Genomic DNA, 412684 nt, shown 5'->3' with positions numbered 1-412684 from the left:
GAAACCCTAACCCTAAAATTTGCAAAATAATACATGCATCTCTCAGAACAACTTGTACAAACGGCACAACATCATGGATGTCCTGCAAATGCCTGTAACCTCAAAATCCTTAGTTCATCTTTCAAAAGGAAATTTTTAAGTCAGTGAACATGTCAGTCCCTTCAAAACGATAAGTGTTTGTTTTATTGTTCATGAACAAGACAGTTAAAATGTTTAGCCATGTTGTCAATATAACAAGAGTACACAATTATAGGTGTCAGTATTTTCTGATGTGAACTTTATGGTTACAGATTTGATAATGATGATTGTAAATGAACATGGCTGCACTTTTTTAATTTCAACAGTATGGAATTACTTATTCGTGTATGTGAAATATTGCATTGCAAGATATTGGACAGATTTCACATTTACTTTTCCACCTTTACTTTTTCTGTAAAAAAGTTACACACAAAATACAAAATTACAAAACTAGAAAGGTTCACTATTATTTAAAAAATGTAAATCTCAACTTTCTCAAATTTCCTCCTGAAGGACATCCTGATGTCCCAGGCTGTCATGCAGATTCTCATCAACATCACAACATCTTTCCTTGCAACCTATCAAATTATCACTCATGAATGTCTTATACGGTAATCTAACACCTCACACATTCATTCCTCTTCAGCAATTTATCAGTTCAGTTCACATTTACAAAAGTATTTACAAAAAAGAAAAACTTATTATGACAAAAAGGTCAACAATTCTGCATGCAATGACTTATGCAATTAACTAATTCCTAAATGTTTTGAGGTGTAAGACTATTCATCAGAAACCAGAATAAGGGATTTTGGTGAAAATTACATAAGCAATTGAACATGTAGCAGACAATTGTATATAATCATCTGCATGATTGTACTAAAGCATTTGCAATTTGTCCAAAACAATGAGAATTAGCTTTTATGTTGTGCACAACTGACTAAATGATGAGGTTCAACAAAATGTTTTGAAAAAATAATTTCTGATCTGAGAAATGCTCCAAAGGAACTGAGAAATCTGTAAGTGAGCAATGTCTTGGGCATGTTGTTTTTCGCCATAATAAATGTGGAAAATGACTGCACTTATTGTGTACATATTGTGTTATGTTATGTCATCAAATGTTGTATATTGCAGTGGTTATTAAAGGCTGAGTCTGACTGAGGCTGTTTATGAACACGTTTTTTTTAAACACGCTCCATTCACACGAGGATTTGATTGGTTGGCAAAATGTCAGTGTATTGTCACTCGTAGAGTGTAAACAAGAGTCTGATTGGTTGCTCGGCAGTCCGCACTGGGCTGAGAGAGAGAATTAACTGGATCTGCGGTTTCAAGGCGTCCCATGGAGCGTTACTTGACGAAGACAGATAAGAGGGCGGACAGTTTCAAGGCGCACGATAAGGTGAATGTTAACTAACCCTGGAGCTACACTCGTAGTGGGAACATGGACGGGGAGTTAAAGAGATAAATGTTTGTTATTTGAAGAAAATACCTACAGCTCTCCATGGAAGAGACGCGGTATAATCACAAGACTGCAGTTTACACTGAAGAATGAAGGTTCTCGAAGAAAGATGAGGTTCTCGAAGAAAACCAGCACAACTGCCTGATCTCAGATTTAGTTTTCACTGCCGCCCACGACAACAAAGTTAAGCTTAAATGAAAACGATTGTTTCGTGTTTTTATTTAAGCTGCAATCGGCCGTTTACGTATTTTTTTGTGTCGTGTATTTCTGTCAGGCTGGATCTTTTTATAGGCTACAGTGGTTAAAGTGCAGTAATTTGTTTTTGGCGTTTTGATGACTATTTCGCCTGCTTGGAATAGGCTAAGCTTCTATCTGACATTTTGTCCAAAATGAGTTATTCACAAATTTTTATTCTGTGACAATTTATTTACATTACGTGATGTTCTTGTTCAGTTTGTGTACATTTTAGGATATATATATATAAGGTTTATCTACGAAGTCGAATGGAATGCAGAAACTTGAAGAATGCAGAAAGCAGAATGAAGAATGCATACAGACGATTATAATTCTAAGGCGGCGATTTGTTAAAATTATAGTTTTATACTTTTTTTGGGGGGTATAGTAAAATCCCGATTATATTTGTATACGTTTTTTATCAGAATCATTGGAAGACATTGGATAAATAAGAAACTATTTTTTCCGAAGTTGTATATTTTTATGCGGTAATCATTTTGATGATAATAGCTGTATTTCTATATAGTATGATGATTTAATTGGTGCTTAAAACATTGTAATTGACATTTTCTGTTGTGGATTTGGTTTAGCATGAAATGTCACTCAGAGACAGACAGATTCTAGTAATGTATTAATTCTGTTGTGGAATTTATTTAAATTGTTTAGATTTTTTTCTCTTGATTGTAGCCCATGTCAGTGTGAGTTTATTTACATGGGATTTTAGTTTAAATGTATATCTACAGAGCGAATGGTTTCCACATACACAGAACAGCAAGAGTAATAACAGTCTCAGACGTTATTTCTTTAGAAACAAAATGGTCCACCTGGATATGATCAGGATAGTTATTAGTATTAGTATGTAATCCACTATATCTTCATTATTACGACCACTTAATGAAAATATAGGCCTAGGCATACAACATGGAAAAACAGTCTGAAAATGCCTTGACATTATTTTGTTAAAATGATGATTTTTATTGTACAATAATTTTTGGAGTGATATTTAAGAGATGGGAAAATAAAATGTTTGCATTGAAGTATATGTAACCATAATAAATACTGGAATGTGCTTTCTTTTTGTTCTCATTGATTCTTGTTTAACATCCCTTACCAAAAAAGCATTGTTTTACTACAGTTAAAAAATGGTTACTGTAGTTTTCAAAAAATTGATGTCTTTCACATATCACAGTCTTAGTGCTGATGAACTTTTCTTGTTCATATTTAAACACAATGCTTCTTGTCTAAGTTTGAACAAACAATTACATTGGGGATTTTAAATGTAAAACTCTAGTAGTTTGTTGTGGAAATGTAATTGGATTGATGATGAGACATGTCAAAGTAATTCCAATCTCTTTCAGCTTAATAAAAGCTAACAACAGCATTTTGGCATTTGTTAAATCTTTGAACTAATAGCAGTTTATTAATGTAGGGTGAATTTAGGTAGATTGATGACTGTCAAAAACTGTCCTGATTTAACTATTTTTTAAGACTTTGTTTTGTTAAGAGATGACAATGAATCATGATGTCACTGCCACTTTAAAGTTAGCCCCACCCACAATACTGACGTTATTTGCTCTGTTAACCCTTTCCCTACCACCTTTCATATGTGTGTATTTGACATTGATGCTTTTTGTCTGGAAACCACTTAAGAGTGAGAGTTTACAAAACAAAATAGAATATGTTTGTATCAATGAATTTAAACGTTTTTGATATGTACAGGCCACATGCTTATCCTTTATTATTATATGAATTTAACTGATGAAACAATCCATCTGAAGTGTTGGGAAAGTCTGATGTGTTAATAGGCACAAGTCAATGATTTGAAGCAGGAGACACTTTTTACCAGAATTTTCACATTCTAATGTAAAATTTAAGTTCACGTCTGTCTGCCCAATCATCATTGCTTTTGAAACATCACAAGGTGCATGTTTTGCCCAAAATGACCTCAAACTAAATCCTAACAAAAAGACAAATGGTCAGAAAGCCACATGTGTGTTTCTGAGGGGGCCCTGCCGACTGTCTGAGGAAAGCCCAAAGTGCTCAGCAAGGAAAACTTTGCCTATTGGGCCGTGACATATTCATTTACACTTCCTATTAAGTTTGTTATGCATGTGCCATTCTATAGTCTTCATTTGCATTTTAAGTCACTTGTATGATCAAATTTGAAATCTTTTTGATATGCCGGTAAATTAGCAATTCTCAAAGCTAGGACAGATGATAAAAGATAATAAAAGTGAAAGAACATAATAGTAATGCATTAATAATGACATAATTTTTACTATGTTTACCATTAAGTTTTATAATAAATTTAAATGGTCAGCTTGGACCTGTGCCCTTACCTCAGGGATTTTTTCTCCCTCAGGGAAACCCTCACTTAAGTACTTTCATGCAACTGGGCACTGGACACGACTGAGGCCCATTAACCTCTTTCCCGCCTGGTGGTGGCGTCGTGGGTGTGGAGAGTGCCAGCCTATGCCCAGTTTGTACTCCCACCCATTTACTCGCCTGTATGCATCCCTGTACGGCCAAAGCTAAAAGCCCAGTGTACTCATCTGTATGCATCCCTGTATTCCCAAAGCTAAAAGCCCAGTGTACTCACCTGTATGCATCCCTGTACGCCCAAAGCTAACAGCCCAGTGTACTCTCCTGTATGCATCCCTGTATGCCCAAAGCTACGAGCCCAGTGTTCTTACTTGTATCCTGACCTGAATGTCCCCCCCCCCCCCCCCCGTGTGAGCCCAAGAGATGAAGGCTAAAGGACTTGGAATTCTTTTAAGTATTTAACCTGATAAGGAACACTGTGCCTCCCATGCATGTGAGGCTGCATTACGTCATTGTAACTTTGAAGCATTAAATCGTCAAAATATAATACGGTCATGTGGACGTAAACACCCACTGCTATGATTGGACAGCTTCATTCCCCACCATTACATGTGGGGAAATGTTTTTAAAACATTAATGTGTAAAAATAGCAGCCGAACATATATGTTTGACCCACAAAAAATTCTGGGTGCTAAAGATGATACACATAAATGACAATACGAAATAAGAAATCACAACAAATTTGTATCAGGTGTGTTAAGAGAGTGTGCGATCGAGGATTGGGCATTGGAGAGGAGAAGAGGCTCATAAATATGGCGTTAAGGTAACCGGAAGAGAGGTTCTGTTCCGCAGTTTGCTTTGGGAGCCCGCTGGGATGCGGGGAAAGGAGGATGGGTGAGCGAAAGCCGAAGCCAGGAGTAACGACGAGCGTCTGGATAAAAGAAGCCAATTGTGGATGAAAAGTAACCTTTAAGAAGGAGTTGAAAAGCCACGTTGATCCGGTGTTCGCGGAGAAGCGAAGCGGAGAGATTACGGGGGCTGAAGAGACGAGTCGGAGGAAAGTTTTATTTCCGGCGAGTGCTGCGGGTGAGACGGAAGTGGTTGGTGTGTTTGGAGAGATGCATTGATGTGGATTTGCAGGCTGGGCGAAATCAAGACAGAGGATTGGGCTGAAAAAGAGACAGAGCTAAGTGTTCATTCTTTCATTCTGAAGTATTTGTTCTGATCTGACCCTGTAGCTCGAAGAGATTGTGTATGTTGGAAGGACACAGGAAACGGATCGAAGGGGAGGAAGTAGCGACGGACGAAACAAAGCAATTGTTGTACACACGGCCTTGGGTGCATGAGACATCTGCAAGAGAGAGGGAAGTATTAAGTATTGTTGTTGCCTTGTCAAGTGCACCATTGCTAATACTGTTATCTCAGTGTATCCTCTGCCTATTGAATAAGTGTGTGAGCGGCCCCACCTGTGTTGATGATCAATGAGTGCACTGGAAATGGCAGAGAAGAAGAAGGAGGGGACTTAAGGATCGTGGCCTCGATGTTCTCCTATGGTTGTCCTCTGCCCCAGTCTGTCGACTATCCAGGACTACAAACCCAGCCCAACGTTGTGATTCTGACCATATATCACTGTGAGTGTGTGGAGTGCAGTGGGTGAGTCTTTTGACGTGTGTACACTTGGACAATTGTAGTGCTGTGCTGTTGTCAATGTTGTCAGTGATCACCTCCTAGGACGAAGAAGGAGCCCTGTGCTAGAAGAGTGGATTGGTGACGTTGGGCGGCTGTTTCATATACATACACGACTGAGGCCCATTAACCTCTTTCCCGCCTGGTGGTGGCGTCGTGGGTGTGGAGAGTGCCAGCCTATGCCCAGTTTGTACTCCCACCCATTTACTCGCCTGTATGCATCCCTGTACGGCCAAAGCTAAAAGCCCAGTGTACTCACCTGTATGCATCCCTGTACACCCAAAGCTAAAAGCCCAGTGTACTCATCTGTATGCATCCCTGTATTCCCAAAGCTAACAGCCCAGTGTACTCACCTGTATGCATCCCTGTATGCCCAAAGCTACGAGCCCAGTGTTCTTACTTGTATCCTGACCTGAATGCCCCCCCCCCCCCGTGTGAGCCCAAGAGATGAAGGCTAAAGGACTTGGAATTCTTTTAAGTATTTAACCTGATAAGGAACACTGTGCCTCCCATGCATGTGAGGCTGCATTACGTCATTGTAACTTTGAAGCATTAAATCGTCAAAATATAATACGGTCATGTGGCACATCGTTGTAAAGATTAAACTTTCGGGATTCCATTAAGCGCACATACAAAGCATAATATGATTTTTAGCAGTCATAAAACTGTAATCTAGTTGTTAGTTACCTGAACCGGGCGGCGCTGATTCAGGATATTTACTTACCTTCAAAATCTTCCTTTTATCCGCTTCGGTGAAATTGTCCAAAACAAATTGTTCATAAATCCCCAAAAGTCCAAGGAAATGGAATATCCAAGTCTTTTAATCCAAAACGATTTGTTCATCTCACAATCTTGACGTTTCTGACCGAATTACGATATAAATAGTGTATACAATTAGTTCACTAACGGACATTCGTTCGAATCTCACATTTCATTCACGATTTATAATGAATATATTCAGCTGTCACGTTTATTGTGCAACGTCTGAGGAACAAATAAGCCCCCTTGTGGAATTTCAGCCGTTCCATAAGAGGCTACATCCCCCTCTTGTGATTCTTTTAATATTTAATAAAGATTGTTACATTTTATTTCCTTCATCTGTCTGGTCATTGGGGTGTTTTGGGACATCCTCAGGGTGGAAACAGAAGGAGGAGCGTGACCCGCGACAGGGGCGGTCCGCTCCCGCCTGTGACAGTCGTAATACTGGCTTGGTGCCAAAAACTGTTATATTTCAGTAGCACAGATGTTTTCAGTTCTGAAACTTGCAGGATGTTCATTTAAGTATGATGACCTCTTATATAACAAATTATCAAGTTAAAATTGAGTATTTGATTCACTGCTCCTTTAAACACAAAACCTCATCTTCAAGCACAAGACATCTGATCTTGCAAAATGAAACGTTCGCCCCAAAACAGTTTTACCTGTGTTCAAAATCAAATACTGCTCTCAAAACAGTTTTACCTGTGTTCAAACTCAAACACTGCTCTCAATCCATAAACAAAGTGATCAAAATTATATACACTACCAAATAGTGAGTAGGGATGGGACTTTTAGAAAATTTCATATCATGATTATAGTTACCAAAGTTATCACGGTTATCAATATTATCATGGTTTTCTTAAATTGAGATGGAGATGTTCAAAAAGAAATGATAGCTTTAGCGTAGCGTTGCGCAAGTTCTACCAGGAAACTCGAATGTTACGTCATTCATTTCACAAGGTGCAATCAATCACCCCTGATACTGAGAGTATATAAACCTCGTACTCACCTGTCTTTGCGTTCGCAGATACTGATGCCAGCATTTACACGCTCGATGTCCAGTGAATATGCTAATGCTAACTAAAGCGTTAGTTACCCGAATTACGCCGATTCAAATGTTGAGTGATTTTATCGGGCATTCGAACTGGTTTCCTGGGATTTTATTATCTCGTTTCGTTTCACCTGCAACATCGCGAGGAGCTCTCACAAAAGGTTAAAGACTTAAAAAGGGAAGTCTGCAAGCTTCCTTAAGTGTGTAACCCTGCAGTACACAGAGAAGGAATACCACATGCGTTTCTTTTTATGAACAGTGCAGGAACATTTGGATTATCTGTAAAGTGTAACCATAATATTGACTGTCGCACACTCTGAACGCCCGCAGCAGATGTCAGTAATCATCATTGATTGGCGAAGCGCTGCACCTGCACGGGTTTGGAAGAATGCCGAAGCTTGTTATCTCCCTCATCACAGGATCTTTGTCTTTCGTCTACAATACCAAATGCTCCGCTTATCACTGGTTTTAAACCGTACGCGAATGTTTTGTGAAGCAAAGACATGGAATCGACTTGGATGAACGACTATTGCTCGCGAAACTTTCACACATTAAATACGGCGTGTATGCTAGTGATGGGCAGTCCGGCTCTTTCCATTGATTCGGTTCTTTCGGCTCAAGCGCTGGCTCTACATTTTAGTGATGGCAGTCCGGCTCTTTTCATAGATTCGGTTCTTCTGGCTCGGCTCCCTTAGAAGAGCCGGCTCCCCTGCATGCGTCTGAAGATTCGGCTCTGCTCGTTCGCTACAAAGAATCAGCTCTTAGAGCCGCTTGTCGCGAGCGACCCATCACTAGTGTATGCAGTGCATGACATGATGCAAACAGGCAAATGACGCGGTCTAATGTTCGTGTGTTTCATTGGAATAAGGAATGCGCAAAGTATACGAGCTTCATCTGAACTGTCCCTTTCAGTGTTTCCCTAAAACATCAATAATATAAGGTACTATTTATTCATGTAACAGGTCTTGCAACGTCCTACCTGCTACGGTACTACAATGCAAGTTGCTTAATGCTTAACAGTATTCATGCAAACTGTTCATATCAAATGCAAATATTCACGTTAGATCTTCACTCACCTGATCCTAATTACAGACTTTAAGGATACGGGGATACGCTATTTTCGAACTTTAAATCCTATGGTAATATAGTTTTCAAGCACACATTTTGTTGCTGAGCAAATCGTAAGTGTGTGTGTGGTCGAATGGCAATAGTAATGCATATTGTCAATTTTATTGAGCACGGGGTTCAGCATAAATGTTTCCATCTAAAGCTTTGTGCTTTAAGATCTTCAGTTATGCACATGTATAAAGTACGAGAATGCATCAACTTTTAATTGTACTTTTCAAATGAGACTTTATTCCAGATCTCAGTCAACTTCCGAGCTCGGTTGCGTTGAACATCCCATCTATTTATCTGGATTATCTTCTCCTACGGTAAGTTATCTTATTCATTATACTGGATTGGCTGATAGTGCACAGTGCTTTTACAACCGAAAGATGGCAATGACTATGTTACAGGCAATATGGAGACGGAGCTGAGGTTGTGTGGTGTATTTAATACAATTAAAACGTGCATTTGTGTTATTCCTGAGGGCTTGCCGTTGTTTTGATCAGTGTGCACTGCATTCTGCGGATGTCTCAACAAAAGTTGAGCCTGTACACCATGTTGAGTGTGTTTGTTATGCAGTAGACTTCAGTTGAAAAACGCGCGCCTTGCTGCTTTAAGAACACAACAGCTTGCATCAGTTTGAACCATTTAAGCGCATTGTGCTTTGTTTGCGATGCAGGCACCCAGAGCATGCGCATGGGTAGGCTACAGCGGATGTCTGGACACTGGTTTGAAGATGTAATGTGACTGCTAGATTTTATATCAAAGCACGTAATCCCAATTTAAAGTGCTGTTGAACGTTGGTAACGTATGTTTCGCCCGAAATGGTGGTGCCACCAGCTATAAACACAGAATACAAACACAATTTCCTTGTTTTAACATGGAACCCAATGGGAATAATGTCTAAATATTTCTTCAAGTGGTGTTATGTTTGAATATGGTGGTGTTCGATTATCTTATGTGTTTCAACTATTGAATTTCAATTGTATCATGCTGTTTTAATGACGTCCAACATGACTGGAGAATTGGAATGCATCTGAAATAACTTGTTTCTAATTTAATTCTATGTTCTGTTTAAAGCCTGGAATACACTACAGGATTTTTGCACTCCGACAAGATTGTAACAGCAAATGCATTGTGCGGTGATCATGCTGAATTTCTGACACTGTCAGAAAACTATTGTAGCCTATCTTGGACACAAGACCAGGAAAACGTCCATCTTTGAACTTCTCCCATGCACCGTACGACACTTTACCACCGAAGAGCCACGATCATAGAAATCGTGATGATTGTTTCACGATGCAAATCTTCGTCTGGGAAAGCAAAAAACCATGCAGTTATGATTCTAAATGATAACTTTACAAGGAACTTTGTCTGGAATTAGGTGCGTACAATCCACTTACTCTGCATCCTCAAGTAAATAGCGAAACATGCATCAACTTTCCATATAACCACATTACACCGGCTGCTAGGATTTAAAACATTATAACAGCGCGGCTGCATACATGAGGCAAGCTATTTTAAAACTATATACATGTTTTTACTCAGACTACGGACATGCAGTTCTATAAGTGCTTTATTTTCAGTGCCTGCATTACCATCAGGCCTCCTTATCGACTTCCAGGAACTCTTATTACAAACGGCTGCAAGGATTTGGCATGCATAATTGCTACATGTACAAGAAATTTGCTTTCGTTAGTATTTGGCCGTGCACACTTGCCGCGTGCACGCAGGTTGTCACGTTTCACGTCCGCAGTCGTGTATGGTGCGGCTTCGATCGTTGCTGGATTGCCAGTGTGGCGGAGGATCTTTCAACAAATAATTTAGAACTTCTTAAGTGCATATCATGTAAGACTATTTGCACAAAATTGTTACGTTTAATCATGCTATTATGGTTAGTCAAAATTTAAGCTGTAAACTTTCATCTAGAAGGCTATTACGTTCGGAGTACGTCCATCTATCAACTGCATAACCCTACTGGTACCGCGCCTCAGTTTTTGGGGGGTCTTAATTTACATCGTAAACTGAGAATTGTATATAATCATCTGTGTGTCATGGCGAAGCAAGCAAGACAAGGCAATGGGTTATTTCTTAAAACCAAAAGCGCACAAAGCAGAACCAGAATGAAGACCAGAATACAGGACTTAAAAGTGATTGACAGCTAACATAATCGACAAAGGACAACTGAAACACAAGGACTGTATATATTCACGTTGGGTAAACAAGATATCAAGACACACCTGGAAAACAATCTAGAACAAGGACCAAAGAACTACAAGAACTACAGTCATGGATGACATTACAGAACTTCAAATAAAGAGTACAAGACTGGGGAAACCCAAGACACGACAGACACTGTGCAATCTTTAGCATCAGTCAGATTTGTTTGTAACCTTCTAATCTTCTCCCTACTTTTATAATGACAATATAAAAGCATGTATACGTCAATTGTCTCTCTTCATCAGGAGCCGCGCTCCTAATTTCACCGTATGCAGGAAAACACTATTACATTCAATTCAATTATGGTAAGCAATAATCAAGGTATGTTTAAGCAAATTACTGGTGATGGTGGTGTATTTAACCTTGCTAAATCATGGCCTTTGCCATTTATATAATTTCTTACTCTGGCATATCGTTGCCTTTCAAAGGTCTACGCGGCCTTTTCTCATTAGGCATATCGTTGCTTTCTATGGCCTACGCGGCCAATCTCTGTCTGGCATATCGTTGCCTTCAAAAGCCTACGCGGCATTTTTCTACTAGGCATATTGTTGCCTTCTACGGCCTACGCGGCCTATCTCTATATGGCATATCGCTGCCTGCTATGGCCTACGCGGCCTATTTCTCTGGCATATCGTTGCCTTCCAAAGGCCTACGCGGCCTTTTCCCACTAGGCATATCGTTGCTTTCTGTGGCCTGTGCGGCCTATCTCTGTCTGGCATATCGTTGCCTTCTAAAGCCTATGTGGCTTTTCCCACTAGGCATATCGTTGCCTTCTACGGCCTATGCGGCCTATCTCTCCAGCCTATCTCTCTGGGGCATATCGCTGCCTTCTATGGCCTAAGCGGTAATCCCATGGCCTCTTATGGCATCCTTCAATGTCAGTAGATAACAATTTCTCTTATCTGTTTCAGGAACCTCAAAGAAACACTGGTGGGTACCGATCATTGCGATCAATTTTTGGGGATTAGATTCTGGCCTGTCTTCATCTTCAGACAGGAACCGCAAGAATCCGTGACCTCCGGATTTGAACTATGGTCGGGGCCTATGCCAAAGAACTATACTGTGTTACATTCTAACCTTGGTTGCTAACTACTGTTAAATAAACTCATATATCAAGTCTTAACCTATCTTCGAGTCTTTCTGGTAGAAATGATAGCTTTAGCGTAGCGTTGCGCAAGTTCTACCAGGAAACTCGAATGTTACGTCATTCATTTCACAAGGTGCAATCAATCACCCCTGATACTGAGAGTATATAAACCTCGTACTCACCTGTCTTTGCGTTCGCAGATACTGATGCCAGCATTTACAAACCCACCCTCCCTACCACCATCACCAGGTTGGTTCCGTCCATACTCAAGGGGGATTAGATTCTGGCCTGTCTTCATCTTCAGACAGGAACCGCAAGAATCCGTGACCCCCGGATTTGAACTATGGTCGGGGCCTATGCCAAAGAACTATACTGTGTTACATTATAACCTTGGTTGCTAACTACTGTTAAATAAACTCATATATCAAGTCTTAACCTATCTTCGAGTCTTTCTGGTAGAACTGATACACACACTGAAAACATTTTAACATTTTAAGTTTTATTTTTGAAAATCAGCAAACAACAAATACAATAAGCATAAACATTAAATCAGGAGTGTCCATGCTTTTTTGTGTGGCAATCTACTTTTAAAATGATAAAGCCGACAAGACCTACCAGCTAAAAAAACATGTTTAACAAAACACTTACATTTTTGAATAACACTTTAAATGTGTGTTAGGACTCAGGAGGACTATCTCTACGTTGAATTTAGGGCTGTCACCATTACTCCATTCTTTTACTCCATCAGAGTACATGCTGAGTACTTCTTACAGCGGAATAGCGGAGATGCGGTTTTGATGAAATAAACTAGAAAATGACAACATTATCAGAAGCATCTCTCTCTCTCTCTCGTTCGGTTGGTCGATCGATCGCACGCACATACACCGTGTGTGTGGATCAACTCCTGCATGAAGGCATGAATGTGCATACACATTTCGGAAGTTAGACGACTCCGCTGCAGCGGGCAGGCATAAGATTTATAAAAACACACTTGAGAAGAAATGTGCAGCAACTCAAAAAGACTTGTTTCCAGTGTTGGGCAAGTTACTGAAAATTAGTAATTAGTTACAGTTACTAGTTACTTCTTTTAAAAGTAACTGAATTACTCTACCAGTTACTGTATATCAAAAGTAATTAGTTACTTAGAAAAGTAACTTAAGTTACTTTTATGTCTGCTTTTTAAATGTAAATATGAACAGTACTGAACAGTCAAACAGTAAAATGATATGGATGGGGTATTTTACACGTAAGACTCTAATATATCACGTACTGTAGGAGCCTATTTTGCTTTAGATTCAACCTTTGAATATTTTTGTTAGAAATTATCTTAATATGTAAACTTAGTTTATTTATGTATATCATTTAGACCATTTAGACAAATATTCTGCATGTTTACAAAAATATATAATGTGTTAAAATTGTGTAGTGTCTCTTTAAAAATTTGGAGACAATTGTCTCAACATGTCATATTTTCTAAAAGAAATTATCATTTTTCTGATTTCATTTTTATTTTAATAAGTTAGAAACGTCTCCGCTGTGTCCTGCTAACAGGCGCGATGCGCGTGCAGCAGGTGAGGCAAATGATGGGTCCTCCGAAGGTTAGACCGTCTCATTTCAGTTCTCTTCGCGAACTTCTGAGCGCCTTGAAAGGCAGAGTGCTCACCTTTTATCGCATTCTTAGTAGGGTGCAGCCCTTGAATTGGAACACAGCTTGTGAAGCTTGCAGCAGGGACTGCGCTTTTTGGTCATATATTGTTTGTTTTCTGTTGGATTTAAATGATACACAGGATTAAAGGAAGATATTTAATCAGAAAACGGAGTAGGCTGTGTGGATTGTTTTGTCGGACGGACACAGAGCGAGTGGATTGTTTTGTCAGACGGACACAGAGCGAGTGAATTGTTTTGTCCCGGGTTTCGGCACCAAATGTTGTGGTTTTCCTTTTCCTCAAATGAAACAATCTTCAATCTTAGGTTCTGATTTCAAGAGATAGACTTTTATTTTCCGGACAAAATAATAAGCCGAGCCTACCTGATTAAACCTCCCAGGACCAGTCAGGCCGGCCTGGGAGGAATCTTCAAACCAGTCTGCCCCTCCAAGCCAGGAGCCTGGCAAATATACGGGTCCTTGTCCCCTCCCCTCATAGTTAAAATAATATGTTTCTGTTCAGGCAAGACCCACATGACATTCCTCAGACCAGTGTCTTGTTCCCATGACCTATTTGCCCTTTGGCTGAAAACCCTTTGTGGCCTGTCCAGATGGCTCTTTAAACTACCATGAAACCTGATTACACACAGCTGGTCTTAAATCCACACAGATGGCTTATAAACTTCTAACGCATAAGACACCACATAAGACACATAACTTCATAGTAAACAAATTGCGTGTGATTATAATGGTAAACTCATATTCATCATATTAATGTAGATTGGGATTAAAATAAAACTTCTTCATAATCCCCGCTCTGAGGCTTAATTTAGCCTCACCTTTCCTGTTTATTTTAATCCGGAGTGCAGTTTCATAATTCAGCGTTTCAATTATTAATATCTTGTGGCTAAAGAAAGCCACTATACCTTACCAATTACTAAATTATGCCACTGCACTTCGAACTATGGACAATAAGACAAACATCTTTCCATTCTCATTTTGACTTGAATGTAAAAGTAAAAGTACTTAAGCCCTAAACAGTTTGTGCGCAATTGGTTCTACGCTTACAGTTATCATTTTAGCTATGTATAGTATATGATAAAGCATCGTAAATGTAAAGTCAACGTTAATGAATCCAAGTAAAAAATAATAAAAACACAAGTAAAGTATGCATAATAAACACAAAATAAATGTTAAAGTAAAAAATAATAAAAACACAAGTAAAGTATGCATAATAAACACAAAATAAATGTTAAAGATTAATGTTTAAATTCAAAACGAGTAAATATAACTAATTGATACTGAATTGAAGCATAAAAACTCAAAAATTAAGTATAAGAAACAAGTATAAATGTAAGTTAATTCAAATAAACAAAGTAAAGAGCAATAACCAATAATAAAACTAGGTAAAGATGGCATCAAAAACACAAATAAATGTAGATTAACTCGAATAACACAATAAAATGTGAACCACTAATATACTAAGTAAAGATTGCAACACAAATGAAAGTAAAATTTCTCCAAATAAAACAATTAAATGTAATTAACCAATAATAAACTAATTAAAGATTGCATATTACACGCATAAATGTAATTAATTCAAATAAAACTAGTAAATGGAAATAACCCATAATACAACTAAGTAAATCATCCATAATAATTCTTGATCACAATTTAAATTAATTTTTTCCATCCTCATCAGAGGTGCTTGAATTCTCGTTTACTATTTGTAAATTCATTACTGTCTTGTAACGTAATTCCTGATAACATTCTTGTTGATTTCAAGTAAATTTTTCCATCATATTTTAAATTTCATTTGGTTCTTTAACCATACACCAATGCCTCATTTACCCACTAACCTCTAATTAAAATCGATTCAGTATATGTTATTATGTATTTTTAATGGCTGCATCTAGTTGTTATCCTAAGTTAATTAATGCTTTATTTGTAAACTTAATAATCTACTTTTTGATTGTAGTACTGTACATAATTTATTTATTCTGTATTCTTATTCTGACAAAACTTTATTAAATTCCTTATTTAGCTTAATCCAATGCCTTAATCTAATTTGGTATCCATTTGGTTGATCAACAGAATCTACATATAATTGATGATTAATTGTTGTGTTCATCATTTTATAAGGATTCTAAATACCCTTCTTTTGTAGTGATTTCTTGTCTCCATCCTATTTAAGTACTTTTTCTCTCCCTCCTAATGAGGTCAAGCATTTTCTTTTTCTACCAATCCAAAATAATTCTCCAATCGATATTATTTGATCTTCCAATACCTTCATTGTATATGTTGCTCTGATTTGATTATATTATTCTTCTAATAGCATTTCTCTTCTCACTTTTACACCTTAAGTTATACTTTTTGATGTCTTCATAATAGATCTAGAGGTTTCTTAGTTGATTCATTCAAAATTCTTGTTATAAAACATTTCCTATTTAATTTCCTTAAGTCTATAATTCCATAAGGCTTATATTTTCTTGATTGTAATCTCACTGTACCATTCAGAATTTTTACTGTACCATTCTGAAATATCTATCCTTCCTTTTTTATTTTTAGTGTTTTGTTATTTACGTCCATTGACCCAAATTTCCAAATTGTGGCCTACCAGATGTATTTTTAAACTCAGAATTTCCCAAAAGACCTAAATATTATCCAGATAAGTTGACCTTAAACTTTTTCTCGTAATCCATAAGAATTCTTGTTGAATTTATCACCCCAAAGTATGTGGACTTGAAAATGTTATTGCATTAATGAAATCTGTTTTTGCAAATATTTTTCCTTAACTGTAAATATTACCCATTTGTATCATTGTTATCTTTGGGATGTTTCCCATAAAATGTCCACCTTAAGTTCTCTGTTCAATGTCTCTATGTTTTCAGTCTTTCTTTCAGAGTCTGTTCCTTTGAAATTATTGCAGATATTTCACTGGGCCTCGTTTAAGGCAAAAGTCCATCGCCAGGAAGTTTAATTGACTTTAGCAACGCAAATCTTCTGTAGTAATCGGTTCCGTTCTTTAATTGACTGTAGCAATGCAAATCTTCTGTAGTACATAATCGGCTTCGTTTGTAGCAATGCAAATCGTCTGTAGTAATCGGCTTCGTTTGTAGCAATGCAAATCTTCTGTAGTTATGAGTTTCGTTCTTTTCAATTCAATTTCTTTTGACAATTTCTCTTTTTCACTTTTTCCTCTCGGTGTTCAAAACTTTGCTCTCCATCCGTCGGTATACTTGAATTGCTTTAACTTTGATTTGGTTTTGATGTTTCTTCTTTCATATCATTGGCATTCTTTCTCCTTCTCTCCTTCCTACGAGCTCTGCTACATTGGCTGCTCCTCCCACTTGGACGTTCTGGAGCTGGTCTCATCTTGTCTTCCCCAGTTAGGCGCCCTGTGGCCGTGTTTGGCCTCCTCCGACCTCTCGAACCTCAGATAAGCTAGATCATCTCGCACAAGAGTCATGTTTCTCATCTCCTCCTCCACTCCTTTCAGCTTTTTCTGTACACAAATAACTCAATACATAGACAATTAGTTTGTTCATATAACACTTAATTCCAGATGTTTTTACAATACGCATAGGTCTATCGGCGAATATTTCATGCAGTGTTAAAGGTGTACGGTTGTTAGTTTACATGCTCACTAATACAAAGTAAAACATCAATTCTGTTACGATTAGTATTTTCACACATTTTGTTAAGTATGGCTTTGATGATTATTCCTTTTCTATACCATTTTATCTACCATCCTTTGTGATTATAGATGATAGTCAAATTTTTCTTCTCTCTTACCCGTCACATCAGTTTTTCCCTTTTTATCTCAACTCAAAATCTTTATTCTTCTCATGAATCAAATAATTCATTTTCATTCCACTTATTCGCCCCATGTACATCTATGATAATAATATTTATGACTGAGATTTCTTCACTTCTTATACAATTTAAAAAGATCTCCTGACACTCTGAGGCCCTTTTTAGCTTCCCCATCTGTTTGCCCCTGCTGGCAAAATCAACTGTTCTCCTGTGTCCCTATAACTCAATAACAACCAATCATTTTATCAACTTTTTAGCATTAATCAACCAAATTAACTTTCCGCATGTTGGAATAGTAGTTCCTCCATTCTAAACCTGTATAATATTTTCCCTTATAATTAAATACGTAAATGCAAGTATCTACTTCTTATGCAAATCCTAATTCACAGTAAAAATGTTTATCAAATGGAGAAACACTTGTAAGCAAAGTATGTAATTTTTTGGATCATCAATCTTTTCTTGTCATTAATTGCTCTTAAATCGTGACTAGATACAATTTAGATTTATTTCCTTAAATTGTATGTTTGTTACAATAATTAGTTATTTCTTTTTTCTATTCTCACAGCTTTTTCTTGTTTACCTATTATAGTATCCTATGGTGTTTTTTTTCAATTTATTTCTTTTATCTATTTTATTTTCCTTTCTGCCATAGCTGTTCGATCCCATTTATATTTGCTTTTTAGCTTAGTACCATCATTGGAGTTCTAACTTCCTCTGTAGATACCAAATTCAAACCCCCCCCAAATTTCATTATGCATTTCTTCCTGTCAGATTAATAGGAGTCTGATTTGATTTCAGAAAAGGTAGTCACACCTAACAACATAAGTTCTTGATCAGCCTTTAAATTTGTCTAGCTGATTTTCACCTAAAGATTGTATGTGTCCCTACAGTTATAAAGTCCTTTGCTAAACATTGAACGGCTGTACTCTTTCCCCTCTTTCACTCAAAGGCTCGTATGAAAATGAAAAAGTTCAGTGTCCAGTGAAGTGTTGTCCAGTTTCTCTTGCCTCCAAGAACATTATTGTCTCTGTGGGTCTTTCTGGACTCCACTCAGTCTTTTTTCTGAACATGTTTCAGAACATTGTGCAGAGCCCCCATCACTGCTTGAGCTCAGTTTTAGTCCCATTCCTGTAGGATGTGTTCTCAGTCCAGTTTATGAGTTACTACTCTCTTTGCAACTCCAACACTTTGATGTCACACAGTTTTTGCCATTGTCTTTTCATCGCCAGCTTTTGTTCACTTTCTTGAATGTCAAAGGATCAGAATGATCAGCCCACAAGGTTTTAGCTTGACCCATGCAAAATATTGCCTTTTGATTTAAAATAAAATTTATTTTGTGACCACCTTCCATCATCAGATGAAGACTCCTCTTCATTTTGTAATAATTTATCTTTGTATAATTTATCTGTGTCATTCACCTTTTAATAATTTTCCTGTCCTTTTTATTTTTCTCTTTATTTCCACCTTTAATAACTTGGTCTCTACTTTTTTCTCTAATTTGTTGTTTTTTCTTTTCAAAGCTTTACTTCTGTCTTCCTGCTAGATTTTAATCTCACAATTCCCTCGAGCTATGGCTTTCCCCCTCCCTTTCTCTCTCTCTCTCTCTCTCTCTCTCTCTCTTTCTCCCTTTGAGCATTTCTTTGTCTGTTAATTATCTCCTCTTATCTTTCATTAGTTTATATTTTTATTTAGTTGTACTTCTCCTCACACAATGCCACATCAAATGTTTCCTCATTTGAACATCCAATTATTCTATTTTCTAATTCTCCACACAACAGTTGTTTAATCCTTATTTTTCCATTAATGTGACTGCCATAATCTTTCCTTTGCAATATAACACACCTTATATTTTATAGTTATTTCTCATTTAACCACTTCACAAACTTATTGTTTTTATTTATCCAATTTATATATTCTCCAAATAATTACTTAGATTTCCAATGTGTCTTTAAAATAAAATTTCCTTTATAATATTTTGTAGTGTTTCGTCAAATAGAATCAAATACCTTCACCAACATCTGTCCTTTTTTGGACTAGCAATTTTTTCCTATTGAGCACATTTTTTTTATTTTAATCAATCATTTAAACGAATTATTTAATTTCTAGAATTAGCTGTATATTTCACTGTAATAACTAAAAAGGTTTTTGACTACAATACCTCAGAACCACAATGTCTTCAACTCTAATCTTTAATACCCAGCATTTATAACTGCCTCTTATCCATAATCATATTCTTAGTCTTATTCACATACTTTCAAACTTTATCCCCTTTTTTATAGTTTTGAACAATCTTCACTCCTGTAACACAACACCTCTCTGTGGGCTCTTTAGAGCCACAGGAGAAAGACACACCCACTGCTCACTCAGCCCCCACTCTTTCCATCTCATACATTCACACACACAGACTCTTTCTAGCACAGACACATTGCATTCTCACACAAATAAAATAAAACAACTCTATCTAGACTACCTGTCCAAATTCATCTTTCCACTACACTTCAGTCGACATGGAAAAGATTCACTTACACAATTTACCAATCCGACATGACAAATAAAACAAAAACAATATCTTATCAGCCCGGGCCTTCCAAAACAACAAGACAAATAACACATAGACCGTACCTGACCTGCAGGACTTAATAACTCTTCTCTCCGAACCCCAACGTGTCTGCCCCGACACGGTAACACTCAGGTTCGCGAAACTTCTTAGGCATTTTCTCAACTTAACATTAACTCTTTATCCAAGCCACTCAACGACAAAAATAAAACAATGAAACTCATTCACACAACAAACCATCATCTGTCCTAGCCCACATTCCTTTTGAAAATGAAACCCTTTATTCTTATAATTTAATCTCGTAATCTTTAATTTCCCCTTTTTATTCTAAAATTTGTAAGAGCATTTGTGATTTGACCAGCACTTGTGATCTGACCACCCCGAGCCATCTCAGGTGAACAATACAATCTTTTAACAAGCAAAACTGCTCATCTCTGTAGGTGGCCACCTGATTGCATTGTCCATTGAGAAAGCCAGCTGTGGTCTCAGGTTCTGTGCTCCTTTTGATGTCCCATCTGGTGTCAATTGTTTTTACCAAACCTTACATTTCAAATGTATGTTTGATATCTTATAAACCAAATTGTTAACCCAACCATTTTTCAGTAATAACCCATTAGCATTTATTTATTTATTTATTTATTTTTTAGGGCTCATTCTTCCCCACTCTAACACAGTAGCCATCCCCCATACACACAAAGGACAGCACTTACACCCCCCTTAACAGCCCACAGAGAGACTGCCTAAGGGAAACTGTCTCCCTGTCTGCTTTACCAGATTCACGTTCACATTTCTCTCACTAACAAACAAAATTCTGCAGCTGCATACATACACACTCAAACACAAATTATTAAATAAATACACAATCGTCAGTGCACTTCCCCGACGTGACGACTTTTGCGTGTTCTTTTTTGTTTACATTGACCAATTAAACAATCATTACTGCACCTCCATCAACGTAATGATTTAAAATTTTAACTTCAAATTAAACCAAATTAAACCTCTACGTTATACACTTCCTCGACAAACGTAGCATATGCAACCTTGCATACAAACTCTTACGCGTTCCCTTAACTTAAATCTGTTTCAATTCACCATGATCATCAAAGCCAAAGTAATTAACACAGATTCATGCATGCATGCCTTAATTAGATTGTACCCTTGAAATCAAAACCCAGTTCACCTATATGGTTCTTAAATTTAGAAGAGCTTAAATTTCTCACCACCTGGAGCAATTTCTGGCAAACAACAAAATTAATAAGCGAAAAAGTGCTTACCTTGTATATGGCCATACGTTGTTTGTGTTGCTCGTCAGATTCGCTCAGGTGGTGTGACTGTCCAGCTCTTTTCTATCCCGGGTTTCGGCACCAAATGTTGTGGTTTTCCTTTTCCTCAAATGAAACAATCTTCAGTCTTAGGTTCTGATTTCAAGAGATAGACTTTTATTTTCCGGACAAAATAATAAGCCGAGCCTGCCTGATTAAACCTCCCAGGACCAGTCAGGCCGGCCTGGGAGGAATCTTCAAACCAGTCTGCCCCTCCAAGCCAGGAGCCTGGCAAATATACGGGTCCTTGTCCCCTCCCCTCATAGTTAAAATAATATGTTTCTGTTCAGGCAAGACCCACATGACATTCCTCAGACCAGTGTCTTGTTCCCATGACCTATTTGCCCTTTGGCTGAAAACCCTTTGTGGCCTGTCCAGATGGCTCTTTAAACTACCATGAAACCTGATTACACACAGCTGGTCTTAAATCCACACAGATGGCTTATAAACTTCTAACGCATAAGACACCACATAAGACACATAACTTCATAGTAAACAAATTGCGTGTGATTATAATGGTAAACTCATATTCATCATATTAATGTAGATTGGGATTAAAATAAAACTTCTTCAACGGACGCAGAGCGAGTGGGTTGTTTTTTCGGATACGGAGAGACTGAAACTAAAATTAAAAGTGAGCTCAAACATACTATGGAGTTTTAACACGGGCGTACAGCGCAGTGTGAATATTTTAGTGGAAACAACAATCACGGATCGTTCTCTTCCACGAAGCCAATGTAAACATCTAAGAATATATGAACATTTCTCAGATTTATTACCTTTGTGGACTACAAATGCAAGTTGATGTCATACTGGGATTGCTTGGTGAAGATAATTTACAAACATGAGACCGGATGGATTATGACTTGCGCACAATTTTTAAACAAAGGTATGTTGTCCCATTTAGATTTTTCATGTTCATTCTATTCACCTTATTCCGCCACGCCCCTTTTTAATTCTTCGCTCTTCCGCATTTTGTCAACCGACTTCCGCTGCTAATATGGCACAGTGCATTCGGTGGTTAGTTTGGTGGTTAGAAGATTGTTTGTAGTTCAATATAACTTTAGCGAAATGACAAATATCACTACTGCTGTAAATGTTTTAATTTAGGAGCACGGTTAAAACTTCATACGACGCTCGGATAGTCTTATATTGTCCTATCAATCGTCTCGTGGTTAGACGATATGAAGCGGCCGCGGCAAGTAACCTGGCATATTTAACTACCTCGTCCTGTCAGGAGTTGATGGAGCAGCATTGAAAATTATTAAAAGTATGTCTACCAATATTTACACACTGATTTCGTCTTTTTTAAAGCAAATGTGCACCTTAGCCAGTCCAATAACTATTTCGTTTTTATGTGGTACCATGATAGAATTCATTTGCAAACTTGCCAACACTTATTCCTTCAAATCAGGAGACTTAAATCCTTTTAAGTGGAATCTACAAAGCTCACATATGGTTTAAGAAATTCCTTACAGATAATATCTGATCACACTGTAAAGGTTTATATAACTGCATGGCAGGTAACAGCTGATCACATAGTAAAGGTTTAATATAACTGCACAACATCTGATCACATTGTAAAGGTTTAATATAATTGCACAACATCTGATCACATGTTAAAGGTTTAATATAATTGCACAACATCTGATCACATTGTAAAGGTTTAATATAAATGCACAACATCTGATCACATGTTAAAGGTTTAATATAATTGCACAACATCTGATCACATTGTAAATGTTTAATATCACTGCATGACATCTGATCACATATGAAGGTTTAATGTAACTTTACAACAAGTAAAGCAAGACCACCCTGCAATAAATTAAGACACAGCTTTATCGGAGTCATCAGGAGCTGATCCCAAGTGTTTTTCTGGAAGCTGTTGGTGTATGTTCTGGTAAAGTGCTTGACGACTAATGGATGCAATATCAACCCTGTGTAAACCTGACAAAGACGGTTGTACAGATATGTACATTTGTGCCAGCTCAACACATTGAAGCAGTTTCTCAGACAGGGTTTACAGGACTAGGATTTAGGATTTAATTATATTAGGACATTTTAGTTTTTACAAACAAACCCTACAAAAAACAAGACTGGTGCGCATCTTGTGACAAAACAATGGCACTCCTTATGTTAAGGTATGTCAGTAAAAGGTGTTTTTAAATTATTGTAGCTCAAATATGCATTTTATGCATCCTGGTCCCAGGCTAAGCCCTGTCAGGGAAACTGCACCATTGTTTTCCCATATCAGATGTAGGTTGCTTCAGGTTGAGTTGTGATTTTAAAGTGTAGTTGTGGTCAGAGACGGATGGATCCTCCCATTGTGTTTCTGCATCACAGTTTAGGAACATGTTGATTGTATCATCCTCACAGTTGTCCACTGCATCACTACACATCAATGCATCTGTGAAAACAATATAACCATAAACATTTTTATGTTAGTATTTAAAATAAACTTGCATCATGAGAATTAATATATAAATGGCACCCATACTTAAACAAAACAGTGTGTAAGAGAGAGATGCATTAAAAAGAGACAGTAACATTATACACACAGCCTTTAACTTCAGTGTTAAATAATACGTTGTTTAATAGGTCATTATCAATATCTGAATGAGAAATGAACTGACATTCTAGCATCTGAAATCTCAGTAACTTGTAGAAATCACGTGGGCTACTGTAAGAATGTACTATAATATCTCGTTGTACTATCGTAAATATAAAAATATAGGTGGACAATTAAAACCATTCAAATAGTTGCATTTTATAAACTAACGTTACTTATCTTAAGTGTATTTGTAGAACGGACTTTACAAATCTAACTTTAGGCGAACGAGCACAAAGTTAGCTAAGATAGCTTACCTGAAACTGGCCACCTTTTCAACACCCGGCGTGGTTTAAAGTTACCGGAACATCGTAGTCGAACCATTACTTGGGATAAGGGTGTTCCTCAGTTGGCTTAAAACTGGTAAGAAAGAAACATAAAGGTGCTCGAGTGAGCTTTTTAAGCTTAACGCGTTGCCTTCAGTCACTGCCTCAGCTGCTCATCGTCTATGCGGCCGGAAGAACGTTGACAAAATGAGCGAAATGGCGCCGCCCTTGTTGTCGTGAAAAATAAGGTGAATATGCACTGTCAGCTATGATGAAGTGTAATGATTCATTGCGCCGCCAACCACGGTCCTGCCACGTCAGATATGTCTTGTCTATTTTTTACAAAATAGAGTAACGCGGGTAACGAACTCATTTAAATTTCAGTAATTGCAATTGCGTTACTTGATTTAAAAAAATACTTCGTTACATGCTCGTTACTGCTAAAAGTAGTGGAATTACAGTAACGCGTTTCTAAAACCATAATGCCAATTTGCCGCTTTGTTTTCCGAAGCTCGTGGAGGCGTGGAGCAGCATTAACAGTTATTAACTCATGTGTGATCTACCGGCATTGCATTTGCGATCGACTGGTCATATTGGACACCCCTGCATTAAATGAACATTAACATGGATCCCTGAGATGTAAACCTGTTTTAATGAACAGTACCTTAAATAAGAACATCAAATGCACACATAAGCAACGCATTGAAACACAGTGCCCCTGTTACTGCCTTCCGCCACGCCTTCTCGTGCAAAAACCAATGTTGCATGCGTGCGCCTGCGTCAAGCTGATTCTGGCTGGACAGGATTTACAGCGAGTTTTCAAAATCACGGTAATCAAACACGGTTGTAATGATTTACATTTTAAACGGTTATACTAACCGTCAGGACATTTTATCATGGTTAATCTTGAAACGGTAATCGTCCCATCCCTAACAGTGAGTAAACACTACACCAAAAACTGGAAAACACATTGTTCAAAACATATAGTTCTCAGGGAGAAGTACATTTTTACAGTTTAATTCTCATTTACTGGACAAATTGCAAATGCATTAATACAATCAAGCAGATGATTGTGTACAAATGTCTGCTGTTTGCATTTTCAATAAATAGTGAATAGTCTTACACCTCAACACAAACACATTTAGGAATTAGTTCATCGTGCAAGGCATGTCATGCAAAATTTTTGACCATTTGTGTCATTATCTGTTACTATAAGCATGAAGCATGTTTTCTATGGGTTTTTTTTTTTGTAAATGTGAACTGAATCGATAAATTCTTGTCAAGTGAATCCTGAAATTTGGAGTCATTTTTTGTAATTTATTATTCGTACTGTACAAATGAATAAATCACAATTTGTGTAATCTGATTACAGAAAAAAATGTAAATGAATCCACAGTTTACATCTAAAAATACTGATACATATAATTGTGTACACTTGGTATATTGACAACATGGCAACATTTTTTGCAACATCTTGTTCATGAACAATGACACATGGACTTGCCATTTTGATGGGACTGACATGTTCACTGATGTAAAAATTTACTTTTGAGTGATGATTTTTACCTCATTTTTACAGTACTGTACCCTGCATCTCACAAACTTGTACTTTGTTTCTGTGAACTGTAAAAATGGAAAGCAGTCAGTACTGTTAACAAAAGGAAAGCACAATGTTCATTGTATAGTATACAGCCTAAAATGCACTGTACTACAGTATAAAACAGTGAACTGGCTTATATCGGTTGTGTCACATCATTTGAAACAGGTTAAATTAATTTTGAGTGGTTGTGTTTAATCAATGAGATGTGTGCTCTATTTATATTTGATTGGTGCTGCTTGTGTTTAGCAGTATGCATGTGCATTTGAGTGCAGATTGTGTTTTGAGAATGAGTATGGCTGAATTCAAAATCGCATACTTACTGAGTAGGTACTGAATTTCACTGAGTACCTACTTAACGTGCGCTAAGACAGTATGTACATTCGCGTGAGTATGGAAAGCATCCACCTTGTTGATGTTATCATGCGACCTATGACGTAGTAGACTTGTTCGAGTTCATGCGGAACCACAAGAACCGACAGGAGATTGACATCTCAATACCACGAGAGCGACTCGAAATCAGACCTCTCCGTATGATTTCTGGAATTGCTCTCACTGTACTTTGATGTCATCCACTTGTTGGTTCTTGCAGCGGTGCATGAACTCCAACAAACCTAATAACAGGCATGAAAATGTATGCGTGTGTATGAGGGACAGGTGCACTAACACCTGATTGCATCAGTAACTTGACAACTCTACTACGATCTCTGTCAGTGTTATAGATATATTACACATTATTTTGTAGTGGACAAAAATAAGTAAAACAAGCAGATTGCAATTTAATATCTATTGCTGTGCTTGAATACAAACTTTGTTATGATTATATACATTTTAGTGAAGCAATCTCTGGTATTTACTTAAAACAACAGGAAACATGGCTAAAAAATGAATTAATAAAACCATCACAATAAATGAAAACGTATAGAAGTGAATACCATATGAAACAAAACTTCATTCAAATATATTTTTCTAACAAACCATCACAAATTTACTGCCATCTCAATACAGCTGTGATAATTCTACAGCTTTATTTTCATGAATCAGCTGAGCACTTTGTGGTATATCCTGGCCGGTCTGTGCGCGAAGTCAGGGTGCTGTGGAACAGCCCTGTGTAACGTATCTAAATCACCCGATTGACTGGTCTCCGGTCGATTGCTTTGCTTTCCCGTGGCATCATGGGAAAGCTGGGAAAGATACGTGTCCTTCGATGCTTGCTTCAAAATCTGGGCGGACGCAGTAGGGCATGTGGGAATTTCTCGCCTTCTCAATTTATGAATACTGAGGTTTTGGACATACTACTCGTTCGCCTACTGCTTTTTGCCTACTATATAGTATGGCAGTATGCGGTTTCGGATTCAGCCTATGGGTTTGGAGTTTTGCTAAAAAAGTCTAAGTGAGATCTACAAATCGAGTTTTACATTGTGAAATTGTTTAAGGTATTGACAACAGACTGCACAATTAGATAAATGAGTTCAGGCAACTGAAAACTTTGTTCAGCCAATGGGTTCTAGTGTTTTAGCAATTAAGAAAAAATGTGCCTTTCAATCCCCTTCCAATAGACATTGAGTGCTTTCAGATAAAAATACATCTGATTTTTTTGATGATTGTGACAGATGAACCCAAGCGCGGACAGATGAATGAACACTGACACTTTATTATACAAAACAAGAAAGGCAAAACAACATAAACAGGAAAATATACTAAGACTAGAAACACTAAACAAAGAACAAGACTGGACTGGACTGGACTAAACACTAAATATACAAATGGCTAGACTAGACTAGACTTACCAAAGTACTCACAGGCAAAGTAAGCACAAGGACTTTAAATGAGGAGAACTAGGGGAACAGGTGAAAATAATGACAGGTAAGGGATCAGGTAAAAAGTGACGGAAAACAGGAAATACGTGGTTAGCATTCCCAATACAGACCACGCATTCTCCACACAAAACATTGTACTGTAAAAAACCCTGCCATAAGCACTATTCGGACGGGATTAGTTTTCCAAACGACGTTTGAGTTTCAACGGATCCCCCAGGACGTCTGTGATTTTATGTACCGATTCGGACGGGATTAAAATGATGCAGGCTATTCCAGAGATGGGAGTGTCTGTTTCATGCATTTGGGCGTTGCAGTAGCACGTGCTCTGGATACGCGTGTTTGTAATGTTTAATATTTTGCTTTTAAAGAGAGAGACGCAAGAGAGAGACGCAAGAGAGAGACGCAAGAGAGTGGCAACACTGTTATCGGAGCTCCGTCGAGTTCATCATCTAAATCTTATTCTCTAATTATCTTGTTCCTATCTATATAATATAACTTACTAGTTCATCTTAGGAATACTTTACCGTGACGATTATTCAACAGTTTCAATAAGTGAAACGATTTATCACTGGTAAACACCCAGTATTAGCATATAGCCCGCTAGCATCAGCAAACGGGGAAACGCTGCTCCGTGCATTGGAGCTCCGTCGAGTTCATCATCTAAATCCTATTTTCTTACTATCTCGTTCCTATCTATATAATATAACGTACTAGTTTATGTTAGGAATACGATTATTGAACAGTATTAATAAGTAAAACGATCTATCACTAGTAAACACCTAGTGTTAGCATATAGCCCGCTAACATCAACAAACGTGCCGGTTGAAGTTAGCACTTGCTCACTGTCTGTTTACTGTAAATCTGCCTTCCTTTTCGATCTAATGGCGGACTCATCCGATGTATGTTTTTCAAACCTTTCCTCACCAGAGCGGGAAGCTGTGGAGGAGTTGTGGCCCGGCATTCGTACCAGGCGGTACAGCGTGCCTCACATCACCCTGGCTCCAGACACCCGGAGACGACCGAGGCATGCAACGAGCAAGCACCCATCTCGATGCAGCTTCACGGACCGCGTTCGGGCGAACGGAGACGCCATCGCCCAGCATGAAAACGGTAAGACTCCGCTTGTCATTGTAACCTGCACTACTTGCCACATGTACAGTTTAGCTTCTTCCGTCAGCATAGAGGGGTTTACATGTGCTAAGTGTATTGAAGTAGTAAGGCTGACGGAGAAGGTTGCAGAACTAGAAGCGCGCATCCGAACGCTAGTTGAGGACAGTAAGACCGCTAATGTTAATGTTAAAAACACAGTTTAGGGTGCGCCAAGTGTTAATCGTAAAAAACATGGCTCGGTTTCGACTTCAGAATCAAGGCGGCTGACTAACTGGGTGACTGTCAGGCGGCCTAGTCACATTTGGCATCCAAATCACGTTCCTGTTTTAATATCAAACAGATTTTCTCCACTCAGCAATACACCGGCTGAGACATCTGTTAAAGGTGCCCTGGTTATTGGAGATTCTATACTCAGGAACGTTGGCATTGAGGCACCAGCCACCATAGTCGATTGTATACCGGGAGCCAGAGCGTCTGACATTAGATCCAAACTTAAAGTGCTGGCTAATGCTAACCGTAAGTTTTCTAAGATTGTTATTCACGCCGGCACTAATGACACCAGACTCCGCCAGTCGGAGATCACCAAAGATACTATTAAAGAGGTGTGTGAAATTGCAAAAACAATGTCAGACAATGTAATTTGCTCTGGTCCCCTCCCGCCTACCGGGGGGATGAAACTTACAGTAGATTAGTGTCTCTTCATGGCTGGATGTCAAAGTGGTGCCCTCAGCATAACGTAGGGTTTATAGACAATTGGAAGCATTTCCGGGGAAGACCTGACCTGCTAAAGAGAGATGGCCTCCATCCGTCTCTGGAAGAAAGTGCTATACTCTCTAGAAATCTGACCAATAGTCTTACTTTTGATATTGTCTGACTATCCAGGGCCCAGGTCAGGAAACAGACAGATCGGCTTACCCATCAGTCTGTTAGCTGCCTTGACATGTCAAGATCACATATATCCCAGCACATAGAGCCTTTTTTAACAGAGTACCAACACATCTCGACTGTGTCTGTTCCTCGAACAAATAAATACAGAGCACTGTTTACCTCGTCTCGTACAAATCTTATTAACATAAAATTAGAACACAATACATTAACAGATGAAACTCAAATGTTAAAATTCGGCCTTCTTAACATTAGATCGCTTACCAATAAAGAACCAATTATCAATGAAATAATTACTGACCAAAACTTAGATGCACTCTGTTTAACAGAAACCTGGCTTAAAGCAGACGATTGCACCAGTTTAAACGAATCCAACCCACAAGACTATTATTATTAACATGTTCCTCGTCTAAAAGGGAGAGGGGGTGGTGTAGCTACAATATACAATAAAATATTCCAAGCAAACCACAAATCCAACCTAAAATTCAATTCGTTTGAAACAACACTGTCAAACACGGAAACAACCGATCGCAACAACAAACGGCTTTCGTTCATTTTAGCTGCCGTATGTGGGCCTCCGGGCCACCACGCGGATTTTCTTAAAGAAATAGCAGACTTCCTATCTGAGCTTACAGTCACTGTAGATAAAGCGCTTATCGTTGGTGATTTTGATGTCCATGTGGGTGATCCAGGGGATGCATTGGGACGTGCGTTTGTGGATGTTCTGGGTTCTCTCGGCATTAAACAAAACGTGTCAGGGCCCACACATACTCGTAATCACACACTAGACTTAATTCTGTCACTCGGACTCAATATTAATGACATCGAAATATCACCCCAGAGCGATGCCGTTTCGGGCCGTTGCCTTCTGTCATGCACGGTACTTCTATGTAGGACCGCTCGGTCTACAACATGCTACAGATTAGCCAGAACAATAATTTCCACCACTAAAGATAGCTTTATTAGCACTCTTCCAGACCTGTCTCAAATGAAACATGTAGCAGATAACCGTTTAGATCTAGATATTATAATAGAAAACCTGAACAACGTCTGCTCTAGCACGTTGGATGCCGTTGCTCCCATTCGAAAAAAGAGAATCAAAGAAAAACCGCCAGCTCCATGGTATGACCATCATACTGCAGCCCTTAAAAAAGTAGCTAGAAAAATGGAAAGAAACTACCGAAGCACAAAGTTAGAGGTATGGTGCTCAGCATGGAAAGAGAGTGTTCAACACTACAGACAGGCTATTAAAACTGCCAGATCTACCTATCTCAGTACGCTTATTAAAGAAAATCATAACAACCCTCGTTTCCTATTTAGCACAGTTGCGAAACTGACTAGAAACAAAGAACAAACAGAAACCAATAGTAAACTCCAACACAATAGTGATGACTTCATGAACTTCTTTACTAACAAAATTATGTTTATTAGGGAAAACATAGAAACTACGCAAGCAGCCACCACTCTACCCAATAGTACATTTTCCACCTTCCTCCTCTTCTTTTCTCCTAGGTAGCGGGGCAGACAGTACAGAAGGGAGAAGAGGCACAGTGGCGGGCAGGACCCCCCCGGACGCCGACTCCCGTTATATCCTCCTCTCCCACTTTCCCCGGAGAGAGACTAGTGGAGAGGAGTTCTCTGGGTTGGGAGAGGAGAGCCTCGGACTGTCCAGAGTCATAACTCCCATAACTTGACCCTCCAGAATGTATACAGTCTGGGACAATAGCAGTGGCAGCCGGTCAATTAGGGGTGCTGGGGCGCCGCCCCCTTAGAGTTAGCTAGAGAAGAAAGCTACTTTAATATGTTAAAGAGCCACTAATTTGTGGTCTGCCACAATACTGTTGTTTGAATTAACGTTCAAAAAATGCATTATTTTTCTCATAATATGGATATTTGCAACACCTCTCTCTAAAGCGCCCCACCCCAACAAATGTCAAGTATACTCTGATTGGTCAGGGGTTCTAAACGATTGTGATTGGTCAATCCTTGTTCGAAATGTCCATTACCATAATCGGGTTTCAGCGTCTCCTGCGTGTACAGAAAATCAAACAAAATTGTCTCTGTAAACTGTATTGCATCTGTATTGCCTTAAAGGCGACTTATAGTCCTGCGCAGGTCCCACGGCGTAGCAGCGACGGCGTAGGTTCCGCGTCGGTTTTCATTTATACTTGTGCGTCGCCGTCCGCGTCGACGTGCAAACACACGCGAAACCGCTGGTTGGCAGTAATCACGCGTGTAACCACAGTAGCAGCAGAAGTCGTCACAGAAGAAGAAGCTAAGCAAGTAAACCCACAAACGAAGAAGAAATAGCAACTTGTTGTGTATAATTTGAGAAGACCAGCAATGATGGAAGTAAATAAACAGCGACTTATGTTTCAGTTTGAGTTAAATCACTCCTTAACTTGGCTCATCTTTGTTTTCACCGTCTCAAACGGAAATACCTATGACGCAGTTTTTTACCTGACGGGAGGGGTTCTGGTGGACCAATCACAGCGCTTACGGTCCGCGTAGAGCCGACGCGCTGTTAGAAATTTTGTGAGGTGCGCGTCAGGCTACGCAGAGCTACGCACAGGCTACGGATAGCCTACGCCGTAGCTACGCCGTAGGACCTACGCACGACTATAAATCGCCCTTTACAGTTTGAGCCTGAATCAGATTCAGAGAGTTTGGAGAAAGAAACAAATCTAACAGAAACATCTTCCCAAGGACGAATTGGGCAGGATGCTTCACAGTGGTTATTAGGTAACCACCTTACACTTCGGATGTGTTGTGGCCACAGCATCAGGGTCATGAAAATTCGGACCTCTGTAATTTTTCCAAATTCAGAAATAAAGGTAAACCCCCTGAATAAATAATCAGTATATTAAAACTCTTAATTTAAGTGTCTGCATATACAATAGATGTTTAGTGTCTGTAATATAAAAATGCTTTATGTCACAGCGGGGCGTTTTAGAGAGCACAGGTGCAGCAGTCTGATTGTGCCCACTTGTTGTCATTTTCAGTGAAGCTCTGCTGTGTCCTGAAGAGAACTGGACTAGTTGTCTGTCACATAACCTGTTACTCTCTTTCACTGTGTAAAAGCATGATGGGGAACTGTGGTGCAGAATTGCTTTATAATGTTAAACACAGTCAATGTCCAGACACCAAACATCTGCGCTAAAATAAAATACCATACACGCGTTCTCCGCAGTGCATCCCAAACTCTCGTGTAAACACACTATATTTATCCGAGTGTTGCGCATGGGATTTAACACAACTTGCACATAGTTTGCATCTACTTTTGTTGTACAACGTCAAGTTTATTATGAAAGTAGACACATTTTTTTTGCCAAATTGGCACAGTGAATAAAAATATTTTTACTCCCTTTTAATAGACAATCTAATTAGTATGAATATATGTATAAACATGCCTGTATGAAAGATGGATCCAGAAAGATCGCTAAGTATACAAAAATAAGTTTGTATAAGCCAGAACTGCTTCATTTGTTTTATACACCAACAATAGTATTGTCGTTGTTTATGCATTTGCTTGTCGAATTAGAGCTACACAGGTTTAAACAGCAGTTGAGTTTAGACATAGAGTAGGCTACAGTATGTGAACAGGCTTCATTTAACATGCACGCATGAGAGACAATCTATTTTACAGTTCTCTGAAAAGACAAAGTTTACAATGTAACACTGAACTGCATGATTTGAAACGATTACACTGTATATTGTATGGTTTTGTATGATTTACTAAATTCTCCACAAACAACATCATGGCGCAAATACTTGTGACAAAATTCACATATATGATGTCAGTTTATTTAATTTTTTTAACTATTTGTTTTGTTTTCCACAGCATCGCAATTGTACACAACTAATAAATCTACACATCTAATAATGAATACTGGTTGTGATCCTAAAGCGATAGGTTTCAACAAAGTAGGAACAGATTAATCCTTTAGGTCAGGGGTGGGCAACAGTTTTAGCCTGAGGGCCACAGTTACTTTGGCAAAGTTAGCGGAGGGCCACACTTGGGAAAACTGCAATTAAACATTAGTTATATGATTAAATGGTAAAATTTAATTAAATGCGAATATGTATAAGGCTACTCTACAGTTCCTATTTCAAGGCCTGATATTTATTTTTGCTAGGCCTGTCTGACATGGGCTACTCTAACATTACAATAACTGGATTAAAATTCAAGGATTCATTTCCTACCCTGCATATTGTTCAACTGTCATTCATACTATACCAACACACACACACACACACAGAATTTATTATTATTATTATTATTATTATTTCTTTTATATTTTATTTTATAACCACAGTGTTTCCCACAGGATTTTGAGAGACTGTGGCGGTGATGACGTCACAAACCAATTAGCATATATGTGACATCATTGCGTCGTGTTTTACTCTTTGATTTGTCACATTTATATTGCATTTAACACAACTGAATGCTATTTTACATATTATCTGTTCTATATCTATTAAATAGTGACTAAACAACTCAGTAGCTCTTTCTTTAACTGCTGCTAAAAACGCGACATCGTCTAAAAAAAATCATCATACATTTACATTAAGGCTGTACTAATGTTGCTCTTCTCATTAGTTGTTGTGTTATGAGCGCTTTTTTATTTTAAATACGAGTGGTAGTTTTATTGTATATCGCAGACAATTTGTTGCAAATTCAGAAATATGAGAGAATACACGGTTGCTGTTACGTGCACAGGCATACCGCATCATAGGTAGGGAGAGAGCTCAAATTTGAAAGCGACCAAGAATACGAAAATGCAAAATGTGCAAATACTAGAACAATAATACAACAACAATAAAATATAACAATAAAATATATTAAATACAAAAACAACAATCAAAAGGAACAAAAATGCAAAATGTGCAAATAATAAATGCTAATATAAAACAAAATAACTATTTACATTAAAAGTAGCTTAAGCGTTATCATATGTTGGCATTTAAAAATGCCAACTGGCTCACTTTCATAGTGCTGAGGCTACACCTCCTCTGCGAAAGGATTTGCCCTGTTTTAGAAAATACCCTCTCTGAGGGCACCGAGGTGGCAACAATGCAGAGTCTAGTGTGCATGACTGTGCACATGTTTTTATAAACCAGTGCTCTGACTTTCCACCATTGCAGTGGGTCAGTTGTGCGGGGGATAAGTTGTTCTGACAAACAACCTTTGACCTCAAGCATGGCCTCAGTTAAGGGGTTTTGATTGTCTGGGCGTAAACTGGTCACCCTCTCTTCAAAGTCAGCCCAAACTTGAGGCACTGACTGACGTTCGTGACTTGCTTCAGCAGCAGCAGCAGCAGCTGTGCCATCCTCACGCTCTTCTGTGGCCGATGTTGGAGCTGCCGCCTTAGCTGTTGCCCCCACCACCCTTGACATGGTGTCGTCTGCGTTCCTCTCATTTACAAAAGCATGTTTTTTGAACCGTGGGTCCAAAAAAGTTGCCTCGGCCAAGACACGAACACGCTCAATGTTTGTGAAACGCTTTTCTAATTCAAAAGCTAAAGTGCTGACAAGCCTTCTCACTGGCTCAGTCTTGGAAGGATTTCTCTGCCTGTGAGCAATAATTCTCTGGAGGCCATGGGCAATCAAAATTGCTTTGGAGCCCGTCACATAGCTGTGAGAAAACAAATAATAAATTATGGTCAGTGTATGCTGAGTAAAAGACAGTATTTACAAGTTTTTTGAACACTAATAGGTCTTATGAAAGACAATAACATTGTATGTATATTAAATGTACTTCCTTTAATTAAGCAATTATCTTACAGAGTTATGGTTTTCGTATGAATATGTCACGGCCGGGGGCAGACCCGAATAAACTAAAGGTCACGCCCCTCTCAACTCTTCCACCTCGAGGAGGTTCCCAAGACCACCCCAATGACCAGACAGACGAGTAGACTACGTTTAAAATAAACTTTATTAAATATTTAAAAAAAGGAAAAGGGAAAGGGGGAAAGGGGAAAGGGCAATTTAAAACTAATAGGTCTCCTTCTCGCCTCCAGGGCCACTTGGGACAAGCACTGGGGATCTTCGTCCACACACACAGAGCCTTCGCTGGGACACAGGTAAGTAACTGCTATAAGCACAGATCCATTTCACTTCACAGGATGCGTTACTCACAGCACTGGGGATCTTCGTTCTCACACACAGAGCCTTCGCTGGAACACAGGTAAATATTTGCTATAAGCACAGATTAATTTTACTTCACAGGATGCGTTACTCACAGCATTGGGGATCTTCGTCCACACACACAGAGCCTTCGCTGGGACACAGGTAAGTAATTGCTATAAGCACAGATCCATTTCACTTCACAGGATGCGTTACTCACAGCACTGGGGATCTTCGTTTACTTGCAGACAGTGGATTTTCGCTACAGCGTTGGTGCACCGTATTCCTTCGCCCATCCACTCCAGCTGTCCGGGCGTCGTAGGGACTGGTGGGTCCAGTGGCACGGAGCCGAACGCTTCCCGAACTCCCCCTCCTACTTCCACGGCCGGGGTCACGAGTTGGGGCGAACTTTCGTCGGGGCTCCGCCCACCACGAACTTCTGTTGGAAAGGTCAGTACACACACAGCTATAACCCTCAATCCGCACGGTACACTCTTTGTAATACTCACTGGGTTTCACCACTGTCTGCTCTATGGAAGAACGAAGCTCTCGTTGACACACCCCGGGCACAGGGCTTAATTTTCTCGCTCTCCTTAGGACCCAGGCCACAACAGATGTCGTCGTCTCGCGACTCGTTCGAGGCTAGGCAGTTTGTACGTTAATAGCACAGCACACACACAGCAGGCATAGCGTGAACACCATCAATCAGTAAAACTCACCCACAGCACTCTTATACAAACTTCACGTGGTTTTAAGTCGCCCTCGCCACCTGGCTTCGACTCCCTCGAGAGGTTAGTTGGGCGATAGCTGGGCCAACAATGAGCGTGAGTTGTAGGCTATCCGCAGGCCCGGTGTGTTGTTTCTCACTCCTCTGGCTCACCTGCGCTTCCTTTTCCCACAGGGCCACTGCTCTATTAGTAAACGGCGCTTCTTACCAAGTATCTCTTCCGTGTTTCCGGTCAACCCGCGGCTCGCCCACGCTTCCCTCTCCAGTGGGGCCAGGGACCTCAAACACAAGAAAGACACACACCAAGCAACTCCTCTTCGGAATATTTCACGGTAAACCGACGGCTGTTACTCACTCTTTGTTGTCACTAGTTTCCTGTATCTGTGATCCTGTTGGCTCTGTATCTGCTCACTCACGAGTAAAACTCTCCCAGTATTCCTTCGCTAGTTGTCCTTCCTTTCTTTACTTCCCCAAGGGAACGATCAGGCCAGCACAAAGCGTCTGCAAAGCAGCAACACAGTGCACACAAAGTACATAACAAGCACACTCCGGTGCAGTGCTCCTTTAAAATCCACCGCTCCGTCCTTTTCGCCTTTCTTGGCTGCCGCACTCTTTCCATGCGCTATAAGCGCTTCCGTGGATCAACGGCGCCCTTCGGCTCCTCCAAGGACGGAGCGTGTGATCGGGTCTGCCCTAGGCAGTGCAGCAACTCGTGCCCAAAACAACTTTTCCTCTTTGAGCTTCTTTGGGCCTTTTTATGTGCGTCGTCTGTTCCATCCTCCAATCATGAGTGCTCAGCTTGATTTGTCACACCTGTTGCTCGTTTGTCCATCATCTGTGTCGCTAGGGAGACCAGGAAGTAAAATGGTGCAGTTAAAAATCGGGCCCGGGCGGAAACCATCTTCAGGCGGAACCTTTCTTCGCCACTTTTGGTTCCGCCCTATCATAGTCACCCGGTGACAAATAGCTAAAAACCCTTTTTTTTTTGTTTAAGTTTTTAAACGGTTAATTATTTTACTATTGTAATGTTAATATTCTGTAAGTCACTTTGGACAAAATGTCTACAAAATACTATAAGTATAACTATAAAAACCTATTGTATATATGTACAGTATATTTTACATACCTCTCTGAGCTCATTTCTACTGTGACCTCCTCAAAGGGCTGTAGCACATCACAAGCCTCCTCCACTGTTTCCCACTCAGCCAGAGTTAGTGCTGGCAGCTGTGGGTTCACCAGTGCCAGTGTGGAGACCAGGGGCTCTTTAATTTTTAGCATACGCTGGAGCATGTAAAATGTGGAGTTCCAGCGCGTTGCCACATCTTGCTTTGGTCGCAATGTAGCTTGTCCCATCTGTTGCTGGACCTCACGCAGCTTTGCAGAGGCCACTGTGCTTCTACGCACATATTCCACAATGGACTTTACCTTCTGAATGATAGCAACTAAATCAGGCTGCTGAAGTGCATTCCTGACCACCAGATTAATAACATGTGTAAAACAACTGATGTGGTTCCACTTCAGCACCTCCTTCACAGCCTTAAGGATGTTGCTAGCATTGTCTGTGACACAAGCAGCAATCTTGTCCTTTATACCCCACTCTTGGGTCACAAGATCTAATTTCTGTGCCAGATGTTCTGCAGTGTGGCTTTCTGTCACTATAAAGCAATCCAATAAATTGGACTTCAGCTTAAAATCTTGAATATAGTGACATGTCACTGACATGTAACTGGTTGTTGTGCTGGAGGTCCAGCAATCTGTTGTTAGGCAAACAGCAGGAGCAGTCTTGATTTTGTCTTTAAGGTCTGCTCTGACTTTTTCATACAGATTAGGCAGCAACCTGTTGGAAACTGTGCCTCTGCTTGGTAGGACGTATGAAGGGTCCAGTGCCTGTGTGTATGCTCTGAAGCCCCTGTCATCCACAATTGAAAATGGCTGAAAGTCAGTGGCAATCATCTTAATAAGAGCTTCATCTACTTTGCTCTGCTGCAGTGGCTGAATTGGCCGTCTCACAAATGCCCCCATTGTAGATTGTGTCCGCCTTCTTTCAACTTGTAATGTTGTAGCTGCCACTGAAGTGCTGGTAGATGCTGTTGCAGATATAGTTGCAGCTGCCTCTGTTGTTGTTGTTGCTTCTGCTGCTCCTTCTGTTGCTACTTCGTGTGTGTCTTCAAGCAGTGCAGTGGTGTGCTTCGTTTTTAAGTGCCTCCTCATGTTGGATGTGGATCCTCCATGATTTGAAAGCAAGTTTTTGCAGAACTTGCATTTAACTTGATTTTTGCTCTCCTGGTCAAAGTGCATCCACACATTGCTCTTCTTTCTGGTGCTCATTTTCAAAAACTCCTTGAAATTAACCTCCAAATTATCTTGACCCCACTCTCACTTCTTACTTCTCTCTGAGGTTTTTTACAAGAGAATCTTGGACTAATAGGAGGGAGTTGGGGACACTAGACGGGGGATGGGGACTACCCTCTTACCTTCCAATCAGATACACCTGTTAAGACCTGTAAGAGGTCAAGGGGGCCGGTCAAGTACATTACCACGGCAACTTCACTCAGTATCTTTCCGTGCAGCCACAGGGCAAAGGGTCAAACAGCCAGATACATTACAAAAGAGAAGGGGGAAGGGCTTTATGACACTACCTGAATAACAACATGTTGTCAAGTAAGCCCTAAAGAAACCTATTAGAATTAATTGCTCTTTGTGGACAGAAGGGGTACATTATAATAATTCATTCTTTGTTGTTGTTTTGTTAACAATAGAAAAGTTTGCTTAGGTCTAATGCTGCTCTACTACAATGTTTATTAACACTACTGGATACTAATCAGCTACTACTAATGTGAGTCTAATAACCTAATATATTAATAGGCTGGTAATACTAGGCAACTAATATAATTATTAATATTACCTATAATGTTACATAATATTATATAGCCTAATATAATATGTATATTTTTGTAACAACAAAATATAATATTTATTTTAAATGTCTTTGATACTATATTGAGTTTAATCAAAGTTATTATTTTAGGACTATTTTTTTAAATGGTTGACCATACACATCAAACCTAAAACCTATAAGCATGTTATTTCAGAAGTGAAAGGCTTTTGTTGTGGATTTGCTTTTGAGGAGACTTCAGTCGCTTATAGATCCACTAACCGGCTCTGGCTAATCTGCGCGAACTGTCTGACTCGAGATTCTTTCTCACTCGGAGCCTGCAATGTTTCCGGCTCTGAGTGAGAATCACGAGTCAGACAGTTCGCGCGGATCAGCCGGTAAGTGTATCTGTAGAGTCCCATGGTCTGCGAGTCTGCAATGTTTCCGGCTTTGAGAATCTCGAGTCGTGCGGATCAGCCGGTTACAAGTGGGTCTGTACTGAGTTTCCTTGGCGATTGAGCAATACTGACTCAAGTGACTCAAGTGACTCACACAACCCGGATCACTTTAGCGAGTGATTCACAATAACCCGGATCCTTAAAAGGAGTCGAGTTTGCCAGGCCTAGCGATGACCTTCACAGCAGCAGGAACTGGGTCTGTTTGTGTCATTGTCCTCGGGCCCGAGGACAAGACAGGGAGACAAAAACAGAGTTCTATTAGCGTAGGGGCCGTTCGCATGTAATGCAAGTGTCATACATTATGGTGGTTTAAGTCAGCTCGGTTCCAGACAGGCTAACTATTGCGGCAATAGTGTATTACCCATATGAGGTGTGTGAGTGCTTTGTTCTAGACAAAATAACTACTACGGGAAAAGTACATTTACTGGACAAATTTTATGTGAATGCTTTGTTAAAGAAGAATGTCTTAAGTTTAGATTTAAATTGATCAACTGTGTCTGATACTCGAACATTATTTGGTAAATCATTCCAGAGCTTAGGGGCTAAGTAGGAAAAGGATCTACCACCTTTAGACACTTTTGATATTCTAGGGATAATTAAGAGACCCGAATTTTGTGAGCGCAGTTTACGTGGTGGATTGTATTCTGATAGTAGTTCTTTAATATAAGAGGGCGCTAGTCAAATTAAGGCTTTGTAGGTAGTTAGTAAGAATTTAAATAGTATTAGATATTTAACTGGTAGCCAATGTAAAGATGCCAGAATTCGACTAATGTGGTCATACTTTTTAGATCGAGTAAGCACTCTTGCGGCAGCGTTTTGAACCAGCTGTAGCTTGTTTACCTGATTTGCATGGTATCCCCCGTGTAACGAGTTACAATAGTCTATTCTAGAGGTCATAAAAGCATGGATAAGCTTTTCTGCGACTGATGCAGACAGCTTATTGCTTATTTTTGAGTTTTTTCTTTTATGGAATAATGCTGTGCGGCAGTCGTTGGAGATATTACTATCGAATGTTAGATTGCTGTCGAACATTATACCTTAATTCTTAACCGTGGAAGATGGCACCACTGTGCAGCCATCTATGGACAACTTGTAATCTGACATACTATTTTTGTAGCGATTTGGTTCAATAATAAGTATCTCAGTCTTATTGGAGTTTAGCATAAGAAAGTTATGTGCCATCCAGTCCCTAATATCATTAATGCAGTCTGTTAGCTTAGCAAACTGGTGGGTTTCGCTAGGATGTGACGAGATGTAAAGCTGGGTATCATCCGCATAGCAGTAAAAACGTATTTTATGTTTCCTGATAATGTCTCCTAGAGGTAACATATATAACGAGAATAGGATAGGGCCTAAAACTGATCCCTGTGGTACGCCGAATTTAACCGGGGAGTGATATGACTCTTCCTCATTTACATAAATAAAGTCATAGCGATTGGTTAGATACGATCTAAACCAGGCTAACGCCTGACCACTGATGCCAACATAGTTTTCTAGTCTACTGAGTAAGATTCTGTGATCTATTGTGTCAAAGGCTGCATTAAGGTCTAGTAATATAAGGATTGAGATTTCACCACGATCGGATGTAGTAGGTCATTTGTAACTCTAAGCAGCGCTGTCTCTGTGCTATGGTGGGGCCTGAATCCTGATTGGAACTTTTCATATGTATTATTATTCGCTATGAATGTGCGTAGCTGGCTTGCCACTACTTTTCTAATATTTTAGAGAGAAAAGGTAGGTTTGAGATAGGTCTAAAGTTATTAAGATCTCCCTGGTCAAGGTTTGGTTTTTAAATGAGCGGTCTAATAACTGCTAGTTTGAAAGCTGTTGGAACGTATCCTAATTCTAGGGATGAGTTAAAGATATTTAGTACCGTGTCTGACACTACATGAAATACCTCTTTTAGTAATTTTGTGGGAATGGGGTCTAGTATACAGGACGATGATTTGGATGACATTACTAATTTAGAGAGCTCTTCTATTGTAGTAGGTTTAAATGACTCAAGATGTTCGTATGGTAATCTAGAGGTAAATGTACTATTGGGTATAGTGGTGGCCGCTTGCGTAGTTTCAATGTTTTCCCTAATAAACATAATTTTGTTAGTAAAAAAGTTCATGAAGTCATTACTATTGTGTTGGAGTTTACTATTTGTTTCTGTTTGTTCTTTGTTTCTAGTCAGTTTCGCAACTGTGCTTAATAGAAAACGAGGGTTGTTTTGATTTTCTTTAATAAGCGTACTGAGATAGGTAGATCTGGTGGTTTTAATAGCCTGTCTGTAGTGTTAAACACTCTCTTTCCATGCTGAACGCCATACCTCTAACTTTGTGCTTCGGTAGTTTCTTTCCATTTTTCTTTTTAACATTTTAAAGTGTTTTTTATTGAAATCACATTTATTTTGTTTAATTGTTATTAAACTAAAGGTTGAGGAGTCCTTTAATACATTAGGTATTATAAAATACCGACTCAGGTTGTAGCCTGTAGGGGGTGAAAAGGCCCGTGGATGGAAGGTCCACAAATACTGTTAATGGCGGTGTAAGTTAACAGAATTAATTAAAAAGGTTGAGGATTCCTTTAATACATTAGGTATTATAAAATACCGACTCAGGTTGTAGCCTGTAGGGGGTGAAAAGGCCCGTGGATGGAAGGTCCACAAATACTGTTAATGGCGGTGTAAGTTAACAGAATTAATTAAAAAGGTTGAGGATTCCTTTAATACATTAGGTATTATAAAATACCGACTCGGGTGTAGCCGTCAGGAGTGAAAGGCTCTTGGATGAAAGGTCCATAAATAGTGTTAATGGCGGTGTAAGTTAACAGAATTAATTAAAAAGGTTGAGGATTCCTTTAATACATTGGGTATTATAAAATACAGACTCGGTTGTAGCCGAAGGGGGTGTAAAAGCAGCCCGTGGATGAAAGGTCCACGAATACTGGAAAGAAGAAGTGACGTCTTAATGTGATTTGCATTGTTGATATATTGTTGTTATTTTTTGTGACATTTCTGTGACAGATTTATGGTTTACTTTAAATATTTTGTTGTATATTGTAGCCAGGGACGTACTGGGACTGAAATTCAGCCCGGGACTTTAAGATGGAGAGGCCTTTTACGCGAGTGCCCTTGGTGCACGAGCAGGCTTTTTTGCAGTTATTTTAATTCTAGTAGTGTTTTTATGGTATGAACTTGAAGAGAATCAGATTATGCTGAAGACCTAAAAGAAACTTTAGGATAACACCTGCCTCCTCAGGTTGTATAAGCAAGTCACCACTGCACTAAACACAACCAGGTCAGCAAAACCTAATCTCGAACACATAAGTCACAGTATACTGCTAACTTCCAGCATGTCATGTGTACAGTCAGTTGGAGTGATAAAATTGTTACAATTACTCACACATACCCACTCAGATAATCAAAAACTACAATACAGTCCTATAAAATAGAGATTGTGTGTGTACGTACTCACTTTCAACTCTCCCAGGCTCCACTTCCCCTGTGCTGGACCCTGCCTCTGCTTACTGATTGTACAGCTACATATGCATGAGAAGAACATCAGTAATAAATATGACTAAGAATAATTCAATTTTTTTAATTCAATCTGTGCTTTAGTCAGGTTATAATCTAGTAAATGGACTATTGCATTTTATCCTATATGTAAATATGTAATATTGTGCTGTATTTTTCTATTTGTGTGTCCTTAATAAAGCTTTGATTGATTGATATGCCTACCCTGCTGAAAAAAAAACAGCATCAAACCAGCATGAGAATTATGCTGGTCTATGCTGGTTTGATGCTGGATTCGCTGGTGGTCACCAGCATACCAGCACCAAAACACAACATATGCTGGTCTTGCTGGTATGCTGGTTTTTCCAGCAGGGTAATATGATTGCCTACCCAGCCCTGCACACTGACCCATCACTGTTTTTGTACTGGTTCCATTCTCCTCCTCCTCTTGTTCTGCTTTCCTTCCTCCTCCTCATCAATATGACTGCAAGAGTCATCATCAACCTGTCTCTCTCCATCAGTGACCTTAACAGCTAATATACAGACATACAGGGATTCCTTTTTACTGTTTGAACACAATGATGATGTGGAAACGTATGCACGCGCATGTTGGCAATGGAAGTATGGCAAGAATCAGTAGTGAAGCAACACAGACAGAGAAATATATATTTAAAAGTTGACTTTATCAAGTTTTTCAACACAGCTACCAGATCCGTGTACTATAGTGGAGTGAATAGAAGACGTTAGCAGATGGCCAAATATAAAGTGACCATATATACGTATTAGTATATTATTAGTGCAACCAAACGCAATTACCAGACATTTTGATGCTGGGAAACTGTTTTGATAAACTTACTGAGTTGCTAACACGTTAAAACCACTGGGGAACAACACCACTTCCGTTGCCAAAATACGCACACAGGCTATTTCATCAATTTCATAAGCGGGATAATGCAGAGCGAGGCGGTTCCCATAGCGAACACAACCAAGCTCCGCTTTGCGTGGGGTCCTGATAAGCCTGTCGGGGTTGAATTCGCTATAACAACCGCCTCGCTCTACATTATCCCTTATATATGCCTATATTTAAATGCAAATAAAATGATTTCAGTGTATAATAGATGCATCACTAATTGTGCACCTGTCCTCTCCATGCTGCTGGTCCTTCCTCATCTGCACCTCCTGCCACAGCGTCCTTTTGACTGCGAAAAAGGTCTGTTAATTTGGCGCATTTAGCTGCCTCTTGTGCCAACATTTTTATGTTTTAGGCCCCACCCATTTCTTTCTCTTCTTTTCGCAATTTTTACCGTCTTGTCTTTGTTGCATTCACACGAATCCAAACCTGACCAAAAGTAAACTCTTTTGCTCGGCGCCTTTGAGCCAATCGGATGTGAGGAAAACCGAGGATCAGTCCAAGTTGGGAGGGGCCGCTCTTATCTCCCCTCAAGATTTGAAGAATTGGTTTGGCCCGGTCTGAAACAGACACAGCGTTCCGCTGCAGCTGAGCGCCTGGTCAGGCATTAAAAAAAAACTTTTTGACCTCCGGCCGGTTCGGCCTGAAATGGACCGGCCGTTTGGGATTGCTCCCGGAACTCCCGATGGCCAGTCCACCCCTGATTGTAGCTACACCACCCCCTCTCCCTTTTAGACGAGGAACGTGTTTATAGTAATAGTCTTGTGGGGTGGATTCGTTTAAACTGATGTAATCGTCTGCTTTAAGCCAGGTCTCTGTTAGACAGAGTGCATCTAAGTTTTGGTCAGAAATTATTTCATTGATAATTGGTACGTTCAGCTGAGCGCACCACTCTCTGCAGAGCCTCACGGCTCATTTTGATAGCAGGTGCAGGGGTAACAACAGCCCTCTTTAAGACAGGTGTGGTCGTGGCAATGGCTCTTTGGGTAACAGGTGCAGGTAAGGCGGTAGCCATCTTAAAAGCAGGTGCAGGTAACATGACAGCCATCTTGGGTGCAGAGACTTGCTTGGTGACGGCCATTTTAGAGACAGGCATTGTGTCAGCCATCTTAGTGACAGGCATGCTGGCGGCCATCTTAGAGACAGGAATGACTTTAGCCGATTGTCCTGGCATAATTCAAATAGCGCAAACGCTGGATTCATGCTGCCGGCTGGAAATTATAAACCTCAGCTGGATTCTGATATGGCGAGAAAGAGAAAGAGACAAATCCATGTGCAGGAGGTTTATTAAAAAGTAAATCCACACAGGCAGGCAAACAAATCCAATAGGGCAATACACAAACGTAATCCAAAACTCCAGGCAAGGGTCAAAACCATGAACAAGATCCAGAACAAGAAACAAGACAAGGACCACTCGGCAAGGTAGCTGTTACACATACAATACTTTGCAGTGATATGATATCAATGAACCAGATTTATAGTGAACAAACAGGAAGTACAAAGTGAAGTGTGACATGACAAGATTTCAAAATAAAAGACTGGAAACAGAATATGATATCAAAATAAAAGACCTGACAACAAAACAAACAGAACACAAGACAAAACCCTTACAGAACCATGGTTTTTTGGTGTATTGATTACTATCAATTTTGTCAAAACCATGGATATTTTGTGGTAACCATGAAAACCCCTACAATGTGTTAAAATGAACACATAAGGGGTTTTCACACTGTGCTTAACCCTGGGTTATCTTCTTTCTAAACCCTGCTTTTAACCCTGGGTTAAGGTGCGTTTCACACCTGTAATTTGAAAGCGGTGTTAGCACCGCTTTTTACCCAGGGTTATGAAACCCTGCTCTGGAGCAGGGTTGGCACCACATTTGTGGTGTTAACCCCGCATTGTGGTGCCAAACGCATGCAGTGTGAAACGAAGCAGGGTTAGAATGTTATGACCCTAATTAAACACAGCTGAAGTAGCTAATCAAGGCTTGATAATTACAGACAGGTGTGTTGAAACTGGGTTGGAGACTCCTGATCCAGGGTTTAGGAATGCACAGTGTGAAACGTCAAATTATGAATACACAGGGTTATCTCTTAACCCCTGGTTAAGTTTGAACAGTGTGAAACATGAAAAAAAAAAACAGGATTCCGTTAACCCTGGTTTTAGAATAACCCAGGGTTAACAATTTCAGGTGTGAAAAGCCCTATAATGTGTTAAATCAGGGGTCTTCAATGTTTTTTGGGTCGGGGACCCCTTAGATGAGAGAGGCATGGAGCAGGGACCCCCTGATACTAAATGTGTAAAACTGATACTTAAGTAAGCAGTGAGGTACGAGGGGCTGCCTTTTCGTATTAGGCACAACGCAAAGTGGAGTAAAGTACAACTATTGACCAATCAGAATCAAGGACTGGAACTGTTTTATAAATAGAAACAAACCATATTGTCACACAGCCATACTATATTAAGACAATACATTGGCACTATTATGCTGTTGTTGTACATGCATAATTTAGTAAAGTAGATTTAGTGTTTATATGAATATAATAATAATAATATGAATATAATAATAACAATATAATATTATTTAAAGGTATTTGCAGTGTAATAGATTTTCATTTTACTGTGAATTTACCTGAACCTGGGCTTTCAGTTTATAAAGATGACTGACCATGGTGAATGGCACAAAGACTCTCTATTCTGGTGGGGATAGAGGTTGTGCTACTTTATAATTCAGAGGTTTGTTGCCTTGCTCGTGGATCATAATTGTCACGAGTTTGAGTAACGCAGGTTTATTTTCTGCATAGCTTCATATCAGACTCAGGAGAAAACATGCATTAAGTCCGCGCGCATCTCTTTGGGGCAACTTTTTGAGAGGCTATGACTATGAATGTTGCACAAAGCACCATCACGGTGCACGTTTCATACATTTTTAAATGCGAGCGATAGTTTTGTCAAAGTTTATAATGCAGACGGGGAGTGGTGTCATTTGTCTGTTGAGTTAGCGCTTTAAATCTGAACCGCGTGAAACAGCCGTCCAAGTTCAGAAATATAACTTAGATGAGACAATGTCGCACTGATTATAAAATAACTTTCTGAAAGAAAGACACACATGCCAATAAGATTTACCTGTTTTATGATGCCTGTTCTGTCACTACTGCTGCTTCCTGAGTGTACATTTATAATCTTCAGATATTTTATTTTGGTCCGCATGCTAAACTGAACACGCGCCTTCGCGGCCACGCACATGCACAACTTAAAGGGGACATGTAAATTTTTAGCAAAAAAAAGCTTGTGGTCAAACATCATTTGGCGGACCCCCTGCAGTTCCGTCACGGACCCCCTGGGGGCCGCAGACCCCCGGTTGAAGACCCATGTGTTAAATAGTTTAACACAAAGCAATGTGTTAAAATTAACACACCCTGGATGTGTTAATTTTAACACATTGCTTTGTGTTAAACTATTTAACACATTATGTGTTGTTTTTAACACATTATAGGGGTTTTCACACTGCATTTGTGGTGTTAACCCCGCATTGTGGTGCCAAACGCATGCAGTGTGAAACGAAGCAGGGTTAGAATGTTATGACCCTAATTAAACAGCTGAAGTAGCTAATCAAGGCTTGATAATTACAGACTCCTGATCCAGGCTGTTTCTCAATTCCAAGAACGCAAAGAACGGACTTGCGTCCTCGTGGAGATCGAACTTGCCAGACGACCTCGGAAGAACGAACTCAGAAGGTCGCGAGAACACAGAACGCACTTATGACAATTGAGATGTGTGCGATCTTCCTGTTGGTCACCTGACCTCCGCCATTGTTTTGCCACAATGACTTATGGGGCGTGAAGCGATTTCAGTGCGCAAGGCTGCACTCGATGCATCCTCGATATCAAGAACACATCCGGGTATTTTCATGCGTCCTCAGTACTTGCGTTCTTGAGAATTGGAATGAACTTCGACTGTTAATGATGACGTAGCGCAAGGACACGAGAATGCAAGTTCGCTGAAGAACGCATATTGAGAAACAGCCCCAGGGTTTAGGAATGCACAGTGTGAAACGTAAAATTATGAATACCCAGGGTTATCTCTTAACCCCTGGTTAAGTTTGAACAGTGTGAAACATGAAAAAATAACCCAGGATTCCGTTAACCCTGGTTTTAGAATAACCTAGGGTTAACAATTTCAGGTGTGAAAAGCCCTTATGTGTCATTTCGTGCTGATTTAGAGTTCATATAAATAAAAGGGACAACACAAGATGTGTTAAAACAACACAAAGTGTGTTGTTCTAAAAATAACACAGAGATGTGTTAAATTAAGGACAACACACTAGGTGCTGTTACACACTCACAGCTCCGCTGAAACATCACAATTACAATTAAAATATTTAATTCACATCTCCAAAAAACGCAATTGTACTCTGATTATGAAACAGTTAATTTTTTTATTGAAATGGACTGCAAATATGAGTGAAATTGTGTAAAGTAACTCTATCACACTGGATAAGGCTTCAGTAAATTATTATGAAAGCATTACATTAATACTACCCTCATTATGTACTCGGCTTCTTATGTTGTCCACCGTTTTTTTTCTCTTTCTTTTTTTCTGCTTTTATAAATGTAATGCTGCTTTGAAACAATGAAACAATTATGAAAAGCACTTTATAAATAAAATTGAATTGAATAAATAGATGAGCTATTAATAATAATCACTTTAATTTATAAAGCGCATTTCAAAGGACCCAAGGTCACTTGCTCATTGCACTGCTAAAAAATGACTTTCTTTGTGTTTTTGTCTTGGTTTCAGTAAAAATATGAAAAAAAATCAAATTAAGATGTATTAAAAGTTTTCTTGAAATATACTGTTTCATAAACACTTAATTCAAAACAATTGTTCTTATTCCATTGGCTGATTGATTTTTTTTTTTTTTGCTTATTTTCCTAGGTCATTTTGCTTCTTTAAGAAAATGCATCTTAATTTAAGAATTTTTTGATTTTTACTGAAAACAAGACAAAAATACAAAGTCTTTGTTTTTGCAGTGTGACTCCATTGAATGTTCTTGTGTGATAAAGAAAGCCTCTCTTTTTCTCTTGTGGTGTGTGTGTGTGATGTAGATTAAACATGACCGGGCCAAAACGGACATGGCAGCAGGTCAAAATCAAATACAAGAACATTCTGCAGAATGTTAAGGGCCCTGACTAATACTTAATAATGCACAAGCATAGATTGTACCCAGAAGGTGCCTGCTTACACATTGTCTGTACTGTTTTAGCAGTGAAAAAGAATACCCAGAGACAAGGCACGGGTGGTGGGTCACCAAAAGCTGACCTCACCCCAGCCGAGGCCAGCTTTGGAGCTAAATAAAGGCAGGCCTGTTGGAGGGGATCCCTGGAGGAAAAGAGACAAGCATAGGTCCCTCCCAAGATGCCACCCGCTTCATACAAGGTATGTTCTTCCATCTCTACATGGGACACAATCACATTCTATAATCTATTTGGACTGTCCGACTTTGGTTTGCCTATTGCCTTGCAGTGTCTGGCAGCACTGTGTTAAAGCCACCAGCACGAGCACTAGACGATGCTGATCCAGCGAGTACTCCATCAAAGGCATACTGTAGGCCTGGCATGTCTTGTCTACTAGCTTCAATATGAAGCCGATTAAATGTGATAGGGTCAAGGCCCCATTTCATCAGCACATAACGGCAATGATGATGAGGAGACCATCTCTCTGGATTCCAGAAGGCATAAGGTATCATGTCAAACTTGTGAAAGTACTATTCAGTCTAGAATGGTGAGGAGTCATCATTTGGAGCCATCACAAAATCTCTTTTCTTTTACAGGACCCAGTGTCATTGGTGGACTGGACTGCACACACATAAGGATAAAAGCCCCCTCAGGTGCCCATGAGGCAGATTTTGTAAATATGAAATCTTTTCACGGCATTAATGTTCAGGTGAACATAACTTTTTGATATTTTCCATTGAACACTGGCAAAATGGCCTGGCTCAGTCCATGACTCCAGAATCTTTCGGACCTCTGAAATCTATCAGCGCCTATCACAAGGTGAGCCACACAACCCCTATTAAAGGAATAGTCTACTCATTTTCAATATTAAAATATGTTATTACCTTAACTAAGAATTGTTAATACATCCCTCTATCATCTGTGTGCGTGCACGTAAGCGCTGGAGCGCGCTGCGACGCTTCGATAGCATTTAGCTTAGCACCATTCATTCAATGGTACCATTTAGAGATAAAGTTAGAAGTGACCAAACACATCAACGTTTTTCCTATTTAAGACGAGTAGTTATACGAGCAAGTTTGGTGGTACAAAATAAAATGTAGCGCTTTTCTAAGCGGATTTAAAAGAGGAGCTACATTTTATGGCGTAATAGCACTTTTGGGAGTACTTCTACTCGGCGCAGTAACACCCTCCCTCTCCCATTATGAGAGGGAGAAGGGGAGCGGACTTTTCAGGCGAGTCGAAGTACTCCCAAAAGTGTTATTACGCCATAAAATATAGTTCCTCTTTTAAATCCGCTTAGAAAAGCGCTACGTTTTATTTTGTACCACCAAACTTGCTCGTATAACTACTCGTCTTAAATAGGAAAAACGTTGATGTGTTTGGTCACTTCTAACTTTATCTCTAAATGATACCATTGAATGAATGGGGCTAAGCTAAATGCGTTCGAAGCGTCGCAGCGCGCTCCAGCGCTTACGTGCATGCACACAAATGATAGAGGGATGTATCAACAATTCTTAGTTAAGGTCAGTAGCGGAGTGGCCATCGGGAGAGTCGGGACATTTCCCGGTGGGCCGGTAGTGTTTTGAGGCTGCGAGGGCCGGTCTGATAATGGTTAATAGTTATACATTGCAAGTTATATAGCAACCCCGTCTTGGCGGTCAAACTGTGCAGCCTCTTTGCTCAACACAGTAGGCTATATAAAAGTGCTCAACCTGTTCGCCAGGTTTAACCATATTTAGGATTTTTTTTAAATATAGGGGGATTATTGAACGGCCCCTCTCCAAATTGCCATAGCCTGTCGGCCTTTGATGTGAAAAGCCGCGTCGCCGAATACCTGTTTATTTCAGTACATACGCGGTCGGATTGATCCATCAAGCGGAGACTATTTGATAGAAAGTGTGGATTAAGGATGTTTAAAATCTCTAGCCTGGTGGTCAGTACTTGAATGGATAAAATCAGCACATTTGCAAAGGTTTATCTCCATATGGCTATATATCATAAATAAAATTTAGAAGGGTAACTTTGCAGTATCACATTTTATATTTCCTACTATTAGATTTCTATTAGATTTCCATATTAATAGACGAGAGTATTCAACTGAAATATATAAATATCCTCACAACATTATTATTTCTCAAAAAAATTATTTTCAAATGAACTGTATTCTTACAGTTATTCGAAGATGCACACATTATTCCGGAGATGATTTGAATATTAGACGAGATAATATAACGGCAATGAACGTCTCATATGCCATTAAATATCCACATAACTTAATATAACAGCATAATGAAATGAATAAAAAGACAAGGAGCAGGATTGGCATGTAAATTGTATTATTATTAGCGGGAAAAAAAGCAATATTACTGAAATACACTCTGAGGTAATGCGCCAAACACATTAAAATAAATAAGCAATAACCGTGGAAAAAACATTATTATCTCTCAAAACTTTATATGACAAAAATTATATTTTAAGGAAATATTCTTACAGTTATTCAAAGATGCACAAATTATTCCATATTACTCCGATTATGAGCACATTCATCTCTGGTCTCGCTCTGTTATGTAATAGCTGATTGAGGTGCGCATATCTGTCTTTCAACCAGGTATCATTTTGTATTACTCATTTAGGAAAATTAGCAATGATTTAATGATTTTATTAATATTATGAAAATGTTTTTTTTTTTGGGGGGGGCAAATTGATTACAATTTGTATTACCCTAGTTTTACTACAAATAGGCTACGAGACATTTTTTTTACCACGGAGGGCCGGTGGTATACGAAATTTCCCGGTAGATTTTTTGGTCCCACTCCGCCCCTGGTTAAGGTAATAACTGTGACGAGTCAGACAAGGTTGGATCCATTTGCAAATCTTTATTAGTATCACACAGCAGTTTAGACAAAGGCAATGCAATGTAGCGGTAAAACTGGAATGTAAACACAGATACGGCTTGGGGCAGGCAGATAGTAATCGTAATCGTTAACACAGTCCAGAATCGGGGCAGGCGGAAAGCAATCGTAAATGTAAACAGAGTCCAATATCAGGGGAGGCAGAGATCATTCGTAAACGGGTAAACAGTCCAAGGTCGAGGCTGGCATCAATAATCCAAAAGGCAGTCCAAAAGTAATCACCAGGGAAACAAACACAGGGAAAACAGGGAAATAACGCTCAGTAGTGCTGCACGGGGCAAAACAAGACTTCGCAAAGAGCGTTTGTGTGTGTCCCAGGTATATAGGCAGGATAATGAGTAACAGGTGGAGTGTAATCAGCGGAGCGTGGGGCATAGTGGGAAATGTAGTTCCAGTTAGAAGTCAGGTGAATGTGATGTTTGAACACCGGGGACGTTAGCGCTGACATCCGTAACAGAACCCCCCCCCCTGCGAGCGGCTCCAGACGCGGGACAGGTTTTTCCTCGGACGGCCACGGGGGCGAGGGGCCGGCTTATCCGGATGAGACCTGTGGAAGACAGTTATGAGATTGGGATCCAGGATGTCCTTAGCGTCCTCCCACGATCTCTCCTCCGGGCCGTACCCCTCCCAGTCTACCAGGTACTGGATGTTGGATCCCCGCCGTCTGGAGTCTAAGAGCTCGTGTACCAGGAAGGCTTCCTCACCATCCACGATGAGTGGGGGGGGGTCTTGTTGAGCCGGACTCTACAGCCGTCCCCGGATTCTCGGCGGGTTTGAGCAGGGAAACATGAAAAGTGGGGGAGATACGATAATTAGCAGGCAGTTGGAGACGAAAAGACACAGGATTAATTTGTTTTATGATTTTGAATGGACCTACATACCTGGGACTTAGTTTCTTGCATGGTAGTCGAAGCCGGATGTCTTTGGTGGAGAGCCATGCGAATTGACCTGGTTTGTATGAAGGTTGTGGTCGTCTGGACTGATCTGCCTGTTCCTTGGATCTTCTGACTGCACGTGAAAGATGAACGTAGGCTTGTCTCCAGGTTTCTTGACTCTTGTTAAACCACTCATCCACAGCGGGGACTTTTGATGGCTCGTCATCCCACGGAAGCATAGGTGGTTGGAACCCGAGTATACATTGGAATGGAGAGAGACATGTAGCAGTTTTAGTGATGGAATTCTATGCATACTCGGCCCAAGGTAAGAAGCGACACCACTCATTCTGATTTTGATGACAGTATAATCTGAGGAATTTGGTGAGTTCTTGGTTAGCACGTTCTGCCTGTCCATTAGACTGTGGATTATATCCGGATGTAAGGCTTATGTTGACGTTGAGTGTTTTAAAGAAGGCTTTCCATACCCTAGATGTGAATTGGGGTCCACGGTCCGACACAATGTCCTCAGGGAGTCCGTAATATCTGAAAACGTGACGTACCAGTTGTTCGGCTGTTTCTAGGGCTGACAGGAGTTTGGGCATGGGGACAAATCTGCAGGCTTTAGAAAAGCGGTCCACGACTGTAAGGATTATGGTATTACCTTTGGAGAGGGGTAAATCAGTGACGAAATCCACAGCAATATGAGACCAGGGCCTTTTGGGTATTTCCAGGGGCTGAAGAAGACCTGCCGGAGCTTGGTGGAGAGATTTATTACCTGCGCATGTGATACAAGCATTGACAAACGTGGAAACATCCTCATGCATAGATTGCCACCAAAATTTGTTTCTCAGTTTTTGTAGTGTAGTGTTAATACCTGGATGTCCTGAGCTGGGAGAGGTGTGTACCCATTGGATGAGGTGTCGTCTGAATTTGGGTGGAACAAATGTTCGATCAACGGGGCACCCACTGGGTGGTGGTTTCTGAGCGTTGGCTTGGTTAATTTCCTGAACTACATTCCAATGCACGGGTGCAACAATAAGGGTGGGTGGGATGATGGGCTCAGGTTTGCTGGGTTGTGGAACAGAGTCGTATTGACGAGACAGGGCATCAGCTTTCGAGTTCTTTGACCCTGGACGGTAAGTGATTATGAACCGAAAGCGAGTAAAGAACAGGGCCCACCTAGCCTGTCTGGTGTTGAGACGCTTTGCTGATTGCAGATATTCAAGGTTGCGATGGTCAGTAAAGATGGTGACTGTGTTTGGCACCCTCTAGCCAATGCCGCCATTCTTCTAGCGCTGCCTTCATCGCTAGAAGCTCACGATTACCCACATCATAATTGCGTTCAGCTGCATTCAGTTTTCTAGAAAAATATGCACAGGGAAAAAGTTTATTGGGTTCACCTTGCCTTTGTGATAGTATAGCGCCAATGCCTGAGTTGGATGCATCTACTTCCACAATGAACGGACGATCAGGATCAGGATGATGCAAGATGGGAGCTGACGTGAACATGAATTTAAGGTCTTCGAATGCTCTTTTTGCATCGGGACACCACGACAACTTATGATTGGTTTTCCGTACCAGGGAAGTTAAAGGGGCTGCGATGGAACTGAAATTTCTGATAAAGCGTCTGTAGAAGTTTGCGAAGCCCAGGAAACGCTGGAGGTCTTTTACTGATTGGGGTTGCGGCCAGTTTAATACTGCATGTACCTTTCGTTCATCCATAGCTACCCCTTCGGGACTAATGACATACCCCAGAAATGAAATGGATGTGGAATGGAACTCACATTTCTCTGCCTTGGCGTAAAGTTGGTGTTGTATGAGTCGCTGTAGTACAGTTCTGACGTGTTGGATGTGTTGTTCTCTGGAATCGGAATAAATCAGTATGTCATCGATGTACACAATGACGAACTGGTTGAGCATGTCTCTGAACACGTCGTTTATGAAAGACTGGAACACGGAGGGACTGCTAGATAGGCCGAAGGGCATGACCAAATATTCATAGTGACCATTCGCCATAGAGAATGCGGTCTTCCACTCATCACCTTCGCGGATGCGAATGAGGTTGTAAGCATTGCGCAGGTCGAGCTTACTGTAAATCTTGGTGTTGCGAAGCTGTTCTAGGGCTGCAGGGACTAAAGGAAGCGGGTATCTGAATTTAACTGTGATTTCGTTGAGTCCGCGGTAGTCAATACATGGACGTAGACCCCCATCCTTCTTCTCCACGAAAAAAAATCCTGCTGAGGCGGGTGATGTGGATTTACGAATAAACCCCTTGGATAGTTCTTCGTCTATGTACCTTTTCATGGCTTGGGTCTCGGGCTCTGACAGGGGAAAGATGCGGCCCTTAGAAAGTTGTGAGTTGGGAAGCAGCTCGATAGCGCAGTCGCAGGATCGATGGGCTGGAAGCTGTGTTGCTTTGGTCTTGCTAAATGCCGTTGCCAGGTCATGATATTCCTTAGGTACATTGTCAGGAAGAGGAGTCATGGTACCTACTGGTGACGGAAGTGGAGGTAATTCAGGTTTTCTGGGAATACACTTTAACTGGCAAGAGGGGCTCCAGTGCACTATTTCCTTGTTGCTCCAGGAAATTAAAGGGTCATGTTCGTGTAGCCAGGGGAAGCCAAGGATGATGGGATTATGAGGTGATGGCATGGCGTAGAAGATGATGTTCTCAGAGTGATTGGTGGAGATGTTCAGGGTTATTGTTTCTGTGATATCCGTGACGAGACCTGAGCCGAGGGGTCGTCCATCTAACGCTGAGACAGAGAGAGGTGAGCAAGGGATTAATTTAATATTGTGAGTTTTAACTAGATCAATGTCAATGAAGTTACCGGCAGCCCCGGAATCTAGCAAGGCTTTAGTATTTACAGTGTGACCATGAAATTTCAATGTAACAGGAATTTCGAGACAATCAAAAGTTCCCGTGGGGGAAAGAGCACTCACCCGGCCCAAACGGGACTGAGCAGGTCGAACAGGGCATGAAGCTATGACATGTCCGGGCTCGCCGCAATATAGACATAATCTCTCTCTGAATCGGGGATCTCTCTCCTCCACAGTTAATCGTGCACGACCCACTTGCATGGGTTCACATTCCTCGGTTGACGTAACAGGGGAGGTACTCACATAACGGGTGGGTCTTCGTGTCCGGACGAGATTGTCAATGCGAATGGCCAGATCCACAAACTCAGTAAAACTCTTCCCTTCGTCTCTGCAGGCCAATTCAGATTGAAGCTCACCACTTAATCCTTGCCTAAACATCGTCTTGAGGGTGGTTTTCAGCCAGTCTGTTTGTGCTGCTAACGTGCGAAATTCCAACGCGAATTCAGCCGCGGTGCGGCGACCTTGACGCAGCGCCAGCAGACGCTCACCCGGATCACGTCCTCCAGCTGGGTGCTCGAACACCGCCTTCATGGTTTGTTGGAATTCGTCGTATGTGCTGTGATCAAAACCTCCCGAAGTCCATAATGCTGTTGCCCATTCTAAAGCCTTACCGGTGAGTAGCGTACAGACTAGCGAGATCTTGCCGATCTCGGTGGGGTAAACATGGGGTTGCTGAGCGATGAATAATGAGCACTGCATGAGAAATCCACGGCATCTTTCAGGTGTACCATCCAATTTCTCTGGGAAAGCCAGTCGTGGTGTAGTAGGAGCGACAGGATGTGGCTGGTGAGCTGGTGGAGGTGGCTGTGCAGTGGCTGCCGCGGAGGAAGCAGCGGCTGACGCGGCCGCGAGCCCGTGTAGGCTCTGAACGGAGCGCACAAGCTCCTCCGTCAGTGATGTTAGCCTCGCTAGCTGTTGTTGGTGAGCCATGAGGACGCCGGCTTGCGACGAGAGCTCTCCGGTGATCTGGGAAAGAGTTGCTGGATCCGTGGGCGGCGAAGTCTTCTGTGACGAGTCAGACAAGGTTGGATCCATTTGCAAATCTTTATTAGTATCACACAGCAGTTTAGACAAAGGCAATGCAATGTAGCGGTAAAACTGGAATGTAAACACAGATACGGCTTGGGGCAGGCAGATAGTAATCGTAATCGTTAACACAGTCCAGAATCGGGGCAGGCGGAAAGCAATCGTAAATGTAAACACAGTCCAATATCGGGGCAGGCAGAGATAATTCGTAAACGGGTAAACAGTCCAAGGTCGAGGCTGGCAGCTAAACATCAATAATCCAAAAGGCAGTCCAAAAGTAATCACCAGGGAAACAAACACAGGGAAAACAGGGAAATAACGCTCAGTAGTGCTGCACGGGGCAAAACAAGACTTCGCAAAGAGCGTTTGTGTGTGTCCCAGGTATATAGGCAGGATAATGAGTAACAGGTGGAGTGTAATCAGCGGAGCGTGGGGCATAGTGGGAAATGTAGTTCCAGTTAGAAGTCAGGTGAATGTGATGTTTGAACACCGGGGACGTTAGCGCTGACATCCGTAACAATAACATATTTTAATATTGAAAATGAGTAGACTATTCCTTTAATAACCACTTTTTACATAATGTCTGTGTCAAGAATATCACTGTGTTTATGAGATAGTAATGATGAGATTTTGTGTTGACAGGTGAATTCTCTGGTGTATTGCTGGGAGACAGGGGGTATGGCGGCAAGCCTTTTTTCCTGACACCTTTAACAGACCCCCAGGACGCACAGCAGGCCTACAACTATGCCCATGCCAGGACCAGGGCTAGAGTTGAAATGACCTTTGGCCTCCTGAAGGCATGCTCTCACTACCTTCACAAATTAAGGGTCAGCCCTGTGAGGGCATGTGACATTACTGTGGCTTGTGGTGTCCTCCACAATGTGGCCTGCCTTAGGAAGGAGAGGGCATTTGTCCCGCATTTATTTCAGTCAGCAGACATGCAGGGTGTGTTATATACAGACCTTTGAATGTATATTTATCCTTTGGTTGTATAATAATGCTTTGATTCATGCTTTCCATCTTGTAGAGTCACTGTGTGACTTCAGTTTCGAAAGGAGCTGATGGTTTACCTTCTTTGTTTTGTTCTTATTCAATAAAGAAAAATAATGTTACACTTTGTGCTTTTATATTTATATGAAATGTGTATTTTATACGACAGAGTATAAGGGCCCCACCGAGGAAAGGAGAAAATCATACATTTGAAGCTGGTTCTTTCTGTGGAAAGATGCATATTGTTTTTACAGTTCTGATAATTATAACAATTTGATGCTGATGTGCCAAAAGATTAAGTATGTCCTTGTTTCTGAAACCATACTGAAGTACAATTCCACGAAATGCCCCACAACTGTTATTGTAACAACTGTCCTCCTCTAAAACAACAAGTTACAATATTACGACTTCATTCTCTGTCAGTGGGTGTAGTTATATGTGATAACAATGTATATTGGGCAGTGAAATAACTATTGGTTTCCATTTGTGGTGACTGCTGACTGACATAAGGGATGAGATTAACTAGATCCTGGAATTTAGCCTGGTCCGGAGCAGGCTAGCTCCACAGAATAGATCTCCATGGTAATTTATACCATAACATATCCTCCTGCCCCCTATCCAGCTTAAGTGCAACCGGATCAAGGATCAGTTGAGCCAGGATCACCAAGATATCCCGGCTTAATCCCTTATCCTAGTTTTGTGCAATAGGCCCCAGGTTGTCAATTTAGCAAGAAAGTTTGTTTGCCTTTGTTTCAGAGCGGACGTGAATGCGCTGATGACGTATTATGTCTGCGTTAATAGGGTACAGGTGATTTGTTGAACATTTTTTGGTTCCACACCTTTCACTGATTCTTGAAACTTTGGCAAAAACATGTCCTACTAAGAAAAGTGCTAATTCGGTTGGAAATTAATAACATTTTCATGAAGAAAAAGAATCAATGTTATAATCAGGGGGTCCTTTGCACATATGTAAGGTTCTTTTTATAGGTTTATTTTTATTTTTTATTAATTTAATGATTATATGCTGGCCCATTGCCTACAAAATCAGCTGTCCTCGGTTAAGAGATAAATATTTCAACTTGATTAAAAAAGCCAAAAGTAATAATTGAATTGAATAATATATTTACCGCATGAAAGGGTACATTGTAATATATATTAAAAACTACAGACAGTGAGTTTTGAACAATATTTACTATTATTTTGTGATTGCTCAAAATGTGTCCCACATATTCGTAACGACCGTCAGATATTTATAAAAAGCAATGAAATCAGACAACTACAGGGTCAACTGCATTCCTGAGGACCCCATTTTTAAACCTTCAGCTCTACCGCATGCTTCAAGATCACTCAAGCTCCTGTATGTTTGCTATTTTCTCTTAAACTTTTTCATATTTTTGGACACTGCTACTTCATAACATGTCAACACCGTCACCTTTGTAAAAAAAATATTAGATTAGATTATGAAATAAATGTATCATTTTTAATAAGAGGTCTGAAGTAGCTAGCAACAGAGGGGAATCAAGATGGCTAATGTGAACAACTTATCTATTTTTTTATCTATATTAGGTTTTTGTCACCACCGTCAGATGTCACCACCGTCAGGTTTTCTGTCTTTTCTGTAAGGTTTTATGTATTTTAGGAAGTTATGATTTGATATTTGCTCAGGATTGTTATTTTTGGACCAAATATTTACATTAAGTTTAAGCAAGAAGCCATTGACTTGAGTGGTATACATTTTGGAATAATGAGGCCAATGTCACCACCGTCAGATTAGTGTCACCACGGTCAGACTGAGTTTTATTTGTTTTAAATGAATATGCTTACAATATGTTTCTTCAGTGCTGTTGAGTTATTAAATTAATAGTCTCTATTAATACAAAAATATGTTTATTAAATAAAAAAATCATTACTTTTTTTATTTAGGCTTAAAGTAAATGTTGTATGGCCGCCTTAATGCACGGGCTTACCTGGGCTGAAGCCCAGGGGCCTCCCAAGTTCAAGGGCCTCCCAAGTTTGCGTTCATGACGAGCTGAAAATGTCATATTGTTTTGTAACTTGTCGGGTTTTCTGGCAATCACTCTAATTGCACGTTACATGGCTGCTGATTGGTCCGTTGTAACTTAACGTGAAATAAAATGTCAGACGTAACATATTTTTTATTCTGCGTAATGTAATTAAGTGCGCGTTGCCAACTTGACATTCCTGCACGTTAGACTGAGTGTGATAGAGAAACGGGAAATAATCCACCAACAAATGAAAGAGTAATTTCTGAAATGTCATAATAAGCACCAGTGAGGTGCAGGTCTCTCTCTCTCTTTCGTGCGCGCGCTCGCTCTTTCGCTCTCTGTGCTCGTTCAGCTGAGTCTCTGGCATGCAGAAGTCTCTGACCCGTGCACAAGAAACTGTGACGCTAAATTAAGAAAGGAGTTCCCGCACATAATGCTGTTAGTTGTTATAAAGTTTAAGTTTACTCGCGTTTATATCAGTGACGCGTGCGCAGCTGGAGCGATGTAGTTTGACGCGACGTCAGCTCACAGTACACACATCTGTTGGTAGAAAGACGAGAAAGAGACGCAACGGTAAAGGTGCAAGTCTAAGAAAGTAAAGAGCGACAAAACCATCTCAAATGATCATCCCCTGATAGCACCATTATAATCCCATTATCTAAAGATCTTATATACAGGTATGTTCCCTGTCTGTTTTGTGCATATTCATACTTGGTCGGTTTACATGCTTATAAATACAATGCATACTATATCTTCAGTAGCCTACAAAATAAATAACTGATTAAAAACAAGATTCTGTCTATAAAGACTTAGCTTTTGTTATCATTAATGCATTTAATTATGTCTATAAAGACTTATCTTTTGTAATCATTAAACTTTCACACATTTTGGTTTTATTATCACCACAAGTTGCTGTGTGTGGTTGTTAAATAAAGTGTCTTGTGTTTATGCTCAAGTGGGCTCAGTGATATGTTAATAACAATTTTATGTTGTTTTCTGGCTCAAAGAGGGAAAACTCACTGTTGTATGTCTCGAAAGAAACTAATGCATTTTGTGATGTAGATTACCTAGATATTACACTTAAAAAAAGAGACTATAAATCGATGGGAAGGGGGGCCTACAAAACCTCTTAGCCCCGGGGCCTCACATTAGGTTAAGGCGGCCCTGTGTATGAGTAATAACCAGAAAAACACCTATTTTATGAAAAAAATACGAACAGGGGAGGTTGCACCAGTAAATTGCTGAACAGCCAAGACCTTGGTCTATAATGATGTACGTTCAGATTTTGTAATTTAACTAACTTTTTTTTTTAATTTAAACCTGTTTTATCCAAATGCCCAAGAATCACTGATTTATAAAAATACTTTTAAACATTTTAACATAGTGATTGCTATCAGGATGAGACTAAAAATGTTTCTGGATGAGATCAGATACACTGCCAGCCCTGTATGGGAAACCAAGGGATAATGAAAAAGTTATAATTTAGGACAGGGGTGGGCATTCCTGGTCCTAGAGGGCCACTGTCCTGCAAAGTTTAGCTTCAACCCTAATCATACTGAAACCTTTGATTGGGATTTTCAGGTGTGTTTGAATAGGGTTGGAGCTAAACTCTGCAGGACTGTGGCCCTCCAGGACCAGGAATGCCCACCCCTGCTCTAGGATAAACGTTTGTGTTTAGTCTGGTATAAACTATAACTTCCAAACACAAAGACTTAAAATTTGGGGATTTTATTTTCAACTGACCATAAGCCACCTTGACTGTGAAATGTGTTCATGCAAATCGATACATTTAATTTAATTGATAATGTTGACGCATCATTCTGACTCTATACATTACCATCAGTCATTATCCTAAACCACTGCTCTTTCACATCCCAGCTTTTAATTTTCTTATATAACTTCTGATGAAGTGAGTTTTGGCTTTATGTAGATCATCACTGTAATAAAAAACTTGCAGGGTTATTATTCACTAACTGTAGGTTTGCAAAAGATAGGAATACCAGGGTTTTTGTGACCTTGTGGGGACATTTTGATGTCCCCGTGAGGAAACAAGGTTATAAATCAAACAGAATGATGTTAATTGAAAATCTAAGGTAAAATAAAGATTTCTGTGATGGTTGGGGTTAGGGACTGGGGGTAGGTAAGGGGAATAGAATATACAGTTTGTACAGTATAAAATGCATTATGCCTATGGAATGTCCCCACAAAACATGGAAACCAGAATGGGTTCCGGCTTCTCACTGAAGCAAAACAAAGTAGAACTGGACACTTATTAAAATACTGACATGGAGTGACTGTTACGAGTGCATGATAGATGTATTTAATAACGGACTTCACGCTGCCTGCTTTCGCTTCATTTAAAGTTGCTTTCATTAAAGCCTTTTATTATCATAGCCTCACAGTGCCAGTAAAGACTGAGAGTTTAATGATACAAGCTGCTTTTATGTCACAATACATGTCAGGGCTCCTGGGTTTGATGCAAGGTTTTATTCGTTCTGGTCTGTCTGATGGGCAGAAACATAAGAGTTTCAATGCCTTCTGCCTTCCGATTCACAACGTCACATGAGTGTCTCTAATAGCACACTATAATAAAACCATTTCATTTAATCAGAAATCAGAGTAGCACAAATATTTTTACAAAAGATAAAGATGATATTATTATTATTTCTGTATATTTAATGGATCAGTAATTCTCTGCTTCTGTTGGCTGTGATGCTTTGGGGGACGATGTTTTATTAATTTGCTGATGAGCTCAGCTATTAATGGGGTTGGCAGCCCATGGGTTCAATTAGGATAATATGGGGAGTGGAGGAGATTATGGGCTGCTATTTAAGTAGGGGTATATCTCTTCCTGACAGTTATAGTCCAAATGGAACAAATTGCACCCTGTCTGCCGCCAATATGGGGCTGGGAATGAGCGCACTGATCCTACACAGATGGGACACGCCAGATCACATGAGCCTTTAAAACCAAACACATACGCTCTATCTGTATCAGTAGAGTAACTGTGTAAAAGGTCCTTTGGTTTGTCACTGTCCTGTAAACACAAATACCAGTGAATGATCGAGCTGATTGATTTTAATATATAGTTTTTGACCATTATTTCATGATAAACACTTATTTTCTACTTGCATGTGTTCAAAGGACAGTCATAATCACACTGTAAAAATGCAGCATGGAGTTAAAACTTGGTTAGTTAAAAACTTGGTTATGCAAGTCATGTCAACCTATTTTAAGTTTTGACTTGTGATAAGTTGACATAACTTATAAAAACAAGTTGTTTTAAAAAAACTTAATTTGTTGAAAGTGCAACGTGTAACTTTTAGAAGGATCTCTTGACAGAAATGCAATATAAAGTACACTCTAAAAAATGACTTTCTTACTTAGAATTTTTGTCTCGTTTTTAGTAAAAATATCTTAAATCTCTTAAATTAAGATACATTTTCATGATGAGCAAAATGATGGTAAGGAATAATTGACGATGGGCCATTGAATTATTCGAAAATAATGCACACCCAAAGTGGTAGCACCCGAAGTCAATCATTCCTCTTATACCACGGTTACCACAGAAATTGTTCTGGTGGTTATTTTAAGACATTTGACAGGTTTGTGTTTATCGAAACATAATGCATACCTGTAGAACAGTTCTTAACCAATCAGAATAAAGCATTCAACAGCCCTGTGGTATAAATATGTAACTATATTATCAGTGGTGACTTTACACAATGAACTGTATTGTTTTTATTACATTAGAATGAGACGTTTTTATCTACATACAACGCAGTCACTGTCATGTTTCTACAGTAGCCTTTCCCAGAAAACTACTCTACAGAGCGCATTTGTCCCTACATTGTCTCAGACAACGACATGTTTGTCCTGTGGCAGCTACCGTAGCTTCTAAAACTACATGGCCCTGAACTACAAAAACTACAGGGCCCTGTGTGAAAAAGTATTTTGTTTGTGACCTCAAGTTGAAGCGAACTTGGGTTCTGTACAGGACAATGATCCAAAACACACCAGAAAGTCCACCTCTGAATGGCTGAAGAAAACAAAATGATGACTTTGAAGTGGCCTAGTCAAAGTCCTGACCTGAATCCTATTGAGATGCTGTGGCATAAAAGGCTGAATTACAACTGTGGCTGAATTACAACAATTCTGCAAAGATGAGTGGACCAAAATTCCTTCACATTGCTGTAACAGACTCACTGCAAGTTATCACAAATGCTTAAATGCGGTTGTAGCTGCTAAGAGTGGCACAGCCAGTTATAGGTTTAGGAGGCAAACACTTTTTCACACAGGGTCATGTGTGTTTGGATTTTGTTTTCCCTTCATAATAAAAGCCTTCAATTAAAAACTGCATGTTGTGTTTACTTGTGTTATCTTTTATATTTAAATTTGTTTGATGATCTGAAACATTAAAGTGTGACAAACAAGCAAAATTAAAAAAATTAGGAAGGAGGCCAACACTTTTTCACACCAATTAACTCAAGCTTTCCTGTCAGACTATAAACCTAATATTTGCTTTACTTAACATAAATTCAGCTTCAGCTGAGGAGATTGTGTATGAGATGAGATGCCTCCTAAAAAATGTTCATAGGGGAAAAGGAGTTAATGGGCTCTATCTTACACCCGGCGCAATGCCGCGCAATGCACGACGCAAGTGTCTTTTGCTAGTTTCCACCCTGCGCAATTATAATTTTCACGTTTAGCGCCACGTTGTTTAAATAGCAAATTAATTTGCGCCCCCTTTTGCGCCCATGGGCGTTCTGGTCTAAAAACGAGGTGTGGTCAGGCGCATTGTTGGCGCGTTGCTATTTTGAGGCAACTAAAATATACTACGCCATTGACCAACAAAAACCTGGTCTAAAGTCTAAAGTCAATGGCGCAATATGTTTTTTGTTATTTAAAGAGCGCATTAGTAATATGCGCCTATAAACGAGAGGACAACACGGATATGCTTATCACACACATGAATGCGCAGCAGCACAAAAACGTTTTTAAATATGAAAGATTAAAGGATTGAATGTAAAAGATTATTTTTGAGTCTCTTGGACATAAATGAGGACTAATTATGAGACATTAGAAGGCACAAAGAGCTGCTTCACCTGTAGCCTGGTAAGTAAATAAATGCTTTGCTTTAAACAAATGCATCTGTTTTTAAATGTTTTTTTAAATGCTACCTCACGGATTTATTGTATATGATAACTCTGTACCTGTGGATATGGTGAGATGAGAAACATTTTTAAGTAATGCTTAAAAAATCTTGTGACGCTGTCCAAGTGCTGAAACGTGAGGAAAGCCGTTTGTAAATTCTTTATCTCCTGTTTGTTACAAATAAAGTATTTTTAGAGTACAAACCTTTTCTTACATACTTGTAAATAGTTTTTTGATGATATTGGATAGCCATACATTTAAATCAATTAAAAGCCTGCCTTTTTACTTCCATGACTAAAAGAAAACGGGTTTAAAGGTTTTAACCCAAAAAATAACAATTTCAAGTGAAACACAACACAATTATTTAACATTAATCTTAAACTGGGGGTCTTTCCATTCCGCTTAGTTTTTCAGTTTACAAAGTCCGTCATCTAAATAGGCATTAGACATAGTGCCAGCGCAACAGGCTTTTAAAGGGTATGAGAGCTGAGACTCTCATTGGTTTATTGCATGTTGCGCCCGAAATACTCCCATTTCTCATTAAAAAAATGTACCAATCCCTTTCGACCATGCGCTCGGCGCACAAATCATTTTTCCCGTCATTAAATTAGCAAAAGTAGATTCGGACACGCCCATTTAGACATTGCGCTGTGCGCTTTAGACAATGCGCTTAGATCGTTAAAATAGGGCCCATACACTTAAACTAAAGGTGCTTGAAAGATTCTTCACAGCGATGCCATAGAAGAATCTGTTTTGGTTCCTCAAAGAATCATTTAGTCAAAGGTTCTTTAACACTTCTTTAATTACATACAATATATCAAATGAAAGAACAGACGCTCTGCTTTCAAACAAAAAAGTTTCATCCTATCTTCATTTTTCTTTTTATCACTTCTCAAATATGGGTAGGTTTCTTCAAAAACACCAAATTTTGAGTAAAAAGCCTCATTGGCAGGATTGATGAGATCATTCATCAATGGTGGGAAAAGCATTAAATATCCATTTCCTTTATACATTTTTATACTCTGAAGAACTCTTTTTTACATTAAAGGGGACATACCATGAACATCTGACTTTTTCCATGTTTAAGTAATTGGGACCCCGGTGTTTTTATCAACCTAGAAAATGTAAATAAGATCAGCCCAGTAACATAGTTTTGGTAAACCATTATCCTCTAGCTTGTGAAAAAATAGGTCATTGAAATTTGGCTCGCCTGGTGATGTCAGAAGGGAATAATACCACCCCTTAATCTGCACTATCCAACCACAGCACTGCCATTTAGTACAGAGATCAGCTCATTTGCATGTTAAAAGACGCACCCAAAAAGCCACATTTTTGCTCACACCTACAAAGTGTCAACTTTAATTTGCTATAATAAATTATCTATATGATATTTTGAGCAAAAACTTCACATATGTACTCTGGGGACACCATTTTTGACAAGAAAAATAACAAATATACACTTTTAAAGCACAACTTCTCGTCCGGTCCAGCGCGACCTAACGTAAATGCGTAGTGAGGTCACGTGTTACATATATAAAACGCACATTTGCGGACCGTTGTAAACAATAAACTGACACAAAGACATTAATTAGTATCAGTTTACATACAACAACATAGGAGGGTGATTCTCACGAAAATTTGGTTTTAAAAATGTCAAGCATGAAAATGTAAAAATTGATTAACATTTAATAAGCATCTGTTCCGTTAATGATAATCAAAATGTCGTGTAAGCATTCTGACAAGACAATATTTCAAATTAACTGTAAAAAAATTATCTTACCTGGTAGCCATCTTGAAGTAACTGGTCCATGTGCTTAGTCACTCAAAATCAAACTTTATTAAAATTCTGTATGTGTGCTTAAACTGTTCTCAAAAAGTGTTGCGGAGGAAAAGAACACCAGGCATGGACACATCATTTCCCTAATTTCTCTTCATTATTATTATACATGAATATTCAGTAAACATTTTTTCTTTCATCTAAAGTAGTCTAGCAAAACATCCATTTATTTTTTTTCTTAATATTTTTGTGTTAATTTGATTAAATTACAACATAACGCATGTTCAAACACAGCCGGACACATAGCGGTAATGAGAATTTCAGCAGAAAATGAGATCAAATTTACAATTATAAATTCTTATGTTGAAATCACACATTGTGCAAGGTAGAACACAGTATTGTGTTAATTCTGATGCTTTTTAATGTTACTATATTACACATATTAAAGCTAAAATCATTAGTGCCGTGATGTTTCAATGGTTTCGTGAGAATCACCCAGGAACAGTCCTCTTTCACCACACCTGTAAACACTGGGGCGAAGTTTCACGTTCGTCTTCTGTGACTTTTAGGGCGGAACCAAAAAGTGAGAGGAGAGGTTCCGCCTGGACCGAAATTTTGAAACACCCGTCACTTCCTGGTTCCCCATGGCAACCCAAATGGGGTATTATCAGCCACAGGTGTGTATGATTGACGTGGCAAGGTCTGATTGGGCAAAATGCAGTGGAGAGGACAGATACAAATAGGGCACAAGAAGGGGAGTCGATTTCGGGGCGAACTCACTTCCGCCATGGGCACAATAACAACACGATCCAGCTGAAGAGTCCGCAAGCCCCGTTGATCCGGCAAACGCTTGGAGCGAGCGGAAAGAGTGCGGGCCATGAAGGATGAAAGGAGGGAGTCGTCGTTGTTCGGGAAGTGTGGGAATCGTCACGTTCATCGTTCATTGTTGTTCCCTTTTCTTGTGGATGTTAGAGCGGGTGTCGTGGCAAAGCGGTGGGTTAATGTGGCGAAGCAAAGGATAAGGACTCGATGAGAAGATCTGTGGAGTAAAGCGAACAGAGAACCGAGTCATTGAAACAGGTTTGGAGGAGGATGAATTATATTTAAGGAGTGCATTCTTACCTGTGTTTGTACATGTGCATTAAAGGCTACAGCGAAGCACTATTCTGAGTGGAGATTTCCTGTAGTCAAGCGGCTTGGGGACCCGCGAGAAGAGGACGAACGAACACAGAGGAAGAGAGATACATGGTATCAGACCGTGAGTACAAGTAGTTGTTTACATTCACTGAGGCATTGGAGTAACGGACAGTAAACCCTTTGTGTGGAGTGTGTTGCTGTATAGTGGCCCCACCAAGTAGGACGAAGCCGGTGGGCGAGCCAGAAGAGTATAGGACACGCAGGCCATTGTGTGGGGATCCGTGACATCCGTGCAACGTCCCCCCCCCCAGTGAAGTACTTGACCCAGTGTGGAGGTATGGGCCTTATCTGTCACTAAGAAGTGTGGATTGCCGTGGGTGAGTGTGAATTATTGACGTGTGTGCACCTGAAGTATTTGCAGTGCTGTGCCGTGTCTCCTGTCGCCCGTACCCTAGGTCGAGCCAGTCGCTGTGAGGTGTGCCGAGGAGCTGCTGTGGTGTGATTACCATCGTGGACTTACCTTTCTAACCCCCGCCAGCGTGTCCAAGCAACGAAGGAGATTGTGAGTAGTATCAACGTGCTGTGGAAGAGATCATAGTGAAGAGCCACACTAGTACCAAGCTAAAAGCTATATGTACCCGAATCGTCTGCTGATTCAGAGCAGCACGCCCAGTGAACTGCAGAGCCACCCTAGAACCAAGCTAAGAGCTATACGTACCCGAGTCGTCTGTTGATTCCGAGCAGCACGCCCAGTGAACCGCAGAGCCACACTAGAACCAAGCTCAAAGCTATACGTACCCAACGTCTTGTTGCTCCTGAGCAGGTAGTTGCCTTGTATCCGTGCATCCACTAATTGTTGTTTTATTCTGCCTCCAGGAGAAGAGGAGGGCGCCACGGGTTCAAGAGGCCAAAAGTCCCCCTGTCTCCTCCCGCCTCACAGCCGTGCCTTGTCCCCGGCACTTGGCCCTCTCCCCTCCTGCAAGACTCAGCTCAAAGGCAGAAGAAGAATTATTTTAGCTTTCCCACCATAGTTTTAGATAATTTAAATAGTTTGTTTTAACTTTAACTTACCTGTTTCGTGTGTTTGGTCATAGGGTGCTTTGGGGACCTCCTCGAGGTGGAACGCCCGGAGGGGCATCAGTAGCCCGCGCCGGTTGGTAACAACCTCTTGACGTATTGCGTGGGGTCACGCTTGCGCATCACGACCGGATCTAGACGAGAAGTTGTGCTTTAAAAGTGTATATTTGTTATTTTTCTTGTCAAAAATGACAATCGTTTTGCTAAATAAGACCCTTATGCCTCGTTTGGGATTGTTTATAGTCCTTTGAAACTCCGTTGAAAAAAACTTTTACGTGTTGAGTTAAGTGTTAATTGTTGGTGTTAAAGTCCATTAAAATGAGAAAAATCCTGCAATGTTTTCCTCAAAAAAAAAAAAAAAAAAAATCTTCTCGACTGAACAAAGAAAGACATCAACATTTTGGATGACATGGTGGTGAGTAAATTATCTGGATTTTTCTTTTAAGAAAATGAAATATTCCTTTAAAGGTGCAGTGTGTAGATTTTAGCAGCATCTAGCAGTGAGATTGCAACCAACGGTTCACCGAAACGCATAGAGAAGCTGCGGTAGCCACCACAGAACAAACATGTTGTTGTCTAAGACAAAATACAGTAGTGACTAAACACTCTGTAGAGGAGTTTTTCCGTTTAGGGCAAGGCTGGGCAAGGTTTGAGTTTAGCTCCAATTTGCCTCAGCTCACCTGCTTCAGGTTTAGGGCTTCTGTAAAAACATGGAAGCACAGAATGGCAACTTCCATGTAAGGGGACCAGCGGTGTATGTAAATAAAAACGACTCATTCTAAGGTAATAAACATATAACAGTTCAGTCTTTATACACCACTGATAATACAGTTATGTAGATTATATTGAATTTCTGTCAAGAGATTCTTCTAAAAATTACACACTGCACCTTTGTGAAATAGAAATGTTCTTCAGATGTTAAAGGTGCTTTAAAGAACTATTTAGACGTAAAAGGTTCTTCTATGGCATTGTGAAGCAGCTTTATTTATTAAAGTCGCAATGAAACAGAAGTAGTGATTGTCTTATTTTCTCTGTGGTAATATCCAAGTGAAATGAAATGGGAAAAAAAGTAGGGCGGGACTTTATTTCATCCATCGATAAGTGATTGGATTGTTTAAAGTTGGATCGTGAACCGCTGCGATATTTTCCCGGACCCCGCCCACCTGCCATACCATATGATCGGAAGAAAACAGAGATCGTTTGGAGGCCCTCCCCTGAGTAGATTCGCGTTTTTGATTAAAGATTATGAGGGCACATTAAAATAGTAAAAAAAAAACACACAATATTCCCCAAACAATTAGTTTTTCATTTCAATTTCATTTCGACTTTAAGAGTGTATTCTGATCAAAGCATGAAGCCATTAATGTGTCCATCTAACAGTCTACAGCATCTGCACCTGTCTCCCCCGTGCTTTCTAATGGGTTTACCTCTCCTCCCTGTATTGAGTCTTACTGAGCTAATAAGAGTTTAATGACAGGAGTGGTCAGTCATTAACTGTAGTGTTGGGCTGGAGGAGGCCACTGAGAGCTTTTCACCAATGATGGAGCAGATGTTCATGTTGGCTTAAGCTGTTGGACTCTTACTGTGCCAGCATCGCACCAAGCCCAAACTAGCCAATAGCCTACTGAACATCCAACTCACACTGAGAGTCACTCTGTGACATTACAGGGGTTTCCAAATCTAAATCCATACACCTACAATGAAACAGAAATAAAGGGTCTGTTTACATTAAATCCTTAAATACACCCCCCCAAAACAAAAAACAGATGGAAAACATAGTACACATTGAAGTCAGTTAATGATCCTGTATTGACATTTGTCTTATTAAAAAAAAAACAGGACATCTTTCATCAAATAGCCAATGGTATTTAGTTTATGCTACAGTCTGTCTATACAATACATCATGTTTTCTACTTACAGTACTGTCTGCTTGTTAAGTCTGACGTCATGCACCACTTCCAGTTCCAACCACTCACAGATTCCATAGGGAAATAACAACAAAGAGAAATGCTAATATACACTTGTGTGTGTCATAATGTAAAACTACCAAAACCTCCCAATTCCAATATTTATCTCTATAACAAAATCCAAGGTGACCAGACATGGACTCATGGACATTTTTTACAATTATTAATATATTATCGTTTGTGTTTCTGTGAGCTTGGAGACTGCTGTGTATACTGTGAGTTTATAAACTTTTCACTTAAATGTGTGATGAATAAATAGTGCTCATAAATAGCTGTTTATATAATATCCTCTATTAAAATGACTGGAGACTTGGTCCTGGAAACAGGATCCTTACGTTATGACTTAACAAGCAGTTTAGTCAGAGACAAGTGTACACCATTCTGTAAACAAAGAGCATTCAACATTTTTATAAAAGACTTTGTGAACATTGAATTATATACACTCTTAAGAAAAATGGTTCTTATTCGTATTATTTTCAGCAGAACCCTTTTTGGTGCTATATAAAACCATTTAATTTTCAGACGCTTCTATATAGAACCTTGCCTTAAAAAGTGTTACATAGAACCACAGTGGTGCTATATAAAGAACCTTTATTTATGCACTTTTTTATTTTAGCACTTTATAAGATTTAACAGTTTAAAAACAGAACTGCAAGACATCCGAAAGACTTTAAGTTTCACTTTTTCATTACATGAGGTGTCACACAGTAATAAATATTGGTATTAAAGGCAGGGTGCATGATCACTGAAAGCAATTGTTGATATTTGAAATCACCTAAACAAACACACCCCTACCTCAATAGAATCTGGACCTTCTGTTGATAGACCCGCCCCACACATTAGAGGTCCTCTGGGGTCCAAAGAAATGTACCAGACCCGAATCACTTTACACCCGAATGTGCATAAATATATTTTTTTTAAGAAAGACCCGACCAGAGAGAAACCCGAGAAATTTAGATCTGAGTCCAACCCGAACTAGTGGCAATTGTTTTTTAACCCGACTGGATGGCACTGACGTGTGTGCATTCTGCAGACCCACAAGCAGCAGTCAGACAGAAAGAAACTCCGGTGGCATTTGTTTTAATTTGTTATCTGACCACGACACAAAGGTAACCGCTAAAATGTACATTTAAAATTGACTGACACGTCTGTCTCAACGAAAATTAACCTGCTGCCAGCCACACAATGTCGCAAGCGCTCTTGGCAAACAGCTGAGAGGTTTGAAAAGGACATTGACGCAGACACGTGCGAGAGCTCGGCTCTTCTCGGGTCCGTTCAGCACAAACACATTCATTTTAAATTACCCGAGACCCGATGCCGCTATTATTGTACCCGACCTGTGTCCGAGGCACATGTGAAACTTTTAAACCCGATCGGGTCTCGGGTTTTCAAATCTAAGTGGACCCGTGAAGACCTCTACCACACATACGCAACCCAGGGCAACGATATCAGTTAGTAGACAAGCCCCTTACTGCTGATTGGCTACAAGTGTGTTTTGGAACTTGGCTTTGGTACTTTGGACTCCCTTTTCCAAAGTGTTTTAAAAAATCATGCACCCTCCCTTTAAATCACATTAAGTAAAAAAATACATCAAAATAAATATATGAATTATTATGCAAATATAACAAATCACTAGTCAAATGAGATATGGATTCTAAATAACTGCTTCAATATTAAATAAATGAACAATACAATTTGGCAAAGATAATCATTCTAAATAGACATCAATTACATGAAATCATTAAAATCATGACATATATGCCACATCAAAACATGCAAATGATAATAACTACTGATTACTGACACATTGTTAACAGGGTAAATATATGACATTCAATTCAAAGGTATACATTTCAGCACAAACAAGAGAGACGGCATAGAATACAAATTAATGAGATGTTAATAATACATAATAATACAAGTCAATAGGATTGTGTCAATGTTTGTAGAAGCTAGCCAAAAAGTCCATATTATTTTGTTTACTGGATCATTGTAAATACTCCATCCAATGTTCTTTGTTTTGTGGCAGTGACGTTGAACATTTTAGTCAGATAAGAGTAAGATCTGTGATTACAACAAATTCCCATCACCAGGCTGTGGTCATCATTTGGTGGATTGTACAAGGTTGAGCATCAGGCTAAATAAGATTTAGGTCTGTCGGTCATGGGTGAAAGGAGACAAAGACATAGAGACAAAACAAGTTAATATTAGCCTGGAGTTTGCTTACGTACTGCTTAAAACATGATTTAACGGAAGTTTTAATATTGTTGATGTAAATTTTAATCTATCACTACAAACTATATATCGTTGGAAAGGTTTTATAAAATAAATGATGTAGGGAGAGTAATTGATTCATTTCCTCAAAACTTTTATATCCTGCTAAATGTCACTGTCCCGCCAGCAGGTGCTCTTTAAGATGCACACCAGTAAAGTCAAGTTAAGACCTAATCTGTGAAACCAGGCCTAAGTGTATAACTATATCAAGTTTATGTTTTAACTTTGAGAAGTAAACTAGCATATAAATGACCTAATTAGAAAAGATATCCATTCAGTTAGCATGATGGATGGTAAAAAGAAATCCACATGTACACCAGACACAAGAATATAATGACAGCTCATCTTTTCATATCATACTGGTGTGAGCCAAACTTCAATCAGAAGAAAGCAAAAGTTTTATTGTTGCAGGATTAGACCTGTCTGAATGCATTCATCTGTGTATCGATAAAAGCAATCACAGCTGTAACAAGAGTTTCATTTGCATGTTGAAGAATTAAGAAGTTTGCTGCCATCTACTGGTACAGAAATATATATTCATCACGAGATGAAAAATTAGATATGTGTTAATCATTCTTTACATCATTAAGGGTTTGACTCCAATTAATTTTGCAGGGAAATAATTGATTTCAGTGAAGGACATGTACATTAATAAAGTCAACAGCTTAGAGGCCACAACAGACTTTATGTTGTATGTTACTCATGTTATCATGTGACTGCAGTGAGAGAGGGTTTGAGCTGGGCTGTGGTGCATTAATATGTGTCGTCTGTTATGATGCACAATGCACTTTTCATCACAGGTCATCTCTTATGTGAGAAGCTGTTACATGCATTTGTGTTTACAAGACTTGACTATTGCAACTCCTTGTATGTACAGTAGGTGTTTGTCAAAAAGCATTAAATCAACTGCAATCAGTTCAAAATGCTGCCGCTAGGTTCTGACGAGAACTCAGAAACGGGATCATATTTCACCTATCTTCTTTTATGAAGTAGCTTATTACTGTACAGTACTTTGGTCAATGCTCTGTTGTTTTAATAGTGCTTTATAAATGAAACGTGAGGAATGTGCAGGGTAGAAATTCAACTGAAATTGCATTAAATCTTGTTGTTTTAAACAAAATTATGCAGCAAGATTTTTAACTACATTTCCCCCCCAGTTTATTCCCATGGAAAGTTTCCAGCTATGAAAAGTCCCAGAATTTTGCAACCCTAGCATACTGACTCACCTTCAGCTACAATGTCCACAATCTGCCACCTCTGTATCTTTTATATGTAATCACTATAGATGGGTTTCACAATTGGGGTTTTAACCTGTGGGACCCTACAGCTGTGCACAGCTCTCTATCTGCCGTTTTACCTCATCTCATCATGCATATTCAACAAAACACAAACATTTGTTTAAGAATGTCCATCTTTATTTAGAAATGTAGATGAATGTAAAACATAATGTACACCTTTCAATACAAAAGTATAGTAAAATAATCAAGAGTCCTTAAGATGCAATTGGTATTGGAATAAGACACAAGAAGGAAACAACCTCCACAAGGTCACAGGGGCATGAAACTGACCAGCTTTATTAATGGATGAGAGTAAAAAGATCCTAAAAGATTGTAGGGATAATAGCCACATATGCTCATTATCAACCATGAGCACACAGGGTTTGTACAGACTGGCTGAGTGATGCATTTGTAATAAGCAGAGGTGCACTGTGGTATTTCACCATGTTTGGTTTAAGTCACGTTTATGCCTCCACCCAAATGTGCATTGTCAGCTGAAATGTCACGTGCTCTGCACGAAGCAAAACAAAATCAAATAAATATAATATCCCGAGCGTAAATTCCCAACAAACTGTGCATTATTCCGAATATACACAGTGCCAATGTCACAAATGTTTGCATCAGTCAATTTACCGTTATTGCTTACAATAAACACATTAGTGCTCTACTTAGTCAATGAGTTTTTAGTATCAGCAGGGCATATTTTCCATCCAAAGACTTGTTAGCATAACGTGAGCTCTAGGAGAGAGACGTAGACAGTAGGAGCGGTTTTGAGGATGAAGATGGAGATTTGACCCTGTCTTCTGAGGGGCGGAATGAATTTAAGTGTCCCTGAAAGTCACCTGACGTGTTTGGATTGAGCTCTGCTCTCTAAGCTGTGGAAGTGGGCTTCTCTCAGGACACGGTTGATGTGTTGGTAGGAGAGCAGACCCACGGGGCCAAGCGGTTTAGAGGCACTGAAGGGACTGCAGGGGCCATAACCACTGTGTGGCCCAATAACATCCACTCCACAAGCGCTGCTGGTCCCGGCGGTGTGCTCTGGACTGCTCATCCAACTGCTCTCACTACTGGAAGACTGCAGAGCAACACAAGATCAGGTAAAACACAACACTTTTAGTTATCATATCAATTGACTACATCAATCAAAAATAAATACCATTTTATTAGATTATAACTATTCACTATTGATTACATCTCTTTTCTTTATTATTTCTTGTGGGTCAATTGTTTGTTCGTTTGTTAAGGGGTAAGCAGCGCGACGGCCAATTTTCTGTTGACCAAAAGGGCGTCGGACTGGGGGTACAACCAGTACTGGGCCCTTGAAAAGTCTGGAATATGTTTTATTTTATCTGGATATTTTCATTGCCTAATTAAATTTCATAATGAATGTCAGATGAAATGTAAAGTTAGTGTATTGGCTGAATAACTGTTTGACTGACTACATTTTGTATAAGTAAAAAGTCTCACGGTCCCACCCCTTTGCTAATGCGCCAAATGCATGTTTATGTTAGTTGAGCATCAGGTGGAGCATAAACTTCTGCGGTGCGGTTGAAATGTCTTTTTCAAAGAAAGTTAAATCAGGCCACCAAAAAAAGAAAGGAAATAAAACAAAACGAGGGGAAACGATTTGTGACAGACTTCTTTTCAAAGAAAGGTGAGCACAAACTAAAACACAAAATCTATAGTGATAAACTGTTTGAATATCCCTGCGATTGTTAGTGCTAAAAATGAATGGAGACAACCCATTGAAAAAGCAAAGCATACACTTTCAGATGATAATTTGGTTATAGGCTACATGCAATTTGAGGTGAAAGGCTAAATAAATATATAACTGTATACCGTGTTTTTCGGTCTATAAGCCGTGGTTTTTTTATATCTTGGCTGGTGCTGCGTCTTACAGTCAGGTGCGCCTTGTAAGTCAGTATGAATTAATTTTGACATTTATGAGGCAAAAGACAACATTACCGTCTACAGCCGTGAGAGTCCGCCATATGCTGCTCCTGTATTTATGTAATTCAATAGATTCAGTGATGTGGAATGAGTATGCGAACTTCATGCTAGTTGGCTTGTTTGGTTAATTTAGACTATTCAACCTTCCAAGTAAGTTCTGTATGCTATGGTTTATCATTTAAATAACTGAATCGACCACATTTTTACTCGGTCTCGTCTCGGTCTCAGACAATGAGGACTCTGAATTTTACTTCAAGACCGGTCAAGACCACAACTGACAAATTTATTTTTTATCACTAATTTTATGCAGTTTATTCAGGTTCGGCATATGATGTCGGCATTGTTTAAGCATTGTTTAAGTTTCTCTCAATGATAATTTTTCTAATTCTATTACTAAAAACCCTTGCATTGTGTTAAGTGGATGGCAAGCCATGGAAAGACAGTTCAGAATAAATGGATAAGTTTATTTCAGCTCTTTAGTGTTTGTTCACTTTTATTTGCTTATAGACAAAGATAAATTCCCACATATCTGCAATGCCTTTGATTATTTTATCAACTTCTCTGATGGCACACACACGCACGCACACACGCACGCACACACGCACGCACGCACACACGCACGCACACACGCACGCACACACGCACGCACGCACACACGCACGCACAGACAAGAAGTGTCTAATCATATGCATATTCCACATTTTAGCATAAGTGTTTTAATGCAGTGACTTGCAATGGTCTTGTCTCGGCCTATCTTGGTCTTGGTCATGACTTGGTCTCGGTTTAGGTGGTCTTGACTACAACACTACTTTAACGTACAGACATCTATGTAGACTGCTGTTCTGTCTGCTATTGTTTAGTTGAATAACTTGCCTTTCCAGATTAAATGTCTGTTCTTCGGCTTGGATTTTGTGAAATAAAAACTTAAATGGCATATTTAAGATTTAATTTATTTAATTTAACTTGAGGTAATAAAGCATAATAAAAATAAATGTTCTAAGTACTGTAAAAATGTAATGTCTTGTTCATTCAGCAAACTAAAATATTACTGAATCAAGTCTTGTTGGTTATCATACAGTTTGTTCATGTGGTGATTAGGGCTGGGCAAAAAAATAGTTTTTTCGATTAATCGTTTTTTTATACAAGGTCGATTCAGAATCGATTCTCAAAAAGCAGAATCAATTTTTTTTTCTGCAAACATTGAACGTAAGATTAACGTTAATCAAATTACTAGTCTTCTTCACTAGATGTCACCCTCTTTTTTGCCTTGCGTGATGTTACCAAGGAGCAAGAGGCGAGCCTGTCATTCTTTCATTCAGTGCTTAAAATGGAATCGAAACGTTAATCGAGAATCGAAATGGAATCGATTTGATAGCTTGTGAATCGAAATGGAATCGATCTGGGACATCTGAATCGATACCCAGCCCTAGTAGTGATTAGAAAACTAAAATGGAAAAATGGGGGGGGCATCAGGCCTGTTGTGGCACGTCCCTGGTTGACCATATTGCATCGATGTGTTATGTCTGCATGTGCTTCATTTAATAAATGTAATAAAAGGACGTTAACAGTCTTAAGGGGGTCGCACACCGGACAGGACAACTCGGAGATATCGTACACCGGAAGTGCACATTAAATAGCGCAAGCTTAGTCAGATAGCGTCTACTTCAACATGCTAAGTATCGTTGGCAGTCAATGTTAATCACTAACAAATTGGGACAACTATGATGTTATTTAATGTTAAACTATGTGGATGGAGCGACAGGAATTTGAGCATTGTTCTGAGTCACAGACACCAGGCGGCACCTGTGCGCGTACACTCATAGAAAACAATGTGATCTGTTTTTTTAGAACGGCGCTGGACGTCCGGTGTGCGACCCCCTTTATTCTTGATAAGGTTCAGATTGCTAATGAGTCACATTCTCCCGCTACTAGCCCCCAAAGTGGACAATTGGACGCCGCTACATATTCTAATATATTTACTATATATTTAAAAATGTACCCCTTTTTGTGTTTTTCTTTTTTTTTAAATCCTAGAGTAATCATATTTTTATACAAATAAATGTGATATGACTTGACTTAATGCCCTTGATCAAAACATCTTTGCCCTGGTTGCTCCCCAGAAAGAATGAATGACCACTGCTCCGGGAATGCGTGTGTGTGTTTACTAGTGGGTGGATGAAATTAAATTACATTCTGACTATAGGTTACCAACCATTAGGGTTGCAAAGGGGTGGAAAGTTTCTGGTTAATTTCCAGAAACTTTCCATGGGAACTTAATCTGGGAATTTTGGAAATATTTCAAATTGAAAAACTAAATAGGAATTTATGGAAATTATTTGGAAATGTTGGGAAATTATAGTTTCCAGCCTTGAAAATTCCCAAAATTTTACATATCACTTTCACTTTAGAAGGAGCCCTTTGATATTTTTAAGTAACAGTGGGTATGTGCCGATGATGACTATAACAAATGTAATGGCAATAGTTGTAAACAATTCGATTTATTTCTTTGAAATGATTGGTATGTCTTGCTCATTAAACAAACCATACAGATAATAGTGACTGAACCACTGATGATGACTGAATATGAAGTGACTCTTACCTCTGACTCCCATGACTCTCGGGCTGTTTCAGAGCTCTTGAAAGCAGAAGACAGTCTCTTGGCCTGAGGCATCTGAATATCTTCATCATCACCTTCAGCACGCTGACGCTTTCTGTAGTAAACCATTAGATTATATGAAAAACAATGATCAGACATTTACTACATAAAGCAACATCGTAACAGTTAACACAGATCACAGCAGATGTTATTTTTCCTGATGTTGTCTTTACTATTGTACATTTATCTACATGATGGGTAGACCGATTAAAGCTTACAAATTAATTGAACGTAACTTACGATAAAATTATTTTGTTGCTCCTAAGCGATAAATGTTTATTGTATTGATGAAGGAATAATTAAACATGTTTGTTGACTCACCTGCTTTCTGTTAGCATTTCTGTGAATCTCAGGCCAGTAGATCTCGTGTGTATGACTTGGTTTTCTTGTTATTGAGATGAAGAATCTGCAGTGTCATGCTACACTGAACACATTATACCACCTCTACTAAAAGCACATAAACACATCCCTGCTCAAATCCATCAGTTTATTTCCATTATTCAGGAGATATAAGCCGAGATGACGATATTTAAAGATGAGCTCGGCTGTAGTAACTTATCTCAAACTCGATGTCTGTGTGCTAGCTGTGAATCATGGCTCATATTTCATTCATTTCACCGACGCTCGAAGCTTCTATAAATCTCTATTTCGCGAACGCAACTAATGTATTAATGTTTTCTGCGGTTTTCTGCCGCTTCTCCGTCTATTTGATAAACCTGCGCGAAACAAAATAAGCCCGCACAGCTGCTGTTATTGACATGACAATGCGCATGCGCGTAAGAATAAGCGTAGGCACGAGAAAGGAGCGGCATTGGTTGAGGCGACGGCGACGTCACTTTGCCGAGCAGGTTGGCTGCTACCAAAACGTTTTTTTATCCTACTGGAATGGCCAATTTGTCAATACTCCATGGACTTTGTCGTCTAAATATTTAATAACCAATAAGGTCAAGGATGTGTCCGAAAAATGACTTTGTTATCCTGTAAAGCTTTACTTAAAAATATATATTTGTAGTGCTGAAGACGAATCTATTTCTTATCTGGGAATGCTCTTATAAAAATCTGTTCTGGAAGGATTTCTGTATTTTTACGCACATTTTTGTAACAAAGTTTTTCTTTATTATATACAGATGTTTTATTTGGTTTGCACAACTTTGATAAAGATGTAAAGGACCAGTACTTTTTTGATAAATTTGTTTATTTTCTAGCAAAATTGTTCTTACATAAATGAACATTTCAGGATGCAAAGCCCTACTTTTTTTATCTTTAACAAGGAACTTAAATCTTTCTTGGAAACACACATTCAGCAACTTTAAAGCCCTTAAACCTCACAGTCTCACTGTGTTTTTTATATGACACTTACTGATTTTGTAACCTGCATTGTAACCCCTGGGACTGGTTATGTATGTTATATTTGTAATAATATTTGTTTTACATTAGCCCTACACACACACTACCGTTCAAAAGGTTAGGGCTACTTACTTTTTTATATTTTTTCCATATCTTAGAATAACAGTACACAAAACATATCTGACACAAAATGTTTCTTCTAATATTGAATAAAAAGCATTTAAATATAAAAAACAATGTTCTGTTAAAAATAGATTTTTAGAGTGTTTACTATTATTTATACAAAAATGTATACAAACATTTTAATAGACTGATGTATTTTGGCTGTCGCTGACAGTGGGTTTTAAAATCTCCTAGTCTACTCCTTAGCAACTGACATACAAGTGCGACTGGAATTTACTATGGCCAAGGTCTGGCTCGTGAATAGTAATAAAATCTCGCTGAGGTTTCTAGTAACCTTCCTTATACGTCCGCTTACATAAACTAATTAAAATTCATGAGCCAATCGTTTACCTTATTAGGATTGGGAATTCGCCAGCTGACCAGCTGCCGCTTAAATACTGTAGGCCCTTTTGGGAGCCTGCAAGCTTAGCATAATAACGCGTAACGCTGCAGTGCGCAGGGCAGATATGCCGTTTTTTAACGAACAGATTATCAATTCTGACAAGAAACTGTAAAATGTAAGCTCTAACTAACTAAAGTATCTCTGGTTTGACTTCATGCAGCGCTGCAAAAACCGACAGAAAGATGACATCACAGTTCCACGAGAGCGATTCGAAATCAGAGTCCTTTCAGGTCGTTCTCGCGGTACTTTGATGTCATAAGCTTGTCGTTTCTTGCGGCATGAAGTCGAACAAACCTTGTGCCTTTCAGTCCGTTTTAACCAATCAGTTACACATGCTTAACGTCACGTCAGGTTTATTTCAGACTCAAGCCTTTCCTATAGTATGTATTTTTTAACTGCGCATCCCGGAAGTCTGTGGCTGCGCGCACCACCATCCTCACCGCCTCTGCACGCAGATGACACGCACAGAGGAGGAGGTGACGGGGATTAGAGCTGCTCCTCATCATTAAACGATCAGAGGAGAAACATGGGAAATACGGACTCAAAGCTTAATTTCAGGAAGGCGGTGATACAGCTGACCACTAAAACTCAGGTTTGTGACTTTAGTAGGCTATTATTGCAAGAGCGCGTGTTTGTATTTTTCAAACGGAGACTGCGTCGCTCAGACCTGCAACATCTTGCGATGACACACATCGACAATTAAAATAAACATCAACATGTATGTGTATATATGTCAGTTAATTCAACGCGCCGAAGGGTGTATTTTCCCTAAATATCTGTTTATTTGTGGATATCTGCGTGCACTGCTCACCATATTGATGAACTTGTTTCCACATACATTTGTAATATTGTTTCTGTATCTTTTTATTGTATTAGTTTATTATAATTATATTTATACTATACGTTGAAATATTAAAGGGTAATTTACAATATGGATACAATATGCAAAATAATACTGGAAGAAACAGGTTCTTAATTTTTCCTTTAAAAAATATGCTAAACACGTAAAACAATATAGACCCATGATAAGAAGAATCGAATGACATTGGTGTTAGTTTTCAGAGAATGTTTTGAATTCAAGTGCATTTTACTTTACATTGTCGGATGTTATTTCTCATAAACAGGCAGCCATGCTTGTAGTGTATAAATAGATTTAATAGATATAATTTTATTTAAAGAGCTTTAAAAACGAAATGGCAGTGAGTGGTAATAGCCTGACGCATGTTAGACCCCACCCCCTAGACCTGACGTCTCTGTATTTAAATATCAATGGGTCAGTTACTTTATTATACAGTTTATGCTCAGTTAATCAAATAATATGCCAGGCATTTTATTAATCCTTTTTACTTAATCCGTGCAAATCTGTCCACAAAAATACATGGTCTTTGTAACCTTAAAGGAAAATCTGAAAACGTCCTTCCTTTCTGAACACATCACTTAACCCCTCCCCTCAAACTGTCAACTCTATATCTAAATCTTAAAACATCTGCTTTCATAGATGCAGTGGGGAAAAATAAGGCATGTCCTCTATTTTTCTCCTTTGATATTTTAGTTTTAATTTTGAAATAATGTCACAACGTCACAGGGCTTTTCACACTTGAAATAGTTAACACTGGGTTATTCTAAAGCCTAGGTTTATGGAATTCTGGGTTATTTGTTTAACAACTGTTCATACTCAACCAGGGGTTTTGAGATAATCTTGGGTTTTCATAATCTGACCATTCACACCGTGCATTTCCAAACCCCGGGTTAACGTTTTAATTTTCATATTTGCGGTGTCAACTGTCATAATTGGATAAAAACTGATGTCAAACTGAATGAATTAAAAGAACAGATTGCAGCGTAAATCTGTATTGGCGGTTTAAAGCCTCCTGGGATGTCATTTTTACTACAGTACAATGTAAGTGTTTTCAGTTCACAGATGATATGATGATATGAGGTACGAGTTTCTGGTTGGCTGTCCGTTGCTAAGTATGGAGTGATAACATTCTAAGGGGCTAATCACACCAGACGCGCTTGAAATGCAAGATGCGACGCACTGCCTTTAAAAAAAAGCTCTGACCTTGTTTGAGGGTGAGAGGTGCACAAAAACGCAGGAAAGAGTGAGCGGGTTGGGTTCCGGTTTTTAAAGCAACTGTAAACTTCCCTCACCACAACGTAAGGCTCGCCTCTCCCTTCATTCGATTGGACAATGGAAAGACCCGAATGACGTTGGCTGGTTTTCCGCTCCTTCAAAACCGCGTGCAAAAACCGCAATGCATTCAACGCACATAAACAGTGAATATCATTCAAAAAAGGCGCATGCAACTGCCATAAACGCGTTTGGTGTGATTGGCTCCTAACACTGCTTGTTTCACACTGCATGCTTTTGGCATTACAACCCGGGTTTAATTTCAGAGAAAACTCTGCTTCTAAATTACAAATCTGAGACACTCATAGAGCTAAGTTAACCCAGGGTTAAGCATTGTGTGTAAAGTCGCTTTAAACTTTCGGTTCAAGTGGACTTGAAATAAGGAATTGGTTTTAGATGAAGTATACTGTAGCATGTTACACATCACAGCAGCTCTCACATCATTTACTCCAAATTAATGAGTTTAGCCTCCCAGGTGACATCATTTCATTAGGTACTCATTTGATTTTGAAGTTGTATTGCATTGACAATACAGTTTTGTTAAATTCTGATGTAGTTTTTACTATTAATTCATTTAAATGAGCATACTTGGCTTCAAAGATCTCCAGGTTCTTGTGTGTGTGTGTTGGGTTTTCATGATCTGTATAACAAAACCGTCTCCTCTATTCTCACAGCCAGTAGAAGCCACAGATGATGCATTCTGGGATCAGTTTTGGGCTGACACCACCACCACTGTTCAGGATGTGTTTGCTCTGGTGCCCGCTGCTGAGATTCGAGCTGTAAGGGAAGAATCTCCCTCCAATCTGGCAACACTGTGTTACAAGGCTTTGTTCGCTGTTGTTGTTTTTTTTTGCAAAACTGGATCCTGAATCTAAATCTTTCTAATGTACATGCCCTTCTATCATCATGCTGTCATTAGAAAGTGTGTGTCTGTATAGGCTGTGATTGTGTTGTTGGTGGGACAGGAAAACAGTTGCCGCTTTTCCTTTCCTGTCTCCATCTCCGATTTTCCGTTCTGAGACTGCCCATCAGGAAGAAAAAACAAAATCTTCAATCTTTTTGTGTAGCTCCTGCCAGCCAAGTTTAAAGAAAGAAAGAAAAATTTAACATCAGACATCTGAAGTGCACTATAAGTAATGAAATAATATTATTGTGTGACATTAATATTTACTGTAATTGTGTGCACTCTTTATATTTAGGGGATCGGTATGGAAAAACTGGTATCAATCCACCCTTACCTATGTGCATCATGCGTGATCTCGCAAGACACTAACTTATAACAATCACAAACTACACCTTTTAATTAGATTGTTATATATCTGAAATTTGGGAGGGCTTAGAAAACCAATTGCAAGTTTTAATCCAAATATGTGTTAATGAGACCACAACAAACAGTGAATTGAATTGAAGTTATATATTGAAATCGTTGTATCAAAACCAATATAACAATCATTTACAATGAAGGTATAAAGTTCTCAATTCACACACACTTAGGGGGTGTGCACACCAAAGCTTTTACGCCCATGGCCCTGCGCATGTTTTCAATTGTTTCCAATGGAAGCTCTGCGTTTTTCAAATAAGCCAGCATCTAGCGGTTTTCTTCTACGCTGAAAACTGGAAGAGCGTCGAGAGTTGAAAAATATTTAACTTTGGGTGAAAGGCTCTGCTCGTCAATGTCAGTTCTCACACGGCTGTCCAATCACAGTGGAGGAGGGGCAGGACATTACCACAGCAACCAACCGACTCACAGCCCAAGTATCACAGCTACAAAAGCACTCAGCTGAAGAAAGCGCAAATGTATGTTTACACCGACCTGTTTACATTTTCGACAGAACCATTAGCCATTGTTTTGTATATGAGTTTTCCTTTCAGAAGACCCTTGTCTTTCTCCATTTCTGTTTGCTGCTGTGTCATTTGTGACCTGTGCTGGCAAACTTAAAACATATTTAGACATTCTCTATAAAAAACATTGCTTGATTTGTTGGATTCTGACAAAAAAAGAATTAATGAAATGGCAGATGATATATTTCAGAAGTTGGTTTTGAGTCCTTTTTATGCCCTACAGTTGGATGAATCGACTGATATAGCCAACCTTTCCAATCTCATTTCCTTTGTACGGTATGCACATAATGGAGAAGAGGATTTCCATTTCTGTAAACCGCTGCTGACCCAATCACCCAATCAGCGATGACATTTGTAATATTTTAATGCATTTATTGTTTCAAATAGAATAGAATGCGTGGGTCTGAGCACTGACGGAGCAAGAGCTATGGTGGGTCATCGCAACGGAGTCGTTGTGTGCGTAAACACAGTTGCGCCATTCGTGAGCTCTGTCCACTGCAGTTTACATCAGGAAGCGCTAGCTACCAAAAAGATGCCCACAGATCCCAGATGTGATCCCTGATGAGGCTGATAAAATAGTCAATTTCATTAAGACTAGGCCCCTTCAGTCACGTTTGTTTCGACTTCTCTGTGAAGAAATGGGAAGTGACCATGTTCAATTTCTTATACACACTGAGGAACGATGGCTTTCACGAGGCAGGGTGCTTTCTCGTCTCTTTGAATTACGCAACGAAGCCCAGATTTTTTTATCTGACTTAAAATGTCTCCTTTTAAATCAGTGACAGCGTTTTAAGTCCAAAAGAAAATCGAAGCCACAATAAAGAAAATGGACATTAGGGCCAGGTGAATTTGCGAATCAAATTCTGAATCATTTGAGAATTTGTCACATTTTTTGACAGAAGAAGCCACAAGCCCTCCCGCTTCGGTTACTAACTGATTGAAAAGCGTCTACAAGGCCTGAAGAGCCAGATGCGTGACTACTACGTGCAAACGAGCATGAGAGCCTAGTGACAGTGCTTTAAAATTAATATTTTCTCAAAAATCAATGACAGATTTTTGGATTGACACTTTTTCCGAGTATTCTGATCTTTCTGACAAAGCTCTGAGATTTTTGATGCCATTTCCAACAACATACCTATGCGAAGCTGGATTTTCTGCTTGGTGGCACTCAAGACAAAATACCGGAAAAAGCTTAACGTCAAGTCTGATCTCCAATTGCAACTTTCTTCACTTCAGCCCGACATACAGGGCCAGGGTTTCCCACAGAAAATGTATTAGTTACGATGGTAGGGTTGGGCGGGTGGGCGTGGTAGGGGGCGGGGTAGTCAAAGGGGCGGGTGCAGACGCATCATGATGAAAATGAAAATATTTTTATTTAAACGCTCAAAACTTAATTTTGAAGAAACTATGACAGAAAATGAAAACATACTAGATTATTAATGAATTAAATGTTTTTAAAAGATACCTCTAACAAAAATAGCTGCGTGATGAAGCGAAAGTAAATAAACACAAACTGAAGCAGATTTGTAGAACGTCTGGCGAACGATGATAGATAGCTCGAAGATTGTAAAAACTGATTATTTTCCACTATTAAATACATTATTTTAAAGGAGTGTTACTACTGTAGCATGTAAATAATGCGCATAAATAATGTGAGCAGAGCGCTCAACAATTATATCTAATCAACAGGCACATCGTGCAACCTAGCTAGCAGGTTGCTCAAACAACAAAATCACCAGCTAACTTAAAGGGATACTTCACCGATTTAGCATTCAGCTTTGTATCTGTAGAAACCCGGCAGTATTACTGAATGACCATGTTTCCCTCCATCATTTCCCCCTGAGAGGAGAGATATCTGCATTTTGGTTCTGCAAAAAAGTCCTCCGATGATGTAATATGATGATTTTTGCATCATCGGAGGACTTTTTTGCAGAACCAAAAAGCAGATATCTCTCCTCTCAGGGGGAAATGATGGAGGGAAACATGGTCATTCAGTAATACTGCCGGGTTTCTACAGATACAAAGCTGAATGCTAAATCGGTGAAGTATCCCTTTAATTTAAATTCGCAAGAACTATAGACTAATACAATAACAGGCTTAAATAAACCCAAAACATAAGTCCACTTACAGTTCTCACGGACACACATTCACCGAGATGCACTTAACGGCCTTTTGTGCAGCAAATTTTTGTTGTTTATGATATCTATTTGTCACCTGAACAAGCGAATAAGTTTTCTTGTCACTAGGGCTGCAGCTATCGATTCTTTTTGTAATCGATTAATCTAGCACTGAATCGATCGATTAATCGAGTAATCGGATAAAAAATTTGTTTGTGTTTTTAAACAACCAAAACAAATAATGCATAACGAAAATGACGTGGCTGTAAAATGTTCAAGCATTTAGCTTTTACTTAAAAAAAAAACAGAGGTATTTGGCTCCAAAAAATAAGCCTATTAATTTCAAAGTTTATAAGTGCCAGTGCCAACAATTAAGCACTTTAATTTATTAATATGCACAACAGGTTTCATGCTGTAATCTAGCACTGACATCAAAGTAAATATCTGGTTTATGTACATTTCTACACCTGCAGCATTTACCATTAGGCTACTAACATGTAATATATCATTTCTGGGGTGAGCCTATTTGCTATGGTAACAACCTGTGTGTGTGCGCGCGCACGTGCACCTGTGTTTCTGTGTGCACGCGTGCTGTGCTTGAGGAAGAGTGACACCCCAGTCAGACGTTCAGTTGCTTCATTGCATTTTGGTACTGCAGAAATACATACATTACTTTTCAATAGAATGCTGCATTTGGTGCATCACTTGCATTGCGGTGCATTTTAGGTTAAGAATCCGTTCGAAAAATCACAACATCACGTCCCGCTGTATACAGTGAATGCATGCTGAAATTATTGTTGCGTGGCTACATAAAAGTTTAAGCATATGTGATGCATTGCGCGATCGGTCTGACTCGCGTGAGAGAGAATATCCTTATGCTAAACTCCAATAAGACAGAGATTATTATTATGGAACAAAATATGTCAGATTACAAGTTGCCAATAAATGATTGCACTGTGGAGCCGTTTTTTTGGTACACACACCAGTAAAGTGCATGCGTGTTTGTGAAGGGGTTCTTTTTTAAGCAATTGAACGTGAATACGAAAACGTCAAATCTAAACATCATATCTAGTCAAACCGCATAACGACATTGCTACAAATACAGTATGGGATTAAAATCAGCGGAAGCTACGTTACCTTGTTTCATCGACGCTTGGTGAAACAGCAGTGGATTCAGATGCTGAATGTAATGATCCCAAACTTTAAACATTCTCTCTCTGCCGTTTATGGACATATTCGCTCCGCCATCGCGCCAAATAAATTCAAAATGTATCACGCGCTATGATGTGGTTCCTGAACATTGAACAACGGTCCGTGTGAATCAGATCTCGGCGCGTGTAGTGCGCATAATAGGAATTTAACAAGGCTTCGAGGCAGAATTTTTGCCTCGAGGAATTTTTTGAATCGAGTAAATCGAGTAACTCGATGAATCGTTTCAGCCCTACTTGTCACGTTATCCGTTTAAATAAATTATGAACACATTTGTGCACAATTGTGCTTGTCACTCGAGCCTGACGTTAGTTTTGGTTTGTGCAGTTCTCCAGTCTCTGATGGTTTTGATTGCTCTTCTAAACCCTGCTCTGCCTGTTCCCTCTGACTGACGGTCTACCCGCTGTCAACCTCTGCCTTGATTTGGTTCTCCAGTTTTCCTTAACAAGTGTCAGCTGAGTCTTTCGGGGCTTGGTGACCCGACCCGTTATGTTCATTTTCTATTAGTTCACTACATTACCAATTTATTCAATAAAAATAATTAACAGTCTTGCTTCTGAATACTCTGAATTTACCAACACAAATAGCAGGTTCCTTTAATAATGTAGCTGTGGCCGTGGGAACATATGTGTTTGGTTGTGTGGGCCGTGAGTTACAAAAGGTGGGGAACCACTGGTCTAATCAAATGTGACGATTATGACGATTAATTGTCTGTTTTATTGCTTTGAAATTTAATTATGATAATTTATTTGCAAGGTGGTAATGTGCGGGTGTGTAGCGGGTGTGCATTATTTTCAAATAATTCAATGGCCCATTGTCAATTATTCGGTTTACAGAAAAATTGTCAAAACCCATGGAACATTTCTATTTCCAAGACATTCAGAATAAAACATTAAACAGGCCCGTTTTATATAAGTTGTGCATGAGTGCCACCTAGTGGATAATGGAGGAAATATGGAATGACGTAAAAATCAATGTGTCATCATTGACAGGGTGTTTTAACACATTGACAAGAGCTCTTTAATGGCAGGGAATGAGTTGAACAATAAAAAGAAAGTTATTTCTATTGTAAACTCTCATCACTGAAATCACAACTTGTGTCAGAATACATATATACCAAATGATGCATATGTGTGTGTTTTGATATGGATGTGTTTTTTTTCTTACAGGCTGTGGAGAAGTTGGTTCAGAGTGCAGAGTCGGGATGTCCTACAGAAAAAGAGAAGCAGACTGTGTTGAACTGCACTCGTATGCTTGCTCGAATTTTGCCCTACATCTTTGAGGACCAGGACTGGAGAGGGTTTTTCTGGTCCACCATTCCTGGTGCTGGCAGAACAGGGGTGAGACAGATGTTACACTTAGACTATATGATGCTTTGGGGTTGCCTTTTACGTAGGGCAGTAAATTCAAGCCAGTTACATGACACAGACTGAAGGAATTAAGAATATGAACGAGGGATCGATCGAAACTACAGTAAAACAACTCAATGTGACTGTTCAATTCAATGCAATTTTACAACCCCAAATCAGAAAAAGTTGGGACACTGTAGAAATTGTGAGTAAAAAAGGAATGGAATAATTTACAAATCTTATAAACTTATATTTCATTCACAATAGAATATCGATAACAAATCAAATGTTGAAAGTGATACATTTTGAAATGTCATGCCAAATATTGGCTCATTTTCGATTTGATGAGAGCTACACATTTAAAAAAAAGTTGGGACAGGTAGCAATAAGAGGCCAGAAAAGTTAAATGTACATATAAGGAACAGTTGGAGGAGGACCAATGTTTAGGAATAGGAATGTTGTCCTATTCTTGTCTAATAAAGACTTCTAGTTGTTCAACTGTCTTAAGTCTTCTTTGTCGCATTTTCCTCTTTATGATGCACCAAATGTTTTCTATGGGTGAAAGATCTGGACTGCAGGCTGGCCATTTCAATACCCGGATCCTTCTTCTACGCAGCCATGATGTTGTAATTGATGCAGTATGTGGTCTGGCATTGTCATGTTGGAAAATGCAAGGTCTTCCCTGAAAGAGACGGCGTCTGAATGGGATCATATGTATCTAGAACTTGGATAAACCTTTCAGCATTGATGGTGCCTTTCCAGATGTGTAAGATGCCCATGCCACACGCACTCATGCAACCCCATACCATCAGAGATCCAGGTTTCTGAAATGAGCGCTAATAACAATTTGGGATGTCCTTGTCCTCTTTAGTCTGAATGAAATGGCGTCCCAGTTTTCCAAAAAGAACTTCAAATTTTGATTCGTTGGACCACAGAACAGTTTTTCACTTTGCCAAAGTCCACTTTAAATGAGCCTTGCCCAAGGAAAACGCTTGTGCTTCTGGATCATGTATAGATATGGCTTATTTTTTTGACCTATAGAGTTTTAGCTGGCAATGGCGAATGGCACGGTGTATTGTGTTCACTGACAATGTTTTCAGGAAGTATTCCTGAGCCCATGTTGTGATTTCCATTACAGTAGCATTCCTGTATGTGATGCAGTGCCGTCTAAGAGCCTGAAGATCACAGGCATCCAGTATGGTTTTCCAGCCTTGACCCTTACGCACAGAGATTTTTCCAGATTCTCTAAACCTTTGAATGATATTATGCACTGTAGATGATGATAACTTCAATCTCTTTGCATTTTTTCTCTGAGAAACTCAGAAAACTATTTTTCTCTGCAGCATTGGGGGAATTGGTGATTCTCCGCCCATCTTGACCTCTGAGAGACACTGCCACTCTGAGAGGCTCTTTTATACCCAATCATGTTGCCAATTGTCCTAATAAGTTGCAAATTGTTCCTTCAACTGTTCCTCATATGTGCATTTAAATTTTCTGGCCTCTTATTGCTACCTGTCCCAACTTCTTTTGGAATGTGTAGCTCTCATGAAATCCAAAATGAGCCAATATTTGGCATAACATTTCAAAATGTCTCACTTTCAACATTTGATATGTTATCTATATTCTACTGTGAATAAAATATAAGTTTATGAGATTTGTAAATTATTCCATTACTTTTTTACTCACAATTTCTACAGTGTCCCAACTTTTTCTGATTTGGGGTTGTATTTATATAGAGCTTTTCACACTTGTTTAATTGTTTCAAAACAGCTTTACATTAATAGGTACAGGAGAAAACACAGAAATTCAATAGACAACATAAGCAGCAGAATACAACGGCTCAGATAAAACCGTGCTAGCGAGCGTAGTAATAATTTAACGTGTAGAAGAGGGTGCTAAATTAAGCCAATGTCAGCTGACTCCCCAGAGGTCAGAAAACCCCTAGGAGAAAAACCCTCTTGGCTTTTTTTTTAGTAAGGATGTACTTGCATTATTATGATATTTTATTGTCATATCTAATCAGTGACATTGTCTTAAAAAATTCAATACTATCGACTATCATCATTATTTCTGGGAAAATTAACCGACCTATGAAAAGTAACTACCATGACAGGCCTAGGAGGGACTGTTCGCATGTATTGAAAGTGCCATACAGTATTGTGGTTTTTAATATCCACTCGGTTCCAGCGACATAAATATATTACCCAGAGTTATGTGAATGTTTTGTTCCGGACAAGCGAACTATTGCGAGATAAGTACATTTACTAGACAAATTATGTGAATGTTTTGTTAAAGTGTAACTAAACCCCTGGTCAGAGCCTGACTCCACCCACTGGCAATATTTGAAAAATGCAAGAAAAGTGGGCAGATCCCAGCGGAGATAGAGGGTCCCCTAATTATTTGAACTAAGCTCGTACCAAGTGTGTGGTGAGATCGTAACAAGAGCGTGGTGAGCTTGAACCTGCTTACGTCACGAGTCATTTTTTGGACCCAACATCCAATAAGAAAATTCAACTGCAGTAGCCACCGTTCAACCTGAAGAGGGCAGCACTCAGACGTTTTTACACCATATATTGCAGTATTGAAACACTTTATATCTTAATGTCAAAAAACTTACTAAAATCAATGAACAGCACTAATAAAGGATAATTATTACAGATCATTAACTAAAAAAAGTTGGTTTAGGGTTTAGTTACTCTTTAAAGAGTAATGTCTTTAGTTTAGACTTAAATTGATTGACTGTGTCTGATACTCAAACATTTTTTGGTAAATCATTTCAGAGCTTAGGTGTTGGATACTAGATGGTAAAAGTACCCAGGGTTCAGTGGACGTGTAGTACTTGGTGGTGTGTCTTGTTAAAACACGGGACAGATACCATTCCTTTTGCTCTCATTTATTCTTGTTGACATTAAAACTGGATGCACATTACACAGGTTCCACAGGATAAGCAGAATGCTTATGATACACAGGATGATAAAGATGGTTTTCTGGTCACTACAAACAATACAATACAGAAATCAGGCTCACAAATAATAAAGATGGAAACCATACAACATCAAACATAATATTAATAAACCTACTAATGATAAATATACAGCCCATCAAATTCGAATAAACAATACAATAGAAAACTTACATTACACATCTTGTGGAAAACACTCAAACAAACATGATTGAGTGCTCATCTTCAGGCCCACACCTTACCAATACAAAAGAACAAAGAAAGGAAATGAGGTCTATTTATAGTCCTCAGCTGGGGATTATGGGTAATGGAGTACACAAAAAATGGTGATGCAGTCTGCAAAGGATTGTGGGAAATGTAGTATAAAGGAAAAACAAAGGAAAGATAGTCTAATTCACAACAGCCGCCCCCAAATAAAGTAATGTATTTGCTATTAATCCTCTATTTTGGGTAATGGAATCAACTTGGCAACTGGGCGTACATAAATTTTATCATTAATATTAATCTCAGCTGCTCTAACACGTCCATCCTGACTGGGTAGGAGACGTACTACCCTGCCAACAGGCCATGATGCTCGTGGAAGTTGAGGATCAATAACTAAGACAACTGTAGAATCATTCAAATTGGGCTGTTCCCTATTCCATTTTTGCCGCAGTTGTTGACCTGGCAAATAATTGTGAATAAAGGATGTCCAGAATCTGTCAGCAAGGATTTGGCTGTGACGCCAAGATCTACAACCAAGGAACTCTGTATTGGCATAAATCACCTGTGGCAGAGAAGAGTCCCGCCTCCCCATAAGGAGCAAATTTGGGGTGATGGGATCGAGGTCTGAGATGTTAGATGAGGCATATCCAAGAGGTTTTGAATTTCAAACTCCTTCAATTTCTGTCAGGACTGTTCGTAAGACTTCCTCTGATATGGTTTGACTGCCAAGTGCCACTCGCAGAGCTGTTTTTATTGAACGGATCTCTCTCTCCCATGAGCCTCCAAAATGAGGGGCTTGTGGTGGGTTAAACTTAAATGTAATCTGCTGATTTTCCAATTTAAGTTGTAGTTCAGTGGTAAGATTCTGATAGACTTCCTTCAATTCTCTTGCAGCACCACGGAAATTACTCCCTTGATTACTAAGAATTTCGTAGGGCTTACCTCTCCTAGATATAAATCGACGTAGTGCCATCAGGAAACTGTCCACATCTAGACTAGTTAACAAGTCAATATGTAGACATCTAGTGGTCTGGCATTTGAAAAGGATGCCCCATCTTTTTTCTGTCCTACGACCGACCTTAAAATGAAAAGGGCCAAAACAGTCCATTCCAGTGGACCAAAATGGGGGTTTACACAATTGGAGCTTTGAGCAGGGGAGATCCGACATTTGAGGAATAGATGGTTTAGCTCTCCACTTCTTGCATTCTAAGCAGGACCACTGATGTTTCTTTACAGCTTGTCTCCCTTTAATTATCCAGTAGTTTCGCCGAAGTTCTGAGAAAACTCTCTCTGGGCCAGGATGGAACAGTTTCTCATCATAATCTCTTACAATTAACTGGGACAATGGATGTTTAGGGTCAAGAACAACTGGATGAACAATTCCTGGTTCAATATCCTTTACTCGTCTTAGCCTACCGCCCACTACAATAAGTCCTGTTTTTTCATTCAGTTCTGGGGAAAGGGTAAGAAGGCGACTTTGAGATTCAACAGGTTTACCTTGCTTCAAGCACTTGTACTCTGAGGGAAAACTTTGTTGCTGTGCTTGCTTTAAAAGTAAGGTTTCAACAGAAGAAGTATCAAAGGAATCTGGATTGTGCTGTCGCAGGAGCTAAGTTGTTGCGGACATCAATTCTGACCATGACTTAAAACGATTTAGGTCTGGAAGCACAAGATCTTCTGACTGTGTTAACCCACAAAAGAGTGGTTTGCGGAGTTCAGGGTCAGGGCTAGCAGGGCTGGATACTAGATTTTGTGGCCATTCATGTGGCGGATGTTTCAGGAACATTGGGCCTTGTCGCCATCTATGGGCAGGCTTGGCTAACTCAACAAGGGTACTCCCTCTAGTGATGTCATCTGTTGGATTCTGCCCAGATGGAACATATCTCCAAGAAGAAAGATCGGTGAGTTCCAAGATTTCCGTGACTCTATTTGCTACAAACACTTTGTATCGACAGGAGGAAGAATGCAGCCAAGATAAAACAGTTGTGGAATCTGACCATAAGATAGTACTTGTTAAAGGAAGAGTCAGTTCAGTTTGCAAGAGTTTTGAAAGTTGGTCACCTGTTAGAGCACCACAAAGTTCTAGGCGGGGAATAGATATTTGCCTTTTTGGGGCTACTTGAGACCTTGCCATGATAAAGGAAGTTTGGACCACGCTCTTATCAGTTTCCATCCACAGATAGGCTACGGAGCCATATGCATTCTCTGAGGCGTCGCAAAAAATATGCAACTCCCTGGACTTGATTTGTTCTGAGGGTAATAATGAATAACAACGGGGAAGTTGGATCAAAGATAAATCAGGAAGCTCCGTTTCCCAGGCCTTCCAGGCCTTTTGAATGGAATCTGGCATGAGAGGGTCATCCCAGTCTCTGGGTTTCATCCAAAGTTGTTGTATAATAACTTTAGCTCTCGTTGTGAAGGGAATTATGTAACCAAATGGATCATATTGACTTGCAAGAGCTTTGTAAATATTGCGCATAGTTACTGGTTTACATTCCACAGTTCTAGATCTATATCCTAAGGAATCAGAAGGACAATGCCAACTTAGACCCAAAGCTCCTTCTTTTGGGTCCAAACAATCTTGATTGATCCATAGTTCAGAACTCTCAGCTCCAGCTTCACATGGGAGGTGTCGGACCACATCAGGCTGGTTACTTGCCCACTGTCTGATTTCGAATCCCCCACTCATAAGTAAGGAACGCATTCGATCTAGCTGACTTTTTGCAGCTTGCACATTTGGAAAACTCTCTAGGCAGTTGTCAACATAAAATGACTGAAGTATAGAATTCAGTATATCCTCATAACCTTCTTGGTGATCGTGGACATGCCTTTGTAAGGCATATGTTGCGCAACATGGACTACATACTGTACCAAAGGGCAAAACTTGCCATTCGTAAATGTCAGGTGGATTTGACCTCTGCATATTGCGCCACAGGAAGCATAGCAAAGGGCGATCTTCTGGTAGTAGCCTGATTTGGTGAAACATGGATTTTATAATCACCACTGATTGCCACTGGATACTGACGGAACCGGAGTAAAACGCCAAGTAGGGAGGGGCCTAATTGTGGACCAGGAAGGAGCTGGCTGTTCAATGACATGCCTTTATATTGAAAGGAATAGTTAAAAACTACTTGTGGTTTTCCATTGTGCTCCACAATATGATGGGGTAGATACCAGGATTCAGATGAATCATGAAAAGCTTCCACTTTTGAGATGTAGCCAGACTTTTCCAACTTGGTTATTTCTTGATCATACACAACAGCAACTTTAGGGTTTCTTTCAAGGCACCTCTCTATACATCTGAGAGAAGAAATGACTGCATTTGTTGAAGCTTGTAGCCTTACAGCAGAAGCAGCACGCAATAAAGGAGTGGCATATCTTTGAACTCCGTCCACATCAACTCTTCTTGTCTTGGAAGCCAGCAAATCCATAACTGCTTGGTCTTGTTTGGATCTAACAATGACTTTTTCATTTTTAAAAGGGAGAGTATCCACTTGCCATAGTTTCTCCACATCATGGCGAAGTTCTTATAGGGGGTTAGTCAAAGTAAAGAGACACTGAGAGCCCAATTTTGACGATCTGAAACGCAAGTCCGAAGCGCAGAGCGCAAGTGACTTTGTGGGCGGATCTTGGGCGCTGTTGCTATTTTCACGGCGGGAGAAATAACACTTGCGCCAGACGTAAATCAATAAGGGGTTGGTCTGAAGTAGGTTCATTATTCTTAGGTGTGGTTTGGGCGTAACGTCAAATAAACCAATCAGAACGCTATCCAACATTCCCTTTAAACGCAAGGGCGCAAGTTCCATGGCGGGTTGCTATTATTATGACGGATTTGACAGGTGCACGCCAGAAGCGGTTCACAGCCGAGGAGACCGACGTTCTTGTAAGAGCAGTTAAAGACAGAGAAGTTGTTTTGTATGGGGATAGGAGAAACCCGCCCAAATCAGCGTCCGTTAAACAGGCGTTAGAGGAAATAGCCGCAATTGTCTCATCAGCTGCGCCAAGCACTACAATGATGTCAGGAGATGGGGGAATCCCAAGCTTGCCAGCATAAATCGGACACGCCGTGTAACGGGAGGTTGATCTGCCTCTACACAGGACCTGACGTCAGCAGAGGACATCACTGCATCCACCCTCACCGCTGAAAGGGTTTGGGGTCTTTGAAATCGGAAACGCAAGCAAGGTCCAACCCCAAAGTACACTTACAAATCAAGTTCATATACATTAAGGTTTCTTATGAAAACATTTTTATTATTATTTACATAAAATAAACATAATACAGCCACACAACAAACGTATGAAAATATTTTAATCGTTATTTGCATAATAATTTTTTTAACGCAGCTACACACTACATAAAAATTATCACCACAATGCTCACCACAATGATTTCCCTTATCTCATGTGTTAATATTTTTTATTGTAACAATGTATGATTTGCAAAAATAACTGTTGCATCTGTGTAGATTAGATAAGCAATGCGCGTTGTGCATGCTATACATTATGGTCAAGCATGCGCCCTTAAAATAGCATAATGAACTACGCGCAACCCGGCAATGACTTTAGACTAGTTTTTTTGGTTAGTAGCCCAATTGTTTTTTGAAACTGCAAAATAGCATAAGAGATGGTTTGTGCCGGAACACGCCTCCTTTTTTGCGCTGAACCGCCCAGGCAACGCAAGTTCATTCCCTAGTTTGCCGACGTGCGTCTGTGGAGGGAAAAACCCGCTGGGTGCAAGATAGGGCCCTGAGTCTCATCCAGGTTAGAAATGGGTATTGGACCTTGAAGTACCCAACCTAACCTAGTCTGAATCGCGGCTGGGGATTTAGGAGGTCCTAAATACACTTGGTCAATTGGGGTTATCAGATGCAAATAATCTGCTCCAATTAGGATAAGTGGTTGAACATTGGCAAATGCTGGAAGAGGCAAATCTTGAAGATGCCTGAATCTTCTCTGTAAAGTCTCTACAGGGTATGACTGTTTAGCAAGACCTAATCTGCTGGCAGAAAAAGCATTGGAAATGGTATACTTCTTGCTTGGGTTCCATTATGAGAGGGAGAAGGGGAGCGGACTTTTCAGGCGAGTCGAAGTACTCCCAAAAGTGCTATTACGCCATACAATATAGTTCCTCTTTTAAATCCGTGAATGCAGCATCTGAATACAGGGAAATACTGTATATGCAAGTGAATCACCGTCATTTAAAATGAAGATCGCATTTATGTATGAATCGAGATTGTGATTCTTTTTCGATTAATCGTGCAGCCCTATAGTAATTTTACTTTTAATTTTACTTTTAAGCTTTAATGCTTTCCCTAATAATTTTGTTAGCGAAGAAGTTCATGAAGTTGCGACTATTAGATTGGAGTTTAATATTGGTTTCGGTTTCTTCTTTGTTTTTGGTCAATTTCACAACTGTGGTGAAGAGGAAACGAGTGTTATTATGATTTTCTTTAATAAGCTTGCTGAGATGGGTAGATCTGGCAGTTTTTCTGTGTGAAGTGTTGAACACTTTCTTTCCATGCTGCACGCCATACCTCTAACGTTGTGCTTTTTCAATTTCGCTCCATTTTTCTAGCTACCATTTTAAGAGCTGCAGTATGATGGTCATACCATGGTGCTGCCGTTTTTTTCTTGATTTTCTTTTTAGAGATTGACCGATATATCTGTTTTCCGATATTTCCCCGACATTTAAGCATTTTCCCATTATCGGATATTGGCTTTGTAATATCGGATTGACCAATAAACGAGAGAATAGAGAATTGCGCGCTGGACGCATCTGAGGAGAGGAGCTAACAGAAGCAGCAGCAGCGTGCACAGCAAATATGACGGGGGAGTGACGCGACTTCATTAAAAGGACTTTGAGTATACTTACTTTCCATATGAGGCATTTATAACACATCTCATCTGTGTATTAATGTATGTTATGTTAAATAAGTTGATTAATTAAAGCAATGTTTGCAGCTTGTCTAAGAATAGAGACAAACTCACAGTCACGCTGATCCATCAAATCCTGTCTCAATAAAGTTTTAGCTTTGCATGAATAAAACAGCCATGAATTAATGCTTGGTGGAATTAAAAACGCTAAATTAAATTCGTTTTTCTGTTATTTATGCTTATCATTAGCCTCATAAAATCATTGCTGTTCACTTACCGGGTTGAAGGCTGACGCACAGCCACCACATGTAGCTAACTTACAAGATTTACCCTAAGTTATATTAACATTTACCAGATAAACAATATTTTGCTAAAATATCTAAATAAATGTCTGTGGATATTAAGCAATTATTTATTGCCTCCGCAAGCTGTCGCAGTTTGATACAGGTAATGCGTAAATGCATAGATAAACAGCGCTGTCAACACCCATTTCATAAGCTATAACAACAAAATATTCATTATTCTGACGTCAAATACCAGTTAAGAAATTCAATGATATATTAAAGCTGCAAGCAGCGATGGAAGGGCCCTCGCACGCATGTGCACCGCCACCCTATGGCCTTAGTAAAGCAGTGTACCGGGGGATATGAATTTAAGTGGGTAAATATAGGTGCATTTTCAAAATAATTTTAATGTGCCACACTTCCTGTGTGCAGCAGATGGCGCTATGACTGTAACTGATTGTTGTTATATTGATGTGTTCAGGCCAGGACCCTTGTCAAACATATGAGGTCTGTGACAGGTCAGACATTGTATGCCTGAGTTTGCAACAGCTTTCTCATGGTGAAATACCACACTTTGCCAGGCTGCCACAGACACGCCCTTTAACGAAAATTCCAGATCTTCGCAATTTATCATTGTGAAGTCCTTAAGTTCAGCCTGACCAAATATGATGATGATCTTAATAAATTTCTATGAGCAGTAAATCACAGTGTAAAACATGCCATTTCCTGCTGCCAGCAGGTGGCGCTATAACTTTTACTGAATATTGCCATGTTGATGTGTTCAGGCCAGGACACTTATCAAACATGTGAAGCGTGGGTCAGATTGGACATTTAAAGCCTGACTTAGAACAACTTCCTGTTTCATTGCCAAACACAGAAATTTGACAGGCCGCCACAGCCACACCCACCAGTGAAAAGTCAAGACCTCCGCAATTTAACATCACGAAGGCCTTTAGATGACACAGACCAAATATAATGATGATCTGATTTAATTTCTAGGAGGAGTTTGTTAAAGTACGAAGCCCAGAAATTACAAAATTTGCACTCAAATGATAGAGAAAATTCAAAATGGCTGACTTCCTGTCGTGTTTAGAGCTTTGCTCCAATATACTTTTTTGTAGGTCTTGGGGTGATACATGATCCTACCACATTTCGTATCTGTACGTTTAACCTAGCGGGGGGCTGCTCTTTTGAATTTTTGTAGGTGGCGCTACTGAGCCATTTTTACAGCCCCAGGTCTGAAGCCTATATCACATGAAAATTGTAACCACATTTGACACGTTTTTAATGTTTCATGACTTTTTGAGCTCATTTAGGCTGTCAAAAATGTGATTCGTTTAGCCATAATTTGTCATCACACAAGGTCTTGAGATTAGACTGATGAAATATTATGTTGATATGGTTAAATCTCTAAGAGCAGTAAGTCACAGCGTAAAACATGGTGTTTCCTGCTGCCTCTAGGTGGCGCTATGACTGTTACTAAATTATGCCATGTATATGTGTTCAGGCAGGGACCCTCATCAAACGTGTGAAGTCTGGGGCAGATCGGATAATGTATGTCTGAATTACAACAGCTTCCTGTTTCATGGCGAAACATCACACTTTGCCAGGCTGTCACGGACACGCCCTTCAACGAAAAGTCAAGATCTTCGCAATTTATCATTGCAAAGGGCTTAAGAACAGTCTGACCAAATATGATGATGATTGGATTAAATCTCTACGAGCAGTAAATCACAGCGTAAAACATGGCATTTCCTGCTAGCTCTAGGTGGCGCTATGACTGAAGCTAAATATTGGCATTGAAATGTGTTCAGGCCAAGACCCTTATCCAACATGTGAAGCGTGGGGCAGATTGGCCATTGTATGCCTGAGTTAGAACAACTTCCTCTTTCATGCGAAAACGCTGAAATTTGTCAGGCTGCCACGGACACACCCTCCAACGAAAAGTCAAAAGCTCCGCAATTTAGCATCGCAAAGGCCTTTAGATGATACCAAATATGATGATGATCGGATTAAATCTGTGGGAGGAGTTTGTTAAAGTATGACGCTTGGAAATGTCAAAAAATGACAGAGAAAATTCAAAATGGCTTACTTCCTGTGGGGTTTAGAGCTTAGTTCCAAGATACTTTTTTGTAGGTCTTGGGGTGATAGATGATCCTACCAAATTTTGTATCTGTATGTTTTTCGTAGTGGGGGGGCTGTTCTCTTGAAATTTTGCAGGTGGCGCTATTGAGCCATTTTTACACGCCCACTTCTGACGCCTATACTACATGCAAATTTTCACCACTTCTGACGCGGGTGCAAATTTTCATGAGTTTTCGGGTATGTTTAGGCCCTCAAAAATGCAATCCATTTCGGAGAAAAAGAAGAAGAAGAAGAAGAAGAAGAAGAAGAAGAAGAAGAAGAAGAAGAAGAAGAAGAAGAAGAAGAAGAAGAAAAATAATTAAAGCTGCAAGCAGCGATGGAAGGGCCTTCGCACGCATGTGCACTGCCACCCGATGGTCTTAGTAAAGCAGTGAACCAGAGGGATTTAAATTTAAGTGGGTATATATAGGTGGATATTCAAACGAACTTTAATGTGTAACAGTGTAAAACCTGACATTTCCTGCTGCCAGCAGGTGGCGCTATGACTGTATGTGAATAATTCCATGTTGATGTGTTCAGGCCAGGGCACTTATCAAACATGTGAAACGTGGGTCATATTAGACATTGTAAGCCTGAGTTATAACAACTTCCTGTTTCATTGCGAAACACAGAAATTTGGCAGACCGCCACGGACACACCCTCCAACGAAAAGTCAAGATCTCTGCAATTTAACATCGCAAAGGCCTTTAGATTAGACTGACAAAATATGATGATTGGATTAAATCTGTAGGAGGAGTTTGTTAAAGTACGAAGCCTGGAAATGACAAAATTTGTTCAGAAATCACAGGGAAAATTAAAAATGGCCGACTTCCTGTGGGGTTTAGAGCTACGCTCCAAGAGACTTTTTTGTAGGTCTTGGGGTGATAGATGATCCTACCAAATTTCGTATCTGTATGTTTTTTGTAGCGGCGGGGCTGTTCTCTTGAAATGTTGCAGGTGGCGCTATCGAGCCATTTCTACACCCCCAGGTCTGAAACCTATATCACATGAAAATATTCACCACATTTGACATGTGTGCAACGTTGTATGACTTTTTGAACTTGTTTAGCCTGTCAAAAATGTGATTCATTTAGCGATACTTTGCGAGGCCGCCACGGACACGCACTTTAACGAAAAGTCAAGGTCGTTGCTTTTTATCATCACACAAGGTCTTGAGATTACACTGGTGAAATATGATGTTAATATGGTTAAATATCTAAGACCAGTAAGTCACAGCGTAAAACATGGTATTTCCTGCTGCCTCTAAGTGGCGCTATGAGTGTTACTGAATTATGCCATGTTGATGTGTTCAGGCCTGGACCCTTATCAAACGTGTGAAGTCAGGGGCAGACCGGACAATGTATGCCTGAATTACATCAGCTTCCTGTTTCATGGCGAAAGGCCGCTACAGACACGCCCTCCAACGAAAAGTCAAAAGCTCCCCAATTTTGCATCGCAAAGGCCTTAAGATGAGACTGACCAAATATGATGATGATCGGATTAAATCTCTAGGAGGAGTTTGTTAAAGTACGAAGCCTGGAAATGCCAAAATTTGCACAGAAATCACAGCGAAAACTCAAAATGGCCGACTTCCTGTGGGTTTTAGAGCCTGGTACCAAGGGACTTTTTTGTAGATCTTGAGGTGATAAGTGACCCTAGGAAATTTCGTATCTGTACTTTTTTTTGTAGTGGGAGGGTTGTTCTTTTGACATTTTGCAGGTGGCGCTATCGAGCCATTTCTACACGCCCACTTCTGACTCCTATACCACATGTAAATTTTCGTCACTTCTGACGTGTGTGCAAAGTTTCATGAGTTTTCGAGCATGTTTAGGACTTCAAAAATGCAATTCATTTCGGAGAAGAAAAAGCAGAAGAAACTGAGCAAAAACAATAGGGCTTTGCATCTATGGTGCAGGCCATTCTGGCCTGCTCCTCGGTGCTCGGGCCCTAATAATAAACAGAGCAAAAACAATAGGGTCTTCACACTTGTGTGCTCGGGCCCTAATTAAAGCTGCAAGCAGCGATGGAAGGGCCCTCGCACGCATGTGCACCGCCACCCTATGTCATTAGTAAAGCAGTGAACCAGGGGGATATGAATTAAAATGGGTAAATATAGGTTGACATTTAAAGGGAAACTGATGTGCCACACAACCTGTGTGCAGCAGGTGGCGCTATGACTGTAACCGATTATTGTTATATTGACGTGTTCAGGCCAGGACCCTTATCAAACGTGTGATGTTGGGGGCAGATCAGACAATGTTTGCCTGAATTACAACAGCTTCCTGTTTCACGGCAAAACATCACACTTTGCCAGGCTGCCATGGACACGCCCTTCAACGAAAAGCATTGCAAAGGCCGTTAGATGATACTGACCAAATATGATGATGATCGGATTAAATCTCTAGGAGGAGTTCGTTAAAGTATGAAGCCTGGAAATGACCAAATTTGCACAAAAATCAAGGCAAAAATAAAAAATGTACGACTTCCTGTAGGGTTTAGAGCTTCGCTCCAAGAGACTTTTTTGTAGGTCTTGGGCTGATAGATTATCCTACCAAATTTCGTACCTGTACGTTTTTCGTAGCGGGGGGCTGTTCTCTTGAAATTTTGCAGGTGGCGCTATTGAGCCATTTCTACACGCCCACTTCTGGCGCCTATGACACACTTACATTTTCGCCACTTCTGACATGTGTGCTAAACTTCATGAGTTTTCGAGCATGTTTAGGCCCTCAAAAGTGCGATTCACTTTGGAGAAGAAACATAATAATAATAATATAGCTGCAAGCAGCGATGGCGGGCCCTCGCACGTCTTTTTACCACTACACGGTGCCTCCGAGAAAACGATGCACGGTGGGCAAGTGCATCAAGTGGGTAAATATCGGTGGACTATTTATGTTGTTAATGACCCAATTGGGGACTGTAGGTAAAAGAAACCCCACATTTTCTACAAATGGGGGCGCTAGTGAGCCACTTAAGAGGCACACCTATGTCTGACCTGTTTGTCAACACTTAACATTTGACAACTCTGATGTGTGTGCCAAATTTGAAGTTAATCTGAGCATGCCAAGAGGCTTAAATATTCCTGAAATAATAGTAAACTTTGATGCATTGCCATGGCAACAGCGTTCGAGATGTCAAAAATCCCTTCGCATTTTATCATCTCCAATGTCTCAGCATCATGTTGACCACGTTGTTGTCAATCGCATGAATATCCTAGAAGGAGTATTGAAAAGTTCATTGCATGCAACTGAAGGGCTTAAATATGCTTTTAAAATGAAAGTAACGTTTGACGCGTTGTCATGGGAACAGCATTTGAGACATCAAAAATCCCTTCGCAATTTATCATCTACAATGTCTCGGCATCATGTTGACCACTTCTCGTGTCAATCGCATGAAAATCCTAGAAGGAGTATTTAAAAATTAACTGTATAAAACTGAAAGGCTTCAATATGCCTTTAAAATGAAAGTAAAGTTTGACAGGTTGCCATGGGAACAGCGTTTGAGATATCAAAAATCCCTTCGCAATTTATCATCTACAGTGTCTCGGCATCATGTTGACCACTTCTCGTGTCAATCGCATGAAAATCCTAGAAGGAGTATTTAAAAGTTAACTGTATAAAACTGAAAGGCTTAAATATGCCTTTAAAATGAAAGTAAAGTTTGACGCGTTGCCATGGGAACAACGTTCGAGATATCAAAATCCCTTCGCAATTTATCATCTACTATGTCTTGGCATCATGTTGACCACTTTTGGTGTCAATCGCATAAACATTCTAGGAGGAGTATTTAAAAGAACATCACATGGAACTGTCAAAAAAATCAACCTTTGTGACTGCAACACTTCCTGGCGCCTGGTGGTGGTGCTATACCCGAGACTTACATAGGCACATCGATGCGATCGGAATCTTCAGACGAACAAACACCCCGCGTGTCATCACTATAAGACATTTTTTGCCTTAGATGTTAGACACTTCCTGTTGCTCTGATTTCGCCACAACTTTGTCGCTTCGCCATTGCAACACCGTTCGAGATATCAAAAATCCCTTCGCAATTTAGCAAGTCCAATGTCTTGACATAATGATCACCACGTTTGGTGTCATTTGCTTGAATCCCCTAGGAGGAGTATTCAAAAGTTCACCGCATGCATTTTTTAAACAATCCAAAATGGCGGACTTCCTGTTGGGCGGAGCTAAAATGTTAGAGGGCGAAAGTTGTTTGGGTCGATGAGATCTATATGTGTACCAACTTTCGTAAATGTGCGTACATGTTTGCCCGATCTGCGCACTACTGTTTGTTTTTGCATTACAGGGGGCGCTACAGAGCCCCCGTGCCACGCCCGTGTTCCAGCCTTTGTCTGTTCGCAATGACGGACGACTCTAACGTCTGTGCCAAATTTCAAGAGTTTTCGAGTATGTTAAGGCACCCAAAATGCCCAAAAGTGTTAAAAATAATAATAAATATAGCTGCAAGCAGCGATGGCGGGCCCTCGCACGTTATTTTACCGCTATACGATGCCTCCGAGAAAACGATGCACGGTGAGCAAGTGCATCAAGTGGGTAAATATCAGTGGGCTATTTCATGTTGTTATTGACCTATTTGTGGACTGTAGGTAAAAGAAACCCCACATTTTAGACAAACGGGGGCGCTGGTGAGCCACTTAAGAGACACGCCTTTGTCTGACCTTTTTGTGCACACTTAACAGTCGACAACTCTGATGTGTGTGCCAAGTTTTAGGTTAATCTAAGCACGCCAAGAGCCTTAAACATGCCTGAAATTAAAGTAAAGTTTGACGCGTTGCCATGGGAACAGCGTTGGAGATATCAAAAATCCCTTCGCAATTTATCATCTACTATGCCTCGGCATCATGTTGACCACTTTTGGTGTCAATCGCATGAAAATCCTAGAAGGAGTATTTAAAAGAACATTGGATGGAACTGTCAAAAAAATCCACTTTTGTGACTGACACACTTACTGGCGCCTGGTGGTGGCGCTATACCCGAGACTCACAATAGGCACATCGATGCGTTCGGAATCTTCAGACGAACAAATGTCCTGCGTATCATTACAATAAGACATTTTTTGCCTTAGATATTAGACACTTCCTGTTTCTCTGATTTCGCCATGACTTTGTCGCTTCGCCATGGCAGAACCGTTCAAGATATAAAAAATCCCTTCGCAATTTAGCAAGTCCAATGTCTCGACATCATGTTCACCGCGTTTGGTGTCAATCGCGTAAATCCCCTAGGAGGAGTATTTAAAAGTTCATCACATGCGTTTTTGAAACAATCAAAAATGGCCGACTTCCTGTTGGGCGGAGCTAATAGGTTTAAGGGCGAAAGTTGTTCGGGTCGATGAGTTCTATATGTGTACCAACTCTCGTACATGTGCGTACATTTTTGCACGATCTGTGCCCCAATGTTTGTTTTTGAATTACAGGGGGCGCTACAGAGCTCCCTTGCCACGCCCGTGGTCCGGCCTTTGCCCGGACCTGATGGCCGACGACTCTGATGTCTGTGCAAAATTTCAAGAGTTTTTGAGTATGTTAAGGCCCCCAAATTGCCCCGAAACGTAAAAAAAAAAAAAAAAAAAATAAAATAATAATAATAATAAAAATAATAATCCGAGCAAAAACAATAGGGCTTCGCACCTTTCGGTGCAGGCCATTCTGGCCTGCTCCTCGGTGCTCGGGCCCTAATAAATATAGCTGCAAGCAGCAATGGCGGGCCCTCGCACGTTTTTTTACCGCTACACGGTGCGTCCGAGAAAACGATGCACGGTGGGCAAGGGCATCAAGTGGGTAAAATATCAGTGGGTTTTTAATGTTGTTTCTGAGCCATTTGGGGACTGTAGGTAAAAGAAACCCCACATTTTAGACAAACAGGTGCACTAGTGAGCCACTTAAGAGACACGCCTATGTCTGACCTTTTTGTCAACACTTAACAGCCGAAAACTCTGATGTGTGCAGAGATGTATAGTAACGAAGTAGAACTACTTCACTACTGTACTTAAGTACTAATAGGCAGTATCTGTACTCTACTGAAGTATTTTTTTCCTCCTACTTCCACTTTACTTCAGTACATATTTTCGATGAGTTTAATACTTTTACTCCAATACATTTTTTATGTGCTGCATAGTTACTCGTTACACTCAAATGTTACGAATCATTCCAAACCTACATTATCATTGCCGGAGCGGTGATACACATTAGAAACACACACAGATTGTGGTCTAAACCAATAGCAGATAGTGAAGAGCGGACCCCTCCCTCTCACTCACAAATATGAGCCGCAGTTGTAGACAAATGTGAAGTGAAGAGAGAACCAAAGTGCACGAGAGAGACCGATAGAGAGAGAGAATTCGCGAGAAAGGGCGAGTGTGCGCGAAAGAAGGAAACCTAAATACATTGAAACATATTGTACCTTTACCTATTACCATTACATCGACTAATATTTTATTAATTCTGAATTCTCTATTGCCATATTAGTTAAATTAATCTGAACATTCCTGTCCTTGTACTCCTGCTACAGCCAAAGCAATTGTGAGTGTCCTTTAGCTTAAACATTTGAAATAATATAAACAATATTATATTCAAACTTTTGACTGTTTTCTTTAATAACTACATTACACAATACTTGTACTTTTACTTTCAGTACTTGAGTAGTATATTTTAAAATAAACTACTTGCAATACTTAAGTACAAAACATGTTTAATACTTCAGTACTTCCACTTAAGTGGTGTGCTCACTTTTTTGATAGAGCACTTGTACTTTTACTCAAGTCTGGGTCCCTAGTACTTTATACATCTCTGGATGTGTGTGCCAAATTTAAAGTTCAACTCAGCACGCCAAGAGCCTTAAACATGCCTGAAATTAATGTAAAGTTTGACGCGTTGCCATGGGAACAGCGTTCGAGATGTCAAAAATTCCTTCGCAATTTATCATCTACAATGTCTCGGCATCATGTTGACCACTTCTGGTGTCAATCGCATGAATCCCATACGAGGAGTATTGAAAGGTTCACAGCATGTAACTGTCAGCCTTAAATATGTGTAAAAATGAAAGTAAAGTTTGATGCATTGCCATGGGAACAGCATTCGAGATATCAAAAATCCCTATGCAATTTATCATCTACAATGTCTCGGCATCATGTTGACCACTTCTCGTGTCAATCGCATGAAAATCCTAGAAGGAGTATTTAAAAGTTAACTGTATGAAAGGCTTAAATATGCCTTTAAAATGAAAGTAAAGTTTGACAGGTTGCCATGGGAACAGCGTTTGAGATATCAAAAATCCCTTCGCAATTTATCATCTACAATGTCTCGGCATCATGTTGACCACTTCTCGTGTAAATTGCATGAAAATCCTAGAAGGAGTATTTAAAAGTTAACTGTATGGAACTGAAAAGCTTAAATATGCCTTTAAAATGAAAGTAAAGTTTGACGCGTTGCCATGGGAACAGCGTTTGAGATATCAAAAATCCCTTCGCAATTTATCATCTACAATGTCTCGGCATCATGGTGACCACTTTTGGTGTCAATCGCATGAAAATCCTAGAAGGAGTATTTAAAAGAACATTGCATGGAACTTTCAAAAAAATCCAGCTTTGTGACTGACACACTTCCTGGCGCCTGGTGGTGGCGCTATACCCGAGACTCACAATAGGCACATCGATTAGATCGGAATCTTCAGACGAACAAACACCCCGCGTGTCATTACAATAAGACATTTTTTGCTTTAGATATTAGACACTTCCTGTTTCTTTGATTTCGCCACAACTTTGTCGGCTCGCCATGGCAGAACCGTTTGAGATATCAAAAATCCCTTCGCAATTTAGCAAGTCCAATGTCTCGACATCATGTTCACCACTTTTGGTGTCAATCGCATGCATCCTCTAGGAGGAGTATTCAAAAGTTCAACGCATGCATTTTTTAAACAATCCAAAATAGCTGACTTCCTGTTTGGCGGAGCTTAAATGTTAGAGGGCGAAAGTTGTTCGGGTCGATGAGATCTATATGCGTACCAACTCTCGTACATGTGCGTACATATTTGCACGATCTGTGCATCGATGTTTTTTTTTGCATTACAGGGGGCGCTACAGAGCCCCCGTGACACGCCCGTGTTCCAGCCTTTGCCCGTTTGCAATGACGGACGACTCTGACGTCTGTGCCAAATTTCAAGAGTTTTCGAGTATGTTAAGGCACCCAAAATGCCCAAAAGTGTTAAAAAAAATAAATAAATAAAAATAATAAAAAATATAGCTGCAAGCAGCGATGGCGGGCCCTCGCACGTTTTTTTACCGCTACACGGTGCGTCCGAGAAAACGATGCACGGTGGGCAAGGGCATCAAGTGGGTAAAATATCAGTGGGCTATTTAATGCTGTTTCTGAGCCATTTGGGGACTGTAGGTAAAAGAAACCCCACATTTTAGACAAACAGGTGCACTAGTGAGCCACTTAAGAGACACGCCTATGTCTGACCTTTTTGTCAACACTTAACAGCCGAAAACTCTGATGTGTGCAGAGATGTATAGTAACGAAGTAGAACTACTTCACTACTGTACTTAAGTACTAAAAGGCAGAATCTGTACTCTACTGAAGTATTATTTTTTTCTCCTACTTCCACTTTTACTTCAGTACATATTTTCGATGAGTTTAATACTTTTACTCCAATACATTTTTTATGTGCTGCATAGTTACTCGTTACACTCAAATGTTACGAATCATTCCAAACCTACATTATCACTGCCAGAGCGGTGATACACATTAGAAACACACACAGATTGTGGTCTAAACCAATAGGATATAGTGAAGAGCGGACCCCTCCCTCCCTCTCACTCACAAATATGAGCCGCTGTTGTGGACAAATGTGAAGTGAAGAGAGAACCAAAGTGCACGAGAGAGACCGATAGAGAGAGAGAATTCTCGAGAAAGGGCGAGTGTGCGCGAAAGAAGGAAACCTAAATACATTGAAACATCTTGTACCTTTACCTATTACCATTACATCGACTAATATTTTATTAATTCTGAGTTTTCTATTGCCATATTAGTTAAATTAATCTGAACATTCCTGTCCTTGTACTCCTGCTACAGCCAAAGCAATTGTGAGTGTCCTTTAGCTTAAACATTTGAAATAATATAAACAATATTATATTCAAATTACACAATACTTGTACTTTTACTTTCAGTACTTGAGTAGTATATTTTAAAATAATCTACTTGCAATACTTAAGTACAAAACATGTTTAATACTTCAGTACTTCCACTTAAGTGGTGTGCTCACTTTTTTGATAGAGCACTTGTACTTTTACTCAAGTCTGGGTCCCTAGTACTTTATACATCTCTGGATGTGTGTGCCAAATTTAAAGCTCAACTAAGCACGCCAAGAGCCTTAAACATGCCTGAAATTAAAGTAAAGTTTGACGCGTTGCCATGGGAACAGCGTTCGAGATGTCTAAAATTCCTTCGCAATTTATCATCTACAATGTCTCGGCATCATGTTGACCACTTCTGGTGTCAATCGCATGAATCCCATACGAGGAGTATTTAAAGGTTCACAGCATGTAACTGTCAGCCTTAAATATGTGTAAAAATGAAAGTAAAGTTTGATGCATTGCCATGGGAACAGCGTTTGAGATATCAAAAATCCCTTCGCAATTTATCATCTACAATGTCTCGGCATCATGTTGACCACTTCTCGTGTCAATCGCATGAAAATCCTAGAAGGAGTATTGAAAAGTTAACTGTATGCAACTGAAAGGCTTAAATATGCCTTTAAAATGAAAGTAAAGTTTGACAGGTTGCCATGGGAACAGCGTTTGAGATATCAAAAATCCCTTCGCAATTTATCATCTACAGTGTCTCGGCATTATGTTGACCACTTATGGTGTCAATCGCATGAAAATCCTAGAAGGAGTATTTAAAAGTTAACTGTATAAAACTGAAAGGCTTAAATATGCCTTTAAAATGAAAGTAAAGTTTGACGCGTTGCCATGGGAATACCGTTTGAGATATCAAAAATCCCTTCGCAATTTATCATCTACAATGTCTCGGCATCATGGTGACCACTTTTGGTGTCAATCGTATGAAAATCCTAGAAGGAGTATTTAAAAGAACATTGCATGGAACTTTCAAAAAAATCCAGCTTTGTGACTGACACACTTCCTGGCGCCTGCTGGTGGCGCTATACCCGGGAGTCACAATAGGCACATCGATGCGATCGGAATCTTCAGATGAACAAACACCCCGCGTGTCATTACAATAAGACATTTTTTGCCTTAGATATTAGACACTTCCTGTTTCTCTGATTTCGCCACAACTTTGTCGGCTCGCCATGGCAGAACCGTTCGAGATATCAAAAATCCCTTCGCAATTTAGCAAGTCCAAGTTCTGGACATCATGTTCACCACTTTTGGTGTCAATCGGATAATTCCTCTAGGAGGAGTATTCAAAAGTTCAACGCATGCATTTTTTAAACGATCCAAAATAGCTGACTTCCTGTTGGGCGGAGCTTAAATGTTAGAGGGCGAAAGTTGTTCGGGTCGATGAGATCTATATGCGTACCAACTCTCGTACATGTGCGTACATGTTTGCACGATCTGTGCATCAATGTTTTTTTTTGCATTACAGGGGGCGCTACAGAGCCCCCGTGCCACGCCCGTGTTCCAGCCTTTGCCCGTTCGCAATGACGGACGACTCTGGCGTCTGTGCCAAATTTCAAGAGTTTTCGAGTATGTTAAGGCACCCAAAATGCCCAAAAGTGTTAAAAAAAAAAAAAAAAAAAAAAAAAATAATAATAAATTCGAGCAAAACCAATAGGGCTTCGCACCTTTCGGTGCAGGCCATTCTGGCCTGCTCCTCGGTGCTCGGGCCCTAAATATAGCTGCAAGCAGCAATGGCGGGCCCTCGCACGTTTATTAACCGCTACACGGTGCCTCCGAGAAAACGATGCACGGTGGGCAAGTGCATCAAGTAGGTAAATATCAGTGGACTATTTTATGTTGTTACTGACCCATTTGGGGACTGTAGGTAAAAGAAACCCCACATTTTGGACAAACGGGGGCGCTAGTGAGCGACTTAAGAGACATGCCTATGTCTGACCTGTTTGTCAACACTTAACAGTTGACAACTCTGATGTGTGTGCCAAATTTGAAGTTAATCTAAGCATGCCAAGAGGCTTAAATATTCCTGAAATAATAGTAAATTTTGATCCGTTGCCATGGCAACAGCGTTCGAGATGTCAAAAAGCCCTTCGCATTTTATCATCTCCAATGTCTCGGCATCATGTTGACCACGTTTGGTGTCAATCGCATGAATGTCCTAGAAGGAGTATTGAAAAGTTCACTGCATGTAACTGTAAGCCTTAAATATGTCGGAAAATGAAAGCAAAGTTTGACACGTTGCCATGGGAACACCGTTTGAGATATCAAAATTCCCTTCGCAATTTATCATCTACAATGTCTCGGCATCATGGTCATCATGTTTGGTGTCAATCGCATGAATATTCTTGAAGGAGTATTGAGAAGTTCACTGGATGCAACTGAAGGGCTTAAATATGCCTTTAAAATGAAAGTAAAGTTTGACGCGTTGCCATGGGAACAACGTTCGAGATATCAAAAATCCCTTCGCAATTTATCATCTACAATGTCTTCGCATCATGTTGACCACTTTTGGTGTCAATCGCATAAACATTCTAGGAGGAGTATTTAAAAGAACATCACATGGAAATGTAAAAAAAATCAACCTTTGTGACTGCAACACTTCCTGGCGCCTGGTGGTGGCGCTATACCCGAGATTTACAATAGGCACATCGATGCGATCGGAATCTTCAGACGAACAAACACCCCGCGTGTCATCACAATAAGACATTTTTTGCCTTAGATATTAGACACTTCCTGTTTCTCTGATTTCGCCATGAATTTGTCGCCTCGCCATGACAAAACCGTTCGAGATATCAAAAATCCCTTCGCAATTTAGCAAGTACAATGTCTCAGCTTCATGATCACCACGTTTGGTGTCAATCCCATTAATCCACTAGGAGGAGTATTTAAAAGTTCACCGCATGCATTTTTTAAACAATCCAAAATGGCCGACTTCCTGTTGGGCGGAGCTAATATGTTAGAGTACGAAAGTTGTTCGGGTCGATGAGATCTATATGCGTACCAGCTTTCGTACATGTGCGTACATGTTTGTCCGATCTGTGCACCAATGTTTTTTTTTTCATTACAGGGGGCGCTACAGAGCCCCCCTGCCACGCCCGTGTTCCAGCCTTTGGTTTTCTGCGATGACGGATGACTCTGACGTCTGTGCCAAATTTCAAGAGTTTTCGAGTATGTTAAGGCACTCAAAATTCCCAAAAGTGTTGAAAAAAAAAATAAAAAAAAAAAAAAATAATAATAATAAAAAATATAGCTGCAAGCAGCGATGGCGGGCCCTCGCACGTTTATGTACCGCTACACGGTGCCTTCGAGGAAAACGATGCACGGTGGGCAAGTGCATCAAGTGGGTAAATATCTGTGGAGTATTTCATGTTGCTACTGACCTATTTAGGTACTGTAGGTAAAAGAAACCCCACATTTTAGACAATCGGGGGCGCTAGTGAGCCACTAAATAGACATGCCTTTATCTGACCTTTTTGTCAACACTTAACAGCCGACAACTCTGATGTGTGTGCCAAATTTAAAGTTAATCTAAGCAGGCCAAGAGCCTTAAATATGCCTGAAATAAAAGTAAAGTTTGACGCGTTGCCATGGGAACAGCGTTCGAGATGTCAAAAATTCCTTCGCAATATATCATCTACAATGTCTCGGCATCATGTTGACCACTTTTGGCGTCAATCGCATGAAAATCCTAGAAGGAGTATTTAAAAGAACATCGGATGGAACTGTCAAAAAAATCCACCTTTGTGACTGACACACTTCCTGGCGCCTGGTGGTGGCGCTATAACCGGGAGTCACAATAGGCATATCGATGCGATCGGAATCTTCAGACGAACAAACACCCCGCATGTCATTACAATAAGACATTTTTTGCCTTAGATATTAGACAATTCCTGTTTCTCTGATTTCGCCATAAGTTTGTCGCCTCGCCATGACAGAACCGTTCGAGATATCAAAAATCCCTTCGCAATTTAGCAAGTCCAATGTCTTGACATCATGATCACCACGTTTGGAGTCAATCCCATGTATCCCCTCGGAGGAGTATTCAAAAGTTCACCGCATGCATTTTTTAAACAATCCAAAATGGCCGACTTCCTGTTGGGCGGAGCTTAAATATTAGAGGGCGAAAGTTGTTCGGGTCGATGAGATCTATATGTGTACCAACTTTCATACATGTGCGTACATTTTTGCCCGATCTGTGCACTACTGTTTGTTTTTGCATTACAGGGGGCGCTACAGAGCCCCCCTGCCACGCCCGTGTTCCAGCCTTTGGCTTTCGGCGATGACGGACGACTCTGATGTGTGTGCCAAATTTCAAGAGTTTTCGAGTATGTTAAGGCCCCCAAAATGTTCAAAAGTGTTAAAAAAAATAAAATAAAAAAAAAATAATAATAATAATAATAAAAATAATAATCCGAGCAAAACCAATAGGGCTTCGCACCTTTCGGTGCAGGCCATTCTGGCCTGCTCCTCGGTGCTCGGGCCCTAATAATAATCCGAGCAAAATCAATAGGGCTTCGCACCTTTCGGTGCAGGCCATTCTGGCCTGCTCCTCGGTGCTCGGGCCCTAATTAAAGCTGCAAGCAGCGATGGAAGGGCCCTCGCATGCATGTGCACCGCTACCCTATGGCATTAGTAAAGCAGTAAACCAGGGGGGTATGATTTAAAGTGGATAAATACAGGTGGATATTCAAAGGGAAACTGATGTGCCACACCGCCTGTGTGCAGCAGGTGGCGCTATGGCGGTACCTGATTATTGTTATATTGACGTGTTCAGGCCGGGACCCTTATCAAACTTGTGAAGTCGCGGGCAGATTGGATAATGTATGCCTGAATTACAACAGCTTCCTGTTTCATGGCGAAATATCACACTTTGCCAGGCTGCCACGGACACGCACTTCAACGAAAAGTCAAGATCTTCGCAATTTATCACCGCAAAGGGCTTAACATCAGTCTGACCAAATATGATGATGATTTGATTAAATCTCTAAGAGCAGTAAATCACAGAGTAAAACATGGCATTTCCTGCTACCTCTAGGTGGCGCTATGACTGATGTTGAATATTGGCATTAAAATGTGTTCAGGCCAAGACTCTTATCAAACATGTGAAGTGTGTGGCAGATTGGACATTTTATGCCTGAGTTATAACAACTTCCTGTTTCATGGCGAAAATGCCGAATTTTGGCAGGCCGCCACGGACACACCCTCCAGCGAAAAGTCAAGATCTCCGCAATTTAGCATCGCAAAGGCCTTTAGATGAGACTGACCAAATATGATGATGATCGGACTAAATCTCTAGGAGGAGTTCGTTAAAGTCCGACGCTTGGAAATGTCAAAAAATGACAGAAAAAATTCAAAATGGCCGACTTCCTGTGGGGTTTAGAGCTTCGCTCCAAGAGACTTTTTTGTAGGTCTTGGGGTGCTAGATGATCCTACCAAATTTCGTATCTGTACGTTTTTCGTAGTGGGGGGGCTGTTCTCTTGAAATTTTGCAGGTGGCGCTATCGAGCCATTTCTACACGCCCACTTCTGACGCCTATACTACATGTAAATTTTCGCCACTTCTGACGCGTGTGCAAATTTTCATGAGTTTTCGGGTATGTTTAGGCCTTCAAAAATGCGATTCATTTCGGAATATAATAATAATAATAATAATAATTAAAGCTGCAAGCAGCGATGGAAGGGCCCTCGCACGCATGTGCACCGCTACCCTATGGCATTAGTAAAGCAGTGAACCAGGGGGGTATGAATTAAAGTGGGTAAATATAGGTGGATATTCAAAGGGAAACTGATGTGCCACACCGCCTGTGTGCAGCAGGTAGCGCTATGACTGTACCTGATTATTGATATATTGACGTGTTCAGGCCGGGACCCTTATCAAACTTGTAAAGTCGGGGGCAGATCGGATAATGTATGCCTGAATTACAACAGCTTCCTGTTTCATGGCGAAATATCACACTTTGCCAGGCTGCCACGGACACGCACTTCAACGAAAAGTCAAGATCTTCGCAATTTATCACCGCAAAGGGCTTAACATCAGTCTGATCAAATATGATTATGATTTTATCAAATCTCTAAGAGCAGTAAATCACAGCGTAAAACAAGACATTTCCTGCTACCTCTAGGTGGCGCTATGACTGAAGCTGAATATTGGCATTAAAATGTGTTCAGGTCAAGACCCTTATCAAACATGTGAAGTGTGGGGCAGATTGGACATTGTATGCCTTAGTTATAACAACTTCCTGTTTCATGGCGAAAACGCTGAACTTTGTCAGGCCGCCACGGACACACACTCCAACGAAAAGTCAAAAACTCCGCAATTTAACATCGCAAAGGCCTTTAGATGAGATTGACCAAATATGATGACGATCTGATAAAATCTCTAGGAGGAGTTCGTTAAAGTATGAAGCCTGGAAATGACAAAATTTGCACAGAAATCACAGCAATAAATCAAAATCGCTGACTTCCTGTGGGGTTTAGAGCTTCGCTCCAAGAGACTTTTTTGTAAGTCTTGGGGTGATAGATGATCCTACCAAATTTCGTATCTGTATGTTTTTCGTAGTGGGGGGGCTGTTCTTTTGAAATTTTGTAGGTGGCGCTATCGAACCATTTCTACACGCCTATTTCTGTCTCCTATGCCACATGTACATTTTCGCCACTTCTGACTTGTGTGCAACGTTTTATGACTTTTTGAGCTTGTTTAGCCTGTCAAAAATGTGATTCATTTAGCGATACTTTGCGAGGCCGCCACGGACACGCCCTTTAATGAAAAGTCAAGGTCGTCGCTATTTATCATTACAAAAAGTCTTGAGATTAGACTGATGAAATATGATGTTGATATGGTTAAATCTCTAAGAGCAGTAAGTTACAGCATAAAACATAGTATTTCCTGTTGCCTCTAGGTGGCGCTATAACTGTCACTGAATTATACCATGTTGATGTGTTCAGGCCGGGACCCTTATCAAACGTGTGAAGTCAGGGGCAGATCGGACAATGTATGCCTGAATTACAACAGCTTCCTGTTTCATGGCGAAACATCACACTTTGCCAGGCCGCCACGGAAACGTTCTTCAATGAAAAGTCAAAAGCTCCGCAATTTAGCATCGCAAAGGCCTTTAGATGATACTGACCAAATATGATGATGATCGGATAAAATCTCTAGGAGGAGTTCGTTAAAGTACGACGCTTGGAAATGTCAAAAAATGACAGATAAAATTCAAAATGGCCGACTTCCTGTGGGGTTTAGAGGTTCGCTCCAAGAGACTTTTTTGTAGGTCTTGGAGTGATAGATGATCCTACCAAATTTCGTATCTGTAAGTTTTTCGTAGTGGGGGGGCTGTTCTCTTGAAATTTTGCAGGTGGCGCTATCGAGCCATTTTTACACGCCCACTTCTGACGCCTATACTACATGTAAATTTTCGCCACTTCTGACGCGTGTGCAAATTTTCATGAGTTTTCGGGTATGTTTAGGCCCTCAAAAATGCGATCCATTTCGGAGAAGAAGAAGAAGAAGAAGAAGAAGAAGAAGAAGAAGAAGAAGAAGAAGAAAAATAATAATAAACGGAGCAAAAACAATAGGGCTTTGCACCCACGGTGCAGGCCATTCTGGCCTGCTCCTCGGTGCTCGGGCCCTAATAATAATTAAAACTGCAAGCAGTGATGGAAGGGCCCTCGCACGCATGTGCACCGCCACCCTATGGCCTTAGTAAAGCAATAAACCAGGGGGATTGAAATTTCAGTGGGTAAATATAGGTGGATATTCAAAGGAACTTTGAAGTGCCACAGCTCTTTTTGTGCAGCAGGTGGCGCTATGATTGTAATTGGTCGTTGTAACATTGATGTGTTGAGGCCAGGACCCTTGTCAAACGTATGATGTCTGTGACAGGTCGGACATTGCATGCCTGAGTTACAACAGCTTTCTCATGGCGAAACATCAAACTTTGACAGGCCACCACCGACACGCCCCTTTAACGAAATGTCAAGATCCTCACAGTTTATCATTGTGAAGTCCCTAAGTTCAGACTGACCAAATATGATGATGATCTGAATACATTTAGATGAGCAGTAAATCACAGTGTTAAACATGTCACTTTCTGCTTCCAGCATGTGGCGCTATAACTTTTACTGAATATTGCCATGTTGATGTGTTCAGGACAGGATACTTATCAAACTTGTGAAGCATGGGTCAGATTGGACATTTTAAATCCGAGTTAGAACAACTTCCTGTTTCTTTGAGAAACACAGAAATTTGGCAAGCTGCCACAGACACACCCTCCATTGAAATGTCAAGATCTCCGCAATTTAGCATTGCAAAGCCCTTTAAATGACACACACAAAATATGATGATTATCTGATTAAATTTATAGGAGGAGTTTGTTAAAATACGAAGGCAAGAAATGGCAAAATTTGCACTCAACTTACAGAGAAAATTCAAAATGGCTGACTTCCTGTGGGGTTTAGAGCTTTGCTCCAAGAGACTTTTTTGTAGGTCTTGGGGTGATACATGATCCTACCGCATTTCGTATCTGTACGATTAACGTAGTGGGGGGGCTGCTCTATTGAATTTTTGTAGGTGGTGCTATAGAGCCATTTTAACACCCCAAGTTCTGAAGCCTATATCACATGAAAATATTTGCCACCTTTGACATGTGTGCAACGTTTCATGACTTTTTGAGCTTATTTAGGCTGTCAAAAATGTGATTCATTTAGCGATACTTTGCGAGGCCGCAACGGACACGCCCTTTAATGAAAAGTCAAGGTCGTTGCTTTTTATCATCACACAAGGTCTTGAGATTAGACTGATGAAATATGATGTTGATATGGTTAAATCTCTAAGAGCAGTAAGTCACAGCATTAAACATGGCATTTCCTGCTGCCTCTAGGTGGCGCTATGACTGTACCTGATTATTGTTATATTGATGTGTTCAGGCTGGGACCCTAATCAAACATGTGAAGTTGGGGGCAGATCGGACAATGTATGCCTGAATTACAACAGCTTCCTGTTTCATGTTGAAACATCAAACTTTGACAGGCCGCCATGGACACGCCCTTCAACGAAAAGTCAAGATCTTCCCAATTTATCATCGCAAAGGGCTTAAGAACAGTCTGACCAGATATGATGATGATTTGATTAAATCTCTAAGAGCAGTAAATCCCAGCGTAAAACATGGTATTTTCTACTACCTCTAGGTGGCGCTATGACTGAAGCTGAATATTGGCATTGAAATGTGTTCAGGCTAAGACCCTTATCAAACATGTGAAGCGTGGGGCAGATTGGACATCGTATGCCTGAGTTAGAACAACTTCCTGTTTCATGGCGAAAACGCTGAAATTTGTCAGGCTGCCACGGACACACCCTCCAATGAAAAGTCAAAAGCTCCGCAATTTAACATCGCAAAGGCCTTTAGATGATACTGACCAAATATGATGAGCATCAAATTAAATCTCTGAGAGGAGTTCGTTAAAGTACGACGCTTGGAAATGTCAAAAAATGACAGAGAAAATTCAAAATGGCTGACTTCCTGTGGGGTTTAGAGCTTAGTTCCAAGAGACTTTTTTGTAGGTCTTGGGGTGATAGATGATCCTACTAAATTTCGTATCTATATGTTTTTCGTAGCGGGGGGGCTGTTCTCTTGAAATTTTGCAGGTGGCGCTATCAAGCCATTTCTACACGCCCACTTCTGACGCCTATACCACATGTAAATTTTCACCACTTCTGACGCATGTGCAAAATTTCATGAGTTTTCGGGCATGTTTAGGCCTTCAAAAATGCGATTCATTTCGGAAAATAATAATAATAATAAACGAAGCAAAAACAATAGGGCTTTGCACCCACGGTGCAGGCCATTCTGGCCTGCTCCTCGGTGCTCGGGCCCTAATAATAATAATAAACGGAGCAAAAACAATAGGGTCCTCACACTTGTGTGCTCGGGCCCTAATTAAAACTGCAAGCAGTGATGGAAGGGCCCTCGCACTCATGTGCACCGCCACTCTATGGCCTTAGTAAAGCAATAAACCAGGGGGATTGAAATTTCCGTGGATAAATATAGGTGGATATTCAAAGGAACTTTGAAGTGCCACTACTCCTTTATGCAGCAGGTGGCGCTATGATTGTAATTGATTGTTGTAACATTGATGTGTTGAGGCCAGGACCCTTGTCAAACGTATGATGTCTGTGACAGGTCGGACATTGCATGTCTGAGTTACAACAGCTTTCTCATGGCGAAAAATCAAACTTTGACAGACCACAACGGACACGCCCCTTTAACGAAATGTCAAGATCTTCACAATTTATCATTGTGAAGTCCCTAAGTTCAGACTGACCAAATATGATGATGATCTGAATACATTTCAATGAGCAGTAAATCACAGTGTAAAACATGTCATTTCCTGCTTCCAGCAGGTGGCGCTATAACTTACTGAATATTGCCATGTTGATGTGTTCAGGACAGGACAATTATCAAACTTGTGAAGCGTGGGTCAGATTGGACATTTTAAACCTGAGTTAGAACAACTTCCTGTTTCATTGAGAAACACAGAAATTTGGCAAGCCGCCACATACACACCCTCCATTGAAATGTCAAGATCTCTGCAATTTAGCATTGCAAAGCCCTTTAGATGACACTCACCAAATATGATGATTATCTGATTAAATTTATAGGAGGAGTTCGTTAAAATACGAAGGCAAGAAATGGCAAAATTTGCACTCAAATTACAGAGAAAATTCAAAATGGCTGACTTCCTGTGAGGTTTAGAGCTTTGCTCCAAGAGACTTTTTTGTAGGTCTTGGGGTGATACATGATCCTACCGCATTTCGTATCTGTACGATTAACGTAGTGGGGGGGCTGCTCTATTGAATTTTTGTAGGTGGCGCTATAGAGCCATTTTAACACCCCAAGTTCTGAAGCCTATATCTCATGAAAATATTTGCCACCTTTGACATGTGTGCAACGTTTCATGACTTTTTGAGCTTATTTAGGCTGTCAAAAATGTGATTCATTTAACGATACTTTGCGAGGCCGCAACGGACACGCCCTTTAATGAAAAGTCAAGGTCGTTGCTTTTTATCATCACACAAGGTCTTGAGATTAGACTGATGAAATATGATGTTGATATGGTTAAATCTCTAATAGCAGTAAGTCACAGCATTAAACATGGCATTTCCTGCTGCCTCTAGGTGGCGCTATGACTGTTACTAAATTAAGCCATGTTTATGTGTTCAGGCTGGGACCCTAATCAAACGTGTTAAGTCGGGGGCAGATCGGACAATGTATGCCTGAATTACAACAGCTTCCTGTTTCATGGTGAAACATCACACTTTGACAGGCCGCCACGAAGACGCCCTTCAACGAAAAGTCAAGATCTTCCCAATTTATCATTGCAAAGGGCTTAAGAACAGTCTGACCAGATATGATGATGATTTGATTAAATCTCTAAGAGCAGTAAATCCCAGCGTAAAACATGGTATTTTCTACTACCTCTAGGTGGCGCTATGACTGAAGCTGAATATTGGCATTGAAATGTGTTCAGGCCAAGACCCTTATCAAACATGTGAAGCGTGGGGCTGATTGGACATTGTATGCCTGAGTTAGAACAACTTCCTGTTTCATGGCGAAAACGCTGAAATTTATCAGGCTGCCACGGACACACCCTCCAATGAAAAGTCAAAAGCTCCGCAATTTAACACCGCAAAGGCCTTTAGATGATACTGACCAAATATGATGAGCATCGAATTAAATCTCTGGGAGGAGTTCGTTAAAGTACGACGCTTGGAAATGTCAAAAAATGACAGAGAAAATTTAAAATGGCTGACTTCCTGTGGGGTTTAGAGCTTAGTTCCAAGAGACTTTTTTGTAGGTCTTGGGGTGATAGATGATCTTACTAAATTTCGTATCTATATGTTTTTCGTAGCGGGGGGGCTGTTCTCTTGAAATTTTGCAGGTGGCGCTATCGAGCCATTTCTACACGCCCATTTCTGATGCCTATACCACATGTAAATTTTCACCACTTCTGACGCGTGTGCCAAATTTCATGAGTTTTCGGGCATGTTTAGGCCTTCAAAAATGCGATTCATTTCGGAAAATAATAATAATTAAAGCTGCAAGCAGCGATGGAAGGGCCCTCGCATGCACGTGCACCGCTACCCTATGGCATTAGTAAAGCAGTGAACCAGGGGCATACGAATTAAAGTGGGTAAATATAGGTGGATATTCAAAGGAAAATTGATGTGCCACACCGCCTGTGTGCAGCAGGTGGCGCTATGACTGTACCTGATTATTATTATATTGACGTGTTCAGGACGGGACCCTTAACAAACGTGTGAAGTCTGGGGCAGGTCGAACAATGTATGTCTGAATTACAACAGCTTCCTGTTTCATGGTGAAACACCACACTTTGCCAGGCCGCCACGGACACGCCCTTAAACAAAAAGTCAAGATCTTCACAATTTATCACCACAAAGGGCTTAACATCAATCTGACCAAATATGATGATGATTTGATTAAATCTCTAAGAGCAGCAAATCATAGCGTAAAACATGGTATTTCCTGCTACCTCTAGGTGGCGCTATGACTGATGTTGAATATTGGCATTGAAATGTGTTCAGGCAAAGACTCTTATCAAACGTGTGAAGTGTGGGGCAGATTGAACATTGTATGCCTTAGTTATAACAACTTCCTGTTTCATGGCGAAAACGCTGAACTTTGTCAGGCCGCCACGGACACACCCTCAAACAAAAAGTCAAAAGCTCCGCAATTTAACATCGCAAAGGCCTTTAGATGACACAGACCAAATATGATGATGATCTGATAAAATCTCTAGGAGGAGTTTGTTAAAGTCCAAAGCCTGAAAATGCCAAAATTTGCACAGAAATCACAGCGAAAATTCAAAATGGCTGACTTCCTGTGGGGTTTAGAGCTTCGCTCCAAGAGACTTTTTTGTAGGTCTTGGTGGGATAGATGACCCTACCAAATCTCGTATCTGTAGGTTTTTCATAGCGGCGGGGCTGTTCTCTTGAAATTTTGCAGGTGGCGCTATTGAGCCATTTCTACACGCCCACTTCTGGCGGCTATGCCACATGTAAATTTTCGCCACTTCTGACGTGTGTGCAATGTTTTATGACTTTTTGAGCTTGTTTAGCCTGTCAAAATGCGTTTCATTTAGCGATACTTTGCGAGGCCGCCACGGACACGCCCTTTGATGAAAAGTCAAGGTCGTTGGTTTTTATCATCACACAAGGTCTTGAGATTACACTGGTGAAATATGATGTTGATATGTTTAAATATCTAAGAGCAGTAAGTCACAGCTTAAAACATGGTATTTCCTGCTGCCTCTAGGTGGCGCTATGACTATTACGGAATTATGCCATGTTTATGTGTTCAGGCCAGGACCCTTATCAAACGTGTGAAGTCGGGGGCAGATCGGACAATGTATGCCGGAATTACAACAACTTCATGTTTCATAGCGAAACATCACACTTTGCCAGGCCGCCACGGACACGCCCTCCAACAAAAAGTCAAGATCTTCACAATTTATCATCGCAAAGGGCTTAAGATCAGTCTGACCAGATATGATGATGAATTGATTAAATCTCTAAGAGCAGTAAATCACGGCGTAAAACATGGCATTTCCTGCTACCTCTAGGTGGCGCTATGACTGAAGCTGAATTTTGGCATGGAAATGTGTTCAGGTCAAGACTCTTATCAAACGTGTGAAGTGTGGGGAAGATTGAACATTGTATGCCTTAGTTATAACAACTTCCTGTTTCATGGCGAAAACACTGAACTTTGTCAGGCCGCCACGGACACGCCCTCCAACGAAAAGTCAAAAGCTCCGCAATTTAACATCGCAAAGGCCTTTAGATGATACTAACCAAATATGATGATGATCAGATTAAATCTCTAGGAGGAGTTCGTTAAAGTACGAAGCCTGGAAATGCCAAAATTTGCACAGAAATCACAGCGAAAATTCAAAATGGCCAACTTCCTGTGGGTTTTAGAGCCTGGTTCCAAGGGACTTTTTTGTAGGTCTTGGGGTGATAGACGATCCTACCAAATTTCGTATCTGTACGTTTTTCGTAGCGGGAGGGTTGTTCTTTTGAAATTTTGCAGGTGGCGCTATCGAGCCATTTCTACACGCCCACTTCTGACGCCTATACCACATGTAAATTTTCGTCAATTCTGACACGTGTGCAAAGTTTCATGAGTTTTCGAGCATGTTTAGGCCCTCAAAAATGCGATTCATTTCGGAGAAGAAAAAGCAGAAGAATCTGAGCAAAAACAATAGGGCTTTGCACCTACGGTGCAGGCCATTCTGGCCTGCTCCTCCGTGCTCGGGCCCTAATAATAAACGAAGCAAAAACAATAGGGCTTTGCACCCACGGTGCAGGCCATTCTGGCCTGCTCCTCGGTGCTCGGGCCCTAATAATAAACGAAGCAAAAACAATAGGGCTTTGCACCCACGGTGCAGGCCATTCTGGCCTGCTCCTCGGTGCTCGGGCCCTAATTAAAGCTGCAAGCAGCGATGGAAGGGCCCTCGCACGCATGTGCACCGCCACCCTATGGCCTTAGTAAAGCTGTGAACCAGGGGGATATGCATTTAAGTGGGTAAATATAGGTGGATATTCAAAAGAACTTTGATTTGTAACACAGTGTAAAACCTGACATTTCCTGCTGCCAGCAGGTGGCGCTACAACTTTTATTGAATATTGCCATGTTGATTTGTTCAGGCCAGGACACTTATCAAACATGTGACCCGTTGGTCAGATTAGACATTGTAAGCCTGAGTTACAACAACTTCCTGTTTTATGGCGAAAAACCAACATTTGGCAGGCTGCCACGGACACACCTTCCAATGAAAACTCAAGATCTCCGCAATTTAGCATCGCAAAGGCCTTTAGATGACACGAACGAAATATGGTTTTATCTAATGAAATCTGTAGGAAGAGTTTATTAAAGTCCGAAGCCCAGAAATAGCAAAATTTGCACTCAAATTAAAGAGGAAATTTAAAATGGCTGACTTCCTGTGGGGTAAAGAGCTTGGCTCCAAGAGACTTTTTTGTATGTCTTGGGGTGATACATGATCCTACCACATGTCGTATCTGTACGTTTAATGTAGCGGGGGGGCTGCTCTCTTGACATTTGTAGGTGGCGCTATAGAGCCATTTTTACCTCCCCCCAGTTCTGAACCCTATATCACATGAACATTTTCACCACCTTTGACATGTGTGCAACGTTTCATGACTTTTTGAGCTCGTTTAGGCTGTCAAAAATGCGATGAATTTAACAATGTTTTGCGAGGCCGCCACGGACACGGCCTTTAACGAAAAGTCAAGGCCTTCGCTATTTATCATCACACAAGGTCTTGAGATTAGACTGATGAAATATGATGTTGATATAATCAAATCTCCAAGAGCAGTAAGTCACAGCATAAAAGGTTGTATTTCCTGCTGCCTCTAGGTGGCGCTATGACTGTTACTGAATTATTCCATGTTGATGTGTTCAGGCCGGGAACTTTATCAATTGTGTGAAGTCGGGGGCAGATCGGACCATGTATGTCTGAATTACAACAGCTTCCTGTTTCATGGTGAAACATCACACTTTGGCAGGACGCTACGGACACGCCCTTCAACGAAAAGTCAAGATCTTTGCAATTTATCACGGCAAAGGTCTTAAGATCAGTCTGACCAAATATGATGATGATTTTATTAAATCTCTAAGAGTAGTAAATCACAGCGTAAAACATGGTATTTCCTCCTACCTCTAGGTGGCGCTATGAGTGAAGCTGAATATTGGCATTGAAATGTGTTCAGGCCAGGACTCTTATCAAACATGTGAAGCGTGGGGCAGATTGGACATTGTATGCCTGAGTTACAGCCACTTCCTGCTTCATGGCGAAAATGCAGAAGTTTGTCAGGCCGCCACGGACACACCCTCCAACGAAAAGTCAAGATCTCCGCAATTTAACATTGCAAAGGCCTTTAGATGACACTGACAAAATATGACGATGATCGGATTAAATCTGTAGGAGGAGTTCGTTAAAGTACAAAGCCTGGAAATGCCAAAATTTGGTCAGAAATCACAGTGAAAATTCAAAATGGCCGACTTCCTGTGGGGTTTACAGCTTCGCTCCAAGAGACTTTTTTGTAGGTCTTGGGGTGATAGATGATCCTACCAAATTTCGTATCTGTACGTTTTTCGTAGCGGGGGGGCTGTTCTCTTGAAATTTTGCAGGTGGCGCTATCGAGCCATTTCTACACGCCCACTTCTGGCGCCTATGCCACATGTAAATTTTCGCCACTTCTGACATGTGTGCAAAATTTCATGAGTTTTCGAGCATGTTTCGCCCTTCAAAAATGCGATTCATTTCGGAAAATAATAATAATAATAATAATAATAATAATAAACGAAGCAAAAACAATAGGGCTTTGCACCCACGGTGCAGGCCATTCTGGCCTGCTCCTCGGTGCTCGGGCCCTAATAAATTCAAGCAAAACCAATAGGGCTTCGCACCTTTCGGTGCAGGCCATTCTGGCCTGCTCCTCGGTGCTCGGGCCCTAATAAAAAAAAAAAAATAATAATAAATTCGAGCAAAAACAATAGGGCTTCGCACCTTTCGGTGCAGGCCATTCTGGCCTGCTCCTCGGTGCTCGGGCCCTAAATATAGCTGCAAGCAGCGATGGCGGGCCCTCGCTTGTTTGTTTACCGCTACACAGTGCCTCCGAGAAAACGATGCACGGTGGGCAAGTGCATCAAGTGGGTAAATATCATGCTGCTACTGACCCATTTAGGTACTGTAGATAAAAGAAACCCCACATTTTAGACAAACGGGGGCGCTAGTGAGCAACTAAATAGACACGCCTTTATCTGACGTTTTTGTCAACACTTAACAGCCGACAAATCTGATGTGTGTGCCAAATTTAAAGTCAATCTAAGCACACCAAGAGCCTTAAATATGCTTGACATAAAAGTAAAGTTTGACACGTTGCCATGGGAACAGCGTTAGAGATGTCAAAAATTCCTTCGCAATTTAGCGTCTACAATGTCTCAGCATCATGTTGACAACTTCTGGTGTGAATTGCATTATTTCCCTAGAAGGAGTATTAAAAAGAACATTGCATGCGACTGTCAGGCTTAAATAAGCCTTTAAAATGAAAGTAAAAAGTTTGACGCGTTGCCATGGGAAAAGCGTTTGAGATATCAAAAATCCCTTCACAATTTATCATCTCCAATGTCTCTGCATCATGTTGACCACGTTTGGTGTCAATCGCATAAACATTCTAGGAGGAGTATTTAAAAGAACATCACATGGAACTGTCAAAAAAATCAACCTTTGTGACTGCAACACTTCCTGGCGCCTGGTGGTGGCGCTATACTCGAGACTTACAATAGGCACATCGATGCGATCGGAATCTTCAGACGAACAAACACCCCACGTGTCATCACTATAAGACATTTTTTGCATAAGATATTAGACACTTCCTGTTTCTCTGATTTCGCCATGACTTTGCCGCTTCGCCATGGCAACACCGTTCGAGATATCAAAAATCCCTTCGCAATTTAGCAAGTCCAATGTCTTGACATCATGATCACCACATTTGGTGTCATTTGCATGAATCCCCTAGGAGGAGTATTCAAAAGTTCACCGCATGCATTTTTTAAACAATCCAAAATGGCGGACTTCCTGTTGGGCGGAGCTAAAATGTTAGAGGGCGAAAGTTGTTCGGGTCGATGAGATCTATATGTGTACCAACTTTCGTAAATGTGCGTACATGTTCACAATAAGACATTTTTTGCCTTAGATTTTAGACACTTCCTGTTTCTCTGATTTCGCCATGACTTTGTCGCTTCGCCATGCCAGAACCGTTTGAGATATCAAAAATCCCTTCGCAATTTAGCAAGTACAATGTCTTGACATCATGATCACCACGTTTGGTGTCATTTGCATGAGTATTCAAAAGTTCACTGCATGCATTTTTTAAACAATCCAAAATAGGCGACTTCCTGTTGGGCGGAGCTTAAATGTTAGAGGGCGAAAGTTGTTCGGGTCGATGAGATCTATATGCGTACAAGTGCGTACATTTTTGCCCGATCTGCGCCCCAATGTTTGTTTTTGCATTACAGGGGGCGCTACAGAGTCCCCGTGCCACGCCCGTGTTCCAGCCTTTGGCTTTCGGCGATGACGGACGACTCTGATGTCTGTGCCAAATTTCAAGAGTTTTCGAGTATGTTAAGGCCTCCAAAATATCCAAAAGTGTTAAAAAATAATAATAATAATAATAATAATAAAAATAATAATCCGAGCAAAAACAATAGGGCTTCGCACCTTTCGGTGCAGGCCATTCTGGCCTGCTCCTCGGTGCTCGGGCCCTAATAATCCGAGCAAAAACAATAGGGCTTCGCACCTTTCGGTGCAGGCCATTCTGGCCTGCTCCTCGGTGCTCGGGCCCTAATAATAATAAAAAAAATAATAATCCGAGCAAAAACAATAGGGCTTCGCACCTTTCGGTGCAGGCCATTCTGGCCTGCTCCTCGGTGCTCGGGCCCTAATTAAAGCTGCAAGCAGCGATGGAAGGGCCCTCGCACGTATGAGCACCGCCAACTGATGGCCTTAGGAAAAACTGTGAACAGTGGGGATTTGAATTTTAGTGTGTAAATGTTTGTGGATATTTTAATTAGACTGACCAAAGATGATGTTGATATTTTTAAATCTCTTAGAGCAGTGAATCAGTGTTTTCTGCTGCATCTAGGTGGTGCTATGACTGTATCTGTATTTTGCTATATTGATGGTTTCAGGCCGGGCTCCTTATTAACCATGTGAAGTATTGGGCAGGTCGGACATTGTATGCCTGAATTACAACAGTTTCCAGTTTCATTGTGAAACATCAAACTTTGCCAGGCCGCCACGGACACACCTTCAACAAAAAATCAAGATCTTTACAATTTATCAACGAAAAGACCTATAGATCTGTCTGACCAAATAAGATGATGATCTAATTAAATTTCGATGAGCAGTAAATCGCAGTGTAAAACCTGACATTTCCTGCTGCCAGCAGGGGGCGCTATGACTGTATGTGAATAATTCCATGTTGATGTGTTCAGGTCAGGGCACTTTTCAATCATGTGTAGTGTGGGTCAGATTAGACATTGTAAGCCTGAGTTAGAACAACTTCCTGTTTTATGGCGAAAAGCAGAAATTTGGTAGGCCGCCACAGACACATGCTCCAACAAAAAGTTAAGATCTCCGCAATTTAGCATCGCAAAGGCCTTTAGATGACACAGACCAGACATGGTTTTAATCTAATGAAATCTGTAAGAGTAGTTCGTTAAAGTATGAAGCCTGGAAATGGCGAAATTTGCACTCAAGCTACAGAAAAAATTAAAATGGCTGACTTCCTGTGGGGTTTAGAGCTTGGCTCCAAGAGACTTTTTGAAGGTTTTAAGGTGATAAATTTTCCTCTCACATTTCATATTTGTACGTTTACCGTAGCGGGGGGGCTGCTCTCTTAAGTTTTTGTAGGTGGCGCTATAGAGCCATTTTTACACCTCCAGTTCTAAAGCCTATTTAAAAAAAAAATTAATCACATTTTACACGTATGCAACGTTTCATGACTTTTTGAGCTCGTTTATGCTGTCAAAATTGCGATTCATTTAGCGAGACTTTGCGAGGCCGCCACAGACATGCCCTTTAAGGAAAAGACAAGGTCGTTGCTATTTATCATCACACAAGGTCTTGAGATTAGACTGATTAAATATGATGTTGATATGGTTCAATCTCTAAGAGCAGTAAGCAACACTTTAAAACGTGGTAGTTCCTGCTGCCTCTAGGTGCCGCTATGACTGTTACTGAATTATGCCATGTTGATGTGTTCAGGCCAGGACCCTTATCAAATGTGTGAAGTCTGGGACAGATCTGACATTGTATGCCTGAATTACAACAACTTCATGTTTTCTTGCGAAACATCACACTTTGCCAGGCCGCCACGGACAGGCCCTTCAACTAAAAGTCAAGATCTTCGCAATTTATCATCGCCAAGGGCTTAATGTCAGTCTGAGCAGATATGATGATGATTTGATTAAATCTCTAAGAGCTGTAAATCATGGCGTAAAACATGGCATTTCCTGTTGCATCTAGGTGGCGCTATGACTGAAGCTGAATATTGGCATTGAAATGTGTTCAGCACAGAACACTTATCAAACATGTGAAGCGTGGGGCAGATTGGACATTGTATGCCTGAGTTAGAGCCACTTCCTGTTTCATGGCGAAAAGCAGAAATTTGTCAGGCCGCCACGGACACACCCTCCAACGAAAAGTCAAAAGCTCTGCAATTTAACATCGCAAAGGCCTTTAGCTGACACAGACCAAATATGATGATGATCGGATTAAATCTCTAGGAGGAGTTCGTTAAAGTACGAAGCCTGGAAATGCCAAAATTTGCACAGAAATCACAGCGAAAATTCAAAATGGCCAGCTTCATGTGGGTTTTAGAGCTTGGATCCAAGGGACTTTTTTGTAGATCTTGAGGTGATAGATGACCCTACCAAATTTCATATCTGTACGTTTTTCGTAGCGGGAGGGTTGTTTTTTTGAAATTTTGCAGGTGGCGCTATAGAGCCATTTCTACATGCCCACTTCTGATTCCTATACCACATGTAAATTTTCATCAATTCTGACGCGTGTGCAAAGTTTCATGAGTTTTCGAACATGTTTAGGCCCTCAAAAATGCGATTCATTTCGGAGAAGAAAAAGCAGAAGAAACAGAGCAAAAACAATAGGGCTTTGCACACACGGTGCAGGCCATTCTGGCCTGCTCCTCTGTGCTCGGGCCCTAATAATAATAAACGGAGCAAAAACAATAGGGTCCTCACACCCTGGTGTGCTCGGGCCCTAAATAAACGGAGCAAAAACAATAGGGTCCTCACACCCTGGTGTCCTCGGGCCCTAATAAACGGAGCAAAAACAATAGGGCGTTGCACCCACGGTGCAGGCCATTCTGGCCTGCTCCTCGGTGCTCGGGCCCTAATAATAAACGGAGCAAAAACAATAGGGTCCTCATACCCTGGGGTGCTCGGGCCCTAATAATAATAAACGAAGCAAAAACAATAGGGTCCTCACACTAGTGTGCTCGGGCCCTAATAATAAACGGAGCAAAAAGAATAGGGTCCTCACACCCCGGTGTGCTCGGGCCCTAATAATAATAAACGGAGCAAAAACAATAGGGTCCTCACACCCTGGTGTGCTCGGGCCCTAATAAACAGAGCAAAAACAATAGGGTCCTCACACCCCGGTGTGCTCGGGCCCTAATAAGCCGGTTTGTTTGTTACTTTCCTGACAATGTAACTTAAGTTAGTATTCTAGTTAGTATTTGTAAAATGTCTTTGCTAACTACTGGTTGGATTGCTGAAGTTACAGGTTGCTGGTCAAGACAAAGATATCTCAAAAAAGGCACTTAATCCACCTCTTTTACTTTATAAACTGTGTACAAGATGCAGCCAACTCCTCCATACTGTTCTCTCTCCCGCTCCGTTACCTGGCAACCGCAGCGCAAAATTTGGATCAGTCCATTTCTGACGAAATGATAGGGGTGTTTGGGAAAGTCCATGTATTGGGAATATAGTTTCTACATTATTCATTAAATTAATATTATTCTTCACTCTTTCAGACCCCTCTAATTATTACTTTGTATGCAAAAAGGGTATGTGTGAGCCCTGTCATGTTTTGTCTAATGCAGACAGAATTAAGAACATCCATAAACGCTAGTCCTAACGCATCTTTTGGGTTTTAACGTGGATATTAAAGTCACCAACGATAAGAGCTTTATCTACAGTGACTACTATCTCAGACAGGAAATCTGCAATTTCTTAAAGAAACTCTGTGTGGTGGCCTGGAGGTATGTAGATAGTGGCTAAGATGAAAGAGAGCTGTTTGTTGTTACGGTCAGTTATTTCCACACGTAACAGCATTATTTCAAAGGAATTACATTTGAGTTCAGATTTATGGTTTACTTTAAATATTTTGTTGTAGATTGTAGCTACACCACCAGGCCCCTTTAAGCGAGGTTCATGCTTATAATAATAGGCAATGTTTTAAGTCAGGTTCCTGTTAAGCAGAGCACATCTAAGTTTTGGTTGGTAATGATTTTATTGATAGTAGTTTTTTATTGGTAAGCGATCTAAGGTTAAGAATGCAGAATTTTAACATTTTGAGGTTTTCTGCTGATGTATTGTTTCCTAATTTTATATTAACAAGATTTGTACGAGACGAGCTGAGATATGTTCTGAGATATGTCTTCTTAACATGTCAAGGCAGCTAACAGATGGACGGTTAAGCTAATCTGTCTTTTTATTGACAATGTATAACCTCAAGCCTATATTTAAGTCCATCAAAATTGCAAAACTGGATTAAAAAATCCTCTCAAAGTAAAGAACAGAGACACACAAGCACATATCTACACTAGCTTGAAAACAACATACAAAGTGACTTTAAGTAACAGTACCATACTGCTAACTTGCTAATACAAACATTGACAACTGAAATGTGCTAGTACAGAGATGTCACGGTAAAACAGACTTTTATTTTAAAGTTAAAGCTGAAGTGTTAATTTTGTAATGTGCCTGATTGCTCTACCATACAGATTGTCCTTATCATACCAATTATATGGCCTATTCTCTGTTGGCAGAAACTAAGCCATTCATATACAGTACATCATAGGTGGCATATGGATATGTGCATGATAAATGAACTAAACACCTTTAATGCCTAGGATTATAAAATGTTCTGAAATCAATATAAAGTCATCAAGCAAAGATGATAATAAACTTTACATTTACACAAGCACACTAACTTGTTTTGGGTACACCTCTGCCAAAAGCAGCTTGCAAATAAGGAGTGCTACAACACATGTGATTTATCTTAAGTAGTAATTAAACATTATAGACCCCTTCAAGGTTTTTAAACATTGAATGACTATCAGGTGCGTGCACAGCATGGGGTCAAACTGTTCATACCATTTAGGCTTTCTAGTTTAATCTAACAGGGCTGAAAAATGATGACTTACCTGAAATGAAGTGAGCACTACAAACGCAAGCCTCTTTGATCTTTGCATTGTCCCAGTCTGCACGTTTAATTGCTTGCAGCCACAGATGTTGTATTTTTGTTTTGGAGATTCTGCAGGAATTCCGAAAAACATAACGGCAGACCTGGTGCGATTTTCACCGCCCACAACGCAAGAAGGCATTTTTGACGATACCGAATAATACGCAACTCAACCTGCTGTAATGACTTTTTTGACCCATACATGCGCAGTGAGAACTGCCTGTGACGTGAACTGTGAAGGGGTCTATATTTAGATATATTTAGGAGATATATTCAGCTTCAGATATGTTTTTGTTTAAGGTATGTGCTTAGTTTTTTTTTCTTTTTTTGATGGTTAGATGGATGATATGGAGGAGGATGAGGATGATGACGAAGGTGCCCGTCCACTGGCTGAGTCTCTGTTACTGGCTCTGGCAGACCTGCTCTTCTGTCCGGACTTCACCGTTCACAGCCATAAAAGAGGACGACCTGTGAGTCCGAAAATTATGCCAATACCTACATTAACAAACACACCTTTTAAATCATTAATATTGTCTATAATATTAGTTATGACTCTTTTTATAAAATAATCACAACAGCAAAATTATGAAAAATACCAATGTTTGATAGATTATTATTACAGTTATTATAATGCAGGGACTAAGATTAACCATTGTCATGTGGTATGTCATTTAAAAAAAAGTTACTTGCCCGGAGATAAAAAAAAAATGGCATTGCATTTGAGGTGTAAAAATACAGTGGCAAGACAAAGTATGTGAACATTTTGGAATTTCATGTTTTCTTAATAAATTTGTCATAACATGTGATCTGATCTTCATCTGGGTCGGGGGTGTTGATGAACATGTGTCTAAAAGTAATTACACAAAAATTCTGCTCTTTCATGTCTTTATTAAACACACTCATTCAACATTCATAATGGCAGTGGAAAACGTAAGTGAACCCTTAGAATTAAGACAGGTTGACCCCCTTGGCAGCAAAAACCTCAGCCAGACACTTCCTGTAGCTGTGGATCAGACATGCACATCGTTGAAGAGGAATTTTAGCCCATTCTTCCTGGCACAACAGCTTTATCTTTGTCATATTCTTTGCACGTCTTATGTGTTTGGCCTTCTTCAACTCAATCCAAAGCATCTCTATTGGGTTGAGGTCTGAGCTCTGACTTGGCCAATCCAAAAAGTGGATTTTGTTTTTCTGAAGCCATTCTGTTGTGGACTTGCTCCGGTGTTTTGGGTCGTTGCATCACCCACCTTCTGCACAGTTTCATCTGACGTACAGACATTCTCACATTGTCCTAAAGAATTGTCTGATATACTTGGGAATTCATCTTCCCCTTAATGACTGCAAGCTGGCCAGGCCCAGATGAAGCAAAGCAGGCCCAAATCCTGATGTTTCCTCCACCATACTTTACAGTTGGGATGATGTTTTCATGATAATATCGTCGCTGCCTGATGAAACTCACGTATGTCCAAAACGGTAACTTTTCAGAAAGTGAAAAAAACAGCGTATATCAAAAGCAGTTGAATGTAGCGTTGTCATACTTGGTACGGCATATTTACATGTAACCATATTCTTGCCAGTGTCATGATATAATCCACATTTGACCAAAATTGAGTTTAAATGGACATGCGTGCATATTTTACAGTAACTTTGATCGATACGCGTTCTTCCGATCATTAATTAGAATGGCCAAGTCGCGTTTCGTATTGACAGATGAATACGCTCAGTTTATTAAATAGCCTACGTCTTGGTTAAATACGCTTACTTTATTTAATATTAATTATAAGTGTATTAAATGTCTCTTGCAAACCATTAAGGGACAATGACTCAATACACTGACATGGTAATGCTACACAAGAGGGGCGTCAGTTTGGGTTGAAAAGTGGTGGGGACAAAAGATCTTATAAAAACATTACTGCAGGACGGGAAAAATATTGAATAACGCGCATCAAAAATGGGCATAGCGTAGGCCAGTCAACAACAAGAAAATACTCAGCATAAATTTATAAACCCTCAACAATGTCGAATGCACACATCACACATGTAACAGTCCCTGCAACACCAGCTCAACCGAACAATGCCAAAGCACCATACCGTAGAAAACAGCAGCGCGTTTAATAAATGATTACAATGAATTTCATTACATATGTACAAGAAAACACACCATAAGCATACAACACAACATATGTGACACTAGACCACAAAACCAGTCTTAGGTTGTTTTCACATATGTTGGTGCGCACCCTGGTGCGGCCTCGGAGCGCACCAAAATACATTGTATCATTTTTCAGTTAGTGCGGTCCGTGATCACATATATATATTTTTTACTTTACTCGAAATGCCGCACCGTACACCATGTGATAACGGTCAGCGCTGTCATTGGTCTCTGACAGCTCTTACCGTCTCATGACCACCCCCACGTTTCCACGACAACCAGCCTGACAGAGAGAGCGCAGCTATCAAGATGTGGAGATAAAAGATGCACGTCTTTGTGAAGTTTCTTTGCTTTAACGCGAAATTGCGTAGCTGTTCTATTAAAGCCTTTCTCACGGAGCCGTTTGCTAAAAGCCTGTAATGTCACTATTTGTGTGTGGAGGACAGCTATGCATTTATAAAATCATCAGCTCAAACGTAAAGGAGACAGCGAATCTCTATGCAACGGACCAGGATTGGCTTGATTGTTGTTAACCCACAATATAACACCCGGCTCACGTCACAACGGAAGCCCAGTGGCTCAAACATGTGGAGAACTTCCTGTATTTGGTTCGGCCCGAGGTCCAGCAGTGTTCACACCACAGGTGGGTCGCCCCAGAGTTCGGCAACAGCCGCTCCGAGACCACCTGTTTAGAGCGGTCTCGGGGCGGCCGTTTAGTGCGCACCCGAGTGCGGCTGTTGTGTTCACACTGACCCAAACGCACCGTACTCGGAGCGACACGTCATTTGGGCCGACCTAAACAGTGTATATGTGAAAACACCCTTAAGCATCGCTTGATTTTTCAGAACATTTTAACCAAATGCTTTCAAAAAGTGGTGGGGACATCCCCAGCGTAAATATCACCAATGCTAGACAGATACTTTGTTTGCACAGTCCTACCGTAATTAAGTAACTCATAGATGTTAGTCTGGCGTCCGGGGGAAACGTTTACCTCGAAGGAAAGTCATTGTCATGTTTATTCGGCTATATCCAGTGCATAGGTTCGATGAAACTTTACGAGACCGGCGAGATGCTTCACAGGCGGAAGATATGCGGCGTGATTGACAGCTTTGACACCAAACGGGTACGTGAAAATCAGATGACATGATTTCACAAGTTTTCATTGACTATTTAGGTATGTGACGCATACTGTATATGGAAATGATCCTGGACATTCAATCTGTCAAAAAATCTCAAAATCGGCAAAATGAACATACGTGAGTTTCACCGGACAGCGACGATATGCTGTACCCATTCTACGCCAGATGTAACACTGTGTGTTTTTCATAATAGTTCAATTTTAGTTTCAGCAATCCAAAACTTTTTGCCAATACCGCTGTACAGTGTCAGTGTGCTCTTTTGCAAACTTCAGGCGTGCAGCAATGTTGTTTTTAGTAAGCAGTGGCTTCCTTTGGGGTGTTTTGCCGTGGATACCCTGCTTGTTCAGTGTTTTATGTATTGTAGACTCATGAACAGAGATGTAAGCAAGTTTCAATGATGCCTTCAAATCTTTGGCTGTCATTCAGGGTTGTTTCTATACCTCATTGATGAGTCTTCATTGTGCTGTTTGTCATTTTGACTGGGCACCAACTTCTTGGCAGAGTAGCAACAGTCCCAAAACCCATTCGTAGATTGTTTGCCTAACTGTAGACTGGTGAATTTCTACAGTCTTTGAAATTACTTTGTAACCCCTTTCAGCTTTTTGTAAGGCAACAATTTTTGATGGTAGCTCCTCTGAAATCTCAGGGGTCATGGCTCACATATGCGCGTTCTTCTTGTGTAGAGCAAACTCCAAACGTTTGAGGGGTTTTTATCAGTCAAAGTAGCTGTACTCAACACCTCCAAGTGTATTATCTTAACAAGAGTTTTTGGTGTTATTATTTTTAGACACATTAAACATAATGTTTGTCAATACCTTTGACTTAAATGAAGATCAGATGACATTTTATGACACATTTATGCAGAATTCTATGAAATTCCAAAAGGTTCACATACTTTTTCTGTAAATATGCAGTTAAACAAAACATAGTTTAGTGTATATAGAATATAAACATAAGTACGTTTCTGTGAGTCATATTTAGTTCAGCATTCTATATCTTTAGTGTCTTTATACATGTGTCTTGACTCCCAGAAATGCGGCTGCAGGTCCACCACCTCTCTTCACTGCCAGTCCAGCGTCAAATAATGTTTCCAATAGTGTTAGTTACGAACACATATAAAGTCTTGGGCCTGTTGTATTTGACTGTTAATCTTTATCATGTAGCATCTCAAAAGTTTACATGAATTTGATGTCTCCATGTTTTTGCTCAAGAATTACAGTGACTGTATCATTTCTATTGTAAAGAAGTGGACAGTTACAAAAGATGAAGTTGATTTAAAGGTCATGTTTTTAGTGATCGCACTAAACTTTAGTTGGTGTGTAAGGTTGCTGTTAGAGCATAAATACAATAAAATTGTTCAATAAAACCATGTGTTTACTTGGTTTTGATATTTGAACCAATTATCATTACCTCATAATTTTATATATGTAATTTTAAAGGTTGTTGCTTACTTGGGTCTGTATTTAAAGAGTTTAGATGCAAAAGCCACTTAACGCCACCTCCTTAAAATAATATGAGATTTTGATATTAACCGAATGCTCTTGACACGTACTTTATGTTCATCAAATACTTTTGCATCAAGTCTACTTAATCCCGCTCTCAGGCCATTTAGAAATATTGTTTTTTGTTTTGAAAAAATATGCCAATTAACAAGAAATCATGCATCTGAACTCTTCATTCTTTACCAACAAATATCAGATTACTAGATCATTATCAATCACCAAAATAACTGTTAGTGACAGCTCTAGATTACTTAAAACTAGGGCTGTCAATAGATTAAAAAAATTAATCTAGATTAATCGCATGATTTCATGAGTTAACTGCGATTAATCGCAAATTAAATCGCACATTTTTATCCATTCTAAATTTACCCTAATTTATCTAATTTTCAGGTTTTTAATATTCTAATCATATATACATATATAGATGCTTTATGCAAATGTATGTTAACAACAGCCTGTTTACATTTTAACAGAATCACCAGCCATTGTTTTGTATATGAATTTTCCTTTCAGAAGATTTTTCTTTCTCCATTTTTGTTTGCTGCTGCATCATTTGTGACCTGTGCTGGCAAGTTGAGTCGTAATTAGCAAATTTTAAAAAAATAGTTGTTCATATTTTGACATTCTCTATTAAAACATAGAACAATGCATGATTTGTTGAAATATAACAAAATATGACAGAACTACACCTGTTTGAAATTGAAAGAGTCAAATTACCACAAAAATTTCCACATCCATACATTATATTACCACATCAATACTTTAAAATCACTGGTAAAACTAATAGATTTAGCACACACAAAGCAAAAACATCATCAATGTATGTTCAACTTTTTTCCTTTTGTTTGATTGACATTGAGACAGACTGCTTAAAATCTAAGTGGTCTAATATAATGTTACACATCAGATAGTTTTACCCAACAGTTAACCAAACATTTACTTAAAACATAACAGATTATAGAGCCTACCTGCGTGAATTCTTATCAAAACAGATATTTGTAAAACTGTAATTTTGTGTAGATGTCTATATATCCGGGTCGCGCACTCGCGCGTCTGTGTGCACGCGCTTCAGATATCAGTCAGTCAGCGTGAGGGGATCGCTTTTGAGTCTTGTCGCTCTTAATAACTCTTTAACATTAATCAGGTACCGAACTTTATCTCTCTTAATGACTCTTTTAACATCAAGCAAGTCCTGCAGTCTATTTTCTAAGTCATGCATAAAAGCGAAACCAAAATGAATTGAGACGCATTTTTGTATTAGATTAAGCATTAGGAGGACGGTAACGTTACACCTCTCAGACGTATAAATAAAGATCATATCAGATGTCCAACGAGCATTTAGAGCATTGGATTTGGTAGACGATTTGCTTAATGTTCTTATTTCTATGAAAACCTTTTACTCATTTAGAGAGAGTCACATTTGTCTGCGTCTCTGTTCATTCAACTATGGGCTGGACCAAGGGTCAAACAGAAATTGCGCGTTGCGTTAATCTCCGTTAATAAAATTAGTGGCGTTAAAATGAATTTGCGTTAACGCGTTATTAACGCGTTAATTTTGACAGCCCTACTTTAAACACTTCAGAGTTTTGGGATGAGGCCCAGAAGGCTACGGTGTGAGCGCAATCGTGCCTGAGTGCAATTCAAAAGGAGAGACATAAATTGCACGACCACTCAACTTTATCTGCCCCTGTAAAAACCTTTTGATGCGTGCAGCAAGGTTACGTGAATGTCCGAGCTGCACACGTGACAGATCAACTAAGCAATATGATGACATGTGAGAGGGCTGTCTATAATCGCGCAACAAACGACTCCGAACACAAAACACATGCCAAACATTACGATGGGTTCCAGTATTAAGAAAGCGATTTACTTCCTGCTTTATTCAAGGCTCAGATTGATAAAAGTACAGTGTGAGTGCGTGCATCTGGTCGAGTAGGGAGGGCGACAATCGTGCTGGGGCATGGTTTGGTTTTGGATAATATGAGTGCGCCCTTAAAAAGTGTAGTCTTGTAATTGTTGATTCAGTACATCACAATCAAATCTGTGTGTAATTTTAGTCAAATAACGAGTACCTTATGAGGCCCTATCACTTATCATACTTAGTAACCTACAAAATGTGGATAAACCAAAACATGCAAATTCAAAGCAAGGGGTTTTGACCATATTTCTGAAATTGTGACTTTTTGTTTAGCAGTATTATTACAGATAAATGACCCTATGTGTACCTGTTGTTATAATATGTGTTTGAGTTTTAGGTTATTGAGGCGCACTCCTGACAGTAATTAATGACTCTCACAGTATATGTTTTGTATGGATGGGACGATAAATGCCGTTATACACTAATAAAACCTGGACGAAAACATTTTTGAATCGCACAGCCGATATTATGCACAGCTTATTCATGTAATTAAAAAAAACTTTTAATTAGTAAGTCCATATCGATCTGAAATCACTGTTGTAGGTCCACCAGAGGTACAGCAGAGCTGCCACTCGCCCCGCAGTCTATTGCTATCTGTGATTGAGTTTTCAGATTGACTAAATCCTTTTTTTAATCTTTCTAATAAACGACTAACTCAATTAAATGTATTAAATTAAATGTATTTATTTTTGTATTGACATTTTCAAGTTTCTTGTCCAGTTGGGCAAATAAAATTCACTTGCCAATCCAAAACATTCACTTGTACCAAGAAGCCCTGAATAATGTAATAATTGTAATACTAATATTTATTTTAGTTTTTAAGAAAAGAAAATCAAATGTTACAAGTCATTTTAGAGATATTTTCAGTATTGTTAGTGTCATTGGTGTTTTGCTCATACTAGTTAAGATTAAATGAAAACTGTAATTAGATTTTTATCCCAGTTTTATAAGCTATTAAGAATGTCTTTATATGTGATTTATTGTGTGTTTGTGTGTGTGTGTGTGTGCGTGCGTGCGTGCGTGCGTGTGTGTGTGTACATATGTATTAGTGGCAATAAATCATAATTTCAGTATTTGGTTATTTGGTATTAATCTCATTAGTTAACTTTTAATAGACCCTATTAATAAGTATGTTTGTCTGTAGAGTTTCAGATTGTTTTTGTGTCCTCTCTTTAGGATTCGGTTGAGGACATGCAGTCATTGGACAGTTGTGAGTATATTTGGGAGGCAGGAGTGGGCTTCGCTCAGTCGCCCCCTCTCAACTACATCCATGATTTGAACAGGTGAGTGAGGCGGATGTCATTCCCACAGGGCATGTGCCTTTATTTAAGTTACCATGGCAACTCTTCAATCAGTAACCACACGAGAGCTTTAAAATCTCCAACCTGTTTTTCCAGCCAATCTTTGTTTAGGATCAGTCGTTTATAAGAGTGGATATAAGCAAATCACCAAGCGACTGATAACTCTGCAGATTAATTTCCCTTTGTGTTGAATGTTTGTAGGACTGAGCTGTTGAGGTTACTGCTCACATGTTTCTCAGAGGCCATGTACCTTCCTCCAACATCAGATAACAGCATTCTCAACCCCTGGGTCACCTTCTTCTGTTCCACTGAAAACAGGTCTGTACAAACACACACACACACACACACTCCCTGAATAAACAACAGCATGCATTTATTAGTGATGATTGCGAGGGCTTGTGCTGTAGACGTGTGAAACCTTTCCTACAGTATGTTCTGACATTGGCGTTATTTCTAAACTGCTTGATTTACAATATCCCCCGGTGAACAATGAAACAGGAGGAGAAATGTCAAAGAGATTTGATTTGGGCCAAAAGATTCTAGCTTTCACTTATAGCAATGATCTGACAACAACCCACAAGACTTGAGTAATTAAAGCGCCCCTCCCCCCTATAAAATCAAAACTAACAATTCTTATTTTTTAATGGAATATTGTGCAGTGTTTGTTATTAAAAATTAATCTGTATAGGAGTTTTTTTTCTCATACAAATTAATTAATGTGCCCTCATAAACTTTAACCACCAAGGTATTGTTTTGGGAAAAGTGAAAACTTGGTATACACTTTTGTATTATTGCCTCCCCATGACAAGGCGCCTTATTTTTTCTTAATCTTTGTAAGTCGTTTTGGATAAAAGCGTCTGCTAAATGTAAATGTAAAAATCTGAAAATTTACTTCTGCCGTCTTGTGGCAGTCATTCTATTAATGACGCTCAAAACTCAAACGCTCAAACTGTGAGTGTGCTGTGAATTCGATTTCTGAATGAAACGCCTACTTTTCTATATCCAATCATTTCACAGTGGGAAAACACATGCCACGCCTACTACTTTCCTTGTGTGAAATTGCTTTCTACTTGGAAATTTATCAGAACGTTGAAGTAAAGTTGATGGTAGTCTTAGCCTCAGACGTCACCCCCACAGACTGTTTACTGAACGCCTGATGCATGTGGCAAACTTTTCTGGAAACACTTCAGCAGTTTCGAAAGTCGTCCTCTGGTTGAATTATACAGGATTTCTGTAAGACCCGTGTGTCGCGTTCATGGCATGAAGTCTTTAAAATACGTTGCTTGATGCAAATAGTGGAATCTAAAAGAGATATTTTAATGTCAGTCATTTGAATAGAAGCGTGCATTATGGTAAATATTAAGAATGCTACAACAAAGCCCTCAGAAGACGACGTTAGCAATGCCTTAGCATCCACCCAGAAATAGAAATGTACTCAAAACACAAAGCAAGACTGTGGCACACATCTTAGCATTGTGTAAGTGAACATGTTATTCTCACAGACACGCCCTGCCTCTCTTCACCTCCCTGTTGAACGTGGTGTGCGCATATGACCCGGTGGGTTACGGGATTCCCTACAACCACCTGCTCTTCTCGGACTACCGTGAGCAGCTGGTGGAGCAGGCCGTACAGATCCTCATTGTGACCCTGGAGCATGAGGGAGCACAGCCGTACCGTCCCCCCTCCCCTTCCAGCATGGAGGACCAGGATGTAAGTGCACCCCACCCCCTAACGTACACAACACACACACGCACACAGAGCAAAGGTAAACATGTACTCGGTGTTATATTCTAGATCATGCTCAGATAAGCGGTGTAATGTTATAGAGTTTAAAAGCCATACAGTGGATAATATGTCTAATGTATTCTTGTCATTCTCTTCACTTTATTCATAGTCTTCTGGTCCACATAATCTCTTCGTGAACTACTTGTCCAGAATTCACAGAGAGGAGGTATGCTGTATGCTTCTCATGTTTATTCAAGTCTACTTGTTACCATAGCAACCACATACAGTAACAACACTGCACATTCCCAAAATACCACCACCCTGTTATCATGGATACTTTCAAACACAAATATATACACCTGTTTGACTCGCATTTAAATACAAACAAATTAATGCTAAACATTGCTTCATTTAGTTTTATGCTCTTATTATTTTAGCATTATTTTAGTATTATTGTCCAATGTAAGGCCTAAAGTTTATCACACAAAACAAATAAAGTCTTTCAGTAGATTTCATATCGCTACATTGAATATGTAAGGGATAATGTAGAGGCAGCCGGTAGTTATCGGGAAATAAGCCCCGACAGTGTGATCAGGACCCGACGCGAAGCAGAGGGTCTTGTATTACACTGAAGGGGCTACCGGCTGCCTCTACATTATCCCGCTTATTACACGGCTACTTGTCACATAAGAAAAAAACGGACATGATAATGAATTTGAAACATTTTATTGGCATATTTGTTTTAAATTAACATTTTTATCCTTCCGCGAAACTTTGCACAGATGCATAAAATGATCGTAATACCTTATTAAGATCTTCTGCTTCATACTTGTCTGTCTCCATTTTTTTGTCTTTTAGCCAGTCTTTGAGAAGTTTTAATGCCCATTCTGTATTTTTTTGTGTGTTGGCTTCGTAGCTGTCATGCTCTATTTTGTCAAGTTCAGTCTCAGTAAGCTGTCTGTGTCTTGTCGTGGTTGTCCAGTGTTTGTCACAAGATGGCGCCAAACAGTAATCTTTATTGATCTTTATTGGCGCGGAGCCATTTTACTCGTACAATACCGGCTATGCGTTATTACTTTGGAGCGGTTATTATTTGAAAAGAACGAACCTGCAAATGTCTCAACTGACCAATCAGAATCAAGCATTCCAGAGAGCCGTGTAATAAGTAAAAATAACCACCAGAGCAATGTTTGTGGTATAAGAGGAATAATTGACTCCGGTCCTTTGAATTATTTGAAAATAATGCACACCCAAGGTGGTAATTTGTGTTGTGCCGTTACACCGCCGGTGTGCATTATAAGACATTTGACAGGTTAGGTGTGCGTTTTACAGAAAAATAATCAACATTCGTGGACAATTTCTCAACCAATTAGAGTAAAGCATTCAACAGCCCTGTGGTATAAGGATATATAATATAAAACTAATAGTTCTGGTCTTTTTAAATTTTATTTTATTAAACCTTTATTTAGTCTCATTGAGATATAGAGTCTCTTTTTCAAGAGAGACCTGGCCAAAATAGCAGAACAGATTAAATCACACAATCACAAAACAAAAACAAAAAAGGCAAAGACAACTCAAGTTCATTTTAATTTAAATAAAAGTGCAATTAATTAAAACATTTGCATGTGTGGATGGGCTCATGTTCTATAGATTTAACATAATGTTTAAAATCATTTAAGGAAATTAGACACTGTAGTTTTAATGATTTCTAACGATTTGAACAACTCTGTCCTGGCTTGAGATACATTTAATGAGATCATTTTCTGGGACCGTAAACCATAAGTACTCTGTACAAAAGAAAGAAATTTGGATATGTAGCCTATGATACCTTTAAAAATATAAAGGTGAGTAAGCCGGCTATTTGACAGAGAGGGCAAATTAACTGTGGAGTAAAGTGTACAGTGGTGTGTGAGAGGTCTGCAATTTAAAAAATAAACCTTAAAGCTTCGTGACACATCCAACATCTGAAGACACTTTGATGGTTCATTCATATACAACAGATCACCATTTAACATACAAATATAATTTACAGATAAACATTTATGCCTGTTATTATAGTCATGTCTGTTTCTAAAACAGGATGGCATTTTAAATCACAAATGTTTGTGTCTTTACAGTCGTGCTGTAGTGCTATGTAGTGTAGTATAGACGGGTTGCAAGTTTACAAACATTGCAGGGTGCGCGTGCATCCAGGAGGCAGAAAGCCTGATTGGTGAGCTGATCCGCTACGGCAACAACCTTAATTATTGAAGCGTTCTTTATTGTTTGTATATGAATAAAACTTGATTTTAGTTGGATCTGTTTTTCTGTCTTTATTTTTGCAGTGTTACTGTGATACATGTATGAATTATAATGTTAGACTAGTAACGTAATAGTCGCATCTACTGGTATGTTAACATCAGGCACCCAGCACAGACTCTGTTGGTACTATTTTCCACGCAACAACTCCTTGGCATTTTGACTTACAGACACCGCTACTAGCATACAACACAATGCACGTCTCTTCTTTCTGCCTCTCGGTTGCGCATGCAACCAGTTAGTGACGTCGCCGTGCAACCCGTCTATTGTATAGTATAGTATATAGTAGGGGTGTGGCGAGACACTTAATCCACCAGATTGGGTTCATGAGAACGATTTTTACACTTTTTATGAAATCCTCAATAATAAACTAAATTAATAAGAAACTGAAATCACGTTATTTTTAAATGTTTTAACTAATCAAGGACTGTCCCAAACAATTATTTTGCTTGCTGATAATAAAGTAATTTGTTATTTTGGGGTATAAAAAGACCCAAGTGAGCAATAGCCTTTGAAATGACATAATAACGAAAATGCAATAATAATTGGTTCAAATAAAGTATCAAAACAAAGTTACATTAAACAACATTACATTAACAAACACATTACATTTGTGTCCTATAAATAAAAAGCATTATGTATCATAACAAATGCCTGCAGGGGGTGATAGTGGACTCGTTTCGCGGATGCTATCTTCACTTTCACTTTAGATAGAGAAACACTTATTTTTAGCCAAAATGATACAGTCACGGTCATTCTTGAGCAAGGACATGCAGACATTAAGGGGCGGTTTGCCGGACAGGGATTAGCTTAAGCCAGGACTAGACCTGATTTTAATTGGGAAATATAACTAGTTTTAACAAACATACTTTACTAAAAACATTACTTATGTGCATTTTGAGGCAAAACAAAGGACGCTGGTATATTTTAAGGTACGTCAGTGCAAGTTGATTTGAGTTTGGACAGCTCTTACGTTTATTTTAGTCTAAGACTAGTCTAATCCCCGTCCGGGAAACCGTCCCATTATCATGTAAACTCTGAGTGAGGGTTTAATCTGCTGAGACTTAACATCTGACACTGATCGGCAGACAAACACAACGCGTCTCAGACTTCATACGAGTTCACAAACGAACATTATTGGAAACCCATACAAAAAAGCACACGCAGTAAAAGAAAGAATATAATGCCTGTGCTGTAAAAGGTTCAAGCAGAAAGCTGCATCCTTCGGAGGTCGCATATGCAGGCTGCATGCGTCATCAAGGTTTATTTCAGTGAATTATCTGAGCATAACATTCGCAAGTCATGGGCATAATACAACAATTTGCCATTAACTAAATAATGAGTAAACTTTATAATTGTTAATATTCTCTAATAAGACAGTCCTCATGACGTAAATGCAGTCTATAAATACAACCTCTGAAGGATGCAGTCTTCTATTTGAGAAACAGCCAGCATTTCAACTCCACGAGAAATCTTGTGACGTTATTTATCTCGCGAGATCTCATCCCATGAGATGTCGTCACACCCCTAGTATATAGTAGATTTCGCTATATGCTAGTTAATGCTATATGCTAGCATTTAGGCTGAAGTTCTACTATTGACGTTACAGTTACGTTTTAAAGGTCCATGCTAAAAAAAAACCAAACTTACCACTCGGAAACATCCATTAACAATCTCCAAACAATTGATTATTCCTCAAAATCTGTATTTTTATCTGATACAGACTCAAACATTAGATCTGTTTACACACACACACACACACACACACACACACAGAGCTACTGAAGGAGAAACAGCCAATCAGAGCAGAGCTCAACATTATTATTCATGACCCTTTTAAATAAAATAATAATAGATCATTTCATTATAAAGACAAATCCTAGGATTATAAATGGACATGTAAATCTGTTTCTGGATCATTTTAGCACTTAATATAGCCAAATGGAGTATTTAAAAAATGGGAATGTAGGAAATTAAAAAACAAACAAACAACAGATCAATAGTAAAATCTGTCTGTTGTGAAAAGATGGAGCTGATGTTGCTTGTGATTTGTTTGCAGGATTATGACTTTGTTTTAAAAGGTTTGGCACGTCTCCTGACTAACCCACTGACTCAAACCTACCTGCCCAATTCAACCAAAAAGATCCAGTTTCACCAAGAACTGCTGGTCCTCTTCTGGAAACTCTGTGACTTCAACAAAGTATGAGATTTGACACAGATTGTGAAGTCAGATGAAATGATATGAACTCTTGAAACACTGTTGATTGTTTCTTTTGCAGAAGTTCTTGTTTTTTGTACTGAAGAGCAGCGATGTGTTGGACATATTAGTGCCTATACTCTATTATCTGAATGATGCTCGAGCTGACCAGTGTAAGTTTACACATCTACATCTACATGCATGTCAACAACTCTGGCATATGGCATTGCATTTCTGTTGTGTTTTGACTTTACCAGAGAGTGTTGGGATGAGAGAAACTTTAGGGTTAGTGGTGCTCTATTGGGGAAAGAAAATACTAAATTAAATAAGAATTGTTATTGTAGGATTCAGTGAAATGACCTCACTGTTTAAGCTAACATGACTTGCATATTGCCTAACTTCTACGTACTGTGTGTCGTTCCTGTACGTTAACCTTTAGCACGGGTGGGTCTCATGCACATCGGTGTCTTTATTCTTCTGCTTTTGAGTGGAGAGAGGAACTTCGGGGTGCGTTTGAATAAGCCCTTCTCTCTACATGTACCCATGGACGTCCCTGTGTTCACAGGCACACATGCTGACCTACTGATCGTGGTAAATCACATACAGCATTTTTTTTACAATCATTGGTTGAAATGAAACCTTTTCTTTTATTTAAGTCGAAGAAATGTCATTCATTGCGGTCAAGTCATTCCAGAGGCTGAGCATTTGAATAAAAGATGCTGAACAACAGAAACATTAGGGGTGTAAATCGGACCGTTCATTGTGATACGATATGTATCAGTTACCTCCGCCAGCGATACGATATTTGCAGATGCCTCAAACTTTTCTTCTGTGCGATAAGGTTCATTTATCGATACTGTGATATTGCTTGCCCGGTTAAGCAGTTACATGTTTAATAACTCATAAATGATCAACATTACATCAAGAAATGAGGACGCAGAGAGTGTCAAAAAAAAATATTTTATGTGTGGCATTGATGCATTGTATCATATCGAAATTTTATCAATGCATCGATCCATATCGCTATGGACATGTGTGTTTTATAATAAACTGCACTGATGAATATGTATTAGGAAAGTAAACCTGGGGGCGGCTTGAATTACTGAAAGCTCCTTTTCTGCAGGTTTTCCACAAGATAATAACCAGCGGCCATCAGAGGTTGCAGCCGCTCTACGACTGCCTGCTCACTATTGTAGTTAATGGTGAGTTTAAGAGTTATATCCACAGGTTTTGTTGGATTCAGATGCCATTGTGCACTGTTACGCTCAAGCTTTGTCAGAGAGACAAGGTGAGGCAGTTTTCTTAGAAATCACAGACAGCTCATCCATAGGTGGTATCCTGAGATCGAAACCGTACCAAACAATAGATGGTATTTAAAAATGAATCAAAAGATTACTGTTGCATTAAATGCTTACTGCTAGAAGGTGAATACGGTACCTTGTGTTTGTTTAGTGTCTCCATACCTGAAGAGTCTTTCCATGGTGGCGGCCAACAAGCTCCTTCATCTTCTGGAGGCTTTCTCCACCAACTGGTTCCTGTTTTCTGCTCCTCAGAACCATCATCTGGTCTTCTTCTTGCTGGAGGCCTTCAATAACATTATTCAGTATCAGTTTGATGGTACGATTAAAATGTTTTTCATTTTTTGCCAGACATTCTCAACTCTTTTATTAAACCAATTCTCAAACGGTTTATTAATAATAAATGAATCTTTAGCATTTTAATGTTTCATGGAGTGTACATAAACTTTATCTTGGCCGTCTAGATCTGCTACGCTATTGGCATCATGAGCAGCAGATCTAGGCAGGTGGTGCTGGGGGAGGAGGTGGGCTAGGAATAATCCCATGGCACGCTGCATTAATATAAACCAGGACAGAAACGATTATAATATGATTGATTGGATGGCCAAGGGTTTAGCTCTGATCATCAGCAAAAACTTTCATTATCTACCTGTCCGTCCATGATGATCCCAGAAATAACCCAATTAATTCACAGGGACTTTTCTCTGTCTCAGGTAACTGTAACTTGGTGTACGCCATCATCCGCAAGCGAAATGTTTTCCATCAGCTGGCCAACCTGCCCTCTGACCCCGCCTCCATTCAGAAGGCCCTACAGAAGAAGAAGAAGTCTCCGGATGCTATTTCTCGCACAAGCTCACAGGAGACTGTGTCAATGGAGGGCTCGCGCCCGGCTGTACCCGCTGAGCCAGGCACTCTGAAGGCCAGCCTGGTAGCTATGCCAGGTAGTTGTGTTTTCTGATTTAGTTATCGATTATACCTTAAATTAAATATTTTCTGAGGGAAATCTCAAGAAAATTCATGCAAACTAATGTTGCTTGAACATACAGATTGATCTTAAAACTCTTGTTGCTATTGCCCAGCTAGCAGAAAAAAGTTCTAAGAATGTTCCCTGAAAGTTCCCAAGGTTCCCAAAAACGTTCTGCCAATGTAAAAAGTGTCCGGTTTTCTTGACGTTCTGGGAACGTTTTTGTGTTGTCTGAACGTTAGCGGAATGTTACATTTTACCATTTTTAAACGTTATGACAATGTCATGTTTTAATGTTCACACAATGTTTAAAACAACAACTGTTTATTATATTGACTTGTTTAATTGTTATGTAAGTGATAGAGAAACATTGCATTTTATTATTTAATAAAACATTATTTCTGAATGTTCAGTAAATATATTGCTGTAGAAAACACAATTCACTTATTAGGTTTAGATGTTGATGTTTTGTTTCAAAAGTTTATTTTCTGTCAAAAATGTAAATGAGATCCAGCACTTTCACAGCAGTTTGTCATTAAGGAGTTTAAGAAACTTTGGACAAAAAATATCCGCTATTTAATTGGGACGCACAAACATCAAGAATCAGAGTATAAATCTCAACCATGGTGACAATTAAATGAAAAACTTCATGCTGCAATGCATGCTGGGTATTAACAAATTACAAACCTCATTCAGGATTCCCAACATGCACTGCAGCATGGATAAATAAGGATTTTTTAAACAATTTTATTTGTCACCATGGTTGAGATTCATACTCTGATTCTTGATGTTTGTGTGTCCCAATTATACAGCGGAATTTTTTTGTCCAAAGTTTCTAAAACTTAATGACAAACTGCTGTGAAAGAGCTGGATCTAATATACATTATTGGCAGAAAATAAACTTTTGATTAGTAAATTAATTAGGTGATGATCTTTACCATTATGTACCAACAACCACAGAATTACACCAATAACTTCACATGTTCAAATTAACAAATGTGGTGCATTAACACAAAGTTAACACAACCAGGGAAAAACTAGCAAGCAAAAAGTCAAGTGTCAAAAAAGTCAAGTGTCAAGAGTCCAACTAAATAAACACTAATCACAATAATGGTGGCTTAAAATGAAACAAAACATCAACATCTAAACCTAATAAGTGAATTGTGTTTTCTACAGCAGTGTATTTGCTGAACATTCAGAAATAATGTTTTCTAAAATAATAAAATACAATGTTTCTCTATCATTTACATAACAATTAAACAGGTCAATATAATAAACAGTTGTTGTTTTGAACATTGTGTGAACATTAAAACATGACTTTGTCATAACGTTTAAAAATGGTAAACTGTAACATTCCTCTAACATTCAGACAACACAGAAACGTTCTTAGAACTTAAAGAAAACTGGACACTTTTAAAGCAACACTATGTAGTTTTTTACCTTTAAATAATGTCTCTAAAATTATTTCAGTGATAGAACAACTTTTAACTAGACAAATTGTACTGTTGCTGCCATCCGAGCAGCCTCCTAGCTGCTACAAGCACACTCTGAAAGTGGCGGTGGAGGGTAGAGCACACAGCACAGCCCCGCCCCGCCCCTCCCCCTGCCTGCAGAAGAGTCTCTGATACCAGGCACTGTTGCGCTTTTCAACCACATGGGGGAGCTGTAAGTCATTTTACATGGAAACTACATAGTGTTGCTTCAACGTTGGCGGAGTGTTTTTGGGAGCCTTGGGAACTTTCGGGGAGCGTTCTTACAACTTTTTTCTGCTAGCTGGGTGGTTGTTCAAATCAAACTAAATGTTTTTCAGAGAGAATTATCCAATGCTTGGCGAACATCTCTTTCTCCTTTAACGATAATATCATAGAGAATATCATACAAATTCTTGGAGTTACTTTCAAAATATCATGCATTAATAAACTGTAGCAGTTGGATTGTCTGTAGGTAAAGCAAAGGGGGTCCTAACTTTTATGGTGTCACCTGTGCAAGTATTGCAAATGGTCAAATAACATTTCTGAAGGCTGCGGAGCAGATACCAGGTGTATTTTAATTGTGTCGTCTCAGCAAACCCTAGTATGCCTTCTGTAGTGTATCTGTCAGGTTGTGTCATACAGTGTTAATGTCTTTAGGCATCGATAAACTGACAGAGACGTCCCAGGTTTCAGAAGATGGGACCATGATAGCGGTTCCACAGACAGAACCACCACGAACCCCAGAACACAGCTGCCCGGCTGGGACCAGCGACACCGAATCGATCTCAGGACGAGACACCGAGGTCGGACAGACACATTCACCGGACCTGTGATTCTGAGCTTTTCTCTTTAACTGAAACTAATTACTGTTTCATGTCTTTTGTCAGGATGTCTTCTACACTGAGGCAGAGATGGCGAGGAGACGTCTGTCCAGCACATCAACAACTATCAGCCACTGGAATCCCAAACCTGACTGGGTATGAAGACCTATAACACCATCATCATCATCATCATCATTACCCATGCTCATGAAAGCCTTGCCTTTCTAATAATCAGGTTCATTAATAACTCTGGATCAAAGGGTGGGGTACCCCAGAAATGAACGCATTATCTATCGTTATGTCATTTCAAATCTATAAGAACTTGGTGTGTAATAAAAAATGCTTTGGGTGGTTGTATTTGTAGCTTTCATAGTTGGGTGGTATTCCATAACCCAAAGTTACATCCCATTATACATTATAGAACTTATAAAGGATTTTTGTGTCACTGACCTTATATTTAAAAAAATGCATTTCAGCAAGAGTAAAAAACAACACTAGCCTCGTGAAATATTCATATGCTTTCTTTAGCTACAGAAACTTTCATGCACAACTTTAGCGTCTGACAGAAACAGCAAATGTACAATGGCAGTTTTGTCATGTATTTTTGTAGGACTGTCATAGTAAACATCATTAAATCCTGCAAATAAAAATGAGAATGCATGTGGGATTTGTTACAAGGGTAAAGCATGGACAGTGTAGGCAAGACACGGATCAAGATATCCAACTGTTTTACAGGTCCTGTCCTGGAAGAGCAAACTCCCACTGCAGACCATCATGCGTTTACTGCAGGTCCTGGTACCGCAGGTGGAAAAAATCTGCATTGATAAGTACGGATGAGTTTGTACGTCAAGGTTTGCGTGTCTTTGACTTTCTGAAGTGATGTTTGACTGTGTGATCTTTCGTCAGGGGTCTGACGGATGAATCTGAGATCCTGAAGTTTTTACAGCATGGTACTCTAGTGGGTTTGTTGCCTGTGCCTCACCCGATTCTCATCAGGAAATATCAGGCAAACGCAGGGACCGCCATGTGGTTTCGCACGTACATGTGGGGCGTCATTTACCTACGGTTGGTGTCATGTTTAACATTTACACTTCTTGATAAATGTTGTTTAACAGAAAGCTGTAACTGGTTTGGTGAAAAACAAAAGTTATTGACCCGGTACTTCAATAAAATCCCTGTTCTAAACTGTCCTTTTCAAAACCTTACCCGAATTAGCAATGCTATACTTATCATCATCATCATCACCATCATAATAATGATTTAAATGTTCAGTCCATGTAATGATAAGTACATACAGTATTGTTCAAAATAATAGCAGTACAATGTGACTAACCAGAATAATCAAGGTTTTTAGTATATTTTTATTGCTACGTGGCAAACAAGTTACCAGTAGGTTCAGTAGATTCTCAGAAAACAAACAAGACCCAGCATTCATGATATGCACGCTCTTAAGGCTGTGCAATTGGGCAATTAGTTGAAAGGGGTGTGTTAAAAAAAATAGCAGTGTTTACCTTTGACTGTACAAACTCAAAACTATTTTGTACAAACATTTTTTTTTCTGGGATTTAGCAATCCTGTGAATCACTAAACCAATATTTAGTTGTATGACGACAGTTTTTTTTAAAACTGCTTGACATCTGTGTGGCATGGAGTCAACCAACTTGTGGCACCTCTCAGCTTTTATTCCACTCCATGATTCTTTAACAACATTCCACAATTCATTCACATTTCTTGGTTTTGCTTCAGAAACAGCATTTTTGATATCACCCCACAAGTTCTCAATTGGATTAAGGTCTGGAGATTGGGCTGGCCACTCCATAACATTAATTTTGTTGGTTTGGAACCAAGACTTTGCCCGTTACTAGTGTGTTTTGGGTCATTGTCTTGTTGAAACAACCATTACAAGGGCATGTCCTCTTCAGCATAGGGCAACATGACCTCTTCAAGTATTTTAACATATGCAAACTGATCCATGATCCCTGGTATGCGATAAATAGGCCCAACACCATAGTAGGAGAAACATGCCCATATCATGATGCTTGCACCTCCATGCTTCACTGTCTTCACTGTGTACTGTGGCTTGAATTCAGAGTTTGGGGGTCGTCTCACAAACTGCCTGTGGCCCTTGGACCCAAAAAGAACAATTTTACTCTCATCAGTCCACAAAATGTTCCTCCATTTCTCTTTAGGCCAGTTGATGTGTTCTTTGGCAAATTGTAACCTCTTCTGCACATGCCTTTTTTTTAACAGAGGGACTTTGCGGGGAATTCTTGAAAATAGATTAGCTTCACACAGACGTCTTCTAACTGTCACAGTACTTACAGGTAACTCCAGACTGTCTTTGATCCTGGAGGTGATCATTGGCTGAGCCTTTGCCATTCTAGTTATTCTTCTATCCATTTTGATGGTTGTCTTCCATTTTCTTCCACGTCTCTCTGGTTTTGCTCTCCATTTTAAGGCATTGGAGATCATTTTAGCTGAACAGCCTATCATTTTTTGCACCTCTTTATAGGTTTTCCCCTCTCCAATCAACTTTTTAATCAAAGTACGCTGTTCTTCTGAACAATGTCTTGAACGACCCATTTTCCTCAGCTTTCAAATGCATGTTCAACAATGGTTTGCTTTATCGTTAAATAGGGGACACCTGATTCACAACTGTTTCTTCACAAAATTGATGACCTCAGTGATTGAATGCCACACTGCTATTTTTTTGAACACACCCCTTTCCACTACTTCAACGAATTGCCCAATTGCGGAGACTTTGGAGCGTGCATGTCGTGAGTGCTGGGTCTCGTTTGTTTTCTGAGAATCTACTGAACCTACTGGTAACTTGTTTGCCACGTAGCAATAAAAAAATATACTAAAAACCTTGATTATTTTGGTTAGTCACATTGTACTGCTATTATTTTGAACAATACTGTATGTTTTATGGTGATATAGAGGCAAAAGTCATGGATTGCAGCTTCATGATTGAAGTCATACATGTATGCTCCCTTTATATATACAGTGATGTTCAAAATAATAGCAGTGCAACCTGATAAACCACTTTTATTCGTAGTAGTAATATTTCTGCAATGGAAATTATTGTGTAGTAGTGTAATAGAAAAACAATATAGCCATTTGTAATGATATCCACACTACTGTTCTGAGTTATAGGCTAATTTATTGAAAGTAGTGTGTTAAAAAAAATAGCAGTGTGAAGTTTAAATGGAAAATGAGCACATTGTCTAAAAAACAGCTAATTTTGCGGGGAAGAAAATGGTTCACCCATTGTTATAAAATATATCTGCTGCTGAATTTCTAAGTAAAATGGACCGTTCCATCATTGCTCAGAGGAACAATGCAATTTGATTTGAAAAGTTGATTTGAGAGGAAAACATATAAAAAAAATGCAGCAAAGTTATCTCATGCTCAGCTTAAATGATCTCAAATGCTTTAAAATGGCAACAAAAACCCAAAGCACATGGAAGAAAACAAGCAACTACGTTTAATACAGATTGAAGAATAGTCATGAATGCAAAGATTCAGCCTTTCATTGCCTCTAGAAAGATTAAAGATGATCTTAAATGATCTGTAAGTACTGTGACAGTCAGAAGACATCTGATTAAAGCTAAGCTGTTTGCAAGAAGCCCCCGTAAAGCACCATTGTTGACAAAAGGCATGAGCAGAATCACATCAACTGGCCCAAAGACAAATGGCACAACATTTTGTTCTTTTGGGGTCTAGTGGTTATCCACAGGACCTAAGACGACCCCCGGGTACTGAATTCAAGGCACAGTACACTGTAAAAATGGTTAAACATTGTGGTCCAAAAGTCATCGTATGGGGATGTTTTTCATACTACCGTGTTGGGCCTATTTATGGTATAAAAGGGAACATGGCTCAGTTTAAATACATCAGAATACTCTAAGGTCCCGTTCACACTGCATATTAATTCGGTTGTCACTTTACCTTTTAATGCTTAATCCTGTTCTGTACTGTACACACAGTTCAGTCATTTACGGGACTGACAACCGTATTCTACAACCGAATTAACTCACACAAAATGCAGGTAGTGACAACCGCATTTACAGAAACTCTGCATATTGTGTACATAACCAAACTAAACAACTAGTACCAGTTAATAAAGTGTTTAAACATGCATCATGGACATGACAGGTCTCTCTTCCATAAAACATAAATGCCTAGAATGGGGGAAAAGTCTTCTGTGTGCGCATTGAAGTAAATGACAGAGACACAAGCGTGTGCTTACTAGTGTTGCCAGATCTTACACGAAAAAACAGTGAACAAGAAAAATCCATAACACCAAAAACTTAATCGCTTCGTGAGCCAAAAGCCAAAATGGTTAAGCGCCAAAACGGTATGTAAGTACAAAAAAGATGAGGACCTGGCAACACTGCAAGACAGCGCGCCGTGGAGCAGCCTCACAAACGCCAAGACGCAAACATAACGCTGTTAAATTATTTTGATCAAGCTGTGAGTGATAAGTTGCTATGGTTATCTCTGTGTCAATCATCAAATTTTCGGGAGTGAGTCTTGTTTCGTACAGACATGAAACGAACATTTACTGTAGGACAGGGCTATTCAAATCTTACCCTGGAGGGCCGGAGCACTGAAGAGTTTAGCTTTAACCCTGATCAAACACACCTGAGCAAGCTAATCAAGGTCTTCATGATCACTAGACAATAACAGGTGGTTAAGTTTGATCCGGGTTGGAGCTAAAATCTGTAGTGCTCGGCCCTCCAGGGTAAGATTTGAATAGACCTGATTGAAGGGATTCACTCCCGCATTTAAATGCGGTCGTCACTCCTAAAAGTTTGCTGTTTTTATGAGGCCAAAGAGATTATATTTCCCTTTGCAGAAGAGAAAATGTCCTGAAATGGGTGTTTCAACAATACAACAACCCCAAACACAGGCAAAATCTAAAATTTGACAGGAACTGTGGATCCTGGGTTGAAATGTCTGTTTCTAGGTGCCAGATGTTGGTTGACTCGATGATTTGACACTGATGTGCAGCAGTTATCAACAACAATGGTTATGCAACTAAATATTAATAATTAAATAGTTTAAAATTAAGTTAAATCTTAAGAAATTTCTTCAGTTTTAAGTGTCTACAGAGAATAATGTTGACACTGCTTTTATTAGTACACTGCTATTATTTTGAACACAACTGTGTGTGTGTGTGTGTGTGTGTGTGTGTGTGTGTGTGCGTGCGTGCGTGTGTGCGTGCGCGTGTGTATAAAACCAAAAAATGGGATCTTAATGGGTCTAAACCAGTGTTTCTCAAACTTTTTCAGCCCAAGGATCACTTTATCTTCCAATTTTTTTCTGAGGACCACCTAACAAAATCTCACCCTAACACGCCCCAAAAAACACCATAATAGGAAGGATAAGCTAAATTTAAGTTTAATATTAAGTCAAAAACAAAAATTTTTAAACACAAATGCAATGCCATGTTCAGAAATTATTAAATGAATTTTATTTCATTTGAAAAAGTAAATGTGAAATGAGTTGCAGCTTAATATGAACAACAAACTGCACATGTGAAAAAACTGCAATTAAACATACTGTAACAGCCTAGGTTCCACTGGCTGCCATTCCAAAGAGCCAAGAGCTGAGGTGGTGGGGTATATGAAGTCTATGGTTGTAACTATGGAATAAAATGCTGAAAAAAAAGTTCCCCTTAATGTCCAAAATCACTGAAATGACAGGGATTTTACACATAAAACAAATACTAGTACAATACAAAACTAATATATATGTGGATTTTAGCTGCTTTCAGTTGACGCTTGATCTTTTCTTTTGACTCCTTTTTGGTTTAGCCACCGATCCATTTTTACGTTATTAAAACAGAATGGCAAGAACTGATATCACAAGTGCATTAAAAATCTACTTAAATCAGTGGCGATTGTATAAACACTTGCCTAGTTTAGGTAATCTTTTGGCGGACCACTGGGGAGGTTTGGTGGACCACACTTTGAGAATTACTGGTCTAAACAGAGCCTTTCAATAGGGCTAAATAGGAAATGGCTTTAAAGGTCCCGTTCTTTCTGTGTTTTGAATCTTTGATTGTGTTTACAGTGCGCATCTGTATAGCGCTGTTTTCACCGTCCTAAAAACAGTCTGATGTCTTCCTTGTTCTATGAAGTCCATCCTTCAGAAATACGTAATGAGTTCTGATTGTGTAGTTTGTTTAGTGTGTTATGATTTGACTGCAGCTTAGCTTAGCAGAGCCGTTTAAGCTTAGCTGGTGACTCAAGTATTCCTGTGGGTGGAGTTTAGTCAAAAAACTGTTCTACTGACGTCATTAAAGCAGGAAGTAGAGGGCTGTAGTTCAAACTCGCCGTTCACTGTAGGCTTTGAAAGGCAAATTCTGTTAAAGAAAACATAATGCCTGGCAGTGAACTTTGACCTTTATCATTTTACAGCTATTATTTATGCTCTAACAGCAACATTACAGAGGGGCAACCTTCCGATCTCTCTGATGAAGCCAATACAGAAGTGACTTAAACTGCAATTCATCGACTGGCCGCTTGAGGCTGCCTTCAAAAGGGAGTCAATTCTCATAGACCTCCATGTTAACTTTACAGTAGAAAGTAATATGTTTACAGCCTGCTACAAAACGTGTTTTTGGTCTGTATAGCTCATTTTGCCCTTCATGACAACTGTAAGGGGGGTGAAATTTTTGTGTAACACATCCGTTTAAATTATATTAAGCCTTAAACTTCTGCATAATTAAATGCGTGGCCACTTGAGTGAGGGGTGAACAGCCACTGCCATCACTAGAATCGAGCTAGGCGGGTGTGGTTTTAGCAACCAGCCACCTCAGCTTTACCCACGTCCAGCCTCTTTACCCATTTTTGGTTATCCGCGAGTGATTTACAGTGACGTGCGGCCAAGATGGTGACCGCAGGCAAAGCCTACTTTAAGCTTCAAAAACGATCTTTACAAACCAATGGGTGACGTCACGGACACTACGTCCATATTTTTATACAGCCTATGAACATTACACACTAACTTAAAGTTGAAAATGGAATCAGGAGAATCGTGACCTTTAACACGTTCTGTGAGATTCACCTTTGAATGTTTTTACTGTAGAAAAAGTAAGTTTAACATTGCCTTTTTTCTCAATGCAGTAACGTGGATCCACCCATCTGGTATGACACTGATGTGCGTCTCTTTGAGATTCAGAGGATGTAAAAGCAGCTTTGGGGGACCCGCAGGCTTCATTTTGCTTTAAGATGTTCCACTTACTCAGAGAAGAGGTGATGACAGACTGTGAAACTGTGTGAGGATCGATGGTGGCGGTCAGCATGATAAAGCACCTAAATATAACCCTGTGCTCCGATAACAGAGTACTGTATGTGCCTGTAGCTTAGACGTCTGTTCAGAGGAAAATATCTCACTGTGCTTTTTATGAGAATATGACCATCAAGATCTTTGTCAATTATTTGACCTGGCTCCCGATTGATATTACCACAAGAGGGCGATCACGCTAAATCATTTATTTTATTCTTTTATGTTTACTGTTTGTACATATGTATTTGGCCAGTGGCTGATTTCAATGTTTTTTGCCAGTATTGAAATACTATACCATAAAACTGTACAAATGAGTAGTTTCCAAAGATGATGGTGTATCAATATAGCTCTATTTTTGTCTGCATATCAGTTTTGCTGATGAAATTCTGTAAATATTCAGCTTGATGTTTATTCATTATATAGATATATGAAACAGATGTTGATTATTCGATGTTGAATGGTGTCTGTCTGCGTATTATATTCTGTATTGTTTAACATGCTGATGACTCTAACCAGAATGTTTTAATTTATTTGTGACAGTATTTAGACAAGGTTATGTTCATGTATTTTAATTTGTGCTTGTATCCTAATTTAATCTGTGGTTTTATCAATAATATGACTTTGAATGTATGGAGGCAATTGTTCAGACTTCATTTCTCTCCAAATAATCAAAGCAGTTCACCATATTCCTTCATTTTATTCTGAGTAAAATCCAGTGATCCATTGAATCTATAAAGGGTACAGCTCTCAGCTTTACTCTCAGAGTATTGTAACAGCGTTAAGCCAAATTTTAATAGATATGTGACATCATACACATATTTCATAAGATTTCAGTTCATTCAACATGATCCCCACAAGACATACACAAATTCTCAAACAAACATATACACCATAGTATTAAAGTATAAAATCAAAAATAATAAAACTTTTAGCTAAAAAAAATACATTATAAAATAAATGTATATATTTATAGTATATTTAATATTACAAAGTGATGTGCATCATCTGACAGTAAGAGTTAAGAGGCAAGGCAGACCTCAAAGAAACTGGCCACCGAGTGCATGCGGTAGAAGATCCCAAATGGCATCCCAATATTCACCACAGCTACCCACGTTTGAAACTGATAGATGTCTGATCCGACAGTGTCGTCAAACTGAGGCCGGGCTCCGAATGCTGGTATAATCCACAGCTAAAATACAAACAATAGGCAGGATTACAATATAAAACTTGCTTTTAATTCTCACGTTAGGCCAAACTAATCCAGAAGGGGGCAAACAATACACACAGGACACTTGCGCAATGGAACGAAAGACAATGACACGCTGCACTAGGTAACAAACTTTTGCTGAGACACCATACCATACAATACAATGGGCGTGAACATCACAGTTAGATGTGTGCGTATGTTGACCGACAGTTATAGAAACTGTCCTGTAGGGTTTGGCTCCAACTCTGATCGAACACACCTGCCTGTTATTTCAAGTAAAGTCCTATAGACTGATTAGGATTGGAGCTAAACACTTCAGGACACTGGGCCTCCATGATTTGGGATAGCATAGGGTCCTGTGTGTTTGCTGAAATAATATAAAGTCAGGTACTTACAATGACATTGCAGAGTAACAAGAAGGCGCAGATCTCCTTTAGGATCCTCCTCTTCCAGGAGAGACGGCCCAGAAACAGCGTCAAGGAGATGGGTAGCGCGTGCGCCGGAACGATAGAGCTGGCCCGTCTTTCCGGGTCCCTCTGAACAACCCTGGCGTTAGCGAAGACAGTGGCTGTGTGCGTCTCTTTGAACGGCTCTCGGTGGAGGCCTTTGATGAGGAAGGCGTTCTGTAGACACAGCTGGATCACGGTCAGAAGAGACGAGACCAGACTGAGCCTGTTCACGCGCCCTTTGACCCCTGACGCCAGCACAGATGCTATAGTGAAGTAGCAGATGAGGAACTGGCCCAGCGACGCTCCCACCAACAGTACCACGTCTAGACTCCGCGTAGGGTTCTTCTCTGACACATGCTCCCTCTTATCCAGCTGGAAGATAAAACAACCGGACAGAGTCGCTATGGACATCAGTAAGATGGTGACTATGTTTGTGCTGTAATAGATGGTCAGGGCTTCCATCTTCTTGATTGGGTCTTCTTTAGACACGTCCACTTCGTAGACTACAAACGTACCCAGACCCACTACCAAAATGATGAGTCCGGCCACCGGACCGACCAGAACGTCCCACATGCTGAATCTGAGATGATGGTTGTGGTATTCGTCCATCTGGCGGCCGATGTTCTTCCACATGACGTAGGTCATCGCCGAGGCAAATAGGCTGTACTCGATGTTGAAGGGGTACGTGTAATAGTAGGCCTTTTCAAAATCATTACATACATCGTGGCTGCATTTGCAGTCGCTCATGGCTGAAAGCAAAGGGATAGAAAACATGAACGAAAGGCTCTACTTGCGTTGCGAGGTCACAAAAACACAATCTCACTTGTCAGGCAGAGATTTTATCGATTTAAGTACTCTACCCATACACCACTTCATCTTAATTGACTAAATCGTGAAGGAATGCATTTACTGACCTGCTGATTTCTCCGTCAAGTTGAAGCTGTGAGGGGTGTTAGATGAACTGTTGCTTGGAATAATGGTTTGATGAAGCGACTCCTCTGTCACAGCGGTCATCCAAACCACAAGATTCGTTGACAATGTCAACATCAGACCACAACTACAAAGAGATTGTAAATATACAGTGATACATGCCCGCTCAGTTTCCAAGAAGCTCAACACGACATCCTGGTTTCCAAGCAAATGGTCAGTCTGGCAAACATTTCCTTAAGCTAACTTCAAAGTGTACACTAACTATGCGTGACTGCTCACTGTGGTTGACTTAAACAGATCAAAGAAACTTGAGTCGGTCTGATCTAGCATAAGGCTCAGACTTACCGTGTGATGTTTTGCTGTAGCTGTACGCAGTCTTTAGCGTGGACCCAGAGAAAATAAGTCTGACATGTAGAAAAGAGTATGTTTAAAATATACTTAAAAAATATAATGATAATAATAATAATAGTAGATACAAGGCAACACATTGAAAATGGAAAAAATCGCATCCCAAAATCATCCCGTTATAGTAACTGAAAAATAATGGTTTGTATCTACAGCAAATTAAGGGGAAAAAGACGAAAACTAAAAAGATTGTGTATTATGTAAATTTAAATAATGTAATAATAAAACACTCAATGGTCCAGTCGTTGACCTCATAAAAAATGTATGCTATAAATACATGTTAAATAAATAGGTAATATTTAAAAAATAAATATAATAATACTTAATCAAATTTAATTGTGTCATTTTGATGAATGTTTTTAATATATAACTTAAAAAACATACCTGCACAATAACAAACACAACTTGCACAATAGGAAACACAATCTTCACTGGCGACTCGCACTCTGCATAACCCACATAGTAAATGATCTTAAAAATGTCCATGATAACACTGCAGATGCCAAACAGAACCAGGCCAGCTGATGAAGACACAAACAGAGTCTTAGACAAACTCCATCTCAATGAAATTCAAGGCCATTTGTCATGAACCAATTTTTTTAGGCACAAATGCACAGACTCACCTCTTAGCCAGACGGGTCCGGCGTGGCTATCTTTATACAGTACTGCACTGTACAGCCTCGCTGTATGGGCTTTGTAGTAAACCATCCATATGGTAGTGAGAAAGACGATTAAGATGAGGAAAATCTGCAGGTGCGAAGCTGAAATCTGCGTCCCGTTGAAGACGCTACCGCTGATTAAAACAATTCCCAGGAGCAGTACATTTAAACAGATGAATCCGGACAAAAGCCAACCCCAGTCGCGACCTTTCTCCACCTTTACGGCCCCACCACGGGCACATTCCGGGCTGTCCCCAGTCGCCGTGGTCTCTTCATGCGTTGCCACTTGGATGGTGGATATCTGGCACTCATTGATTTCCAAGTCTTCTTTTGCAGACATGTTGCCTGAGTTCCCAGAGCTGTCCAAGAAAATATTCAACTGTAACTTCACAGATGAAACAAGACCTCAAAAAGCTATGAAGTCTAAAGCAAGTGGACGGTCATTCAATGACTGTAACTAGTCTAGCTTCCTCAACTGGTATAAATACTCAATCCCGCATGGGTATCCAACCAATCGGATCTCTTCTTATCCGCTTACGTCTAAGACTGCATGTAACCCACATGGTACGGGACCTGCATCCTCAAATCTGACTAGTCAATATTGAGAGATTTCACCTTTGCTTGAACTGTATGACAGCCAGCCAATAGCCTCTGGATATATACTGTGATAACAGAAGGTCTACCTGCACCTCTCTCTCTCTCTCTCTCTCTCTCTCTCTCTCTCTCTCTCTGTGTTTGGTGATGGTGAAACTCATCGGACACCTTCAGCTCTTAGTCACTGAAAAAATGTCTAGCTTTAATTGACTTAAATCATGCCTCTTTTCAAAATACTAAGTCTTTATTTACTCAACTTATATCACTTTTTAGAATCTTTGAAGTATTGAACCTCACCCAATTTCATTGGAAATGTTTGAATGAACAGAACAATTATATTGGAATGCATTGTCTTAAGATCAAAAGAAACATTATTCTTGCTTATGTATGTCTACATTTACATTGAATGATTTAACAGGTGCCTTTATCCTAATCCAAAATGTCAAAAAACAAAGTGCAGGCAAAAATTAACAGCCAACAATGTTATCTGTACTGTAATACTAAGACATATTCAATCAATAAACAGAAATATGTTGATGTACCATGAATAGGAGCCGCTGGCCTTCTGTGGAGCGTACCACCTCATGTTTACGGTATATACTGGATTCACTCAATGACACCTGTCAGAAACAACAACACACAATTGTAACAAAACGTGTAAAAACAAAAACATTGACATGTAGCACATATAATATATATGTATGTCCTTATTAATTCATCAGTCAAGGTGTGTCCCATAATAACACAGTGAGGAGACATTGACAGTACATTTACCAGCATAACTTTAGCAGTAAACACTAAAGTGTGTTGTTCACACACACAACAACAATGTTATCAGTAAGATATCATTAACACATTAGTGAGAAAATACTGGTAAACTCTTGTCAAGAGTCCTTTAAACCGGCCAATGTCGGTGTTGTGCAGTACACAGTGTTGGGTTATAACCTTACATCCGCGCCCCATATTTTTGTTGTTTTTACTTTCGTGGCAAATGCTGACAGTCACGCACAGTTGCTTTTGACCAAACGACATTGGCTTCAAAATGACATGTAGGGAAAAGACTTGTGTTATAGTCCCAACCTGTGGGTAAATATAACCATTTAAAGGGTTAAAATTTCCACAAATTTTATTAATATTTGACATGTATGTTTCAGGAAGAAGTAGTGTTAAAAGATTTAATAGTTTAAAGTGGAAAAAATTATTGATGTATGATATTTTTAGAGCAGTTTTTGGGAAGGTGTAATTTTGGCCTTAGGATAATTTTGGCCTTAGGAAGTGTGAGTTTTGTATAAAATCTGACCCTGTTCAAAAAATAACAATGCATGAAAATCAATGTTGCTACCAATCTTTGACCCATCCTAGGGTCTAATAATAATTATAATCAAATGGTAGTTCAAATGTTTTTTGGGGGGAACATATTTAGATTTTTTGTTTTTTCTGTTAAAAAACATGGGTTAATGTAAACAAACTGGCATGTAAAGGGTTAAAATTTCCACAAATTATATTAATATTTAAGATGTATGTTTCAGGCAGAAGTAGTTCTAAAAGACTGCTAATTTAAAATGAAAAAAAAAATATTGACGTATGATATTTTTAGAGCAGTTTTTGGAAAGGTGTCATTTTGTGGCCTTAGGAACAGTTAAGGAAGTTTTTTAAAGGAACTCTTGAGGTTAACTTTATAATTGTTAATATTCTGTTCTTGATGACGTATGCAGCCTGGAAATGCGACCTCCGGAGGCTACAGCATTCGCATTCAGACACGCCCACTCTAGTATTGCGTGCGTGCGGGGCAATGCTCGTTCTTTCTCATGCAATCATCAACATTATCACTATAATTACATTACAAAAAGATTTAAGTGGGACAAAAATTAGTTTTGGTGGCTGCTAAAAAAATCAATGTAGGAAATAACTTGCAAAAAATAAAACTTATAATATCAATAAAATAATCTGTAAACTCTCACGGGCCACATAATTAACATAATTTGTAAACTCTCGCGGGCCAGATGAAATGAGGGGGCGGGCCGGATTTGGCCCGCGGGCCTTGAGTTTGACACCCCTGAGTTAGACCATTAAAAAAACGAAACCGGAAGAAAGGTTCGGATCCAGACGTGTATCACGTGCGTCTGATGAAATAGCCTATATTTAAAGTTTATTGTTTCAGTTGTTTGTATTGTTAAAATGCGTGAACATTAAAGCTTGATTTGAATTCCTGTCTGCTGGTCATGATAATAGCCTACGTGTATGAGGGAAAAAAAGGCAGGGGGGGTCGGCGGCGTCGGGCCGCGGGTCGGGTTCGGACAGATAATTCACGTTGATGTGTCGGGTTACATTGGGTCTGGGCTTTAAAAGCCACGGGCCGGGTCGGGTTGTAATTTTCAGGCCCGTTGAGAACTCTAGCCACAAGACCGAAAGTCCACATGAAGTGCGCCATTTGGGACAGGGCCCATGTGTTTACTCAAACCCAATCTACCTCTTACTCTCCTACTTCCTTTTTTATCTCTAAGATAGAGGTGCTACTAGTGTCCCCTGGTGGGTGGGATTAACATAGCATTAACAATGGTAACACATGAACCAAGTGACAGGCAGTGACTATTACATACCCCCCCCCAATTAGAAAGGGTTTGCAAACTTAAATGGCTTTAAGTTTTGCAAATGAAAAGAGTCTACCTGATTAGGGTCATCAATAAAGGACACAGAGTAATTTACAAGACAAAGACATTTGACCACTCTAGCGGGACCTTTCCATTTTGCTGCAAGCTTGGCCATAAAACCATCACTAGCCCGTGATAGAGGATGAGTACGAACCCAAACACAGTCTCCAACTTGGAAGTGAGCTGGTCGTCTTCGCAGGTTGTTGTAATGCATTGTTTCTCCTGGGCTCGTGCTACATTCCTTTTTACTGTCTGGATAAGCTCTTGGTACTTCTCCAGAACTGGTTATTTGGGTCAAGTGATTTGGGAATTGTTCTTTCTAAGGGACCTTTCAACTTTCGACCCAGCATAACTTCTGCTGGAGTGAATCCTGTACTCTCTTGCCATGCAGAGTTGATGGCAAAACGGAACTCTGCCAGCCATTTATCCCAATGACGGTGATAGTCTTGAACATATGAGGCAATCATGGATTTCAGGGTACGGTTGACCCATTCTGTGATGTTTGAGGGTGTAGTCATGGCTAGCTTTTGAATGACACTCCATCACTTACAGACTTGACAGAATAATTGTGACATAAACTAAGTTCCTCTGTCGGACACCAGATACATTGGGGTACCCCATCTAGTGAAGGTCTCCTCCACCAGGATGCATGCGATCTATCGAGCTTTTGCGACACGCAAGGGGAACAACTCCACCCCTGTTGAGCAGTAGTCCACAATTACCAAAAGATGTACATTCTGCTTGGGACTTCTGGGAAATGGTCCCATGAGGTCAACTCCCAACATATAGCCGGGTTCCACTACAGGCGTAGTCTCTACAGGCATAGAGACTGCCTACTCTTACTAATTCACTCACCTCTTTTACAGTGCCCCTTAAAGGAATAGTCTACTCATTTTCAATATTAAAATATGTTATTACCTTAACTAAGGATTGTTGATACATCCCTCTATCATCTGTGTGCGTGCACGTAAGCGCTGGAGCGCGCTGCGACTCTTCGATAGCATTTAGCTTAGCCCCATTCATTCAATGGTACCATTTAGAGATAAAGTTAGAAGTGACCAAACACATCAACGTTTTTCCTATTTAGGACGAGTAGTTATACGAGCAAGTTTGGTGGTACAAAATAAAACGTAGCGCTTTTCTAAGCGGATTTAAAAGAGGAACTATATTGTATGGCGTAATAGCACTTATGGGAGTACTTTGACTCGGCGCAGTAACACCCTCCCTCTCCCATTATGAGAGCGAGAAGGGGAGCGGACTTTTCAGGCGAGTCGAAGTTTCACAAGGTGAGTATAGCTTTAGCTCGAAGTACAGGTAAGTATCACTAGTCGTCACAGGCTCTTTGCTCTGGGCTTACGGGTTTCACAAGGCGAGTATAGCTTTAGCTCGATGTACAGGTAAGTGTCAACAATGAAAAACCATACGTCACCTCTTGGCTTTGTTCAAGGGCGAGGGGGGGGTTACCGGCGTCCGGCTGTGACTTGTGGGGCCAAGTATGGCCAATAGCACCTCGGTGGCCAGATTCAGGTAGAGCAGCTATCACACGTTCGTCCTCCTGGACTAGCACGTCCTCTTCCCTTCCTCCTATGAACAGACGAAGATCTAGACAGTGGGGTGGACGGCTCAGCTCACACCGCCACACACAGGGTACACACAGCAAACAAGTTTTCCCAATGTCCCCTCTGACAATATGATTTTCCCCCACAATGTTTCCACAGTACCTCACTCGATGTACACAATCCACTTCCTCTGTGCCGGGGTTATAGCGGGCAGTTATGAAATTTGATCACCGCTGCAGCAGCTCACGCTCGTTTCCACAGAGACCTTCTTGACCTGGGGCAAGTACAGACAACAAGAGACACGGCACAACACTGCAAGGCTTCAGTTGCACACACGTCAAAAGACAGACTCACCCACTGCATAACACACACTTGATAAGGTCTGTACTCTTCGCCTGGCCGAGATCCGCCCTGAAGGAGACTTGAGTTCGCTGGTTCAAAAGATGACCTACCCAGCTCAACCTCTAATACTTCGGCTCGCCCACCCGTCTCAACATACGCGGTGGGGCCGTTAAACAGCAGACAAACACTACATTTCTGATACTCGTATCTGTCGTCAAAGGTATCAATTCACTGTACTCACCCGTTTCTCTCTTCCCAGATGACTCGCCGAATGCCCAGCAGTATTGTTGTAACTTCGCCCAGACACGTTCCTCCGCCAGACCTTCAATGCAGCGCACACACAATTGGTAAGTATATTTTTCTCCAATGTTGCTTTTCTCACCCCTGTTCGGATCGTTGACTTCCTATCCTTCCATTCGCATAGCAAATCTACAAGAGCCTCAGCCTGTACTATTCCACTCTCATGTTCCAGCTCACCGCTCACTCGCAGCGTTTCTTCCCAAACAACAGCACACTTCCTGCATCTCCAATGCTACTTTTATGCTCCTTCCAATCATACAAACCACCCAGTCAGCGATCGCTACGTCATTTCGCACACCTGCGGTGGATTTCGCTTGATTTGGGGTTGCCCGGGGATACCCGGAAGCAGGGGCGTTGCTAGACATAAAGCTCTACGGGGGCACAGGCCCCCCCATTTTTTTCTGATTTTTTTTTTAAAGCCTGCTGTTTGCAGCACTTATATACAATTTTCTTTGCTTAACCCACTACACTGCAAAAAGTACTGGGAAAGATAAACATGTATTTAAAAATATTTAAATATCATCTTCTTATACTTAACATTACATGTTTGGTGGCATAAAATGTTTGGAAAAATGGCAGAAGAGAAAATATTTTCTCTTCAAATTTGCATTCCACATTATACAATGATAACAATGATTAATAACTTTTTACAAAACATTTTTACAATAACACTATTTCAAGAAGCAAGTCATTTTTAATAATCTCAGTCATAGTACTGCTAACTGTTTATTTATGTAGTGTCCTAGTGAACTAAATATTAATTTCATATCTGAAAATACAGAACAGTAACACATAGGCTACATGTGTTGATTTTCTCAGCAACAATGCAATTTAATAAACTTGACAGAGGTTTTCCTGAGATTTTTCCTCTAATGTTTGAGACCTGACTGGGTGAGGATGTAGTTTGTCTTACCTCCCTAACATCTCTCCTTTCTGCTTTCATTTCCCTGCTTTGCACAAAACATTCATGTCCATCTACAGGAGCCAATAGTGACTAAGTTAAAATAAGATTATCATTATTATATAGAAACTTACTTTAGTTTCGTCATGTTTTTTTAAGCTAACTCAATCTCGTGGCGTCATCTGGACTTTGTATGCAACTGTGCGCGGATGAACGCAAAGACGCGCTTGTACATGGATTTGTGCGTGTATGCGTAAGTACGACTGCTGCGGCGCTTTTACAAGCGTGACTAACATAACTTCATAAAAAACTACATTGCATTGTAACAAACATAACTACAATGCATATAGATCCGTTGAGATTTACACTGGGGCACAAAAGATTTACACTGGGGCACGTGCCCCAGTAAAAGGGGTCTAGCGACGCCCCTGCCCGGAAGTGACGGTGTTTGTGGAATTCGGTCCAGGTGGAACCTCTTCTCTTACTTTTGGTTCCGCCCTAAAAGTCACTCCGTGACACTACCGTTATTAAACTTAGACAAGGTAAAAACGTATTTTCATTCTCTGTCCCCTTTAAATGTAACGGAACTTCACTGACTCACACTACAATAGCAGTGTTTAACCCCCTGGGGTCCAAAAACACGGCGCCGCGTTTTGACTTGTTTTTCCTTATCATGGCAGAATCAACTTAAAATACTCCATCATTAATAATCATTAGGGCTGTCAACTAATATTCTAAATTCGAATATATATTCGAATAGTTAAAACAAAACGAATTTCGAATATGAAAATTAATATTCAAATATTTTTTTTTAAAGCCCGTGGTAGTAAAGACGTGGCTGTCTGCATTGTGAATGGGCGTGCTAGTGCACCTGGTTCAGGGACAGGTCACAGTAGTCACACTGTCTGTCACTGTTAAAAGTTGACGCGTCTTGCATGGAAGATGGCAGAATTTTTGAGCCGCGAGATACAGTTGTTAGCATACCATTCGACCACTAGCAACATGATGTCACATCTCGAAAATGTGCACCCAAATGAGCATGGCGTCTTGTACACACTGCATATTAATTTGTTTGTCACTTCAACTTTTAATGCTTAAACCTGTTCTGTACACACACACTTCAGTAATTTACGGGACTGACAATCGCATTCTACAACCGCATTAACTCCCGCAAACTGCAGTGACAACCGCGTTTACAGAAACTTTGCATAGTGTGTAGCCTACATAACCGAACTGAACAACTAGTAGTTAATAAAGTGTTTAAACGTGCATCATGTGTCACGGTTAATCCGTGTCATGTCTTGTCTCTGTTCCGATTGTTATCACCTGGACATTGATTAATTACCTGCCTCATCACACCTGTTTGTCATTTAGTCTGTGTGTATATATACCTCTGTCTTCGGTTTGCTCACTGCTGGATCATTGTCATCATTACCCTGTCTGTTTCCTGTGTTCATGTTCCTGAGTTTTTGTATTCACCTTGTCAGCCCTCGTGTTTTTATTATTAAATGTTATTTATTTGGAACCTTGCGTTTGCGTCCTGTCTCTCCAACCCTGTCGTGACAGAATGATCCAGCCAAACTGGGCGCAGCAGGTTCACGGAGGGCGGCTCCCCCAGGAGTTTCGTCGAGGGGGAGTAGTGACATCGGGGTTCATTCCCCATCAGCCCCGATGTCTCTTGGGGACCACCGTGAGCGATCGCTCGCTCCTGCGGGAGGAGGATCGGCCCAGGCGGTCCCCCAACGGTTGAGTCGTCGTCGACGGTCCCTGGGAGGACCACCATCCTGCTCGCAGGGGGATCCGGAACGGACCACGCCCAAACATTTTCCCGGGGTGGCTACCGAGGGTCTCCGTTTCCGCGAGGGGATGGGAGATGATTTCCGAGGGCATCTGGTCGTTGACGATTCCCAGGAGGGGGGTAATTCGTCTGCCTCAGTTCTCGGAGCGATCGCTCCGGTTCTCCTGGCGCAGTCCGGCCAACCGTCCTGTTGGTCTCATCCCGGCGGCTGCCGGCTTCGCCAGGGTCCCCAAGCCCTTCACCTGTAAGGTTTTGTTCTGTGTTTTCTTGTATTCTGTGTATTTTTGTATTTTGGACTTTTATTTTGACATCCTGTTCTGTTCTGGCTTTTATTTTGATATACATCCTGCCATGTTTCACTTCACACTTCCTGTCTGTTTTGTATATAAGTCACTTCCTGTTCACCTGTTAGCTGCTGATTAATGTTTAGCCTTACCACTCTGTTACCTGTCTGAATCTGTTCCTGTTATCTGTATTCCTGTTATTTGTATTCTGTTCCTGTTTCTGATCTGTGCCTGTTATTTGGATATATTGCCTGTTTGCCGCCTGCCCTGATATTGTGCCTGTTTTGGATTACGTTTTTGGATCACCCCTAATGGATATGTTTGCTGGCCCTTTTTGGGATTTTTCTAATAAACACCTTTTGCAAATGGATTCACTTACTTCAGCGCTTTCTTCAAAGCACCACATCTAACAGATTAATCAGCCTAAACCGGAATCCAGCGGAGGTTGGAAATTTCCCACCAGCAGCATGACTCCAGCGGATCGTCTTGTTGGTCTTCGACAAGGTAACAGACCTATTGAGGATTATGTCGAAGAGTTCTGTGAATTGTCAGATAAGGTGAATTTTAAGGATTCATTTCTGAAAGACATTTTCTACTGCGGATTAAATCGTAACATTTCTCATGCTATGCCACTCCATACACCACACTGGACTCTGGAACGCTACATCGGTCATGCTCTGTGTTTGTGTGGCTCTCCCTTCACTGTGGGTGTTGTGGATACACCACCAGGGAACATTCACAACACATCAAACCACATCATGTCTGTTTCTGCACCTGCGTTTGAGAAAACAACCACCATGCCTGTTCCTGAAATGGCCGCCACCATGACTGATCACAAAATGGCCGCCATCCTGCCTGTCCCGAAAATGGCCGCCATCCTGCCTGTTCCCAAAATGGCCGCCATCCTGCCTGTTTTTGTACCTGTTTTTGAGAAAACCACCACAATTCCAGCACCTGTACTTCAAAGGGCTATCATCACCACCACACCTGCACTCATGAGACCTATTAGACACCCAGCACCGTATGTCAAGATGGCCGCCCTGCCTGAACCAACCTCCACAGAGGTATACCTCATTGACTGTGATATTCTGGAATTTGCTATGGCCCTGTGGTGCATTTGGTCTGCCTTCTGTTTGTTTGTTCCCGAGGTTCCTCAAGACCCTGAATCTGATCTGCCCGCCTCATCTGATCTTGCCGTCTCATCTGATCTTGCCGTCTCATCTGATCTTGCCGTCTCATCTGATCTGCCCGACTCATCTGATCTGCCCGACTCATCTGATCTGCCCGACTCATCTGATCTGCCCGACTCATCTGATCTGCCCGACTCATCTGATCTGCACGACTCATCTGATCTGCCCGACTCATCTGATCTGCCCGACTCATCTGATCTGCCCGACTCGTCTGATCTGCCCGACTCATCTGATCTGCCCGACTCCTCTGATCTGACCGACTCTTCTTATCTGCCCGACTCTTCTGTTTCGTCTGTCCTGCCTGATTCACCAGTCCCGTCTAACTCATCTGATTTGTCTGGTCCACCATCTGGGACATCGCCACAATGGGCTGTGGAAGCTTTCCCAAGTTTTTTTTTTTTTGGGGGGGGGGTAGTACCCGGACACAGGAAGGAGGCAGAGGACACTGAGGCGGAGACCGAAGTGGACTCTGATCCCTCCTCTCCTTGTGTTACAGGTCTATCCCTACCTCATGACCTAGCTTCATGTTTACCCCTTGATCCTGCTCCATGCCTGCCCCATGATCCAGGTCCAAGCCTGCCCCATGATCCAGGTCCAAGCCTGCCCCATGATCCAGGTCCAAGCCTGCCCCATGATCCAGGTCCAAGCCTGCCCCATGACCCAGGTCCGCATCTGCCCCATGACCCAGGTCCGCATCTGCCCCATGACCCAGGTCCGCATCTGCCCCATGACCCAGGTCCGCATCTGCCCCATGATCCAGGCCCGCATCTGCCCCATGACCCAGGCCCACATCTGCCCCATGACCCAGGCCCGCATCTGCCCCATGACCCAGGCCCGCATCTGCCCCACGACCCTGGACCATCCTGGCCTTATGACCCAGGACCTCTCCTGAACTGCCCTGCCTTGCCAAGAGGTCCTGGCCCGCCCGCCCACCCTCTATTTGGACTTAATTACTTGAATGTTGGGCTCCAGGAGTTGCCCTTTAGAGGGGGGGTTCTGTAAGGTTTTGTTCTATGTTTTCTTGTATTCTGTGTATTTTTGCATTTTGGACTTTTATTTTGACATCCTGTTCTGTTCTGGCTTTTATTTTGATATACATCTTGCCATGTTTCACTTCACACTTCCTGTCTGTTTTGTATATAAGTCACTTCCTGTTCACCTGTTAGCTGCTGATTAATGTTTAGCCTTACCACTCTGTTACCTGTCTGAATCTGTTCCTGTTATCTGTATTCCTGTTATTTGTATTCTGTTCCTGTTTCTGATCTGTGCCTGTTATTTGGATATATTGCCTGTTTGCCGCCTGCCCTGATATTGTGCCTGTTTTGGATTACGTTTTTGGATCACCCCTAATGGATATGTTTGCTGGCCCTTTTTGGGATTTTTCTAATAAACACCTTTTGCAAATGGATTCACTTACTTCAGCGCTTTCTTCAAAGCACCACATCTAACACCACCCCTCCCTTGGACTCTCGCTACCAGACTTTGTTTTTGTTGTATTTTATTTGAGTGTCTGGTAGCCACTCGTAGAGGGGAGGGTAATGTCACGGTTAATCCGTGTCATGTCTTGTCTCTGTTCCGATTGTTATCACCTGGACATTCATTGATTAATTACCTGCCTCATCACACCTATTTGTCATTTAGTCTGTGTGTATATATACCTCTGTCTTCTGTTTGCTCACTGCTGGATCATTGTCATCATTACCCTGTCTGTTTCCTGTGTTCATGTTCCTGAGTTTTTGTATTCACCTTGTCAGCCCTCGTGTTTTTATTATTAAATGTTATTTATTTGGAACCTTGCGTTTGCGTCCTGTCTCTCCAACCCTGTCGTGACATCATGGACATGACAGGTCTCTCTTCTGAAGAAATAAATGGTAACACTTTCTATGAAGCCCATGCTTATAATGAATTATAACCCCCTTTATAATTATTTATAGGCAATTATTACTATTCTATAAATATATTTATAAAGACACAACAACACCTATAACCCATTCTAAGAACAGTTATAGTTACATTTATAATATTTTTATTATTACTTATAAGTGATGCATATGCTTTTCAATGTGCATGCTTTTAATCCATTACAGACTGATTTATGAGTATTAATTACTCAGTTGTATACTTTCATGAGGGTATTGATAAAGACGTAGCCAGCCACGCTATAATGTCATTATATTATAGTTACGACTTAATTAGTCATGCAGATTTAGTTCATATGTCAAATAACTGATTTGATTTAACTTGTTATTAGGGCCGGGACTCGATTAAAAAAATTAATCTAATTAATTAGAGGCTTTGTAATTAATTAATCTAAATTAATCGCATTTTAATCGCATATAAATATTTGACCTGAGAACATTAAGAAGGAATTTTTTACATGGATTTTAGTATACACTCTTAGAAAGGATGTGTTAATTTTATACACATCATTGTGCTGTAAGCTTTTAACACATTATGTGTAATTTTAACACATTATGAGTCATTTTGTCTTGATTTTGTGTTCAAGTATAACACATGTTGTGTTAAAAGTAATAACACAGAGATGGGTGGATTCCAGGACGACGCAGTTAGTGTGTTGTCCCAGAATCAACACTAATGTGTCGTTTTTAACACATTCGTTCTTAGAGTGTACCATGAATAATGACTGAATACATAAGCTTAAGCCACAAAATATTGTTTATTGAGCCCTATTCGGACAGGATTAGTTTTACAGGGGTAGAAGGCGTAATGTAATTTTACCACAGGACGTCGGTAATATTAATGGTCAATTCGGACGGGATTAGAAATCTCTGTAAAACATTCAGAAGTGGGAGGGGTAACTCGTTGGCGCAGCGCGTCACCTCTCGTCTTCACGTGCACGTTACCTTGCTTCCAGATATCAGATGTGCAAACAACATGACACAGACAAGGAAAACGCGAAACACTGTGTTTAATTTCAGTTTGGGGAGAACGTCAGTTTAATAAACAGTTCCATGCCTCTGAGAAGTAAATTTGACTTTTTTTTTAAAGTTTGTGTCGTGTTTTATTCAGAAACTGACTTGTAACTGACTTGTTTCTCCGTCTAGAACGCAAGTAAATGCTTCTTTAAGCGCTTTTATATTTAAAAGAAACCCGCAAATTAAAAGGAAATGACGCGATTTACGTGTATATTTACAGCTGGTCTATTCGCACTGGATTAGTATTACCTGAGGTAATTTCTCCGGACCTTTTTACAGAAGGTAAAAGACGCCGTAATCTTTACTGACATTGTCCGTAATGATTACTGACATGGAGGATTCGGACTGGACTAAAATCACCGAGAAGCTCTGATAAAAACTTGCTTTACCCCACATCCCTATGTAAAACTAATCCCGTCCGAATAAGTCGTTGTGCCCGGAGTCGGGCTAATGTCCACGCGAGCTGCTGTATGTTTTGCATTGAGATGCTCGATGTGCTGCGGTGATATGTGAATTCCTTGTTGCATAGCTTACACACAACCATGCTTTTATCGACGCTTACATCCGTTCGTTTTTTATAAAAAAAATTCCCTTCCACGGGGCCAACCAAAGCGATCTCATCAGCTTCTTGGTTCATGTTCACTGTGGTTTGTTGTGAAGTCATGAACGCTAGTTGGTGCTCCAGTATAATCGGTCCGCCGAAACTCATGAGAAATGTTCCGCGGTGCAAAAATAAGTGCGATTAAAATGCGTTAAAAATGTTTAACGCGTTATTTTTGTGTAATTAATTAATCTTAATTAACGCGTTAAAATCCCGGCCCTACTTGTTATAGCCATGTTATGAGTTACTTATTATGAGTCATAATGTAGTTATTAACCTCTATAAATGCATTATTGATGGCTTTAAGTAAAGTGAACACACAGGATACAGTTTTCTAATCCAAATGTAAGGAAATCATGAAGATGTTATCTAAAATAGCCATGTTATGAGTTACTTATTATGAGTCATAATGCAGTTATTAACCTCTATAAATGCATTATTGATGGCTTTAAGTAAAGTGAACATATAGGATAGTTTTCTAATCCAAATGTAAGGAAATCATGAAGATGTTATCTAAAATAGCCATGTTATGAGTTACTTATTATGAGTCATGATGCAGTTATTAACCTCTATAAATGCATTATTGATGGCTTTAAGTAAAGTGAACACACAGGATACAGTTTTCTAATCCAAATGTTAGGAAATCATGAAGATGTTATTCATTATCCATTTTCAATGGTTTATTTGCAAATGTAAAAAATAATGCCTATAATAAATGAAAAAAAAAACATAGCCATTTTTCTAAAGTATTACATCAAATCACAATATGCAATATTGGCTGGCTGAGAAGATATAGCTTTTAACAACTCAAACTTTCTAACAAACAAGTGCTTAACAAATAAATTCCAGAAGAAATGCCAGAAATTAACAAGAACATTAAGAACACTACATGTCTCAGAAAATATTGGCTATTGGCAAAAGTTCTCCATCTATTTTAATTTTGGAAATGTTCTCTTTGATGTCACTGCTGATTGCAGCACGACATCTTTCAATAAATGTGGAGAGTTTCTCTAAACGCACAATACATGGAGGGATGGTGTCAAAGGCCTCAGGAGCAGCAATTTTTAGTTCAGCAACTACTGCTGTGCGGGCAATGGTAGCTCGGTCAAGTCCCATGCTCTCAAAGGCAGCTTTCATAGAGCTCCCTTTTTTTAAAAGCGTCTAGTGCCAGTTTGTACCTTGCCACAATGCCTTTGGTGTTCTTCACTAAAAGAAATAGGACAGAAAAATACAAAAAGCACATGTTAAATATCTTAAAATTTCAGAATATTCCACCTTTGAATGTTGGAAATTGCATGTAGAGATAAATAATCGGTTAAACAAGCAATCATGCCCTATAATAATTAGCACTTTACAGAAGTTTAAGTTGACCAAAAACTTAAAATGTGAAGCCTGACCTCAAGACAAGTACTTTGTGTCAGTGGCCACATTGCTGCAAACTAAAATTGTGTGATTTATAATATGGTCTACTAGCCTGACGTTGTCATACTCAATTCTAGTCAGAATTTGAGTCTGATACCGCTCCATTGAGCTATAATTATGAGGCGTGTCTCAACCGAAAAATGCCTCTGATCTCAATTGGATAGACCTACGACCAATCAGAGCAACATAGTGTGTGACGTATGTTGAAATTACGTCTTTGCAGCCTGACCGAACTGCTAGTTATTTCGCTACAATGACACTAACATTGTGATTATACTAAGTCTGAGTTAGCGAATGTACATCAACACCTACTATGTTTACAACATTTCGTTTATATCACAACATGAAGTATTTACTAAGTCATAGAGTATGACTATCTCTTACCATTTGTACGTTAGGTGAACTTCATCCACGACGATACCCTACGTTGGCTTGAAAATATTGGAGCCTAGCATGTCCCTCCACTTATTCAGCAACCACGACTCCGGGCTTCCGAAAAGAAGCTGGCAACGACCGCTAATTATATCCATCTCGTCGTGCACGCAGAGTTGCATCGCCATGATAAGGTTGCCCATTTCAGTTGCGACCAACCTTTGCCGAATCCCATAGGAAGGTCGGCAAAAACATCAACAAATGCCCTGCTCGCGTTTCTCTGTTCCTCTTTTAAAATCAATGCTCTGTCGATATCTTTTAGAACAGACTCAATGTCAGAATCCACACATCTGAACTCTACAGCGGCAGCCATTCAACACACGCGCTCTTTGGTGACGTGGTTCATTACGTAACTGTCGTTTATCTGTCAATCATCGTATAAAGCCCGCCCTCACAATTTGATTCGTCGGCCTGTTTTGGTATTCTCATAGTAGCTCCTCAACGGTGAATCCCCAGACCGATCTTCCCCGTATTTCAAATCGTGGTGGGCGGGGCTAAGATCGGCAGGCACCCAGGCTAATGGTCTACATAAGGTCTGATTCGAAAATAAAATGTTACTGTGTCCTAAGCATGAGGGGAGCAGTATTGTGTTTGTTACTTAATTTTAGTTTCTAGTTACTTCTCACATATAGAAACTGAGCTAGTTACTACATTACATCATTACAAAGGTGAATAATTACCAGGGAAAGTAACTATTGTTTTAGTAACACCGTTTATTTATAAAAGCGTTATTCCCATTACTGAAGGGGAGACAGTAAGCATGGATCACCGCTGTGCAAAGAGAGGTTTGGCAGCCAGGCAAAAATTCATGGATCTGTAGTTAACATTGTATAAATAAATTTTCATAGTAATGTTAACTCAGTATAGTAGTTCATAAGCAATAGTTTTTTTATACCTCAACAAAGGTAATTTACTTGTCTTTTTTGCCTGTTATTAGAAATAATCTACTCTAGAAGGACTCTTTTTTGACTCTTTGTGGAAGTCTATCTGAGGTTAAGTTCATGAATGCTGTTAGTTTATGTTGTAGCTGCTTAAACTATCTATATGGAAATGGAAGTGCCTTATGTGGAGCTAATGGAGACTGGATGTTCTCTAGTGAAAAGGTGAAGGGGTTAATTACTTTTTCTCTGCCATTGTCTTAAAGGGGACATATCATGAATTCTGACATTTTCTATGTTTAAGTGCTATAATTGCATCCCCAGTGCTTCTAGCAACCTAGAAAATGTGAAAAAGATCAACCCAGTAACTTAGTTTTGGTAAGCATGTGAAAAAATAGGTCATCGAAATTTGACTCCCCTTGTGATATCAGAAGGGGATAATACCGCCCCTTAATCTGCACTATCCGACCATGGCACTCAGCTCATTTGCATTTTAAGGGACACACCCAAAATGACAAATTTTTGAGGTTACACCTACAAAGTGCCAATTTTAACATGTTATAATAAATTATCTGTGGAGTATTTTGAGCTAAAACTTCACATATGTACACCATATGGGGACACCAAAGATTTATTTGACATTTTAAAAAAGTCTTGTAAAATGTCCCATTTAAAACTACAAATCAGAAAACGGCAATTTTGCGCTTTTATATTGTATGATATACAATTTAGGTTTAGACTAAGAAATCATATGTCTGTTTTTGTTAGTGGGGTGGTGACTTCAGTCTCGTGCATGCGGTTCACAACAGAACCGGAAGAGAAGACAATGATGAACAAAGCCGTAACTTTCGCTATCCTTGGACCAAAATGTATCTTCGATGCTTCAACACACTCCAACCGACCCACTGATGTCACATAACTACTTTGATGATGTTTTTATTACCTTTCTGGACATGGACAGTATACCGTATGTACACTGTAAAAATGTCTGTAGAAATTACAGTATTACTGGGTATTACTGGCAACTAGCTGCCAGTAACTTACTGTAGATTTTACATTTATGTTATTTACTAGCAACATTTTGTTCAAAGTTAAATGAACATGAAACATTTTTAGACTTTATCATCTACAGTAAGTTACTGGCAACCAGCTGCAAAATTACAGCACATTTTTTACAGTGTAGATTTTCAATGAAGGATCAGCAAGCTCTTGGACTAAATATAAAACATCTTAAACTGTGTTTCGAAGATGAACGGAGGTCTTACGAGTTTGGAACGACATGAGGGTGAGTCATTAATGACATTATTTCATTTTTAGGTGAACTATCTCTTTAAGGGGTTACATGGCTACATATATACTGAAGTCAGCTGATTAAGCATATTCTGTGTTAAAAGTTAATATATACATGCTCAGTGCTTTTTGTTGTCTCAAAACATATCGTCGCTGTCCGATGAAACTCACGTATGTTCATTTTGCCGATTTTGAGATTTTTCGACAGATTGAATGTCCAGGTTCATTTCCATATACAGTATGCGTCACATACCTAAATAGCCAATGAAAACTTGTGAAATCATGTCATCTGATTTTCACGTACCCGTTTGGTGTCAAAGCTGTCAATCACGCCGCATATCTTCCGCCTGTGGAGGCATCTCGCCGGTCTCGTAAAGTTTCATCGAAGCTCAGCACTGGATATAGCCGAATAAACATGACAATGACTTTCCTTCGAGGTAAACGTTTCCCCCGGACGCCAGACTAACATCTATGAGTTACTTAATTACGGTAGGACTGTGCAAACAAAGTATCTGTCTAGCATTGATTTCCCCACCACTTTGTGAAAGCATTTGGTTAAAATGTTCTGAAAAATCAAGCGATGCTTAAGACTGGTTTTGTGGTCCAGGGTCACATATGTTGCGTTGTATGCTGATGGTGTGTTTTCTTGTACATATGTAATGAAATTCATTGTAATCATTTATTAAACGCGCTGCTGTTTTCTACGTTGTGGTGCTTTGGCATTGTTCGGTTGAGCTAGTGTTGCAGGGACTTTGTCAGTGTATTGATTCATTGTCCCTTCATAGCTTGCAAGAGACATTTAATACACTTATAATTAATATTAAAGCTCACGTAACACACGCTGTTTCTGCATTTCTGATATTAATCTGGAGTACCTATAGAGTAGTATGACATCCTTTATATCTCAGAAGAGTCTTTAGTTTAATCAGATTTATAAAAGAAAGATTAGCTTTACCGAATCTTTCCGATAACGTACGAAAAAATGAAGAAGGAGGAGTTATAACACGGGAGGAGCGAGTACGAGTCATGCAACACTATACAACACTGTTTTAACTTATGATTCACTACATGTTCGTGTCATTTATATAATAAACACGCGCCTATTACCAACATAAGACTCATCATGACCCGGTTCTGAAAATCCACCGCATCAAACACACACGCAAAACTCCGCTGCTAATCCGGATAATAAACTATATCCATTGTTTCCATAAGGCTGGATGTCTTCTCCTTACATCCAAAAACACACTTCTTGTTGTGCCATTGTTGACTTTTGAAATTAAACTAAGCTGAGTGGCGTGATAAGCTGTTAGCAAGCTCTAGCGTCTCCCGCTGACTGACGGCTGGGCGGGGTTTTCCGGGGGAAGTTTTCTGGCGGAAGCCCATATAAAGAAGTGATACGTATCGAAAACCCCTGAAACGTCAGTTAGATCCGTAATCCAAAAAAATTAGCCGAAACTTGTACGAACCCTGGCGAAGTGCATTCGGCACAGAAATACTCTGAAACACGCCCAACTGCATTTTTGACACTTTGCCTACGTTTAGCATGAGGAAACAACTTTATAATTGTGTTAATAAGTCAGAATGCTTGAAATACCATTAAACCCCTCCTTTAAATAAAGTAAGCGTATTTAACCAAGAGGTAACTTAGGCTATTTAATAAACTGAGCGTATTCATCTGTCAATACGAAACGCGACTTGGCCATTCTAATTAATGATCGGAAGAACGCGTATCGATCACAGTTACTGTAAAATTTGCACGCATGTCCATTTAAACTCAATTTTGGTCAAATGTGGATTATATCATTAGACTGGCAAGAATATGGTTACATGTAAATATGCCGTACCAAGTATGACAACGCTACATTCAACTGCTTTTGATATACGGTGTTTTTTTCACTTCCTGAAAAGTAACCGTTTTGGACATACGTGAGTTTCATCGGGCAGCGACGATATACAATAGTTCTGTTTAACTCACACAGATTTTTCAGGTGAATCCCTGAAACTTTATATCTGTTGTGACAGATATTTCATTACCTCTCACACGCGCATGTTCACTTTTGGGTACCATTGTTTGCCTCATGTGTTTCCACACTGTGGGCTTCTTTAGCAGTTCAACTGAGGAGTCCGACAGTACAGAGGAGTCATCATCCGATTCATCAGACTTTTCAAGTTGCTTGGTCTTCTTCCGTTTATGTTGAGTTTGGCTCATATCTGTTGGGTACAAAAAGATTTCTTAAATCCAAAAAGGCAACAATATATTTATTACATTGAATTAACTCTAAAACTTCACCACCAACCTGAGTGTCCACTTGGACCAGGGATTTCCTCCTTCTTGTTAGAAACAAGTTCTCGGATAAATTCGTCCTTACGAGCCAATTCAGACTGAAGATAGGCCTTGTCCTCTTTTAACAAGTTAATAGTGTCATCTTTCAAAGCACCTTTCTCCTTTTCTGCTTCTAGCTGCTGTCATGGAACGTAAGAAAATAGATGTGTATCTCCGTATATAGCAACAATGGAATTGTATAAAGACAAAATAACACATACTACACATTTGAAAGTATGTTCTTATTGTTTATTCACTTGCATTATTTCTGATATAAATGCAATGTAAATATACAAAAAAAGCAAAATAACAAAAAAGCTTTGAAAACCATTGACGATTTAGTGTTTTATAAGTTGTGTAAGAGTGCCACCTAGTGGATAATAGTGTGGATTGTAGTAAAAACTTGTCATTGGCAGGGAAGAGTTTTCTCTTAAAGGTATAGCAAAGGATTTTGGGTGGATCATAAAGACTAGTGATGCACCGATGTATCGGCCGCCGATATTTATCGGCCGATTTTTGATGAATTTGAAACCATCGGCAATAGCACGAGAAAGGCCTATACCGATTGTTTATTAACTGCATAAAGAAATCCATTATATGTAAAAAAAAGAGTTAATGTTGTTAATAAAATAAATGCTGAATTGCAGAAAACACCTTTGAAGATTGTCATGCTGTCTTATTATATTTGTTTTAGCTTAATTGTGCCTCTTATTATGTTGGTCAGTTGAATGTTAATTAGATCAAATCCATGTTCAGTAAAAATAATTTGATGCAGAAAAAAACTAGCTAATAGACCAACTGTATAGTATTGTATACAAGTGTTTAATATCGGTATCGGCATCGGCCAGTTGTTGTCTGTTTAAATCGGTATCGGCCCAAAAAATCCTAACGGTGCATCCCTAATAAAGACTATTGGTCCTCCTAGTTGTCAATCATTCTGGTGATATGTTTACGTAAGGCTGTCATACGTGCTCGTAGGTATCACGCCGAATTGTTCTAAAACCTTGTGTGTTCATTTCTGATAATTCCAATGTGTTCACCATAGTATTTATTTATTTATTTATTTATTCTTGTATGAGCCATGCCGACAGAAAGTTGTAAAAAGAGCGTGCACAAGACGAAATAGGCCTGTGCATGCTCTCTGTGCACATGTTTAATAGGCGTCCCCTCTCAGGAGCAGGTAGAGTGTTGTGCAATTGCATTTTTTTTAAAGTGGAGAGGGTGGTTCTTTTCCAAAATTCGGGAAAATCCTCCACTATACCTTTAACTCTTTCCCCGCCATTGACGAGTAATCTCGTCAATCCACAATACCGCTATTATCCACCAGGTGGTGCACTTCCGCAACTTATAAAACCAGGAACTATCGCCCTAGGGCAAACAGCTGCTGTAGCTACTGTTTAAAGTGGAAGTCCAATCTAGACATTTTAGCCTGTTATAACGAGTAATTTATGTCCATTTTGAATTTTACATGAGAAAAAAAAGGATATTTGCACGATTTCGATTATTAGATTTATAGTGTGTTAAAGCGGAATTTTCATAACGGTCTTTGATGGACTCAATAAACCAGAATGCACTGTGCGAAACTGAGTCATTAGCTCCACCCACTAACCACTGATCGATGCAGTCTTCAGGTTTGTTTGACTACATGCGGCGCTGCAAGAACTGACAGCCGGATGACGTCAAGGTTCCGCGAGAGCGATTTAAAAGCAAACTCCTCTGTATGATTTTGTGAATCGCTCTCGCGGTACTTTGACATCATACGGCTGTTGATTGCGATGCCACATGAATTTGAACAAGCCTAATAATTTCTTTTACCGCTCAACCTGCTCTCAAATCAACTCAAGTCAACTTGAAGTTAGCCGGCAGACGAACCATCCAAAGAGTAACTCCGCTTTAACCGTGTCTGAAGGGGAAACCCTCGATAATGATGACTAGAACCTGTGCAGTATCTGGATGTAAGGACAACAAATTAAGGCCACCGGGAGATTTTATTGTTTACATCAACGTGACCCTCAGTTGACACACCACTAACAGATTACTCAAAAATTTTAATATGCAGCCAACTCTTTCATCAGGAAGATTTCGAGTACTGTTTTCAGCCCAGTTTTTCGGTGTAAAATGGTAAAAATATCTAAAACATCAGTTGGCTTAGTTGTTGCTTGTTTTGTGTAACTATGGTAAACATACTACGTAGAAAGTTATTATTATGTTGTTGTTATTATGAACACAAGCAAAGCAAGCTAACGTTAGCTCATCCTGTGCAGCTGTCAATCAAAGAACGTTATCATCTACTGTCAATCATCTCGCCTCAAGACCCACCCCCATTTAGAACGTTCAGAATTATGTAGTCGTGCATTTTTCTTCCGGTGATTTGACGACCCGTCACACACCGTTACTGTAGCGGTTAAAAGCTTTAAAAGCTTTTTTATATGGAGTTAGTACATTTGATGGCAACACAATCAACTACATATATGTCATGAAATATAGTGTTGGAGCATGATGTTGTTTTAGGGTGGACTTCCACTTTAACCTGAAGAGGGCAACACTTTATACCCAAATGTCAAGAAAGTTACTCAAATCAATGAACAGCACCAATAAAGCCCCCTTCTTACAGATCATTAACTAAAAAAAGTTGGTTTAGGGTTTAGTTACTCTTTAATTTACAAAATAAGGAGTCAATGGTGGGGAAATAGTTAATAATTAACCATTATATTGCACATTTTAAATCAGTGCAGATATCTGCACTAAAAAACCATTGCATTTGTTACTATGAAGTTACATGTCGGCATTACGTTGCGTTTATACTATATCACGTGATCAGTGTATCCTGCAAACTTCGTTTTATTTTATTTTATTATTTTTTTTATTAATTGTCTGTTTTTGTAAGTGTAATTCTGCGTTCATGACGTTCACGATGTTCTTTACACACGAACTGTGGGTATTTGACAAAAAAACATGAATAAGGTTTCCATTAATGCACACGAAATGTCTGTAACAGTTACACATTGTATGTTTATAAAACTTGAAGCTTACCAGCACTTTCAGCACCATTTTGAGACGCTGTCTTAGCTGCTCCCTTTGTCGTTCTTTTACTCATCATTCCTGTAAAATGTTAAACTGGTCAGTTTACAAAATAAGGAATTGTTAACGTTTTAATTAATAATACGTTACGTTAATTACGTTAATTACGTTAAATACGTTAATTAAAATGTAATAATTAACAGCCATCATTTCAATAGTTTGTTACAAAACAAGTTACGCATAGCCCTAAAACAGCCACATGGTATTTAGTTTGAAGTTGTTATTAAGAAGTTCAAATTAATTACATTCTACAGTAACAAACTTTCCACAGGTTAATGGAGATGACTGATCAGATCGCTCTACACGCAAATCACTTCAGAGCCCCGCCTGCCACCACACTGATCTGATACGCTATTGGTCCAAAACCCCGCGATCGTTGCCGGAAGTTTGCTGTATTTTTTTTTTGCGCCAAAAATCAAAAGGGGGTTAAACATGACACAAATGAGACAGGAGCTCACCAGATTGCTGAGGACAAAATGTACATTGAAAAACAAACGCAAAATTGTAGCCTACTGTGGATGCAAGCAAAAGGACTCTTACGACGTCACATGCAATGCCGATGCAATAACATGATGCATCTAATAAAGGTCTCTCGCCACGATGGATATCAATGGTAATGTAACATTAAACCTCTTTACTATAATTTATTAACTATGATTTAATATAAGCAATAAATTAGTAACAATGGTTAACTATATATTTAACACATTCAGCAAAAATAAATTAATAATATAAAGTGTATTAACATTTAATATTAATAATTATAATTAGTATAAAATAATTATTACTGCTACTGATGGTCTGTTTTTAACTGAATATGTGCGTAAGTAGTTGAATATGCAGTTTTGAAGCCAACGGCACCTTTCAAATAAATCAATAATTTTCTTATATCACATAAGGATCTGCAGGAGACATCGAGACCGTGCAGCGTCTGTCCGCAAAGGCACAATATTCTACAGATCACGCAGAAGCCTTCAAAACCACCTGGAGTTTATTTACAGGTAACGTATGATATGGTTCTTATAAAAATATAGGCCAGTTACGTAGTAGAAAAATATTTTCTATACTGTAAATCAATGCTAATTTCTATTTACAATATCATACAATGATACAATTAAAAGTTGCATTAAGATGAAATAATACAATAGTAACACTAAGAAAACAATATTGTTTTAAGCATGAACATTTACAACATTAATAAATGTATAAAATATTAATCATTAATTCATTGTTAGTTAAAAAAAATATATATATATTATGGCTGGGAAAGGTAATAGATTTATTTCTGCTATTAACAGTAAGGTGCTTTTAAAATTTGGCAGCCATCTTTTTTCCACTTTTTGTGGGTAGCTTGATAAGTTTATGCTTATTATGTTTGCACATATAAAAATATACCATTACACAAACATGATATAAAACATCTTATGTATGTAATGCATTAAATGGGTAAACATACCTTATGATCACAACTATGATGGCTGGATAAGTCACAGACAACTGTGCGATTAATTATTTAAAAATATTTAAACATTTTTAATAAGCCATAAACAACTTAATGACATAGATATACTTTATAAATCCAAGTTTTAATATTAAATATGTGATTAATAAAAACTGTGATTAATTAGTTATTATTTAACAAAGTCTTGAATATTTACAGTATGTATGTATTCACACAAATAGTTGTTTCTGTTTCATTCCTCCTGACCGCCAGAGGCAGTGCTAAACACTAGTGGATTATCGCTGCCAAGCCAGATAGGTCGAGAAAACATAAAAACAAAGTCATGTCGTGACGCAACCGAGACGCAAGGATAAGTACCGTAGCAGCTCGGTGCCCAGCCTCTCTCGCTTTCTCGCTGTGATAGGTCATCATTGTGCTGTCTGGTGCAGCTCACCTGAGTTGCGAAAATTCGCCCTCCCGAGCTGTGACAGTGCTCTCAATATCATCACCTTTGGAAGTTGGATTATTTTCTGCAGACGTGAGTCTTTTATTACTTTTTAATAGTGTTGGCGATACCTCGTGCCTCACGGTCCTACCGGTGGCTGGTTCCGACCACACTCAGATTGCGTGCTCTCGCAACGTGATATATTTCTTGATATTTTGTTTTGCCGTGTATTTTTTGTCGTGTTAGCGATACCCTGTGCTTCACGGTGCTATCCGGTGGCGGGTATCGGCTGCAATTGGGCTGCGTTCTATCGCAACCATACATAACTTAACGTGACTTGGTTGTTTTTGTTTTTTGTTCGATAATTTGCGCCTACGGTACTATCCGGTGGCCGTTATAATAACGTTGTTTTTTTTTTGTTTTTTTTTTTTCACGTATTTGAGCCTTGCGGTGCTATCCGAGGGCAGCTGACTCATACTCCTGTGATTTTTCTTGTTGGACGCGGTGCAACCGAGGACATATTCGAACTATGTCCCATAACGCTTTTCCGCCGACGTGCAAATTATGTCCGAACATCCTTCTTCCCGACGACGGACACGATCGATGCCCATCGTGCCTTGGAACCCAACATTTAAAGGAGGCTCTAACTGATCCATGTTTACACTGCAGCTTACTGCCGCTATCAGAGAGACAGCTCCGGCTTGCTGAATTAGACCCCAAGTCTTCTGTTAGCCTCGTTCAGCAACACTCGGCACCGAAACGGGCTAAGAAGCGTGACGCGTCGGCCGCAGCTGGCGCTCCGCCAAAAAAGATTAAATCTGTACCACCTACCGATACAGCGGAGCAAACGCTGTCGAACACGGTTGCTTCTCTCTCGTCAGAATTGGCGGAGATTAAACGTTTTGTTCTGTCTTTACAACCCTCTATCTCGACAGCACCATCTGAGGATACATCCAAGTCAGGACAACATGCGGAGGTGTGTAAATCCCAGCCTCCACTTACTATGGATGTGGATGCTCTTTCTACAAGTGCCTCTAATTCACATTTTTGTGAGGATGAATTCGAGGAACTCGCCATGCCCCCCCCTCATCAGGACGCTCTCTCCAACCTGTCCGCGGCAGATGAATCGAGCGGCGGGTCTGTACATTCATCTGGTACAAATCCATCTTCTCCAGATGACATTTTGTCCACACTGCGCATGGCGGTGGCTCGTTTGGGTCTTGACACATCACCTGCTCAGCCTGCACAAACTAATGTGTTTTTCAGACAACCTGCTAATGAGACTGCCTTTATGATGCCAACGTGTAAGGACTTTGTAACTGAGTTCTCTAATGCACTAACGGGCTCCAACGTACCTAAAATGGCTCAATGTGGACGTACTCACACCTTGTTAAAGAGAGCGTATGAATCGGTAGCTTATGTTACTAGAGCAGAGAACACTATCTGCCAGCTGCTTCTTGCTTGCAGTACAACCCTACAGTCATCTAAGGTTGATGACTCTGTGCCTCAATTTTTACAGACTGCTTTGCTGACTATGGGTCATGTAACTCGTGAGCTTGGCACGCTTTCGGCTACACTTCTGACAGCCCGGCGCCAGGTATGGCTAGCGCAGGCGAGGTTGCCGGAAGATTGTAAAAAGACATTGAGAGAACTACCAATCGTACCAGGTCATCTTTTTGGTCCGAATGTCTCTGAGGTCTTGGACAGGAGAATGAAGCTGTCGGAAGCCTCGCGTCAGCTCACTCAGGTCCCTCGGGCGCCTGTTTTTCGGATGCCAGCCACACCAGCTCCACCTCGTTACCCTATTCCGGACCAGCGTCCCCGTCATCACAATGTTGCTCAGCCCAAACTTCACAGCGTCATAGGGGAAATGAGGCTGCTCAGGGGCGACGCTCCTTTCACCACCAGCACCATGGTGGAGCGCGCCAGCGTCCCCCCATTGCAACTAAAAGCAAATACCAGAAACCCTGAAGCTCCTGGGTCGGCGATCGGACGTTTTACCGTGCAACATCTAGATTACTGGGAAAATTCAGTGTCCGACCCCTGGGTTCTGGCAACAATAAACCGGGGTTACGCCTTGCAGTTCCGACGCCGGCCTCCCAGGTTTTCAGGGGTTTTTCAGACGGTTGTCAAAGATCCGGCCAGATCGATGGCTCTCTCCCAAGAAATCGGTTCACTGTTATTGAAGGGAGCCATAGAGCCAGTTCCTCCCCTCAGTCAGAGGGACGGTTTTTACTCCACGTACTTCCTTGTTCCCAAGAAGGACGGGGGTTTTCGGCCCATTCTGGACCTACGCCGGTTAAATGTGTTCCTAAAGAAGCTCTCTTTTCGTATGTTACGGACAAGCGACGTTCTGCGTTCCGTGATGGAAAGGGACTGGTTTGTGACTGTGGACCTGAGGGATGCATATTTTCATATTCCCATTGCCCCTCACCACAGGAAGTTCCTTCGGTTCAGTTTTCAAGGGCATCCCTACCAGTTCAGAGTTCTTCCTTTTGGCCTGTCCCTGGCTCCTCGCGTCTTCACAAGATGCATGAGTGCAGTTCTGTCTCCTCTTTGGTCCAAGGGCATGAGGATCCTGCCCTATTTAGACGACTGCTTGCTCTGTGCCCCAACAAGACAACATGCTCTGCAGAACACCAAGATTTTACTGGAACATGTCCAGCGGCTGGGTCTGACTGTGAACGAGTCAAAGAGTCACTTGGTTCCAACACAGTCTGTAACCTTCATTGGCGTGACTCTCGACTCTCTTGCAATGTCCGCAACCCTGTCACTTGCTCGGTCGGACAGTATTCACCAGTTACTGACGCGATTCCAGCTGGGAAAGGAGATTCCTTATTGTGTTCTCCTACAACTAATGGGGATGTTAGCTGCTGCCACCCCTGTGGTTCCCCTGGGCCTGCTTCATCTCAGACCTCTCCAGAGGTGGAGCAACAGCCTGAGACTAGACCCTGTGAGACATCTTCATCAAAAGATTGTTGTTTCAGCCGCTTGTGTCCGTGCACTAAAGCCTTGGAAACGATTGGGGTTTCTGAGAACGGGTGTTCGATTGGGTGTGGTGACTTCTCGTCGAGAAGTGATCACAACCGATGCTTTACTGACAGGATGGGGTGCAACGTGGAACCAGAGGGGAATTGGCGGCCACTGGTCGCAACAGGAGACCTTGGAACATATAAATGTTCTGGAACTAAAAGCAGTGTTTTTAGCTCTACAATACTTCCTGCCAAACGTGATTGGCCGCCATGTACTCATCCGATCCGACAATACATCTACGGTTTTCCATTTGAATCACCAGGGCGGCACCAGGTCTCTCGCATCTTTACAACTAACGCATCAGATCCTCAAATGGTCTCAGCATCGATTGGCTTCTCTGAAAGCGGTTCATCTTCCAGGATCAGCCAATCAGGTGGCAGATGCTCTGTCCAGGGACTTGTTGCTCCCGGGGGAATGGAGGCTCCACCCGGATGTGGTGCAGGAAATTTGGCGACGGTTTGGCAAAGCAGTAGTCGATCTATTTGCGTCAGAGCTGACCACCCACTGCCGTCTGTGGTTTGCAAGGACAGAGACATCCAGCCCGTTGGGACAGGATGCGTTGGCTCACGAGTGGCCGAACTGCCTGTTGTATGCGTTTCCTCCATTTCCACTGCTGTGGGAAACATTACACAGGGTGCTCCTGTGCAATCACAGAGTGCTGTTAGTTGCACCTCGATGGCCGGCCAGGCCATGGTTTCCCCTTCTTCTGAGTCTGGTACGGGGCGAACCATGGCAACTTCCCGTCAGGAGGGATCTCCTTTCCCAACTACGAGGCCGTGTTTGGCACCCAGATCCGGCTCGTCTTCAACTTTGGATTTGGCCGCTGGGTCCAGCTCACTCTTAGTGGGTTGTGAACCAGCTGTTATCAATACAATTGAAAATGCTAGAGCTCCTTCAACACGACAGCTTTATGCCGCTCGTTGGAGACTGTTTTCTTCTTGGTGTGAGAATCAGGACGTCGACCCAGTTCATTGTACAGTACCAAAAGTTTTAAGTTTCTTGCAGCACTTGTTGGATGGGAATAAAGCAGCTTCCACCTTAAAAGTTTATGTTGCTGCTATATCTGCTTTTCATGCACCAGTTGAGGGTTCTTCTTTAGGGTCTCATACCCTTGTATGTAGTTTTCTGAAGGGTGCAAAACGGTTGAAGCCGGTTCGTCTTGCCCCTTTCCCTGTGTGGGATTTGCCTCTTGTTCTTGAGTTTCTTTGTTCGCAACCATTTGAACCGTTGGCTGTTGTGGATATCAAGTGGTTATCTTTGAAGGCATCTTTTTTGTTAGCCATTGCATCAGCTAAGCGTGTGGGAGAAATGCATGCGCTGTCAGTGTTTGAATAGTGCTTGAGTTGGCTGCCTGAATTATATGGGTTCAATATTCGAACTAATCCAGCTTTCTTAAATAAGTTTTTGTCACCACAATTTGTGAATCAGTCTATTCAACAGCAGTCTTTACAACCGCCTACACCTGACTACGACGTTGATGGGAGGTCTCGTCTCCTATGCTCGGTGAGAGCCTTGAAATACTATGTTGACGCTACCACTGCTTTCAGGCAGACTGACCAATTGTTTGTCTGTTACGGGGGTGTGCGTAAAGGTGCACCCTTATCCAAGCAGAGATTGTCTCACTGTATTGTGGATGTGATTATGTTGTCATATTCTAAATGTGTTGCACCCTTGCCAAATTATGTTACTTGTCATTCTACCAGGGCCGTCTCGACATCCTGGGCCGCTCTATTAGGGATCTCCTTGATGGATATCTGCACTGCTGCTACCTGGTCTTCACCATGTACTTTTGCTCGATTTTACAAAGTGAATGTGGCTGCTTCTTGTCGCATGAGTTCTGCGGTCCTTCAAGATCAGCTGTGATTCAGGTGGGTGACATTCCTCGTGACTATGTTGGTATGTGTCATCCACTAGTGTTTAGCACTGCCTCTGGCAGTCAGGAGGAATGAAACAGAACGCTAGTTACGTATGTAACTGTGGTTCTGTGAATTCCGGATGACCGCCAGAGATTTTCTGTCACTCGGAATGCGCGAGAAAGCATTTCGAGGCTGGGCACCGAGCTGCTACGGTACTTATCCTTGCGTCTCGGTTGCGTCACGACGTGACTTTGTTTTTATGTTTTCTCGACCTATCTGGCTTGGCAGCGATAATCCACTAGTGTTTAGCACTGCCTCTGGCGGTCATCCGGAATTCACAGAACCACAGTTACATACGTAACTAGTGTTTTGTGCTTATTTTAAATAATGAATATGCTTTGTTCAAAAAGGTTTTCACAAGGATTACGGATGTGACAGATTGACCTAATGGAAGATGGTGTTGCAGCAAGCAGTTAGACATTGTCAAAAATGGCTTCAGTCATGAGACAGGTAAGATATCAACCAATGGCCAAAATTTTCATGATCCACAGTGACATTAAAGCGTAACTAAACCCCTGGTCAGAGCCTGACTCCACCCACTGGCAATATTTGAAAAATGCAAGAAAAGTGGGCAGATCCCAACGGAGATAAAGGGGACGAACTAAGCTCGTACCAAGCATGTGGTGAGATCGTAACAAGGGTGTGGTGAGCTTGAACCTGCTTACGTCACGAGTTACTTTTTGGACCCAACATCCAATAGGAAAATCAACTGCAGTAGCCACCGTTCAACCTGAAGAGGGCAGCACTCAGACGTTTTTACACCATATTTTGTAGTATTGAAACACTTTATATCCATATGTCAAAAAACTTACTAAAATCAATGAACAGCACTAATAAAGCATCATTCTTACAGATCATTAACTAAAAAAAGTTGGTTAAGGGTTTAGTTACTCTTTAATTACATTTAACCAGTAGAATTAATTGCATATTCTTTTATATTCTTTAGTAATAAAATAAGGAAAATAAAATTATGAAGGAAATATGTTCTGATCTCAATTACAGGTCTGCTGCCGTGCCATCAATAAACTTCGCAGCCATGGAAAAATGCGTGTTGGTGGTCGTCGTCATTCCTTTGTAATGCTTGATGAAAGCAAGTTTTCACATAAAAGAAAGGTAGTAACTTTCTAGTTTAAACCTCCTCGTTTAAACCTTATGGGTTAGATATTTCACAATTAACATTTACAAATGTTTAACAAAGAGAATTTAATATACTGTATGATTTTACAGTATAATCATGGAAGAATTGGACCAGCCTGGCAGAGAACCAAGAAGTGGGTCCTGGGTATCCTGGAAATTAGCCAAACTACAAGAAGACCAATCCTTAAGATTGTAAGAGGGCGCTCAAGAAATGACCTTACGCCTGCTATAATTCTGCATGTTAGGAGAGGCACAAGCATTGTGACTGATGAATGGCGAGCCTACAGGAGATCTTTAGTAGAGGAAGGCTATAACCATCACACTGTGTGTCACAAAAGACATTTTGTACATCCCACCACAAGAGCTCACACGCAACATCTAGAGCGAGCATGGCAGACATACAAAACAGATGTTTGGCGGCATCGAGGGAATCGTACCACAAAGCTGCTAAAAGAACACCTTAGAGTTATTGAATGGGAGTACTGGCTGGCAAGAAATCACAGATATGAAATTCTTGGACGTCTCATTCACAATATCAGGAAATTCAATGTGCACGAGTTTGATTAACAATTTCCTCTAACTTCTCGGTCTGTAAATGATCAAATATAAAAATAGTTCCAGAGTCAATGTTTGCTAATAAATGCATTTAGTTATCAATTATGCCTTTATTAGCCAATGTTTACATTACAGGTCATGAATGGGAATTCCGACTTGTTAAAATCTCTCCTCAGCCAGTGTATTGCGTATTGTGATCTAATGTAATACTTAAAAAATGTGGCTTTGTTTTACTAGTATGAAAATCGCAAATTTTTATACAGGATTTTTTTTTCATTACTTTATTATATACATTTTTACATTTGCAAATAAACTATTGAAAATGTATAATGAATAACATCTGATTTCCTTACATTTGGATTAGAAAACTGTATCCTATGTGTTCACTTTACTTAAAGCCATCAATAATGCATTTATAGAGGTTAATAACTACACGTGAGAGAGATATCAGAGCTCCGTCAGAGCTCCGTCGAGTTTATCATCGAAATCCTATTTTCTGACTACCTTGTTCCTATTTATATAATATAACATATTAGTTTATCTCAAGAATACTTTACCGTGTCGACTATTGAGCAGTACTACCACGTGGAACGATTTATCACTGCTAAACACCCAGTGTTAGCATATAGCCCACTAGCATCAACAAACAGGTGCCGGTTTTAGGTACCATTTTGCCGATCTAATGGCGGACTCATCCACTGTATGCTATTCAGACCTGTCCTCACCTGAGCGGGAAGCTGTGGAGCAGTTGATACCCGGTTATCGCAGATCCTACGCGACGTACAGCGCCCAGTTCACCCAGGCTCCAGACATCCACAAGCGACCGAGAAGTGCAAAAAGCGAACACCCTACGCGGTGCAGCTTCACGGACCGCGCTCGAGGGAACGGAGACGCCATCGCCCAGAATGAAAGCGATCGGGAAGCCGTGGAGGAGCCCGGATTCAGCGTGCCTCACATCACACTGGCTACAGACGTCCGCAGGCGATCGGGGCGTGCTGCAAGTGAGCTTCCCTCGCGATGTAGCTTCACGGACCGCATCCAGGCGACCGAAGACGCCATCACCCAACATGAAAGCGGTAAGACTCCGCTTGTTATTGTAACCTGCATTACTTGCCACATGTACAGTTTAGCTTCTTCCATCAGCACAGAGGGGTTTACTTGTGCTAAGTGTATTGAAGTAGTAAGGCTGACGAAGAAGATTGCAGAACTAGAAGCGTGCATCCAAACGCTAGTTGATGACAGCAATACCGCTAATGCTACAAACGCTAATACCGCTAATGCTACAAACGTTAATACCGCTAATGCTACAAACGGTAATACCGCTAATGCTACAAACGCTAATACCGCTAATGCTACAAACACTGTTTCGGGTGCGCCTAGTGTTAAACGTAATACACATAGCTCGGTTACATCATCTGAGTCAAGGGGGCCGACTAACTGGGTGACTGTCAGGCGGCAAAGTCGTTTCCGGTGCCCACCCAAGACCCCCCTGGTAATTTCAAACAGGTTCGATATTCTAAGCAATACACCGACTGAGACGTCTGTTAAAAGTGCCTTGGTCATTGGAGATTCGATACTTAGGAACGCGAACATTGAGGCACCAGCCACCATAGTCGATTGTATACCGGGAGCCAGGTCTTCAGACATTAGATCAAAACTTAAAGTGCTGACTAATGCTAAGCGTAAGTTTTCTAAAATTGTTATTCACGCCGGCACGAATGACACCAGACTCCGCCAGTCGGAGATCACCAAAGATAATATTAAAGAGATATGTGAAATCGCTAAAACAATGTCAGACAATGTAATATGCTCTGGTCCCCTCCCCGCCTACCGGGGGGATGAAACTTACAGTAGATTATTGTCTCTTCACGACTGGATGTCAAAATGGTGCCCTCAGCATAACGTAGGGTTTATAGACAATTGGAAGCATTTTCGGGGGAGACCTGACCTGCTAAAGAGAGATGGCCTCCATCCATCTCAGGAAGGAAGTGCGATTCTCTCTATAAATCTGACCAATAGTCTTACTTCGAATACAGTCTGACTATCCAGGGTACAAGTCAGGCAACAGACGGATCGGCTTAACCGTCCATCTGTTAGCTGCCGTGATATGTCAAGATCACTTATATCCCAGCACTTCGAGTCAATCTTACCAGAATATCGACACATTTCAACTGTATCTGTTCCCCGAACAAATAAATACAGAGCACAGCTTGCCACATCTGGTACAAATCTGATTAATATAAAATTAGAAAACAATACATTAACAGATGAACCTCGAATGTTAAAATTCGGCCTTCTGAACATTAGATCGCTTACCAATAAAGAACCTATTGTCAATGAAATAGTTACAGACCAAAACTTAGATGCACTCTGTTTAACAGAAACCTGGCTTAAAGCAGACGACTACATTAGTTTAAACGAATCCACCCCACAAGACTATTATTATAAACACGAACCTCTATTAAAGGGGAGAGGGGGTGGTGTAGCTACAATATACAACAAAATTTTTAAAGTAAACCAAAAATCTGAAGTAAAATTTAAATCATTCGAACTAATGTTGTTAAATATGGAAATAACCGATCGTAACCACAAACAGCTCTCTTTTGCCTTAGCTACAATCTATAGACCTCCGGGCCACCATGCAGATTTCCTTAAAGAAATAGCAGATTTCCTGTCTGAGCTTGTAGTCACTGTAGATAAAGCTCTTATCGTTGGTGATTTTAATATTCATGTGGATAACTCAAAAGATGCTCTAGGACTTGCATTTATGGATGTTCTATATTCTCTCAATATTAGACAAAACGTGACAGGGCCAACGCATACTCGTAAGCACACATTAGACTTAATTCTGTCACTCGGGCTCAATATTAATGACATAAAAATATCACCTCAGAGTGATGCAGTTTCTGACCACACAACGGAGAAATGAATTTAGTTCATTTGTAAGGACATGAGACCGATCAGTGTCGTGGATGGAGCAGGCTTCAGGGAGTTTTGTCAAGCAATGTAACCGAGGTACCATATCTCTTTGATGTCTCTTGATTTACTTGTTTTGTGTATGTAATATACGTTGTCAATATGTTTAAACTTAAATAGACTACCTATAGAAGTAGTTATGTCTCTTTATATTAATTTGTCCTGTTATTGACGTAATGGGTTGTTAAACGTTGTTAACGTCGTTGAAAAAATGGGCAACCAGATATTCGAATAGTTAGAATATTCGTGGGTTTTTTAGGGAGAATATTCAAACGTCTTTCTTCTTACTTCTTCTTCTTCTTCTTCTTCTTCTTTAATATGGGTTCATTCACAATAACAATAGATCTTTGTGTTTTTGTCAAATAAAGAAAATAAACAGGGTGTGCATCCAGACATTTCTGTCTCCGCCAGCTGTCTCTCAAAACACGTTACAAAAATCAATTAAATCTCTGTGAATACTCATCACACAAGCATGATACACATATCAAAAGAAAGCCTGAAATGTCTACTTTTAAACAAGCTAAATATAATCGAAAACAAATAATGCCTGTTTATGTAATCTGCATTGAAGTAAAGAGAGTACCGTTTTTCCTGACTGACTTCATTATCTTTAATTCGGTCACGCCCACAGCTGTTGACATGGTAATGAAGACACAAGCTGTTCAAACCATAAGCAAAGCATAAAGTTTGATCAGATTTAAAGACTTTACCGCATGTTTGGGAGATAAACTTTACACACACGTGAGGAATATCTTCATTTTATCTTTAATTAAGTTACCTTAGAAGAACAATGGAGGACGCACTGGAGCTGGATTAGAAGTAAGTAACGTTAACAGTTCATTTATACCATTTATATTTGCTATCATGTAACTTAATATGCTCATGGCTTGTGCAGTTCAGCCTACATACAGTTAAGCAACCTCAGCAGACTGCACGCTTTGGATTGAAAAACATTCACATTGTTTACAAACGGACGCGATCTCACGTAATGGCGGATTTCACTGTTGCATGCTGTAACCGAGTTAAACACAGTTATTCACTTAACCTTCATGACAACTTTCAGTAAGCCTGCACTGCTGTATCTTTTAAGTGTGTGCTGTAATATGATTCCATGTTTACATGCTTATTTACAAACAAATGCGCGTGACCTCCCGTAATGGCGGATATCTGTTACATGCTGTACAGTGTTAGACACAGTTATTCACTTTCGTATCCTTCATGGCAACTTTGAGTAATGCTGCACTGCGGGATTTGCTGTAAAATGATTCCATATTGTTTACATGCAAGGTATGGCAAGCCGTTTTAACTTTTATTCGTTGTGTTCTTGATATCAACAATTCAATTTTCACTAGTTAAAATTTTGATTCTTGACATCAGAAATTACATTTCTACTAGTAACAATGGCAATTCTTGTTATCAACAATTACATTTCCACTAGTAACAATGGTAATTCTTCATATCAACAATTTAATTCTTCATATCAACAATTCAATTCTTCATATCAACAATTAAATTCTTGATATATGTAATTGTATTTTCACTAGTGAAATATCACCATAGGCTGCCATTCAAATTCAATTCTTGATATTAAGAATTACATTTCCACTAGTAACAATGTTAATTGTTGATATCAACAATTCAATTCTTGATATCAAGAATTAAATTATTGATATCAACAATTGAGTTCTTGATATCAAGAATTCAATTGTTACTAGTTAAAATGTTAATTCTTGATATCAATAATTCCATTGTCACTAGTGACAATGTTAATTTCTGTTATCTGAAATTGTATTTCTGATATCAATATCATTTCAGATATCTAAAATGGCTTTCTTACTAGTAACAATCCCATTCATGATATCAGAAATTTAAATTGTCACTAGTGACAATCGAATTATTGATATCAAGAATTAACATTTTAACTAGTAACAATTGAATTCTTGATATCAAGAACTCGATTGTTGATATCAAGAATTGAATTGTTGATATCAAGAATTGAATTGTTGATATCAAGAATTAACATTGTTACTAGTGGAAATGTAATTCTTGATATCAAGAATTGAACTGTTGATATCAAGAATTGAATTGTTGATATCAAGAATTGAATTGTTGATATCAAGAATTAAATTGTTGATATCAAGAATAAACATTGTTACTAGTGAAAATGTAATTCTTGATATCAACAATTGAATTTGAATGGCAGCCTATGGTGACATTTCACTAGTGAAAATACAATTACAGATATCAATAACTTAATTGTTGATATCAATAACTTAATTGTTGATATCAAGAACTGAATTGTTGATATCAAGAATTGAATTGTTGATATCAAGAATTGAATTGTTGATATCAAGAATTAAATTGCTGATATCAAGAATTAACATTGTTACTAGTGGGAATGTAATTGTTGATATCAAGAATTAAATTGCTGATATCAAGAATTAACATTGTTACTAGTGGGAATGTAATTGTTGATATCAAGAATTGCCATTGTTACTAGTAGAAATGTAATATCTGATATCAAGAATTACAATTTTAACTAGTGAAAATTGAATTGTTGATATCACAAATTCATATCCTACGAATGAATAAAAGTTAAAACGGCTTGCCATAGCAAGGTAATTCCATATATTGCGCTTTACACGCGACACCATTTTTATGAGCGCTGCATGGAGACGCGAGCTCGCGCACATGCAATGTGTTTTTAAAGGGAAACCAGGCAAGTCTGCATAATATTTCTCTACGAGCTCCCCCTTGTGTCTGAAAGTAAATGCTTTCAAACACACTGTCGTAAAAACGAACTGTTGTCCCTCCCCCCTCGGAACCAAGTTTATCAGCTTATTTCCAATCCAGTTATGTTTTCCTTACGTCAAGGGTTTTCGATCTTTCTTCCCCGGCTCTGCCATTTGCAACAATTCCTAGCCGTGTTTAGCTCGCCTGCTTCTGTGTTGTTTTCCGTAAAGTGATCCTGCTTCTCTCGATATCTGAGACTTTGCAAGACTGAAGGACACCGGGTCGGATACAGCGAACTTGCAAGTGGGGTATTCTTCCTACAGACGGTAGGGGCAGGCGAGAGAGTCTTCATTCGTCCGGTAATGAGTCATTTAACCATATACCGTCTTACAAAGATGATTTATTAACATAAAAATGCTGCCTTGTGTCCCTTTAAAGTTCATATGCGCTTACAGAAACACGTTTAAAACAGAAGCTAGACGATAATGGGATGGGCATCTGAAAACAGTCATCTGAAAACAGCTTTTTATATAACCCACGGGTCGGGTTGGGGCGGGTAAAGAAATTGTAACTTTAATGTGGGGCGGGTTGGGGCGGGTCATTAAAAACAAAATTAAAAAACGTATATGTTGCGTCTAATTCCTTGTAGCATATATATTAAATATTTGGGAATATATATATTTACATTTAATTACGTTCTTTGATAAGGTTAAATTACGTAGGCCTATGTGGCAACGTAACTTCCGCAACATAACTTGCGCAACGTAACTTGATATCCCTTTGACGTCACGGAAGCGCCAAGTAGCTCCCGCTGGCTGCCAGCCACAACAACAAAACAAAAGGAGAATTAAAAGATGAAAGACGATCTGCAGGAGAAATTAAGGTAGGGAATTTGTGAATAGATAATACAAATGCTGCTTTTTTGTGTGGTGATCTACTTTTAAAATGATAAAGCCGACAAGTTCTACATGTTAAAAACACTTTAAATGCGTGGACTATACATATATCAGCACAATGCTGCCTCTCTCTCTCTCTCTCTCCCTCGTTCGCTCGCTCTTGCGTGCTTCATCTCGTGCATGAAAGCAAGAATGCGATGCGATTGCATGCTTGTAAATTTCGGAAGTTTACATGACTGAGCTGCAGTGGGCAGGCATAAGATTTATAAAAACACATATGAGAAGAAAGGCACAGCAACTCAAAAAGACTTAAGTGTTTCACAATTACTCATAATGCCAATTTTCCCGTGGAGGCATGGAGCAGCATGAGAATACACAATTAACTTATGTGCGATCTACCGGCATTGCCTTTGCGATCGATGTATTGGACACCCCTGGTTTATCATTATCCTATCTCTATATTAATATGACCATGCTGGTTTCTATGGCTCATTCGCACATGTTGTTGCCAGTTTACAGGGCGATGTAATCTAATGGTTGTTTCCAAGCACTCAGGCTGAAATAAAGCCTCTTTTTATTTACATTACAAATGCCTAGTATGTCTATTTTAATGGTCTAGGGCGCAGGGCGGTGCGGGTTGTAAAAATAGATACAGTGTTGCGGTGCGGGTTGGGGCGGGCCAAATATTTTATAAAAGCGGGACCCGCGGGTTGGAAAAACGCCGACCCGCGCATCACTACTACTGACCATCATTTCTATTTTGATTATATTGTTAACTTAATAAACCTCAAACAAACATGTATACTTTTGTTTTCACATTCTTTACTGTAGTTCATTCTCACATTCCTGCCTCATTATGCAGCTCATTATGCAAACCTTTGTTTGCTAGCTGTCAATTAATCCTTCTCGCATACGGCCCCTCTAAACAAAAAGTGTCTTACAATTTCTAAATCAATACATTGTTTTATGTGAATAAGTAGACAGGGTGATTTTCACATCATTTTAAAGAAAAAACTCTAGACTACTAGATTCTGTTCAGGAAAGTCTTGTTAAAACATGTTTAGTATGGGTTTTGTGGACTTATATCAGTGACTTAAAAAATTAGCTTTTTTAAAAACCATGCATAACCATTTTTCTCTCAAAAATACAAACATGTACATACATGTAGCTCATATAATATTTTACCCCAGTTTGTGCTGAACGCAGGGGTATGAGACACTTGCCATTATGATGTTTTAAAGCAACTGAAAAAAGACCAAATGTAAGAGCATGTCAGAACCTCTGAGAGTGTCCCAAAATGATCGGACCCCAGAGGGTTAAACAGAGTAATGAATGTCCTCTGTTATCTCATTCTGCAATAGATGGAATACAGTCAATGACCATGGCTGTTCAAGCACCAGCTCCTTTAAATGATCCATTGCCTGCTGCAACCTCTGATGCAAAAACTATGAATCAATGTGAGAAATGTAATGCATTGACTTGGATGAGATCAAACCAACAGATAGCATCTCAAATGTATACAGCAAAAAATCAAGCAAAAAGATCTCCTCATCTGGTTGAAACTCTAGTAGGTCCTCTACATCAGTGTTTCCCAATCCTGGTCCTCGGGCACCCCCTCCCAGAAAGTTTTAGATGTCTCCTTATTTAAAACACCTGATTCGACTCATCAGCCTCCTTCCAAAATGGTAAACATGTGTCCCTAACAAGCTGATGAGTTAAATCAGGTGTGTTAAATAAGGAGACATCTAAAACTTTCTGGGAGGGGGTGCCCGAGGACCAGGGTTGGGAAACACTGCTCTACATCAGTGGTTTTCAATTCCAGTCCTTGGGCCTCCCCTCCAAGAATATTTTAGATGTCTCTGTCACAAGGTGACGATCTTTTTAAGGGCGGAACCAAAGTTAGGGAAGGTTTCCCCACCGGGCCACATACGAGGACGGACCTTCTCACTTCCTGGTTTCCAGGACAACGGAATCAGGGGTTGACGAGCCGCAGGTGAGAGGAATGAAGCCAGCGAAGGGTGATTGGAGGCCGTACGAAATAAATAGCTCTGCTGAAACACAAAGAGGGGGCGTTCGAACACGAAGATCGATGTACACGAGAGGCGATTGACACGGGGGAAGCTCCTTTGCCAAGGGCAAACAAAGACACGCACCTTTTGAAGAGCCCGAAGGCTCTGTTGATCCGGGGATCGCTGAAGCGACTGGAAAGAGGACAGAGCCACAGGAGGCGAAAGGAAGGCAGGCTGTGGATCTTTAAAAAGGAGCACCCCGAAATCGTTGTTGGAGACCGAAGTTGTGAGTAAATACATCACTTGAAGTAGGTGTTTTATATGCAGTTGATTTATACAATCGTTTGGAGTGTTTTCAAGAGAGAACGAGTGGCCCTACCCCTGTACCAGCGTGGTGGGTGAGCCGAAGGGTTTTGTGTAAGCAGCTACAGTGACGACAATAAACAAACACTAGGCCGTCTACCATCTCCCTATTCTCGCCCAGAGCAAAGTGGAAGAAGGCGGGTGTCATTGTGTGCACTGAGCGTGGTGGGTGAGTCTTTTGGATGTAGAAATTTTCACTTGAAGTGGTGCTGTGTAATGCTGTGTATTGCAGTGAGAGTGCTGTGTCTTGTCTGACGTAACCCTGCCTTCAGTCACTCGGCCCGGGACGACGAAGAGGAAAAACGGCGCTAGAGAACATCTGTGCGACTATGCTGTAGTGTGTTTCAGTCTGACAGTATTACAGAGTGGCGGTGAAGAATTGTGCGATTGGCGGTGTGCGTGAGTACTACATTTACTGCTGTTACTTTACCTGTGTCTCGAGGTCTCGACGAAAGGGCGCCCCGGTCCAGTTTTCGATTGACCAACGGTTCTCGAGGAAAGGGCAGCGCTCGACCCGGTGTGCCGACGTGACGTTCTCGCCCCTCTGTCAACTAACAAGTCCGCCGAGTGGGTCTTGGTCCCCGGCGTCCCATTGTAAACCACCGTCCAATCGACGCATTGCATAGCCAGCCAGCGTTAAGCCCGCCACCCGTAGCCGTCTGTGAGATATTGAGCTGTGGAGAGAGCCATACCTACCTAGAAGCTGTAACCAGCACAGAGGTGAGAGAACACCTGGAAATTGATTCACTGTGTCCTTGTATCCCCGCAGTCGTCTGTGGAGAGAAAGAGAGCCAGCGTGAGCATTGAGATATTGAGCTGTGGAGAGAGCCATACCTACCTAGAAGCTGTCACCAACACAGAGGTGAGAGAAAACCTAGAAATCGATTCACTGTGTCCTTGTATCCCAGCAGTCGTCTGTGGAGAGAAAGAGAGCCAGCGTGAACGCTAAGAAAATGGACTGTGCGAAGATCCAGTTGGTGGTGAAGGAGGAGAGCCTAGAGTGGCCATTATTTTAAGTCCCCCCTTTCCCTTCCCTATTTATCATTTTTAAGTAAATTAAATAAAGTACATTTTAATTTATGCTTACCTTGTGTGTCTGGTCATTGGGGTGGCTTTGGGAATCTCCTCGAGGTGGAGAAAGGGGCGTGACCTTATTTACATCTGGGTCCACCCCTACTTGTGACATCTCCATATATAAAACACCTGATTCAGTTCATCAGCTTGAATTAGTGAAATCAGGTGTTTCATATAAGGAGACATCGAAAACATTCTGGGAGGGGGGCCCAAGGACTGGAATTGAGAACCACTGCCCTACATCATCTGCTTGTGCTGAAGCTGAAGTGGCGGCTTTATTAGCCAGTCAGTAAATGCTGCAAGAAATGAGCAAAGTAATTCTCAGCCTCACGCTGTGCTACAACCAAGATCTGTAACACCAGTACAGTCATTTATATCAATGAAGGTGCAGCCACCCTGTAACCGTAGTAGCAATGCATCTGTTTCAAGACCACTATTAACCGATGGAGTACAAGGGAAAATACTATGTTTAATGGAAAAACAAAATGAAATCACTGTGACCAGTCACAAAAAGTAGGGACACAAGTCAGATCTGGGCCATTTTGAGTTATTCACAGATTCTGAAAGTGCAGTTTCTAAGCTTTCCAACAGAGGTGGGACAAAGTCATTGTTATGCAAGTCACAAGTAAGTCTCAAGTCTTTGCCCTCGAGTCCCGAGTCAAGTCGAGTCAAAGATGAGGCAAGTCCCAAGTTGAGTCACAAGTCAGAGCCAACAAGCCTCAAGTCGAGTCCAAAGTCCTACCATTTTAGTTTCGAGTCATTTCAAGTCTTCTTACCACAGAAATAAAATGCATATAATTGGTCCGCGCAGCAGTGGCGCAGTTTCGTCCTTCTTTTGATGAGATTGGCTTCCCATAGTATGACCTGCTGAAGGAAGCGACGCGGAAGGACCTGAACGCTCCGGATGATGATGGCATGACACCGGTGCTATGGGCCGCGTATCACTGCAACCTGGACGCTCTGCGGCTTGTGGTGGGTAACATGAATTTCTCCGATAGGGTTTGTTTGTGGATTTAACAGAAGCCCATATGTCTTGGTGTACAGATACGCAACGCATCGGACAGATGCAACATTACCCAAAGACCAGCATTGCTGATCACCATACTGCTGCTGCTGGTGTAATGATTTCAGTAATGTGATGTGGTTTATGATGGGACTGTTTACTGTTAAACGCTCTGTTCTGCATCCTTTGCGTTGAACTTCCGATATAAACCTTTCTCGTGATATTCATGATGGTTTTACGCAATAGGTCTTTTAGTCTACTGGAGCTGTCAAAGACGCAATACACCAGGCTATACAGAAAAAACAAAATGTGCTCCATGTGGTAAAATTGACTCTTCAATGTCCCAAACCTAATAATATTTTTTTTGGACACTGTACATTGTTTTAAACTGCATTGCATGTTTTATTTTGTGCAAATACACTTTTAACATTTCTTGATTCACTTGTTTTTTTCAGGACATTTTAACCAAATGCTTTGAAAAAGTGGTGGGGACAAAATCAGCCATTTCAAAAAGTGGTGGGGATATGTCCCCAGTGTAAATGACACCTATGTCTAGAGATTAACAAGGGGGTTATTCATCAGAAATATTGCAACTATAAATAACCACCCGGCAACGTTATGGGAACATATTTTTTTGGTTGCAAAAATAAAACATAAAAATAATATTCCCAGAACATTATTATTTGGTTCCCAAAAATTGACCCAAAGATAACCCAAAACTAACGTTAGGGGAACGTTCTGTGTTAGCTGTGACAGTCTGTTTTCTGTGTGGGACATTAAATTGCTTCTGCAACTTTTTATATGAATTGAACATAATAAATACTTGAAATGACTTGGGCAAATTTTTATTTCTTTAAAAACAAAAATGAGCAAAATATTGAACAAAAAAATAAAAATACAGCTTTGATCACAGCATACAATTATAATTAACTCGGGTTTAATGTTTGTAACATTGTTAAGTAATAAGGTAAACCACGCCATCTAGGGTTGAATTACACTTTGACTGACAAAAAACCCAGCCTAAATACATTTCAGATGTTGCCGTTTAATCTATGAATAGCTTCCCATAACGGCCAAGTTCATCCACAAAAGAATAATGCCAATTCCAATTGCACCAGCTCAAACGAATAGTGCCAAAGCACCATACTGTAGAAAACAGCAGTGCATTAAGTCAATAATTACAATGAAATTCATTACATATGTAAAGGAAAACACACTATAAACATACAACGCAACATATGTGACCCTGGACCACAAAACTAGTCGTAAGTCCCCAGGTGAAAAAGTAGTACACTTCCATAGTGTACTTAAGGTGCTTTATGTTTGCACACTAGTTTTGTAATTAATATAAAATTAATCTTCAGTAGGCTACTTCTTAAGATGTTCTGTGCTATTTAGAGACACCATGAATGTGAACTAAAATGCACTTTTAACATACTATCTCTGTATTAAAAAAATTATTTAGTTAACACTTGAACTCAGCTTTCATACAAAGATGGGTTCAAGTTTACTAGTACAAGTGGTACCTTAATACATATTTTAAATACATTTTTAGCACATTTTAGTTCATATTTTTATGGTGTCTCAAAATAGCACAACTTAGATGATCTTAAGAACATCTTAAGAAGTACTAAAGATGAATTTTTAGTAAGTACAAAATTAGTGTGCAAAAATAAAGCATGTTAAGTACACTATGGAACTACTTTTTCACCAGGGTCACAAAGGCATGACTTGATTTTTTAGAACATTTTAACCAAATGCTTTCAAAAAGTGGTGGGGACAAAATCAGCCATTTCAAAAAGTGGTGGGGACATGTCCCCATCGTCCCCAGTGTAAATGACGCCTATGGTAATTTAAATGATAAAATATCCAATATCATCCAACTGCGTCCACAAATGGGCGTTCTCGTACTGCTGGGGGTTCCCGTTTTCGCAAACAGACACGCCCCGTTCTTCTTCGCCGCCTTGCTGAACTGTAACGTTAAAGGAATAGTCTACTCATTTTCAATATTAAAATATGTTATTACCTTTACTAAGAATTCTTGATACATCCCTCTATCATCTGTGTGCGTGCACGTAAGCGCTTCGATAGCATTTAGCTTAGCCCCGTTCATTCAATGGTCCCATTTAGAGATAAAGTTAGAAGTGACCAAACACATCAACGTTTTTCCTATTTAAGACGAGTAGTTATACGAGCAAGCTTGGCGGTACAAAACAAAACGTAGCGCTCCTCCAAGCGGACCCAAAAGAGGAACCACATTCCATGGCGCAATAGCACTCCTGGGAGTACTTCGACTCGGCGCAGTAACACCCTCCCTCTCCCATTATGAGAGTGAGAAGAAGAGCGGACTTTTCAGGCGAGTCGAAGTACTCCCAAAAGTGCTATTAGGCCATAAAATATAGTTCCTTTTTTAAATCCGCTTAGAAAAGCGCTATTTTTTATTTTGTACCACCAAACTTGCTCGTATAACTACTCGTCTTAAATAGGAAAAACGTTGATGTGTTTGGTCACTTCTAACTTTATCTCTAAATGGTACCATTGAATGAATGGGGCTAAGCTAAATGCTATCGAAGTGTCGCAGCGCGCTCCAGCGCTTACGTGCACGCACACAGATGATAGAGGGATGTATCAACAATTCTTAGTTAAGGTAATAACATATTTTAATATTGAAAATGAGTAGATTAACTTTAACTGTCAACATCCGGTTATTCGGATTAATATAACAACATTCGCTAGTGGATAATGACACGGATTACCAAGCAAAGGTGACAGTCGTGTACTTTTACGCGAGATAAGGATACGTCGCCTCCACGGACGCGTGACACCAACGTTGTGGTTAAGCGCGTCGCCGCCATGGACACTTAACTCAAAAATATAAGCGCGTCGCCGCCATGGACACTTAACTCAAAAATAGTTGCAGATGCTGTCAGATCTTTTTAGAAGTGTGTGTGTGTGATCGTACAAACCTCAGCAGGTGTAGCTAAAGGTCTTAAAAGCTAAACGTGTTAAATTCTGTTTTTGATTCAGGAGGCTGGAATGTATGTTCTTATTTGTATTTATAAGCATTGACTTTATTTTAGGTTAAGAATATACGAATTTTAACTACAAAACCTTCCGGTAACCTGACGAGATATCTCGTCAATCAAGAGAAAACGCTTTTTAAAACCGGAAGTATTGCCCTATGGCAAGCTGCTGCATGTCCGTGTCTGTTTTAAAGATCGCTCTGAATGGGATCTCTATGAAAAGTCCGTCACAAAAATTGAATTATCTCTGCTTTTTGCTCAAAATGTGGTGTTTTTGCAGAAACCTACCCATATTCAAAAGCTGATTGCAAAAGGACTGCTGAAGGTAGGATGAAATGGGTTTTTTGTTTGAAGGCAGAGGGTCTGTTCTTTCTTTTGGTATATTGTATGTTTATATATTTGAAGAAGAACATTTTCTGGAAGGCATTAAACTTTTGTGAAAATCATGAAAAACGCTGGCGCTGGCTGGCAACTTTTTTAAAAAACGCTGGCGGTGTAAGAGTTAAGTGTGTGGCTGTGTTATAATATTTAGGATAATAGCCTATACAATGTTATAAGTGCCACTGCAAACTATAATCAGCAAAAAGCAAATGTATTAATAACATTGCAAAATTACACACAGAGCTGTATGTTGCACAATCATCTTTAATAGTTTGAAACCAACAGTATGGTGGTCAATTTGTTTTAAAGTCAACACGTAAGTTAAATAATTACAATCTAGTATAAACACACACATATATATTTCTTAAACATGCCATTGTTAAGAAATAATTTCTGAAATAAAGAAAAATGACACATTTTGTTGTTCATTGTGGTGCAAAATAATAACATCACAACAAATCCCAACTCACAAAAAAAACTTAATTCATATGGATTAAACTGCTGTAGAGTTAACTGGCTCGTGAAGTAAATCGGCTTAGCTTCCTGCTTGCACAGCCAGACCATGTATGATGAGCTACCAGGAGAACATAAACATTTTATAATTACACCATTTTAATTTCAATTCAATTCAATTTTATTTATATAGCGCTTTTCACAATTTGGTAATTGTATCAAAGCAGCTTTACATAATAGATGCAGTGAAAAGCACAGAAAATCGACAGATAGCACAACATAATAAACGATAGCACAAGCAGTTAAATTTGCTACAGCTATAAATCAACATTATAAACATTATAAATCAACATTATATATATATATATATATATATATATATATATATATATATATATATATATATATATATATATATATATATATATATATATATATATATATATATATATATATATATACACATTGAAACGGAAGGAGATTAAGCGGAGATTAAGCGGGTTCTTCCGGTGGTCTTTGGTCAGGCATCAGCTGGACATCACGTTGAAGAACAGCTAGTAGATCAGTTGTGTGCCGACTTTCACATGTACCGGAACTGGATCTGTTTGTCTCGTCCTCGGGATCAAGGACGAGACAGGGAGAGAGAAACAAAATCTTATTAGCATAGGGGCCGTTCACATAGAAAACAAGTGTCACACAGTAATGTGGTTTTAGTCAGCTCGGTTCCGGATAGGCTAACTATTGCTGGTTAAGTGTATTACATATAGTTGATGATTTTAGAAATGGAAACAGAGGCCCCACTGCCGTCGTTAATACTAACGTACAGTGGCAAACGGTTCTGTATGACATACTATTTTAAGGTCATGGGAAAAGGCCAAAATTGCAAGCCGGCCATATTTGGCAGTTAAGACTCAATCGAAAACCAATTCAAAGTTTCAGCATATTACTAAAGAGTATTAATGAGATTTACCATGCTTTGAAGTGTTGACGAAAAAAAGGTTTTAATTTATTCATTAATTTATTTATTTTTTAGGTTGTACAAGCTAGCTATTAGGAGATAAGTAAAACAACTATTTGAAAGCCTTGTTAAAGAGAAAAGTTTTAAGTCTAGATTTAAAGTTATCTACTGTCTCTGATTTTCGGACGTCTGTTGGTAAATCATTCCATAGCTTAGGGGCTAAGTAGGAAAAGGATCTGCCACCTTTAGACACTTTTGATATTTTAGGGATAATTAAGAGGCCAGAATTTTGTGACCGCAATGCACGTGATGGATTGTATTTTGATAATAATTCTCTAAGATATGAGGGTGCTAGGCCATTTAAGGCTTTGTAGGTGATTAGTAATATTTTAAATTGTATACGATATTTAACTGGTAGCCAGTGTAAAGATGCCAGAATTGGGCTTATGCGGTCATACTTCTTAGATCGAGTAAGAACTCTTGCAGAAGCGTTTTGAACTAGCTGAAGCTTGTTGACCTGTTTTGCATGGCATCCTCCGAGTAACGAGTTACAATAGTCTATTCTAGAGGTCATAAAAGCGTGGATAAGCTTCTCTGCATCTGATGCAGACAACATATGACGTATTTTTGAGATATTTCTAAGGTGGAAGAATGCTGTGCGGCAGACATTGGGGATATGGCTGTCGAAGGATAAACTGCTGTCGAACATCACACCTAAATTCTTAACAGTGGAGGTTGGCACTACAGTGCAGCCATCTATGGGCAACTTGTAATCTGTCATATTATATTTGTAGCGATTCGGTTCGATAACAAGTATCTCTGTCTTATTGGAGTTTAGCATAAGAAAGTTATGTGACATCCAGTCACTTATGTCGCTGATGCAGTCTGATAGCTTAGAAAAATTTTGTGTTTCGCTAGGATGCGAGGAGATGTAAAGCTGTGTGTCATCTGCATAGCAGTGAAACTGTATGTTATGATTTCTGATAATATCTCCCAGAGGTAACATATATAACGAGAACAGGATTGGACCTAAAACTGATCCCTGCGGTACGCCGTATTTAACCAGGGAGTGATGTGACTCCTCCTCATTTACATAAACAAAGTGATAGCGATTGGTTAGATACGATCTGAACCAAGCTAGCGCCTGACCACTGATGCCAACATAGTTTTCTAGCCTATTAAGTTAGATTGTGTGATCTATTGTGTCAAAGGCTGCACTAAGGTCTAATAATATAAGGAGTGATATTTCGCCACGGTCGGATGTTAGGAGAAGGTCATTTGTAACTCTAAGCAGCGCTGTCTCTGTGCTATGGTGGGGCCTGAATCCTGATTGGAACTTTTCATATGTACTATTATTTGCTAAGAATGTGCGTAGCTGGCTTGCCACTACCTTTTCTAATATTTTGAAAAAGAAAAGGGAGATTTGAGATTGGTCTAAAGTTATTTAGATCTCCCTGGTCAAGGTTTGGTTTTTTAATGAGCGGTCTTATAACTGCTAGTTTGAAAGCTGTTGGAATGTAGCCTAATTCTAATGATGAGTTAAAGACATTTAGTACTGGGTTAGACACTATAGGGAATACCTCTTTGAGTAATTTTGTGGGAACAGGGTCCAATATACAGGACAATGATTTGGATGACGCTACTAATTTAGATAGCTCTTCTATTGTAGTAGGTTTAAATGACTCAAGATGTTCGTGTGGTAGGCAAGCATTAAATGTATTACTGGGTAGAGTGGTGGCTGCTTGGGTACCTACAATGTTTTCCCTAATAATCATAATTTTCTTAGTAAAGAAGTTCATGAAGTCGTTACTATTGTGTGGGAGTTTATTAGTGGGTTCTGTTTGTTCTTTATTTCTAGTCAGTTTCGCAACTGTGCTAAAGAGGAAGCGAGGGTTATTATGATTTTCTTTAATAAGATTGCTGAGATACGTAGATCTGGCGATTTTTATAGCCTGTCTGTAGTGTTTAACACTCTCTTTCCATGCTGCACGCCATACCTCTAACTTTGTGCTTCTATAATTTCTTTCCATTTTTCTAGCAGCCTTTTTAAGGGCAGCGGTATGATGGTCGTACCATGGAGCTGGCGTTTTTTCTTTGATTCTCTTTTTTCGAATTGGAGCTACGGCATCCAATGTGATAGAACAAATACTGTTCAGGTTTTCTATTACAATATCTAGATCTTCAGAATTATCTGCTACATGTTTCATTTGGGACAGGTCTGGAAGAGTGCTAATAAAGTTATCTTTAGTGGTGGAAATTATTGTTCTGGCTAGTCGGTAGCGTATTGTGGATCGAGTGATCATATCTAGAAGTACCGTGTATGAGACAAGGCAATGGTCTGAAACTGCATCGCTCTGAGGTGATATCTCGATTTCATTAATATTGAGCCCGAGTGACAGAATTAAGTCTAATGTGTGCCTATGAGTATGCGTGGGCCCTGTCACGTTTTGTCTAATATTGAGAGAATTTAGAATATCCATAAATGCTAATCCTAATGTATCTGTTGGGTTATCAACATGTATATTAAAGTCACCAACGATAAGAGCTTTATCTACAGTGACTACAAGGTCAGACAGGAAATTTCATATTTCTTTAAGAAAATCTACATGATGGCCCGGAGGTCTATAGATTGTAGCAAGGACAAAAGAGAGCTGTTTATGGTTACGATCAGTTATTTCCATATTTAATAGCATTATTTCAAATGAATTAAATTTTAGTTCGGATTTATGGTTTACTTTAAAAAAAAATTGTATATTGTAGCTACACCACCCCCTCTCCCCTTTAAACGCGGTTCATGTTTATAATAGTAGTCTTGTGGGGTGGATTCGTTTAAACTAATGTAATCGTCTGCTTTAAGCCAGGTTTCTGTTAAAGAGAGTGCATCTAAGTTTTGGTCAGTAATTATTTCATTGACAATGGGTTCTTTATTGGTAAGCGATCTAATGTTAAGAAGGCCGAATTTTAACATTCGAGGTTCATCTGTAAACGTATTGTTTTCTAATTTTATGTTAGTAAGATTTGTACGAGACGAGGTAAACGGTGCTCTGTATTCGTTTGTTCGAGGAACGCGCACAGTTGAAATGTGTTGATACTCTGGTAAGATAGACTCTAAGTTCTGGGATATATGTGATCTTGACATGTCAGAGCAACTAACAGATGGACGGGTAGGCCGATCTATCTGTTTCCTGACCTGGGCCCTGGGTAGTCAGACTGTATTAGAATTTAGAGTATTGGTCAGATTTCTAGAGAGTATAGCATTTCCTTCCGATGACGGACGAAGGCCATCTCTCTTTAGCAGGTCAGGTCTCCCCCTGAAGTGTTTCCAATTATCTATAAACCCTACGTTATGCTGAGGGCACCATTTTGACATCCAGTGGTGAAGAGACACTAATCTGCTATAAGTTTCATCACCCCGGTAGGTGGGGAGGGGACCAGAGCAAATTACATTATCTGACATTGTTTTTGCAATTTCACACACCTCTTTAATAGTATCTTTGGTGATCTCTGACTGGCGGAGTCTGGTGTCATTTGCACCGGCATGAATAACAATTTTAGAAAACTTACGCTTAGCATTAGCCAGTACTTTAAGTTTGGATCTAATGTCTGACGATCTGGCTCCTGGTATACAGTCAACTATGGTGGCTGGTGCCTCAATGTTCACGTTCTTAAGTATCGAGTCTCCAATAACAAGGGCACCTTTAACAGATGTCTCAGCCGGTGTATTGTTTAGAATGTCGAATCTGTTAGAAATTACTAGGGGGGGACTTCGATGGGCATCGAATATGACTACGCCGCCTGACAGTCACCCAGTTAGTCGGCCGTGTTAACTCAGTTGCCGGAAGCGAGCTATGTGTACTACGCGTTACCGTAGGCGCACCCGAAACAGTGTTTGAAACATTAACATTAGCATTAGCGGTCTTACTGTCCTCAACGAGCGTTCGGATGTGCACTTCTAGTTCTGCAACCTTCTCCGTCAGCCTTACTACTTCAATACACTTAACACATGTAAACCCCTCTGTGCTGACGGAAGAAGCTAAACTGTACATGTGGCAAGCAGTGCAGGTTACAATGACAAGCGGAGTCTCACCGTTTTCATTTTGGGCGATGGCGTCTCTGTTCGCCTGAACGCGGTCCGTGAAGCTGCATCGAGACCGGTGCTCGGTCGCTGGCTGCCTCGATCGTCTCCGGGTGTCTGGAGCCAGGGTGATGTGAGGCACACTGTACCGTCTGATGCGAATGCCGGGCCACAACTCCTCCACAGCTTCCCGCTCTGGTGAGGAAAGGTCTGAAAAGCATACATCGGATGAGTCCGTCATTAGACCGAAAAGGAAGGCAGATTTACATTAAACAAACAGTGAGGAAACGGTAAACAAACTTCAGCCGGCACGTTTGTTGATGCTAGCGGGCTATATGCTAACACTAAGTGTTTACCAGTGATAAATCGATTTAGTTATAAATACTGTTGAATAATCGTCATGCTAAAGTATTCCTAAGATTAACTAGTAAGTTATATTATATAGATAGTAACAAGATAGTAAGAAAATAGGATTTGGATGATGAACTCGACGGAGCTCCGATAACAGTGTTGCCACTCTCTTGCGTCTCTATATTATTTTATTAATACAGAAGAAGAGTAAGCTATTATACACAGGCAACACTTATTATACACTGCACTAGTAGACATTGCTCCTTTTAGCCATATGCTTTACAATGTTTTCCAAAATGTGGGTTCCAGGAGGAGGTAGCCGTATAGCTTAAACTACATGAGATTGTCAAAACCTTAATGAAATCAACTGCACAAAATACAACTAATTTTGTAGCTCCTGTTAGAATGATAAGTTATAAACAGTATGCAGTTTTGTGAATTACAATTACATAAATATCAGAGTTGGGCAAAGATACATCAAAATGTATTTTAAAATAGAATACCAAATACCTTAGATTCAAGTGTATCAAAATAAACTACAAAATACAGCAGCCACAACATGTATCAAAATAAACTACTGCATTTTTGTATTTTGAAAAAACTAAAAATAGTTTTACAGGGGAGCATGACATTTCTTCGCAAACCTGAGTTGGGCTATTTGATCTTTTGCTTCACCATTACATTGGCTCTGATTCATTAAAAAATCTGACGTATGCAACCGGGTATGAACTGAAGGGCTTACACATTGCATTAACAACACTGACAAAAATGTAATTTATAAGAAGACAACTGATGGCACCTGTATTTATAGCAGCTTTCTAACTATTTAATCATTTGCTCGCAGCAGCCTGCACGTTTCTAACATTGACCACCACCTTTCATATGAATACATTTTCCGGTCTAGGGCTAGGCAGACTTCTCAGTAGGCAAAGTATCGTACAACGTATTATACAGTATTTTAAAAATACAAAACACTAAAGTATTTTGATACAAAATACAAATGCATTTCATCAACCCTATCAAATACAAATTACAAAATATTAATTTACTATTTTATTCAGTAAGATGTAACTTCTAAAATTAAAAAAGCTTTATGACCTCTTAAAATTGTAAATACTGCTTTAAGAAGACGGGACATATACTGCTGTCCAATAAGTTTTAACATGCCACAAAGTTCACTTACAACTGTGAATCATTAGGGCACACATACTGTAGCCAATGTATGCATCCACACACACACATGCATGAAAACAACACTATCATAATATATAATATTATTACTGTTAATTAATGTTCATGTTGCTGTTATTGTGTACTGTCTGAATGTACTTAAATAACTTAGTATTAGGGGTGTAACGGTACGTGTATTCGAACCGGCCCGTTTCGGTACAGGGCTTTCGGCACGGTGCACATGTGCACCGAATGACTGAATGCAATGTTTGTGTGCGGAACATAGGTCACTTTTCGTGTTTCCACACGAACATATTAAGTGGCGGAAGTCACCGTATTCAGCGCAAATCCCGCCCTGCAGCTGATTCTAAAGTTTTCATCGGTCATGTCATCGGTCATGTCAATATGTCAATCACTGTACAGATGATGCCTAAACCAAACACTGATCTCTTAACCTACCCCCCGTCACTGTTACCTAAACCAATGAAATCGACTGCAGGGCGGGATTTCCGCTGAAGTGGATTTGGGGAAAAAACATCTCACACACCGTGCGTTGTACAACAACACACGGCACGCTCGCTTGCAAGCGTCATGGCCAATGCAGACAAGCCGGAGCTTGAAGAGCCACCCATATCATTAAGGTCTCCTGTTTGGGAACACTTCGGTTTCCCGGTGAAATACGCCAACGGAGAAAGACTAGTCGATAAGACGAAAGCAGTGTGCCGACATTGCTCAGTAATGATCGAGTATGTTTCTGGCAACACTTCAAACTTTTTAATGCACTTGAAAAGGCATCACGCAAGTGTGAACATCACTAGTACAAGGAAAAAACAACTGTAATTCAAACACAGCTCCCGTTGGCATTTAAAAAGACCTTTGCTGGTTTTAAGCACATGATGAAGGTGATTGAGGCCAGGTATGAAAATCCTTCCCGTCCACATTTCAGCCAAAAAGTTATACCCGCCCTATATGAACAGGCTAAAACTGCTGTTGTCCATGAGCTGTCTAAGGCATCTGCTGTAGCACTCACAACTGATGGATGGACATCTAGAGCTACCGAGAGCTACCTAACAGTGACTGCCCATCACATTACTCCAGAGTGGAACATGGTAAGCCATGTTTTGCAAACCCGCCCAATTTATGAGCAACACACAAGCACAAATCTTGCAGAGGGACTTAAGGAGACAGTGTTGGAGTGGAAGTTGGAGAGGCCAGGAATTAAAATTCCTGTCACAACAGACAATGCTAGGAATATTGTCAATGCAGTCAGTGAAGCTGGACTAGGCCCTCAAATTGGATGTTTTGCACATACAATTAATTTAGCATCACAGAAAGCAACAGGTCTCAACCAGGTGTCCAGAGTGCTAGGTAGAGTCAGAAGGGTTGTGTCTTTTTTCACCGTAGCCCAACAGCTGCACATATTTTGGAGAGCAAACAGGAAATGCTTAATATACCAAAACACACACTTATTCATGATGTCATCACCCGCTGGAACTCCAGTTATGATATGCTTGAGAGGTACCTAGAACAGCAAGCGGCTGTGTACTCTGCACTGACAGAAAAGGCCCTCAAAAAGAATAAAGAAATAAGCACGTTGTCTGACCAGGATCTGAAAATAGCAGAGGACGTACTTGAGGTTCTTAAACCACTAAAAACCATCACAACACTGATGAGCACTGAATCCACACCTTCAGTATCAATGATCCTCCCCCTCCAAACCACAGTCCTTAACTCTTTGGTACCCAGTGAGGAAGACAGTCCAACTGTGAGAGAAATTAAGGCTGCCATCACAGAAAACCTGAAGAACAGATACTCTGCTTCTCATGACTTCCTCCACAAATGCACAGTTCTTGATCCGAGTTTCAAAGCCCTTCCTCATGTGGATGATGCCTGTCGTGACAGAATCTTCAACAACCTCCTCACAGAGATTGAAACCATGAAAGAACAGGTATTGTGTTAATTTGCTTGTGTTTAAACGTAAAAGTAAAATTATACTTCATTGTATAATTTGAAATACTTGCTGCTCTGAAATAATCTGCATTGTTAAAAGCACTATATAAATAAAGATGACAGTGCCAGTAGTAGTAGTTTATTAAAGTTTTGCCGTACATTTTATTTTGCAGAGTGAGGAGGCCACAGCAGTTAGTTCATCCCCAGAGACAGGACACCCAGGGGCATCATCTCCTCCTGTCAAGAAGTCAGCCATGGCTGAACTGTTTGGTGAACTCTTCAAGACTCAGGTGGGAAACAAGCCTACTTTGCAGCTGGTGAAGGAAGAGGTTACCTTATACAAGGCTGTGGACTGCATTTCACTGGATTCCAACCCACTTGAATGGTGGAGGACCTATGAGTCCATATATCCTCATGTTGCCAAGTTAGCAAAGCACTACCTTGCTGTACCTGCTACCTCAGTCCCTAGCGAGAGGTTATTTTCTACAGCAGGAGACATTGTAACTGCTAGCAGATCTGCCCTTTCCGTAGACAATGTGGACAAGTTAATTTCTTTGACAAAAAACATGAAAGTTGAATGAATCTGAGCAGGCCTTCAGCCTGGAGCTGTTAATGCTGCACTTTATACTGTGAAAAAGTTCTTAAAAATCTGAGCAGCTCTAAAAACTTAAACTGTTGATTCTGCACTTTACACTAAAAAAAGTTATATATTTTTTAATACAAGCAGGCCTACAAGCTAAGATTATTTCTTATTCTTTTTTATTTTATATGCATTTTATTTATTATATTTTATTTAAAAGTGTTTAAAGTGTAAACAAATTCTTAAAAAAGTTTATGATAAACAACCTGCAGTTTAATGTTTCTCTCCCTTACTTTACCGAAAATGAACCGAACCGTGGCTTTAAAACCGAGGTACGCACCGAACCGTGACTTTTGCGAACCGTTACACCCCTACTTAGTATCATCTCAAAAATAACGTTGTTGACATATGTCTTCAACTGACCTTTAACCTCCTAAGACCTAGATGTTTTTGTTGTTTGCACCATAATAATGAATTCTGTGTAACTGGAACATGTACACAAATGTGGACAATTACACTGCTTCAAGTTCAAAGAAAAATATTTGGATATTATATTAATTGGTTCTTCCTAATTTCCATAAAAATCTGAAATAAAAATGAAACCAAAGCTCAGGTCTTAAGAGGTTAAATATTCAAACCTTTGATTGTTAAGATTATCCCCCTCTTTTCTCAATTGTTTGTTTAAGGTTCTGGAGAAGCCTAATCATTTAGGCCTGTCAATCATCAAGAACATCATAAAAGCACCAGTGTGTGCCTCCAAGCCTAGCTCCTTTCCATCTCCTCCTTCACTGTTTTTTTCTTCCTCTCTGCAGTTCTGTTACGGGGGATTTGGGCTCAAGCCTCGGCCTCAGGTTCACAACTCCCTTTGAGGACAGAAAGCTAATTAATTAATTAAGTAATTAAGTTAATTAAGACTAAATGGGCAGGTGAACTAGTAAACACTATGTTAAATCCCTCCATTTCACTGAATTAATAAACAGAGAAACAATCACTGTTAAGGATAAATATTTGAAAGACATGAAAGGTGTACAGCGGTCATGAAAAACTTGAAAAAATTTTCTTGTGATGGTAAAAAAGAGGGCCAAAGAGGAAGACTGTATAGTACATAAATACAACACATTGAATGATTACAGACTAAATCTACCACAGTAGTTAGTAGAACAATAACTGCCCGAGTTAAATTAGTTTGATTAGTCTATATTAATAAAAACAAAAAATAATATTATAATTAACTTTAATACTTAAAGGCAGCTGATTTGTTAAACTTACACTGATGTTCCTCTAGAGCAGTGGTGGGCAACAGTTTTAGCCTGAGGGCCACAGTTACTTTGGCAAAGTTAGCGGAGGGCCACACTTGGGAAAACTGCAATTAAACATAGTTACATGATTAAATGGTAAAAATTAATTAAATGCGAATATGTATAAGGCTACTCTACAGTTCCTATTTCAAGGCCTGATATTTATTTTTGCTAGGCCTGTCTGACATGGGCTACTCTAACATTACAATAACTGGATTGAATTTCAAGGATTCATTTCCTACCCTGCAACTGTCATTCATACTACACCAACACACACACACACACGATTTATTATTATTATTATTTCTTTTATATTTTATTTTATATTGACAACCACAGTGTTTCCCACAGGATTTTGAGAGACTGTGGCGGTGATGACGTCACAAACCGATTAGCATACTGTATATGTCACATCATTGCGTCGTGTTTTACTCTTTGATTTGTCACATTATATTGCATTTAACACAACTGAATGCTATTTTTTTTACATATTATCTGTTCTGTTGTCTATAAAATAGTGACTAAACAGGACCCAATAACAACCCACGACTCAGTAACTCTTTGATTTATCAAACCAGCTCTTTCTTTAACTGCTGCTAAAAACGCGACATCCTCTGAAAAAAAATCATCATACATTTACATTGAGGCTGTACTAATGTTGCTTTTCTCATCAGTGGTGTTGTGTTATGAGCGCTTTTTTATTTTAAATACGAGTGGTAGTTTTATTGTATATCGCAGACAATTTGTTGCAAATTCAGAAATATGAGAGAACCAATTTTTTTTAAGGGGGCACAGTGTGCAAAGCTCACAGAAATTTGTGCATACACATCAAACGAATTATATTATAGAGCTTTCAGTCTTTTCTATGGCACTTACATTTCTAAGGGGGCGTGCACACCAACGCTTTTACGCCCGCGGCCGGCGCATGTTTTCAATTGTTTTCAATGGAAGCTCAGCGTTTTTCAAATAAGCCGGCAGCTAGCGGTTTTTTTCCGCGCTGAAAACCGGCGCAGAGAGTTGAGAAATGTTCAACTTTGGAAGAAAAGCTCCGCTCGTCAATGTCAGTTCTCACGCGGCCGTCCAATCACAGTGTAGGTGGGGCGGGACAAGTATCACAGCAACCAACCGTCTCACAGCTGACGTATCAGAGCTACCAAAGCGCTTAGCTGAAGAAAGCTGGCACTCAGCTGAAAAACAGCTGGCATTCGGCGTCCTCAAGGCGTTTTCAGCCGCGTTTAAAAGTTTTGGTGTGTCCAGCCCCTAACATTCTAAACGCCCCTGCCATAGTGCAAAAACCTCCAAAATAAAAGTGTTGACTAAAAGAGAAATGTGTAAAAGAGAAATGTTTATGGTCAGAGGCCATATCATTATATCATCTTGCGCCGTTCAGCTTCCAAACTATGTGGCTCAAAATTATGGCAGATACATCGTGCATATATTAAATGTCCGACCGACCGACCGGCTATCGAACATCTGACGGAATGTCTTGAACTTTCAGCGCATATCCGCCTGTGCGACCCACGTGACGACCTGACGTGACGTCAATGCCTTAAAATTAGTTTTTTCAACCACGTGAGGAGCCAAGATGTTAAAGAGTTTATGTGTGTGTTTTTTTTTTTTTTAAAAACATGCTCTGCATATAATAGTGTTAATTCGTGTTGTTTTTCATATTTTATTTACACATTTACCATTTTTATATAACCTTTTATAAACTCTTTTATTATGTCTCAAACTCATTTATTTTATATTCCCTTCTGGAAAAAACAGCATAGACCAGCATAATTCCCATGTTGGTTTAGCTGGTGGTCACCAGCAAACCAGCACCAAAACACAACATATGCTGGTCTTGCTGGTATGCTGTTTTTTCAGCAGGGTTGTGTGCTATGTGATTTTTTCAAATTGGTTTCAAAGTCCCATTAAGTAAGCAAAATGGACTACAGTATGACACAAAGTAGCGCAACTCTGGACCTGACTGGAGCTGGACCGGATACACTTACCCCCCAGTCACATTAGCTACAAGCGACAGAGACAGAGCGACATGCTACCATTCATTTTCAATGGAAGTGGCCGTTTGCCAGCGACAAGCGACAAGCTCGCCACTGCGCGAGCAAGGCGGGGCCAAAATAGACAAGCAGGCTATTTTATGCAAATACTGAGCGATGCGACAAAGCGACTGCCAATCAGAGTGAAGGAGCAGCGTGACGTAGGTCTGTGGTCGAGTCTGAGAAAATAATTCAAGATGGCGGAAAATGCGTATTTATGTATATATCTGATAAGTTTGGCATTTTATCTAATATATTTTGTTACTTTTATCGAGAAATAAATACTTTTAAATCCCAAAACACCGTTCTTGTAACTTAACAATACCTCTAAAGTGACTTTTGATACCGCTTTGAGAAACTACCCAAGGAACGCCCATCAAGCGAGTGCGTGTCGCTCGGTGTCGTTCACTTTTGTAGCTAATGTGACTGTAGGGTTAACCGCATGTGCGTACAGAAATCTGCTCACTTGAGCGCCTTTCTGCGGTTAAATTGTTTAACCATTTAAACAATTGCAAGCCTTAGAAACACGTTAATGACAAACTTACCCTATTTAAATTGCATATTAATCCGCAAATCGCATGCGAGCCGAACCGCGGATCCGTCACAGCACTACCCAAAGCTTCAGATGAATGCCACAGCAGCGGCTGCCTGCAGTTACAGTCGACATGTATGTTCGCGGCCGCGCTCGTGGAGCAGATACGTCACGTGTTACGTCGTGGGCAGGTTGTAAGTAACGGAGGGAGCTATGACAGCGAGCTCATCAGACGTTTTCTAAAAATAAACATTGTTCACGAGTCGCGCGGCTCGAGTCCGAGTCGAGTCTGAAGTCTTTGAGGGTCGAGTCTCAAGTCGAGTCTGAAGTCACTAGCCGTTTCCCAATGTCAAGGATACTTCCTTGTCAGGACTAGTCCTTACAAGTCACTTCCTTTAGAGGCTAGGCGAGGCTCCTTTTAAGCAGTCGGAGAACATTTTAAATGGAACAGGCTAGCAAGTGCACGTCATTACGTCATTGCGTGATTGAAAGGTGTGCTTTCGGTGCTGCGCGCAAAGGATTGTGGGTGATTTCAGCGCGTGAAGAACGAGAAGGATACACATATGCATCCTTTCCTGTATATGGGATATTTCTCGAAAGAAGGACTCAGTCCTTGGCTGAAATTCCGAGGATCTTTGACATTGGAACAGTCCTTCGACGGATGTCGATGACGTAGCATCCTCGAAATTCTGGCTTCCGAGGATCCTTCCTTGACATTGGGAAACAGCTACTGTGTGTGCGACTTAAGTCGCACTCGAGTCCGAGTCTCAAACTCGAGTCCCCATCTCTGGCATATTTCTCTTCAAGATTGAGAATCGCAACGAAATTCTCGTCGAGCAACACGTCCACTGAGGTAAATGTCCTCAAAACACTGGTTATTTATGTTTCAGTTATATGAAGTATATAATAACAGTTTTTATTTTATGTATAACAGTTTTATCTCGAAGTAATGGTAGTGCTTATGTCTAATGTATCGTTTCTGAGGCTGCTAGATTTTTCTTTACGCTATTCACGTTTGTGAAGTGAATTTACAGCACAGATTGCTTGCAGTTGACTTAGTTAGCCACTATGCATTGGTTTTGTTATCATGTTTGGTGAGATATCTAACGTGATTTTTGTGGGGCTTAAAGAAAAAAACGACCCCGCTAGTTCTGCCAGTCATGAATCATTATGCAAGCTATCTGTTGTTTTGCCTCGTTATTATACGTAAACATGCCTTATATAACGTATGGAAATGATTGTTTGTCCTTTATTACAGTTTTTCTCAGTTGCTTAAACACATTTATTGAAACTATGTCTCATATTCTCAAAACAGTAAAAACAATATCATAACATCTCACCCAATACCAGACTTTTCCCTCAGACAACACACACAAGCTTTCAAAAACACACACTACAACATAGTCTTACACAATGGTGCAATAAATTCAAAACAATATATCCAAAACTGGTAAGTTGCTTGTGGTTCTCCCCCTCAAAAACCTTTTCACACGACCAAAAAAGAGACAAACAATGTATGCATTAGCACATTTTTATTCATTCATGTGCTACACAGCACAACTGTAAAATAAAAAATAAAAATATTCAAAAAAAAAAAAGATTCCTCTTCAACATCCCGTCTTTGTTCTGGGTCAGGCCAGAAAATCTCATCCACATCACATGCTATATTGGTCCTAGCCAAACAGCGAGGGTAAAATCCTTTTGCATGATCCACCCCTGGTATTCATCTACTGATATGTCGATCTGTATGCAAGGCAATTTTATGCATTTCTTTATTCCAGTAGCATAGTCCAACAGTGTATGCACACTAAAGTTACTGTACAGAGCAGTCTTACTGTAAGTCAGGGCCGGCGCCACGAGGCATCGCCCCCTCACCGGCACTATCCCGCCCCCTCAGATCACCATTAATGTTGAATAGGATTTTAATTATAAAATTTTATTTAAAAATCATATTTGTCTTGTGTATTGTCTTCCTAAAGTGAATTTTATAGTCTAATTATTTAACAAAACAAAAAAATTAAGTGTGCATGTATTCTACCGTGACACTAATAAACACACGCCCACTCCATGGCTTGTTACACTTCAAGCGGCGCCACTAGAACTGTGAGGCGATGACATCAAAGCGCCGTGAGAGCGAGACGAAATTTTTTTTTTGTATGTATTTTCTACTGCGCAAGCACTGGGCAGCTGCTGATGCGCAGTTTTTTTTTTTTTTTTATTGAATACAAAATCAACATACAACAAAATGGCATAAACAACAGTATTTGTTACTATAAACAGGCGTGGTGGGCTCAACATAAATAAATCAAAAAACAGTAATACAAAAAAAAAATATTAATAAAAATAAATGAAAAAGGAAAATAAATAAATAAAACCTTAAAACAGGTTATACAATATAAACAGATTATACGATTTAATTGCAGTTCGCTTTTCCATTTTTGAGAGGGCATCTGAGAAGTACTTTATTTCATTTCTAAATATAACAAACAAGGGAGGTGATTTCAAGAATCTACATTTATGTATAAAGTATTTTGCCAATAATATAATGTTATTAATTAAATCAAAAAGTCTACAGGAATCCTTAGTTATCCCATACGTTATATTTTGTAAAGTGAAGGTGAAGCCAACAGGCACCACACCTTTTCTTATCAACCAATCTTGTAGTTGACTCCAAAAGGATTTAGAAAAGTTACATGAAAAAAATACATGTTCTGTATCTTCAGAAATACACTTACAAAGATAACAGGGCACATTTTCAAATTTAAATTTTAAATGTAGAAATTTGTTGGAAGGATATATATCATTTAGAATCTTAAAATGTGTCTCTTTTGCTTTGGGGGGAAGAGGAAATCTTAAATAAGCTGTTCTAAAAAATTTAACAGTATCTTTATCAAATGTATGGTCTAATTTGTTTCTTAAGATTTGAAATGGGTAGCAGGATTGGATGATAGCTTGTCTTATGTATTTATTAGTGCAAACAAGTTTATTTTCAAATTCAGTCTCACCTACATATAGCGATGAAAGGATTGGTGTAACTCTGCAGTATGACAAGGAACATTTCAATAACATTCTTATACCAGAAGGAATTGCTTTAATTACCGTAAAAAATTGTTTTGGGTGACAGGCAAATCCATGTTTTAAAGTGAAGGAATTGTAATCCAAGATGTTCCCATTCTCATCCATTAAGTCTAGTACAGACCAAATATTTCTACTAAACCAGTCTTCGTAAAACAGAGACTTGTTTCTATGTAAAATGTATCTGTTATTCCACAGTGGAGTATTGTGGGGTGTAAAATTATGTGTGTGTGCTAGTTTCCAAAATAATAAAACTTGTTGGTGAAATGCTGACAGCTTCACCGGGAGTTTGAGAATATCAAAGTCACATTTCAGTAGAAAGTGAATTCCACCTAGTTTACCAAACAGAGCTGATGGGATGATATTCCATAAGATGTCCATGCTACATAAAAATCTTTGAAGCCACTTAAGCTTTAACAAAATATTCATACTCTCAAATTCAATTGCATTTAACCCACCTTGTTCATATGATTTTATAATGTCATCAGATTTGTTTTATATAATGGGTCTTGTGTTTCCAAATGAAATCATACATTATTTTATTACTAGTTTTAATAATAGCTGAAGAGGGAGCCAAAGCAGAGGTAGGATAGATCAATCTGGATAAATACTCAACTTTGGACAGTAAAATTCTTCCAAAAATTGAGAGATCTCTCTGTAACCAGCAGTTCAAAATTTTATTGGCTTTTTGTAACTTAGTTTCAAAATTTTCTTTCATAATAGCCTTCAAGTCTCTCGTAATTGTAATACCCAAGTACTTCACGGTTTCTTTCACCGGAATGTTAAACAAGGAATCAATTTGATTGGGGTGAAGTGCCATGAGCTCACATTTGTTCAGATTCAATTGAAGGCCTGAAGCCTTTGAAAAGGAATTAATTAGAGAAATAGCCAGTGGGATTTGGTCTTTGTTTTTTAAAAATAACGTTGTGTCATCTGCTAATTGACTGATTGCTAAAGATTTACCAAATACATTTAACTTCTTCACTGATAAATCATGTCTAACCAAAGTGGATAACATATCTGTCGCTAAAATGAATAAAAGAGGGGATAGTGGGCAGCCTTGTCTTATTCCACGACTAATCGGAAATCTATGTGTAGTGCCAAAAGGAAGAGAGATTGAGCTATTCATATCTTTGTAAATCATTTTTATAATACTAACCAAACGTTCACCAAAACCAAACTGTTTAAGGGAATTAAAGAGAAAACCATGTTCTAACATGTCAAAGGCCTTTTTAAAATCTAAAAATAATATGAAACCATCATCCTCTATCAAGTGACTGTACTCAACCAAATCCATAACTAATCTAAAATTATCATGAATAGATCTTCCTTTAAGAAAGCCTGATTGTGATTCGTTTATTAGATTATGTAAGCCCTCTTTTAATCTGTTAACATATATATGTGAGAAAATTTTATAGTCATTGTTTAGCAATGTAATTGGGCGCATGTTGTCCACATATCTTCGGTCTTTATCCGGTTTAGGAATTAAGGTAATCAAACCCTGATACATAGTGGGGGATAAAGACTCTACTTCTATAGATTCAACAAAGGCATTGAATATTAATAGTTTAATATCATTCCAAAAAAATTTGTAAAAGTTAGATGTGAGGCCATCAGTGCCAGGAGATTTGTTTGTTTTAAGCTTTTGAACCGCTAAATCAAGTTCTTCAATGCGCAAGCTAGCATCACAGCGCTCTCTCCATTCATTATCAATTTGAGGAATGAAATTTGTTATTTTTTCAAAGAAATTATTGCACTCTATTGGGGAGAAGTTGGATGAGTACAGGTCACTGTAAAATTGATGGATTTCTTTACTTATTAGAGTAGGGTCCGTGTTTTCAATACCATTTATCATTAAAGATATGATTGAATTGCTCGATTGTCGTCTTTTTTCTAATTTACAAAAGTAAGAAGTGCTTTTCTCTCCCTCTTCGATCCATTTAGCTTTGGAGCGTATATACGCACCTTTGGCTTTTTTAATGTAAAGATTGTCCAGTTCTAATTGTAGAGAGACCATCCTTCTTTTTCCGACATCACTTAACAAAGTTTCACTACAGTATTTGTTAATCTCTTGAATAATCGTATATTCCTTCTGTCTCCTTATTTTGGCTAGCGTTTTACTATAATTAATAGCAAATTCACGTATTTTAAATTTGAGAAACTCCCATCTGGCTTTATGAGAACTAAAGTTATCATTTTTAATTTCTGAAATTAACTCTTTAACTTTATCACAGAATCTCTTATTATTTAGTAACTCCGAATTGAATTTCCAATATCGCTTATTTCTTGAAGTATTACAGTTCGGTTTAACTAATAGAGATATGGCACAGTGATCTGTCAAAGGCGCTGCTGAAATAGCACATTCTTTAACAAATAAATACAAGTTTTCTGAAATAGGCCAATAATCAATTCTTGACCTGCTGGAAGCATTAGGCCTTAACCAAGAGAACTGTCTAAGATTAGGATGGATATATCTCCACACATCTATCAATTTCATATTAGTGCAAAAGTGGGCGATTAAAGGGTTAGGCCGTGAAGTATTGCTTTTAGGTGGATGTCGATCATGTGTCTCATCTGGTACCACATTAAAGTCCCCACCTACAACAATATTATCTGTTGGGTATAATCTTTTTAGATTAGAGATTATAGAAGATACCTCCTGTAGTAGATTTTGATTCAGTTTAGAGTTATTGTGGCCATATACATTGATTAAAATGAAAAAAATATTCTCAATGTCTAAAACTACCGCAAGCCAATGTCCATTAGAATCAGATCTAGAAGACATTATTTTCCCTGGACAATTATTAAATAAAATTGCAGCTCCTGCTGAGTGGGAAGAACCATGGCTAAATAAAATTTTATCTCCCCACTGACTGGACCAAAAGGTAGCATCAGTTACAACAGAGTGCGTTTCTTGTAGAAAAATACAGTGAGATCCACTCCCTTTACAATATAAGAACATAGCCTTCCTTTTAACCTTATTTTGAATGCCCCTAACATTTAATGACATGAACGACAATGGTAATTTAACCGGAAACATTTAAAGATAAACCAAAAAGAAAAACGAAATGCAAAAATTTAAAAGAAAAGAAGGTAAACACTTGTATGTAAAGGAACAAGAAAAAAAATTCCACCAGGTTGTATGACCACGAACCTAGAACATAGGTCTACCTCACAACCTAGAAACTCTCCAAACAATCATATCTCTTATCAACCTACCCATAATCTGAACAAGTATATAACTATGTTGTGTCAATGCGTCGTCCCTCAATGTAACCGACAGGTCCACGGTAATACGCTTTCTTTCCAGCTTTGCGCGCCTGATCGATCAATGGCCACACCTCCGCACGGGCCAGACGATCCTCTTTCGTAAGATCCTCCGTGAATCTGACTCCGCGGTCCCGACAGACTGATGAGTTCTTAGTTGTTTTCCACATTTCATCCACACCTGCAAACTTGTCGCTTTTCGGCGACAATCGCCGTTTTCTTGGTCAATTGGGCCATTTACGTGAATCGCGTAGAACCGGAGTTTTTTTATGGGGGGGGGGGGTGTTAGGCAGACCCTTCATCTACAATTGCGAAACATTATTGGATAATTCTTATAATTGACATTTCTCTGGGCCAATCGGAATCTTAGAACTTGATTTTCTCTGGGCCAATCGAAATCTCAGCACTTGCTTCAGAATCTTGAAGCACACAGCGCGCGCAATCTGAGCTGCTAGACACTGGATGAGACACCTCCGGCTACCGCGAGTCTGATGGAAACCCGACGTGACCTTAACGACGAGAAGGAATCTTATGCTAAATTCGAGGTAAGTCAAAAGCTTTTTGTAGCAAACATAACAGCTATTTGTTTGCTATTTGATTTTTTTTTAACCATTTTATAATCTATTCAGACGGTCTCCAAATCATTGAATCTGATTAACGTTAGACCATTAGCATCTCACCAGCTAGCATCACGCTTAAAAGTGACTAAGATTTACTAACAGAAAATGAAACGCTTTTATATGCTGATTTGACATTTTGGTGGTATCGTTACTGACTGTCAGCAATAGAAAATATTACAAGTAGAGAGATTCTGAGTACATAAATCACCAAACTTAAGAAACTCAACAAAACTGAGAAAATACCTTTCCACGATAACTTCAACAAAGATGCCAGGGACCATTATTTCGATAAACTGTCATCCATTCAGAACAACGAGCTTACTAAGTTACATTAAGTCGAACTGCTGCCTCCAACCTCATATTTGGTTATAGTAAACAATGTTATTTATGGTAGTGAACAATTTAAACACTATAAACCTGCTGAAGCCAATGCTGGGTACAAGATTTATTTAGATTTCGATTTAACTGTTACTTTCTGTATATGTTTGCACTAGTTAGACAAGGCTAAAACTTGTTATTTGCTAATACTAACTTAAATTACATTGTTTATTTACATGTACAGTATATAAAATGTACTGTACGGCTTACTTACATGATTGCAAGGATGGTCAAGCATTAAAAAGTATTAGCATAAGGCCTATTCTACATTAAATAAAATGTATAATAACAATAATAATCATTACAACAACAATAATGATAATAATATTAATAAATGTATTAAATAAATATAAAACGTAACTACACTCCAATCCTGATATTGGTCAGCTCCAACGCCACTTCAATACACTTCAAGCACACCAGAGAAACCTAAAAAATCATTCTATGTGGTAAGGTTTGCAACCTCTTCTATTATGAGACTTAAATTTGGCATATTTCTCGAAACACTGATCAGTCCTTGTACCAATGAGATTGGCTATTTTATGCTGTGATTTTTTTCCATTTCAGAATGAGGGAGCTTAATGAGGAGGACTCATTATATATAGCACAGCTAGACTCAACAGGGAGGTGCAAGTGGAGCTGGGCATGGCTCAAGGTGGAAGTGAAGCAGGAAGTGAAGGGAGTTGCGCATACACTACCACTTTCATTGTGTTTCAAAAAAGTAGATAAGGCAGGACATGCCAAATGTACCCTATGTACAAAAGAGATCAACTATGCTAAGAAGGGGGTGCATGCCCTAACATCCCACTTTGACACAGCCAAACACAAAGAGAAAGTGTTCAGCGTTTTGACAAACAGGGCTATTTGTAGTCCCGCTGAAAATGCCGTTCCTGAGACTCAGGGACCAGAAGCAATAAGAGAGAGGGAGAGAGGGAAATTGCCTGTGTCCATGTTTCAGCGTATTGCAAATGCAGAGGTTTAGTACCTAGCTACTATTTATACAGAAAATTGAATGAATTGTTTATTTTAATTTACATTATGAACACTAGCACTTTGAGATTGTTTTTTCAATGTAAAGAGCACTACATATATAATGCATTATTATTATTATTATTATTATTATTATTATTGAATAGAAATGTATTTTGATATTCATTGCATATCAGCCATACAATATGGAGACACACTGTTTTATCATAGTAGAACTATGTAGGATAGTTTGCAAGGTTACATTGTAATTTTCTTTGCTTTGAGGCAATGGTTCTGGGCACTTTGGCAGAGCACTCACTGCCATTCACAATGGCTCCTGTCATCGTCGAGCTTGTGCAGACGCTGGCCAAGGACAAAGTTGCACTTAGTGGTATGAAGCTGTCCCGAACATCAGCAAAGTACAAAATGGTTCATGGCCTGGGGAAGACATTCTCTGACCGCATCCTTAGCAACACTGGGAAGTTACCATTCTCCCTCAATCTTGATGAGGCCACCTCAAGTAGTGACAAAAAGGTAATAATATTAATAAGTCAAAGTATTTATACAGTGCTTTGACATTTAAAACAAATAAAGGAGAACGTTGTCCGTTTTTAACCCACCTGAGTGCTGTCATTAGGGAAAATAACGAAACATTTGGCCACAATATTTACAGAGTATAGAATGGCAGCTAAAGTGAACCTATAGGGACAGACATAAAGGGAAACTGTAAGGGAAACTTAAGGATGTCTGTCCGTCCCCATAGGTTTGCTTTAGCTGTCATCCTGATGTTCTGTAAATATTGTTAAAAAATTCTCATCATTTTTCCTACTGACAGCACTCGGTAACCTCGATCAACAGAAATATGAGTTAAAAAACGGCAGACGTTCTCCTTTAACAATGGTCTTTTCATTTATACAGGTGCTTTCTATTTTGGTGAGCTATTATAACCCAGAGAGGAAGGCTGTTGATGTGGAGCACCTTGGGTCCTTTGAAATAGTTAAGGTCACTGCAGCAATCTTGGAGAATGTCCTGGACAAGTTTTTCACAGACAATGATATCCCGTGGTCCAACTTGGTGAGCATAATGATGGATTCCTGTGCAGTTATGCGAGGCAGCAAGACGGGCCTGGAAACCAGAGTGCGACACAACCACTGCCCACAGCTTCTAGATATTGACGGGGACTCGTGCCATCACATTCATAATGCATCAAAAAGATTTTACAGTCCTTTCAACAGTCACCTTGAACAGCTCTTCAGTGACCTTCATGTTGATCACAAGTGGGCTTCTGACCAGGTAAATTCATACAGGAGTGTTAGAGCACTTGTATAGCTCTTTTCCACCTTGACAGCACTCAATGGCCTCTTATTTACCAATTCACTCCCACTCACACACCAATGGCAGCAGCCATATATAATTTGGGGTTTCAGTCTCTTGCCCAAGGACATTTGACATGTGGGCAGGAGGAGACAGGATTTGAACTGCTGACACTTTGGTCATTTGATGGCCATTAGATGGCCTTATTATTGTCTTCTGATTCATGAATATTATATGGGACTGAATCATAACTTGAGACATGTGTTCTTTCTGTTTTTCAGCGGGCTTACCTTCAAGAGATCTGTGAATACATGAGCATTCCTGGATCAACTCCAAAAAGATTCATAGAGCATCGTTGGCTGTCATGTTATGATGTTGGACTCAGCACTCAGACCATGCTTCCCGCTTACAAGGTCCTGTACTTTGGATTCATGGATGAAGAAGACAAGGCTCTATACAAAGAACCCTTGGAACAACTCTATGCTGCTCACCATCTGAATGAAAAGGCCAAGAGGCGCATTCAGTCTTTTCACAAGGACCTCAGCGGGAAAGGTAAATCAATCCATTGGGGTTGTAGATTGGCTGGATAATGTGGTCAAATTAATGGGAATATCTATGGTGTGTCAACATTGGCCTGCATGTTCACTATCTGACATTTGCTTTGGTAAATCAACAAGCAAGAGCTTTGATATATTCTCTTCCAGGAATGACACTGCAGGGCAGAGACCGAAAGCAGCGGGTGGTCAAGAAACTGTGGCATGAAGACACCAAAACAGAGCTCCATCTCAGTGTCTACACAGGTGTCCTGGCTATTCTGAAAGAGTACGTCATGGTGTTCCAGGTATGTTGAAATACTGTTTCACAACCATGTTGTATCATAAAGCTTGGAAAGTTTTAAATGCCACTCCAGAGGTATTTTAACTTATTTTATGTCTTACTCTGCTTGTATGGTGGAAATTCATATCCATCTGTCTCTTGCACAATATTACTACCTCCTCAGAGTCGTGACACCCTTGTGCACAAGTTGCATGACAAGCAGCTGCAGGTTTTCACCAACTTTCTTGCATGCTTTGTGAAGCCAGAACACCTGCCACCAATCCCTAGGACCCTGGCAGGTCTCAAACTCAAGGGAGACAAACTGCTGCCTGCAAGAGACATGTATGTGGGTCGAGTGGCAGATAGATTCAGACGGGAGCATCCTCAACACCATGTGAGTGTTTTAAAATTAGTTGCCAAACTTTTGGACCAAAGCAATTTTATTGCCAATGATAAAGGGGCACATCTATATCACTGTGTTATTTTCAATATTTATACAGCTGCTGAAGCCCTTCCTGGACCAAGTACTCCAGGGATACATCGCATGTGGGGAATACCTGCAGAGCAAGCTGCCACTGGAGAGCATGACCCTGCAGTGCCTGTCTGCTGTTGACCCTATTGCAAGGGGGCACTCCAAGACTGGATGTCTGCTGAGGCAACTTGCTGAGATGTTAAACCAGTTTCTCCCTGCTGATGTGGATGTTCAGCAAGAGGTGAGCTGGTTTATGCAATTTCCTAATGTTAGTATAAAATGCTTGCTTGCTTGTTTGTGTGTGGATGCTTTTGATATTGTTGGCGTTTATTTTTTTAACCCTATATTTTAATGCTGTGGAGGTTAACTGTCCCTGGTGGGATAATTAAATGGTCATCTTATCCTAGGTTCTCCAGTATGGCGTAGACCAGAGTCTGCCAACTTTCAGAGAAGGAGATGATGCTGTCAGCTGGTGGGCAGCTGTCTTTGAAAAGGGAAGGTACCCAGGTCTCAGCATGGCAGTAAAGGCAGCATTGTCGGTGTTCCGTGGGCCACTGGTGGAGTCTTCATTCAGTCTTATGTCTGAAATCATTGACTCGAGAAGTAGCAGCATGAACATTTCCACTCTGAGTGCCATCCAAACTGTGAAACACACTTTGCTGACCCGGAAGCAGACTGCATTGCAGATGTTTAAAAGAGAAAACCTGAAGTATGGGCCAGTGGACCAAAGGATGTGCCACAACATCATGTCGGCCGGAACCAAGGACAAAGCTCTGAGGAAGCAGGCAACCCTAAATGCGATGGAACGAAGGAGGGAGTTTGACTGCCAGCCATCCTCAAGTGCTGCCGCAGCAAGAAGAGCTAAGGCAGAAGAGGAGGCTCTGGCCAGAAGGCGGCATGCAGCCAAACAACGCAAGAGAGCTTGTGAAACAATCGTCCAAGCTAAGAAACAAAAAAAATAAATGTTTTTCATGTCTTGTCTGACTCTTGTTATTTTTTATTTCAGTGTCATGCGTCACAACACTTACTTGAGTTCCAGGCCTTTCCGTGTTATAAAAAAATCAATGTCAAAACATCCTTGAGGCTTAAAGAGAATGACACATTTAATATTTTAATATTTTTTTAATATTTTTGATTTTTTACAAAACATGCAGAAATGTGTCATTTGCAGATTAAAGAGACACAAGGCAGCATTTTTATGTTAATAAATCATCTTCGTAAGTCTGTATATGGTTAAATGACTCATTACATGACGAATGAAGACTTTCTCGCCCGCCCCTACCGTCTGTAGGAAGAATACCCAACTTGCAAGTTCGCTGTATCCGACCCGGTGTCCTTCAGTCTCATAAACTCTCAGATATAGAAAGCATTTACTCCCAGACACTAGGGGGAGCTAGTAGAGAAATAATACTCAGACTTGCCTTGTGTCCCTTTAAAATCCCAAAAAACAAGCTGGGGGGCATGCCCCCCTCATCCCCCACCCCCCGCAACACTGTCACCTTTTTTACTCTGAGGAGTTTGCAGGTCTGTTCATCTCTATACTTCCTCATGGTAAACTGCACAACCATCTGTCTAGTCTTCCCCAGTTCCTTTTTGCCGATACGATGCACTGTATCCACAACGTCATCTATTTTGTGAATGAGATGCGGTGCTATTTCAGCGATAAGATCAGTCACTACCTTGCGGGGATCTTCTTCAGGCCTTTCTTTCAATCCGTTGATCCAGAGGTTCCATCTCCTTTTGTACCTCTCGAGTTCAGACGTTCTGCTCGCCAGATCTTTCTGTGTTGTTGTTAGATTCACGAGCACTTTGCTCGTCTCTACACATTTTACTTTACATTCTTTAATTTCAGCTGCATTAAATTCTACAGCCTTGGAAATCTCTGCGATCATGACATTGTTTCTCAACATTTGCGTCGCCATTTCTTCTAATTTTACATCTTGTGCATCAAAACGAGCGGTCAATGAAGTGATGGCTTGTAGCAAAGTTGCATTAGTGATGTCGTCCTCGCAGGATCTTACTTTTTTCAAGGTGTTTGTTTTAGTAGGGGTTAAATAAGACGAGTCACGACGTTTACCTACAGGGTCGATCTGTGAGTCCATCTTTGAGTCATCTGAGGCCGGAGCTGGAGTTGAACCATTAGCCGGAGGGATGACGATCTTCGGACGAGTGACTTGCTGAGAAGATTTCCGCATTTTGAGGGTGCAAAACACAAGAGTGTTGACTAAATTATATTTTAGGTAGGTGTAAAGAGAACTGTGTATTTTTATAAAACAAAATGGAGATTAACGGTAAAACACGTGTGCTCAGCCCGCCATCTTAGCCGGAAGTCCCGCGAGACGAAATTACCCTTTGCATGATTTCTTGAATTGTTCTCGCGCGCGGTACTTTGATGTCATCCGGCTGTCGGTTCTTGCAGCGCCGCATGGAGTTGAACAAGCCTTTTGTGTTGACGGCTTGACGCACGTCGACAATGAGCCTGCATTCTCAGTCTCAGCGGGAAATCAAGATGTCGAAGTGCGAACGTATATCAAAAGTTACAGAAAGGAGTGGGAGAGTGACCCGGGCCTGCCCTGTAGCAATGGATATATGTAAAATAGCACTGCAAATTCTGCAAATCGGACTCCGGATTATCACACATCAATTAATGCCGTGGCGTATCTGAGCATTTCAGGTGCACAGAACCAAATGTTCGGCTGTCATGTCAATTCTGGCACCATGAACTTCAGCCAGACTGTACATAGTTTTGAAAAGTTCAGATGTTTATGTTCTTCAGCATACTTGCAAGTTAAAGTACAACCAACCTATTATTGTTCTGCATTTAATGTTAAAGGTAAGCATACGATCTCTCTGTCACACACACCTGTTTATCAGAAGTAAAATACATGTATTATTATTAATATTAATAGATAAAAAACAGACATTTAATTTATAATTAACGAATAGGTATTTGAATTAGCCTATCCTAAAGCATAGCTAAATGTGTAAACGTGTTATTGTCATTTTGCTATTGTGGTTCTCTATCTGCTGGTGTTTAATTGCTAGCTTATGGTGCATTACTTGTGGCAGTTAAAATAACTACATTAAATGATCAAATTGAACCAAAATTTTGATAAAATGTTGCGTTTGGACCGTTTTTGTGCTAGAAAACACTGTCCCCCACCATTACGTAAAAATTATTTGCACTACGGAAAGCAAACACGAAGTACGTTCATTTCATAATTTCAGGGTATTATATTGCATTAACTAATTTCACAATGGACAGTCGAAATGGATTAAAAAGAAACTACCTCTGGGTCAGAACTTCAAATGAGCAGTTTTGTGCTGTTAAGTAACGTTAGGTATGCTTTTTGTTGTTGTATATAGTAAAAGTGTTCAGATCATGTACGTTGCTCACTATAGCTGTAGTTTTTGTGGTTGTATTACAGAGATGTTTGTTTATAACACGTTAAAGCTTAAGGGACGTACCAAAGCTAATATGTATTTTCTAGCTTGGGGAATTAAATGCATTTTGTGTGATCGCCCCCTCTGGTATTTTAAAACGCCCCCTCATCAGCGCTCGACTGGCGCCGGCACTGCTGTAAGTACATCTATCTGTTTTCCTCCCTGAAGGCTCTGAAGATGGGAGGCAACAGTGAAGCGACTCAAATTAGGCTTTACTCGTTGCTCAGCCTCCCTCATAGTCATACCATGGACAAGAACATGGTCAGCTAGACTGGCTCGAATTTCATCTGTGACTGCTTGTCTCCTTGCCCTTCGTCTCCCTCCTCCTCTCTCACCACGTCCTCTTCCTACTCCTTCACCATGTCCTCCTCTCCCTCCTCCTCCTCCTCGACCTATTTCTTCATGTCCTATCCCTCCTCCTTCACCACGTCCTCCTTCTTTCCCTCCTCCTCTTCCTCCTCATTCACCTCAACCTATTCATTAATTTCTTTTTGGATCCATTTTTCCAAAGCTCAGTGAAGTGTTTACAGTTTTTTCCAATTGCTAACACACAATTTTGCAAACTAGTCTGGTTTTATCAAAAACCTTAACACAATTTACAATACCACACACCCAAATAGCAAAATACCACATATATCCTGCAAAATGAAGCACTCCAACCTAAACTACATATAACATTATCATATGACCACATGGAGCACTGAGAAATGTAGGGATTTGTGTGTAGAGATTTGAAGTAAAAGTTCACCAAATTTGACTCGTGTGTTAAAGCAGGGGAGTAGTGTTTATTGTTCAGCAAAATGATTGTGCTTCTTGAAAAATGGCGTTATGGTTTTGAATTTTTTGTTCTAAAGCCTGGTTATAGTGTTTTAGCAATCAAGAAAAACTGTAATTTATTTTTTTTGCAGAAACCATGTCTGTGCCCTTAAAGGAAATCTGTCAGGTACAGAGTGGAAAGATGAACATGAAAATCAACCATTCTGATGACTGGCGTGCACATCGAGTCCCCAACTCTGAAACTCCACCTCAGACAACAACAGTCACAAACTCACAAACACAAATACACTCAGTAATGGGCTTAATAAAGGAAGACTTAACTATGATTTTATCTGTTTTAACCTATGATATCAGTTATTGATGTATTTTAAATATTTACGTATTATTAGGCTTATCATACATGTGCACTGAAGTTTTAAAATGTATCTAATATAATACTTGAATTAAATTGAATGTTTTGGATACCACCATTAAATTATTTTGTGCATGTACAGTAAAACACAAGTAAAAGTTTTTATTTATTGGAGAGAAAAAAGGGCTGTTTAATTAATATAATAATTCTGTTTTTTAGACACTAACAAGTGAAAATAGTTAGTTTTGAGTACATTTATTAAAACTCGATAGCTGTAATGCTTCTGTGCAGAAGGAAGCCCGTGAGCCACGAAGGTAAGTTTGCGAGCAAATTAGATTCATTTCCACTTATTAGACAGCATAGTCCACTCATCGTGTTTTGTATTGCATCACTTATTGACCGTAAACCCCTAAAATAGAGTTTAGTAAGATGTATGCAACTACAGTCAGCTTTGGTTAACTATTGAAGCCTCGTCTCTTGTCACAAGGCTCAACGTGACCTCAGTATTTGTTGAACACTGCTGGCAGCTGCGACGTCTGTGTCCGTACCATTCTTATCAATGAGAGCATAATCTCGTATCTCCCTGCTACCAAGTCATAAAGTTCGTATCTCCGATAAAACATGACTTTGGGAAAATGTTGTGTTAATGTTGGTACAAAACAGTATATGAAAGCAATATAAGGCATAATAACAACTTTAACGATACAATGTTTAATAGCTTAAAGGGGACATTCCAGAAGACGTTTTTAAGATATTAAATAAATCTTTGATGTCCCTAGAGTACATATGTGAAGTTTTAGCTCAAAATACCATATAGGTAATTTATTGTGGCATGTTAAAATAGGCACTTTATGGGGCTGAGCAAAAATGCATTGTTTTTGTGTGTATCCCTTTAAATCCTAACGAGCTGCTCAGGTGGGCGGAGTCTCAAGCGCTGGCGCTGCAGACAGAGCATCGAGGGAGATTCTCTCACGAAAGAAGTTAGTGAGCGATGTTTAGGCCTGGCAAACTCGATTCCTTTTAAGGATCCGGGTTATTGTGAGTCACTCACTAAAGTGATCCGGGTAGTGTGAGTCACTTGAGTCACTCGAGTCAGTATTGCTAACTCGCCAAGGAAACTCAGTATAGACCCACTTGTAACCGGCTGATCCGCACGACTCGAGATTCTCAGAGCCAGAAACAATGCAGACAATGGGACTCGTGAAACACTGCAGAAAACTGCTGTCATAGTAAACAGGTGTTACGGATGTCAGCGCTAACGTCCCCGGTGTTCAAACATCACATTCACCTGACTTCTAACTGGAACTACATTTCCCACTATGCCCCACGCTCCGCTGATTACACTCCACCTGTTACTCATTATCCTGCCTATATACCTGGGACACACACAAACGCTCTTTGCGAAGTCTTGTTTTGCCCCGTGCAGCACTACTGAGCGTTATTTCCCTGTTTTCCCTGTGTTTGTTTCCCTGGTGATTACTTTTGGACTGCCTTTTGGATTATTGATGTTTAGCTGCCTGCCTCGACCTTGGACTGTTTACCCGTTTACGAATGATCTCTGCCTGCCCCGATATTGGACTGTGTTTACATTTACGATTGCTTTCCGCCTGCCCCGATTCTGGACTGTGTTAACGACTACGATTACTATCTGCCTGCCCCAAGCCGTATCTGTGTTTACATACCAGTTTTACCGCTACATTGCATTGCCTTTGTCTAAACTGCTGTGTGATACTAATAAAGATTTGCAAATGGATCCAACCTTGTCTGACTTGTCACAGAAGACTTCGCCGCCCACGGATCCAGCAACTCTTTCCCAGATCACCGGAGAGCTCTCGTCGCAAGCCGGCGTCCTCATGGCTCACCAACAACAGCTAGCGAGGCTAACATCACTAACGGAGGAGCTCGTGCGCTCCGTTCAGAGCCTACACGGGCTCGCGGCCGCGTCAGCCGCTGCTTCCTCCGCGGCAGCCACTGCACAGCCACCTCCACCAGCTCCACAGCCACATCCGGTCGCTCCTACTACACCACGACTGGCTTTCCCCGAGAAATTCGATGGTACACCTGAAAGATGCCGTGGATTTCTTATGCAGTGCTCATTATTCATCGCTCAGCAACCCCATGTTTACCCCACTGAGATCGGCAAGATATCGCTAGTCTGTACGCTACTCACCGGTAAGGACCGGTAAGGCTTTAGAATGGGCAACAGCATTATGGACTTCGGGAGGTTTTGATCACAGCACATACGACGAATTCCAACAAACCATGAAGGCGGTGTTCGAGCACCCAGCTGGAGGACGCGATCCGGGTGAGCGTCTGCTGGCGCTGCGTCAAGGTCGCCGCACCGCGGCTGAATTCGCGTTGGAATTTTGCACGCTAGCAGCACAAACAGACTGGCTGGAAACCACCCTCAAGACGATGTTTAGGCAAGGATTAAGTGGTGAGCTTCAATCTGAATTGGCCTGCAGAGACGAAGGGAAGAGTTTTACTGAGTTTGTGGATCTGGCCATTCGCATTGACAATCTCGTCCGGACACGAAGACCCACCCATTATGTGAGTACCTCCCCTGTTACGTCTACCGAGGAATGTGAACCCATGCAAGTGGGTCGTGCACGATTAACTGTGGAGGAGAGAGATCGCCGATTCAGAGAGAGATTATGTCTATATTGCGGCGAGCCCGGACATGTCATAGCTTCATGCCCTGTTCGACCTGCTCAGTCCCGTTTAGGCCGGGTGAGTGCTCTTTCCCCCACGGGAACTTTTGATTGTCTGGAAATTCCTGTTACATTGAAATTTCATGGTCACACTGTAACTACTAAAGCCTTGCTAGATTCCGGAGCTGCCGGTAACTTCATTGACATTGATCTAGTTAAAACTCACAATATTAAATTAACCCCTTGCTCACCTCTCTCTGTCTCAGCGTTAGATGGACGACCCCTCGGCTCAGGTCGCGTCACGCATATCACAGAAACAATAACCCTGAACATCTCCACCAATCACTCTGAGAACATCATCTTCTACGCCATGCCGTCACCTCATAATCCCATCATCCTTGGCTTCCCCTGGCTACACGAACATGACCCTTTAATTTCCTGGAGCAACAAGGAAATAGTGCACTGGAGCCCCTCTTGCCAGTTAAAGTGTATTCCCAGAAAACCTGAATTACCTCCACTTCCGTCACCAGTAGGTACCATGACTCCTCTTCCTGACAATGTACCTAAGGAATATCATGACCTGGCAACGGCATTTAGCAAGACCAAAGCAACACAGCTTCCAGCCCATCGATCCTGCGACTGCGCTATCGAGCTGCTTCCCAACTCACAACTTCCTAAGGGCCGCATCTTTCCCCTGTCAGAGCCCGAGACCCAAGCCATGAAAAGGTACATAGACGAAGAACTATCCAAGGGGTTTATTCGTAAATCCACATCACCCGCCTCAGCAGGATTTTTTTTCGTGGAGAACAAGGATGGGGTCTACGTCCATGTATTGACTACCGCGGACTCAACGAAATCACAGTTAAATTCAGATACCCGCTTCCTTTAGTCCCTGCAGCCCTAGAACAGCTTCGCAACGCCAAGATTTACAGTAAGCTCGACCTGCGCAATGCCTACAACCTCATTCGCATCCGCGAAGGTGATGAGTGGAAGACCGCATTCTCTACGGCGAATGGTCACTATGAATATTTGGTCATGCCCTTCGGCCTATCTAGCAGTCCCTCTGTGTTCCAGTCTTTCATAAACGACGTGTTCAGAGACATGCTCAACCAGTTCGTCATTGTGTACATCGATGACATACTGATTTATTCCGATTCCAGAGAACAACACATCCAACACGTCAGAACTGTACTACAGCGACTCATACAACACCAACTTTACGCCAAGGCAGAGAAATGTGAGTTCCATTCCACATCCATTTCATTTCTGGGGTATGTCATTAGTCCCGAAGGGGTAGCTATGGATGAACAAAAGGTACATGCAGTATTAAACTGGCCGCAACCCCAATCAGTAAAAGACCTCCAGCGTTTCCTGGGCTTCGCAAACTTCTACAGGCGCTTTATCAGAAATTTCAGTTCCATCGCAGCCCCTTTAACTTCCCTGGTACGGAAAACCAATCACAAGTTGTCGTGGTGTCCCGATGCAAAAAGAGCATTCGAAGACCTTAAATTCATGTTCACGTCAGCTCCCATCTTGCATCATCCTGATCCTGATCGTCCGTTCATTGTGGAAGTAGATGCATCCAACTCAGGCATTGGCGCTATACTATCACAAAGGCAAGGTGAACCCAATAAACTTTTTCCCTGTGCATATTTTTCTAGAAAACTGAATGCAGCTGAACGCAATTATGATGTGGGTAATCGTGAGCTTCTAGCGATGAAGGCAGCGCTAGAAGAATGGCGGCATTGGCTAGAGGGTGCCAAACACACAGTCACCATCTTTACTGACCATCGCAACCTTGAATATCTGCAATCAGCAAAGCGTCTCAACACCAGACAGGCTAGGTGGGCCCTGTTCTTTACTCGCTTTCGGTTCATAATCACTTACCGTCCAGGGTCAAAGAACTCGAAAGCTGATGCCCTGTCTCGTCAATACGACTCTATTCCACAACCCACCAAACCTGAGCCCATCATCCCACCCACCCTTATTGTTGCACCCGTGCATTGGAATGTAGTTCAGGAAATTAACCAAGCCAACGCTCAGAAACCACCACCCAGTGGGTGCCCCGTTGATCGAACATTTGTTCCACCCAAATTCAGACGACACCTCATCCAATGGGTACACACCTCTCCCAGCTCAGGACATCCAGGTATTAACACTACACTACAAAAACTGAGAAACAAATTTTGGTGGCAATCTATGCATGAGGATGTTTCCACGTTTGTCAATGCTTGTATCACATGCGCAGCTAATAAATCTCTCCACCAAGCTCCGGCAGGTCTTCTTCAGCCCCTGGAAATACCCAAAAGACCCTGGTCTCATATTGCTGTGGATTTCGTCACTGATTTACCCCTCTCCAAAGGTAATACCATAATCCTTACAGTCGTGGACCGCTTTTCTAAAGCCTGCAGATTTGTCCCCATGCCCAAACTCCCGTCAGCCCTAGAAACAGCCGAACAACTGGTACGTCACGTTTTCAGATATTACGGACTCCCTGAGGATATTGTGTCGGACCGTGGACCCCAATTCACATCTAGGGTATGGAAAGCCTTCTTTAAAACACTCAACGTCAACATAAGCCTTACATCCGGATATCATCCACAGTCTAATGGACAGGCAGAACGTGCTAACCAAGAACTCACCAAATTCCTCAGATTATACTGTCATCAAAATCAGAATGAGTGGTGTCGCTTCTTACCTTGGGCCGAGTACGCACAGAATTCCATCACTAAAACTGCTACAGGTCTCTCTCCATTCCAATGTATACTCGGGTTCCAACCACCTATGCTTCCGTGGGATGACGAGCCATCAGAAGTCCCCGCTGTGGATGAGTGGTTTAACAAGAGTCAAGAAACCTGGAGACAAGCCTACGTTCATCTTTCACGTGCAGTCAGAAGATCCAAGGAACAGGCAGATCAGTCCAGACGACCACAACCTTCATACAAACCAGGTCAATTCGCATGGCTCTCCACCAAGGACATCCGGCTTCGACTACCATCCAAGAAACTAAGTCCCAGGTATGTAGGTCCATTCAAAATCATAAAACAAATTAATCCTGTGTCTTTTCGTCTCCAACTGCCTGCTAATTATCGTATCTCCCCCACTTTTCATGTTTCCCTGCTCAAACCCGCCGAGAATCCGGGGACGGCTGTAGAGTCCGGCTCAACAAGACCCCCCCCACTCATCGTGGATGGTGAGGAAGCCTTCCTGGTACACGAGCTCTTAGACTCCAGACGGCGGGGATCCAACATCCAGTACCTGGTAGACTGGGAGGGGTACGGCCCGGAGGAGAGATTGTGGGAGGACGCTAAGGACATCCTGGATCCCAATCTCATAACTGTCTTCCACAGGTCTCATCCGGATAAGCCGGCCCCTCGCCCCAGTGGCCGTCCGAGGAAAAACCCGTCCCGCGTCTGAAGCCGATCGAAGGGGGGGGGGTTCTGTTACGGATGTCAGCTATAACGTCACCGGTGTTCAAACATCACATTCACCTGACTTCTAACTGGAACTACATTTCCCACTATGCCCCACGCTCCGCTGATTACACTCCACCTGTTACTCATTATCCTGCCTATATACCTGGGACACACACAAACGCTCTTTGCGAAGTCTTGTTTTGCTCCGTGCAGCACTACTGAGCGTTATTTCCCTGTTTTCCCTGTGTTTGTTTCCCTGGTGATTACTTTTGGACTGCCTTTTGGATTATTGATGTTTAGCTGCCTGCCTCGACCTTGGACTGTTTACCCGTTTACGAATGATCTCTGCCTGCCCCGATATTGGACTGTGTTTACATTTACGATTGCTTTCCGCCTGCCCCGATTCTGGACTGTGTTAACGACTACGATTACTATCTGCCTGCCCCAAGCCGTATCTGTGTTTACATACCAGTTTTACCGCTACATTGCATTGCCTTTGTCTAAACTGCTGTGTGATACTAATAAAGATTTGCAAATGGATCCAACCTTGTCTGACTCGTCACAACAGGGGTGCAAACTTGTCACCTTTCGGCGAAATTCGCCGTTTTTTGATACAAAATAGGTCATTCTTGTGATTCGTCTAGATCCGATGAGTTTTTGAAAATGAGGGGTGAGGGGGGTCTGCGACATGGTAGCAGTAAATGAAATTATGAAAATCATGTCCAGCTATTGTGGTAACGATGTCAAATTACTAGCCAGTGTGGCGGGTTATGTTTTACAATTTATAGCCACCTCATTTGCTGCCGAAGTTTAAGCAGTCTGCAGATTGAGTGCACATACTTAACTCGTAGTATTTTCTCATTTGAGGTTACGCGCCCACGTCACGTTGCTGTGCGGGTGGTCATAAAGCTTAACATTTGTGACCAGTCACGGAAAGTAGGGACACAAGTCGGATCTGGGGCATTTTGAGTTATTCGCAGATTCTGAAAGTGCAGTTTCTAAGCTTTCCAACGATGTGTAACACATGGAAATCTGATAAGATTTGGAGAAGTTGTGGCCATTTGAATATAGGAACTCAGAAATACTCAAACTGAGAAAATCGAGACGAAAGGGACTCTTCTTTCCAACTGGGGGAGACAATAGGGCTCATTTACATCTCATTTAGCTAAGCCATACCCCCTGTAAAGCTGTTTTGAGATACATGTTCTAGCATCATATATAGTATTTTATGACAGAAGTCCAAATGACAACATTCAAAAATAAACATGACTTTTTACCTTTGTGTTGATCACAAGTCGAATCCAGTCTGTTTCAGATTATCCAATGACCATTTTGTCCACAAATGCGTATAATCCGTGAAATATAGATTGTTTACATCAGATTTCGCATGAATGTCTGGTAATACAATATAATATACACTCTGAAGACTATTTACATCGTAACATGTAAGGGTATATCAGATTACACTCCGTTAAACACATGAACCCGCCTTCAAAGTTTGTATTTACAATAGTGAGGTTGGTAGTATAATAGATCATCCAAACAGCGCCGTCGAAAACGTGACGTCCTTTAGAGATGTTACCAATCGCTCGCTCGTTCCTCCATCAGCCAATAACTTCATGGAAAATATTGATAGACAAAGCATGTAGCCAATTATATAAAGAAAACAACGATCTCTGTGTAACTTCTGTGTGTTTGGACTCATGCTGCGCTGCAAGAACTGACATAGAGATGACGTCAAAGTACTGCGAGAGCGAGTCGAAATTAAACTACTCCGTAAGATTTCTTGAAGAGCTCTCGCGGTACTTTGACGTCATCCGACTGCGGTGCCACATAAAGTCAGTCGGATGACGTACGATGCGGCTGAATGTTATTTGTTCCGCACCAGCTTCTTTTATTTTTCTTTTGTTTTGTGCGCCCGAGCTTTACAGTCTGGGGAGATGCACGCTATAAGTTTGAAAAACTTAGCAAACATGTCTGAGGAACAGGGCAGCCGCGTCACTACAGTCACGTGACTTCACGCTCGAGCCGGAAGAGAAAACAATGCTGAATAAAGTCGTAATTCTGCTATTTTTGGACCAAACTGTATTTCTGATGCTTCAACACAATCTAACTGACCCACTGATGTCACATGGACTACTTTGATAATGTTTTTATTACCTTTCTGGACATGGAAACCGTACATAGATTTTCAATGGAGGAGACAGAAAGCTCTCGGACTAAATCTAACGATAAAACATCTTAAACTGTGTTCCGAAGATGAATGGAGGTCTTCCGAGTTTAGAACGACATAAGTTAGTAGTCTTACATTGACATTAGTAGTCAAGCAGTTCCCTTTGGGGGCGGAGGTGAAAACACAAGCTTATACAGTATGTAAATATACACAGACAATGATGCCCCCCCGCTGCACGCTAGAATCTCCGGAAAAACAAGCCTATTTTAACCGCAAAATGTACGCTTTTAAATATACAAAAACTGCTATCTCAAACATGGAGAGGCTTCTTCGTGATCTCAACTAACAGATTCTGCAATAAAACGAAAATCACAAATTTTGAAAAAAAAACTTTGTTTCTCATTTTCTCGAAACTTGTGCTGCCGACTTGTGTCCCTGGTTTCCGTGACGGGTCACATTTGTTCATGCACCGCAGTTTTAAGTTAAGTTATTTTAAGCCGTTGACAACAGTATGCGCTATATACCTGTTTCTGTTTAAGAGGAGCGTGCAAGCCGCGTATCCGCTTATAAAAGAGCGCTTGTGTCTTGTCACCTTTTTCACCCCTGATGAGTTTGCACCCCTGGTAAAGCTGTCAACATGGCAGACTAAAAAATACCACATCTAAAATATATATATTTCTTATTTTTATTTATCAGTTAAATCAGTTAAGTATTGCATACATTTTGATTCTGATTTGCCCTTTAATCCAGAAATACAATCTATAGAATTTTTTAAGTCAAGTTTAAAAACATTGAAAAGGGGTTTATTTTTCATAAACTTCGATACCACATCTGAAATAGTGAGTCTTCCTACTACGTTGTGGGTCAGAGCCGGAGAGTCTCGAGTCTGCAATGTTTCCGGCAGATCTGCGAATCTGCAGTGTTTCCGGCTCTGACTCGAGAGACAGTTCGCGCGGATCAGCCGGTTACGAGTTGAGAGATTCTCGAGTCGGAGCCGGAAACATTGCAGATTCGCATGTCTCTCGAGTCCTCAATGTTTCCGGCTCTGAGTGAGAATCTCGGGTCAGTTCGCTGCTCGCGCGGATCAGCAGGTCTCTCGAGTTTGCAATGATTCCGGCTCTGAGTGAGAATCCCGGGTCAGTTCTCGCGCAGATCAGACGGTAACGATTGGATCTGTAGAGCGAGCGAAGTCTCATTAATAATGTTGAAAGAGGTTTGTGTGTGTGGTGGTGCTGTTTATGGTTTTACATTGAATTGTAGTAGGACTCAACTGATCCGGGTTAATGATACTAGAGACTCGCGACTCATGAGTTAATTTAAAGATCCGGGTGAAAGATCCGAGTGAGTCACGACTCAAACAGGTCTAGCGATGTTCAGCATTATATATTTGAAGTTTAAAAAGTCAATCATCTGTTTTATGCATACTAAATACATGTTTATCAGCAGATGGGGAAAATTGTGAAATAAAAATAAAGACTTTTAGGTTTCATGCTGCCTGTGTTTTAAACAGGCATAATGAGTTTCAGCATGTTACAATAAAATACACGTCCAAAAACACTCAGAAGTTTACTTTTTGACCAAACCACATGCACATTTAAATGATCTGTAATAAAACAACACGTTTAATGCTTAAACTTTAGAGAAACAGATCAAATGACATGTTTACGTTTATTGTATACACATATTGAACACATTCGCGTTTCTGTCAGTCTCTCATCTATTTTGTAACTCCTCGTATTCATTTGAAACTTCAGAGAAACATTAAACAACATATTTACTTATTGTGTATGATAGTGAATACGCGTTGTTCACTCACAGTCTCGTGCAGTGCATTAATCCTCGTGTTCATTTATATAAACTTCAGAGAAACATATTAAACAACGTAACTTACTTGAAAGCGAACCGTCGCGTTGCTCTCTCTCTCTCTCGTTCGTTCGCTCACTCGCTCTCTCTCTCTTGCACTAAGGTAACGTTAATCCTTTAGAACGTTAATTCAATTTTTAGAAAGATTATTAAAACTACAAGTTATAAGGCTGCTATTTGTGTTTGATGGAATACAAACGCGTCGTGCTGTCATTCATTCTTTCTCTCGTTCACTCCCACTTGAGGTAGCATCATGGTTGGATAGCGCAGTTGAAGGGGCGGTATCATTATAATAAGATCCCTTAGCTACGTCATGCGGGGAGTGAAATCCGCATGACCTATTTATTCACATGCTTTCGGTCAGACGTTCGATTAGCTGGTCTGTCGGTCGGTCGGACGTTTAATATATGCACGATGTACCTGCCATAGGTTAGGAAAGAAATGGCACAAAGCAAGCGCCATACAAACATGCACACAAATGATTTCTCATACAAATGATTACTTCATCAGACCGTCAGGGCAGCAGTAATTTGTGTCATTTACAGGACATTCACAAAGATAAAGTTAAACGGTTAATGTGAACATGCCTACTCTCTTTTTAAAGAAGACACTTTAAAGTTTTTCACTGAAGTGTCTGGAGTATTAACATAGTTATAGCACTAGGTGTCCAGGGTTTGCTGCATACTCACAAATCACAAATGATTAAATTACTTTCACTGCATAATTATTAATAAAAAATGTTTTGAAATATGAAAACCACATTATTGGAGCTTAACAATGATATATATATATATATATATATATATATATATATATAGGTTGTCAAGACAACAAAATGACTATTACTACTAAATTTCTATCATCAAATGGCCCTGAAATATGAAAACTACATTCTCAGAGCTTTCCAACAATATGTAGTTGGTCAAGATTATTTCAAGTTTATAGGATATCTAATAATAAATATGTAAAAACACCTTGGGTTACCCCATTTAACAACACTATACTTATCATCATCATCATAATGATTTAAATGTCAGTTTGACTTCAGTCCACTTAATGATAAGTATATATATATTCTTATAAATATATATAAGAAATGGAGCAATGAAATCTTAATGGGTCTGTAAGGGGTCCAAATATGGCCCCATCCATCCGTTTGGCCCAACGACGGAATCCAAACGAAGGGTAATACACGTTCAGTCTTTTCCGGCACTTGCACGTGACGTTTTGGCATTTATGTAATTTTGTATTATTATCTCTTATCTGACTCCAAAGACAAAGATGTAGTTTATATTATATTACAAATTGGATTGATTATTACTTTTAAAACTTACAGAATTTAGATGGATGTTTGTTTATTTATTCTGATAAAGCTCTGGTATTACACTCGTTCATTCGGTTCTCATAGTCGCACATGATCCTAGTACGGGCCTCATAATTAATATACTGGTCAACGGTCATAAGCGAATCAGTGTTGGTCGCTGCCAGAGGTTGGACTATACGCTTAAGCGGCCGCTCTCTGCGTGCTCAACTTTAAACATACTTTATTTAGTCCCCTTAGAGGTGACACTTAATTATTACAATAATTATTTCTAATCAAAATGAATGAATAGAATAATATTGAAATAAACAGAGGTTGAGACTTACCCTATTTAGAGTAATCAGAGATGTTACTCTAAACGAAAACACAGCCTCCACGCTTCTAAGTACACTTAAACTAACGCCAATTTGCTAGTCGTATCTCACAAATCCTCAGCTGATGTATTATTCACTATCTAACTGGGATTTGGGCCGATCCTAGCCTGATTTCTGTCCTTACGGTAACTACGGATACAACGGTATTATTTGCAGTGTCAACATTTACCGAGCAACACAGAATAAAATCAAACATAACAATTTATTAACCAGGTATAAGGAAAAACATAATTCAGAAGCCAATTTACATTCCAATTCAAATACAAATTAAACGAAAAACCATTGCATACCTGGTAAGGAGATGAAGATCTGGTTACAGATTCCTCAAAATAAAATAAAAATACATGATGCTATATCAAAGATACAGCATCATGGGGTGCATTTCTAGATATTGAAAGTCCCCCCTAAATCTTCTACACATCTCCTTAAATAACCAGAGAACAAAGCATATAGGAATTTGGTACTGATTGGTTGTTGTAGATCTAAGGGCTGTCCTTAATCTGTATACAGTGGGTGATTGGTTTATGCTTAGAATGGGAGGTGTCTATTAACATTGAATGAAGTTTCACATATACTTTAACATTGTATTCTGTTGTTATATGGGTGAGACCATTGTAACCACTTGCAATGAGATATTTCAATGAAAAACAAATAAGATACAGATTTTAGATTCTTTGTGCATGTAGCATTTCATATACAGTTTGCTTTGAGACAATAAGAATACAAATGTATGACACCCTAAAGGTGTGTCTTTGAAACCCAAATGTTTCTCAGTGGGAAGTCCACTGTGAATCGTAGAGAGTTGCTTTCCCGAGCACTCACTTTGCCCCCATGCATATCCTTTGGGGAGGTGCTATATTTATTCAGGAAATTGTCTTACAGGTCTAAACGGATCCTTTCAATAGCGCTAAATAGTAAATCGCTTTGATTTTGGCTGTTTTTGACACATTCTGTGAGATTTACCTTTAAATGTTTGTACTGTAGGAAAAGTAAGTTTAACATTGCCTTCTTTTCTCAATGTAGCAACGTGGATCCACCCATCTGGTATGACTCTTTGAGATTCAGAGGATGTAAAAGCAGCTTTGGGGGACCTGCTCTATTTTTGCCTGCATATCAGTTTTGCTGATGAAATTCTGTAAATATTTAGCTTGATGTTTATTCATTATATAGATATATGAAACAGATGATTTTAATTTCTTTGTGACAGTATTTAGACAAGGTTTTGTTCATGTATTTTAATGTGTGGTTGTATCCAGGGTTCTAACACCCGCCAAATGCGTGTTAAACTTAATTTTGGCGGGTGTTAATAAAAACTTACTAGCCAGTTTGGCCGGTGATGCATGATGCATTGCATGCATTATACATAATGCTCTGTTCTCAGACATTTATCTGGCAGTTCCTACAATTCCCATGAACACTGTGCCGTAATGCTATGTGATGATGTTTCATACACCCACTGGCTGCTTGCAGTTAAACCAGCGCAAGAAACCGTGCAAATGAACGGAGCGCGTCCACCAAAACACAAGGAAGGCGGCACGTGCCCCAGTCTAAATCTTTTGTGCCCCAGTGTAAATATTAAGTTAAATTTTAGCAGTTAACTAGTGTATTCCTTTACAAAGATAATAGTGGCAAAAACTGATCTATGCAATGTAGTTACCCAAACGCTTGTCCATGTGGGCGCGTCTTTGCGTTCATCCACGCACAACCGCATTCAAAAGTCCAGGTGACGCCACGCTATTGAGTTAGCTCATGAAAACATGACGAAAGTTAATTTAGAACCCTGCTTGTATCCTAATTTAATCTGTGGTTTTATCAATAACATGACTTTGAATGTATAGAGGCAATTGTTCAGACTTCATTTTCCTCCAAAGAATCAAAGCAGTTCACCATATTCCTTCATTTTATTCGGAGTAAAATCCAGTGATCCATTGAATCTATAAAGGGTACAGCTCTCAGCTTTACTCTCAGAGTATTGTAACAGCGTTAAGCCAAATTTTAATAGATATGTGACATCATACACATATTTCATAAGATTTCAGTTCATTCAACATGATCCCCACAAGACATCCACAAATTCTCAAACAAACATATACACCATAATATTGTCATAAAATAAAAAATAATAAAACTTCTAGCCAAACAAAAATACGCTATAAAAATAAATGGATATATATAGTATATATAATATTACAAAGTGATGTGCATCATCTGACGACAGTAAGAGTTCTTGTGTGATCAGTGTATTTAAGAGGCAAAGCAGACCTCAAACAAACTGGCCACCGAGTGCATGCGGTAGAAGATCCCAAACGGCATCCCGATATTCACCACAGCTACCCATGTTTGAAACTGATAGATTTCTGATCCGACAGTGTTGTCGAACTGTGGCCGGGCTCCGAACGCTGGTATAATCCACAGCTAAAATACAAACAATAGACAGGGTTACAATTTGAAACTTGTGTTAGACAAAACTAATCCAGCAGGAGGCAAACAATACACACAGGACACTTGCGCAATGGAACGAAAGACAATGACACACTGCACTAGGCTTTTTCTGAGAAAACATACAATAGACATTTGGAGGTGTGCGTATCTTGACTGACAGCTATAGAAACGGTAGTGTTTAGCTCCAACTCTGGTCAAACACAAGTCCTTGGGTCTCATTTATAAAGCGTGTATACGCACAAAACGGGTCTGGAAACTAATGTACACAAGTTCCCACGCAAAGGATGTGATCTATAAAAAACAAACTTGATGGTTGAATGGGCTTGCAGGGTGGGATCTGAGGATGATTTATGTACACACACTTGCAGGTGATCTTTGATTTATAAAGTGAACATTGCTATGTTTTATAAGTCTTAATATTTTTTTGGCATATGCCATTTTTGGCTTTTGTGCATACGTAGACTTTTAGTAAGGATCCTACACACAGTTTTATAAATAAGACCCTTGTAGAATTTGTTTAGGATTGGAGTTAGACACTTCAGGACACTGGACCTCCATGATTTGGGATAGCGTAGGGTCCTGTGTGTTTGCTGAAATAATATAAAGTCAGGTACTTACAATGACATTGCAGAGCAACAAGAAGGCGCAGATCTCCTTTAGGATCCTCCTCTTCCAGGAGATACGGCTCTGAAACAGCGTCAAGGGGATGGGTAGCGTGTGCGCTGGAACAATAGAGCTGGCCCGTCTTTCCGGGTCTCTCTGAACGACCCTGACGTTAGCGAAGATGGTGGCCGTGTGCGTCTCTTTGAACGGCTCTCGGTGGAGGCCTTTGATGAGGAAGGCATTCTGTAGACACATCTGGATCACAGTCAGAAGAGACGAGACCAGACTGAGCTTGTTCACGTGTCCTTTGACCCCTGATGCCAGTACAGCCACTATAGTGAAGTAGTTGATGAGGAACTGGCCCAGCGACGCTCCCACCAACAGTCCCACGTCTAGACTCCGCGTAGGGTTCTTCTCGAACACATGCTCCCTCTTATCCAGCTGGAAAATTATACAACCGGACAGAGTCGCTATGGACATCAGTGAGACGGTGACTATGTTGTTGCTGTAATAGATGGTCAGGGCTTCCATCTTCTTGTTTGGGTCTTCTTTAGACGTGTCCACTTCGTAGACCACAAACGTAGCCAGACCCACCACCAGAATGATGAGTCCGGCCACAGGACCGACCAGAACGTCCCATATGCTGAATCTGAGATGATGGTTGTGGTGTTCGTCCATCTGGCGGCCAATGTTCTTCCACATGACGTAGGTCATCGCCGAGGCAAAGAGGCTGTACTCGATGTTGAAGGGGTACATGTAATAGTAGGCCTTTTCGAAGATGTCACATACATCGTGGCTGCATTCACAGTCACTCATGTCTGAAAGCAAAGAGGAAAAAATTCAATAAACTAAAGGATCCACCTGCGTCGCAACGTCATAAACATTTCACAGAGATTTTATCGATTTGTTTTAAGTACCCGACCCATGAATCACCTCATCTTAAATGACTAAATCGTGAGAATGAGAAGAAATGCATTTACTGACCTGCTGCTTTCTCCGTCAAGTTGAAGCTGTGAGGGGTGTTAGATGAACCGTTGCTTGGAATAATGGTTTGATGAAGCGACTCCTCTGTCACGGCTGTCATCCAAACCACAAGGTTCGTCGACAATGTCAACATCAGACCACAACTATAAAAAGATTGTAAATATTTGACTATGCCTGCCCAATTTTCAAGAAGCACAACTTGACATACTGGTTTTCTAGCCAATCCTCAGTCTGGCAAATATTTCCTTACGCTAAATTTAAAGTCTTCATGACTTAAACAGATCAAAGTAACTCGAGTCAGACTGATCTAGCATAAGACTCAGACTTACCGTGTGATGCTTTGCTGTAGCTGTACGCAGTCTTTAGCGTGGACCCAGAGAAAATAAGTCTGAATGTAGACAAGGGAAGTGTTTAAAATATATATTCAAAAAATAAACAAATAATATTAGATACCAGGCGACACGTTTAAAATTTTAAAAAATTAAACTTTTTAAATCTAAAATCATCCCATCATAGTTACTGAAAAAGAATAGTTTGTATCGACACCAAGTGTGAAAAGCCGAAAACTGAAAAGATTGCGTATTACATAATTATAAATAACAATATTAAGTAACAATAAAACACTCAATGGTCTTGACCTCATAAAAAAGTTAATAAAAAAATCGTATTTAAAAATACTTAAACAATCAAATTTAATTGTGTATTTTGTTGAATGTTTTAATATATAACTTTTATATAAATCAAAACATACCTGCACAATAACAAACACGGCTTGCACAGCAGGAAACGCGATCTTCACCGGCGACTCACACTGTGCATAACCCACATAGTAAACAATCTTAAAAATGTCCATGATAACACTGCAGATGCCAAACAGAACCAGGCCAGCTGATGAAGACACAAACAGAGTCTTAGACAAACTCCATCTCAATGAAATTCAAAGCCATTTGTTAGGAACCAATTTCATAGGGCTGCAACAACTAATCGATAATAATCGATTCTGAAATTCGTTGTCAATGTTTATCAGTCTTTGCTTCTCACCGCGTCACCAACTTTGATTTTTTAAAAGCAGGACAATGACAAAGCAAAAGTGCAGAAGAATGCTGGTTAAGAGGTTTCATTTTGTTCCTTTAATATATTTGTTTAATTGTTGTTGGGCTGTCATAAAAATAGTATTGAACCACAAACTAAGCATCTGTTTTAAAGTAAGGGCGAAGTCCAGGTTCTTATAGTGGCTTATTTATTTTGTTAATAATAAAAAATGTTCATTCTCATGAAAGTCTAAAGTTGAAGATTAAAATGAGTTTATTCGTCTGTGGCAAAAGACTCTAAACATTTTTCTTTAAAAATGTTTATGTCACAGCCCCATTCTCTGTGCCCTCATGTTTTTCCCCTCTCATCACACCTGCCAGCAATCCTCATCAGACAACTTATACTCTGTTTGTCTTCCTCACTTTGTTGGTCAATGTTTACATTAGTGTTATGTTCCTGTAATGTTCCAGTTTAAGTTCCAGTTCTTTGCTATATCAATAAAAGTATCATTTCATTCATTACGTCAGTCATCATCATCATCCTCCACCACACCCTGACCGTTTAACTATTTAAAAACTGCACAAACATTTTTTTATTTAAGGCTTAAAATATCCAAATCAACGTAGTGTGTGGCTTTTGCACTTTTAAAAGTACACTTCTACATGTGAATACCTTAATTTAGTGCCTTATTTAGCTATAATAAGTAAAAAATCGAATTGAGTAATATTTATGTTTTTTATTCGATTAGTCGATTAATGTAAAAATAATAATTGCCCGATTAATCTGTTATGAAAATAATTGTTAGTTGCAGCCATATTTTACAGGTACAAATGCACAGACTCACCTCTTAGCCAGACGGGTCCGGCGTGGCTGTCTTTGTACAGTACTGCTCGGTACACCCTCGCTGTATGGGCTTTGTAGTAAACCATCCATATAGTAGTGAGAAGGACGATTAAGATGAGGAAAATCTGTAGGTGCGAAGTTGAAATCTGCGCCCCGTTGAAGACGCTACCGCTGATAAAAACAATTCCCAGGAGCAGTACATTTAAACAGATGAATCCGGACAAAAGCCAACCCCAGTTGCGGCTTTTCTCCACCTTTACGGCCCCACCACGGGCACATGCCGGGCTGTCCCCGTTCAGTGTGGTCTCTCCATGTGTTGCCACTTGGATGGTGGATATCTGGATCTCATTGATTTCCAAGTCCTCTTTCGCAGACATGTTGCCTGAGTTCCCAGAGCTGTCCAAGAAAATATGCAACTGTAACTTCACAGATGACACAAGACCCCAAAATGCTATGAAGTCTAAAGCAAGTGGACGGTCATTCAATAATTGTAACTAGTCTAGCTTCCTCAACTGGTATAAATATTCAATCCCGCATGGGTATCCAACCAATCAGGTCTCTTCTCATCCGTTAACGTCTAAGACTGCGTGTAACCCGCATGGTACGGGACCTGCATCCTCAAATCTGACTAGTCAATATTGAGAGATTTTACCTTTGCCTTTACCTAGACAGAGACAATAGCCTCTGGATATATACTGTGATAACAGAAGGTCTACCTGCACCTCTCTCTCTCTCTCTCTCTTTCTCTCCCACTCTCACTCTCTCTGTGTTTGTTTGGTGTTGGTGAAACTCATTAGACACCTTCAGCTCTTTGTCACTGAAAAAATGTCTAGCTTTAATTGACTTAAATCATGCCTGTTTTCAAAATACTAAGTCTTTATTTACTCAACTTATATCACTTTTTAGAATCTTTGAAGTATTGAATCTCACCCGATTTCATTGGAAATGTTTGAATTAACAAAACAATTATATTGGAACGCATTGTCTTAAGATCAAAAGAAACGTTATTCTTGCTTATGTATGTCTACATTTACATTGAATGATTTAACAGGTGCCTTTATCCTAATCCAAAATCTCAAAAAACAAAGCACGGGCAAAAATTATCCACCAACATGATTAACAGGACTGTAATACTAAGATGTATTCAATCAATAAACAGAAACATGTTGATGTACCATGAATAGGAGCCGCTGGCCTTCTGTGGAGCGTGCCACCTCATGTCTACGGTATATACTGGATTCACTCAATGACACCTGTCAGAAACAACAACACACAATTATAACAAAACATTGACATGTAACATATTATGTCCTTATTAAGTCATCAGTGAAGGTGTGTGCCATAATACTACATTGAGGAGACATAAGCTTCATTGACATGGGTATTGTGGTAAACTATCTATAAATTTACCAGAATGACTTTACCAGTAAATACAAATATGTGCTAATCACACACGCAACAATTTTACGCCTTTTTTAAGATACCATTCACATATTTATGACAAAATACCATTAAACTCTGTCAAGAGAGCAGCAGTCTCCGTGAGTCAGTGGGACCTGATGGAGTATCGCCAAAAGTTCTAAGGGTCTGTGGCGAACAACTGGCAGGTGTGTACACAGACATTTTTAATTTGTCTCTTACACATGGTGTGGTACCGTGCTTATTTAAGTCATCTATTATCATACCAGTCCCTAAGAAAGCAGACACATCTACCTTGAATGACTTCAGGCCAGTCGCTTTGACATCGGTACCCATGAAGTGCTTAGAGAAACTTGTACTTAGACATATTAACTCTGTGGTTCCGGACGCTGTTGACCCCTTACAGTTCGCCTGTAACGTCCTAATAGATCAGTGGATGATGCAGTGTCCATGGCTTTGCACTTCATTCTTCAACACCTGGACCAGAGTGGAACATATGTAAGAATGCTTTTTTTGGACTATAGTTCTGCCTTCAATACGATTCGACCTGGTAAGTTAATTGAGAAGCTGGTCAACCTTGGGGTTTCAACCACCACTTGTAACTGGGTTTTGGATTTCTTATTGACAGACAACAAAAAGTGAGATTGGGGGGGTAACATCTCAACTGAGCTCACTTTAAGCACAGGAACACCTCGGGGTTGTTGTCTCAGTCCAAAACTCTTCACTCTCTACACACATGATTGTGCTACTACCCAAAATAACACTGCGATTATTAAATATGCTGATGACACAACAGTCTTGGGCCCGATCAAAGGTGGGGATGAGACTGCTTACAGGGAGCTGGTTGACAAAATTCTGGCTCATGGTGATGATTATGATCTCATTTTAAATGTAGATAAAACAAAATAACTAATCATGGATTTTAGAAAGAAAAAGCTGGTTTTACAGCCATTGATCATTAAGGGGACTGGGGTGGAAAAAGTCACAAGAAGTCCTAGGCCTGCATGTGTCATCTAATTTGAGTTGGACCATAAACACTGTCACCACAGTGAAGAAGGCCCAACAGCGGCTTTCCTTTATTAGGCTGCTAAGGAAGTCCTATAGAGGACTTGTGGAGACTGTCTGGTTTGGAAGCACTACCCAGGCAGAAAGGAGAGCTCTCCAAAGAGTTGTAAAGACCGGAGAGAAGATCATCGGAGCGGACCTTCCATCCATGTGTAGCAGGATTAGGTGAGCTGTGATTGACAGTTATCACAACCTATTAGGGAGTGGCAGTCCCCTTTTAAGCGGCGATTGGCTGCTGCCCGAAATGCGTCATGTCCGGCTTTCCCCCTTGGTGTTCGCAACGATAGCGACAGGTGAGCATTGTGTGTAAATGTTAGTAGTTTTAATCTGTGTTTATTTAAAAGTAATGTTGCGTTGGGTTTAGAGCGTTTGTCTATCGTGCTGGTGCCCTCCTGTACTTGAGTGGGTTAAATGACTGTTTACCCTCAGTTAGCTGTTGTTTACCTGATGTTGGTAAACCTGTGTTGTAAACTGTAATGCGTCTGAGGTGATGCCACTGTTTGGGAAGTGTCCAGCACGTAGTCGTAATGTTTGAGTAATGATGTTGTGATTTAGGTTTAATATATTTTATTTATTCATTTTAGGATTCTCCCTTTTGTTCTACGCCATGCTTCCTCTATTGCTGCAGTTTGATTTTCGCGCTGCTGTGTCGTACCGCTGAAACGACGTCACTATCTTTACCGTGATACCATGGACTGTACACTGTCTGGTTTCTAAGCTTTACTGCAAAATTCTATTTCTCAGTGGAGGATTGTCCAGCACATTGAAGCTGGCGTATGGACTTTGTGTTCGCGCCGTATGATTTCTTCTGTGTAGCCCATTTGCCATTTATTGGTGTGTGTTGCTTTACTTTCAGGGGCTGGGGGTTTCCACGGGCAAAGGATCTTGTAATGGTGGTGGTACAGCGTCAATGGTTGCCGTGCTACACATTTTTGCTGTGTACGAGTGTGTGTGCTCTGAATTCACGGTGTGGTGTGTGAGTGCTTTGTGATAATTTGCGCCAGTGATCACTCCTGTGGGAACCTCAGCCCTGTAAGTTGATGTTTTGTGTTTTTATTTATGTTGACTGTTGCCAGTCATTGTATTCTTTGTAGAAATTATATTTTCTTTTCTACAGTCGTTTTGTACTTTTGTATAATTTTGTTTTGTGTGATAATGTGATGTTTTAAGATAATCTGTTTTGTGTCTTTTATGGTTGGAGTGTAAGAGAGCTGTGTGTGGAGTAACATCAGTCTATGCCTGTTTTAAGTCATTCTCCTACCTCAATTAAGGTTGTAAAAATAAATCTTATATTTTTGTATTATACCCACGTCTCCTGCTCATTGCTCTTGTTCTGAGGAATGAACTTGTGTGCCTTACCGCCTTTTTGGGTGTAAGGATTATTTCCCTGGGTGTAAGTCCTGGGGTGGCGTAGTCGGAGTTTTATGCAAAATCTTTGCTTTCGTCACAAAGCTTTCCCCCAACCCCCTCGTCATGCCACACATGGACACTCTACATACAAAATGCTGCAGGAAGAGACCTAAGAACATTCTCAGGGACACACACCACCATGCACATTCAATGTTTAGGCCTAAGCATTCAATATATAATTTGAGATATGGCAGATCGGACAGTATTATTTTGCACAGGGTGCGGTTTTATAACAGTTTTTTTCCAACGACAGTAAGACTGATTGCAAAGGACATGGCAGAGGGAACAAACATGTCTGTTTTTGTTGTACAGTAGCTGTACAGTAAGTTTTAAATAATTATACTTCATACCGTCGTGGGACAGTATAAAAGTTTTTTTTTAATTAAACTAAATTAAATGTGGATTTTTTTTAGAGCAATATTTCAGTTATAGTGATAATTTTTACCGTGTGAGTTGAGAGATACAGGTTTGTGCTGTTTTTCGTGATTGTGTTTCTTAAGAGTCTATTTATTGTGTGTATTTATTTATTGTGTGTAGTCTATTTATTGTGTACAGTCTATCTATTGTGTGTAGTCTGTTAGCTGTTCTTTCATGTTGACTTTTGTATTGTTTTCTTTTAATGTTGACTCAGCGAGCTCTGCTACAAAAATTCCTATGTACCTGTATGGCTGTACTAGCACAAATGGCAAATAAACTTCAACTCAATTCATCTCATCAACCGGCCGATGCACTGCAAAAATGATTTTCTTGCTTAGTATTTTTGTATATCTAAAAATTCTTTAATCAAGATGCACTTTCCTGGTGAGCAAAATGACCCAAAAAAACAAAAAGTACAGTAGTTAAAAGAAGTAAAAATCTGCCAATGGGGTAATAAATGTTTTCTTGAAATAAGGTGACTTTTTTTCTTAAACACCTTAGAGCAGGTTTAAAGCACGAATTCACTTATATTGTATATTTTTTGTCTAAAAACTACTTATTTTCTTAGGACATTTTCCTCACCAAGAAAATGTATTTTGATTTAAAGAATTTTTAGATATTTGTAACTTCAGTGAAAACAAGACAAAAAGAAAGTATTTTTCCAGTGTGTCAGTGTTGTGAGGTAGGTTGTGGGTTATGATGACTTTACATCCACGGTCTGTAGTTTCCTGGAAAACGATGAGAGTTGTCCACAATTGCTTTTGACCAAACGACATTGTATAAAATGACTTCATACTGAACTGTAGGGAAGAGTCGCAATCTGCGTCTAACAGAAGAAATTTCTAAATAGAGAGTGTGTAAAGGGCGTAGACAATTCTTTAAATATAGTAAACAGTTTTAAGCAATTCGGGTAAAGAGATTCGGCGGATTTCGCACGTCACGTTTGTTCAAATTCAAGGAGCGCGTGAAGAGAAACTTCCGTAAATAGCGCAAGAGGTGGACGCGTCATCATCAGTGTCTGTGTTGTTTTTTCCCAATATGGTCAGAGTAGGCGTGTTCGACTTCATGCGACGCCGAAAGAATGCTCCACTTGCTACAGTCGGCTATTTAGTATTTAGTGCATTTGACTTCATGCGGCAGTGCACGATCCGATAATCATATGAAATCAAATTATCACGGCGCAAAAGTGACTGTAAAGCAGACTGGTGTATTCATGTGGTTCAACAACAGCCAGAAGTATGACATCAGATTACCGCGAGAGCGATTCGAGAAATCACACAGAGAAGTCTGCTTTCTAATCGCTCTCGCGGTACTTTGACATCACCAAGCGGTCTGCGTAGCGCCAAATGAAATCCAATCTGCTCGCAGTCTGCAGCTCACACGACACTAACCAAACAGTCCCTGAACAAGTGAACGAGTGGAGCAGAGCTACGAAACATAACAAAATCCGCACATATGATTGTGTCAACATTTAAATCATCAGTCCAGTTTATTACTTCATCTGGAGGTGAGGATGCACTAAATTGTGGGCATGTTGATGTCCTGATGGTTTTTGATATAATCCACTAGCTAGCCTAACTTTCCTGTAGTTTCTCTTTCAGCATGTTTGTTGTGCTTAACAGAATCACAGTTTAAACTTCTGAAAAGTGTTCATTTTTATATCTACGTTCAAGGTTTCAATGTATTATGTTCATATCAGACGCAAAAATTAATGAATGATCATCTTCTCCACTTTGGTTTTTGGTGTCTAATATTACATGATGGTCTTGTCATAATTTTTAAATAACATCCTAAAATATTTTCTTTTTCATACTTAAACACTGCACCACTTGTATTAGGCTATATGCAAAAAATACACTTGTTGATTATGTTTACACATTATGGTGTGTAATAAGGTGAATGTTTATCAAGACATATTTTTATTTTACTTTTAAGCAATAGGTTTTTGGGGTGATTTTTGGTTCCAACCTATCAGAGCAACCATCACATGAAAATCTGACAACAAATATATTTTGTCTTCGTTACTCTACTGTTTTATAATTTCAAGCGCAGCAAAATTATATTTTAATGATTTGCTTACAGAGTCTGTTTCTGTCTTACTAATAATAAAAGTCACATTGAACACTCAATATAGGGGCGTTTGGGTGTGTGGTCGTAAATGTCCTCTAAGCACATATTACACAAATTGATTGTTCAACTAACGTTCAAAGAAATAAAGATTGTGAGGACTTTTGTGAGGCTAAAGCCACACCCTCACGATCAGCAACGCGTCTCTCGGGTGTCCTTGGAAACTCCAAGTGCGCGCCTGCGGATGGTCAAGGGACCAAACGCACGGACACCGCAACACCCGAGTGATGGAGGCTGAAGTTCGGAATCGCCATGAATGACAAATATCACAGGGCAGCTCGAGATGGATACCTTGACCTGCTGAAAGAAGCGACGCGGAAGGACCTGAACGCTCCGGATGAGGATGGCATGACACCGGTGCTATGGGCCGCGTACCACGGCAACTTGGACGCCCTGCGGCTTGTGGTGGGCAGAGGGTAAGTGTGACAGATCTTAAAGGATTTAACGTAAGCCCGTATATCTGGGTGTAGGCTACAGGTACGCAGAGCATCGTACAGACGCAACATTACGCAAAGACCAGCATTGCTTTGATCATCATAATAGTCCTGCGGCTGGTGCAATGATTATAGTAATATGATGTGGTTTATGACGGGGCTGTTTGTTTACTGTTAAACGTGATGTTCTGCATCCTCTGCGTTGAACTTCCGATATAAACCTTTATCGTGATATTCATGATGGTCTTACGCAATATGTCTTAGTTTACACCGGAACTGTCCAAGACACAATACACCAGACTAGACAGGAAAAACAAAATTTGCTTCATGTGGTAACATCTAGAGATTAACAAGGGGTTTATTCATCCGAAATATTGCAACTGCACATTACCAGATTAATCCTGGTATAAACGCTGTAAAGCAACAGTGGCACAGTTTGACTTGGGTATGTTTCTTTTTTGTTGTCCTGTAGCTCATCTGGTGAATCATGACACGAGGTTGTGGGTTTGATTCTCATCGAACGAATAGATGGACTGATACAAATATAAACCATCAAATGAAAATGTGACTGTTTGCCATACTGTCCCTGTAATTCACTTGAAATGTAATTAGTTGAGTTTTGACTCAGTTTGTCATTGACGATGGCATTTACCAGTGCACATTGTTTGATCTAAGGTGAGCCTTTAATGCAGATGAGAAAAGGCTGATTAATGTGAACACACAAAACTTTAATCTGAGCTCAACTGGTTGGCCTTTGATCAAATCCGCCTGTAGTATAGCCTTTCTACAGCTCAAGTTGATTTATAGCCATGTACACATTGAGATTTAGAAATTAATCCCTTAATTGGTGTTTTTCTCTGTAGTTATGAAAACACAACGCTGAAGCATAAATTCCCACAATAATACGTGGGAACTAAAAATAGCGAAGACATTAATGCAAGGTTTTGTTATTATTTGCATTATTTGTTATGGCAGAAAATTATATTATATAATATTTATTTTATGTCTTAAATGTCTTATCGATAAATCAATTTGCTGTAATTATGCAGCTGGTTGCCAGTAACTTACTGTAGAAGATAAAGACTGAAAATGTTTCATGTTCATTTAACTTTGAACAAACTGTTGCCAGTAAATAACATAAATGTAAAATCTACTGTAAATTACTGGCAATCAGCTGCCAGTAATACTGTCATTTCTACATAAATGTTTTACAGTGTGGGGTAAAATTGTCAGGGAGTAACTTTACAGTAAGTTATTTTCCTTTTTGATAAAGTGCTGTAAGGGTCTCTTTTTATATAAACACACATACAGGATAGACGTATTGGCATGCCATAAATCAAGGTCAGACAGGTGAGAGGGTCGTAATCCAAATTCTGGCTTGACCCAGTATGCAACTGTGAAAACCTTGCAGCTTTTCTCATCCATAATGCAACTCTGCTGGGCTTCACCTGTCTCCCATTAAATATTAATCTGACTCAGCTGTGTTGGTCACAGCGCACAGTACGACAAAGCTCAGAAACACTTCAGTGTAGTTTAGTGCATTCATGCTTTAGCTTGTATGTATGTATTTATGTATGCAATGCATTCATAATGTATATTCAAATCCGAGCTGCTTTTACTGGACAAAAGCGAAGCAGCGTTTCAGTTATGACCCAGTGTTATGTTTAAATCCAGTCCATCATATTGAAATATGCATCACGATGTGTCTCAATGTCACAAGTATTTGACAATAGTGTACAGTTGGTGGATGCATATGATGTCTTTCTAACTCTCCAACTCTTTAGGGCCTTTCAGAAAGCAGGTTTGAATGATTGACCCAAAATGCATTCTCTGAGTTAGCTCAAGTGTGACCGATTACACAGATGAATCAATGTTTAAATGAGCTTTTTTTCAGTCACACAGTACCAAACAGTGTCGTCTTTGTTAGTTGGTGTTAGTTGTGGTTACATTCTGAACACAGGAATTTTGTGTGACATCACTGGTGAAACCCTGTTGTTCTTCCTCGTAAGACGACACCAGATGAGTTACCACATATTTGAGCAGGTGGTCAAATTACAGATCCAGTGCATATGATCAGCCTTAGTGCTGCAGATGACCCTGGTCTAGATCATTCTCATTTAAAAAAAGAAAACCAAGTAATTGCCCTGAGATTATATGGGGGGAAACCTGTTTGTTCCTTACGTGTGTGTGATATGCATACTACCAGTTGTGTCACTACCACAGACATACATTATTTACTTGTCTTCACGGATGACAGCCCGGTGCTGAAAATATAATAAAAAAATCATGGGCTTGACAGTGAGCTCCCAGCCATTCTTAGGAAAAACAAGTGATACTGACATAAGATAATCCTTGACCAGTTTCACCTCACACACGCAAGTGCGAATTATGTAGCCATGTTATATATTTAAAACCCGTATTTAAATAACATGATAAGTATCATCACAGTGTCTGTAGGGTTTCGTAGAGGTCATAGGTAAATGCCTGATATGGATCTCTTTTGGCTCCACTTGCAGGGGTGACCCAGATAAATGTGACATATGGGGGAACACGCCACTCCACTTGGCTGCTGCCAACGGTCATCTCAACTGCTTGTCCTTTCTGGTGTCTTTTGGTGCCAACGTGTGGTGCCTGGACAACGACTACCACACGCCGCTGGACATGGCTGCCACCAAGAATCACATGGACTGTGTGCGCTATCTGGACTCCATTGCTGCCAAGCAGACAACCCTTAACCCCAAACTAGTAAGCAAGCTGAAGGACCGAGCTTTCCGTGATGCTGAAAGGCGGATCAAAGAATGCGTCAAACTGCAGCAGAAGCACCGTCGGCGTATGGAGCGCAAATTCCAGAGAGAGTCGACGGAAGCGTCCGTCTCTGATGTCATGAGCTTCTCCAGCTACGCAAGCAGCACCTTGAGTCGCAAGTTACACCACTTCAACACTGCCACTAGTGTGCCATACTCCCAGGTCTGACTTATTAGAATCTCACAAGATCTCTCTGATTATTCAAAATTAGTTAAGGAAATACACACACAGTCACACAAACTAGCACCTTTCCAATAATCTCGCGGCCCCTTTATCGTTAAGCATTCGGGTTTATTTCCGAGAGCACCAAAGGTACCGTTTCATTCAAAGGTATGTGGAAGTTATTGTTGTATTCAGATGTTGATGAATTGTCTTTGTTTTTCCAGGCTACTCTTCATGCCACAGCCAGGGGCAAAACTAAGATCCAGAAGAAGCTTGAGAAGAAGAAGCAAGGCGACGGGACCTTCAAGATCTACGAAGACGGACGAAAAAGTGTCCACTCTTTGTCTGGCCTACAACTGGGAAATGACGTCATGTTCTTAAAGCAGGGTACATACGTCAATCCTAAAGATCGGTCCCGTCGCAATATACGAGACATGTTCCCAGGTGACAATGAGGATGCCATCTCACGTGCCATCAGTGAGCCTGACCTGCACGGGCAAGACATGGAGCGCTCGGAGATCAGCACGGATTCGGGTCACGACTCGCTCTTCAACCGTCCAGGACTCGGCACCATGGTTTTCCGCCGTAACTATGTGAGCGGCGGACTTTTTGGCATCGGACGCAGAGACGAAGGCAGTCTGGCAGGCAGCGAGCGAGTCGATAACGTGCGCCTGCACAGTCGAATGCATCGGCAGCCCGGTATGGACGACGACAGCATTGGAAGTGCCCGTAGCCTGCAGGAGAGGAATGTGCAGGAGCTGCCGTGGGAGGAGGTGGAGCTGGGGCTGGACGACGACGATGAGCCTGAGACGAGTCCGCTGGAAGTCTTTCTGGCCACACAGAGCATGAATGAATTCATTCCTATCTTAAAAAGAGAGAAAATCGATCTGGATGCCCTGTTGCTATGCACAGATGATGACCTGAAGAGTATTCACATTCCATTGGGGCCCCGCAAAAAAATCATGGACACCTGTCAGCGACGACTGGAGACCATAGATGAGCCAGGCTGCCTCGAGGATACCGAGTTATGATCCTAATGTCTGTTCTTACCTCATTAAAGGGCCAATGTTGAAACAACATAATGAAGCTAGGAAACAAGCTTATAAATCAAACAGAATGATGTTTCTTGAAAATGTGAAGTAGTAGAAGGGTTTCTGTGATGGTTGGGGTTAGGGAATGGGGTAGGTAAGGGGAATAGAATATACAGTTTGTATGGTATAAAATACATTACGTCTGTGGAATGTCCCCACAAAACATGGAAACCAGAATGTGTGTGTGTGTGTGTGTATATTGCAGAACTGGTTCAGTGTCCTAAAAGGATTGCTGAACGTTGTTGTTACAGCAATGATTATCTTTCTAAGATAGTTTAAGTTGCTCAAAAGTACATATAACTGTTGCAAAAAATGAAAAGAATAGTGGTAGGAGTAAACAAATAGTTTAATAGATAAATGGTGTCAGAGTAATAGTAGTAGTAATAACTACTATATGCCGCAATATGGTAATAATTATGTTAAAATGTAATTAGTTTTTATGTGTCATGTGGCAAACACGGAGATCTGAAATGAGGTCATACCTCAGTACACTCTCAGTCTTGCAATATTTCGACCCCCATGGGGTAAATGTTTCAGTGCCTGTGCTGTTTGTGCCTGCACGATTCCATACAAAATGTCATTTTAGACAACTTTTGTATATAATTTGCTATTTTGTTAGACACATAATGCTCAGTATGCAGTACACAAATGTACCATAGTTCTTCCTTTCATGTCTTGCATAAGGGAATTGAAATAGAAATTAATAATTAGAATCTGAATTCAAGGTTCATAAGACTGTAGGATAACAGCATTTGTTTAGGCATCAAAATGTTGTTACACACAATGTTTACATGTATCTGGCCATAACAAAATTTTATGAAGTATAAATATTTGGGTGAGTTAGTTTAGACTGTGAGCTCTTTGAAGTGGCCAGTTATTATTGTCAGTAAACAGGTCTGCACAAGAACAGGTTTTTTTACATGTATTTATCCATGTCTTCACTTCATTTTATTACCATTAACAACATTCCCAGCTGTTTACGTTTTATAACTCATACATCAGATTAATTTTTATTCACATTTTTTCTTGTGTAAAAATTACACAATCAATTAATAAATACATATAATATAGATTTTTCTTGCTGCCTCTGTCACCTGTTTTCTTTTTGTCTAAAAATGCATTTAATATGCTGTTTTTTATTTGTCCATTTTTTAAGAAAATGAATTAAGATCATCAAACTTAGTCAAGTTATCATGTGACTTTGAGTATTCTTGGACAACAATGTTGCAGGTCATGAGACAAGTTATGAGATTTGATGAAAAATTAGTTCCAGTTTTCTGACATTTTATGAAATATTCATTTATCATAAATTATTAAAGACTTGAGAAAATTAAGATTACCAACCAACAAAATTAAATTGTTAAAGTTTCACTAAAATTATACATTTTAATTTAATATGTTTTTTTAAAGTAAATTAGTGATTAAAACAAGCATAAATATCTGCCAATGGTTTAAATAATTTCTTAATAATTTAAGATTTTTTTCCTTATTCCATTGGTAGGTTTTTTATGCTTGTTTTAAGCACAAATTCGCTTCAATTTTATAGTTTTTGTCCAAAAATTAGACTTATTTTCCTAGGCCACTTTGCTCATCAAGAAACCACATATTAATTTTTAGTTATTTTTACTGAAAACAAGACAAAAACACTAAGTAAGAAAGTCATTTTTTGCAGTGCATTGAAAAGTTTGAGAACCACTGGCCTAGACAATTACTTCTGGTAAAGTTACATCTATTGTTTTTTGTTGTTTTTTGTACTATAGTACTGTGTTGCCTCTCTTTGAGAACTTTAATATAGGTGTGAGGATATAAAAGGTTGATAAGGAAATAATTACACAGAATTTCCCATCTGACAACAGATGATTTGATTAAACAAAATGAACTTAAATAGACAAAATGATGGACGAAAAGGAAAGGGAACGCAAAACTACACAAACCAGAGTCACAGGTCCCTAAATTTAAAATGTTATCATAAAAATAAAGGAGGATTCAAAGATCATGCTTTAATTTTTAATCAAGAACATTATGAGATATGAAAGTAGAAAAAATGCAGGTATTAAAGCTTACTAACAGCACTAAACATCTTAAAAATTAGACCTTTAATTTGGTTATTTTGTTGTCATACAAGGAAATACAACACCTGTCATGCATTAAGATCACTTTCATCATAGACAGGGTTTATGAAATAAACCCCTGACTGGTTCATAGTGATCGAGTTCATTGGCATTGTTCCGTAAAGTCCTGGTTCTTCCGGCATCATAGTCGGTTTGTCGAACATGGGGTTGTCAAAGCCGTGGTCCAAAGGGCCACCCAACTCGCCGACCTCGCTACTGTTCTTCCATTTGCTGAATGAGGGGATGCTAGGAATTCTGGGCATTTTAACAACACCACGGCGGTAGAGGATAACAAAGACCGCAAGCAAACCCACCACAACCAGGGAACCCAGCACAGCACCGGCCGCTACCCCTGCACTGTTTCCACTCGCCTCGGAAGATACCTGGAACTCCGCAGAACTGATACCAAGGTTAGAGCCATGGTTCTGGACATCCTTCATAATTTCACGGGCAAGAACTTCAGCTAACTTCCCAGTTTCATGACCCGTCTTCTGGTCTAAAAGCAGCACCTGAATCTCCTGAGAGACTCCGAATGGAAACAGTCCCAGCAGCCTCTGCTCTTTGGACACTTTCGACATGGCCAGCTTTATAGAATCATATTTTTGCAGACTGAGAAACAGGTGCTGGAGCCGTTGGCGATATGACTCAAAGTTGAAGTTGGATGAGAACTTAACATTCACAATGGCACCGCAAACAGCACAACAATGTCCTACAGGGTGCAGAGGTGTCTTGCAATCCAACGACTCACATTTCACATTTGCACAGATTTTGTCACGATTCACAGAATTACCGCAGACGCATCCGGTGATGTCGTCGCAGCCTGGACCACCGATGCTGAGAGAAGAAGAACCGTGGAATTGCAGCTTACCCGAGTTGGAAGACAGAAATTGGGAAAACTCAGAGCTGCTGATGAACTTCTTCCCAAACACAGAGACACTCTTTACAGGGACATCACCGTTAGGAGAAACATCTACACGGAAGGAGGTGGCCTCCCGAAATATAACATCATCAAACCGACACGGGACGCTCTCCTCGTGGACTGAAAACTGATACGTGCCCCCGTGAAGGTCGTCGATAGTGGCTGCAGTCACCCAAAGCGACGGATCAAACCATTTCAGAGATTCACAGTCTTCAAACTGTGCCGTCACACCGGAGCCACAGTCGGGATCTCCACCATCTCTCACAGAAAACCCAGCACCAGAGGCCAGAATAAACTCCCCGTCCATCGGCAAGTTCATTCCTGTGATAGTGTGAGCCGTTTCTACGTACACTGACACTTTCCTTTCGGCTAAAAACATCACTCGGTCACTACCACACGGTACAGAGCCTTTATCCCAGTTGGTTGCGTTTTCAAAATTTGTGTCAGGAATCCACTGCTTGTAGAGTGCATTCGCAAACGGTGAAATGCAAAGAAGACACAGGACGATGTGCTGAACAGCCATCGTGAAACTTTAAGGAATGGGCAAAAAAACAGAATGACCTTTGGTCTGTCATGAGCTCTTTGACTGTCACATGAGAGCCTACAGTATAACTTTGTGAAAAATTTACAAGAGCAATTCTGTCAATAAATTATATACTGCAGTGACAATAAAGACACACATTATGACAAACGTTAAGTGTTTTACTGACCAGTTGCACGTACTGCTGTATGCCGTGATAAACTACAGTACATCATCACATCTTTCTGTCTTGTTTTTTCTCTCATTTTCTACTAAATCAGGAGTGAGCGTGAACACAGGCATGCGACCCCGATATGCACACATAGACAGAATTACAGTTTTAAAATATCTGTTTTTGACAAGAATTCACACATATCTGTTATGTCTTAAGTAAATTTTTGACTGTTTCACTTAAAATAAACATACATTTGCATAAAGCATCCATATTTGTCCATGCCCAGAGTCTATTAAAAACTTGAAAAGTGTTGAGGTAAATATAGACCAGTGCGATTTCGATTAATGTGCGATTAAGTTGCGATTAAATATTTTAATCCTTTGAATAAAGCTGCTAGTCTGAAAAGTTGCTATTTGCATCACTCTGCTCCACTGACCTGTGTTCAGATTTGTATGCACGAGACCGGAAGTGTTTCAATCATCTGGGTGAGGCTATATCTATAACTGGTCAGATATGATTGCTATTAAATAATATTATTACAACTAGTTAAACATTTCTAATCAGTTGGTGTCGTTTTAAGTCCTACAGTATCTACTAAATGAGATAACAAATAAAGTAGGCCTAGTGCAAATGACCGAATCTGATTACCTGATTCCAGTTACCAATCACAGCGCTGGTCAAATAGACCAATCACAGTCTTTTGTGATTACACGCGTATTTAATAAATTCCACCTGTATATTATTTAACTTTTTAAAATGTTAAACTATTTAATTTTTTGCAGTTGTTTAGTACACAAATGTCTGCAGACACACACGGAAATTATATTTATTTGAATTCTGCTCATAGACGTCACGCGCCCCCTACAGGAACAACACTACTTACTAGCGTCCCATTAATGACGTTAACTATTTGCTCTGACTCAATGGCTGTTCTTTTGAGTTTGCAATCAATGCAAACAAATAGAAGTGACATTTTAATAGAAATCATGATTACATTGTATAGTATTAAACAAATGGGAATAATAACACATTTTATATGGGTACCTGCACATGTGGGAGTTCAAGGGAATGAAGAAGCAGACAAAATGGCTAAAGATAGTTTAAATATGGATGAACATTAATATCTCAGTCAGCAGATCAGAGGGAAAACAATTAATTTTAGAAGCATGTAATAGGAAATGGCAAACATTGTAGGATTTGTGTCAAACAGGTCAACATTTTCATAAAGGAGTATTAAGAAATCAACCATAATATAAGTAGAAGGGAGCAAGTTATCCTCACTCATTTACGAACAGATCATTCTTATCTCAATCACACTTTACATATAATAGGGAAACATAATACAGGGTTATGTGAAGTATGTTTAACAGAGGAAGCAGTGGAGCATGTAATGATGGTATGTAAGGTATATGAACGAGAAAGGCAAAGTCTTAAAGAGGAAATGCAATCACTGGGAATCCAAGATTTTACATTAACTGAAATATTAACTGACGGATCAAATGCAAGGAAAATGATAAATGCAATCAGGATTTATAAGGATAGGTGGATTAAAAAATAGAATATAATTTGGATTTTTTTTTCTTCTCTTTAGTTTAATATTTTGTTGTGTTAGTTCATTCTATTCACACTCCACCACAGTAGGTGGCGTTATGCACCTATGAAGTTGGTTCGCAATCCGCCATAAAATCAAAAGAAGAAGACGTCAACTATTGATTGGGCACGTGTGTTTGTGTACCTTAGCGGGAAATGAGATCACCTTCACTAATATGATCAGACAGGTGAGTTTGAGCAAATGATTTCTGAAAAGACGTGAGCTAGTTTTACATTTATGATCAAATTAACGATTAATGTCGTATAAAAGCAGATTTTGTTATTTATTAAGAACTTCTTGTAAGGAACTTTTGTTTTTGTATAATGAAAAGCGATGTGATCAATGTTTGTTTTAAGGACTCTGGGAGTGAAGTGCCTTTATTCTGTGAGGATGAAATCAAATCAAACATCAAGTGAGTTTTTACATAATAAGTTCTAAAGAGATGAGGTAGGTGTGTCAAATGTTATAACATTTCCTTTTAAATGTCTTATGTTAGGCATGGTTGGTTATTTATTAAATATAATAAATGTATTTTGGTCTGTTTTTGTCAGACACCCTCTGGCCTGCTTCTTTCATCTCTTCTTCCGCACAAGTGCCATCCTCCTCTACCTCTTTTGTGAGGTATTCAGCCGACGGTTCATCGTCATCAGCATGGTCGCTATTGTTGTAATTTTGTCATGTGATTTCTGGACAGTAAAGGTGAGCATGACGTCCACCTCAGCTCAGCGTGCTTCTTCAACAGTACGTAATAATGATGATGATGTATAATATCTCCTATGCTATGAGAATGTGACAGGGCGGCTGCTGGTGGGTTTGAGGTGGTGTAATCAGATTCAAGCAAATGGACTCAGTCACTGGATCTTTGAATCCAGACCTGTGAGTTTTTACAATTCTGCAGAAAATATGTCACTTTGCAAAGCAATAAAATCCCGTTTATGATAAAAACACACAATACTGAGGCATTATACAACTTTATAGCTAACTTTTATCACAAGTCGATCAAAGTTTAATGACCTTGTTTTGTCACTGTCTTTGGAAACAACACATTCAGTTATGTAATTATTTTAAAACATCAGCAGGTTTTATGTTAATGTGTAAAACTGTCGATTTATTTTCTAGGACACCAATAGAAATGTTGTGTCAAACTCGGAGTCACAGATTTTCTGGTTTGGTTTAACTGTGTTTCCACTCTTTTGGGTTTTCTTCGTGTTTAGTTGTCTCTTCGCCTTCAACATTAAGTGGTTGGTAAGTATTTAAACAATGGTCATTAGAAAGATTATGACGCAACAGGGTTCAATTATCTGAATGTCACCTCAAGCATGCCAAGTTTATTTTATGTTTGATATTAATATTTTTACAAAAAAGTAATTGTACAACATAATACACCATATTCAAGCAATGTGCAAAAATCTTCTGTTATTTTACCAGAAAATAAATGTACTGATTGTGATTTTTGCATGTGTATTATTTTTAAGTGCGCTATATCAGATCTTTTGTGTAGTGTTATTATGGTTTTGTGTGAGTGCAGGTGCTTGTGGTTTTGGGAGCAGTCCTGCAGTTGGCTAACTTGTATGCGTATGTGCGATGCAAAATGGGTGGTGGAAGTAAACTAAAGAAAATAGCAACCAATTACTTTGGCCTTAAGCTCTTAAAAAAGACTGAAGTAAACAAGCCAGAGGAGCTGTGATTGGACTCTAAAGCTGGACAGAAGTGTTGTTTCATAATTCGCAACGTTAAGCCGGACACTGCCAATCTAGTAATTGTTTTTGTTACTTGTCTTTCTTTGTCGTACAGTTTATGACAATAATATCCGTATAAAAAAGAAGAATCCATAAAATATTTTTAAAACAATATTCTTTTCTGATCTGGAGTAATTATTCTTCAGTTGGTCAACAGATGTCTCTGTTGCTCCACAAACATAAGACCTGTTGTGATGATTGAACCTCAACCTTCATTCTCAAGGTCAAATGAATTGTCTTCATAAAAATAGTCAACATTAACTAAAAATGTAGAACTGAGAAGTATTCTAAACATTAATAATAATTATAATGTCATGATCCGCTCTCCTGCACTGCAAAAAAGTATTTTTGTCTTGTTTTTTAAATTAAGAAACGACCCAAGAAAATACGTCCAGCTTCTAGACCAAAAATATCAAATTTAAATGAATTTTTTTTATTTAGTGTTTAAGAAAAATGTTCAAGATTTTATGATTATCCCACTGGCATTTTTTTGCTTGTTTTATGCACAAAATCGGTTAAATTTGATATTTTTGGTCCAAGAACTAGACTTATTTTCTTGGGTTGTTTTGCTCATCAAAAAAGCATCTTAATTTAAGAATTTTTATATATATTTTACTAAAAAACAAGACAAAAATACTAAGAATTTTTTTTTCTTGAAAATAATTTTTTGCAGAGTGTAACATTACTGTAATATTGATTATCATCACATTAAACAAGACATGGAAATGTGTCTTGTTCATATGCTAATGTTTAGTGTGTTAGCTTTAGGCAGTCTGCCAGATACATTAACATTATACCGCGTTTTCCATTTGATAGCATGTCATTTTTTCCTCGACACTTGTAAGCTCCATGATTTTTATGACAATATTTGTTTATTGCTGTAATATAATATTGAGAAAATTAACTCTATACATGTTGTTTATTAAGTATGAAAATGGTTTTATGAATTTAGAGAATTGAAAAAAGCATCAACAAGCACCAATAGAAATCATTTACAGCCACATAAAGTGACTTTATTATAGCTTATGGATGGTAAACTACATGTGTAGCAGCTCTAAAGGGTGATTTCTTTTTAATTTTTAGATGACAGTCTATCAGTGATCACTCTTTTAGGGTCACATGTCGTGAAAGTTATTAGGCTTGTTCGACTTCATGCGACGCCACAAGAAAAGACAGGAGGATGACATCAAAGTTTCTGCAAGAGCGATTTGGCTCCCCTGCATGATTTCTGGAATCACTCTTACAGTACTTAGACGTCATTTGCCTGTAAGTTCTTGCGGCACCGCAAACAAGCCAAATGATTTCCAAGCATATATTTTTTAACACTGATCAGCTGATGGTAAAATGGCAGAAGACAGCTCCTCTGCGTAGTGCACACATCCAACGCTATACTTAGACTTAAAGTGTAAACTTTACGTTTTTGGTCAAAGTTTAGGGTTTGTTGGTCACAGGTAAGTAAACTTGTCACCTTTGGGCAAAATTCAGTCTTTAGGTTGCAAAGTAGGTCAGATGTGCAAAAGCCACTGAACCCCACCTACCATGAGATAATGATTGTAACTGAATGCTCTTGACACATACTATACGTTCATCAAATACTTTTGCATCAAATCCAATTAATCTGCCCCCAGGCCATTCAGAAAACCCAGTTTTTAGGCTGAATCCTGCACTTTAAAATTGTTTTGCCGTTCTCGAGCATTTTAGACATTTCCTAAACTCCAGACCACAACCCTTATTGACTCTGCAGCCTGTCTGGGTCATGTGATCACATCAAACAAGGACATGATGTTTATGCGTGTGTTTTCATCAGAGAAACAGTGGTTATACCATTGTTCAGTTCTGATCAAATAAAAACGTTTGGTTTTGTGTGCTACAGGAAACCATAATGCTCAAAACTCCACCAACGCCATCCACAGCAACATTTCAAGAAACTATAGGAAGTGACTCACTTTCAACATCAATGTTTATTCATGTCAATGGCATCGAGCCTGGCTACTGGAAAACTATCATGATATCAAGACAGATTGTCTAATTACATTACAATCGCACCTTGATCACCTCATGCACGATTGCTTGCCACAAGATGATTTGCTTTTATCTCACATGGCCAATATCTTGCAACCATATCCATATATTTTAATAGATATTTATCTACAATATAATAGCAAAATCTTAACAGCACCCGCAATACCAAGTAGCAAAGAGATTAAAGCATGTACATGACTAGAGACCAATTAACACACAAAAATGCTGGGTTATGTTCAACCCAACAAGGGAAGAGATCAACCCAGGTGGGGTGTCATTTAACCTATGTTGGGTCAAATATAAACTTACTTATAAATTTAGGCTTTTTTGACTGAGTTAAGGCTTCATTAAAACCAGTAAAGAACGAGACAGCGCTCCATATTAGCTTTTAGACATGAGCATGTTCTTCAGACATGTCACTGAGTCCTTTTAACAGGCAAGAAGCCCGAGAAGCCAGGTGTGTCACAACTTTTTCCAAATCAATCAGCACAAATGTGTTTTGTTTATCATAAACTGTATTTAGAGCATTGAATAAAACTAATGATGTATGTATGTTTAATGTTATGATGCTGACCCAGTCGCTTGTCCCAAAAAAGCCAAACTGCACCACACTGATAAGATTTAATGCTCAGGAGAGCGCATGGGCAAAAAAATGTTAAATGACAAAGAACACTGAAAATAATAAGCCAGCTATGACGCCCCAGTACTGTGAGTGCCTTTAGATTCTAGTTAAATGTTTATTATATAAACGCAGTTCTGTATTATAGCAATAATCACATACCGACATAATGTAAAACAAGTTATTACACACCAGATGAAAGTAATGAAAACCAATTACTCACAAAATCTTCCTTCCGCGTCGTGGCAGGTGTCAAAATCCGCACGTAGACGGTATAAAAGCCTTCTTATAGGCGAGTCTCAGACTTCTAAGCCACCTTTGACCCCAGGGTCAGTCCCAGTTCTTAGAATATGAACGTTAAATCCTTTCAACAATCTCTGTATACCTCTTTGGCAAACAGTGACATTCCCAGAAATGACCTCACCGGGTAGCTCCTTTTACTTCTTTACAACACAGGTTGTTTATATGACCTTGGCTGCACTTCTATTCTTTGTCTTTTCACGGTATAACAGTTAATTCTTGTTTTTTTGTCAAAGAATCACTAAACTTGCATCATACGAGCAATAACCCTAGTGTGTGTCAGGGGCTCTTTTATCAGCTCGACTCTTGTCCGTACAGCACACCTCTACAGCCCGCTGTCAGTCGGACAATATAACCTGCTTCAACAAGCTCACTTTCACTAATGTTAGTTCAATGCAAAAATAAACATAATTAAGGAGAATTGATGAATTGAGCATTATTGTTGTAGCCTTGCCGCCTGCATTGCAGATTTATTTAAAGGGGAAAATGTAGGATTCTGGGCAGCTTTTCAAATGTAATTCATGGGGTTTATACAGGCATATCAAGATAATCTTTTTAACTCGCATGCAATGATTTTGTAATCTTATCATCACATCTAAGAGATCAGAAATGATAATGATATCTCCGGTCAATTGAGACTATTTCTATGGATGCGCACAATTTGGATGTGTAAATTGTCTTATCTGGAAATCACCCTTATCTTTCTTCTTTGGGTTGTCACCATGGTGATGGCCTACACATCATTGGCAAGGTCACATGTAAAATGGTGCAATTTGAGATTTGTGTTATGAAACAGCCTTGTTGAAATGTTGGAAGTCTGAAACAATTAAGTTTGTATTTTATTTACCGTTTATGCAGTACACATTGTAAATGTAGCAATATAATGATCAATGCAAATTTGCCGGTGCGTTCACCGTTCAGTGCAAACATAATGCTAAAAAGTAAAAAAGTACTTAACAACTGTATTCCTTGTTTTAACTAACTCAGAGAATACCTAGGTGATACAGTTGCAGTATTGCAGCCAGCTACAGTATTGCTCCCTGAGTTACAGTATTGTTCCCCGGTTAAAGTATTGCACCCTGTTACAGTATTGTACCCCTGTTACAGTATTGCTTGCCTGTTATAGTATTGCTCCCCTGTTATAGTCAGTGTTGTGCCTGAATAAGTTAATTGAACGAAAGTTCATGAACTCGTTCATATTTTGGGGGAACGTGAACTGATCATACTGTATTTCTGCCTGATGAACGTTACTGTGAACTCATTCATTCTGGAGTCTTCCAGGCGAAAACCCGACTAAAACACACTGTAAACAGACCTTACTGTGTATCGGAAAAAACAACCCAATCTGGCAACAACAGCGTTTCACGGCTGCATGCGTCATCAAAACAAAAAGAAGCATGGAGGTGACGCACTGACTCTGGACGTTGCAGAAATCCCTGCTGCGCCACTCACATAGTTTAACATTAAATTACATCATATTGTCCCAAATCGTTAACGATTAACGCATATTCTGGATCTTGAAATAGACTCTGACTAAGCTCACGCTATTTAAAGTGCACGTGCGGTGTGCAATACCTGCGAGTTGTCCTACACGCGACACCTCGCAGCGCTTCTCGCCCGGTGTGTGACCCCCTTGAAGCACCCGGCTAGCCTTTGAAGGTATGTGCAAGCAAATACAAAAATTAAAAGACAGTCAATGCTAATGTCACGGAGTGACTTATACAGCGGAACCCAAAATGGCGGAAATAGTTCCGCCCGGACCATTGTCTGTGAAACACGCAGCCAGTTCCGGTAACTCCGGGCATCAAGAAACCGGAAGGAGGGTTGTTTTTGGGCAGGTCGTAATTACCCTCTGTCCATCCCGCAAAAGGCCATGGAGGAGTATGTAGAAGAAGCTCTTCAGCAACAGTTTATCCGACCTTTTACTTCCCCTGCTACTTCCAAAACCATGGAAGCACTCTTCAATAACGTGTTCCACAACTTCGGTATCCCAGAGGACATTGTGTCCGACCGTGGACCTCTATTAATCTCCAAGGTATGGGGAGCCTTCTTCAAACTCCTTGGTGTAATGGTCAATCTATCTTTGGGATTCCATCCTCAAACCAACGGCCAGACTGAGCATAAGATCCAGGAAATCGGATGCTACCTGCATACATATTCCCACCAGTACCAGGACAGCTGGATCCCTGGGCTGAATACACCCAGAATTCCCTTCCTCAATCCACTACTGGACTCACCCCCTTTCAGTGCATTCTGGGTTACCAACCTCCTCTATTCCCCTGGTCTGGTGAGCCTTTGGCGGTTCCAGCTCTTGGCCTCACTCTCCACATTAGCCTGCGTCCAACTCCAACAGGCTGTGCGGAGGCATCAAGACCAAGTAAACACTTGTTGCTCCGATCCACACCAGTATCAACCCGGACAAAGGGTTTGGTTGTCCGTCAGGGACTAGAGCCCGGCAAGCCCAACGGGCCCGGCAGGCTACCCTTATGAAAATTAACCATGGTTTTACTACAATTAAGACCAAAAAACCATGGTTAGTGTAGCAAAACCATGGTTTTGCTCATAGTAATCAATTGACCAAAAAACTATGGTTACTACACTTTTACCACAATAAAACCATGGTTAATTTTCATAAGGGTAAGCCCATTTGGGCCGGGCTTTTTTTTTACAGCCCGGGCTCGGGCTTATTTTAGCATCCCTCCTCATTGTGTGTGTATGTTTGCGTGTGTAGTGTTTGCGTAGACAGCGCGCATCTGAGGGTGTGCGTCCGAGAAAGAGAGTGCGCATCAGAGAGAGCTTAAAAGTGATTGATATTGGTCTCGGGTCAGGTCGGGTTCGGGCTGAAAAAATTTAGGCATTGTCGGGCTGGGGTCCGGTTGGGCTTGAACACTACGGGCCGGGTTAGGGCTGGAATTTTTGGCCCGTGCAGGGCTCTACCAGGGACATCCGCCTCCACAAGCCTTGTTGTAAGCTGAGTCCCCGGTACATCAGCCCGTTCACCATGCAAAGGCAGCTGAACGCGATGACCTACAGTCTCAACTTACATCCTCAGTACTGGATCTTAACCTCATTCCATGTTTCACTCCTCAAACCTTATACTGAACCTGGCTCTCTTCCTCCCACAGACCCTGACACTAAAGACGTGCCTTCTCCTCCCATTGTGGTGGAAGAAGAACCCATCTACCAGGTCCACAACATCATGTTATTGTCATGTTATTGCCTGCCTGAAGAACTATTACTTGTTATTCACCACTGCTCACTATACAACTGTGTTTCATTTAATAGACTTTATGTAACTGCCAGTATTGCAGCCCTGTAACAGTATTGCCCAGCTGTTACAGTATTGCCTCCCTGTCATAGGATTGCTCCCTTGTTATAGTATTGCTCCCCGTTATCCCCCTGTTTCTCGAACGTGGAAGTAAGTGATATGACGGGCTTCCGGTAGAAAACAGTGTAGTGGGAGCAAGCATAAAACATGATTTAAACAGTGAATATTTACTACACCTGCCATGTGTAAACCAGTTTGAGGATGAAATTAAGAAGTGGCTTGATATATGAAGATATATTCAATAATTTTGTGTTGTTGATCGAAGGTGATGGGTCTTCAATGTGCAAATATAAAAGCACAGAGACATATCAGTGTCTTTACAATGGGAAAGTCAGTCAAGAAATTGTATATGTAATATACCAAGACTTTGTTTTTTTTTATTTTTCAGGGGCTGGTTTAAAATGTCCTTCTGGTGTGAGTTTTATTTAAACAGCAATTTTTATGGACATGTTTATGGCAACACGTTGAGCTTCTCACGGTCCGACATAGTCAGCAGTATCATTCAACACATTGTAAGTTATTTGAACAAACTATAATAAACATATTAAACTTCTCCATGTACTGAGTATTGTTTTTGTTTTATGAAAATATTATTACACCCCTTCTTACGCAGGTGGAGACATGAGCTTATGAAATGATTTGCTTACTTTTTAAAGTATTTGCTTTTTCATTTAAAACATAACAAAAGTATGCGCAAACACATTACAAACTATTATAAACATTAACTAAGCATATTCTGTACTGCAGTGGGGAACCTTCAGGGCCTTCTACGCCTTCAGAGAAGGCCTAAAAAAATTAATAAAAATATTTTTTATAATAATACTAATAAATAATAAAGTATTCAATAAAAATATGTTTTTACATGTTTAAATTTATATTTAATTTAATTTAATACATGTAATATATTTTCTCTCATCTATGTTCTAACGTTAAGCTTACTGTCAGGTTCATATCCAATCAGAATCGTCTGTCTCTATTAAGGCCCGGTAAACTGGCTCATTCATTGGTTAGGACTTCAAGAATCCCAAGGAAGGCCAAGCTATGTGTTTTGGTGTGGAGAGTGACGGGCAAATCGACCAATCACGCTTTGATTTCAAGTGGGCGGGTAAAAAACAAAGCATTGTAAGCCTTCATGAAGTCCTAATCATGCAACAAGCTGGATGCGAGCTGCCGTAAAACACCAAAGAAGAAGAAGTCCTAATCATAGACCGTCTAATGGCCCGAATCTCTGCGGTGAGAGTGGTTGAGGTAAATGGCAGAAAACGTGATTGACGTTGTGGCTAGTTTGATAGGGCTGAGGTAAAAACGAAATTACTTAAGCGGGTACTCGTGAAGAGCACAGCCGAGAGATGCGCGTGCAGCTGCGCTGCGCATATTAGACGTGAACACGAGAAAAATAATGGGTTTAATTATACTTTCACTTCCTGACAGTTTTACTTGAGGATAGTAATGACTGCAGGCGACGCCGAATTACATACAATATAATTACCTAACTAAATCTCAGAGAATGCAAAAACATTCACCGGGGCTCGGGCTAGGGATTTTGCGAGCCCGCAAAATATAACAGTTATAAGCCACAAGGAGGTGCACTGAGAACGCAGGGTGCTATATTTCCCCTTATGAAAAAAGACTAACAAGCTATCCTACAGCTAAATATATATTTACAAAAACAAAAATTAAATGCAAATTTACAGAGCAGCAGAGTCTGTATTTCTGTTTATCAGTTAGATTAAAGTAATTTTAAACTTTAAAACTGCATTTAAAGGCAAACGATGCCTATTCTGTAATTTAACTTTGCGTGCTCAGAATTTGTACACGTTCACTGTATGATTTAACGAAATACGAATAGCCTAGTATTATATTCTGAATTTTAAAATTTATGAAAAACAAACTACTCTCAATTTATTTTGGTGTTTTTTCCCCCATGCTCACTTGTCTCCATTTTCCTGTTTTTAAGAATTAAGGCGGTGTAGTAAGTAGAACCTATCCATTAAATTTGTGACTTTCATTTATTGCGCCATGCGTAATTGCGCATGGAGAGGCATTTGCACTTCATTGCATATTTTGAAGGCCCAGCTGAAGTACTCACGGTTCGCCACTGCTGTACTGTAGTCGCATTTTTGTAATAATATATAGTAGCAGAATAAATAAATCAGCATATTTTTATCATCATGATATTAGTTGTTTTTAAACAATTATTGTATTTATTGTTTACCGGCAGTTTCTATGAAAGGTTTTACTGGATGGATTTGTAAATACAGATCATGATTGCATGTGCGCCTCATACACATTCAGTTCTTGTGCATGGGGTTAAAACAAATGCAGCATCAAAACAGCATGGGAATTATGCTGGTTTAGCTGGTGGTCATCAGCATACTAGCACCAAAACACAACATACGCTAGTCTTGCTGTTGCTAGTGCAATGAATCTGCCCGTGAAGGGATGGGTTCATTGGTAACATTAGAGATAATGATCTGTAGTGGAGGGGTCAGACTGTTCCATCTGACACTAAAGCTTTACAATAGACAACCTTACGTTCACTCTAAAAAATGTTGGGTTGTTTTTAACCCGGGGCTGGGTAACTATTGGACAGAACACATTTCTGGGTTAAAACAACCCAGCAGTTGGGTTAAAACAACTCATTATTTGGGTCATTTAACCCAGAAATGTGTTCTGTCCAATAGTTACCCAGCCCTGGGTTAAAAACGACCCAATATTTTTAGAGTGTTGTTCACGTTCAAAGGCCACTGACTATTTTTTGCAGTTCAGTTATCTTTTTTGGGATATTGTCTATTGAATCAGGAAGTTTGGGGGAGATTTCATGAACAGCAAGCATTTGAAGATGCCTCTTAGGGCAGGCTGAGCCTAAAAATTAGCTTAAATGTATATTTCTTCTGCTTTAGTTTCAAGTCAATCTTTTTAGCATATGTGGATTAATTTGCTGAAAAAAGGCTTTTGTACTATGATATCAACTTTTTATTTTTGCATTATTTTTAAAGCCATTTTGATTAACGTGTACAAGGACGGGCCACTAAGACATTGAAATGTTTATTTTTCCATCATAAAGTAATAATATTTTTTTTAAGTCAAAGTTTTGTCAATGGGTAAGGTTTTGTGTTGACATATGGTTAATAATTTATTCATGAAAGCTGCGCTATACATAAAGGAGTTTAAGAAAAAAACATGACAAAGCAATGAAACAAACACAGGAAAGCACAGAGTGATGAAATGCATAAAGGGTGCGTTTATTGGAGAAAGTGAGCGACACAAGAGATCAGACATTATTGTTTCCTGTTCAAATACATCTGTGTTTCTAATGTGATGGTTCAGTGTTAAGTACAGGCTAGTGCTCACATAAATAAACACCCATTCTGCTGAATACAGCTTCTAGTAGGTTTAGATGGAGTTTTTTGGTTCCACTTCAAAATATTTTGACACTTATTATTATTCTTGGATACTGGGAGAAACCAATTTTAATGTTTTAGACCTATTATTTAACATTACAGTTTAAAGAGTCTTCTAATTATGTTTGTATTTGGTTACACTTTTTTACATTGTAAAAATTGTACACAGCAAAATCTGGAACCTCAGAATAACTCTATAAGAGTTAATTTCAACACTTTAAAAGTGTCTCATGGGGTCCACTCCCAGTAGAGTTATTTTAACACTTTTGAAAGTGTTGGCACATTGACTCCTTTAAAGTGTTAGCAATTGACACTATACAGAGTTAAAAATCTAACTATAAATTTACACTAATCAGTGTTAAATATTTTTTATTTGTTAAAAATTAACTCCCTCTGTGTAATTTTTCTCCAATGTAGTGTTATATTTTTTAATATGGTGTTAATATGGTAAATGTAAAGACAGAAACATATTAAGGTACTTTTGGGACAAAAAACTTTATTTTAAACAGTTTTTTAATGTAACAACACAGCAGTATAATCTATCATTCTCATTTTAAAACTATTAATGATTTTTTTTTAAATATCATCTGATAAACATTTATTTATGACAGAAAAATGGTCCTCAATGTATCATGCATTTAAGTGTTCATTAAATTAACATATTAACATCAGAGACAACTAAAAAGCACATTCCCAATATATAACAACAGTAAACACAGTTTATGGGATGCTTCAGTTCATACAAACAGTTTGACTTCATTTCAATCCAAAATCCATGTTGGTCTTCACATATTAACCGCAGAATATGATGAACCAGTAGCTGTAAGGAGGTGATATGATCCTCGACGGTCAGACCTTCAGACTGGATATTGAACTTTTCTGTTAATAAAACAAAAATAAAAGCGAAAAATTCTGTATTAAAAAACTATACAAAATGCAAAAAACAATTTATGTTTTGCACAAAATACTCACTTTGGTATAAAATTGCTCTTCGTCTGAAGAAATTTTCATGTAGGCCTATATTTCTGTGCTCCTCTAAAGTCCCCAAAGCAAATCTCCTGCACACATTAATGGATTTAAAAATATATATATTAAACTTAAACAGCACATAAAGCAAAAAAAACAACAACAACAACAACAAAAAAAACTCCCAAAAACATTATACGAGTATGAATTGCTCCATCTGAGGCTAAGACCTAAACTCAACTGCTGCATTCATATAATGACAATAACACATGACACTTAATGTTAAACTTGATACTAACAGCAATATAAAACATATCACCTCACAACTCTCAAATGTTATTGATGAAAATGTTATTTATTCAACATTTACTTACCATTTACAGTAAAAGAGATGACCTTCTGCTTGAACTGCATCATCCAAAAACACGGTTCAGTGTGTGCTGTAAAAAGTGGGAGGTCTTCTCTATTTAACACCCTAGGAGTTAACAAACTCCACTAACAAAACACTATGGGAGTTGATTTTTAAAAAAAGTGCTAACACTCTGTTTTGACACCAACTCTTTATTTTTGTAGAGTTAAATAAAATAGTTTTAACTCAATCCAGTGTTAAATTAACTCCGAACTCTTTATATTTCCATTAACACCGTAATTTTAACTCTGCTGAATTTGCTGTGTACACTGTTTTACGGTATAACTGTTTATCATGATTATCACTGTGAAAAATACAGTAACAAATGTCAGCTGAGGTTGCCAAAATGTAAAGAGATAGTTTACACAAAAAAAAAAAAAAATTCTGTCATTTTCTCACTCTCATGTTGTTACAAACCTGTATACATTTCTTTCTTAAAGATATTTTGAGGAATGTTTGTAACCAAACCAAACATGAGCCCCATTAACTTCCATAGTAGGATAAAGAATACTGTGGAATTGAACAGGGCTTCTGGTCGGATTGTTACATCATGAGAGTGAGTAAATGATGACAGACTTCTTATTTTTGGGTAAAGGTTTTAGGCATTACAGGATTTTAGTGGTAATATTTTATTTTATGGTAATATCAAACACTGATATACTGCTTTATGCCGTTATTTACTACTGTAGATATAATGCACATTATAATACACAGTTAAACTATCATAATACAAGTGGTAAAACATACAGCCACATTATAAATCAAAGTTCATAACCTTTTGTGGCCTTTCCATAGAACTTTGACACAGTACAGCATAAAGAGATACAGGGTCATATACAAAAATACAAAACTAAAATTCTGACAATATAAAACTCAACAACATAAGATAAGATGAGGTAACTTAAAACACCCGACTCTTCTTCATTGTAGGTGTCGTCGCCACTGCAATTCCACAAATAAGTACACATTATGTAATATTATACATAACATTCACTTACTATAAGGTTAGGGATAGATTTGGAAATGTGAAAAGGCATTAAGGAAATTGAGGGAACATTCACTTTTCAGTATAACTTGCATTTAATATATAATGCAAGTAGGCTATATGACTTGCGTTTTTAACTTACAAAAAGCATATTTGTTTTTATATGTTATTTACAGTATACAAACAAACAGATTTGAGCATTTTCACACTATTTTACCATTAAAATGATGATAGTGTAGATGAAAAATAAAAAAAAACTATAAAATGTGGGGTGTTTAAAGTGTGACCACAAGAGTTAAGCCCTTTTTTCACACAGAGATTACAGAAGATTTGTTTAGGATCGTTTGTTTTTTTAGTTCATTCACACTATCGTTGTTTCTGCCTCTTAATCACACGGAATGCTTTTGTCAGGATTTTTGCAGGAGGATGAACCCAAACGCAGACACGTATTACAGAAAACAGGAATTTATTAAATAACAGAAACAAAAAACCCATGAGGGCGCAAATGAACAGAACAAACGCTAATAAACACAGAACTACACTAAACTTTAACTAGAACATAATACACTTAACTTGAACTGGAACACACTGGAAACAACTACTGGCTGGCATGAAACAACACAGTAACACAGACAAACCCATACTGAACAACACACACAAGGACTCTTAAATAGGGAGAAAGTAAATGACATACACCTGGAAATAATTACAAGTAAGGGATATGGGAAAAAGTGACGAGACCCGGGAAATGCGTGGTCAGAATAAATCAATACAAAAACCACGTATCTCCCACATGAAACATTGTACTGTCAGAACCCTACTAAATACAAACAATTCAATTCAATTCAATTTTATATAGCGCTTTTCACAAGTGTTAATTGTTGCAAAGCAGCTTTACATGAGAAGATGTAGAGGAGAACACAGAAAATCAATAGATAATATAAGAAGTAGAGATAGCGGCTAAGGTTAAACCGTACAAGCGAGCATATTAATAATGTAACGTATACAGTAAAGTGCTAAGTTAAGCCAAAGTTGGCTTAACAAACAAGGATCTGGCAGGATTCTGACAGCTTTTGGTGTATGTTACAGCAATGTTACTACTGTGGGTCCTCTTTCCAAAAGCGATCCCTGAATATTTATGAGATGTGTTTGTGTTTAAGCCTTGCTGACATTTTTACGGAAATTTTCTGGGAAAAAGTCTTTCTTTGTTCTTCCGACCCAAAAAAAAAAAAAATTATAAGTCCACTTGACTCATGACGTATATTTAAAGGTCCTCTAGGCATACAAAACTAAACTATAAACCAGAAAGTATTGGCCTATTCCTTTCTTTCAGTGCACTAATTTTCTGTGTCTGAACTGTTGTTTAGTCAGTTTTATGATGTTCACTTTTATATAACTCAAACAACAGCAATATCTAAAAAATAGAAGAGTAAATGCATCAGGACTCTCAAAATACAGGAGTTAAAATAAATATTGAACACATCACCATTTTTCTCATTTAATATGTTTTTTTAAAGGTGCCAGGTTCCCAGATGTTGGTAACAACCCATGCAATCCACACATTCAAAGAAATCAAATTTCCATAAATGAAGTTATGTGTAATCATGTAAAATGACAATTGGATTCAAGACAGGTCATTTTCTGGGCTGTTCTAGCAGCTTTATTTAGTTTCCCTGAAACCAATTGCGAGTTTCCCTGGCTGTGTGTTTGGGTTTTCCGATCATGAGATGTTTCGTAACGTTGAGTGACGTTATTTATTTAACATATTTGGGACCTTTACAAGCTTAAAGCGTTTACTGGTTACTCACCATCCACTCCCATAATAACAACACTTTTAAAAAATCTGCATTTGGGTTTTGAAGTACAAAGAAAGACATTGGGATTTTGTTTTGGGGTAAACTATCCCTTTGATACACAGTGATCACTTAAAGAACCCATCTCAAACATGAGCTAAAGTCCAATTAATTCAATCCTATGCACATTTTGATTTTGTGGTAAAGGTAATGCAGGTGAATATCTGCAAGATATTCTGTCTGAAGCCTCAGGGGTTATTCTGATAACAAATGCTTTTATTACACCTACAGCTTATCTAATATTCCAACCAATTAAATATTCCAGCTATATCCTACAGGAGTATAAATATGTTTGGCTTGTTGAGGGGAGAAGGAAGCGATATGATAATATTAACTAATAGTACACTGTAAAACAATTCTGTAGATATAACAGTATTACTGGGTATTACTGGCAACTAGCTGCCAGTAACTTACTGTAGATTTTACATTTATGTTATTTACTGGCAACAGTTTGTTCAAAGTTTAATGAACATGAAAAATTTTCAGTATTTTTCTTCTACAGTAAGTTACTGGCAACCAGCTGCATAATTACAGCAAATTTTTTACAGTGTAGTATTATCCACATATTAATAAGGCCATTACAGGATACAATTAAAAATGTTAGTACATGTTTTTAAATCTTTTAATGGCTAAGCATTAAAGTACAGTATCTGTCTGATCTGATCAATCTAATTTGCCACTAGTTGTTTCATGAGTAAAGTTAAAGACCAGGGGTGACCAAGCCTTTGCAGTGGGGGCACTGAAGCTCTGGAATAATTTGATTGTTTATATTTAAAACGGGTCAGATATTTTCTGCTATTAAATTGGGCCTTAAAACTTATTTTTATAGTCTGACATGAGCTGCTTTCTTTTATTGTTTTATTGTGTCTTGATGTCTTTCTTCTGTGGTGTTGACTGTTTGTATTTTTGATATATTTAGCACTTTGATAAACACTTGTTGTTTTATAAAAGTCCTTTATAAATAAACTTTGACTTAAACTTTATTTTTAGTGTTTTATGTAGTTATGTATTTAAATAGGTATTTATTTTTACCTTTTTATGATAAGGATATCTGAATCATCCTGAAATAGGCAGCATAATATTAAATAATATTTAACATGTAAGTAATATTTGTCACGTCTCAGTAGAAGCTGTGGCAACACTATGCCAGTATATATTAAACTGTCCAGTTTCCTTATAGACATGTCATTGTTATTTCATTTCTTTCAAAATCAATGCAAATTGAATGTTGCTGCAATATCCTTCTTTTTATCAGACAAAATGCGTCATCAGGCCATTTTTATGACATCTTGTGGCTATTACACCAATGATGCAATAGCCATACTGTAATAAACTCATTATTATAAAGCAGTGAATGAAGATCATTTAAAGTTTGGTGCCTTTTTATTGAGTTGTAAATGCTTTTGTTGCTTTGACTGTATTTTATTGATAGTACGGTAGATGCTTTTAACTTTATCTATATCAAAAGTATTCATACCCACTGAACTATTTATATTTATACACAAACAGTGCCTTGTGCATTTTGACACATTACAACCACAAACAAAAATGTATTTTATTAGGATTTTATATGATAAAACAACACAAAGTGGCACATAATTGTGAAGTGGAAAGGAAATGATAAATGGTGTCCAAATATTTTTACAATTTTTAAGTTAATACTTTGTAGAACCATCTTTCGCTGCAATTCCAGCTGCAAGTTTTTTTTGGGGTGCGTCTCTACCAGATTTGCACATCTAGTGAGTGAAATTTTTGCCCATTCTTCTTTGCAAAATAGCTCAAGCTCATTCAGATCAAGTCTCGCCACAGATTCTCAATTGGATTTAGGTCTGGACTTTGACTGGTCCATTCTAACACATGAATATGCTTTGATCTAAACCACTCCATCTGGCTGTATGTTTAGGGTCATTGTCTTGCTGGAAGGTGAACCTCCACCCCAGTCTCAAGTCTTTTGCAGATTCGAACAGGTTTTCACCCTGTATTTGGCTGTATCCATCTTTCCATCAACTCTGCCAGCTTATCTGTCCATGCTGAAGAAAAAGTATCCCCACAGCACGATGCTGCCACCACCATGTTTTACGGTGGGGATGGTGTGTTCAGGATGATGTGCAGTATTAGGTTTCTGCCACACATAATGTTTTGAATTTTAGCCATCAACTTTAATTTTGGTCTTATCTGACCAAAGCACCTTCTTCCACATGCTTGCTGTGTACGTTTAAAGAACTTTGTTGTTATTTATTCTTAGCCGAGTTTACCGGAAGTTATGTGCGGACCATGACAGCCGCTTGTTTATGTTGTCACTGTTGAAACCGTCTATACTGAGATTAAATTACACACAGGTGCACTCTATTTATTAATTATGTGACTTCTGGAGGCAGTTGGTTTCACTGCATTTTAGTTAGGGGAGTCAGAGGAAAGGGGGGCTCAATACAAATGCATGTCACACTTTTTAGATATTTATTTGTAAAAAAAAATGGACACCATTTATCATTTTCATTCCACTTCATAATTATGTGCCACTTTGTTAGAGTCTATTTCATAAAATCCCAATGCATTTTTTTTCTTTTTGGTTGTAACATGTCAATATGTGGAAAAGTTCAGTGAGTATGAATACTTTTGCAAGGCACTGTATATTCAGGACAATACCAGTATTAGTGTGATGTAATACAATTTTCACAGTGACTAACTGCAATGTCAAATGGTTTGGCTGTTAATAGTGATAGTTTAGAGCAAACAGGAGCCTAAACACTGCATTTTACATACAAATAACATGTTAACTAGAAAACTGGACATAATTTTGGCTGTGGCTATGAGGATATATTCAAGCAAAGTTAGTTAGCTGTTTGTGCTATATATTGAAAAGTCATATGCAAACAAGCGTGAGAAATTCAATTTATTTTATTTTGTTTTTAAGTGTTAGATGTACTCTGACTTTTATAAAAGTCTCAACATAACTGTTCAAACTATTTTCTTTATTTGAGTGCAGTCCAGAAAAACTGACATTTCCATGTAAATTAATGCAACAAAAGCAGGGGAACATTATAATAATAACAGATATACAGTAAACATTTCATGTTTAAGCAGTCCTTCTGTTTTAAAATGAAATCTTAACTTCTGCCCTGACCTCCAGAGGAAGTGAAAGTATCTACATTACTGAGAATCAATACTATGTAGATATAAACATGTCATTTTTTCAGGGAAAGGAAAAGAAAGTATCTACATTACTGAGAATCAATACTATGTAGATATAAACATGTAATTTTTTAGGGAAAGGCAAAGAAACGAATGCCTGTGTGAACACAAATATCATTGAACATCTAGACTCTGCTCTTTAAAATGAAAGATGCACTCATTTTAAGACTCCAATAATGTTATGCTAAGACAGAAAGTGAAGATGGAAATGTTTTGTGATAAATACACACACTCAGAAATAAAGGTACAAAAGTTGTCAATGGGACAGCACCCTTTCAAAAAAGTACACCTTTGTAGCCAAATAGTGCACCTTTAAAGGAACATATTTGTACCTAAATGGTACATATTAGGACCTTTTTTAAAGGGTACTGCCCCAGTGACAGCTTCGTTTTGACAGAGCAGTATAGACTTTGATGACCAATACACACCGATGAGCTTCTATGTCAATATGCTGCCATCTACAGGCCAGTGGCCTGGAAATGAACCTACTGGCACCAGCAAATCGCTATGGTCTCCCTATAACAACCTTGTAAAGGCAATATACAAGAAAAATGTAAGGGAGTGACCCACTGAACAAACTTGTATTAAAAAGTAACAGGTAATTCAAAACATAAATCCAAAACACAAATAGAAATATTTTTTCTTTTTTAAAGTTTATATAGAAATGCACACAAGAATATATTACATAAACAGAGCAAACAAAATCCATCAAATAGAGAAGTCACAATAGAGAAACATCCAAAGAGTCCAACAAATGCAAAACGAGAAACCTTAGTAGACCACTGTCATGTTGTCAATAGAATAATCCAGTAGCACTTTACTTAACAGATCGGTAATAACTGAGTAATTTCATGGTAACTGTCAGGATTCTGCCATAATCACGTTTGGTAATTATATCTAGTCTAGTGTGGCAGGGTTCTGACAGTACTAAGTTTTGTGTGGGAAAGCGTGGTCTTGATATTGTTATATTTTCCCCGCTCCCTTGCATCCTCTTGTCTTTGTTTTAGTGTTATTGTCTTTTGTGGTCTTGTTTATGTTGTTGTTCATGTTTATGTTGTTCCTGTTTATATGTATATATATATATATTTAAGCAATATCGCTCGAGTAGGAGTGTGATATAGCTCTATATCATCACGGCTGTGTTTTAAAAAATAGAAAGAAAATGAGAAAACAATACATAAAATGACATGAAAGTTGTGTCATTTATAGAAACTCGAATTTCGTGCCATGGACATGAAAAAATTGCTCAAATTTTGTGTGAATATACCACGACTTTCCGTGAGATCATGTTGCAGAGAACACATTAACCAAACTCTGGGTGGTTACACTATGACTATCCTAACGTATAATCAAACACACATGAGGGAAGATGTTTAGGTTTCTTCAATAGGGTTCCAAAGAATTCAGATTTCAGAAACAGAAAAGGAGTTAACTGGCAGTGAGTGAGAAAGAGCAACTGAGCGTGTGTGATAACCTGTATCATGCTGAAGAAAACTCAGTAATTGTTGTAATGAAACTACGACTACAGAGGTAGACTGATATAAAACACTGAAGCATCACAGTGTTGGTCAGTACTCCTTAAATATCTATCTCTAAGAAGACATGTGTATTAGATGTTTCTTAGAGAACCCATCACTGTAATATCATATCAAACATAATCATCCATATCAAACAGCTTAGGTGTTGGTTTTCAAAATGCAATTTACATTTCTGCCTCCTCAATAACTAAGACTTGTCTTGTCTCAACCTTTATCTACATACAAATGATTTGATATTACCAACTGGTAATTAATCATTTCATGAGATGTTCCACAGCCATAAACAAATAATAATCAACTGAACAATAGAGCAGTAATATTCTGGTTATGATAGCTGGACGGTGAACAATACTGTAGTGATCTCAGATTACTCAGGTCATTTTTATTGACATTGGTTTGCGTATTAGATTTAGGGCAGATGCCAATGAATGCTCATTGATATGCATTTAGAAAAAATTCAAATGATTTCTTTGTTTGAAACAGGAATCAGTCAAACTCACCAAACCCATAATAGTCATCAGGTGTCTATGCTGGTTGTGTCATGTTGTGTCATGTACAGTGTAGTGCACATTCATTTTTGTCACACAGTTAAAATTGTAATGTAGATATTGTTTGTATGTCATTTATTATCACACATAAAGGTCTGTTCTGCCATCAGAAGTTCAGATACATTTTATTTTCCAAAAAGTCTGGTTACACAAGGCACCATCCATTCAAATGACATAATGCACTGGAGTCTATACGAGCAGTCTAAACTAAAACAGAAATACTTCCCTACTACTGTACTCAGTGTTTATTGTTGTTGTTTTTTATTATTGTATTGTGCTATCTGTCGATTTTCTGTGTTTTTCACTGCTTCTATTAGTGTAAAGCTGCTTTGATACAATTACCAAATTGTGAAAAGCGCTATATAAATAAAATTGAATTGAATTTTTAATAACATTTAGTATTTCTTTATTGATAGGATAAAGACAGATTTTGAGTATGTTTTACCCCATAAATGACCACACTCATTTTTTAATCAATATGATTCCTGGCAAACAAAACTCTTACAAAGCACTGCAAATGACATGAGAGAGTTAACTACACTGGATAAACACATATCAACAACTTGAAACAACTTTTTATATTTTACATAAATTGCAAGTTGTATGTCATTCTCAATAAGTACACATCCTTGTGTTTGTCTTTTTACTTGATTTTACTTCAGACTTACATTATTAAAAGTGAAGGTGCTTCACGATCCCATAAAGAACCTGTTTTGTCTAAATCAGTGGTTCTCAACTGTGTTTCTGGAGGCCTCTGCACTGCACTGCACATTTTGTATGTCTCTCATATCTGACAGACTCAGTTCTGTTCATGGAAATCTCTACTAATGAGCTGATGAATTGAATTGGGTGTGTTAAATAAACTTACTTACTTATTACCCATTATGCCTGTTTGGCAAGTAGGGCAGGAGCAAAGGATTTCCACTCTTGTCTGTTTTGGGCCAGTGACTTTATAGAGCCCTAGGTGTAACTTAGGCTCTTCAGTTCTCCCTCCACCATCCTGCGCCAGGTATTCTTGGGTCGGCCTCTTTTACGTTGGCCATCTGGTGTCCAGTGAAGGGAAGTTAGCATGATGCTTTTTTGCTCTTTACTTATTATATGTCCAATTAATGTCCATCGCCTTCTCATAATGATGGTTGTCGTATTTACACTGGCTAAATAGAAGTTGATTGGAGATGGTGTTGGGCCAGAATATTGTCTTTTTTTCACGTGGCTTTTAGTGTGGAAGGTCCACAGGTTGTGTAGATTGCTTTCAGTTGTTTGCCAGCACTCAGATCCGTATAGCAAGGTAGACAGGACATAGCTTTGGTACAGTCTCAGCTTGGTGTTGATGCTGTACTGGGCAGACTTCCAGACATTGTTTAGTCTCTATAAGGTGTTTAGGGCCTTACTGAGTTGGCTTGTGATGTTGTTACCTGCTCCTCCATCATGGCTAGGGTGGCCATTCGTGCCAGTTCCGCCGGACACGTCCCGAACATGTTTTCGGGTTCGTTCTCCAGAAGTCACATTGGTCGACCGCATACGTCATCAAGGTTTAATATTTCGGTTTAATTTAGAAAAGCAACCGTTACATTTCAAGGTAAGAATGAAACTACAATGATTGTATGATTGAAATATATTTTAATTTTCTAATGTTTTTTAACTGAAATGTGAGAACCTCGATGACGTATGCTGTCAAGCAACGCGACTTCCAGAGAACGCACCCAAAAACATGTTCGGGACCTGTCCGGGGGAACTGGCACGAATGGCTCTGTCTTCATCTGGTTGATTTTTTGCTGTGCAAAGTTGTTTAGACAACTGGTTTTCTCTTGCATATGTTGATGCAGGTGTAAGACCAAAACCACGTCATCAGTGATGTCCAGATCTTTCAGTTGGGAGAACAGAGTCCATCTAATGCACTTTGGTTGGTGTTCAGTGGTTCTCCTCATCACCCAATCCATGACCACGTTAAACAGCACTGCAGCCTTGTCTCACTCACTTGACAGCAAAATTCATGTGGCTGCTTCCAACTTGGCATGTTAAGTTGCTATAAAACCTCTTGATGAGAAGAACCATTTCATTTGAGATCCCATATGCTCGTAGTATTCGCCAAAGTCTGTCTCTGTGTATGCTGTTGAAGGCTTTTCTGTACACTATTCGATAATGTTGTGTAGTGTGAATATTTGGTCAATACAACCTCTACCTTTCCGGAATCCTGCTTGTTCCTTTCTAAGCTTAGCACCAATTGTACCTGATATTCTCTGTACAATGATTTCAGCAAGGATTTTACTAGGGATAGACAAAAGAGTGATGCCCCGCCAGTTGTTGCAATTGCTCAGGGCACATTTCTTTGGTATCTTCACAATGATGCATTTTGTCCAGTCATCAGATATCTCTCCCCCCCCCCCCCATAGGCTGTGAACGGTGGCTTCAGCACTTTAGCTGCCAGCCCTGGGTCTACCTTGAACAGCTCAGAATTTAGGCTGTCTTGTCCAGGTGCTTTCCCATTTTTTAGGGATTTGATGGCGACAATGATTTCTTCTTTCTCTGGTGGTTCCATGTTTATATCCAGGTCAGCGTCAGCTTTTTGTATGTCATCTTCTACTTTAGGTGGTGGTCTATTGAGGATTTCAGTGAAGTGCTCTGCCCATCGATTTTCTATTTCTGTTTTGGATGAAAGAAGTCATCCCTGTTTATTTGTAATTGGGGCATCGGTGTTGTTTGAGGATACTTTCCACAGATCTTATTGGTGATCCTCTACACAATCCCTTGCACACCTCGTCGGGCTGCATCTTTTGCTTTTTCCACAAGATCTTCCATGTTTGCCCTCTTGTCTGCTCTTATCTTCTTCTTTACAATTCGGTCTACTTCCCTGTATTCCGATTTGTACTTCTTTTGCAGCCTCTCAGACTTTGCTTCAAGTATTTTTAGGTCTCTCCGGTTTTCAATGGATTGCCAGGTGTCAGTTGTTATGTATGTCATGTTTAATATCACACAGCTATTAGTGGCAGGGGAGCCTCTGCATCAAAAGCATTTAAGAAACCGTGACTTATTTTTTATTCCTCAACGTCAATGCTTTAAACTCCACCCTAGTAGGTGGCAGTATATCCACCATAAAACATGAGAGAATGTTCTGTCATTCAGGTGGGTTCATAGAATAGAAGTTATCTTGGGTTTCAATGAAATATGACTTTGTGCAATTACTTTTCTGGTACTTTTTTATTATGTTTTTGACAATTTGATTTGCATTTTTGACCTATTTTTTCAACGTCAATTTTTGATGGCAATTTGACGTCTTTTTAACATCAAGGTGTCTGCTGGGCAGATTATAAAATAAAATAAATGCTTCTTTAAACAATCTTTGACTGAATGTTTATTTATTTTAAGGAACAAAAAATGCTTCTTCTATGGCATCGCTGTGAAGAACTTTTCATGCACCTTTATTTTTAGGAGTGTATATTGTTGGTTTATGTCTTAACAGAGAAAATACAGAACAATGTAACAGTGTACAGAACAGATTAAAGTTCTACCTTAGATTACAAACAGCTTTCAAACAAGACTAAAACTATAGATCAGGAATATATACACTTTTTATACTTAAAGATGTTTGGTTGATATTCTAATAAATGTAAAATCAGTAGCACTTTTAGCTTTTGCTATACATTCAGGTTATAGAGTATGCATACAGCTGTGAAGCAGGAGAGAGAGAGAGAGAGAGAGAGAGAGAGAGAGAGAGAGATCACAGAGGCTCTGTGGACATTATTCTGAAGAATAGTACAAGTAGTCATAGCTGTAATCTTCAGAGCTAGATTGATCCCAGAAGTCAAGATTATTAACCTTGCAAATGTCTGTTCTGGTAATACAAATAAGGATGATTATATACAGTATGTAAATGGTTAGAAAAAATAAGAAGCAGCATTTGTCTACGCGATAGGAAAAGGCCGCTGTACTGTCCGTGTCATTGTCGTCTTTATCCATTTTCTCCAGAAACTTCACAATCTTCTGGAGTGAAGCCAGTTCTGAAGTCAGACCACCAGACTTCACTTCAATCACATCAATATCTGTAAATGTAGACCATAACATTTCTGTGATTGCAACGCTGATTCATATGATGTTATGTTAGTCTTTGAACTTATAAAAATAACATTTACACAATTGGCACATTATTCATAGAAAACCCATTTATGTTAATAAATCCCTCTCTCTCTCTCTCTCTTACTGTCGTTTCTTTGGCCACTCTCTGTATCTTTGCCACCCCCGTGTGTTTCAGTGTCATTCGATGGATGAATCTTTTTGCGTCTGCATGGAATGATGCTGCCGTCTACAGACAGACGTGTTAACACGATGGAAATCAGCATACTCAGCACCAAACAGACCAAACAGAAACTAAAGTGATAGTCTTTAAAACAAAAAACAATAGAAGAAGAACATTTACTTATTACCTCGTCACCTCAATACTGTTATGTTAATTAGCTATATATGTAATAAATATATATGTGATAAATAGGTAGGTAGGTAAATCGATAAAGATAAATAGATATACTGTATTGATGTGTATATATACCATCTATCATTAATTGCTCACTTACGGAGGAGAGGGCTACAATTTCCACCATGAGGCAGATGATCATTGAGGATGAGAAGGAACATGGTGAAGCTCAGGACCAGCGTGACTTTAAAAGAGTTGCGTTCCCCTCCTTCAAATGGCAGAGCAAAGCTTACCAGGTCAGCACACATTATAAGTGCACTGGGCAAGATCAGAGTCACAAATGCACCGAAGGGGTTGATAGACAGGGTGACCTGTTGAATAAACACAAGCATAATTCAATGGCCCGTCGTCAATTATTCCTTATGTGTGCGTGCATGTGTGTGTGCGCGCGCGTGTGTGTGTGTGCGTGCGTGCGTGTGTGTAAGGAATAATTGACGACGGCCATTGAATTATATTTATTTATGTACTTATCATTGGCTATATCACTCTGTCTCCTCTCCAGTGTGCTGGTGTGTGGTGCGCGTTCTGGCGCAATATGGCTGCCGTCGCATCCAGGTGGATGCTGCACATTGGTGGAGGTTAAGAAGATTCCCCCGTTTCATAATAAAGCGATTTTTGTGCTGCAGAAAGCGCTATATAAATGTAACCAATTATTATTATTATTATTATTATTATTATTATTATTATTATTATTATTACATATTAACATCTTTACAGATGTACAGATTTGTATGTATTCCTATAAAAAATTCCATATAAATATTTAAATCGCTGGAATTGACATGTTTTGGGAAATTATTAAGCAATCTTTATGATATAAAAGATTTGTAAATGTTTTACGTTTTGTAGCTGTAAAAACATAATAGTGCTACCATTTAATGTTGCAAATATGTTTACAGTGTACGCATCAGCGTCTATTTAAACCTACAAAAAAGTATGTTCTGTGTTTTTGAAAGTTGCGTATTAATACTACATATTAACAGTGAGCCTGGACAACCAAAGCTCAAAACGTAATTCAGCCTGTGATAGAAAAATTATCAGAACACAACACATTGAAGTTTGCCGTGTACTGTACGAGCTACGAGGCTGCATGGGGCAGTTTTAATGGTGTGCTGATCAGTGTAGACTTTACTTTTGTATAAAATGACTAAACATTTTGTTTGGAAAAAAGCTATAAACTTTGTGCTTAAAATAAAAAATACAAAACTGTTTTGTTTTCCTGTCTAATGAAGGAATTGGGAGATATGATCACCAATGTTAATAATATGTCATGAAAGACTGATGTGCATACAAAAAAGTTCAACATGATCTTTCGTAGGATTAGAATTGAATAATTACCAAGAGATAACTGCGATCTGCTTGTAACTTATCCACAATCTTGGTCACGCTCAAAGTCTGCCACTCTCCTCGACTACCACCGACTAAAGACACATTATCAGCAATGTCCAGTTTCAGTGAACAAACTAGATAAACAAAAACAAGAGACAAGATCAGTTATTTCTCAGAGGCTTAACGAATGATTAACTTAAAAAATGACTTCAATTTGTAACACCCAAGTTCATTTAAATATTATAATATTTTTCAACTAAAGTGAAATTTTCAGTCGAATAAACTTCTTTTAGGTGTTACAAATGTAAGTAGTTTTTAGGTTGATCCAACTTTTTACAGTGCAGTGCAGGTGCGTAGCCATGAGGGGGCCTGGGTGGGCCTTGGCCCCCTCATTTACATGTCCGGCCCCCTCAGATTTCAAATCGCTTAAAATAAAATAAGAAAATGTTTATTTCTTAGTCTAATTGATAAATTGGTCAATCAAAATGCTGCGTGGTAAAATGCAGTTATTTTTAAACTTGATTGGATTAGCTCATGTCCCGCATTGTTGTGCGTAACTTACGCTGTCACCTTCCCATGTTTATTAATATTCGGTGACAATGTGCCATCTGCATCATATATATATAGTTAAGTTGCCCCCTCATTTTAGGATAGGACCCCCCAAAAATAAAATTCTGGCTACGCCCCTGGTGCAGTGTTGGTAAAAAAAAAACTTAAATATCATCTCTATAGAGAAGATAACAGAGAGGAGTACATATTTCATTAAATCGAACCCAGAAAATGTAAAACTAAAGCTAAGGAAAGCTCAATTAAAGGTGCAGTGTGTAATTTTCAGAAGGATCTTTTGACAGAAATGCAAAATAATATACAAAACTATATTATCAGGGGTGTATAAAGGCTTTCATAATGAACCGTTATGTGTTTTATTAACTTAGAATGAGACGCTTTTATCTACATACAGCGAGGGTCCCCTTACATGGAAGTCGCCATTTTGGGCCACCATGTTTCTACAGAATCCCTTAACAGACCAACTTTTTTACTAAGTTGTCTCCGACGATGACACGTTTGTCCGGTGATGGCTACAGTAGCTTCTCATGCGTTTTAAAAGCGAGGGATGAGCAGTGGACTGAGCCGTTGGTTGCAATTCACAACCTTACCACTAGATGCCGCTAAAATGTACACACTGCACCTTTAAAGGGATAGTTTACACAAAAATGAAAATTCTGAATTTTTTGAATAATGTTTATATGATAAAGCAGCTCTGGGGCTCCATTGACTTCCATAGGAAAAATAATATCATGGAACTGAATGGTGCCCCGGTTCTGTTTGGTTACATTCTTTAAATAATCTTCCTCTGTGTTCAGCAGAACGAAGTCACATGAACAGGTTTGAGTAAATGATTGACTAAAATTGAATCTTACATCTTTGACTCCATCCATTGATGGCCACAGGACACTCCCCAAACACATATGGATAGTTGAATAAGTTGATTTCGCAGCTCACTGCCGTGAATAAGATAATCGCATGTTCCACAACACCGTCTCTCCTCACCTGCACATCATTAGTGTATGGCTCCATAGTTGTGTCTAATCTGAACGCAGACAGGGACAGAGGATATATCATCTCAACTGAGTAATCAGATTTATATACAGGGCATGCATGGGCAAACCTGAAACTAAATGTGACAAAAATGCTTCAAATATTAGAAGAATAGCTTTATAAATTAATATAGACTTGTTAATTAAGGAGGCCTTAGAAACAGGCGCAGAGCAAGAAAGCAGAGGAAATTCGAGTGTAGTAGGTTTACCTATAGAGGACACAAAAGAACTTAGCGGACAAGCAGATAGTGTTGTGGATACACAAATGCCAGTGCTAGATGGGCCATTTTATGATGACGGACAAACACAGACTACTGAACTGCAGCAAGAGGGTCAGCATGGGTTTTATGCCACACCACCCAAGTCTCAACCTGTCAATGCAGAGGCCAGGCAGTACCCTACCATTTCGCAATTCACAGATGTACACTTTACACCCTCAGTCCATCATGAGACGTACACTAAGTTACCTCAAGATGTGTATCACTCACGTTCTGCAGCGTTTCCATGTAATGAGCAAAGGATCGGAGACAGGGGAGTGACATTCGACTATTCTCCAATTCAGTCAGCTACACCCTCACAAGCTGGGCCGTATCAAGGTAATCCTCATACAAATAACCAAATGTCTGATGTCGTCAAGTTTATTGCACGACGTGAATTAGTGTCCATGGGCCTAACACAGTTTAATGATTTTCCAGAGACATTCAGAGCATGGAGGGCATCCTTCATAAATGCCACTAAAGAACTTAATCTCTCACCTAGCAAGGAGATGGACTTGCTAGTAAAATGGCTGGGGCGTGAGTCAGCGGAGCATGCAAAAAGGATCAGAGCTGTACACATTAACCATCCACTACATGGGATCAGTCTGATTTGGGACAGACTTTATGAAACATATGGCTCGCCAGAAATGGTAGAGAGCGCTCTATTTGGGAAACTGGAGAGCTTTCCAAAAATATCAAACAGAGACAATCACAGATTGCGCGAACTGGTAGATCTGCTCATGGAGATCCAAGCAGCTAAGCAGGATGGCGATTTGATGGGTCTTTCCTATCTAGACACATCGCGGGGAGTGAATCCGATAATACAAAAACTACCGTTCAGCTTACAAGAAAAGTGGCTCACAGTGGGATCTAAGTAAAAAGAGGACTACAGAGTTTTCTTTCCACCATTCAAGTTCCTAGTAGACTTTGTGTGCCAGCAATCTAAAATACGCAACAATCCAAGTTTCTTTCTCACAGCTGTACAGGAAGAATCGCACAAACCAAACAGACAGTCAAACAAAACGGTTTTCCCCAGAACCGTTGCCACACACTAGACCCAGGTCTCTCCTGAAAGTTTGTTAGCTGCCAGTGAATTCAAAAATAAAGTTAACCCAGCAAAACACTGCTTTCTACACAATAAGCCTCACCCTCTGTCCAGATGTAGAGGATTTAGGATGAAACCTATGGAGGAGAGAAAGTCATTGCTTAAACAACAAGGCATATGCTTTAAATGTTGCAGCTCCACGGCACACATGGCAAAGAATTGTGATCAGGTTATTAAGTGTTCAGAATGTGGCAGCATTACCCACATGGCAGCACTCCATCCAGGTCCAGCACCATGGACCAGAGAGCCACGATCCCCTAAATCAGAAGTGAGTGAGGACGTACCTGTGGAATTCGAGGTTTCCTCAGCTTGTACAGAGGTATGCGGGGACGGTCATCTTCCACGTTCATGCTCCAAGGTTTGTCTTGTGAAAGTATTTCCTGAAAGCCACCGTGAGAAAGCAGTCAAAATGTATGTGATATTAGACGATCAAAGTAACAGATCGCTCGCAAGATCAGAATTCTTTTATCTGTTCGGCATTACAGAGTGTAACGTAGCCTATACTCTCAAAACATGTGCAGGCACAGTCGAAACAGAAGGCAGACAAGCAAGTGGAATCCTTTGATGGAAGCTTATTCTTACCCCTACCAGTGCTTCTTGAGTGTAAGGAAATTCCAGACAACCGTTCTGAAATCCCCACTCCAGAAGTGGTTAGTAACCACAGGCACCTAAAACATCTCGCAAGGTACATTCCAGAGCCAGATCATCACGTTCCCATTTTTCTCCTGTTAGGCAGAGATATGATCAGAGTCCACAAAGCCCATAAGCAAGTGAACGGCCCACCAAACGCTCCCTTTGCGCAAAATTTGGACTTAGGATGGGTTACCACTGGAGACATGTGCCTCGGGAAAGTTCATAAGCCTACCTTCATCCAAACTTACCACACCAACATTATGGAAAATGGTCAATAACACTGTAAAGAATAGATTACAAAGTGTGTCACTCACCAAGCCCCTTATCAAGGAGGAAACTCAAGGACCAACAGCTTGGGATGTATTTCAAAGGACAAGAGACGATGAGAAAACCACTCTGTCAATTGAGGACAGACAGTTTCTGCAGATCATGGACAGAGAAGTCTATAAAGACGAGGAAAATTCATGGGTTGCGCCACTTCCTTTCATACTGCCGAGGCAGTATATTCCAAACAATCGTCTACAAGCTGTGGAACGCTTCTATTCACTTCTATGATCTTTCAAAAGGAAGCCCGAGTTGAAAAAGGACTTTGTAGCCTTTATTGGAAAGGTTATTTCAAAATGACCATGCAGAAATCGCTCCTTCAGTTAGTCCCAATGAACAGTGTTTGTATTTACCTTCTTTTGGCATATACCATCCAAAAAAGCCATCCCAGATCCGAGTGGTCTTCGACTCGAGTGCTCAATGCAAAGGTGCATCACTGAACAAGGTTCTCTTGACGGGTCACGACCTCAACAACAGTCTCCTTGGAGTCCTCATGCGTTTTCGCAGAGAGCCTGTTGCCCTCACAGTAGATGTACAACAAATGTTCCACTGCTTTAAAGTTTGGCCTGCAGACAGGAACCACCTTAGATTCCTCTGGTTTCGAGAAAATAACCCTGAGAATGAGGTTACAGAATACCGTATGAAGGTACACGTATTTGGGAACAGTCCCTCTCCGGCAGTGGCCATCTACTGTCTGCGTCGAGCAGCTTAAGAAGGAGAAAAGGAATTCGGTCAAGACGCTCTGCAGTTCGTGGAGCAAGACTTGTATATGGATGACAGATTAATTTCCTTACCGTCCTCAGAGATGGCAATTGACCTTCTAAAAAGGACACAGGACATGTTGGCCGGGTCTAATTTGAAGTTGCATAAACTAGCTTCAAACAGCAAGGAGGTTATGAGAGCTTTTCCATCCGAGGATTATGCAAACTCATTGAAAGAACTGGATTTAGCTGTCAGCTCACTTCCTATGCAACGAAGTCTTGGCCTGCTTTGGTATTTGGACACAGACTGCTTCAACTTCCACGTCCAACAGGATAGAAGGCCTTATACTAGGCGCGGACTACTGTCTGTAATAAACAGTTTGTACGATCCACTAGGATTTGTGGCCCCTATCACAGCAAAGTACTGCTGACAGAGCTAACTGAGAATGTTGCTGAGTGGGATGCACCCTTACCTGCAAACAAACAAAAGGTGTGGGAAGAATGGAGAGATTCTTTGCAAGAACTGCAACATGTACAGTATTGTTCAAAATAATAGCAGTACAATGTGACTAACCAGAATAATCAAGGTTTTTAGTATATTTTTTTATTGCTACGTGGCAAACAAGTTACCAGTAGGTTCAGTAGATTCTCAGAAAACAAATGAGACCCAGCAGTCATGATATGCACGCTCTTAAGGCTGTGCAATTGGGCAATTAGTTGAATTAGTTGAAAGGGGTGTGTTCAAAAAAATAGCAGTGTGGCATTCAATCACCGAGTCATCAATTTTGTGAAGAAACTGGTGTGAATCAGGTGGCCCCTATTTAAGGATGAAGCAAACACTTGTTGAACATGCATTTGAAAGCTGAGGAAAATGGGTCGTTCAAGACATTGTTCAGAAGAACAGCGTACTTTGATTAAAAAGTTGATTGGAGAGGGGAAAACCTATAAAGAGGTGCAAAAAATGATAGGCTGTTCAGCTAAAATGATCTCCAATGCCTTAAAATGGAGAGCAAAACCAGAGAGACGTGGAAGAAAACGGAAGACAACCATCAAAATGGATAGAAGAATAACCAGAATGGCAAAGGCTCAGCCAATGATCACCTCCAGGATGATCAAAGACAGTCTGGAGTTACCTGTAAGTACTGTGACAGTTAGAAGACGTCTGTGTGAAGCTAATCTATTTTCAAGAATCCCCCGCAAAGTCCCTCTGTTAAAAAAAAGGCATGTGCAGAAGAGGTTACAATTTGCCAAAAAACAGATCAACTGGCCTAAAGAGAAATGGAGGAACATTTTGTGGACTGATGAGAGTAAAATTGTTCTTTTTGGGTCCAAGGGCCACAGGCAGTTTGTGAGACGACACCCAAACTCTGAATTCAAGCCACAGTACACAGTGAAGACAGTGAAGCATGGAGGTGCAAGCATCATGATATGGGCATGTTTCTCCTACTATGGTGTTGGGCCTATTTATCGCATACCAGGGATCATGGATCAGTTTGCATATGTTAAAATACTTGAAGAGGTCATGTTGCCCTATGCTGAAGAGGACATGCCCTTGAAATGGTTGTTTCAACAAGACAATGACCCAAAACACACTAGTAAACGGCAAAGTCTTGGTTCCAAACCAACAAAAGTAATGTTATGGAGTGGCCAGCCCAACCTCCAGACCTTAATAGAATTGAGAACTTGTGTGGGGTGATATCAAAAATGCTGTTTCTGAAGCAAAACCAAGAAATGTAAATGAATTGTGGAATGTTGTTAAAGAATCATGGAGTGGAATAACAGCTGAGAGGTGCCATAAGTTGGTTGACTCCATGCCACACAGATGTCAAGCAGTTTTAAAAAACTGTGGTCATACAACTAAATATTAGTTTAGTGATTCACAGGATTGCTAAATCCCAGAAAAAAAATGTTTGTACAAAATAGTTTTGAGTTTGTACAGTCAAAGGTAGACACTGCTATTTTTTTGAACACACCCCTTTCAACTAATTGCCCAATTGCACAGCCTTAAGAGCGTGCATATCATGAATGCTGGGTCTTGTTTGTTTTCTGAGAATCTACTGAACCTACTGGTAACTTGTTTGCCATGTAGCAATAAAAAATATACTAAAAACCTTGATTATTCTGGTTAGTCACATTGTACTGCTATTATTTTGAACAATACTGTACAAGTCCCAAGAAGCTACGGGCCCACATCATTGTCAGGAGCTAAGTTCAAGGAGCTCTGTGTGTTTTCTGATGCTTCCGAGCAGGTAATTGCTGCAGTTGCTTACCTCAAAATAGTTGACTCAGATGGTAACTGTCATATGGGGTTCATCACAGGCAAATCAAGGCTAGGGCCACAACCAGAGCTCACTATACCTCATCTGGAACTCTGCACGGCTGTCTTAGCTGTGAACATAATGGAAACATCACTGCAGAGATTGCTGTCAAATTTGATGAGATTACCTTCTTTACGGATAGTCAAGTTGTCCTTGGATATATCCATAATGAGAAACGTAGATTTCATGTCTACGTAAGCAACCGTGTACAAAGAATCCGAAACAGCAGCAATCCAGAACAATGGCATTATGTGAGCTCAGAGAATAATCCAGCGGATGTTGCAACACGACCAATAGCTCCAGCCGTTTACTCAGAGCTGTTGGAAAGCTGATTCATATTGCTCGCTCTTACAAGCAGGACCAAGAAGCCACCCCTCAAGTATGCAAAGGATGGCACTGTTGCAAACTGCCTCTTGATGCTGACACAATACTCCAGAGCACTGAAGTTGTCATACGAGCAGTGCAACAGGAAACTTATGCTGATGAGTTGCAGTGCCTCAAACAAACGAACCACTTCCCAAAACTAGCACACTTCGAAATCTAGATCCCTTCATTGATCCAAGTGGATTGTTGAGGGTTGGAGGTTGTCTGGACAAAGCAGATCTAGGTTCTGAAGAAAAAAGACCCCTCATCATACCCGGCAAGAATCATGTAGCATTACTTCTGACACGACCCTTTCATGAGCAGACGCATCATCAGGGTCGCCACTTCACTGAAGGGGCGATAAGATCTGCTGGCTACTGGATAATTGGAGGCAAAAGACGTGTGAACAATCTCGTCCATTCCTGTGTTATGTGCCGCAGACTCAGGAGGGTCTGCGAGACTCAAAAGGTGGCAGATTTGCCCATTGACAGGCTTAGCACAGAGGCTCCCTTTACACATGTGGGATTAGATGTGTTTGGCCCCTGGTCTGTATCTGCTTGTAGGACAAGAGGTGGCCACGCTGAAAGCAAAAGATGGGCACTCCTTTTCACATGTCTAAGCATCAAAGCGATTCATATAGAAGTGATTGAGTCCCTGGATTCCTCCAGTTTCATTAATGCTTTGAGGAGGTTTCTGGCAATCCGGGGTCCAGTGAAACAGATTCGCTCCGATAGAGGCACCAATTTCATCGGAGCTTGTAAAGACTTGCAAATCCCTTCCAATGTTGACGAAAAGGCGGTGAAGCAATTCCTGTCAGATCACGGCTGTATGTGGACGGTTAATCCTCCGCATTCATCGCACATGGGGGGTGCATGGGAGAGGATGATCGGCATTGCTCGTAGGATCTCGGATTCTATGCTTCTGCAGATGACATCCTCTAAACTTGGTACTCTCCACCTTCATGGCAGAAGTCACTGCCATTATAAACAATAGACCACTGATACCTGTGTCAACTGATCCAACAGATCCTTTCATCCTAACACCTGCCACCTTACTTACTCAAAAGACTGATGCTAGCTCTGCTCCAACGGGGGACTTTGGAAAGCCTGATCTGTACAAGCAACAGTGGCGCACGGTGCAAGGTCTTGCAAATACCTTCTGGAACAGATGGCGTAAACAGTACCTTTCTACCCTACAGCATAGACGAAAATGGCACCATCAGCAACCCAACATTTCCAAAGGATGCATAGTTCTGCTGAAGGACTCTTAGTCTAAACGGAACAATTGGGCCCTGGGTATCATAACGGAAACTGACTCCAGCCAAGATGGGCGAGTACGGAAAGTGCAAGTAAAAATCATTGGAAAAGACGGACCCAAACTATTTCTGAGACCTATTAATGAGAGTACTCTTACTTCATGAAGATTCTGGATAGACTATTCAGGTTTAAACTTAATTAAGAAGGTTTGGAATTCCCTGAATCCCAGACGGGGAGTGTGCTGTTCTCTATGAACATTTTTTTGCATTGTTAGTTGAAATGTTATAGTAGAGTGACCCCTTCTGTTCAAATTGGGGTATTGCATGTTATTTTTTAAGTCCTTATATGATGACATCACAAATGTGAGCCAAGTTTTCAGCAGCAGCAGGGAAGAGCATGCGGTCATGGCTACTGCTCCTCGATTTAAGTTGATTTAAAGGCACTTTCGGTATGTAGATATTGCTACATTATAGTTCCTATGCATATTTACTGTGAATTGTTACATTTTATATGGCAGATGTTAAATTATTTTCTCTTTGTTTTTGTGAATTGTAATAGATGTATTGCATCTATTTTCTGAAGTAGTTGATACTAACTATAAGGAATGTGAAGAGCCTTTGTTGTGTTTATGTAAACATAATATTGATTCTGTATACTTAGAATTCTTTATTTTGTACTTTTACAGTTTTATTCCATGGACAACAGTAAATCTTGAAAACCATTCTTGCCTTTGTTGTCTTTGGAGGGCGTTATCTGACTGCATATTCAAGCAAGGCGTTTGAAATAAAGGGCAGAACACCGTCTTAGAATGATAAGCTTCTGTCTTCATAGTATCTGAATAGTTTTGAGCTTTAAAAGTTTTTGCATTCCATTTTAACTTTGTAGATCATATAAAAAACTAAGAGGTACACAACTTTAAAAAAAACATCACATGATGTAAATAAGTTGTCACAGTTATTCTTAATAATATGCCTCAAAATCAGATATGGACTGGCAGTGTGAACAAGGTCCTAATATGTGGGAAAACAAATTTTTGACAAACATGTCAAATAGAAACTTATAATTCCAAGCCAGTGGAATCCTCTCTTCTGTCACTCCTCTTATAATGAACAGATGGAAACACGTTTACATTGAGTTGAACTCACGCATTGTCCAGAACGATCTTGGGAGTCCAGATTTTATCAACAGGTAACACAACAGTTGGAAATCTATATTTATCATGCAGCCATCCAAGATCAGAATCTTTCCATTGCTATGGGGAGAAAGGAAATATGATTAACCTAACAAATCTTTAGTCAAAACTACTGAATTCTTCTATTACAGGTTTTGTTTCGATTGCTAAACGACAGTGGGCACAACTGGAGTCACATGTGCAAAACTCTAACTACAGTCTGCACAGCTCTAGTTCGTTTTTCATTGCTTGAACACAGTTTTCAAAACTCTACACACTTATCCCATGACTTTAACACAACCTGCACAACACTGTGGATTTACAGCACTTTGTAAATCCACACATTCAAAACAGAAAAGATTTCAGCATTGTGCCTTTCAAACACTGCTGATTGCAATTTCATATAAATATAAATTCCAATTTCATATATATTTCATAATATTACCTTTATATATATATATAGGTAGAGCTCAGAAAGACTAATTTTGGAAATGGAACAAGGAAGACGGGTTCGTGGAGGGAGAAGGGTGGCATGTAGTGGCCTGATGCTAGAGAGAAGCAGGATTAGCCCCTCAATTATTTGTTTGAATTACAGTATGTACTTTTAGTTTCTCACTTTTTTCTCATTACTGTAATTCTGTAAATTACTCCAGACTACTGAAGCAAACTGCTAATTTTCATTTACCTTAAAGAATTATGATGTTCTAAAAAATGTAATAAATCATGTGATAAATCAATATATAGATAAATCATTCTTTGAAGAAAACATTACTTTGTATGAAGTCACTGAAATTGTTAAAACAGTAAAGATAAAAAGTTTATATTTTGTTTATTGGTGTATGGAATCCATACACATCCATAAAGTGTTAACGGCCAAAACTGCATGAAATCCATTTTTTCCAATCCGTTTCAGGCTAGATGGTGGTTTGAAATCTGTTTCAAATCGCATTTCTGGAAATCCAATTCAGTCTGACCGCTCTAATCCCATTTGTGTAGGTTTTTGGTTACTGTACGTCATGCCGTCATGTCACGTAAACGCAATTAATATTTTGGTTACATCATGGCTCTTCACATGTTATAAATGTGATTGGATTCCAATCGGACATGCCTCAAAATCAGACATGGACTGACAGCGCGAACAAGGTCTTAAAGGCGGAGTCCATGATGTTTGAAAGCCAATGTTGATATTTGAAATCACCTAAACAAACACGCCCCTACCCCAATAGAATCTGGACCTTCTGTTGATAGACCCGCCCCACACATACGCAACCCGGCATTTGATTTGATTTGATTGGCTATAAGTGTGTTTTGGTAGTCGGCCCGTCTCCTTTTCCAACGCGTTTTTCAAACATCGTGGACTCCGCCTTTAAGTCTTTCATCAAGTTCATCACATTCAGTCTTTTCTGTTGCAGCTTTATGGAGCTGACAGTAACTTCTGAGAACTCTTGAGAGGCTTCATGATCCCCCATAGCTTTAAAAAAAAAACTCTGTAACTAAAGAGCTCTGGGTTGAGAAAGATTGTGTGATTTGTTCCTGACTCTGTCAATCAAACACAGATTCGGCAAAACATGGCACCTTTTGAAACGTGTCGAAGCTTCATTTAACCATAGTCACGTGATGTGGGTACTTCGAATCACACTTGACTTCCGAGTAGTGTTTCTATACACTTCAGGATCTCCACACAAGAGGTATTTCTCAATGTCAAGGAAGGATCCTCGGAAGCCAGAATTTAGAGGATGCTACATCGTCGACATCCGTCAAAGGACTGTTCCAATGTTGAGGATCCTAGGAATTTTAACCAAGGACTGAGTCCTTCGTTTGAAAAATAAAGGAAAGGATGCATATGTGTATCCTAGTGCTCTTTGCTTTCTGAAATCACCCACAATCCTATGCGCACAGCGCTGAAAGCACACCTTTTTACTGACGTAATGACGCAATGACATGCACTTGCTAACCTGTTTCATTTACGTGTTCTCTGAATGCTAAAGAGGAGCCTCGCCTAGCCTCTAATGGAAGTGACTTGTAGGACCAGTCCGGCCAAGGAAGTATCCTTGACGTTGAAAAACACCTACAGTCAGTTTCGCATCAGCCATACCTAGATTTTTCTGCCTGCTTTTCGACCATGACTTTTTGTAATAAAAATTATATGTTGACAGTGGCACCATGATTTTTTTTTTCTAACATCAAGGGAGACATTTCAGTAAAGTGACATTCAACTTTTAAACACTAGTGTTCTTCTCACATAATAATGCCATCTGAACTCAATATTAAATATTTGTTGTAAACAATACAATATAATATTAATTCAAACAATTTAACAAGTGTCAGTGGGTAACAAAGCCAAACACTAGTGGTGGGCGATACTGCAAAATTTGGTATTGATCCGATACCAAATACATATAGGGTCAGTATTGCCGATTCCGATACCAATCCGATACTTTTTACTTAAAAAATACTTTTGTGTAGGGGAGAGCAGTATGTCATTATTTCTGAGGTGAATGAATGATAAATTCTTTAGGCTTTTTTTATTAACGTACTGAATCCACAAAATTATTAGTTATTAGGAACTGTAGAATTAATTTGTTACAACCTTTTTTAAAAAAAAATAAAGAATAACAAAATTCTCTCCATTTTTTACACATATCAAGTTACACTATTATTATTTAGAGCTCCATACAACGCTTCTCTTTCTCTCGGCCATCCTGATCTCTTGCTCAGTTCGCTGCTCCTCGGCGCGTTGTTTCAGTGAGTCACGTGACGACACAACAACGAATCACAGCAAAGCAGAAGGAGGGGGAGGAGTACCAAAGTGGGCCAGGATGTGAAAGAAGCGTTTGCTCAGAATTGTAGAGGTAGAAGACACGAGCAAAGTGTAATGAACGTAGAGGAGGGATATTTAAATTGAAGTATCGATTCAATTACAACTGTATCGATCTGATACCAATACCAGTGTTGGCATCGATACTATCGATATTTAGATCGATCCGCCCACCCCTACCAAAAACACTTTTGTATTTGTATTCAGTTAAATGCCTCTACTCACCATATTTATCTTGATACGGCTGTTCATATGCATTTCCTTTGTGTCCTAGAAATGATGAGATAAATAAGAGAAGTTTTTGTCTATATATACATATACAGTATATTTACAGTATTAAACAATAGTAATAGACAATAGTACTTACAAAAGACAGTGTCTCATATTGTATTGAAGTGATGTTTACTATGATGGTACAGTTATCACCCTGTGGTGCGCTCAGAAGTTCCTTTTTGACCAAAATATTGGCCAGACATCTTTGATCACAGTCTGTGACATTTCCACTAGCCACCACTATAAGACCAGATAATCATATTACACACAAACAAACACATACACTGATCCAGAGGCCAAAAATAATATCATTAGTTTTTACATTTAACATAATTATTGTAATTATATTAATGATATCAATAATGTAGACATGATATTACAAGGGTGTTAAACATTATAAATACAGACTTTTTAATTATTTTCTAATTAAAAATTAAATATCAGATTAAAAATCCCATCTGAATGTCACAAATGTGCCCACATACATTTTCTTATTCATTTTATTTCATGAACAATCTTACATCTGAAATCCATATCAGGGTTTTATTTACAGTTTTTTCGATTGCTAAACGCCAGTGGGCACAACTGGAGTCACATGTGCAAAACTCTTAACTACAGTCTGCACTGCAGCAGTTCATGTGGATCAAACTCTAGTTTGTTTTCATTGGTTAAACACAGTTTGCAAAACTTTACAAACTTATCCCATGACTTTAAACACAACCTGCACAACACTGTGGATTTACAGCACTTTGTTCAAATGCTAACACACTGCTGTCAAAACTGTGAACCACACATTCAAAACAGAATTGATTTCAACATTGTGCCTTTCAAACACTGCTGATTGCAATTTCATATAAATATAGGATGCAGAAGAAGGAAAACCAACTGACTTTGTTTCCAAACTTATCCCTGAACTGCTAGGTAAGCAGCACTTTCCGCATCCAGTGAAAGTTGATCGTGCGCATCGTTCTTTGCAGCCCAAACCAGCGGCGGGCGGTAAGTCGCGCACCATCATTAGTTTTTGTCCAGCAGCTCCTGTTTTGAACAATTGGGGGAGATGCGTGCCAAGTTCGGGGGGCGCGGAATTGAGGGAGGGGGGGGGGGGCGGTTATGGGTCTGTATTGATGTTATTGATGTTTTTGTTTGGCTCAGATGCATTTGTTTTATTTACTTGTATTCAGTATTGCAACGGCATTTGTACTTGTTCGCTTTTTTTTCAAAATGACTCAAATACAAGGTAATATAGACGTAGGAGGCAGAGATTTGCAGCTAATTTCATGGAACGTGAAAGGGCTTGGCAGTCTAGTCAAAAGGGGGAAAGTTTTTAAACACTTGAAATCTCTCTCTGCAGATATAATCTTTTTACAAGAGACCCATATCAAAGCAACTATGCAACATAGGTTGAAATGTAATTGGGTATCTCAGATATATCAATCGCCATTTACCTCACATGCCCGTGGTGTGGCAATATTGTTTCGGAAAAATATCCCATTCCAGGTAACCTCTGTCCTCAATGACCCTCTTGGTAGATACTTATTGGTCTCTGGCACGATAAACTCATTCTCATTAACCCTGCTTAATATATATGGGCCGAACACGGATGAGCCAAATTTTTTCAGAAAGGTTTTCGATCTGCTCCCAGACAATAGTGACTCAAACATTATAATAGCCAGGGGTTTTAATTGCTATCTGGATCCTTTCCTAGATAGATCATCAACACGACCAGCACCTGAAATTGCATCTGTAAAGCTTCTAAACAACCTTTTGAAAACTAGAAATCTGGTAGATATTTGGAGGATTCAGCATCCTACAAATAAAGAATACTCGTTCTACTCACATGTGCATAAATCCTACAGTAGGATTGATTATTTTTTGGCTAGCTCCAACCTTATCCCTCAAATTGCCGATTCCAAATACCATAATATTTTGATTTCTGACCACAGCCCCTTAACAATATCATTAAATATTTCCCTCCCAAAACGGACTTATTCTTGGCGTTTTAACCCAAACCTTCTAAGCGATGACAACTTTGTCAAGAATATAACCTCTAAATTGAAAGACTTCCTAGAATAGAATGATAACGGTGAAGTGTCTGACGAGACCCTATGGGAAACATTAAAAGTCGTTTTGCGTGGTGACATAATCTCCTATACCTCAGCCATTAAAAAAGAAAGGGAGAGGAGACTGCTTGAAATTAACAACGCTCTTCCTATTTTGGAAAAAACTTACCAAAATTCTAAATCACCGGATCATTACAAAGAGATATTGAAGCTTAAATATGAATATAATGACATTATGAGTGGCCAAGTTAAGAATCTACTTTTGAAATTGAAGCAAAAACACTTTGAGCTCTGGGATAAACCAGGTAAACTGTTAGCACAACAGCTTAAAAGTGCCCAGGCTTCAAGAGCAATTCGTAGTATTAAGTCTAAAACAGGCATTCTCCTAACCAATCCTTCTGACAAAAACCGTCGTTTTAGTGAATTCTATTCTGAGCTTTATTCCTCCAAACACAAGGTTTCACAATCCAATTTGAATGATTTCTTTGACTCCATATCATTGCCCAAATTGAGCGATGACGCTGCTTAGTGTCTTGATTCAGATTTTACAATGCAGGAAGTCATCAACGCCATAAAGTCATTTCCATCAGGCAAAGCTGCTGGACCTGATGGTTACAGCGCAGAATTCTATAAGAGATTTTGCGATACTCTTGCGCAACTTATGCTCAGGATGATATATAATTCTAAAAACAATAGGAAGCTGCCAAGAACCCTTTATGAAGCAAATATCTCTTTAATTTTAAAAAAGGGCAGAGACGAGACTGATCCTGCAAATTTCAGGCCAATTGCACTTCAAAATTTTGATCGCAAAGTACCTGGCTACCAGATTGAACAAATATCTGGCTTCTATTATCCACCCTGACCAGACAGGGTTTATTCCTGGCAGACTCTCCTTTTCTAATGCCAGACGGCTGCTCAATACTATTTACTCTGATTTTAGTGGCACTAATGGAGCTTCTATTTTGTCCCTTGATGCACACAAAGCTTTTGATCAGGTCGAGTGGCCTTATATGTTTGAGTCACTACGCAGGTTTGGATTTGGGGAAACCTTTATCTCTTGGGTGAAATTGATATATGCAAAACCGTGCTGTTCTGTTCTGACGAATGGCGATCGATCAGCTCCTTTCTTTCTGCAACGTTCAGTTCAGCAAGGATGTCCATTGTCTCCGGCGCTTTTTGCTATTGCACTGGAGCCCCTTGCTGTAACAATAAGAGAGCATCCACAAGTGGAGGGGCTTCAGGTTGGAGGTGTGGAAACACTTATCAGTCTGTATGCTGATGACGTAATACTGTATTTGCACAATGCTGAAAAATCAGTTCCCCCTCTTCTTGAGCTGATCAAGTCTTTTGGTAAAATATCGGGGTACATGATCAATTGGTCAAAAAGTGAGTTTGTGCCTCTTTCAAATATTTATTCACCAGGGTTTCTACAAAGTATCCCATTTAAAATAGTTAATGATCATTTCACCTATCTTGGCTTAACCATACCTAAGGATCCAAAACTGATATTTAAATTAAATTTTGCAGAATTTATTTCAAAATTAAAGCAAAATATTGAACGTTGGAAAATTCTTCCTTTATCAATGATCGGACGTATAAACTCAATTAAAATGATCTCCCTTCCAAAATTTTTATACTTATGTCAAAATCTCCCAATCTACCTCACCGCAGCCTTTTTCAAGGACTTGGACTCAATTGTCCTGTCCTATATTTGGAATGGCAAATTAGCCAGAATTTCCAAGGTATACTTGCAGAAGTCTAGATCAGAGGGAGGGTTGGGCCTTCCTGTATTTAAACATTATTACTGGGCTGCCAATGTTAGGGCATTAATGTTCTGGCAACAAGGATCCTTGGATAGTCAGACGCCTGCAACCCCTTGTGGCTCAAGATGGAGGCCAACTCTGTGAATAGCTCTTCATTGTCAGCCATGTTATTCTCCAAGTTCAAAAATTCACAGCCCTATAAGAATTTATGCTTTGTGGTAAAACAGTCAGTAAGAATTTTAAACCAGGTTAGGTGTTTTCTAAAACTACCAAATACATCAGTACAAACACCTATATGCTTTAACCATGGTTTTCTACCTCCATGGCATGACATAGCATATCATGATTGGAGAAGGAAGGGCTTGACCTCACTTAACAACCTGTACATTGACAGCAAATTTGCATCATTCGATCAACTGAAGGAAAAATATAATCTTTCTAATTCTCATTTCTTTCGGTATTTACAGGTTAGGCATTATACTCAATCAGAAATTGCAGATTTTCAAAACCTACCCATGGAGCATGACATTTATGATATTTGTAAGAGCCCTCCTTTCTCCAAGCATCTCATATCAAAAATTGTATGTCTATTTGATGACTGTATAACTGCGCACACTTTAAGAACTAGGGATGTTTGGGAAGAAGAGCTAGGCGTGGAACTACCTGAATCTATTTGGGACACCTGCTTGTCTAATATCCATTCCTGCTCTATAAACAGCAGACATCAACTAATTCAATTTAAGATTGTCCACCGTTTGTAGTATTCCAAAGTCAGACTACATAGAATATTTCCATCAGTTTCCCCAGTGTGTGACAGATGTAATATGTCAGAGGGAACACTTTCTCATGCTTTTTGGTTTTGCTCTTCACTGACAAACTTTTGGTTTAAAATATTTGACTGGTATTCTAAAGCATATCAGAGGCCCCTTCAGCCTGAACCCGGACTTGCTATTTTCGGCTGTTCACAAGCAACAAGGGCGATTTTCAACTTCAATGCGGCAACCATTGGAACTAGGATTGATAGTTGCCAAGAGACTGATAAGGTATGGATAGTTTATATGCTATCCATAATCCAAATGGAAAGACTTTGCATTACTCAAATGGACACGTTCTTGGGATCCGTTTCTAACTCATTTTGAAAAAACAAACTGTAGCAACTAATTGTGTTCTTCTATCAATAACTTTTCCTTCTATTGCTGTACTAAATGTGACTGTAATAACTGGCAATAACTGCATCTGAGCCCTGTTTTGTTTTGTTTGTTTGTTTTTTGTTAAAATTGAAAATGTAATAAATAAAATATTTAAAAAAAAGAAGTAAAACTTTAGATAAGTCCTGTTATTTAACTGTTTTTTTTTTCAGAAATCTGGTTTTTTGGTTGTGCTGTCCAATTAATATCAATTCAAGTGCAGTTGGTTTGTTTTGATTTAAACCTTCATAACTTAAAAAATACAGCTAAGTAGCACCATAAAACAAAAAAATAACATGATAACATAATAATAAACATGTTTTGACAAAAATGTTATCTCGTTTTCATATTCATATGTTCATCACCACAACACATTTCACATTTCATAGTAACAATAAATACAAATAGTAATAAGTATAGGTTAGAAAAATAATTTACCAGTCAAAGATGCCATTAGGAGGATCAAAGTTGAGATAGCATGTTTAAGACCCATTTCAGCTCCTATGAATTCAAGCAAGAAACCCAAAAGAACGGTTGCATGTATTACTATAATATCCTCATAAACTCTACTTAAACTTTAAACAATGTAAATCTAATTAACATTACCTTAATTAGCAGGCGTGTTCCAAATCTTCCACATACGGCCTTTATATGGTTTGAGGAGAACAGAGAAACCCTCTGGCTTATTTAAAGGGTAACAGCTCTTTAAATACCATGCTAAAGGTATTATGCAAGTCAAACAATACAAAGCCAGCTCATAACCATCTATGTACATTCAATTTGATCCCATATTTTGTGTAAGTTTGTCTTGTAATAAGACCTCATTCATGTTATTGTTATGAATGTCTAAACATTTCCCAACAGACAATTCATTACTTTGAGGTCTTTCAGCTACCCTACAGTCCAATAGAGAGCCATTTGTTTACAAAAGACTTTATAAAAATAAACACTGCATATTAGCAAACACTAGATCGTTTTGATTTTACTCATGTTTGAAAACACAGAGATGAACAAAAGCAACACATTTATGAAAGAATGACCATGGCTTGTCCTTAATGTGCAATGCAATTTTACCCTATATTGTTTGCAAATCGGTCTGGCATTAACTTAAACATAATACTTTAAACATAATACTTCTTCAATATGATGACCTGTTGGGGAAAAGCAAAACCCACAGTTTTAAATGAACTATTTAATATATGAAGTTTCGTTGCAAAACGAGATAGCGGGGTTTTTTTTTTCTTCAGAAATCTCGTTTCTTAGGCCTGGGGCCTGTTGCACAAAAGTAGAATTAAGATATCCAGGATAAATGAGCTCAATGAAGCCAAAAACAAGTGCGTCCAGGCTTAATTGTTTGCACAAAGACCAAGCCAGGATGCGCAGACCTGGATTCATCAAGCCAGGATAAACCAATCCTGTAAAGTGCACGCTCACGGCTCACTCAAATAGACCCTGCCACCGATCACAGATTTACTGATTCACCATGGCAACTAGAGCGGCGTTCTTTTCCCCGTCAGAGGCACAAATCCATACGAGGAGGTAAAAGACATAATTAAGAAGAAAGGCAACACCGTCACAGTGATGAAGCAAAGAGAAAAAGCGTGGCAAAGTATTGCAGACCGCCTGAATGCGTAAGTAGTGCACAATTACACACTCACCGCTCCGCTGAAACATCACAATTACAATTAAAATATTTAATTCACATCTCCAAAAACGCAACTGTACTCTGATTATATAAGTTAATTTTTTTTAAATGGACTGCAAATATGAGTGAAATTGTGTAAAGTAACTCTATCACACTGGATAAGGCTTCAATAAATTATTATGAAAGCCTTACATTATTACTACCCTCATTATGTACTCGGCTTCTTATGTTATCCACCGTTTTTTTTTCTTTTTTCTTTTTTTCTGCTTTTATTAATGTAAAGCTGCTTTGAAACAATGAAACAATTGTGAAAAGCACTTTATAAATAAAATTGAATTGAATAAATAGATGAGCTATTAATAATAATCACTTTAATTTATAAAGCGCATTTCAAAGGACCCAAGGTCACTTGCTCATTGCACTGCAAAAAAACGACTTTCTTCGTGTTTTTGTCTTGTATCAAAAAAATCTTAAATTAAGATGTATTCAAAGTTTTCTTCAAATATACTTTTTCATAAACACTTAATATTCTATTATTCCATTGGCTGACTTTTTGCTTATTTTCCTAGGTCATTTTGCTCATCAAGAAAATGCATCTTGATTTATGAATTTTTTTATATTTTTACTGAAAACAAGGCAAAAATACAAAGTAAGTAATTTTTTGCAGTGTGACTCCATTGAATGTTCTTGTGTGATAAAGAAAGTCTCTCTTTTTTTGTGTGGTGTGTGTGATGACCGGGCCAAAACTGACATGGTCAAAATCAAATACAAGAACATTCTGCAGAATGGTAAGGGCCCTGACTAATACTTAATAATGCACAAGCATAGATTGTACCCAGAAGGTGCCTGCTTACACAATGTCTGTACTGTTTTAACAGTGAAAAAGAATACCTAGAGACAAGGCACGGGTGGTGGGTCACCAAAAGCTGACCTCACCCCAGCAGAGGCCAGCTTTGGAGCTAAATAAAGGCAGGCCTGTTGGAGGAAAGGAGACAAGCATAGGTCCCTCCCAAGATGCCACCCGCTTCATACAAGGTATGTTCTTCCATCTCTACATGGGACACAATCACATTCATATTGAATCTATTTGGACTGTCTGACTTTGGTTTGCTTGCCTTGCAGTGTCTGGCAGCACTGTGTTACTGTTAAAGCCACCAGCACGAGCACCAGACGATGCTGATCCAGTGAGTGCTCCATCAAAGGCATACTGTAGGCCTGGCATGTCTTGTTTACTAGCTTCGATATGAATCCGATTAAATGTGATAGGGTCAAGGCCAGAAGGTAAAAGGTATCATGTCAAACTTGTGAAAGTACTATTCAGTCTACAATGGTGAGGAGTCATAATTTGGAGCCATCACAAAATCTTATTTATTTTACAGGACCCAGTGTCATTGGTGGACTGGACTGCACACACATAAGGATAAAAGCCCCCTCAGGTGCCCATGAGGCAGATTTTGTAAATATGAAATATTTTCACAGCATTAATGTTCAGGTGAACATAACTTTTTGATCTTTTCCATTGAACACTGGCAAAATGGTCTGGCTCAGTCCATTACTCCAGAATCTTTGGGACCTCTGAAATCTATCAGCTCCTATCACAAGGTGAGCCACACAACCCATATTAATAACCACTTTTTACATAATGGTTGTGTCAAGAATATCACTGTGTTTATGAGGTATTAATGATGAGATTTTGTGTTGACAGGTGAATTCTCTGGTGTGTTGCTGGCAGACAGGGGGTATGGCTGCCAGCCTTTTTCCTGACACCTTTCACAGACCCCCAGGAAGCACAGCAGGCCTACAACTATGCCCATGCCCGGACCAGGGCTAGAGTTGAAATGACCTTTGGCCTCCTGAAGGCACGCTCTCACTGCCTTCACAAATTAAGTGTCAGCCCTGTGAGGGCATGTGACATTACAGTGGCTTATGGTGTCCTCCACAATGTGGCCTGCCTGAGGAAGGAGAGGGCCATGGACTGGGACAATCCGGAAATCTTCCCTGATGACAACAGTGGTCGGCTGCTGAGGGACCAATATGTGTTGAATTATTTTAGTTAGTATGTGTGCTTTCAAATTTTTTATTTATTTATTGATTTGGTCTCTCTTGATGTTTGTGCTGTATACTGTGTGTATACTGTTTGTAATACAAGCTTGCAGGGAAGCTACTGCATCCATTAATTGTCTTGTTTTCAGTTGTCTGAAATTGTCTGTTCAGTTAATGTGTATGGATTTGTCCTGCATTTATTTCAGTGTGCAGACATGCAGGGTGTGTTATATACAGACCTTTGAATGTATATTTATCCTTTGGTTGTATAATAGTGCTTTGATTCTGTGCTTTCCATCTTGTAGAGTCACTGTGTGACCTCAGTTTCAAAAGGAGCTGATGGTTTACCTGCTTTGTTTTGTCCTTATTCAATAAAGAAACATAATGTTACACTTTGTGCTTTTATATTTATATGGAATGTGTATTTTATACGACAGGGTATAAGGGCCACACTGAGGAAAGGAGAAAGTCATGCATTTGAGGCTGGTTCTTTCTGTGGAAAGATTCATATTGTTTTTACAGTCCTGATACTTATAACAATCTTTTGGCACCTCAGCATCAAATTAAGTATGTCCTTGTTTCTGAAACCATACTGAAGTACAATTCCACGAAATGCCCCACAACTGTTATTGTAACAACTGTCCTCCTCTAAAACAAGAAGTTACAATATTACGACTTCATTCTCTGTCTGTTTTTTTTCCTCTGTGGCCCTAATGTTCTATAATTTTATATATAGCCTTATAGTCTATTGGAAACTGTAAATTTATGTAATGATAGTGTCACAAGGTGACGATCTTTTTGGGCGGAACCAAAAGTCGGGAAACTTTGGTTCCGCCCGGATGTTTTCGCCCAGACCGGGAAGAGGAAACACCGGACATCCGGTAGCGTCGTGAGGGCTGTAATCAGCCAAACCAAGCGCAGCTGTGGGCGGTTAAGAGAACGCCGGTTGATTGGAGGACTACAGCACACAGAGGAGTATTTAAGAGCAGTGAAAATCACAGTTGGGTGCGTAGTGTGTGAGTTGAGGTGCGGAGCTGTGCTTGTCCGTGACACATTGGCAGTTGGTTGTACTTTCTCTCTCTCTCGTCGTTCTCAGTGGATGTTACAGTAAGAGAAAACCCTGTGGGTAGAAGAAAACATCGGTAATTGTGACACGTTTGGAGTAACTAAGGAAGAAGGAAACGAAACAGTTTGCAAATAATTTACCAAGAGGACCGCTGTGAGTATTGGCTCTGGATTTAACTGAAGTGTAACTACTAACCTGTGTATTATTGAACGCCTCCAGGAAGAGGAAGGCGGCCCTACCCCTGATCTAGCGCGGTAGGTGAGCCGCGGGAATAGTTGAATTCAGTAGCCATAGCAGCAGAACTAAATACTCTGGCCGTAGTGCCATCGCCCCCATCCGACCCCAGCGAAGTGGAGGACGTCGGGCGTCTCGTGTGTACACTTGTAGTGTGGTGGGTGAGTCCATGTAATTTGAAAACCTTTCACGTTGAAGTGGTGCTGTGTATTTGCCGTGGGTTGCTGTGCAAGTGCTGTGTGTCTTGTCAGACGTACCCCGCATCAACCCTTCTACTGAGGAAGAGACGGAGAGGCTGACGGTCGTGAGAACATTCATTCATTGTATGCTGTGTGCGATTTAAGTGGGAAGTGACGGTGTGGGCTTTTGGGAATCGCCCCCGTCTGTGTGTCGACAGTTTCAGAGTGTGGCGGTGAAGACTTGGATGCTGGTAGGGCGTGTGTGAGTACAACCACGAGCCTGTATATTGCTACTTTACCTGTGTGTTCTACCTTGTGGCAGAGTGAGAGGCGAAGGAGTTCCGCCGCCCCGTGGTCTCTACAAAGGGGCGCCCCTGTCCGGTATTCGATCGGCCTACGGGCATTGAGGATAGGGCAGCGCTCGGCCCGGTGAGACGGTGAGACGGTGTGACGGTTCGCCCCCTGCTGATCAGCGCATTCGCCGAGAGGGTTTTTGCCCCCGGCGCCCCCTGGGAAACCATCGCCGTTCGCCTTTCTGTGCAGGCCAGCTGTCGTAAGCCCGCCCCCGTGCATTGTCGACCAGAACGCCGTATAGCGAGCTGAGGAAGAGCTGCACATACTCAGAGCTGTAAACAGCAGAGAGGTGAGAAGTATCCAAGTTGCACTAACTGTGTTGTTGTGTCCAAGCTGCCTGTAAAGGAAGAGAGAACGAGAGTGAACATCAGTAGAACAAACTGTGGACAGTTATACATACTCAGAGCTGTAAACAGCAGAGAGGTGAGAAGTATCCAAGTTGCACTAACTGTGTTGTTGTGTCCAAGCTGCCTGTAAAGGAAGAGAGAACGAGAGTGAACGTCAGGAGAACGAACTATGGACAGTTATACGTACTCAGAGCTGTAAACAGCAGAGAGGTGAGAAGCATCCAAGTTGCACTAACTGTGTCGTTGTGTCCAAGCTGCCTGTAAAGGAAGAGAGAACGAGAGTGGACGTCAGGAGAACGAACTGTGGACAGTTATACATACTCCGAGCTGTAAACAGCAGAGAGGTGAGAAGTATCCAAGTTGCACTAACTGTGTCGTTGTGTCCAAGCTGCCTGTAAAGGAAGAGAGAACGAGAGTGAATGTCAGTAGAACGAACTGTGGACAGTTATACATACCCAGAGCTGTAAACAGCAGAGAGGTGAGAAGCATCCAAGTTGCACTAACTGTGTCATTGTGTCCAGGCTGCCTGTGAAGAGAGAGAAAAGACAAGAGTGAATGTCAGGAGAGTGACCTGCGGAAAAACCATACTTACCGAGAGCTATAAGCAAGCAGACAGGTGAGGACGATCCAAGTCCAGGTCAAACAAGTCTTCGTGTCCCAGTCGTAGCCTGTGGAAAGAAACATAAAGTGGAGTGAGCAGTGAAGTATCTGCCCAACGTGACACAGGTACAGCAAGTGAAGAGAGGGATAAACCCCAAGTTCACACTATTTTGTCTTTGCCTCCAGGAGAGAAGAGGAGGGCGCCACGGATAGCGGAGTTGGCAGGAGCCTGTGTCTCCCGTCCCCTCCCCCCTATATCTTGGTCACCAGCCCCTGGAACCCCCGTTGCCCTCTTCCCCTTTCTGCCACCTTCCCGGGCCGTGGTCTGCCTGGAAGGCAGAGAGGAAGTTTAGTTTTAATTGCCCCTTCCCCATTCCCCAAGTTATTTTTAAATATTTAAATAAAGTTTGTTTTAATATTCAATTCAATTCAATTCAATTCAATTTTATTTATATAGCGCTTTTCACAATACTCAATTGTTTCAAAGCAGCTTTACATTAATAGAAGCAGTAAAAGCACAGAAAAACGACAGATAGCACAACATAATACACAATAGCATAAGCAGTCAAATTTGCTGCGGCTATGACGCGACATTATGAGCGAGCATATTACTAATGTAACGTCGAGAAGAAGAAGCTAAGTTAAGCCCAAGCAGGCTACCTCCCCGGGGTAAAAAACCCCCTAGGAGAAAAAAAACAAAAACCCCGGGTTGTTTAGCCGAGGAAATAAAAATAAAAGTCCTAGGAGGGAAAAACCCTTGGGAGATATACATGTATATACACACATATTAACGGATAAGGAGCTTAAGCGGAGATTAAGCAGAGATTAAGCAGAGATTAAGCGGATATTAAGCGGATCCTGCCGGTGGTCGTTGGTCAGGCATCAGCTGGGCATCACATTGAAGGACGACCAGTAGATCAGAGGTGTGCCGACTTCCACATCCACCGGAACTGGGTCTGTTTGTCCCATTGTCCTCAGGGTCAATGGGACCCAGGGACGAGACAGGGAGAGAAAAACAAAATCATATTAGCGTAGGGGCCGTTCACATGTAATGCAAGTGTCACACAGTGATGTGGTTTAATCAGCTTAGTTTCAGACAGACTAACTATTGCGGCATAATTATATTATCCACAGTTGAGGATTTTGCAAATTGGGGGCCCACTGCGACGGTATATATGGTAACTAAGGGTCACCTTCCGATTTTTAAGAGAAAATGAAACCTGTCGACCCGTTTGACTAAGGCCTGTAACCCCACTGTCGTCGTTAATGCAGGTTCAGTGGCAAACGGGTCTATATTGCATACTATTTACAAGATCACGAAAAAACGCCAACATCGCAACCTGACCATACATGTCAACCCGTTTGACTAAGGCTGGAGGCCCCACTGTCGTCGTTAATGCAGGTTCAGTGGCAAACGGGTCTGTATGGCATACTATTCACAAGACACAAGAAAGCGCCAAAATCGCAACCCGACCATACGTGCCAACCCGTTGACTAAGGCCGGAAGCCCCACTGTCGTCGTTAATGCAGGTTCAGTGGCAAACGGGTCTGTATGGCATACTATTCGCAATAGAAAGAAAGCGCCAAAATCACAACCCAACCATACGTGCCAACCCGTTTGACTAAGGCCAAAAGCCCCACTGTCGTCGTTAATGCAGGTTCAGTGGCAAACGGGTTTGTATGGCATACTATTCACAAGAACACGAAAGTTCCAAAATCGCAATCCGACTATAGGTTAAGATAAGATTTTTATTTATTTATTTGGTTGATCTGTGTTATGACCGCGAGTGCTTTGTTCCGTACAGATAACTATTTCGAGTTAAGTACTTTTACTAGACAAATTATGCGAATGCTTTGTTGAAGAGAAAAGTTTTAAGTCTAGATTTAAAATTATCGACTGTGTCTGATTCTCGGACATCGGTTGGTAAATCATTCCAGAGCTTAGGGGCTAAGTAGGAAAATGACCTATCACTTTTAGACACTTTTGATAGTCTGGGGATAATCAAGAGACCAGAATTTTGCGACCGTAGTGTGCGTGATGGATTGTATTCTGATAGTAATTCTCTAAGATATGAGGGTGCTAGGCCATTTAAAGCTTTGTAGGTGATTAGTGATATTTTAAATTGTATGCGATATTTAACTGGTAGCCAGTGTAAAGATGCCAGAATTGGGCTTATGTGGTCATACTTTTTAGATCGAGTAAGTACCCTTGCGGAAGCGTTTTGAACTAGCTGAAGCTTGTTTACTTGATTTGCATGGCATCCCCCGAGTAGCGAGTTACAATAGTCTATTCTAGAGGTCATAAAAGCATGGATAAGCTTCTCTGCGTCAGATGTAGACAGTATATGGCGTATTTTCGAGATATTTCTAAGATGGAAGAATGCTGTGCGGCAGACGTTGGCGATATGACTATCGAAGGATAAGTTGCTGTCGAACATCACACCTAAGTTCCTAACCGTGGAAGATGGCACCACAGTGCAGCCATCTATGTGCAACTTGTAATCTGACATATTATGTTTGTAGCGATTCGGTTCAATAATAAGTATCTCTGTCTTATTGGAGTTGAGCTTAAGAAAGTTATGTGCCATCCAGTCACTAACATCGCTAAGGCAGTCTGTTAGCTTAGAAAACGTGTGTGTTTCGCTGGGATGTGAAGAGATGTAAAGCTGGGTATCATCCGCATAGCAGTGAAAACTTATGTTATGTTTCCTGATAATGTCTCCTAGAGGTAACATGTATAACGAGAACAGGATAGGACCTAAAACCGATCCCTGCGGTACACCGTATTTAACCAGGGAGTGATATGACTCTTCCTCGTTTACATAAACAAAGTGATAGCGATTGGTTAGATACGACCTAAACCAGGCTAGCGCCTGACCACTGATACCAACATAGTTTTCTAGTCTATTGAGTAAGATTGTATGATCTATTGTGTCAAAGGCTGCACTAAGGTCTAATAATATAAGAATTGAGATTTCACCACGATCGGATGTTAATAGGAGGTCGTTTGTAACTCTAAGCAACGCTGTCTCTGTGCTATGGTGGGGCCTGAATCCTGATTGGAACTTTTCATATGTACTATTATTTGTCAAGAATGTGCGTAACTGGCTTGCCACTACCTTTTCTAATATTTTTGAAAGAAAAGGGAGATTTGAGATTGGTCTAAAGTTATTAAGCTCTCCCTGATCAAGCTGCGTTTTTTTAATCATCGGTTTAATAACTGCTAGTTTGAAAGCTGTTGGAACGTATCCTATTTCTAGCGATGAGTTAAAGATATTTAGAACCGGGGTTGACACTACAGGGAATACCTCTTTAAGCAGTTTTGTGGGAACGGGGTCTAATATACAGGCTGATGATTTGGATGATTTAACTAGTCTAGAGAGCTCATCTATTGTAGTAGGTTTAAATGAATCAAGATGTTCGTATGGTAGTCTAGTGTTAAGTGAACTAACGGGTTGAGTGGTGGCTGCCTGGGTAGCTACGATGTTTTCCCTTATAGCCGTAATTTTGTTAGAAAAGAAGTTCATGAAGTCGTTACTATTGTGTTGAAGTTTACTATTGGTTTCTGTTTGTTCTTTATTTCTAGTCAGTTTTGCAACCGTGCTGAAGAGGAAACGAGGGTTATTATGATTCTCATTTATAAGCTTGCTAAGATAGGTAGATCTGGTGGTTTTAATAGCCTGTCTGTATTGTTTAACACTCTCTTTCCATGCTGCACGCCATACCTCTAACTTCGTGCTTCTATAATTTCTTTCCATTTTCCTAGTTGCCTTTTTGAGTGCTGCGGTGTGATGATCATACCATGGAGCTGGCGGTTTTTGTTTGTTTCTATTTTTTAGAATGGGAGCAACGGCATACAATGTGTTAGTACAGACATTGTTTAGGTTTTCTATTACAATATCTAGATCGTCAGAGTTATCTGCTACATGTTTAATTTGGGACAGGTCTGGAAGAGTGCTAATAAATCTATCTTTAGTGGTGGAAATTATTGTTCTGGCTAATCTGTAGCATGTTGTGGATTGACTGATCCTATCTAGAAGTACAGTGTATGACACAAGGTAATGGTCAGAAACTGCATCACTCTGAGGTGATATTTTGATGTCATTAATATTGAGCCCGAGTGACAGAATTAAGTCTAATGTGTGCTTACGAGTATGCGTTGGCCCTGTCACGTTTTGTCTAATATTGAGAGAATTTAGAACATCCATAAATGCACGTCCTAGTGCATCTTTTGGGTTATCCACATGAATATTAAAATCACCAACGATAAGAGCTTTATCTACAGTGACTACAAGCTCAGACAGGAAATCTGCTATTTCTTTAAGGAAATCTGCATGGTGGCCCGGAGGTCTATAGATTGTAGCTAAGGCAAAAGAGAGCTGTTTGTGGTTACGATCGGTTATTTCCATATTTAACAACATTAGTTCGAATGATTTAAATTTTACTTCAGATTTTTGGTTTACTTTAAAAATTTTGTTGTATATTGTAGCTACACCACCCCCTCTCCCCTTTAATCGAGGTTCGTGTTTATAATAATAGTCTTGTGGGGTGGATTCGTTTAAACTAATGTAGTCGTCTGCTTTAAGCCAGGTTTCTGTTAAACAGAGTGCATCTAAGTTTTGGTCTGTAACTATTTCATTGACAATAGGTTCTTTATTGGTAAGCGATCTAATGTTAAGAAGGCCGAATTTTAACATTCGAGGTTCATCCGTTAAAGTATTGTTTTCTAATTTTATATTAATCAGATTTGTACCAGATGTGGCAAGCGGTGCTCTGTATTTATTTGTTCGGGGAACAGATACAGTTGAAATGTGTTGATATTCTGGTAAGATTGACTCGAAGTGCTGGGATATAAGTGATCTTGACATATCACGGCAGCTAACAGATGGACGGTTAAGCCGATCCGTCTGTTGTCTGACTTGTACCCTGGATAGTCAGACTGTATTCGAAGTAAGACTATTGGTCAGATTTATAGAGAGAATCGCCCTTCCTTCCTGAGATGGATGGAGGCCATCTCTCTTTAGCAGGTCAGGTCTCCCCCGAAAATGCTTCCAATTGTCTATAAACCCTACGTTATGCTGAGGGCACCATTTTGACATCCAGTCGTGAAGAGACAATAATCTACTGTAAGTTTCATCCCCCCGGTAGGCGGGGAGGGGACCAGAGCATATTACATTGTCTGACATTGTTTTAGCAATTTCACATATCTCTTTAATATTATCTTTGGTGATCTCCGACTGGCGGAGTCTGGTGTCATTCGTGCCGGCGTGAATAACAATTTTAGAAAACTTACGCTTAGCATTAGCCAGCACTTTAAGTTTTGATCTAATGTCTGAAGACCTGGCTCCCGGTATACAATCGACTATGGTGGCTGGTGCCTCAATGTTTGCGTTCCTAAGTATCGAATCTCCAATGACCAAGGCACTTTTAACAGACGTCTCAGTCGCTGTGTTGCTTAGAATATCGAACCTGTTTGAAATTACCAGGGGGATCTTGGGTGGGCACCGGAAACGACTTTGCCGCCTGACAGTCACCCAGTTAGTCGGCCCCCTTGACTCAGATGATGGAACCGAGCTATGTGTATTACGTTTAACACTAGGCGCACCCGAAACAGTGTTTGTAGCATTAGCGGTATTAGCGTTTGTAGCATTAGCGGTATTAGCGTTTGTAACATTAGCGGTATTAGCGTTTGTAGCATTAGCGGTATTAGCGTTTGTAGCATTAGCGGTATTAGCGTTTGTAACATTAGCGGTATTAGCGTTTGTAGCATTAGCGTTTGTAGCATTAGCGGTATTAGCGTTTGTAGCATTAGCGGTATTGCTGTCATCAACTAGCGTTTGGATGCGCGCTTCTAGTTCTGCAATCTTCTCCGTCAGCCTTACTACTTCAATACACTTAGCACAAGTAAACCCCTCTGTGCTGATGGAAGAAGCTAAACTGTACATGTGGCAAGTAATGCAGGTTACAATAACAAGCGGAGTCTTACCGCTTTCATGTTGGGTGATGGCGTCTTCGGTCACCTGGACGCGGTCCGTGAAGCTGCACCGCGTAGGGTGTTCGCTTTTTGCACTTCTCGGTCGCTTGTGGATGTCTGGAGCCTGGGTGAACTGGGCGCTGTACTTCGCGTAGGATCTGCGATAACCGGGTATCAACTGCTCCACAGCTTCCCGCTCAGGTGAGGACAGGTCTGAATAGCATACAGTGGATGAGTCCGCCATTAGATCGGCAAAATGGTAACTAAAACCGGCACCTGTGATGCTAGCGGGCTATATGCTAACACTGGGTGTTTAGCAGTGATAAATCGTTTCACGTGGTAGTACTGCTCAATAGTCGTCACGGTAAAGTATTCTTGAGATAAACGAATATGTTATATTATATAAATAGGAACAAGGTAGTCAGAAAATAGGATTTGGATGATAAACTCGACGGAGCTCTGATGCACGACGCTCACTAATACTTACCTGCTCTCGTGTTGTCTGGTCATTGGGTTGGCTTTGGGGACCTCCTCGAGGTGGAAGTTGAGAAGGGGCGTGGCTTTAGTTATTTACAGCCAGCCCCTAGCCGTGACAATAGCAACATCTAAAAATCATAATTTATCCAAAATTATTGAAATGAATGATCACAAACATTTAAAAAATGACAGTGGGTCTAGTTATATGTCATAACAATGTATATTGGGCAGTGAAATAACTATTGGTTTCCATTTGTGGTGACTGCTGACTGACATAAGGGATGAGATTAAATAGATCCTGGAATTTAGTCCGGAGCAGGCTAGCTCCACAGAATGGATCTCCATGGTAATTTATACCATAACATATCCTCCTGCCCCCTATCCAGCTTTAGTGCAACCGGATCACGGATCAATTGAGCCAGGATCACCAAGATATCCCGGCTTAATCCCTTATCCTAGTTTTGTGCAACAGGCCCCTGGTTTCACAGATAAGGCTTAGCTAAAGCGAGGACTAGGCCTTATATATGTCATTGGTGCGTATCTTGAGACAAATCAATGGCTTTGGCATATTTTAAGATTTGTACCTGCAAGTTATTTTTAATTGACTGCTCAAACATGTTTTATGGCCTTAATCCTTGTCTGTTTCCATCACCATGATTTTATTCACATTTTGAAGTATCGCAAAACTAGTGGTGGAAATGCCAGATTTAAAAAAAAAATCCCTTCATTTGCAAAAACATTTTTATGTTCACTTGAGGTGGTTTCTGAATTATGTGAAAAAGAGTAAGTGCTAATAATGGGAGATGGAAACTTATTTGCCGAATAAATTCTGACGTAGTGAACATTAAACTCGTGTGACTGATGGTCTAGCTGTATCAGCTGACGTTGTCTTTATATGGGACTCGACGTCGTCGTAATGCCCTTGCTGTTAGTGCCTGCATCAAGAATGCTGCATTCCTTCGTGCATTGCATTCAGTTTAACAAGCTGCACTGCTAGTAACTTTATAACTTGCCCAATCATAACTAAATGCATTCATGTCTCTATTTTCTAAGCATTCCTTGTTTTGTTTACTGTTGGTTACTAGGTTACCAACACCACCGTCATTCACTCAAACAACTAGATGGAAACCTAATTCGCATTTGTTTGTTTTTCTTTTTTGTGAACTTTGAAAAGATTCGCTTCACATTTGGATATTAGTTTTACTTTTAGCTGGCCACTTGACCCTTGATTTCTTGTTTTTATAACAGCCACAGATGCCAAAATTATATTGTCTGGGTCATTCTACGGAAATGTCGATTTTTCTGTCCCTAGCCTTTACAGAAACATTAAATTTGAAAAACACTTTAGGGTTAAAATTTCTTTATATTTTAAAATGAAACATTGTGTTATTTGAACAAATGCACCTTCTTGAACCATCAATGTATTTGATTTTTATTCATTAATTAGAATTCCAAGCACCACAAAAGTGCTCGTCCCCACAGTCATGTACAGAGGGAAAATATATGATGTAGACTATTAAAAAACGAAATGCTAAATAAATATTATAAAATATATAATGAAGATCTGTGAAGAGAAGCCCATGGTAAGTCCACTGTCTCTTTTCAGTTATCTATCAGAAATCTTCTCATTTATATCATGATTTCATATAAAGCTTTGTAAGAATTTTGATTGATCCTGACCAAAAGGTCAGCCCTTCCGGAGAACACAGCATGGATGCCCGAGAGTTCAGTGTGTGTGCCCTGTAGGTGCCCGAGGCAGCAAGGACCTCAAAAGAGAACTTTTGCAACAAAACAAGTTTCCTCCAGGACTCACGGTAGGGGACCAAGACCCCCAAAACACCTCTCTCAAGAATCAGAACTTTATCTTGAATACAGTAGACTCCCTGACAGCTACCCTTGATTTTCAAGCATCACATCTCCATACAAATGGTAGATCTGCAGACAAATGTCTGACCCCTCTGCCCCTCCTTTCATTGTTACTTCCTCAACACAGGACATTCTACAGCACACCAGATGATTATGTGTAAGAAAGGTCACATCACATGTAAATAACAGTGGAAAATATTCATGTTTCATTTCATTACAAAGGTTTTATCGCGACTGGTACACAGGTCTCATCCTCACATCAATAAAACAAATAGCAAAAAAAGATTTAATAGAGTTAAGAAAACTTAACTCTATGCAAGGGGCTTACACCTCATTACAAATGTATCCAGGACGAGGTGCCTCCCACAGGTCTGTAAGAACCAATCACTGCAAACTTCCATTGGTAAATAATGTATACATAATGTTTGTTCTATCTGGGTATTTAAGGAGAGCTGACAAACATTTCAGGGAGTCTGTAGACAGATTTCCCACATGAGCACCGTGTGTAGTTTTTATCTCCAGGTGACATTTCAAACTTTCTCATTTTCGTACCATTAAAGGTGCAGTGTGTAAATTTTAGCAGCATCTAGTGGTGAGGTTGCGAATTGCAACCAACAGCTCAGTCCACTGCTCATCCCTTGCTTTTAAAATGCATAGAGAAGCTACAGTAGCCGCTACCGGAAAACACGGAGACAACTTAGTAAAAAAGTTTGTCTATTAAGGGCTTCTGTAGAAACATGGCGTCACAAAATGGCGACTTCCACGTAAGGGGACCCTCTGTGTATGTAGATAAAAACGTCTCATTCTAAGGTAAAAAAACATAACGATTCATTATAAACAGGTCTTTATACACCACTGATAATATAGTTTTGTATATTATTTTGCATTTCTGTCAAGAGATCCTTCTAAAAATTACACACTGCACCTTTAAGGGTTTTGTATGATTGGTCAATGTATTACATTGTTTTGAACTATTTCATACTATTGATATTTCTTATGATTGATTAATATACTATATTGGTTAAATTGGCTTTTGAATTATTGTACTGCTACCTGGTTAATAAATTGTTACGTTTTGCATTCATTCTGCAGTCACTGGTGTTACCTTCCTTATGGGTAACACCAGTAAAGATCAGTGCAGTGTGACTGGTGTCACTGGTGTTACTGTGTTTTTTTTTCTTTCACATTTAATTAAATCCTTCACATGTGATGTGATGATAATTGCTTTATGCCCAGCTGCACTACTTCCTGAACTTCAGCCAGCTCCTTGTTTCCTTTCTGCCATTATCGGTCAAACTGATTAATCCAGGTGTGCCTGACCTCAGTAGTCACAACAACAATAATCAGACACACCTGGATTAATCAGTTTGTCCAATAATGGCAGACAGAAAAAAAGGAGCTGGCTGAAGTTATCATTTTCCTGATCGTGTATATTTGGTCATTTTTAGGCTTAATTTGACTTTTTTTAAGCTGGTTTAAACTGGTCGTCCCAGCCTGGCAAAGGTGGTTAAGCTGGTCTTTTAGTCTGGTCAAGCTGTGGTGGTTTCGTCTTGTCAGGTTCAAGACGTCAGTCTAGTCCAACTAATCATACAGTATAGCCTATAAAGATTACTTCCAAAATAAAAAACACGGTGTTGGGTTTTGTTGTAAAAACAAAAAGAGAGGCCAATCTATCTTAGACTTTATTCACTCCACAGAAAGACAAACACATCCAGCTTATGCTGAAATCATGTCCATTAGCAATCACAATACTAGAGTATATGCTCCAGCACAGTATAAAATCTATAATGCATTTATTCATTATTTAAAATAAGTGTTTCTTGTGCAATACATTTTAGGTTCCTTTCTAATAAATATGCTGTCACCAAAGTCGTGCTTCACACTCCAGTCCAGTAGGTGGCAGAAGTGCACCTTTAACGGAGTTTGCCAACCGCCTTTAAAAAAGAAAAGAAGAAGAAACTAACAGCTGTGTTTTGAGTGAGGTATATGAGGTAGAAAATGGTACTCCTCAAGGGAGTATTATTAGTCCATTGTTATTTTCAGTAATGATAAATGACATATTTAAAAATGTAGAAAGAAATATTGGAGTAGCTTTATTTGCAGATGATGGAGCAATGTGGAAAAGGGGGAGAAATGTCTATCACAGTGTGAGTAAGATGCAACAAGCAGTGGATATAGTGCATAAATGGGCAATTGAGTGGGGATTTAGGATATCAGTTGAAAAAACTAAGGTTATTTTCTTTACTAGGAAGAAAATAAATCAGGAGCTTAAGATTCAAATAGCTGGTAAGGAATTGGAAAGAGTAGAGGTTTTTAAATATCTTGGAATGTGGTTTGATAAAAGAATGACATGGGCAATACATATTCAGAAGATGGTAGAAAAATGTAAAAAGGTATTGAATGTAATGAGGTGTTTGCGTGGGGTGGAATGGGGTGCAACTAGGAGTGCTATGCAAACAATATATATTGGACTTATTAGGTCAGTTTTTGACTATGGGTGTATTGTATATGGATCTGCTGCTAAGACTATTTTAAATAAACTAAATAGAATACAGAATCAAGGTCTAAGATTATGTTGTGGAGCTTTGAAAACTACTCCAGTGACAGCCATCCAAGTAGAGATGGGGGAGATGCCATTAGACCTTAGAAGGGACCAACTCAGTCTGGTGTTCTGGGCAAATCTTAGAGGTCATAGGGAAGACCATTTAAGTCAAGCTACACTGGTAGAGAGTCAAGAGAGACAGAATGGTATGAAAAGCAGTTTTGGATGGACTGTTAAACAGAAAGCATATGAGATGGAAATAGCCTCATTGGATATAAGTCCTACAGTGGTACTTTCGAGAACTCCTATATGGACTCTTGAAGATCTTTCCATTGATCTTAATCTTTTGGAAGAAGCTCAGAAGGAGGATATAGATAGTAATGTGGTTCAGAGGTATTTAAGAGAAAGATATGGAGATAGAATAATAATTTACACAGATGGGTCAAAAAGGGAGTCAAGAGTGGGGGTGGCGTTTGTTATTCCAAAGTTAAAAATTGCATCCCAAAAAAGAATTAATGATAATTTAGCAGTCTATACAGCAGAGTTAGTTGCTATTGTATTGGCGCTTTCTTGGGCTGAAAGCAATAAGCCAAGAAGTTTGGTAATTGCTTCTGACTCAGCTTCAGCTTTGTTAATGTTTGTATTCAGAACATTAATTCACAATCTAGGCAAGACATTGTTATAGAAATTGTCCAAATGGCAAGTAAATTAATTAAAGTAGGAGTCAAAGTTGGATGTGTATGGATCCCTGCACATAAAGGAGTAGTAGGGAACGAGTTGGCTGATAAGAATGCCAAAGAAGCAACTGAATTGGAGAATATAAATTTAAGTATTAATTACAGTAAAGCTGAAGTTAAATCAATCATAAAAGGAAAGATAAAGGAGAAGTGGCAAGTCCTGTGGGATAATGGTCATTCCGGTAGGAAATTATATAGTATCCAAAAAAGAGTGGTGGTGAGTAGAAGTACTTGCAGAAATATAAATGAAGAAAATATAATTTCAAGAATGAGATTTGGGCACACAGGATTAAATAGTACATTAGTTTTAATGAAAAAACATGATAATGGGAGGTGTAGTGTATGTAACACACAGGATACCATAGAACATGCTATTGAGGTATGTACTAAATATAGTAATGAGAGGCAGCATTTAATCCATCAGCTAGAAGATGAAGAGATACCGTTGAAAATAAATGAAATATTGCAAAGGAAATCTAGTGATTTATGTTTTAAGTTTTTATTTTTATTTTTTAGGAAAACTGGTTTAATAAGGATAATTTAAATGTAGGAACAATAGTATTCAGACCCACACTCCATTTCAGAAGGTGGCAGTAATGCAACCAGACGTTGTTTGCCAACTGCCATAAAATAAGAAGAAGAAGAAGAAGAAGAAGAAACTAACAGCTGTTGTTGAAGTTAACAGCTCTCTGAACAAACATACAGGAACCTCAAGCAGTTAAAATAAAGTTAAAGTGTTGTTTTAAACACTTTTTCCGCGTTTCTCTGTCATCCGAAAAAATGTAAATAAATACATACTGTTGCGCCATTTCTAGCGGCCATCTATAGCAAAGAAAACTACATTTATTTGTCAAATATTATCTCTGCTAATAGCGAAAGTGTCTAAAAACATCAATCAATGAACAGAAAACGAGCTCTGATCGCAGACACATTCTGTTTAAAGAAGAAACGTAGATGTGGATCAGATGAAGTTAATGGAGAGACTCACGGTAAGTTTATTTACATTACGTCTGATTATACATGAACAGAAATGTCATGTAATGTAATGTGTAACAGTTGCGTGTGATTTCTATAAGCAACAACTTGGTGTGTTGATTACAACATTACATGTCATTATATCAGTATATTATATCCGGTTTGGTCTGTCTGTCTGTCATGTTTGTTTACATTGAATTGAACTCCGTGAAACAAACCTTCACACAGGAGACGACAACATTAATCATCTCACAAAATAACATTTAAATATGACGAAAGAGGTTCTTTTGAAATGAATTAATGAAGATGCGCAGAATAAACTGCTTTTAAAAGGAAACAACATGATGAATGATTTATCCTTTCAATAACAGTTTAAAGGCCTATTCCTTCTTATGTTAAAGAACAGCAACACATTCATTCATTCATTGTAAAGGACTTGTTGTTGGATCAGTGTGTGAAGAAGTGTGATGTTTATTTAAACAGATGTAACGCCTGATATCAGATCAAGTCTGCAGTATCTCGTGACTCTGTTTTCACGTAAACTCTTCAATGACAGTCTTCCTCCGGTGGTCTTAAAACATCAACTCTACAGTTTACACAATGACAAAACCTTAGTGGACAAGCTGGTGGTAAGAGCACAAAATACACTTACTATTCATCACAAATCATTCAGATGTTTCCCTGGATAATGTCATGTTATAACACGGGTCTCCTTACGAAAATTAACCATGGTTTTATTGTGGTAAACGTGTTGTAAGCATGGTTTTTTGGTGTATTGAGTGCTATCAGCAAAACTATGGTTTTACTACACTAACCTTGTTTTTTTAACTGTAGTAAAACCATGGTTAATTTTTTTCTGATTGGCTAAGAAAGGTCCCACGGGTGTTGATTATTTTCTGTGAAAAGCACACCTGACAAATGAGTAGTGTCCACTCCAGAAACTGACCAGAGGAAAATGATGTGAACTCCACTGCTTCGCTCCCATTGTTTGTTGCTCCAAAAAAGTCGTTCATTATTTGCATAAAGTTGAACTTTTTCTCAACTCTCTCGCTTTGCTGGACGTTCACTTTTGTTCGTGTCGCCAGCAATCCAGAAGCTTTGATAGAATTTAATGTGCTTGCATCGCTTTGCTACTGCTAGTCACTTGCGGTCTGAATGGGGCATTAGTACCACCTTGGGTGTGCATTAGTTTTGAATAATTCAACTGCCCATTGTCAATGATAACTTGCATAACCAGAAAGCTTCATGAGATCTGGTGTCATTTTCTGCATTTTTTCTTTGTTTTGGCAGAATGAATTGAGAGAAAATGGTGAGCTGTTGATGTTTCAGCTGGGATTTGACTCTGAAGCCTTTGGTTTGGTGTTTTCTGAAGACTACAGAGCCAAAGTCCTGCAAGGGGAGGAAGGCAGAGATACACTTACAACTGTGGAGAAATTTCTGAATAAACTCATTCCCGCATGTTCCGATCTGAGCTTCAGTAAAGACAAAATGCTCAAGGAGTTTCTTTTCACCGATTCTGAGATAACGTAAGGTTATTCATTATGCTGTGTTAAGCATCATTTGGTTGATTCTGAACAGTATTTAAAGGATGTTTATCTACCTGCAGGCAGCTGGTAAAATCAGGTGTACTGACTGTAAGAGATGCAGGCAGCTGGTGGCTTTCAATCCCAAACTCTGGAAAATTCATAAAATATTTCATCAAGGGTAAGTTTACTACAAGCTCAGTGTGTTTTTATTCCTTTTTAAAGGAAACAACAACAAAAAAGAACATAAAAACTAGTGATGATGAGGCATTATGAGAATCAATGAAATTTGATGTTGATGACGTGACTTCAGGGCTGCTGACTGGTGACCATTGTCAATGAATGTAAAAATATGTAAATGTAAATTAGTTTCCCAGCTAGGGAAAGAATTAACAGAATTCAATCCTCTTTCTCAAAGGGCGCAAAACTGTACTTGGCATGGTAAAGAAATCCAAATACGGTGAAATCCTAAAGGATGAATTAGAGGGACGTCGCACAACTTCCCAGGTTAAATTCCAGATGAAGTATCACGTTCATGATATAGTTGGGGCAGAGTTAGTAGAATGGTAAGACTAATGTAAAATCGAATACATGTAAGTCAGATGGTTAATCTCGTAAATCTGGGTCATATTTTATCCCAAAATCAAAAGAAATATAATTGTAAATATGTCATTTAAAATGATCTTTATGATTGTATATTTAAGTATTATGTTTTGACGTACACACTTTTTACACCCCAATTTTTCTTTGTTTTTGATCTAGATCTGATCTGTCTAAAATACTTTTTGTGTTTATCTCTAGCATACAGACAACTTCAGGGACGTTATTACGATATGTGGATGGAAACATCAACCAATCGAACACTTACTTGTCCTAAACTCTACAGAACTAAATTATCTTTATAGTTTCATCTATTACCTTTTTCTTTTGGTTAAAAAAAGCTTCATTGTTTACAGGATATGCAATATATTTTTTTCTCAAATCTCACAGTTTCTTCATGGCAAATTAATTGTTAACTATAATGTAAAATAAAAACAAAATAAAACTGCACCCAACAGTCATTATTCATTCATTAGTCAAAAAGTGTTGTACCATCACAGTCAACACTGTATGAAATATTGACCCAGTTCACTTTGGTGTAATTCTTGCACACTTGGTCTATACGCCTGATTTTAAACAAAGACACACTGCACCTTTAAAGCTTTCCAATAATATCTAACATAGGTCTTCACCAGGGCATCCGGGACCCCTTGGGTGGATCCCTGGTGGTATTACCGATGGTTTGGGGTCTTTTTATTTTTGCATTGCGAGACCAATAATAAAGAGAATAAAGTTCCCACATTAAAATAAATTCAGTAAAAATAAATTAAGAGGTAGTACGTTAGCAGTATGTGACTGTACAGTATTCAAAAATAATGATTTAAATATCTTTGTAACTATCATAATAAAGTATGTAAATCCTTAATTCGATGCTCTTCCTCTCTTTCCATTAAAGGGTCCTTGGCCTCAAAAGGTTGAAGACCTCTGATATATATATAGGTTGTCAAGATAATTTGGACTCATCTGTGGGCTGGTATTTTTTTTGTTTTATTTACTGAATTGATTTGAGGGGGGGATAACTTTGATACGATAGGTAAAGGTAATGAATAATAGTCATTAGCAATAGTTCTCAGATCATATAGTTATTGATACATTAGATAGGGCTAATGTCACTATCCTCATCGCCTTTATTTCCCTTTGGTTACTGATTCTCTGGCAGTGAGATTTATTCTGTATATTTTCTTTATTGGTAAATATTAAACGAGTATAAACTTGCTTTGTTTGCAGATGATGATAACTCTATTATAGATTTTTTATATTATCTAGGTTATGGACAAATATCTCTCACACCTAGCTGTGAAATAGGGCAATTTTTTTTTACTCTATTACAAATGTATAGGGCTGATTTTAAATCACGTTTGCAATGGGAGCATGTGCATTTGGTCTCAGAACTTTGTTGTTTTCTTATTGATATGTTTTATATTTGTTAAAATGTTAATATACATAAAAAAGCCGAGCTACTATAAACAATATGTAATACACATTCAAATTAAGGTTATTAACAGAATCTGTTTTGGCAGGCACCATGTTGGAGACCATCGATCCCAATTTTCCTACCATTAAACAGCAATAATTGGTTGAGTTCTTTAATTTGAAACCGTGAGAAACCAATCCTATAACTAAGATGCAACTTTGTGGAAATTAAAGAGGCTTAGGTTGTCCCTGCTGGTAAATCATATTTGTAAAGACTGAGAAACACCCATCTTGTATAATACTTTCATCATGCCTCCATTTAGTCTGAAACGCAGCTTTTTACAATCTAATGTCTAGAATAGTCTACTGCTTTTACTCAGAAATACTTCACAACAAACATGTAAACTTAAAGCCTTTCATCAATTTAAATCAAACATCAACCTTACAAGTGAAATAAAACCAAAGCTTTAAAGTGTATTGAAACTTTATTATCTCTGTAAAACAGGTGACATTACGATTACCCTAAAAACAGGGTTACAAACCGGCTAGAATTGTTCAGATAAAAACCAGTCCATCAGGTGAATAATGCACATCTTGCATTAGGATACTGGTTTAAGTGAGTTTGTATAAGAAATGTTTAATGTAAGAATGCTGTGCACACAAGGTGCTGTCTGAAACAATTACACAACTGCTTACAGGAGATAAAGGACATCTGACAGTTACACATTATTAGTACACAAGTGAAATGCAATTAAAAACTATCATAAAAATAAAGTGTATAAAGAGAAGATAAACTTCACATGAACACGTTCCTGTAGTGTTTGCGCCGACAGTCTTTAATTTTTCATCAAAGTGTTTCTAAAGACTTTTAACAAGAAAAAAGGATACAACTATAGTTTGTAGTGTACATGCCCAACAACCACTGCAGCATTAATAAAAAATCTGATTTACACAAAATGTCCATTTGTTATTTCAGACAACTCAACCTTAGTGATAAGCAGATACAGTATGCCTAGGACTATATCTTGGCAGGAAGGAGCTTCAGAAATGGGATGGAGATTCTGTAACCCAGTGACACACTGTGTGTCTGGCTTTACTTTTCCTTTATTTTAGCTAAGAAAAATATTGGACCATTACATTGTTTGCATTGTAAGATAATCATGATTAGAAAAATATTTTAGCATGAAATATGATTGGTATATTTGTTAGGATTTATCCATCGAACATCAAATACGCTTCAAATTACAGTATAACCTTCAAGACAAAACGCCTTCTCAATGCCAGCTAACGTGTTTATACAGCGCTGCCCCGTCTTATGTAGTGGTATTTGGCAAGACCTTCATCCCTTTCAAACAAAAACTGTAAACCAACAACTGTTTTAGCGAAAGGAATCAACTTCAAGACATTGTTAACATTCTTCTTAGTGTTAAAATCGGTCCACAAGTAGTCTGACAGTGTATTTGCCTATGATAGATGGGTTGGGAATACATTTTACTACATCTATCAAAAATATTGATGAAGGTGTAAAGTTGTATTGGTAGTTACAATGGAGGAGCAGTTAATGTCTCCCCCGAAAATACAGTTTGGATCACAGCATTGTTTAGTTCTAACTCTAGAGCAGGGAACATTTCCTCTTCCTCTTCTTCACTGGTGGAGGACACAGCACAGCCCGGATAGCCTCATCAAAAACTGTCTTCAGACCACGCTGAGTGAGCGCTGAGCACTCCAGATACTTAACAGCACCTGAAAGACCAAGACAAACATGATTTAGCCTTAAGCCCGGGATACACTGCATGATTTTTGGCTGTCCCAGATGAAAGATTACCATCGTGGCGAGTGATTGTGGCTCTTAATTGGTGGTCCTATGTCGTACAGTGAGAGAGGTTCAAAGACGAGTGTTTCCCCGGTCTTGCGACCAAAGATAGCCTACGATAGTTTTCCGACAGTCAGAAATTCAGCATGATTGCTGCTATGACCTGCATACCGGTATTTGTTTACCACTAGCACTACACTGAAGACATTGTGCTAACATGTGTCACAGCCTACGATTCAACAGGTGTTGTACCCAAGTAGGGCTGGGACAACGTGTCAACGTATTTTTGCACGGCGATTCGTCAGACCCAAATGGTGGCGCCGGACATGCACGTATTTTTGTGCGCCGATTTGTCAGACCCAAAATGGTGGCGCCGGAGAGTAGCAACGCGAGTGGCCATTTCACGATTTTCACACCGCATGCATGAGCAGCGCGAGCTCACGGCGCTGTAGCATCAGTGCTGCGATCGTTTCTGCGTCAGTTCTATTTTTGCTCCGCTGCTCACACTCAATGAAAGTGACAGTGCTTTGTTTATGGTTTAAAGGAACAGTATGTAAGAAATTTATATCAATTTATCATAAAATGGTCCTGATATGTCACTAGACATTAAAAAAATCATTTTCATTTCAAATACTTATATCACTGACAACAGTGGTCTGGCCAGGATATTGTCATTTAAAAAGTGGAGTTGCAGCCCTCAACTGATGTTTATGTTGTCATTTTGTGTATTGGCCACCAGTTGTGTGATTGCAATACCAGTTTTGGCCACAATCCTACATACTGTTCCTTTAAATGCTCATAGATTGACGCCAAAGTGTAATTTTACCATAAAATCATGATGCCAAGTGTGTTTTAAACAGTCATGACTTAACAGAAAGCAATGAAATATTTAAAAACACACTGTTGCCACTCTCTGTCCAGCAGTAAATGAGTCCTCATCTATCTTAATAAACTTAAGAAAAACAGATTTAATAATGTATGTGCTTCTTAAGTCTATAATTGTGTTTATGTCATAACATGGACTAGAACCGCACGAAAACAATGTGGATAGTTATAAAAACTACACTGACCATCAAAAGGTGCATTAAAGAGGTTTTGCTCATAAGTGCATGTAAAATAAAGTAATGTGAACTTGAGATCGTTATACTGTTATTAAACTGCACAGCATGTACTGCAAACACTTTATTGAATGCTAACTCTAACTAAGAATGCATTATTTTGCACTTGTATAGTCTCTTTTTATTTTGGAATTTTAAGAGCAATAAACATAGGCTATATTGCAAAAGGAATTCATGTTTTTTTCATTCAAATATGTAAATCAACATGTATAAATTGCTATTAGTTAATTAATGGGGAGATATTCGAGAATCGAATCGGACTGATAAAATGAATCGTTAGATTAACTGATTAATCTAATCAGCCCAAATTATCCCAGCCGTATACCCAAGTTTAAACGATCAACGTCACACAGTGTGATAATGCAGTGGTTCTCAAACTGGGGTCTGGGGCCCCAGGGGGGGCTGCGAAATGGTCCCAGGGGGCCCCAGTTTTATGACATTTTATAAAATATAGGGATGTAACGATTCAACAGTGTGTCACATTAAAAATGCCTGTCTGAAAAAGATTCTGAATCGCAAGGCTGCGATTCTTTGTTTCATGCACAGCTTGTGCACTATAGCATTTGGTCAGTAGGAAGTCCTTATCAATCTAAAATCATAACGAGTCGGAGTCGTTTATAACGTGCATTTAAAAAAAGCAACACTTGTTAAACAAAATCATTTAAAATGTTCTTTATTATCATGAAAATACCTGAAACAATTTGAAGAACAGTGATATAAATATTCCTGTAGAGATTTCCTGGAATAGCATTGGTAAAGGTATTTCTTCTGTGGCACAAAGGGAGTTTCTGCACGGGAGCGCCCCCTGGCGTTCGGATAGGGTGAAATCCAGGCACATTTCATTCAAATTCATTCAGTGAGAAAATGCTCATTTGCACTGTAATCGTTACACCCCTAATAAAATACATTAATTTATCATGAATTCTGTGAAATTAAACAAAAAATAAATAAGGCAGCACTACTTTGTACAATTTAATGTTTTGTTTAATTAAAATGTGAAGTTTTAGAACTGTTTCTTGTCAAAAATTTTCTTTGGGGGGGCCGCGAAGGAATGCACCGTACACAAAGGGGGCCGCACGCTGAAAAAGTTTGAGAACCACTGTGATAAGGTAATCTTATAGGATTTACATAAATCTGCAGTGTATCCCGGGCTTAAGACTATTAGAGACTACTGCACTTACTCCTCATCTTATAATTATACTTTCCATGACAAGAAACTTGAAAAAGAACTTCAGCTTTAAAAACATTGAATAATTTTACTTCTCTAAATAATCAGATAAAAAGCAATATTTATTATCTAAAAAAAAGAAGTGTTAAATAATGTTGGTAGTTACCTGGATCATTCTAATCCCAGTTTTAACCGATTTCTGGGTGATCCTAAATGACGTTTCATTCTGTACATTACTAAACCCTGCGTTAATGTGCTTATTTGGCATATTTGCAGTGTGAACTGTCATGACAGAATAAATACAACTGGTTTAATCTGTTTTAATCCACCCGATTTACTCTAATTCTGTCACCAGTTGAACACATTTTGACCTGAGGTTAAGCAAAGTGTAAAAAGCAAACGTATATTGTATTGATGGGTATTGTGAAATTTAAATACATACCGATCTCTTTGGCCATGGCCAGGCCCTGGGGATAGGTGATGGGAGTGAGTTTCTTCTCTTTCAGTTTCTCAATAGTATCCTTATCATCTCTCAGATCAAGCTTTGTGCCCACCAGTATGATGGGAGTGTTTGGACAGTGATGTCTCACTTCTGGATACCACTGCAGAAGCACAAGACATCATCAGACACGGAGTCCGAAATTTAACTTCACATGTGTACTAGACTAAAACTGAGCTATTACTGCAGAAAGTAAAAGCTCAAATTAATGTCATTCTGAAACCTGCTTACCTTTGCACGAACATTCTCAAAAGAGGCAGGACTCACAAGTGAGAAGCAAATGAGAAACACATCCTATAGGACAGAAGCAGTCATACAGATCGATTTATTCCTCATTTACAAGCATTGAACTCTTCTCTGCATTGCTTTCTAAAGATCTGTCATCTTACTGTCTGAGGGTAAGACAGGGGACGAAGTCTGTCGTAATCCTCCTGTCCTGCTGTATCCCAGAGACCCAGATTTACTGGTTTCCCATCCACCATCACATTTGCAGAATAATTATCAAATACTGTCAATTGAAAGACAATACACATCTCAATATCAATCAAGGACAAGATTTAACTCAATAGGCAGTTTTTAGAAATTATTCTTTATAGATATTAGAAAACAAGACAGGACATGATCCCATACACATTAGCATAACACTTGCATGCGACATCATTCTTTCAAGTGCTTTGTAATTTTCTTCTGAGATTAGTAGATGTCACTATTATAAGATGTAATACTCACACTGTAGGGATATATTCTCCGGGGAACGCATTGGTAGTGTAGCTGATCAACAGGCATGTCTTACCCACAGCCCTGAAATTCCCAACAAACACATAATGATTAATATGGCATACTACAGGACAGCGCCAGTACTAGTTGAAATAAAAACTAGTCAAGTAAAGTCTGTGTTTATCCAACCCAACAGTTTTAAACAGACAAACGTTATGGTTTTGGCCCTGTTGGCTTACTTACTAAGAGATTGCTGACATCAGCTTAACGTTTTGTAAATCGTTTAAATTTTGTAGGTGTGTGGTGGAAAAACTGCTGAACTCAAACAGTTATTTTACACAATATTTGCTTAAGATTTACTATAAAGGAGGAAGTCCACTTTCACCTTAATTTACTATTGCATCAAATATCATGGTATAAACCCTGGGTACATATCTGAAAACCATGGTATTACCATGAAACTTGTAATGTCCAAAAATAATGTTTTTTTTACCTATGTCTGTAGATCATCTGTCCAGTACAACAGTACACGTGTGTCTCAAGAGCGAGTAAACAGAGGTTTAAAGTAGTAAAGTATACTTTAGGGCTGCATAACGATTTATCACAACTAATCGTTTGCAGAATAAAAATGTATGTAATACACACATATTTCTGTATATTTAAGAAATATTTACATGTGTATATACCTTTTTAATTTTCATATGTATACATAATTTATTTTATATATAAATACTTTATATATACATAAAAAATTCTTAAAATTATACACGCATGTATGTGTATTTATACAGAATAATTATTCCTAATACACACATACGATGTAAACAAAAAACTTTTATCCTGCAAACCATTAGTTGCGATTCATTCATTGTTATACAGCCCTAGTATATTTACTTACTAATGCTGCATTCCAGGCAGGTTTTTGAACCCGTGAATTACGACTTCAAAACCACGACTCACGATGCGTTCCTGCAGGCAGCCTGTAACCCGTGTTTTTACAACCTTCTACCTGTGAAAGTACACTGGAACGGCGGTCAAACCCGTGAGTTCCCACCCGTGGACTGGTACTAGATCGATTTACTCCCAGTTCAGAGTCGTGAGTCGTGGTTTTTAAATCGTGATTTACGAGTAGGTTGCCTGGAACGCAGCAAATCAGCTGAGAGCAATGATCGCCCAAGTAGCGCACGCGTGACGTCACAGAGTGCGAGTAAACTCATCTTGACCAAATAAATGCTAAGACGATAGACAACTCGGTAGGTTCTAAAACACAGACTGTGTGAAATTTATTTAATTCACATAATTAGGGGCGGTTTCCCGGACATGGATTAGAGTAGTCCTAGACTAAAATAAATATAAGAGCTGTCCAAACTGAAAACATCTTAAAATACATCAGTGGCCTTTGTTTTGCCATAAAATGTACACAAGTAATGTTTTTAGTAAGGCATGTTTGTTAAAAACTAGTTATATGTCCTAATTAATCTAAGGCCTAGTCCTGGTTTAAGCTAATCTCTGCCCTGGAGTTTAATAAATTAGTTTGAAGAGGAAACGTTAGAGACACTCACCCGTCCCCGACGACCACACACTTGATGGCCTGCATTGAGTCTTCAGATTATTACTCTCGCTTAGCGCGAAATTATTCGAGTCAAATTAACGATATCGACTAAAATAAGCACAACTGTAAAGTATAAAACTATTTTATCGGTACTATCATTCCCACGCACAGGAATAAAGTCGCGTAAGAAACTTTGTAGCCACCACCCAAGACAGGAAACTACTCCGAAAGATTTACAGGCACACTTCCGCTCTTTTTATTTCAGAATAAAGGTCTCGACGGCTCATATATATTTCAAGCAAAATCACTTCCGTACTTGACGTTGTATGTGTTTTATTGCAAACACCACAGTGGAGCTATCTATATTCGAAACACAAGGCGCGAAGCTCATCGATTATTAGTCTACCACCTGATGTGGCGAATGTCACAAAAATCAAGCACTAATATTTTTGTGCATCATATTATTTATAGAGAAATTAATAGTGATAAACACAATTCCTAATAAAAATCCACGATTAAAATACGTTCAGTAGTTTACGCACATCTTAAATAACTTTCGGCTCATATTTTGAGGTTTACCGGACGTTAAACGTTTGACAACATCCGGGCGTGTCTCCATCTTTCTGAGTGCAATAAACAGGGTGGAGAATGATGTCAGCTGGCAGGAGCTGAGATTGAGATGATTGGAGTGTGTTATGGCGGGACTGTGGCGGTTCGTGCTGCGCGTGTCGGGCTCGTACGGTGTATTTTCGGAAGGTCTCAGCCGGACTCTTCTCATCTTCTTTAATCTCGCGTGGAGACTCAGACTCAGATTCCCATATCTGTACGTCATCGCCTCCATGATGTTTAACGTGCGATTACAGGTAAATAAACAAAACGAATCCGGTTTTCACATAGGAATAATGACAATCTGTCCGTCCGTATGCCTGTCTGCCTGTCTTTCTTTCTGCCTACCTGTCTTTATTTCTATCTGTCTGTCTTTCTGTCTGCTCTCTTTCTGCCTGCCTGTCTTTCTGTCTAACTGTCTGTCTGGCATGTCTGTCTGTCTGTCTTTCTGCCTGCCCGTCTTTCTGTATGCCTGTCTGCCTGCATGTCTTTCTGTATGCCTGCCTTTCTGTATCCCTATCCGCCTGTCTTTCTGCATGTATTTCTGTCAGCCTATCCACCTGTCTGCCTGTTTGCCTGTCTGCTTCTCTTTCTGTCTGCTCTCTTTCTGCCTGCATTTCTTTCAGTCTGCATGTCTTTCTGTATGCCTGTCTATCTGCCTGTATGCCTGCCTGTCTCTCTTCAAATCTGCCCATCTATTTTTTGTGTTTGTCTCTCTGCTCTTGTAAGTTATATTGTATATACAGTGGTACATTTTAATCTGAGTTGTTTTAAGTCAGATCTGAAAAGACAAACTTGTCTGTTTAAAGGTAGATCTATTTGTTTATATCTACACTGGGAAATGTAGAGCCTTCAGATTGTAATGACTGTAATATTGTGAAGGAGTTGTGTGAGTGTGAGTCAGGTGTTTTGTACAAGTGTTTTGACATTGCTGTCTTTTCTCAGATAAGCATGCATAGGCATATAATTGTCACTGTTATTTAAGCACACTGTTTGTTGTTGTGGTTTTTGCAATAATCCTGTAATGTATTCACATACACTGTTGCTACAGTTAGTCTCTATGCTTTTTACACTGTTGCTTTTTTAGGTATTGGACAGTGTTTTCAGTTTGTGCAATTCATTCCATCTTTGTTCCTTTATTTAGGTTCACATTGAAATACACTGATTGTACATTGGACATCTTTTTGGAGAAAATAGTGCCAGTTGACTGGTTAGTTACATCAGAGATCGTCCTCTCAGTCCATGGATTATTCAGATCTGGAAGACATACAGACACAAAGCTGCCTGCCCGGTATATCAATAGGAGTTCTCTTTACAGACTGAACTTGATCAACCCGATTTAAGGAGAGGAGCAGAACTGTATGATCAGGCTTTTCTCACAACACCTTACCTGGTTTTGTGGAGGGTCTTGATTATCCTCCATTTACTGACATGAACACTAAACTTCCAGTGACCGAATTTCTTTACTTGAATATGTTTTTTGACACTGAGAGCATGTTAAATCTTGAATTCAACAGTTTTATGATAACTGTGTTTTCCTGTACGTGATAATCATAGCAGATTATGAGAGGTTTAGTTGTGTAGTTGGATGACTACCTACACCACAACGGTTAACAGAGGAATACTCCACTGTTAACCTAATTTATTTATCCTGACTAACACTGGTCATTGTTACAGAAAACGGCAGGGATTTGTATATGGTGTGTATTTATTTTGCTCTTTTTGTTATTATGACGTCTGTGTGTTATTTGCAAGTGCATTTTGAACATAAAGGTTTGGAAATGTAATGTTATTCAATCTTTGTCAATAAATTATGAAAATGTTTGCCCTTCCTTGTGACTTGAGATATTCCTTAGCACAGATAATATATATATATATATATATATATAATGAATTATATTGAAAAATATTGGATGAATGTTATGAGATATACAGTGGCCATATGTGAATGTGGCCTGCACACAACAACTGCTCTCAAAGTTTAAGAAAAAATACAGCTGGGCTTGATGGACCTTGATTTTATATTCTGTCTGTATTAAATGGTAATACACCTTAAGTCCAATTTCTACTACATGGTGGTACAATGAGTTGAACGTTTTAAAGAAGAATTTAAAGGGAGGTTGTTTAGTTTTTCAACACAAGAGGGTGTAATGTCATCTCATATATTTTACAAGAGAACAGTTATAAGGACATGTTATTGTTTGTTAATCTGTAATGTCAAGTTTCAGAAGTTTTCTGTGATGTATAAGATTTTGGGGGGTACCATAATGGTAAAGTGTGAGTGTTTCACTTAGGACGAGCATGTTCATACCATTTTGGCATGCATGCAGCTACTCATTGAGTAAATCATGTGCAAAAACTCACCGCTGCTTCCTGTCAGCACCATTCATTATGGTAAAAAATAAAGAAATATTTATAAAAAAACTCCAATACAAGCAAGTGTAGTGCTGGGCAAAGATTAATCGTGATTAATCGCATACAAAATAAAAGTGATTTTTTGCATAATATATGTATAGTGCCCTCCACAATTATTGGCACCCCTGATATTAATACTTTGTACAACCCCCTTTTGCCGACACGACAGCACTAAATCTCCTCCTATAACATTTCACAAGATTGGAGAACACAGAGAGAGGGATCTTTAACCATTCTTCTTTGCATAATCTTTCTAGATCATCCAGTGTCCTGGGTCCTCTCTTCTTTAGCTCGCCCCACAGGTTTTCGATTGGGTTGAGGTCTGGGGATTGAGATGGCCATGGGAGGACCTTGAGTTTGTGACTGCTGAACCATTTTTGTGTAGATTTTGCCACATATTTTGGATCATTATCCTGCTGAAAGCCCCAATGACGAGCCATCTTCAGCTTTCTGGCAGAGGCCCTCGGGTTTTTATTGAAAATGTCCTTATAGTTCAAAGCATTCATAATGCCATGCACCCTAACAAGGTTCTAAGGGCCTTTGGAAGAGAAACAGGCCCACAGCATCACAGATCCTCCACCATACTTCACGGTGGGCATGAGGTGCTTTTCGGCATACTCATCTTTTGTTTTACGCCAGACCAGCTTAAAGTGTTTGTTGCCAAAAAGCTCAATCTTAGTCTCATCTGACCAAAGCACATGATTCCAGTTGAAGTTCCAGTACCGCTTAGCAAACTCCAGATGTTTACGTTTATGAGAAAAGGCTTTTTCCGTGCATGCCTGATGCCTCCCAAAGAGCTTGTTGGCATGTATAGAGGTTCTGATAATTGTGATGGAGACTTTGTAACCCCAAGAAGCCACTCTTTGATGCAATTCTGTGACAGTAAGCTTAGGAAATTTTTTTACTTCTCTAACCATACTCCTCACTGTGCGTTGTGACAAGATAAACATGGGGCCTCTTCCAGCCTTGTTTGTCACTGTTCCAGTTGTTTTAAACTTCTAAATGATTCCTCTGACTGTAGATATGAGCAAGTTAAGGCGAGTGGCTATTTTCTTGTAGCCATTGCCTGACTTATGAAGGTGGACACACATCTGCCTTACTTGAATGGTGTGTTCTCTTGTCTTTGCAATGATGACAAATGGGTAAGAGAATTAGACCTCTTTGTCACATCATATTTATACTCCAGGGAAACAGGAAGTCATGAATTACTAATTAAAACTTCCTAGATACCCTGACCAACTTTAGCAACTATATATTTAAAACATTTTTTATTATTTTTCATAGGAATTGTTAGGGGTGCCAATAATTGTGGAACAGGTGATTTTATAATATATATATATATTTTTCCTAATTCGTGGACTTTTTAAAAATTATTATTAACTTGTGCTAAAGGTTATATTTTTCAAAATTTTTCTGTTAGAGATTATGCTTCTGCAAAAAAAAAAGAAATAATTAATTTGATCGCTTTTAACACATTTTAAACAGGGGTGCCAATAATTGTGGAGGGCACTGTATGTGCGCTGTGTGTAATTATTATGTATATTTAAACACACTCACATACATATATACATTTCAGAATTATTTTTATTTATATATAATTTTTATTTTGTATGAGATTAATCACGATTAATCTTTGCCCAGCGCTAAAAGTTAGGTGAATTTAATTTTTACTTGTAAGTACAATTCCGACAGCTTATGTTCAGAAAAATCTATTCAAATAGGTGTCATCCTTTTAATAAGTTAAACCAACAAGCTATTTTTTAGTGTATACAGAGATCTGAAGAATCTGTAATCTACCACCAATAACTCTATAGCAACTCAATGGTGAATAATTGTGTTTCATAAGAGTTTGGTGGTTTATGGCTGAAATTATTGTATAATTGCTAATTGAAAATAGAAAATGCAAATGACACTATGTTTATATACCATAAAAAAGAAGTATGACGCTTATCCCTGTTACACACAGAAATTGTTAAGCTACGGAAGTTTGCCTGAGGGTACTTAAAAAAATATATAATCATATGATCCGACTTAACTCTTTCAGCCCTGTATAGTTTGATAGTGAGCTAGTGTGAAATACTGTTGCCAAGGCAACTGCGTAATTCTTTGTATGTCAAACCCCCTCCACACATACAGGATTTTCACTGCACACTTAAATAAAGAGGATTTACAGATGAGGATTTGCCCAGTGAAATGTTTTAACAACACAGACATGTTTGAAACAGGAAAAAATGAAAATATGTATAGGGTGATGTGATGTTTTTTTTTACACATGTGCATTTTCAGTGGAGGATACATGCACACTCACAGTATTTATTTATTCATGTGTTTTCATATAAAACTATTGTGTTTGGATGTTTTAAACAGAATCATGACATTAAATCATATGAGATAGCATGAAGCTAATGGAGAACATGATCATTTGTTGAGGTTGGCGTGCTAAAAGCGCATACAATAAAAGAGGAGTAGGATTTACTTGAAAAAAGCTAGGAAACAATTTTCACTAAGAAAATTCTAGTAAATTTAAAGGAAGTGTCAAGTAAAGTATCAGTATTGCCAAGTATCAGCAGCTTTAGCTACAATTTTCTAAGTAATGTTTACATGTGATTTTTAAGTAATGTATTTGGCGCACACACAAACATCAAGAACCAGAGTATGAGTCTCAACAATGGTGACAAAGAAAATTGTAAAAAGTTAATTATTTATCCATGCCGCAGTGCATGCTGGGAGTCCTGGATGAGATTTGGACGAGTATTTGTAGAAATAATGTTTTATAACAGTTTTTAAATAATAAAATGCAATGTTTCTCTATTATTTACAAGCCAAAAAGTAAATATAGAAACAGCTAGTTGTTTTAAACAAAATGGATACTTTTTATTGGCAGAACATTTTGGAGAGCATTGGGAACTTTCAAAGAACGTTCTTTTTCTCTGTAAGCTGGGATGCACATCTTTTATCTGGGTTAGTAAGTATCTTTTACATGCGTTTGTCATTTTTTCCACCAACTGATTTCAATGACAAAGTTAATACTTGAGCATTTCCATTCAAATTTACGAATATATTTGAGCACAAATAATAAAAAAGAAACTGCAAGTAAGTCATTGAAATAAATGTGACACTTTGAAGTAGAAAGACAAAATAGTATTTGTTTGTGAAACATGCTTAGATAATGCTAACTTTATTTACAAAATAATCACAGTTATTTTACAGGAATAAAATATGACGTGTATTTTTCAGCAAAGCATGCTGGGAAATCTTTAGCTCATTTAATGCAATCTTGCATGCCATTATAACAAAACACAGAATGATGACCTTCGGCAGTGCAAACAAAAGTATTTTGAATATAATAATTGATTTCCACTAAGATGCTGTTCACAAAAGTGATTGTGGAAGTCAAAGGGATGTCGCTCCCAAATGTGCACATCGCACGTGGATTTCAGCTCATGTAATTAGTACTTTGACTTCAGTCATGCATTGCTTCATCAAATGCCTTCATGTGCATAACCATTTATGTGCAGCACTATTTTTTATCCATATATCAAAGCTGCAGAGTAAAAAAAAATAGGTCATATGTTTAAATCAGCTCTCTATCTCTCTCTGTATAGTGTGTCCCACCCAAGGAAAACTGGGAAAACAGAGTGTTTCCTGAACTGTGTGGACATCTGCTCACAGCACAGGAAATACTCCCCCAAAAACCTGAGCCCCACCAACACACATTTCTTCACACTTATTTGTTTCTTACACACAGAATCTTCCAGCAATGCGTTTATAGACTGTGCTCAATTTAAACTGAATTCATAAGAGCAGTTGTGACACACGAATATGCTCAGGTTGATCCATCAATGAAGATTTAAATGCATGTATTACGTAGACAGTACAGATGGTTGTTTCATTGTTTTAATCAGCATTTTGAATTTGAAAAATGTGAAAATTTCCAGAGGAAAGTTAAATAAAAGAAGAACTTCATTCTTGAGCGGTTTGGTAATGTGCATAAATAAAGACAGCAGCCTTCTTTCGTTTAAAAGAGGCAGGCAGGCCATAATTGAATCCATGTGTCGGAGAAACACACAGACGTACTGTTGTGTGAACATCGATGCTATCAACCCATTCAAACATTTCTCATCACTTATAACATGAAGTACAAGACTTATATCAGATATATATCAGAGACGATGAGCAAAACCTCCCCTTTCGACTACACAGATTTTCATTTACAGTTGTGGGTTGTTCAATAGTTTTGGGTGTAAGAGTTGCGCTGAAATGCACCAAATTGTTGTCGGTTAGCTTTAAGATGATCTGTAGGCATATGCAAAAAAGATTTCAAAAATAACAAGATCTTTCCATCATTAGTCATACTGTGGGTCAGTTTTCCGGACAGGTTTAGATTAATCCAGGACTATAGACCTTAGTTATATTAGGACATTTAAGTCGTTTTTACAAACAAACCTTATACCAAAAATCAATGGTACTGATATATGTTAAGATACGTCAGTACAAGATGTTTTTAAATTAAAGCAACAAATATGCATATTAATTTGGGACTAGGGTGGGCAAACCACCCCTAAATGAATAAAAGCCATAACAGTGAATAGTAGCATGAGGCTGTCAATTATTTTGATGAAAACACAAAACAACATAAAGTAAAACATATTACAGAATTTTCACTTTTTGGTAAACAAAATATTGTCCAAAAGGATCTTGTGTGCAAGACTTTAATATGATTCTTTTTGTTGGGACTGCTTATTTAATTTTGGTCGAAATATGTTTATAAACAATAAAAAGCACTTTTAACATTTTTATTTCCTTTTAAATACTGTTTTGTCACATACTAAAAAGGAAGACTTGACTAATGAATATTAATTAGATGTCGTGACGTCCCTGGTATGATCCTCTAAGCAAAAACTACGTTTTACATGTGTATACTGATGGCATTTATGTACAATGCTTTGGTATAACTCTCTTGTTGTTATTTTTGCTCATATGCAATAAAAAAGTAAAAAAATTAATATTTACAATTTGGTCAATTTCTTTTTTTTATCCATGAATGTAGATTGTTCAAATCATCTCCTTTACACAAGGTTTTCTTGAGAGAAATAACTCTTTAAATGAGGTCTATTAAAGCTGTAAAAAATGTAAAAAGCACTATTGTAAAAAACTACGAGTCTGTATTTTGTCTTCTCATTTATTTATTTTGTTTTGTTAGTCTTTGATGCTTGTTTTCCTAACAATGTTTATATGTTCTCTAATAAAAAACTATGTAAATCCCTCTTTTGTCATGTATTAGTTGTACAATACAAAAATACCTTTCTACTTATCATTCTTTAACTCCTGGCTTATTTTATATTAATTACGTCACGCAAGGCCAAACTCAATTGGCTGAGATATGATAAAATAATTAGGTCAGTTGACCAGACGCTTCAGAATGGTTACCAAGCAACGCCAGCGATTTTAATTGAATATTCATAAGACGAGCCTTCGCCGTAGTAGAACTAGTGCGTGTGTGGGCGATACGTCTGTGATGACGTCACGTGCGCCGGTGGCTGTGTGTGTCTCGAGCGCTTGTTATTGATCAGGCTCGTCCTCTCTTCGCAAATACTGCGGGTTTGCCGTTGAAACGAGGATTACATCCGAGTATCCGTTTATGCCGTTTATTGTGCATGAAACAGGAGGTGGCCGTAAATGCAGCGCATCAATCCCGTATTATAAAGAAGTTATCTGTATCTGGAGCGCGTGCACATCATTTCATCATTTCTTCGTTTATCTGCAGACATGGACGAGGACAATCAAGGTGAGATTTACAGGTTTATAATGCACGCCAAATATATAGGTATCTGCACGCGTGATCACATTATGGGCTGTAACATATTATTCGTGTACATTCACTTTACTGCTGCAACCACAAAACATCAAACACGTTACTGTTGCACCCAATGGACGTAAAATATCTCTTACTGGCTCTACCCAAGTTGGCATGCTTATTGTTTTAAAGCCTAATGTGTTTTTATATCAACGGTGTTGTTACAAAATATTGATGATTACTATTATTATTTTGAGAAAAATACCACATAACATCCAACACCAAGAAGATCTTAAAGGTGCCAAAGAATGCATTGTAATAGTCTGTTAAATTATTCTCTGATATCTACTCAGAAGGTTTGTGACTTTATTATGTGCAAAAATTATCTATAGACAGTTTTACATGTCCATTTACAACCCTAGAATTTGCTTTTAGAATTAAATTGTTTCTTATTACCTTATTTGAAAGGGTCATGAATAATAATGTTGAGCTCTGCTCCGATTGGCTGTTTCTCCTTCAGTAGCTCTCTCTGTGTGTAAACAGATGTTATGTTTGAGTCTGTATCAGATGAAGATTCAGATTTTGAGGAATAATCAATTGTTTGCAGATTGTTAAAGCTCACGTAACACATGCTGTTTCTGCATTTCTGATGTTAAACTGGAGAACCTATAGAGTAGTATGACATCCTGAAGAGTCTTTAGTTTAATCAGATTTATAAAAGAAAGATTAACTTTACTGAATCTTTCCGATAACGTACGGAAAAATGAAGAAGGAGGAGTTACTACCGCGGGAGGAGCGAGTACGAGTCATGCAACACTTTACAACATTGTTTAACTTATGATTCACTACATGTTTGTGTCATTTATATAATATGTACGCGCCTATTTCCAACATAAGACAGAAGTCTTACTTACCGCGTGCAACTCATGACCGGTTGGGAAAATCCAGCGCATGAAACACACACACAAAACTGCTACCCCGGAAAATAAACTATATCCATTGTTTCCATAAGGCTGACTTTCTTCTCCTTACATCCAAAAACACACATCTTCTTTCGTGCCATTGTTGAGTTTTGAAATTAAACAAAGCTGTGTCGCGTGATAAGATGTTTGCAAGTTGTAGCGTCTCCCGCTGATTGACGGGTGGGCGGGGTTTTCCGGGGGAAGTGCCCTTATAAAGAAGTGATACGTATAGAAAACCCCTGAAACGTCAGTTGGACCTCGACTCGAAAAAAACTTTCCGAAACTTGTACGAACCCTGGAGACGTGCATTCGGCACAGAAATACTCTGTAACACGCCCAACACGCCACTTTGCCTACGTTTAGCATGAGGAAACAACTCTATAACTGTGTTAATAAGTCAGAATGCTTGAAATGCGCGATAACGACTATATCAACTTATCAGGCAATAGTGTTTCCCACAGGATTTTGAGAGACTGTGGTGGTGATGACGCCACCCACCGATTAGCATATATGTGACATCATCACGTCGTGTCTTTTGCATGCACGAGGTTTACAAAGGAAGGAGGAAACACGATATGTCATTACCGTTTACAGAACTCTTATTATTCGTCTATGCCTAGATAAATATAGTTTTACATTCTATGGCACCTTCAAATAAACTAGATTGGATCTTATCCATAATAATAATAATTTGTTACATTTATATAGTGTTTTCTGCAGCACTCAAAGCGCTTTACATATGAAAGGGGGATTCTCCTCAACCACCACCAATATGCAGCATCCACCTGGATGATGTGATGGCAGCCATATTGCGCCAGAACGCCCACCACACACAGAGGAGACAGAGTGATATAGCCAATTAATATGAGGGGATGATTATTAGGCCAACGGACAAATATGGGTGCAGATCTGCCCCTGAATCAGTATGTGTTGAACACAGAGTAACTTGAATAGCTGTGTACTGATCAGTCAGCAGCACTAGATGACCTACAGTACATTTCACTTGACCAATGTTTGTCTTTAAAGGACTGAGCTGACATTTCTGTTGATTTAATGTAGTCAAGGCCATATTCCCTTTGCATTGCTCTGTAGAGATGCATTCAATGGTTAATCGAGTAATATGGTTCGATTGGTTAAATGAAATTGGTTATTTAAAACGGTAGCCTGTTGGCAAACAGATTCGAGCTATAGTTTTATTTTCTAAAGATGTAAAGGCCTCGCCATCTTTTCGAAAGGCCTCGCCATCTTTTCGAAAGGCCTCGCCATCTTTTCGAAAGGCCTCGCCATCTTTTCGAAAGGCCTCGCCATCTTTTCGAAAGGCCTCGCCATCTTTTCAAGAAATAGTTGATCTGTTCTGTGCGTGGTTTCCCATCATGTTGCTAAGTCTTGGATATTGTCTGGATGTGCTGTATTAGAATATTTAAGGTGTATACAACAGCATCTTTTTCTACAGCTTGCAGCCACACAAGGCATAGGTTGCAGAAAGCTCCAGTAGCTAACAGTCCATCTCTTGTTGTGTGTTTTGACACTGGGTTGATAGTTTGCTTTGGTAACGTCTGATGTAGATCAGCGGGCAGGCTCAGTGGAATCTGCTCTGTTCTGTGCTGTTTCTGTGTGACCGCAGGGATCCCTGCTGGGCAACAGTAATCAATACTGTGCTTCTCAGCAGGGATCAGACTTTGGTCCAGTGAATTTATGTGGACTGAAAGACAGCACACATGACACTGGAATTATCCTGAAATCCCATTGAAAAAATCTTTAGAAAATGAACTCATTGGTGCTGTGTGTTAAGACAAGCGACTGTTAGGTCATGGGCCATTCTGTGTCAACTCAACTAGACATCCCTGGCTCGAATTTTTGATTTTAGTGATTCTGTTTCTAGAGAAAGAGATAATAAAATGATAAAGAAGTATTAAAAATATTAAACGCAGTAGATAAATATTTACAGAGTTATCCATGAATTTGTAAATAGGTCAAAATGACAATTTTCACTTATTAAATTTGGAGCCAGATTTCAGAGGGTAAAATATGACTTTAAAGGAGTCATATGATCACGTTTCACATTTTCCTATGTCTTTGGAGTGTTCAAATCTTTGCATATAGAAGATCTGTAAACTTGCAAAGTTTAAAACCCAAAGAGAAAGTGAAGGGTCTTTTGGAAAGTGACTGTTCATCCACTCGGTTCATCAAAAACGTCTCATACAAACATGGCCCCACATATCTACATCACTGTGTGGGAAGATTTGCATAACACCGCTCAAATGTATTCGCAAGGCGCAAGTTTTAGTCTAGCTGTAGTTATGTTGCAACTGCAGCCATGTGTTGTATATGCTGTGTTATATTCTAAATATGGTAGGGGGCGTAACATTCCAGCTTTGTCAAAATTGTTGCTTTTCAGAAAATAAAAACATAACAGTTCATTATGTAAGGTCTTTGTACACCACTGAAAACATAGGTTTGTATATTTATTACATTTCTGTCAATAGATACTCCTTAAATTGACACACTGCACCTTTAATATGCTTTTAGGTTTTGGTTCTTAACATACTTGTCTTTGAGTATTGAATGAGTCTGACAGGTACACATAGCACTCATCAACACATCCTGATCCTGATCACAGATCGGGAAAAAATATACAATACAAATACAAACTTACAAAGACCTATCACGCTACCCTATGAGACATGAAACTTAGCTATCATACTACATATTTAGCCCAGTTTAAATTAAAGCTGTAAGCACCATTAATTAGCTTAGAGATGCCAGTGTGCTATTGAGCTTAAAAAAACACCAAACTTTATCAGACTGCGACAGATACACTGCTCAATGTACTTATACTGTATGCATTAGTCCTGCTTAACGGAATGACCATTGGTTTACAAAAAATCCCAAAAAAACATATAAACATATTCTTGCACATAGATACTTAATACAGAAAATTGACTTGTACTTAGTAACAACACATGCTAATAAACCGAGCCAGACTTAATTAAAATAAAAACAACATTTAAAATACGCAAACCATCATTACAACTAGAGCCCGGATGAATTATTGTTTTGCCGATTTTATCGGCCGATATAAGCCTGTTGCAGATATATCTGTATTGGCGTATATGCCGCAGACATGCTTATTTGAACCAAACTTGTGATTGACTGCCACTAAATATCTGTGGACATCCATGTACACTGAACAGCCAACAGTCATGTATACTGGTGACCAGGTCAGGACCTAGGTACATGGGGGCAATTAAATGTGTTTCTTAATAAAAGTCAGAATTTTGAACTCCCATGTAACAAAAGCGTTAACATGCAGCATGACAGTCAGTTAATGACAAACTGTCAGAAGATGACATCTGAAGTGACATAGTCATACATTGACATTATCCTGTGATTTGATGAATACAGTGAGTGTTGGACATTGGGGCATTTCTCTAAGACTGCATGGTGCCAGTATAAAAACCACAAGTGAACTGGCAACAGTAGTGATTCACTTCTAGGACTCTACACCTGGACTAGAGCTCAATTTCAAAGATTAGTTTAGGGTGGGATTCAAGACTGTCATAAAATAAATAAGACTTGGCAGTATACATGTAAGATGGTTGGTCGTTGGCATGACAGGAGCTATGCTTTTTTACTGTCTATATCAGCATCTTGATGGAAGTGAAACCCTTGTAAGTTATACATCAATTTAGAAACTCTGCATAGACAGCAGCTCCGAGCATCAAACAAACACCGTTCTTCATGCAAACCGTTCAGGAATCTCAAAACACATTTAAGACCATAGGGTGATACAGGAAGTTAGCATTTTGCTAAAGTAATCTAATAAACATGTGTCTTTACTCGTATAGTGTTGCATTAGTACTGCAAAAATTATGAGTTTCTCAAGGAAAACACTTAGGCGGCATGTACACCAAAGCGTAAAACATGGCTGAAAATGCCAGTCGAACGCTGACTGTAGGCGCTTGCCCAGCTTTTTTAAGCTGAGCGCTTTGGTTTCTATGATACTTCTGCTTTGTTTATCAGTCGTTGAATGATGTGCCGGTTGGTTGTTGTGATATTTTTCCTGCCCCTCCTCCACTGTGATTGGATGGCAGAGTGACAAGTGACATTGATGAGCTAAACATTTCATTTTTTTTGAAAGACGCAACACTTCCATTGAAAATCATTGAAAACATACACCGGCCAATGACGTAAACGTCTTGGTGTGCATGCCCCCTTAGTGATAAAATGTATACATGATATAGCCTATACCTTCACTGCTCTAGTTAGTTAACTCATAAAAATACAAAGCACACACACACACACACAATACCTTTCAGTGTTTATTTGCTTTTTCACTGAGCTGGATTGCAGTGCAATTGAATTCAAAAATTTAAAAGACAACACAAACAGGAATTTAGGTTTATGGCTCATAAAGAAAAGCTGACTGCAGTCGAGTCTCTGGAGTGTTGAAGCATTCCACGGAAAAGAAGAAAAGAGGAATGAGCAGAAACTTGAGGTAAAGGAAAAGGACTGTTAAAGCCAATGAAAGAGTCTTTGACAACAGGTCCCATTCTTTGCTTCCGCTTGCGTGGGCTAACAGTATTTTTCCTCGGAAATAGCTTACTGGAAAAAAGATTTGCTTGATGACCAAAATCTTCTTTTTAGATGACATTTTTAATAGTTGTTTAATAATGTTTAATAATTGTCATACACAATACACAACCATTTTAAGTAGATGTCTGGTGCTACTTTTGCCTGGTGGATGAAAAAGTCCTCCTATTTAAAGTTTACTTGAGATCAGAAATTCATTCTAGAGCTCTTGCAACCATTTTGAACACCCTTTACCTATATCTCCTGCAGTACCCTAACAACTACATAGCAGTGCACATCAAATCAGTGGCATGCTAAAGGGCTCATTATAGTTGTTCGTAGGTCCAACGGTGTAGCTGCGACGCAGTAGGCGGCGCGTCGGTTTTCATATACTTCTGCGTTGTCGTCCGCGTCTACGTGCAAACACACATGCAGACTGCTGGTAGGCAGTATTCACGCATGTAACCACAGCTTAACTGGCAAAGAAGAAGCAGCTTGGCCAGTAAACCCACAAACAAAGAAGAAGCAGCAGCTTGTTGTGTATGATTTGAGAAGACCAGCAGTGATGGAAGTAAATAGACCAGGACCTTTGTTGCAGTTTCAGCTAAACCTTACTTCCGGTTTCGTTTTTTTAATGGTCTGACTAGTTGCTAAACTGATCTCTTGAACAAATGCCTTGTCGAAAATAACAAACGTTTTGGTTTCCTAGATAATCTATGTGTTGTTTCTTTGCTTTTTATTTAAATAAACTACGAACTTTGTTGTTATTTATTCTTAGCGGAATTTACCGGAAGTTACGTGCGGAATGCGACAGCCGCTTGTTTATGTTGTTACTGCTGAAACGGTCTATAATTGATTAATCGAGCGATTATTTTTTTTGTGGATACAATATAAATATTTACTTAATTAGATGTTTTCACGTATTATAGCTCAATAAGGCACTAGGGTATTCACGTGTAGAAGTGAACTTTTAAAAGTGCAAAAGCCACACACTGCTACAGAGTTTTACTAATATAATATTTTTAATTTAGATATTTTAAGCCTTAAATAAAAAAGTTTGTGCATCTTTTAAACAGTAAAACATCTTTAAATGTCAAAATATCAATTAACAAAATGAATTAAGTCTTTAGGGATGTGCTGAGAATTTAGCCACAGATTAATAAACTAATTTAATCTTTAGCTTTAGACCTTATTGAATATTAAGATTATTTGTTATTAACAAAATAAATAAGCCATTATGATATGAAAGTGGTGATATACATGCATTGTTACAGTAATAAAAACCTGGATTTCCCCCTTACTTTAAAACAGATGCTTGTGGTTCATTACTATTTTTATGAAAACCCAACAACAAATACAAATGCACATATATCAAAGGAAATTAAACCTTTATTAACCAGCATTCGTTTGTGTTTTTGCTTCCGTGCTTTTAACCAAGCTGGTCGTCTGGTCAGAAGATTGCCTGAATTAACGTGCAGCTCGTGTGTGAAGTAAAAGTAAGTTTGTGCTGCATGAAGAAACAGCACCTGACTTTTTGGGGGCTGTTTACATGTGCTTTCGTTGATGGATCACAAGTGGATGAGAGAGACACATCCTGTTTACACCTGGTATTTGCCGGGCTCGCAAAATTGTAAAATCCCCGGTAGCCCTTCGGGAAGACACTCTTTAATTTTAGGTAGACCGAAATGAAAATAAGTAGGCCGAAGAAAAAAGACATTGTTTAATGTAGAATATTGATAAATCCTGGATTTCCATGTAAGCCAACTATTCCTGCACATCCCCAGCTAACAATTTGGTTCCCAAAACGTTCCCCTATTTTCCAAGGTTTTTGGTTAGCCAGGAATGTTTTCTTTAAGAAAATAAACATTCCTCTAATGTTATTTTTAGATTATTTTAACGTTCACCTAACGTTAGAATAATTTAATTATTATATTACTGAAATATTATATGAATGTATTATAACACAGGTTATTTTTTTATAAAAAATACCTCACCACATCACACATTGTATTTAGATAACATGGTATTATTTTATGAAATATATAAACAACCAGTGACTTTAAAACAATATAGAAGACTTAAAGCAGATATTTATTAAATAGGAATAAACATTTAATTCCCTTTAGGTTAACAGATCTTACCATAGCCATTTACTTTCGCTAGAATAATGTTAGACTCTGAGGTAAAACGAAATGACAAACACACATTCTATTCGCTTTAGGTAAACGTAATATCTTACCACTGCTGTTTAGTCACCTATCAGCTTGTAACATCATACTCTCAAAAGCCAAGACGTGTCAAATCGATCAGAAATCGCTCAAACATATTTTCCTTCTCACATATTTAAGTTACTAACTGAAGAAAGAAAAAATAAACGCTAAAACAATGATAGTCTATGAGGTAAAACTGAAAGGACGTTATTTTATTAAATGACTGAGTTTGCGCTTTTTTGCTGAGCACAAGAGCAAGCTGGTGCTCGTGAAGAGCGAAGCCGGGAAAAGCGCGTGCAGAGGGTCGCGCGCATATCAGACGTGCACTTTAAAGGATGGCTTTATTTATGTTTTCACTTCATTTCCTGACAGTTTCACTTGTTACGTGAGGATAATGACTGACAAGAGGACGCCGAAATACATACAATATAATTACCTAACTAAATCTGAGACAAAGCAAAAACATTAAAATATTATTTCCTCCCCAAGATAGCCCGACATCACAGACCAACTAATCGATAATGAAATGAGTTGACAACGAATGTCTTAATCGATTTTATTGATTTTATCTATTAGTTGTTGCAGCTCTATAATATATATATGAATAAGTAGATTAAACTGGGGCAGACGGTGGTCGGTGGTAATACATCTGCTGGACATCATATTGAAGGATACCCAGTGTTTCCTCTAGGATTTTTTTCAGCTGTGGCGGCAGGGGGCGCCCATGATGATTATAAATGTACTTTTTTTTTTTAAAGTAGAATATAGGCTACAGTAAACTAACATGTATTTTTTATCATTTTCATGCTGTCATTTACTTTTCCTTATATTTATAGCATATTGCTTTTCTATGTTTGATCTAAAATGTATTTTCTTAAAAAACGTTACATAGCTACGTACGTAGTTCGGATATTTCATTGTAGTTTTAATGTAGTGTGCATTGCAAGTTGTGCTCGTGTTTAGCGTTACAGAGCTGTTGCAAACTCACGCACAGTCCTGTTTGATAATCCGCACCGCTGTGATCGACCGAACATCCATCAGCAGCAATTTTATTTCACACCCGGACCATTTGACATAAAGACCCCGAGCCGGTCACACCGCAAATCGCGCAGTTGAATAAAAACCTTTAACGGTCTTCAGACAGATCTTAAACACAAAGCACGGGGCCATTTAAAAACAAGTCGAATTTTGGTCTTGGATGTTAGACCCGCATTTTACTCTTGTCTATTGAGTCCTGACCTGCATCTACAACGCAAATGACGCGCGAAAAGCCTATTATTACACCCGTTACATCAAATATTATGCGGTTCACCCGCGGGTACCCCGACCTTGCTGTTTCGTCTGAAAACAGATAAAACAGTCTCACCGTCTGCCTCAAGTTTTTATTACCAACGTTCTCTTCCACGGGAATAATGTAAGTTTCCTTACAAACAGATTCGACTATTAATGTCTTGCAGTTGCATATAAGAAGTATTCAGTATTTAGCCTTTTTGTTTTTGGACAAATATCATATAATTTAATGTGAAACTTTGTGAGTGTCGATCTCAAGCACAGAAGATTGATTGACAGCTGAGCGGTCAGCAGCGCGCTGCGCTTATAGCCTATATTCGGAATAACTAATGACCAGATAAGTTGATAATATGAGTACAGTGATTCCAAATGAATATCCAAAAAACTCGTAATATGTTAAATCGAAAGTTTAATAATGTCTTTTCTCGCAGCCCTGCGCTGCGTCCGTGTATATGCGCCGGTGAACATCAAATGCGTGATGACCTTGCACCTTAAATTACCCTAAATTTATAGTCATAAAGATAAAAGTAAAACAATATTCGAAACTTCAAATTATGTATTTTTATTTGTGTAAACTCACAATAAGGAGAAAACTTTGTGCTTATTTAAAATCATTAAAAACATGACTTGCTTTCTGCTGCTTTGGTCAGCGCGTCACAAAAAAAAAAAACAGAAACTCAAATACTTTTTTATTCGTTTTGTCAATGTAATTATTATTTAAATGTAACATATTTCGTATAGGGTTATTTATTTTATTATTATTTCTCAAAACAGAGACGTGGCCTAATCATCCTCTGTTGATTTAAATCTATTTGTTCATTAAACTAAACCCATGGAAGAAATTATGATACTTTAGGAGATTTATTTATAAATGAGTTAACAACGTGAATCCAGAAAGGAATTTATTTCTAAGACAGCCAGTCTGGCAGGGCGGACATTTCTGTAGCTTTTTTGCGAGCTGCCGCCATGGGTTTTGTCTAGAAGGGATACAGCAAATGCCGAAAAGTTAAGGATTAGATTTGGAGGTAGGATTATTAGGATGAAAACAGCGGCTCTGGCTAAATTAGATACAAATACATCCTACAATCGTGTGAAATTTTGTGTTTAGAGTTGGGTTTGGTTGAAGGATTAGGATAAAACAGTGGTCATCCAGCGAGATTTCGTTTGCTGTATCCCTTCTATCCACAACCGCAGGCGTGGCGGGGATGTTTTAGGCATGGCGGGCCGCCACGGTAGAATGTATATAGCGGAAACACTGATACCTATAAAGCAGGGTTTTTTACCTGATGGGAGGGGTTCTAGTGGACCAATCACAAGATTTGAAAATCATGGTTTTTGACTGAGCATCTTGTGTTGTTTCCACACTTCCACAAGCCGTTTTTCCGCTGTCTATTGGACTCGTATAGCAGCTTGTTTCACGATTGCTATTTTAAAAGGTCTGTCATTCATCTGTGTCTGTGACATAATCATGCCGTTTTAAAATCTTAAGCAACATGGTTGATATGATCAAGGGCGCCCCGATTTTCTTGCGAGCACATTGAGAGGTGTAAGAGATTTGATCTGCAAACATTACATGAATACGACACAATTATCTCTCGGATTCCCTGGAGAGGAAAATCAGGGTAAATTCAGGCTGAAAATCCTACAGTGTTAGCCCGGCATTGACAGCTGCATAGCAACACCCTGACAACACCCTTGCACTGTATGGTTTTGTGCAGGACATTTTCTTCAGCAAATGAATGGCCTTCATCATAGCCTCAGATCTCTTCTTTTACAACATCTGCACAGCTGGACTTGAACTAACAGTTGTCCCTCAAACCCTAAAGTCCAGCGGACATCTCAGCCTGAGGAATTTCATTCTCAAGGAACCAATAAAACAGCTGACTGAAGAATGTCTTATGAAACAATAAAAAGCTGTTTAGACAGGAAGCTGGAGCACGTTTTAACCATAATGATGCATCCAGAGTCATTTTGTTCCTCACGTACAACAGATCGTGTGTATTAACTTGCCCTATCTTATGTCCAGATGTGCTGTCTGAACAGCCGGGGCCAATATAAACACTCCTATTAGTCCAGTTTGTGTACTTCATGCCTCTCTATCAGACGGCTGGAATCAAACTCAACTAATTTCCTTTGTGAGTCATCTCAAACCTGAGGGCTTTCAGAGAATGGGCTGCACTGTTGCTCAATGCCTTACCCAGGGTGTTTACATCCAATTAGATTCATTCTGTCACCAATAGGAATGTGATATTTCATTTTGGAAAATTAATAAAAGAAAATACGTTCACTGAGGAAAAGACATTTTATAACCATTACGAGCCACAACAGGGTTCCTCTGCGCTTCCTCTGACCTCAGTCTACTGTAGCCAGATGTAACCTGACCGAGAACCGCTGGACGAAACCCTCTTGACTGATTTTAAAGGGTACATTTACATTATTTTTAAAACATGTGATGTGTTCAGCTTGTGCACTTACACACTATTGAAGGCTTGTGTGGAACTTTGAATGGAAAGGAATGAATGGGTGTTTTAAATCTTGCGAGTTGTAATAGCTACAATGCTTTGAGGAACAAGATGAAAAAAGGGTGCTTCATCTAAAACCGTGCGGAAAACGCGACCAATGCGCTTTCTTCCATCTTTTCAAAGCATTTTGGCGGTTCAGTAGCATCTGCAGTTGCTAAGTTACCTAAGCGCAGCGTGACATTGTGCTGAGCACCCACTGGTGGAAAAAGAAATCTGCATCTATGCAGTTGACTATGGGTGCCCATTTACCCCCAAAAGATGCAGTGCTTTCTGCAGTTGGGTAGGATTGAGGTCGGGCAAAATTCACAACCTTAAACACGACCACATCTTCAGCTGGGTCTTGGTACGATTGTTTGGTCCGCACTCGAGTGCGATTGCTGTATTCAAACCTGCTCAAAAGATCTGCATAAACAGGGAAAACGAATTTAAGTTTGACTTTGTTTTAAATGGTAAGTTTGTAACTTTTAATTTGATGGAATGGAATGTTTGCAAACTGTTTTCCTAGTTTGCTAGTGACGAGATTTCTTTCAGGTTCAGTAACTTTGAGTGTGGCCTGAATCTTGTCCTGATCTGGTTCATCTTCTCTTTCTTCTGTCTGCTTTATACTATTTTATACTATGCCCGGCCTATATTGAAAAATCACTTTGTTTCCCAGTGGACAGTGACGTGTCTGCTATAAGTAAGTGATAAGTCTGCTATTTTTTAGTGTAATGTGCATCAGGCTGTCTATGAATGATGTAACAGCTATCCACGTGAAAAGCTTTTGAATTAGAAAGATTGTTTTGCTTTAAACGAATCTTACATAGTGTTTGTTAGATGCAGATGTGGGATTGAGGTTTATTCATACAGCTTGTATCTTCATTCACATTATAAACCAGATGCAGAAGTGTGAAGTTAAAATGATTGTATGATGAGAAACAGCACAGAGTCTCTTTCAGAAATCTATTTGTGAACGCGAGCATGACACAGGATGAGCTAAAAATAAAGGCTTCAGGATATGTCTGCTTGGAGGAAAAGGAAACTTTCTCTTTAAAGTCATTTTCCAAATGGCCTCAAGATGCCAATGTGAAATGCAGGCAATGAATGGGGCATTGTGAGAGTCTGAGGTTTCTCAGGAAAAGGTTTGATTGAGTTAGGCATTAGGTCTGTCACTTTTGAGAAAAATCTAATTCGAACGGATTTCGAATATCATGCAATGTATCCGAATATATTTGAATATCTATGCAACATTTTTTATATACAAACTATAATTCTATCTTGACATGTACATTAGGTTCATTTTGGTCCAATGTGATTCCCTCTCTTGCGCACAGTTGCCGTCGTCGGTCTCACTCTCTCAGCCTCCTTCCTATTACGAGATGTTATTGTAAAAAAATGCGTTACACATGGCATTTTAAAAACCGGATGGTTTATTTATAGTTCGAATACGGATATTTCACATCATGTTCGAATGCATATTCGAATATCGAATAAAAAGTGACAGCCCTATTAGGCATTGACTGGCTTAATTGAATAGACTTTGATGTTTGGTGTGAGTTTGTTTCATTCTTTGAATTATGTGAAGGCCACATAGAGAAATGTACTTGGGATTTTCCGTTTTTTTACATTGTTAAACTTAATGGAAATGAAATGGAAATATCTTTCCCAGATAGCAAAAAATATCCGCATGGCTTCTTTATGCCGCCAGCCCCAAGCTGTCGGCTATAGGTGCGTTCCGCTGGCGGGGATGAAACTTTTGCCGCCAAATACGTCACTCTCATTTGTTGCAAGATGCCGCCAGCATGCAGCCGGCGGACCGACTGCTTAATTTATGCAAAAGCGGCTGCCGCGGCGGTCCGCCGTCAGACCTGTTTGCGATTACGCCCTTATGACGGCGCATTCACACGGGGTGTAAGCGTTAACGCTTAACGGAAGGCTTGTCTAAAGCATGGCCAACAGCCAATCACAGTGGCCGCTACACATGCTCCGTTCTTCCATAAACGTAATTGGCTGGCTCTGTCTAGGTAATTTGCATAAGGCGATCTGATTGGCTGACGCACACGTTGACGCTTGAAAAGTTGAGAAATGTTCAACTTCTGCCACGAGCAACGGCACTGACGCGGCGCCGACGGATCCACAATTCAGTTCGGCAACGCATGACGTCACCCATTAAAAGTGAATGGGAAGCGTTAACGCTGACGCCCCATGTGAATGCGCCGTGACGCTTACTGCCGCCAGAGCACCACCGGTGGTCCGCCGACTCATTGCTGTCTGGGTTATTGTCTATCCTCACAGGGGTAGAAAATTGTCTTTAGACAAAAGGCTCAACACATTATAAAAACACAGCATATTAAAACATATTAAAAATGATAAAGACAAATGGGTAAAGGACAAGGGGTGATGAATTGAAATATTTCTTTTTTCATTGAACTATAAAACACACAATTCATTTCAGAACGCAAAACTTCCTCATTACTGCAAAAACTACCTTTTAAAACAAATCTGCCAAAGTGCTTTATGTCAGATATTGTCCCACTACTATGATGTCATAATGTGACAAAAGACCGCCTCTGCAGAAGAACATTGCCTACTAATATACAATAGACCCCTTAAATGTTTGTAAACATTGCAATGTCTCCGGGTGGGCGGGGCTTAGCTGAAGGCAAAAAGAGCCGCGGAGGCAATGTTTACAAGCGTAGCTAGCACGTTTTAGGAGAGATTAATTAAACATGGATGCAGAAGAAAGTTAGGAACTGTCCGAATATGTACAGTCACTGATTCTGCAGGACCGTGACAGCTATTTTTGTAAATTAACTGGGGAATTTTGTCCAGGCTTATTGTCTAATGTAACCTATCGCTGGGCTAACTAATGTGGATTATTTTCAAAGGGTGGCCCACACATCTATCGCTGTATGTTTGTTTAACATTTAAGATAAACGGTAACACTTTACAATAAGGTTCATTAGTTAACATTAGTTAGCTACATTAGTTAACATGAACTAATAATGAACTGCACTTATTCAGCATTTATTAATCTTTGTTCATGTTAATTTCAACAATTACTAATACTTTATTAAAATCTTGTTAACATTAGTTAATGGACTCTGAACTAACATGAACAAACAATTAAAGCTTAAATTTTTATTAACTAACATTAACAAAGATGAATAAATACTGTAACAAATGTATTGCTCATGGTTTGCAGTGTTTCCCACAGGATTTTTAGGAGACTGTGGTGGTGATGACGTCACCCACTAATTGGAATATATGTGACATCATCATGTCGTGTTTGCAATTGATCTAGTGTTGGCACCTGAAATATGTTTCACTTCTACTCTTTGATCTGTATCTGTATTTGATCTGTATTATATATCAAATTATATTTTAAGCCGAATTAAGCTGTTTTAAATAGTGAAATAAAAATGTAAATGGGAATCATGAAAATTCTATTTGTGGGGGCCAGTGTTGATTCTGTGGTGGGCCACCACAAATAAATCAATGTATGGGAAACACTGGTTTGTTCAAGTTAGTTAATACATTAACTAATGTTAACTAATGAACCTTATTGTAAAGTGTTACCAGATAAACAATAGCGCGGTTGGCGACTTTTCACCTATTAAACAGAAACTTGCTTATTTGCACTAGATAAAACCAACACACCAGTACATATGCAATGCATAGATTATTTTACCTGATATGAAGTGTGCACAGCAAACACGAGCATTATTTATGATCGTCCCCGTCTAGTCTGTACTCCGTATTGAGGAATAATCAATTGTTTGGAGTTTGTTAATGGACGTTTCTGAGTGACAAGTTTGTGTTTTTTTCAGTATGGACCTGCAAAACGTAACTGTAACGTCAATAATTCAGCCTAAACCTTAGCATATAGCATTAACTAGCATATAGCATCAACTAGCATATAGCTCTAACTAGCATACAGTATTAGCTAGCATATTTTTTCATACTGTTTTCAGATTGTTTATGATGAAATAGAACGGTTTTGACTGAAATTTGGACATATGATGCTGGCCCGAGAATTTTCGGGTGTTTCTTGTATCACCTCCCACCTCTATAATGGGTTTATAGGTGCACAGGAAGAATTCTTCCTAAAATGCATTAAACTTTCGTTTACAAAGACGTCAAACTCAGCGAGTGGTCAGGGGTGTTCACTGATATGCTCACACAAACACAACAGGTTTTATCGTAGTTTTGTCCAACTCCATTGACTTGTATTAGATGTGCTGTGAGGTACGGTATTACTCCCTGACGGGAACGCGTTCTTGCAATTGGCTAAGGCGGATTATCGCCACCAACTGGGCTGGAGTGTTTATTATTCAAGCTCAGCGGAAGAATATACGGGTGTGAGGCATTTGGAAAAATAGGTCCACAAGTTAACAACGAATGTTAAAACAGCTGTTGGAAAGCATCTTTTGCAGCGATTTTTGTGTGAGCATATCAGTGAACACCCCTGACCACTCGCTGAGTTTCACGTCTTGGTAAACGAAAGTTTAAAGCATTTTAGGAAGGATTGTTCCAGTGCACCTATAAACCCATTGTAGAGGTGGGAGGTGAAACAAAGATCACCCGAAAATTCTCAGGGCAGCCGCATATGTCGAAATTTCAGTCAAAACCGTTCTATTTCATCATAAACAATCTGAAAACAGGGCTTTAAGTGTAAAATACCGAACTTGTCCTTTAATGTTGAGGCGTTCATCTGGACTGTAATGTCACAGTTGGTGTTATGTTGAGACTGGTCTGTTTTCCAGCGGTCTTTTACATGCACATTCTACGGCATCATTTAAGTAAAAAAAGCTGTAGTGCTGACTATATTAGATCTGACTGTATTGTCGCAATAAAATGTTTACCAGATTACTTTGTCTGTTACAGACAGCATTTGTACGTTTTTAACCGAACTAACTTTGTTTGTATTGTTTTCAGAATACATTACTGGAGTATTTTAATATGCAAAACTGTTAGCCAATCACTGCAGTGGTTGTTTACATTAAAGTCTTAAATGAGAAACAACAGCATCTTTCAAACAGAGGCTCAAAACTAGGATAAAAAATGTCCTATTACTTCTTCAAAAATGAATCTCGCTAACATGAAGAGAACTTAAAGGTTAAATAGTTGCAGTTCATAATTCCTTTAATGTAACCTTAATTAAATTCATTTATAAAAAAATAGCATTTAATGTAAAAGAGATTTAAATTAAAGTTAATTTTATGAAATTATTTTGTCATTGTGGCTGTCTGTGTATATTTTCTGAACTGGAATGTCTGTACTAACATAACTCCAGAAAACGTTCCTTCTGTTTTCCTTCTGCACAATAACATTTTCTTTAAAAATTCAGATGACTTTTCCAGTCTAATGATCTCTACAGACTCAAACAATAACAGAGACTTCAGCATCTGCACTAGAATCAAACCAAAAGGTTTTAATTTAAAGGTTAAAGCCTCAGTTCAAACATTTTCTAAGGTGCACAGCATCTTACAAGAAGGCCAAATTAGTCCATGTCATTTGTGTGCATGCAGGCCAAAAGTTGAAAATGGTGCAGACAGGATAGCAGATGGCATCAAGCATGAAGTGCCCCTGTGCCTGTACTGTGCTGTACATCATTGAGAGGTTACTGTACTTTATCAAAAAAAGGTAGAATGTGAAAAACAAATCATTTTATTTCCCTTAAAAATTGAAAAAAGTGCCTCTTAAAATGAAGAATTGTTACATGTGCAGTAACTGTGTATAGCACTGTGTGTTTTTTATGAACATACTTTTATATTTTCAAAAAAAAATTATTCATCTCATTTCATTTTTTCATATTCATTCTGAGCCAGATACTGTATATAAAATTATATCTTTCAAGAACATTACTCATGGTTTGATTATATTATTATTATTATTATTATTATTCCAGACACACAGATCCATATCAAAAAGACATACAAACATACTTATTTAAAAACAATACACACAAGAAAGGAGGAAAAAAAGACATTTCAAAAAACATACAGACTTTTACTCCAGTGCTTCCAGAAACGGGAGTTATACCTTGTGTCACTCAGTTTAACATTGTTCAACACACTTATAATACTGTTTTTTGAATCCCTCAGCCGACACATAAAGCTATAGATATACTTCCTTAACACAGCATTCAAGGTGGATACATTATTTGATACAAACAGTTGGCTTGCACTTGTCCACCTTGGAAGCTTGAGCAGGATTCTCAGCGCATTGTTAAATGTAACCTGGAGCTTTCTCATTTTAGCATTGATGAGCTGTATAAAGAGAATTACAATATGTCCTAAACAGAGCTATTTTAATATCACCTGTCCTGTACACATATAAAATTTACGTGCCAGCATATTAGCTTGCCCGTACAGCTTACAGCACTGACGCTGCACATCATCATCATCACTTAAATCATTTCTAATGATGTGTCCCAAATATTTAACTTTGGTTACCACATTTAAAACTTGGTTATCTATATAGAAAGGAGGACAATTTAGCTTAAGGTCCTCTTTGATTTTAACAATCATAACTTGACTCTTTTTAGCATTACATTTAATATCATACTGCATCCCATAACTTGAACACACACGAAGCAGCTGTTGTAATCCTGCACTATATGGAGACATGATAACTATATCATCAGCATACATCAAATGGTTGATAAGACTATCACCTATTACACAACCAGTCTTACTTTTACTTACAGATTATAGTAACAAGGTTTTTTAAAATCCTATCACACTGATCGTTTAAACTTTGGTACGAGAAGCATGTAGACCGTACGATGAAGACAGCTGTTGAATCTTAGGCTGTGACGGCGGCGACACACATTAGTGCAACGTCATCAGCTTAGCGCTTAATACTGGTAGCAGCAAACACGCTGTTTAAAACTTATCGTAGGCTATCTTTGGACGCAAGACTGGGAAACATCCGTCTTTGAACCTCTCTCACTGTACCACATAGGACCACCGATGAAGAGCCACAATCACAGAAATCGCCATGATGGTGATCTTTTGTCTGGGACAGCTTAAAATCGTGCAGTGAATTGATTACCATTTGTATAACAATAGTTTTACTACAAATACCATGGTTAAACTATGGTTACTTTTTCATATAAATATAAAACAGTTTTTATATGATTTGTGGCCTAAGCATAGCTGACACAGCTGATGTCACATTATATATTGTGTCCTCCTCTGTTTTCTCATTACTCTACTGCAATAAGTATTACTGTATGTATTGCTGAGGATTAGCAAGCACCAATAGATAGGTTCGACCTTTAATAATCCTGCAGCATTTGCAGGCTCATATCAGATTTTCTGACAGCATTTTGACAAAATCAGTTTTCCTTGATGGTTGACTATACAGTTTTACACATGGCCTATTTCTGAGATCACATGATGAGCAGACGGTGCACTGGAGACAGGTGTTGTTCTAGAGAACAGGTGAATAAACAGGTTTTACCTGAACAGTTGGTTAGTATAAGTATGCAAACTATTTGCATGCTGAGAAGTAAAAGAAACAGCGTGTGGAACATACATACAAGTTAAGGAAATCAGTCTTGTGATAAAGAACAGCAGATATGGGCAGAGAGTGATGGTACGTACTGTATACAGCTCATTAACTCTTTAATATGTGATGATGTTGTTACAATAAAGCAGGACTGGGTTGTTTCTGTGGAAGAGTGCAGTGTACAGTGTGTGCGTGTGTGTGTGTGTTATCTAATCGGGCACAACAGAGACATCCTCTCTATTGTCCCGAGGCAGTGCTGGAGATTATCAGGATAACTGTATTTATTCCCAGGCCCAACAAAGAGCTCGTCATTGTTTCTCACTTACAAAAGTGTATAAAAATCGTTTTGTTTTGTTTACAGACATCGTGGTTAACTGTTGTAGAAGTTGAAAAGAAGTCACACGAGTGATACTTTAACAGATTATTTCCCCCTAAACATACAAAATGTCCTGCACAACCCTGATAAAGATACTGACATGGGAACAGTTTGACAATAGCTTTTAAAGATTTTAAGGAGATCACATAATTACGAAAGTGTTTCACTATTCAGCACTGCTGATTTTGGTTAAGTTTGATCTGTGGGTTGGTAAGTGGTTTCACTGTTTGATTCCTCAGTAGTGTTAGTTGTGTTGTTCAAGAAGAAGCGTTTACATGTGTTTTTAGTATTTGTGCAAATGTTGTTCAGTTTCAAACATCACTTTATATGTTGTATATATGATATATATATATTACATTTGTTAGCATTACACAACATTAACTTTAACAACTAAAATCTTCGGACTCATTTGTGTTAGTATGACAGATGAGTGATGATGAGGAGCTTAGATCACACATTGATTTATCTAAACCCACCAGACAGTTTATACAGTTGTTCATGTCACTATCATGTCATGCAGGTCATGTTCTGATTGGCTGAAATTCTGACCTATATAATTGTTTTTTCTTTTTTCTTTGCTTTTTACACAAATGCAAATTACACAAATTACCGTTTCTGGCACACAAATGTTGTGAGACGAGTGTAGCCGAGCCACATGCATCTTTATGATTTATATCAGTGGTCTCCTGCATGGTGCCCACGCAGAGTCTGTGAGGTGCCCGCCAAAGCCTTAATATAGTAATACTTATTTTTTACACATTTTATATTAGCTTGGCTTCTTTTATGTATGTTAACATTTAAACAATAATAAAACATATCAACAAGTAAAATAAAAAAGGTTTGAGTAGACTATATCAAAAAGTAGCCCTCCAGTGGTTTTATCCATTGTGGTAGCCGGTTGGAGACCCCTGATTTATACATATGAAACAATGCATTATATAATACTTCAAGTAAAGTTCACATAAAATTGAAACACTAGTGGATGAGGAATACTATCGTAACCTCCAGTCCCTGAGAGGCGACGGAACGAGAGATTGCATCAAAAGCTGACGCTATGGGAGGCTCCTCCCCCTTCTGGTTCTCTGAAGCTTTTTGAATAGACCCTTTTACAGGTCACGTGATCAAATAGCCTGCGTGCTTATTTTGGCAACAAAAGTGGTGTTATTCCCCATTGGTTCTACTCAGAAAGTTTATCAAAACGGTTTTCCAGCATCAAAATGTCTGGTTGTTGCGTTTGGTTGCTCTAATATAATATACTAATATACGTATTTATCTGGCAACTTTATATTTGGCCATCTGCTAACGTCTTCTATCCACTCCACTATAGCACACGGATCTGATAGCTGTGTCAACTTTTTCAAATAACTTTCTCTGTCTGTGTTGCTTCACTGCTGATTCTTGGCATACTTCCGTGGCCAAAATGCGCGCGAATACGCTGCCACGTCATCATTGTGTACAAACAGTAAAAAGGTCTTTAACGCCAGCGCACTGGCCAATGCAGGTCATGACGTCTGTGTAAAAAACTGACAATGTACATTCACGAATATTCAGAACCATTATTTTTCCTCGCCCGACAAAGAAACGGGTCGACCAATGAGCTTTGAGCATGTGCTGTTACACAGAATGGCTACATGGTGGCACTCAAGCACAGCAAACAGAAGCCTCTCTGACAGTTTCACAGAAATGATCTGGGACCAAAGAGCTGTGTGAAAGAAGTTAATGTCTTGGCAGTACTTTGTGTTGGTTTAAAACTCGAGGTTCCCTCTGTTGTTTCAAAGTATACAACAGTGAGTATAAAGCATATGAAGCGGGTAGAGACTCGAGTATAAACGGGTCTTGAGTCATGTCTATTGCATTACAGCCGCAGTGATACCACATTACACTCCTTCTGTATGTCTGTGTGTGTTTGCTCAACATCCTAACAATCCAAGACCTGTTTCTCTGTCAGTCAGTCATGTTGGATTTCTGTGCAGCAGGCGTAGGTTTGCATGTGTGGGATCTCTCAATAAACACTTCTTTATGTGCTGTGAAGTCATTGTGTTTACAGTCTTAGTGGAAAATCTTCTTGACTGTTTTTAGCTTTGTTTGTGCTGCAGTCGCCCCTTCAAACATCTCCAGCAGAAACCAGGAACTCCGTTTATATAGCCTTTAAAGGTTTTTAGCAAATGACAGCAGAATATAAAGTGGAAATTGAGGATGAAAATCGAAGCAGCTTAGCTCAGTGATGAGGTTTTTCTGCAGTGGATAGATGAAGCTGGCAGAAATACACCAGTGACCTACTTCTATAAATCTCACACAAACATCCATGTGCAGATGAGCATCTGTTTTAGCTGCTAAAAAAGTCATCGCTGACAAACACAATGAAAATGTTATCAGACTCTAAAGATCATGGCCATTACTTATCCATGATGGATGCATATTTAAAAGTAAATGAACAGATATGAGTGAGATTTATATTTAACTGGTATATTAAGGCATTTGGCAGATGCTTAGTTTCAGAAGTGAGGAAAAACAATCAGCATTTTATCAACACTACAGTATTTCTTAAAGGAGAACGAAACGATAAGAAGTGTTTTGTTTTTATCAGTCAAATGGGAAACTCTCAGAAGAACAGGCGCTGGTGGTTTATGACGTCAAAATATGATAAATATTTGTGTGCCACCACTGAAGATCATGCAAGTAAAACTGTGATTGGTCAGATGGTCTCTTACTGTGTAAATGTGTGTCATTTCTCCTCAACAGAAAGAGTTTGACCCACATTAATAGCTGTTCTTATATGAACTCTTATTATGTTACAGTACCTGAAGACCTGTCCCTGGACGAGAGAGATGAGCTGTCTAACATACGCCGCAGGAAAAAAGAACTGCTGGATGATATCGAGGTGAGATTATTTCATCGGACTGCGTTACATAACTCATCTCAGCCCAGCAAGTAGTTATGGGTTTAAAGACATCTGATTGTCGACCGTCCAGACGTCTGGGCTAAGAAGACAATGCCTTCAGTGAAAATGTAGTAGACGTCTACTACAGACCATGGCTCAAAAATAAATGAAATAAAATAAATCAGTAAATAGCCCTTTTTGGACGGGATTAGTTTTACTTTACAGGGGGTTTTTAATCCCGTCCGAATCGGCCATGTCTGTGTTTTTCTCTGACGACCTCCGTAAAAATTCCAGAGCAATTTACCTCCTGTTTTTCGCCGAACTCAGAGGACCTCTGAGAAATTTAATCCCGTCCGGATGCAAATGTCTGTGTTTGCCAGCAATATCTTTTGAAAACGCGGTTCATTTCGTGTTTTGGCCAACGCGATCTGCCGTAAGGTCTTACTAATGCACGTATATTGTATTTCTTGAGTCCCATTCATTCAGATATGAATGTTTTTTCGCATTCGGCAAAATAAAGTAATTAAATCAAGACGAGCTGAATATCATACAGTGTTAAGACTAAACACTGTAATATCATTAACATTATAAGAAACTCTGTTCAAAGTTGTTCAACTCCGGAATGGTAATGTTAACTAATAAAGATATTACATTTTATTAATCATTATTTCTTAATTTCTTTGTGTTTGTTATAAGCAGACAGTTATATAAAACACGTAGGCTAACGTTACTTTAGTAGGATTTGTATATTTTATTTTGATTTGTTAAAATTAAATTAATACATTACATGTTCTGTCATAATTTTACATTTAAAGCAAAATATTTAACATTACAAACACACGTATCCAGAGCACGTGCTACTGCAACGCCCAAATGCATGAAAGAGACACTCCCATCTCTGGAATAGCCTGCATCATTTTAATCCCGTCCGAATCGGTACATAAAATCACAGACGTCCTGGGGGACACGCTGAAACTCAAACGTCGTTTGGAAAACTAATCCCGTCCGAATAGTGCTAATGAAAGTAAACCCCTTGCAATCAGTGTTGAGTGATGTAAAAACAGACATCTCATAAGTTATGTTGGCAAATCAACATGTAACCAAATTCAAGTGTTTTTTATGAAACTGAGTTACTTATAGCCAGCTCATATATTGGGACTAAACTTAATCTAGACAGTTTAAATGACGGCTATTTCTTGCTGTAAAAAAAAAAAGTAGTGTAGTAACCATGTTTTTTTTTCGTGTATTGATTATTATCAGCAAAACAATGTTTTTACATTTTTTTTAAACTGTAGTTAAACCATGGTTAATTTTTGTAAAGGTAGGCATCGCTATGTTTGTAATACAGTAATACTCTTACTATTTCTGCAGTATGTAGTATATATACTGAGAGTTTTCAGTATGCCTGAAATACATTTACAACCTAATACAGTTTTCATGGGTGTACGCTTTGTGATTACTGCATCCCACAATTCAGTGTGTTTCACATGTACTCCATTATAATGAATGAATCAGTCATGAGTTTTAATATCTTATTCTTAGATGAGACTGTAAAAAGGTCACGGCTTGTATAGGCCGTTGTTTGGCACGACGTGTTGAAATGAGAGATACAGCACAGCCTCGATGTACAGTATAGCTTTTATTAAACGCTTACCACACTATAAAAATATATTAAAGCAAACATGTGTATCAATGCAACTTTCATTGGCTAAAATCACGAATGCCTCGTTTCCACCAGCGCAGTGGGGCAGCGCAGTACAGTACAGTACAGATTCGGGGACGCTAAACCCTTGTGTCTCCACCAACGCCAAACAGTCCCCTTACCTGATAGGCGTGGTGTATGCCAGCTGGAAATTAACGATCGATTTCATTCTCACGCGTAGAAGAAAGAAACATAGTAAACAATGATATATAGCCTACTTTGTGCTTGCTGCATTTAATATAAAGCTACAGATATATTTTTGGATAAGCAATGTACAACTAAGAAGTAACTTGGATCATTTTTCCAAGGCAAGAGTCCAGTCTCCAGTTTTCACATTAAATATTTGACAAAACACGCTAATTGGTAAAAAAAACTGCCATTGATGATCACATCCTGAAATCCGGTAATCGCGACGTCCTGCTCCTGTTTATTAGAAACATTTCTGCATTCTTTAAAAAAGCCAAACTTATTCATGCATTTAATAAAGTGTCTAAAACAGAATTAGAATAGCTGATCAAACTGGCCCTGCTACTTAAAGTGGACAGGTGCTTTTGGTCCTAGAAAATAAAGAAATCAGTTGTATATGATGATTGTATTGACCACATTATACAGTGCTGAACAGTTATTAACATAAATAGTAATATAAACAATAAAATAAAAATCCATTACAACAACAACTATTTATGCAATGACCACATTGAAGACAAGAGTATTTTATAACGACATATCATATGGTAGTTAATATCCTCATTTATACTACGGGTCCGTTGAATGCTTGAATCTGATTGGCTGATGAACGTTCTGGGGTGTGCAATTATTTTCTGGGAAACGCACAGCGAACGTAGTTCCAGGTAGCTCTCTTGACCGCATTACAGTTCTATATCACTTCACATAGTTAACTGTAATAAAGGACGAACAAAAACAACATGACAGACGATTTTCTGAGGCAATAATAGCGCTGTTTAGAGACGTACAGAGGTAGCGTCGTTCACACAATCTCTCTCTCTCTGTGTCTCTGTCGTCTCTTTCTAACAACTTCATAAATAACTACATTAGAATACGATCAACAACTCAAGCCTCCATTGCCAGCTTTAAAACTACGTTTTGGAACAAGCAAAGGATCCGTTGGATGAGACGCGGAAGAAATAGTCCTACTCACAATTGCGATTTAAGTACAATGCACTGTCAAAACTTATATTTAAAGGAATTCTTACAATTACTCAAAGATGGACACATTAATACAAAAATGGTGTTCTTTCTCCCATTTACTGAGTTTCCGTTTACTTGGATAGCATTGACAATAGAAACAGACAAAGTTGCATACCGTACTGTAACGTTCTGGCAGGTCATGACTCTGTTGTGTTTTCTGTGTGTTGTGTCATATGTAAACAGTTTTTTGACAATGTGAAAGCGAGTCTGTGTTTGACTATCTGTTGTGTTTGACAGCGGCTGAAGTTTGAGATCGCTGAAGTGATGACAGAAATCGAGCAGCTGACGTGTGTCGGTGAGAGGTGAGTTATTGTCACGCACAGAATGATGGGAAATAAACTGAAGCTCATTTATTTTAACACCTGCTTCTCTTTTGTTTGTGTGTCGTCATGCACACATGAGTTTAGTGCTCTGTCACTCCTGTAGAGGAAACAAACGCTGCACTTCTGACAATACAGAGTGACTCCACTTTAAAACATTGACTGAATCTAATATTTCAAGTGTGTCATGAGATCTCTTCAGTTATTAAAGATTGATTTACACAATGTTAAAAATGTTTTAAAAACATATAATGGCGATCCAACCGAATGTGGTCAGTGTTTAAATTTAGGTGTATTGGCAGACACATAAAAAACATTTTGTGTCTGCATGCATTCGTTCTTTTAAAGAGATACTTGTTTGACATTGATTCCTTTGATTTACAGCAAAACGGCACAGAGAAACAAGCAAATTGCTATGGGAAGAAAAAAGTTCAACATGGACCCCAAAAAAGTATGTTACACGCCACCATGACCACGATTACTGATTGATTTAATTTCTATTTGTTTTGTATTTGTGTTTGTACTGAGCAATCGGTTGGATTCTTTTCATAATGTGGTTGTGAATTAGAAAATGCTCCCTAAAGATTAAGCCGAAAATCCCATTCGAACGTAAATGTTACAGGGGATTCAGTTTCTTCTGGAGAACGACCTCCTGCAGCAGACACCTGAAGACATCGCACAGTTCCTCTATAAAGGCGAGGGATTGAATAAAACCGTTATCGGGGATTATCTCGGGGAACGGTAAACTGCTTAATTCGGTTTATTCTGATGTGTGTTTGATTCATGACAGAAATCTTTTGGATTCAATTATTAGTCTCTCTTTACTGGGCTGAACATCAGCTAATACATCTAACACCACATATAAAAATACTCTCAAAAGGTCTTTGATTGACAGAAGGTAAACATGTCCTGTGTGTCTTCTCATAGTGATGATTTCAACATCAAAGTGCTCCAGGCTTTTGTGGAACTGCATGAGTTTGCAGATCTCAACCTTGTTCAAGCTCTGAGGTAAGAAACACACAGACGCGCTGACAGACACACACAAGTGCATACGAGAAAACACACACACACACACACACACACATGCGTGTATACACACATGCGCGCACACACGGACACATGCGCACATATACGGCCACACAGAGACACACGTGCGCACATACATGTATACACGCATATGCACAAATACACACACATGCACACACGCTCGCACAAACACATGCGCACATACACGCACACACATACAGGCACACACGCTCGCGCGCACACACACGTGCACACGCAAACAATCTTGCACAAACACACGCACACACATGCACACATACACACACGCTTGCACATGCACATTGGCACAGACACGCACATGCCCAAACACAAAAGCACGCACATACACCCACACAAGGACACACGTGCGCACGTACATGTATACACGCATATGCACAAATACACACACATTCGCACATGCACACACGCTCGCACAAACACATGCGCAAACATGCGCACATACACGCACACACATACAGGCACACACGCTCGCGCGCACACACACGTGCACATGCAAACAATCTTGCACAAACACACGCACGCACACATGCACACATACACACGCTTGCACACGCACATTGGCACAGACACGCACATGCCCAAACACAAAAGCACACACACACACACACACACATGCACGCACCCCCACAGATACACACGCACAAACACACACACACACGTTAATGAACACCTATAAATCATTTTTACACATTAAAATAATATAAATTTGGGGTAACACATCATAGTAGAATTTGTTGCATTGACAATGATTTGTGAGTAAACTGAAAGATTTGTCGTCTTTTGTGGGGTCTAATGATATCCTCCTGATGGATTTTCTGTCTTCATACAGGCAGTTTCTTTGGAGTTTCAGACTTCCAGGTGAAGCACAAAAGATTGACAGAATGATGGAGGCATTTGCGTCCCGGTACTGCCAATGCAACCCTGGAGTCTTCCAGTCCACAGGTCAGACATGAAGGAGATAGACAGCACTGTTGTTTTCATTTAGTTGACTTTATTTCAATGTATAAAAAAGAAAGAAAAAACACAAATAAATATCAAACTAAATAAAACCACTAAATTATATTTTTATGTCATACTGAATCCATTTGAAAAAGGGATATGTCATATATTTACCACAGCAGTGTTCATACGAATACAAACCCTCTTCTTTAGAGGAATTAAGAGCTCATGTCATGAATCGTTTGGAAAGTAAACAGTGAAGAAGAACACAAGTGTGAAATATTTGTTTCCCGCCCACAGTAGAGATCGTAAACCCACACTCATGTCAGACCCGCGACCACAGGAAAGATACATTTGGTTTCAGAAATCAAGCATCGTTTTTGTCTTGCAGACACGTGTTATGTCCTGTCCTTTGCCATCATCATGTTAAACACCAGCCTTCACAATCCCAATGTCAGAGACAAACCTGCTGTGGAGCGCTTCATCTCCATGAACAGAGGCATCAATGAAGGAGGAGATCTGCCAGAAGACCTGCTCAGGGTGACTTTGATATCATGACTGTTGAAATCTTTTACATAGGCATGTAAATGTGCTGATTTCCATAGAGTATAGAGTAACACTAATGCCCCGTTTGTGTCTTTACAGAACCTGTATGAAAGCATCAAGAGTGAACCCTTTAAAATCCCAGAGGATGACGGAAACGACCTCACTCACACATTCTTCAATCCCGACAGAGAGGGCTGGCTGCTCAAATTAGGTTTGAATCACACTCACATCAGCATCAGCACCACCACCTCATCTTCTGCTGATCCAAAAACAACACTCATTTAAAATCATTTAAAAATACGTGTTGCTGATGTCTCATCTCTATGTGTGAGCATGTGTTTGTGTATTGATGTTCAGTTTTATTGTTTTGCCCTTTGACCCCGTCCTGATTTTCAGGTACTGTAGATTATTTATCCCATCAGCCTCATCTGGTCCAGTCTTTATTTCTGTAGATAGTTTGCTTGCTTTGCTCTCAGTGGTTGCTGCTGGGGTCAGAGGTCAGTTTAGCTCTCACACCTCAGCTATACTGTCTGACCCGGGACGCTCAAATTCCTTTTCCTCTGTGTAACGTCCCAGCAGTCTCATAAACAAACTAAAAATAAATCATTATTTGCCCCCTCAGCAGGGAGAGAGACTTTTCCACTCCAATAATTACTAAAATATCCGTTTAGGATTTTTTGGAATTTTCTTCATACATTGGAAAATGTGTGTCTTCCTCAGATTAAAACTGTTGTTGTTGTTGTTGTTGAATACACAGTCCAGACTTTTCCTGTTTCGTGTCCTGGGGCTCGTTTCATTAAGGAGCTTCAACCAACTTTGAGTTAAAACTTGAACTCTGAGTTGATTTACTTTGTGAGTTTTCGGTTACAGAACAGCTGATCTGAGTTAGTTAAGTAAGCAGTAGGGTACGAGAGGCTGTGCTGTATCGTGAATAAGTAACGGAGTGCCTGCAACCCCTTCAGCCGTTGCTTATTCACGATACAGCACTTGCCTCGAGTACCTTATTGCTTTTATAAAACGGTAACCACACAATATTAAAGTAAAAAAAATATTAGTGCAACTTTCATGAAGTTAAATCAATAAAAGCATTCCTTCCGCTTCAAAAAAATAGTCCCTGACTGCGAACAACAACATGAAAGCTCAAATAAAAACAACAAACTGTTCTCAAACTTTGTCTCATTATATGTTTATGTGTTGCTAAGGGTGTTGCTAAGGGCGCAGTGATATTAAATAGAACCGTTGGGTGAAGCGGTCATAGCAGTGTTTTATCGTGAATAAAGCACACCTATTGACCAATCAGAATCAAGGATTGGAACTAACCGTTTTATAATGTAATTTATAAAACGGTTAGTTCCAATCCTTGATTCTGATTGGTCAATAGGTGTGCTTTATTCACAATAAAACACTGCTATGACCGCTTCACCCAACGGTTCTATTTAATATCACTGCGCCCTTAGCAACACCCTTAGCAACACATAAACATATAATGAGAAAAAGTCTGATAACAGTTTGTTTTTTTTATTTGAGTTTTCATTTTGTTATTCGCAGTCAGGGACTATTTTTTCTAGCGGAAGGAATGCTTTTATTGATTTAACTTCATTAAAGTTGGACTAATATTATTTTTTACTTTAATATTGTGTGGTAACCGTTTTATAAAAGCAATAAGGTACTCGAGGCAAGTGCTGTATCGTGAATAAGTAACGGCTGAAGGGGTTGCAAGCACTCCGCTTCGCGTCGTGCCTAACAACGCCCTTCAGCCGTTACTTATTCACGATACAGCACAGCCTCTCGTACCTTATTGCTTACATATAAAATGGTAAGTTAAAACGATTTGCACTGGTGATTTGATTATAACAGAAAAATATTTTACTAAATAAACTAACGAGATAGTTAAACACTGCTACTCGTTTAAAAAAGGGGAGGAGACTGCCAGAAACTCAGAGTTTACTGAATAAAACCTGCTCCCGGCCAGGTTAAGTTCAGAGACTAAGTTACTCGGTAAACAGACTCTGAGTATAAGTTACCTCTACTTCTGAAACAAGCTTGACTTACCCCGCTGTCTCAGGTTTAACCTACCTCTCATTCTGAAACAGAAAACTCAGACTTTCCCTCATGCAGGGTTAACATACTCAGAGTTTTCACTTAACTACCTTTCTGAAACGGGCCGCTGGTGTTGATCTAACTCAGGGATGGGCAACTTCGGTCCTGGAGGACCGGTGTCCAACCATAAATCAACACACCTGAAGCAGCCAATTAAGGTCTTACTAGGCATACTAGAAACTTTTATGCAGGTGTGCTGAGACAAGTTGTAGGTCACCGGCCCTCCAGGACCAAAGTTGCCCATCCCTGATCTGACTACAGTTTCCATTGAAACTAATCTATCAGTCTCTGTCCCGTCCTGATGGTCCTGCCCATTTCAGGGTCTTTTCTCTCATGACCTGTAGAGGGCAAACACACACATACTCATATATCAGACCCATGACCTTTGCCATTTAGACAGGAAACGCATGGGCAGATCCGTATCGGGTCAACGCTGAAGTCGGCAGCTCCGGTCCGGATCCGTTGCGGATCCGACCCGGAGTTTATTGCTATCAAGCCTGAATATGTTCATGGCTGAGGTCATGGATCATCATCATCATCATCCACCATCATCTGTGTCAGTGAACTGCATGAGTGCTTCATGTTTTGATAGTTTTTGCATAACTCTTTCAACATCAAGTCCTGCACTTTATTTTCTAATTCCTGCAAGTTTTAAAACCAGAATGTCAGACACGCATTTGTGAATCATCGACACAAGATAACTTTGGTGCACACAGGGATTAAAAGTGCTTTATTTCTACAGTGATATAAACCATCCAATCTTTACTCAACTTCGCATCGAGTAAAATCACATACAGTACATTATCGGAGGCGATTTGTCCACGATTATAACCGTGATTTTGCTGAGCTTCTGGGTGAATTACGGCTCTGTGTAGTAAATGCTGAAAGCAGCTGATTTAGCACTAATCATGAAACCGGCTTTACTAATGAGATACACATGAGAATCGCAAGCAATTTATTGCCCACCCCTAGCTGAAATCTATTCATAAATCTATTCATTTATATTTCTACTGAAAAATAAGCCTACGATACTTATGAAAATATTTGCTAGCTAGATTATGAAAAGCTCAGTCGTCAGTGGTTTTATATAATGTTCAGACGACTGTTTTAAACATAGACTGTAAAAAAAGATGGATGACGCCGTTCGCTCTCTTTCATTGGTGAAAAGTGAAGCTGCCAGTGTCCCGATATGGCGCTGACATCTTGGGTCTTGCGCAGTAGCGATTTCGGGACCAGTCCTGCGCATTAGTGAGCAGGAAGTAAAGCCGCGAAATCAAGGCCCCGCCCTCGCAGAATGCACATATCACAGCTGTCAATCATGACGTGACACCATTGTTTTTATAGCATGAAATAACTAACTAAAAACAAACTTATTTTAAACATTTGAATTTACATCAGCGTGATAAAAACTACAGTAAATGACAAAAGCAGCTTCGGAGAAAGATAATTAAAGTGTAATTAAATTGTTTAGTTGGTCTCGAGTACTATTGAAGGGAGGCGGGGTTTATGACCTATACTGGGACCAGTCACTGGGGGGCGATCGAGACGTTTTGGCTTCACTTTTCAGGGCTTGTGCGGCATGCTTGGTTTAATCCCAGACATCACCTGCTTTGATATGTGTGCTTTAATTCTTTATATAGTGTTTTTGGGGACTTCTGTATATGTAACTGCTGCACTGAATACAGCCAACAAACCTCTCTTTGTTTGGGTTTTCATGGGTTTGACATTTCTCCTTAAATTCTCTTCGCAGGTGGACGAGTGAAAACCTGGAAGAGGAGATGGTTTATACTGACCGACAACTGTTTGTACTATTTTGAGTACACAACAGTAAGTAGATTAGATGAATATAACTCAGTATGTCACTTATGTACCCTGTGTCATCATCATCATCATCATCATCATCATTTGTCTGTTCAAACTAAAGGTTTGATTAAAAAAATCTGATTATTGAAAGCTTTAAATCGGATTGCATGTTGATTGCCACCTTTCTTCTGCGTACAGGACAAGGAACCACGTGGAATCATTCCTCTGGAGAACCTCAGCATCAGAGAGGTGGAGGAACCTCGAAAACCTGTAAGTACCCCGAACCAAACCTTCAGCTGTTTAAAATGAAGAAGAGCCTGTGCCTCATGTGGCGTCTCGTCCTGCAGAACTGCTTTGAATTGTACAATCCGAACCATAAAGGTCAGGTGATCAAGGCGTGTAAGACGGAGGCAGATGGGCGAGTGGTGGAGGGCAACCACGTAGTCTACAGGATATCAGCACCCACACCAGAGGAGAAAGAGGAATGGATCAAATCCATCAAGTAAGACTGTCAGCATGTTGGGCATCCCTCCACTCAATGACATTGTCCACACAGACAGCTAGCTTCTAATAGAGATGCGTGCCTCACTTCTCCTCAAGGGTCTAAAATCTGATATCTCATATTGTTAAGCTAATAAGACGCTGTTAATAAATCTCGCACGCTTCTGTAAGACATCAAAAGTAATATTATACAAAATTACTAAAGCGCACAATGATCCCTAAGTCATGGCTTACTAGTTATTAACTGTTGCCTCAGTCCAGTTCTTTCATCAGATTATCAATAGTTAGATAGGTCTGGAGTTGATCACAGTTATAGTTTGTTTAGTTGACACTGTCAATCTCCTTTCATCTGAACTAATACAACAGAAATCTGTACATATTTATTCAGTCATAGTCACATTTACACTACATTATTATTATTGCATCTTATTCTATATTTCGGATGTTTAATGATTTCTCCAGTTTTCATTTTTTTTATTCATGTAATGCTACATTGAAACAATGCAACATTGTAAAAAGTGCTCTGTAAATACAATTGAATTGAGCATCAGAATTAGACCGGTCACTATTCTGGATCTCCTCACATCTTGCATGCAGTGGCGACCCTGCTGAAAAATCCAGGTAAGACCAGCATAGGCTGGTAGCTTTGTTTTAGCTGGTCTAAGCTGGTCCTCCCAGCCTGGTCAAGCTGGTGTGTCAGCTGGTCTTTCAGCCTAACCAGCTAACTCCAGCTAGACCAGCTTAAAAAGTGACCAAGACACAGCTAGACCAGCTTGCTACACCAGCATTACCAGCTAAAACCAAGCTGGGAAACCAGCTCACCAGCTTATGCTGGTCTTAGCTGGATTTTTCATTAGGAGAGGCTACATATGGGTCAGGGTGACAGTGAACCACTCAGATTGATGGCTGGTCCACCTAATCAGAAAGACAAAAAATAAAAGCAAAAGAAACCACATATAAATGATAATAATCTCTCAAATATGCATCATTTAGAAATAAATAAAAAAGTTTATCATTAACATGAATGTGTTTCTAAGCCTTGCATTCAAGCAATTTTAAACAAGTTGATGTTAAAGTGAGCTGTTTCCTGTGCGCACAGACACTCATAAGTGTACGCACTGAGACGCGCATTTCAAAAAGCACGCAAACACAGAATCTCTCTGCACTTGACAGGACACATACACACAAAATAATTAGGAAATATCACAGTCTTGGCAAGTATTTTCATAAAAACAGTCAGTTATGTCTTAAAGTGAATGCAAACAGTTCAGAAAGAAATGTGCGTCAGTAAATGGACCCGTGCTTATCCGATCTTAAAGTGACAGTAACCTCAAGAAATCTGCTTATGTTTGTGTCATTATGTTAATTAAACAACATAATACAAAAGAAAAATCATTTCTGTAGCTTGAAAATATATTTTTATTCATTTATATAATTTCTTGATTTGTTCTTATCTTATTTTTGATTCGATCTATGACTCATAGGGGCGGTTTCCCGGACCAGGATTAGCTTAATCCAGGACTAGGCCTTAGTTTAATTATGGAATATAACTAATTTTTACAAACATGCCTTACTAAAAACATTACCTGTGCGCATTTTGAGGTAAAACAAGGGGCACTGATGTATTTTAAGATATGTAAGTGCAAGTTGTTTTCAGTTTGGAGAGCTCTTCAAAGTGTTTAAGTCTAGGACTAGTCTAATTCCTGTCCGGGAAACTGCCCTATAATGTAATCCATTTAACTACTACTATATTGTAAAATGATGTCATTTAAGAGTAGGCATTGAGGTCCACCATATTTCCCTGAGGTCCACTCAATTTAAAATTTCTGGACTCATCACTGCTTGCATGTGTGTGTGTGTGTGTGTGTGTGATCCTTTAACATCTATCAGTAATTAAACAAGCACACATTTGATCATATTTTTAATCAAACCAACCAGCATTAAAAATGATTTGCAATAGAAACTGCATCTTATAAGATCTTTTCAGATGATTCACAGGTGATATTTATATACAACAGTATTTGAGGCAATCAATCAATATTTTTTGAAAAGCTCAGTATGTTTAGTACAGAGCAGTAGTTGTTTCCAGCGTCTGTTTACATGACTCTCCTTATAGAGCAACACTTACAACTTCAAAGTAGATCCATCAGTCACTCAAACTCTGATAAACCTCCTAAGAGGCGGAGTTATAAGGGGGGCGGAGTCTTTTCTGTGAAACCATGGAAACCAAACTAGGTCACTGAAGAAACAGTTTTAATCTGACGCAGTTAAATGCATTTCCATATCAAAGATGCTAAAGTCTCCTCACATTCGGTTTCATTGTGGTTCTTTCAGAGCGAGCATCAGCCGGGATCCTTTCTATGACATGCTGGCCACCAGAAAGAGACGCATCGCCAACAAGAAGTGAACAGCGCCATCCCAAAGCCCACGTGCACAGACGCACACGTACAACACTGCCTTTCTGAAGAGCCTCGGTGCGAGTCTGTGACGGTTTACACAGGATTCAGTGTTTATAGTCTCTATCTCCTGTTTCTGCTCGTATAAAACACAGCTCTGTCATGACCTGTTTGTATGTTGGTTTGTATATCATTCAAGAAGTCACAGAGGTCAAATAGAAAAGCCATTTATTTTAAATGAGATGAGAAATAATTACAATCACTGAGCAGTGGTTTGACAGTGTGGCCAGACACTCACTTATGGTGCTGATGGTTTCCTGTGTGTTTGTGTGATGTCACAAGAAACAGGTGTAAATGAGATAACACGAGTCTGTGGAGTCAGCTGGACTGATTTCATGTTGAGCTATATGACAAAAACAAGACGTATATAGTTAGAGTTTTTGTTGTACATTAAAGGGTACCGATCCATTTAACCTTTCATTTCTGATCTCCAGTATATAGGACACTACCTGCTGTTTCATACAGTACCATCTGTTAATGTCATATGAATGAAATGCTTGCTTTTGTGGTCCCTTTACAAGTACACTTAAATATCTTTTATATTTATTTTCTTTGTGATATTTTATTCAACTTGACTGGTAAACAACAGATCTAAGTTATGTGTAAATGCATTTGTTAATTTTTGTGTGTAAGTACAATCTGTAGCATATAAATCTACTGGTTCTTTATAACATTAGGGCTGTCTACTGAATAGCCTTACACACTTGTGTACTTCTGTCAGGGAAAAAATTACCATGGCATTCTGGAACATGATTTTTAAAAAATCCAGTAGTCATTTATATGTGTTGTAAAATAAAAGCCCGGTCCAGGGGTATATAATACTATCTATCTTTAATGCCCATTGGGGCTTCAGATTAATTTTTATATGTCTGTATAAGCTATTGGTGATATTGTATATAAATACATAAAGCATTTCTAAAAGTCGGAGTGATTTTTCTACTTCATTTATAGCGATGTGTGCATTAAAGCTATACTTATTTTGCATTAAGAAAAAACTAGATATTATTTATTTATTAATATTCATATATATTCATGTACATAATTACAAAATTAAGTGTGCATTTGCAGGAATGTGTCTCTGACGCTCACAAAATATTAATGTCAGCTACTGTAAGGCAAAATTATTTTTTTTTACAAAGGCTTCATATACATGCGCACAAATAATATGTACTTACTGTACACTCCACATAATTGATTTCCAAATATGGACTGAAAAACAAGTTTTGGAAAATGTCTATTTTACATTGATATCAGCAAAAAAACAATAACAAATATTGTGTAAAATAATCATATAGCACACTTAGATTAATCCAGGACTAGGACTAAGAATAAATAGTTTTTACAAACATACCTTACAAAAAGAAACAAAACAATACTGGTGTGCATTTTGAGACAAAACTATGCCACTGACATATCAGTGCAAGCTGTTTTTAGTTATGACACATTAGACACAGATTACATCCATCATTTCTTACCAATTTTGGATAATTACACATCAACGGACTCTAAATATTTATATTTAAAGCAGATCATGCTGAAAGTTTTTATAGAATAGCTACAATAAATCTCTGAAATTCATATTTATACAAGCACCATAAATATTTACACAATTCTATAGCCAGTACACTGCAAAAAAGAATGGGGTGGAGACACATAAACACTTAATTCAAGCTAAATTTTCTCACCCCATTGGCAGATATTTTTGCTTGTTTTAAGCACAAATTTACTTTAATTGTATATTTTTGTCTAAAAACTAGACAAATTTTCTTAGTATTTTTGTCTTGTTTTTAGTAGAAATATCAAAAAATTCTTAAATTAAGATGTATTTTCTTGATGAACAAAATGACCCAAGTCATTTTCTGCAGTGTATACTTTTGTGTGTAGGGGTGTGTGTCAATCCTTCATCAGTTTACAGCAATCACAAGACACATGATGCTCTACTGACACCTGCTGGAATGAAATGACACCAATAAAGTTCACTATACACTGCAAAAAATGACTTTCTTACTTAGTATTTTGTCTTGTTTTCAGTACAAATATCTAAATATCTTGTCATTTTGCTTACCATGAAAATACATCTTGATTTAAGATAATATGTCTTATACTTAACATATACTTAAAATAAGTTTAAAAAAATCTGCCAATGGGGTAAGACAAAAAAACCTTGAAATACATTTAATTTTTTCTTAAACACTTCACTGCAAACAATGACTTTCTTACTTAGTATTTTTGTCTTGTTTAAGTAAAAAACAATTAAATTAAGAAGTTTTCTTGATGAGCAAAATGACCCAGGAAAATAAGTCTAGTTTTTAGACCAAAAATATAAAATTTAAGTAAATTAGTGCTTAAAACAAGCAAAAAAAATCTGCCAATGAAACAAGAAAAATCCTCCCGAAACAAGTTTACTTTTTGTCATAAACACTTAATTCAAGAAAATGTTTCTTGCTCCATTGGCAGATCCCATTGCTTGTTCCAAGCACAAATTCGCCCAAATTTTAAATTTGTTGTCTAAAAACTAGACTTATTTTCTTAGGTAATTTTGCTCACCAAGAAAATACATCTGACTTTAAAAATGTATAGATATTTTTACTAAAAACAAGACAAGTTTTGCAGTGTTAATTCAAGAAAAGATTAAGAAATAATTTGGTAGATTTTTTTTTTTGCTTGTTTTAGGCACAAATTCATCTTTTTAAAATTGTATATTTTTTGTGTTTATTTTCTTAGATAATTTAGCTTATCAAGAATTTTTTTCTAGATTTTTTGATATCTGAACTGAAAACAAGACAAAAATACTAAGTAGGAAAGTCATTTTTTTTCAGTAAGTCAGAAGTCAAGTGTAATCCAGCAGTCTGATAAGGCAAAGAACAGCAAACGGCAACAACTTGCATCGGATTAACATTCAACTAGTAAAAAACTTTATCCATCTGTGACACACACTGCCGTCTGTCGTGTCCCCTGTCCTTCAGCAGGGCGATGAAGACATCCGATCATAGTTTGGACACTTGAGCAGAGCCGGGTAGCTGGCGTTCATTTGCAGCGAGGCGTCGCTGGAGATGTCTGATGGGCTGCGGCCTCGCGTCCAGGCATCGGGGTGCAAGAACTGACCCGAATAATCTGAGCAGTTGCTCAGGCGCGGCCGGTAAAAGCTGGGGTGGGGCTGATAGATTTCCTCCGCTGTGTATCGCTTCATGAACAGGTAGACAGACATCACACCTGCACTCTGAACAGAGCCCACAAAACAACTAGATATGTAAGGATGTCAGACTAGTGTTCAAGGTAAAATAAGAGGCAGAAAGTACAAGAGAGAAAGATCTAATACTGGACAGCCAAGAGAAACTTGAACAAGAAGCCTAAACTTGTGTCTTTCATTTTATTTCAATTCTGTGGAAAGATACAATAACGCATTAAGGTTTGCTTTTGTTCTGTTTAAAAGAAATGTGCACAAATTAAGCTGAATTAATGTAGTAAAATATTAAGAGAGAGAGAGAGAGAAATATGCAACAGTTAAACTATGACAAACAAGACATAGCCTGCAGTATTTGTACCTCTGTGAGCAGGAAAGAGATTGCGGCAAACGCAAATGACCAGCCGTACTTATAGCTGAAGTACGCTTCATTAGTCTTGGTCCTGTTCAACATCTCATCATTTATGCTGGAGATGTACAGAACCAAACCCACCACCAGAGACAAACCTGTGTGACAGAGAAACATCAGTCTGAGAGCAGATAGTGTGACATCACGTCACGTGTCAGACTGACGAGTACCTGATAAGATAAAGAAGATCCCAGAGACAAAGGCCAGTATGGTGCGTTGCGGCCGAATGTGTCCGATGTTGTTCAGCACAAAGCCAATGAACATAAAGAACAAACTGACCAGAGGGAACGGCGTCGCCGAACGAATCATCTCTGCACAGAAATCAAATGATCGTCATATATAAAACATAAACATGCTTTTACATTTAAATGTCTATATGTGTATATTTTGTAAGTCCAATATATTCAATACAGTCCTTTCATTTATTCAGACAACTCTATAAAAAGTGCTGCTCACTTTGTCTTCACCGTTGTTGTTTAAATTATAGATACTATATGCATCAGTTCATGACTTCACCATAAGAAAGAGACTGGACAAAAATGGCCTGCATGGCCAAGAGGAAAAAACGCTGCTGACCAAAAAGAACATAAAGGCTCGTCTGAGTTTTGCAAGAAAATATGATGATCCCCAAGACATTTGGGAAAATACTTTGTGGACTGACGAGACAAAAGTTGAACTTTTGGAAGGTGTGTCTCCCATTACGTTTGGTGTAAAAGTAATACAGCATTTCAGAAAAAGAACATCATACCAAGAGTAAAATATGGTGGTGGTCTGGGGCTGTTTTGCTGCTTTAGGACCTGTAAGACTTGCTCTAATAAATAAAACCATGAATTCTGTGACAATGATCCAAAACACACCAGCAAGTCCACATCTGAATGGCTGAAAAAAGCCAAATGAAGACTTTGTAGTGGACTAGTCAAAGTCCTGACATCAATCTTGTGGCATGACCTTTAAAAGGCGATTTATGCTTTCAAACCCTGCAAAGTAGCTGCATTACAACAATTTTGCAAAGATAAGTGGACTAATAAGAAGTCTACCTTCATTGTTGTGTGAAATAATGTGGCATTCCAGCACTCTGCTACACACAGACAACCCCATAGTTTTTTTGTACGTCCACCTCCACGGGATTTATGACCACCATCCACGTGGTCTGATGACTTTACGGGAGCAAATGAAGCCAGGGTGTGGGGAGATTTTTCCTGAATGGTTGCATTAGATAATCCAGACAGTACTTTCCAAGATGTATTGCCAGAAAAGACATTAGATGTGATGTTGATGAGCAAAAGAAAGCGATGACTTGAACCCTTGCAGTAATTTACAATAAATTAACAACTTTGTTGTTACAGTAATGTGATGTTTTTTATTATTATCATCATTGCAGCCCTGACATTTCTAGATTTGTCCTTCTTGTTCAGCTTTGAAATGACAGTAAAAAAGTGAAGTACTATATTCAAAGAAATAAATAAAAGAAAAAATTATTCAAACTTTAATAATAAAAGTTGATAATTTATATATAAATGCTTCCTGCTTTTAGTGTTTTTTTATGTCAGTGTCTTATGAATGAAACATGTTTTTGAAGGAGAATAGTTGGCAAGTAGTAGCTCCAAAACTAAGCTGTTACGGCCACTGCCATAACATAAAGAGGGATGACACGAAGGCTCATTTAAATTAGGGGAATTTATTAAAATAATATCAAAAATAATAACAATGTAGGAGAAATTAGTCAGGAACAAAAATTGGGGAAACACACAAGAGCAAAATCCGTGTCCGGACGGCCGCTCAACCTCCACCCCTGGAATGCGAGATCTGAGGTCGCTATATAGCACTTCTGATGGCCCACAGGTGTACACAATCTGGTTAAACAGAAACAAAAAAACACGTTCCTGCCCCCTAGAGGGCAGACAACTACATGCATACACATTACATGTAACACCTTCATCCCCAAAAGTAACCCATCACCAAGAAAAATGCTTCTGCATCTAAACCAAGTTTCCAACAAGAAAAAAAAACACCTTAGCCACAGGTCTATCCCATCCGGGACAGTGCATCAGCCACCACATTGTCTCGGCCTCTGACATGTTTAATGTCGAGGTCATATGGCTGCAGATATAAACTCCAGCGCATAAGACGCTGATTAAAATTGCGCATAGTATTCAAAAAGGTAAGTGGATTATGATCACAATACACGACGATTGATTGGCAGCTGGACAAATACACCTCAAAGTGTTGAATCGCTAACACCAACGCCAAAGCCTCCTTTTCAATAGTAGAATACTTCCGCTGCGCAAAGTTAAACTTTTTGGAGAAGTAACAGACTGGGTGTTCCACGTCGTCAGCACCCCTCTGCTGGAGGACAGCTCCCGAACCGACATCGCTAGCATCCACCACCACGCTGAACTTACGTAAATGGTCAGGTGCTGCCAACACTGGAGATGAAATCAACAAAGATTTAACATTTTCAAATGCACTCTGGCATGCCTCAGACCACTCAAACCGAACTTTAGGACTCAGCAAATCAGTTAGCGAAGAAACCACAGTTGCAAAATTTCTGCAAAACGATCGGTAATAACCGACCATTCCCAGGAAGCGTCTCAATTGCTTACGGTCTGTCGGAGGTGGAAAATCACAAATAGCCGCAACCTTTGCCATCACCGGGCGTACTTGACCCCTGCCAATCACTTTTCCCAAGTACACAATGGTGGCTTTACCAAATTCACATTTACTCAAGTTAACTGTGAGTTTCGCGTCAGCCAACCGACGAAAAACTTGGCGAAGTAAACTCATGTGTTCATCCCACGAGGGACTGTATAAGACCAAATCGTCTAAATAAGCTTCACATCCCGATATACCAGTCAAAACAATATTGACCAGCCGCTGAAAGGTACTTGGTGCATTTTTCATGCCGAAGGCCATAACCCTGTAGTTCAGAAAGGCATCTGGAGTAACAAATGCCGAAATTTCCTTAGCACGTTCCGTTAACGGCACCTGCCAGTATCCTTTCAACAGGTCAAGTTTCGAAACGTAGACAGCCGAACCAACGCGATCGACGCAGTCATCTACCCTAGGTAAAGGATAACAGTCAGTTTTCGTGACAGCATTTACACGTCGGTAGTCAGTGCAAAATCGAAAAGTACCGTCCGATTTATTCACCAGCAAACATGGCGAGCTCCATGAACTGGAGCTAGGCTCAGCGATGTCATTTTCCAGCATATAGTCCACTTCCTTTTGCAAATGCATTCTTTTAGACGGATTAACACGATATGGATGCTGTTTTATAGGTGGAGTACAACCCACATCGATATCATGTTCAACAAGTGTCGTCTGACCGGGAATGTCTTTAAACAGCACTGAGAACGCATTCACTAATTCCATGACATCAGCTTTTTCAGCTGGAGACAAATGCGGTAACTGACTAGATAATGTTAAGAGCATCTCTGAATTTTTCAATCTACCCTCAACTATACACCTAGAAGGTCCTTCGTCTGCTTCATCCACCTGTTCAGATACAAAGAGCCCAACCACAGAAATTTTAGACTCTGAAACACCAGGTAAATCACTTTTTGGAGTTTCAACGTTATCATTCCTGTCATGATAGGCCTTAATCATATTTACATGGCAGACTCTCGATTTTTGTCGACGATCCGGAGTAAGGATGACATAATCTCGATCTGATAACTTCTTTTTAATAACATAAGGGCCAGTATAACGAGCTTGCAGTGACCCACCGGGCACCGGTAAAAACACCAAAACTTTGTCACCTGCACTGAAACTCCGCTCTCTGGCTTTCTTGTCAAACCAGGTTTTCATCTTCTCCTGCGCCTTCTCAATGTTTTGCTTGGCTAATTCACGAACCCGCTGTAAACGTGTATAGAATTGTGAAACATACTCTGGAAGCGTGCTGCTTTTTGAATCGGAGAGCCATTTCTCTTTTAACACAGTTAAAGGACCACGCGGGTTGTGTCCAAAAACCAGTTCTGCGGGGCTAAACCCCAGTGATTCTTGTACGACTTCGCGCGAAGCAAAAAGCAACCAAGGAATTCCTTCCTCCCAATCCCTCTTAAGCTCAAAACAGTAAGATCGCAGCATAGACTTTAACGTCTGGTGAAATCTCTCCAGTGCACCCTGACTCTCAGGATGATAGGCAGTGGAGAGATTATGCTTGATACCAAGCCGTTTAAGCACTTGTGAAAACGTACGGGACGTAAAGTTCGTTCCCTGATCACTTTGTATTAGTTTCGGTAAACCAAAAACTGAAAAAAACTTAATGAGTGCCCTAGTGATGGCTCTCGTAGTGATGGAGCGCAAAGGGACTGCTTCAGGAAAACGCGTAGTCGCACACATAATAGTTAACAGGTATTTATACCCCAACTTTGAACGTGGAAAAGGACCAACGCAGTCAATTATTACATGCTCAAAAGGCTCCGAAACCATAGGAATTGGAAAAAGCGGTGCAGGCGGAATAATTTGATTAGGCTTTCCCACCATTTGGCAAACATGACAAGTCCGACAAAAATGTGAAACGTCTTTTTTAAGACCGGGCCAATAAAAATTTCTCAAAATCCGGTCATACGTTTTCAGGACACCTAGATGGCCAGCCAGACCGTTATGTGCAACCTTTAAAATCATGTCACGATAACCTACTGGAACTACAATTTGAGTGACTGTATTCCAGTCATCAGGAGATTTAGGACACACCCATTTTCTCAACAAGATCTCATTCTTGAGAAAATATGCTTGGGGCGCACTCATGTGCTCCTGCTCCGGTTGAACTAATTCAAACAACGGGGCAAGAGTTAAATCTGATTTCTGCGCCACTATTAATTTATCGGGACACAGGGATAAATCAACACGATCTTCACCAGCAGTCTTTTCAGCACTCGCAGGATTCAAACTCGTTTTTTCCTGCAAAGAAACGGATAGCAGTTTAGTTAGATCAGGATTTGCAAAAAACGTGTCAGATAAATCCACTTCTGCTGACGCGGAACAATCAACAGACTTTGCCATAGAACGAGTAACTGCACACGCAGTGAAAACATCAGGATACTTAAGCGCACAATCATCAGTGCTAGCAACGAGCGGTACAGAGACGACTTCGGGTGGTACACTAACACAGCTCCACACACTACTTCCAGCTAAATCATTCCCTAATATGAATGTTACATCGGGAACTGGAAGAGATGAGCGAACACCCACTACCACATCACCCGTCACCAGTTCAGACTGCAAATGAATTTTATGTAACGGAACCTCCACTACTCCCATTTCAATACCCCGCACTAAAGCAGCACTACCCGTGGCAGTCTCTTCAGACAACGGCAGCACGTCATTCAGGATAAATGAAAGACTAGCACCCGTATCCCGAAGAATACGAACGGACACAGGCTTAGCCAAGCTGGGAATTAACACTGTCCCATTATGCAGAAAAGGTCCATAACCAGTTTTATTAAGACGAGCATTGCAATCAGACTCGGACGTTATGTAGGCATTTTTCGGAGAGGAATCAACTGAGATCAAGCCAACAGATTCAGTAAGCCTATTTGATTTCTTTTTAAGAACTGGGCAGTTTGCAATTAAATGACCAGCGGTCTTACAATAAAAACAAACCCTATCACCAGTCACAACTGTAGGCTTACTATTGAAAGATTTACGAGGCGACATAACGGGTGGATCAAGAGGAGCTTTATCTCGCGGTTTCTCCTTGAATATGACTTTGTGTGTTAAAACAAAGTCATCGGCCAAAGTAGCGGCCTTATAAAGCGTATCTGCTTTTTGCTCATTTATATAAGTAGCGAGAGCTGAAGGTACACAACTTTTAAATTCTTCCATAAGAATTAATTGTCTAACCTGCTCTCTACTCTCGGCTTTCTGAGATGCGCACCACCGATCAAACAAGATTTCCTTTTCACGCGCAAACTCAACATAGGTCTGATTTGTAAGTTTCGCGTAATGTCTAAAACGCTGTCTATATGCCTCCGGAACTAACTCGTAGGCTTTTAATATAGCAGCTTTAACGATCTTATAGTCAGTAGAATCTTCCATAGACAGTGAAGCATATACCTCCTGCGCCTTACCGGTGATTGCGCATTGCAAGAGCAACGACCAGACATTTTCAGGCCACTTTAAGGAAGTTGCAACCCTCTCAAAATGACAGAAGTATTTTTCAACATCCTTTTCGCAAAACGGAGGAACCATCCTCCTGTTTCGACCGACATCAAAATCATCAGAGGCACCGCGAGCTGGCTTAGAATTAAACTCCAATTCCATCCGTTTAATAGCAAACTGATGTTCAAGTTCACGCTTTCGCAGCTCTAATCTAGTGTTTTCTAAGGCTAATTCCTTTTCCTTAATTGCCAGTTCTCTTAATCGAATACTATTTTCAGTTACAGAAGGCTCACTCACTTCCTCCGCAACACTAGCATTTACCAACGACATTTGTAAAATGCCCAAATCAACCAAACCTGCCCGAAGAAATCTCTGCAAATTTTCTTTCAAAGTTTTATATCTAGGAGCAACCTCAATTTTATAAAACTCCGCAATTTGCAATAACTGCTCTTTTGTACAAGATAACAGCAGTTCATCAGATGGAGACTCCCGAAATACATCGACTACGGAAGGCATTCCCAACACTCTTACTCACAAAAACAACAAAATGGCTTCAAAATTAAACCATTAAATTGTTTACACAAACCCCTAAAATTTTCCCTGACTAACTAAACGAACAAACTATATTTGGTCGCTACACGAAATTCACAAATTGTGAGAATTACGAACGAAATTTCCGTGTGAAATAACCATAAGCGATCCCCAACACAAACGTATTTACCCTATTTACATTAAGCTAAATTCCCTAGTCTTCAGTGGCGTTAGGGGCTCGAGGCGGCTTTAAACGCTGAAATCATGAACACCTGTGCACTGATCCCATTAACAAGATCAGCTGCAGGTGAACTGAAGCGTGCCCCCACTCCGAATAACCACTAAAAATAACAAAGGCAAAATAACAAAGTGGCAGGTCCAAAACCTACCCGACGACTAAAATAATAGGGTAAATACTTACATGGGATCTCAGTAGTCATTCACAGCCGGAAAACAAAAAAATCCGAACTATTCACGAAGACACGGCTACACTTTTCCTACCACACTGAACAATCGAATAATATAGGTTGGACGAGCCCCCAATTATGTTACGGCCATTGCCATAACATAAAGAGGGATGACACGAAGGCTCATTTAAATTAGGGGAATTTATTAAAATAATATCAAAAATAATAACAATGTAGGAGAAATTAGTCAGGAACAAAAATTGGGGAAACACACAAGAGCAAAATCCGTGTCCGGACGGCCGCTCAACCTCCACCCCTGGAATGCGAGATCTGAGGTCGCTATATAGCACTTCTGATGGCCCACAGGTGTACACAATCTGGTTAAACAGAAACAAAAAACACGTTCCTGCCCCCTAGAGGGCAGACAACTACATGCATACACATTACATGTAACAAATGAAGCCAGGGTGTGGGGAGATTTTTCCTGAATGGTTGCATTAGATAATCCAGACAGTACTTTCCAAGATGTATTGCCAGAAAAGACATTAGATGTGATGTTGATGAGCAAAAGAAAGCGATGACTTGAACCCTTGCAGTAATTTACAATAAATTAACAACTTTGTTGTTACAGTAATGTGATGTTTTTTATTATTATCATCATTGCAGCCCTGACATTTCTAGATTTGTCCTTCTTGTTCAGCTTTGAAATGACAGTAAAAAAGTGAAGTACTATATTCAAAGAAATAAATAAAAGAAAAAATTATTCAAACTTTAATAATAAAAGTTGATAATTTATATATAAATGCTTCCTGCTTTTAGTGTTTTTTTATGTCAGTGTCTTATGAATGAAACATGTTTTTGAAGGAGAATAGTTGGCAAGTAGTAGCTCCAAAACTAAGCTGAGTGAGTTTTGGAGGTGATTAACTGTTTGGTCAACTTTTTGCAGAGATGCATTTGTCATATTTATTGTATAAGTTCATAATAAACAGAACAAAACCTCATGAGCTTGTCATATTTACTGTTATTCATTTATTATATTTAATACACACATATTATAATTAAGCAATAAGGTACGAGAGGCTGTGCTGTATCGTGAATAAGTAACGGCTGAAGGGCGTTGTTAGGCACGACGCGAAGCGGAGTTAAATCAATAAAAGCATTCCTTCCGCTAGAAAAAATAGTCCCTGAATGCAAACAACAACATGGAAGCTCAAATAAAAACAACAAACTGCTCTCAGACTTTGTCTCATTATATGTTTATGTGTTGCTAAGGGTGTTGCTAAGGGCGCAGTGATATTAAATAGAACCGTTGGGTGAAGCGGTCATAGCAGTGTTTTATTGTGAATAAAGCACACCTATTGACCAATCAGAATCAAGGATTGGAACTAACCGTTTTATAATAAAAGATATCGCATTTATTTCTGATTTGTTTATTTGTAAAAAGTAGAACATAACTGACAACAAGAAGTAAGAATAGTATATGAACGTAAATGTGTGGTGTTTACTGTCAGTATCCTTCAGCTGATTCCAGTTACGCCTTCATCTCCCATATTATATCGAATGTACACTCAAAGTCAGAGTGCATTGTGGGTTAAAAGTAGTGAACGATTGTAGGGAGTGAAGTTTTCGGACACCGATACAAAATGTCAGACGATATAGGAGATAGGGAGCACTATATAGGCGGTTTCAGACACAGCCTAGGTGGGATGTGCTGTAATAGATATTAAAATCTGTCTGTGCGAGTATGATGATGATGATGAAATGACTTACTCAAAACACTGAGAGTGGACTCACTGGTCAGCTGGACACTCATAGGCATCACATACTCGATAGTAAAACAGCGACCTCGCTCTTCACCTGACAGAGAGACAACAGAGATTATTTACTGGCATCAACATAAATCTGTCTCTTTTCACAGATTTATCTATGAATATACAATATCAGATTGTTTGTCCCTATACGAACATACAGGTGTAAATGAATAGAAAACAAGAATAAAGCCGGTCTAGTGTCATCAGATGGTCAGTGACATTGATATACAATGCAAAGCTTTCAGATGAATATAAATCTGATTGAACATTTTATGAGAAAATAGTTCCTCATGAGCTTTGCAGAAGCTCACAGATCCATCATGTCTCATAACACATTATCACTATAACACACACACAAGAGCTTTTCTCTCACCATCCAAAATAAAGTCACAAGCTTCTTAAAGATGTTAGTGTTCAAAGGCTGAAGACCTCACATCTGCTACCAGTCATCGGCTATAAACAGTGTGGTCCAAACACTCGCCCACAACATGTGCATTCGTGTTGTGTATGTATGTGTGCGTGTGTTTGTGGGTCACAGGACAGCAGGCTTTTGTTGGCAATCCAGATGAGTGTGAGCTAAACGATAATGAGGCACCCAGTCTATAAACCTCCACAATACAGGACTAGAAATATTCCACCATTAAACACAAGCAGGTAATCTTACAATCAATGCTCTTGAGATGTCAAATGTGAAAGTAAGATGTATCTCTTATAATAGTCTCAGAATGCCTGACCTGATGGAAATAATGTCAACTAAACCTCTCAGTATGTGTGCAAGCTGTTGAGCTAACTGGATATTCACAGAAAACTCATTCAGAAAACTAACTGTAAGATGATACTGGACACATTATCTGAAAAGATTCATTCAGATTGTAAAATATTTTCTGTAATATTCTGGAGCATCTTGGATGTATAAGAAGCAAAACAATACATTTTCAATTTAGAATAAAAAAAAACTGTGATTTCTCCAGCACAGACCCCCACGATGTAAAAGCTTCATGTTTTTCCCAACACCAATTTGCAATATTAAACTACAGCGGAATCTATACTGAATTCCAACTATTAACTTGTTATCTTACAGATCATTGATCAGGGAAATAGCAACAACAGTTTGAATTCAATTCTTCCAATTCATAAAAATTCGAAATCTTTTCTATGGACTGTTAAAGACGACTTTGGAAAGATGATTGATGATCATCTGAAAACGCTGAAGGAGCTCATGAATGTGAAACCTGTCATTCATACAACCTTTATTTAGATGACAATCAGTACTACAGCATCAGGGAAAAACCACCACAGTGTCTCGTGATGTAGTGTGTGAAGTTAAACACCAAAGAACTAATGGCATAATAATGACATCAGACAAAATCAATGACATCATACATGTGAAGAAATGATGTTTAGGACTTTAGAAGAGCTGTTTCACCTGTAGCCTAGTAAGTAAAAAAGTTTTTTGCTTTTAAAAAGTGCAAATATTGTATATGATGACAATTTTTAAGAAATTATCAGGGCGCTGTCCCAGGTGCTGGAGTATTTTAGCTTTCGACAGGTTTGTTAAATATTTGCAAATTATTCGTGTAAAAATAGACTTTGAGATGATGTATCCATACTTTATCAGCAATTAAACCATTCCGATTTTACTTATTACTCCATGACAAAAAAATGACGGGCTCTTTCCAGGGTTTCTGCAGGGTTTAGTCAGTCAAATTTAAGACTTTTTAAGACCTTTTTATGACCACTATGATTTAAATTTATGACCTGGTTTTGCTGCAAACTGCGCGCAGCCAATTGACATATGAAACATCATCATGGAGCATTACGGCACAGTGTTCATGGGAAATGTAGGAAGTAATGCCAGAGGGATTAAAAGACGAGCTTTATGTATCATGCAAGCAATGCCTCATGCATCACAGGCCAAACTGGCTAGTAAGTTTTTATTAACACCAGCCAAAATGAATTTCAACCCGCATTTGGCGGGTTGGCGGGTGTTAATTTAGAACCCTGCTTCTTACACAATGTGCAATAGGCTTGATACCGATTGTTAGCTACGGGTTTGTGCCAACTACTAAACGCACCGTCTTCGAGCCATAGCTCGTTACATGTACACTTTCCCATTGTGATAGACCCAGAGATTTCAGTTAAACTAAGCTGACCCTCGAGAGTTCAGAGTTCGCGCGGGACCACGGGTTTCTGAAGTACTTCCGACAAGTCTGTTTTCTGCACTGCCGCATGGACCTTGTAGTCCTAGAATGCTGTGATTATCCCACCCAGATTCCTCAGACAGAACTACAACAGGCAAAACGAGTGAATGTCGCCGCCAGGGCATTTTTGTGGGGAAAGGCAACAATGAATGAACGAGTATATAAATTTATGACGTGGCTAAATGTAATTTATGACCTTGTATGGAAAATCCGGGTGTTTTTATGACTTTTTATGGCCTAAAATTTTCATTATTAAATTTAAGACATTTTATGACTTTTTATGACTCCGCGGAAACCCTGTCTTTCCTGTTACTGCTGCATTTTGCTATCTGAGGAATTAAAACGTGTAAGAAATGCTCACAACATTTCCAAACCCCAGTATGGTAATGTACTTAACCTACTCTGTGTAGAAAATGTATGGTTTAAAATGTGATCATCTCAGCGTTATATAAGTAGATTGCTAGATTCATCTTGGTACAACGCCAAAGTTCACGGAGGCGCGGAATCACACATGCTCACATATGAGGTCAAATTTGATGCAATAATGCGTTCCTCTAATCATTTTATCTACAATTTTTTAAAATCATTATTAAACATTAAAATGAATCACGTGGCTATAGTTTATGTCATTTTCGTTGTTTATATACTTTATGGATTTAAAATTACATTAATTTTATAGGATAATGCAGTTGTTGTGCAAAATACATTAATGACATGATTAAACAAGCCATTTATTAAAACTTAAACAAATAAAACGTGCCGTTTCAGATGTAAAAATATGATACCAATATGTCATTATTCTGATTGAATAGTATTTGAAATGACATGGTAAATGGACTGCATTTATATAGCGCTTTTAACAGACCTATGGCCATCCAAAGTGCTTTACAATTTGCCTCACATTCACCCATTAACTCACACATTCATACACCGATGGCGGTGTCAGCCATGCAAGGCGCCATCCAGCTCGTCGGGAGCAGCTGGGGTTAGGTGTCTTGCTCAAGGACACCTCAACACTTGGTCCGGTGGAGCCGGGGATTAAACCACCAACCTTCCGGTTTGTAGACGACCTACATCAGGGACGGGCAACTTCAGTCCTGGAGGGCCGGTGTCCTGCAGAGTTTAGCTCCAACTTGCCTCAGCACACCTGCCTAAAAGTTTCTAGTATGCCTAGTAAGACCTTAATTGCCTGCTTCAGGTCTGTTTAATTATGGTTGGAGCTAAACTTTGTAGGACACCGGCCCTCCAGGACCGAAGTTGCCCATTTCTGCCCTACTGTACATAAACCACTGAGCCACTGCCGCACCGGTGAAAGATAGTCAACACTTTTGTTTTGGAGGTTTTTGCATGAAAGCAGGGGTGTTCAGATTGTTAGAATGAAAAAGACTAAAAGCTCTTTAATATTTCGTTTTATGTCTGTGTATGCCTAAATTTCTGTGAGCTGTGCACACTGTGCCCCCTTAAAAAAATTGGTGCATGACGCCAGTGGGTAAAATAGTGCCTTTTGACTTTCTGGTTGCACCACCTGACCTCTGCAATGAATTTACATTTAACAGACTTCTACTTGGATGCTGGTAAAGTTTTGCCTGATATCAAATTCATAAATATATTTAAATACAATTAAATTGTGTTGGTTGGATAAAATAGCATTTTTTTCTTGTTTTACATTGGATGTACCACCTGACACAGAAAGTGTACTAGCCTAGCTATTACATTAAAGTAGCTATTTTCTAGTATTTGAGAGATATCGGCTAACTACTCTTTCAGACATAAAGACCACCTGGGCTTCATTGGATGATGTGATGTCATGTTTATGTTTAAACCCCATGATTGCAGTTGTACTACCTTGACATGTTAGAAAATCTAAATTTCCAATTATTTTTTCAATGACTCTAACATCCCAGCAACTACTGATATTCGTGAAATTTGTTTATAGGAAAGGTTTCAAACTAGGGCCGGGACTCGATTAAAAAAAATAATCTAATTAATTAGAGGCTTTGTAATTAATTAATCGAAATTAATCACATATAAATATTTGACCTGAGAACATTGAGAAGTTATTTTTTCACATGGATTTTTGGTATACCATGAATAATGACTGAATACATAAGCTTAAGCAACAAAATATTGTTTATTTTTGTTCAACCAAGTCGTTGTACTCGGAGTTGGGCTAATGTCCACACTAGCTGCTATATGTTTTGCATTGAGATGATACTTGAGGCTCGATGTGCTGCAGTGATATGCGAATTCCTTGTTGCATAGCTTACACACAACCATGCTCTTATCGACGCTTCCATCCGTTCGTTTTTATTAAAAAATTTCCCATCCACGGGGCCAACCAAAGTGATTTTATTAGCTTCTTCGTTCATGTTCACTGTGGTTTGTTGTTGTCTGAAGTCATGATGAACGCTAGTTGGTGCTCCAGTATATTCGGTCCGCCGAAACTCATCCAATGAGAAATGTTCCGCGGTGCAAAAATAAGTGTGATTAAAATGCGTTAAAAATGTTTAACTTTGTTATATGTTTGAAATAGGGCCGGGACTTTAACGCGTTAATTAAAATTAATTAATTACACAAAAAATAACGCGTTAAAGTCCCGGCCCTATTTCAAACATATAATAAGTAAGGCATAATTGACGACGGGCCATTAATTTATTGGAAAATAATGCACACAAAGGTGGTTTTATATATACACTCACCTAAATGATTATTAGGAACAAGGTGCTAAAAGCATTCTTTAGAAATTTTGGCCCATATTAATAGGATAGCATCTTGCAGTTGATGGAGATTTGTGGGATGCACATCCAGGGCACGAAGCTCCCGTTCCACCACATCCCAAAGATGCTCTATTGGGTTGAGATCTGGTGACTGTGGGGGCCATTTTAGTACAGTGAACTCATTGTCATGTTCAAGAAACCAATTTGAAATGATTCGAGCTTTGTGACATGGTGCATTATCCTGCTGGAAGTAGCCATCAGAGGATGGGTACATGGTGGTCATAAAGAGATGGACATGGTCAGAAACAATGCTCAGGTAGGCCGTGGCATTTAAATGATGCCCAGTTGGCACTAAGGGGCCTTAAGTGTGCCAAGAAAACATCCCCCACACCACCAGCAGCCTGCACAGTGGTAACAAGGCATGATGGATCCATGTTCTCATTCTGTTTACGCCAAATTCTGACTCTACCATCTGAATGTCTCAACAGAAATCGAGACTCATCAGAACTCATGGTGAGCTTTTCGTTTTTTTTTATGGTCTGACTAGTTGCTAAACTGATCTCTTGAACAAATGCCTCGTCGAAAACAAATGTTTTGGTTTCCTAGGTAATCTATGTGTTGTTTTTTGCTTGTTATATAAATAAACTACTTTTAAAGAACTTTGTTGTTATTAATTTTTATTGTTTATGTTGTTGCTGCTGAAAAAGTCTATAAACTCCAATAAAATCAAATTTCATATGTTATTGCTAATGATTCAGTGTTTGTAATGATAATTCGTAAACTTCAAAGAATTTCAAACCAAACTGAAGGTTTTGTGTGGGAAAAGTGGAAGAATTGTCTAAATATCTAAAAAATAAGCTGTAAAAAGGGATTAATGATCACTAGTCTGATTGTATGTTATTCTGTGTTATCATCATTCAGTTTGGATTTGATCTTTAATGTACTTGATATTGTAGCTGATATTGCCATAGCGACAACAAGAAGCTAGTGGATCGTGTTGGGAAGGCGCTCGTTCGCAAACGACACATCACTTCTAGTCGATACCGAGTCGCTTTTATTCCAAAATGGCGGAAGCGTAGGGCTGCTGCTGGGCGCTGGTATTGCAATGGAACGATCTATTGGCTTTCACTTCTTGTCAATATAAGTTCTTTGGCTACTGTACAAACATGACGATGACTGCCGACACCTGTGGTGTATGGAGATAAAAACGTCTCATTCTGAGTTAATAAAAACAATACAGTTCATTAAGTAAAGTTACCACTTAATGTAGATAATGTTGCATTTCTGCCCTTTTAAAAGCTACACAATGCACCTTTAAACTAAATAGGTTTTATAGAATAAAGTGGCACATGTCATAAATGTATCAAGTGATTTTTATAGTACATAAAGCACCCAGACACAAAAAACCCACATAAAGACATGCAATAATACCATAAACTGTACATTAGCATTACTTACTGAGAAATAAGTAGTTGCTGTTGAGTAAAGATGCATTGCTACAATGCAAAACTGTGAGAAGCACTATAGAAGTACATTTGAATTGAGAAACAAGACACAAGTGTGAGGATGACAGCACACACATTAATGTAACACCGATGCAACTTAACAGAGGATAAAAACAGCTTGACACATGAGAAGAAATTGTGTTTATAACTGACATCAAAGCTTACATGAACTGTCTTCACTTGCGATAATTTAACTATTGGTGTATTGAGGCAATTGAGGTGTGAGAGCAGAAGTAAATCTAGTAAAGATTTTTAGTGAAAAATTGAACTGCAGTCTGTTACTCATGCAAAACTGTTGTGTGACTTCATAAGACATGAATGCAGTGTGGAATAAACCATGGCTTATATTCTTTATCATTTTATGATGCACGTGTGTCCTCTTTCACAAAACTATTAAGTTAAGGGACACATTCACCCTCTTCACAGTGTACAGAAAAAAATCATGCTCTTTTGAAGATACAACAAGAGTTTTCCAGTGAACTATTCCTCTAAGCCATTCTATATAGTGTACTAAAATAATCTACAGTAGTGAATGAGTGTGGATATATACAGACCTGCGAGGAAACAGACCCTCCAGAGGCCGGAGTGAATGGACACGCGCATGTCAGTGGTCTGGTTGAGAGGCAGTATAATGCCCTCCTCCAGGTAAAGCCAGTAGTCAGTACTGACAGCGATACCCAGCAGACCCAGGCTGCATACTGCAAACACGCTGCTCAGCAGGGTCAGAGCCTTCCTCCCGCACGCACTCATGCCAACAGGGGGCGCCAGTGCCACACAACCGACCTGAGGTAAAAACAGATGCATGAGCTGTAAATCTGCAGGGGTGAGAACGTCTGCAAATCTGGCACATCGTGATTCATGACTGCTGTGAAAAACACACATAGCTCCTCGTGGAAGTAAAAGTTGTCAAGCAGCACACAGATGCTGTCTGAATACTAATGATACAGCTCACAATGTCAGAATGACAGGAAATATATTCACATAAGAAGACAGAAAACTGTTCAATAGAGAGAGAGAGTTTGTGTCCAAAAATACACACACACAGGACAACAGGACTTTCCACTGACCTAATGGTTTTTATACTAACCTAATTGTATTTTCCTAAACCGACCACTAAACCTAATCCTCACAAAAACCTTTTTGCATGTTTACATGTAGGCCTGTCATGGTAGCTACTTTTCATAGGTCGGTTCATTGCCCCAGAAATAATGGCCATAGTCGATAGTTTGTCTTTTTAAACCCTTTTATCTCACTGATTATATATGACAATAAAATAGCATAATAATGCAAGTACACACTTTCTAAGAACACAACTTTGATATTAAAATAAAAAATATGAAATATTAATATAAAATCTGAATGTAAGAAAAAAATATTAGAAATATTTAAAACATAAATTAATATTATAAAATATGCATTTTTAATTTTAAACAGCTAATAGTGATTGTATAAACTTCAGCTTCACAGGGTTAATTGCTTTAGACGAGTGTGCCATAACGCGCAGTCACGTTTATAATAGTTACACCTCAGATCTAAACACTAGATGTTAAGGGCTGCGTCCGAAAACTTAGGTAGCTGACTTGTTGCCTCACTGCCTCATGAGGGAATGACTTCGGAGGCATGAAGGCAGCTCAGAGAAACGCTTTCGGACACACTTCATAGGCAGCGTGTTTGAAATATAAACCGAGAGCGCCTTTGTGATAACTCATCACATATTTGAAAACTACAATATTAATTTCTCGCTAGAAATGCAATTAAAAGGTGTGAAAATCTACCTTTATTTACACTAAATTTGTGCTCCAGCCGCTTTCTTGGCCACCATTTAATTTTTTCAAACTCGACCAGGCTCGACCAATCATATTCCCTATGTGCGCACACGCATATAATTGTGGGACAAGATCTCAGGAGTCAGGAAGTAAATCTAACATTGGATTCGGAAAGCTGCTGCAGAAGAAAGCAATTTAGAGTTTTCGGATGCAGCCATGGTCGTGCTTCAGATGACTTTTAATTTGTATAGCTCTTTTCATTGCCTCAGTTTAATTGGCCAGTAAATTTCTCTATTACTTAAATTTGTTGTTTGCATGAAAATACACTCAATGTAAAGCCAAAGTCTGACAGACAGTAAATTGACCAATAATTATTCACTTTTTATCATGACGTTATGTTGTATCAACCACACTGGTTCAACATACTTGTTCAAACAGTACTGTGAGAAGTCAGATCCACATTAATTATGTAAATTATTAATTATGTGAATATGTTACAAGTACTTTTAAAGGTATATTTATAAATGCATAAATGCATAACACATGTTTATGTAATTTCACCAATTTTCTGTTTGTCTCTTGTTTGTTTTATCGGCCATACAGATTTCTTAATATCGGTATCGGTCATAAAAAACACCTATATCCGTCGAACACAACTTCACTATAACCACAGTATATAAGTATAGTTAGGGTGTCCAAACAATGTTTGTCTGCTTTTTCTACATTGTGAGGTCATTTCGTCTCCTTTTTCACAATGTAGGTCAAAGCAGCGTACACACACACACGCGCGCACACATTGACTCAGGGCACTAATGGTGACTTTTGAACATGTTTGGTCACAGCTGTGGCCGCTGGCACACGTCATCACTGTTCAACAAAATTAAACTGTCAGCTCATACAAATCATTATATGTTTCAAATGTGAAATGACGTATACCTGTCACTTAGAACGTCAGGGCGTCCATTATTTATTCCTGTGCTTTATACGTAAACAAGCCTGTTAGAAAGACACATTCATGAGAGACACTAACATACAAACACAATTCACAACATAACATCTGACAACATATAACATCACACAGCAGCACATTAATCAAGTAAATAGTAACACTGACCATCACATATACACCATGAGAGTATTTTTATGTCATGCTGAACACCAAATGTTTTTAATTCAAAATGAACAATGTGAAAATAACTGGTCACTCACTTAAATGCCTGTGGCAAAAAACAACAACAACTGTGTGTGATATTTTATGATAGGACTGTGTCTCAAAACCCATGAGCTAACATTACAACATCTGCAAACCATGTAATCTGGTGAGATATCAAAATATCACATAACATGAGAAGTTTTCAATAGGCAACATTTGTATAATATTATAGACAATAAAGACGAGTTTTAAATCAACATCTCATGACAGAAGTGCTCTCTATAGTGTAACCTTTACGAAAATTATCCATGGTTTTACTACAGTTAAAAAAACATGGTTACTGTAGTAAAACCATGGTAACCACATGGTTTTGCTAATAGTAATCAATACCAAAAAATGGTTACTACACTTTTACCACAATAAAAGCATGGTTAATTATCGTAAGGGACTGAACACTGGCAGTATGTTTTACTGTTGGCAAAACGAAACACGTTTACTGACTGACAATAATCTGCAAAAACATGTATTCAAGCATTTTATTTAATGTAGTTAAATTACTCATCAAGTATCTGCTGTAGTATAAAGTGTTTTATCATTAAAGTTACTGTCAACATACGCAATTTACCCGATGTCAACATCATCAAACGCGTCAGATAACAACACATTCAGTTACGCATTATATTATCTTAAAAGCTTTAAGCTAATGAAGTCATTGAAAATGCGTATGATTTACCTGATGAATGATTTTGATTGGAGTATCCGTAAATCTGAGAAAAGCAGCTGTGGAGTAAATCAGATCCTTCTCAAGTGTGACTGCATGAGCGTGTGCGTCTGATTCATTTCTGTGAATCGATTCGTCTGGACAATTCTTTTTGAATATGTCGACTCGTTGATTCAGTTGAGTCGCAACGCTGTTCCTAGAATTTACAACATACCTTTAACTCATTCCCCACCAGTCTTTTTTTTTTTTAAAGTTGCCCGCCAGCAGTTTTTGTGATTTTCACTTTATATCTAAAGATATATAAACATACAAATATATCAAATAAAAGAACAGACCATCAGCTTTCACACAAACAACCAAACAAACAAAGCGGGGAAAAAAAAACATTTCACAGCTTCATTTCATCATTCAAAACAATCACACCTCTTCCTCGCTTCACGCATGAAGGAGGGTGATCTGGTGAGACCCTCACTTAAAGGGACACTTCACCCATTTGCATTAATCTTTGTATAGTTAGAACCCCAGTCATGTTTTTGAATGGTTGTGCATCATGTCCTCAGTTTCCGCTTAGACAGGAGAAATACAGATTTCAGTGTTGCACTTCCTTCTTTCAATGATGTAAAAATAATCATTTTGCATCATTGAAAGAAGGAAGTCCAATATCTTTGTTGAAGGAGTGAGACT

At 39.4% G+C, this 412684-nt stretch overlaps 15 protein-coding genes and 5 long non-coding RNA genes across 28 annotated transcripts; 11 read left to right on the top strand and 9 right to left on the bottom strand.

The window, feature by feature from the left end:
* Positions 1 to 42768: 42768 nt before the first annotated feature.
* On the bottom strand, positions 42769 to 46601 carry LOC129427315 (uncharacterized). Its single transcript, XR_008638591.2, has 3 exons — positions 44393 to 46601; positions 43663 to 43787; positions 42769 to 43280 (listed from the first exon to the last, which is right to left on the bottom strand). It is a non-coding gene; the product is annotated as an uncharacterized lncRNA (long non-coding RNA).
* A 2735-nt stretch (positions 46602 to 49336) lies between these two features.
* On the top strand, positions 49337 to 320360 carry LOC141350953 (uncharacterized). 2 transcript variants are annotated; one of them, XR_012359062.1, is made up of 4 exons: positions 49337 to 49603; positions 49691 to 49906; positions 49998 to 50220; positions 319633 to 320360. It is a non-coding gene; the product is annotated as an uncharacterized lncRNA (long non-coding RNA). The 2 variants fall into 2 exon arrangements; XR_012359061.1 differs by lacking the exon at positions 319633 to 320360 and adding an exon at positions 57737 to 58203.
* LOC129427301 (uncharacterized) lies at positions 74870 to 80139 on the bottom strand. The gene is made up of 3 exons (XM_055183683.2): positions 79681 to 80139; positions 79303 to 79414; positions 74870 to 75828 (listed from the first exon to the last, which is right to left on the bottom strand). The coding sequence occupies exons 1-3, from the start codon at positions 79695 to 79697 to the stop codon at positions 75592 to 75594; spliced, it is 366 nt and encodes a 121-aa protein (XP_055039658.1). The 5' UTR covers positions 79698 to 80139; the 3' UTR covers positions 74870 to 75591.
* hid1a (HID1 domain containing a) lies at positions 81577 to 160324 on the top strand. The gene is made up of 19 exons (XM_055183541.2): positions 81577 to 81863; positions 84077 to 84226; positions 89740 to 89910; positions 133947 to 134078; positions 141496 to 141602; positions 141822 to 141938; positions 143123 to 143330; positions 143515 to 143571; positions 147703 to 147843; positions 147923 to 148013; positions 148280 to 148431; positions 148964 to 149042; positions 149293 to 149457; positions 149852 to 150079; positions 152232 to 152377; positions 152462 to 152551; positions 153131 to 153222; positions 153302 to 153460; positions 159532 to 160324. Exons 1-19 carry the CDS (start codon positions 81798 to 81800, stop codon positions 159593 to 159595), a joined length of 2415 nt encoding a protein of 804 aa, XP_055039516.2. The 5' UTR covers positions 81577 to 81797; the 3' UTR covers positions 159596 to 160324.
* LOC141350952 (uncharacterized) lies at positions 92595 to 96344 on the bottom strand. The gene is made up of 2 exons (XM_073856807.1): positions 93056 to 96344; positions 92595 to 92913 (listed from the first exon to the last, which is right to left on the bottom strand). The coding sequence occupies exon 1, from the start codon at positions 96069 to 96071 to the stop codon at positions 94695 to 94697; it is 1377 nt and encodes a 458-aa protein (XP_073712908.1). The 5' UTR covers positions 96072 to 96344; the 3' UTR covers positions 92595 to 92913; positions 93056 to 94694.
* otop2 (otopetrin 2) lies at positions 160648 to 276552 on the bottom strand. 3 transcript variants are annotated; one of them, XM_073856806.1, is made up of 9 exons: positions 276359 to 276552; positions 256685 to 256762; positions 255511 to 255905; positions 254386 to 254522; positions 253964 to 254022; positions 253635 to 253777; positions 252666 to 253468; positions 251832 to 252020; positions 160648 to 160714 (listed from the first exon to the last, which is right to left on the bottom strand). In XM_073856806.1, the coding sequence occupies exons 2-8, from the start codon at positions 256726 to 256728 to the stop codon at positions 251850 to 251852; spliced, it is 1752 nt and encodes a 583-aa protein (XP_073712907.1). In that variant the 5' UTR covers positions 256729 to 256762; positions 276359 to 276552; the 3' UTR covers positions 160648 to 160714; positions 251832 to 251849. The 3 variants fall into 3 exon arrangements, with proteins under 3 accessions (XP_073712907.1, XP_055039553.1, XP_055039544.1); XM_055183578.2 differs by lacking the exon at positions 160648 to 160714 and adding an exon at positions 257223 to 257405 and having other exon boundaries at positions 251488 to 252020; XM_055183569.2 differs by lacking the exon at positions 160648 to 160714 and having other exon boundaries at positions 251488 to 252020; positions 276359 to 276551.
* LOC129427232 (proton channel OTOP2-like) lies at positions 160706 to 164591 on the bottom strand. The gene is made up of 7 exons (XM_055183592.2): positions 164481 to 164591; positions 163309 to 163703; positions 163070 to 163206; positions 162626 to 162684; positions 162265 to 162407; positions 161297 to 162099; positions 160706 to 160883 (listed from the first exon to the last, which is right to left on the bottom strand). The coding sequence occupies exons 1-7, from the start codon at positions 164522 to 164524 to the stop codon at positions 160713 to 160715; spliced, it is 1752 nt and encodes a 583-aa protein (XP_055039567.2). The 5' UTR covers positions 164525 to 164591; the 3' UTR covers positions 160706 to 160712.
* On the top strand, positions 186251 to 194829 carry LOC129434237 (uncharacterized). Its single transcript, XR_012359060.1, has 5 exons — positions 186251 to 186542; positions 186829 to 186930; positions 193115 to 193214; positions 193767 to 193877; positions 193992 to 194829. It is a non-coding gene; the product is annotated as an uncharacterized lncRNA (long non-coding RNA).
* Positions 230487 to 234665, top strand: LOC141350951 (uncharacterized). Its single transcript, XM_073856805.1, has 7 exons — positions 230487 to 231166; positions 231551 to 231925; positions 232228 to 232498; positions 232651 to 232787; positions 232947 to 233156; positions 233263 to 233475; positions 233642 to 234665. The coding sequence occupies exons 1-7, from the start codon at positions 230921 to 230923 to the stop codon at positions 234194 to 234196; spliced, it is 2007 nt and encodes a 668-aa protein (XP_073712906.1). The 5' UTR covers positions 230487 to 230920; the 3' UTR covers positions 234197 to 234665.
* Positions 261047 to 267516, top strand: ush1ga (Usher syndrome 1Ga (autosomal recessive)). The gene is made up of 3 exons (XM_055183615.2): positions 261047 to 262363; positions 264898 to 265348; positions 265573 to 267516. The coding sequence occupies exons 1-3, from the start codon at positions 262200 to 262202 to the stop codon at positions 266377 to 266379; spliced, it is 1422 nt and encodes a 473-aa protein (XP_055039590.1). The 5' UTR covers positions 261047 to 262199; the 3' UTR covers positions 266380 to 267516.
* On the bottom strand, positions 268433 to 270067 carry amn (amnion associated transmembrane protein). The gene has a single exon (XM_055183629.2). The coding sequence runs from the start codon at positions 269990 to 269992 to the stop codon at positions 268580 to 268582; it is 1413 nt and encodes a 470-aa protein (XP_055039604.2). The 5' UTR covers positions 269993 to 270067; the 3' UTR covers positions 268433 to 268579.
* LOC129427283 (Golgi apparatus membrane protein TVP23 homolog B) lies at positions 271841 to 273608 on the top strand. 2 transcript variants are annotated; one of them, XM_055183670.2, is made up of 6 exons: positions 271841 to 271942; positions 272112 to 272167; positions 272307 to 272454; positions 272542 to 272631; positions 272875 to 273000; positions 273284 to 273608. In XM_055183670.2, exons 1-6 carry the CDS (start codon positions 271931 to 271933, stop codon positions 273440 to 273442), a joined length of 591 nt encoding a protein of 196 aa, XP_055039645.2. In that variant the 5' UTR covers positions 271841 to 271930; the 3' UTR covers positions 273443 to 273608. The 2 variants fall into 2 exon arrangements, with proteins under 2 accessions (XP_055039645.2, XP_055039651.2); XM_055183676.2 differs by having other exon boundaries at positions 271882 to 271942; positions 272112 to 272202.
* Positions 295804 to 317398, bottom strand: LOC129427241 (5-hydroxytryptamine receptor 3A). 2 transcript variants are annotated; one of them, XM_055183604.2, is made up of 10 exons: positions 316889 to 317398; positions 316721 to 316783; positions 311367 to 311512; positions 311225 to 311269; positions 308156 to 308262; positions 299877 to 300046; positions 298465 to 298589; positions 297227 to 297437; positions 296857 to 297036; positions 295804 to 296698 (listed from the first exon to the last, which is right to left on the bottom strand). In XM_055183604.2, the coding sequence occupies exons 2-10, from the start codon at positions 316773 to 316775 to the stop codon at positions 296397 to 296399; spliced, it is 1341 nt and encodes a 446-aa protein (XP_055039579.2). In that variant the 5' UTR covers positions 316776 to 316783; positions 316889 to 317398; the 3' UTR covers positions 295804 to 296396. The 2 variants fall into 2 exon arrangements, with proteins under 2 accessions (XP_055039579.2, XP_073712905.1); XM_073856804.1 differs by lacking the exon at positions 316889 to 317398 and having other exon boundaries at positions 316721 to 316877.
* On the top strand, positions 307395 to 310342 carry LOC129427321 (uncharacterized). The gene is made up of 2 exons (XR_008638594.2): positions 307395 to 307458; positions 307696 to 310342. It is a non-coding gene; the product is annotated as an uncharacterized lncRNA (long non-coding RNA).
* Positions 317745 to 319209, top strand: LOC141350954 (uncharacterized). Its single transcript, XR_012359063.1, has 3 exons — positions 317745 to 318715; positions 318806 to 318962; positions 319050 to 319209. It is a non-coding gene; the product is annotated as an uncharacterized lncRNA (long non-coding RNA).
* A 14621-nt stretch (positions 320361 to 334981) lies between the features above and the next one.
* On the top strand, positions 334982 to 337894 carry whr1 (winged helix repair factor 1). The gene is made up of 6 exons (XM_055183530.2): positions 334982 to 335335; positions 335805 to 335950; positions 336612 to 336847; positions 336928 to 337025; positions 337263 to 337410; positions 337646 to 337894. The coding sequence occupies exons 1-6, from the start codon at positions 335245 to 335247 to the stop codon at positions 337719 to 337721; spliced, it is 795 nt and encodes a 264-aa protein (XP_055039505.2). The 5' UTR covers positions 334982 to 335244; the 3' UTR covers positions 337722 to 337894.
* A 2366-nt stretch (positions 337895 to 340260) lies between these two features.
* Positions 340261 to 345982, bottom strand: rac1b (Rac family small GTPase 1b). Its single transcript, XM_073856803.1, has 6 exons — positions 345735 to 345982; positions 344190 to 344256; positions 343845 to 343967; positions 343687 to 343749; positions 343399 to 343558; positions 340261 to 340600 (listed from the first exon to the last, which is right to left on the bottom strand). The coding sequence occupies exons 1-6, from the start codon at positions 345767 to 345769 to the stop codon at positions 340470 to 340472; spliced, it is 579 nt and encodes a 192-aa protein (XP_073712904.1). The 5' UTR covers positions 345770 to 345982; the 3' UTR covers positions 340261 to 340469.
* A 206-nt stretch (positions 345983 to 346188) lies between these two features.
* Positions 346189 to 348162, top strand: LOC129427203 (salivary gland specific protein SAGSIN1). Its single transcript, XM_055183517.2, has 2 exons — positions 346189 to 346587; positions 347475 to 348162. Exons 1-2 carry the CDS (start codon positions 346420 to 346422, stop codon positions 347493 to 347495), a joined length of 189 nt encoding a protein of 62 aa, XP_055039492.1. The 5' UTR covers positions 346189 to 346419; the 3' UTR covers positions 347496 to 348162.
* Positions 348163 to 354222: 6060 nt separating this feature from the next.
* On the top strand, positions 354223 to 390417 carry cyth3b (cytohesin 3b). 2 transcript variants are annotated; one of them, XM_055183464.2, is made up of 13 exons: positions 354223 to 354533; positions 376770 to 376852; positions 380001 to 380065; positions 380468 to 380534; positions 380706 to 380824; positions 381011 to 381091; positions 381978 to 382090; positions 382479 to 382627; positions 382733 to 382844; positions 386484 to 386560; positions 386735 to 386806; positions 386884 to 387038; positions 389372 to 390417. In XM_055183464.2, the coding sequence occupies exons 1-13, from the start codon at positions 354515 to 354517 to the stop codon at positions 389442 to 389444; spliced, it is 1185 nt and encodes a 394-aa protein (XP_055039439.1). In that variant the 5' UTR covers positions 354223 to 354514; the 3' UTR covers positions 389445 to 390417. The 2 variants fall into 2 exon arrangements, with proteins under 2 accessions (XP_055039439.1, XP_055039445.1); XM_055183470.2 differs by lacking the exon at positions 354223 to 354533 and adding an exon at positions 373569 to 373682.
* A 1753-nt stretch (positions 390418 to 392170) lies between these two features.
* cacng5b (calcium channel, voltage-dependent, gamma subunit 5b) lies at positions 392171 to 412134 on the bottom strand. 3 transcript variants are annotated; one of them, XM_055183496.2, is made up of 7 exons: positions 412013 to 412131; positions 411063 to 411122; positions 408915 to 409143; positions 401897 to 401983; positions 393257 to 393397; positions 393039 to 393184; positions 392171 to 392713 (listed from the first exon to the last, which is right to left on the bottom strand). In XM_055183496.2, the coding sequence occupies exons 3-7, from the start codon at positions 409108 to 409110 to the stop codon at positions 392456 to 392458; spliced, it is 828 nt and encodes a 275-aa protein (XP_055039471.1). In that variant the 5' UTR covers positions 409111 to 409143; positions 411063 to 411122; positions 412013 to 412131; the 3' UTR covers positions 392171 to 392455. The 3 variants fall into 3 exon arrangements, with proteins under 3 accessions (XP_055039471.1, XP_055039456.2, XP_073712903.1); XM_055183481.2 differs by lacking the exon at positions 411063 to 411122 and having other exon boundaries at positions 412013 to 412134; XM_073856802.1 differs by lacking the exon at positions 401897 to 401983.
* Positions 412135 to 412684: the final 550 nt, after the last annotated feature.

This window comes from Misgurnus anguillicaudatus, chromosome 19 (genome assembly GCF_027580225.2).
Source record: "Misgurnus anguillicaudatus chromosome 19, ASM2758022v2, whole genome shotgun sequence".
NCBI lineage: Eukaryota > Metazoa > Chordata > Actinopteri > Cypriniformes > Cobitidae > Misgurnus > Misgurnus anguillicaudatus.
Note: the sequence above shows the minus strand (reverse complement) of the source record. Positions and strands in the feature narration are given on the sequence as shown.

What these genes read in the sequence shown, in the direction of transcription:
- LOC129427301 (XM_055183683.2), bottom strand. An exon ending in GAGAGTCATGGGAGTCAGAG is followed by an intron (nt 75,829 to 79,302) that starts GTAAGAGTCACT and finishes GTTGCTCTGCAG; the next exon opens with TCTTCCAGTAGTGAGAGCAG.
- hid1a (XM_055183541.2), top strand. Translation starts at nt 81,798, where the DNA reads ATGGGAAATACGGACTCAAAGCTTAATTTCAGGAAGGCGGTGATACAG. An exon ending in TGGCAACACTGTGTTACAAG is followed by an intron (nt 84,227 to 89,739) that starts GCTTTGTTCGCT and finishes TTTTTCTTACAG; the next exon opens with GCTGTGGAGAAGTTGGTTCA. An exon ending in CCAGAATTCACAGAGAGGAG is followed by an intron (nt 143,572 to 147,702) that starts GTATGCTGTATG and finishes ATTTGTTTGCAG; the next exon opens with GATTATGACTTTGTTTTAAA.
- LOC141350952 (XM_073856807.1), bottom strand. Translation starts at nt 96,071, where the DNA reads ATGTTTCACCAAATCAGGCTACTACCAGAAGATCGCCCTTTGCTATGC.
- LOC129427232 (XM_055183592.2), bottom strand. Translation starts at nt 164,524, where the DNA reads ATGAGGTGGTACGCTCCACAGAAGGCCAGCGGCTCCTATTCATG. An exon ending in CTACAGCAAAACATCACACG is followed by an intron (nt 162,408 to 162,625) that starts GTAAGTCTGAGC and finishes ATCTCTTTGTAG; the next exon opens with TTGTGGTCTGATGTTGACAT. An exon ending in CTTGACGGAGAAATCAGCAG is followed by an intron (nt 162,100 to 162,264) that starts GTCAGTAAATGC and finishes CTTTGCTTTCAG; the next exon opens with CCATGAGCGACTGCAAATGC.
- LOC141350951 (XM_073856805.1), top strand. Translation starts at nt 230,921, where the DNA reads ATGGTTCTGGGCACTTTGGCAGAGCACTCACTGCCATTCACAATGGCT. An exon ending in CCTCAAGTAGTGACAAAAAG is followed by an intron (nt 231,167 to 231,550) that starts GTAATAATATTA and finishes TCATTTATACAG; the next exon opens with GTGCTTTCTATTTTGGTGAG. An exon ending in ATGTGGATGTTCAGCAAGAG is followed by an intron (nt 233,476 to 233,641) that starts GTGAGCTGGTTT and finishes ATCTTATCCTAG; the next exon opens with GTTCTCCAGTATGGCGTAGA.
- otop2 (XM_073856806.1), bottom strand. Translation starts at nt 256,728, where the DNA reads ATGAGGTGGCACGCTCCACAGAAGGCCAGCGGCTCCTATTCATG. An exon ending in CGGACCCGTCTGGCTAAGAG is followed by an intron (nt 254,523 to 255,510) that starts GTGAGTCTGTGC and finishes TGTCTTCATCAG; the next exon opens with CTGGCCTGGTTCTGTTTGGC. An exon ending in CTACAGCAAAGCATCACACG is followed by an intron (nt 253,778 to 253,963) that starts GTAAGTCTGAGT and finishes ATCTTTTTATAG; the next exon opens with TTGTGGTCTGATGTTGACAT.
- ush1ga (XM_055183615.2), top strand. Translation starts at nt 262,200, where the DNA reads ATGAATGACAAATATCACAGGGCAGCTCGAGATGGATACCTTGACCTG. An exon ending in CGGCTTGTGGTGGGCAGAGG is followed by an intron (nt 262,364 to 264,897) that starts GTAAGTGTGACA and finishes CTCCACTTGCAG; the next exon opens with GGGTGACCCAGATAAATGTG. An exon ending in CTAGTGTGCCATACTCCCAG is followed by an intron (nt 265,349 to 265,572) that starts GTCTGACTTATT and finishes TTGTTTTTCCAG; the next exon opens with GCTACTCTTCATGCCACAGC.
- amn (XM_055183629.2), bottom strand. Translation starts at nt 269,992, where the DNA reads ATGGCTGTTCAGCACATCGTCCTGTGTCTTCTTTGCATTTCACCGTTT.
- LOC129427283 (XM_055183670.2), top strand. An exon ending in GTGATTTCTGGACAGTAAAG is followed by an intron (nt 272,455 to 272,541) that starts GTGAGCATGACG and finishes CTATGCTATGAG; the next exon opens with AATGTGACAGGGCGGCTGCT. An exon ending in GGATCTTTGAATCCAGACCT is followed by an intron (nt 272,632 to 272,874) that starts GTGAGTTTTTAC and finishes TTTATTTTCTAG; the next exon opens with GACACCAATAGAAATGTTGT.
- LOC129427241 (XM_055183604.2), bottom strand. Translation starts at nt 316,775, where the DNA reads ATGGGTCTTAAACATGCTATCTCAACTTTGATCCTCCTAATGGCATCT. An exon ending in CAATGGATGGAGTCAAAGAT is followed by an intron (nt 298,590 to 299,876) that starts GTAAGATTCAAT and finishes TTGTTTATCTAG; the next exon opens with TTTGTTCACTGAAACTGGAC. An exon ending in AAATTGTAGCCCTCTCCTCC is followed by an intron (nt 297,037 to 297,226) that starts GTAAGTGAGCAA and finishes TTTGTTTTAAAG; the next exon opens with ACTATCACTTTAGTTTCTGT.
- whr1 (XM_055183530.2), top strand. Translation starts at nt 335,245, where the DNA reads ATGAACAGAAAACGAGCTCTGATCGCAGACACATTCTGTTTAAAGAAG. An exon ending in CCTTAGTGGACAAGCTGGTG is followed by an intron (nt 335,951 to 336,611) that starts GTAAGAGCACAA and finishes TTGTTTTGGCAG; the next exon opens with AATGAATTGAGAGAAAATGG. An exon ending in GGGGCAGAGTTAGTAGAATG is followed by an intron (nt 337,411 to 337,645) that starts GTAAGACTAATG and finishes GTTTATCTCTAG; the next exon opens with CATACAGACAACTTCAGGGA.
- rac1b (XM_073856803.1), bottom strand. Translation starts at nt 345,769, where the DNA reads ATGCAGGCCATCAAGTGTGTGGTCGTCGGGGACGG. An exon ending in CCCTGTCTTACCCTCAGACA is followed by an intron (nt 343,750 to 343,844) that starts GTAAGATGACAG and finishes TCTGTCCTATAG; the next exon opens with GATGTGTTTCTCATTTGCTT. An exon ending in TTGAGAATGTTCGTGCAAAG is followed by an intron (nt 343,559 to 343,686) that starts GTAAGCAGGTTT and finishes GTGCTTCTGCAG; the next exon opens with TGGTATCCAGAAGTGAGACA.
- LOC129427203 (XM_055183517.2), top strand. Translation starts at nt 346,420, where the DNA reads ATGGCGGGACTGTGGCGGTTCGTGCTGCGCGTGTCGGGCTCGTACGGT. An exon ending in TGTTTAACGTGCGATTACAG is followed by an intron (nt 346,588 to 347,474) that starts GTAAATAAACAA and finishes TCCTTTATTTAG; the next exon opens with GTTCACATTGAAATACACTG.
- cyth3b (XM_055183464.2), top strand. An exon ending in CTGACGTGTGTCGGTGAGAG is followed by an intron (nt 380,066 to 380,467) that starts GTGAGTTATTGT and finishes TTTGATTTACAG; the next exon opens with CAAAACGGCACAGAGAAACA. An exon ending in ACTATTTTGAGTACACAACA is followed by an intron (nt 386,561 to 386,734) that starts GTAAGTAGATTA and finishes TTCTGCGTACAG; the next exon opens with GACAAGGAACCACGTGGAAT.
- cacng5b (XM_055183481.2), bottom strand. Translation starts at nt 409,110, where the DNA reads ATGAGTGCGTGCGGGAGGAAGGCTCTGACCCTGCTGAGCAGCGTGTTT. An exon ending in GTCCACTCTCAGTGTTTTGA is followed by an intron (nt 393,398 to 401,896) that starts GTAAGTCATTTC and finishes ATTTCTGTGCAG; the next exon opens with AGATGATTCGTTCGGCGACG. An exon ending in GATCTTCTTTATCTTATCAG is followed by an intron (nt 393,185 to 393,256) that starts GTACTCGTCAGT and finishes TCTGTCACACAG; the next exon opens with GTTTGTCTCTGGTGGTGGGT.